The 576,716-nt window shown below is 45.4% G+C and overlaps 2 protein-coding genes across 8 annotated transcripts in view; both read right to left on the reverse strand.

Moving 5' to 3' along the window:
- Positions 1 to 33,283: 33,283 nt before the first annotated feature.
- On the reverse strand, positions 33,284 to 436,016 carry EMSY (EMSY transcriptional repressor, BRCA2 interacting). 7 transcript variants are annotated; one of them, XM_085623273.1, is made up of 21 exons: positions 435,904 to 436,016; positions 434,505 to 434,608; positions 369,503 to 369,602; positions 368,859 to 368,933; positions 359,762 to 359,937; positions 357,706 to 357,858; positions 341,189 to 341,448; positions 324,937 to 325,210; positions 320,169 to 320,414; positions 306,543 to 306,692; positions 291,220 to 291,393; positions 275,433 to 275,572; positions 260,073 to 260,246; positions 257,905 to 258,103; positions 244,319 to 244,378; positions 243,448 to 243,612; positions 225,457 to 225,606; positions 159,231 to 159,484; positions 124,098 to 124,643; positions 56,915 to 57,490; positions 33,284 to 38,018 (listed from the first exon to the last, which is right to left on the reverse strand). In XM_085623273.1, exons 2-21 carry the CDS (start codon positions 434,572 to 434,574, stop codon positions 37,833 to 37,835), a joined length of 4,128 nt encoding a protein of 1,375 aa, XP_085479399.1. In that variant the 5' UTR covers positions 434,575 to 434,608; positions 435,904 to 436,016; the 3' UTR covers positions 33,284 to 37,832. The 7 variants fall into 7 exon arrangements, with proteins under 7 accessions (XP_085479399.1, XP_085479404.1, XP_085479398.1 ...); XM_085623272.1 differs by having other exon boundaries at positions 36,340 to 38,018; positions 357,694 to 357,858; positions 435,904 to 436,014; XM_085623278.1 differs by lacking the exon at positions 56,915 to 57,490 and having other exon boundaries at positions 35,039 to 38,018; positions 357,694 to 357,858; positions 435,904 to 436,014.
- A 130,887-nt stretch (positions 436,017 to 566,903) lies between these two features.
- LOC146805933 (zinc finger MYM-type protein 1-like) overlaps positions 566,904 to 576,716 on the reverse strand; it is a 19,091-nt gene continuing 9,278 nt past the window's right edge. Inside the window, exon 2 of the mRNA XM_085623830.1 lies at positions 566,904 to 566,970. Within this exon, the coding sequence (XP_085479956.1) occupies positions 566,904 to 566,970 (67 nt within the window). The remainder of the gene's footprint in view (positions 566,971 to 576,716) is intronic.

Genomic DNA, 576,716 nt, shown 5'->3' on the forward strand with positions numbered 1-576,716 from the left:
CCTAACTATAACGTGCCTGAAACCTATGGTTTTTTCAGTGAATATATATATATATATATCCCCTGACACAAGGGATCACCCACTCTAAGTCAAAGTAGTATAGTTTGTGTCTGGACAAATTTATACCTCTCTGACAAGCTGTAATACGAGCGAAAAACATGCCTGGGGTTGCTTTTATTCATTCCAGGTTGCCGTGGACGGTATCATAGCAATCTAAAGCTGTAATACTGTGCCTGGAATTGTAAAAGGCTTTTTTCATCTCTGCGTGAATTGCACTACCTGATCCTATCCTTAAAGACTTTGGCAAAAGGCTTTGTAACTTTTCTAGCTTAGGGTGGATAGCACTGTTACTGCTATGCCTACCAAAGCAATGAGATACACCCCTCAAAACAAGGGGTCATGGTTCTTCAAACCAAAAGACTTCCCTCTGGTGGCAGAATGAGCTACCAAACTTCACACACTCAATCAAAACATTATTCACATTTTTATAATTTTTTGCTGTTTTATACATATTTTTATATTTAAAAATCTCATTTGTGTAAAAAAACACAAATACACCACCATAAAAGAATACAAAAAAGGAGAAATTCCTAGATGGTCTTATTCGTCTTTTACAATAGATGCACTCCTACTATTTGTGTCACTAGATATTACTAGGTACATTCAATAACCTATGATCATCATCCAAGCACTGTAGGTAATGCTGTTAAGTTTTGTTGACGCATTTCGGTGGCCCAAACATGTATATGCCACCTTCTTCAGGACTAAAGCATATGTTTTTCCTCTCAACGATATCTATGAAAAACATATAATGCAAATCTTTAAATACAAAAACATATGGCAATTGTAATGTAAAATGTATTATGGCTATCTTCACTGGTATCATAAAATGTTCATTACATTAAAAAATATCTTGCTAATAAACCTCACTTTTAAAATCAAATTGAGAACCAAATTAAAACCATCCCAATGTCCTGTGGTATTCAATAACATTCAAAGATCTTTCAAATTTCCCACTAATGTTGGACGTCACTCCTTTTTACTCAACTCTTCCTCCATCACTTAACCCCTAATGAGGCTTTCACTAATACCTAGTCAAGTGCGGTAACCATTACCTCCTCCACAACTATTCAGGGACCCACATGCCACACCTTACTATCTCTTTGTCCAGTCCTTTTGCTCAATGGTTGTAGATGTTTCCTCAATATTAGTGTTATAAATCACTGTGATGAATTAGAACTCAAACTATACAGTCCTTTAACCCTGTGAAATTATCGGTATAGGGTGCCTTGGCTCTGTATAATTGATAAGACTTCCCATCAGGTAAATAAAGAGGGCCCTACAAGTTGTTTGCAGAGGCCACACATTACCCTGCCTTTCGTTCCCACTGTCCACCCAACAACTGATGGAGGACCATTTCTCCTTTTTGCAGCAGGAAGTGCAAGCCCTTTTAGCCCAAGGGTCGGGTGAGCAGGTGCCGGTGCCATAAGTAGGTCATGTACCTATTGCTGCTACTTTCTGGTGCCCAAGAAGGATCAAGGTCTTTGTCCTATCCTCAACCTGCCCCCTCTCAATTTCTTCCTCAGGAAGAAGTTAAAAATGCTCACGCTCGCTCAAGTCTGGTTTTGCTGGGCGCATACTTCCACACGTCCTGCTTGCCCACAGGCATTACCTGCAGTTCACGATGTGCCACAAACACTTTCAGTTCGCTGTGCTCGCTTTTGGCCTCACCAGCGCCCCTCTGGTGTTCACCAAGGTCATTGCAGTGGTTGCAGTTCATCTGAGGAGATCAGGGGTGCCAGTCATCCCCTATCTCAATGACTAGTTGTTGAAGGTGGACTCACCCCAGGCTGTCGATTCCCACCCCCAGACTACGACAAACCTCCTGCATTTGCTGGGGGTTCACTATCAACCTGCCGAAATCACACCTGACTCGTTCTCAGACGCTCTCTTTCATCGGAGCGGTTTGGACCCTGTGCAGTTTCTGACCTATCCTCCAGAATGGTGAGTCCAGGATATTCAAGCTATGATAACGATGTTTCAGCCTCTAACCTGGATTTCAGTGAGACCGATCTGAGGCTGCTGGGCCTCATGGCCTCCTGCTGGTGACACGGGCCTGGTGGCATATGAAGGCTCTGCAGTGGGATCAGAAGTTCCAGTGGACGCAGCATCAGGGAAATCTCTCGACATGAAATAGAACTGCAAAAGATCAGTGGTGGTTAAAGAACCGCAATTGTCTCACTGGCAGACTCCGCGCCCTTCCTCAACCAGATCCGACAGTGGTGACAGATGCATCACTCCTAGGATGGGGCGGCATCTGGGAGAGGTGGAGATCAGAGGCCTACGGTCTCTGGCTGAATAAAGCCTCCACATCAACCTTCTGGAGCTCCGGGCGATCCAGCTATCACTAAAAGCCTTTCTAGGGAAGGCTAGTGCAGGTGTTCATGGGCAACACCACTGCCATGAGAGATCAGGTGGATGACCAAATCTTCGTGGGGTATGTCAGAGCAAAGAAGGGAAAGCTGTGCAGAAGCAGACCATCTCCCGATGGATCATGCTCTGCATTAAAATCTATGCACTGTCCAAGAAGCAACCCACTGAGGGCTGGCATGCTCATTCCACCAGAGCCTAGGCGGCAACACTGTGTTAGCATGTGAAGTCCTGTTCCTGGACATCTGCCAAGCAACACCATGGGCTTCCTTGCACATGTTCACAAAACTCTACTGCCTGGACAGTCAGGTCTGTTGGGACAGGCAATTTGTCCACTCAGTCCTGCAGGACGTTTTGGTATGAATTTCTTTTGCAGACCCAGCTCCATGGAGGTATTGCTTGGGTATCTATTCTAAGTTAAAGAATCTACGGCTAGAAGTTTCTATCAGATGAACAAGTTACTTACCTTTGGCGAATAACTCTGATGGATACTCTATCTAGCCGCAGATTCCTTACTAACCCACCCATCCTTCCCACTCTGGGAACGGATTTCTAGAGGCACTGCTTTCCCCTTTCAGGGCCCTAGTTTTCCACACCAGTGGCCAGTGGTCTTCAAGGCTCCGTGCTCCTGACATAGACAGTTGAAAAAAGAAACTGATGTCAGCTCCCTGGGGTGGCGCCTATATAGCACCACTCACGCCACATCCAGTGCGGATGATGCCACGAAGCCAATCATCACCACCCACCTGCACACAGGAATACTGCTCACGAAAATATTTCCAAATCCAGTCTGATGCCTGATAATTCTAAGTTACAGAATCTGCAACTAGATAGTCTCTCTACCAGATAAGGTGTTACCGAAGGCACGTAAATTGCTCTACAAGGCCATTGTAAGTCCTAAAGAAGTTTTGCGACCACAGAGAAATTAGGCTGAAAGCAGAGTTCTTTTATAAGGTCACAGAACTCCACTGCGACTTGCAATATCCTTATACTGCAAAGCAGAGGCTACTTTATTCCTTATAGTACATGGTCACACCATCACCATTCCCACAAACCGCTTTAATCTTTGGTGTGTTGCTCTTTCATATGAAAGAGATGGGATGTTAGCAGACATGGAGAATAAAAGTAGAATCTGTAGTGCAAAATAAAACACCCTTAACGCATCTAGTTACACTTGCTGCAATAAGAGATTAAAATCAGAAGATCTACCAATATATCCTCAGGGCATGATTGGTGCAGAGGATGGACCAGCAGATAGAGCCCCAGTCAGAGTTCTTTCCAACCAGAGAGGTCCATCCGCCCAAAAATTAGGTTCATCGCTTCATAAAACTCAGTTGGGCGGGGGTCACTCTGGCTCCAGGAAACTCTAGGAAGCATGGAGCTGATCCAGGGTCAGCGCGGGCTCCACAGGGACAACCCAGGACAGACCCTGGACTTGTGGCTTCGTTCTTGCTCTTAGTTCAATGAATGTGACCAGCGGGAAGTCGAACAACAATTCGGCTTCTTGTGGGGCTTACCTGAAGAAGGCCAGGATCACGACAATCACCGGCACAAGCAACTCCGAAAGTGGTCGGGGACCTTCCTTGTGAACAGGACCTGAAGCGGTGCATGGCATAGGAAGCAGCCAGAATCTTCAAGGCCCATTCGCAGATGGCTTTTGGGTTGATGGTCCTGCAATCTGGGCAGGACTTGTAGTGAAGGTCCCGCTTGGGGCACCGCAGACACACCAAGTGGGGGGGGGGTCTGTCACAGACATTTGCCTCGAACAGGCACCACAAGGTTTGAAACAACCTGTTGGTTTCTTCTGCGACCGACACTGGTCAAAGTCGGCAAAATAGTCAAAAAGAGTAACTTAAAGAAATCAACTATTATTGCCTGTTTATAAAACAACATTTGCAGAACTAAGAAAACAAAATCCGTCTATACCTAGAAGCATTACTATGGACTGAGCCCTCCTTTATCTCAGGTTTATCATCATCTTGCATCATCTTCAGATCCTTTTATAGTACTGGTGGGAAATATCACAGCACCAAACGGGGAGTTCCCTTATTTACCAATCCACACTAGTAACTATTCCCCACTGCTCAAACCAGGATTCAAGTCAGTGACTCTGGTAACACAGGGACATCTGCAGTAATCACATAACCAACTGAGGTTTCATAAAGCAAGAGAGTGCATTTCCCACCTATTACTTTGACTTGCATTTATTAATCCTTTAATTCTGTGCTTTATTTTATACGAGGTTACATGAAGGTGAAAAACAACAAAATAGTTACAGAATATTTTGTTCTTTTAAGCATATCTTTGTCTTTCCCTATGCCACTTAGTATCATAGCTTACATACCTTTTCTTTATTGAATGCACTTCTGCTGTATGCCAATTATGACAACCTGGAAATGCCATCGCAATTTACAAATACTGAGGCATTTGCGTCCTCCTCTGAATACAACTACAGACCTCCGGATGTAGCCTGCTCGCCCCACAATTTGAAGACCTATGGTATGTTATATATATCACCTACTGCTGGTCGTGAGTAGGTAGTTATAGTTAGGATGTAATTTCCATAGAAGAGCGTTTTTTCATTTGCCAATAACTTTGGGTTTCATTTGACGTATCTAGGCAAAATTTTCAAAACTAATTCGCCAGTCACTTCAGCTGTTGTCTTGGAAAGTTTGTGGTGATCCGTCAAGTGGGGGCCAAGAAAAAAGGGGTCCCAAAAGTCTTTTTCTCCATGTTAATTTCCATAGGAATATCTAAGGTTTTTTAAATTCTAATTTCTAACTAACGTCCCTGAAACCTGTTGTTTTTTCAGTGAATATATATATATACACACACATACATATACACACACACACGAAAATTCATCAAACGGGTCAAAGATATGGGCAAAATAAGAAACATTTTTTAATAGAAACAAGGATATATATATATATATATATATATATATATATATATATATATATATATATATATATTCAAAGTTCACATTTGCCCCAAAGCAAGGCGCACTCACAGTCGGCATTACATAGGGTCAGGGAAGGGGAGCAGGCACGCCCAGCGTCTGCAGCACCTGACGCGTTTCGGGCTTCCGCCCTTCTTCATAGGTACGCTGCTGCACAAAGAAACCAGCAAACTGACTTATCCAGATTTCTCCCTTTAATACAGCTCAGGTGAGTATATAAAAAAAGGTGCATGCTGGGACTAGAAGTCACAAAATAATACCCATGTGGGCTGCTGGCGTCTTGAATGCAAAATATCATAATCCTTTACAACGGAAGTGTCGCCAAAACCTTCCCTCATTCCGCCACTTGCCAGTTTGTCCCGCACTGCCATCCAATGAAAAGCTGCGGAGCCGCTAGCATATGCGGCGGTGCGCCTCCCGGCCGGACCAGCCGTAAATATTCAAAGTTCACATTTGCCCCAAAGCAAGGTGCACTCACAGTCGGCATTACATAGGGTCAGGGAAGGGGAGCAGGCACGCCCAGCGTCTGCAGCACCTGACGCCTTTCGGGCTTCCGCCCTTCTTCATAGGTACGCTGCTGTACAAAGAAACCAGCAAACTGACTTATCCAGATTTCTCCCTTTAATACAGCTCAGGTGAGTATATAAAAATAAAAAAAAAGGTGCATGCTGGGACTAGAAGTCACAAAATAATACCCATGTGGGCTGCTGGCGTCTTGAATGCAAAATATCATAATCCTTTACAACGGGAGTGTCGCCAACACCTTCCCTCATTCCGCCACTTGCCAGTTTGTCCCGCACTGCCATCCAATGAAAAGCTGCGGAGCCGCTGGCATATGCGGCGGTGCGCCTCCCGGCCGGACCAGCCGTAAAAATATTCAAAGTTCACATTTGCCCCAAAGCAAGGCGCACTCACAGTCGGCATTACATAGGGTCAGGGAAGGGGAGCAGGCACGCCCAGCGTCTGCAGCACCTGACGCATTTCGGGCTTCCGCCCTTCTTCATAGGTACGCTGCTGCACAAAGAAACCAGCAAACTGACTTATCCAGATTTCTCCCTTTAATACAGCTCAGGTGAGTATATAAAAAAAAGGTGCATGCTGGGACTAGAAGTCACAAAATAATACCCATGTGGGCTGCTGGCGTCTTGAATGCAAAATATCTTAATCCTTTACAACGGGAGTGTCGCCAACACCTTCCCTCATTCCGCCACTTGCCAGTTTGTCCCGCACTGCCATCCAATGAAAAGCTGCGGAGCCGCTAGCATATGCGGCGGTGCGCCTCCCGGCCGGACCAGCCGTAAATATTCAAAGTTCACATTTGCCCCAAAGCAAGGCGCACTCACAGTCGGCATTACATAGGGTCAGGGAAGGGGAGCAGGCACGCCCAGCGTCTGCAGCACTGTGGCTGGTCCGCGACCCTTTCCAATCAAGTGCCTAAGATCTGATTGGCTGCCAACACTTCAAACCAGCAGAAATAAAAAAATAAAAAAAGAAAAGGGGGTAAGTTAGAAATACAATGATTCCCAAAGCCTCTTGGGGCAATCTCAAAGACTCCCGCCGAAAAAATCAAAGCGCGGGCTCCCACTCTTAGTTTAATATAGGCCCTGGGTGGGCCAGTTCCTGGGGGCATGTGTCAATAATGATGCAGGGGCATGCGCAGCCCTAGGGACTGCCACCTCCCCAGGCTAGACCCAAGAGAAATGCTGGGGCCACATGGTACCCTGCAGCCCCGGGGACCACCACTTCCCTGGGGTTAAGTTAAATAATAATGTGTGGGAGGTTTCATGCCACTGACACAGCCCCAGGGACCGCAACCTCCCAGGTGTAAACTTTTTTATGTAAACAAAATGCAAGGGAGACCCTTAGCCCTCCCCTGCTGCCCTGGAGACTGCCACCTCCTCGGGGCACATAGATTATTTAATGAAAAAAAAGGCAGGAGAGGCCCTACGGCCTCCCCTGCAGCCCCAGGGACTGCCACCTCCACAGGGTTTAATTCACAAACGGAGGGGGGACGCGCACCCCTCATCCAGGAGCCCTACATTACCCTGGGGACCGCCACCCCCCAGGGCCGGCTCCAGCAATGTCCAAGGGTGCCCACCCCAGGACATTGTAGTTTGCTATGCTATGTTTGCTATGCTGAAAGCAGAGCATGTGTGTTTCCCTGCCCGCTGTGAAGCGAGCTGGAAAAACAGACCCTTTCCTTTGGGATCCAAGGAGATGCATGTTAGCAGCTCCCTGGGTGTAAAAGCAATGCCAGCTCCTGCAGGAGGCGAAGAGCCAGCTAGGACCGCAGAGGCATTCAGGCTCCCCCACGGTTCCTAACATTTTAAATGTGGGTGTCCTGGATGGGACCAGTGCACCCACACTACAGGATATGTGTGTGTTGATCTATGAATCAGTGAGTGGCTGTGTAAGTCCTGGTATGGGTGTGTGAATGGGTTTAAGAATGGTAGTGTGGAAGTTGGAGTGAGTGAATGAATCAGTGAATTGCGGGGGCGTGTGTTATAGTTTGCTCACAAACTAATACGCCTGAATTTCTCTGGCTTTGTACGAATAAAGTCTCAGCTTAACTATAACGTCCTTGTAACCATTTGTTTTTTCAGTGAATATGTATATATATATATATATATATATATATATACACACACACACACACGTATACTCAAACAGTTACTAGTTATGCAAGGAAGAGGTGTGGTGCAGCGGCCAGGCCAAGGTGGGTGACTCCATAACATGGGGGCTCATGGTTCGATCCCTAGCACCGGCGGCAGGTTAGCCCAGCACCTTGTGACTCAGGGCAATAGCTCGCTTAATCTTCCAGACCGCCCTCAGCGCCAGGACACCTCTCCGGAGGTAGCTGTGCCACTTTACAAATGCTGGTATTTCATATTATTTATTTATTTCATTATATGAATTGTATGTAAGCCTGTAAGATTGCTCAATTAGTTAAACATTTGATTGCATCTATTTACTTCTGTAATTTAAGAATATAAATTCCATCTATGAATGAATGAATGACCAATATTTACATAGCGCACAGCTACTCCGTCCGGAGTGTCCCAGCGCTGACAGTTCACATGTTTATACCCCGTCAGGGCTTAGTTTTTAAATAGACATGTTTTCAGCTGTTTTTTAAAGTGGGAGGTAACTGTTGATGCTCTCAGAGCTGCCGGCAGTTTATTCCAAGTGGGCTCCCAGGAAGCCGAAACATCTGCCGCCTCTGCGTGCCAGACGAGCTTTGGGGATGCAGCCCAGGTCGGCGGAGGACGATCCGAGTGTCCTGGTAGGAACGCAACGGCTGACTCATTTCCTAAGGTAGTTATTACAAATAAAGGGTAAACCCAAAATCCCTGGGTACAAGACAGTAAATATTACGTTGGTCCCAGTATTAGAACATCGAAATAGTGTCAAGAATGGAAAGGATACAATAATCTTTAAATTAAAGAATCAAAGCAGAAGTATATTGATGTTACAGTGTTATTTAATCACACTGAAACTAGCTAACACTTTGTCAGAAAAACATTGAAGGACATACATTTTTGTAAAAACATCCTCATTGCAGTGCCCAAAGGGAAACGTGGAAAGGGGAAGGAAGGTGATTCAAGTGAAGTAAACAGAGTATAGGTGGTGATAAAATATCACAATCAAATATACAAGCTTGTACTATTCACATGCCAGAGAACCAAAAACAATTAGATATTTGCCACAGTACATAACATCTGTACATATTTTGCCATGTAACACACAATTCCACAGTAAAGTCAGTACTGTTGAAGAGACTGGCATTAGCGAAGTGTCGGCGTTTCGACCCCTGTGTGTGTAGGTTCTTCCAACCCTTACTGTCAGGGTCTTCCTCAGGACAAAAGTGAGGGGTGCGGGGGGGACGGGGCACCCACGAAGGACAAAAGGGTGGTGTGTCATAACCATGTTATAGCAAAATAAAGTAAAACCAGTGACGCAGGCGGTATTGGCCAATGTAATTAACGTGAGTGGCTACGAAGGGACCTCTCACAAGTCAATGGTGGAGGGTCGTATGGGCTCTGTGGCTCCCAAACATATGGGGGCAGGAGTGAGAAAACACCTGCAAAAATAAGGTGTCTGTCAGCCAACTGATATATCTAGAAGGTAAGGCAAAGAGCAATAAATAAATTGCCTATAGGTAAAATCACTTACTCGAAAAGTAATTCCTGTAGGTTTGGTCCAGACAATTCACAGATCCAAAAACTTTAGGGTACAGATCCCGAATCATAGGAGTGACATAAATCCTGAATCAATCAAGGGAGTCTGTGGATTAAGGAGGATAAAAGCAACTGAATTCAGGAACCGGTAGAAAAAGGTGAAAAGCATAAATGGCACGGAAGGAAACCGGTGTGAATCAGGGATTTAGTGGATGCTGCCATGGTTGGCATGCTCTACAGAGATAGCGAGTGCCCCAGAAGGAGCAACGTGACTAATAGTTGCGTGAAAACTGCTCTCTGAAAGAAAGCGTGAGTATAGCTCAAATGAATGGCAGCATTCCCTAGTTTAAAACGTGTGTTTCAATAGCAAGCATTACCGCGTGAAAGATATTAAACGCGATCGTGGAAGTGAAAGGCAGCATTCCCTAGTTTAAAATGTGTGTTTGTATGAAGGCAGGCATTACCTCGTGAAAGATATTAAACGCGATCGTTGGGTTACAGACAAAGGCGGGCATGGAGAAATAGAGTGCCACTAAAGGAGCAACGTTAATAATTGTGTGAAAACCTGTCTCTACTTGAAGTCGTGGGAGTGTAGGTCAAGTGAACAGCAACATTCCCTAGTTTAAGACATGTATTACACAAAATGTCAAGTATTACAGTATCAACGGCTGAAAGATAATGAACGCAATCGTGCATTAAGTCACTACCACAGCCGGTTAAAGCAGGAGCGCCTGTCACGCTGTGGGCCCTCGTGTGACCGCTGTGTGATGAAACCGGGAAACTAATATAGAACGGGGGGCCTGTCTTAGGCGCCAGCACTCACCATGGATACCTCCGTTGTTCTCTGAATGTAGAGATCAACTGGCTGCCCGCACGGAGCCTCCTATAAGTGAAGGACGTGACGCGTAACGCGTGCAACCGCTCATTGCCGTGTGACGCTGGAATGCATGCAGACGCTAGATGCATGTCACCGGTGCCGAACTGAGCGTGAAGACAGACTTGTCTATCGACGTTACGGTGCACAATTACTGCCAAGTACTAATGATAGATGTATTCATACAAGTTACCACACCAACCGCATAGTGTATACATAAAAGTTGAAGCGGAGACAGGCCGATTTAGATACCATCTATAATAATAAAGTGTCATCCGCATTGTGTGTAAATTATGAATGAGGCACTCATGTGATGGCTTGGAAACCTGATACAACTTGATGTAGGCACATTTATGCTTGAAGAATATACAGTTCTGTTGGAACATGTTAAGACCACACCCAGTAGTTTCAATGGCGAAGCCATTTTCACAAAATTGTACAACTGTCATAATCCTTGTCGCACAGAGGTAGTAATACACAATTGCCACAACATCCGCATAGTATATATTAAAATTGAAGCATTCATGCGTTGATCTAATGACGGTTCAAGCAGATTTAGATAAACATCTGTGATAATAAACAGTAGCATCCGCATTGTGTATATGTGTCAGAGCGTAAAATATACAGTTCTATTGAAACATGTTAAGAACACGTATGTGCTGCTGAACATACCCCCCGTGGTAATGATCGGTGTAGGAAGTCAGACAAAATTATATGGTTGTGTGTGAGAAAATTAAAACAACGTGAATGCTACCAAAATAAGCCCACATAGTACTAGTCTAAGGGGGAAGGCCGGGCAGAGAGAGGTTCCCAGAGTCAGGCATTGGTCATTCCGTGGTTAAACAGGCTAATTGGGCATTACTTGTGTCCAGTTCATTCAGCCCATTACTGATCGTGTCCAGACGTATCATCCATTTCGATTCGCGTGTGTTCAAGATTGATCCAATGTCCCCTCCTCTTGGTCCCAGTTCTGCTTTCTCTATCACCAGCCACTGTAGTTGTTCAGGATTATGTCCGTTTGCAGAGAAATGTTCAACCAGCGGGGCCCCTTGGACTGAACACCTTATCCTACTTTGATGTTGGAGTATCCTGGCCTTGATTTTCTGCTGTGTCTGGCTCTCATACTGTAGTCCACAAGGGCAGACGATAACATAAATGACATTCATGGAGTTACAATTTGTGAAGGAATGCAAGACAATCGTCTGCTGTTTGTAGGTAAAGTTCTTTGTCTGAATCGTAGTGTGGCACGCTTTGCACTGGTCACACTTATGATAAATGTATGTCCTTCAATGTTTTTCTGACAAAGTGTTAGCTAGTTTCAGTGTGATTAAATAACACTAACATCAATATACTCCTGCTTTGATTCTTTAACTTAAAGATTATTGTATCCTTTCCCTTCTTGACACTATTTCGATATTCTAATACTGGGACCACCGTAATATATACTGTCTTGTACCCAGATCCCAGGGATTTTGGGTTTATTTGTAACCACTATTGAGCAGGTGCACGCCTGCGAGGTATTCTTTGTTATACTATACACTTTCTTTCAAAAATGGTACAGAGTGAGACTCTGTCATATACAGAGGAGTACATCAACCAATTGCTTCAGGACCCAGTAAACCAATTCCTTTCCTCCGACACACTAAACATCGATTTTACTCTTAGCTCATCAGCATAAGAGACTATTTTTGCGCCATGTTCCTCTGCTAATGATGCTAGTGGTATGTACAGGTTGAACAGATTAGGACTAAGAGAGGAGCCCTGCGGAACTCCCAACTTCATGCATGGCATTGTGGCTGAAAATGGAGGGGTCCAGATGATCTGTTCCCTGTTATTCAAAAAGGGTGTAATACATGCCAATGCTTTCCCTTCTATGCCCACATTGTTTAATTTTTCTAAGAGCATCCTTTGGGGCACTGTATCGAATGCCGCCGACAGATCTAGCAAGATAAGCATTGCTCTTCCATCACCATCCAGCTGATCTCTGAGGTGTTCAGTCACTTCCAGCAGGGCAGACTCGGTGCTGTAGTTAGCCCTAAATCCAGATTGGGTGGGGTGCAGCAAATTGTGTACCTCCGCGTACTCCATAAGTACTTCAATCAATCAGGGAAATGTAAGCATGCTACTCACCCGTGAGGGTCTCAAGGCGCTGAAGGGGGGGCTACGCAGATCTGTTTAGCCGAAGAGCCAGGTCTTGAGGGTGTTCAGGGAGGGGGCGCATCTGATGTCTGCCAATAGCTCGTTCCAGGTCTTGGCTGCAATGTGAGAGGAGAATCTTCCGCCTGCTCTGTGGATGCACAGAGTTTCGGCCAGTGCGAAGTTGGAAGATCGGAGGTTTCTTTTGGGTACGTGGAATTTGATTCTGTCGTTGAGGTATTTGGGTCCATTGCTGTGTAGGCATTTGTAGTGAGGATTTTGAAAGTGACTTTTTCTCCATGGGGAGCCAGTGGAGACTTTGTAGGAGTTGGCTGATGTGTTTGTGTCGGGGGATGCAGAGGACGAGTCTGGGGGTGGTGCTCTGTATTGTCTGGAGTTTGCGGTGTAGGGACTTGTTGATGCCGGCGTAGAGTGAGTTTCCATAATCCAGTCTGCTGGTGATGAGTGCGTGGGTGACTGTCTTCCTTGACTCAGGGGGGATCCACTTGAAGGTCTTGGGGAGGATGCGGTGGTTGTTGAAGCAGCTGGAGGTGACGGGGTTGACCTGTCGGTTCATGGTGAGTGATAAGTCGAGTACGATGCCCAGGTTTTTGCTGTGGTCTGAGGGGATAGGTAGGATTCCGAGGACGGTCGGCCACCAGGTGCTGTCCCATGCAGAAGGGGTGGTCCCGAGGACGAGGACTTCTGTCTTCTCGGCGTTGAGCTTCAGGCAGCTGTTCGTCATCCAGACTGCGACGTCGTGCATTCCTTTTTGAAAGTTGAGTTTGGCAATGGTGGGGTCTTTCGGTGGGAGAGGATGAGCTGGGTGTCATCGTCGTAGGATACGATGTTGAGGCCCTGTTGTCGGATGATGGCTGCGAGGGAGGGGGGCCACGTAGATGTTGAAGAGGGTGGGGCTCAGTGATGAACCCTGTGGGACTCCGCAGGTGATTTTCGTGGGGTCGGAGAGGAAGGGTGTGAGCCTGATCCTTTGGCTTCTTCCGGTGAGGAATGATCGAATCCAGTCCAGGGCTGTTCCTTGTATACCGACGATGTGCGGTGGGAGATGGTGTCGAAGGCCGCTGATAGGTCGAGTAGGATGAGGGCTGCGGAGTGGCTTTGGTCCAGGAGGGTGCGGATGTCATCTGTGGCGGAAAGTAGGGCAGTCTCTGTGCTGTGTTCCAACTGCAACAACGGCGGGCCCTTCTTGCCGCACCTCACACCAGTTCTTGAGATAAATGTGATGATTGTCGTGCAATCCGCCCCATACGCCAGCCGCTGAATGGCGCTACTGTGCTCCAGATCAAAACGTCAAGAATAAATGAAAATGGGGGTGCACGAATAAGATAGTCCAATGAGCCAAAAAATTCTTTTAACTAAATTTCCTCTTTAATTTTCATTTAAATTTTTAGTAGATAAAAGGAATGCTCAGCCAACGCGTTTCATTCCCTCAAGGGGAACTTCATCAGGGCTGTAACATGATAAAACAACATAGATATTACAAATAAATCATAAAGCACAGGACTAGCAACACGAACAAATAACCATATAATATATAAATTATAAAGACAAAATAGATTTTCGACAACATTCAAAAGTGCCCATAAAATTACACAGATCAACATCTGAGACATTTACATCACATTCTAAACATATATATAAACACATGTTTGAGTAACGGCAACTACGTTTTTTAGGAAATTATCAACCTGTTAGGTATTGGTAGACACATGTTAAATAAACCTCAACAGGTATTTTGAACATCAAAAAGAGGTCAGAAAGTATACACTAGAATAATATGATTAGAAAAAATCCATAAGTGTAAACAGAAAAAAATGGAAAAGAAGAAATGAAATATATATGTGAAGTAGAATGGATATGTTGTAGAGAACAGTCCAATCCAAAGAACAAGCAAACCTAGAATAGAGTAATTAGGAGAATCCGTGAATATAAACAGAAAAAGTGAGAAAGGAAGAGAAAAAAGAGAAAAAAGAAATATATACAAAGTAAAGTAGATGTGTAAAGGGGAACAGTCCAGTCCGAAAGATAAACATACCTTGAATCAATATGTATGTTCTTTTGAATAAAGCAAGTCTCGTAATTTCCAAGAAGTCTTGTGTATTTCACAAGTACTCCAAATTTCTGTAAAGAAGCATAATGACCAAATTCTTAATTAATGGCAATCCGTGCCATAATTTAATTACTAATATAACTATACATAATCTGCATGTAATCTCTTTAATTGCGTTCACTATTTTGTGGCAATATAGCAACATAATAACATGTTAAACAATAACTCACTAATAAAGAAAGTGAGACCAAACTAAAAAACGCATAAACCGGTGGAAAGTAGGACCTGTGAAGTACGCACGAAAAAATCCAAACCGGTAGACACTGGGGCAGGTAAGGCGCGCACCACCCAACCCGGTGCACACACAAGAGACAAATGGAACGACCCCATTAGCAATCAACATCAATGCTAAGTCTAACCTTGCCATGTCGCAAGCAAAGAGCCCATAACCACTCAAAACGACACAAAACACATATAAATGAGAGCATATCCCAAAAGGCAGTAAAAAATCGGCATCCTGGTTATAGTTGTTGCATAACATGAAGTTTCAAGGCAGTGCGTACAATAACCCACAGCCACGAGCATAAACTACAATTCGTCCCCATGGGCATATGCGCAGTCCCACGCATACAATCTTACCGGCAATAGCCTGAACAGAGCAATATTTGAGGTTCGCTACACCATCTAATTAAGATTAAAACACAGAGACACAGAATAGTGTCATATGTATCGTGGTTCAACTAAAGTAAGGTGATAGAATACACTAATGTCAATTGTGAAGTAAAAAAGCAAGCAGAAATGTTCGTCTACATGTAAAAAATGAAGCGCCATTTTGGAATGGGCAATATGTCCCGAATGAAGTCGGTAAATACATATCATTTGCGATAGTTTGAAAGCACACACCCTATGTATATTAGAATTTCTCGATCCGAGTCGAGGAAAATGCATGGCATATAAAGACTAAAAAAGGGTGACTGAAAAACACTGATGTCCAATACGGAAAATAAAAAGATGAGGAAAGAGGGAGTGATGGTCATCAGTACGGTGAAAAACAGACGCCATATTGAGACGGGCAATATACGGGCAATTTTTTACCATAATTGAAACCTGTAAGGATGTCAAGTTAACAATCCTGACAGAAAATGGTTATATATAAATTGAGCAAAAACCAAAGTAAATGATGGACGGAGTGTTGAACATTGCAAGCACTCACCCCCAGTCAACTGATCTGGGTTTAATCCATCACCGTTCTTTAGCCCACTCTGCCACCCCAGTTCAGACATGGCCATATGCAAATCAGTCTGACCCTGTGCCTCATGGGAACAGTCCAGCCCGAACTACCAAGCCATGTCTTCCCTGGACCGGAAACTAGCTTCCTAGGACCGGTTTCTGGCATTTCAGCCGTCTTCAGCCAGGCTTGCTTGAATCCAGTGGCAAAGTGAGCAAGGGACTCACGTCTGAGCATACCCTGCCAACTTATGGCGAACAAAGCAAAAACCAAAGGAAATGATGGACGGAGTGTTGAACATTGCAAGCACTCACCCCCAGTCAACTGATCTGGGTTAAATCCATCACCGTTCTTTAGCCCACTCTGCCACCCCAGTTCAGACATGGCCATATGCAAATCAATCTGACCCTGTGCCTCATGGGAACAGTCCAGCCCGAACTACCAAGCCATGTCTTCCCTGGACCGGAAACAAGCTTCCTAGGACCGGTTTGAATCCAGTGGCAAAGTGAGCAAGGGACTCACGTCTGAGCATACCCTGCCAACTTATGGGCTAAAGAACGGTGATGGATTAAACCCAGATCAGTTGACTGGGGGTGAGTGCTTGCAATGGTCAACACTCCGTCCATCATTTCCTTTGGTTTTGCTTTGTTCGCCATAAGTTGGCAGGGTATGCTCAGACGTGAGTCCCTTGCTCACTTTGCCACTGGATTCAAGCAAGCCTGGCTGAAGACGGCTGAAATGCCAGAAACCGGTCCTAGGAAGCTTGTTTCCGGTCCAGGGAAGACATGGCTTGGCAGTTCGGGCTGGACTGTTCCCATGAGGCACAGGGTCAGACGGATTTGCATATGCCCATGTCTGAACTGGGGTGGCAGAGTGGGCTAAAGAACGGTGATGGATTAAACCCAGATCAGTTGACTGGGGGTGAGTGCTTGCAATGGTCAACACTCCGTCCATCATTTCCTTTGGTTTTGCTATATATAAATTGAGACTGAAAATACCACCCATGCTGGATATAGCTCAATGCGTGGAACGTTCCCAGAGAGGGAAAATCTGTACAAATAAGTTTAAATCAACCCCAATAGTACGTGGCATGTAATATCCAAGTAACAGATATTACGAGTGGCCATAAGGGGGGTTCAGATATGTAAGCGTATGGGTAGTAAATCACATCCCATCAGCTAATAATGATGGGAATGGAATATCACACCTTCTTTTTAGATGTTAAATCAACAAAAATTCTAAATACACCATAAAAGGAGAAACAAGAGCAAAAAATCCAGACTCTTGTCACATACAATAGGACCAGACAAGGTATAAAAACGTGCTAGGGAGGAGGAGCCTAGCGCGCAACCAAGATGGCCGCGTAGGCTTACGGCTCTCGAGGGCCCCCGCGACCTCCCACGTCTATCCTGACTTAATCCTGGTTTATTCGACGGGCGTTTGCAGATGAACTTGCGCTGAGGTGCCACCAGTTTTCCAAATCCGGATCGGACGCCGGGAACCGGAATGGTTGCACTCCGAAGTTTGCGGCCTGCTCTTGCCTTGGTCCCGATCTCGAGCTGGTGAAGTGCCCGGGTACGAAGTGAACAACAGCGGCTGGTTGGGCTCGACCTGTCACGGACCCCGCACTTTCACTTTCGTTTTCAAGCTCGTTTTCTGATATCGGCTGAGAGACTTTGGTGTTTCAGAGGGGCGCGGACGGCGGAGTGTCTGGCCGGACTCTCGGACTATACATGGGCCTACTGTCGGCGACGGCTGTGTTCAATTGAATTAGCTACCTGGCCTCTTTTTCCTGGTGCGGGCGGGTGCCAACCTTGGTGGCCTCCGGACGATGGCGGCGAGACTAGACGGAGACAAGTCGAAACCCAAGTCAACTCGGAGGGGTGCCTATACCCAGGTCAATAATATGGATCGATATGCGCAGGCAAAGGGATCCCCTGGTAGCTCGCATAAATCGCCTGAGAGGTCTAAAGAGGTCTCAGACCCATCGTCAGAATTGACTTTGCTGGACGTCATGGGCGCCATTGAGGAGATGAAGACCGCTGTGGGTCAGCAGTTTGATACCTTGGCTCATAAATTGGACGCGGTCCTGATCGATGTGAATTTGGTCAGGGCAGACCTGTCCAAAACTAACGAGCGGGTCGACTCCTTGAGTCAAGCGGCGTCGAGTCTAACTGTTGACGTGGCCGCCCTGCAGATGGAGGTCCGTAGGTTGCGGCTAGCCAGTGATCTGACGGACCGTCGACTTGAGGACTCCGAGAGCAGGGCTAGACGGAACAATGTTCGTATCATTGGAGTGCCGGAAAGGTCGGAGGAATCTGCTGCGGATCTTTTTGTGGAGGATCTGGTGATCAATCGTCTCGCGCCCAAGGGACTGAGCAAGTTCTTTGCGGTGGAGCGGGCCCACAGGATTCCGGGTGGTGTGCCCAAAGTGGGTGCTCCCCCGCGGCCTATAATCGCCCGACTCTTTAACTTTCGGGATAGGGATGCTATCCTTCAGGCGTCGAGGGTGGCCGGGCCGCTGAAGTTTGAGAACTCTAATGTTAGCTTTTACCCGGACTTCACGCAAGCAGTCCAAAAACAACGGCTGGGATTTTTGGGCGTCAAACGGCGCCCGAGGGACATGGAGCTGAAGTATGCGATGTTATTCCCGGCTAGGCTGCGGGTTGAGTTCCGGGGTCGCTCACACTTTTTCGACTGTCCGGAGGCGGTTGGAGCCTGGTTGGATGCCCTGCCTCGGGGACAGGATCGAGACAGTCGGACGGCGGAGCGCGGACAGGATTTGGTGGAGCAGGCCTAGAACTTGGTTCCTGGTGATGGACTGGACTGGTGACGTTTTGTACCCTGGCTCAACTGGACCCTAGTTTGGCACAATATGCCCTCCAAATGCCTGGGGGTTGTGGGGAGCTTATTGGGGTCCTTTCCTCCTTCTGGGGTTCTTTTTGTGGTATATGTTAGGGCGACAGGCACACTGCGAGTTGGGGGGGCTGTTTGGGCTCAAGCAGGGGTGCAGGGAGGGGGGAGTTGTGGTTTGGGGATTGTGGGGGAGGGGGGTTGTTGGGGATTGTTTGTTTGTTTCGCAAGGCAATGTGAAGTTCTCTGCTGACTTATCCGGTTTGTGCTTTCCGGGATGTGGGTATCATGCACGGGAGTGGGATGGGGGGTAGGGGATTGAGAATCCTTTCGTGGAATGTAAATGGACTGGGGGACAGGATCAAGCGTGGGGTGGTGTTGCAGTTTTTGAAACGGACTTCGCCCGACATTGTTTTCCTGCAGGAGACACATTTGATTGGGAACTCCTTCCATGCCCTAAATAGGAGGGGCTAGCGCCTTGCCGCTCACTCTGGTTTCACTTCTGGCTCTAGGGGAGTGGGCATTTTGGTTAGGGCCTCTCCCCCATTGGAGGTGGACGAGGTGCTTCACGATGATAGGGGGCGCTATGTGGCACTGGTGGGGAGATGGGAGGGTAGGACTGTTTCGCTCGTTGCTGTGTATGTGCCTCCGGGTTACAGACGGCTACATTTGCTGATCTGGGGCGTTTGGTCCTGGGGCTCCCTGGGGGGGTTCTGGTGTTGGGGGGTGACTTTAATGCTGTTGTCTCCGGGTTGGAGGACCGTCACCCCCCCAGGGATCTCCCTAGGGCTCAGGCCTGGTTGGGTGGCTTTTTGGACACCTTGGGACTTGTAGATTGCTGGAGATTGATGCACCCGGGACAGGCGCAATATACCTTTCACTCGGGGGCCCATGGGAGTCTCTCGAGACTTGATTATATGCTTACGCCGGCGATCCAAGCTGGTATGATTGGGGAGGTGCGTCATTTAGCCCGTGGTATTTCTGACCATTCCCCTATATGGTTGCAACTGAAGGTTGTCCCTGGGGCAGAGGGGAGAGTAGCACCCGTTAGCCCTTGGTATATACGTAACCCTAAGATCCGCGTGGAACTGGTCAAATCCACTGATCACTACTTCAATGATAATGTGGGGTCTGTGTCGTCGGCCGTCTCCCTATGGGAGGCTTATAAAGTGGTGATCAGGGGGCAGGCCTTGTCCCTTATCTCCCATGCTAAGAGGTGTGAGAGAGCAGAGGTGGTTCGCCTGGAAACTGAAATAGCTGAAATGGAGGAGGACTTGGAACGGGGAGTTACTGATGAGAAATTGCACGTTTACAGCCTCAAACAATCAGATTATAGAGCGCTAGTCACGGAAGCCGCTAAAGGGATGAGTAGAGAGCAGCAAGGACGACTGTATGATGTGGGGGATAAGGCCGGAAAGTTGATTGCTTGGTTGGATAAGAAGGAGAGAGCGAGCAGGGTGGTGCCCGTTGTGGAGAGAATGGATGGAGTGCGTGTGACTGACCCGGTGGAGATCGTTGACTGCTTCGCGGATTATTTCCGCGGGGTATACTCTCCGGTTTCTGTGCGTTCGGAGGAGGATTCTCATCTGTTGCTTAGAGATATTGCATTGCCAACCCTATCGGAGGCTGATGCAGTATTGATGGAGGCGAAGTTGTCGTCAGATGAGATCGCTCTGGCCACTCGCATCGGGTAAGGCTGTGGGTCCTAATGGTCTTCCCATCGAACTATATAAGTTGCGTCCCGATAAGATAGCGCCGTATCTTCGGGACATGTTTTTCGCGGCACGTGCGGCGGGCTTCCTCCCCCCTGACCAACGCCTCGCCAACATAGTTGTGATACACAAAGAGGGGAAGCCGCGAGATCGCTGCGCCTCCTATCGGCCCATTTCGCTGTTGAACGCAGAACCCAAAATTCTGGCTAAGGTATTGGCTAATCAACTGGTTCAGTTCGTGGGCGACTTGATTCATCAGGATCAGTCCGGATTCATACCCCATCGGAATACCGCTCTGAATTTGAGGCGGTTGCACGGCGTGCTTGCTAGAGCGGAATTTATACGTGAGCCGGCCATCTTGGCATCTTTAGATGCCACTACGGCGTTTGACACTTTGGAGTGGCCGTATATTTGGGCCGTGTTGGCGAAATTTGGGTTCGGCCCTGAGTTTATTGGTTGGGTAAAATTATTATATGCTGACCCACTGGCTCAGGTGGTGGTGAATGGTAGGGTGTCGGCTCCCTTCGCACTGGGGAGAGGTACGCGGCAGGGATGTCCGTTGTCACCCCTTCTCTTTGCACTTTCTTTGGAGCCTCTCGCTGCCTGGTTGCGTTGGGAGCCGTCGCTGCGAGGCATTAGATGGACGCCGGAGTTTGAAGACCGTGTCTCCCTTTACGCGGATGACATCCTTCTGTATCTCACCTCTCCCCGACAGTCGCTAATTGTATTGGTGGACGTACTGAATTCCTTTGGTCGCAACTCTGGCCTGGTCATCAACTGGGCCAAGTCATGTGTTTACGTCCTCTCGGGCGGGGCCCCCCTCCTACCACGGGATTGCCCCATCCAGATTGCTACACTGGGGTTCAAATATTTGGGAATCTTTATCTCTCTGGATCCCGCGGTCCGCTATGAGCGAAACCTTCTCCCTCCCCTCCAGCGATTAAAGGCCGACGTCGCGAGGTGGCGACGACTTCCGCTCTCGCCGCTCGGACGGGCGGCATTGTTTAAAATGATGTCGCTACCTCGCTTCTTGTATGCTTTGCAAAATACTCTAGATGTCGTGCCGGCCCGTTATTTCCGGGAGGTGAAGGGTCTTCAGCGCCAACTGTTTTGGGACGGGCGGCCGCGGATTGCTCTCGCCAAGTTGACGCTCCCTTGGTACGATGAGGGGGTCGCCCTCCCCGATATTAAACGATACTATTGGGCGTCTCAGTTGGCGGCGGTGAACCACGGGATATACAGTCCTGCCTTGAATCCGGCCTTCGAGATGGATACATTTCTGCTCCCTGGTGGGGATTATAATAGGGCGCTGTACTCGGTGACCCCGGACACGCGGTTGACAGGACCCACGCAGGTTGCGGTACGTGTGTGGCACGCGGCGAATGCTGCAATGGGGTGGAGGGATCGCTTGACTCGGGCGACGCCGTTGTATGCCTCCGGGCGGCTGGGCTGTTTGTGGAGATCGAAAGGCTTTGAGAAATGGGATAGGATCGGTATATGTAAGGTGGGTGATCTTTGGGCGAAGGGGTCTTTAAAAACGTTTGAAATGCTTAAAACTGAATATAAATTAAACGATAGAGAGTACTTCCGGTATGCGCAAGTTTACCATGCGCTGTGTTCGGTTTTTCCGGACGTTGCTGCTATCCCCGAGTATTCCCCACTGGAGGATAGAGTGTTGGATGGCTACGTGCCCGACAGCACTATTTCTCTGATTTATAAGAAACTCATTAATGATCGCGCGGACTTGCTGCTCCGTCTGCGGGAGGCATGGACGGGCGATGGCTTGGAACTGGACGATGAGGACTGGGTTTCGGCGGTGGCCTCCCCGAAAAAGAGGTGGCGATCCCGGCCCGCTTACGATTCGTACAGCTGAAGATCCTTCATAGAGTGTATGTCACGGGGCCCGGTCTGCTGCGTATGGGTTACTCGATGGATGGACTGTGTAAGCGTGGATGTGGCCTGCCAGGTACCTTTCTTCATATCTTATGGGAGTGTTCGGAGGTTGTGCGATGCTGGAATGGTATCCACACCGTAATGGAGGAGGTCACGCACGTCGCTCTGTTGCCATAGGCTAGGAGGTGTTTGTTGAATGTCTGGGAACCGAATGATTATAATGCGGCACAGACGCAGTCGGTGACTCTGGGGTACATGGTGGCTAAGCGTAACATTGCACAGCTATGGGGCTCCCCGAGGCCGCCCACGATCGAGGTATGGAAGGAGAATATGGACTGGTGTATGTTTAGGGAAAAGACGGTGTATGTGGCGAGAGGCAAGCCAGGGAAATGGACTAAGGTATGGGGTCCATGGAATTTATATCGTGGACGTATCTGCACCCCGCCTCTGCCATTAGAGGTCGATATTGCTTTGTCCCCCTAGCCACGCATTCTGCGGGATGGTGTGAGGTGTGTTCCATGCTTTGTCTTCCCGTTGCCCCCCATTACCGCTTCCAGACAAGAACTGCGTTGTTCCCCGTCCTGGGAAGGGCACGCTGCTATTTTGGACTCTCATTGCCTTGAGTGTGTTTTATATTTAATAGAAAATGAAACTGTTTTTTCCGATTGCTCCTGGCCTATGGCCACAGCCTGTTACATGTGCTCACGAACTGCCGGGAGCTTTGCCTCTGGTTCATTTGAATGTGTGGCGTTGCACTGCAGGCCCTCGGGCTCTATAGCGGCCGGCCCTGGTGGTTGTAGGCCCTTGTCTGTATTTTATTGTGTACCTACAGTTTCTAATAAAAAATAAAAAATAAAAAAATAAAACGCGCTAGGGATATGAGTAAGGAAAAAATATGTACTCTCACCCATATATCATAGTCCTTCACCAAGTGTTTATAAAGAAACAGATATAGAAGGTATGAAGGAAAAGAAATCATTGGGGAGGGTTATAGCCACCAATTTGGTCACATCCATTGCAATTGTGCCAACATGTGATAAGCATATATCGCGTTTCCCACCATTACTGAAGATAGCAAAAGTTCATGACCGTTGGTTTGCATACATTAATCATTTTCCTCTTTCTGCACTTTCCACATGTTCAATAGCATGAAACCAGAAATTAGCAAGACCCTCATGCTCATTAATAAAATGTTCCGTCATAGGATATCTGGAGTCACGTTTGAGTATAGCCCTCCTATGCTCCTGAATCCTGATCTTTAAGCTACGTTTAGTGCTGCCTACGTAAATGGTTCCACAAGGGCATCCAATCACGTAGATAACGAACATAGTATTACAGTTGATGAAATTATAGATGTTATAGTTTCTAGAGCAATTATATGAGAAATTCTTAATTCTGTTGATCCCCAGTTCACACATGTCTCTGTGCTGTGGTTGCTTCGGAATCCAGATTGGGACAGGTCGAGGATGGCGTTCTCTTCAATGAATCATGTCAGTTTCCTGTTGACGGTTTTCTCTGCAACTTTGCCTGCGAAGGGGAGGAGCGAGATGGGGCGATAGTTCTTGAGGTCGGTGGGGTCAGCTGTGGGCTTCTTGAGCAGTGGTCTGACTTCTGCGCACTTCCAGTCGGCTGGGAAGGTGCCTGTTTTGAAGGTGGTGTTGATAGTGCATTGTAGTTCGGGTGCGATGGCGGCCGCGGCTCTGTGGTAGTTTGTTGACGTGTTTCTCCACTACTTTGGCAAAAGCAGGGAGAAGGGAGATTGTTCTAAAAATTAGTGGGAGTGTTGGGGTCCGCGTTTGTTTTCTTTAGGAGAGGCAAGATTTTCGCCTGCTTCCATATAGGTGGCATGACGCCCGTTACCAGCGAGGAGTTGAGTACCTTATTGACAGGCGCGTTTAAGGTAACCGCTAGTCCCGGTATCAGTTTAGCAGGGCACGCATCTGTAGGTGATCCAGACTTGAGACCCAAGAGATAAGTAAATGAGTCTTCAAGTTTTATGACAGGGATTTGTGACAGTGGCGGCCTTTGTGAGAGTACCCCAGAGGAGGAGGGTGGAAAGACGCATCCCACCTGAGAGTAAGGGGAGGATGTGACTTTTTCCACCTCCGTGGAAAATGACTGTTAGATTGTCTTTATTTTATCATGAAAGAAGCGGGCCACCTGCTTCGCCCAATCGGCTGATGGCGGTGCTTCTTTGTTCTCTGCTTTCGGGACCGTGAAAGATTTAACAATTTTAAAGATTTCCTTGCCTCTATTGTTAGTATTTGCAATTTTACTTTCCAAATAACTTATTTTGGCCGTCCTTGTCAGTTTGTAGTGTGCTTTCAGAGCTGCCTTCTAAATATTTCTGTCCTCTACAAGATACTCCCTACGCCATTTCCTTTCTAATCCTTTGCATTTACTTTTGCTGGTTATTAGAGATTCATCGAACCATGGTGCCCCAATGGCCAGTTCTCTTAGAGGTGCGTTAGGTCATTGGAGCAACTGCCTCAATGTTCGTCCTCAGCCAATCTTCTAAAGAGTGATCGTCCATTTCGGAATTGCCCACCAGACAGGGGGCAGAGGTGTTGAGTGCATGCTGAAGGGAAGGTAAATCTTTTTTATGGAGAGCTCTATAAGTGAGCTCTGACTTTGTCTCCAATGGTGGGTTGAGCTTCCCTATGACTGGTATCCGAAAGTTTACCAGGAAGTGGTCTGACCAAATTAGATGTATTGGAGGATACACCACCACCTGTAAGTCACAGAAAATTTGGTCTAAGGTGTGCCCAAATTTGTGGGTGGGGCCTCCGAATAGCATTAAGCTCAGAGTAGCATTAAGCTGGGCAGTGGCGACTCCAGTTATTTACATTGCATTCATATTTAAGAAGTGCTAAGCAAAAAGCTATTTTAGTCATACTTCGCACATTAAAAACTTAAATTGTATGATTTGTTTTGTTACTCCGGTCTTAATGTTATTGCTTTTTAAATTAGCATAACAATTGTATTATAAATATAATCTTATACACAATTTGTTTAATTATTTCTCTTTTTTAAATGCAATATATTGCAGGGGTTGCATTTTACAGGAGTAGTTTCTATTGTCATAACAGTTCATTCTAAGAGTTAAAACCCAGCCATCTACTACCTCCTGTGGGAGTGTATATTAGATTGGTATACTATATGCCCATTACACTGGCAAGTCTCACATTATTGCCACTAGTATAGATTTTTAGACTTTCTAGATTTTGTTTTTGTTGTTTGCCCCACCCTTCTGTGGCAGTTTTGTGCCTTCCCCCAGTTTGTTCCACAGTCAAACTTTGCAACAAAGCTAAGGGAATTGTATTCTCAAGACGTAATCTGACCATTAATTTACTCTACTGTTAATTATTACATGTAGTCTTAAAAAACAAATAATCACTGTTCGCTAACCACAAAAACTACTCAACTTGGTCACAAATTTACGCAACACGTCTATTTTAAAGCTGGAGAATACTTAAACGTGCGAGGATGAAACTTAAATATTACACATGTGCATTTGTTAAGAGACTATAACTAAGGCATTGTGAAATGGATACAGACTTTATACTGGCTAGAGCACTTGCTTTGCCCTTAAGCATGCAGCATGCAAGTAATTGACAGAAGTGCATTAGCAAGCTAAAAGAACAAGGTAATTACCTTTAGTAACACACTTTCTGGTAGAAACTATCTAGCAGCAGATTCCTTTTGAATATTTCCCAACCATCAGACTGGATCCGGAAACTATTCAGTGCTACTTTGGTGCGCCATCAGGTGGTGCCGTGTGGTTCCGCAATGAGACCGCTTTACTACGGAATATATGTGCTGGGCCCAAATAGGCCCGACCCATGCGCACTGACATCAGTTGTTTTCGAGGCTGTTTGCAACTCCAGACATAGAACCTCAAGAGGAAATTGGTTGTGATCAGTAAGCAGATTCCTAGAATTGGGATCTTATTAATGGATAGAGTCCAATCACAGAACGGGGAGGATGGGAGGGTCGGTGAGGAATCTGTGGTTAGATAGATTCTCTACCAGAACAAGTGTTACCGAAGGAAGTAACTTTTTCTTCTGATGGATTAATCTAGCCGCACATTCCACACATTTTGAATAGATACCAAGGCAGTATCAATTGGAGGCGTATATGCAAATGGTCTCAAACCAGAAAGTCCTGCAGGACCGAGCAGGCAAAGTGCCCCTCTCGTCGAACTTGACTGTCCAAACATAAGTGCTTTGTAAATGTATGGAGGAACGCCCACAAAGCTGCCTGGCATAGGTCTAAGATGGATACTCTGCGTGTTCATGCAGTGGTAGCAGCTTTGGGCCTGGTAGAATGAGCACACAGTTCTTCTGGATGATTCTTTGTCCAGTGCATAACAGATCTTAATGTGGAGTAAGATCCAGCAAGCTAGTTCTTTTCTGCACAGCTTTGCCTTTTTTCACTCCAACAAAGAGCTGATTGTCTAACTGCTGTTCTTTGGTATGATCAATATAGACGCTCATACCACTCTTGGGGTCCAAACGATGGGGTCTCCTCTTCCAAGGGTGAGGTGGCGCATAGAATGCCAGCAGGGTGATGGTTTGACCAAAGTGCAACAGGGTCACAGCTTTTGGCAGAAAGAATTCCTGAGTCTGCAGAAGCAGTTTGTCTGGGAAGAAGGTGGTATATGGTGGATTAACACAAAGAGCATGAAGCTCACTGACATACAGCCTTGATGGTAAGAAGCAGGAAGAGGCAACTGAGAAGCGGTTCAGACAGAGTACACATCAAGGAAATAAGTAGCAGATTAAGGTCCCAGTGGGGCATCACACAAGAGGGAAACATGTTGAAGCCTTTTCAAAAACTGCATTGCAACTGGTGACTTAAACAAAGAAGGCTGATCTGGCATCCGTAAAACGAATCATTAACCTCGTGCAAAGCAAACCCTTGTCGGACAAGAGACAAAACAAACGAGAACGTCAGATAATTTGACACAGAGGAGATCAATCAGGTGTGTACTGCACCAGACCACAAATTTGTCCTAATAGTCATATACAGTTTTCGTTGAGGGACGCCTTGCAGCCAAGATGACATCAACCCCCTCTGGAGGAAGGTTGATGGTTTTCATTTGTTGCCGCTCAATCTCCAAGTACAACAGTGGAGATTGCAAAGTCTTCAGTGCAAAACCCTGCCCTGCTGTTGCAACAGCAGGTTCTACCAAAGGGGAAGTCTGATCAGAGGACCAATGCTGAAGCCCAGGATTTCTGGGTACCAAACTCTTCGAGCCCAATCTGGAGCCAGTAGGATGATATGGGCCCGACCAGTCCTAATCTTCTTGAGAACTCGGGGTAGCAATGGTATAGGGGGAAAGGAAAGCAAGAGTCCAAAGTTCCACTCAAGGCGGAACAAGTCTCTGAGCGAGAGACGCCTTGGGAACTCCAACATGCACAGAAATTCTGACATTGCACATTCTCGGCGGTGGCAAACAGATCTAGCCAAGTTTCTCTCCATTCAAGAAGAGAATTCTCACCCCCTCGTATAAAACTGTCACTAGCGATCCTCTAGGCGACAACAGCTGAGCTCATCCACGCTGGCATGCAGAGATCCTGCCGGGTGGTTCACCAGCAGAAAAATGTATTGGCCTTTCAGCAACTTCCAGAGGCCCAAGGCCACTGGCATAGGGCATGTGACCCCACGCGGTCTGCATCTTGCAGCACCTGAACCAATCTCCTCTTGATGGACGGGAGGAAAGCTATTAGCACCTCAGCTCCAAAAGGCTGATAAGAAACTGGGGCTCTGCCAGAAACTAAAGTCCTTGGATCTCTCCCTCACACAGATTGCCACCCCAAACCTAGAAGCGATGTATAAGTCACCACGGTCAGCTCCGGGTGGGGAAGGGAGAGGAGTATGTCACTGACCCAATTGTGGTTCAGGAACCACCACTTCAGATCTTTTGCAGTCTCCTCCAAAATCTGAACATGGTTCAAGAGGTCCCCTTGACATTGTGCCCACTGGGACTTCAGATCCCACTACAGAGCCTGCATGTGCACCTGGCAAGCTCAACCAACAGAATGCAGGAGGACATCAGTCCCAGAAGACTGTGTCAACCTGACTGAAATCGAGGACAGAGGCTGGAAGATCAGGATCATAGTCTGAATGTCCTGGAAGACGAGTGTCTGAGAGGGAGTCAGGTGTGACTGTCATGTTTATAGTGAGCCCCAAAGAAAACAGGTTGCCCATAGTCTGGAGGTGGTTGATAACTGCCTGGGACGAGCCCCCCTTCAACAGCCAGTCATCAAGGCATGGCAAGACTGGAACGCTGACCTTCGAACGTGTGTTGCCACCACCGCCATCACTTTCGTGAACACCAGAGGGCTGCTGGTGAAACTACAGGGGAGCACACCAAACTGAAAATGCGCCTCTCCCACCATGAACCGCAGGCAAGCGCTGATGGGCTGGCATAACAGGAATATGAAAATAAGTGTCCTGCAGGTCCAACACTATCATCCAGTCTCCAGGGTCAATGGCAGACAATTTCTCCTTGTGGCTGACTCCAGAGCATGGGGCTCATGGTTCGATACCTGGAGCCGGTGGCAGCTCAGCTCAGCATCATGCGACTCTGGGAAATAGCTCACTTAATCTCCCCGACGGCCCCCAGCGCTTTGAGACCCTTTGTGGTGATTAGTTTGCGCTTTACAATAGCCGGAGGAAGGCGCTGAAAAGGTGCAGATCTAGAACAGGCTGAAGACCTCCGTCCTTCTTGGGCACCAGAAAGTAGAAGTAATAACCATAACCTACTTCTGGCACCGGCATCCTCTTAACAAACCCTTTGGCCAGAAGGGCTTGCACTTCCTGCCATAAAATGGGGAGATGGTCCTCCGTCAGTTATTGGGTGGACGGTGGAAGGTGTGGTGGGAATGAAAGAAGGGTAATGTGTCGCCTTTGTGAAAAAGTTGTAGGACCCACCTGTCTGACGTGATCACTTGCCAACCAGGATAGAAGTGGTGGATTCTGCCTCCCACCTTGCGGCTGTGATCCTGTAAGGGTGCACAAAGGAGGTTTGGCAGGTGGCATTGTGGGGGAAGGGTACTGAGTGGCACACGGACCTTGGCTGCAGGGGCAGTGGGCATGTCTGCAACTCCCGCAAAATGAGTCAGTCCTTTAAGGAGGCTGGACAGACTGGCGGCAAGAACCAACAAAAGGAGCATTGGGACTGGTGTAGTGAACGTCTATTGCCCTTGAAAGGTTTGAGGGCAGAGTCAGCCTCGTAAATGAACAGGCTAGCCCCGTCAACGGGCATGTACATCAGAAAGAACTGGACATCGCCAAAGAACTCGGGTGAATATAGCCACATGAATATTGCACGTTCAGTGGAATTGATGATGTTGAAGCCCCAATGAATTGTGAACTTGGCCGCATCACAACCATCATGAATCACCTTAGATAGTACTGCGTGAAGATCTTCCAACATACAAGGGATGACTTGTTCCACCGAATCCCAAAGGAAGTGACTATAATGGCCCAACCATCGGGAGGCGTTCACAGAAAGCAGGGCCAAAGTAGTGGACAAAAAGAGGCGCTTTTCAAATGACTCCACTCACATCAATTCCCTATCGGGGTAGTAGGAAAAATATTAGGATTGGCATGGCTGGTGGTCGCCAGCACTAAGATTCAAAGGGGAGGGGTGTTGGGACAAGAAAGCCAGGTCTCCTGGATCAGGACGATGGTGCCTGGCTATTTGTCCATTAACTGGCGGGCCAGAGCAGGGCTTGGCCCAAGTTTCCAAAAGGTTGTCCGTGACAGCCTAACTGAAAGTCAGGAAGGACTCATAAGAAGTCTGGCCTGGCTGAATGACCTCAGTAAGAACATTAGTCTTGACCTCTAGGGCGGGGAGCTGGAGATAAAGTACTTCAGCCACCCAGGGCATGATCATCACTTAGGACAGTTCTTCAGTGGCTGGTCTGGGAGAAGACTAAAGAGCTCTAAGGGGAGGTGTCTAGCCCACTAGCCTTCTGCAAGTTCTCATCCTGATAGGGCTGAGTGAACTCATCACCCAGGTCACAATTATTATCTGAGTCTGTCCGAAAAGGGAATGCAAAGAATGCTGCCTGCCTTGTGGTAACTCAAGAGCATAAATGAGCACCTCAGTTGTACTTGAAGTTGGACCGGTGTTGATTCGGCATTGGGGAGGACAATTTGGGTCATCTTTTCGGGTGGTGAGGTTGGCGTACCCGGGTCCCGCATGGTTTTGGACACTGGAGGTGGCGTTGAACAGGTGCCAGAGGCAAGAGTGACTCAGAAGGACAAGCTTGTGCCGAGGGCCAGAGGGAATCAGTAAGGAATCAAAGAGCCAGAGCATAGCTGTGCGGAAGCTTTTGATCTGGGGCAGTGTGGCTTAAGGTCCCGGAAACTCAGGTTGTGCCAGAACCAGTTGCGTAATCGCTCCAAAGTTGGATGACTTTGTGAGCATGCACAAGACGGCTGGCGTGGCCCATGCACTTGCTCAGAGGACTATGAGCGGTAAAAAAAAAGAGTGGAACTCCGCTTCAATTTCTTGTGTTTACCTGAAGACTTGAAGCACGACAAAGAACGACTCTGGTCCCACTCCATTGACTCTGGAAACTGGAGCGCGACCAGACCTTCAACACAGAACTTGGAGCTTTTCCCCGCTCTGGTTTTTCTTCTGCTTGGCGAAAAAGCTTTGCCTTGCACTCTCTGGTTCATCAATTTATGTGTTCGCAGGTCTTGAGGTCATGGCTTAACCTCAGACACCACAAGCACACCTGATTGGGATTCATCACAGACCTCTGTTTGCCACAGTCCCTAAAGTGTTCAAAACCTGTCGTTTTATGGGAGGACATCCATTGCACACAGTAGTAGAATTTGGAGATAAAATTGAGAAAGTGCCACTGAGAGACAAGAGGAAGCTCCAGTTCTGCATCTGGAGGCATTTAAAGAAAAGAATGGACTTAAGCATGAAGGAGCAGTAGCTATATAGGCCCCACAAGTAATTTCTGGTTCAGAATGGTGTCAGTGCAGAGCTGCAAGGCGCCATCTTCCGGCACTCAGACGTACTGCTGAAAAGTGTCCCGATCCAGTGTGATGCCTGGGAAATATTTATAAGGTGAGGAATCTGCAGCTAGAAGTTTCCATCAGAAATACTAAAAGAGGGACGCCATAAGACCATCCAGAACAGCTGATAAAATTTGAGCCACCATATGCCAAAGGGCATGGGAGTAAAGGCCAAAGAGCCACTTGCCATTTACTGATCTTAGAGCAAGGCTCGTGTCAGAGAAAATTCTCTACCTTAAAGTCTCGATTCTTTTGGACTCTTGATCGGGAGGCATGGTGGAAAAGGGATTGGCAATAATCCTTCTAGGGAATCCTTCAGCACCAGACTTTCCAGGATAGAATCGTCAGGTGCAGGCTGGTGGTGACGTGCCTAATAATGGGGGAACCTGAAAAGGATGTCAGCAAGTGCCTCATTAAAGAAAAACTCAGTTGGAGACTGTACAGGTTGCAACACCTCAGTTAAGACATTAGTCTAAACTCAGCAACCCTTTGCATCACAAAGCAAAAGAGGAACTTTCCTCTGTGGCAGGACCAAGGGGAGACATAAGGCTACTATCAGGCGAAGCGTGAAGCCCGCTAGCTACCTGAAATTCCTCATCCTAATTGTCCTAATTATAATGGGGAATGCGATAGACCTCTTCTTCATAGTTTTCTTCAGAATCCTTACCAAATAAGATGTGGAAAGTATGGGCCTACATCATGGTGAGGGCAAGGTATTAGAGTCAGATGGGTTTCCTAGAGATAGTGTGCGGGTGAGAGCTGGGTGCATCTTCAGGCGATGTTGTGGTAGGCTCATTTTGGAGTCAGCACAATGGGCTGTACATCCTCATCCGGCATCAATGCGAGCAGGACCAACACAGCAATGTCACTGTGGCAATAACTGGATTCTGTGCTGAACCAAAAACAGGTCGCAGGGATACAAACGGCAGACTCACCATCAGCAGAATGACTAAAGACCCCTGCAGATCTTTGGGACCCAAAGGCACGCCTAGAGAGAGAGACAGTAAAGTGCAGAAAATACACAACACAGCATCGCTGAAGGCTTCTTCTTGCTGCAATGTTGTCAAAGGTCAAGGAAATTCACGGCAAACTCCGAATCAGCACCAATGGAGACTGGGAGCGAGACAAAGGAACATTGATGCCCTCACATCCTCTCTGGATTCCGAGAGTGGCAGAAAGGAGTCATTTCCCGCTTAGACATCTTGTGTTTCTTTCTTGACCTTGAAGATGACTGGTTGCGGGAACGACTTTAAGAGGAGGGACGGGACTATTCCTTCAACTTCAATCGGTCATGGCGCAGTCTCCTTATGTTTGGCTACTTAAGAATTTGGCTTCTCATTCCCACATAGATTTTGAGTTCATATTGGAGCAGTTGCCGCAAAATGAGTCAAGGCAGGACCCCAGGCAGCACAAATATACTTTATGAGGGTCAGTCACACATCTGTTTGTGATAGTCCCTACAGGGTTTAAACCGTATGGTCTTAGGGTGCGACATTTCCCTTGCACACTGGATGAAATTTAATTTTAAAAATCTGGCCAAAGACCAGGGAGGAGCTCTGGATCCCTGCCTGAAGGCATGGAAAGAAAGGGATTGACGTCACCACGCGTCGGTGGCACTTATATGGGTTCTGCTCATCACTTCCAGAGCGGAACAAAATTGGTGGGGAACAATACAACACAACCTAGCAATGCTCAGGAAAATTGTTCTAAAAGTTTCCATACCCAGTCTGATACTTGGAGATTATTCACACCTTGTGGAATCCACATTTAGATGTATCCATCAAAAATCAAGGATTCACCCGAGTAGCATAAGTACAAGAACAGCAAACAATAATGGAATCTGGTGCACCTTATCACCATTTTATAGTTTAAGCCTTGCAAATAAGACACAATAAATGGAGTAAACTTTGACAGCATTTTATTGATCTCAACTTTTTAAAGTTGTTAAAAATGGATCTGAAATACTTTCATAAAGTATCAAAATGAAATATGTAGAGCTGCACGGCAATAGTTATCCTCTTGTAATGTTTCGCATTACAACTTCAAAACTTTAATGACTAAATTGCAGTGCTCCTTTGTTATGAAGTTTCAAAAAACAACTATACAGACACAATTTAAATAACTGACAAAAACACACTCAGTCTTGGACTGAGTTTGTAAGGACTATACATTGCCTACCCAGACAAACGGGCACATGGCATGTTGTTTAACTTAAACATATACATATTTATATATACATTAAAAAACGTCATTTCATTTATGCCCCTTTATACCAAAGTTCCTATACAAATTTGAAAAATGTATCAATATCCATCCCATCCTTTCTTGTGACAAACATCTTTGGTAAGTAGGGCCTACTCAAAAACATTCTGGAAGGTGAAACCTGTTATTACACACAATTAAGTCAAATTTAGAAAGTTAAAAAACATTAGCAAAAATATGTACACAATGTACATTGTTTGATAAGATTATGGTTGCACATATAGGGCAGGTTAAAAGACAACTTATTGAAGGGTCTCATTGTAGGAAAATAGCCACTTCTTCAGTGAAGTTCTTTTCTATTATGGTAAAAAGAAATTCAGGTTATTACTGTTATGAAGTTGCTAATCTTAAAATGAAAATGAAGTAACTTGAGAAGTCTAACGGACGATATTGAACTGCACCAACTCGTAAGCAGCCCTCCTACATTGCACACATATAATAGTTCACTTTTTTACTTCAACCAGGATGCAAACTTCAGAGAACTTTACCAAGGTGCAAATTCATATATAATAATGTGAACAGTAATGGAAAAAGAAAAGTAACGTTTACATTGAGGTACAACCGGAGACATCTTATGAGTCCAGGTTAACTCAAAATCAGCACCAAATTCCAAACAGGCAGTGAGTTTTGTTAAACTTACAAACATTTTTACACATATGCAGAAGTTCTGCACAAAATCCTACTTACATATACAAAGAGAAAGAATTGTATAACGAGTATCTGAATAGTCTTTAGGGAGTTATTGTCTGGCATATTCAGTAAGCAAGCCTTTGACATTAGACAAGAACAGATATGGTGCAGTCAGTGAACACTAGCATGAGCCTTCATACGTTTTTAAATTGTCGGCGATGACGGCAAAATACACATGCATGTCTTTCACCTATCAGCCTACAAGTGTAAGAGCAACTACCCTGGATTTCAGATGGTTTAGACTGCTTGATCTAGATCTCAGAGAAAAACCTGGCCCATGATATTTTCTACCCTTCATAAGTAGTCCGAAGAAAGGCACCTTTCTAGAACCTTCCCCTTCGCTTCTTGGGTCACAGGAGATCACTCAACTATGCAAGTCTCCTTGCAGAAGCTCTCAATGTCACACTTCACTGCAAGAAAAACTTACCAAAGATCTTTTTCTGTGAGCCACCTCTTCATTTGCACAATTTGGAAGAAGCAGAGAAGTTCATAGACTTCCTTGATGACTTACAAAAATAGTTGACTGCTGTCCGCGAGGGGCTTAGCTCAGATAGAAAGATACACTTTCCGAGAAGCATTTCACTCTGGAAACATGTATTATGACTTATTGGTATCACGAGGGGCAAAGATAAGTGGACTGTAGAATGAATGTAGAACAGTCTGATAACCAGCAGGTGTTTTGGTGGGCTTGGTCCAGGTTTCCATTTTCTTTTTTTGATCAAGACCAGTGCTTTGAAAAAGGTGCTAGATACTGCACCCATATCAGGAGCCATACTCAATTATTAAGACGTGGGGGAGGTTACACTTAAGTACATTAGAATACTAAGGTTCAAAACAAGACTTTTGGACTGATGCAAGTATCATAAATGTTATACATTTAATATGGAGATTAAGTCATAGAAGATAAGTCATTAGAATATATGCAAAGAAGGCAGGGGCACAAGACATCTAAAATAATTTTAGTTGATTAACATCTTCAAAATGACAGATTTTTTTTTATTTTAAGTAATGCAACATTCCGCCATCAGTGGAAAATTAATTCAGAGTCCTCTTGTGTGGAGAGTAACTCAATAGGAATGTAAGAATTTTAACTGTGAAATTTAGAGTAGCTGGTGGATTGGCTTTACAGGTGCTCCATTTCCTAATTAAACCTAATACGAAAGAACCCACATTTTATCGATTTATATCCTTGTCTGGTTCATGAATTCCAACTGTAACCTTCACCCACATCCAAATGTAGACTGCTGATTTAGAAATGGAAACCAATCAGCTTATTTGTAGCCCATCACATTCACAATTTAACAGAAGCCAAATGTTGTACCACTTGTCGGAGTAACTGAATTTAGAAACTAGACAAAAGAATCCAAAGAAAAAAGTAGGAGATGCACAATTAGCAAGTCATGTATGTCAATTAGTAAGGTTGTGATTCGCACTAGAAAATCAATAAAAGAACGTGGAACGTGGAACCAGGCTCTGTGTTAATTCAGTATTAGAAAGCAAGTCCTGCCCAATTTGTGGAACAGAAAATCCAAAAGCAAAACCTGGGATGGCAAGACTGCATCTGCATATTTCAAGGAGCTGTCTGGACTCAGGAAAACACTGATCAACAATTTGAAGAGAGTATACAAGTGTGCTTCCATTACTTCTTAAAATCAAGCAAACCGTACCAGCAAGTCTGACAAAAAAGAGTCCGGTGAATCGTGGTAGTGTGGACAAGAGACTTCCAAATCAATTTGAAGGTGACTGAAATGCATAGGATCAGCTGAGACACTAAGGGAAGCGTCATGTGTCTGACAAGTATGGCCACCACTGTCTTTGCCTCGACAAATTAGACAGCATCAAGCAAAAATCGTTCATGCAGGTTTCTGTTTGCCGTTGTAACCTTTCAAAATGAGGGCCACCTTATTTTAACTACAGCTTTCAACGATTGCAGTGGTGCTAAACAGCCCTTTTTTCTTGACTATCTTAATGATGGTTGTATTGTTTTGTCCTGCTAGACGACACAGTTGGGCAGAAATATATGATTTAACACAATCATGAGTTCCAGTGTCCACCTAATCCCCAAACCCTATGTACTCAGACTAGCTTGGAAAAAACTCCCCTGCTCTAAAGGATTCCAACTTTCTCAGTAAGGGCACATGTCCAAGCAGTTCTCTTAAACTGGCCTGGTGGGATGCTTTAAGCATCTGAACAAAGGCTAGAATGTAACAGTCATTTATTAGGTGAATATTTCGAACGAGCTGGATACGCTGACTTGTCACAGTTCTGACCAGTCAATCTCCCAAGCAGAGATCAGAACATGCTGCATGCCTACGCTCTCTTTGGCTAAGCTATGGTGGCAATGATTAGGTCAATGTTCGAACCTAAAGGGTCGTGGTTTAGAAATACTGGCATGAAAACACATGTTGATAAGATGAATGTATCAGTTTACTAGGTATGCTTTCCTCTACTTCACATTCTGTTGATCAGTGTTTCAGAGTATGTTGGCCAGAGATTAACCAAAAGCACTGCCAGCAGACACAGCTAATAAAATGGAGAATTAACATTTTTGTGCAAAAGACCTTCGGTGTTATCACCAGTCATAAAAAAAAAAAATCTGGGAAAATGTTCTACTGCCTAAATTGAGAAAATAAAACGTGTGACAGCACGGCATGTATTCAAAATAAATCAAATATAACTTTTAATCTCTTGCTACTGCACAGGAAAACTGGCTGTAGTAAACTGGGCATGAACACCTACTAACAAGAAGAAAACCTTCAATATAATGAATAAACTTAAAACTATGAAGGAATCCCTAACTGGTGCAGTAGTTTAGATACTCAAAATCACTTGTAACAACAGCAGAAGTTACATTGTGTCCATGCTTACGGCTCTGAATTCATTAGGGTTGGCTCTAGCTAGAAAAATGTCACTTATTTATCTTCAGTCCAACAAACAGGAGGACCTCTGAAAAACAACTCCGTATAAAAAAAGTATCCAAGGAAAAATACCTTCAAAATGTGCAGACAACATACAATCAAACTATGGACATCTCATAGGCAGATGTGGTGTCACCCATATCATGAACACATTCATGTCAATGTAACTCATGCCACACTTTAAGAGAATCAATTTCCTCTTATGTTTAACAGGAAATGATCCACTCTTGTGTCAAAATTGGAACAAAAAAAGCAAAACCCAAGTAAAAACTTAACTTTGAACTCTGGCCTACTGCAGCTAAGGTTATAAAAAATAAACTTTTTTTTATTACATTTGCAAAATATGTACTACTTGTTCCGCTACTGGGACCCAACTGTAAAGTTGCAGGAGCCGACGATGCCAGTTGTGGGAGGTTTCTGAGGAGGTTTTCTTTGTGTAACACTGCCTTGTTGGAACGCTGGCCCATTAGTCTTAGATGAACAGTCTGCAATGAAAATATAGGACTTAAACTTCACTGGGGTGTGCATTCGGGACCCTGAGCCATGTCAAAAAATCCTTCAATGTCTTGTTAGCTCAATGTTATGCTGACGTTTGCGATGGACTGCTCTCTATGCCCTCCTCGGTGCTGCTGTCCACATCTTGATCCATTGCAGTCTCTTCATCGGCAATACGCTGGCTGGTAAAGTTATTGAGCTCCAACAGTCCACTTGGTTCCACCACCACGTTGGAGTTGGAGTGGCAAGGGATGGAATACTGAGGGATGGTCTGGAAAAAAAACAGATTTGCATATTTATCTCAGACGCACAAGGATTGGGTGTGTACTAAAGAGCACTGCATGCTATAAGCACTGTCTAGAGATCAGAGAAAGCAATAGAAAGTGGTATTTGCCCTTTGAGTTCAACAATGAAGCCGTATATTTATGTAAAGTAACCTATGTTCACCTTACATTCCCTAAGAGGCAAATAACTCATCCTATTCGACTTTTTTTAAATACACATTTCAAATAGAGCAAAAAATTGAAAAAACTAAATCGGAGACAGTGTAATTACCGTAAAGCGTGGGGGGAGGTGAGAAGTTGCAGCAGGGAGTGGACGGGTTAGACAGCAGTCATGATTCAATGTTAGGATTTTGTTAGAGATTTTTAATTTAACTTGGCTTCAATGAAAGCTTTTCAGTGAAATGCAACTGATGGTAATGTACTTTGATGAATTTACTTAGGGTGGAGAAAAAGCAGTTAAAAGTAATTCGGTTTCCGAAGAGGAGGCTGGCAAACCATTGGAAGCCCGAGTACTCGGCTCCGCTTCCACTTCCAAGCCTCACACACCTTATGTTAGGTTGTTACTACTACAATGGAACGATACAAAAACGAATAGACAATTACAGGGTTAGCCACCATTCCTTGATTTTACACCTACTGCCAGATGTATTAAGAGACGGGTTACAAATTGCATCAACGTTTCACGATGGTCGCTTATTTTGCAACATAACCTATGTATTACTGCATCACAACTTTTCCAATGGGGGGGGGGGAAAGGGAGACTCACAGAACGACCTGCCTAATTAGTATTAATTAGGCACCACGCTGTGGTTCGCTACATACACATGCATAGTGCACTGCTAGGAACAGCAAACCACCAACCCTGCACTTGCATGCCAAAACAGGAAACTTAATTTTTTTCCTCTAAAGAAGCCAGAGTTCCTTGAAGAAACACGCGTTGCTTTTAAATAAAATAAAAAAAAGTTCCAGACTTGAAAAACTTAAGGAGGAAGAGATCACCCAGCACAAATCCATTTAATTAAATTCAGGGGGATTTATTTAGCACATGGCTACGCGACGGCTTTTCCTGCTCTGGGAAGGTTAAGCTCAGATGAGGAGTTCTAATTAAATAGGTGTGTTTTCAGTTGTTTTCCAAAGCTGAGAAGGTTGTTATTTGATCTGAGGGAGGGAGGCAGAGCCTTCCGAAGCTTTGGGGCAATAAAAGCAGAGGAACGCCCTTCACATCTGACCTTTTTCACCCCATGGATACAGAGCTGGTGCAGGTTGGTTGATCTGAGTGCTCTATTTGGCTGATAAGGACTAATCGGTTGGTGGAGTATGCGAGGGCCGGCCTTGTTTTTTGCACGAGGGCTCATACACAATACTTAATCCTCTTGCGGATGGATAGCCAGTGCATAGCGATGAGTGCTGTGAAGGCAGACAGACTTGGGAATACCCAAAAAGGATATGGGCAACAGTGGTCAGAGTTACCTGTAGGTTCTTAATGACTGACAGTGGACTCCATAGGAAAAGGGAATTCCCGTAATCAAGGCGAGATAAGATCAGGCCTTGAACCACCACTCTCCCAACTGTGACAGGAAGCCATTTAAAAGCCTTTCTGAGAGCTTGCAGTAGGCCAAAGCAGCTGGAGGATAGCTTCTTGGCCTGGGCACCCATGGTGAGTTTGCTATCAAGTATAACTCTCAGGCTCTTTTCTTCAGCCTTGGGAGGTGGGCAATCACCCAAGGTGGGGCCAGCTGGGTTGGTCCCAGAGAGATGAGTAAATACCAACCCTCCCAACCTCCATTTGGTCACTGTTGAGATTTAAACCGCTCGCAGCCCTCCGGTCAGCAACTTACTGTGAACATGCACTAAGTTGTTGTGAGAATATTGCTGTATTTGGAGTTAATGAAACAGGTCATCAGCATAAAACACTGTGGAGAAATCCAAGGAGCAGATTATGTTTGATAGAGGACGGTACAGGTTAAACAGCGTCGGGCTCAGTGAGGAGCCTTAAGGAACGCTGCCTATCCCCTTTGAAGCCTATTTATTTTGTACAATGTGCATAACATGTTTTATATACCTTCCCATCCCGATTCTGCCTTGCCATGCTTTTCACCTTAATTACAGAATGTTACATTGTATACCCTTTAAAAGCCACATATGACTACCAAACGACCTCTCTAATCCTGAGTTGGCACGTGCCTACTTGCAATCTATGTTCAGCCAACAACAACCTCCAAGGTACAACCAAACCTCCATGTGCACCAACATTTAGGTTCTGTTCCTTTCAGTAACTGGGGCAACTAAACGGGAACACTTCTTCCAGAAGAGTACTGCCACATTAAAAAGAGTGCTGCTCAAAAAGGTTTTTAGGAGGAAAGAGACGGAGTAGGAAATATTTTTTAAATGGACATACAAGCATATTGCAGAGAATATGTTCTTGATGTCTCCAATCAACTCAAAGAGTGATGTCCTCAAAAACAGGTAGAGGATTGCAAACTATGTAGTCCATTGTATAACCAATAGACTTAATTGCTGTATAGGCCAATGCAGTGCATTTTTTTTTTTAAATGTGGGTCGTAAAAGACCTATTTTTTAAATTAAAATAAAATCGGGCTCAAGTGCTGTATTGATCTGTTTTCATGTCACACCTCCCCAAAAGTATGTAGAACAAAATGCACTACTACTTCTATAAAAAATTATTTGGCAACCTAAACCCAGAGAGTCTGATATGACTGCATGACATCTATGCGAAACCCGGGATTTCTTTTGACAATGATTATATATTAGACAGTGTGCTCCCACCCTTTTGTATGTTATTAGGCTCCTCCTGGTGCTGTGGCTGACGAGTCATGGCATTGCACCTGAAGGAGTGGAAGCTGACCTGAGAAACAGTAAGCAGCATATCAAGCACCCCAAAACCTATAGGGCCACTTCTGCTGACGAACAGCAACTACCAATTAAGAATATAGTGGGAGGATTCTTTTTGAGATAACATGCAATCCAAGGATGCAACACTGTTGACAGATACAACATAATCTGCATAGGTTGCACTGTATTGTAGCATCTGTATAGCCATTACTAACAATATTTGGGTGCTGAAACAGTTCTCCACCCGGATACTATACTACACAATGCGAGTGTGTGGTTGGAAGTGCGTTGTCTTTGCCTAGAGCCTATGTGGGCAGTGCTTTCCTGTAGTTCGTGATGACCACTGAGGTGGGGGTTATCATGTTATGGGATGCGGCATTTGGTGGTGTTATGGATGAAGAAGTGTAAGAGGAAGGCATTTTTAGTGTTTGTGATATGTTGGCAGCTCTGAAGGGCCCGTTATTGTGTTGGTAGATTTTCTTTATTTCAAATCCCATTTCTGTGGCTGGTTGTGGCAGAAGGTCAGCCACTTGGTGATCTTACATATCTGGGGGAGTTAGCAGGTGCAGAAAAGGAGAGCGTAGGAATCCAATAGCTGCCCCCAAAGGATTGCATTACAATTCTTTATATGATTGATGCTGTGACAAGTCAACCAAGGAGATTTGCCAAAATGCACTGTCTTACAAGGAAAATGTTTCTTACTCTATAAGCATATGTTCGTGGCACATAGTGTGTAGATTCACACGCTGTGCATAATCCTGCTATCTAGTGTTGGGCTCAGACGTGTGCAACTTGTTTTTCTTCGAAGAACTATTTCAGGCATATGATATCGTGATTCCACTGGTAATACGCAGGGTCATCAGCTCCAATATTAAATTGATTCCCCGCACGGTGGGTGAGGACGTGAATGGAGCGTAGAAATACAGAATGAAATTACCATGCAAGAAATACAAAAAGAAGAGGCTTAGCAACGACCAAAGGCTTCCGCGGAGGAGGCTGTTCACATGTGAATTCACAAGCACTACATGCCACGGAACAGGTGCTTGCAGGGTAACATTTTCAATTTGTGGCATGTGTAGCTGTAGATACTCATGCTGTGCATAGTCTGTAAAGCAGTCCTCTAAGTGGTGGCTAGCCAGAGTATTATGCAAAGGACTGAAAGAGATATTGAGTATACAGCTTGGCCAACACTAGCATGTTTGCCTGCTATGACATCCACCCAGTAGTGTTTGGTGAAAGTGCATGGAATGGATCAGGTAGATGTTTTGCAGATGTCAGTTATTAGGATTTTGCCCAAGAAAGCCACAGAGGCTCCCATCTTACGAGTGGAGTGGGGCCTCGGAGGCATAGGTAAAGAGCTCTCAGCTTTAGCTTAACATGCCTGGATACATTTGACCAGCCAACGTGCGATTCCGGCTTTGAAGAAAGCATGAACTTTATGCGGGCTTCAGAAAGAGACTGGGAGTTGTTGCATCTTGCGGAAAGAGCTTGTGCGCTCCATGTAATACACGAGGGCCCTTTTTACATCTAGTGTGTAGAGAACCCTCTCTGCCAAGGTTTCTGGATGTGGAAAGAGCATGAGGAGCTTGAACGCCTGATTAAGGTGGAAAGAAGAGACCACCTTGGGGAGAACTTTGAAGTTTGTCCTAAGGCCTGCCCTAGCTGCATTAACTTGGAAGAAGGTGCCTGGAGTTCAGTGACACGCCTGAGGGAGATGATGGCTCCTAGGAAGGCTACCTTCCAAGGCACATATTGTAAAGGGCAGGAGTGAAGTAGTTTGAACGTCTGATAAAGAGTATATTAAGATTCCACAAGGCGCCCTGGGGGGAAAATACTCTTTCTAGTCTCTCCACGGAGGCCTTAGTGACTGGAACTTTAAAGAGTGAGCTGTGTTCTCTGTTACTAAGACAGGAAGCAACGGTGGCCAAGTGAAGTCTAATAAAAGTATAGGCAAGGCCTACCTTTTGTTGTGAAGCAAGTAAAACAATATCTTGAACTGCTGCCACAAGTGGGTTAATAGTCCTGAGAGTGCAGTAGTGGACAAAACGTTTTCAGTTAGTTGCATAGCAGGCTCTTGTTGTAGATCTACGTGCTTACTTGAGAGTAATCATACCCTCCGGAGGTAAGCTGAGGTAACCAAATAATTTTAAGTCCTAGATCGCAAGATTTAGCTGCTTGGGGTTCGGGTGCCAGTTGGGCAGCTTTTTGTGAGGTACCAAGGAGACGTCGTGAAGAGTGGTGAACCAGGGCCTTCTTGGCCCAAGTGGGCGCCACTAAGATGAGAGTTACGAACGTTTGCTGAAGCCTCCAAACCAAGAACAGAAGAAGTGGGAGAGGCAAACAAGCATAGGCAAATATCCCTTCATCCACAATGCACTGCTGATGAACTGTGGATGTGGATTCCTAGAGACTAAGCTTGGGAATATTTAGTTTTTGGCAATGGCAAAGAGGTCTACTTCAAGCAACCCCCACCGCTGGAAATACAGGAGGAGGACTCACAAGTGGAGTTCCAGCTCGTGGAATTATTGCTGCATACTGCTTAGCAGGTCTGCAAGGTCGTTGTTCACTCCAGGCATGTATTCTGCTAGGAGACAACTCTGTGATGGATCGCCCATCACCAAATGCTCTGAGGTAACGCAGCCAGGTGTGATGAAGGAGTTCAGCACTACTTCCATAAATAGCACATGGTAGGTATGTTTCCTGTTTGAATGAGGATCCCTCTGCGCTGAAAATGATTGAGGAACAACTTGAGTGTTTCAAATGGTTAATTTGGAGATTCTGTTGATTGAGTGTCCAAGTGCTCTACACAATCAAGTCTTTGAGGTGTGCCCCTCCCCCACTCAGTAAGGGAAGCATCTGTTGTGATGGTCACCTGCATTACTGGGTCGAGAAAGGGCCTGACTTTTAAGAGATTAGTGGTGTTCCACCACTGCAGAGAGCAGTGAGTGCAGCCCCAGATAAACACTAGATACTCCCAGCGACCTTCAGCTTGTGATCACTGTGCAGCAAGGCACTCTTGCAGCAGGAGCATGTGCAATTTACCGTGAGGTACTATGGCATTGCAGGACACTATCTATCAGAAAGAGGGCGACGCCTCACCCCAACCGGACGCACAGCATACATGAAGCATAACGCTGATGCCAAAGTAACCATTATCAAGATTTTTATTCGAATTTCTTCAAGCTTAGTCAATTTCATCCATAGTAATTCTCGTCACATGAGAGACATCTTATGTATTTAAATCCTTGTCAACTGCAAACATGCCAATCCTGGCCTTATTTTGTAGCGCGGTACATAAGTATTGCCCAATCATTAATCCAAATCACCCAATGCATTTCGGGCCTCCATTCGGCCCTTCGTCAGGGGTACTCTACAATTTAAAAAACATGATTATTAGAACGTGACTTTAAATCAATACACCGCATTTATATCTGTGTTGAATTGTGGTACTTATGCTCTGTACACATTAACGTTTTCCCGCTCAACGTAACCCTGAAGTTACCCCTAAATTGATGCCCACACCCACCTAAACACTACCCACATTCAAACCCTTCAATTTATATCCCCATCCAGTTGCAAAACACCCCTTCAAACTGGATGGGGATATAAATTGAAGGGTTTGAATGTGGGTAGTGTTTAGGTGGGTGTGGGCATCAATTTAGGGGTAACTTCAGGGTTACGTTGAGCGGGAAAACGTTAATGTGTACAGAGCATAAGTACCACAATTCAACACAGATATAAATGCGGTGTATTGATTTAAAGTCACGTTCTAATAATCATGTTTTTTAAATTGTAGAGTACCCCTGACGAAGGGCCGAATGGAGGCCCGAAATGCATTGGGTGATTTGGATTAATGATTGGGCAATACTTATGTACCGCGCTACAAAATAAGGCCAGGATTGGCATGTTTGCAGTTGACAAGGATTTAAATACATAAGATGTCTCTCATGTGACGAGAATTACTATGGATGAAATTGACTAAGCTTGAAGAAATTCGAATAAAAATCTTGATAATGGTTACTTTGGCATCAGCGTTATGCTTCATGTATGCTGTGCGTCCGGTTGGGGTGAGACGTCGCCCTCTTTCTGATAGATATCATTACCTTCGTGGCACAGGGCAAACCACGATTTCCGGGCTAGCACGCAATCTATTTCAAAATGGAATAAATGTTCAGGACAAAAAGGATATTAACAGGAGTGCATGCCGTCAAACCCGTCTTTATTGCAGGACACTATCACACCAAGGAGATGCATAATAGTCTGCATTATTAGTTGGTGGTCTGGCTGAAAAAGAAGAGTGAGCAATGTTTAGAAAACATGGATGTGTGCCGGACTGGGGCAGGCTTTCCCAGTGATTGAGTTGAGAATTGCTCCCAAAAAAGGCAGGATTTGGAGGGGCTGGAGGTAGGGTTTGCCTTCTATTGATGGTGAAACCTACATCGTGCAGAAGGTCGATGGTGCATGGAGTGTGCGCCAGACACTACTGCTGGGTTGCTCTCTTATCAGCCAGTCGCTCAAATAAGTGAAGTGGATGCTGTTCTTCTGAACGTGACTGGCGACCATGGCCAGACATTTTGTAGACACCCTGGGATCGATGGATACCCCGAAGCGCAACACTCTGAACTGCTAATGCTGACCACTTACCACAAACTGGTGATATGAAGGGTGGATTGGGATGCGGAAATAGGCGTCCTTGAGGTTGAGGGATGTCATTAAGTTGCCTTGATGCAGCAAAGGGATGACATCCTAGAGTGTCACTAGGAGGAAGTGCTCTGATGGGGCGTGGCTATGCAAGCAATGGAGACAGAAGCGCTTGTGTAGAGCTCCGTCGGCGGCTTCCTTTTCCAGCCGCAAAATTCCGATTGCAGCAATCCTCTGGGGCTAGACACAACAACAATTGAGTCCAGGACCGTCCTGCAAGCAGTGTGTAAATTTACAGCGTAATCGGACCGGGCAATCTGCGTCGGAACCCTCGTTACCCCTGGGGCGCCGAGTGAGTCACCGGTACCTCGGGGCTGCCTCCCACGTTGGACCGCGGCTTGACTCCGCACACCAGGCCCCGGGCAGATGGCGCACGCTTAACGGAGGCCCTTACACCGCCCGCTGATTTCGGAACCCCTTTTGCCAACATCTGAAAGGTGAGGCGCGGTGCACCCCACAAGCCACTACTGAAAGGACACCCCCAGCTCCACCATAAGTGAGCGCTGGTGCATAGCTCTACTACTCGCAGTCACGCAGCGGTACAGCACACTCATGCGAGTGGTCCCTGAAATACGGCACATACGGGCTGTGGGCACATGAGCACATACTCCTTTTGAAAGTTGCCCAGCTGTGAGGAACGTGAGGAACGGTGCCCAGATACACCGTTAACGTGCTGCAGTGGCACCCATCACTAGAGCTGTAGCAGATCAGGGGATCATTGCTTGAAGCGGCGGGAGCACAACATTTAGACCTCCCTATCGCACTCCAACGGACATTGCAGGGCGGTAATTTACACCTTTGGCGCCAGATACAGCACGGAGCCGCATGGAGACTCCCGGCAATAGGCAAGCATTAACTCCTGAACTGCCACCTTGCAGATACTGTAGCCCATTAGCTTCCTTGTGCTGCACGCAGCGCCCGATTGAGATTGAGTGCAAACTTGGGGGGTCGCCAGGAGGTTGCCCTGTGCTGCTGCGCCCAAACTAAATGACTGTCTATGCTGCGGACTAATAACAGTTGCTGATCAACTACGCCACCCACGGCCCTGCTACGAGCTCGGACGCTCAGAGACCTATGTCGCACGGTGGACGCACCAAAACTGGCGTCGAGGGCACAAAGGCCCCACCCCTGCTGACTCATGCCCAAACTGACAAGATGGCCGAGGAGGGAGCGACCGACCTAACGTCCAGCAAACTAGATGCTGTTCTGGCGGCGGTGGAGAAGATAAGTGAAACCCTGAATCAAACCTGCACTTCTTTGGAGAGCAAAATAGACAAGACCAACATAGCGGAAATTTCCCCACAAGTGACAACAGCGGAGAGGAATATTCAAGACCTGCTTCATTGCATGCATTTCTGGAGGGCAGGGCCGGAGATGCCGAAGATTCGCGTGGTGGGCCTCCCGGAAGGGACGGAGTGTAGAGATCCCATGGCATACATTGAATCCTGGCTTCGCATGCTGCTGCCCGGGGAAATACTCCCCCCCCCCCCCCACTTTGTTGTTGAGAGAGCGCATAGAGTGCCGGCCAGACCGCCACCCCCAGGCTCCATTCCAAGAGCACTTTTAATTTGTCTGCTAAATTACAGAGACAAGGATGCCATACTGCGGGAAACCAGAAAACTACAAAATGTACAGGTCGACAATCACAAAATCATGTTCTTTCTGGACTTCACATTATTAGTGCAAAATCAACGAAACTCATACTTCGAAGGGAAGCGGCGAATAGGCAACAAGACCTGAAATACTCCCTGATGTTACCGACTCGACAGAGTGGTTGCATGCGGAAAAGTTCATTTAACACTCCAGAAGGGGCGGGGGAATGGCTTGACACTAACGATCCAGCAGGACCCTGCGCCCTGGCTGCTGACACGAGAGACGCCGCTGCCTCCACTGGCTGTTGACGTTGAGAAAAGAAATGCAAGAAGCTTCAAGCCACTCAAACAATTGGACCAGACCCAGCACAGGCGTTACACGATCAATGCAGGGCTCTTCAGGCAGTTGCAGACATGAGTGGTACACTGGAAGAAACAGCCTCGAATTCCAGTCTACTGGAACAAGCCAGCGACGAGGAACTTTCGGACCATTTTCCAAACTCACAGGATTCAAGTGAATTGCCACGGGTCACTCCCCAGACTTCAGATGACATTGCCTGAATATATGACCTGGACTCCCTAACTGGCACTGGCGAGCAAGGACAATATATACCCAAGTATAATATGATTATGTAAATGTTGCATAATGATACCGCTTGATAGAATGTATAGATGTGGTGAAATGCTATTAGGGTCCTAGAAAAGGGTGGGTGCGGGAGCCAAGGACACAATGTATTCAAGTGTTTTCACACGGGGGTATCTTTTCCCCTACTCCCCAGGGTACAGTATAAGTGACTCCTATGGCAAGGCCCTGGACCGCACACACTCGACTGGCAACTGGGGAGCCGCCGAGCCATTGTCTCTCTCGGTTGACACCCGCTTCTTGCTACGTATAGTAACCCCCCTAGACATTATTAAAATATTATTCTCATCTTTTCTTTGGACGATTGCTGTTGCACACTCGCACTACTGGTATTTTCAATTTATATTTGTTATGTCGTCTTTTACATGCTGGGACACGATTTGTATGATGGCTCACAGGGGATACGGCAACGGAAGTCTCTCCTATATAACACACGCCAGACTCACAAGGCTACTGATTTGACACAATCCTACATGCTAATATTCACTTTTACTAATGGCACCAATTAAAATAGGTACTTGGAATGTGCGTGGCATTCACAGCCCATCACGGCAATACCTCATCTACTCATATCTTAAATGTCACCATATACCCTCCTTCAGGAGACTCACTTGTCAAAGTCAGAGGTGACCCACTTACAGAGGAGATGGAGGGGTCAATTATATGCAACAGGCTACTCGGTATATGCCAGAGGGGCCTTGATCTGGGTGCGACCGGGGACCCCTTTTCGAATCACCGATACCTTAATAGACGCTTAAGGTCGATACGTTATAGCAAAGGGTACACTAGACGGCAGGCCAATAGTCATTGCATCAATCTATGCTCCAAACTCTGATCAGACCACCTTTCTGGAACATCTGACTGTTGAGTTGGCAAATTGGCACGAGGTCCCAATGATACTGGGAGGCGATTATAATGGTGTCTTAGATGTCTCGCTGGACCGCTCCTTTCCTTCCCTCACTGGCACGTCCACATATGCTGCAATGAAGGCATTGAATAAATGGGCAACACATTTAACAGACATATTGAGGCACAGGAACCCACATGATCGGGTATATTCCTTCTACTCAGGGGCGTATGGACTCCATGTACGTTTGGACCCTTTCATGCTCTCGCAGGACCTACTAACTAATGTCACGGCATCACACTACCTAGGTAGGACGCACTCAGACCACAATCCGCATATACTAGAATTGGAATGGGTAGGCGCCACGCCACCGATCCCGACTTAGCGCCTACAGCCTGACACCATACTGGACGCGTAATTCTGAGATCTTCTAGATGTAAGTGTAACACAAAACTTCGAAGACAATGCGGGCACAGCCTCGACCCCACTAATTGAGTGGGATGCCTTAAAAGGTAGCCACCAGGGGACAGTGCCTGGGCACACAAGCCGGTATGCAGGTTAAGCTGGAGAAAGACCTCACTGCTATAGAGAGAAATTTGGCGTCACATGAACAAGACGCAATTGAGGTCTCTGATAGACGTCTGACACGTGATAGGGAGGAACACGCACGATTATTAGAACGACTTAGGTGCCTTAACTACTCAGCAAGGACGCACCATATGGGCAACAAGGCGGGCAGACTCCTACCCTGGCTAATGCGACAAGATGAAAACACATCCCCAGTGGCATCAATACGCACAGAGTAGGGCACTACGGTGTATATACACCAGGAAATACATCATGCATTCACCGCTCATTACACCTTACTGTATAAATCACACACGCTGGCCACCTCAGCGGACATCCGTGGATATCTACAAGATATAGCCCTACCATGCCACACATAAGAGCAACAACAGGAATTGAATGAACCTCTCGTTTTGAAGGAAGTTAGGGCGAGCATATCTTCAGTATCAAACGGTAAGGCACCAGGGCCGGATGGCCTACCGGCAGAATTTTTCAAAGCTTATGTGCAGACACTACCGCCCCAGTTACTAAAGGTGTATGAAGTCGCTATAGATGACTCCGCCCTTTCTGCCACACAAAATGAGGCAATGCTGATCTCGCTCCCCAAACCCGGCAGAGATCCAGAATCCCTTGGCTCTTCCCGACCGCAAGCCCTCTTGAGCACAGACTATAAAATATTTGCCTCCACAATGGCGGCTCGCCTAGCTCCATTGGTAAAAACATTGGTGTATCCAGATCAAAATGGATTTGTCCCTACCAGGAATACATCACTTAATATACGGAGATTGTTCAAAGTACAAAACAAAGTACAGGAACACTGGCCACGATCTGGCTGCCTTGTACAAGACCTGGAAAAGGCTTTCGACTCCCTGGAGTGGCCTTACCTATTTGAAGTATTACGCAAATATGAACTGGGAGACTGTTGCCTGCAAATGGTTCAATTACTTTATCGCAGCCCCTCAGTCAGAGCTCGAACAGGCAGGCTCATATCGGAGGACATTCAAGTGAAACTCCACAGGGATACCTTTTATCTCCGTTACTTTTCTCCCTTGCTATGGTACCGCTAGCGATGTTACTCTGCAGGGTTAGGGAGAGATGGGGCATCCAATTGGGAGACGGCATGCACGCCGTCTTCTTATATGTGGATGACCTATTTCTATATGTACGAGACCTACATGATATCCCCACTGCCATAGCGGACACACTTAGAGACTTTGAAAAAGTATCAGGTCTCTGGGTGACCTGGGCGAAATCAGGGGCTTACCCCTTCAGTGACAACACCGTGGAGACAGAGGTGCTACTTAATGACTTTGCCCTCAAATGGTATCCAAACACATTTTGTTACCTCAGTATTATTATATACCGGACCCCTGCAGATATATTAGAAGGGAATGTACTCAGAGCCATCTCCGCGATCCGAGCTCAAACACACTTTTGGAAGACTCTTCCATTAAGTGTTATGGGCCGCATAACATTAACGAAGATGGTCATGTTGCCAAAATTGTTATATTATTTTTCAACATCCCGGTCTACATTCCCGCCGTGATATTTCGCGAATTGGAACAACTGATCCGTGATTTAATCTGGAATAAGGGCAGGCCCCAGATAGCACTATGGAAATTATATGCACCCACCAGCATGGACAGGCTGGCTGTCCCAATCATGGAGCTGTACTACCTAGCGGCGCAGCTGCAGTGGGCAACACGATGGCTAGCAGGCACAGGAGTAGAAGACACAGCAACCATGCAGCAGCCATGGTCCCAAACTCAGATTTATCATCTATTTCACCCCAACGCCCGACTCCCACGCCCCTCCCAAATTCATTTACAACTGGCACACAAATGTTACAAGAGAAGTCTATACCTTACCAGGAAAGTGATTCCCTATGCCCCGTCCCTACCGCTTGCGGGAATGCCTAGAGGAGGAACAGGCACTTCAGACAAGGCACTAAGATGTTGGCACGAGACAGGACTAGATACGCTCAGTGACTTATATACTGACGGTGCCCTGCTATCTTTTGATACACTAACAACAGAATATGACCTACCTGCGGGTCAATTTCTTCTCTTTAGCTCTATTCTGAGGTCACTTACATCGGCATGGGGAGACCTCACGACAGAACCAAAAACACACCTTTAACTGCAATACCTACACATAATGGGGCAAGGATCACACATAGTGCATTGGCTGGTAGAAGCGTTACTCACCCATACGTTAAAGACCATATCAACTCTTCGGGAACGTTGGGAAGAGGACAGAGGACATCCTTCAACTGGGAAAGAATGGGATGCGATTCTAGCCAGCCCCACACACATACCAAGAAGCTCTAAATTCAAACTTATACAAACCTACATAACACAGAGGGCATACCTTTCACCTGACAAAATAAACAGATACTTTAACATTGCCACTTCAGCATGCCCGCGATGCCAACAGGCGGACGCAGATCTCCTGCATAGGTTATGGTACTGCACTTCTCTCCACACTTATTGGCATACAATCCATGCAGCACTCACAACTTGCACTGAGGAGTCGCTACCTTATACAAGGGAAGTCTGTATCCTAGGCTTATACCCTAGAACAAAAAACACAAAGTCACCTCTAGATTTAGGGACCTGGGGCTGACCGTCGCAAAGCGCCTCCTAACTAAAAGATGGAAGCACACAACCCCTCCAGTAGTGGACAGTTGGAAATAGTCCGTCTTGATGTGGGCACAAGCAGAGAGCACAACACTACACAAGGAAGAAATAGCGGGGCTACGTAAATGCCCAATAGCACAATATTGGGACACGATCCTCACTGACTTCAAACAAGGTAATGGAGAAGATAGGGATACTCCCTCACAGGACGCTCATGAAAGTGATGAGGCCGCTCAGGCATAGACGTACAATGCCTCCATAGACAGAACCAGTATTGGGCCCCCTCTGGCACATTATCTGCACTCATGTAATATATGCAACACCTTAGCCATTTACCGAACACCTGATGTATTAAGTCCCTAGCTGCGTGAAAACACCTCCGACTTGTCTCAGCGAGCCAAAAGTCATTCAGGCCCACGTAACAGACACCATGACCCACCTGTAATACGTTAAGGATGACACTTTTTTATTAGCTAATTGAAGTTAGAAATATAAACAGACATATCTTGCTTGCATTCCTAATTGTCCACATGATTGAACATGGGAGTGACCCCTCGTGGGCCATATGTCTTCTTTTTATATAGGATAAGGAACGCAGTGTTGCATATAACTACTGGGACCACAACCATGTTCTGTACTGGTAAGAGCTACTGAGGCATATTCGTTCAAGACTTACAAAACACAATGAGAAATACTGGTCGCCATGTACAACTGTGTAACTTATTATGAAGTATGATCACTGACCCTGGCATGTTTTGTCACAATTATTGTACTGGAAAACTATACCTTGTGATCTCTAATATACTATCGGAAAGTGTATGTAAATTTGTGATCCCAAATGACCCATGTATCACTGTAATATACTATAATAACCTATGTTAGCACAACGAAAAATGCAATAAAGATATTATTTTAAAAAAATGAGGAAGTGCTCTGACAACATGTATTTGTTGAAAGGCCTGAGAGACCCGTCCTTCTTCAGGATGTGAAATACAGGGGGTGCATCCCTTTCCCAAGTTGGGTGAACAGCACTGGTTCTATGGCCACTTTGTGAATGAGTGGAACCGCTACTTCTGCCTGGAGGAAGTGCTGGTGTTCTGGGGAGAGAGAGTGTGTTTGCAGGGAGGGATGTTTGGTGGGTCGAGGTGAGTTTTAGGCAGTAAACAGGCTTCATGACAGACAGAACCCACTTATCAGAGGTGATCCAGCACCAACAGCCGAGAAATCCAGTGGCGGTGGTGGTGAAGAAGTTACTAGTGGTGGCAGCTGACTTAGCCGTGGCATCTCTACCTCTGTCTCTAGAATATTTGTTGTTGTAATGTCCCCTAGTGAAACCCAGAGAGGGTGTCTGTTGGTCCTACTGTCGCTGGTATAAGGCAGATGCCTCGAGGAAGTGGTTTTGGGGCCCCCTCTATAGCTGGTCCTTTGAAAGGACACGTGTGGAGAAGGCCTCTCGAGGGCTCCCATAGCCTTCACAGTGCTCATGCCATCAGAAAAACTATAGTTACAGTCCACCATGTTACGATCAGAGGTAGGGTGGGTTAATACTTTGATCCCAGTGCTGCTGGTGTTTGAATAGTAGGATGATAACCCTGGGGTAACTGTCGTCCCCCTGTCAAACTGGAGGCGAGGTGTACCCAAGGTAGCTATCTGCCTAGTTCATCTATTGGGGGGCTGTGTGCAGGGTGGCTGAACTTCTACAGCCCAATAGGATGGGTGTAGCCGAGAAGGAAAATGAGTCCCAGGAGGAGATACAACTGATTAGAACCCAATAGCAGCAATTCTTACCCTGCTGTAGTGTATGGGGGTTTCTACCCAGGTGTGCTAATCCCCTACAGCCCAATAATGGTGGCAGCTGCTTACCCGGTGGTCTGAAGTTAAGCAGAATTTCTGGTCCTAAGCAATTTCCAGGCCCTTATTGGCAGCAACCTATCTCCCTTTACTAGTCACTTTATCTGCCACCTGGCAGGATGTGCTAAAGAATCTGTTAAGTAAGAGGGAATGCCATAGCATTCAGGTGACTTAGATCCAATGGGAGCCCAAGTGTTACAATCAGGTAACCTGGTTCAAAAGGCAGCCCTAGGAGTCAGACTGAGCGTACTAAAGCTAAACTCAGTTGGAACCAAGTACATATTTACCAAGAGGAGCCCCAATGCCAAGAAAGACTATTGGCTTGGAAGAGCAAGGAGCAAACGGGGCAAGGACACATGGAAACACATTTTAAGGAGAATACCATCAAATATACAATTTTTGGTTGAAATAAACTCAAAATTGTTTAACTCCAACACTAGGCAGCACTGTGAAATAAAGCTTGTTTATGGTATACCTGGTTTCTCAGGATTGGGCTGGCAAAGTATGTAGATTTGTCCTCTGCAGCAAAACACCACTCCAAAATGAGACCTGCAAGGATTACAGTTTCGAGCTGCCTGTAGTTGTGGGTGGTCCCAAATAATTATGCGACCTGGATCCAATGACTTTCCTAGGAGTCACAGACTCGGTGGCCTAAAGTTGGCACAATTTGACCCCAATACACATTTTTACCAAGTGGAACCCTTTTGCTAGGAAACACTATTGACATGGAGTTGGCTGGAAGAAAAGGGGCTGAATTAAGGTGATCCATATTTGCACCAAAAGAGCAGAAACACATTTTAAATACAATGCAATCAGATACTTTTTTTTGCCATCAACTGTTTATCAAAAAACTCCAAGGTGGCTCTATAAATTAAAGCTAGTTTGTGGGGTACCTGTTTTTCAGGATCAGAAAGGCAAAGCCAGCAGTTTAGTCTTCTGCAGCAAAACACCACTCCATACATGTGGGACATGGATGGCGAGTGCATGTTTACTCTCTGTAAATGTGGAAGGTTGAGCATGGATCATGAGCAATGTGTTTCAGTGAATGGGAACAGGAATCCATCTTGTAACACTAGTGTGTCGATAAATCACAAGATAGGGGCTGACCATGAGCTTGCTTTTGCACTTTGGTGGATTGAGGAAAGCCTTGCAACATTACAGTCTAGCCTTCAATGGCAAACATTTTTCTTGTGAGTATCTACAAATACAATATACTGCACAGATTGCAATGCACCTGGTAGAACGGTTGCTGACATGCAGGCTTTTTGATCTCACCCCTTTGTATAAGGATTATATATTAACTTAGTTTTCACGTAAAATAGCTAACACGTGGCAGAATTGAAACAGTTTCTAAGTCTGTGTTGATGGTCATGAGAACAAATATAGCAGCCGGTATTATTGCCAAATTCACTGCCTACAGCTAACCTAACTGCATGAGGAGAGACCAGTCTACAATCTAATGTTTCAAATGACATTTTCCTACATTTTTCAAATGTGAAAGAGGAGGCTAACTTGAGAGAAGAAACAATTTAATCCGTTTTTATTATTTAAGTAGAAAAAACCCCCGTAAAATCAGTTTGCACAATTTTATTCGCGGATTCAGGTTAGTGATGCAAAGTGTGTAAAATGAGTTTTTGATCGTTTCCTGTCACTTCATGCCCATCAACAGAACCACCGTAGGGCTTTAATAGCACTCATACACTAGGGTTACTAGTGGCATGCTTCATCATAGAGACTTCGTTCAGACACCTAGTGTATCTGGACGAAGTTAACTTTGAGACCCAAGGAAACTTTTTGAGTTATGGGGCATCCTAAAATTAAAATTGTCCAAGATGCACAAAAGTTTGTTTTATTTCAAGATGCGGGGAAAGAAGGAATCTAAAAGGTCCAAGGCTGGCGAAGACCTTTGACAAAAGTGTGAGACAAGGTCCATATGCCTCTTTGACCTGTGAGGTAGACATTCCTAAAAGAATGAAAACATAGGTACCAGAATAGGTCGGTATGTATTGCATGCTTGAATGTTTGGATAAGCAAATCACAATGATTCTTTCAAAAAGAATTAATAAAACACTAAGATAAGAACCCGAATGAGATCAGTGGGTCTTGAAGAAAGCCAAATAATCTGTGGTGGTGTTGGCTGAAATAAATTGACCCTGGGACACAAGAGATAACTCTCTCACTAGGTGATGCCACCAGTTTTAAACCCTGTATTAGTGGGTGACAGTCCTTATAAACCCAGGGGCTGCTCCTCTGCTAAGGCGAAGGAGCGTCGCACTACTGCTCAGCGAGCAGTGTAAAAAGGAAAATGAGGACTAGCATTATTATCGTTTTAGTTTTCATTCCTGCTTGCGTGCGGGCGGGTTGACTGGGATGGCCAGTGCAGGGGAGGTGTGTTAAGCACACTCTAAAGTGTGCATGACGGTTTGACTGGTCAAATCGTCATGCCTACTTTGCATCTTCCCCACCAGGCTGCATTACACAGCCTTGTGGGGAACATACAAAGCCTACAAGCCCCGGTCTGAGTGTCAATCCACGGTACTCAGACCAAAGGCAGCGTTGTGATTGGACAGGGAATTCTTGGAGGCTGGGAGCTTCCTGTTGCGGCACAGAGGAGACAGAAGAACTAGTGGCACACAGGTAAGTCTGTTTATTTTTATTTGTTTTATTCCACCCTCCGCACCCCCATCCACGCTGAGTAACGGCCGCTACTGAATAAACCCCTAGGGTGGTTCTGTTGATGGGTATAAAGAGACAGCGAACAAGTATTCCTGCTGATTGTTTTCCTTGAATTTGGGAAGGTGAGCGGACCCCTTAAATACTTCTCACTTCCCTCAGTAGGATAGAATGAGTTTGCTTCATGTTTTGCGCTCTTAAAAATGTTGACTTGGGGTAAATATTGTTTTATCCTTATTACGTTTACTAACAGCAAAAGAGAGGGAAAAGTATTTTTTGCACCAGTGCAAACCTCCTATCAGGCCTCTGCAGCTTTAGGATACAGACGAGTTGCCTGAACAAACCATCTATGTTATGAACATCTATTATTACATTTTCGTTCCCTATTCAGTCTTTTCCGTTATTTCTCAAAAACTTTTGGTTTCAACCCTAATCTTGCTCTGATGCCTCGGAATGCTCTTAGTACTATTCAGAGAAAATAAAGCCACACTCATTGCAGTTCAGCATCTTTCCTTACCTGAATGATAATTTCAGTTGGCATTTCTTCGGCTTTCTTCTGGGCGATATTCTGAATATGTATAAACTGGCTAGCTGCAGGAACTGGCTGAACCTCAATTTTCCTTGTGAGAGGGGGCGGAGGTGGAAGAGGAGAAGACGAGGAAACAGATACAACCGAGGGGCTTGCAAAAGTCTTGCATTTGAGTTGTGGCAGGACAGGTGTAGTCTGCATTCCAGCCATGGCTACCCTTGGCAATGGGGTAGGTGGCAAGGGTAATGGGGTTGGCGGTAAGGGCAAGGGGGTTGGCGGCAAGGGCAACTCTACTTCGCTGGGTAGTTTTTTAGCAGGTACTCCCTTGCCCTCTACAGTCATGGTGTCCACATTTGTGTCAATTTCAGCTTCCATCATGGACATCTTGAGGATATCCGAAACAGAAGGTTTATCAGGTGAAGGTGCAGGGAATATTGTTGTAACCGATGGTGCCAACTTTGGCATGCAGTCCACAACAGCCGCCTTTGATACTGTAGGGGGCTGATGCCCCTCAAAGGTTATTTTTGTAACAGATGATCCCTGGGATATAACAGGCTGCTGCACCTGAAAAGCAAACATTATGTATTGTTACAGATGGCCTTACGTTTCTCATACTACTTCTTGTGGATTGTTAGCATATTGTCTATGCCAAAATACAATACACTTTGAAAAGAAGCCTGGACGTACGCTGTAATGTTTCTCAACACATTACGCATTTACTTGTTTTAACATAAAGTCAAACATAAAACAGGTTTGGATTCGTATGGAGAATGAAAGAAATGGAGAAAGAGTGAGGAACTCCCACCATTCTGTCAGTCATATTTACCAGCTTCATTGTCCCTATCACAAAAAAAAAACACGAGATGAGGGACTATTAATACTTCTCCATAGGCCTCGTAAGAGCTCTTTAAAGTGAAGAGTACTTAATATATCTTTTTCCTAAGGGTTAGAATTTTTTTTAAATACCACAGAACATTTTTGCAAAAATTCATACAGTGAAATAATAGGACGGAACAATTACATTAAAGGCTGTCATGCCTTTTTTAGGATTTAGACCAAAAGCGACTTAATTTATGTAACAGAATGAATTTCTGGCTAGATTGGCGGAAACGTAAAGTGAACGCTACTGAGCACCTGCGATGGATGCTCTAGGATTATAATGGGAATTTGAACATTACAATGCACCAATGTACAATTCCATACATAACTTCATAGCAAAGTGACTCAGAAGGCATCCCACAATTTATTAGTTGGGTGTTGCTTTCTCATATAAAGCTCAACCCGGTAAAAACCAAATGTATTTTCTACTTTGTACTCAATAGCAAAATGCATCACAAGCAGACCAGTAACCACACCTAGTTTCAAGTATAAATCTAGAGATTCATCTTTGAGAAAGGACTTTCACATTATTATTCAGGTCGTGCTGCAGCTGAGTGGATTGCAGTAACATTTTCTACATGGAAACTTGGCTTCAGCTAAAGAGGTGCAAGATGCAGGACCCAGAATGATTTCTTTTCACATTACTTCGACCACTATGCCAGACTGAGTCGGCCTGCACCGAGTGCCTAAAATACATCGCCACCCACCTCCACAATCAACAATCCCAGTCACACAAATATTACATAGGGCTTACATCTCTTGCACCACATTGGAAAAGATGAGTAAGCGATGAGTGCGATACATGGTGTGGCGCTGCCACAATCGGCAAAGTGGTGTCAGCTAAATGTGTGGGTGGCTACGGACTTGGGGAGGAGAAGATCAGAGTAACCCTAGGTGTGATGATTGTAAATCGTAACATATCATGTCACGGGGGGGAGCACAGCTATACCATCCCTCCATGAGTGGAAGAGGGACATGGATTGGTTTATGGTAGCTGAAAAGACAGTCTATGAAAACAGAGGTTGCCCACCAAAATGGGGAGGGGTATGGAATAGATGGAATGAATATAGGGGTTTCCCATGTACCGCCCCTGGGGCCCAAACGCTACATCCGTTGGTTAATGAAGACAAAAAATAAATGGAGATCCTGGAAGGGTAACACTGAATCTGTACTGTACTCGGATGGAAGGACATGGAGAAAAGTATCCTGTGGTGTTGTTTTGATATATAACTGGATGATACAAAATAGTGGTGTATTGCAATGTTTTAACTGCTTTTCATCAATGAAAAGATGTTATTATAAATCACAATCCCAGTCACACTGCAGGACCCCCCACTCAAGAATCCATTGGTGTGACCAACAAGGGTGAACTATGCCTGAAAACCCTGCTCTTTAGGAGCTTACGATCTTTTTAGAAGCTATCTCTGGACTTGCTACAAGCACCGGGTACTATCTGACTGGAGCTGTGCTTTTCCACATCCCTCCTGTCAATCCTTAAGCACCCCCCTCTTCATGAAATGCCTCATGATGGTAATCTAAGATAAATCACTAACACCCTTAGTCCTGCCAACAGTGCAGCTATAGCGTCATGCCAGAGTGCAAGAAATGAACCCTGTTCCAAAAAGAGTTAAGCCCAACTGTTATAAACACCCTTTCAAACATTATTCTTATGGCGCTGTCCTACAAGATTGCATAAACGCTCTCAGTTTCTTCATTGCTCCCACCCTCCAGCATGACTAAGCTGAAGCCCAACACGCCACTGGCTTGGGTTTGTATCACACACTACACTGCTCCTGTCCTTTACCAACCAAATACTCTACACATAGCAACTAATCTTTGCCAGCTAAAAGCAAAATCCCCCAATCCCTCGGTATACCATGCAGGTATAAACGAAAATGGCTAATTACATGCTAAAGCTTCCTTTTTCATGGACTCTTGATACTCTCAAACATACAGGACAGGTAGAACATAGGTAGCTAAACCACCAAAGAGGGAGTGAGGGGAGTTAAGGGACTGTAGTACACTCTCCGTAAATAGACATACAAAATACAAAGAGTACAAAACCCCTGAAATAAACATCCAAAGCCTCTTATAGAAATACCAAATAGTCATGTACAGAACACTCATCAAGCGTGGTATGCTTGATCAGTTCCACAATTAGCACTGGGAAGCATCTAAGAGCACTACTGTTAGCTGGAGGTACCGTCATCTACATATGGGTTCCCTAGTATGGGTGAGGTTAATATTTATAATGATCCTTTTGTTAAACTGTTAGGCCTGAAATACAATTTACTGGGTGGGATGAAATGATTTTAACTGGCATCCCCGTTCAAGAAGATTAAAACTGGAGGATCAAGCACATTCAATATATCCTTTGTTTTTATTCACAAGATGTGTCAACTGCAACAGGTTCATCCATTCTTTGTAGAACAGGTACCCTTTGGGCAGAAACAGAACATACTTCATTCGTTCATAGGACAGGTTAGGCAGCAGCAACGCAACCTTTTCTTCCTCACAGAATAGGGACAGCATGGCAGCAGGAAAGCACGCTTCCCTAGTTCACAGCTGCAGCAAGTGCCCTGCCGAACAGATCCAGATCCAGCAAGACAGACAAGTACAAACTTTCATCACACACACAACATGTACACATAAAGCATGGTTGACATGTAGGTTACAGACAAATGGCTGGAGTGGGTGCTTAGCTCACTGAGAGAAAGGTGGATGAGCGAGTCAAAGATAAACTCCGACACAATTCTCACTTAAGCAATATTCTAAGCCAGTGTCCTGAAAGTCCTGCTGCATCACTCAGAGAACTGCTGTTTGTGTTGATTATTTGGTTTTCAACGTTTTAAGAAGTAGCCATTACCAATGCCGCTGCTATTTGGAGCAGTTCTGCTGCAGTCTAAGTAAATAAGCTCTAGACAGGCACACAGGTGCCAACTTATTTAAAAAGGTAAAGAATACACATGATCACTAGGTCTTGTGCCCTTCCAGCCTTGGTACTGCACCTGTTCAAAATGTTAACTATTGTAAAAGCTCTTTAGAGAAAAGTGTTAGAAATGACCATCTTATGCATAGTATTACCCCATATATTGCCTTGACTGTTTTTGTTGGCCATAGGACTCTGCGCTGTACCCCTGCTAGCCGAAGGTAAAATGCTTGTGCTCCGTTTAGTCGCCCCTAAGGTAAACCCTATTGCCAGTAGGGTAGCTTGCATGGTATTTAAAAGTATGAGATGTAGTAGTTTAATATTCCACATGTTCTTACAGTGAAACATATAAAATCTATATTCATGTTCGCAAGGCCAGCTGCTTCCAAAGGGAAACACTGGATTATATTAGAACACTGTATAATGCGAATTTCAGATTAGTAACAGGTAAATAATATTTCAAGGACTCTTTTAATAGTTAAACAACATCCATTTAATTTTGGCTATTACACAAAAGATACTTTAGAAAAGTTACCTTTCACATGTCTAACGTCTCTTGAGGCCTTTCTGTATGCATTCATGTGTCACCTGGAAGTTTTATGGCTCCCCTGTGGTGAGCTATGAATGGCTCACAGGACAGGCACAATGAGCTGTAGGTGTGGGAAGGTGTTGCCCTTCCCTCGACAGGATGGCTTGGGTGTTGTGCCCAGGCCCTAGGTGCACTTCAAAAGGGTTTCCCTTGTCGCAGGTAGATGTAGCTCACATCTGGGCATAATTTACCTTGTCCTTCTACTCATGCAGGCATCAACCCCAGTGGGAGGAACAGCAGCCCCAGAACTCATTTAGAGTGACCACCAGAGTGGGACTGTAAGCATCATCTTTGACATTAGTGTCTCAAATCCTGCTTGAATGTGAAATCATTATTGACAGGTTTGCTAGAATATTGCATATAACATTCCGGCCTGCTTCAAAGGAGAGAAACAGAAAGCTAAAACACTGTATCCACTGTCTGACTGCTGAAAGTTCAGCTTTGATTTTAATAGACTTCCGTCTCAGAGTATGTTACGTCAGCAGGGACTGCCTAAATATGGATTTGTACTAGATATGAGAGGACACTGGGATTACAACAGTACACTCCCCACACACCATCAGAGCCCAAATTTACTGTGGTCAAAGAAGTCAGCCATGCACAAAGTGGGGGTTAGCCCAGGGAACCTTTACCCCATTTGTTATGGAGGTCCCAATGGTCACCCTCACCCACTAGCTTGTGCCAGGCATATATGTGACACCCCCAGGCACCCACTTCAGAACACTCTTGGACCGGAGTAAGATCAGAAGAGGTCTGAATCTGCCTTCTGCAACCAGAGGAGAGCCCTAGAGGATTGGACTTGCTCTCTCTCTTGTACCCGGGACAAAGAAGTAGACTGCAAGGGTCATACGACTGACCTCCTTTTCAAGCTACAGGGCCACAACAAGCTACAAGAGGCCTTTTCCTGCAACTGGACCAGACTCGCCTGTTGGCCTCTGCCTGCCACCCTGCAAGTGCCTAGTCTGAGGTCCTGGGGACTTTAAACGTGTACGTGTCTGCAGGGGCGGCTCCTTTGCTAAGGCGGATGAGTCACTCCACAGGAAAACGAAAAGGATAATAACAGCATGTTATTATCATTTTATTTTTCAGTACTCCTCTGTAGGGGCGGGGCAGGGTGGACTGCCTACAGAGCAGGCGGAGGAGTGGTGGGCACTCTAAGGGCGAATGATGGTTTGTCTGGCCGTCTTGGGCTGGCCAAACCGTCATGTGCACTTGGCATGAGCTCCATCGGGCTGTGTTGCACAACCTGGTGAAAAACACGACTAGGCTCCCACTCCCCATCTGAGCACTGAATCACGGCGCTCAGACCAATCACGATGCAGCGCCATGATTGACATGGGGAGTCTGGAAGCCTGGGTGATTTCTGTTCCTGCATCAACTGAAGGAAAAGCGGATGGAGGAGGAGCGGAGGCCGGCAGGCAAGTTTATTTTTTCTTTTAATTAAAAAAAAAAAATGTAACCACCCTCTCCGCCTCACTGCTACTGCCCTGTAGCAGCTGCTACTGCTTGTGTGGTGAATTGGACATTACAGGACTGAAGTCAGAAGGTAAATTATTTGACCAGGAACAAGTTGGTTAGTGTAATCGACCTGAACTCCATCGTCGTCAGTGTCAAATAGTGCCTAGGTCCTATTCTACTACAACCATTGACTATCATTGGCACTTTTGGCTTGTTGTCGTCATTTCTACTTAAAACTAGGCATGCCTATCTCTGGTTCTCCTTATTGGCTTTTTGTCATTTTGGTGTCCTTTTGTTAATCAAATTCTACTCTAATTTGCAAATTTGTGTTGAAATTTGTTTTGTATTTTGACTTTATTACTGTGTTAGTACTGAAGAAATAGTTTCGACATTGCCTCTAAAATACACCTGTCTGCTCTGTGCCATTGCTAGGAAGGGGCTAAGCTCAGGTTCATTTAGAGACTTTAGTGATTCACTCTGACAAGGACTGTGATTATTATTTGAGGCCGGTACTTACCCCCCTCAACTGATAACTAATTTCTTACAAGCAGTAACTACTGCTGAGAGTGTAGACATTTTAAGAGAAAGAATAAGAAGGAGCGTATGCACCTACCAGTTTCTCTGTACGACTCGACCCCCACACAAGGAACTGGAGCAAGGCATAGCAGGCGATCTTCAGACACAATATGCATTACATTGTCAGAGAAGAAAACGGTTTTCTCTTCTGGTTCTATTTCAGTGTGCTAACATTGACACACTACTTATTAATGTTATGTAAGTGCATCCATTTTTATGTTGGTTCAAGTTAGGTTTCCAATTTCTGGCTTTGACTAGTATAACATGATAATTTTTTTCTAAAAGTAAAGCCGATCTACGTTTTGCGCTGTAATTAAACACACAAATATTGAGATGCCCAGTTATTCATTGCTCAGCTCTAAAATATTTCAAATACCCTCAAAACCTTAAAAGAACTGTTCCTTACACATTTTAGTGTGGACAAAATCAATGTTGATGAATGGATGGAAGATGGGGAGTGTGAAAATAAACAGGGTGTAGATGGTGGAAGGCAGGATAGTTTTTGGGATGAAATAAGACGGTTTACATACATTCGCTCAAAAGTGTATGGGATGAACGAAGAGAGCGTGGATAAGTGGATGGACAGACAGTATGAACGAAAATGGTGTAGATGGGTGGATGGAGGGATGGATGACGAGGATAGGTGTAAATGGGTGAGTGGATGGATCTGGGTATTTGGATGGATGGACGCATTGATATATTGGCCTTCGTAGGCACATAGATGGATTGACAAATAGGGGCTTGGATGCATCAATCGATGGATGGATGGATGGTAGTTATGCTAGACATATGAACAATCTCTTGATGTGTACTGTCCACATTCTGAACAATGTTTCATGAACCTCTCTGTCGAGTATCAGTATTACAAGAACTGAAGCTTGCTGTGTTTTCCAGAGGCAAAGGGGTTCTGGGACTTTGATATATAAAAGCTGATGATACCCATATAGATACCATAAATCTCTGTGAGAAATAGAGTTCCACTGAAACTCTCAGAAGCCATCAGAAACTCACTGTGTTCTCTAGGTTTCTTTTGGTAAATTCTAAGTGAGCATCTGACAAGCCTTGGATCCCGTCAGTGGTAAGGTAATACAATGCTACCACATCGTCACAGGGATTGTTTGACTAGTGTTACATGATATGAAAAATAATTGGAAAGACATAAAAGGGTTTCTTTATAGCTTTAAATATACTTATAAATAAACATGTTGATATTGGAGCGATTGATGATATAAATCGTAAATAATGGTTCATCGGTCATATAAGGACAAATAAAACGATTTAGAGAAAATGGATGTTATTCATAAATCTACACTTTTCAAAATCGCTGAATGATTAGCATTAGGGACACTGATAAATAATATTGCTTGTGGTCAGGATGAATGCAATATCCGTCCATACAGAATGTGAGGCTACGGATATACTCATTTCAATAAAGCTTCGTTTAGATTCTTGTGTCGTTTTTTGAGAAAAAAATTTAAAAAACAAGTCCGTTCTCAATTTTTCAAAGCTACACGTCATCACAGTGAGACGAGTTAGCTACGTTACGTAAGTCCCGCGTTCGTGGACGAAACCAGCTTAAATAGAGGTTAAGCGTATACGAGAATCGATTGTGGATGTGACGAAAACCAGTGGAATGCCCGATTCGTTGGAATAAAGGTGAGATTATAGTTCTAACAAGCTATATGTCCCTTAACAGTGAGGCCCGTGATTTACAAGGGTTATTGACATTACGCTGGAAATACAGGAGTCTAGCGAGCATGGGAGAAATATTCATGTTGGCCAGGAGTGATAAAATGGGCGGGCTCCTTGAGCTAGTATTGGAGTCACTAAAAGTTATGTAATGGGAGGATATGAGCAATAACCATTTGATGCGGTACCCTAATCTATTGGTATAGCAGATATTTTGAATAATTGACATGTCCCTTAACAGTGAGGCCAGGGACAAAAAAGAAGGTTGTTGATATTACGCTGGGACGCTATGAGGGTCCGTTACGCTCAACGAGCAGTGGTGGTACATTAGCGTTGATGAGGGCGATAGAACGGGCAGACCATTTGAGGCAATATTGGAGCTATTAAAAGTTATGGAATGGGAAGATAGGAGTAATAACCATTTTTGTAATAATCAGTTTTGTGGTACCCCAACCTTTTTGACTTAGAAAATATCTAAACTACTAAACGTATAGGTGTGTGCCTATGACTATATTATGCACAGAAATATTATAGAGAGATGATAATAGAGATACGACAAAAAGCCATAATAAAGAGATTAGGTTAAAGAAAATAGGCTTTATGTGACTAAGAGTGGTACATAACAAATAGTAATATATATATATATATATATATTCACTGAAAAAACCATAGGTTTCACACATGTTATAGTTAGCTGGACATTTCACTCGTAAAAAACCATTGAAATTCCACCGTTATAGTTAGTTCAGCTAACTATATCTCGCGCCACCGCAATCCACTGCTGATGACGTCGCATATTACATTACTGTATTCACTAAGATACTGTTAATAAGTCAGTTATACAATTAATTTTACAAAAAAAAAACATCCATTTAGACACTTATTTACCCATTTATTCTTCCATTAACATTTATATATACATATATTTTTAAAAAAAAAAATCCAGAAAGACACATATTCACTGGATGATGTCATCAGTGATGTCATCAGTGATGTCATGAGTGATGCAACTGATCATGTCATGAGTGATGTAATATGTGACGTCATCAGCAGTGCATTGCGGACGCGCGAGTTATAGTTAGCCGACGCTGAACCACGCTTGGGTGAAGTGCGCCTGCGCTAAAAGATGAGCAACAATGGCCCTGTCTTGACCCCAGGCAAGCTGTACTTATCAAGGCCACTGGGAAAGGTGCCAGCGCTACAGACAAAAGGCTTTATTAAAGAACCGGAACCAGCAAGTATGCTGACAACATGGACTAAACCTTATGGGAACGGAGAGGTTGACCCCTGATCAGCCAATTAGAACAGTTTAAAACTCAATATTGTTACATTTTGCTATTGAAATTATTATAAAATCCATAGAATAGAGAGGTTGGAGGGTCGCTCCTTCGATTTCCTGATGATATCCTGACGAAGAGGACGGTGACACTGCAGGACAGCTGTTAGCCTGAATCTTTGACGGACTGAATTAATGCCCAAAATCCTGATGAACTTAACCTGCTAACTTGATGGGCATAGATTTGCGAGATTGCCAGATTTGACATAGAGGACGACTTTAGCCAGAATAGGTAAATATGAATGGCAACTTGATCAAATGAATGATTTAATCTGCAATATTAATATAAATTTGGATTTGAACATCTACAGAAATGAGTTGGGTTGTTTATTCATTGAAATGTGTTAATGAAAAGGTTAATTAGAGTATTAGAAATTCACTTATTTCTACAACTAACAGATCCATCCCGGTCATGAGGGGAATACCAAATGTAGAATCTAGGGCTTAATGAGTATAAGAAGGGTTTGTAGGTTTGTTGCTCATTAGGGTAAAGTGGTATCTTCCTCCCTCATTATCCAGCACTTGGAAGGATAATCGCCTCTCGTACGGACTGATGGTGAGTGTGTGTTGGTGTTATGGGCCCGACAAGCGAATGTATGGATAGTGTGCGTGTGTGAGATCTTTTGGTCCGCAACGGTAGGGAGGGATTTTGCACTCCGCGCTGGAGCACTGCCACTGCCCTCCATTTAGCATGATGTACCAGTCCACTCCTCCTGCCCTCCATTGCCCAATTCTATGGCCCATCATTGACCTCCTGATTAGCCTCTGTGCTTAGCTTGCTGCCTCTATTCTCCTTCCCCCTGCCCTCCGATGTCTTTGTGCATGCCCCTGCTCCATCCTTTTTGCCCACCATGTTCCATGGACCTGCCACTCCTATCTACTCTGAGTGTTCTGTTGAGCTGCCACTCCCCTCCCACCTGCCTAGCATTGTCAGATGACTGTAACCTGTCCCTGCCACCTCCACCCTGCCTGTCCACATGTCATGCCCCTATCCCCTTCCTCCTGTCCTCCATGGTCCATTTTACTGCCACACCCTTCTGCCCTCCCTGGTCTGTTGTGCTGCAACTGCTCCTCCTGCCTGCCCGCGCGGTCTGTTGTGAGGCCCCTTCCCCTGAACTCTCTTGTCTGTGCCCAGGTCCTGACCCTCCCTTCTATCCTCCATGGTCCTTTGTGCATGCCCCTGCACCCTCCTTCTTGCCCATCATAGCCATTGTGCTGCCACTAACCCTCCCGCTTGCCATGCATGGTCTTCTGTGCTGCCATGGCCCCTCCCACCTTCCCTGTGTGGTCAGCTAGCTGCCCCTGACCCCCTCCCACCTTCCCTCCATGGTCTGTGTGTATGCCATCATAGTCTCATTGTTGCTCTCTATGGTGTGTTTTGTTTCTAGTGCCCAACCTGCCTGACCTCCATGGTCATCTTGCTGCTCCTGCCTTGCCCCCAGCCCTCTGTTTCCAAGTGCAGACCCCTATTCCCTCCCTCCTGGCTTGTCTGTTCCATTGTAATGCCCCTGATCCGTCCCTCCTGCCATTTATGGTCTGTTATGCTGCAGCTTTCTCTCCTGTCTGCCCATTATGGTCAGCTAGCTACCATTGCCTCTATCCCCTCTGTTCTCTGTTGTCCATGTGCATGGTCCTGTCCCCTCCCTATTGCTTTCTATGGATTGTTGTGCTGCACTCCTGTCCCGCATGCGTTGTGTGGTGTATTGTGCTGCTGCAAACCTGTAGGGTCAGTTTGGTGCACCTCTCCATGTCCCTCCTGTCCTCTGTTATCCGAGTCCATGTCCCTACCCCAATTCCTCCTGCCTACCATGATCCAATGTACCATACTTGCGAACATTTTGAACTTGGTAAGAGGGAGATTTTGAAAACAAAAATGGGGTATTGAATTTCCCCTTTGAGTTACATTGAAAAAGAGGAGATTGTAGACAGGAGAGAGATCAAATAAAGCCCATTTGAGCTTAAAAACATTGGACGTTTCCTGGCTGAAACGGGTCTGTTGGCATGTATGGTTGTACTACCACTGCCTCTTCCTTCTGCCCACAATGGTGTATTATATTGCCACAGCCTCTCTTGCCAGTCCTGTATTGTTGGTTTGTTGCCCCTGCCCCCCTTTCCACTGCCCTCCATAGTCTGTTGTGCTGCCACTGCCCTTCCTGCCTGCCCAGTGTGGTCAAATTGTTGCATCTGCACTCTCCTACCTGCCTTCAATTTTCAGAGTCCGTGCCCCTGGCCTCTGCCTCTCAACAGTATCCCAATGAACAACTAGATTGCTAACATTCTATATTTATTACAAAAGTGTGGAATGCCTGACGTCATCTTGATGTAATCAAAACTAATACCTAGAGTATTTCCTTTAGAAATTACATATATTAGAGGGTCTTATTTACATCAAAATTATGATTAGTGCTCTAAAAAACTAAAATGAGGACATATTTTCTGAGTTTTCAAATAGCTACAAAGAACTTTTAAATTATTTGTATTCTTTATGTTTTTTTATCCAGTTGACCACTTGATTAAATGTTGCACCTAGGGGAGAGGATGTGATGTTACTTCCAGAGCTGCAGACTTTGCAACTGAGGAACCAGGTTGGAGTTTCTGGTTCAGCTCAACATTCTGTGATACTGGTCAAATCACTTAATCTCCCCATGTCTACAACCAAAATGAATTTGGTCTTGTGTGATGTAACCAATGCTCATGTAAAGCACTCCAATACCTGACAAGTCTGCACTATATAAAACTGCAAATACACAAAAAATAAGTGTTTTGCACACTTCTGTCATTGGGCTACATGTGGGCTACATCTGGGTGATATATGTGCTGCATTTGGGCTCTTTTGTCTCTGGTGGCCATCTTGGGAGATTTATTTGTTATGAAGTTTCCTAATTTCCTCATTTACTGCAGTCTCCTGAGTAGGAAATGCTTTCAGTTTTTTTACTTTGATTCCATCAAGAAGGTATTCAGGTATGTCACACATTTGCCATAAATTCTGAATGTTAGCACTCTAGTTGCTCATTAGATCACTGTAGTAAAGCTACTGCTCACCATGGAAGTCTGCTGCTGGTATTAAAAGTGCATGTTTCAGTCTGCATATCAGAAGTTTTTAATGAAATAGAAGAGGATTTGAGTAGTCACTCAAAATGTGCCCTAATTTTTCTTTCTGCAGCACTAATCATACTTTCTATGGCAAAATGAACCCCCTCATTTTGATCCTTTTTAAATTAAATGTTTTAAGAGTTACCACTTTATGCCAACCAAGATGGCTTCAGGTGTTGTATACGTTTGTCATAAGTAGGACTGTTAGTGCTCTAGTTGTTCTTTAGAACACTCTGGGAAGCTGCAGTAGAACACAAAGGAATCAACTGACAGTCTCTGCCCTTGTTGGATGTACATGTTTTACTGAGAATGTCAGACTTCATTCTCACATGACTGAGAAAGATAATGTGAATTTACAGAAAATATGCTCTCAGTTTAGCTTATAGATCACCTTCCAAACCTCTGTGGGAAAAGCATGAGAAAATAGTTTTCTCTCAAACGTGATTCATGATATCACAGCAGAAGGCTTTTTCACATGGTAAAATCACCTTAGAACACACCACAATTCCTAAAATGAGTATGGTACCATCAACAAATGATTTATAATGTAACTAAAGTCTTAAAACCTTCTATTAACTGCAATGCTTTTTAATGAGGTGATATCATGTATATTGGTCCCAAGATGGCTGCCAACACTTCTTGGATGAAATGCTGACAGCCAATCAGATCTCACGATGAGATGTGTGGTAAGGCTCCGCCCAGATATATATATGATTTTACTTTTGATTTTCTCAGGAACTACTGAACGGATTTACACCATATATGCAAAAGGCACATGCCTGACCTGAGGACTACCTCTTTGCCAAATTTCAAGTAATTCTGTTCAGCCGTTCGGGCTGTAACTTCGACTAAAGGTCCTATGGGAAAACGCATGGGGAAAACGCGTTTTGGGACCCCCTTTTTTCTTGGCCCCCGCTTGACGAATCACCCCGAGACTTTCAGGGTAGGAGCTGAGCGGAGCGCCCCATTAGTTTTGAAAATTTCACGAAGATAAGTCAACCGGCGCCAAAGTTATTCAAAATAGAATTTTCAGATTTCCTATGGGAACTCGGTCCTAACTATAACTATCTACTGGCGACCGCCAGTAGATATATATATATATATTATAGATTATATATATATATATATATATGATGATATATATATATGATGTAAGGAAATCGCACTAACCATCTAAATCAGCATCGCCCACTGGAGGGTAATAATTGTAGGCTGTGAATACACCACATATACCAGCATGCTCGAGTGAGCAGCTTACTGAGGCGCCCACCAGGGGGCAAAAACTTTAAGTATGTGCAATCGCTTTGTGGATGTGTTTGTCAGCCTTGATGCTGTGGCTATCCTTTGAGAAAGGTCAAAGTTCGACCGTAAATGCATAAGGGAAAGAACGCCGCCAGCGTTTTAATTAAAAGAACATCGTGAATCCCGCGAGGAGTGCGACTCATTCCTTTCTGAAGTGAAAGGTTTTATTGTGATATATATATATATATATATATATATCTTACAGCCACAAACAAGGTGCCTGACTGTGAGATAAAATGATATTCGCCAGTAGAACCTTTTTTTAATAAATAGTAACTGGTTTACCATCAATATATTGCTGGATTGATACAGCGAGTTGGATTGAGCCTTAGGTAAGACGACCCTTAGTAAATACTTGTTAACAGAACGTGAAGGTGCTAAACTTTATAGATAACAATTAATTAATTAAAAACAATTAAATATAAAAAAATATTTTTTAGATCTAATTAGAATGCTAGACCTATGAAGTTGATTAAGCAACAAATCGTATGCCACATAGAGACTTGAAAGGTAAAAGATATTTACATTCAGTCAAAAAAAATGTAAAATTCTTCTTAAATATGATGATAAAATAGGATGTAATAGAAGTGACATATGTCCCCTAATAATTTTAGAAATTCAGGACGATCATCCCTAAACCCTTGATGATTATTGGGAAGCGTTACGAAACCATCTTCCGAGTGCAGTTTTGCACCGGTGAGTACAGACTATAATTGAACCATGATTGAACTAAAAGAATGTGTGGGAGTATGGGTAAATGAGTGGACTATGTTCCGTCTTTTTGACAGTGGGGGTTGATGCACTTATAAATTGTATAAAAGATTTGGTCGTATATATATAAAGAAGTTTGACAAGCTTGAATATAAGATGTATGATAGAGATGTCCAATAGGTTTGATATAATTTAAAAAAAATGTTATTATGATGTATTATAGAATTGATTCAAATGTATTCACATGTTGATATATATGTTGATCCTCTTGTTTATTGTTTTATTGGATATGTAACAGATCTTTGGTTTTAATTATATAATATAAGGAGAACAAATTCATTGTCCTGAAGAAGGTGGTTTAAATATAAATACACCACCGAAACGCGTCGACGCCTTACTAAGTGATGTTAAATTGGGCAGGAGTCAGCATCAAACTATAGACAGGAAATTTACATTCATGCTATATGCGGTCTATGAATTAAGCCTAATTAACATAGTGTATTGTCTTTTTATTTTTCTCCTTGACAACGGTCTTTGGTTTTTAACTGTTTTTAATGTGATTAAGTATTTTGTATTATGAATGCATTTGTGGTGCCTGCCAGACCCCCGCCTCCGGGGTCAAATCCGAGGCCACTACTAATTTGGCTGTTAAATTACAGGGATAGAGACGCTGTGCTCCAGGAAACCCGGAAACTGCAGAACATACAGGTGGAGAACCACAAAGTGATGATCTTCCCGCACTACACCCTCCAAGTACAGAGACAGAGGCATTCATACCTTGCGGTGAAGCGGCGACTGAGACAGAATGATCTAAAATACTTGCTGTTGTTCCCTGCGAAGTGGAGTCATTGTGGATGGTAGAGCTAATTTTTTCACCACCCCGGAAAGTGTGGAGGAATGGTTGGACGCTCGTGGGTCATCACAACCAAGGCGGAAGGAGACGACGGCGGAAGTCCCTTTGCGACGACGCCGAAGACGACAGCGGAAATCACTGTCCCAGACTTTGCAGGCAAGAGGTCCATCACCTGAACTGGTACTAAGTGGACAACTGGAAGCGGTGCAAGCTGTGGCGAACATTAGTGGCTCACCGGCTGAGGACACTAATTCGGATTCTGACATGCAGGGGCTGCCCAGTGAGGATGAACTGTCGGACAATCTCCTTGTGTCCCAGGACTCTTGTGCGCTACCGCACATCACTCCGCAGACCTCAGATGATATCACTTAGTAATGTACCGCTTGCAAATCTGTGCTTCCTCTTCTTCATCGGCCACTTGATACTAGACCCTGTCGGACACGCAAGTATAAGAATTATGTCTTTTATTGATACACTGTATTGTTAGTGTGGTGTAGACGGGGGTGTAGTTGATCTGAGGCAGGGCTGGACCCATCGTTGAGCTCCCCTTCTAGGTCCCCCCTTATATGGGAATATTATGTATACCAAAAGAATAACTGCCCTGCCTATACCTGTGACTAGCCAGACCTGGATCTAACTGTCGGGGACGATTTATTTACTCATCTGTGACTGGTCACTGTAAGACTCCATATTGCTGTGCGCCATAGTCTCCCCCAGACGGTAATTGTGTGCTATTGTATTGATAGTTTGGGCAACTGCCTGTTGTAGAATTGCTCTCATGGTATTCTTTATTGTAAGTTGTTTTTCTGTTTTTTATGCCATCACTATTGTGCGAGGATACGATTGCTGTAAAGTTAATTCTCATATGATACTGTACATCAGCATGGGCCTCTTCTGTTTACCACCGGCTCCCCCTGTCCCTGAGCTGGGTGGAGATATGGGTACCTCTGACATACATAAGATATGGCACCTGTTAGGATAGGAACATGGAACGTGAGAGGGATCCATAGTCCGGAGCGCCGCTACCTTATATACTCCTATTTAAAGAGACATCGCATACAAATTGCACTCCTTCAGGAGACACACCTACCTCACGCAGAAGTCGCTCGCCTTCACAGACGTTGGAGAGGGCAATTATATGCGACTGGTTACTCAGCTTATGCAAGAGGGGCATTAATATGGGTGAGAGTAGGCACCCCATTTCGGATGACAGACACAATGGTGGATGGGGAGGGCAGATATGTCATGGTTCGGGGTGTGCTAGATGGTAAGCCAGTGGTGCTGAACAGGCTGCCTACCTAGACCTGATATCGCAAAAACTCTCAAAATAGCACGACACACCCAAGATTTTAGGCGGGGACTATAACTGTGTGCTGGATGTTTCCTTGGATCGCTCCTTTCCTCCCTTGCCGGGAACCGGCACTCATGCAGCTGCAAAAACTTTGGCGCACTGGGCAGAGCAATGGCACTTTACTGATGTGTGGCGGTTCAGGAACCCATCGGACAGGGTATATTCCTACTATTCTGGGCCCACAGACTACATGTACGCTTGGACCGTTTCATGATGTCGAATGACCTCCTCCCATGTATAACAGACACCTCATATCTAGGGCGCACACACTCCGATCACAACCCGCATCTGATTGAGCTACAATGGGAGGCCGAGACGCCGCCGATTCCTGTGTGGCGCCTTCAGCCAGATGTCTTATTGGACGCATCTTTCCGTGATATACTGGCCACTACGGTGGCACAATACTTTGATGAAAATGCGGGCACAGCCACTTCGCCACTGGTGGAGTGGGACACCTTTAAGGTGGTCGTCAGAGGGCACTGCCTGGGGGCGCAAGCAGGCATACGTGCACAACTGGAAAGGGAACTTACCACGTTAGAGAGACAACTGGGTACTAATGAACAAGCTGCCGTAGATGGAGCTCGTGTGCAGCTGGATGCACATAGGACGGAGCACGCGCGCTTGTTGGAGCGGTTAAAGTGTCTGAATTATACTGCTTATTCGGCACGAACGCATCAAATGGGTGATAAAGCAGGCAAATTACTTGCGTGGCTCATTCGCCAAAATGACTCATCTGCGCCGATCACATCGGTACGGACGGCAAATGGGGGGAGTTGCTTATACGCAACGTGACATCCATGATGCATTCATCATGTATTATCAGAGCTTATACAAATAGAGCTGCAGGATTACCTGGGAGACCTAGTTCTACCGAAGCCGACAAACACCCAATGCGAGGACCTAAATGCTTCTCTCCACTTGGAGGAACTCCGCAATAGCATTTCTTCACTGTCCAACGGGAAATCGCCAGGACCAGATGGTCTCCCTACTGAATTTTACAAAGCATATGCTTACATTTTGATACCGCAGTTATTGAAAGTGTATGAACCTGCGCTAATTGACGCTACTCTTACAAATACACAAAATGAGGCCCTGCTGGTATCCCTCCTTAAGCCCAATAAAAACCCTGACCTCCTGGGCTCCTATCGTCCACTAGCACTCCTCAATACTGACTACAAAATGTTTGCATCACTACTGGCTAAGCGTCTCTCCCCCACAGTGAAAACATTGGTACATCCTGACCAAAACGGCTTTGTTCCAGCCCGGTGCACCTCTCTTAACATTCGCAGATTTTTTAGAATAAAACGCTATGCAACACATAAATGGCCCAGATCGGGCTGCCTGGTTCTTGACCTGGAGAAAGCCTTTGACTCTCTGGAGTGGCCTTATCTAGCGGCAGTCTTAGGCAAATTTGAACTGGGGGATAGCTTTATAAATATTGTCTGCCTATTGTATCAACGGCCCACTGTTCGAGTCCGTACCGGTAAGCTGATTTCAGACCCAATCAGAGTGAGACGTGGGACGCGTCAGGGTTGCCCCCTTGTCCCCGTTGCTGTTCTCCCTGGTAATGGAGCCGCTAGCGATGATGCTTCGGAGGGATGGGGAGACATGGGGCATACAGCTAGGGGATGGGCTACATGCAATTTCCCTATACGCTGATGACCTGTTATTATATCTTCGGGATGTTACCGCGATCCCGACGTCTATTGCGGAGATACTCAGAACCTTTGAGGAAATATCTGGACTCCGGGTTAACTCGGCCAAGATTTATCCCTTCAGCTCTACCTGAGCGAAGGAAGCTGTGGTCCTAAATGATTCACTTCTCACATGGTAACCCGCCACATTTAGATACCTCGGGATATTTATATATCGGATGCCGGATGACCTGTTTGAGGGTAATTTGACGAGAGCAATCTCTGCACTTCGAGCTCAAATGCGATTCTGGAAGACACTGCCTCTAAACGTCATGAGCCGAATCGCTCTGGTGAAAATGAAAGTGTTGCCTAAACTGCTGTACTACTTTTCAAATCTCCCACTCTATGTTCCTTCTAAGCTCTTTCGAGAGTTAGAACAGCTGTTCAGGGATTTCATATGGAATAATGGGAGACCGCGGGTGGCATTGTGGAAGCTGTACGCTCCCACTGATTGGGGCGGGCTAGCGATCCCTAATATGGAGCTGTATTAATTAGCCGCTCAACTCCAATGGGCGACGAAATGGCTTGATGGTCAGGCTCTGGAGGACATGGCAGCTGTGGCACAGCCCTGGACCCGCTCTCAGATCTGTCATCTGTTTCATCCCGTTTAGAAACTTCCGAGGCCGAAACAACTATACCTGGGTCTGGCGTTACATTGTTACAAGAGGAACTTATATCTTACTCGCGAGACCCTGCCATATGCCCCTATCCTGCCACTACTCGGTACGCCACGAGGCAGACTGGACACAACAGATACGGCACTGGCGCATTGGCATAATGCGGGAATAGTCTCGTTGGGTGACCTTTATAGTGATGGTACGCTAATGCCATTTGCGACACTAGCTGAGGACGCTGAGATACCAGTAGGCCAATTCCTCTTACACGCCTCCCTTCTGAAAGCACTATCGGCTGCCTGGGGGGACTTGACGGTGGAAACACCAACACATCTGCTCCTTCAATACCTACATGTCATGGGGGCGTGTTCCCACGTGGTGCATTGGTTAGTGGAAGCGCTCTTTATACACACCCTCAAGCCAATGTCCCGGCTCAGAGTTAGTTGGGAGATGGATAGAGGTCGGCCATGGACAGACAGAGTGGGACGTTGTGCTGGCAAGCTCCAGTCACATACCAAGGAACTCCAGATTCAAACTCATATAAACGTATATCATACAAAGGGCGTATCTCTCACCAGACAAGATAAACAGGTACTTTCACACTGCCACCTCCGCATGCCCGCGCTGCCAGCAGATTTGCTACACATGCTTTGGGCGTGCACATCCCTACAGCAATACTGGCAGGGGTTGGTTACAACGCTAGCCTCCTGCACAGACACTCCCTTACCGTTGACATGGGATATTTGTCTACTGGGACTCTGTGCCAGATCCCAAAAAAATAAGATCGCCTCGAGATTCCGAGATCTAGGTTTAATTACGGCAAAAAGATTAATAACGAAAAGATGGAAACATGCGGATCCACCAGAGGTAGCGGGCTGGAAACGTTCACTTGTAATATGGGCACAGGCGGAGAGCACGGCGCTACACAGGGAGGAGACGACAGGGCTTCGCAAATACCCCATGGCGCAGGGCTGGGACATTATGCTAGTGGCTCTTCAAGGTGGTGCTGCGCTGCACGATGAGGATGGGAAAACCGCAGATTTACAACAGGCATGATAGTACCTAGGGGTCTGAATACACAATACTACTGCGCCCTACCATAAAGACAATCATATACCCAGGAAATCCCCGGTACACTACTAGTGTTCAACAGGACCCCATACACTGCTGGGAGGGGGGGGGGGGCTCCTTTGCTGGCTTCATAACTACACATAGACACATGTTTTTCTTTGGCCCCTGGCCATCAAGACATTGATGTGTAGATAACACATAGCTATGCTGAGAACATACAACAGAGACTCGACTTGCATAACTCGGATGGCAGTTTATAATGTTGTAAGTTTGAGTTTTGAATATATGTTTAATGGAAAAATAGGTCTTATTGGTATCTACACGTAACTTCGTATCACACATTATCCATATACATTATTGTATTTCTAATGTTATCAAGTCTGATTGGCAGGTTGTTGTTCGGTGGTGGAATGGCCTGTATATCAGGTTTTGTGGTACTGGCCCAGACAAAGATGTATCTCAATTATAATGTATATGACCTTGCATGAGAAAACAGCAACCATGACGTGGAAGCAGGTGCGAGCAATAGCACACTAGGACTTCTTTATATGTACCCAGAATACCGTATGTATCTGTAAGTAGGAACGATGGGTTCACATTAGTTTATTACTGCTGTCAACTGCACTATTGTAAGTCACATGGCCACTATAATTTCGTGATGGACAACTGTAAATGCTGTATAAAACCATGATGCCAATCATGATAAAATCCAAAAACACCAATAAAGATGAACAAAAAAATGAATGCATTTGTGAACTTTATTGAAATTTATTGATTTAATAAATCAGAAGAATAAATTTACTAAATTAACCATTTATAAGTGCCTCACTCGTGTGCATTTAGAATTTATGTGGATGAATGATAAGAGTGTGAACAATTGAATTTGCCTTCCACCCAAAGGAAATCTGTTTTTTAACTTTCTAGTGCTACATGAACCATGCAGACCACTTTACTTCTCTGTACAAGACTCTTGTACTTGGCCTAGCTGGCTGCTCAGTTGCATTGATTAAGAAGATAGACTTTAGTTTAGACCTGGTCAGCATTTTAATGCCAGAAAACACATTTTGAGAAATCTCATATCATCAAAGAGGAAGTGTAAGACTTCAACAGACTGCAGAGTGCTAAAAATATCACGTATTGCATTGGCAGTGTAGCTACCTCTAATGTTTTCCTGAGGTAGGGTGACCGCCTGTTCAGTAATTACAGAAGCTGTTTTTATAAATTGAGCCTAATGTCTACCGTTTCGTGGTTATAGTGCACTGGGCTGAGAGAGTTGGCAGACAACGCCATTTGTGGGGTACATTACTCAGTGAGGGGTGCCGCACTTTGCCGCATGTGTGGTGCACGGTTCTGAGAGTGGTGGTGCAGTGTGCTAGGCAATAGAAAACATGCACTGGAGGAAATAACCGATGAGCACACTCAGGGTAAGAAGAATTCTAAATCTCCCTCTTTGTGTTTGAAGAACAGGAGAACATTCTGCACAAGAAAGAAGAGGACCTGGAAAACCAGTTCCAGAAAACAAGATCTGTTTGAGAGGAATTCCAACTGGAGAAGAAGGCAAGCACATGGTGCAGTATGTGAAGTGGCTCTTCGGGGAGATTCTGTGAATGGAGATGGCACTCCGATCCACCTTGACAGGACTCAATTTGTGACAAGTCAGCCAAAAAATAGGGGCCTGTCAGCTCTCCTCTGAAGTTTTCACTAATTTGAGGAAAAGAAGCACACAGGAGTGCACCTCAGTGAGGAGGGAGGATATGTTATAATGGATCCAAAGTGCAAATATTTAAAAACCTTTTGCAGAGAATGTAACAGAAAAGAAGGTCAATTCCATTCGACATGACAAATGGGTGAAAGAGATGAAGCACCCGTTTCAGATTTGCTCTACTTGGCAGGAAAGGAAATGGTCCACCAGATAGAGGTCCATAAAACATTGGCGATAGACAAGAAAAGGCCCAGTCTCCCGACCTTGACGAAGCAAAAGCTCTATCGTAAAGGAGCCTGGTTTAGGCAAACAGTCAGAAGGGGTTAACGGAATAAAATGTTGAACAAAGAAGAAATCCTGCCAGGGAGAACAGCGGCGACTGAACAAATACAGAAAGTCAGTGCCATGTTGCTGAATAGTGAATATGCTACTTACCAGTATGCATCTGTTCTTGGCATGTAGGGCTGCTGACATTCATATCTGTGCATAGATCGCCGCCTAGTGTTGGGTCCGGATGTTTGCACGTTGTTGTCCTGGAAGAGTCTTCGAAGTATCCTTGGATAGGTGACTCCTCCCCTGGACTACAGTGCGCATGGGCATCCTCTCCATCCTCAGATTGTTTTTCGCCATTGTGGCAGTGATGGAGTAGATACAGAAAGTGATGACCATGCTTGCAGTAATTCTGAGAGCTGCAGCTGCGACAGGCGCCGGGGAGGAGGGAGGGCGATATGAATGTCAGCAGCCCTACATGCCAAGAACAGATGCATACTGGTAAGTAGCATATTCAGTTCGAGGCATGTGGGCTGCTGAATTCATATCTGTGCATAGAATACATAGCAGTGCCCTCTATTAGCGGCGGCTACCCGTGCCAGCTGCAGCGGTCTGAAAAAGTGTCTTGAGAACAGCCTGTCCTACAGCTGCCTGCTGTTTTGACTGCACATCTACACAATAGTGTTTTGTAAATGTGTGTGTAGTGGACCATGTGGCTGCTCTGCATATATCATGCAGGGGAATATTTCCTAGGAAGGCCATGGAAGCCCCCAACTTACGTGTTGAGTGGGCTCGTGGTGGAATAGTTAATGTGCGTTTTGCCTTTTGATAACAGATTTGAATACACTTAACTATCCATCTGGCTATCCCTGCTTTGGAGATGGCGTTACCTTTGTGGTGTGGGGCAAAGGCAACGAACAGTTGTTTTGTTTTCCTGAATGGTTTAGTCCTGTCGATGTAGTACATGAGGGCCCTCCGTACATCTAGTGTATGTAGTGCCCTTTCTGCAACAGTTTGTGGGTTTTGGAAGAAAACGGGCAGTTCAATAGTCTGATTCATGTGGAACTGCGATATTACCTTGGGCATGAATTTGGGGTTGGTACGTAGTACGACCCTGTTGGCGTGAACCTGAATAAATGGCTCTTGAACGGTTAGTGCCTGGAGTTCACTAACTCTTCTTAGGGAAGTGATCGCTACTAGGAAGGCCACTTTCCAGGTAAGGAATTGAATCTTGCATGAGTGTAGAGGTTCAAAGGGTGGACCCATCAGGCGTGTGAGGACCAAGTTGAGGTTCCACATTGGAGCCGGTGGGTGACTAGGTGGAATGACTCGTTTGAGCCCTTCCAAGAATGCTTTGATGGCAGGCACTCTGAATAGAGAGAGGTGCTGCCGGGTTTGCAGATAGGCTGATATTGCGGTCAAATGGACACGTATAGAGGTGTACGCCAGATTGCATCGGTATAGGTGTAAGAGGTAACAGATGATGTTGTGGATGGATGCGTCCAGCGGGTTGATGTCATTATTACCGCAATAAATGACGAACCTTTTCCATTTGGCTGCATAGCAAGCCCTGGTAGTGGGTCTCCTGGCCTCCTTGATGATGTCCATACAGTCAGGTGGCAGGTTGAGATAGCCAAACTCTAGGACTTCAGGAGCCAGATCGCCAGGTTCAGCTGTTGCGGATCTGGGTGCTGAACTTCTCCATGGTTCTGCGTCAAATGCGCGGGTTTGATCCGCAGCCTTTGATGCGGCACCACGGAAAGTTCGAGGAAGGTGGTGTACCACGGCTGGCGTGCCCACGTGGGAGCAACTAGGACGAGTGTCAGGGAGTGTTGTCGTAGTTTGCGAGCCACCAGCGGTATCAACGGCGCTGGGGGAAAAGCGTACGCAAATCTGCCGGACCAGTTCATCCATATCGCATTGCCCTGCGACTGCGGATGTGGGAATCTGGCGGCGAAGCTTTGGCATTTTGCGTTTTCGCTTGTCGCGAATAGGTCTATCTCTGGATGACCCCACTGCTGGAAGTACGGTTGGAGCACTGATGGGTGTAACTCCCACTCGTGCATCTGGTGGCTGTGTCTGCTGAGCAGATCCGCCATCTGGTTGTCCTTGCCAGGGAGGTGTTCCGCCATGAGGAACATGTTCCTTTGAATGGCCCACTTCCACATGCTCTGAGCCAGATGAGACAACTGTGGAGAGTGTGTTCCTCCCTGCTTCTGTATGTAGTACATGGCAGTCATGTTGTCCGTCCGGATCAATACGACTTTGTTGCACAGATGTACTTTGAATGCCTTCATGGCCAGGAAGATTGCCATCAGTTCCAGAAGGTTGATGTGCATCTTCTTCTGTTGTGTCGTCCATAGTCCCTGCACTGTGTAGTGGAGTACATGAGCTCCCCATCCCTGGAGAGACGCGTCCGCTGTCAGTACTATTTGTGGAACAGGCTCTTGGAACGGTCGGCCCTTGCAAAGGTTTTGTGGGTTCCACCAATGCAGAGAGTTGTATGCCCGACCGCTCACCAACACTAGGTCTTTCAACTGTCCTTGAGCCTGATTCCACTGAAGTGCTAGGCACTCCTGAAGTGGGCGCATATGTAACCTCGCGTGCGGGACTATGAAGATGCAGGAGGCCATCATGCCTATCAACTGCATAAACACTCGCGCTGGGAGCGAGTGATTGGGTTTGAACTTGGAGATCAGCAGTTGTATGCTGTTGATCCTCACTAAATTTGGCTGAGCTGTGGCCGCCAGAGTGTCTATAGTCGCACCTAGGTACTGTTGTACGTGTGCGGGCTGGAGATGGGACTTTGGGTAATTTAGTGAGAATCCCAGACTGTGAAGAAGGTGAATGGTGCGGGACATGTGGCTTGCACATTGCTGGGCTGACTTCGCTTGAACGAGCCAGTCGTCTCGGTAGGGGTAGACGTGTATATGCTGCCTCCGTAAATGTGCTGCCACAGTAGCTAGGCACTTCGTGAAAACCCTGGGCGCTGTTGTCACGCCGAAGGGAAGGACTTTGAACTGATAGTGCTGCCCCTGAACAGTGAACCTGAGGTATTTTTTGTGTGAGGGGTGGATGGGTATGTGAAAGTACGCATCCTTGAGGTCCAGTGAGGCTAGGAAGTCTCCCTGCTTGAGAAGCGGAAGGACTTGCTGTAGGGTGAGCATGTGAAAGTGCTCTGAAAGAATGTACTGGTTCAGGGGTCTCAGGTCTAATATAGGCCTGAGCGACCCGTCCTTCTTTGGAATCAAAAAGTAGAGGGAGTAAACCCCCGTACCCTGCTCGTGGATGGGTACGACCTCTATAGCGCCTTTTAGAAGCATACTTTGCACCTCTTGCTGTAAGAGCGTTAAGTGCTCTGAGGACATAGGACGGTTTCTTGGTGGTATTGTGGGTGGAGTGGCGGTTAACTCCAGACAGTAACCGTATTTTACAATATCTTTGACCCACCTGTCCGTGGTGATGGAGTTCCACGTGGACAGGAACCTTTGTAGTCTTCCCCCGACAGGTGTTATGTGGTCGGGAGGAAGGGAGAGGGCGTCACTGCTTGTTCTTGGGGGAGGACCTGGTGTTGCCGTAGCCACGTCCTCTGCCCTTTGTACTGGAGCCACGATATCCACCTCGGGTGTTTTTATCGTAGGTGGTCTGTGTATTGCCTTTGTTATACGTTTGTTGTGACCCCTGTCCTCTACCTGCCCCCTTGTTTCCGGGGCGACGAAAGGAGCCGCTCCGAAAGGACTGAGTTTGGAGGGCGCCCATGGACTTTGCAGTGTCCGTGTCCTTTTTTATCTTTTCGAGGGTGGTGTCAACCTCTGGGCCGAATAAATAGTCGGGGTTGACGGGCTGGTTCAGTATGTTGTTTTGTACCTCAGGCTTGAATCCTGAGATTCGTAGCCAGGCATGTCGTCGCAGCATGACGCTTGTGTTTATGGCCCTGGCAGCCGTGTCTGCAGCATCTAGGGCACATTTGATGGAAGCATTTGTGAGTAGCTGTCCCTCTCTGATAAGAATTTCTGCGCCTTCTTTGAACTGGTCAGGGAGATGTTGGAGTAGTTGCTCCAATGTGTCATAGTGCGCTCTATCGTAGCGAGCGAGGAGCGCTTGAGTGTTGGCTATGCGCCATATGTTGGCAGCCTGGGCGGCAACTCGCTTGCCGGAGGTCTCTAGCACCTTGGACTCTTTGTCTGGGGGAGGAGCGTCACCTGTCGTTTGCGAGTGTGCCCTCTTGCGAGCATTCGCTACGACGATGGAGTCGAGTGGTAATTGTCCTTTGATGTAAGTAGGGTCCCCAGGTGCTGATCTGTATTTTTTATCAATCCTGGGGTTTATCACTCGTGCCCTGGTGGGTTCCTTGAAAATGTCCTTAGCTGGTTTGAGGACCCCCTTCAGCATTGGCAGAGTTTTTACATGTCTTTCCGAGGATGCAAAAGTGTCCATTAGAAAGTCATCCTCGATGGTATCTGAGTGAAGCTGTACCCCATGGTTATTTGCAGCACGTTCAATAAGAGCGTTGAACGCCGCAGTATCCTCCGTGGGAGATGTTTTTGCCCCATAGAGTTGTGGGTCCTGTGTATCGAGAGGTGCACTGGGGTCTGCAGGGTCGCCCCAAGTTTGATCAGGGTCCTGCTGGTCATCAGGGTCTGTGTCTACATGGTAGGGTGCTTGGTCATCCATGTAGTCCTCCAATGCATCCGTGTCGGAGCGTGTGGGGGAGAACCGGTGTGGATCCTGGTAGGAGGAATGGAACGGTTCGTAAAGGAGAGGTTCTGATTCCACAGGCAGCTTCCTTTTTAGTGGGATCCTGAAAGGGTCCAATGGCGGTTCCGAAGTTATTCTTCGGTCGTGGAGAATCATCCTGCCAGTGTCGGCGTCGATGACACGTGACGGAGACGTCTCGTCCGGTGGAACCGGAGTCTGGGTAACCCGTGTCCTGAGTTGGAACATCTTCGGGATTGTTGACGGAGGCAAGCCGAAGGTAATGTTGGCTGGCCCCGTAGAGGTTGCTGGAGCTCCGATCGGGCCGGAACCCGACGGGTCTTTGAGGGCCGCCGTGGTTTTGTTGCTTTGCGTCGCAGCAGGCCGCACTTGGGGCGTCTTTGAGGCTTTGGCACCGGGCAGGTTCGTAGAGCCGGGCGTGGATTTTTTCGGTGCCGGCGGGTCCTCGAGTCGAGGTGTGGAGATCACCGTCGACGTCCTCGATACGTGAGGCTTCGGCGTCGTCGAGGGAGCGACGCGAGGCGAAGCAGGCGGTATTGCCCTCGGTGTCGTTGGTGTCGGTAGCCGAGTAGGTTTCTCGGTGCCGATGGCCTTTTTCCGTTTGTCGACTCCGATGTCGCCCGACTCCAGTTCGGCACCGAAGTCCCTCTTGGTGCGGTCGGTGCCGACGCGTTGCGCTGGCGTCGAAGGCGTGGAAGGCTCGATCCGACCAGCGCCACTTTCAGTTTCGGTTTCGGATGAACCGGAGCAGCTTTCGGTTTCGGTTTTGTGGTAGGGAAACCAGCTGGCTTATGCAGCAATGGCTGCCGCTGAACGTCCGAGGCCGGGCCCGAGGGCGGGGCCGAAGAACTACGGGATGGGTCTCGGGTAAGGCCCGAAGGCGATCCCTCGACCGGAGCCAAAGGCTGTGGCGCTGGTGTTTCTTCGGTTTGAACAGGTAGGCATTGTTCATCATTGGAGCTACTCTCTTCGGCCCCTAAGGCCTCCTCGTCGTCTCCTACCTCGGTGTCGTCTTCACCTCTGTGGAAGAGTGACTCGTCGCCCTCGTCCGATCCGGGGTCGTGTTCGGAAACGGGACTGGAGGGTATGACTTCTAATTCTTCGACGTCGGCTTCGTCGAAGATGTCTGTTGGGGCCGGTGCCGCGTGCCGCGCCTCGAGTCTCGCCGCTCTTCGGTTCCTTAGAGTCTTCTTGGAACGGAACCGGGCACAGGCCATGCATGTCGATTCGTCGTGGTCCGGCGAAAGGCATTTGTTGCACACCGGATGGACGTCGATGTGTGGGTACTTCGCATTGCATACCGGACACCTTTTGAATGGCGTCCTGGATTCCATCGTCGAAGTAGTCGATGGACTGGTAAATGCGAAAGAAGTCGGTGCTGAAAGTTAGTAAACTAACAAAATTCTATCGAAACCCGATCGATAAACAGTACCGACGCGAACTAAAGGCCTTTTGGCCTCGACCAAATATTTTCCTAACTTGAGCTAAGATAGCACATCCGAACCCAATGGCGGAAAAAAACAATCTGAGGATGGAGAGGATGCCCATGCGCACTGTAGTCCAGGGGAGGAGTCACCTATCCAAGGATACTTCGAAGACTCTTCCAGGACAACAACGTGCAAACATCCGGACCCAACACTAGGCGGCGATCTATGCACAGATATGAATTCAGCAGCCCACATGCCTCGAACCTACATGTTTCCTGGAGAAGAGAAGCAGGATACTGAATTCAGGGGCCTTGCTAGCTGTCAGGTGTAAGATAAAAGGGGCACTGTTGCCAAGGGCAGGCTGCAGACACAGGGGGTCAGTTAGTTTCTTGCAATCAAGGAAGTATACACTAGTGGCTACACGCACTATGGCACATGCTTCTAGTCGGACACACAGACGCTAATCTCAATTAGAGGGTTGTAGTTTTACCGCAAAGCTTGAAAGGTTGTGGTGGAGTGACATCTTGTATTTGGGGTGTGCTTTGGGGGAATAATTTTTGAGTCATAGACGTCCAGTTGAGGGATAGGGCGGGAACCATATGTCCTTGATTCAGTGCAAACCCAATACCCCAGAAAACAGAATTTATTCAAAATTTTTTAGAAAGCACAAACATGACCTGTATGAGTATCAGAGCGCTGTACAAAATGAATGAATGAATATAAGTTTTGTAGAGCGCGAACTTAGCCCAGGTGCATCAAGGCGCTGCGGAAAGAGATCAGAGTAAGATATGTCTATAGAGTTCAGAGCTTAAAGGTTAGGACAGGGGAAAGATTAGGACAGGTGAAAAGCCAGGTCTTCAAGGACTTACGAAATGAGGAATGGGTTTCCAGAGTGGAAATTGGGGAAGGAAGGGAATTCCACAGACTAGCCCCTATCAATAATGAACAATGGAACGGAAGTGAAGGGAGGTAAAAAACACAAGTACAACTCCAAGGAACTTAAAACAAGAACAAGCAACAACCGATCTCGTGGGACATGTGAGGTATGAGGAGAAGCAACAGGTCTCATGGGGCACTTGGAAGACCAAAATTACAACATTAAACAAAGGTAACAACCCATCTTGTGGGACATGTAAAGAACAAGAAGAGCAGCAAATCTAAAGGGCACATGGAGAGACAAAAACTAAACCTTATTTACAGAGGTATAAAAGAGTCAATAGGAAATAAAAGTTAGTGAAGATGGTTTCAGGCCTATTGCTGTAGATGATCATTCATCATTTGACTTGATTCTTGAATGAGGAGGCAGGGGAGTTTGATATGATCTCGGGAGGAAGAGAGTTCCAAATTCTTGGTGCAAGACAGAGAATGTACGATTGTAGGTTCTTTTCTTTTTGAATTTGGGGGGGGGGGGGGGTTTAACAGTAGGAAGTTAGAGCTTCTTAGGGTCCTTTTTGAACCTGATATTTCAAGTTTTTTTGCCAGGTAGACGGGGATCGTGTAGTGAATAGCTTTGTGCGTCAGGCAGGCAATCTTGAAACTGATCCTTGCTTTGACAGACAACCAGTTTAGTTGAAATGGGTCAGTTGTGATGTGGTCCGGTTTCCTGGAAACAGTGATGAATCTGGTTGTTGAGTTCAGAGAGGTTCTTAGAGGTGCCAAGCTAGTTTTAGGTAACCCAGCCAGGGTCACCATTCCATACTCCAAGCATGAGACAACTAGGGGATTGGACTGCAGCCTGAAAGTCCTCAAAAGGCAAGAATGGCTGGATTTTCCTTACTATGCTGAGCTGAAGATTGGCTACCCTTGTAGTTGCACTGATGTGATCTTGCATATTCAGGTATTTATCCAGAGTTATGCCTAAGGATCTTGCAGAGTCAACAACATGAGGGATGCAGTTGAAGGCTGTAAGTTGTATGAACCAGTCTTGAGTGGGAACAGACAGTGATTCTGTCTTGGGAGTGTTTAGCAAAAGATGATTATGAGTTAACCATCGAGTTTTTTGCAGCGCACAGTTTAGAGTTTTTATATCATCTGGCGATGAAATTTTCAAATACAGTTGAGTGTCATCGGCATACAGATGGTACTGAATATTACAGCGGTTAAAAATTTCCGAGAGTGGTTCAATGAAAAGGTTGAAAAGCGTGGGGCAGAGAGTGGAGCCAGGGTACTGGTTGCAAGGGAGTTGTTAACTTTGATTCTTTGCATTCTATTTCGTAGGAAAGAGGCAAACCAATTTAAGAAAGGGCTAGGTAGCCCCATTATTTTTTAAAGCAGATCAATCATGTTTTCATGTTTGATTGTGTTAAACGCTGAAGACAGATCAAGAAGGATCAGTAGACAGGGAACATTCTGGTCAAGAGATCTCAAGGCATCATCAACAATGTGTGTTAGGGAAGTTTCAGTATTGTGACTCACTCTGAAACTTGACTGGTAAAGGTCAATGAGCTGAAACTTTTCAATGTGGTTGCAGAGCTGTGCGTGAACGCATTTCTCAAGCAATTTGACCAATGTCATGATATTGGTAATTGGATGGAAATTGTTAGGATCCGCTAAGTCTGCATTTGGCTTTTTAGGGATGGGAGTAACTTGACCCATCTTGATGCAATCAGGAATCCTACCTTGCACAAGAGATTCATGAATAGTCCTGGACCACAGTGGAAGAATAGCCGATTTGAGTTCCTTGAAAAACTTGGCTGGTAGCAGATCGTTGAAGTGATCGGAAGGTTTTAAAGAAGCCATATATTGGAGCAACTCCACATCATCTGGGAGTAGAACGGAATTCCAGGATGCATTGTTTTTTGGAAGATAATCTTTGAGGTAGGAAGTAGGTGCTCTCGTTATTACTGAGCAAGATGATGGTGAGAGGGGAGTCAGAGGCAGCAGATTAGGTGAGGCACGTTGCAGTTCGAGTTAGATTTTTTTAGCCTTATCAGTGAAGTGTGCTGAGAAGTCCTCCCCACTGGGGCAAGAGTTCCCAGGTTGCTGAGAGTTGGCTGGAGGGGTGTTTAGCTTGTTTGATGATTTCAAATAGTTTTTTTGGTCTGTTTTTGGCGCTGTCAAGCTGTGCCCTGAGGTGATCAGTTTTGGCACTACAGATATTCTTGTTATATGAACTTCTAGTCATTCTTAACTGTTTGAGGTTTGTGATGGAGGGCGAGTTTCCCCAAAGTCTCTCTGTAAGCCATGGTTTGCAATGTTCCTCATTAAGTGAACCATTAAAACCAGGGTTTAGACTGTTTGATCGGTAGCCTTCTGAGTTGCTTCGGTGCAATTGAGTCAAGGATATTTGACACGGTGTGGATGTAATGATCCATAAGATCATCTAGGTTCATCATGTTAAGGGGTGGTGGAAGTAGATTATTGCTAAAGGACACTAGGTCATTGGTGTTGATGTGGCTCAGATTTCGAGTCAGCTGTTTAGTTCTGAGCTGTTGACCATGTCTGACCATAACCTTTTCTAGGATGTGAAGAGACATTTGGTAGTGATCCGACCAGTCGCAGGGTGAAATGTCATCCAGTTGTATCATGTTATCTTTAGCTACGATTAGATCAAGGGTGGAGCCCTTGTTGTGGGTCGGTCTCTTGTAAGCCTGGGTGAAGTAGCGGTCGGAGAGAAAAGCTTTGAAGGAGCACTATAAGGGATCATTTGTGTTGTTCCAATGTAGGTTAAAGTCCCCGAGAAAGATATGGTTGGGGTCTTGGTCAGAGTATGAGACAATGGACTCCATGATTTGCTTGATGAAGAGCAGACTCTCACATGGGGGATGATATATTGTGTGGAGCAAACAGACTATCTTGCCACTGCATCCAATTTCAATGTCTAGGTGTTCACAGGAGGACATAATGGGAGTTTGAACCTGCCTCAAAGTGAAGATGGAGCTGCAAGCAATGACACCCCCAACTGTAACAGGTCTACTAAGTCTGATTTCTTTTTTTTTTTTATATATATTTATTGCGTTTTTTTTTTTTTTTTTTGCCTCTTTGTTATTACATCAATTTCAAGTGTCAATGCACTTTGCACAGTGGACAACAATAGCCATATTTTTTTCCGTTGTTAGCATAAATCAGTGCATTATTGACTTACGGATTCCAGTGTAAATTACATTTACAATGTATGAGTATTCGTGCACATATCAGGTACCTTGGGCAACGGAAACCTATACATACTGTCGTCTCCTATCGAGAGTCGGATCATGCCTACCCAATGCCTCCTTATATATCTGCGGTTGTTTATAATTGAACATATCAATGTAAATAAAAGCACAATGTTCACATATCTCTAATCTATGCAATTACCACTTAAAGCCTCGCATATCAGACATCTATTTACTTTTTTTATATATAACCATATAAGCACATCTAATAAAAACTCCAACAAAAAGAAATACAAAATCTAAATAAGAGATATCGATTGCGCAAAAGTACATGCGGCTAATACGTAGAGTATCGTTGAGGCGTAGCCACAACTAAGCCTGCGTGTGGGTGGTCGGTGCGAGTTGCTGCTACTGTTTTATGCTCTGTTGTTTGGATATTAGTGTAGCGCACGGTAATTGTCATGTCTATGTGCTGTTCTGCAAGGAATGCGAGTTTCGTGTCTTAGCTGACCTCCAGCGTTTAAATATCCTGGGGTTGTAACATGTCTTTTACTACCTAGTGGTATAAAAAGTACTAGCCTTAATACGTTGGTGAAATGTCGACTATAGTGGAATATCAGAGCGGGTAAGGATTTTGAGCATATCATCCCAGGTATTCGCTATGGGATATTTCCGCAACCCTGCTGTTTCCTCCCTGTGTAGGGTAGTGCTCTCTGCCTGTGCCCAGACTTCCAATGATTTAACCCAGTGTGATGCTACCGGTGGGTCTGTGCATTTCCACCTCTTAGTTCCTGTGCCCAGACTTCCAATGATTTAACCCAGTGTGATGCTACCGGTGGGTCTGTGCATTTCCACCTCTTAGTTATCAGCCGCTTCGCCACTATTAGGCCCAGGTCCCAGAACCTAGAACTTACTTTGTTAGTCTTGGTTCGCTTATAATATCCCAGAATACAGACCTCCCATGTGGCCGGCACTTCGACATTTGTACATTTCGTGAGGGTATCTAATATCGTGCGCCAATAGGGTAAAAGTAGGCGGCAAGGCCATAGCATATGTAGTATGTCAGCACCTGGAAGACGACATCTCGGGCATTCGGACGTGTTGATGTTGAAATACCTATTCATCTTATCTGGTGAAAGGTACGCCCTGTGTAGTATATAGGTCTGAATGAGTTTAAAGCGCGAATTGCATGGTATGTGTGTGGCACTTGCTTGGACACACTCCCATTCCTTATCAGTCCAGGGATGGCCTCTGTCTGCAGTCCAATGCTCACGGAGACTCTGTAGTGGGCGCAATGCGTGTGTAAGCAGAGCTTGTACTAACCAATGTACAACGTGTGACCCCTCCCCCATTACGTGTAAGTATTGCAACAATTGATGTGCCGGTGGCTCATTAGTTATATCTCCCCATGCGAGTGTCATCGTCCGTGTAATGGTTGCATACAGTAGGAACTGGCCTGCCGATAAGCCAGTATCTGCCGTCAGTGTCGCAAAAGGCAGTAGGGTACCCTCTGCATATAAGTCTCTTAATGTCTCTATTCCTGCTTCAGACCAGGACACCAGTGCTGTATCACTTATAGAGCCTCTACCTCTGGGCGTCCCAATAATTGGCAGTACTGGGGCATAGGGGATCGTGACTTTTGTAAGCTGAAGGCTTCTCTTATAACATCTGTGGGCTAATTCTATGTGTAGCTGCGTCGGGCGGGGAATTTTCGCCAATGGGTGAAACAGACTATAAACTTGGGCTTGCGTCCATAGCGTCGTGTCGGTCGCTGTGTCTGCCAGGTTTTTACCGCTTAACCATTTTGTAACCCATTGTAGCTGCGTCGCTAAATAATATAGTTCCAGGTGGGGAACTCCTAAACCTCCATTTACTGGTGGCGCATATAGTTTCTGCAGTGCTATCCTGGGCCGCCCTGTATTCCAAATTATAATTCGGGTTAATTCCTCAGTTCCCGAAACAGTTTCGCTGGGACATATATCGGGAGGTTTGCAAAATAGTACAATAACCTTGGTAGCACAATCATTTTAGTTAAGGTGATGCGGCTCATTACATTAAGCGGCAGAGTCTTCCAGAATTGCATCTGTGCTCTTATTGAAGAAATGGCCCGCAACAGGTTGCCCTCGAGTATGTCTACTGGTGACCTATAAACATATATACCCAGATATCGGAACGTGGTGGGATACCAAGTAAACTCAATCCCATTAAAATTTATATTTGTCATAGCCACGTCCTCGTTGAAAGAGTAGGCACCCGATTTAGCCCAGTTCACTCTGAGGCCTGACACCCCCTCAAAATTGCGGAACAACTCCGATATCGCCGGCGGTATGGCATGCAGTTCTCTTATGTACAGCAACAAGTCATCCGCATATAGGGACACCGTGTGGATTCCATCACTTAAGGGGATGCCCCAATCTGCTCCACCCTCGCGAAGGAGAGCCGCTAAAGGCTCCATGGCAAGAGAAAAAAGCATCGGGGACAGCGGGCACCCCTGTCTAGTTCCGCGTCTAACCCTAATTGTATCAGAGAGTAGCTTACCCGTTCGGACCCGAACTGTAGGACGTTGATACAACAGCTGCACCAATTGTAAATATCCGTCTCCCAAGCCGTATTTATGCAGGACCGCCGCTAGATAGGGCCATTCCAACGAATCAAAGGCCTTCTCTAGATCTAGTATCAAGCAGCCAGAGCAAGGCCAATTTGTTGTCTTTTGAATTCTAAATAGCCTGCGAATATTCAGGGAGGTGCACCTGGTTGGGACGAAACCATTTTGGTCCGCGTGTATCAGGGCCGGTATCAGCGGAGCTATCCTCTTAGCCAAGGTGGAAGCCAGAATTTTGTAATCCGTGTTTAACAGAGCCAGCGGGCGATAGGAGCCCAGTAGTTCAGGGTTTCTACCTGGTTTTAATAGAGATATCAGCGTGGCCTCATTCTGCGTGGGTGTAAGCGCAGAGCGCTCTAGGGCTGCGTCATACACCCGCAGCAGTTCTGGTATTAATATATTCGAGTAGGCTTTGTAAAATTCAGCCGGTAGCCCATCTGGGCCCGGCGTTTTACCATTTGAGAGGGAAATAATACTATCTCTTAACTCTTCCGACGACAGGGGAGCACCCAGTTCTTCCTGTTGGTGTTCCGTCAATTGCGGCAATGTTATGCCAGAGAGAAAATACCGTATGTCTACATCTGTGGCCATCAAACAAGATCTGTACATCGTGGAATAGTGTTCCACAAAAGCACTGTGTATTTCACTTTGGGCATGCACCGTGACTCCGCTTGTATTTCGGATTAGTGTCACCGGCGAGATGGTGGCTTCCTGTTGTATCAGCCAGGACAATAGCCTGCCAGGTTTGTCCCCGATGCGGTGAGTGCGTGCTGAGTGTGCTGCATAATTTATATTCCGGAGCCGGTCTAGCAATCTGGAGTGTTCTTCTTTGTCTTGTTCCAGAGGCCTAATGTTACCCCCCAGTGCTTCTCCCTCTCTTCGAAGCAGGTCGGTTTCAATGCGTGTGAGGTCAGTTTCCAGCTGCTTCCGCATACCCGCCTGTGTGCTAAGGCAATCACCCCTATTGACTACTTTAAACGCATCCCATTCCACCTGAGGCGTCGTAGCTGTGTCAGTATTGTCTTCAAAATACCGGGTGATGTTAGCTGCTAGTAAATTGCGAAATGGTGCATCCAATAGCAAATCGGGTTGCAGTCGCCAGGTTGGGATTGGTGGTTGAGGGTGTTCCCATAACATCTCTAAAATATGTGGGTTGTGGTCAGAATGTGTCCTACCCAGATAGTAAACTGCTGTTATATTGGGAAGTAACATATCAGAGAGCATATTTCGGTCTAACCGTACATGTAAATCATGAGCACCAGAGTAAAAGGAATATACCCTGTCATGGGGATTACGGTGTCGCCAGGCATCCCTCAAATGCCACTGTTCTGCCCAGCTAGTTAATGCCTTCATGGCATGGTGTATGCTTGTACCTGGAAGTGGCGGGAAGGAACGATCCAATGATACGTCAAGTACCCTATTATAATCGCCTCCCAACAGCATAGGAATATCGTGCCACGGAGCCAGTATAGTCGACAAAGTGACAAGAAAGATAGCCTGTTCTGTATTAGGAGCATATAGGGATGCAATCACAATTTGTCGTCCATCTAGCGCGCCTCTGATTACCACATATCTGCCCTCTGTATCTATTAATGCTTGTGTAAGTGTGAATGGAACCCCTGGCCTCACCCATATTAGTGCTCCTCGCGCAAAGGCCGAATAACCTGTCGCATACAACTGACCTCGCCAGCGGCGGTGCAATCGCGGAATTTCTGATTTGGCCAGGTGAGTCTCTTGTAGAAGGGCTATTTGTATATGATGGCGTTTAAGGTATGAATATATCTGATACCTTCGCGACGGTGAATGTATGCCTCTCACATTCCATGTGCCAATCTTAATGGATGACATAGACTTTGCAGTGTGTCAGATGGTTATGCGCCTGTGCTGGCCCAACAGTTATGTGCATTTCAGATAACCCAGTGTCGCAGAGTCCACCCCGCATGTTGATCTGTTGCATATTATTCCGCAAATATCGACATACAATAAATGATATCTCATAATACAACCAAAACAAAATAATAGTCATAGTTAATACCAAAAGGGCGAGGATGCAACTAGCAATCATCCAAACTCTCAATAGAGATAACAGTCTACACATTCTAGGGGGGTTAGCTTCGTGCTATATTGTGGAAACCGACAGCGTGTGTATCTAGTGCCCCAGAAGCCCCCCCCGCCAACAGGCAAAACAGCAGATACGTGAAGCGGTGTATAATTGCATCCATGTATGAGCAGCAGTGTGTACGAGCAGGACTCGTCCCCCTTTTACATGTCAGAGCGTCAACTGCAGCCCCATCGGAACATTCAGGATCGCAATGTTTATCATTATAAACAGTCATTTAGCTGGTGGTAGCGCACTCCCACATACTTACGCCCCGATACCTCAAACCGTGGATTATGCAGAGACAGGAGTTTGTATAGTTCATATTAGCCAGTCTGCGGGGTGACGTCCGGCTGTTCAGTTGAATCTTGTGAGTCTGGGAGGCCATATATTTGCTCATCGTCGCTGGATAGGTCCTTTTGACTGGAGGTAGAGGCGTCTTCAGCTGTCGGAGAGCCGCTTAGTCTAGCCACCGCTTGTAAAGCGTCACGTTGTCCGCTGAGGATCAGGTCAGAGTGTGGGCTCACAGTCGGCGAAGGTATTGTCCTCGTCGTCGCCGTTCTGCGCTCCCTGCGGCGGCGGCGAGAGGGGCCCTTCAGTTTCGGCAGTGTGGCCACCGCGGCGGCATCCCGGGGTCGCACATCAGCGATGGTGTCCAGCCAGTCCTCCGCCTCCTCCGATGTGTTAAAAAAGTGTGTTTTGTCGCCAGCTACCACTCGCAGGCGTGCCGGGAACAACAGGGAATATTTCAGGTTGTGTTGGCGAAGGCGTTTTTTCACTGCCATGAAAGAGAACCTCCGACGCTGTACTTGGATAGTGTAATCCGGGAAAAACATTATGTTGTGATTGTCTATGTGAATGCTTTGGAGCTTTCTAGTTTCCTGCAGAATGGCATCCCGGTCTCGATAATTAAGGAGTCGGAGGAGAAAGGGCCTTGGGTTCGATCCGGTGGGAGGGGGCCGCGCTGGGACCCTATGTGCACGCTCTATGACAGTGTGGTGAGAGGGATCCTGCAGGTAAAAGATCTTTGAGCCAGTTCTCCATGCGCGTGGTGGGTTCTCCTTCTTCCCATTTTTCCGGCACACCTACTATGCGTACATTATTGCGTCGTGCTCGCCCTTCCGCATCCTCGGTTCTATCTTCCAGAAACTCCACACGATGTAGCAAATCATGTACCTCCTTGTCTGTCTGAGTCACTTGCGGCTTGATGTCAGTGAGCGTAGCCTCCAAGACAGTGGTACAGTCTGATAATTTTCGGTGATCTGCATGTAGGTGGGTGAGATCTATGGCCATCTTGTCTATTTTAGATTCGAGGGAGGTGCGGGTTTGATTAATAGTTGCTTCCAGTCGCTCTACAGCAGCGAGCACCACATCCAACTTATTGGCAGCCTGGTCTGTAAGTCCCTGTTTCGCCATCTTGTCCGACTTTGGCTTGGACATCTGAGGCACGGTCTGCGCTCCTCCTGCACCAGTCCGTGTCCGGGTGCCGCCCGACTTCAACTGCAGAGTCTATATGTCCTCACTACCCTTTAGTTGAATAAGGCCCCCACGCAACGCTCACAGGGCGCAGATTTCTGAGCAGGCCCCCCCACTCCAACAAGCCACGTACAGCAGTCACTACACACCCACAGACCTGGCAGCAGAGCTTCAATATCTCTTTAGCGGCGTGACTATCGGTTGGGCCCCGTAGTCATTCAGTTCATATTGAGCAGGCGTGCATCAGGTCACATCCAGTTGGTGGATCCTGGCAAAGTCTCCGCAAGCACCACCCGTGCAGTCCGCAGATGCACCTCCGGTGACCGCTCAGTGGTTCTCGAGGTTGTAGCCAGCCTTGCTCCACCGCTCCAGGTTGCGTTGTTAGAGCGCTCAGATGTTTACACGATGGCGGTTTCGGGGGTATCTTGCGTGCATTAGCTCCAGGCAGTGAGTGGAGGTGACCTTTAGGCTTCGTTTGTGTCTCGCAGCTCCTCAGGATTGTTGCACATTATTGAAGCTTTAAGGAAGCTCAGTATGTCACCAGCGCGCAGTGTCAAGCAGGCGAGCCTTTAGGGGCAGTGACTGCCATGCAACGCTAGAGGCGACAGTAAGTGTCTAGGGGGCGCCAATCCCTGCCATGGTCAGCAACCTTGTCTGTGCAGGTCTACTAAGTCTGATAATGTCATATTCGGGAGAGACTAAGATGTCCAGATTTGGAGAGGAGGTGTCATTAAGGATAAGTTACTTACCTGTAATCCTTGTTCTCTTCCAGGGGTATCCTCATCAATAGTCATAAGCATATGAATATTTCCGCCCATGCGCGGGGACCCCGGAAACAATATACACATATATGTGAGAAACATATATGAAGCTATATATATATATATATATATATATATATATATATATATATATATATATATTACCTACTGGCGGTCGCCAGTAGGTAGTTATAGTTAGGACCACGTTTCCATAGGAAAACCTCAACATTCTATTTTGAATAACTTTGGCGCCGGTTGACGAATCCTCGCGAATTTCTCAAAATAGGTGGGGCGCTACGCTCCGCTCCTACCCTGAAAGTCTCGGGGGGATCCATCAAGCGGGGGCTGAGATAAAAGGGGGGTCCCAAAACGCGTTTTTCCCATGCATTTTTCCATAGGACCTTTAGAACGAGCTACAGCCCGAACGGCTGAACAGAATTACTCAAAATTTGGCAGAGAGGTAGTCCCTAGGTCAAGGAAGTGCCTTTTGTAGGTTTGGTGTAAATCTGTTCAGTAGATTCTGAGAAAATAGCCTTTAAATCAATATATATATCTGAGCCCGCTTACGGTACGCTTACCGTACGCTTACGGTAAGCGTACGGTGGCGTGCGCGAGCGCGATTCTGATTGGCTCTTAGATCTTAGTAAACATTCGAATCGGTCGAAACCAGGAAGCGGCGGCCGCCATTTTGTGTATTTCACTCTGAAAAAAAAGAGTGAAAACAAGGAAAGGGGGCAATGAGGAGAGTTACAGACCCCCTAACATTTGTAAGGGGGTCAAAGAAGGACAGAAAAGTACAAAAAAAACATTTATTGATTTTAAAAAAAATCACGGGGTACGCGTACGGTAAGCTTACGGTAAGCGTACGGTAAAAAAAAATAAAAAAAAATAAATGAAAAGCAGATTTAAGAGTTTAGATATTAGGGAGCTCTAAAAAGAGCTGTTGTGTTTATGAAGTCATTTTTTAAGTGGTACCTACAAGTAAGTACCGATGCAGAGTCTAAGGTTCAAGAGGAAGACTCTGTTCCCTTCATCATTGAAGTGCACACCATCTCCTCTATAAATGTCTTGCATGTCATAACGCAAGTTGTTGTGGTAAATGGCACCCATACCATAGTCACGGAGGAAAGCAGAAACAGATTTGTTGACGTGCTTTCTTGCTTTGTCATCGCACTGCGTGCCCACCGTGCGTGCACGGCACTAACTGCGTAAAGTGGGCGCGCGGTGCGCGAAGCGCACCGCGTGCTCACTGTGCGCGCACGGTGCGCGAAGCGCACCGTGCGCGCACGGAACGAACTGCGTTAAGTGGGCGCGCACGCCACGAATGGCGTAAAGTAACTTAGCATTTAAAAAAACGTACAAATTCACTGAAAAAACCATAGGTTTCACACACGTTATAGTTAGGAATTAGCATTTAAAAAACCTTGCAAATTCACTGAAAAAACCATAGGTTTCACACATGTTATAGTTAGCGGAAATTTTACTGATAAAAAACCAATGAAATTCCCCCGTTATAGTTAGTGCAGGCAACTATAACTCACGCGACCGCAATCTTCTGCTGATGACATATGTGTCTTTATGAAAAAAAATATTTGTAATATATGTATAGCTAAAAATGTATGGAAGAAGACATGGGCAAATAAGTGTCTAAATACAGTATTAGCATCAGCAGAGGATTGCGGTCGCGTGAGTTATAGTTGCCTGCACTAACTATAACGGGGGAATTTCATTGGTTTTTTATCAGTAAAATTTCCGCTAACTATAACATGTGTGAAACCTATGGTTTTTTCAGTGAATATATATATATATATATACTAAGTTATTGGCATAACAATTTCTGCTAATCGGTTCATCTCCAAGGTGGTAAAATAATCAGGCACTTAGCCTCTAAATCAACTCATGTATCACTCAATACAAATGAGCAGAAATACGAGCGTATTTAGCATTGATGCTATACGCCGTAATGTAATGAATATTCAGTCATGCTCATATAACTGGCCACTCAGGCCATGCAATTCTAAAACAACAATCATTATAATTACCCATTGGGGTGAACTTATTCAACAGATAAAATGTCATTAAATGTCTTACAAACTACATAGTCCACAATGCATCATTACCGGTTCACATGGCTATTTGGTATAAAATGATGAAACCAAAAACGGACTTGTAAAACTACCGTGATCAAGAGCGGTGTTCAGCTTGAAACGCGTAGGTGGAGAGAAATGTAGTCAATAAAATTCAATTGACTATTCCAGAGCGAGTGCGGCGTTTCTTTTCTAATTGCTTTGAAAAACTTTATGGGGACAAGTCCTTTCCTCGTCGCCGGCACCAGCATAAGCTGTTCCCCCACAAGGATATTTTTGCTCGGAATACTTGGATAGTATGGGGAGAACCCAGCGCTAACAGAACCGTGGAGATAATTGGGCTACGTAACAGCTTTTCTCTGAATGGTGTTGCCAGTGAAGTCAAGTGGAGAACACCCAGGAAGATTACGTTATTTTTAAACGCAGAGAACTGCCGGTCTTATTCCATACGGTCCGCATGATATTATTGATTGGACACTTTGACAACGGGAAGTACCGGGTAGAGCACCAGCGTGAGGCATCGGAGGACACCGCCACGCTTGGGAGTCTCCCCGGTAAGTGAGTCCGCTTACTTCTTTGCTGCATGTGACCTTTCGAATTAGCGCTGTAGCGAGTGTGACAGCCCCGACAAATTACACAATTCAAGGGCTGCTCATAACTAAAATAGTTTCACACTGCTCTGGCTACAAGTATTACTTCATTGACTGTGGGGAATGTGTTTACTCTCATTCATATTCATACACCATCAGCCTCTCCCCGCATTAGTATTACAAGCATATACCAAAGACAGTCAACCAAACCAGCATTGATTTCATTCTATTCTTTACTCATTTTTTCTTGTTGGAAACATGGAACAGAGAGCAGCCAAACGTGTATAAAAGGCAGAAACTATGTTTACTAAAACTGTGTCAAATACATCAGTTACTATTGGCAATACTACCTCGACGAATCTAGCAATAACTACTGCCAAACAACTATTTTCCCAATTAGAAAGATTACTTCGTAAAGAAATCTCACGCAGCTGGGAGATTATAACTCTGGAAACGTATGTGGAATATGAACGGGTGCCACGTGGCTTACGAATATTCACGTTACCGAATCATCCCGACACCAGTCCTGAAATGCTTGAAGAATGGGGGAGAAATAATATGGAATGCTCCCGCACAATGATGTTAATCATTATCAAATATGCAAAAAAGAGTGTAGAAGATATACACATTCAAATAGATGAGATTGAACAACACATCAAAGCATCAGGAGAGGATGAAGAAAATATAAACAAATTCCGCATGACAATGGATAGGAATCTGGATAAATATGAAAATGAAGTCCAGGAAAGAAAACAACATAAATTCAAACGTGACGAATCAGACTATGAAAATGGAACCATCCTCACATTCACAAAGAGATTTGATAATCTAAAACAACAGTTTGAAAAGACAGTTACCACACGACAATCACCACAAATCATACCAAGTGAAACGGAATCAGATATAAGTGACAATGAATATCAAGCCACGGCCACAAAAAAGTTTTTTTCCTGCAGAATGGCATCCCGGTCTCGATAATTAAGGAGTCGGAGGAGAAAGGGCCTTGGGTTCGATCCGGTGGGAGGGGGCCGCGCTGGGACCCTATGTGCACGCTCTATGACAGTGTAGTGAGAGGGATCCTGCAGGTAAAAGATCTTTGAGCCAGTTCTCCATGCGCGTGGTGGGTTCTCCTTCCCATTTTTCCGGCACACCTACTATGCGTACATTATTGCGTCGTGCTCGCCCTTCCGCATCCTCGGTTCTATCTTCCAGAAACTCCACACGACGTAGCAAATCATGTACCTCCTTGTCTGTCTGAGTCACTTGCGGCTTGATGTCAGTGAGCGTAGCCTCCAAGACAGTGGTACAGTCTGATAATTTTCGGTGATCTGCATGTAGGTGGGTGAGATCTATGGCCACCTTGTCTATTTTAGATTCGAGGGAGGTGCGGGTTTGATTAATAGTTGCTTCCAGTCGCTCTACAGCAGCGAGCACCACATCCAACTTATTGGCAGCCTGGTCTGTAAGTCCCTGTTTCGCCATCTTGTCCGACTTTGGCTTGGACATCTGAGGCACGGTCTGCGCTCCTCCTGCACCAGTCCGTGTCCGGGTGCCGCCCGACATCAACTGCAGAGTCTATATGTCCTCACTACCCTTTAGTTGAATAAGGCCCCCACGCAACGCTCACAGGCCGCAGATTTCTGAGCAGGCCCCCCCACTCCAACAAGCCACGTACAGCAGTCACTACACACCCCACAGACCTGGCAGCAGAGCTTCAATATCTCTTTAGCGGCGTGACTATCGGTTGGGCCCCGTAGTCATTCAGTTCATATTGAGCAGGCGTGCATCAGGTCACATCCAGTTGGTGGATCCTGGCAAAGTCTCCGCAAGCACCACCCGTGCAGTCCGCAGATGCACCTCCGGTGACCGCTTATTCAAACGTGACGAATCAGACTATGAAAATGGAACCATCCTCACATTCACAAAGAGATTTGATAATCTAAAACAACAGTTTGAAAAGACAGTTACCACACGACAATCACCACAAATCATACCAAGTGAAACGGAATCAGATAAGTGACAATGAATATCAAGCCACGGCCACAAAAAAGTTTTCTTTTTTAGAGGAAATGAAAATTCTCTACCAGGACCAACAAAGTCCACAGATCAGAGGAAGAGGACGGGGCAGAGGACGAAGCAGAGGACGAGGCCTATATGCATATCGAGAAACCATCTGAAAACCAGAAGAAGCAGAAAAACAAAGGTATCAGCTTCGCAACCGGACAGTAACAAAAAACAAAGATCATGACTGACAATGTCAAGGAACCCAACCTGATAATCAATCTGTCTCACCATGAGCTGTCACCAGCTGAACGAAGTCTACTCAACAAAGGGCTAACATTTTGTCCAGAAAAACATCAAGATACAGTTGAAACCAAGATAGACATATACAAATATGTTCGCAAATTAAAACTGAAGAAATTCTTTGAAAAAACGGTTTTCAATTCAGGCCAAATTGAAGTAGATGAAGACATTAATATTACTACTAATATTCAAGAATATATTATAGCAGATACCAACAGTCTAATAACAGCTTATGAATTGGCTCATGATGTTGACCAAGGTGCACTAACTAGTGCACAAGTATTAAAAGAGCTGGGAATCCAGACAGATAATCATCCGAGTACCAAATTCAAGAAGAAATCCAAATTCTGTCCAGCACGCCATCCTGGCAATCGAATAGACACTTTCCATGACCTGGCTGTGGCAGAACTTGAGGCCATGGAAAACATAAAACATGGCAACAGAAAAGAAAACCTATCATTGCAAGAACGTCAAGCTCTAATGATGTTAAAAAATAATCATCTAATTGAAATTAAACCAGCAGACAAGGGTGGCAACATTGTCATCCTCAACAAACAGGATTATGTTGATGAAGCAAAACGTCAACTAAATGATCAAGCCAATTACACAAAATTGGCCAACAATCCTATTCCAAGAATGACTGCAGATATACATGAGCGGCTAATGAAATGGCACGACAAGGGATTGTTAAGTTTCGATGAGATGACCTTCCGAACTATAATTGATCCCCTGATACCAACAATATATTTTCTGCCTAAAGTGCACAAAACATTAAACAAACCTCCAGCACGTCCAATAATATCTAGCTGCGGATCCTTGTATGAAAACATCGCATCCTATGTTGATCATTTTCTGGCACCAATTGTTCCAACGTTGAGTTCTTATATCAAAGACACTGGGGACTTTTTGAGGATCCTGATGGAAACAGACTGGCATCCCGAATATTTGTTGGTAACGATCGATGTAGTTTCTTTGTATACCTCTATTAATCACAATATCGGGCTGACTGCTATTGCTTACTTTCTCAAACAGAGACCAATTGGGGATTTACAGCACTCCAACATGCTGTTGGAAATGATTGAACTATGTTTAACCAACAATGTGTTTTTGTTTAATAAACAAATGTACTCTCAGAAATGCGGTATGCTATGGGAGTTTCCTTCTCTCCAAGCTACGCTAATCTCACCATGGGTTGGTGGGAGAAAAACGTGGCTTGGAGAGAAGAAAACGACCCGTACACTGCAAACGTGGCATTATGGCTACGTTTCATTGATGATCGCTTCTTGTTATGGAGGGGATCCAAAGATAAACTGATAGAGTACATAATGATACTGAATCAGAATGATGTTGGTCTAACATTCACTTTCAACAGAGGGAAATTGAGTTCTTGGACACTAAAGTGTACATAAAATCTAATAAGATACATACAACTCTGTTTCGTAAAAAAACAGCAACCAATAGTCTTCTTCATGGAAGTAGCTTCCACCCAGAAAATCTAAAAAGGAGCATCCCATATGGGGAGTTCCTAAGGATGAAAAGGAACTGTTCTGAACCCAAAGAAATGGAGGCCAAGTTTGAGGATACAAGAAAACGATTCCTCCAACGGGGATACAAACATAAGGATGTCATAAATGGAGAGATCAAAGCCAGACATGAATCAAGAGCCCAAATATTGATTGACAAAAACAAAAGCAAATCGTCAGCATTGAAAAATGATTCACCACAACTTATCCCAACATATTCCAAAGAAAGTTTTAAAATTCGTAAAATTCTCATGAAATATTGGAATATAATCAAAAAGGATCCAGACATTAGGACACAGATAGGAAATCACCATTGATCTCTTATAGAAAAGCACCTACAATCTGTGATACATTGGTTTGGAGTCATTTAAATAAAAAAACTAATACTTGGCTTCAAAAAAGACAAAAAGGATTCACCAAATGCCTGACATGTAAGGCTTGCAAAGTGGGAAGAAATTTGAAAACAATTAAAGACCCTAAAGGTCAAACTTTTGAAATCAAAGGAACTATCACTTGTGAATCCCAGTTTGTTGTGTATTTAATCAAATGTTGTTGTGGCCAACGATACATAAGATCAAATATATGTCCGCTGAAGAAACGCATATTAGAACACATTCGAGCAATCCAGAACGAAGACAACACCTATGCTATAGCTAAGCATATTCAGAATCATGTTGGTAAGACCTGGCTAGACATTAAATACTCCGGTCTAGCTATGATACCCGACCATGAAAAAGTAGGCAACAGAACTCAAAAACTGCGACAACTGGAATCTAAACTCATAATTCGTTTTAAAACCAAAAATCCGCTTGGGCTTAATGGAGATGAGGAGATGCATGTACATTTATAGTAATTTGTACAAGCAAGCTTAAAGATGAACTGAAATTCTAGGATTACTGTAATGCTATAATTCAATCTTCCTCTTCTCCCCTCGTGTTTCCTGTTTCCTTATCTCTTCTTTTTTGAATGAGTAGATGCAAATACTAAGTTATTGGCATAACAATTTCTGCTAATCGGTTCATCTCCAAGGTGGTAAAATAATCAGGCACTTAGCCTCTAAATCAACTCATGTATCACTCAATACAAATGAGCAGAAATACGAGCGTATTTAGCATTGATGCTATACGCCGTAATCTAATGAATATTCATTCATGCTCATATAACTGGCCACTCAGGCCATGCAATTCTAAAACAACAATCATTATAATTAACCATTGGAGTGAACTTATTCAGCAGATAAAATGTCATTAAATGTCTTACAAACTACATAGTCCACAATGCATCATTACCGGTTCACGTGGCTATTTGGTATAAAATGATTAAACCAAAAACGGACTTGTAAAACTACCGTGATCAAGAGCTGTGTTCAGCTTGAAACGCGTAGGTGGAGAGAAATGTAGTCAATAAAATTCAATTGACTATTCCAGAGCGAGTGCGGCGTTTCTTTTCCAATTGCTTTGAAAAACTTTATGGGGACAAGTCCTTTCCCTTTCCTCGTCGCCGGCACCAGCATAAGCTGTTCCTCCCACAAGGACATTTTTGCTCGGAATATATATATATATATATATATATATATATATATATATATATATATATATATATATATATATATTATCTACTGGCGGTCGCCAGTAGATAGTTATAGTTAGGACCCTGTTTCTGCAACATTCTATTTGGAATAACTTTGGCGCCGGTCGACGAATCCTCGCGAAATTTTCAAAATAGGTGGGGCGCTACGCTCCGCTCCTACCCTGAAAGTCTCGGGGGGATTCGTCAAGCGGGGGCTGAGAAAAAAGGGGATTCCCAAAACGCGTTTTTCCCATGCATTTTTCCATAGGACCTTTAGACACAGCTACAGCCCGAACGGCCGAACAGAGTTACTTGAAATTTGGCAGAGAGGTAGTCCTCAGGTCAAGGAAGTGCCTTTTGTAGGTCTGGTGTAAATCTGTTCAGTAGATCCTGAGAAAATAGCATTTAAATCAATATATATATCTGAGCCAGCTTACGGTGCGCTTACTGTGCGCTTACGGTAAGCTTACCGTACGCGTACGGTGACGTGCGCGAGCGCGATTCTGATTGGCTGTTACATCTTAGTAAACATTCGAATCGGTCGAAACCAGGAAGCGGTGGCCGCCATTTTCTCTCTCGCACTCGGAGGGGGGGGGGGAGGAAAAACAAAGGTGGAAAATATGTAAAGGAGCATGTTAGACAGCTCCTAACCACCTAGCATTGAATAAGGGGCCCCACAAGACCCCCCAAGGCAAAAAAATCAATTTTAATTTTTTTCGAAAAAACGCCGATTACGCTTACCGTACGCGTACGGTAAAAATTAATTATAAAAAAAACAATATCCACACTCACCCCTCCCCCGTGTACAAAAGGGGCCCGTAGGTCCACTTTTGTGCATGGCCCAAGTTTTCAATGAACAATGAATAGATTAAGTTTCTCAACGAAGCGCATAATATGTCCTCCGTGTGCGGACGATGCGCGAAGTGCATCGTGCGTACATGGCCCATCCAGCGTAACATGGGCACGTGGTGCGCGTAGCTGCACTAACTGCGTAAAGTGGGCGCGCGGTGCGCGAAGCGCACCGTGCGCGCACGGAACGAACTGCGTTAAGTGGGCGCGCACGCCACCAACGGCGTAAAGTAACTTAGCATTTAATAAACCGTACAAATTCACTGAAAAAACCATAGGTTTCACACACGTTATAGTTAGGAATTAGCATTTAAAAAACCTTGCAAATTCACTGAAAAAACCATAGGTTTCACACAAGTTATAGTTAGCGGACATTTTACTGATAAAAAACCATTGAAATTCCCCCGTTATAGTTAGTGCAGGCAACTATAACTCACGCGACCGCAATCCTCTGCTGATGCTAATACTGTATTTAGACACTTATGTCTTCTTCCATAAATTTTTAGCTATACATATATTACAAATATTTTTTTTTCATAAAGACACATATGTCATCAGCAGAGGATTGCGGTCGCGTGAGTTATAGTTGCCTGCACTAACTATAACGGGGGAATTTCAATGGTTTTTTATCAGTAAAATGTCCGCTAACTATAACTTGTGTGAAACCTATGGTTTTTTCAGTGAATATATATATGTATGTATGTATATATTAATGTATTTTTAATGTTTGATATCTGGAGCGTACATGACCCATTCTATATAAAAATATATAGGTTCAAGCTGTAATGGATATATTTGTATTTACAGAATTTGATATACCTCTGTGATAAAGGGGTGATGTAATCTGAGGAGGAATGAACCTGTAGAAAAATAAAATAAAAAAGATAGAGAAAATCTGTGGTAAAAAGAAAATGATTAAACAATGGGTATACACCGCAGAAAATAAGGAGAAGATAAAGTAAAAAAATATAGTTATAATGAAAATATAAAATTATAACTATAATAACTCCAATAAGACAAAGAAAATTACAAGTGAGGGCTAGTGATGATTTAAACAAAGTGAGAGGAGGGAAGGGAAGAAAAGGAGACTAGAAAGAAAATAAGAAAGAAATAAGGAAATAATTTTAACAAAAAACCCCCCTTCTCTCACTCTATATATATATATATTTTTTTTTTTAGCACTTTAGCACTTTCACACTTAGCACTTTAAAAAGCATTATTTTGCACACAAGGACATATGACATAATATATATCTATCAGAATTGTCCGTTTAATATAAGGGTTTATTCAGGATTTGGAAAGAAAAACTGTGACATAATATATAAAAAAATGTTAAATGAAATTGTATCTTATGGAATGCTGTCTTCATGCATTATATATTGGCATGCTGCATTTAAGCATTAACTTGGTTATCAACAAAGGGTACATTTAAATGCCTTACTGTTGAAGCAGGACTATTCACCATAATTGATGTTTAGACAAAAGAAATTATTATGTCGATATCCAATGGTGATGACCATAAGAAATGACTTCACACAGTAACATCATGAGTATCTATACTTTAATACTTATAGAAATGTGTGAAAACAAAATGTTACGGACATTTTTCCTCTTTTTATGGAAATATTTATTCAAATGCATTTATGTACTCCCAAAGTGGCAACTATATTTCAGCATTTAAGCTATGACAAAATTGTTTGTAGGGTACTTGTATTTACATATGTATTTTTTTCATGTCCTTGATCATGTGCAAAGTTTTAACCTATCACGCTGCACTATGTCACTTTAAATTGTTAAGCAGGACCAAAAAAATGTTACCATGTGATCAAGACTCCTAGCGAGTTGAAACGCGTTATGGCGGCATCAATAAACACCTAAAGGAATGCACTTAACTTGTGGTCTGTGTCCGTATGCGGCAAGGCTAGAGCGAGGAGCTTGCGGAAAAAGTTATATATATATATATATATCTGTATTTACATGATCTGCTAGTGTAATAAACAGGAATAGAACAAATTTAAAGATTGCAGCGCTACAAGTAATGTTGTTCCTGAGTTGTTTGACAGCCTATTCAAGGCTAGATATTGGAAAACAACTAAGTCCAGGGCATGAAAGTACACACTAACACTGCGCACAAAAATACGTTTATAAGCGGACATGTAAAAAGCTCCAAATTATGTGGTTACTGCTTGATACAAATTATAGACCTAGATGAAAACATTTGGGAAAGCGCGATATAATGAACTCAATTATTTTCAAGTAATTGAATTTCTTTAATTTGAAACATGTTACAAGATGGCGCCCGACAAATTGCATTAGTCCTCTGTCTATCACAATGAATTTGTATGTGTTATAAGATGCCAGAGTAACAGCGCCAGTCGACATTGACTAAGGCTGACGCCGAAACGAGTTTGTTGATTTATTTTCTCGCAATACAATCCTAAGGTGGATTTAACCTAACGGGAGTGCTGGTCTCAAATTACTTTGAGTAAATGCAGCTATCCATATAGAAAAGAGGAGCTGAGCAATGCTACAGGAGTTTCCTTTGCACACATATATACATTCAACATGAAGCAGTGAAGAAAACAAAGAGCATTTGAACTGCTTTAATATGCAGCAGAAAAAACATACTCCTGCAAAGAGGAATGACAGCATTGCCAGCTCACAGGCTGCATTGCATAAAACACTCATTGTGAAAAGCTAACCTCATAGAAACACATAGGAATAAAACTGGCACCGTGCCTTTAAGGCAGCCATGACCCCTAGCTTCCCATCATGCCTCAGGGGTGACAGTTAGGTCAGTTCTTTGCGGAGACCCGTAGGCCAGGGCACAAAGAAATGACATTTATCGTAATAATTTGGCCGGGGAGGCGGGTGGGTTGCTTATGGCTATTGATGAGGATACCCCTGGAAGAGAACTAGGATTACAGGTACGTAACTTATGCTTCTCTTCCATGGGATCCTCATCAGTTGTCATAAGCATATGAATAGAATAGCAAGGCCATCCCCTCAACCTGCGGGCAAATGTCAAGCATAAACTCAACAGGATTGAGACCTATCATGACGGCAATGAAATTAGCATTGGAACAAATTCCTCAAGGAGGCTTGGCCCACTTGGGTATCTGCTCTAGAGTCAGAATCAAGCCTAGTAAACGTGTGTATCGATTTCCAAGTTGCCTCCTTACAAATCTCGGCCATCGGTACATTATGCAAGAAAGCTACTGTAGCTGCTTTTCCCCTAGTGGATTGAGCTCTAGGGGAAACCAACAAAGGCTTGTTTGCTAACTGATAAGCCAGCTTAATGCCGGACACTATCCACCTCGAGATAGATCGTTTTGAGGCTGGAAAACCTGTCCTGACGACACCATAGTTTAAGAATAATTGGTCAGACTTCCTAATTGATTTTGTTCCCTCCAAATAGAATTTTAGAACCCTCTTGAGATCAAGTGAATGAAGAGACCTTTCTGCTGGAGTAGCAGGATTGGGGAAAAAAAGAGGGAAGGGAAATTGTCTGGTTTACATGGAAGTCAGACACGGGGCGTGGCCTAGTTGGCTATGAAGGCAGGCGGGCTTTGCTGAGGCTCCGCGATCGGGCAAGCAAGCCGCCCGTTTCCCAGCGCCGATTTGGACGGCAGACGTATCAGACAGACGTCGGAAGATGTGCAGCTTTTAGCGCTCTCCTCAAAAGCCGGCATTGGAGAAGATTTGGGCTGCGGACGGCGGAAAACGGAACACGGGACCAGGGCTGCAGAAAGCAAGATGGCGCCCGCCCGTTGTTAGTTGCTGGCAGAGAATGGAGAGGATCACGGCGGACGTCCCCAGCGGCGACACATCCCGTCCTCACTGCTAGCTCAATCCGATGCAGACAAGCGGTGCGGGCTCCCAATGAAGACGCCCGCGAACCCACGAAGCAGAGAGAGCCTATCAGCCTCAGCGACATCAAAAATGACGGCTGGGCCCCGCGATCGCCGGGGATGCTGAACCTAAGGTCCAGGGGCCCCCCACAACCTTAAGGATTGCGGTGAGCGACCGAATTACCTGCCCCTCTCCCTCAACCACCGAGCACAGGTATACCCCTTATGTTATACTGCCTGGACCAAAGATGGCGCCTGTGCTCCCGGTGAGGCAACACAATTGAGACCACACGCTGGGAACCTCCGTGATGGCTCCGAGCCCACAAGCTCCAGGTGAGCCATCGGATTCTTCAGGTGGGACCATTACAGCGGAGGGTCCCCCACCCTCCTCCCCCTTCCCAGTACAGAGTGTCCCAGGCGCACCTAAAATAGACATTGCCTGAACCTGGCATGGAGACGCCAAATCCATAGCCGCTCCTACCATATCCCATACGCCTTGCCAAGGGCGCATCGTGAGGGCAGCTCGTCACTTTCTCGCGGACCCCTGCAACGTCCTCGACATCGGGATCGCCACATGTAGTCCCACGCGTCCTTCCAACCACGAGTGACGAAAAAGACGTGTTGACAGCAGGGGCTCCCCTTCTCCCATAGTCCAATTGACCTGGCACCGCTCTACCTCTGATCGGTTGGACTCGTTGGTTCTCCTGGCCCAACACCGAAACACCTCCGTTACAGGCTGCATGCCTCAAGGTGAACACAGCATCACAGACCCTCACGGTCACCACAATGGGGAAACCAAGGGCGTCCCAACACACCACAGTGCCCGAGACAGCCCCCGAAAACATGCCTAAGGCCAAGACTGGGACTGTATTTGCTACGCCACAGGCCGATCTCTCAATCTCAGATAAGCTGGACCAAGTACTGTTAGCCATCGAACACTCTAGAATTTCTGTGGAAAAGCGCTTGGGCACCCTCACGACGGACATTAATCTCATACGGGACGAGCATCGCAAACTCGCCGATAAAGTGAAAGAGGGGGAGAAGGATCTAGCTGCGTTACAACCCACTGTCAAAAACGACTTTGCAAGATGTCCTGACTCGCCTGTCCAGGAACGTACGGATGACTTGGAAGGGAGCTCACGTCGCTGCAACATCCGCGTGCTGGGCCTTCCGGAGGGGATTGAAGATATGGACCCGCTGGGATACGGGGGAAACGTGGGTGAAGCCGTTCACCCCGGCAGCGGACAGGACGGCGTTCTTCTCCATCGAACGGGCCCACAGACTACCAGCTCGCAAACCACCACCAGGAGCACCCTCCAAACTGTTGCTGGCGAAATTCTTACATTTTCGCGAACGCGACGCGGTGCTGCGAGCGGCCAGACAAGCAGGCCCCCTGCAGGTGGAGAACAAACAAATCATGATCTTCTCGGATTATGCGCGTGCAGTACAGCAGCAAAGATCCTTGTTCTTGGAAGTAAAGCGACGGCTACGCGCAAAACCACATACAGTACTCCCTCCTCTTTCCAGCTCGCCTCAAGGTGCTCCATAATGGCGTGGCCACCTTCTTCACGAGTGCAGAAGAGGCGCACGATTGGGCGGATCTGCACTGTGCACATCAATCTAGAGCGACGTCCGCACAAGACCGTACCTTCAAAGCACCTCGTACCAGAAGACGCACCCACAAACAGCAACTCGGCGGAGCAGACACAAGGTCCCGGGCCGCTCAAGTTACTTACCCAAGATTCCCCGGACCTAGAGCAAATCATGAAAGAGAGACGGGAGGATTGTTGATGTTGTCCTCCTCTGCCTCTGGAGCCTCTACGGTTCTGAAACTGAGACCTGGATTGCTGATTCTGCTTTTGCTGCGATTGAGGGATTTGAACACTCTGCTGGTAGTTTTTGCGATTGTAAGGCCTGTATCTTCGTCTGAATTCTTTTTTCTTTTCTAGGCTTACCGCCTTCAGCATATCCAGCTCAGCCTTCATTCGGGCCATCTCTTCATCGGTATGGGAACCAAAAAGAGATGTTCTGGAAAATGGAAGATTTAAAATCCGATGTTGAGTCTTCGGCTTTAAAGCTGTTAGTCGCAGCCATGACGACCTTCGTGCACAAATGCCATGTGCATATGAATGTGCAGCCGGAGAAGCTCCGTCCGCTGCAGTACTAATCACTTGATTAGAAACCAGTGCCCATTCTTGGAGAATCTCCGCAAAATCTTGCCTGTCCTCTTTTGGCAGCTTTTCCTTAAAACGCTCCTAAGAATCCCACAAGGACCTGTCGTAGCATCCTAACAGGGCAGCAGCGCTTGATACCTTCAAGAAAGATGCTGCAGATCCGCAAACCTTTCTCCCCCAAGAGTCCTGGGCTCAACTCTCCTTGTCTGGAGGCACCGAGGATGAAGAAGCGACTGCATGAGTTTTCTTTGCTGCCGCAATCATCCCCGAGTCCGGTGGGGAATCTGACTTTAAAAATAAAGGATCCGAAGCCGCAGGCTTATATTTTTTCTGAATCCTCGCTGGAGCAGCTTTAATCAAGGATGGGGTGAGGAAAACTTCCATCACTGGTTCGATAGGACCAGGAACCAGTGGGAGCAAAGGTCTAGACATACACCGTTGATGAAGAGTCTCGAATATGATAGAGGTGGAAGTCTGCGGAGCTGACATATCTATGTTCAGTTTCAGTGCTCCTCTAGTGAGTACATCGTGAAAAGTATGGATGTCATCGATGGGTGACACTCTAGAAGGATGGCGATCCGTAAGGGTAGGTGAATAGTCCCTTTTTGAAAAGTGAGAGGACGACGAAGACCAACACTGTGTTCTCATTCTCTTCCGATGAGCATGAGATGGTCTATGCTCCGGAGATTTGTCCTGACGATCCCTGGTCCGAGCAACAGGTGATCTGTCCACCTCCTGTACTAAATGTTCCAACGGGGATCTGTGTAGTGGACTGGAATAGTCCAAAGGCCGTCTAGCTTGCCCAGGAGCATCTTTCTTCCAATGGCTGATAGGAAGAAGCCATCATGGCGACAGATGTACTGAAGGAGACCTTTGCCTTCTTGGTGATGTTGGTCTTGATGATTGTCATGCCTCTGGAGATGGAAAAGAACTTTTTGTTGAAATAACTTGGAGAGCTCGCCGCTGAAGGCGATGACTCCCTGCGGCCTCTGGAGGTTTAACAGTGCCTGGAGGAATGCCTCGACGTCGAAGGGGAGTGCCTCGACATCGAACGACTATATGTGACCAGCACCGGCGAGTCTTTGGAGAGGGATCTTCTCCTCAACGTCGACCTCTCTCCCCGCTTCGATCTCGAATGTCTTGACGTTGAAGCAATCGACCTCATTGACCTAATCCTCGATGCAGAGCGTCTGGGAGAAGTTTAAGTGTGAATCGAAGGAGAACTCCTTCTCGACGTCGTGTCCTTGCTGGACGTTGATGGAGACCGCCGTCTCTACGCCAAACGCCGCCTGGAATACTTGACTTTGGGTCCCAACGACGAATCCTTCTTCGCCGTCAACAAAGATCTGGCCCTCGACGTTGAATGCCGTCTGGTCAGCGACAACGGAGGAGTCTGCTTCGGCGTTGAATGTCTCACACCTGGCGACGACGATGGCTGTCTCGACGTCAACCGCCGCCTGGTTGACGGTGACTGAGACACTTGTTTTGACGTCGATCCTCGTTCTACTGGCGACGAGGAGGCCTGTCTCAACGTTGACAGCCGCCTGGTAAACGGCAACAGAGACATCCGCTTCGACGCCAATCACCGCTCTACTGGCAACGGCAGAGCATGTCTCGACGACGAACGCCGTATCGTCGGCGATGATAGAGATTCCACTCACGACGTTGTGTGAGCCCGCACCAACGGAGATCTACTCCTCGACGCCGATCGTCGCCGGGTTGACGACGGCAGAGGGTGTGACGTACCTGCAGTCTTAGTCGACGTCCGGTGTTCTCTCAACGGCGAGCCCGCCGTCGATGGTCTTCTTGTCGATGTTTTCGCTGCCGGTGAAGGTATTTTCAGCGCCGATCCAGACGCTGAGGGAGAGCAAACTGGAACTTTACTTCTGGATGACGATCTTGCTCTCTCCCTTCTCTTCTACACCGGAGATCTGCCTCTAGAAGGAGCTTTACCCTTTTCAGCCAGCCCATAAAGACGAATCATCTCTCTGTCTTTCAGAGTACGCCTGGACATGGACTGACAATGTTTGCAAGTCTTAGGATCATGATCCTCAAGAAGGCAAAGGATACAGACAGAATGTGAGTCTGATCTAGCCTTCTTTTTGCCACAGGAAGGGCAAGAGTCAAAGAGAGATGGCATTGCTGAGTGGAAAAATATGCCTAATTCTCTAAAAAGAAAAAAAATAGAAAACTACTTTAAAAGCCAAAAGATGTCAATTGAAGTAGGTTTTGGCTAAAAAAATAGTAGATATTTTCTGACAGAAATCAGAAAAAGCAAGAGCTGAAGTAACCAGGGACCTGACAGAAGGAGCCGGAAAGAACAACTGACCTAACTGTCTCCCCTGAGGCATGATGGGAAGCTAGGTGTCATGGCTGCCTTCAAGGCACGTGCCAGTTTTATTCCTATGTATTTCTAGGAGGTTAGCTTTTCACAATGAGTGTTTTATGCAATGCAGCCTGTGAGCTGGCAATGCTGTCATTCCTCTTTGCAGGAGTAGGTTTTTTCTGCTGCACATTAACGCAGTTCAAATGCTCTTTGTTTTCTTCACTGCTTCATGTTGAATGTATATATGTGTGCAAAGGAAACTCCTGTAGCATTGCTCAGCTCCTCTTTTCTATATGGACGGCTGCATTTGTGATTGTGTATATATATATCTTCATATATGTTTCTCACATATATGTATATATTGTTTCCGGGGTCCCCGCTCATGGGCGGGAATACTCATATGCTTATGACTATTGAAGAGGATCCCCTGGAAGAGAAGCCAGGTTTCAGTTAGAATCAAGCGGTCCAGTTCTTGTGTGAGGATGAGGTAAGAAATATCTGCTGCATGCTTCACCGCTGATCTGCAACTGAGCAACATTGATTTGATGTGTGAGTTAGTTGCTAACGCTTCTAGGTGAGGGCGACCAGTAGTAACTTATTCTTGTTCGTAGATCTCAGGTTAACACTTGGCGCACTAAAAGGGTCAGAGGATATAGTTTGGATGTAGAGTAGAGTGTGAGGAGACACTGCAAGAGCCGTTGTAAGATAAAAATTCGGAGAACGTGTCAACATTAGACAATGGTGAGTAGACCTATGGGGTCTGGAGTGGTGGTCCGGAAGAGGCTGTGTTTACCAGCGTAGGCTGAACAGGTTATTGGAAGAAGAAATCCCCCCACCCCGCTGCAGTGTTTATTCCTTTCTGGAGAGCTGGGACGATTAGTCTCAAGGGTAGGGTATAGTTTCCAAAACTACTCTATTTTCAAAGAGAAATGTATGAGGGTCTGCAGGCCGTCCTTAACAGTTTGAAGATCCTGCTTGAGGTCAGCCAACTTATCCTCAATATAAGACAGGCTATCATGGTCTACAGTCATTCTAGGCCTGGATGGTGGATGGGACCCCTTATGGAGAGGGGTGTTGAAAGGCAGAATAGTCTCCTCTAAAGTGCGAGAGAGCGCATTGAGGGGGATGGGATCCAGCTAGAGGTCAGCCATAATATCCTCAGTGGGGTAAGGCTGGTATTGTGGACGGCAGGTTTAGGGGTGACTAGTTGAAGAGACAGCCCTTATAGAGGCGTGGTGGGGGGGGGGGGCAAAATGGCTTTATCTTGTGTGAGGAGGAAAGAATTGGTGGAGGAGACAGGATGATGAGAGTTCGAGGAAGAGGTATTTGACAAAGGGACGGTGCACTCAAGGAAAAAGTCTTTTCAAATATCCCAAAGATTGTTTCTTTATTCTTATTCAAATCCAAGGACAGTCAAACTCAGTCACCCTTTTAGTATAAATTGTATATAATGTATTTATTTGTGAGACTTATTATGTTTGTGTTTGGTGTTGTGCTGTTATTTTAATCATTTGTATGTAATATATGGTATTGTCATGATATATATGTACTGTTGGCAATGTAGGTTGTTGTGTTTTATGTGGTATAAGAAGTGTTTTTGTATACATGTATGTTTTTATTTGTATTGATTTACAGCCCTGACGAAGTTCTTTAAGAACGAAACGCGTTGGCTGAGTTTGACTGTCCTTGGATTTGAATAAGAATAAAGAAACAATCTTTGGGATATTTGAAAAGACTTTTTCCTTGAGTGCACCGTCCCTTTGTCAAATACAAGTTTGTATATCTGGTTTTCCAGTAGAGCACAAGTGCGGCCTGCTCTGGATGTGTCTTTGCACCAACTAAAGAAACTGCATTTCGAACTAGGATTTGGTGTGCTTAACATTGGTCAGCCGTACGGGGTTTTTTTGTTCAGTTCGAGGAAGAGGTACTGGAGTGTGAGACTGGGAGAGTGGTAGGAAGACCTCGCATTTCGATATTCAGGCAGACTTGAGTTGATATGTCCGGGTTAGGTTTGTTGGTATTGCATTCACTATGAGTGTCGGAGGATTTGTCAGACCGACTCATATGGTGTGAGGGGGGAAGCAGAGTGGGTGGAGATGAAGGAGCACGAAACAGAGGATACCACAGCTGAGGGGAGAACGTGATTAAGTAGACTCGGAGGGACTGAATTATCAAGTGCATTTTTAATTCTCATAAAGATTCTGTCAAGCGTTCCAGATTTCGGTCAGAAGCTTGTATAAGGATGTTTCCGTTGTTGTAGACGGATATCGCAAGTTCACCATTAAAGTCAGCTGAGGGTAATATGGTTATTCAGTAACCACGAGAGGTTTAGTTCATTGGTTTGGAACGAAGTGTTGATGTTAAGACTCTTCTCCATTGACCTCTTCTGGCACTACAGAAAATTAGGTTGGTAACCACAACACCCTTTGATGCGCAGAAATAGGTGTCAGAGATAAGCGTTTCAGGGCAATGTTTGAGCAGATTGTGTTTGAAGGTCATTGATGCTTTATTGGGAAGGTTGAGAGGATAGTCAATCTTAAAAGTATTAAGACCAACCTGTGTCAGGATGTCTTAAGAGCTATTAGTAGATTTCGCCATGGTGAGGATAGCGACCTGCTAAGCATGGATGTTGGAGGATCTTGGATGATGAGGGGACATCCGAAAGTAGCGTAATATTCCACCATTAGATTTCAAGCAATCGGTGCACTGTGTAATATGAGACTAGCTCGTTGTTGAGAAGTCAAAAAAGTAGTGTAGTATCCTCCTTTAGAGCATTTGGTACAATATAAACCAAGCGCAAAAACCATTCAAAGGGGACTGTTGCTCAAGTGAGAGGACCAATTTCCATTTGGAATCCTGTGCCATTGATGTATAAGCGCTAATTTACTTTCAAATGAGAGGAGTAAGACTTAGGATTAAACATAACATCTCAGAGGGAAGACTTAACTTCAAAACTGGTAAGACGAAAACAGACCGTCAAAAACTGTCTAATTAGGGGGAAGATGCAAGTCCTATGTTTATTTTCCCAGCCCCAACTTCAACCGCCATCTTGAGGAGGGGAAAAAGTCGATTCAAAATTGTTTGCTTAGGGGTAAAGATGTAAGGGTGTAAGTCCTATGTTTATTTTTACCACCCCAACTTCGGCCGCCAACTTGAGGAGGAGATTCCGTAAGGAGGGAGAAATTAGGAAGCACAACATAAAATGGAAGAACAAGGATTTTCGAAAACAAAAAGGGCACGATGGACCCAAGCCACGACACCCTCAAAAGCGGAAGCAAATGTCAAGGAGGGAGGCAGGAGAGTTCACAAGATGTGGCCGTCGGCAAAAACAGGGTTTCTGCTGGCAATTGTCAGGGGGGAGGTACGAGAGGCACCAGATGCAGCCTGTTGGGAAAATCAGGCGTCAACGGGTGCATCAGCGAGTTAGAATGCAGGAACACCAACTCACTGCCCCATCGTAAAGCCGTAGGAGTTCAATATACATCAGCGAGGGCGTTGAATGATAATAAACCCTATGACAGGATACATGGAAAGATCTAATGTTGGGGTACATGCAGAGGTAAATTACATCCCTTCTACAATTATAACAATAACCACATTTAGAAATTTGGGGTATGAAAAGTCCAATCAACAGGTTTGGCATACTGATCAAACTGGATGGAAGTCATGGCACTTGCACTGCTGCGGACAGGGATCCTCACAAACTGAAGAATTAAATTCTCACAGGAGTGGCTCTTGCACCAACAACAACTGAGGCAATAACAACCCTGGCAAAAAACCAAGTATACAGAACCATATCTTTCCTGAATTTGGAAGCTCTCTTTCGAAAACCCTAGCAATGCGACTGGAGGACCTGCACCTTGATCTTAGGCACCAAAATCAGTTGGGGTTTATTAAGAGAATGGAAACTGGATAGCACCCAAGAGATTCTACCCAATATAGTAATATAGTAAAAGTCAGAGAAATTGTTATACCTTCAAAAGACCCTTAAAAAGGGGTTCGACAGGTGATCTGAGCCTTTAAGGTGAAGGTCTTGGGCAGGTGGGTCTTTTGGACAGAATTGTAAAAGGGTGCTAGTGAATTAACAGCCTTTGAGGTTGATCTCATTTTTTCCCTCAAAAGTCCTCCAACCTCGATATCAGTCTTAATGTTGGAACGCCAATGCTCCTAGAACACTCAAGGCTGAACCTCTTAACTTGTCTAAGTCTTACTGATTAAATATCATGGCTAGTCACCCTACGGTTTAGATTTCATAGAATCGTCTACCCCCCCAAGGGGTGGACAAAGAGGTAGAAAGACCACCACCAACACCGTGGGCAAAAATGTGACTTGTGCATTTAGATCAGACTTGCTTAGTTGGAGCAATCACAAAATATTCTGGGTGGAGCACATAGCAATGGTGATAATGACAGTCCTACTTAAGTTTCCATCTCTATTTCTACTTTGGGCGCTTTCACTCATGATATGTGTAACTTATATTTGGGAAGGGGAAAAAAGCACATATCTGAAGGAAGCGCGGCACAATCCCAAGGTGCGGGGGGTAGATATTTGATGCGTCTCTACTACAACTACAAGGCTTCACAGTTGAAATTGGAATGGTCCTATCACAGTTTTCAAATTGGAATGGTCCTATGTAGACATGCAAAAGTCCGGATGTGAGGCTCAGACAAGCTGTGGGGGGACTACACTGGCCCGCGCTGTGTGGATTGACTAACAGAGGAGGGCAGGCCAGGAACATCAAAGGCGCTGCGGCCGACCACAAGGGTGCCATTCCGGAGGCCAAAAACACATAAGTATCGGCCTCCCCTGTAAGATCACTGCCGACTAACTTTGGGGCCAGTACAGATCTGTTCTCTTCCAGCTGAGCTCCGCAAGGACCACTACAAAGACTGTACCAGCTTGGCACGAAACCGTGTGACTGCATGGCGCAACAGACTATGAACATCCAATGCATGTCAGAAGATTAGGCTATCACAACATATAGTACAGAAGGATCTGGTGTGGCGTTACCACCTCCCAAGAGTATTCACACTATTTAGTTACAAAGTTACAAAATGTTATCAAAGTTTGAAGATAAGTGTAATCTGGGATATGGGCTTTCCCTGTAGCGTTGGAAATGGGGATTCGAAAATATCATGTTAGTGTCCTGGAATATACAGGAGTTTAACAATAAACATAACAGCAAACAGGTAATTTATTACCTACAGAGGCCTCAAGTAGATATAGCCTTTATCCAGGAAACACATTTACCACCCAGTGCGCTGCCCACTTTTGCTACGAGCTGGGGACCTCATCGCTATTTTGCAAACTACAGCTCATACGCCAGGGGAGTCTCTATATTGATACAGAAGTGTGTTCCGTTTTGCCCGTCGGCAAAGGCCGACACTGAGGAACGGTACCCGATGGTGAAGGGACACTTGTTGGGCCACCCTATACTGCTGTTTAACATATACGCACAAACCACTGACAATCCGTTTTTTTACCTAGACCTTTTAACCCAGCTTGACTGCATGGAGACAACACAGGTGTTGATGGGGGGGGCCACTTGAGTCTATTGCTTAACTCCACCTAAGACAGCTCAGCGAACAAACCTGACACTGAGGCTAGATCCAGGCGTAAGTTCGCTGGCCTCAGGGAAGAATACCATTTAGAGGACACCTGGCAACACCTACACCCCACGCAGGCAGTATATACGCACTACTAGGCATATCATAAAACGTGGACCCACTTAGACTATTGGCCCCTAGCACCCGGTCTAACACAATTGATAGAATCCATGTAGCACTAACCATGCACCTTGTTGGACCATTCGCCGGTACTGGTGAAACCGTGTATCCCCAGGGCAGAAGGGGTGTAGAGACAATGGAAATTCCCCGAAATGTTTAAGTCCGAAATGCGTCAGGCAATCATGGACTATTTTGAGATAAGTAAGGGAACAGTGAACTCCTGGGCTAAACTGTGGGAAGCCTACACAAGAGGGATTTGCATATCCAAACACACTGGTATCTTGAAAGATTTACGACGCACCCTATCACAGTTAGAAAAGCAATTATTGGAGCTAGACCAAACAAGCAGCAGACCCTCAGTCCACTTACACACAACAACGGGCTATGTTGATGACAGAATATCACGAAGCAGCAGACCGGGAATCACATTACCTGAGGAAATACGTGGTAACGAAAAGATACGTGAAGGGCGGTCGACCGGGGCGCACACTTGCACACATGTTACAACTCCCCAGAGGCCACCCATGTATATCGGCATTCCAACAGCCTGACGGCACACATGTGCCAGACACACTACGCATACAAGATACCGTACTTTCCTACTATACTGACCTGTATACAGCCCGCACATCCGGGGACACAGCGGACTGCAACACTTATTTAGACAAAGTGGCCATGGTCTAGCTCAGTTCCGCACACAGGCAGCTTCTCAGTGAGCCTTTCACGGAAGAGGAGTTCACCTAGGCAATAGATGCCATGGACTGCTCAAAGGCACTTGGCCTCGACGGATTCTCAGGCTGCATTTACAAAGCATATATACATCTACTCGCCCCATACCTCTTAGAACTTTATCAGGAATCAATGGAGAAGGGAGTACTTCCGTCCACTCTCCGCGAAGCCTAATAATACAGCTCCCTCAACCAGGGAAAGACCCGCTACAATGTGGATTGTACCGTCTACTTTCCCTATTGAATTTTGATAATAACATTCTCTCCAAAATGTTAGCTACTAGACTTTCCCTCTGACTGGACCAGATTATATCTCCTACACAATCTGGGTCTGTCCCACACAAATCCACGGCCATGAACCTACGTACGCTTTTTGCAGTTATCCACAGAATTTTCCCCACTATTCCGGCTGCTGCATAGCAATTCGACGCCGAAAAAGCATTTGATTCCTTAGAACAGCCATTTTCGCAGTCCACACTAGGCAGGATTGGAATTCCATCAGGATTCATCTCCATTATCAACCTATTATACACTAAAGTTACAGCATATATCCGCTAAATGGAACACTAACACAAGCATTTTATCCTACACGAGGGACTAGACAGGGCTGCCCTCTCTCTGTCCTTTATTGTTGGTCATAGCACTAGACCCAATAGTGCGCCACTTGCAAACACGACACCTCCATAGAGGACTTCAATTAAAAACGGGCCTGCTACTCATTACGCTGTACGCAGATGTTATTACTCTATATGTGCGGCAAGCAAGCAACAATCTGGACCCGATACTTAGGGAGGTAACTAGATATGGCGCCCTGTCTGGACTACAGGTAAACTGGGGCAAATCCGAACTAGTCCCCCCTAACTATGTACCGGGGAAGTGGACACCGAATACCCGCCCGTAAGGTGGGAGGACTCCGTAAAATACTTGGGGATACACATTAACAGAGATCCAGATCTGATACTACGGCTTAACTATGGAGCAGCAATGGAAAAACTGACTAGTCAAATGGCGGGTTGGCTGAATCAACCGCTAACGAAGGTAGAATAGCAATACTACCGCTAATGAAGGTAGAATAGCAATACTCAAAATGGCGGTACTCCCCATATTCCTCCATTTCACAACATACCCATCCCAGTGACGGCCTTCTTTTTCGCAACGCTCTGCACATCACTAATATGCCTCGTAAGGGGAAATAAACAACCCAGGATCCGCTGGGACACACTGATGTTACCATACGAATGCGGTGGGTTCGGGGTTTTGAATCTCCACACACATTACTTTGCAGCTCAGTGCAGCTTCACAAGGCATTGGCATCATGCAGATGCCAGGATACCGTATGCTAGACAGGAGGCTGACCTTACACACCCTACCCCACTCGTAAAGCACACACTGTCCAAATACTCCTTAGACACCATGGGTGACCTATTCCCCGAAGGACACATCTTTACACGGACAGAAGATGCTTGTTTTCGTGATGCTCCGCTGATGACCACTTCGTGCTAGACGTGCATTGCACTGCTCCCCACAAGGAATACTGGAATAAGAGCAGCATGGGAGAGAGACTTAGGGCACGCACTTTCAGATTTCCATTGGCAATATTGCTGTGCACAAACATGCAAGATTTCCTTAAACCACTGTCACAAGTTGTCACACTTTAAATTCCTATGGCGTGCATACATCACCCCTATTAAAATCAACTGCATGGATCCCGCCCGCCCACACAACTGTCCCAAATGTCTGGCCCCTTCGGCGGATTTTGCCCACATGACTTGGACATGTACAAAGTTGGCAAAATACCAGAGGAACATCTATGTTGAGCTTTCTCGCATGATACACGTGGTGCTCACACCCGATCCACTGCAGGCACTATTGGAGTTTGTGTATACCATCCCTAAAGCAGTCCGCCGTTACACTGCACTAGCCCTAATGCTTGCTAAAAGAGAAATAGCTATACACTGGGGTAGCAGATATTCGCCGAACCCACAGGCATGGATTACCAGTTTAACATTCTGCAACATCAAAAGTGATCTTTATGCGCAACTACAGCCACCCACCTCTAGGCCACGTAACATATGGCATCAGCTTCACACCTACTCGAGTCACAAACAGCATCGGACCTGCACGCCGAATCCGATACACAACGGTAGCCTTCGAAGGGGCTGAAGCCCATTTGGGGAATATCATTGGGATAGCATATAACAATAAACTTAGACATATGTTAGATTTGGTCGTACATGTTGTGTAAAGGGTCAATAAATTGAATAATATTTGCGAAGCGCTGAATATACAATAAGATGTGTAACACAGTATGAAAACAACATATGTCTGTTGAATGTTCACGGTATTAATCTGAGTAAAATGAAAATAAAGTGTTAAAAAAAAATAACAATTTATGAGACCAAACATGTTGAAGGTCAAAGAACCCTTGCACATATACTCTTATCTTGCCCGAAACTGTAAGCATACTGAAATGCGCTATTGCAGAGTGTCGAACAGGCTGTCTCAAAGGTAGAGCTAGCCAAACTACAACTGCCAGGAGTCGCTTTAGAAGCTGTATACCCATTTCATTGCCCTAAAGTCAAATGGATCTCCAGTCTGCTATTACTGGGAAACCCTGCTTGAACTACACTTTTGCTGAAGTCCCAGGGTACAACACATGGCTTGGAAAAGTGTGGGCTTTGTTAGAGTCAGCGAAGTTAGCATAAGAAATGTTGAGGGAGAATTTATTGAAAAAATGTGGGGACCAGTCCTCCTCTTCCTGGATAGAGAATGCAATGCTTGGACTGGTTCCTAGCACCAGAAGACTGAGCAGAGATAGAGCAGAGGCAGGCTGACGGAAATAGAGTTGTTGGGGAAGCACTTAAGAGGGCAGGGCATCAAACCACAGACATAAATAGTAAACAAACGGAATAAACTATGACTATGACCAATTGTCTGATGTGTACCACTACTCACTGCTCCGTGATTTGGAATTGCTGTGCTAAACATTGCAAGAAAATTACTTAAACAAAAAGCCCCAACACAGAAAGCAACTGAAAGGTAAGACAGAAGATACTAGCTAACGTATAGAGGTTATATGAATTTGTTGATATGGTAGTAATTCCAGCAACATGAAGAATGAGTGACTTGGAAATACAAGAGCAAGGTCTTTGACCAAAATCCCTTCTATCATGCAAGTCAAATGATGGCTCTTGCCACCTCGATTTCATAGCAGTAAATGATTCAAATCGTCAAAACAACAAGAACACACATATTAACAACTTGTAGATAGCAGCTCAAAGTTCCATGCACTGTAATGTGCTGCTCTGCCTGAAATGTTACTTGTTTCCATTATTCAGGAATTTGCTTTAAACCTTTACTACCTCGGCTCTATTCAAATCACAAGAGGAGTTTAATGCTGTACTACACCATAGCCTTCAGTGTTCAACCTGAGAATCAATGCCCTACACGATGGGGCTCGAACTTTAGAAAATCCCCAACATAAGCGGTCATGGTAAATTTTTTTGTTACTGCATAAAGAAAACAGCAATGGATATCTTGTTCCTCCCAGCTAAAACAATTCTACATGGGTCTACAAAATTCTAGTGATAAATATGGTAGCGCCATGTAAATAAAAATTGTTTTTGCAAATTAGAATAAATATAATGTAGGTCACATAAATTAAGCAGCTAGGGGCATATTTTGTCAGATCAAAAAGTACACAGAAGATTCAATGTTAAGACGACTCTTTCCAAGTCTCCCAAAGCATGAATTAATCACTGCTGAACGGGTCTGTGAATTCCCAATTTGATCACAGTCTGTCAGGCTATATATTATGTTGGACCATTCCAAATGCTTTACCTTCTAAATTGCATTTTTCTTTTAATTCATTGGAAGTCCAAAATGCACATATCACTTTTAATCTGCATGATACTCTTGAAATTAGAAACACACTATTTGTGAACACACATACTTTATCCTCGACTTTTGCCTTAACTTCACCCATAAACCTGTTGGATTTTTGTCAGATGGCAATTTTGCCAATGGAATAAGCACAGGTAATATAGGTTTAATGCAAGAACAAATTAAAATATTATGACTTTTTTCGTTCAAGAGTTTGTCAGTGTGAATTGTGAGATAAAAAAAACATGAAATGCTACCAAGATGTGATTACCTGAATTGCAGATTGTTTCTCAGATGAGGCAGACAGCTGCACTTGAGTTTGCAAAGGTTGGGACTGCACGTATATTTTTTGAGGAGTTGCCACCTGCTGAAGCTTGGGAAGATGCTGTGTGGTTTTTACCGCCAAGACCTGCACAACAGTTTGTTGTGGTGAGTTCACCCCAGAAGAAACGTGCTGCCGCTCTTTGACCAGCAGGTGGTGTTGCGTGTGCTGCTGCGATTGATCCTGCGAAAGTGGAGTAAACTTCTGTTGTCGAAGGGAGAACTGTGCTGTTTGCTGGATCTTGTGCTGGAACTGGTCCGGATGGAGTTGTATGATCTGCTTTTGTTTAGTTTGCAAGGACTGCACAGTTTTTAACTGCAAGTGTGTACCTTCCTGATGCACCTGTAGGTGCTTCTGCTGTCTTTGCGCCTGAGTTAGCGCAGACTTGTAAAACAAGCCAGTCTGGGGGTCTAAAGTGTCCATCTCCTCCACTTCGCCCTCCTCAGTCACAATCTCTTCACTGTGCTTCGTAAAAGCAGCATGACTACTTAATGCCTGAAATTATATGAATATAAAAACATTTGAAACATTTTTTTAAACCACACTCAAAGCCCCAGTTTTCCTGAAGCAGTAAGGTAAATAGGCAGTAGACTGAAGTCACAACTGATATAGGATGCACAGAAAACAATGTGAACAAATTAGTGCAAACATAATGGCAAGCACTCTTAGAACATTAACCATATCACTGATAAGCCACTGTCATCAAATCATTTAATGAAATGGAAGAATACATTCAATGAACAATTTAAAAGAAATGAGAAGCCATAGGGCAGGTACTGTTCCAACTCAAGCAACGATGTGGCATCTAACATCTCAGAGAAATGGTGGGAAATGTATTTGAAAGACTGACTTGGAGAGGCAATAGGGTGAGAAGAACAAGTTACTTACCTTTGGTAATGCCTTATCTGGTAGAGACCATCTAGCAGGAGATTCTTTAGCTTTAAATTTCCCCAGGCGTTGGACTAGATTTGGAAGATTTTTTGAGAGCAGTACCCTTGCGCGCTGTTAGGTCGCGTTGGTCGGCTCCAATGTGCGTAATCAGCATACCAGAAGTGATGTCTGTGTCACCTATATAGGCACCATCTCTGCTAGCTGATTTCAAATAATTTTCACAACTTTCTACTTGCAGAGCCATGAAATGCCCCGATCCTGGTGCGTCCAATGTAGGGTCCTAAAAGGGATCAGCCATGACCCTAGAGATCTGTCCGCAGAGTGGGGAAGAATAGGTGGGTTGGTAAGGAATCTGCAGCTAGATATAGTCTCTACAAGATAAGGCGTTACCAAAGGTAAGTAACTTGTTCATCTGATAAAGACTTCTAGCTGCATATTCCTTACCTTTGAGTATATGATACCTAAGCAATACCATCCCCGGTGGTGGGTCTGTGAACACATTTAAACTATGAAGTCCTGCAGGACATAACAGGCGATATGCCCGCCCCTGAGGATCTGACTGCCCAGGTAGTAATGCTTGGTAAACGTGTGTACGGAAGCCAACGTTGCTGCCTGGCAGATGTTCAGGACTGGGACACCACGTAATAACCCTGTGGTCTCAGCTTTATCTCTAGCGGAATGAGCACGTAAACCTTCAGGAGGCTGCTTCTTTGCCAGTACGTAGCAGATCTTGATACAGAGAATGACCCATCGAGAGATGGTCAGTTTCTGCACCACCCGACCTTTCTTTGCACCAACATACCCCACTAAGTTGGTTCTCCACCTGGAACTCTCGTGTGCAATCAAGGTAGAACGACAACGCTCTTTTTGGGTTAGGTAGGTGGATTCGCTACTCTTTCTTAGAGGGTTGTGGAGCAGCATAGAAGGTGGCAAGATGACAGATTGGCCCACAAGAACTGGTGTTGTGACTTATCAGGAAAGAGGCCCTAGTGCAAAGCACCAGTTTGTCCAGATAAATAGAGAAGAATGGAGGCTTGGAAGATAAAACCTGGAGCTAACTCACCTTCCGACCCGATGTAATCGCAACAAGAAAGACTGCTTTGATGGCGAGCAGCCTGAGGGGACAATTGTGTGGAGGCTCGAAAATCGTGCACGTCAAGAATGTGAGAACCAAGTTAAGGTCCCACTGAACTATAATGAAAGGAGAAAGGGAACACAAATGTACAAGACCCTTCAAAAACCTATTTACAAAATGGGGACTTGAAAGGGAGGGTTGATCTGACAAGCGCAAGAAGGCAGAAGGAGCAGAGATATCGCCCTTGAGAGTGCCCAGAGCAGAGCCCTGTTGGGCAAGAGAAAGACTGAATAGTAGCACCTCAGAAAGGGGATCAATTTATTTGAACACCATGCCACAAATCTTTTCAAATGGTAGGTTATGGCTCCAAGGATAACGTTACAGACTACAGGAGGAAGGACGAAAGCTGTCAGTTGCCACTGCTCAATCTCCATGCAAGAAGGCAGAGAGTAGACCGGTTCGGGTGGAGGATTCCCCCCCCCCCCCGCCCCCCGCTGCTGCATAAGAAGATCCTCCTGAAGGGGCAGCCTGATCAGAGGATCGATGGCCATGCTCAGTAGCTCAGGATACTAGACACTCCGTGCCCAGTCTGGAGCCAGAGGGATGACTTGGGCCCAGTTGATCCAGGAGTGATATGGGCGGAAAGGAATACAGGAGGCCTGAGCTCCACTTGAGGAGAAAAGCATCTCCGACCGACAGCCTCCTTGGACACTCCATCAAACAAACCTGCTGACATTGCGCGTTCTCAGCAGAGGGGAATAGATCTAACCAAAGGTCTCCCCACTGTTGAAAGAGACCTTGCGCCACCTCCGGAGAAGACATTTGAGATTTGTTCGGCTTCAACAGCTGAATTTGTTGGCCCTGACGTCAGGGAACCTGGCAGGTGTTGAACCATCAGGGATATGCCCTGCTGTTCCAGCCATGTCCAGAGGTGCAGAGCTTCTTGACAAAGGGGCTATGACCCATCCAGCCCGGTTTGTTGCAGTACCACATGGTGGTGGTGTTGTCTGTGAAAACTTGCACTGGCCTTCCCTTGATGGAGAGTAGAAAGGTTTTCAATGCCAGTCGGATCGCACAGAACTCCAGCATGTTGATGTGGAGTCCGGATTCCGCCAGGGACCAGAGTCCTCTGATCTCCACCTCTCCCAGGTGGCCGCCACATCCCAGGGTTGACACATCTGTCACGACTGCGAGATCTGGTTGGTGAAGGGAGAGAGGTCTGTCTCTGACCCAATCATGGTTCGTCAGCCTTCACTGCAAGGCCTTTGCCATTACCTTAGAGATCTGGACCATGTCGGAGAGATTCCCCTGATGCTGCACCCACTGGAACATCAGATCCCATTGCAGAGCCCGCATGTGCCATCTGGCATGGGTCTCAAGCAGGATGCAGGAGTATATGTGGCCAAGTAGCCTCAGAGTAAGTCTCTCCAAAACCCATGATAGAGGCTGAAACATCAATATCATAGCCAGAATGTCATGGACTCACAGCTCAGAAGGATAGCCCAAAACCGCACTGTCTTCACCGAACAGCTCAAATGAAAGTTGGCGCCTGAGAGGGAGAAAGGTGTGATTCTGGCATGGTGATAGTGAACCCCAGTGAATGCAGGAGGTTTCCCATAGCCTGGAGGTGAGACGACAGCCTGGGGCGGGCCCACGTTCAGCTGCCAGTCGTCAAGATAGGGAAAGACTAGCTGCAACCAACAATATCACCTTGGTGAACACCCAAGGGGTGCTGGTAAGGCCAAAAGGGTGACCGGTCAACTAAAAATGCTTGTGGCCTACCGTAAACCGCAGGCAGGCAGGGCAGCGATGTGAAAATAGGCCTCCTGGAAGTCCAGCGCTACCATCTAGTCTCCTGGGTCCAGGGCAGACAAGACATGATACAAGAAAAGAGAGAGGGACCCCAAAGACACAGGAGAGGGGCACCAAATACGACCTTAGTCAAACAGACAGAGCCTCCTTGTCATCAATACATTACAATCAGCACACCTTTCACACTGGCGGGATAAAGATGGACAGCACAGATGTAGTCACAACAATTGAGAGAAAAAATAAGTCATAAAAATGTATTCACAATTTCATTAAAAATTCTGTAAGTTCAATACTATATATTGTTATATGGCTAATTATGAAGCAATTACAATATAAACATATCAATACCTAAGTATCAGAATATTGTTAACAAAACATCTGCAATAACAATTCAATAAACACCATAAAACATAAAACATAAGATTGGGAACAAATTAAAGAAGGACAATGTAGTCCTATTCACAAAGGGAAATCACCAAATCAACGATTCATCAATTGCGACCCCAATTAATATCACTTTCATTTATACATGTCACAAAAAACTGTAATCAAAGATTTTGTGTGGTTTGACATGGCTTGGCAGTTCGAGCTGGACTGTTCCCATGAGGCACAGGGTCAGACTGATTTGCATATGGCCATGTCTGAACTGGTGTGGCGTAGTGAGCTAAAGAATCATGATGGATTAAACCCAGATCAGTTGACTGGGGGGTGAGTGCTTGCAATGTTCAACACTCCGTCCATCATCCACTTTGGTTTTGTTTTGAATTGTAAGATGGTGGCATTGTGGGAGGGGTAGTCTTGAAGGGGAAAGAGTAGCACCTTCAGACTATATGCAAAACCCATGTGTCTGATGTTATGGACTGTCAGTGGTAGAGGTGATGGCGAATCCTGCCACCAACTGGACACCCATGATCGAAAAGTGCAACATTACGAAGGTTTGGAGGCTGCAGCTACCGGGGGATGGTGGCTGGACTAGACTGCTGACTACCCAACCCATGAGTCTGGTAGGAACCGTATCATCGTCAACATAGAGCCTGGCAAGCTTGTGTGGCTCAGTGGCTGGGATAGGGTTGGCGCGGTTAAAAAAAAATCTCTGTGGCCACGAAAGGAGCAAAAGGTAGACTGGGGATGTCATGGGGCCGCTGAGAGGTCCAAGGACTTATCCGTAGCCCACGAGTCCTTAAAGCACTCCAGCGCTGAGTCTGCCTGGTCTCCGAAGAAACAGGTGCCATTGAAGGGCCTGTCCATAAGGAAATCTTGGACATCCCCTAAAAGGCCAAATGTTTTCAGCCAGGTGTGGTATCTGATAGCCACTGCTGACGAAACCACTCAGCCCAGTGATTCAGTCGTGTCCAATCCACAGTGCATAGTGAACTTTGCTAGGTCTCCCCCATCTGTGACTGCTTGGGAGAGAATGGCCCGGGCCTCTTCTGGGACCTGTGACAGCACTTACACAACTGTTTCCCACAGCGTGTTGGAGTAACGGCCCAATAACCATGCAGTGTTTACTGACTACAATGAAACGCTGGTGAAGGAAAACATTTTCTTTCCCACGCTGTCACCTCTTGGATTCCCTGTCCATAGGAGTGGTAGGGAACGCGCCATGGGAAGTGGAAGTTTGGATCTCCAAGCTCTCTGGGGTAGTGTGTTGGGTGAGGAGATTTGAGTCCCCTGCAGAGGGGCGTTGGCAGCGGGCAATCGTACTATTCACAGGAGCCCCAGTGCTGGGTTTGGACCAGGTCCCCAGAAGGACGTCAGTGAAGCATCATTGAACGAGACTAGGGGTTCAGGAGGAGGAGACTCTAGGTTGCAGCATCTCTGTCAAGATGTTGGTCTTGACTGCCACCAAGGGCAACTGAAGGTTGAGGACCTCAGCTTCCCTCTACACCGCCATTGCTTATGCAGCTTCCTCCTCCGCAGCCATGGTAGGGGGAGAAAGCATGCCGGTATCTGGAGACGTATCCAATCTGCTAGCATCATATAGTTCCTCATACAAGTCCACATTTGGATCATAAGGCAAGTATTCTAAAGGGTCCAGCGACCACTCCTATTCCTCCCTTAGACTAAGCCAGACAATGGGGCTGGAGCTGGGGGCATCTGCATCAGCGCTAAGGAAAGTCCAAATGGTACGACCAGTGCTGGTCCGGATCCATGAAAGGATCCATGGGGGCCGATCGGAGTCAGGGTCAGAGCTTCTAGTGCAGAACCAGAGGGGGCCCCCTCTAACACAGATGGCCCGAAGGTGCGGTGGAGTGGTCAGCTGCTCAATTATGAGAAGCATGGCCTCATAAAACTCCTTAATTAGAGCAGGGGTTGATCCGGCTCTAGGAAAACTGGGGAGGTGTTGAGTCAGCCCACGTACAGGTTCCGAGGAACCAGGCCTCGAACGCCAATGTTCCTTTGTCACGTCAGCCGACAGACGAGAAGTCAAAGCGGGCTTTGACTTTGTGTTTTTTGTCTCTTACCTGAAAGCCCCAACGATTTCAAATGGGACGGACAGGAACTTCAGACTCCTTGAACAGTCCTGGGACTTTCCTCTTGACCGGTACTGTGACTTCCGCAGAGTCACATGCCGGGCCACAAACTACTTCAGAGACCACTCTCTCAAAGCCTTCGGCGCCACGGGCCGACAATCGGAGAACGACTTGAAGTCATGGTTGCGCGCGAGACACCACAACCAAATGAAGTGGGGGACTGTCACCGGCATGGCACAGTGACCAGCATCACAGGGTTTGAAACCTCTTGTCTTCCAAGACATCCTTGACACACCAGAAAGAAAAAAAACATAAACCCCCCCCCAAAATATTACCAAAAATGGTGAAAAAACTGACAGGTGGGGGGTAGCTCTCCTCTTCGACCAGCGCTGGCTGACGCCACCTACCGCATGCACGGGTACTGCTCATAAAAAATCTTCCAGGTCCAGTCTGATGCCCGGGGAAATTCAAAGGTAAGGAATCTCCGGCTAGAAGTCTATCGGATATTAGTATTACTAAAAGGCCCCAGCTGCTTCAGTGCAATACTAGGAATCACTGCCTGACAGCCTAAATGTCTAGAGGCGATCAAGATCATTTTTCAGCAGAACCTACGTAAACTTGGCATTAGCTCTAGCATTAATGCCAAACACAGTGTTTCTCAAAGTACAGACAGCACCTTTGCAGATAGTAAATACGGTGGTGCATCTGGAACGCCAAAGAAACAAGCATTGGCATAGCCAATAGGTCTCGCCTTTTGGAACTAATAAGTGTTTAGGCAGAGATATTTACTTTGCGTTTGTTTTTAAGCTGTGTTGTACAGAAGTCTGCAGTATGCTGAAAAGTTATAATAAAAAAGTGTGAGAAGCATTTTTGTTACCTTAGATATGACCAAGAAAGTATTATGTACAACAGATTGACCATAGTAAAAAAAGTATTAATAATAAGTAATGACTTGAGGTTATTTTTGTCCTTTGAATACTGGCAACATGTATCTGCCTGTCCCAATGGTTGCTTATTATGGTTTTTATTGTTAAAGGGGAGGGCATAAATAACAGGAGAGTGAAGGTTAGTTAGTTAGTGAGAATGAGAGACTTAGTGAGTTAGTTAGTATTGAGAGATAGTGAGAGTCAGCTAATTAGTGAGAGAGAGTGAGAGAGTTAGTTAGTGGGAGTGATAGAGTTACTTAGAGTGAGAGAGTTAGTGAGAGTGAAAGAGTTAGTGAGAGAGAGAGTTAGTGAGAAAGAGTGAGACTTAGTGAGTGAGAGTTAGTGAGTAAGTCAGTGAGAGTTAGTGAGTAAGTCAGTGAGAGTTAGTGAGTTAGTGAGTAAGTCAGTGAGAGTTAGTGAGTAAGTCAGTGAGAGTGAGAGAGTTAGTTAGTGAGTGAGAGTGAGTTAGTGAGTGAGAGTCTCCACACACCCTGAACAGTGCTTTAAATGGGCTGGGACTGTCTCGGATATCAGTGTTTTCAAGTGGGCCAGTCCTACATTGTGTACTAAACCGTCGCATTTATATAGCGCTTGAAACCCTGTGCTGCACACCTCCTGGAGCTTCATATGACCCTCCATGAACCCTGAATTTTCAAGAGGGCCAGTCCTACATAGTGAACTACACTGTAGCATTTATATAGCGCTTGGAACCCTGTGCTGCACGCCTCCAGGCGCTTCACGTGACCCTCCATGCACCCTGATCAGTGCTTTAAACGGGCTGGATCCGTGTATAGGACAGCCTGCCCTTCACACAGCACTTCCGGTGTTGTAAGGAACACAAAGCGCCTCATCACAAGGAGGGTGAAGGCCGAGTCCGCTCTGCTGGGATTCGAACTCCCGAGCTGCGGCGCACACGGTCTGGGAGCAGGAACACCCTGAAGCGCCAGGAGGTGTGCAGCACAGGGTTTACAGTGCTATATAAATGCTACAGTGTAGTTCACAATGTAAAGGCCAAAGGCACTCATTAACAATAATACAATATAACTGCAGGGAAGCCTCAGAGGGAACATTTTAATATGAGTGCAGTGAAGCGCCCCCTTGGACGTGATTACATAGTTATACATAAAGCACCACTGTTGAGCGTGCCCAAACATCATGCTTGTTAACAAAGGGATCGGCTGAGAGGAAAGAGGAATGGAGGAGGGGTGCTAGGTCTGGCTTCTGTCACAGTGGCGGCGAAAGTAACCTGATACTGGAATGTAGCCTGCTGTGCAGCTGGCACACTGCGCACCCCTAATTACTGCGCTCGCTCCTGAGACCCATAGGCCATGGGAGGGAACATTTAGAGATAAGGCGGGACATACCCGAGACTTTGGCCATTTGCGTGCTTTCTTTTGTGAAAGCCTTACGCAAATGGCCAATCAAATGTGTGGCCGGAAAAAAAAAACATGAGGAAAAGATGTGTTAGATGGAAGCCCTTACTAGAAGCCTCGCTGAGCAGCGCATGTGCTGGCTCAGGCGAGACCTAAAAACTACTACTTATGGTTTTGCAGCTTGAAGGGTTTCTAGGGTCACATGCTGTGCATAATTCTGCCATCTCGTGGTTTTGTCCGGAAGTGTTTGTGTAAAACCTTTTTATGTCGAGCCTGGGCAGCGCATGTGCTGCTGCAGAGGCATGCAGTATTGGAGTTTGCACTTGAAGCCCCACACACTCTCCGCCCATATTTTTCATTGGCTTGTGTCATGGTCCTTCGTAAATGCTGGCTTCTGAAATGAAATGAAATGAAATTAAATATTTATAAAGCGTGCGGATACTCACAAGGAGTGTCCTGGCGCTGATCTCATGGCAGAAACCACATAACAGACTAAACCCACCCGTGATTAATGGGCTTGTTCGTCCCTCCTTGGTACCGGCTTGTCTTAATTTGAAACCCCCCATGGCGAGTGGCCCTTTTACTTCTGTTGCGACACAGTATGTCTTATTTAGTCTGTAAGCACTATTTTGTTTAATGGGTTTCTCCTACTGCAGGCACGATGTGCTTTTCTAACATTCAGCGCCATGCTCGCTTTCACTTAAAAGCAGCCCCAGACAATGGTGGCCCCTTCTTTGAAATTTAAATGGGTCTCGCATTTACAAAGGTCTGAGCTATTGCCATTGTTTATTTATTTATTTTAAGAGTTTTATATAGCGCTGGCTAGACCCGTAGGTATCAGAGCGCTTTACATAAGGATCAACAATGTTACAGGAATGATAACAATTACACGTTCCATCAAATGTATGCGACACCTTAAAGAGCGAGAGGGAGAGACAGAATAGAGCGGAAAGGGGGAGAGGGGTAGTGAGAAGGGAGAGGAAGGGGGTGTGGAGGTATGAGAGATGAAGGGAAAGTCTGCCCAATGATCATCTAGGTAGGAGACGGGCGAGGAGGGAATCCACAGCCAATCACCCCTATAGCTCTCATGGTAGTTCCATCGGGCATCGGATAGATAGATAGATAGATAGATAGATAGATAGATAGATAGATAGATAGATAGATAGATAGATAGATAGATAGATAGATAGATAGATAGATAGATAGATAGATAGATAAGGATAAAGCAGAGTTACAGAAAAACGATGAGGGGGGAATGGGCAAGACAGGGAGACGGGGAGAAAACTGTGCCCAAAGTCTGGCTGGGTAGGTGATGGTCAAGGGGATGAACCAAGGCCGATCTCCTCAATAGCTGAACAGAGCAGCTCCACTGGGCGTCGGACATAATGTTCGGACTTCACTGTCAGGATAGTGATCAGGTGAACTCAGAGATTGTCAGAATAGCACGGAGGAGGGGGGGGGGGGGATGAGTGAGAAACCATGGACCAAATGAAATCCAGACACCATCTTGAGGTCAGGCACAGTCCTGGTAGGGTTAAGTAAGAAAGAGTTTGGGGAAAGAAAGTCACCACTGGCAGCCATGTAAGGGTCAGGCTCCCACCAGCCTCAGCTTCGAGTAAATAGTGGCCCCAGGGACTTAGACTGGGGCTTAAAAGGAAGCCCTAGATATATGCGGGCATCCAGCACTATGGGGCCGATGGGGGAGGGGCCCAACCGTGTGCTCCGTAAGGAACAAAGTTTGTTGCACACTTTAACTGGCGGGGGCCGGGCCTCCCTCCCTCTCTCACTGAATGTTTCACGGGGACCCTCGATGATTCTTAAGGGGAGCCTCACTCACACTGGACCTGGGGGGCCGCGAAAGTCTCAGTAGCTGCGTCCGGCTGGCATCCCCACTAGCTCTGGTACTCACGCCCCGCGGCTCACTGATTCACCAGGTGCCGGAGTGGGGCCGTCTCAGCTCGCAGGAGGCTCGTCTGCTCTCGTTGGTTCATTGTGTAAATGACAATAGCTTAAACTCTCGTAAATACGAGACCTGTACATGTGCCTATATTTTACGAGGTAAACGCTTGCATTTCGAGAGCGCGAACACCGCACATTGGCTGTACCGAGGAGTCAGACGAAGTGCAGATTGCTGTATAGAAAGGCAGACACTTTTACTAAGATCATGTGTCATTTCAACCCCGTTGTTTACTGGAATGCTTTTACGGGTAAATGTTGCCCTGGTGCCTAAGTTGCTGATTGTGGAACAAAGAGCCCCGGTTGTTTGGCTTCCATTTTGAACAGATTGTGCAGTACTGCGCAGGTTTATTTTTGGCTGCCTCTCTTTGCATGTCTGCCAAACTTTGGAGCAAAATAGGCAGAACACAGACAGTGTGCGCTTTATTAAAACACTGGACTTTATCAACAACGTGTGTGACTATTATAAAATTAAGCCTCCTAAGTTAGCTGATGACATCTATTTTAACCGATTTGTTCCTGCTTGTGCAGTGAAGTGTGTTCTCGCGCACTGACCATTGCCACATGCCCAACATTTCCAACGTGTTTTGCGTGCAAATGTTGCCACCTGTCTCGCAGGTGCTCGTTACTAATATGTAGTATAGCATGTATTTTTTTAATTAAATATAATCCATAATTTTTTGTTTTATTTCTACCTGTTTCACGCAATAATTCCAACTTTATCACCCTATGTTAAATATTATTAGTTAAATGGCAACATTTTGGAAAAGTTGCCACTGTTTGCGTTTAGCTTCAATGGCTCAAAAGCGGCACCGATTTTGAGCAGGAGGAGAGGCTTTATGGGGATGTCAGCCAGGGTCATAGCCATTCCAATCGCCTAAAAGGGACTGAAGTGTTTCCCCAGCCACTGGCCAGGAGAAAAGGTCTGGAGGTGCTGCGTGCGCCCTTTCCCCCCACCTGTATCCCCGATAGGGTGACCAACCGTCCGTAAATTTCACGGACCGTCCGTAAATTGGACCTCACGTCCGTTGTCCGTGAGGATCCCTTTGACGGACGCCTTTTGTCCGTAATTTTGGGCTTTGCAGGGAACACAGCTGTTCCCTGTGAGAGGCCTCAACTCCCTGATGGGGCACTCATCTGTGAAGCACAAGAGCAGCCCCACCCCGCCCATTGTCACTCTGTATGCGGCTGATTGCCACATACAGAATGACAATGGGCTAGTTTGGGGTGTTACAGTATGTGGTCGGCCGCCTCCTGCGCAGTAGCGGCCGCCGGCAACATTAACAGCTGGCGAAGGACATTCCCAAAAATCTCCGCAGAAGTATGCTGCTGGCCACAGGGTCCGGAGTCCGTCTCTCTCTATTCTTTTGGCACATGTTGAAAGCTAACACGATGTGCAACATTTGAAAATGAACAGAGGGTGTAATGTGTTTAAATAAAAGTTTAATTATTTTAAGGCTGGTTTATCACACATTATTGACTAAAATAAAAAAAAAGCTGAGCAGCGAAGGCTCCTGTAGGGCTGTTTATCGGTGAGCCGAGTTCCCAAAGAGGCACGTTAGTCCCTTCTCTCCAGCCTGCTCGCTCAAATCAGAGAGGGGAACACTCCGAAACTGGCTGTGCATAAAAGGCAAGAACCACCCACTTAATTCCTGGAAAGGTGAGGAAGCATGCCCCACTCCACTGTAACGTTTGGGATTCACAGCTCTTGCACAAGAATCCAGACACCCCGGATGTGTTTCATTTGTGTCTGAATGTTTACGCATGTTTGTGCACTTCGGTTTATTCAATATAACAGGATGCAATCGTTTTTCAGTGAATGCGTTTAAAAGTGTTAGGTGCCCTAATCTCATGCTGCTGTATCAGCCTTCCATCTTCACTAGATCGATAAAATTATGATAATTAATTTGAGTAAGGAGTCTAACAATAAATATCGGATATACAGCGCCAACTAACCTTTCGGAATGAATGTGCACTTTGTTGGGGTTTTTTTTTCCAGTGAATGATGTACTGGGGTCGTCCAAGTTCACACACGCACCCATTATGCACATTTCACAGAGCTTGACACCTGACAAATGTACATTTCCTATTGTCTTACAGGCTGGATGGGTGAAAGGGTAAATGGTTGGATGGATGAGTGAATGGATGGATGGGTGGAAGAGTGGATGGATGAGTGAAATGATGCTTGGGTGAAATGGTAGATGGTTGGATGGATGAGTGGATGGATGAAGGGATGGATGAGTGAAAGGATGGATGGATGGAAGGATAGACAATGGATAGGTTTTCAAATGGTTGAAAAGGTTTGGATATGGATGGGCACACAGATGGAAGGACAGAATGAATGGTGAAAGACTGAATGATGGATGAAAGAATTAGTAGATGACAGAATGTAAATTTGGAATGGTGGATATCAGGAGTTTGATGGAAGGATGAATGGCTAGATCATTGGACAAGAGAGCTCTTCTGGGGAGGGTTGTGATGACTTACTTTGCTTTCTTGGTGCCATAAGAGCTTTAGTTCAAAGTGGGAGCTGTTTACATTTTCTGGCTACTCCCTTGCCTATGTGCTAATATTCTGTATTTGCTGTGTGCTTACGTGTGGGATTTATACATCATGCATATGACATTTTGAGTGACACCCAACTGCTATTTGAATGTTACACTAGTAATTGTAAATTTGTGCATGCTTTGTTTTAGGTGTAAGGTTTTAGGGAGAGCCTCATAGTGCCATGAGCTGTGCTTGAGTTGTATAGTATGTTTGTAGCAATAGGCAAGGCGTAAAAAATAAACTATGCAATAGAGTATTATTGACAGTACATTCTTGAGGAAAGATGCAGGGAAAAGCACCTTTGTGACTTCCATTAGCTAGTGCAACTCTCTGCGAAGCCCCCGTAAGCAAAGTCAGATTCCATATTTTAAGTTCCACTTGCTGAAACACCCATAATACGTTCCCTATAGTGGGTTCATCACAGCAATCCTCCCTTTAGTTCACCTATGTGTGCCGCTTTACATCTCACAATGACACTCAGATGTGAGATGCTAGTATCAAAGTCTGTCCGAGAAGATCTTCCTGACCACTATTCTCACCAAACCATGGGTTGTAAACAAAATATCAGTCTGACAACCCAGTGCAGTAACCATATAAATAGATTATTATCATATGAAATACCACAAAAAGACCTGCACAGTTGCTCAAAGCTGCACGTATACCGAAAAACGATTGTCTCAACCTTACCTAAAACTTATTTTGACTTGTACTTAAGTGGTTGTCTATTTACGTACTTTTATACTATCGCTCCACTTCCTCTGATATGTCTGTAAAACTTACCTTTTGTCCGGAAATTTTGTCCTGAATTTTGACCTTCTGTCCTGAATTTTTGTCCTGCATTTTGACCCGCTGTCCTGAATTTTTACACTCACCGTCCTGAATTTGCACCCATGCCAGTTGGTCACCCTAATCCCCGAGCACAATTGTGCTCTTCGCTGCCTCACCAGGGCTAGGGTTCTTAGGGCCAGGGAGCCCGTGTGGCTACATATAAATATTCCTGGGTCTGGTGACTGGAATGCAGTCCCAATCCAAGATGCGCGCTTAATATCGCACTCCGATATTAAGATGACGGTAGGATGCATTTTGAGGATTGGCGCCTTATTCCTGCCATAGAGCCTTGCCTCCGAGCATCAAAGTGCTATCCGCAGCGCGGAAGGGGTCTCAACTGTTAAGCTCTTTGGGCGGGGTTTCCCCACCTACTTCCCCTAAAGTGCACAGAATGCCTCGTGCTGAAGCCTGCGTGCAGTCGCGGCGGCTTTACAAACGTTTTGGTCTCTGCCAGAGGGTGTGACATAATGGAGGCGTCAGAGTCTGAAGGTTGAACCATTCAGACTCTGTTCAGAAGCTGTTGAACCATGTTGCTCCTCAACCCGATCCTTTAAAGACGGCAAGCTGTTGACCCTGGTGTGTGACATTCTCCGAGGATACAGGCACCAACAATCAAAGACTATTCTTGCCTTCCGTGCGTCTCTCGCCGGTCGTGTCGGTGCCGCAGGCAGGAGCGCACCATCTTAATGCATCACACCTGCCGGACATTAGGTTCTGCGTGTGTGGAGTGGACATTTCAAATTGCATTGCACGTGATGTTACTGCTTGGCGCTATATTAACTGTCGTGTGGGGGTGGCACTCTCCCATGGTACGTGGTACAGCATCAGTTTTAAAATGGGGATAACTTGGGACCAGAGGCCTTTGCAAGGTAATAAAATGCTGCACCACGCCACATTAAAGGAGTCTGAGCAAAGGGTCTGCCTCGTCAGCGTTTCTACGAGAAAGCATTACCAGGACACCTGTTACAATGCATTCGACCTCTGTAAAGGGAGATCACTTCGTATCTTTCTATAAGCACCAGCGTTTTGGGATCTTTCCTTCCTCTCTCTGTGGCCCACCACCGGCAGGACGATTACAGATGGGGCGCAGGCCTCCGCCAGCACCGCCATGGGCAGGAGCTGTATTTTCTGCACATGCCACTTGTATGTTGTGGTGCTCGGGAGGAAGCACAGCTGCAGGAAGAGGTTCTGACACTCGCACCCGGGTGCTTTGACCTCTGAGGAGGCCCCTTGAGCTCTGCCCGAATAGAACACATGGTCCCAGTGGAGACACTCCAGGCTGCACAAAGCAACAGATCTGGAAGGCCCGCTTTTCCGAAATGGAGATGGTAATATTCAGAAAGACTGAGTATTGATTCCGTTACCAAGACCACCACCTAATTCAACGAAGGTGAGAGCACGATTTTCTGTAGAGATTTAAATTTAAATGTGTCAACGTGGATATGCAACCAGATTGTCCTATGATATCTGTATGTGTATAGCACAATTGTGAAGTTAGAAGGACATTGTAAACAATCTGGAGGATGCCTTTTTCCATATAGTCAAATGAGAAGGTTATATTTGTTTCTGGTCTAAAAAAGGTTACTTATATGTCTGTTTACCCAAAGACTTCCCTTTGATCATGACCCCTGCCTTCTGAATCCCACCCACCTACATCAATCCAGAACCATAATTTAACTGACATTGGATCACACTTTAAAAATGTATGCAATGTGGCTGGCCTGGTACAGGGCTTTCATGAATGTACTTGTGACGCGTGTATTTAGATGGCTAAGAGCAGATCCCAGGTTACTGAATAGGGAATAGTTTGCTTAGGGGCAGTAGGAGCTTTAAATATTTCTAAGTGTGTGTTATTAATGTTTTTATATGTCAATGATGATTGCTTTTATAAATACTTTTTCTCTTTCACACACATACTAGTTCTACTAATCTATAAATTCACCAATTCATAAGCAAACTACCTATCCTTATCCAAATTACTTTCCATGTATTCGATACAACTCTCAGCTATTTATTCACCATACCACATAATTCCAAAACACTGCACACCACACAATTCCACAACTAACATTTACAACACACAATACATAATACCACTACCAACAACATCCATCCACTCCACTGAAAATAAATAAACATGCGTAAAAATGATCATTTACAATACCAATAACACTAACTTTCACAAATGCGAGACAGAATGTATTGCAAATGCATGTTCTAAGTTTGGTGGGACTCAACATAGTCAGAGCAGGACATAGACTATGTGTCCCCTCTTCCCTAGAGAGGTCAAGTCGTTCCATTGGCAAACCCTGATCAGTGGTTCTCTCTTGAGAGACACTAAGAAGGAAGTCTCTCATGCACCTTTGAGGGTGAGCTTTTTCGGAGTCTAGAGCTTGTGTTTTGACGACTGTTTTGACAGCTCTTTTCCACTCGAAGTCCTTCACTTCAGCGTTTTCACAAACTATTTGGATGACTGGTCTTTCAACGGCTCTGATGTTTTTTTGGGAGTTAGGCACTGGAGACCTGGCATTTCATCTATGGGGAGAATTTTCAACCACTTGCTAGATACCTTGAGGGCCAGATCCTCCTGGTGTTCGCCTGAGCCTCTTCGGCCTTAATGCGGTCTTTAAATAAAAAGCACATCCCCTTCATCGACGCCACATTCTTCCTCTGCTACTCAGGCTCCGTTAGCCCTGCCATGTCTGCAGCTGCCCCATGGAAAAAAAGTACTTTGCCTTTGTGGATGAGTGTGTTTGGCTTGAAAAGAGAACAAGCATACCCATTGTCAGACTTACAGTTCCTCGGCAGACAGAAAATGCACACTGGATGTTTTCAATTAAAGGCAAACTTTCTATGGCAGTTCGGGCAGAACCTCAAAATTAAGCTCATGCTCCGGGGGTGTGGCTAGCGCCCACGGAGCATGGCGGTGTTTCCATGAAGCTCCTGGTGACGGTGGAGAGGGTGAAGGATTAGCGACGTCTCGCCTTTGTGAAGAACGGCGGAAATGTCAGCTCGGTCGTCGGAACTCGGGCAGTGACAGCTGAAGTGTTTTTCATCGTGGAAGAGACCCGCTTTCTGGTTTGAATGCCTTCTTCTCCCTGGCATAACGCGGTACCCGCCATGTTAAAAATGCTCATGACCTGAGGAGTTTGCGTTTTCCTCTAAGGTCACTTAACTTTGATTTGTAGCGCTCCTAAACTGACTTGTATTGCGCTGCAAGTGACCAGAGACAGTTTTATTTCGCGGAGCTTTGCGCACATTGCGTTACCGCCTCTTACTACAAGCAATCACCAGAGACTTTCCTCAGCATTACCAGCGGCCATTTTGCGCTCGCCATGTCCTCCAGTGCAGTACTTGACATGGAGTCTATTATGCCTTAACCTATGTCAAGAGGGACAATGTTTCAAGCAATTAACCCTTTCTATTTACTTCCTGTTCTTCTATGTCAACAAGAGCTTTGAGCAGGCTTTATTTTTGGTGACAATGTTCGTTTTTCTGCCTTTTTGCAGTGATAATTCTTGTTAGGCAGAGCACTACTCTGAGACAACTACTGTTTTTTTTATATACATTAATGCGCATTATAGAGTCTCCTTTTGTGTGAATTAGTACTTCTTTCTTTACACATTGCTACAGGCCATTTATCTGCATTTTATGGTCCTTTCTTGTGCTTTTCTGCTCAGGATTTTTCCTATAGGTTATTATCACGCAATGTCTCACTATTATTATTATTCTCAACCCTGAAGTTTATGACGACTGTTCTTGCTATTGCCAAAAGCTCCACCTGCCTAATAAGTGTTTGTTGTGCCACTATTCCTTTGTCACGTATATGGGCAGATTAAAGACAGTAAGATCAAAGGTGGTCCCCGCAAATCGCTCATTCATTTCTCGCCCACACCTTTACACTCATCATACCTGAATGGATGAATTTCTGACCTCCTCTTCTAAAAGTGTTTCCACTTCATCTTCTACAGCCAACAAAGTGTCAACCAAACGGCTGAAAAAAGATCCTCATTCTCCACCAAAGCAACCTACGTCAGTTTCAATGGATCTTCTTCTAAGAAATACGTGCTCTTCGGCCATTCCTGGAGGAGACAAATTCAAAGATCCAAGTTTTGACAGATCACTGGGCAAAGATGGAGGAGAGAATTACTGTGGTTGAACACTGTATGGATTCCCTGGGCTCTGCTTGTGCTCAGGTTGCAGTCTTTCAATCTCAAGTTGTATCCTGTCAGAGGCAGATTGAAAACCCTGAAAATAGAAACAGTAGGAACAACCTTCGCATTTATGGCCTGCCAGAAGGTTCTGACCCTGAAGCTTTTTTCAAATCATTCTTACCGAAGGTGCTCAATCTGCCAGAAACCACTGTCTTGAACATCCAACGTGCCCATAGGCTGGGCCCTCTCCATTCTTCACCATCTGCCTCACGTAAACCAAGAGGTGTCATACTTTATTTTCTTGAATACACAGATCTTCTCAAGGTACTGGCTGCAGTTCGATCCTTGAAGAGGATTTCATCATCAGGAAATCAACTTTTTTTTCCCGCAAGACTATGCAAAGACTACAGCTGACAGAAGAAAGGAATTTCTGGCCACGAGACAAGCTTTACGTTCTATTGGTGCACGATTTGGCTTATTCCATCCATGCCTGTTCAAGGTTACTTTTAATAACAATACCGTCACTTATGAGGATCCGATCAAACTCAAAAGTTTCCTGAATTCACATTGCCCGGAGAAGACGGATATTTCTAAACTAAGTCCCTGATGACTCTGTTCCTACTATAGCTTCTAGTTGTAGCCTCATGTTCTAATTTGTTGATTTTCTCACGGAATTCATAGTTTATATACTAGTTTAGACATGAATTCGTTCTACTTATTGTAATTCTGTGTTTAATTTTATAGGTTTATATTTATAATACTAAAATTAAAGGCCTGTACTTTAACAATGTCTGTAAATGCACTAACCAATCTTTTCTCCCTTTACAGGCTTATCTCTGTATTGTCTAAATCCCCTCGTCTCTGGTCGCTCTTCCTGAAGTCTTCCCCGTCTCACCTCGTGGAGTCCGGATGAGTCATCGTTCCATGTGGCCTCCTTCCCCCCACCCTCTTTATGTCTTGGACTCAATCTAGGTACAGTTTTTCTCTTCTCTCTCTTTTCATTACTTTTTTCACAGCAACCTTTTTCTTTTCCATTCTTCCTCTGATTTACTATCAACTAGTTCTCACACATTTCCTTTTTCTCCTCACTCCCTCTTCTAACTCTTGTTCTTTCCCTTCTCCCCTATTTCCTTGACTTACTCTCATCTCATTATTCTTTTTTCAATCTCACGCATCATCTTTTCTCATACCGTGCATCGCATTTGTCACATGTAAACTCATTCTTTCATTCTTGTCTTCACTTCTTTTTCGCAAAAGGGTTGTACGTTGCAGTTAGTTGGTCTGTTTCCTGGCATATTCCTTATTACTTATTTTCTCATATGGATTGTGGTTTCATACTTTCACTCTTATTTCCAGCATGTCTTTAACAGCAGAGGAATGCATAAAATTGAAAAGAAACTGGGTTGGAGAGGTCTTTTACTCACCAGGGGATGGCAAGCGGAATGGGGTTCTTACTTTGTGTCGTAAATCATTATCTGTTAAACTATCATCACAATCCTCTGATGAAAAAGGTCGATGGCTGCTTACTAAAGATTTGATTGATAAGGTTCAAGTTTCTTTACTAAATATATACGCACCACTGTTGGAAACCCCTCCCCTTTTGGTCATCCTTGGCTCAGCAACTTGCAGACTGTATTGATGACAATTTCATTCTTGCAAGCGACTGTAACCAAGTTTTCGACCCTTTTTTGTATCGCTATTAAATGGTCTCCTTTGCCCCCCCATAAAGCCCACAAACTATTTGTGCACACTATTAAACAATATAAGCTCATTGATGCCTGGAGACTTTGTAACCCCACTACTAAAGAACACACATACTACTCTCCAGTTCATCACACTCAATCAAGATTGGACTATTTTTTCATTTCACATAATATATCACAGTCGTTAATGGTAGCAGAGATTGGATCTATTCTAATTTCTGATCACGCTCCTATTACTATGCGGTTAGACATTTTACAGAAACCCTGTACTCCACGCCGGGAGTAGCCACGCGCTATACAAATACGGATTAACATAACAAGTGGCGTTTCAACAATACTCTTCTTTTGGGACCCGACTTTCACTTCCTCATTTACTTCTTTTCAATGAGTATTTTTTGTTTAATCAGACTGATGACTTACCTTTTCATGTGATTTGGGATGCTTTCAAAGCAGCAGCTAGAGATTTTATTATTGGCTACGTTTCCAAAAAGCGCAAAAAGTCAAAAGAACTTACCACATCTCTTGTTGCCAAGATAAAGAGACTGGAGCACTCTTTTTACTCCTCAAGATCAAAAGATTGTTTGTCGGAACTTATTAACGTTAAATTTCAATTTAATAAGGAATCGACAAATAATGCTTCTAATTATTTATTAAAATCTAGCGCCAAGTTCTAAGGGGGGCAGAACAAAGCAGATAAAGTTCTAGCTAATTATTTGAAAGTCAAACAAAACAAGCTCAATATAGAGTCTATCATGGATGAACAGCAGTCATTGAAATATAAGGATAACAAAATTTTAAATGAATTTTTTCATTTTTTAAAAACATTATACACATGAGAAGCCCTTCCCACAGAGCAGCATATCTCTTTAATTTTTGTCTGATACCCTGCGACCTTCTTCTACCCAATTAGACCTTTCCAACTTAGAATCTGACCTCTCACAAAAGGAGCTACATACTGCACTATTTGCGGTTAAAAAAAAAAAGCTCCTGGCCCGGACGGCTTTACTGTTTAATTTTGTACACATTTTGCCTCCCTATTAATTCCCAAATTTCATATTCTATTGAATTCTTTTTTGTCCTCAGGTAAATACTCAGGTTCTTTTTCAGAGGCTCACGTTTGTCTCATCACCGAGGGTAAAGACTTGAGATATTGTAAACATTTTCGGCCTATATCTTTAGTTAATGTTGATTACAAAATTGTTTCAAAATCCCTAGCCTTTCGATTGGATTCTCATTTGCCTGACTTGCTAGGATTGGAACAGTCTGGATTTGTTAAGGGTCGTTTCATCACAGATAATACCAGTTTACTTTTTAACATTTTATCCAAATCCTCACATTTTGCATCCTTTGGCTGCCATTGCACTAGACGCAGAGAAAGCGTTTGATAGAGTGGAATGGGCATACCTTTTCCAAGCTCTTAAGTGGTTTGGCTTTGGACCCAAAATAATTTCCTTAATTTCACTTCTTTACTGTAACCCAAGAGAAGCAATTTGCGCTAATGGCACTACATCCTCCTTTTTTAATTTGGGTAGGGGTGTCCACCAAGGATGTCCATTGTCCCCGTTTCTTTTTAACCTAGCGTTGGAGCCCTTTCTTCTGCGAATTTGTCAAAATAAGGACATTCATGGTTTTAATTTTAACGACACTCACGTTAAATTGGCAGTATATGCTGACGACATACTGTTATTCATCTCACAACCCCAAACCTCTCTACCTGCATTCCTACAGGAAGTTGACTCCATCGCAGCTCCCTCTGGCTATAAATTAAATAAAGATAAATGCGAAATGTTACCCCTAATGAAGTATACTTTTAAAGATGACTTTGCTCTCTCAACCTTTGCATGGTGTCCTCAATACATTAAGTATTTGGGTCTTCATTTTGCTCCATCCATCTCAAACACAATTTCAAGATGTATGGATAATTTGGTATAGAGAATAACGTCCTTAACTCCTAAATGGCACCCTCTTTACTTCTCATGGTGGGTTCGTCTTGATAACATAAAAATGATGCTGTCTCCCCAAGTTCTTTACACAATTTCTAATATCCCATTATCCATTCCTTTAAAATTCTTCAAGAAAATCAACTCCTTGTTATCCTCTTTTTTATGGAGCAATAAAAAATCTCGCATGTCTTTATCAAAACTGACTCGCCCAAAGTCGAAAGGGAGTGTTCATTTTCCCAATTTTCCTATATATCAAAAATCTTTTTTGCTTCGTCAAGCATCAAGATGGCTCTCACATTTCTCTGACAACCAACCTTTATTGTCTAAACTTGAAGTTTCTTTTCCCTCCTCTTTTTCCTTTTGAGAAAATCTCTCGTTCTCGCGCAAACCACAACACCTTTCAACTCCCATACTTAAGTACACATCCAAGATTTTGAAACCTTCACCCTCAACGGAACCTATAAGTGGGACTCTTCTTTCTCATTCCACGATATGGCATAACAACATGATATTGATACGCAACAAACCTTTCTACTGGAAATCATAGAGGCAAAAAGGTCTAATATGGGTACATCAATTATATTTACAGGACCGGATAATATCTTTTGCACAGGTTAAAAGACTATTTGATTTACCAACACCCTTTCACTCTAAATATACACTTTTAAAACAAGCTATTTTGAATGTTTACACCCGTTGCGCACCATTAAACTCCTCTGTTGCTCCTGTCACCTCTTCAATTGATAAACTGCACCACCTTTTACAAGTTAATTCCAAAGCTTCTGCTATTTACAATTATTTACAATCTGCATGTATTATACGAGACAAATCTAAGACAGAGCTCTCCTGGGAACAGGATCTGGGTGTTAGCTGATCCATTATTACTTGGAATAAGATTTGGAGTAAAATCAGGAAATCTTTGAGAGTTGCCAATACCACACAGTCACTCTTTTTTATATACAATAGGCTTTTACTATCTTCAGTTGCAAAGACATGCTGATGTTTTGGATGATTGCTGGTCATGTTCTTCCCAACACGCAGACTTGCATCACTTGCTTTTCACGTGTCCTCTAGTTTATGATTTTTGGGAAAAGGTGTGGGCCCAAATCAATTTAATTTTTCATTCAAAATTTCCTTTCTCTGCTCCTAATGTATTTTTGGGAAGTTTATCTCCAGTGTGGGCAGAACACACTTCTAACACAAAAATTGTAGACCTCTTACTGGTGGTTGCATTTCAACAAAATACTAAAAATTGGAAAGACTTCACCAAATTATCTTATCAAGCTTGTTGGTATGCTATTTGCTAAAATCACAGACTAGATACAGCTTTTGTTTACCCTATTACCATGGCAACGAAACGTCTGTATTTATGGTCACCTATTACATCATTCATTGAAGCAAGTGCTAGACACTCCTCTTCTTTAACTCCCGTACAACAAGAAGTTTCTAAACCTCAATGACTTTCTTTTAATGTCTTTTCCACTAGCAAGTTTATTCTTTTGCATCATAGTCATTGTACTTTGCAAATTGAAAATTTCAGGGTTTTTTTATTGATGTATTTGTACATTTTTATTAATCCTTTTCTTTCAGATAGACCAACTTTAATTTTATATACACCTATTTTCTCTTTGTATTTAAAAGGTGATTTATGTGACTATGTATTGTTATTTTGCTTTTTGTATTGAGATTTACATTCCCCTTAATACATTTATTTCTGAACTTTAAGCTCATGCTCAAGATGGTGCTGAGGAATATTAGATATTCCACCTACTACCAATACCATTTTCCGACTACGTCTAAGTTCGCTCCAAAAAAAACACCTCGATCTAGCAATGATATGCATCAAATCCATAGTAGTCTTTCAGCATTCTCAGAAGCTCCCTCTGTGCACCTGCAATCCCAACATCAGAAAAAAAGAATAAAAAATGGTAGTCACCTACTAGTTCATTGTGGGCTTATAGTCCACGGCATACTGAGGCTCCATCTATGTTGATACCCACCGAACAGAGAAAGGTTTTATGCAGTAGCACTGCTGTCCCCACCACTAGATGTCTAAAAGACACTTTACAATGAAAAAAAGATGAAAAAAAAGAGAACTGAGCATAACTGCATAAGCATGGATTCCAGAAACGGAAAGATCCTGAAGTAATCAAAACGAACAAGGCAACAATCCTACTAGCAGGAGACACCTTAGCTGATGCTTTACTTGGGTTTGATTTAACATGGTTAATATTGTAGATTATTCAGATTAAAAATTAACAGTACAAACAACTACATTAAAGACTTGATTCGAGTGATAAGCAGCAGAATTGTAAATTCACTGGTTTAAATGAAAACCTAATAGTATAGGTAAATCAAAAGCTTGTAGGTAAGTTATTTAGCACAGAAGAATTTAATCTGTGAGGTGATGATCCGGAGGTGCATGGGAAGGCTGTTCCAGGTCTTTGTTGTGATGTGGGAGAAAGAGCGACCTCCACTTCTGGCGGGAGTGGGTGTGGGTCCTAGCTCACCAGGAGTTGTTCCATGTGTTGCTGCTGTTGCCAAAGATCGGTACTTCTGTCCTGTCTGCATTTAGCTGCAGGCAATTGCTCTTCATCCAGTCGGCGATGTTTGTCATGCATCTGTAGAAGCTGGTTCTGGTGGTGGTGGGGTCGTCGGTGAGTGAAGGGATGAGTTGGGAGTCGTCTTATGTTGAGACTGTGGGATCTGACGTTGTCGGCCAGCGGGGTCATATATGCGTTGAATAGCATGGGTCAGATTGATGAGCTCTGGAGAACACCACAGGTGATTTCCTATGTTCAGAGGTGAAAGGGGGAGGTGGATCCTCTGGATTCTTCCTGTGAAGAAGGAAGTAATCAGTTAGAGTGCGTCCCCTTGGATGCCAATGTGGTGGAGTCTTCGAATCAGTGAGTGGTGGGATAAGGTTTCTAAGGCTGCCGAGACTGGCTCCAAATCACTAGACTGGTACCGACTCCTCTGCCCAGTCAGTGATGTCCAGCCTAAAGTGGATAACCTACTGTGTTGCGTAAACCAATCTTGAAGTGCCAAAGCGGCCCTGAAATCTTCTAGGAATGAAGGCCCAATTTCATCCAGAGTACCATTATTCATTATTCATGGGAATAGCAAGCCAATAAAGCAGCTGTTAGGGACTAGGCTTGCCAAAGGAAACATCCTCCTCCTGAAAGCCTTCATCCTTTTCAATTGCCTATCTGGAGAGGCCAGAGGGAAGCAACTGTGATTGACTCTGCTGGTGAAGGCATGTATCACCATGCTCTCTGGAGTACAGTGCTGCGTTAGAAATGGAGGGTCGGCAGAAGCGGGTCCATGGCGATGTCACTTGTCTATTTACTGGTGGCCATGAACAAGGTTTTGCCCAAGTGCCCTCGAAGGTAATAGTAAGTGCCTTGTTAAACAGCATCAAAGGTTCAAAGGAAGACTGTCCCGGTTGTAGGACATCTGTGATTACATTAGTCTTTACTTCAATTGATTGTAGTTGTAGATCAAGGAACTCAGATGCCCTTCTGTTCATCACAGTGACTCTTCTGCACAAGCATGGGTGGGGGTATGCGGCTCTTGTAAGGCCATAAAGGAGTTATCACAGTTTTGCGAGGAAAATTCATCCCCACCGTCATCACTATCAATACCAAATGCAGATTGGCTCTGATCAGAGTCTGACCCAAAGAGCTGTAGTACTGGAGGGCGACCTCTAAACAAGGTGAGTCGGAAGTGATGAGGGCAAGGAACAAAAGAAGTTAACTTTTTTGTGGCTTCGTTTGAGGTCAGGACAGATTTGGTTCAGAGTCAAACAGAACTATGAGCTCAACATTTTCCTCCGATATCAGTATAGGCATCGACAAGGCAGAAATAATTATCGATCGTGCCGCCAGCTCAAGAGTCGGAGTTAAAACCAAAGCAGGATCAGGAGGGATAACTAGCACAAAAGGTAGACCCATCGGCAGTAACCAGACAGAAGGTCACTGTTGATCCCCGAGGCCCAAAGCCCCGCCAGAGGGAACCTGTAAGATTCTAAAGATGCGAAGCATGGCATTCTTAAATGTCTAAATTTATTGCAGCATCACCAACAGACACAAAGTTGAGGTGCATCTAAATCATCTGCAGAATTAGCTTGTCAGCAGGAGACTGGGAGCGAGACTGTGGTACATAGACGTCCTCACGACTGCTCAAAAGGTGAGTGGATGAGGTTGGGATAAAGGCATACTTGGACTTCTTGTGTTTCTTCTTCGATTTTGACAGACCCCAAGACTTAGAGTGCAAGGAGGATCTGTAATGGACCCAGCCTTGACCTCCTGTGGGAGTAATCTTTACTTGATTTCAGATGGCGTTCAGCAACATACAGCTTGGCTTTGCGGTTCCAGATCACCTTTGGATTCATCAGGGCACACTCCCTGCAAGACTAAGTATTGGCCAAAACCTACACACCACAACACACTTCATGGGGATCAGTCAGACCTTTGCTAGTGACAGACTCCACAAGGTTTAAAGCCTGTGGTTTTAGGAGATGACATTTCCCTTACATGCTAGAATTGTTTTTAGAAAAGGAACTAGCTCCGAATCTGTGTATGAAAGTGAAGAAAGGGAGAAACTGAAGTCATGGGGTAAGGGTGGCACTAATATGTGGCTCTGGCATCACTTCAGGGCAGGGTGGAGTTGAAGCACAGCCCTCTTGCTCTTGCCCAGGAGCACAGGACGAAAGATTAAGTCTGAAATTGCAGTATCATATCCTGAATGTCCCTGATGCTTTGCAGCGGTTTTAAGGCCTCGAGTGCCACAGTGTCTAAGACCGCTCCAATGAACAAAATTTTCCGCATGGGGCACAGGTGTGACTTCAGCTCGTCGATGGAAAATCAGAAAGATGTCAGGAGTTTGACAGTTGTTCAGAGGTGGTCTATGACTGACTGCAGCAAGCCTGCCTTGAGCAGTCATTTATCGAGGTTACAGAAACACATGAATTGAAGACCTTCAAAGGTGGGCATCGGCCATTATCATCACTTTCATGAACACACAAGGAGCCAAGGGTAAGACAGAAGGGGAGCACGGCAATTTGGAAGTTTTCTGACCAAACTGTGAAGCACAGCTAATGCCTACAGGATTGCAATATGTGTATAGGAAAATATCCATCATGCAAGTCCGGGGACACCATCCATCTTCTCGGTCAGGAGCAGAAAGAATGTGGGACAGGCTGAGCATCTCAAACTGTTCTTTCCAAACAAAGGCATTCACTGGAGGGAGGCCCAATACAGTCCTGAGGCGTCTGTTTTTCTTGTTACAAGGACTTACATCGCATCCTTCTCTCTGAAGCCAGAACCCACTTAAAGGCAGTCATAGCCAGCAGAAGATCCACTTCTTACAGCAAGATTGTGCAAAGGTCCACTGATAGTTGCTTTCATGTGGGGAAAAATGGGACAGAGATGAAATGTTAGGCAGGGAAAAGCCCCTTTGAATAATTTGTAAGACCCATCTATTAGATGTAATGGTTTACCAACTGGGTAGGAAATGAGGAATGCCTGTTTACTACTGGAGAAGCATGAGCCTTTGAGGGCAAGTTAAAGCAGCTTGGCAGCCACTTAAGCATTAATAAGAGAGAGGAGAGCTGTCCCTGGTGGTGCAAACGTCTACAGCCGCCACCACGACCTCTACGCTGAAAAGACTGAGCCTGCTGCACTGATTTGGTACAGCTGGTGTTGTTTGTAAGGTAGCCTTCGGGACAAGACAAAAGACCCTGTCTTGTGCTGTGGCTCGACTGTCCTTAAATCGTTCCAGCGCCACATCAGTCTTCTCCCCAAACAATCTAGATACATAAAAGTGCATATCCGTAAAGGACACTTGGACATCTCACGTAAACTAGGTTCATCGCATCCAAGTGTGCGTACTAAGCACTACACTGACAGTCTGTGGTGTTCCAATAAGCATGCTACACATTCACCCGTCCATGTATCATTTGAGCCATCAATACCCAGAGGTCTTCGGTTAAGTGCAGCAACATTTAAAGGGTTATGTCTCAAAGTATGCCAGTACTTAACTAGAAGGCACACCATGTTCAACATGTTTTAGGCCATACTGGCCAAAGAGAACAATTATGTTTTGACTCAAACTAGAAAGGCATTAGGAGTGACTTTACTAGTCAACACTTGTACCAATAGGCTTCAAGGCATAGGGAGTCTTGTCAGAAAATCGAGACCACTGGGGACCCTCTTATGTTGTCTGATAAAAGGTCAACTGATTGAAGGGCTCCAGCACAGCAGAGACCAAGTAGCCTAGCCAGAAGGGGGTCTGTGAGAGCCTTGGGGAATGGCAATAATGACTCAAAAGTCGGACCTGACTTAAGAATCTCAGTTAGCAAGTTTGCTTTGTTTTCATCAGAGGGAAACTGTAAATGAAGCACTTTAGCTGCCCTTGACACAACTACTGCAAACGAGTCCATTTCTTCTGTCATAATTATCATGTTTTTCCTCTTCTAGGTATCCCTCTTTTTAAATTATACATGTTGATTATTTTGATAGAAGGGTCAAATATAAAATGCTTGTTGAGCAATATCACTATTCACTGTAACTTGATAATCAAGTCTGTTTGTATATATTAATAGAATTTAATCCAAATTGAATTTTCCTTTTTAAATAATTGTTCCAATTTGAAAAGGTTTCATGGCAGCAGATAATTTAAATTCTAGTTTATTATAATTCAATAAAGGGCCTGGTTTCACAGAATGAAAAAAAACTAAAAGGGCATTAGGGCATTAAGAAATTGTATAATTGGTTGAAGGGAATGGAAACCCCTATTAGGAATCAATCACAAAAGTCACTAAATTAATCTGTGCTTAACCTTCTGGTAGCCTGGCACAATAGCAGCCAGGCTTAACTTAGAGGCAATGTGTAAAGTATTTATGCAGCACACAAACAGTAATTAAGTGAACACACAAGACAAGAAAAAAACAAAACCAATTTAGAAAAATAGAGTCAATTTATGAATAAAATGACACAAAATTAATTAAAACCAATCAGTAGAACTAGAGTCATGAATCTTTAAAGGGTTTTGTTAAATCTAGCACCTAACAAAATAAAGCGCCAACCTCGGGTATCTGGTCGTGTGAGACCAGGTCAAAGTCAAAAGTTAAGGCCGACTGCGATGGAGGGTGTGTAGGATACAAGGGGTGGATTGGGCCCAGTCTCAGCTTACGTTCCCTGGAGGAAGTAGAATCTTCAGCACAGCAAGGCAGCAGACTGCGTCCAAGGAGGAGGCATTGTCATCGGGGAACCACTGGACGAGGTCGCAGTGAAGAAATTTACCTTCGGACTTAAAATATTTTGGAATTCTCCAGTAGGATGAGGCTGCAGGCAGTAGCCAAAGAGGGCTCCACGAGGCTGAATACCCTCGCTGGGAGGTCCAGCTAAACAGGATTTGCCGCTGTGGAGAAGAACATAGTGGAAGCTACCCCGGAGTCAGGACAACAGGTGAAGAACCTTAGGCTTCTGGTCTTGTAAGTTCTATGGGTAGTTTAAAAAAATGTTCCAAGTCCCAGCTTTTAGGGTTTAGGCAGCAGCAGTACTACCAAAACCACTTCCAATGGTGAGCACCACTGGGGCGGGGGGGGGGGGGGAAATCACTCCAGCAGAGGCTAGCCGAGAGACCAGCAGCAGGGTGCAAGACCTCAGGAGCTTGTTATGTCCCTGTAGCTCACCCAGGAGGACAGTCAACTATCCCCTGGAGTCAATCTGGCGGCCCTGGATTCGCGTACAGTCCTCCTTCTTCAAACAGCAGGGAAGCAAAGCAGTCTTTTTTGCAGTAGGGCAGTGCTTCTGGCAACAGGACAGCAGGAGGTCCTTTTGAATCTTCCACAGGTCCAGGAGTGTACTGAAGAGTGGTTCTGAGGGTCCGAACTTTCTACTGGATGCTAGCCTGTATGTTTGGGAGGACATCTTGTCCTACCACTACATCTGGTTCTGGAAAGTTCTTCCCTTTCCTTGACAAGGCTCTGAAATTTCTATGGTGACAAAAGGCTGGTGACAGTTCCTTTGTGTGTGCTAGAGGCAAGCCCTTTGAAGTGTAAGTGTGGCAAGGCACATATTTGATATACCCAAAATATCCTTTTCACCATTGAGGAACTTTGAATAAAAATATCTTAAAAAATATATATATACATTTCTTGTCATGTGTATATGTCTATTATAGTGCACTCATTCTGCTTTTTTAACCCCTTGCGTGCGGGTTTATTGCTCGCGTTCGCGAACACGACGGCTCCCGGCCGTCGTGCGCACACGCCCACCGTAATGCACGATGGCCGGGAGACGTCGTGCGCACGCAAGGGGTTAAAGATGCTACATGTAAATATATAGCCTGAAATGGTGTACTTAAATTGACTCTATAACTTGTACCTAGCTTTTCGCCTTTACCCTATAAGGCACAGCTCCATTCCAGCGATCGTGGCAGGATGGCCCATTTGGTCCACATCTAGTCCCCTTTGTACCACTGTCTGAGAAAAATACACAAACCCCAACAGCAGACCCATTCACAGTCATGAGACACAGGGCACTGGCAGAAGGCCCACGTGGATTAGGACATGAGAATTCCAACTTTCCTTTCTGAAGGTGGAATTTTCAGAATTGGGGTTTAATTTACAATTTGTTTGAGTCTAAACAGCATATCTTTCTCTGCTCCAAAGTTAGCACTTCTTAAATGTAATAAGGTAACCCAGTGTTAGCCTTTAGGGAAAGGGTTACTGTTGTGAAAAACAACTTTAGAGGTTTCACTCCCAGGACATGTAAAACTTAGACCCACATATCCTACTTTTATATACCATGCAACCTGCCTTGTGACCCTCTAGGGCAGAGGTCTTCAACATTTTTAGCTGTGAGCCCCTCCCTAAGCAAGATCTTTTAAAGTCCGGCCACCCTCCAAAACTATGGCAGTACTTGGGAGAGTGGAAGGGTCAGGGCTGAATGCAGGGAGTGGGCGTATAATTTCAGGGGTACTTTTTCTGTAGCTCAATCCAAAGTAAACTGAAGACTTATATAGGAGTAAATATATCAAGCAAAAACATTACTACCTAGAATTTGGGTGTTGTGAGCCCCTCACAACCCTGGGACCCAATGCAACTGCACCTGTTACACTAATGAAAGCTGCAGTCCTAAGAAGCAGATGGTGTTATCTGCCTCATTTACCCCATCGCACCATGCCAGGCCATCACTCCAATCTTGAAACAGATTCTCTGTCTCTGTCAGAATTAAATGGTCTTCCACATGCTGCCCACCACTTTGTAGCAAGGGTGCCCTCAACCCTAATGCTAACAAGGAAAATCGGCCTTCAATCCTCTTTTATAAATGATGGCAGTCATAATTGTGGGCCTCTCAAACTCTTGGCCCTGGTGCCACTGCACCTGCTTCAGTAATGGGAGCAACTGCCTGATGAGGTGGGCAGTCTCCTCTTCACCTTGTTGAATAAATTGTGCTCCATCTTGCCCCATTCTCTGCTCTGCCATCTCTCTGAGGCCTAAGCTCAGATGTCTCCCTAGCTTCAATGTACCCCTCTCTTGGGACGTTGGTCCAAGGGCCAAAGTAACACTTGCACAGCAGTGGTGCACTGGGTCCTAATGTAAGCAAGGAAGGATATTAAAACTGTCCTAATTGGGGGTTTGAAGGCACCTCAACCCCTGGGCCCCCGTGACACTGCATCTGCTGCACAAATGATACCTACTCCTCTACCCATTCCACTGACCATCACTCCTAGGCTGAAGTCCCAAAGCCAGGCTGTCTTTCTCCTTGCGTACAAAAATGGTGGTGGGGGGGGGGCACATCTCGCCCGCTGTTGGTTTGGACCTCTTCCCTGCACAGCAAGGGTCACTTGGGTCATATTGCAAACAGTGAAATAGGGTTCCCACCCATCTTCTTTCTAGTATCGCAGATATAATTTGGGTGTGGTGGTCCCTCATAGCATTGCCCCAGTGTCACTGCACCTGCTGCACTGATGCCAGTGATGGCCATTTGAAACAAATGTCTCCACCTTCTTCAGTGGATCTCCCTGAGGAAGCAGAGTCTGTCCTTTTTTCCAGGCCATCTTCATTTAGAGATAGTTATAAAGACCTTTGCGCCCCTGGGGAACGCAGCCACGGACCCCCAGGGGGGCGCGCCCCACAGTTTGAAGACATCAGCTCTAGGGGCTACCTTAGGGGCAACATAAGAATTAAATAAAAGGTTTAGACCTAGAAAAAAAATGATTTTGCCAGGTCGAAATGGCTGTTTTAAAACTGCACTATAAGCTTCAGTGGCATGCCTAAAACATGTGCTTAATGCGATACCTTGGTGGGTAGCACAAGGAGTGCTGCTGCCCACTAAAAACTTAATTTACAGGCCCTGGGTACAGGCACTACCATATTATAGGAACTTACAAGTAAGTTAAAAGTGCCAATCAGGAGTATGCCAGTTTTACCTTCTATAGGGAGAGAGCAAGAGCACTTTAGCACTAGTTACCAGTGGTAAAATGTACAAAGTCCTAAAACAAACACAAAAAAAATTCTGAAAAATAGGAGGGGTGCAGGCAAACAGTGTGAAATGACCCTGCGGGGGCAGGTAAAGCAAGGGCCTTTCTAGGTCGATTGTTCTGAACAATAGCCACTGAAGGGTTTATAAGGTGAGAACATAGGTGAGAGAGGAACTTCATGCCAGAAGACAGACATGACACGCCAAAGCAGAATTGTATCACCTACTTTTTCTGAAAGCTAATGGGAGGTGCACTTAGCCTTTGCTTGCTGAGGTTATCTACCTGCTTTCAATGCAGACAAAAATAGCAGAAAATGCTATTGTATTGAACAATAAAGTCATTGTTCAAAACAGGCATATGGTTGTGACTCCTCTTTGAAACCAAATTAAGCTATTGTTTTCATGTTGAGTTTAGCATAGTAAGCAAAAGATATTATGGTTGAGATTGATATAAAGTTATACAGCAAATATGTTGTGCTGTTCGAAGTTCTAAAACATTGCAGCTAGTATCCTGCTTGTTTTTATCATAGCTACTACTCGTATTGTGTGCAATAGGATAGGTTTTTTGATTGTAAAATAATTCCATTGTTTCTTAGAGTTCTTGAGTGTTTCCATCCATTATGAAAAAGGATTTGGGCTGCACTAATTATCCATGGGATATATTTTATAAAATGTATTACCTGAAGCGCATCTTATTCAAGTACACCTCAGTGGGTTGTGGGTTGGTTACAGTCGATCTGGCTTTCTGTCTTGTTTTTGTAAACTGACAAAGTCTTTAGCAAATTTGGGGCACGCCAGGACCAACTGCAGGACCAGATCAGATATTGCCCTCACACTGTTCTGCCTGGTTTCATGTGGCAGGATAAGGTCAGGTCCTGTCTGGCCTCTTTGTATTTATGTTGTGTCTGGAAGAATTCGAGCTGGAATGCCACTTCATGAGGGAGAGGCTTCCTTAATGGGATCACAAAAGTCTTTTGTGACTTCGTGCTGGATCTACTTTTCAACCGTAACCTCTTCTTATGCTAGGCGACAACGTTTTATCTCCCGTACCCAGATCGACTTCAGGTGGATGAGGAAGCATTCATTCTGCAACCTAAGAGGTGAGACTGGAGCTCAAACACCAGGCACAAGTCGTGTAGGTACCCGATTAACATTTGCTTCCTACAGTAACTGCATTGCTTTCATCCTGCCATTATCAAGGGAAGCCTTGCCCCTTGGTGCACTTCCTCGTATTGTACTTTTTTGGATGTCATTGGAAAACTCACTAAGTTAGAAACCATCATCAGCTCTCAGGGGTGCTGCCTTTATACAGCTCTGTCCCATCCCTTTCGGGCATTACAGAGTCATTGCAGTCACATGCACCACCTATCAGTTCATGAGAGCCTTGCTGAGAAATTTCCCTGATTCAGTCTGACACTTGGAGAGATTCTAAAAGTCTGGCATCTTCTTCTTCCTTCTTAAAACTTTATTTGATTGTTTAAAAACAGTCATAAAAGCACATGGCATCAATAATACAATACAATACATAAAATGATAAAATAACAATACATTCAGTTAACAATAAGAAAATGGGGCAAAAAAGGGGGGGTGAGCCAAATGGACAACATCTGCAAGTATCATTTCACATATAATTTCAGTAAATCATACTTTTCCTGACGGACACAGATTGCAAAATAAAGGTCGCTGTAAAAAAGCATACATCGGGTTCGTCAAGTGCAAAAAGAAGGCTCATCGCAGACCTGACATTAGACACTGAATATTTTTTAAAAAGGGGTTTAAGATAGACAATTCGGAGATATAAATACAGGGGGCAAAGAAGCAGAAAGTGCTCAGTGCTCTGCTTCGATGTCCCATCACAAGGACAGGGCATTACCGTATAATTATTAATCAACGGAAAGGCCACTAAAATGTGGGCAATACCTAGACGTAGTCTGGAGAGGACAAACTGATGAGATTGTTTGGTGACCACTTTTAGGTACTTGGCGAAACCTAAACTTGCCTGGTTAAGGGAATAATAAAATTGGTGAGTAGCCAACGTGCAAGTTATATCTCTACACACTTTGGATTTGATCCCCAAGTAAATAAGTTTTAGCTCCTTTTTTGAGGAATCTACAGCCCTGGCAGGGTCCTCCAAAACATTCATATCGAATATCTCTCTATAGGATAAGATCATGTAATTAAGCCATGGAATCTGGCATCTTTTGTTAAAAGTATCCATCCGATTTTCTCATGCTTGAAAACAAAGGGGTGCCCAACTTCAGTGTGCACGGCAAGCGGTGGAACTGGAGTTGGTTATTTCAAACCTATCTGCACCCTCATGTCTTCATCAAGATCACAATCGAGGTCCAGGTGGAAGGCACCAACAAACAGGCGGAGCCTGTGGCACAGATTACAGGCGCAAGAAATGGAGTCAAGACAGGGCGAGTGGATTTGGAGGATTAGAGCTTTAAAGTTATAATACTAACTGAAGGCTTTGTTTCAGGTTCATTATCCAACAACATAACAAAGTATACTCATGTGAAGCAGAAAAAAAAAAGTTATAGCTGTATGCAATGCAGATAATAGCTGTCCAAACTAAATTTCAATCACTGCATGCATTAAACAAGCATTGGCATGGCCAAAAGGTCTCGCCTTTGGGACCTTATAAGTGTTTAGCCATGCAACAGTTGCATAACTAAATACTTATAAGGTCCCAAAAGCGAGACCTATTGGCTATGCCAAGCGGCCGCGAAAGTGAAAGTAATCGCGGAAAAGCGCGGTGCGCGCGCCCGCGCACATGCACTGTAGCTCTAGGCTGGCCTGGTAGCACTTTTTGGAGCCCTCTCAATAAGTCTCGCCAGACCAACGCATGCGCTGGGTCAGGCGAGACCTAAAAATGGGACATGTACATGAAAGAAAATAAACTCCTACCTGCTGCATGATATGGGTGATTGTGCTGGCAGAAGACGCTGGGATGGACTTCACAACCACAGAGGTCTGTGCTGCAGTTTGAGACTGTGAGACATGCTGCATAAGGGTCCGCTGGGCCTGAGATGTCTGCAGCGGGATATGGTGGTGATGATGCTGGTGGGGTTGTGGTGATTGGCTAACTGATAGCAAGGAGGTCAATGGCACTTCTCCAGAACTGACTGTAGTTGTTGAAGCGATTTGCCTTGCTGTTTTGCCTAGTGTGATAATATAAGCAAAATAAAGATTTAAACATGAGCATGTTGATTTTTTGTACTAGTATTTTCATACAAAGTTTCATTAAAGAAGTAGACCTAATTCGCACACAAAAAACACCCACTTCTATCTGAGAAATTTCTACATTAAAAAAACAAACATGTACGATCATCTCAATGTACAAATTAAAATTCTAGTAAAAAACTGGAGTTTCACATGAATGAAAAATTCAAATTACTGAATCCATACAAATGTTTATATTGGGTAATCTAATAAATTTTCCATATGATTTGTTAACAGTGTAACAATGCTCAACCATACATACATAGAATGCCAAGGAATTCTAACACATATAAGCCTATACTCAAGGGTCTGTTGGTCATCGCTTTCACCCAGGATTCCAAGTAATCATGTCTGGTTACATGTAACCATGTTGCATGAAAGATCCCTTCTCTCTTCCCTTAATCCTAAAAGATTTTTCGTACCGGGCGTGTGGTCAGCTCAACCGCAGTATCACAGCAGAATTCATGCTCCAATACTGCAGCTGCTCAGACCTCATTCAATTGCTGAACTGCTTTATTGCCATTTAAGGAAAGACAACTCTGTAGAGCAACTTCTGCTGCTCAGCAGAGTATAACCTCATAGCTGTACAAGCCAGCTCAAAAGTATCTAGCAATGACAACATTGTAGCATGGTGTATAAGGGAACAATCGTAGGAAAAGGGGATGCCTTTGCTGCTTTTACCCACAGCGGTCCATACGGAGGAGACATGAGGACTTCTTAAGTTTCCTGTATTACTTCTCATCCTTTGACCTCTTCCAGACATCACCTTCTCTTTTTGTTAGGGAGTTCTTAATATCGGGTAGGAGCGGGAGCTCAAACTCCACATTGGTTTCATCCTCCCTGACCGTAATGCTGTTATGGTCAAACATAATTATGGGACCTGGTCTAATCAAGCTAGAGTGACTAAGTGAAGGGCGTAGTTTAGGTCTGGATTAAGGATGAAAAAAGTACTTGGGAGACTGTCCCTGAAGTATTCCGATGCTCTGACATGTCAGAGCTAACATTGGGTGCTGCAACTACCATATCATCAAAAGAAAGATTAAATACTATTCTGAGATTAATACATAAAATACCTGAGACAAGACAGACACCAGACTACAATCAAATTTTGGGCAATATGTGCTACAGTTTTTAATCACTGGGTGTAGCCGGACTACAGTTAATCTCTTTTATCCACAAGCCGTTCAATATACTTCCTCTTCTACCCTGCTTTCACCTAGATCAATAGTGTCTGCGTATCCCACATTAGTTAGTAACATTTAGCCAATATGGAATGCAAAGAGTGTTGCCAGAGTACAAGGGCTGAGTCAATGTAAATCTTTTTCACAAAGGTATCCATACATGCAGCCTGTCAGCAGGGGCAGTGTAAGCGACAGTGGAAACCTTCATATTGAATAAAGTTGCTGTTAACACACAGGGGGGGGAGAAACACAAGATGACCTGTTTTCTTCACCACAAATAGGTTTTCCGGTTTCTCTTGTAACGGATACAATTGTTCCTAGATCTGTATCTAAGTGTTTGTTTCTGCCTATTAGAAAGAGCTGGTACAGTGAAACCCTATGCCCTAAACTGTTCAAAACACTTTCCAAAGAGGAATACAAAAATCCCGCAGGAGATCAAGTTTTCTCTCAGCGTGTGTCCATAATCTCAGCATCTCTCTTTGACCTAGCTGGGTCCACAAATGGAAGGGTTATGGACTTCTGTGGCATGAAAATGGAACTAGTGGATCTGAAGTGTGGTCTAGGGCAAAAGGCCTTTTAAAAACTGAGCCAACCATTAAGAACTAAGAACAACTAAGAGTATCAACCATAAGGACTAGGCTGAGTGGCTAGCAGTGTGTGATAAGACATTTATAAAAGAGAAACTTCTAAATCATTTTGTCTATTGTCACCATTTGCATTGTCTGAGTAAATGCAGGAGGCTGTTAAATGTGTAACAGAACTCAAACTATACTCTCAAACATGAGGCCTAAGGAGGCTGAAGCAGACTTGGTGGACTATGTTCACGTCTGTTGGGTACTGGGCCTGGCATTGGCCTCAGCAGTTCCCAGTGATGCTAGATCCAGAATAATTAGCATAGCTAGAGAAAGGCAGTTTCTTTGATAATTGAAACAACAACTTCCCTAATGCCGTGTGCAGCATCGTTATTGTCTTTAGTAACAGGTGTGCTTAAGTACTGACCAAATGTTGAAGCACATTTGTAACATATTTGAGATAAATGCACACGGTCTAAGACTGGAGTTTCTAATTAGCAGAGACTGAAGGCACTGCATTAAGAACATGTGCAGACAACGGGTTCTGTTAAGCATCGGCATGGAGCGGTCTAGTGTTGTTGCACATTTCATGCAGCCAAACATTTGCTCTAAAGAAAAAAAACATATTTCTTCTACAACCTGTATTCACTGAATTGTAGACTGTTTTCTGTGTTTTTTTGTCGAAGTTTTATATAGCGCTAACTTGACCTGAAATCAGGTATCAGAGCGCTTTACATGAGCACCAGTTGCGTTACATGAGGACACATGTTCTGAGCGATGTACTCTGAATTTCTCACTCATCACTTGGTAACTGTCTGTTTGAACTAATTAGGTCCTTGAGCTGCAACTAGCTTTCCTGTATATCCCCGACCTCTGTCTGGGTGCTTTACATGATTAAAGAACTATAAACATTTGAATCAAAACCCAACGAGAATTAAGTTGGGGCAGAACTATTATTTAGTTAAAGTATGCTTATTTTGCATTAGGAACACAATGCGAGATTCCCTATGTACCATGTTTTAAACATCTTCTTGGTTCCCGACTAAAAATGTTTTCCCTTTCCACAAGTTGCCAAAAGTCGAGCTATTCAAGGAGTACCGAGTTCCTGATCAGCATTCTTGCCCACTAATTGGTAAACAGCTTAGCTTCCGCAGGAAGTTCTTCATGGTTCTTTCCTCTTTGACTATTTTTCCAGATGATGTTATGTGTTGTTTTCTCATAAGTGGAATTCTCCTGACATCACTTCTCTTGCTTCCCATTAGTAACATACTAGTAAATGATTTATTTTTATAATTTTTCTCTAGGATCTTGAATCTGAGGCCTCTCGGGAAACAGTCACAAATATACATAAATGTTCGTCCTAGGGCAGATTTGTTATCCATATTCAGACATTCCATATTCTATAAAACAATAGTATCATTTTTTTTTTGCCGATTCTTTTGTACTGCAGATGCATACAAGCAATTCCTTTCTACAGTGTCATTCACAGAATGTCTTCTTTTCACTTCAATATTGGGTAATTAGGTTTGTGAAACAATGTGAGCTAGACCATTTATGTTGAAACTCAAAATTAGACTTCTATAATTCTTTGTTGTATAATGATAGACATAGGTTTATATATTCACTACGAGCAAGCAGATCTTACAAGTATGAAAGGTTCAAAAGGTAGTTACATGCATTTAGTGCTCCAAGGAACAAACATCCGCCAATTATTGCGGCTGTCTCACCAAGAAAGGTACATGGTTTGTATTTCCTGTCAACAATTCTATTTTGACGACCAAAAAAAAACTTTAAACAAATCTCAATATTTTACTGTATTGTCACTTTATTTGTATACACATGTAGTGCTGGGTACTGACACAATTACACCTATGTCTTTAAAATCACATTGGAAGTTATGAGTGCAACAATCATGTTGGCAAGAGACCTTATTTTCAGGTCGAGCCTCGACAGTGCTTGCGCTGTCTGCAAGACCTGTTGTATCTCTTCTGTGCGCTTTTGACAACCCTCCGATTGCCATTGGTTCTTTCTTGTGCCATTCCAAAATGCCGGCTTTCTATAGGCCCATTGCTCTCAATTGTCCCTCCTGTGCATGCTTGTTTCAGCTGAGGCCATTTCACTTAGTGACTGTTTTTGTTGGCCATCACAGGCACGCTTCCTTCTAGCACAGCGCACATGGCCCCGCCTCCCGTCTGGGCATACAGACTCAGGGTTCCTTCTCGTTGTCTATCTGTTTGCTTTGGGAGGCCACACCCTGTGCGAGAATGCCTCGTGTGTATTTTGTAAGGTCTTAAAATCACCAGCGAAATACACACTTCCTCTCTCAAATAAACCATAAATAATTACACTTTTGAAAAACTGCTCGGCAATGTATAATTACAAAACGTGCCTTCTATTCCATTGTTCTGATCTCTGTTTGCTCGTAATACTTCGTGGGAGAGTCCAATGTTTCTAACCTGTGTATCCTCTTACTATTTCCATGACACAGCCTGAAGCAGCTCTCTCATTGGCTCTGTTCTCTGCTGACGTTCCGTGCCTGTGGGAGTTTGCTTACAGTTTACCTTGATATACATTACAGAAAACGTAATGCTTGCACTGCGGCAGACTGCGAGTTCCCTTTCTTCCCTCTCGTCAAAACCATAAAGGACCCCTTTCTTCACATTAACCAAGGTTTTTACCTTTCTGCCTGCTTGCCTGGGTATCTAACATGTCAGGTGGGCAACTAGAGGCAATTTTTTTTGGGGGGGCGAGGGGGCTGAAAAAGATTTCGGGGGGGCTACTTCTTCCAGCCATAGGCAGAGTGGCTCTATGAAGGGGTGAAAACACAACAAAAGCCTCATTAACAAGTAAATGGTCTTTTAAAGACCTGAGAATTACTCGGGTGCGGCTGCAATTAGACGGTCGAAGCTGTCTCAGCCAGGGCTGATACACACGAAGAGGGGGGGGGGGGCTTGAAGCCCAATGGAACATGTAGGTATCTATATTCGCTGGAGCTAACACATTACTTTTTTTTTTTTTTTTTTTTTAAATGTTCAACTGAGTCACTTTTTATTGGATGCAAAAGCATCACAGCAAAAAAAGGTGAATATTTATCACACAAGTTCTCTCAATCAGGACCCAAAAAAATAAATAAATACTCATGCACTCAAGACAGGGAAAGAAACTTCAAACACATGCCGTTTTCGTCTGCTCATGCCCCACTAATCTTTCCATAAATCTGTAAATCTGCCCTTTTACTTGCCACCTGCAGCTCACTAGAGCTTCACAGTCGGTCATTTAGTCTGACAAAGTTATCGACTTTTGTCTGTCACTGTCAGCCCTTTCATTGACCTCTGCCTTCACTGACTTCTACTGTCTCTGCCACCCTACCTTGTTTCTGCTTCCCTCATTGGCTTACGAACATTACCGAGCACATCAGATAGATTCTTTTTTTCAGCACTTTTGATGTTGTTTAATTTTAAGTCTTACTCTGATGATATTTATTATAGACTAAAATTGTGGTAAAGAAATGAGCACATGAAGAATAAATGTGAACGTCCATCACTGAAACACAGCACTGCATTTTACTAGTATGTTACTTCTGGGAGTTGTTTTTATGTTTGCGTGCCATCTTGTTTTATATATAACGGAATATGTTTTTCCCCTGCATAATTCTTGCTTGCTGATCTATTCATTTGTGTAACGACACTTTCTTTGATTTACTAAATAAGTAAGGCGGATAGACGTGTTTATTTTGCGGATTGGGCCTGCTGTCCCCGCTGGGAGGTGCTTTGGCCTCTTTTTCACCTTCGTGACCTCTGTTCAATTTAGATGCGTGCCACATTAAGTTTCTCAATTGGTGCTGGGTCCCAAAATACAAGATTAGTTTATAGTAAGCAAATGCAGCTGGTGTTTCGCCCTTTCGATAAATGAGTCCTTTGTTCTTAAGATACCTAAAGTTGGCGCAGCACCATTTTTATAGTTTTTTGCATCAGTCGCACTCTGAGGCGGATACCACTTTACGTAAGAGCAGCGAAAGCAAAAACTAAATCAGGGGTAGAAGGCTAGACTGCGGTGCTGCTGGTGCTCTCGGCTTAATGGTGGGGGGGGGCTGCTGGGGTGTGATGCAAGCACAGCTGGCTTTGTATTTGGAACAGACAGCTACATCAGCTTTCAGCACATTATAAGGAGGAGGCAGACACTATTCACCCTCTGCATGCGCTTAAAAGCACACCGGCACACTACACATCCTTAACAAATACCTAAGATGTCGGCACTTACCAGGCTCAATACTTACAAGATCCCAAATGCAAGACCTATTGGCTTTGCAAAAGTGCTTTTTGATCGAGGCTTAGGTGTACCTGGCTGCTTTTTTTTTTTAACGCAGTGGTTAAAGCTACATAGCAGAGTATGAATGGGGGTCTTTGATGCAATTGCCCTGTTCTTCTGGAACTTAATTCCGCTGTACCGGGAAAAACGTAATCACAGTTTTGAGGCTTCCGCGAGTTCGCTGTAACTGCAGTGTGACCCCGAACAGACCAACGATGGTTTGATCCATTCTGCCTATTTTCTTTTTTAGTGCTTGACAGACCCGTTCTTTACATGCTGAAAATAACGTTTTACCATTAACAAGTTTGTAATTTATTCCGATAGGTTAGCTCTGGATATTAGCATGGTCTCTGATAGATGCAGGTGCAACTGGAAGAGCCCAAACAACAGTGCTATATAAATATGCTGTTATTTTTTATTTTTTAAATGTTTTTAAGCACTGCTTCGGTAGCGACCGTGTGCCTCTGCTCCGCTGGTGCCCCAAGCACAAGACAGGAACACACAGACTAATTGGGAAATCCTAATTGTGTGACCGTAGATCCCTGCTGTCGTTTTGAAATTCAATAACATGTGTTACTCTTACTTGCAATGGTTGACACTTTGCCTCACTGTGACTTTTAAGTTGCCCTGTGCTACCTGTGTGTGTGGCGCGCTGCAGCAATGTCAGTTTGACCCCTGACCCGTTGTGTGTACTTATATTTATTCTATAATCTGGTCTAGAGAATTTGAGACGCTTACCCAGCTCCGCTGTAAACAGGGCTATACATCTCGTTATCTGGTCACATTTGCACACCCACCCCTTCAACCACAAATACCCACCCCTCACACCCCACTCCGCTACCCACCCTCTTGCCTAAGACAATAATAGCTCGCCCATAGACATGGCCAATGCTTGTTTAAATATACTTTCTAAAATTATTTTTTGCTTCAATTGATAAAATAAATGTTCATTAATACAATACGGTGGTCAAATAGAAGATTCAGAAAACAAAAGTTACCTGAAATGCTAGTTCTTACAGTGAAATCATTATAAAAGTGTACACAAAACGTTTCAGCAGACAATTACGTTTCAAAGATTAGCTTTGAAAGCCTATCTATAGTCTGTATGGATACATTTTGCATTTACTTTACTGCGCAATTCTAGTAAATGAAGGTGTTCTTTTTAATTTATCTGGCTGGCACCCTACTAAAGGTTTATGTTGACTACCTACTGATTCCGCAAACCCTCCTGATCTCGAGCTGAGATATGATGGCGGCAGTCATTTTGGGACTCTGCTTCAGCCAAGTCACAGAAAAAGGGACCCCATAGTTCTGGTGCTCCTGTGCTTGCTTTGGAAAAAGCCCCCAGGTGGGGAAGGTCCTGGGGGCAGTGTTTAAATAAAGGAGAAGTGCACAGGCCCTCAGGGACCACCACATTCCTGGGGTTTTATTTAAAAAAAAATATATATATTTAAAAAAGGAGGGGTGCGCTGGCTCTTGAGGCTGTATATGCGTTTGGGATCACCAACGTCTTGGGGGCAAAATAAACTGTGATGGAGGGGCCACAAGGACTCCTCCTGGAGCCATACACTGCACTGGAGACCGCTCCCCTCCAGGGTCGGCTCCTGCTATGTCCCAGGGTGCACAGCCCCAGGACATAGCTGTTTGCTATTGCTTGGCAGCAGCTGACAGATCCCGCCAAGCAAAAGCAAACACTCTGCTTCCAACAGGCAGAAGCTGTCAAAGTGCTCCCGTCCACTGGAAGCCGAGTTTTCATCTCTTTCTCTGGCCGCAATCATGGGGCAGTGAAAAAGAGATGAAACTACTGCTCTTACACACAGGGAGCTGCATTCCAGCAGCTCCCTTAGAGCAACAGCCTGCTCCTGCATGAGGAGGGGAGCCGCGCAGAAATCGGTCTGGGGAGGGGGGCCACGCGTCACCCCTCCCCCTTTGATTATAAATATATTAGAGTGAGGCCCCATCCCATTTCGGCCAGGGATTGGTTCTCCGGGGACGAAATCGGATAGGGGGGAGGGGGGGCCTGCATGGACCCCTCCCCTTTTGATTATAAATATATTCAGGTCGGGCCTTGGGCGTTGGGGTCCCCAGGGTCAAAATCGGTCTGGGGAGGAGGGGCAAGCAGCCCCTTTCCCATACTCAATTAAGACCGGGCCTCAAGGGATGAGGTCCCCAGGGTCAAAATCGGCTTAGGGAGAGGGCGTCCCTTGTGAAGAGGAGGAAAGAAAATAGACTAGAAAAGGCAAAATGGAGGTCAGAAAAAAAAAAAAAAAAAGAACAAAGGGCAAACACAGAAGGCACAAAAAAGAGCAGCAAAAGCAAAACAGAGGGTAGAAAAACAAGCAGAAAGGCAAAACAAAACAGAAGAGGGCAAAACAGCATTTAGACACTCACAGACCCATTCAGAGAATCATGTACCCACTCACAGACCCTTGGACACTCGCACACCCACCCACTGACACGCACCCACTCACTCACAGATCCACTCGCGAGATTCACACCCCCACTGACAGAGCCGGTAAGAGAATCATTCATCCACTCACAGACTCACTGAGAGTCACACACCCACTCACACAGCCACTCTAACACTCACGCACCCATTCACAGATCCGGTCAAACTCATGGACCTATTCAGACCCTCACGCGCACACTCACAGAGCCACTCAGAGACACTCACAGACCCACTCAAGAAACTCATGCACTCACTTACATACCCACTGAGTCACTCATCCACTCACTCATCCACTCACTCATTCTGAAAGGTTACAGTTAGGAAATAAAACAAAAAAAACCTTAGAAATTTACTTAAAAAAACAAAGCTTACAGGGACGTTACAGTTTGGAAATAGAATTGACTTTTTTTTTTAATTCACTGGTAAAAAAGAAAAAGGTTACAGGGACGTTATAGTCTGGCTCAGATTTTACTCATACAAAAATCATAGAAATTCAGCAGTTATAGTTACCTGAGCTAACTAGAACTTACACTCCCGCAATGCACTGCTTATGATTTTAGGTTTTAATCATACCTAGTGTCCTGTTGATTAAAGGTATTGCCCATGGAACACTAAGATATTTTTACTTTCAATCTGGATACCCCTCCTTGTCTGTGATGTTCAGTAAGATTTATTTAACAACTCCCTCCTTCCGTTACAGTCTTCGAGTAGGTTGAGTCCGCCTTGGTGGCACTGCCCTACTGGAGTGGGGGAGAGGATTCCTATGATTGTCATGCTTCATTACTGCATTCACTATTAAGTGTGTGAGGTTTCCTTGTCCATTAAGGACGACTTTTCCTAGCTAAAAAACCTAAGGTTTTGTGTTTCTTCTCAGGATAATGTCACTGAGACCAGGTCATGAGTGAAGTAATATGCGAGGTCATAAGCAGTGCATTGGGGGGGGGGGGGGGGGGGGAGATTTATTGTTAGCTCAGGTAACTAAAACTGCTGAAATTCCATGGTTTGTACAAGTGAAATTTGAGCGTAACTATAACATCTCTGTAGCCTTTATTTTTTTGTGAATATATAGATCTATATATCGCGAGAGAGAGACACAGAGATAGCGCCATACATTCATCTATATTAAATATATATACATATTTATATACCTATATTTGTATATCTACCTGTATGTTTATCTATCTCTATCTATCTACATGATCCCTGCTGGCCTATGACAACAAAAATTAGCATTAGTGATCCAGGCATCAGTACACTTGGTCACTCAGGGAGGACTTACCCACTGACAGTGTAGTTGTGTATGTGGAGTTGTGTGGAGGGGTGTGCTTGGTCTTGTGTGCATGTGAATGTTTGTGTGTGTGGTTTTGTGAGTATGTGAGATTGTGTGGGTGTGTGTGGTTGTGTGAGAATGTGCAGGAGTGGTATGTGTATGTCTGGTGGTTGTCTGGGTATGCATGAATGTGGTTAATGTGTGGAGTGTGCATGTGTGAGTATAAGTGTGTGTGAGTTTCTATGGGTATGTGAATATGAGGTTGTGTGTGAGAGAGTGTGGGGTTGTGTGGGTGTGTACAGTGTCTGTACGAGTGTGTGTTAGGATGGATTTTTGTGGGTGGGTGTTAGGTTGTGTGGTTGAGCCTGTGCGTGTGTGTATGTATGTGTGTATGTATGTATGTGTATCATTTTGGAGTTGTGGTCGTGAGCGAATCTATGAGTTTGCAAGTGTGTATGCAACTGTGTGTAAATGAGTGATTGTATAGGCATGTGTGCTTGTGGGTATGTGTATGTGTGTATTTGTGGTATTGTATGGGTGTGTGGGGGGTTGTATGAGTATTTGTATTAGTGTGTGGGTATGAGTGAGATTGAGTGTGTTCCTGTGGTTTGAGGGGGTTTTTGTGGGTGTGCAGTTGGGAGTGTTATTATGTCGTCGTGTTTTTGTGGGGTTGTGTCAGGATGTGTTTGTGGGATTTTTATGTATCTTACGATGGGGTTATGTGGGAGTTTGGTAGGGGTTGGGTAGGGGTCTCGGGTGGGGTTTGTGTGGGTGTGTGTCAGTATGTGTGTGTGTGAGACTATGTTTGTTAGGATACGGTTTTGTGAGGGTGTGTGGGGTTGTGTGGCTGTGTGTGTGGTTGTGTGCTGTGTGTGGGGTTGTGTGGCTGTATGTGTGTGTGGGAGGAGTTATATGGCTGTGAGTGTGTGTGGGGGGGTTATGGGAGTGTTTGAGGGAGCTGTGTGTGGGGGTGCCGTGAGTGTGTGTATCCATGTGGAGCTGTGTGAGTCAGTGTGTGAGGATGCTAGAGTATGTATGTGACTGTGTGTAAATGAGTGATGGTGAATCTATACCGGACGATGGAAAAGACATCTTAGACCATAATAATGTTCAGCCCAACTCACTAATCAACACTGATTGTAAGACATACGCAAACGTTTCAGCAACCGTACATCCTTTATGAACATAGGTAAGTAAGCAATAATTCAAAACAAGTCCTAATTAAAAAAAGACCAAGTTGCTGAAATGACCAACAATTACCATGGTGCTAAAAGCAAAAAAGGCTTCCTGATAACTATCTTTTGGTGCGCTGGTCTCTTTAGATTCTAGGTGAGAAATTAATTGGTATAGTCCAATATGGCAACTGCATCAATGAAGTCTCTTCTCAAAGCTTCCTACCCTATCAAAGAACAAGAATGGGTTGTGCTCTTTCCTATTGTTGTTTTTACTTACCACGGACCTCCTTATCTCAATCAGGGAGACTGCAAACATATATGGCATTCTCTTTGGATCTGACCTATGATAGTGTCTCAGACAACTCTCTAAAGAAAAAAACTATTACCATTCAACAATGTTGGCAATTCTCTCTTGTGGAACATAAGGTCTAAGATGGGAGCCTCTAGAATTAAGCAAATTAAATACCTAGGTATCTGGTTCAGAAAAAGTATAATTAACTGTAGGATATAATGAGAAAGTGACACCAAATAACATACTAGACTCGGGGACTCCCAGGTATATTACTTAGTGGGACAGGATTGAACCCGTAAAAATAATAATCTCCCCATCCCTAACTTCTTGATAAGAACGCTCCTTGAATAATTATCTGACAACTTTTTTTAGGATACTAGATACCCTTATCCAAGACTTTATATGGAACTCCAAGGGTAGAATCGTAACTTAAAAAGAGTGTCCCCAAAAATGTGTAAGGACTCAATCTGCATTCTTAGGTAAACAGAATAAGCATTGGTTCAAACAAAACCTCTAAAAAAAAAAACCTTCCTTGGCTTATAAGTGAGTAAGACAATATAGCCTCTTTGCTTGATTTAGACCATCATCATGAAACTAACCAAACTGGTCCACTATACAAACATAATCAACTGCAAAGTGATGGCATTATACAGGTTAGAAAACAAAGCAATGCAACAAAAAGAGGCATTCATCAGAATAGCATAATCAGCAAGAGAAAATAGATGGGAAACCCTATATTAGAAGACTGGGCCGGAAGTGATCCATCTTTTCAGCAGCTAGGCTCTAAAGGCCACCCTTTACCTTTCCCTGAATTACAATCCATATATCTACTAAACAAAATAGGCCTCTATACATTTCTAAAATTAAAAGTTATCCTTTTGAAATTATAGATCCACGTATGTCCCTCCATGACTCAGATAAAAAAGTTACTTACCTGTAATTCTAGTTCTCTGATCTTCATCATGGTCATAAGCACATAATAGTTCTGCCCATGTGTGGGGATCCTGGAGCATTTTAAAACAAACATATATATATAGAAACATATATGGATTATGTTACTTACCCTGTAAGTATCTGTTCTTGCCATGTAGAGCTGTAGATTCACATGCTTTTCATACTCCTGCCATCTAGTGTTGGGTCAGATGTTTGCAAGTTGTTTTTCTTCAAAGAAGTGTTTTACAGTCGCAAGATAAAGTGACTCCTCCTTTTGGTGAGAGTGCGCATGGGCATCGACTCCATAGTCGGATTGTTTTCCCGCAAGAGGATGAGAATGGAGTAAGTAAGTGTAGTACAGAGATGCCCGCGCAATGCACTGCTGATGACGTCACACATTATATCACTTATGACATGGTCAGTGACATCACTGATGAGACCTCAAATGTGTTTTTTTCAGTTTATTTTTAAGGTTTTTATATGCTAATTTCTAAATATAACGTCCCTGAAACCTATGTTTTTTTCAGTGAATTTCTATGGTTTTTTAAATGCTAATCTCTAACTACACCTACATAGGTAAGAAGTGCAGAAGAGAAATAAGGCACAGAAAGAGGCACGAGAGGTGCAGAAAGAAGCAAGAGAGGTGCAGAAAGAAGCAAGAAAGGTGCAGAAAGAAGCAAGAAAGGTTCAGAATGAAGCAAGAAAGGTGCAGAAAGAGAGTGAAGTGCAGAGAGTCGAGAGGTGGCAGAAAAATAGGCAAGAGAGGTGCAGAGAGGCAAGAGAGGTGCAGAGAGAGGCAAGAGAGGTGCAGAGAGAGGCAAGAGAGGTGCAGAGAGAGGCAAGAGAGGTGCAGAGAGAGGCAAGAGAGGTGCAGAGAGAGGCAAGAGAGGTGCAGCGAGAGGCAAGAGGTGCAGCGAGAGGCAAGAGGTGCAGCGAGAGGCAAGAGGTGCAGCGAGAGGCAAGAGGTGCAGCGAGAGGCAAGAGGTGCAGCGAGAGGCAAGAGGTGCAGCGAGAGGCAAGAGGTGCAGCGAGAGGCAAGAGGTGCAGCGAGCGGCAAGAGGTGCAGCGAGCGGCAAGAGGTGCAGCGAGCGGCAAGAGGTGCAGCGAGCGGCAAGAGGTGCAGCGAGCGGCAAGAGGTGCAGCGAGCGGCAAGAGGTGCAGCGAGCGGCAAGAGGTGCAGAAAGAGGAAGAAAGGCACAGAAAGAAGCGAGAGAAGTGCAGAAAGAGAAAGGAATGTGCAGAAAGACGAAGGAATGTGCAGAAAGAGGGAATGTGCAGAAAGAGGGAATGTGCAGAAAGAAGGAGGAATGTGCAATAAAGAAAGGTGCAGAAAGATGCACACGAGGTGCAGAAAGAGGCACGTGAGGATCAGAAAGAAGCACTTGGGGTGCAGAAAGAGGCAAGAGGCGCAGAAAGAGGCAAGAGGCGCAGAAAGAGGCAAGAGGCGAAGAAAGAGGCAAGAGGCGAAGAAAGAGGCAAAAGGCGCAGAAAGAGGCAAAAGGCGCAGAAAGAGGCAAGAGGCGCAGAAAGAGGCAAGAGGCGCAGAAAGAGGAAGAAAGGTGCAGAAGGAATTAAGAGAAGTGCCGAACAAAGTAAGAGAAGTGCATAAAAAAGCAAGAGAAGTACAGAAAGAAGCAAGAGAGGTGGAGCAAGAGGCAAGGGAGGGGCAGGTTGAGGAAGAAAGGTGCAGAAAGAGGAAGAAAGGTGCAGAAAGAGGAAGAGGTGCAGAAAGAGGAAGAGAGGTGCAGAAAGAGGAAGAGAGGTGAAGAGAGGAAGAGAGGTGCAGAAAGACGCATAAGAGGTGCAGAAAGAAGCACGTGAGGAGCAAAAAGAGGCAAGAGGTGGAGAAAGATATATGGATTATGTTACTTACCCTGTAAGTATCTGTTCTTGGCATGTAGAGCTGTAGATTCACATGCTTTTCATACTCCTGCCATCTAGTGTTGGGTCAGATGTTTGCAAGTTGTTTTTCTTCAAAGAAGTGTTTTACAGTTGCAAGATAAAGTGACTCCTCCTTTTGGTGAGAGTGCGCATGGGCATCGACTCCATAGTCGGATTGTTTTCCCGCAAGAGGATGAGAATGGAGTAAGTAAGTGTAGTACAGAGATGCCCGCGCAATGCACTGCTGATGATGTCACACATTATATCACTTATGACATGGTCAGTGACATCACTGATGAGACCTCAAATGTGTTTTTTTCAGTTTATTTTTAAGGTTTTTATATGCTAATTTCTAAATATAACGTCCCTGAAACCTATGTTTTTTTCAGTGAATTTCTATGGTTTTTTAAATGCTAATTTCTAACTACACCTACATAGGTAAGAAGTGCAGAAGAGAAATAAGGCACAGAAAGAGGCGCGAGAGGTGCAGGAAGAAGCAAGAGAGGTGCAGAAAGAAGCAAGAAAGGTTCAGAAAGAAGCAAGAAAGGTTCAGAAAGAAGCAAGAAAGGTTCAGAAAGAAGCAAGAAAGGTGCAGAAAGAAGCAAGAAAGGTGCAGAAAGAGAGTGAAGTGCAGAGAGTCGAGAGGTGGCAGAAAAATAGGCAAGAGAGGTGCAGAGAGGCAAGAGAGGTGCAGAGAGAGGCAAGAGGTGCAGAGAGAGGCAAGAGAGGTGCAGAGAGGCAAGAGAGGTGCAGAGAGGCAAGAGAGGTGCAGAGAGAGGTGCAGCGAGAGGCAAGAGGTGCAGCGAGAGGCAAGAGGTGCAGCGAGAGGCAAGAGGTGCAGAGAGAGGCAAGAGAGGTGCATAGAGGTGCAGCGAGAGGCAAGAGAGGTGCAGCGAGAGGCAAGAGGTGCAGCGAGAGGCAAGAGGTGCAGCGAGAGGCAAGAGGTGCAGCGAGAGGCAAGAGGTGCAGCGAGAGGCAAGAGGTGCAGCGAGAGGCAAGAGGTGCAGCGAGAGGCAAGAGGTGCAGCGAGAGGCAAGAGGTGCAGCGAGAGGCAAGAGGTGCAGCGAGAGGCAAGAGGTGCAGCGAGAGGCAAGAGGTGCAGCGAGAGGCAAGAGGTGCAGCGAGAGGCAAGAGGTGCAGCGAGAGGCAAGAGGTGCAGCGAGCGGCAAGAGGTGCAGCGAGCGGCAAGAGGTGCAGCGAGCGGCAAGAGGTGCAGCGAGCGGCAAGAGGTGCAGCGAGCGGCAAGAGGTGCAGCGAGCGGCAAGAGGTGCAGCGAGCGGCAAGAGGTGCAGCGAGCGGCAAGAGGTGCAGCAAGAAGCAAGAGGTGCAGAAAGAGGAAGAAAGGCACAGAAAGAAGCGAGAGAAGTGCAGAAAGAGAAAGGAATGTGCAGAAAGAGGAAGGAATGTGCAGAAAGAGGAAGGAATGTGCAGAAAGACGAAGGAATGTGCAGAAAGAGGGAATGTGCAGAAAGAGGGAATGTGCAGAAAGAAGGAGGAATGTGCAATAAAGAAGAAAGGTGCAGAAAGAGGCACACGAGGTGCAGAAAGAGGCACGTGAGGTGCAGAAAGAGGCACGTGAGGAGCAGAAAGAAGCACTTGGGGTGCAGAAAGAGGCAAGAGGCGCAGAAAGAGGCAAGAGGCGCAGAAAGAGGCAAGAGGTGTAGAAAGAGGAAGAAAGGTGCAGAAGGAATTAAGAGAAGTGCCGAACAAAGTAAGAGAAGTACAGAAAGAAGCAAGAGAGGTGGAGCAAGAGGCAAGAGAGGGGCAGGTTGAGGAAGAAAGGTGCAGAAAGAGGAAGAGATGCAGAAAGAGGAAGAGAGATGCAGAAAGAGGAAGAGAGGTGCAGAAAGAGGAAGAGAGGTGCAGAAAGAGGAAGAGAGGTGCAGAAAGAGGAAGAGAGGTGCAGAAAGAGGAAGAGAGGTGCAGAAAGAGGAAGAGAGGTGCAGAAAGAGGACGAGAGGAAGAGAGGTGAAGAGAGGAAGAGAGGTGCAGAAAGACGCACAAGAGGTGCAGAAAGAAGCACGTGAGGAGCAGAAAGAGGCAAGAGGTGCAGAAAGAGGCAAGAGGTGCAGAAAGAGGCAAGAGGTGCAGAAAGAGGCAAGAGGTGCAGGAGGAATTAAAAGAAGTGCCGAAAAAAGTAAGAGAAGTGCATAAAAAAGCAAGAGAAGTACAGAAAGAAGCAAGAGAGGGGCAGGTTGAGGAAGAAAGGTGCAGAAAGAGGAAGAAAGGTGCAGAAAGAGGAAGAAAGGTGCAGAAAGAGGAAGAAAGGTGCAGAAAGAGGAAGAGAGGTGAAGAGAGGAAGAGAGGTGAAGAGGTGAAGAGGTGAAGAGAGGAAGAGAGGTACAGAAAGAAGCACGAGAGGTGCAGAAAGACGCACAAGAGGTGCAGAAAGAAGCACGTGAGGAGCAGAAAGAGGCAAGAGGTGGAGAAAGAGGAAGAAAGGTGCAGAAGGAATCAAGAGAATTGCCGAAAAGAGCAAGAGAAGTGCAGAAAGAAGCAAGAGAGGTGCAGAAAGAAGCAAGAGAGGTGCAGAAAGAAGCAAGAGAGGTGCAGAAAGAGTCAAGAGAGGGGCAGATTGAAGAAGAACGGTGCAGAAAGAGGAAGAGACGTGCAGAAAGAAGAGAGTGAACTGCAAAGAGAGGTGCAGAGAGTCAAAGGTGGCAGACAAATAGGCAAGAGAAGTGCAGAGAGAGGCGCAAGAGGTGCAGAGAGAGGCGCAAGAGGTGCAGAAAGAGGCGCAAGAGGTACAGAAAGAGGCGCAAGAGGTACAGAAAGAGGCGCAAGAGATGCAGAAAGAGGCGCAAGAGATGCAGAAAGAGGCGCAAGAGGTGCAGAGAGCGGCAAGAGGTGCAGAGAGCGGCAAGAGGTGCAGAGAGCGGCAAGAGAGGTGCAGAGAGAGGCAAGAGGTGCAGAGAGAGGCAAGAGTTGCAGAGAGAGGCAAGAGAGGTAAAGAAAGAAGCAAGAGACGTGCAGAAAGAGGAAGAAAGGCACAGAAAGAAGCAAGAGAAGTGCAGAAAGAAGGAATGTGCAGGAGGAAGGAATGTGCAGAAAGAAGGAATGTGCAGAAAGGAAGAAAGGTGCAGAAAGAAGCAAGAGACGTGCAGAAAGAGGCAAGAGAACTGTAAAAAGAAGAAGAAAGGTGCAGAAAGAGGGAGAGGTGCAGAAAGAGGCAAGAGAAGTACAGAAAGAGGATGAAAGCTGCAGACAGGCAAGAGAAATACAGACAAGAGGCAAGAGTGGTGCAGTAAGAGGCAAGAGAGGTGCAGTAAGAGGCAAGAGAGGTGCAGAAAGAGGCAAGAGAGGTGCAGAAAGAGGCAAGAGAGGTGCAGAAAGAGGCAAGAGATGCAGAAAGAGGCAAGAGATGCAGAAAGAGGCAAGAGATGCAGAAAGAGGCAAGAGAGGTGCAGAAAGAGGCAAGAGAGATGCAGAAAGAGGCAAGAGAGATGCAGAAAGAGGCGAGATGCAGAAAGAGGCAAGAGAGGTGCAGAAAGAGGCAAGAGAGGTGCAGAAAGAGGCAAGAGAGGTGCAGAAAGAGGCAAGAGAGGTGCAGAAAGAGGCAAGAGAGGTGCAGAAAGAGGAAAGATGCGCAGAAAGAGGAAAGATGCGCAGAAAGAGGAAAGAGATGCAAAAAGAGGAAAGAGATGCAAAAAGAAGCACGAGAGGTGCAAAAAGAAGCACGAGAGGTGCAAAAAGAAGCACAAGAGGTGCAGAAAGAAGCACAAGAGGTGCAGAAAGAAGCACGAGAGGTGCAGAAAGAAGCACGAGACGAGAGGTGTAGAAAGAAGCACGAGAGGTGCAGAAAGAAGCACGAGAGGTGCAGAAAGACGCACGAGAGGTGCAGAAAGAGGCAAGAGGTGGAGATTGAGGAAGAAGGTGCAGAAAGAAGCAAGAGAGGTGCAGAAAGAAGCAAGAGGTGCAGAAAGAGGCAAGAGGTGCAGAAAGAGGCAAGAGGTGCAGAAAGAGGCAAGAGGTGCAGAAAGAGGCAAGAGGTGCAGAAAGAGGCAAGAGGTGCAGAAAGAGGCATGAGAGGGGCAGATTGAAGAAGAACGGTGCAGAAAGAGGAAGAGACGTGCAGAAAGAAGAGAGTGAACTGCAGAGAGGCAAGAGAGGTGCAGAGTCAAAGGTGGCAGACAAATAGGCAAGAGAGGTGCAGAGAGCGGCAAGAGAGGTGCAGAGAGCGGCAAGAGAGGTGCAGAGAGCGGCAAGAGGTGCAGAGAGCGGCAAGAGGTGCAGAGAGCGGCAAGAGGTGCAGAGAGCGGCAAGAGGTGCAGAGAGCGGCAAGAGGTGCAGAGAGCGGCAAGAGGTGCAGAGAGCGGCAAGAGGTGCAGAGAGCGGCAAGAGGTGCAGAGAGCGGCAAGAGGTGCAGAGAGCGGCAAGAGGTGCAGAGAGCGGCAAGAGGTGCAGAGAGCGGCAAGAGGTGCAGAGAGCGGCAAGAGGTGCAGAGAGCGGCAAGAGGTGCAGAGAGCGGCAAGAGGTGCAGAGAGCGGCAAGAGGTGCAGAGAGCGGCAAGAGGTGCAGAGAGCGGCAAGAGGTGCAGAGAGCGGCAAGAGATGCAGAGAGCGGCAAGAGGTGCAGAGAGCGGCAAGAGGTGCAGAGAGCGGCAAGAGGTGCAGAGAGCGGCAAGAGGTGCAGAGAGAGGTAAAGAAAGAAGCAAGAGACGTGCAGAAAGAGGAAGAAAGGCACAGAAAGAAGCAAGAGAAGTGCAGGAGGAAGGAATGTGCAGGAGGAAGGAATGTGCAGAAAGAAGGAATGTGCAGAAAGGAAGAAAGGTGCAGAAAGAAGCAAGAGACGTGCAGAAAGAGGCAAGAGAACTGTAAAAAGAAGAAAGGTGCAGAGAGAGGAAGAAAGGTGCAGAAAGAGAAAGAAAGGTGCAGAAAGAGAAAGAAAGGTGCAGAAAGAGAAAGAAAGGTGCAGAAAGAGGAAGAGAGGTGCAGAAAGAGGCAAGAGAAGTACAGAAAGAGGAAGAAAGCTGCAGAAAGAAGCAAGAGAAGTGCAGAAAGGAAAGAAGAGAGTGAGGTGCAGAAAGAAGAGTGAGGTGCAGAAAGAAGAGTGAGGTGCAGAAAGAAGAGTGAGGTGCAGAAAGAAGCAAGAGAAGTGCAGACAGGCAAGAGAAATACAGACAAGAGGCAAGAGTGGTGCAATAAGAGGCAAGAGAGGTGCAGTAAGAGGCAAGAGATGCAGAAAGAGGCAAGAGATGCAGAAAGAGGCAAGAGATGCAGAAAGAGGCAAGAGATGCAGAAAGAGGCAAGAAAGGCACAGAAAGAAGCAAGAAAGGCACAGAAAGAAGCGAGAGAAGTGCAGAAAGAAGCGAGAGAAGTGCATAAAAAAGCAAGAGAAGTACAGAAAGAAGCAAGAGAGGGGCAGGTTGAGGAAGAAAGGTGCAGAAAGAGGAAGAAAGGTGCAGAAAGAGGAAGAAAGGTGCAGAAAGAGGAAGAAAGGTGCAGAAAGAGGAAGAGAGGTGAAGAGAGGAAGAGAGGTGAAGAGGTGAAGAGAGGAAGAGAGGTACAGAAAGAAGCACGAGAGGTGCAGAAAGACGCACAAGAGGTGCAGAAAGAAGCACGTGAGGAGCAGAAAGAGGCAAGAGGTGGAGAAAGAGGAAGAAAGGTGCAGAAGGAATCAAGAGAATTGCCGAAAAGAGCAAGAGATGTGCAGAAAGAAGCAAGAGAGGTGCAGAAAGAAGCAAGAGAGGTGCAGAAAGAAGCAAGAGAGGTGCAGAAAGAGTCAAGAGAGGGGCAGATTGAAGAAGAACGGTGCAGAAAGAGGAAGAGACGTGCAGAAAGAAGAGAGTGAACTGCAAAGAGAGGTGCAGAGAGTCAAAGGTGGCAGACAAATAGGCAAGAGAAGTGCAGAGAGAGGCGCAAGAGGTGCAGAGAGAGGCGCAAGAGGTGCAGAAAGAGGCGCAAGAGGTACAGAAAGAGGCGCAAGAGATGCAGAAAGAGGCGCAAGAGATGCAGAAAGAGGCGCAAGAGGTGCAGAGAGCGGCAAGAGGTGCAGAGAGCGGCAAGAGGTGCAGAGAGCGGCAAGAGGTGCAGAGAGCGGCAAGAGGTGCAGAGAGCGGCAAGAGAGGTGCAGAGAGAGGCAAGAGGTGCAGAGAGAGGCAAGAGTTGCAGAGAGAGGCAAGAGAGGTAAAGAAAGAAGCAAGAGACGTGCAGAAAGAGGAAGAAAGGCACAGAAAGAAGCAAGAGAAGTGCAGAAAGAAGGAATGTGCAGGAGGAAGGAATGTGCAGAAAGGAAGAAAGGTGCAGAAAGAAGCAAGAGACGTGCAGAAAGAGGCAAGAGAACTGTAAAAAGAAGAAGAAAGGTGCAGAAAGAGGGAGAGGTGCAGAAAGAGGCAAGAGAAGTACAGAAAGAGGATGAAAGCTGCAGACAGGCAAGAGAAATACAGACAAGAGGCAAGAGTGGTGCAGTAAGAGGCAAGAGAGGTGCAGTAAGAGGCAAGAGAGGTGCAGTAAGAGGCAAGAGATGCAGAAAGAGGCAAGAGATGCAGAAAGAGGCAAGAGATGCAGAAAGAGGCAAGAGATGCAGAAAGAGGCAAGAGATGCAGAAAGAGGCAAGAGATGCAGAAAGAGGCAAGAGATGCAGAAAGAGGCAAGGGATGCAGAAAGAGGCAAGGGGTGCAGAAAGAGGCAAGAGAGGTGCAGAAAGAGGCAAGAGATGCAGAAAGAGGCAAGAGAGGTGCAGAAAGAGGCAAGAGAGGTGCAGAAAGAGGCAAGAGAGGTGCAGAAAGAGGCAAGAGAGGTGCAGAAAGAGGCAAGAGAGGTGCAGAAAGAGGAAAGATGCGCAGAAAGAGGAAAGATGCGCAGAAAGAGGAAAGATGCGCAGAAAGAGGAAAGAGATGCAAAAAGAGGAAAGAGATGCAAAAAGAAGCACGAGAGGTGCAAAAAGAAGCACGAGAGGTGCAAAAAGAAGCACAAGAGGTGCAAAAAGAAGCACAAGAGGTGCAGAAAGAAGCACAAGAGGTGCAGAAAGAAGCACAAGAGGTGCAGAAAGAAGCACGAGACGAGAGGTGCAGAAAGAAGCACGAGAGGTGCAGAAAGAAGCACGAGAGGTGCAGAAAGAAGCACGAGAGGTGCAGAAAGACGCACAAGAGGAGCAGAAAGAGGCAAGAGGTGGAGATTGAGGAAGAAGGTGCAGAAAGAAGCAAGAGAGGTGCAGAAAGAAGCAAGAGGTGCAGAAAGAGGCAAGAGGTGCAGAAAGAGGCAAGAGGTGCAGAAAGAGGCAAGAGGTGCAGAAAGAGGCAAGAGGTGCAGAAAGAGGCATGAGAGGGGCAGATTGAAGAAGAACGGTGCAGAAAGAGGAAGAGACGTGCAGAAAGAAGAGAGTGAACTGCAGAGAGGCAAGAGAGGTGCAGAGTCAAAGGTGGCAGACAAATAGGCAAGAGAGGTGCAGAGAGCGGCAAGAGGTGCAGAGAGCGGCAAGAGGTGCAGAGAGCGGCAAGAGGTGCAGAGAGCGGCAAGAGGTGCAGAGAGCGGCAAGAGGTGCAGAGAGCGGCAAGAGGTGCAGAGAGCGGCAAGAGGTGCAGAGAGCGGCAAGAGGTGCAGAGAGCGGCAAGAGGTGCAGAGAGCGGCAAGAGGTGCAGAGAGCGGCAAGAGGTGCAGAGAGCGGCAAGAGGTGCAGAGAGCGGCAAGAGGTGCAGAGAGCGGCAAGAGGTGCAGAGAGCGGCAAAGAAAGAAGCAAGAGACGTGCAGGAGGAAGGAATGTGCAGGAGGAAGGAATGTGCAGAAAGAAGGAATGTGCAGAAAGGAAGAAAGGTGCAGAAAGAAGCAAGAGACGTGCAGAAAGAGGCAAGAGAACTGTAAAAAGAAGAAAGGTGCAGAGAGAGGAAGAAAGGTGCAGAAAGAGAAAGAAAGGTGCAGAAAGAGAAAGAAAGGTGCAGAAAGAGGCAAGAGAAGTACAGAAAGAGGAAGAAAGCTGCAGAAAGAAGCAAGAGAAGTGCAGAAAGGAAAGAAGAGAGTGAGGTGCAGAAAGAAGAGTGAGGTGCAGAAAGAAGAGTGAGGTGCAGAAAGAAGAGTGAGGTGCAGAAAGAAGCAAGAGAAGTGCAGACAGGCAAGAGAAATACAGACAAGAGGCAAGAGTGGTGCAATAAGAGGCAAGAGAGGTGCAGTAAGAGGCAAGAGATGCAGAAAGAGGCAAGAGATGCAGAAAGAGGCAAGAGATGCAGAAAGAGGCAAGAGATGCAGAAAGAGGCAAGAGATGCAGAAAGAGGCAAGAGATGCAGAAAGAGGCAAGAAAGGCACAGAAAGAAGCAAGAAAGGCACAGAAAGAAGCAAGAGAAGTGCAGAAAGAAGCGAGAGAAGTGCAGAAAGAAGCGAGAGAAGTGCAGAAAGAGGAAGGAATGTGCAGAAAGAAGGAATGTGCAGAAAAAAGGAATGAGCAGAAAAGAAGAAAGGTGCAGAAAGAAGCAAGAGACGTGCAGAAAGAGGAAGAAAGGTGCAGAAAGAGGAAGAAAGGTACAGAAAGAAGAGAGTGTGGTGCAGAAAGAGGCAAGAGAGGTGCAGAAAGAGGCAAGAGGGGTACAGAAAGAGGCAAGAGAAGTACAGAAAGAGGAAGAAAGCTGCAGAAAGAAGCAAGGGAAGTGCAGAAAGGAAAGAAGAGAGTGAGGTGCAGAAAGAAGAGTTAGGTGCAGAAAGAAGCAAGAGAAATGCAGACAGAAGCAAGAGAGATGCAGACAGAGGCAAGAGAAGTGCAGACAGAGGCAAGAGAAGTGCAGACAGAGGCAAGAGAAGTGCAAAAAGAGGGAAGAGAGGTACAGAGAGAGGTGCAGAAAAAGGGAACGAGGGGTGCACAAACAGTCAAGAGGGGTGCACAGTCAAGAGGGGTGCACAAACAGTCAAGAGGGGTGCAGAAAGAGGCAAGGGGTTCAGAAAGAGGCAAGGGGTGCAGAAAGAGGCAAGGGGTGCAGAAAGAGGCAAGGGAAGTGCTGAAAGAGGAAGAACAGCACAGAGAGGAATAAAGGTGAAGAAAGAAGCAAGATAAGTGCAGAAAAAAGCAAGAGAAGTGCAGACAAAAGCAAGAGGTGCAGAAAGAAGAGAGTGAGGTGCAGAAAGAGGCAAGGAAGGAGCAGAAAGAGGCACGAGAGGTACAGAAAGAAGCAAGAGGTGCAGAAAGAGGAAAGAGGTGCAGAAAGAGGTGCAGAAAGAGGAAAGAGGTGCAGAAAGAGGTACATAAATAGGTAGTGCCGATTACTTACAGTGCTACTTATCCTACATAATAAGGAATAATCTTGTCTTCTTGCTGATTTTGTAAATTTGGAGTACCAGATCTTATATGTATGCCTTGCTCCCAAAGGGAGTGATAATGAATGGATCGATTCTAAATCCAGTAATTGATTGCTATTACGTACCACTGCAGGGATCTGAGTGACATCATAACCACTCAAGCTCTGTTACCTTTGTATAAATGATGAAACTTAGCACCCCTCAGTGAAAAACATCCCCTGGCACTAATTGTCTAGTCCTGAAGACGATCCCAGTACAGTGTTAAAGGGATCAAAATGTCATCAACTTCTTGCACTCGAACACATTATGCTTCTCATTACTATGTGCTAGGATGCTCTAGTGTATTTGTTGCTGGCCAAATTGATGTATTGTATTTTTGGCCACGCTTCTTGTAATGCCTGAGCTCTTCTCTTTTTAATGTTGTACATATTCCCACTTGTATTTTGTTCTTGTAAATCCTTACATTAAAACAATCATGTCTAGTTGGACACTTAAATATAGACATTATTGTATTTATTTATATACAAAATTGCTTCATTGTTAAGGGCCGCTGTTTCCGTAAAACATTCTGCACCTATGGTCCATGACCACAATTTGGATTCCCTTGTTTTTGTAAAACACATTTTGAATCTGGTGGCATAGAGAGCACGAGACCCACGTCTGGACATACCCTATCCACTTCGGGTGACATGTAAAAAGAACAGATGATGGACGGAATGTTGAACTAATCAAACATTCACCCCCAGTCACAGATCTGGGTTAAATCCAGCGATTTTTTTGCTTGCCATGCCATTTCAGTATGGACCCAGTCATATGAAAATCAGTCTTGACCCTGCTCCCCATGGGAACAGTCCAGTCCAAACTGCCAGTCCCTCCCTGGACCGGTAACAAGCCTCCTGGGACCATCATTTGTTCTTTTTACTTTTTTCAGGTGAAATAGGCTGGTGTTCCACCGTTGCCAGGGACACTTCCGAGCAATGAGTATCATCATCCTTGCTATAAAATGTCAATTTAATGACCAATGAAAGTATCAGTTGGCTTGGAGCACAGCCTTATAACAAGCATTGGCATTGCCAATAGGTCTCGCCTTTGGGACCTTATAAGTGTTTAGCCATGCAGCACATTATCTTGGGTGCTCTGCCTCTCTCACTAAAGACAAATGTAGCTTAAATGTAAATCTTCGCCAGACATTTTAATGCTTTACCACACATGGATACCAAAGAGGATGATGGACAGAGCGTTTGAGCAAATCAAACACTCACCCCCCAGTGAAACTGATCTGGGTTTAATCCATCATCATTCTTTAGCTCACTCCACCACCCCAGTTCAGACATGGCCATATGCAAAACAGTCTGACCCTGTGCCTCATGGGAACAGTGCAGCATCATCCCCTTTGGTATCGCTTACCACACATTGAGCATGTATTCCACATGGTTAATAAGGGAAGCTTTAGAACGTAACTTATTGAGTAGAACGTGAAGCCACATAAACCCAGCTTAGCCCTTTACAACTTGCAAGTATCAAGGTATGAATGCAGTTCTGTCACTGCTTTATACAGCCATACTCGCACAATCACAAAAAAACCCACAAAAACACAGTTGATATGTTCCTAGTGTTTAACAGCAGCCAATGCAACACTGCTTTTAACAGTGCACCCTACAATGCTGTGCTGGTCACATATAACGTAAATCGAGGTCAATGTCAAATAACATTTTTTTATGCAGAAAGGCCCCACAACTTTTGAGTCTTTCTTGAGTTGTACAAAACGTTTTTTCAAAGGTAACACTGACCCATTTAACACGCAAGAGTGTACATATTTCCATCAGTTAAGTGCGGAGCAGGTGGAAAAAGTTATTATTAACACAACAAAATCCGGAGAGAGCAAATGCCTCCCCGAACACTTCATATAGTCATTTTGATTGCCCAGCTAGATGAGGCAGCTTTTCGAATAACAAACAAAAAAAGCTTTTTTTTTTTTTAATAAAGATTTATATAGCGCAAACTCGATCCGAAGGTATTGGAACGCTTTACATGAGCACTGGTTACGTTACACAAGGAAACATTCAGGCGCAGGGAGATTAAGTGATTTGCCCAGAATCACAGGATGTGGACGCGACCGCGAGGCTCAAACTTTGGTTTCCAGCACCAAAATCACCAATCTAGCCGTCAGACAACATCCTCTCCCCTTAGGCCTTCCCGAGAGCAGGGGCAGGCAAGGCCAATTATTCACAGTCTTGGGGGGAGGGAGGGGGTGCAGTTGGGGAAACCTAGAAACAGTTAAATGACGGCACTCAGCTGATTGTGTTTTCGTTGTTGGCAACACTGCCCATGTTTTGAGAGTGCATAAGGAGAATGGGCTTGCTGCACCCTGCGATGATAAGGAATAAACGTGAAACACTGCCCCAAAGTCACCATGATGTAGCAAAGTCGCTAGCATGCAGGGCAATCTGGCAGTGCCTTGTTCTCTTACAGACAGCTTGATATTGGGAAGTTGGTTTTGGGGCGGGGTCGTAATTTATGTGCAAAGAGGGGTCCCATTGCCAATTCATAGCATTGCTGGGTGGGTCATAGGCAGACGGAGAGCGCACACATCCGCTGCCACCAGCCCCCACACACGCCTCCCACCACACAGGCGACAGAAGCTGAAAGAGTGGCACCCCCTCACACACACACAGGCTACTGAACCCGGGGGAGTATATTCCCCCACTAAATACTGACAACCGGGATGAGTACCACCACCCACACGCACAACAGCACTGACTGAATGGCGCAAGCTCCCCACAGAATGAAGGCGCCACTGCTCCGAGTTGACTGACTACTCCTCCATGAATCAACCAGTGCATCCCAACGACTGTCCACACAGGACCATACTCTGAGACTCTCCGAGATCCCCCTTTCACATTTAGATCCCGCTGTACCCCAATAGGGGGATTCCCTAAATTGCGCAACAACCTTCAGAGCACTCAAGTTTTCCAGGTCCACTCTGGAGCTCACAAACAGTTTTTTATCTGTCTTTTAAGGACTTGCAGTATCAAATCACATAAACGGGACTTAGTTAGGCATGGACCTATGAGATGTGAGAGCACACCGATTAAATCCAAGGGCTGTCCATACAAATGCATCACCGACTGAACTACTTCTCACAAATCACGGTAACTGAAACAAGAAGCACACGTACTCGGGGGAGGGGGTGTGGTTCCGTGAATTCCGAACCCGTTCAATGAAGGTTGTCGTATCGTGATGATTTTGGTATCAGCGAACCGCGACTGGCAAGTGCGGTATGCATGAGTGTTTTCGTCATGCTACACCGATGGATTCACTGTGTATTTGACGATCTAGTCTGCACCCTTGGGTTTCATTTTGTGCATAACCGCCATTTTGTGGTTGCCCTCACATAGGCTAATGACTACAGGATGACTGTGGCCAAGCAAGCCTCTAGGGACGCATACACCTTAGCTGGAGTTCGTTTTGACTCCTGTTTGACCTGAGTCAACTGACCCTGTTGCCCGAGGCTAAACTTGTTGAGCCAGTACCTTGTTAAGCAGCTGGTCAGATAGCCAGGAACGTGGTTTTTGGCATAAAAGACGATGCTCCGCTCTATGATTTCGAGCAGTCTCCTGAGAACATACATCGTGTTGTACTTCTAGGACCTCTGTTACTGGCTGCAGCTAATAAATTTGATCTTTGATGTCAGCAGAAGAATCCCGTGTCTCTGTACTCTAAGACAGGTGAACCCGAAGACTTTGGGTGTGTCCCCTGCGCCACTGGGTTTAAATCCCGGTTCTTCAGTTGGCGCCCAACTCTGGGGCGACTTCAGCGGTACCGGTCCAAGCCTGAAGATCGTGAGGAGCTTTGTGTGAAAATTCTGGAGGGAGGCCTACCACTTCATCGACCCCTGTATGTCGTTGTGGTCCGAAAGTCTTTGCTGCGAAGTTCCCCGCATTCCGACGGCTACGAAGGACTGCTGCCCTGACTGTCGCCCTGTCTTGGAGCCCTTTGATGACTTGTAAAGCGAGACGATAGACGGGTCTTCTGGTGACGTCATCGATATTTCAGTTAAGTATGAGTGGAGCGTCTCCCAGTCCTTAGTTTGTTTTGGTATCCTTCGGGATCGCTTTGATTTGGTACCTGCAGGCCCCAAAGCCGAGGGACTCGTGTATTCACGAGGCTATCGTTTTGATATTCCCTTGAAGTTTGAAGCTAGACTAGTGAGCAAAGATGCCTGGTCTTAGCAGACTTGGAAAGATATTTTGTTATGGTTGTAATAGGGATTCCCGATTGGAGGACTCGTGTCCGGTGCCTCCGATTGGAACTCCGACCTATGAGTTCTATTTAAAACACGGCGTGGGCCCCATCACGTATAATGATGTATGGATTAGGTATACTAGAAAGGATGGTGTCCTAAAATGGCCCCAATATGGTAGTTATGACACGGAAATTTTAGATAATTTAGAAGTCAGACTCTTCAAAAAGAAAGCCCGGCCAGCAATGTTGGACTCTTTCCGCCTTTGGCGAAAGGAAGCCAAACAAAAGGAAATTAAGTTAGCGAAACGAAATAAGCGTGCACAAGGTATGTCGATGGTGCAGGCTGCTATACAGTTTAGGGATAATGAGGAAGAGCAAGAAAGCGAACAGATGTTTAGTCAACGTCAATTAGCGGTAGACAAATGTTATCCAGCTTTGCCGCCTCAACAGCAAGAAGATAAGAAAGATCTTGCGAAAGATCCTTTAATGTCGCATCTATTAAGTTGTTTTACCTCCAGTGGTTCCTCAACAGCCAGCTCTCCCTCTACTGGCTACTACTGCTTCGGCGCAGCCTTCTCAAGGGCCGCCGTCTTTGCTACCTCCTTCGTCTGCTACTCCTATACCTGTGTTGTCTGTTCCTTCTGTTACTTTTCCGATTTCGGTTCCTTCTCATTCTGCTTTGTCTCCGGTTCTTTTGTCACCTTCTCCTTCTGCTCGACGGAGAATGACTGATGCGGTTGCTAGTCTTTTTACTCCTCTAATGGGTTCATTGAGTATGTCTCCTGTTGTAGAGCGTAAGCAATTGCGTAGTCAATTGCCTGGTCCTGATGAACGGACAGTGCTGGATCACTTGGCGCGTAAATGGGTTACCTATCCTTCGCACTATGATCTTGAGGGTGTTATGGATGTTTTCCATCAATGGGAAGCACCGAAACAGAGATACGTATTTGATATGATGTGTTCTTTCCTTCGTGAACAGTGGGAAGATAGTGAGGTAGGGCAGACTCCGCCTGAGTTGTTCCGTGTGCAGTCCGAGTTTGCGAAAGGAACTATAGTGGGCCTTGATGTTGAAAGAGCAGTCGCAACATTGTTGTCCTTTAGGAGTGAGTCTCCTTCTAGGTCATTATTTGAGCCTGATTCTTCAGTTAGGAGAAAGGCGCGTCAATATCCGATGCGTGAGGTTCCTCCCGTTTGGAGACCTGGTGATGCGCAAGCTAATCCACCTGTTCTGCCACATTTCCAGCGCGTTTGGCTACATGTTCCATGGAAGCGTGCCGAAGTCCTAGCTCTAAAACAGACTCTGCCCGATCCACGTAAAAATCCTGCGGGGTTTTATAAGGAGCGATCTCAAACTGCGGGTTCATGTATTATGAATTTGGCTGATATAGATATGTTATTTGGGAATGTTGTTCCACAGCCTATATGGAGTAAGATTCGTCATACGGATGATACGCAGGAATTAGGTGATACATGGAATAATCTTAGAACTGCAGATGAAAGACAAATAGGTGGTGCTAAACCAGAGAATGTGATTGCTGATCTCCCTGCTAGAATTATTGATTATATGAAGACTTTGATGCCTGCTATGCGTGTCAATTGGGACAAGTTGTCTGCATGCAAGCAGAAGAAAGACGAAACTGTGTCCGACTTTTTCACTCGATTTGAAGAGACATTTGCAGACCACAGTGGTCAAGACATGAGTACAGAAGGTGGTCAAAGGTTGTTCGTTGACAAGTTTGTGCATAATTTGCTTCCTGAGTTGTGCAATAGGTTGAAGGATTCTGAAAGTGCTTGGGCTGTTTCTTCGTCAGCACAGATATTGGCTACTGCCCAGTACTATGAGAATAGAAATAAGGATGAGATAGAGAAAGCGGATAAAAAGACTAAAGAATTGAAGACTAAGGTTCTTTTGCAGCAATCATACCCGCCTCGCAATACCCAGCGTGATTATCAGCAACCCCAACAATATCAGAGAAACTCGCAAAGGTTCGAGTCTTCTCAACAGCTTTTTCCTGTAGTCCCTAATCAGTGTGCGTATTGCAAAGAAGAGGGTCACTTCAAGAATAGTTGCCCGATTTTATTACAGCGCACGAATGGTGTTTCTGGTATGAGAGGTCGAGGTGTTCAACAAGCTCCGCGAGGACGTGGTATGTCTCAGATTGCGCGTTCCTTGCCTCCGCAGAATTTGATTAATTGTTTTGATCAACAGAATGGCGCGTCTGGTAGGACGGCTCAGTACTATGCGGATGATTATTACGTTGAAGGTGAGAATATGGAAGGTAATGATTGCTAGGACAGCCACAGACAAAGAGAGGGAGTTGTTTCAGTCCCAGTAGATCAAAGTGGACCTTATGTTGAAGTGATTGCATCAGGTGTGTCAAGAGTCTTTTCTGTTGGATACTGGTGCTGCGAAGAGTTCTATCATGCACTCTAAACTCCCTGGCGCACCTTTCTCTGGCTTAACGAATGTTTCAGTAGGTTTTTCTGGCGCTCCGGTTAGTAATCCGATTTCTAGCCCTTTGTCTCTTTCTGTTGGACCTTGTGAATTCAAAGCACCCCTCATTCTGACGACAGGTTGTGGTGAGAACTTGTTGGGATTGGACTTGTTGAAGAGATTGTATGCAACGCTTTATTGTTCTCCTTCAGGAGTACAGCTTACATTGGGAAAGAGAGTGATCTCTCCGATGTATTTGTCTAAAGACCAACTTCCAGCTGAATTGTCTTCTCTTCCTGATTCTCTTTGGGCTACTGGTCCTAATGATGTGGGTCTTTTGGAGATCCCGCCATATGTTGTGACATTGAAGGGGAATGCTAGATTGCCACGCATTCCACAGTATCATATCTCAAGTGATGGTGAAAGAGCACTCTTGGCGATCATCTCTGATCTGATTGAAAAAGGTGTGATTGAGGAAACGAGAGGTAATGTGTGCAATAGTCCGGTTTTGCCTGTTCTGAAAAGAACGGATTCTTCTCAGCCTCTTGTATATAGGTTTGTGATCGATCTTCGCGAGGTGAATAAGATAGTTGTTCCACAATTCCCTGTCGTGCCTGATATCACCGCTTTACTGACTTTGATTCCGGCCACAGCCACGTGGTTTTCGGTGATTGATTTGAAGAATGCTTTCTTCAGCATCCCAATTGCCGTGGAGAGTAGAGATATATTTGGCTTCTCTTTAGGAGGCCGAAGTTTCCGGTTTAAACGCGCTCCTCAAGGCTATTGTGAGAGTCCATTGATCTATAGTCAAGCTTTGAAGACGCAACTTGATTTGTTGGTTTTACTTGATGGTGCTACCCTTATTCAGTATGTTGACGATCTTTTAGTTGCTGCTGACAATGAAGAGACTTGTAGAGAGGCTACTCTGTCGTTGTTACGTCACTTGTCTGATTTCCATCATAAGGTTTCTCTTTCGAAGATGCAGTATTGCCGACAAGAAGTTACCTACTTAGGTCACCTCTTATCGAAGGAGGGAAGAAGATTGACCCCAGAAAGAATTCAAGCGATTGCGAAAATGAGTGTGCCTACGACACAGAGAGAAGTGCGTGCGTTTCTAGGTATTACATCGTACTGTAGACAGTGGATTCCTAATTTTTCGTTGCTTGCTAAACCTTTGATAGCTCTTACTGTTAAGGATACTCCGAATCCCATTCCTTGGACTGACGAATGTCAGAAGAGTTTTTCAGAATTGCGTGATGCGCTGTGTTCGGCTCCTGTGTTGGGTACTCCCGACTACAGTAAACCTTTCACATTGTATGTCCACGAGAGAGAGGGATGTGCATTGTCAGTTTTGACTCAACAGTTTGGCGATAAGCAACGTCCATGTGCTTATTTTTCGTCGACTTTGGATCCGGTAGCTAGAGCGTTGCCGAGTTGCTTGAGAGCTACAGCGGCAGTTTCAATCCGACAGTCTGCTGGTTTGGTGATGGACAATACACTGACTGTGATGGTTCCACATGCAGTGGATACCTTGTTGAACTGTACCAAGACACAGCACTTAACTAGTGCTCGGTTGTCAGGTTACGAATTGACCTTGTTAGCAAGTCATGTCCATATAAAGTGTTGCAACACGTTGAATCCAGCCACGTTGTTGCCAATCTCAACTGAGACAGATGATACCGAACAGCATGATTGTTTTCTTAGGACTGAGGAAGAAACAAAAGGGAGGATAGACCTTAGGGACACTCCTCTTGCAGAATGTGATGGTACTTTATGGGTTGATGGTGCGTGCTTCAAGCTTCCGAATGGTGATACGACTGCGGCATATGCGGTTACGACTTTGCATACGATTGTTGAAGCTGCTCGTATCCCACATAATTCAGCACAAGCGGCAGAGTTGATTGCATTGACAAGAGCGTGTGTGTTGTCGAAAGGGAAAAGTGTGACTGTGTACACTGACAGCCAGTATGCGTTCAGTGTTGCTCTTAGCTTTGGACGATTGTGGAGAGAACGTGGGTTTCTGACTTCGCATGGGACCAAGATCCAACATGGTCAATTGGTGAATGAACTTCTTGAAACTCTTACTTTGCCGTTGCAAGTTGCGATCGTGAAATGCAGTGCGCATAAGAAAGTCACGGATGATGTTGGTCGTGGTAATGCGTTTGCAGATGAAGTCGCGAAAAAGACTGCGAGAGATGTGATGAGTCGAATGTATATTGCGGGTCCGGCGAGATGGATTCCAGATAGAAGTATGTGTGAAGATACGATTGAGAGTGTGAAATCCATCCAAGCTGAAGCTACAGAGAAAGAGTTGAATGAATGGAGAGAAAGCAAGGGTAAATTGGACTCGAATGGTTGTTGGGTTGAGTTGTCAGAGCATCAGCGATGGTTGTTGCCTGATGCATATGTACTTCCAGTGGTTACAATGGCACATGGAATGGCCCATATCAGTGTGAAAGGGATTTGTAAGTTGTTGGCCCCAGTATGGCAAAATGCTGGAATTCCTAAGTGTGCAGAGAATTTGGTCAAGAACTGTATGGTTTGTTTGATGTACAATCCTGGTAAGGGAACTCCAACTCCAGCTGGTCATTTTGCTCCTCCCACGTATCCGTTTGAGGCTTTGTAGCCAGATTTCATCCGCATGGAGAGGTGCAACAACCTGAAGTATGTCTTAGTGGTTGTTTGCTCTTTTTCTAGATGGGTGGAAGCCTACCCTTTGAAGGACAATACTGCCTTGTCCACAGCTAAAGCCCTTATTAAGGAATTTTTCCCTAGGTATGGGTTGACGAGAATGGTCTGGAGTGACAATGGGAGTGAATTTGTGGGTCAAGTGATGAAGAGAGTGTGTGATGGGTTAGGAATCCGGCAGAAGTTCCACGCTGCCAATCATCCCCAGTCAGCTGGTCTAGTTGAGTGCTACAATGGCACGTTAAAATTAAAATTGGCCAAAATTCAAGCGAGCTCTGGTCTACAATGGCCTGATGCTTTGCCGTTAGCCCTTCTGTCCACAAGAAGGACTGTGCATTCGCGAATGGGTCTGAGTCCTTATGAGATTGTGTTTGGTCACCCGGCAAATATTTGGGGAGTGCCGCGGCCGACAAAATTTAGTGAGATAGAACACCCTGTATTGCTTGACTACCTGTACGAATTGACGGCTAAACTGCGTGTTCTGCATCAACAGGTTCATGATACTTTGCCACAGGTTTCTGAAGATCCAGGGCACGACATTGAACCTGGCGCGTGGGTGCTCGTGAAGAATTTTCAGCGAACCAAGAACGAGCAGCCCCGCTGGACAGGACCTTACCTGGTGTTGTTATCTACCCGTTCTGCGGTACGAGTGCACGGTAAAAAGAACTGGATTCACGGCGTACATTGTAAGAGAGTCCCTTTGCCTCTGCCGTACGACCGGTGGGTCCAAAAAGGACTTCCTGATTCTGAGACCGAGACCGTGCCTCGTTTTCTGCCTTTCAGCGATGCCCGTTTGACTGGAACAAACACTGAGCCAGAAAGCGACGATCTTCTTCAAGAAGCTGTGCCTCCATCGAACCGTTTGAACACTGTTGAACCTGAGCTACTATTCCGAGAAGAGACATTGCCTGGCAAAGAGCGTTATAATTTGCGACCAAGAGTCGCGGGACAAATAACAAATTAAGTTCCTTCTTTGCTATTTTTAAGGTTAGCTCCCCTCCGAGAAACTATTTTGATTTTTGTTTTTCGAACCACCATCCGGGTTCAGCTGTAGGGTCGCGGTGCCAAGTCCTTGGAGTGCAAGCCGAAGACGTTAGGTCGACGGTTCTGGTTGGTCTAAGGGCGTTCCCTGGACCGACAGGCGCATTCCTTAGCACGGAACACCCATCCGCCGCGAGCAGCACGATTAGAGGATGGACTTTTTCGGGATGGAGAGACCTACTAAAAGAATGAGTTTCAAGAGCGAAATGTGTATAATGATGAGTAGAAAACGTTTTTTAATATTATGTCTGTTTATACTGTTTAGTTTAATGATGTCTGTGGTTCTGTGAATTCCGAACCCGTTCAATGAAGGTTGTCGTATCGTGATGATTTTGGTATCAGCGAACCGCGACTGACAAGTGCGGTATGCATGAGTGTTTTCGTCATGCTACACCGATGAATTCACTGTGTATTTGACGATCTAGTCTGCACCCTTGGGTTTCATTTTGTGCATAACCGCCATTTTGTGGTTGCCCTCACATAGGCTAATGACTACAGGATGACTGTGGCCAAGCAAGCCTCTAGGGACGCATACACCTTAGCTTGAGTTCGTGTTGACTCCTGTTTGACCTGAGTCAACTGACCCTGTTGCCCGAGGCTAAACTTGTTGAGCCAGTACCTTGTTAAGCAGCTGGTCAGATAGAGATCAAAGAGCAGGACATTATTGATTCTACGACACACGCACACACCCCTCTATCTTGCTTCTCATCTGTTTCTGCTCCTTCCTTTATGGCCTTATGGCCTAATTATTGACTTGGGTTGAGGTCTTTTATGATGGGCCCGTCCGGCCTGTTCGAGCAAGAATGCTGGATTTTGCCTTGTCATTTGCGATGGGCTGGATAACTGAAAGTGGGTTTGTCGTTATGTGATGCCTCTGTAAATGTCATCCTCTGATTGGTCAAATTTGTAAGTAATTGATGCTAGCCAGGAACGTGGTTTTTGGCATAAAAGACGATGCTCCGCTCTATGATTTCGAGCAGTCTCCTGAGAACATACACCGTGTTGTACTTCTAGGACCTCTGTTACTGGCTGCAGCTAATTAATTTGATCTTTGATGTCAGCAGAAGAATCCCGTGTCTCTGTACTCTAAGACAGGTGAACCCAAAGACTTTGGGCGTGTCCCCTGCGCCGCTGGGTTTAAATCCCGGTTCTTCAGTGGCGCGATGGAACAAGGGGGCAGAGTCCGCAGTTACCAGGGCATGATTCGCTCAAGATATCTGTTAAAGTACAGCGAGAAGAAACATCACGGGAACCAAATTGTGTGGTAAATGACACCACCCCTCAAAATAAAGTTTCCTGCCTACTTTTCCAAATATATTTATTTATGGAGGCCCAGCTCAGACTCACCCCCAGAGTCTGCATCAATGGGGATTGCTGCGCATGGCAGGGTGTGGAACGGCAACTGCCCATTCAGTGCCAGCCGCGCATTTCCCCCTCTTAACAGAGATTTAAAGGTAAGAAGATTAACTACAATTCCAGAGTAACGTGCACGGCCATGCTCAGATCCACGCCCGGTGTGGCGTCCCCTGCAGACCTACCTCTGGGAAGGAGTCCTTGGTGAACACATGCAGCAGCGTCTACTTCCCGCACTGGCTGTCCTTTGAACTTCATTACACTACCACGTTGTATTAAGTTATTACATGCAGCACTGCCAGGACGTGCATTCAGATGCTGTGTGTTACGGAATTCAAGGAATGCAGCGTCCCGCGAAGCACACGAGTGGTGCGGGCTGGCCCGCCACAGCGAGACATCTGGTTTCAATTATCGTGCCCGTGTCTGGGCACGATAATTCAAACCAGATGGTGCCTGTGCGGGTAAACGCACGCAATAGGCTGTGGGCGGAGCAAAGGCGGGACATGCGCCCGCCTTTGCCCAATTGCGTGCTGTCTTTCTTAGAAAGACGCACACAAAGCCCAATAGCCTGTAACAAAAGCTGACCACACGCACATGCGTGTGGTGAGCTTTCTGAAGCCCCTTACAGAAAGTCGAGCAGAGCGGCGCATGCGCGCTGCGCTAGGCTCGACCTAAAAACTTACCTGACCAATCGATCAAAAAGGCATTCCCCTTTGCCCAAGGTTGATCATATCTAAAGGAAGTCTGAGAATTTGCGTAGTTTGGACCGGTGAAGACATCTGTTTCCAGGAATCCACACTCCTAGAAAATTTTGTCTAGCACATTGTTCTTCAAGATACGTTTGTGGGTCTGATCGAACATTTCACACACTTGAGAATTAAACAGTTACTAATCACAGGTTTCGGGCATGAATGCTGGGAGAAAATACTTAAGAGCTAAGTGGACAGTTTTGAGTTGCAGATGATTTATGTAATATGATGACTTTCTATGACTGTACCCTGGACCTACAACCAGGGAAGTATCCATAACTATTGTTTGAGTGATGTATTGGTGAAATAGGTCGCCGGTAAGAATGTTCTTCTCTTGGTAAAAGTCCAAGGTTTGACTAGATTGCTGCATCAAAAAAGTGTGTCTATGTGGAGCTAGTTGGCAGATTTCTGGTGCCAATGGTTGTGAGAAAGTGCCTCTTTTGAAATGGTTAGCCCCCCACATTTTGCCTGGAAAATTATGTGGTTTCATTTGTAGTGCAACGTCCATACTAACCAGGTTCCCTGTGCCAGTGCTTTTTCCTTAAAACTGTACTACAAATGGCAACTTCAGCCCCCTGTAAGTCACTTTGGGAGAATTACCAGCCAGTTCAATTTGGTTAATAAAGCTCCGCCTAGGGGATTTGATATTATGGTGGTAGCAGGATAGGGTTTGTTTATACAGATCCGTATATTGAAGCTCTTTACTACTGCACCAGCTGCTCTCTAAATTCTTGCACTTCGAGTTTTCTATTTTTAACTCTGGCGAGAACCACAAGGTCATAGGTCGATGATAAGTGGAGCCGTGATTTTTGTAAGGAACAGTTGCCTCAAGTGCGGTCGTTAGGGCCGAGTAGAAGGATTCCAACAATTCAGAGACCTCTGGACTACTTTGTGGTAAGTTAGGATGAAAAGCAATGATAGAGAAGAACTAAACAGCAATTTCTCGCTAATGAAGGAATACTGTGAGATCCATCCGAAGAAACTCAATTTTTGGGCTTGCTATTTTCTGCATCTGCTAAATTTTACCATAGCGGATAACAGAAACGACAGTGTGTTCAGATAATTGGAACATATTAACCATTTGTAATTTTTTTCCTCATGTTTCAGTTAATTAAAATCATACATGATAAAAGGCCACCATAATGATGGCAATAAAAATACAGCTAGCGATTAAAAGGAAATGTTAAGATCACAATTATGCAAGATGGTAGGATAAATTAATCCAGTGTGTACATGCAAAAATATGGCTAAAGGGATTGAGTCCATATACTTCAGGCTTCTCCAACGAGAAGCTCTTGAGCTACTGGTAGCTGTCCTGCTACCTGTAAGTAGCTCTCCTGTCTGCAGCCCAGCCTGCTCAATTCTACGGTTTTGTTAGGCTGAATTAAATAATATATGTATACCAAAACTGAAAAATGTGTATTAGAGATAGAAATCTGTGTATTTTCAGAACTCTATAGGCTGATGTTTGGTGAAAAATTGTTTAATTTCCAAAATATTTTTAAAGCGGATATTTGAGAGATAAATTATTTGGTGTTAGGGAGACCTATTACTATTATTACCTTGGTGTCAAGGGCATTGTAGCTATGGCTGTTATGTAGTACCCATATAAAGGTATTCAAAATTGACAAAGCCTTTTTACATTACTGCTGGCAATGCTCCCTTTTGCACTCAGGTAATCACTATTGATAATCATGCATGGGCTGCACTATAATGTAATCTTTTCTGATGTGGCTCTATTACAACACTAATAATATTAGTAGGATAATTTTAATTAAACATAAGTACCTCTTATAACAGAAAAGGTTGGAGACTCGCGATATACATTAATACCACTGATGATGCTGTGGTGCCTCCTGTGTGTATGAACCATATATCAGTCCTGATTTTCTTGCAGACTGAACATATGCAACAAAATAGAGATACATTTAACAAACCTCATGTCCAAGACTGTGTTTATGGGGTTTAGGGCCGCTATAATGGTCTGCCTACATGTTCAGCCCATAGTGGCATTAAACGTCTTCCATAGCAAACGTCTGTGTGCTTCTAAGAGCGCAGGACACAAACACACAATGTGTGTAATTGATTCAATTTCATTTTTTCAGAAACTGCCTTTATCCACTTTTGATTCTTTTTGCCACTTTGAGATAAAGTCAAATGTTGGCAGTGCCACAAACCTAAGGGCCCTAAACTTGTTTTTTCTGTGCCTTGAATAAATGATTCCCAGGTATGGCAATGTATTTAATGTATTCTAAGAATTGAAGGCTATCCATGCGTGGGAAAGCTGTGCTATTTCATTTTTATCAAATAGTCTGCTAAGAATCCGGGCACTGTTGTTCATTACTCTTTTAAATTATTTCTGGCTTATGGTCTGGTTCCATATTTCCTCTGCATGCAGGTGCTCTAAACTTTCTTCTAGATGCCAGGCATGGGCCATTAATCCCCCGGGGCTTGTAAAGTCGTTCCATATAAAATTATCTAACGTACTAGGATTTACTGCTCTTAGTTTATGGTGAAGCTAAAGAAACCTGCATTCCCTGGCCATAGATTGTTTAAGGAGGCCAAAATTAATCAGCACCTGACCAAGATTAGAAGCCATTTCTGGTAGAAGGAAGATGCATTCGTATTTTCTTGTCACTGGGCTTGTGTTGCTCGTATTAATGAACCCACACTGATGCCAGTGTTGGATTTATTAATACATGCACACAGAGGGCACCTTAGAGGTGCCCCCTGAAAACCTACTAGTCTATGTAGTGTTGACTGACTGGTTCTTGCCAGCCTGCCACCAAAGACAAATTTCTGACCCCCAGGGGTCAGGGCCGTTGCTATTAGGAGGTCAGAAACAAAGCCTGCTCGGGAAGAGGGTGTTCACACCCCCTCTTACAGGAAGACCTGCTGATTAGCATTCCATGGCAGGGGAGCTTCAAATTATTATTATTTTGGAGTTTTATATAGCGCTTACAAGATCCGAAGGGTATCAGAGTGCTTTACAGCAGCATAACATGAATAGGTGTTGGAATGAGTTTTGTCCACATAAGGATTAGTTACTTACCTGTAACCCTAGTTCTCTTCCAGGGGTATCCTCATCAAAGTCATAAGCATTAGAATATTCCCGCCCATGCGCGGGATCCCAGAACCAGTATATTATATGTGCCCCACATATATATATCCATACATATATACCTATATGTATAAACAAGCAACTGCAGCCAATAAACACTAGAGCTGAAACATGCTGTAAGGAATTTCCACTATACATAAAAAAAATAGCATTATAAACACGAGAAACAACATTATAACTTGTTTAGAAACTGTTTTAATGCTCAGAAAACAGCAGAAATTCTTATAAATCACTGAAAGCATAGGAAGCTCCTAGGCTGCAGTGCAAATACCCAGTCTAAAAAGACTGAAAAGCTAACTAATAGCTGCATAGCAAAAAACTGACACCGTGCCTTTAAGGCACACCTGACCCCCAACTCCCCATCATGCCTCAGGGGTGGCAGTTAGGTCAGTTGTTCTTTGCGGAGACTGAAAAGTCATGGCACAAAGAAATAATAACCTCTGAAAAAGATAGCACACCTTTGCCCGGGGAGGCGGGAGAGTTGCTTATGACTTTGATGAGGATACCCCTGGAAGAGAACTAGGATTACAGGTAAGTAACTAATCCTTCTCTTCCAGGGGATCCTCATCAATAGTCATAAGCATTAGAATAGAATAGCGAGCCTCACCTCATCCCCCTGCGGGCAAAGGAAAGAAACAGAGAATGAACAGTATGCTTAGATAGACCAAGCTACCCAAAAAGGTTCCTCAAGGAGGCTTGGCCTACTTGGGCATCTGCCCTGGAATCGGATTCTAGGCAGTAGTGCCTGGTAAAGGTATGAACCGATTTCCAGGTGGCCGCCTTGCAAATCTCTGCCATTGGAACGTCATGCAAGAAAGCTACTGTGGCCGCTTTCCCCCTAGTAGAATGAGCCTTAGGGGCCAAAGGTAAGGGCCTTTTCGCCAGCTGGTAGGCTAAGGTAATGCAGGAAACAATCCATCTGGAAATGGATCTCTTAGCTGCTGGGAAGCCTGTTCTCATGGCGACATAGTTGACAAATAGTTGATCCGTCTTCCTAATGCCTTTGGTACTTTCTAGGTAGAATTTAAGTACCCTCTTGAGGTCTAAGGAATGAAGCGACCGCTCAGCCGGGGTCGCTGGGTTCGGGAAGAAGGATGGAAGAGAAATGGACTGATTAATATGAAAATCAGACACTACCTTAGGGAGAAAAGATGGATGTGCCCTTAAGACCACTTTGTGCTGGTGAAAAACTGTGTAAGGCTCTTTGGTACACAGTGCTTGGATTTCGCTTACTCTGCGTGCCGATGTAATGGCTACCAGAAAAGCGGCCTTCCAAGACAGATGCTGCAAGGAAGCTCTGTGGATGGGCTCAAAAGGTGGACCCATCAATTTGGACAATACTAAGTTCAACTCCCACGGAGGAGAAGGGTTTCGAACAGGGGGGTAAACTTTCTTCAACCCCTGTAAGAAGTCCTTGACCACCTGCATCTGGAAAAAAGAGGGTTGATTGGGAGACCTCCTGTACGCTGTAGTGGCAGACAAATGGACTCTGATTGATGCATACTTTAAGCCTGATCTCGCTAAGTGCAGAAGGTAAGGGAGAATGACTTCCTCCTTCCCCTTCGTAGGATCAAGGTGATTCTCTCTACACCAAATGAAAAACCTCTTCCACTTAAACGCATAAGACGCTCTTGTGGAGGGTCGCTTCGCTTCTTTCAGAATAAGCGTGCAATCAGGAGGCAGACCTAAATGTCCGTATTGCAGGACCTCAGGAGCCATGCTGTTAAGTTCAGTGAGGGAAGGTTGGGATGAAGAATCCTTCCGCCCATCTTGGACAGCAGGTCCGGCCTGCAAGGCAGTCGCCTGTGAGGTCGCACCGACAGATGGAGAAGGTCCAGGTACCACCACTGGCGTGGCCAGTCCGGAGCTATGAGGATCATCTTCATGTTGGATCTGAGCAGCTTGGATACCACCTTCGGAATCAGAGGCAGGGGCGGGAAGGCGTAGGCAAATGTCCCTGACCAGTCCATCAAAAGAGCATTCCCCCTGGTCCCTGGACAGTGGAATCTGGACGCGAAGGCATGGCATTTTGAATTTTCGTCGTCTGCAAACAGATCTATTTCTGGACGACCCCAACAATGGAACAGGTCCGCCACCACTTCGTCGTGTAGCACCCAGTCTGGCTGATCTTCGAAGTGCCTGCTGAGTGCGTCTGCTTTGAGATTCAACTCCCCCGGAAGGTGCACTGCCACTACCGAGAGGTTCCGGGCGAGCAGCCAGTGCCAGATCGCCTGTGCCTCCAGGGAAAGAGGACGTGACCGAGTCCCGCCCTGTTTGTTCAAGTAGAACATGGTCGTGGTGTTGTCGGTCTGCACCAGGACTGAATCGGCCTTGATTGCAGGGAGGAACGCCTTTAGAGCAAGGTGGACTGCCCGGAGTTCCAGCATATTTATGTGGTAGCCCTGCTCTCTTGTAGACCATCGACCCTGTATCTGGAGGCACCCCATGTGTGCCCCCCAACCTTGCAGAGACGCGTCTGTCACCACCGATTGCACCGGAAGTGGCTGGTGAAAAGGGACTCCCACCATCAGATTGTCCTGACGAGTCCACCATGCAAGGGAGCATTTCGCCGCCTGGGAGAGAGAGATGTGATCTCCCCAACGGCCTGTGGACTGATCCCATTGGTCCTCTAGAGCTTGCTGCAAAGGTCGCATTCTCAGTCTGGCGTTGGGAATGAGAAAAATGCAGGACGCCATGGATCCCAGCAGAGATGGTACCTGCCGGGCTGATGGCCTCTGCATCTGCTGCATAAGCCTGCATTTCCGCTTCATTGAAGACAGTCTCTCCTCCGAAGGATACGCTTTTCCCACGCTTGTGTCCAGAACGGAGCCAAGGTAGTGGATGGTCTGAGTGGGCTGCTGCACGGACTTTGCCATGTTGACGTGAAGGCCGAGATCGTGCAACTGTCTCAGACAGGTCTGGAAGTCTTTCCTCACCTGTTGCTGGGATGGAGCCTTCAGCAACCAGTCGTTTATGTAAGGGTAGACGAATAGACCCTGCCTGTGGAGGCAAGCCGCCACCACTGCCATACATTTGGTGAAGACTCGCGGAGCCGACTTGAGCCCGAATGGAAGGACCTTGTACTGATAATGCTTGCTTCCGACCACAAACCGCAGGTATTTGCGGTGATGTCTTGCAATTGAAATGTGGAAGTACGCATCTTGGAGGTCCACCGAAAACATCCAGTCCTCTACTTGCAGATGTGGACATATTTGATGAAGCGCCAACATACGAAACTTCTCCTTGACGATGACTTTGTTTAGGAGACGAAGGTCCAGAATCGGCCGAAACTTGTGCTCTTGATCTTTTTTGGGCACAAGGAAGTACCGGGAGTACACTCCTCTTCCGATTTGCGAAGGAGGAACTTTTTCTATGGCCTGTTTTTGCAGAAGGGCCCTCACCTCCTTTTGGAGCAGATTTAAGTGGTGAGGACGGGACTTTTTTGGCGGTATGTCTTTTGGACGCGCTCGAAAACGTTGCGCATATCCATTTCGCAGTATATTCAGCACCCATCGATCTTTTGTGATGCTGTCCCACTCTGCCAGATGTTGTGACGCACTTCCCCCCCACTGGAGTGGGCAACGGTCGTAGAGGAAGCCACAGCTCATGACTTTCCTCCTCTTGTGGTAGTGGAGGACTGTTGCTGGTGTCCACCTCTCCCCCTGGTGGACTTTCCGCCTCGAAACTGCGATTTTCCTTGGGTCTTACTCTGAGACCACTGAGGGGTTTGAACCCTCTGTTGAGGCCCCTTGCGTTGGGTGGGTCTATAACGGCGCTTGAATTCTTTTTTCTTCTCCAACCCCACAGCTTTGAGGGTGTCCAGCTCAGTTTTCATGCGCCCCATCTCCTCATCCATGTGAGTGCCGAAGAGGGAGGTGCCAGAGAACGGGAGGTTTAAAATCCGTTGCTGCGCATCCGGCTTGAGCCCTGTCAGCCTCAACCAGGATGACCTCCTGGCGCATACGCCGTGTGCGTAAGAATGGGCTGAGAGCAGCGCACCATCCGCCGCAGTGCTAATCGACTGATTAGCCACCAGTGACCCTTCAGTGACTATTTCTTCGAAGTCCTTTTGGTCCTCCTTTGGGAGCTTGGACTTGAACCGCTACATAGAGTCCCAGAGAGCCCTATCGTATCTGCCCAACAGTGCCGCCGCGCTGGAGATCTTGAGGGAAGCCGCTGCGGACGAGCAGGCCCTGCGCCCCCAGGAGGCCTGGGCTCTGCTCTCCTTATCCGGAGGGACGGAAGAGGACGCCGATACAGCCTGACCCTTTCTTGCTGCTGCCACTATTACTGAGTCCGCAGGAGGGTCCATTTTGACAAAGACAGGATCAGAGGTAGCCGGCTTATATTTTTTGAGGATACGAGCCGGAACCGCTTTGACGGTCGCTGGGGTTAGGAAGGTGTCCATGACGGGTTCCATGATCCCTGGGACCAAAGGCAGCAGTGGACGAGACGCAGACTTCTGGTGAAGTGTTTCGAAAATCACCAACGTGGTGACTTGCGGGACGGACATCTCAATCCCCAGCTTCTGCGCCCCCCCCTGCAGCACCTCATGGTAGGTGTTGATGTCGTCTATGGGCGGGACCCTGGACACTGGGCTGCCCGATAGCGTGGGTGAGTAGTCCCTTATTGAGGAACTGGTGGACGAGGAAGATGACGTTGATGGTGACCTCCTATCCCGGCGACGATCACGAGCCCGTGATCCGGCTGAACGCCCCTCCCGCCTGGAGGAGCGCGATCTGCATCGCCGGCTCTCAGGTGACTTCTCACGTGCTGGCCTGGGAGGACTTGCTCTGTCCACTGCCTCCACCAACCGTTGCAGCGGAGAGTCATGCACTTGGCTGACATATTCCCGCATTCTCCCGCATTCTCCTTGTAGCCCCTGAGTCCTGCCAATGATGTGCTGGCAGCAGCCATCTGGGCGACAGTCGTACCGCAGAAACGGTCCCTTGAGTCTGAGGGGAAGACCTGCGGAGTTGGCTGGCAGACTCTCGTGGAATTGCCGGTCGTGGAGATGCCCCTGAGCGTGAGGAGGAATGGCGCGAAGCCGACTCCATCATCAGGACCACCGACCTGTCCGAGGCCTGTCTCGACGTCGAGCGTGGTCTTGACGTCGATCTGTGGCTTCGCCTTCTTTCTCGCCGGGACTCTCCTCTTCTCGACGCCTCGATGTGGACCGGCGGCCATGTTCAGTAGCCGAAGAATGCCGCCTCGACGTCGAACGGCGGTGTGAAGCCGACGTCGGAGGCCCTCTCTCCCTCGACGCCGAACGCCGTCTCGACGCCGGCGGAGATGCTGCCACTCTCGACGTCGACGGTACCCTCGACGCCGATCGCCGCCTGGATGACGACGGCGGAGGACTCTTCCCTCTCAACGTCGATCGCTGATGGAGTCGCGACGACGGAGGGGATCCTGTCCTCGACGACGGAGGGGTGACACTCCTCGACGCCGATCGTCGCCTGGTTGACGACGGCGGAGGTTCCCTGCTCCTCGACGCCGATCGTCGTCGAGATGACGACGGCGGAGGTTCCCTGCTCCTCGACACCGATCGCCGCCGGGTTGACGACGGCAGAGGTTCCCTGCTCCTCGACGCCGATCGCCGCCGGGTTGACGACGGCGGAGGTTCTCTGCTCCTCCACGCCGATCGTCGCCTGGTTGACGACGGCAGAGGTTCCCTGCTCCTCGACGCCGATCGTCGCCGGGTTGACGACGGCGGAGGGGTGGTGTCTCTCGACGCCGATCGTCGCCGGGTTGACGACGGCGGAGAGGCTCTGGTTCTCGCCGCCGAGTTGACGATGGCGGTCTAGACTTCGACGTCGACGTACCTCCTCTCGACGGCGAGCCCGCTGTCGAAGGTCTCTTCATGAAAACATGACCTACCGGAAGATCTTTTCTCAGCGCCGGTCCTGACGCTGAGGTGGAAGGACGAGAGGACTTGCTTCTAGAAGTATCTCTAGGCCTCTTGGAGCCCTTCCTCACCGGAGATCGTCCTCTGGATGGTTGTGCCAGGCCATAAATGCGAATTCGCTCCCTGTCCTTCAAAGTTCTCTTGGACAGGCTCTGGCAGTGAGGACATGTCTTGGAATCATGATCCTCCGGTAGACACAGGATACAGACCCTATGAGAGTCAGTCCTGGCCTTCTTCTTGCCACAAGAAGGGCAAGGATCGAAAAGAGATGGCATTTTAAGGTTGAAAAAATGCCCAAAACTGCCTAAAAAAGACAACCTCCTACTTCTTTAGATGTAAAACGTCTAAGTAAGGGAAAAACAGTTGGAAAACTGACAATATTTTCTGACAAACTCAGAAAAAAGTGGAGCTCTGTCGCCAGGATCCTTCCAGAAGGAGCCGGAAAGAACAACTGACCTAACTGCCACCCCTGAGGCATGATGGGAAGTTGGGGGTCAGGTGTGCCTTAAAGGCACAGTGTCAGTTTTTTGCTATGCAGCTATTAGTTAGCATGGGCAGGAATATTCTAATGCTTATGACTATTGATGAGGATCCCCTGGAAGAGAACCCGGAGGATTGGGTCTAGGCTGGTGCCAAGAAGGTTTTTTTTGCTCAGGTTATCAAAGTGGCTTGGAAAGCTTAGGTTTGGTTTTTGATTAATTGATTTTGCCAGTGGAAGTTGCCTCTTGAGGCTAGCCAGACATCTAGGTATTCGCATTCCAGAACTTTATTGATATAGTTGCCAATCATCTGACATGTGCCAGGTTTAATAAACCTTTTCCCAAAGATAATGATTTTTGTCAAATTATCCTCCAGTTTATTTAGCGTAATGTATTCCTTAAGTTTGGTGATAAGTCTCTACAGGCCCACTCTTGTTTGACTCAACATCACCAGTTCATCTGCAAACAATAAGTGAGATAATTGTTTCTTCCCTAGCATTGGGGTGTGCATTTACATAGTCCAATGACTATGTGAGATCAGAAATATACAAGTTGAAAAGCAGAGAAACTAAAAGGCACCCTTATTTAGACCATCTGTGGTTTTGATTTTCCTGGAGAGGGAACTTCCATGTCCCAGTTTTATTCTGGTGTATGTGTCTGTGTACAAGAGTTCTATATCTCTCAGGAGCTTTTATGGAACTCCACATATTCATAGTTTTCCCCCCAGAGTAACTTATTCAGGACACAGTCAAAAGCTGCCTTAAGTCAACAAAGCACATGTACAGGAGTGAGTGTGTTCAAATGGTGCGAACCAGGAGCATGGTCGTTGCCTTCAGGTCAATATATAGTCTTGCTTTTGCGGAATACTGTTTGGTTCAGGAGACCAATCCTTTGCTGACTGGCCCAACTCTTGAGGTGTTCTAACATTAGGCCTGCAAAGTATTTTGCTTCAATGTCTAGAAGAGCTATTAGCCGATACCTGCAGGACAGCACTGAATCCCTACCTTTATGGATTGGGTGAATTATTGATCCCCTCCAGGACTCGGGAAGTTCTTCCATTTCAAGTAAGTGCCTCTATAAATTAAGAGCTTATCAGCCCACACCAAATAATTCTTTTTTTAAAAAGCCTGGGGTTATCCCACTTGTGCCTGGCACACAGTCAGCCAGCAAATTAACAATTATTTTTTGATGTCAGCACTGGTATAGTCGAATACTTTACTGGCACTGGTATCGTGTGAGTTTAACCTCTGGTTGTTAAGTCTCATGTTGGAATCAGAGCTCACTTGAATCTAGGAAGGTAGTGCATGGGAGATCAGAGTTCCCATTAGAACTGCCTGTAGATGTCACTGTGATGTGTTGTGGTTTATGTTGGGCTCGAGGAGCTTCCACCAAACAAAAAGTGGTTTGTTTAATAGCTCACCCATTCCTGTTTGTTTATATTTATGTTGTTTGCATTGCATGGCATGTGCTCTTTGTTATTAACCACCAGCCACAACAATGCTGTTTTCATATGTTAGGTGGCAGATAGAAGAGTGGCACAGTACTTGTTATAGTCAGATTTCATAATTGCTCAAAGATCATTTTTGATTTTTTACCTGTTGATTTCACTGTTGCTTTTAATGCTCTGCGGGCGGGTTCGTAGCTGCTGAAGATGTTTATTCGATACGACTTGCGTGAAGTCCATTTTTTCCTTACACCTTCGTGAAGTAGCCACTGTTATTCTGCATCAGAGGAAATTTTGATGTAATGTACTCTACAAACGTCTCCCAGCTAGGTCTTCTTTTCCTGTTTTGGTTGAAAAAGGCTATACAGCAGTTAAGGATCTCTGGCAGAATTTCCTCACCCCAGCTTAGTCCCTTCAGTTTGGTGGTGTGAGCTTCTGCTAGAAGAGTCCTTGCAACATCAAAAAATCTGTGTCCTTGAGACCAGAATGTTAAGTTCTGGGTGATGGTCGCTTTCCGGATGTTGTTCTATTTTGAATTGTTGGATATGACTAAACAAGGTGGTGTTGAGCAACATGTAGTCAAGATATGAAATACACTCCTCAGTTTTTCTGGTCCATGATGGTGGAATGTCACCTGAGAACCTGCCATTTAGGACCCCAAGCCCTACTAATGTGCATAAGTCAAAAAGGCTTTTCAATAATTTGTCTGTACTCCTTCTGGGAAGGATGACCAGTTCAGGAATTAACCAGGGGTGCCCATCTCATAATGATCTGTTTATGTTTCTTGTCTATGAAAGCTATTAAGGTTGAAGTCCCCAGTAATATGATGTCAGCATCGTTATAATCTATTTTCAATCATTAACCTTTTTTCCTTTGATATGGGGCTGAGGTAGGAGTTTATAATAATTAGAGATAAATTGCGTTCCTGTGACCACCCTTCCAAGAGTACTGCAAGATCCCAGGGTCCCTTATCGGTAGCAGTGAAGAGTGAACATTTAGGCGGGAGCCTACATAGATTGAGTCCACTCCTGGGGCAGCCATGTTGCGTGGCTTTCATTGTCGGAATGAAATATTAGATGTAACTTTTTAGGATTGTTCATATTGTATTTGTTGGCCATGTCCTGCCCTCCTGCATTTACCTTCTCATTCTGTGTGGTTACAGTTCATATTTTACGCACTAGACTTAGTTTTAAAAAATAACCACTTTCAATTTTCACTCTGTGTTTCTTAATGCTATTTTGAGTATGTTATCCATTAATGAAACAGGGTGTGGAGTTCCGCTGTGGCTGTGAACTCACCTTACGGAATTAACATTGACCAGAAAATACCACCCGCTCAGCATTCCTTAGTGAGATGTGTATGGGTCACGGTCCAAACAGGATTTGTAATTCGTGCTGGTGCACTCAACAAAGTCCTTGCACCAGGGGGTTAGAAACCTGACCCCCTACAGCTCTGAGGATCCCTCTAGATCGTGACATTATATTTGGCACACTAATGGGTGCGTGGTTTTAGAAGAGTGGCATTTCAGACAGACAGTGCATGGAAGGAAACATTCAGGACTTTTCAGTATTTAACAAAGCTTCCAGGTTATTCATAGATTGAACCGGGATGGATATTGACTTTGCTTAGTTGATATATAGGGCCATGCAGCATGCCAGTTGGTAATGGTATGAGGCCTCTTGTGGAGAAATAGGTTGGATGAGTCATTCCTCGAGGTACAGACAAATATATTGTTCTTTCACCAGTGGGTGGCAATTATCGAACACTTCATTTGAGTCCAAAGGGAAGGATCTTGTACCAAAAGTGATCCTTCCTACCACAAACTCAGTCATTTGCAACGCTTTTGAGGTATTCAAATGTGGAAGTAAGCATCCTGAAGGTCTTGCTATAATTCCAGTCCCCTCAAGATTAGAAAGTAGATCTGATAAAGTGCCACTATTCTGAATCATTCCTTTGCTTTAGTCTCCATATGTATGCTGTCTAAGTTCAGAATGGGTCCGAAATCTTTCGTCTCTCTCTCTCTGAAAATAGAAAGTAAGAGGAGTAATAAAATAAGTTACTTACCTGTAACTGTAGTTCTTCAGTATTGGAAACTTTCATAAATTCACATGCTTCGTCGTCGAGATGGGAGTTCCCAGTACCTTATAAAAATCAATGTCACAATAGATATAGAACATAAAGGCCTAAGGTCTTCTGTTTAGTAACATGTCACTGTCCTTAATAAAAAAGGACCAATCTTAAACGTCAGCCAATCAGATGATACCACCCTTTGGAACCCTCCTGATAGACGCTGCAGAGCCTCACATTTTCATAGCATTAGTAAATACAATAGGTAGAATACTGAGAGAAATAAAAGGCGAGCTTCTCTGGGGAGGTTGGTGGGTTGCATGTGAATCTATAAATGTTTCCAATGCTGGAAAACTACAGTTACAGGTAAGTAACTTATTTTCTTATTCAAGTATTGGAACTTTCCTAGATTCACATGCTTGAATCAGGAAAGCAAACGGTAATGTGCACATTTTGTAGAGAGAAAACAACCCCCCCCAAACAGGTTGAAACCCTATAGAAGAGAATATAAATACAGCATAGCAAATGTGCATAAACAATGTAAGCAGATGGTGGGAACAGTGAACTAGCTCACCTTTATTGAAACAGATGTTGAACAGCTTGTCCCACTGCTGCGTCTCTGAGGATGTCTGAATCCACAAAGTAATGTTGCGTGAAGGGAAATGCAATTTTACAGGTTGCTGCCCGGCAGATATCTGACAACAACACCCCCACAAACAGTGCCATGGATGTGGAAATGGCTCTTGTGGAACGAGCCCATACTTGGAATTCAAAGGCCGTCCTGCCTTTTGATGGCAGAAAACGAATAGTTTCTTACCTGTCGGTGTAGTTTTGCAGCTTGAAGATCTTTCTGGATTCACTATGCTGTGCATTATTCCGCGATCTTGTGGTTGGGTCCGGATTCGTAGTCTTTTCTTTGTTTTTTTGGTTTTTTTTGTAGCCCAGGTGGGCGGCGACGACCCACCATTTGGTGCACCTCCCGTGACGTCGTCGTGCTTCCTGCGGAAGTCCCACCTTTGGGGAGCCATCTTCGGGTTCTTTTTTCCTTTCCTTTTTTTTTTTTTTTTTTTTAACCCTAGGCGAGATTAATCCTTCTTGTCCATTTTTCGGTACGTTTTAATTTCTTTTGATCTTTTCCACTTTACCCCCTCTTCCTCCAGCCTCATCTTCCTGGCGGAGGTGGGTGGGTTCGCTAGTGAATCCAGAAAGATCTTCAAGCTGCAAAACTACACCGACAGGTAAGAAACTATTCGTTTTGCAGCGTGAATCTTTCTGGATTCACTATGCTGTGCATAGACTTTGTAGCGGTTTTCCTAATTTTGTGGCGGCTGGGTGGTAGATGAGCGTTGGTCGTTGAAAATGTGTTGAAGCACCTTCTGTCCAACCTGTGCTTCCTTGTTCATCTGAATGTCCACGCAGTAGTGTTTCGTGAACGTGTGCACAGATGCCCAAGTTGCCGCGAGACATATGTCCTGGATGGGCGTGTTCGCCAGGAAGGCAACGGTGGCCCCCTTCTTCCTTGTGGAGTGAGCCTGAGGCCCCTCCGCTAGCTCCTGTCCAGCTTGTTTGTGGCAGAATTGAATAGTGAGGGCAATCCACCTAGCGATGGTGCCCTTAGTCACTGGCCTACCCATGAAGCTAGTAGCAAAGGACACAAACAGCTGCTTCGACTTCCTGAGTTTCTTGGTTCTCTCAATGTAGTGCATCACCGCTCTTCTTGCGTCGAGGGTGTGCAGGGCCTTTTCTGCGTTTGAAGTCGGGTTTTGGAAGAAACTTGGTATCTGAATACTCTGATTCATGTGGAACGCCGACACCACCTTGGGCATGAAGTGTGGGTCCGTCCTCAGGACTACTCTGTCCCTGTGAATCTGAATGTAGGGTTCCTGTAGCGTTAGTGCTTGAAGCTCGCTCACCCTGCGTAGTGAGGTTATGGCCACTAGAAAGGCCGTTTTCATCGTCAACATTTGCAGTGTGGCTTTGTGAATGGGTTCAAACGGTGCCTTCATGAGCTCCGTCAGAACCACGTTTAGATTCCATGCCGGCGGCGGCAACCTTTTCGGGGGGGCCATTTTTTTGGCTCCTTCCATGAATCTCTTCACCACCTGCGAGGTGAAGAAACTTCCACCCTTTTCACCTCTGGTGTAGGCAACGATCGCCGCTAGGTGTACCCTTAGGGAGCTCGAGCAGAGGTTACTCTTCAGAAGGTGTGTAAGGTACCTCAGTACTGTTGAGTCTCTTGTCATTCTGTTTTGCAGGCCCTTTTTCCTGCACCACACAGTGAATCTCTTCCATTTTGCGCTGTAGCATTTACGTGTAGTTGGTTTCCTTGCCTCCCGTAGCACTCGTATAGTGCTCGGAGGCAATATTAGGTGTGCGAACTCTAGGTCTTCAGGAGCCATGCCGCCAGGTTGAGGGTCTCTGGCTCTGGATGCAGGACCTCTCCGTTTTGCATTGAGAGCAGGTCCTTCCTCCTCTCGAACCTGTATGGATTGCCTTGTGCCATTTCTTGAATTTGTGAGAACCATGTCTGCCTTGCCCACTGCGGAGCCACTAGGATCAGAGTCATGTTGCTGGTTCTGCACTTGTCGAGCACTCTGTGCAACAGGGGTATCGGTGGAAAGGCGTAGGCAAATGTCCTCGACCAGCTTATCCATAGGGCATTTCCCTCGGATTGCTGATCTGGTTGCCTGGACGCGAAGCTTTGGCATTTTGCATTTTGGCGTGTTGCAAATAGGTCTATTGTGGGAGTTCCCCATCTCCGGAAAAGCTTCTCCGTTTCCTGGCCATTGAGCTCCCACTCGTGCGATGCCGAGGTCTGCCTGCTTAGCCAGTCTGCCTCCATATTGTCCTTCCCCGGTAGGTGAATTGCCAGTAGATCTATCCTGAGAGGTATGGCCCATCTCCAAATCTCCTGAGCCAGAGAGGAGAGAGGGAACGACTGTGTCCCCCCTTGTTTGTTGATGCAGATCATTGCCGTGGTGTTGTCTGTTTGAACCAACACCCTCTGGTTGTACAGGTGCCTCTGGAATGCCTTCAGGGCTAGCAGGACTGTTTTCAACTCGAGGTAATTGATATGGCGAACCGCATCTGCTGGGGCCCACAGACCCCTCACTCTGAGGTTGTCCATGTGCGCTCCCCATCCCTTTTGCGATGCGTCCGTGGTAATGGTCATTGTTGGGATTGGTGGTGTCAGGCTTCTCCCTGCTGTCATGTTGTCTCTGTTCCACCAAGTTATCTCCTCCTGCACTGCGTGCGTAACAACCACTAGATCCTCCCAACTTCCGTTTGCTTGTTACCATTGCTGTTGTAGCCATTCCTGGAATGGTCTCATGTGCAGGCGTACATTCGGCACCAGCTGGATACACGACGCCATCATCCCCATCATCTTGCTCACTGACCTCACTGTCAGAGCTCGCCCCTTCTGCTAGAGCCGCGTCTCCTTCAGTAGGGCATCTGTCCTCCTGTCGCTGGGCACTACAGTACTGTTCAGGGAGTTGATTTTTGCCCCCAGGAAAATCTTCACCTGCTCCGGTTCCAGCGATGACTTCCCCCAGTGAATCGAGAACCCCAGATTCGTGAGAGTGTCTGTTACGCGTTTTGCGTGCCTCTCGCACTTCTCCGTGAGTTTGCCTTGACCAGCCAGTCGTCTAAGTAGGGGTAGACATGGATTGCCTGCCTTCGTAGGTGCGCCGCGACCGCCGACAGGCATTTTGTAAAGACCCTTGGCGCCGATTTTAATCCGAAGGCCAGGGTTGTGAACTGGTAGTGTTCCTGGACGATGTTGAACCTTAGAAGGCCCTTGTGTCTTCTGTTTATTGGGATGTGCAGGTAGGCATCCTTGAGGTCCACGGTGACCATGAAGTCCCCGTCTCTTATTTGGGGCAGCACCTCCTGCAGCGAAGTCATTTTGAACTTCTGCGTTTTGATGAACTTGTTTAGGTAACGCAGGTCCAGGATGGGTCTGAGGTTTCCGTCTACTTTCAGGACCACGAAGTAGTTTGAGTAGACCCCCTTGTCGCGTTCTCTGAACGGCACTGCCTCTATGGCTCTCTTTTCTAGAAGTTTCCGTGTTTCTTCTCTGAGTAGGGCCAGTTCTTGAGCCGATCTCTGTCTTCCCTTTGGCTTCCTGTTTGGAGGTCTTTTCTCCAAATCTACGCAGTATCCGTACTGCATGATGTTCAGTATCCACTTGTCTGTGGTTATACGCCGCCACTCCTGAAGGAAGAACCTCAGTCTTCCGCCTACTGGTGTTGTATGCTCGTAGGCTCTTGAATCTTCTCTCCCACCTGATGTTACTTTTTTGCGCCTCACCCTTGAGGGCATGTCGAGGGTAGGCGTCCTCTTGCGTGCTGAGTCAGTTTGATGAGGGCTGGTCACCCCCTCTCCTCCTTTGGCCACGTCCGTTCCCTCTCCCCCGAAAGGACTGGCCCCGAGGTTGGTACTGCCAGTTTTGCTTTTGTTGACCTTGTTGTCCGTGACTTTCACCCTGCTGACCCTGCTGGAACGTCTGGTGCGACGCCCCCTGTTGGCTTCCTCCCCTACCGTAGGGTCTCCGAGGGATTGCCTCGCCTCATTCCCCTCAGCTGTAGGGCCCCCATGGACCTCGCCATTTCATTTTCTTTTTTCAGCTGGGTGAGTTTCTCGTCTACTGTTGCTCCGAACAGTGTCTCTCCGTTGAAGGGGGTGCTAAGGATGTTGTTCTGCACCTCCGGTTTGAATCCAGAGATTCTGAGCCATGCATGCCTTCTCTCGGTGACCCCTATGGCCATTAGTCTTGCTGAAGTCTCTGCCCCGTCCAACGCCGTCTTTATACAGGAGTTGGCGATGTTTTTGCCTTCGTCTACCAGGTGCGAGGCTCTCTGGCGGTATTCTTCGGGGAGGTGTTTTACTATCTCCCCCATCTCGTCCCAGCGCTGGTACTGGTGCCTATTGAGGAGTGCATTGGAATTCGCCATGCGCCAGTGCATTGCGGCGTTCCTCTCGACCTTTCTTCCTGTGAGGTCTATCCTCCTGCTCTCTTTATCAGGTGGTGGGCCCGAAGTTGCTGGTACGTTGGCCCTTCTCCTGGCCGTGGAAGCTATGATGGAGTCGGCGGTAACGCTACCTTTGATGTAAGGGGGGTCCAGGGAAGAGTGCTTATACTTCTTCTCCGTCCTGGGCGTGATCGAACGGCAGGTCGCTGGTTCCTTGAAGGCTTCTCTCCCCTGATTCATCACACTTTGTAGCATGGGGAGGAATTGGCTCCTCGTCTGGATGGGGAGCAGGGTCTCGAGGAGAAAATCGGCTTTCGGCTTCTCTTCGTCGAGTTTGACATCGAAGGCTGTCGCTGCGCTCCTGACCACCATATTGTACACCCCGATGTCGTCGGGTGGCGAAGGCCTCGAAGGGTACGTGTCCACGGGCTCCTCAGGGTTTTCGGTGTCGAGATCCTGCCATTCGATGTCGTGGCTGGTAGATGGCGCCGAGCCGTAGAACGACTGCTGGTCTTCTTCCTCGGCTTCGCCGTCATAATAGGTCTTGTCTTCCTCTTCGAGATCCCTCGTCAGCCCCTCGGTGTCGAATTCGTCCTCGACCTCGACGACTTCCGTCGGTGGAACCGTTGGAATCTTGAATTCCTTCATCTTGGCGTCGAACTCCTTCTTCCTCTGAAGGATGTTCTCCATTTCGGCCTCGAGCCGCCTCTTCTTTTTCTCCATCTCGGAGATGCTTTCGGCGTCGACCGCGGGTCTTTTCATCGAAACTTGCGTCAATGTCGACCGTTCTTTCTGCGTCGATCGTCCTGTTTCCTGGGTTGTCTTCGACGACCCTTGCTTTTCGGCGTCTTTCGGCACCAGGGAGTCCTTTTCGAAAGATCCGCTCGGCCTCTTGTCCATGCTTCCCCCTTTGGTCGTCGAAGTTTTCGGCGCCTGGGTTGCCTTCGTGGACTTTGACTCTGATTTTCTCGAGTCACCCTCATGTTTGAGGTATTTTCTGTTTTGCGCTCGACGATTCTCTTACCTCGTCTTCTTTTTTCTTGTCGGTCTCTACGACCGTGAAGTTTTCGGCTGCCTCGGCGACGTTGTCCTCATCGTCCGTGGAGAGGCCCAGATCGTAGAGCGACGGGGCCTTACCCTTGCCATCCATGCTGGCGTTGGCTCTTCTCTGCCGATCTCTCACCCAGAGCGCGTCTTCGGCGCGAAGGCTGAGCAGGCGTTGCAGTCCTTACTCTGGTGTTCGACCGGTAGGCAGAGGTTGCAGACCGGATGCTGGTCCCTCTGCGCGAACTTGTGGTGGCAGTTTGGGCAGAACTTGAATGGCGTTTTGTCCATTGCGCTCAGGGCCTCTGAGTGCGCATTCTCCAAGGTCGTCGAAGAAAAAGGCGAAGAACCTCCTTTCTTCGCGCTCCTGATGAAATCTCTTCCTTTCCTGTGATATCTTCGTAGTATTTATCAACGAAACTCGCTTTTCTTTCTTCTTCCTTCGATTGTAATTCTGGAGCTTCCCGATGACGATCCAGACCCAACGGCGGAAAAAAGAATCTGAAGATGGCGCCCCAAAGGTGGGACGTCACGGGAGGTGCACCAAATGGTGAGTCGTCGCCGCCCACCTGGGCTACAAAAAAAAAAAAAAAAAAACAAAGAAAAGACTACGAATCCGGCCCCAACCACAAGATCGCGGAATAATGCACAGCATAGTGAATCCAGAAAGATTCATGCTGCAAAAGAATGGTTCTTGATATCCGTCGAGATATGCACTGCTTGGTTAGTGGAAGACCTTTACTTGGTGCGCTTAAGGAGACAAAGAGCTGGTTGGTTTTCGGAAAGATTTAGTTTTGTCCAAGTAAAACTTCAGGCACCTTTTGATGTCTAGCGAGTGAAGCGCTCGCTCAACCACTGTTTTAGGATTTGGAAAGAATGATTTGAAAAATACAGGTTCACTGAGGTTAAAGTCCGAAGAGACCTTAGGAATGAATTTTGGGTTCGAACGTAGGATAACTATCTTCTCTGAACTGAAGAAATGCCTTGTGGGTGGTAAAAGGTTGAATCTCACTTACTCAATGTGTAGAGGTGAGAGCAAGAAGGAGGGCTACCTTCCAGGAGAGGTATTACATGCCTGCTTTATGTATTGGCTCAAAAGGAGATTCCATTAATTGCCCCAATACGGAGCTGAGATGCCATTCTGGAAGAGGCGGTCGAAATGGTGGATTTGCCCTGAACAATCCTTTGAGTAACTGTTTAATGAGTCTTTCAGACCACAGAGATGGTACGTTGGATGACTTCAAGAAACGAGAAGTGGCAGAAAGATGTACCTTATTGTACCTTAATAGAGGCATGAGTTAGGCCGGATTGTGCAAGGTGTTATGGTATGGTAAAATCTGTTTGGGAGAAGGCGAGTTGGGATGAAAGTTAGCACTTTGACACCAAATGCAGTAGGCTTTTATTTGTACAGTACACCCTTGCTTTAGCAAGTATTCTTCTGCAGTCAGAGGAAATGTTCACAGGCCAAATTCTCAGGACTCAAGAGTCAAGCAGACAATTTGACTGACATGGAATCCGGATGGAGAACTTGTCTCTGGCTCATTGTTAGCAGTGATGGAATTGGTTTGAGCTGAATGGGAGGGCTCACTGCGAGAAGGAGCAGCTCTGGGTACCAGTGCTGACGCCGTCACGAAGGGGATTTCAGGATGATCTGACAGGACTCTGCCTTCATCTTCCTGAGGGCCTTTGGAAGGAGGGGAATCGGTGAAAAGCCTTAAGCAAATATGCCCTAGCATGCAATTGAAAAGGCATTCCCTAAGACCCTTGATGGATTTGCTAACTTGCGAAGAACTCACATTTGGTATTGGGGGTAGGGGGGCTTGCAAAGAGATCCAGCTTCGGTTTACCCCACAGGTGAAAGTGGAGATCCAGTGTGCGTTGGTCCAGTTCCCACTCTTGGCAGGAAGTTTTGAGCTTGCTTAAAGTGTCCGCTATGGTGTTTAGTATTCCTGGTACATGCTCCCCAGTTAAGTGCACCCTGTGTTGAATGCATCATTGCCAGATTAGTTGCGTTTCCTGGGACAGCAAACGAGATCTGGTGCCTCCTTATAGTACATTGTTGTGGTGCTGCCCGTCCACATGAGCACTGACGATTACCGATTCTGAGAAGGAAGGCTTGTAGAGCAAGAAATACTGTTCTTAGTTCGAGCAGATTGATGTACAGGGTGTGATGTGAAGACGGCCATTTGCCGCGGACCTGAAGGTCTTGGAGGTAAGCTCCCCACCCTTCCAGGGAGCAGTCTGCTGTAATTACCAGTGGAGATGGCTGGGGAAGAAACAGGAGACCTGCAGAGTGATTTGCTGGTTGAGCCCACCAGTCGAGCTACTTGATCATGATCAACTTGATCAAATTATCCTGTCGCTGGAGACCATTGGGCGTCCAATGCTTCCTGAAGTGGATGAATATTTAGGCAGCAGTGCGGTATGAGGTGAATGCATGAGGACATCATACCGAGGAAAGACTTGTAGAGGCGAAGTGTAAATTACCTTTTAGTATTATTGAGTGTGCCAGGTAGAGCATTTTCTGTAGCCTCTCGATGCTTTGTTATGCCATATTGAGGTCTGTGTCCAGTGTGGCTCCTAGGAATATTATCCGCTACGAAGGCTTGATTTGTCCAGGTTGAGATGAGTCCGAACTTATTGAGTAAGCGTAAGCAGGCTTTGATGGATGCCTTACCAACTGGTGTGTATGTGCTTTGACCAACTAGTTGTCGAGCTATGGGAAGACATGATGGCGCTGCTGTCTGAGAAGCTGCAACGGGTGCCAGGCAGTTTGTAAAAATGTAAGAGGCCGATTTGAGACCAAATGGTAACACCCAGAATTTGAAAGTGGTTACCTGCTACTGTGAATCTGAGTAACGTTCTGTGTTTGGGATTGATGGGTACATGAAAGTAGGAGTCTTTGAAATCAAGGGAGGACATGTAATCTCTGTTGTTGAGGAGCTGCAGTATGTCTTAAGAGCGTAATCATGCGAAAGGATGGTTTCTTGAGAAATTTGTTGAGCTCCCTCAAATCGAGAATTGGTCTCCACTGCTTTTTAGGTCTCGGCTAGCGAAGGCTGCGCTTGCGCAGTCTCGCTCGTGAGATTTAATGTTTTTAGGTATGGGACTTGAACCCACCCCTCTTCTCCATTGGCTGGCTTCCTAAACGGAGGCCAGCCATTGGAGGAGAGGGGCGTCTGTCCATTTAAGCCCCGTCTTTTTTTACTTTCTTTCTCTCCTCTGGAATGTAAACATTCCAGCCAATGTCAAGAGGAGAGAAAGAAAAACACGCCCCCGAATCCGAAAATGCCGCTGCGTTTCTCAGAGGCATTTCTGCTTGACCTCGGAGAAAGGCGGGGGTGTTCATGGCGATTCCCTCAATGACTGATGTACTTCCCTTGACCCTGAGCTGCACGCAACCCGAGGATCTTGAATGGAAGCTGCCTTTCCACCAGCCGTTGCTAAAATGGAGACGCCAAGCCCACTGGCAGCGCTGCCTCCCGAGGACGAGCTTAATGAGGACGATGACGAGGTAGGGAATGCACAGGAATGTACAGAAGAATACACGGTGTCTCTAATACACAAGAGAGGAAGGAAAGCCACTCAATAAATGAGAAAGGCATTGAACAATATATTGTTTTGTGGTCTTCGGTATGACGTTTTTTTGTCATCCGAGTCAGTAACATTGTTTTGCGGTGGCTCCGCTGTACAGTGCCCGTTGTGTGTGGTCGTGCAGTGCCTGCGAAGTGTTTTATGATAGCGCGTGGCTCAGCAGTGTAGCGTTTGGCAGTGCGAGAGCAGCATTGGTTCGGTGTTTCCTTTATGCAGTCTCTGGGCAGTGTCTTTAAAAAGTAATGCCTGTACAGGGTCATGCAATGTCTGTCTGTCCAGAGTATGTGAAGCATCTGCAGTACGCACACAGTGCGCGCGCAGTGTCCACGCAGCGCATTTGCAGTGACTGCCAGTTTCCATGCTGTGTTTTTCATGCTGTGAAACTCTCGGTTAACGGAAAACCCCTGGCAGGACCTCCGTCCTTCCTCCTTCACGCTTCATTGTTTTTTTAGAGCATTCTGCGAATCATCATGTTTCTGAGCGATCTGTCAAAGTTTAATTTTGTCTGTTAAGTGATAACATATTGTCCGAGCGACAGCTAGGACAAGAACCGAAACGTTTCCTTCATAGCAAACCGAAACCAAAAACCGACCCCCTCCCTGGACTCCCACAGAGGGGTGAAAAACAAACTAGGGGAGAGAGAGAGGGGGGGGGGGGAGGGGAGGGCTGGACTGCGCCTGCAAAGAAGGGGCCACCGTGCCCTTTTTAGGTCTCGGCTTTAGAAGTGTGCTGCAGTCAGGCTGAAGGAGAGAGGGACTTCCCTTGGGCGCAAGTAGGCCTGCGAGGGCAGCAGCAGCGGTAACGGCAGCAGCGGTGACAGGTTCCGATCAGACCACCACCGGCGACCCCCTCCCCACTTTTTTTTAAGCTTAAGCTTTTTCCTCCGCTCCACACCGCCCGATGCCGCCGGCCACCCCCCAGTAGGGGCAACAGCTCAGCACCGCCCGGCATGAGGAGCGCGGCGACTCCGAGCCCTTTTGAACCTGTGCTGTGTCCGCACTACTCACGAGAGGTCCTCACATCCTGGCCGCTAACCCCCGAACACGGGACTGTTACTCTGCTTCTAAGGACGTTCTTGGGAGTAGAACTACACAGTGTAAATGGCATTTGTCCCTACATACAGCATACATGCCAACATTTCAGAAAAGCAAAGTGGGTTACTGTCATGTATGGGCTTTGGAAGTGTGCTGCTGCAGGACTGGACATTTGAAACGCGAATGCACGTTTTTTTCTTACCTTTCAGAAGCATGGAGCGCAATGGCAGGCAGAGAGAGGGTGATGCAAGTGTTGTGCAATGGCCTGGAAGGTTGCTGGCAGTGCATGCACCAACCCCCTCCCCCCCCCACACCCCCACCGTGTGTGGCACCCCGGGCACACACAGAGCCACCCCGAGTACTTCACAGGTCTTTAAAAGACCATTCGCTTGTTAATGGGGCTTTGTTGGTTTTTCACCCCTTCAAGAGTCCCTGCGTCGCCACTGACTATTGCTGGAAGAATTAGCACATTACACAATACCAAGCCCTGGCTGCTGAAACCCTGAAATCGGTAGTCTCCCGCTCCAGTGTGGGTGGCTCTGTGTGTGTGTGTGTGTGGCTTTGTGTGTGTGGCTCTGTGTGTGGGTGCAAATGCAATAGGTCTCGCATTTGAGAGAGATTAAGCTATTGACATTGTAAATAACAATGCCGTTTCTTTAAATGTTTTAAAAACAAAAACATAAACAAAAATAATGTCATGAGCAATGCCAATAGCTCTAACTTTAACAATGCCGAGACCATTGCATTGTAAATGCTTGTTCTTCTAGCATATTAAGAAGAAACTGGAGCAGATTCTTTTCCCTTTATGGGAAGGGGGAACTCTAGCGCCCACTTTTGGAGCATCGTTTTGATCCCTGATAAGAGGATGGGTAAATGATTCTGGATATACGGATGACGTGGAGCCGGGGGAGCAATTTGCGTAAATTCTAACAGGTGTCCGAATTGGATGAGGTCTAGGACCCATTAATCTGTTGTGATGTGGCTCCAACGATAAAGGTGTTTGGTAATTTTTGCTGGTACTTTAGGAGGAACGAAAAGGAGTATCTGGCGCCTGATGGAAGTCATTGTCTACAATTGATATCTTTACTCTGTTGTCCCGACTTTCCTCGGAGGGGATGGCAGTGATATTGTGAGCTGAATTGTTGCCAGGTTGCACATATCTTTAGTCCTTCACTCCATACATAGTTTATGATAGCTAGGGCTTTTACTGTCTTGTGAGAGGGCTCCTTAAAATCATACAGGAATCAATCATGTTGCACGGCAGGCATAGCCAGGTCAGAGTGAGTGGCCACCCTTTCTAGGAGGCAGTGGACACCTCCTATGTCCTCAGGAAGTGAATCAGTAATTTGAGGTAATGGAGATGCTGGTGTCGGCAGGACGTAGTCGCCCCATCCATCATGGTGCTCCGGAAGGTCACCCTCTTCCCTGTCCTCATCAGATTAGGTTGCATAGCTTAATGGCAGCACAGACTCAGATCGGTGCACTGGTGGAGGAGGAGGTAGAGTGACAGATGGCTGAGGAGTAACAGGGTGACAAGGCACTGCAGTTACTACGGAAGGAGCCCTTGACCTGGAGTAAAGACTGGAGGGAAGCGAAAGTTGTAGTTCAATAACATGGCCTGAAAATCTGTCAGGAGAGTGGACGGCACATATACCATATCTTGTTGGTATTGCTGATGGTGTGCGTAGTAACCCGGTTCCTGATATTCTCCCTCATCTGAGTACTCCTGGCATTTTACATGAAGCTCAGAAGGGCTCTGAGGTGCTTAATAAAGGCTGTCTTCCTTAGAGTCTTCCTGGTCCAGAAGCTGTGATGGAAGCAGTGAGGACACCTTACTTGGGGAGGTAAGTGATAGTGTAATCAGTCTTTGAAACTTCTTTAACCTTAATCAATGACTATGTCATCGACGATGAAAGAGGCAATGTAGACAGTCTGTTGATTGTTGACAGTGGAATCGTCGGCAGGTAAGGCTCTGTAGACTCGGAGGCACCGGTGGTCAGAAGATCCGTCATCAGTTTCTGCGTCATCGACGGTAAAGTCGTCGACAAGCGCTCCATCGATGGAGGTCCCACCATCCACGAAATCAAAAAGTTCGACATCAGCAGCACTGGAGCCGTTGACTAAATCATCGTTACAGCTGCCACGGACACCTTGATGGTGTTAACTGTTGACATCATTGAAGATGATGAGGAAGGCGTTGACGTCGATGGAGATGCCGAAGAGCTATCTGTCGGCCCTGCTGATGCTGGTTTTTTTAAAGCATGCTACACTACAGCTGGGGCCCCTGAAGTAGACTTCTGAAGTGATTTTGAGGATAAGTCTGGTCTCTCTTTTAGATGTAAGTAAAGCACTTTTGTGAGGCGATTTGGAGGGGCTCCTGCGCTTATGGGCAACCTCAGGAGTCTTTTTTGACGCCTTTTTGGGCGGGTCTAGAGAGGCATGAGCTAATGTATCCTTTCTAGCTCTTTTAACAGGCGTTTTAGAACATGACAGAGGTGGTTCTGCTTCCTGTATCCGAGAGAGGGTGGTCTCTGGATTTAGGTGTTTGCAGCCAGAGAAGAGACATCATTTTCTATCCTTTAAGGTCTTATTAAAAAATGTGTGACATACCTTACAGTCTCAGGTTTTGTGCTCTTGATAGAGGCAGTAGATACAGTCTTTATGAGGGTCCTCAATGTAGAGCCTCTTCTTCTTACAAGTTCCACAGGATTGGAAGAATCCGTTTTTTGGTGTCTCTGGCATGGTGGAAACCAGGTTGAAGCACCAAAAGACCAAGAGTAAGCAGTTGTGGAGGGAAACCACTGACGTAGAGTAGAAAATGCTGTGAAAATCTTCTTTAGATAGTTGTGGCTGAAGACTAAAGAAAACTGAGCAGAGCTCAGTTCAGGGTCCGTAGCACGATGTGCGGCAGAAGATCTGATGCACTGCAGCTTCTCTCAGGAAGGTTCCATAGGGTGGTATCATCTGATTGGTTGACATTAAGTTTGGTCCTTTTTTTATAAAGGACAGTTACATGCTGCTAATCAAAAAGGCCTTAGGCCTCCATGTTCTATGTCTACAGTACCATTGCTTTCATAAAGTACTGGGGACTCCCATCTCGACGACGGGGAATTATTCAAGTGTGTGAATCTATGAAAGTTTGAATACTGGAGTAAATTCCCATTCCTTCCTGGGATGCTGGGACCTTTTTCACAGCTTACTTATCTATGAGAATCTTGATATCCCAAGGTAATTCTCCTAGATGCCTTTGAGAAGATTTCTTTGGTGCAAACACTGGTAGAGGTGATTAACTTGAGCAGAAAACAATTCAGCAGACTGAAAACAATGTTTAGCACCCATATGCTTTGAGGTGTTGCCCCTCAGGGAGAGGCTGAAAGTGCCTTTTTAGGTGTTTGATATCAAGAAGCCAAATGCAGACTAATCTAATCCTAAAAGCTTCTGACCAATTTCTAATATCATGACTTTAGGCAAACTAAAGAAATGTGTATACACACAACTCTATAATCACATCAAACAGTTTCAGCTCCTTGACCAATTCCAATCGGGCTTCAGATCAAGACACAGTACTGAAACTGCTCTAACACACATTGTTGATGACGCCCTGAGACTACTTGACCTGAACGAACCGTGCCTACCTATACTTCTTGGTCTTCCTCGGCGTTTGACATGGTCAAACATGACAACATGATTAATCTTCTTGAAAAAAGGATGGGCTATCGGGTCCAGTTTTAAATTGGTTTGCCTTATTCCTACATAACAGAACACAAAGAATCAAAGTCGACTATTCCCTTTCTTACAGTACGCCGGTCTCAATTGGAGTGTCTCGAGGAACCGCACTCTCATCCAGGCTTTTCAACTTGTTCTTGGAAGCCCTCACCGAAATTCTGAACCGCTCAAACATACATTTTCACATGTGCGCCGACAATACTCGACTGTACATGAAAATTTCTTTACCAGATGATATCAAAACTGTAAACTGTCCACTGCTGAAAACTCAACATTGGCTAACTTACGATCACCTTATACTAAATACACTCAAGACAGAATTCCTCCTGATTGCCCCTCAACCATTCTGCCCCATTCAAGATTGGCGCAAACAACTGTTGGCTCTCAACTGCATTACACCTGTTGTTGACTCCACTAGATCATTAGGCATAACTCTGACCAAACACCTGAATATACAAAACCACATCAGTGCAACAACTAGAGGAGACAATCACCAAATCAACACATTAAGGAAAATCAAACCATTCCTGCCTCCTGATGATATGCAGCTAGCAGTCCAATCCCTAATTATCTCCTGTTTAGATTACGGAATTGTGACCCTGGCAGGGCTATCAAAAGCTAGACTGGCCCTTTTAAGAGCTACTCTGAACTCTGCTGCCAGACTCATCACGGGATCAAGAAAACTTGATCACATCACACCAGAACTAATTCAACTCAATTGGCTTTCTCTCGAAGCAAGGATTTGGTTCAAGCTAGACTGTTTGACGCACAAAGCGCTTCATTATACCGCCCCTGTTTACCTGCCAAAAAACAATAACTATCTAGTATGAATCAGGCCCTAAGAAGCTCTAACACTCTACAGTTGAAACCACATAACCGTGCCTTCTCTGGTCTTACTTCAAGAATATGGAATGCTCTTCCTTCGGAAATCAGAGCTAGCCCATTGACCGCCTCATTCAAAAAAAGAAGCCAAAGGGTTGCTCCTGAATAGCTACCTGCAACAACAGACCTTAAGCCACCCAAACTAACATTTATTCCTTGTTTGCAGCATTGGTCTACCATTCAACTAGGCAATTTTTTGCTACTTTATATCTACTATGCTGCTGGCTGTTCTATTAGCACATCTTGTCTGTTTAACTTCTCATATGTTTAGTATTTACACCTTTACCTGATTATCTTATCTGCTTCTTTGTACAGCGCTCTGGTACCCTGGCAGATCACGTTCGCGCTATATAAAACTTTTCAAATAAATAAGTTAATATCTTCAAGCGTACTCTTATTCCAGAATTTATTTTAAGCGCTGCAGTAATACCTTCCAGAGTAATCCTCGTTGGATCGTGACTGACATCATTCAGGCATATTGCAAAAGCAATATTTGGACATGACCCACCTAGGTAAGTTATAAGTCTTCTTCATGTGTCAAGATATTCCAACTGGTGATACAGACGGCCTATTTGATATGACCATAATTTAGCGTAATACAGGATGGCTATGACAGTACCTCTATTTGTCACACGAAGTTCTACATGTAAACAAAGGCAAAGATTTAGGGAGTTTGTAAAATCGCCTCAGGGAAACATTTTGAGGAAACCAGATGGGCTTCAAATTAGATCTACTCCATAACTCCACAACATAGAGAGCACCTACTACTGTGTTGTCTCTAAAAACATCGAATGATGCAGACAGGAGTCAATTTTCCTACTTAGACCAAACTGCTGCTGCCACATGAAACATATTAGCCAGAAGATGAGCACTTCTCTGAATCATAGCATCCCATATTCCCTTCTAGCTGAATCTCAGAACAAGATAATCAAATTCATTCACCACCTGAAAATATGAAAAACAAAAAAGTGGCGTTCCAGGATTAAAAAGAAATTATAAAAATATGTTCACTGTTCTTCTTTTTGAATTTCTTTCTGCAAATTTCAACATTTCCAGCACCATTCACTAACAACATTTTTCTGACCAACCTTTTTTTTCTAATAGTGTTGGCATCGGTCTATCAGAGGTTAACATTACTAAAAGTGAAACAAGCAAGGAATGGAATATTGGAAGGACTACAGTCTCATACGCTAGTTTTAAATGGCGGATTATGCCTTTAATGAAGCAGAAAAGGACATACATAAGAGATTGGAAACAGGAAACAGTATATATGCTCCCCTTAGTTAAAGAAAGAAAAATTAAGAAGAACAGGGTGTAGAGAGATGGCAAAGCCTGTGTGTGGGTGGAAGTATCTACATGTACGATTTTCCAAGTGGTGTGTACCTGATCCTGGATTATCCAATGACATCAGTAGTCCCATTAGTAAGGCAGAAAGAGCTGGAGGCTTGGCATGTAGAGGTACAGCACAACACTATATACAGTGAAAATAATAGCTTTCTAAATGATACACTCAACCTTTTTTTTAAGGTAATTGACTACGGTTAAAGAATTTGATTGCAAATGAGATGGCTTGATATGAAAACTGGAAAAACAAAATAAATATTTGTAAAACTGACAATGACTTAAGAGTTTGTATGTGTTCCCAAGCTACAAATAGAAAGCGAGCGGTAGGGAGATATCAAATGTTCACCATGAGATGGTGTGTCAAGTGGTTGAGGCAAAATGTAAATTTAAGATTAAATCCAAAGCTTCAACATCAAGATCACACCTCCTCATGAGTTAGTAGTACTAGTATTCTAAACACGAAGATTATTGTGCCTACTATAAACAATACAAATGAAGCCCCTTACCTGCAGTGACATAATCAGCCACAACCTCTGGCTCGACCACGGCAATAGACATGCTTTCAGAAGACTGGCGATTTTCTTGGGTCATCTGGATGGGAACTGCCATTTGGCTGAGGTCAATGGTGGATGATCTAGGCTTCAAATCTTTGACTGCTTTGAATATTGAACAAAAGGACCTTCTTGAGTATCAAGTTTGAATGAGTTAAACAATAATAATTAAAGAAAAAAAATGTATGAACTTCCAAGATGTGACATGTTGGCTGGAAACCATTCGATGAAACTGGAACATAAATCTCCATTACAGAAATTAAGTAATTTCATACTCAAAAATGGATTAGCTGTGCTGCTTCAGAATGAAGGAGTAACTGATGTTGAATAGATTTTTTTTAGTAAAAGTTTCAATAATCACTTTCCTGCACTTTAAACGGCAACGGATTGATTCATTTCATCAAAGGCAACACTAAGATAAGCGACCATGGACATGTGCTTTTGATAACCAATTGACCGGTGGTGAGACATTTTTCACACAGAAGATGCTATGAGCATGTTATTGCTGCTAAAGCTGCTGCACGTTACTAGGAAAAACGTAATCGTCTGACTTTTGCAGCTAGTTAGAATTATGATTACTTACCAGCTATCTTCACGGCTATAGTTTTACACTTCCCGAGTACTTGCTGAACAGGTAGTTTGGGACGAAAACGTAAAGATTTAATTTCAGACCAGCTCCCTTAATGTCTTTATTATTTATGATCTAAATATACCTCCCCTCCTCCAGGACTGTGCTCCTAGATCCCTGTTGTACTGGAGTGAGAGAATAATGTAAAGCTAACTGAACAAATTGCCCCAAAGAAGAAAAAGGTCGCCAAGTATCTTTCAGCAATAGGGGGCCAACTAGAATGGATAGCTTTACCTTTAAGATGGCCCTGTTGCTCTTAGAACAGAGGCTCTATACCAGCGGTTCTCAACCTGGGAGGACATGACACCTACTTAGGGGTTTGCGACTACTTAGAAAATTAAGTTATTGGAGTAGGTTAAAAATTTGTATACACAGAAAAATTTAAAACCCTCAAATGCGAAGGAGTTTGAATTAGAGGCAAAAAATGTAATTGGTATCTTTATATTGATTCGGGGAGCAGTGAAACTACAGCATATTGAATCTAGTATGGATGATTAGTAGCCTTGATTAAAGGGCTGGTATGCAGTGATACAAAGAGAGAGTGCATTAGGTGCAAAAAAGGCAAAGTGATATTCTAGAGTCTAGCATATTGGTTTGTCTTTTAAATATAAAACACATCTGTGTTTACCTAAGAAAACAAAATCTGCATTAGGGATCCAGACAACAATACAGCTGTGCACTCAGAGCAGGGCCACATATCTTTTACAATGCAGAGGACTTTCCTGTCCCAACAATATCTCACTTATTTCTCTTCTTAAACAAGCAATTGCAAAGCCAATGGATCTGGCTTCAAAATGAAAGTATTTCTTTGCTAATTGGTGAGCTCGTCAGTTTTTGGAAGAACGCATGGATGAGTGAGTGACTGAGTGCATGAATTGATGGATGTATAGATGGTGCAATGAAAAAGGAATGCATGAGTAGATGGATGGATGGGTGAGAGTGCAAGGAATGAGTATGAGGTATCAGGAACAAATGATCAGGATATTTACAATCTAGTCTAGTCACATCGATCTATTGTATTTCTAACATCCAAGGTCCTAATTACAAATTCTTACCATGAAGAAGAGAAAATGAGGAGCTGAGGGATAGATAATATTTTGATAGAAGGCCATAACTGTAGACTTGTAGACTAGTCAATTTGTTGCGGAACCTAGAACTAATTGCAATACAATTTCTGTGAGTGGATTGTTATTGAAATTTTTCCGTAGAAAATGATGGTGAAAAGTCTACCACTCTATCATGACGCGTTAATCCAATATGGCGGATTTTTCAAAATGGCTGCCCATTATTTGAGATATTGGGTATAACTGTTTATATGCCCATGTGTGGTATCATTTTATATGTTTTTAGGGACGGGAAAGTCAAAAATAACATAAAAAATTGTTTCTGATGACCATAATATCAAATAATCGCGGAATATGTCAGATAGACAAAGTTTGTATAATTTTTTCGTTGACTTATATGACAAAGTGTGAAGGAACGTAAATATTACAATTAACTTTTGAAATAAAAAGTTTGCTATTGTTTGTGTTTTATTTTGTAACTTTGTTATTGTTTTTTTTTGTTAATCAAAAATGTTTCATTTATGTGTTACAGGTTCTTGCGAGTTGCTGTGAGATACAGTGAAAATGGATGTAGAAAAGTGTTTCATGTGTGATGTGGTGTTTCAAGAAGATGACGATGCATCTGTACTCACTGAAAGAGGAGTGACTAGAATTCAAAAAACATGCAAGGAGAGAAAAATATCTAAGTTTCACGTTTGTGTTGGGCAGAAAGTTCACAAGAAATGTAGAGCGCGTTTTGTTAACTTGAAAACTCAGTTCCAGGAGAAAGAATCAGATCCCACAACTTCTCGTGTTCTACGGTCGTGTGAAACCCCGTTTGATTTTAGAAAAAATTGTTATGTTTATACTTCAGGGAGAGGAAAAAAATGCGTGGTTTAATGCACGAACAGTTGAATTCAAATCATCAGTTTTACAAAAATGCAACGAACACAATGATGAATGGGCAGAGAAAGTTAAGAGACGTATCCAAAATGTGTCTGATTTACATGCTGTAAATGCATGCTACCACAAACAGTGTTACGTCAATTTTTATACTGGAAAATCCATTCCCGGGCAGTTCACTGATAACCCTCCAATATCTTCAGGTTGACCAGAGGACTCAGTTCGCCAGGAAACTTTTCTTCAAGTAGTTAAATACATGGAGGCAAATGATGAAGAACAAACTACTGTTAAAGAACTTGTTAATAAAGTGCGAGAATTACTGCCAGAAGATAGCGAACCATACAGTTCGAAGTATATGAAACAAAAACTCAAAGAGCATTTTGAAGATGAAATCTTCATAGGAACAGTTGCAGGGACTGCCGATGTCGTTACTTTTAAAAGTACAGCTGCTCATGTATTGCAAGAGTACCACAGTCATAGCCGTGAAGATGTTGAAGAGGATCGAAACAATCTCCTTATGGCAGCTGCTGAAATAATAAGAAATGATATTATAGACATCCCTGTAGAACCAGAAACATATCCACCCATTGAAAACATGAGTAGTGTTGACTATAATGTGAGCTATATTCCTGATTCGTTAAGGCTCTTATTATCAGTTTTTGTTACTGATAAAACCAACAGAGAGAGAAAAGTAGCTTCTATAGGACAGGCAATTATGCAAGCTGTGCGCCCACGAGTCTTAGTTGCACCGTTGCAGTTAGGGCTGGCAGTTCAATTACATGACAACACAAGCTCGAGATTTGTAGTTGAAGCAGTAAATCATATGGGATTCTGCAGCTCCTATTCAGAAGTTCTTAATTTTGAACGTTCAGCTGCAGCAGAAAGAGGAAATACTATACCTGTCCTTGTGGAACCTTCTGAAAGTCCTCCGAAATTCGTTCAATATGCAGCTGATAATATTGATCACAATACTATTACAATAGATGGCCATGGTACTTTTCATGGGATGGGCATTATCGCCACTGTGACTCCGACTGGAAAATTTTCAACGGTCATTAAGAAACGTCAAGTTTCATTTGAAGAACTGAGGAGGTTGGGGCAAATTCCAATAAAAACATATCATTCACAGGCCAATGGGATGCGTTTCTTAAAGTATAATACCATTAAGGAAATCGCGTACAGTGACCCATCTGCAAACCTGGATATTTTATTGAACATCTCACATCTACTCAGCAACAGTGTTCCAGGATGGCAAGGAGTATGCCAACTACTACATAAAGGTAACCATCCTGGTGTATCATCTGTCATCTTTCTGCCAATGATTAACATGGATCCAACAAATGAGACGTGTATTCTCTCAACACTGTTTTTTGTTTCTGACCATGCCAAGAGATACAGCCAGACCCCTATTATAAAATTCGACCAGCCTCTTTTCCACAAAGCACTTAGCATCATGAATCACAGGATAGTCCTTTGAAGAAGGTCATTCTGAGACTAGGAGGCCTGCACACAATCATGAGTTTTCTTGGATGTATCGGTTTTTTGATGAGTGGAGCAGGCTTGGTTGATATACTTGAGATCATATATGCAGGAAATGCTGTAAAGCACATGCTTTCTGGTGAAGCTATTGCAAGAGCGATTCGTGGTCATCTTATTGTTTCATCAGTTTTCAACACGATTTTAGCAACTCAAGCCCTAGATGATAACGACGATTTACAGGCAGCTAGATCATAGTTTAATAATCTTCTTAATGGGGAGCTTTCTGTTGAGGATGTTGCACATAATGCTGTTGTTCAAATTGCAACCAAACTTCTGAAGGCCAAAGATGAACTTAAATTTTACAGGACTCCTCGACTTTGGTTGCAATATTTGGAAATGGTCAACATCCTGAAACAATTTTTAAAAGCTGAAAGAACAGGAAATTGGCATCTACATCTTGCAATGGTAAAGGAGATGCTACCTTTTTTTGCAGCATGTGGCCATAATTTATATGCCAGTTCTACACGACTGTATTATGAGAGAATGGTTGAGCTTGAATTTGAAGCTCCTGATGTATACACGGCATTTACAAATGGTCTGCATGTTGTCCGAAGAAGTGATAGGTTTTGGAGTGGCCTTTCCACTGATTTGGTAATTGAACAAGTTCTAATGAAGAATATAAAAGGATTCGGCGGAGTGACCCATGGAAAAGGTATGACAGAACAGCAGCAGCTTGTCTGGGTTATGTTACGCCCTATTTGCGCCCATTTGAATGAATGCATGCAGGACTTTGCTTCAGTGAAGCATGCAGCAAATGAGCAACATGTTACTATGACCAGTTCAAGAATTGAACGCGATAACGGAGATACACAGAAAGTACTGGTATATGTAGAACAGCTCAATGTTTTTGAGCGAGACAGCAACCTGCGTAACATTGTCACGGGTGTTACTTATGGCAGTGATGTTAATCCTGAACTTGCAGAAGAAATTGGAAATAGAATTCTTAATGAGATGACGGACAAAAGAGTCTCCGAGTTCTCTTTTAGAAAAAGCAACCAGGTGAAGGTAATGAAATCAGTTCATTCTGTTAAATTGAAAGAAGAAACCTTAGTTATGGATCCTGAACTATTGTTTCAGCGCTTGTTGCTTTGTGCTCAGACTAGTGGCGTGGATTTGCAGGTGGTGTTTCGTTATGAGCTTTGCTCATACCCAGCTAGTTTATTCAATAAGCATGAACTTGAGGGAATCTGGGAAGTCGCAGCTTGCCAAATTATATTAAAGAGCAAGTACCAGCCGTTGCTAACATGCCCGAAAATATGCAGTTCGTCATTGATGGTGGGTGGTTACTACATCACCTTCCTTGGAGTCTGAATCAGACATTCCATGAGCTGCTTTGTGCCTATGAGAGATATGTGCTAACAAAGTATGGCCAGGCAATAATAGTATTCGACAGATATGGAGATACGTTTTCTACAAAATCAGAAGCCCATCTAAAAAGAAACAGAGGTATTGTAGGACCTAAAGTAAATTTCATAACTTCTACCTCCATCGCCATCCAGAAACAATTATTTCTGAGTAATAATGAAAATAAACAAGCCTTGATTGATCAATTATCGCAAAAGTTACAAGAAGCTGGGTGTAAAACAAAGCAAGCTCATAGTGATGCAGACTTCATGGTCGTTTTGGAGGCTATTGAGTCGGCCAAAAGTCATCCTACAGCCATTGTTGGCGAGGACACCAATCTTCTCATACTACTCCATCATTTTCAAGAAAACCAATTTGATATTTTCCTTTGCCCAGAACCTAAGAAATCTTCCAAAAACATAACTGTGTATGATATTAGGAAATTAGCAAAAGCTTTAGGTGATGACGTCTGCTCTCACATCTTATTTGCTCACGCCGTATTAGGATGTGATGCCACCTCCAAACCATTTGGATTAGGAAAACGTGACTCCATAAAGTTTCTAAGAAAATCAGTCAGCTTCAAAGAAAGTGCTGCCGTATTCCAAACTTAAAAAAAAATCAACAGAAGAAATTTAAAATGCTGGTCTGAATGCTATTATAGAGTTGTATGGAGGAATAACAGGAGACAGCACACTACATGATATGAGACTTCAAACTTTCCCTTCAAAGGCAACAAAATCAACAATACATGTGAAACCGGAAGTCTTGCCTCCTACAGAGGATGCCTGCAAATTTAATTCACTCAGAGTATATCAGGTGCAGCAGTGGATGGGTATTCATATGGATCCATTACAGTGGGGATTAGAAGTGAAAGATGGAAGATTGGCTCCCATTAGAATGAGTCAAGCACCAGCACCAGATCATTTATTAAAATGTGTGAAATGTGGCTGTAGCAAGAGTCAATGTGCGACTCTGCAATGTATATGCAAAAGACAGGGAATAGTGTACACATATGCGTGCACGAATTGTCGAGGAATAAGCTGTTGTAATTCCATGGAAGTGGACATTGACGATGATTGAAATCATACTATTCTTATACTGAGGAGTGCTGTTTGAATTTATCTCTTTAACAATTTTCATTTGTCAGTGTCATATTGAGAAGTGCTATATTATCTAGTTGAAATCTGTTTATCCTTTTCAAAAGATGTTAAAAAAATGTCAATAAAAAATAATGTCAAAACTATGTTTGGCGGCGGTGGCATGGCTTGAGGCGTCGAGATGGTGGTTGCACTCTAAGAGTGTTCCGGACCCCTCCGTCATCCACCTCGCATCTGGCACCCATCGGCAATCTTCCGAGTCACCTACCGGTGGATGGTGGTGTCTCTGTCCAGTGGTGCTCCTTCTCTGGTGCTGGTTTGCGGTCCTTGCAGCGTGTGGCCTGTCGCGGCCTCTGTGCTCGGTGGCGCGGCCTCTGATCGGCGGGGCCGGGCTCCCGGGGAGTGCCAATGCCGAGAGGGGCCGGGCGGCAGCTTGTCAAGACCTTTTCTGCCCGGCAGTGCCGCGCTGCCCTGGATGGTGATCGGCCGGCGGAGGCAACGTGGGCAGCCCCTGTAGTCTGTGGCGGGCGGGGCCTCGCTTTTACTGTGGAAGGGGGCGGAGGTGCGGGCTCCCGCCATTCGCGTTCACCCACGAGGCCTCCTGTGTGGTCCGGCCGGTCGGGGCCTTGTGGGTGTTGGACTTAGCTGTCTGAGGCGCCTGTCTGGAGATGCGCCGTCGGCCTGAGGTCCTTGGGCGCAGTGGATCCGGCGGCTGGCGGGGCCTTTGGAGGGTACTGGGCCGGCACGTAGGCCGGCGCAGGGGAGGAGGTGTATGAGCTGGCGGCCTTGCACGGTGAGTGGGGGGACCGGCTGTCGGCCCGGGCAGCGGCGCAGGTGTTGCGGCATGCCCCCCCCCCCACCTCGCTTCTCTTCTCTGTGCCTGGCTCTGGCAATTGCTCCCTTCTGCTTTCCTGATGTGCAGAGCGGTGGTGCCAGGGGTCTCACGGCTCCTCCTGCCTTGGTACCGTTGGGGGGCCGCATCAGTGCCTAGCGGTTTCTTGTGGCCCTGGTGGCTGAGTGGAGTCATGAGCGGCGAGTGGGGGATCGGCTGTTGGATCGGGCAGCGGCGTGGGCATTGGCGCTCGCCCCCCCCTCCCGCCTCCTGTTACTGTGTCCCGGCCTTACTGGATCAATCCCGGGAGTTTGGGATGCTGGGCCCTCCCCGGCTGCATTGGCACCCGTGTGGTGGACATTGGATGAGGAGACTCTCCCAGTTTTGGCCTCTAGGGAGGGGAGTGGGTGGAGAAGTGTGGCTCAATGATTAGAGCGGCAGACCCTGATGCAGAGGTCTAGCCCGGGACCAGGGTTCAATTCCCCGCCTCGGCGGGTCTTGGGCTCAAAAATTCCACGGACCTGATAATTCTCGCCTCGGTGCCATTCTAATCATGGAGTCCCACTCTGCAACTCTGGGCAATAGCTTGCTTAATCTCCACAACGGCCCCCAAAACGCTAAGGATGCCTGGCCTTCACCTTGGGGGTGCCCAGGAGTGGACGCCTCACCGGGAAAAGCCAGGATGGGTTCCACAGCGGTATTCGTACAAGCGCCGAGAGACCTCCGGGTAGTCGTGCGCTATACAAGTATCCATAAATTTACATTTACATTGCTGGGTGGCGGTTCCCCCCTCCTCCCCTCCTGCATCTCTTCTCCGGGCCTGGCGCGGGGTTCCCTGTCCTGGCGCAGGGGGGCCGGCGCCCGGGTCCCTGAGGGCGAGTGGCGATACTGGACACTATTGTGAGTGGTCGGCCGTCCTGTCGGGTGGCGGAGAACACTTCCAGCACGCTGTTTCCGGGTGGACCCCGCTGGGACGTTGAGACCAGCGGTTTGGACTGAGTGGCTTCTGCCGGGTGGCCCAGGCCTCTGTGGCTTTGTGGATCTCTCGCCGGCCTCACACGCTTTCCCCCGGGCTCCTTGCTGCCGGGGAGACTCCGAGACTGACTGCCGGCCATGGGAAGGGATAGGGGCCCCAAGCCTTCATCGGCCTCCACGCAAACCAAAATGGACCGGTTTACCGCCTCCGAGCGTGAGCCACCTGGGGAGGCTGCTGGGGGGGGGGGTGGCGTTGCCGCCACCCCCTCCCCCTCAAGAAAATGACCTAGACACTATCCTCCAGGCCATCAGGGCTTCCCAGGCGTCCGTTGAGGGGAAGATAGGTGAAATAAAGGTTGACGTTTCTCTTCTTAGGCAGGACCTCCGGAATGCTACCGTACGACTAACAGAGACCGAATCCCGCATCTCCTCGGCCGAGGACGATCTTAAACAACTCAAAGACCAAGTGACTCACCTTCGCGCTCATACCAAGGAGCTTCATAGGCAGGCTGAGGACGCGGAAAACCGGGCACGTCTCAACAACCTCCGCTTGGTGGGGTTCCCGAGGGGATGGAGGCTGGCCGGGCCGCCACCTTCGTTGAAGACTGGTTCAGGTCCTGGGTGCCAGTCACCGTCTTGTCAGCATGGTTTGTAGTAGAGAGGGCTCACAGATCTCTGGCACCCAGACCTCCTCCTGGCGTCGCGCCCCGCCCCATTATTCTGAAAATCCTCAACTTCAAAGATCGGGACGCTATCCTGCAGGCGGCCCGGGCAGCCGGTCCTCTCAAGTTCCAGAACCACGTCATCATGATCTTTCCGGACTACACCCGGGAGGTCCAGGACCTCAGGTGCTCATACATCGACATCAAGAAGAAGCTCCCGGCGCTTGGCCAACAGTACCAGCTCCAATTCCCAGCACGCCTTCGGGTCATTTTTCAAAATAAGACCTACTTCTTTGACTCACCCGAAGTGGCGTGGACATGGCTTACAGAAGAGCGCCCCCTCCGCCAGAAGCATGACGCATCCCCGGAGCATACGAAGTCGCGGACTGGGGGGGTCGGAGGCGCCAGGCGCCGGCGCCATACACGGTCGCGCAAGGGGCGCCGGGTACGTGCACCTACCCCCATTCCTTAAGTGTAGCTGCTCCAGACCCTCTTGAATCCTCCAGTCAGTCGGGGTCTCCGCCGCGCCACAGACACTGCTCCACTGAAATTTCGGCGGGCTCGTCACCACCATTGGCCCAGGCAGACTCGGACCTTTCCCGCACCCCCACCCTTTAAGAGACAATGGGGTCTGACTCTATAGTTCGCCCACCATCGGGGGGGAGCGCCTCGCCGGGGAAGGGCTCGGACTGCTGGCATGTTCTTATGGTTACTCACACTGTTTAATGCCGATGTACTGTACATCCATTCTTCTGGAGGGGTTCTCCACGCAACCAACTCGAGCGTTCTAGTTTGGTTCAGTTAAAATGGGGGGTCGACAGATGCTTCTGTTCTCGAAGTATATGGTGGGGGGGGGGGGGGGGGTTGGGACTGGGTTTCCTCATTGTTGTTGTTTGAGGATGTGTTTGTTTGCTCACAGGGTTCCCTGTGGTTTTTGTTTGTCTTGCTGCACCATCATCCATACGGCACTTGGGTCCGCCCCTGTAGGGGTCTGACACATGCGGTCCTTCCCGTCAGCGCGTCGCCACAGTCACCCCAGGCCCTGTATTTGCCTACGACTCTCCTGGGTCTGGTGATTTCGTTAACGACTCCCTGCCTCCATGATTGATGCATCGACTCCGAGGGCAGCCTTACATATTTTATCTTGGAACGTTAATGGCCTACTAGACCGCCATAAGCGGACGGCCGTTTTGCGCTATGCTCAGCGTCTCAACATAGAAGTGCTCCTGCTTCAGGAGACGCATCTGATGGGTAACCACTGTCCCTTTCTTGCTCGTTAGGGATACGATAGGGTTTGGCATTCGGGCTTCGCTCGGGGATCCCGCAGTGTGGCCGTATTACTGAAGCGCACCCTTCCATTCGTGATGACACAAGTTTTCCATGACCCACAGGGTAAGTCCATGTCGGTTTGTGGTACACTCGGGGGCACTCCCATTATCCTTGTGTCCATGTACTCTCCCCCTCTGATGCTCACCACAGCTTTAAAACAGTCCACTGCTTTGCTGCCTACTCTCCCCCTGGGGCCCACCATTATTGGGGGCGACTTTAATGCAGTCTCCACCCCGCTCCTCAACATAACGGGCCCTCCTTCCACCTCCAGGCTGGCGCAGGCCAAGCAGTTAACAAACTGGGCTGAATCTCTTGGCCTCTGCGATGTCTGGCGAATCTGGCACCCGCACACTAAACAGTTCACACATACCTATGCCGCACACCACACGCAGGCCCGTATAGATACAATTTTTCTTCCATCTACGGATTGCCCTACTATCCAGGATGTCCGCATTCTCCCGAGGGGGATCTCGGACCATTCCCGCTGCTCCTTAGCATAGGGTCTCCCCCCCTACTCGCGTCCAGTATGGCGGTTAAACGCCTATTTTCTTCAGGACCAGAGCTTCAAGAAGGCGGTGGGACTGGAATTGAAGCAATATATTTCATCACCAACATGGGATCGGTCCCCATCTTCGGGTACCTGGTGGGAGGCGGGTAAGGCCATCGTTCGTGGGTTCGCCAAAGGTCACGTCCAGCGGCAGCGGCAGGCCCATCTGTTACAGGTCACCTCCTTAGAAGCGCAGGCATTACGCCTCGAGCGTTCCCCCTTCGCGAAGGACGGTGCTGCCCACGAGCGGCGCCTTGCGAACATTCATACTCAACTCAGGCATCTCTCCTTGGAGGCTGACAACCTCCTGTGGCGCTCGTCCGTGGCTAGAGTTTATGGGTGGGGGGATAAAAACGGCGTTCTCTTACATAGGCTGGCCACGTACCCCAGAGCGAACCGCATAATTCCGGAGATACTGGACCAGGAGGGGTCGGCACATCGCTCCCCGTTGGCCATGGCTGACATATTTGCCGCCTTCTACCGTCAGCTCTACGCCAGGCGGCCTCCGACACAGTCGCTCTGGGAGCTCTTGGAGTCGACGGGTGCTCGCCTCCCTCAGCTCGACCCTCTTGCTCTAGCTGACCTTGACCGCCCAATCTCGCAGGACGAGATTCATGGGGCGATCGCCCACATTTCGTCGGGTAAGACTCCCGGTCCGGATGGCCTACCCCAGAAATACTATGCAGCGTATCGCGAGGCCCTCGTGCCTCGCTTGGCGGATCTGTACGCGGAGGCCGTTTATAAAGGCTCATTCCCGCCCGAGACAGACATGGCTACCATTGTGGTCCTCCCAAAGTCCCAGCCGCCATCTCCCCACTGTGCTGACTATCGCCCCATCTCTCTTATTAACACGGATGTCGAAATATTTGCCGCAATTCTTGCTCAATGGCTGAAGCCCCATCTTACCGCGTTGGTCCACCCGGACCAGTGCGGTTTCATGCCCCAGCGAGGTACCAGACACTGTCTCAGGTGGCTGCACGTGGCCCTGGCGCATCGCCAGGTGCTCTCCCCCTACTTGGCGCTCCTTCTTATTGACTTTGAGAAGGCGTTTGATACCATGGATTGGACGTACTTAGAGGATGTGCTGGTGGCGATGGGCTTTGGCCCCCATTTCCGGCGGTTGGTTGGGGTTCTCTATACCCAGCCTCAAGCCCGTGTCCTGGTTAATGGGGCTCTTTCAGATGCCTTCCCCATTCGGAGGATAACGAGACAGGGCTGCCCCCTCTCCCCTCTTCTCTTCGCCTTGGCGATGGAGCCCCTAGCGAACTTGATCCGGTCCGCGAGTCTGGTTCGGGGTTGGGAGTCCCCCAATTCTGTGGTGGACAAAATCGCACTTTATGCGGACGATGTCCTGCTTTTCCTCACTGATACCGCCCAGTCAGGCCCCCGTTGCCTCAAGATCCTGAGTTTCTTTGGACAGGCATCTGGCCTCCAAATGAACCCTAGCAAATCGGTCCTGGTCCCACTCCATCTATCCAGAGTGTGTTATGACTGGCAGTCCATCATACCGCTCCGGCGTCAGTCCTTTAAGTATCTTGGGATTTGGGTGGCTCTCCTCCCGGAACTGGGGTGGTCTCTTAATGTTGCCCCGCTCGTGAAGAAGGCTAGGGCGGATCTCCACAGGTGGCAGATGCTGCCCTTGAATCCTTTGGGGAGGGTCGCCCTCTTTAAAATGATGATTCTCCCCAGATTCCTCTATGTTCTCCAGAATACCCCCTATTGTTTTCCGCGAGCATGGTTTCGGGAGTTAGACACGGTGGCCTCCAAGTTCCTTTGGGGAGGAGGGAGGACCCGGTTGGCACTGAAGACCTGCCAGATCCCATTCTTCGACGGGGGCATGGGGATGACACACACATATCTCTTTCACCTGGCGACCCGTCTATTGAGATAACACGACTGGTTTAACGGGGGCTGGTCCAACCCGGCCTACCGGCTGGAGCTTAGCCTGCTTAGATTGCCCAAGATCCAATCCCTAATGTATGGGGAATCCATTCCGTCTTCCCTGCCCGATGTCTCGCGCTCCGTGCTCCTAGCGTGGAGGGCGGCCTTACGACACACCAAATGGACACAGAGACTCACCCAGCAAACTCCCCTGTGGCACGGTACGTGGCTTGGGGAGGTTAGTGGGTTACAGGGGTTCCACACATGGGATCTTATTGGGATCTCCCAACTCGGAGATGTGTGGGCTGTCGGCCACATGCGCTCCTTTCAAGACCTCCAGTCCCAATTCTAAAAATATTTACAACTGCGTCATGCCCTCCTAGTACACATTCAAGACGATACCAGGGCCCCTGAGTACAGCCCTACAGAGGCATAGATCATGCTGGGTGACCTGAAGGGGGGGGGGGGGGGGCATCTCCCGCATTTATAAGACACTGGTCAACAACACCCCGACCTCTCTTGACCGTCTCAGGGGCCAATGGGAAGAGTGGGTGGGTCCGCTGGATGAGGAAGACTGGCGTGATGCGCTCATGTCACCCAAAATGGTTAACACATCCGCTAGACTCCGCCTGGTTCAATTATATAACATTCACACTGCTTTCCTGACCCCGCAGCGCCTATATCGGGCCGGCTTTTCCCCATCTGCCGCATGTGCGAGATGCGGCCGACTTCTATCATATGGTATGGGCATGCGCTCGATTGGCTTGATTTTGGGGAGAGATCGAAGTGAGCTGTCCGAGGTCCTGGGGTGGGAGGTTCCCCATGAACCGCGTCACTCCCTTCTCGGAATTACAGACGGATTAGACGGGTCCCAGAACGAGAAGTTACTGTATAATACAGCCATGGTCGTAGCCAAGAGAGACATTGCTGCCTCCTGGAAACTTCCCATACCACCTAGTGTGGAGAAATGGCGGAAAGGGGTGGACTGGTGCGTGGCTCAAGAAAAACCCCTGTATGAGGCGCGAGGGTGTCCTAAGAAGTACCAGAGGGTATGGGGCAAGTGGCTGGAAACTGTGGAATAACTTGCTCAGTATGGCTGCACTATGTATTTCCTGCTGTGGGGTGGGGCAGATTGGCGACGCATGTATGTCTAGTACTGTACTGTGTCAATGCTGGTGTTATCCACAGCCGTGTTGTTGGTGCTTGTTTTTCTAAGAAAATCAATAAATTTGTTTATCAAAAAAAAAAAAACGATGTTTGGCATATTAACATATAATTATCGTTGTTTATTGTATTAATCCCAATTTGATATTATGGTAATCAGAAACAATTTTTGATGTTATTTTTGACTTTCCAAACAAAACACAAACAATAGCAAACTTTTTGTTTCAAAAGTTAATTGTAATATTTACGTTCCTTCACACTTTGTCATACAAGTCAACGAAAAAATTATACAAACTTTGTCTATCTGACATATTCCGTGATTATTTGATATTATGGTCATGAGAAACAATTTTGGATGTTATTTTTGACTTTCCCGTCCTTAAAAACATATAAAATGATACCACACATGGGCATATAAACAGTTATAGCCTATATCTCAAATAATGGGCAGCCATTTTGAAAAATCTGCCATATTGGATTAACGCGTCATGATAGTGTGGTAGACTTTTCACCATCGTTTTCTACAGAAATATTTCAATAGCAATCCACTCACAGAAATTGTATTGCAATTAGTTCTAGGTTAGCCCATTTTTTGAACTAATTTGACTAGACTATTGTCCAGCTCTATATATAACTACAGGGGATGGAGCAAAGCAAGATCCAAGAACCTAGTCAGGGAAAAAGATAACCCAGAAAGTGGAAGCATAGTACAGTCTCTCGGACACTGACCAGTTCATAAACCTTTGACTATTCAGGGACCAAGGATAGTGAGATAACGATGAAAGAAAACCATGACAAGGTGACCGTTATCTTAAAAAGGTGCATATGTTGCTTGAGCACCAACAGAGATGCACCTACAAAAACCAAGCCTTGAATACCAATCCAGCATTAAAGAGACAGGGAGCACATAGCCGCAGTAGGAATTATATGCCATGGTAACTACATTAAAACATGTTTTAATCTTGAGGCATTTCTTCTTATTCTTAAAGGAAAGTTCATTACCCTCTAAACCTGAAGACACCGGTTGCTTTCAAACACCCACTCTCTCATTTCCTCATTATGTGGCACAGTATATCATCGTAGGCAGTTTTCATTCACAGAGCAAACAAAAGTTAACTGACTCCATTGTAAGTCTCATGGATTAAAGTACGATTCATCAAATTCTAATGCTTTCTTCACTCAAATCTGTCAGCTGAACAGTGAAGAAATACTGCAGATTTTTCCAGACAACCACCTCAACAACTAGTTGAGAAAATGGCTTTTCTACTTTACTGCCAATTGCAGAACTAGTATCAACTTTGAAATAGGGTAAAACCATAGCAAGCTGCCTTTGCCCTCATATAGATTCCTGACTGACCATGCGAACAAGATACCATACTCATAGGATGCGCCCAGCAAAGATCTGGCAGACAAAGGTGAGAGGGTGTTGACGTCAAGGTGAAAGTAACTGACATTTTCTGGCTCTTTCCCTTGTAGATGAATTCAACAGCACTGAAAATTGAAAAGGCAAAAGAGAAGGAAACACATGGCACCATAACCTTAGGCGAACAAGTTTTCAAGAACCTCCTGACCAAAATGTGTATATTACCAGTAGAAAACCTTTAGAACTCTGTATCTGTAGAATACCTGTGTGGAGCACCCTTAGCTGACTGGTTTTGATCTCAGACTAGAACATGGTTTAAGAATGTAAGAAAAGCAACCTCAGCTGTGGTGAAATGTATCTAAAGACTGCATGGAGGGTTTGCCATGTGTAGAGTGCACCAATGTAGAACATTTAAGAGATCCATCTACAAAGGGTAGCCTTAACAACAGCTCAATCAGCATAATTGCCACTAACATTAGAACGAATGCAGAGCCCTGGCTCTGCCCATATAAAAACGTAAGATGCATATGAATTTCATGTTGTGCAGGGTCTACTCAGATAAGGAGGCATGGGAACAAACCACCTTGTGTCAATAGAACATAGTGTATATTTACAGAGTCACTAGTACTGTGTGCGCTTTGATGGATATAAAGCCAACAAGAAGGAAGTTGCCCATGACATATGCTTCCTATCACTTAAGGCCCTAAAAGGCTTTGCGCATTACTCTGGCTAGGGCCAGTTTGATATCCCCAAAAGATCTCTGTGTGCTTGGATCAAAGAAAAATGTGGCTTCATTAAGTTAAGTGTCCAACTGGCATTTAAGTAAGTTTTTCTAGTATCTTCCTGCACCCTGGATTAGACCAGATGTTTAGAACAGGTTACCAGACACCCAGTCAGTGAGTAGGTTGACTTATCTGAAAGTCTAGTGTGAAAATCTAAGCAAATGACTTCCGTATTTGTGTTCTGGTGGAGTGCATCCTAGTAGCTATTAGGAAATCCAGGTTTTTAAAAGAGGCCAATATGGCTGCAGGCTAGCTCCTCACTGATCAGAGATTAATAGTACAGAGGTGCAACGCCATTCTGCACACATAAACAGAAGATGGTAACTCAGAGGAAACAAGATGTACTACTTCTAGAATAAATAGAGAAGGCCTGGAAACAGGGCTTGGAAGGGCCAAGACTGACTCACCAGCATGGCCATACACTTTGGGTTAACCTGATCTTCCATAGTGCTCTCTAGAGTCAGATGAACGTATTTAAGAAAGTTCCTCTCCAATATTAGCATTCAACCTAGGGATTTGCAACTACTGCCTATCCAGGGGGCTTGTTTGTTCCCATGACCACTCGAAGTCCAGGTGCATGGACTGAGAACCACTGGTTTTAAAAGATTTAATTGAGGACTTCTTGGTGAATTTTCCATTCGCTAGGAGAATGGATATGCCTGCTCAGTTTGTCTGCCCTTTAGCTGCTGAAATCTGTAATGACAAAAATGGCAGGAAAATACCTACAGCTCCACTGCCAGTGGAAAAGATAAATCAAAAAAGTCCCTTTTGCGTCTGGACACAGCAGAGGGACATGGTACTATCAGTGTGCACCACCGTCTCTGGATTTAACCACTCCAACACAAGCTTTCAGCACCAAGTACATTCCTTTATGAATAATCTGATCTTCTAGCACTTGCCAATATAAAACGTGTAAAGTCCAATCAGATATGTTGAAATTGTACAATAGATATTGTGTCATTTCTTGTTGAGCGCTGTTTTCAGTCTACTGATCACCCGCAAGAGAGCATAAATTCCTTTATGATCCAACATATTTATTCAGAGGAATTAATCAGGCCTGAGCCATAAAACAGTGAAAGAGAAACAGACACAGTCAGCTCAAGACCAGATCTCTAAAGAATCGGATAAAACGTAAGCTGAAATTGTGGCAGGTAGAAGGGGCATAACACTAAAGTTGGGAGTGCGTGTAAGCTCACAACCTACTAGATGACCACTGGATGAGTGGACAGGTTTGAACAAACTACCATGTAACTGATCCCATACTCTACCAGGTTGAGCAGCAACAGTCTATGCGACTTAGTATGGGGGAACCATCCTAATGCAGGATGCTTGTAACCACCAGGGGATGGCTAACCTACTCTCCAGGAAGTGGTCCAGGGTCTGGACAATAGTATGTGTTTTGGCTGATGAACTTTTTGAAACCAAAGTCCAGGAATGGAGTGAAAAATATATACGTAAGCTCAAACATTTCAGGTGGAAGGATCGCTCTAGAGCATCACTCCCAGCCTGGCGTATGCAGTTGATATGCGCACACTGATCATGGAATACTTCTAACAATAAAACAGACCCAAGTTACAATATTCAATAATGCTTGATTGGCAACTCATTAGAAGAGTGAATTCAGGGCCCAGAATATAGCCAGACACGTGCAATCCCTATTGGCTTGCTAAAAATGACAGTACACAAAAACTGTATAGTTCCAAATCTATTTTTACCAGGCTGTTAATATTAGGAGTGAGACATTTCTGTGCCTGGGGTTTTCAAACAACTGGATTATCAAGTAAAAACATTGAGGTCTTCCATTTGTGACTGGTTAACTTCTGTATATAATTCACCCACTTTTTCCCAAACACATACCTGTTGTCTGCTGCAACTCCAGCAGAGCTTTAATGGTTGAAGCAGCAGACTGGGATTCACCGGAGAGGTCCTGGTAAATTATGGTAGGGCTTGAGTCCATGGCAATTTCATGTTCTGACCAATCCTGACTTCTGGAAGCGATCACATGGACTACAGGCTGGGAATCTGCCATGTCAACAAACACACACAATGACAAAACTGTTAATCAGCTTCATTTAAACTGTAAACATGAATATGGTAGTGAATGACTGGTAAAAAGTAACCAGGAATACAATCCTTCAAAGCGTGGCTCTCTTCAGGTTTGGGGGGTTGGGGATTCTGGTTCCTATGAGAAAAGCCAGAGGTAAAGTCTAGGTGTCATTTCTCACCTTTAGAGGTTTTAAATATATAATTATATTTTCATTTTAAGCACACCCTTACAACCCTATAAACCCATCATGATTAGCACCCATGTCGAATCACAGTATCCTGCAACTAGCCCAGTAAGCCTGAACATTTTATGGTGGGATCTTGCCATGTGATAGCACTGGGTTTTCAAATTGAGTAGGAACAACACACTTCGCTCAACCTCTTCACATGTTAGATGGCAGATGATGGAAAAATATGTAAATGGCTAATGTCTGACCTAGAACATAAATATGATGAAGAGGAAGGCCAGCGCTGATGAGAACCATGCTTTAAGAGTCCATGTTTCTGTCTCTTGTGTAAAAGATCCCCCTCTGTCAAATGAAACATTGGGCGTTAAGGCATCTCAGGCGTGCACTGAACTTCATCTCTTTCACCACCTTGTGATCGTACAGTTGGATGTGTTATGGCCAAATGAAAAAAAAATCTACCGCAATTTTCTGCTTTCACAGATAACCTCACTGACCTTTGGAGGCGTTTACTGTGCGGTACCAAGGATTATCCAGAAAATTTGACTTTGGAGGGACTGGGATCCAGAAAAAAAAAAAAAAAGACAAAAAAACTTAACATGTAAACATTTCTTTGTTAAGCGATAAATTTCAATATTTTGAACGATGTGTAATGGGATCATCCTACAATGTAATCATGTGCATATGAATCAAAGTATACATTTTTCTTAGGACATCTTTCATTGAACCTTCCGAAGCATACAAAGGAGGATATTTATGCTGCACACATTACTTCCATCTACATCAGTATCCAGCTGTCTGTTACAAATGACTATCACAACGTTTACATGAGTTTGTTAATGTATGAACTAAAATAAAGATTATGCTTAAGGGATAAATTCATGATGCAAAAGTAAAACACACTGTCCAAAAGCAGCACAGAAACCTAAACGGTCAAACCCAGAAGTCAACACCACCTATGGGAACAGTGATCTATAACCATTAACCCTCCCCGTAAGAGTCCTCTTAAAATGAATCCATATTATATGGGGATGGGGTAGAATAATCCACTTTTCAGCATATGAAAGGGACACATCAAACTTGATACAAAATAAGCATGAACAACAAGTGGCATATATGCATATTATATATAGGAAGTGTGTAGAGAAATGTATGTCAAAATGTTGCTAATAGTTTCTCAATGATTGCTACTTTGTCACATACAGTACTATACATTTCAAAAGGCAGAATATAACATAATTTCTATTCTGTCTTGCTCAAGCCCACGAGTCTGTGGCTGGACCACTTGGACATGCTGATTTTTTTGTTTAATGGGAACCTTTTGTTTTCCCAACTTTTTCCCATTTAATTAAAATCATGAGTTCCAGCACAAAAAAATTGAACATTTTTGTTCCACAAAATGGTGGTTATTAAAATAAAATGTTTGCATCTAAACCTTCTCAACCCTTCTACAGTCAATCGCATTTGTTTTAGTAAAACCAAAAAATGTAAAGTGATTGACAGGAATTGCAATTTTATTTATGATTTTAAACAGCAGAGAAACAAAATATTTAACTCTTTCAAGCCCACCCATTAACTATTTTAAAGGGTTATACCTATAAAAATACTGAATGGATTTACCCCAACCAGTGAAAGCGCGATTTCAGAGTAATGCTCAACTTTCATGCCAAGTTTGGCATGAAGGTTTTTTGCTGTAGGTGCTTACAAAAATTTCTATGGCACTTAAAATGGGAAAATAAGACTCCCCACGCCTTATTTATTTTTATCCTTGCACCGATCTTCACCACAATTGGCATGCTACACCTAAACTGACAGGGCCAATACCCTGCCAATTTTGGGGCTTTCAGACATTACTACAGTGCTGAGGTCAAAGTCCAGTTTACTACCACAGTACAGCAAAACTGAGATAAAAAACACCATTTGTTGTGCAACAGATTGCATTTAAGAATTACTTTGTTTACACAGCAAATAAATGCTCTTTATAGTCTCAAAGCCCTCTTCAGTGGGAGTTTAACCAACTGCATATTATTTAACCTGGTGTACTGGTTTGGTTTAAGTACATTGTGTAAGAACAAATAGGCATAGAAATGATTCAGTGGAATAAACCATATATACAGATGTTCAGAATCAAATATGCTATTTATCACCATTGAGGGAGGAGAGGGCCAACATGACCCACTTAAGGCTTCACCTCTCAGGAGTTGTGCCCTCTCCTCACTCTAAACAAAGTACTACATAGTATATTACACTTTATGCATCTGCATAGACAACACACAAACCACAAAAAAATATAATTTAACTAATGTTAAGTTCACAGTGCAAAAACGAATATACAAAAAACACTAAAATTTCTCAGGTATGGTCAGCTGCACAACCATAACTCATGCCCCCGCCATACGCTTTTCATGACTTAGTGCTTTACATTAATGTCATGACTTGACTAAAATGGCATTAACTCGCCTTGAGTTTTGCTGCAATCCCTATACTTTTGCGAGGTCCTGGACATGTCCTCAAATCGACATAATCTATTGCACAATGCCACTGATCGTATATTTGATAATGTGCTATTGCAAATTTCTTTTGTTCTTTTTTTTTTTACATGCTCAATAACCCCAAACACCATGAGTGTTCAGAGTGGGTTGGCTAGGATCAGGATGCAGTCTTTGTCCAGGTCCTCTAACCACCTTCCTCTCACTAAACCAGGTACACTGAACCTGCCGCTGTGAGCAGCCCTCTCTGGGCACAGAGACTGGCCCCTGTCCAACCTAACAATCTGTTCACAACAGGATTATTTTTTCAGGTTTCGCAGAATGATTTGGTCCACAAATCGGACACAAAAAGCTAATGGGTTGATAGGTAACATTTAAAATGGAATTGAGATATTGTAGTTCCGATTCAGTTTACAAACTATTTGGCCTCATAGTTTATCCCACGAGGCCAAAAATCAGAACATATTATACAACTTACCGGTTGCATATTACATGTTTGCTTTGGTGCAATTAGGAGTAAAACAATGCTTTTTTTTGCAAATAGCAAAGAACAAAAGATAGTGTGGCGGAATTAATCTCACAAAAGAGACAATTTTTGAACCTAGAGGAAACCTGAATTAATCCTTCAGGGGAGAACTTATTCTCTTTGAACCATTTATCTTGTTAAAAAAACACTCACACCGAACTGAGATCTAGATGCTTTATCTCTATGCATATATTGGTCAAAAAACACATCAAATATCTACATTTACATACAAAGAAGTGATACAAAAAAATGATAATACAAAAATGATTTACATATACATTCAACATACATCGACAATCATAGTGATTTGAAAGAATTGTTTATCGCAGCCCCCTAAGAAATTTGGGCAACAAGGATTCTGTCTGTGAGACAGAAGACATTATAAGATTGTCCATGGATGTTGAATGTATATGTACATAATTTTTGTATTATAATTTTTTTTGTATCACTTCTTTGTATGAAAATGTAGATTTTTGATGTGTTTTTTGACAAATATATGCATAGAGATAAAGCATCTAGATCTCAGTCCGGTGTGAGTGTTTTTTTAACAAGATAAATGGTTCAAAGAGAATAGGTTCTCCCCTGAAAGATTAATTGAGGTTTTCTCCAGGTTAAAAAATTGTCTTTTGTTAGATGAATTCCGCAGCACTATCTTTTGTTCTTTGCTGTTCATTTTGCCAGGTGCGTGTGGAATACAAGGGCAAACCCCCTTCTTATTGAAATATTTTTTGGCAAAGAGACAACGGGTTTGTTGAAAACAGAACAAATACTTGGCCATAACGTTTATTTTAGGGGGTAAAAACAGAGAAAGTTATTTAATGAATAAGTTACCTACCTTCGGTAACGATATGTCTGTACGAGACATACATTAGTTATAGATTCCTTACCTTAGAATTACCCCCAGGCGTCAGAATGGATCCAGAGAAACTTTTTCATAGCAGTACCCCTGCGCATCGGTAGGTGGCGTCGGTCGACTCAGTGTTCGTCGGGATTACTTCGCGGTATCTACTTAGACGCCACCCTTGCACGCTGACCTCAGTCCTTTACACAACATTCCACGCCAGAAGCGCAGAGCCATGCACGACACTAACCACTGGTGCACAAAACTAGGGCCCTGAAAGGGAGTTCTTTACCTTAGAAGTCAGTTCACAGAACGGGGAGGATGGGCAGGGCGGTAAGGAATCTATAACTAATATATTTCTCTTAAAGCTATATCGTTGCCGAAGGTAAGTAACTTGTTCATCTGAAAGAGACAATTAGTTATAAATTCCTTACCTTAGAATAGATACTCCAGTAAAACCAACCCCGGAGGTGGGTCTGCGAACTAAGTTTACACTAGAAAGTCCTGGAGAACTGAATGGCCAAAGAAGCTGTCTCTTCGGACTTGGCTGTCCAGGCAGTAGTGTTTCGTGAACATGTGCAGGGATGCCCACGTGGCTGCCTGGCAAATGTCACTGAGGGGGACTCCAAAGCAGTAGTAGCTGCTATCACTCTGGTGGATTGGGCGCACAGTCCTACCGGAGGTTCCTGCTTTGCCAAGGAATAATACATTTTGATGCAAAGAACGACCCTTCGGGAGATAGTCCGTTTTTGCAGGGCCCGACCTTTTTTGGCACCCACATAGCCAACGAAGAGTTGATCGTCCACCCGGAATTCTTTTGTGCGATCCAGATAGAAAGATAACACACGTTTTGGATCCAGACGGTGGAGCCTCTCTTCCTCCTTTGAAGGATGCAAGGCAGGAAGAGGGTGGGCAAAGTGATGGTCAGGCCAATGTGGAAAGCGGTTACCACTTTGGGGAGAAAAGAAGGTCGAGTACAAAAGGACAACCTTGTCCAGGTGAACAGCAAGGAAAGGAGGCTTAGAAAACAGAGCCTGGAGCTCACACACAAAGCAAGCAGAGGTGATGGCAATCAGAAAAGCAGTTTTTAAAGTAAAAAGTCTGAAAAGACAATTATGTAGTGGCTCGAAAGGAGCGCATATACAGTAAGTCAAGACCAGATTCAAGTCCCACTTGGGCATCACAAAAGGAACAGGAGGAAAGAGATGAGTAATGCCCTTAAGAAATTTATTTACAATAGGGGACTTGAAAAGAGAGGGCTGATCAGGAAGCCAAAGAAAGGCTAAAATAGCCGATAGATATCCCTCAAGGGTGCTCAGAGCAGAGCCCTGCTGGGCCAAAGAAAGGAGGAATAAAAGAACCTCAGAAAGAGGAGCAGAAAGGGGATCCACAGCCTTTGCTGTGCACCATGCCACAAATGTGTTCCATCTACTTCCATCTGCAGCAACCACCGCCATCACTTTCGTGAACACCCTAGGGGCACTGGTAAGGCCGAAGGGGAGCACGGTAAACTGCAAGTGCTCGTGGCCTACCGTGAACCGTAGGGAACGCCTGTGGGCTGGTAGGACGGGGATGTGGAAATAGGCGTTCTGCAAGTCCAACACTACCATCCAGTCTCCAGGGTCAAGGGCAGACAAGACCTGAGCCAAAGTCAACATTTAGAACTTCCCCTTCCGGAGGAAGCGGTTGACGTTCCTGAGATCCAAGATAGGACACAGGCCTTTGTCCTTTTTAGGCACCAGAAAGTAGAGAGATTAACAGTCACAACCTACTTCTGGGGCAGGAACTCACTCGATAGCCCCCTTTGCCAAGAGAGCCGTAACTTTCTGATGGAGAAAGGTCAAGTGATCCTCCGAAATGTGATGGAATTGTGGTGGCATGGATGGAGGGGTAGTCTCGAAGGGGAGGGAGTAGCCCCTTCAGACTATCTGCAAAACCCACCTGTCTGATGTGATGGTTTGCCAGTGGGGGAGATGAAGGCAGATCCTGCCGCCCACTGGCAACTGGTGGCCCTGAAAGGACAGACTAGGAGGGTTTGGAGGCTGCTGCAGAGGGGGCATTGGTGGACTGGCCCGCCTGGTGGCCCACTGACCCACGACGCTGGGTCCCACATGCCCGATCACACAGAGGCTGAACAGTTTGCGCAGGTCTGTGGCTCTGGGCGGAACGTGGCGGGGCACACCTTCCGTAGCCACAAAAGGGTCGAAAAGCAGACTGAGCGAGGCGAGAAGTGGTAGCGAGGCCCAAGGATCTGGCCGTAGCCCTAGAATCCCTAAAACGCTCAAGTGTGTTGTCCGCTTTGTTGCCAAACATGCGAGGTCCATCAAAGGGCATGTCCAAAAGAGTCGATTGGACATTGCCCGAAAAGCCAGTGGACCTCAGCCAGGCGTTGCGTTGCAGGGCTACTGACTGACATTTTCTTCCTAGCGAGTCGGCAGTGTCCAGTCCACACCTAATGGCGAACTTCGCTGCATCTCTGCCCTCAGCGACTGCATAGGAGAGAGTGGCCTGGGCCTCCTCCGGACACTGTGGCAGCACCTGCGCAACTTTATCCCACACAGAGTGGGAATAACGGGCCTAAAGACATGCGGTGTTCACCGACCGCAGTCCCAAGCTGGCGTAGGAAAACATCTTCTTCGCAAGAGGGTCCAGCTTCTTAAAATCCCTATCAAGGGGAGCAGTGGGGAATTCGCCCTTAGAAGTAGAGGCTTGGACCACAAAGCTCTCAGGGGTACAGTGTTGGGAGAGGAAAAGTGGATTGCCCGGGGCCGGGCGGTGGCGTCGGGCAATCATCCTATCTACAGGAGCCCCTGTGCTGGGCTTGGACCAGGTGCCCAAAAGGATGTCACTAGGGGCCTCATTGAACAGCAGTAGGGGCTCCGAAGGGACCGCTGCCGGTTGAAGCACCTGAGTCAGGAGCTTGGTCCTGACCGCCACCGTATGAAGCTCAAGGTTCAAGGCCTCAGCCGCCCGACCCAACACCACTACGTATGAGGCTCCCTCCTCCGTAGCCACAGTAGGGGGAGAAAGCATACCGGGGTCTGGTGAGGTATCCAGATCACTGGTATCCCCCAACTCCTCTCCAGTCCGGTTCACACAACTGGTCAGCTAAAGGGTCACCAGACCCCTCCCAGTCCTCCTCTTCCTCTTCTGGCTGCCACTCAGGGCGGAAAGGAACTCCAGGATAGAACAATGGCACAAGAGTACCGCTCTGCACTGGATCCGGTGTCAGTCGACGTCGGTGCGGCTCCGTGTCCAGGTCAAGATGGAGGTCAGGCTCGACGTCGGCTGGGGACACAACTGGCGTCGGAAGGGGTGGCGGCGTCGTCAGTGGATTAGACGCCGGAGGTGTTGTAAGGTCGACTGGCGCCGATCCGGCTCCAGGCCTGGATCCCTGGGGGCCCTCCGGGGCCGAAGCTGCCCGGTTAAAAGGCCTAGAACCCCCAACTGAGTCCGCGGGACCCTAAGGAGCGCCGCTGGAGTCGGGCTGCCCAATGATCGAGTGAAGGGCTTCGTAAAAACTACAACGTTGGGCAGGGGTCTAGAGACTCGAGGTATCGCTCTCTATGGATTAGCACTGGCTGGCACGGAAAAGGAATATGCTACTTACCAGTATGCATCTGTTCTTGGCATGTAGAGCTGCAGAGCCACACACTTAGGATAAGATCGCCATCTGGTGTTGGGCTCGGATGCTTGCAGGTGGTTGTCTTCGGAAGAAGCCTTTTGGTCACGAGATAGGTGACTCCTCCTCTGGACAACAGTGCGCATGGGCATCCACTCCATCCTCAGATTGTTTTTCGCCATGATGGGAAATGATGGAGTGTATAAGAATAAAGAGAAAGGATGTCCATGTGTAATGTCTAATTAAGACAATGCTGGAACAGATACAAGTCCCGGGGAGGCGGGTGGGCGTGTGTGGCTCTGCAGCTCTACAGGCCAAGAACAGATGCATACTGGTAAGTAGCATATGCCGTTCGAGGCATATGAGCTGCAGATCACACACTTAGGATAGACTATATAGCAGTGTCTCCCCTAGCGGTGGTCACCTGTATCCGTTGCAGCAGTTTGGAATAGAGTTTTTAGGACAGCTTGGCCTACGGAAGCTTGTTGTTTGGATTGCACATCAACACAGTAATGTTTAGTGAAGGTGTGTGTGGTAGACCATGTGGCTGCTTTGCAAATATCTTCTAAGGGAATGTTCCCTAAGAATGCCATGGAAGCCCCTATTTTACGCGTGGAGTGCGCTCTAGGGGGAATTGTAAGAGTGTGTTTAGCTTTTGGTAACATATTTGGATACATTTAACTATCCACCTGGCTATACCTGATTTTGAAATGGGGTTACCTTTATGTGGTGGAGAGAAAGCAACAAACAGTTGTTTGGTGTTGCGAAAAGGTTTGGTTCTGTCGATGTAATAAAGCAAGGCTCTTTTAACATCTAAGGTATGAAGGGCTCTCTCAGCTACTGAGTCTGGATTAGGAAAGAAGACTGGCAGCTCGACTGATTGGTTAAGATAGAACGGGGAAATGACTTTCGGTAGGAATTTTGGGTTTGTCCTAAGAACCACTTTGTTACGATGTAGTTGTAGGAATGGTTCTTCAATAGTTAAGGCCTGTATCTCACTTACCCTTCGCAGGGATGTGATTGCGATAAGGAAAGCCACTTTCCATGTAAGAAATTGTAGTTCGCATTTATGCATAGGTTCAAATGGAGGACCCATGAGCCTGGTTAGAACAATATTTAGATTCCACACTGGGGAAGGTGGTAATCTTGGAGGAATAATTCTTTTGAGACCTTCCATGAAGGCTTTGATGGCTGGTACCTTAAATAGTGACAAGTGTTGTCTATTTTGTAAGTAGGCTGCTAACGCTGCTAGGTGTAGACGTATGGAGGAATACGCTAAATTGCATCTTTGCAAGTGTAGTAAATAGCAAATAATGTTTTGGATGGAAGCATCCAGTGGACGTATAATATTGTTAGTGCAGTAAATGGCAAATCCTTTCCATTTTGCAGCATAACATGCCCTAGTAGTAGGTCTTCTAGCTTCTTTTATGATATTCATACAGTCTGGTGGGAGGTTGAGGTAACCGAACTCTAGACTTCAGGAGCCAGATCGCCAAGTTCAGTTGCTGTGGATCTGGGTGTCTGATTTCTCCATGGTTCTGGGTTAATAAGGCCGGGGAAAGGCGCAGTTTTTGATGTGGAACTAGCGATAGTTCCAGAAGTGTCGTGAACCAGGGTTGACGTGCCCAAGTGGGAGCTACTAGAATTAGTTTTAGAGACTGTTGTTTGAGCTTGCGTACCACAAATGGAATGAGTGGGAGAGGTGGAAATGCGTACGCAAATCTGCCTGACCAGTTCATCCATATTGCATTGCCCTTCGACTGTGGGTGTGAAAACCTGGCGGCGAAGGTTGGGCATTTTGCGTTTTCGTGTGTGGCGAACAGGTCTATGTCTGGTTGGCCCCATTTTTGGAAGAATAGGACATTGCGGTTTAATTCCCATTCGTGGATTTGTTGTGTCTGTCGACTTAGGAGATCGGCAACCTGGTTGTGAACCCCTGGAAGGTGTTCCGCTAGCAGGTAGATGTTTTGGGGAATTGCCCATCTCCAGATGTTCTGTGCGAGTTGGGACAGTTGGAGAGAATGTGCCCCCCCCTGTTTTTGTATGTAATACATGGTCGTCATGTTGTCTGTGCGGATGAGGACAGTTTTGTTCCTTAGATGTACTTGAAAGGATTTCAGTGCTAGGAACACCGCTAGAAGTTCTAGGTGATTGATATGGAGCAGTTTTTGTTGAGTGGTCCATCTGCCCTGAGTGGTGTGTTGAAGGAGATGGGCTCCCCACCCTGTGAGAGATGCGTCGGTCGTCAGCACTACTTGTGGAAGAGGCTCTAAGAACGGTCGCCCTTTGGACAGGTTGATGGTGTTCCACCATTTCAGTGAGCGAAGTGAGTGACTGTCCACCAACACCAGATCGGTAAGTTGTCCGTGAGCCTGGTTCCACTGTTGTGCTAGATATTCTTGCAAGGGACGCATTTGAAGTCGTGCGTGAGGGACAATGGAGATGCATGACGCCATCATGCCTAACAGTTGCATAAACGCTCTTGCTGGAAGAGAGTGTTGAGTTTGAAATTTTAAGATGAGGTTTTGTATGTTGGCTATCCTGGCTGTGCTCGGATAAGCTATGGCCTTGGAAGTATTTATGGTGGCTCCCAGATATTGATGTATGTGGGAGGGTTGCAGTTGAGATTTGGGATAGTTGATGGTAAATCCCAAGTAGTGTAGGGTTTGAATAGTGCGGTGAGTGTGGAGAACGCACTTGTCGAAAGTATTGGCTTTTATGAGCCAATCGTCGAGATACGGGAAGACATGGATTTGTTGTCTCCTGAGGTGCGCTGCCACTACTGCTAAGCATTTGGTGAATACCCTGGGTGCAGTTGTTACTCCGAATGGGAGGACTGTAAACTGATAGTGCTGTCCGTCTGCCACAAATCTTAGGTACTTCCTGTGAGCAGGATGCATGGGGATGTGAAAGTATGCGTCCTTGAGGTCCAATTGTTGGAGAGTGATCATATGGAAGTGATCTGAGTGTATGTACTGATTTAGTAGTCGGAGGTCGAGTATGGGTCTTAAGGTCTCGTCCTTTTTGGGAATTAGGAAGTATAGAGAATATACTCCTGTACCCTGATGTTGGAGTGGAACTGGTTCTATGCGTGTTTTTGAGGCAAGGACCGAATTTCCTGCTTGAGGAGTGTAAGATGGTGTGGTGACATTGGACGGTGTTTGGGTGGCATATGTGGGGGGGGGGGTTTGTGAGTTCGAGGCAGTAACCAAACTGGATAATTTGTCTTACCCACTTGTCTGTTGTAATGGAATTCCAGACAGGTAGGAACTGTTGGATTCTTCCCCCGACCGGAGTGGAAAGGTCCGGGGGGAGTGGGGGCAAGTCACTGTTTAGTGGCTGGAGAGGTGCGGGTGTTGATATTGCCCCGACCTCGGCCCTTGGTGTTGTTTCCCCTATATCCTCCTCTAAAATATCCTCTGTTAGGGGATGTTTGTGCGGAGGTTTTGGAAGAGGTGTCTGTTCCAACATTTTTGGAGGCTCCCCTATAGAAGGAGCGTCGAAAGGAGCCTCGCGGTTGTGGAGACTGCAATGCTCCCATTGATTAGCAGTCTCGTCATCTTCTCTAGTGCAGTATCTACTGCGGGTCCAAATAGTTGCTCTTGGTTGAATGGTTGACCAAGTATTGTTGTTTGTACTTCCGGCTTAAAGCCTGAAATACGTAGCCATGCATGGCGTCTAAGTAGTATGCTTGTGTTGACCGCCCTAAAAGCAGTGTCCGCAGCGTCTAGTGCACATTTGATTGATGCGTTAGATATGAGTTTTCCCTCTTGGATGAGGTCATTGGCCTGGGATTTGTACTGATCTGGCAGGTGTTGTAAAAGATCTTCTAACTGATCATAATGAGCCCTATCATATCGGGCTAATAGGGCTTGTGTGTTGGCAATACGCCAATGGTTAGCAGCTTGTGCTGCAACTCTTTTACCCGAGGCCTCTAATAGCTTTGACTCTTTGTCTGGGGGCGGTGTGTCTCATGTTGTTTGGGAGTTAGCCCGCTTTCTTGCGTTTGAAACTACTAAAGAGTCTAGAGGGAGCTGTGCTTTAATGTACGCGGGATCCTGTGGGGCCGGTCTATATTTATTTTCAATTCGGGGGTTAAGAACCCTAGCTCTAACAGGGTCTTTAAAAACCTCTGTGGCGTGTTTTATGACTCCCTTAATCATGGGCAAGATCTGAACTGATTTTTGCGACTGTTCGAATGTGTCTAGAAGAAAGTCCTCTTCGGGTGTATCTGAGTGCATGGTGACGCCATGGAAAAGCGCCGCCCTGTTTATCAGCTGCCCAAACCCTAGGTGGTCATCAGGAGGGGAGGGTTTGGAGGGGTATGTAGTGGGATCAGGAATATCAGGTAACGGGTAAGCCCAGTCATCTAAGGGTGCCGTATCCGGGAGTGTGAAAGGATCATTAAGGTCATCCGGATCACCCCCTCCCCCTAAGTCATCATCATCATCCTGTGGAGGTGGTGTATGTGAAGGAGATGGTAGAGGAGAAGGAGATGGGGGCAGGGGGGGTGGGATGAGAGGTGATATAGGAGAGGAAGGATGAATGGGTGAGGTGGCAAAGTCCTTCTTCTTTATGGGAGCTGGAGGAGGTGTTGTGTCCAGCTTCCTTTTCTTGTATGGCACAGCGGTGACATGTCCGGTCTTTGGATTGATATAAATCCTTTTTTGCGTGGGATCAGGGCGAAAAAGTTCTTCATTGTCCGAAAGTGGCTTTGGAGCCGACTTTTTTGGTTCCGATCTATGTTTCTGATGATCTGTAGAGTCTTTATGGACTTTTTTCGGTGCCGATGATGATTTCGGTGCCGAAGAACTTTTCGGTGCCGGTGGAGATTTCGGCCTTGATGGTTTCGGAGCCTGCTTCGGTGCAGAGAGGTGTTGAGTCTTCGGTGCCGAAGGTGTTGTGGGCACCATAACATGTGGTTTGCTCGAGCCCGAGCCACCTGCAGGCTTATATTTCTTCGGAACCGGGCCCGAGGGCAGGGCTTCTGAAGACGATTTTCGGTCGCGACTGGGGCCAGCTGGCGGAGTCTTGACCAATGTCTTTTTTGGGGGGGTTGGGGTAGGGGGACTGGTACTCCCTCGTTGCCCCGGAGTGATGAGGTCATCAGAATCGTCCGCTTCGGATACGATTTGGAGGTCTTCGGAATCGTCTTCCGGGACATCCTGGGCAAAGATGTCCTCTGGTTCTGGAGCTGGTCTGGCCATGATATGGCGTCGAGCTCTTAGGTCCCGGATGGTTTTCTTGGAACGGAATGCGGCGCAGGATGGACAGCTGGATTCGTTATGTTCCGGCGAGAGGCACAGGTTGCAGACCTCGTGGTGGTCACTGTGGGGGAACTTTGCTCCACATTGGGGGCATTTTTTAAAGGGTGTCCTTTCCATGAGACGTATCGGGAACCGGTCCGATTGGATTTCGACGTCGAGTTGTAAAGGTTTTAGGTTTCGAAAGCTGGATTTTCAGAAGTTTTCAGCCGGAGTGGAAAAGTTCATCCGAACCCAATGGCGGAAAAAAACAATCTGAGGATGGAGTGGATGCCCATGCGCACTGTTGTCCAGAGGAGGAGTCATCTATCTTGTGACCAAAAGGCTTCTTCCGAAGACAACAACAACCTGCAATCATCCGAGCCCAACACCAGATGGCGATCTTATCCTAAGTGTGTGATCTGCAGCTCATATGCCTCTAACAGAAAGAACTGAAGACAGCACGCAAGGGCGGTGTCTAAGTAGATACCGTGACGTCATCCCGACGATCACGACGCAGACGATGAACGTGGTGGCGATCGACGCCACCTACCGACGCACATGGGTACTGCTACGAAAACATTTCTCCGGATCCAGTCTGACACCTGGAGGCAATTCTAAGGTAAGGAACCTATAACTAATTGTCTCTTTCAGATTACATAGTTAAGAACACAGTTTCAAATATTAAAGGCTTTGGTTTCTTGAAGACCTGGTTTGACTATCGAAATTAGTTTGTTGAAGTTACTTCAAGCGATGAGAATGCTCATCATTCATGAACAGATTTTCCCATTTGTCTGGAAAAAAGCCACGAAGACGGCTCAGAAGGTTTGGATTGTGCTGAAAGCAACGTAAACAACCATGCTTCGTACACTGTGTTGTGCTTTTACAGAATACAGTTCATTCTTAGAAGTGGAATGCATTGTGAAAGTTATTCCTAGGTCGATTTGTAGAGCACTGGACTCAAAATGGGGACAGGGCAATTTCAAGCAAACCTTGGTGCATACCTTATTCTGAGGAACCATTCAAACAAATCTTTACACACAGATCTACTTTGCAGTTCGTACATCATACTTTGGTAGCAGCCCAGGCAACTAAAATTGTTTGAATCAGATGGTGTGTAAGCAAATAGGTTACTGCAAGTTTCAAATACTGTCAAATGTAGACGTACATTTCAGGGGTTTTAACTATTTTGAAAGTGTTGCTTGGTGATCACCCTCAATATTATAAATGTGGTCTCAGGATCACTTCCTGCTTCAAACATATCTGTAATTAGTACCTCTGAGTCTCTACACAAGTCCTAACTTACATACATGTTAAACATATTTGACCCTACACCAAGATGAGGCTTATCAAACAATGTACCTTGGGAACTCTGTGAGGATTCAGTGGACGACGAGCTGCTGTCTGCATAGCCCTGTACGTCTTCCTTAACTTCTTGGATGGATGTGGTGCTAGCCTCAACCACCCTGGAGGCTTGCTGCAGGGTTTCGGTCACAAGTTGGCGGGTGTGCTCACTCATCATGGTAGTTTGGAATGTCACTGGCTTTGGCTTTATCAGAACCTAAAAAAAAAAAAAAGAAGAAGAAAGAGATGCCTTTAAACAGGAGATTACGGCATGTAACGGAAGTACCATGTAAAACCCCACTTCTAGTCTTAAGCAACTGTGACATGATGTTTAGGCATAGTCTCAAATCACAAAATGCTAGACAACAACGGAGTTTCTAAAGTCTATTAGACAGATTGCTAAGATTGTTGCCACAGACTAATAAATTCTGGTCTTCTAAGCAAATTATCGTAAGCGGATTTCAAGATCGCCTTGCATTTCACCATTCCTGCCTTGACTCTTTCTGAAAAAGAATCACAAATACTCCAGTTGTGTACACCTGGCTCCTGCAGTACATGTTATTCATCCAAAATGTGCATCTGGAGAAGAGAGGGAGGACTGCATTATGGACCAACAGCATTCCATTGGTAACTCCCTGAAAAGGCCACCATCTTGGATCACCAGTGGCTGCTGTTCAGCAGATGTTCTTTCTTGTAAAGAAAAACAAAAAAAACAAATGCAACCACTGTGCACTGTTACAATCATACATGAAAGCACTCAATTCCTCGTGCACTCAAAGGACTTCTGGCACTGACCCTGACCAACACCTGCTCAAATTAAGCACCAGTATCAGCAATCCTGAAACAGTATTGCCTGCACTAAAAATAGCTGTGAAAGAGAGTGCCTTGAACCTTGAATGTGCTGTAATAGTCACTTTAACAAGTTCGACACTTAAGTAGCAGGCTCTTTTTGGGTTCAATTTTAAAAAGCAGTTGACCTGGTGTAGATGGTGCCAAACCTGAAAACAGATGTGAGCAAGCACATTTCAAAAGCAGGAGTATGTTTAAAGACTCCACTAGCTTAATAATAACAAATGCAATATCGTTGGAAGATGTAATGTTTCTAACTGGTAACAGAGAATCGTAATGTGTATCCACTTTGTATTTTTCAGAGCAAGAATGGTGCTAATGATCATTTCCTCTACCTAGAATACTAGTGTCTGCTGAAAGTTGAGACTCTGTGGACAGAACAGGGCTCTGAGTATGTGAAAAACAATTCCCATACACCTGACTTGCTGTTTTTGCTGGTCATAGAAAGTGGAGGGTATCTGATGTTTCTCGACATAACAGCTCAAAACTAAAGCTGTCCCAACTCTTCTTCAGAAGTAAACAATGTTTTTTCCAGAGCCCCTTATAAGAGGAGGTGAGCAATAGGCACCAAAGTGACTGGAAGCTGTAATATTAATAGTGTGTTGACAACCTTACAAACAACAAGTCTTGGCACCTCCAAGTTTGTTAAAAACAGAGATGGAGTTGTGCCCATAAAATGGTGGTGGAGAAAGAGGTTCCTGATGTGAAGCTACATAAGGGGCTTGATAAACAGCAGAAAGAGGAGAAAATTTGAGAATAAGTAGTAAACAAACACTAAAGGCTTCATTTGTGAAGAAATCTCCAGGAGTAACAACTTGGCATTAGTGTAGATTTACTATTTTCAAGAATCCCCAAAAAACATTTCCAGTTTAAACCTGGAAACCTTATCTACTTGTAGGTTAAAAGCATAATGCTTGAAACGTTTATTGAATTGCCTTTACACATGATAGAAATAATACACTAGTATGCAAAAACACAGGAAAGTACAAATTCATTCGCTAACATCCAACATCCCATTCAAACCGTGAAGTAGACCACAAACTATCTCCAGGATTGGACGGGGTCAGAAAATGGTTTCGTGAAAACATACAAAAGTGTCTGTCCAAGAGGATAAACCTGCAGGAATTCCTTATTTCGAGAAGAAGATTTGAATTCACATGGGACTATTTGCGCATTTAGGCTAACTCACATGCACTACCTTCAAGATCGAGGGAATTAGTTTATAAAGAGCCCCAACACTCAAGCAGAACATCAGTTAGGAAATGTATTTTTGACTACAGAGAAAAACCACAAAACTACCATTGAAATATCAGAGACTGTCAAAGTGTAGCACATACCTGAGTTTTTCCTTGCTGCCCATAGACTATTTTAGTAGGGATGATTTTGGTTGCAGGCTGAACCGCTGACCCCATCCCTTTTGGCTGAGTGACAATCATTTTAGTGATTGGCCTTGTAGCAGTGATGATTGCAGGCTTTGTTCCTGTCTGCATTCCCTGGAGCGTCTTTTCCCCCTGTAATGTAGGCAAATGGAGATTTCTGAGCTTCCTATAATTTTGCGTGAATATATTGCCAAAACAGGTTAAAGAAATTAAATTCTGAGTAGGTCAATGAGATGAAAATTACAGCATTTCACCCATCATCATCCTGCATGGGTCCCACGATTTGCCCAAACAAGGAACAGATAAGCAAATGTAACTTACATAAAGCGAGACGTCTGGGGAGAAGGGCTGTTACGTGAAAATGCAGACAGCTACTTTTGTGATAACACCTATACTTCACAAATCACTAATGAAAAAAATACAACCTCTTTAGCTCCCACATTTCAACCACCAAATATTCTAGTTTAACATTAATGATGAATTAACACCTCAGTTGCATGTGTGGATGAAGTTTCTCTCCTGCAGGTAACCTACTGTGCTAAAACAAACAAGACCCTCATGCTAAGCCTTACAAATGACCCAATAAAATTATTAGTTAACTTGGGTTAAAAAGTAGCCCTAATGAATGATATTTTGAGGGGCTGATAGTGGTTATTGTTTATTAATCTCCGAGGAGAAGATGCTGAGTGAACTAGCAGGGCCTTGAATGTTCAACCTTAAAGTTACAAAAAGATTATGGCATTAGCCCCCAAGTAATCACCAAGTCAGTGCCACATTTTCAGAACTTCCTTCACATATAGAAAATGATAAAAATATAAGTCCATTAAAAACTGGTTTTGGCCTCCAGGAGGGTCATGGTTGTTCTACAGCATACAGGTTATGGACCCAAAGATGACAGAATTTCAGTAAAGCCTGTGATTACAGTTTTTAACCCCGCCTTTTTTGCACCTTCCGAAAACAAACACTAATTATCAGTTGAACAAAAATGTTCCTTACCCGGTAACCATCTGTTCGTAGCATGTAGTGCTGTAGGTTCAGATGCTCTCATTCTCCTGCCATCCAATGTTGGTCCAAAACTTTTGCAACTTGTTTCTCTTCAAAGAAGTTCAAGTCACAGGACCGGTTATAAATCCGCTGTTTGCCCACAATGCAATAGCACACTGTCTTCACCTCAGATTGCTTTCTCACCAAACAGAGTAGTAGAGTATGTGAAGTACAAAGTCAAAGACAGTGTGGAGTTCTACTACGATGAATTCTATAGATACATTGGCGAAAACTGAACATCTGTGATCATCTGCCACTTTAGCAGAGGAGGATGTGCGTGCATGTGAATCTACAGCACTACAAAGAGATGGTTATTAGCGAAGTAATATTTTCTATTCATAGCATGCATGACTGCAGTTACAACTGCTCTGCATCGACAATAGAGCAGTCTCTCCTCAAAGCAGTAGCTAGCAAGTAGATTATGTAGATGCTTGAAAGAGGGCTCTTAAGACCGTTTTGCCAAATAAAGCTTGGGGACGCAGGTGGAGCAAAACAGACGAATGGTTAGTAAATGCATGTGGCGTTGACAAAGTAGCAGCCTTGCATATATAAATTAAAGAGATGTTACCCAAAAAGGCTAACGTGCCCCACGTTTTGCTCCTAGAATAAGCTCTAGGGGAAACTAGAAGTGTACCTTTAGCCTTTAGATAGCAAGTCTGGATACATGTAACTATCCACCTGGCAATACCAGCTTCACAAATAGCAAAACCTCTGTGTGGGTTGGCAAAGACCACAAAAAGTTAAGTAGAGTTCCTAAATGACTTCGTTCTCGCAATGTAAAACATGAGTTTCCTTTTGGCATCCAGAGTCTGAGGGTTCCTTCTGCCGCTGACTGAGAAACACGAACAATTCATATGAAAGGGAGAAATCACTTTAAGCAGAAAACTGAAGTTGTCAGGTAAACAACCCTGTTCCTATGAACCTGAATAAAGGGTTGCTGTACTGAGAGAGCTTGAAGCTCACTAACTCCCATAAGTGAGGTGCGATTAGAAAGGCAACTTTCAAAGAGAAACTGTAGTTGACACAAAAGTAGAGGTTCGACAGGAGGACCCATGAGTCTTATAAGAGGAATATTAAGGTTCCATCCTGGTGCTGGAGGCACCTTTGGAGGTACTACCCTCTTTAGATACTCCATAAAGTCATTAAGCACTGGAATTTTAAACACTGAAGCCTGCTGTCGGTTTTTAAGGTAAGCTTCAATGGTTGCTGAGTTCAGCAGTATAAAAGAGCCGGAAAGTCCTGCTTTATAGAGGTGTAGGAGATATGAAACAATGTACTGCACAAAGATATTAAGAGCTAGTTGATAGCTTGAGCTTCAGACAGATTATGTGGCAATTTTGTTGGCGCCGAGTCTGCAATCTTTTCTTGGCGGTGAGCTTCTCTCCCATGGAAGACGAGTCTGTGGGGATGGCCATTTCCTGAAGGGGTTCACCGACAAGTCTGACGAGTAGCATTTTGTTGCTGTTCCACCAAAGCAGAGAATGCAGAGCCTTGGTAGTTACCAACACTAAATCCTCCCAATGCCCTTCCACTTGAGCCCCTATCACCGCTAGACATTGCCGATCTGGATGCTTGTGCCAACTGGCATACAGCACAATTGTTATGCCTTAGGCCACCATTATCTACAACTTCATGGCACTTGAAACAGTAACAGGACTTTGTGTCTGATAAAGAAACAGCAGCTGTTGGAATGCCATCACCCTTGCCTGTTAACATAATGACGACTGACCATAGAAAGGGCTGGATTTGCTGCTGCTGTAGATCCAATTTCTTCGCATTCATGGTGAAACCTGTAGAGTAAAGAGACTGCATCTTGAGCATTGTCTCTTGCTGCTGCTCTTGATCAGCCAGTTATCTACATATGGAAAGACGTGAAAAGCATTTCTACACAGGTGGGCTGCTAACACCACCAAACAGTTTGTCAATACCCTTGGAGGATCTGTAGTGACTCTAAGGGGTAGCTCCTACTGGTCCACGTACACAAGCTGCAAGTATTCTATTCTGGGAAGTTGTAAAGCACATAGCTAACCAAAATATGCCTCCCCACATTGTTTAAAGCCCGTCTCAGTCAGAGTAGAGAAATAGCCAGGATTTCAGCAGTTTCCTAAAACTCAGTTTGCTTTTGTAACCTGATAAGCAGAGAATTCCATAACTTCGAGAAAAGGTAAGAGAAGGAGCGCCCATCACTTCTGACTTTCTGCACTATTGGGGTCACAGTCGGATGTGAGATTGAGAATCTCAAGGTTCTAGTAGGCATATAGGATCGTATCAAGTGATGTAATAGCAAAGGGTCCTTTTTTGTCAAATTTGATAAGCAATACAGAGCTTTGAATTGGATCCTATTATAGGTAGCCAGTGCAAACAGGCCGATTAACTAGAAACAGGGTGATGCTTCGATATCCTTAATAGGAGACAGGCTGGTGCATTTTGCACCACTTTCAATCTCCTTAATACACAGTGTTTACATTCTAGAGAATTACTGTAGTCCAAGCGCAAAAAAACTAAAGCCTGGACCACTATCCTCCACAAAGAAGAAGGTACAAAATCTATGATCTTTATGAGCATTCTCAGATTGCCATAACAGCTAACCGCTTATTCTGGGACTGTGTTCCAAAAGTGAGCTTGTTGTCTAGCCAAATGCCTAGATTTTTTTTGCGTCACTTTCGGGATAGCTGCTTAAGGAATCAGGACAGCAAACAGTGGCCCATCAGTTAAAGCCATTGTCGACCACCGTCAGTATTGGTGGAATGCTGGGTGTACAATGGAACTGAAAGTAAACATCTTTCAGATCAAGAGCTGTCATGTCTTCTTTCAGCAGTGGGATGATGTTCTGCAGGGTGATTGTAGGAAACTGGGTTTTTGTTGAAGCAGCCCCCCCCCCCTACTTTTTGTCTGGTATTTGATGCAACGTTGACTGGAGACCACTGGGTTCTTGCTAACCAGGTCCCAGTGCCAGTGTTAATTCCCCAAAATAAGACAACTGGTCAATTGATTCCCCAACTGACCAGGCCTTTAGCACCTCTGCAAGTCCCCTAGAAAGTGGCGCCTCTGGTACCAAGGACATGGGTACTAAAAAAGGTCCCTTAGAGATGCAGCATAACTTGTGCAACTCTAATGGACCCAGGACATAACTCATTCAGACTGCCACTGCAAGCTGCATGACAAGGTGCTCTAAAAAGTGAAAACACAACATGGGACACACCAGTGTGCCATGTCCCCTAACACTGCATACAATATTTGTAAGTCATCCCTACAGCAGGCCTTACAGCCTAAGGCAAGGGGCATTATATTACATGTGAGGACATATCTTCACGATCAGACATGCCCCTGTGCTGGCCAGTTAAATTACTAACAGCACAAGTGAACAGTGAAGACATCTTAAGGTATGTACTGGGCACAGATCAAAACGAGTTTGCCAGCTACATAATGGTTTCACTGAAACCTATGGTGTTTGGTGTCAAACACCTTGCATTAATAAACCCACACGGATTCCAGTGATGGAATTAGTAATACATAAATAACTAAATAAATACTCTGATTTGTATAGCGCGGCTAATCAACCATGAGGGTATCCAGATGCCGTCCATAGGCATGGGGAGAGTAAGTGATTTGCCTAGAATCACGGGATGTTGAGCGAATGCTGAGACTCGAACATGGATCCCCAGATCCAAAGTCGGCAACTCTGGGCTTAGGGATACCCCCTGAACCCTACAAGCCCTCTAGTGTGGTGGCTGACTGGTCCAGTCCAGTCTGCCACCACAGTCGCGTTTCTGACCACCTAGGAGGTGAGAGGAATGCTCTCAGAAGTCAGAAAGGATGCCTGCTATGTCAGGAGGTGTTTATACCTCTTTTTCCAGGTACGCTGGTAAATCAGCGTATCAAGGCAGGAGGCTTTAAAGGCCTCTACCGCCTTTGATATGTGACTCAAGGCTTCCCCAGACGTGGAAATGCCAAACCCCTGCCCTGGGACCATTTGACACCAGGACAGGTGGGAAAATGAGCTAGTCAGGAGATGTGTTAACCTTCAGGCTAGCACCACCCCTAAAGTGGGCTACCTAATGTGCTCACGGCTAGAACAATTCCACTATATTGGTTTTTGTTGTAATTAGGTCCTCTGGGTCAGGTTAACACCCATTTCCCACAGGAAGTGGTCATATAGAGGGTGTAGTCACCCTAAAGGTCAGTAGGCCATTGGCTACCATGCGATACTTCCTGTAACGCCCCTAAATACAGTATTTAGGTGGCACTCCTCATACCAGGACCTCTGATTTCAACGGACACAAAGAAGGAGTGGCAAAAGCTGATCCGAGAACAGAGGAGCAATGACTGACTTGGCGCCAACCCCGCCAGCCTGCCTGCTGCATCAGACCCTCGTGGAGACACCGATCTGTCCTGCCACTGTGCAGACTAAGAAATCCAGAGGGCTGCCAATGCTTCGCCTATTGCGAAAGAAACTCCCTTGGAGTAGCGAAGCTACTCCCCAGCAGCCGCAAGCACCAAAGAAGCAACATCTGGTACACTGACCTGCCACTCACTAAGACTACAAATGCAGTAGCCACCCAGAAAGAGGTTGTCGTGCTCCTACAGGTCAGATTCATCGTCCCTCTAAGTGAGGTGACACCAGGACGGACCAAAGCCACACAACACCAATACCTGGGGTATTGCGCCCCTTGCAACAACCGAGTCTTGTTGTGTCCAGTCCAGACACCAATGCCAAAGAAGACCGACCTGCAGGTCGAGGGACTTCAGCGACAGTGAGACCCACACGAGAGTGGCCCAGCTGACCTGTTTGTTCCTTTTCTGCAAAACTAAAAGCAAAGAGTGAGTTGCCGTCCGCTGCCACCTGACACCTCAAAGCACCTCTACACACTAGAGCCCTGCGTCCGATCGAGGTGAAGGTGCCAACAGGGTCCTGAGACCCACAAGAGCCGAGCCATCCTTGGGTCGGACCAGACTGGTGTTCCAGTCGCCGCCTGCAGCCTCTTTCTGCACACTCCCTCTAACCATAAGTGTTTCCAGTACAGACAAAACGGCAAAAAAAAACACTGCACCTGACCTCCACAGCCTGAGAAGTGGACCACCGGTGTCCCTAAGTGACTGAGCATCTGAAGGACTGAGCTCTACTGTGGGTTCCCTCTTTTTGACTGGACTGTTTCCCGCTGGAGTGAGCAGAGAACCGAACACCAAAATACCTCTGCACCCACCCGCCCCAGAGACGCCCGAGGTGACCTGTTGGTGTGGCCTTAGACCTTGCCACATAATCATCTTAAGTCCATCAGAACAGTCCCGTAAGTTGCTGACAAGTGCCCAAATGCAGCACATGTTTCCCCCTTAGGATAACATAACCGCTTCAGAAACTGCAGTGTGTCAACATTTGAAACCTGTGTAAATTCATATCTCGAAAAGTACATACCTGATTTCAATGGTCTTGGTATCCAAATACATATAAAAATAAGTTTTTATAAATTGATGTTGGATTTCTTTACTCAGTGTGTGACACACTTACTGCATTTGTGTGTGCAATACATGCTTAGCACTACCCTCTGATATTCCCGACTGCTCGCCCACACTAACACAAAAGAGAGCATTTGGGTTATCGTTATGCATCTGAAAGCCAACTGGGGTTTGCCTGGACTCTCTACACAGTGTTCCTCTTTCTGGTGTACTATTTAAAAAGCCAGCTTCCTACAGTGACCATATGAAAAGGTTCTAAATGTATGAACCCATTTAGTGGCCGAAGGTCTAGGATCGATCTAAGTGTGCCGTACTTTCTGGGAATCAAAAAGTACAGGGAGTACACCACCTGGTCATGTTGATGTGTTGGTAGTAGCTGTATTGCCCCCTTTTGCAACATTGCTAGAACCTCTTGTAAAACCTGAAGATGGACTGAGCAGAGTAAGAGGTGGTATGTTGTGGCTGGAATAAAATAAAAGTCAAGGCAATAGCCTTCCCATACAATGCAAAGTAACCACTGACCGGCAGTAATGTCTTCCCAGTGAGGTAGGAGTGCCTCAACCTTCCCCCAACAAGTGTTGAGTCATCGTTGAGAAAGAGGTGTCACTGCTTTGGAAAAGAGGAGCCCCTAAAGGTACCTCCTCTGCCATGCTCATTGCCCAAGTATGCACCACTTAGGGGGGATGTGGGCTGGTCTGGGTCCTGAAACGATTGTGGGTATGTCTAGTAAGGAGGTCTTTGATTACAGCATCCTGGCTTAGACACCCCTCTGAATTGCTGCTTTTTGTAAGTTGCCTTGGGACTGAGAGACTGCAGGGCACTCAGACTTAGCAATGTCTGTATCCTTCTTAATATTCAAACATCTGGTCCACCTAAGGATGAATGAATACTCAACATTGAAGGGTACATTTAGGAGGGGCTGTTGCACCTCAGGCCTAAAACTTGTTACCCTAAGCCACGCAGACCTTAGGGTCCCCATAGTGAATGAGCACACAAGTGTTAGTGCCCCTGGCTGCCATGTCCGTGGCATCGAGGGGATACCTGATATCAAAACCGCTAATTCCCCTCTTGCAGTAGGGTCTCTGGTAGGTGTTTTAACAGCTCCTTCATCTCCTCCCAGTAAAAATGATCATACTTGTAGAGGAGACCTACCAGGTTACCAATACGTCATTGCGTGGCTGTTCCAAATGCTACCCGCTTGACAGTCACATCAATTCTCTTGGATTTCTCATAAGGAAGGGAAGCCTCTGCCATAAACTGAGCAGACCCCCCCCCCCTCCTTTGAGCGCCTTAAAGAGCAAGTCCAAAATTATCCGTCCCCTAAAATAAGCTGTGATATCTGGAGCTGGCTTGTATTTTTTCCGACTCTTGGTGTCACCACCCTGTGCTTTACCTGCTCCTTAAAGATTTCTGTGGCGGACCTCAAAATGCTGTACTCCGTTTTTGACAAGTTTTCAAATAAAAGCAGTCCTCATACCCCCACAGTATGAAGCATAACCTGATGGTGATGCACTGCCCTCTGAATTACTGCATGGTATGCAGAGGTGTGATCAAGCGGCGATGGTTTGAGTGGGTATGGCTCCAAATCTTGGTTATCCTGAGGACCAGCTACATAGATCTCCATTGTAACACCCCGTGGTTCTAAGGGTGCTCATAAGGAGTCTTGAAAAAAATATGGAATAACAGATTCTAAGTCCGTATCTTGATTTTTGTGTGGAGGTGAGTGATGTGGAAGCGGTGGAGGTGTAGGTTGAAAAAAGTTAGGACAGGTGCCAGAATCTCGGACCCTATTCAGTGGCAAAGATTAATCCTGCAGCTCCTCCACGTAGTTTAAGGGCATTTTTCAGTAAGGACTCGATTCCTGGTGTCGTGGTTTGGCAATAATCTTACCAGTTCCAGGTTGCACAAAAATCATTCAGCACATCTGCCAGCTTGTCAGAAACAGAATTGTCGGAGACCTCTGACCTCACTGTAGAGTGTGGCATCACAGTCTGTCTTGTGCCGATGGCTGGGTACTTTTAGGTATCGGCTTTGACTTCAAAATGGCCTTTCAGCAACGAGGTAACTCAGTAACAGGCATCAAAGAACTTAGAAGTTGGAAAATATATCCTTATGGGTGCACAGTTAAACAATTGGGAAGAATTCCCGACGTCTAGTGACACTTTAAGATTATTAGTTAACCTCTTTCTGTGCATGAAGAAGGATTTTTGAAGTACACAAACAAGGAAACAGGTAGATTTAAAAGAAACTAGATTAACAATTTACAAAGGAATGAATGGCGAGTCATTTCTTCCCTATCTCAATTAAACACATTTTGCTGAGTCAGAACCTCACAGATGCTAAATACAAGCCCAATCACAATTAAAAAGGCTGTCTTCTAACATATGTAAAAACAAAGGTTTATGTATTACTCAAAGGGTGAAGTTACTAATTTGGAGGTAACACCATACTAAGCTGCCAAGCAGGTGAAGGTTTCCAAATTGGGGAAAATCTTTTTTCAGCCCTCCTAATATAACTTTTATGGCAAAGATAGTGAAAAAAGGTTTGCAACAGACTGTTCATGTACACTGAAAAAGAGGTCATGATTTGTGGGTTATGTATTTAGTCTTTGCCAGCCGCTTTCTGCATATGCTCTCTGAAAAATGCAGTAGATTGGTATATCACCGATGTCTCTACCATTTTAGAATCATCCAGAACCTGGAACATTAGAGTTTCAGCACAGTGGAAGGAATCAAAGGAAAAAGAGAGAAAGCATAAAAAATGTGTAAACAGTTCATGAAAAGGGCATTAGCCACTGGCCCTGGAGATGAAGTCTCTGCATTTTCACCATGGCCTAGAGATCTACTGACCGCAGTTTCCAATCCCTAAAGACCGATTGCAATATGTTATTTAAGACTGATTCGTGGTTTTCTTTGCAAAGCCTGCAAAGGACTACTTTGTATTCCTGAGATATGTGCTGCTTTGATCCACAAGCCCCTTGAAAACAGCTATCTCCCAATGACTTGAGCTTCTATTGGCAAGATCCTGGACCTGGCCTCTTGTAGCTTCATAGACTAGTACATTCTAAGTATATTGGCTAAATCAGAAACTTAGTAACAACAAAGACAGAGAGTGGAGGGTCCAAGGGACTGAATTTAACCCTTTCGATGCGCATGACGGAGCGGTTCCGTCATGCGCATCGGTCGCCCTGTGCGGATGACGGAACCGCTCCGTCACGGCCCCGCCCGCGCAACGAACCTTCAGCACGGCGCGGTAATCCGCGCCGCGCTGAAGGGGTTAAAGACCTGCAAGGAGGGTGTCCCTTGCTTACAACATAATATAATACAAGTACTCCTTGGGTCTAAACTTATGATATGTGTTTGAAGTGACAGATTATGTTAAAGTATCAACTCTCACTAAAGGAGAGAAATCCCTGTAGGACGATTACCCTCACTCACCAAAGGTGACATGCTTCATCATTTGGGAATCTCCTCTCAGTGGAAAAACCTAGTTCCACTGAGGGCTACAACCCCCTCACTGTGAGGGAGGAGCTCAGGGATGTTTTCAAGTAGAAGCTGATACACTCTCTGGGATCCTAAAGTCCCGGGGTGAATAAGTTAAAGTGCAAAAATCGCAGCGCAAAGTAAAAAGAAAATGTGATTTAAAACTACCTAGTGAATAGCAATTCGATCTAACTTTATTGGCTTGCTCCCACTGGTAGGAATAAAAAGCAGTGCAACTCATCAAGTGCCCACAGATTTATACATAAGAAAACATAGGAAAATACGTACTGCTCAAGTTCTTGAAACAAATCATTGTCTACAGACCGAATGCTCTAAAAAACTAGAGATAATGGCATGGACGAGTTTTCTTAAATTTCTGCAATAATCTCTCTCTTCATTTTTCTCTGGTAGGTTAATGGTAAAACAAACCATAAGTCCATACGGCTCATTTTAGGAAGTTATGACTCCCTTCTTGAGCACTAGGTATGGTCATGTTTCAAAACAAAATACCCCAGGTATCGCTATACCTATATGATATCAAGATAAAACCTGTTCTAATGTCAAACAAATGTTAAAAAATGATTAGGTATTCCTAGCGCCAAGAATCATCCTTACTTGCACGATAACGCTATGTAAACACCTAAACAGTTACGCAGCGCGTACTCACGTATCCGTCGGTACCCCGTCGCAGACTGAGGCTGTGACCGGAGGCACCGATCGGAAGGCGCCATTCCTATTTAAAGTGTTTGTAAGCTGCTGCTCCATGCCAGCAGCTGGTGGAAGACCCCAGAGTGGCTCATGAAGTGCCTGATCAAGGGGGAAAAACTAGACGTGTGTCACGGAGAGCTTTTGGATAAAAGCTCAGATATGATAGTAATGAATTACGTGCCATAGGCTTGCGATAGAGTTCAGTGCCCAGATTGTTTCCTTCTGGAAAGATCCGCACATCCAAAAAGGGTAGACTAGTCCTGGAAAATTCAAAAGTAAATTTCAGGAACTCATTCCTTGTGTTCATCCATTGATGGAATGATATAATAGAGTCCGGAGGACCCCTCCAGACCACAAAAATGTTGTCAATATAACGCTTCCATATTTGGATATGCTGTACATAAGGATTGTTCTCTTGCAAAATCTCTGTTTGTTCAAAATTATTTACATAAGAGATTAGCCAAACTGGGAGTGAAAACACTGCCCATGGAAGTACCAGAGGTTTGGAGAAACAACTCTTCTTCAAATTTGAAGAAATTCTCCTTCATGGCCAGTTTATTGATTATACTCATTATTTGGGCACAGTAAAACTAATATGTAACACAGATAAAAGTAGTACTTTAATTCTTCTATCATGGTGTTTTACTAAAAATCATAAAAATCATCTGAGGTATGTCCAATACGCATGTCTGGCCATGAAAGAGATCCCTCCTTTGTCACCTTAGGAATGTGGTTTGGGACTTTATGCAATAGGTTTATTGTACTAATGGTTTTTGAGCAGTTCTGCACATGCACACAGAGATCAGTGTTTGGTATAAACATACAGGTGCGCTCATGATATGTAGCGTTTTTGTTATTATGTTCACGATTTACCATATCCATTAAACTGCTTACTCGCGTTATGTCTTCAAAGCATTGCATAATTTTCCAATGTACGGATTACGATCAAAATATATTCATCTGAAGTGAATACGCACGTGCACTATGATCAGCGTTAGCAGGACGTGCATGTGCACACACGTCTAGTTTTTCCCCCTTGATCAGACACTTCATGAGCCACTCTGGGGTCTTCCACCAGCTGCTGGCACGGAGCAGCAGCTTACAAACACTTTAAATGGGAATGGCGCCTTCCGATCGGTGCCTCCGGTCACAGCCTCAGTCTGCGATGGGGTACCGACGGATAGGTGAGTACGCGCTGCGTAACTGTTTAGGTGTTTACATAGCGTTATCATCGTGCAAGTAAGGATGATTCTTGGCGCTAGGAATACCTAATCATTTTTTAACATTTGTTTGACATTAGAACAGGTTTAGGCTTGATATCATATAGGTATAGCGATACCTGGGGTATTTTGTTTTGAAACATGACCATACCTAGTGCTCAAGAAGGGAGTCATAACTTCCTAAAATGAGCCGTATGGACTTACGGTTTGTTTTACTATTAACCTACCAGAGAATAACGAAGAGAGATTATTGCAGAAATTTAAGAAAACTCTTCCATGCCATTATCTACATCTCTTTTTTTTATTTTTTATTAGAGTATTTGGTCTGTAGACAAGGATTTGTTTCAAGAACTTGAGCAGTACGTATTTTCCTATGTTTCCTTATGTATAAATCTGTGGGCACTTGATGAGTCAGACACATGATACAGAGTTATATACTTTTCTTTTTGTAGAGCGGGGCCCTCTTCCCTGAGCTGTCGCCAGGTTGAGGTGAGGCTATAAATATCCATCAGATTGGGTGAGTTATTTTCCACCTTTATAATTGGTGATGTAGAGGACATATATTAAGGTCCTTTATCAACCTATTTTGTTGCGTGTTGTTGTTCACAGATTATGGGTTATTGACCTGACAGATGCCTAATTTCTGTTTTCTTAGGCATTTCCAGTATTACTGAAGAATACACTGGAAAAATGGTCTAGCATCACCGTATTATTTTTTTGCACCTTGATGGTTTTGTTCACTTTAGCAGCAGCTTTGTATATTTCTATGGTCCTGACGAAAGCCCGGATACTTTGTTGATCAGAGGGGCTGAAACATGTTGACTGTGTGTTCACAATCAGCAGTCTAATTTCCTTACTGCTGTTGCACTGCTTTTTATTCCTACCAGTGGGAGCAAGCCAATAAAGTTAGATCGAATTGCTATTCACTAGGTAGTTTTAAATCACATTTTCTTTTTACTTTGCGCTGCGATTTTTGCACTTTACCTTATTCACCACGGGACGTTAGGATCCCAGAGAGTTTATCAGCTTCTACTTGAAAACATCCCTGAGCTCCTCCCTCACAGTGAGGGGGTTGTAGCCCTCAGTGGAACTAGGTTTTTCCACTGAGAGGAGATTCCCAAATGATGAAGCATGTCACCTTTGGTGAGTGAGGGTAATCGTCCTAAAGGGATTTCTCTCCTTTAGTGAGAGTTGGTACTTTAACATAATCTGTCACTTCAAACACACATCATAAGTTTGAACCCAAGGAGTTCCTGTGTTATATTAAATCAGAAACTTGCCTGCCATCAGAGAAAACAGAAAATACTGGATGGGTAAGGGCACGAACCCCGACCTCCAGCAGGCTTATGGGATATTGAGACCGTTCTTGGACCAGACGCCTTGAACTATCAGATTGCCTAGGTCCCCCAACATGTGAACGTTGCATCTGTGACAATGGATTGCGTCATAGGGTCCCAACGGCAAGGAAGTCCTTAGAGAAGACTGTTTCAACACCACCACCACAGTAGAGAGGGGATCACTGTCTTGGGATTAGGAAAGTAAATCTTCACAGCTCTCACTTCTGCCTCCATTAATTCTCTCGGCATAGTTGCAAGTGTACCATGTTAAATCTGGAAATTGTTATTGTCAAGATGAATCAGGCCATGGATCTCAGAAGTGAGGGGAATCTGTCTTGCTGTCACAGTCTGCACCCTTTGAAGGTGAAGACATTTTAGTTGTAAAGCGGCAACTCTCTCCTCCAAAAGAAACACTTTCCTTGAGTTGTATCTAGAACACTCAGATATGCACATTTTTAAACTGGAATTGATGTTGATTTCTTAAAAGAGACTTTGCAGATGAAGTTAGGAGAATGTTTTTTTTCAGTGAACTGGAGGAAGCTACACCCTTGGCTCTTCCCTGGTAAGGATCTAATGCCTTGGAACTGAACGTTCACAAGAAGCACAATCACTGACAATTCGCAGTTGTTTCACTGGTTCCACTAAAGGAGGAAGAGTATTCCTTGGAGGAGGAGAGAAGCCTTGTTGAACCCATTGGTAGAAGCAGAGCGTGTCTTCTAGCAAGTTTAATCCCCACGCTGTTGGGACATACAGTTGTCTTAGAAATTTGAAGAGAAGTCTGGTCAGGTCAGATTCTGGGCTGATGATTACTGGGTACATGGACGGACTAGAGAAGTTGCCTCTGAGGGAGAGTCTCTTTGATGGTGAACTACCGCACTTTCACATAGATTACATCAATACTGACAGAGTGCTTGCACATTCAATGGTGTGACATATGATGGTAATTTGACATCAAGGGGGTTCTCGTTAATGACGGGTCAGTTTCTATCTTGATGTAGTGGTCAGAGCAATATCAGTTTTTGAAGGAAAGCACTTGGGAGTCCATCAACCGTCACAGTTTCTTTTGCCACCTACTCACACTAGTTCTCTTTCTTACCCAACTGATTGAGGGAGTCTTTGGAGGAAGACAGATGCAGTTGAAGGAACCCCTACACTGGTCACTCTTTCTTCTACCTGTACCTCAGTTTGAGGTCAACCTCCAATCTTAAATAGGTTTAACAACCCCAAGCAGTATTAGAGGATCCTTCTCTCACAAAGTGACAAAAGGACATGAGCCTTGAATGACCTGCAGGTACAAGGCATGCACTTGCGTAACAAAACTTGAGGGGTGGGGGGGCTTCCCTGCAAGGTACGCGGAGGGGCTCCCTCCGGACTGAATCGGGAGCTCTACGGCCAGAGTACTGTCCTGAGGGGGGCCCCAGAAGCTTGGGGGACCCCTCTTACCGCAGGGGCTGCGGGGGCCTGTGTTAAGCCACTGAATGCATAATGAGAAAAGGAAGCTGTTGGCTCAGTAATGTCCTATGTTCAGCTTTCCATTGCTGCTGTCTATCTGGCTGTATTTCTATTAATTAAGTACAGTTTTTTCCTAAGGACTTTAGGGCATCAATGTAATACTGCAAAATTGTCTTGGGTATCACTTATTGTTACCTGAGTATTATTTGTTAAAAGAAAAGCACTTGAAAATCAGTTAATGTAGTCTGATACAGGTTGTAGTCTATGTGTAAGCAATTAAAACGTACACATTCTGACATTTATTTTGATAGGTGTATAAGTGGCTAAAAGTGGTCTAGGATCCAATGCACGGGTAGGACAACTCTAATGTGTACAACTGTCAAAGATTCTTTGATGCAGAATTGGTTTAACCATCATTAAGTGAAATAAACGTTTAATGGCTCCACACTTTGGGCGGAAAATGTTTCAATTCAATAGATAATGAAGTTCTACTCAATATTGGTATGTTTCTAGAGTTCCCTTTGAAGGGCAATGAATAGTTTAATGACTGACAACCAAAACAAACTATCAATGGGAATACAAAACATTATTAAAATATCCTCAATGCACAACTGTACTTACGCCGGCATTTAGCAATGTTGTTACAACATTTTTGCCTTGAATGCCTTGAAAAGTAGTTGTCCCCTTTCCAGTCGTCTTTTGCACAACAATGACATTCGGCTTAGATGTCATAGGGATAGTTGTTATTTTCGTAGTAGTTCCTTTAAATAATAAAAAAAAAAAAAGAAACAGGAGGGCTCGGGTTAAATGAGATAGTACAATTTTCTGTTGATGGGATTGAATTCCATTAAGAAAGCCAGTCTGACATTTCCAAAACAACTTCTGTAACAAATTCTCTGAGGTATCATCCTAGCTGCCTTTTCTTACCTTCACAAATTCCCATCAGCACATGCACCCACCCGGGACTCATAACTTTTTTAAGGGGTCATATGAAAACAAAATGATGTGTTACAGAGTAAGACAAAAAGCAGATTTTATACTAATGGTATACTTAAATCAGTTCCATGCATGTCTATCGCATATAAGTTCTGAAGACCTATTAATGTGTGATCTTTGCTTGTGCCCATCTTTAGCTACTTTCCAGTGATGTATGCATATGGGTTAAGCACGTCTTCACTCTAAATCCCGCACTTTTGCAGGAGGAAAAAACAGAACTGGTATTCTATACCTTCAATACAGTACCAGGACATTCCAATTGAATAGAAGGACATTTAAAAAACTGTACGTTGGCTTCTGTTGATTCTGATGTAGGCTTTGTGCAATCTCTGCAGATTATTTATTTTTCCATTTATTTAATTATCTTACAGACTGCGACTCACGGAGAATATAACATTCCAGCACAGCACAGACTGGTTCTGCGTACCCTATTACATAGGTAGCACATTACATATCGCATTCCCTCAGTTCCAAGAATTTTAGCACCTCAGGTAATCTAAAGGGGATAGGCATGCGATATCAATACATAAAGAGAACAGCGGGTGTGAGAAGTTGGCCTGATATGTAGTGCTCACTATTCTAGTGATCACTGTGTATCATTCCAAACGACCCTTATTGATGATTGGTTGTAAGTCAACCTTTTAGACCAGCTATCCTAGTAGCGTGGATACGAGCAGTCTTTAGGCTAAACTCTAGAGGGCGTGTTAAGCCAGCTGTTTACCATCACATATACCCCTTGAACGTCAAGTGAAAGGACACCACACAAGTTGTTATGAAAATAAAAGATATTTATTTATAACAAGACTACCCTGGCTCTTTATGAGTCAGGGAGCTAAGCACACTACAAAACTCTTAGAAAATACTTCAGTTGCACAATTTACACAAATGCCCGAAGGGCACGAGAAACCATCTACGCTAACAGTGAAATGCGAGTGGTTAGAGTGAATATGCTACTTACCAGTATGCATCTGTTCTTGGCATGTAGGGCTGCTGACATTCATATCTGTGCATGGATCGCCGCCTAGTGTTGGGTCCGGATGTTTGCACGTTGTTGTCCTGGAAGAGTCTTCGAAGTATCCTTGGATAGGTGACTCCTCCCCTGGACTACAGTGCGCATGGGCATCCTCTCCATCCTCAGATTGTTTTTCGCCATTGTGGCAGTGATGGAGTAGATACAGAAAGTGATGACCATGCTTGCAATAATTCTGAGAGCTGCAGCTGCGACAGGCGCCGGGGAGGAGGGAGGGCGATATGAATGTCAGCAGCCCTACATGCCAAGAACAGATGCATACTGGTAAGTAGCATATTCAGTTCGAGGCATGTGGGCTGCTGAATTCATATCTGTGCATAGAATACATAGCAGTGCCCTCTATTGGCGGCGGCTACCCGTGCCAGCTGCAGCGGTCTGAAAAAGTGTTTTGAGAACAGCCTGTCCTACAGCTGCCTGCTGTTTTGACTGCACATCTACGCAATAGTGTTTTGTAAATGTGTGTGTAGTGGACCATGTGGCTGCTCTGCATATATCATGCAGGGGAATGTTTCCTAGGAAGGCCATGGAAGCCCCCAACTTGCGTGTTGAGTGGGCTCGTGGTGGAATAGTTAATGTGCGTTTTGCCTTTTGATAACAGATTTGAATACACTTAACTATCCATCTGGCTATCCCTGCTTTGGAGATGGCGTTACCTTTGTGGTGTGGGGCAAAGGCAACGAACAGTTGTTTTGTCTTCCTGAAGGGTTTAGTCCTGTCGATGTAGTACATGAGGGCCCTCCGTACATCTAGTGTATGTAATGCCCTCTCTGCAACAGTTTGTGGGTTTTGGAAGAAAACGGGCAGTTCAATAGTCTGGTTCATGTGGAACTGCGATATTACCTTGGGCATGAATTTGGGGTTGGTACGTAGTACGACCCTGTTGGCGTGAACCTGAATAAATGGCTCTTGAACGGTTAGTGCCTGGAGTTCACTAACTCTTCTTAGGGAAGTGATCGCTACCAGGAAGGCTACTTTCCAGGTAAGGAATTGAATCTCGCATGAGTGTAGAGGTTCAAAGGGTGGACCCATCAGGCGTGTGAGGACCAAGTTGAGGTTCCACATTGGAGCCGGTGGGTGACTAGGTGGAATGACTCGTTTGAGTCCTTCCAAGAATGCTTTGATGGCAGGCACTCTGAAGAGAGAGAGGTGCTGCCTGGTTTGCAGATAGGCTGATATTGCGGTCAAATGGACCCGTATAGAGGTGTACGCCAGATTGCATCGGTATAGGTGTAAGAGGTAACATATGATGTTGTGGATGGATGCGTCCAGCGGGTTAATGTCATTATTACCGCAATAAATGACGAACCGTTTCCATTTGGCTGCATAGCAAGCTCTTGTAGTGGGTCTCCTGGCCTCCTTGATGATGTCCATACAGTCAGGTGGCAGATTGAGATAGCCAAACTCTAGGACTTCAGGAGCCAGATCGCCAGGTTCAGCTGTTGCGGATCTGGGTGCTGAACCTCTCCATGGTTCTGCGTCAAATGCGCGGGTTTGATCCGCAGCCTTTGATGCGGTACCACGGAAAGTTCGAGGAAGGTGGTGTACCACGGCTGGCGTGCCCACGTGGGAGCAACTAGGACGAGTGTCAGGGAGTGTTGTCGGAGTTTGCGAGCCACCAGCGGTATCAACGGTGCTGGAGGAAAAGCGTACGCAAATTTGCCGGACCAGTTCATCCATATCGCATTGCCCTGCGACTGCGGGTGTGGGAATCTGGCGGCGAAGCTTTGGCATTTTGCGTTTTCGCTTGTCGCGAATAGGTCTATTTCTGGGTGACCCCACTGCTGGAAGTACGGTTGGAGTACCGATGGGTGTAACTCCCACTCGTGCATCTGGTGGCTGTGTCTGCTGAGCAGATCCGCCATCTGGTTGTCCTTGCCGGGGAGGTGTTCCGCCATGAGGAACATGTTCCTCTGAATGGCCCACTTCCACATGCTCTGAGCCAGATGAGACAACTGTGGAGAGTGTGTCCCTCCCTGCTTCTGTATGTAGTACATTGCGGTCATGTTGTCCGTCCGGATCAACACGACCTTGTTGCACAGATGTACTTTGAAAGCCTTCATGGCCAGGAAGATTGCCATCAGTTCCAGAAGGTTGATGTGCATCTTCTTCTGTTGTGTCGTCCATAGTCCCTGCACTGTGTAGTGGAGTACATGAGCTCCCCATCCCTGGAGAGACGCGTCCGCTGTCAGTACTATTTGTGGAACAGGCTCTTGGAACGGTCGGCCCTTGCAAAGGTTTTGTGGATTCCACCAATGCAGAGAGTTGTATGCCCGACCGCTCACCAACACTAGGTCTTTCAACTGTCCTTGAGCCTGATTCCACTGACGTGCTAGGCACTCCTGAAGTGGGCGCATATGTAATCTCGCGTGCGGGACTATGAAGATGCAGGAGGCCATCATGCCTATCAACTGCATAAACACTCGCGCTGGAAGCGAGTGGTTGGGTCTGAACTTGGAGATCAGCGCTTGTATGCCGTTGATCCTCACTAAATTTGGCTGAGCTGTGGCCGCCAGAGTGTCTATAGTCGCACCTAGGTACTGTTGTACGTGTGCGGGCTGGAGATGAGACTTTGGGTAATTTAGTGAGAATCCCAGACTGTGAAGAAGGTGAATGGTACGGGACACGTGGCTTGCACATTGCTGGGCCGATCTCGCTTGAACGAGCCAGTCGTCTAGGTAGGGGTAGACGTGTATGTGCTGTCTCCGTAAATGTGCCGCCACCGTAGCTAGGCACTTTGTGAAAACCCTGGGCGCTGTTGTCACGCCGAAGGGAAGGACTTTGAACTGATAGTGCTGCCCCTGAACAGTGAACCTGAGGTATTTTTTGTGTGAGGGGTGGATGGGTATGTGAAAATACGCATCCTTGAGGTCCAGTGATGCTAGGAAGTCTCCCTGCTGGAGAAGCGGAAGGACTTGCTGTAGAGTGAGCATGTGAAAGTGCTCCGAAAGAATGTACTGGTTCAGGGGTCTCAGGTCTAATATAGGCCTGAGCGACCCGTCCTTTTTTGGAATTAAGAAGTAGAGGGAGTAAACCCCCGTGCCCCGCTCGTGGACGGGTACGACCTCGATAGCGCCTTTTAGAAGCATACTTTCTACCTCTTGCTGTAAGAGCGTCAAGTGCTCTGAAGACATAGGACGGTTTCTTGGTGGTATTGTGGGTGGAGTGGAAGTTAACTCCAGACAGTAACCGTATTTTATAATATCTTTGACCCACCTGTCCGTGGTGATGGAGTTCCACGTGGACAGGAACCGTTGTAGCCTTCCCCCGACAGGTGTTATGTGGTCGGGAGGAAGGGAGAGGGCGTCACTGCTTGTTCTTGGGGGAGGACCTGGTGTTGCCGTAGCCACGTCCTCTGCCCTTGGTACTGGAGCCACGATAGCCACCTCGGGTGTTCTTATCGTAGGTGGTCTGCGTATTACCCTTGTTATATGTTTGTTGTGACCCCTGTCCTCTGCCTGCTCCCTTGTTTCCGGGGCGACGAAAGGAGCCGCTCCGAAAGGACTGAGTTTGTAGGGCGCCCATGGACTTTGCAGTGTCCGTGTCCTTTTTTATCTTCTCGAGGGTGGCGTCAACCTCAGGCCCGAACAAAAAGTCGGGGTTGACAGGCTGATTAAGGATATTGTTTTGTACCTCAGGCTTGAATCCTGAGATACGTAGCCAGGCGTGACGTCGTAGGATGACGCTAGTGTTGATGGCCCTGGCAGCCGTGTCAGCAGCGTCTAGTGCACATTTGATGGCAGCATTTGTGAGTAGCTGTCCCTCTCTGATAAGGATTTCTGCACCTTCTTTGTAGGGGTCAGGGAGGTGTTGAAGGAGTTGCTCCATTGTGTCATAGTGCGCCCTATCGTAGCGAGCGAGGAGCGCTTGAGTGTTAGCTATGCGCCATATGCTTGCAGCTTGTGCGGCAACTCGCTTGCCGGAGGTCTCCAGCACCTTGGACTCCTTGTCCGGGGGAGGAGCGTCACCCGTTGTCTGCGAGTGTGCCCTCTTGCGGGCATTCGCCACAACGATGGAGTCGAGTGGTAATTGTCCTCTGATGTAAGTAGGATCCCCAGGTGCTGATCTGTATTTCTTATCGATCCTGGGGTTTATCACTCGTGCCCTGGTGGGTTCCCTGAAAATGTCAGTGGCTGGCTTAAGGACCCCCTTCAACATTGGCAGAGTCTTTACATGTCTTTCTGAGGATGCAAAGGTGTCCATTAGAAAGTCATCTTCGATGATATCAGAGTGAAGCTGTACATCATGGTTGTTCGCCGCCCGTTCAATCAGAGCGTTGAACGCCGCAGTATCCTCTGTGGGTGACGTTTTTGCCCCATATAGTTGTGGGTCCTGTGCATCAAGAGGTGCACTGGGGTCTGCAGGGTCGCCCCAAGTTTGGTCAGGGTCCTGCTGGTCATCAGGGTCCGTGTCCACATGGTAGGGGACTTGTTCACCCATGTAGTCCTCCAATGCATCCGTGTCGGAGCGTGTGGGGGAGGCCCGGTGTGGATCCTGGTAGGGTGAATGAAAGGGTTCATACAGGAGAGGTTCTGTGTCCACAGGCAGCTTCCTCTTTAGCGGGATCCTGAAAGGTTCCAATGGCGGTTCCGAAGTTATCCTTCGGTCGTGGAGAATCATCCTGCCAGTGTCGGCGTCGATGACGCGTGACGGTGACGGCTCGACAGGCGTAACCGCAGTTTTGGTGGCCTGTGTCCTGAGTTGAAACGCCTTCGGGATTGTGGATGGAGGCAAGCCGAAGGTAATGCTGGTCGGCACCGACGAAACCGCTGGATCGATCGAACCCGACTGGTCCTGGAGGGCAGCCTTGGTTTTGCAGCCTGGCATTGCGCCAGGCCGTACTCGGGGCGCCTTAGAGGTCGTGGCCCCCGCCAGGGTCGTCGAGGCGGCTGCAGATATCTTCTGCGCCCGTGGTGCATCGAGCCGAGGTGCGGAGATCACCGTCGACGTCTTCGACACGTGAGGTTTCGGTGTCGTCGAGGGGGTGCTGCGAGGCGTAGCAGGCGGGACGGCCCTCGGTGTCGGTGGCGTCGACGCCGGTAACCGAGCAGGTTTTTCGGCGCCGATGGCCTTCTTCCGTTTGTCGACTCCCATGTCGCCCGTCTCGAGTTCGGCACCGAAGTCCCCCTTGGTGCGGTCGGTGCCGACACGGTGCGCCGGCGTCGAAGGTGTTGAAGGCCTCGATCCGACTAGCGCCACTTTCAGTTTCGGTTTCGTAGGAACCTGAGCAGCTTTCGGTTTCGGTTTCGTGGAAGGGAAACCAGCTGGCTTAAGCGGTAATGGCTGCCGCTGAACGTCCGAGGCCGGGCCCGAGGGCGGGGCCGAAGGACTGCGTGATAGGTCTCGGGTAAGGCCCGAAGGCGATCCCTCGACCGGAGCCATAGTCTGTGGCACTGGTGAATTCTCGGTTTGAACAGGTAGGCCTTGTTCATCATCGGAGCTACTCTCTTCGGCCCCTAAGGCCTCCTCGTCGTCTCCTACCTCGGTGTCGTCTTCACCTCTGTGGAAGAGTGACTCGTCGGCCTCGTCCGATCCGGGTTCTTGGTCGGAAACGGGACTGGAGGGTAAGACTTCTACTTCTTCGACGTCGTCCGCGTCGTCGAAGATGTCAGCTGGGGCCGGTGCCGCGTGCTGCGCTTCGAGCCTCGCCGCTCGACGATTCCGCAGAGTCTTCTTTGAACGGAACCGGGCACAGGCCATACATGTCGACTCGTCGTGGTCCGGCGAAAGGCATTTGTTGCACACCGGATGGACGTCGATGTGTGGGTACTTCGCATTACATACCGGACACCTTTTGAATGGCGTCCTCGATTCCATCGTCGAAGTAGTTGATGGACAGGTAAATGCGAACAAAGTCGGTGCTGGAAGTTAGTAAACTAACAGAGAGTATCGAAAACCGATCGATAAACAGTACCGACGCGAACTAAAGGCCTCGACAAAATTTTTTCCTAACTTGAGCTAAGATAGCACATCCGAACCCAATGGCGGAAAAAAACAATCTGAGGATGGAGAGGATGCCCATGCGCACTGTAGTCCAGGGGAGGAGTCACCTATCCAAGGATACTTCGAAGACTCTTCCAGGACAACAACGTGCAAACATCCGGACCCAACACTAGGCGGCGATCTATGCACAGATATGAATTCAGCAGCCCACATGCCTCGAACTCTGGAGTTACTGATTCCGGAGTGATCCGATCAGTGGGACTAAACGAAAAAGGGACTGGACACTTGTAGAGCGAACCTGCGATGGAGCACCGAAATGCTCGAGTTACCTAGCCCAGAGGCTGCGGCTGCGTGAGGTTCGGCAAGGTGTCGGGAGTCCTCGTTGTAGTCTCAGGAGCCTGAAAGAAGAAGTTGCTGGCAGGCGACCAGTGTCGATGTTTCAGCGAGATCCAAGCCTGGATCGGTGTTGAAGGAAACCTGAAAGCAGAGGGGACTCAGTTCTCAACCGCTAGCCAGCGATCGTGTGGGTACCAGGAAGGTACCGGCTGAAGTCACCTCGACCAGGTGAGTGGATGACGTCGGACTCGGCTGTTCCTCGGACCAGGAGGCGCGGTGGCGACCAGGATGGAGGGCGAGCTGTCCCACGAAGGTGTCTGCTGTCGATGATGCTGGGCCCAGGAGTGGGGCAGCAGGTCTTGGCAGTGGCAACCCACACAGTGGAGTCAAGATGGCGTCTGGAGTGGACCAGGAGGGTCCGAGGTACTCCTCTGTTGAAGGGGAGCAAGGGCCAGTCTGGAGCAACCAGACCAGTGATGAAAACAAACTATCGGGGTGCGTCGTGAAGAGGGCCACAAGCCGGTCGGCGAGTGGTCGGACAACGCGGTGAACAGCAAGGAGCAGAAGGGCCCCCACGCAGATCTCGTGGATGCTGGGGAGGCGGACTTCGGTGCTGGAGCCGCTCAGGGTTAGGGCTTCTCAAACCCTAGGTACACTCACTCGAGGGTCCCTCGGTGGGCGTGTTAGATAAGCGTCGTGCAGGTTCTGAAGATGGCCGGTCCCGCAGGTCTCGTCACACCTACGAATCTCAGCTGGGCTGATGATGTAGGTAGAGGTCAGAGATGGCAGGGAACCCGGGTCTCGTCGAGCTGGGCAGTCTTGATCCGTGGGAGAGACGTACAGCAAACCGCAAGCGCTTAGTTGGTGCCTGCTGGTGCAGGGTGGCTACTCCTTAGCCACAAGGGAGAGTCTTCAGAAAAGTCAAGAGTTCCTTTCGTGGAAAGTAGTTCAAGATTCAGAATTATCCAATTTGGGAAGGGGACCCGCTCCCACCTTTATTCTAGGAAAAAGGGGCTGGCCTGTGACTAGGTCCTACCTCTGGGTGGGACCAGGAGGGGGGTGGTTACACCCCTATCCTTTGTCCGGCTTCGCCCCAGCTCAGGGGCTGGTGTGCCCCCGAAACTGGTTTGAGCCGGGCTATGCACAGTGAGCACCGGGGTGCCACTTGCAATCACCTTCCTTTCAGCCCTGCCTACCTGGGATACACAAACCCTGTCTGGGATGGTGCTAACACCGCCCTCGACAGGAAACCCTATGTCCAAGCCCCCTTCGCTGGAAGGTCTCCCAGCAGCAGGAGGTCAGACTTGTGTCTGGTGGCAGCATCCTTTTTGTGATGCTGAGGCTTGAGTCAACTTTAACCGGGGTTCAAGGTTACTTCCATGTCGTGTCCCTCTAGAAGGGTGGAATGCTAACCCCGTCGCCAGAATTGGCGAGGGGTTCGTATTCCAATTTGTATGACACCTTACTCGACATGTGTAGGTGATGCAAGGCCAAAGTTAGCAACTAACCGCAAGGATTATAATGCATTTTAAGGTAGTTGGCCCGCGTCACCATGGAACGGCTATTTAGGACTTGGTTCCGCAAGCCGTCGACGGGCTCAGCTCGCGCCAGAGCACCGTCCCACATGATCCCCAGCACTCTGCCTTCAGGATTGATAAGGCCTGCCATAGGAGTGACTGATAGGAATCCATGTGTCCATTTTAGGGTTAGGTATAGGAATACTACACCTACAGCAACGGGTGATTACACCACCTTGCCCCAGCTGTCGTGCAGCCAGTTGTGTCAAATTTGGGCGGCCATCCAGGGGTGGCATAATACATGCTGCAGCCCCTGGTTGGCCCTGGGTACACCGATGCCCTGGATACCTGTGGTATGCTGAGACAGGGACTGACAAGGCGGCCCAGTTCCAATTAGTGGATGCACCTAATGTACATGTGTGTTAATTTCGAGAGAGAACAGCTAGGCTGTGGGTCTGATTGGCAGGCCCACAGCCAGGGAAAGTCGTAAACCAATGAAGCAAAAGCAAAAAATCTGGGTGATCATAGGATTGCAGACCCTACTCTCCTACAGCGGGTTTCTAAAACTTTACATTACTTACGATGAGCAACAATTTCTCATAAAGATTTTGTTATCTTTCAAAGATTTGCAATAACGACCCAACAATTGTAGATGAGGGAAATCTTAATATCAAGAACAATCTAAGCTATCCAAATTACAGTGAACCAGCAACCTCCCAAAAAAGAAGCGGTCTTTGTAACTCATACAATTGTTGAGCAAACGAATGCGAGAAGTGACTACTGAAAATGTACCATGAACAAGAAAGTAGCAGTGGCAAATCAACTCCTGAAAGAATGGCCAATTATTTCCCCAGGTGGGAGTACTGATGACTGAGCCATAGCATTATTTAATGCCAGAAGCTTACAATCTTAAAATGTTCTTTGTTTATAAGAAATAAGTTAATTACCTGACAGTAGTGTTCTTTAGCATTGGTACCTTTGATAGACTGACATGCCAGAATCATTACCCGTTGTCTGGCTGGAAGTCCCTGGTATTTTAAATGAGTGCAGAACAGTGATAAAATGGTGATAAGCCCAAAACACAGTGTTTAGTAGTAAATTCACCTCACTGAAAAGCACTGTTACTTCCGCAAATGAAGCAAATGTGCTGAATACGCAAAGTCCCCTTAAACACCACCTAGCACAGTAGGCACATATGTGGAATGTAAAAATCAGTGGGCTCTGACAGGGAAGAGGTATGGTTGTCAATGTATGACAGAGCAATGCTGGGTAAGCTAGCAGATATTAATATATAAAGGAAGTGGGTAGTGGGCATACTGCAGTGCTTAATTAGTAAACAATATAAGTGCAAGGCCCTCCTCAAGAGGCCATTTGAGCTGGCATCACCTGTTGCCCCTACAGCACTGCCAAAGGCAGCACCAATACAACTACCAACCATAACACCCCTGCAACTGTGACAATTCAAACGATTACAGGCCCGCAAAGCTATAAGGATGCCTTAGGTGGCAGGTATTAGTAATTTTTAATACATATTGAATTAATAAACAACTGATGTTGTGCTAATCTCTAAATTAGACAAACAGCGCCACTGTGTGCAGGTGCTGGTGTTGACAATTCAGTGACGGTGCTGTGCACCGGAAACTACCAGCCTCATATTAAACACTGGCGTACTGAAACATGTAACACAGAAAAGCCTGTCTCACAAAGGTTCTGCTGCTGTATTCATATGCAGCTAGTCGGGCTTGATGTACGTGCACTTATTAGTTCAGGTTGCTGCAAAGAAGAGGCCATGGAGAAGCACTCCAGCATACCGAGCCAACGTTGAGGATACCCTTAGTAGAGTACACCATCACTCTTATATCCAAGGAGTTGCTTTATGTTTTTGAACAGCAGAAGATGAAGAATAATAGCCATCATACTAGGCATTGCTTAGAGAGGGAGTGTCCAAAGTGGCTCAATTTCTTTTAATAGTCTTTAATAAGTAACATTTTGGTAACCTTCACATATATAGAGTGCACTAGGCTACCTCCACAGTTAATGAAGGGTTTGAAAAGAAGGAGCGAAGGACTACTGGTATGTTGAGATGGAAGTCAGATGATGCTTTGGGCGCACACTTTTGGGTTATCTGCAACACCACTTTATCCTTAAAGAACCAGAAAAAGACATTCTTGACAGTCAAGTCCTATAAATGAATCACTCATCTGGATGAAGTCAAAACAAGCAGCAGTATCGTTTTTGAGGAGAGGAATTTAAAATCAGTTTGGTGGATTAGTTGAAATGGTGTGTCATGAGCTGGCAGAGAACTGTGTTCAGTTCTCAAGGAACTGACTGCCACCTTAGTACGGGAAAAGGACAAAACAGTCCTTTCATGTACTCTTTGATCACTTTTTGCAAGAAGAACAAATGCCTTTGAGAAGAGTCAGTATTTAGAGCTGGTCACCAGGTGAACGTTTTCGGTGGCATGCTTGAGGCCAGATGTAAAAGGTATGGCATTATCTGATGGGGCTCTACTGCAGTGGGTGCAGGACTCAACCTGCACAACAGAGGCAGAAACGTTTCCACATTGCACTGTATGTTTTGGAAAAGAATGGAACAGGGGCTAAGTCAAGACATCTCTGCAACCATCTAAGTCAGGCGTCTCCAAACGGTCGATCGCGAGCTACCGGTAGCTCGCAGATGCCCTGCCAGTAGCTCGCGGCCTGACTCCCACTTTAGTAGCCTATTGTTGTCATTTTGTTTATTTTTTAGGCCTTTTGCAGTTCCTTCTCTGCCGCGGTGGGAACCAATTGCAATTTGAGCCCATCTAGGGCGGGGTGAAACTGTTGACGTCAGCCAGCGCATGGGCAGTGTTGGCTGCCCACGGAGAACCACTATGCGCGCCTTTTGCTGCCCGCCTTTTGCTGCATGCCTTCCTGCCATGATCCTGTGCATTTTGCGGCCGGAGCGGCAGCCTGCGGCAGAATTAGCCAAATGGAAAGGTCCTAACACTGATGAGGCCAGCACCACGCAAACTTCAGAGCAGGTACACATGCCTTCTAAATAATAGGAGTCTTGCGGTCTTAACTAACGCTTCTGAATAACTCTCCTTTTAAATAGTACTTGCTACCGCAGAGTAAATAAAAAGTCCTACTGCGGCTCAACTCACTGTTAGTCTCTTTACCGACTTCTGGAGGAAAAAGAGTTTTCGTCGGGCACGCCGGGCTTCCAACCAGTGAGCTGCTTGTAGCACACAGATGCAGATGAGCAGGTGCATGGCTCACTGAGCTGAAACGCGTGCTGGGCTGCAGGTTCAAATGCCGGCCAGGCCCACTCAGCCATCTAGCCGTCTGAGCTCAGTAGATTGAGTACCAATGCAATGGGTAATAATAGTAATATCTACTACTGTTTACAGCACTTACAGATGGCAGCAGGCGGTATGAAATGCCATATATATACAAAAGTGATTTACTATAAACAGCAAACTCTTAACGCAGCGATCTATCCTGCCACCATGGAGTACACCTGTGCACATTTATTTAGAACACGTAGGTTTAAGCAATCAATGAGATGACATTTGTTTTACGCTACTTTAATTTTGCTGTGGAAACGACATTGCCTTGGCACCGTAAAAAGAGTAGTGAGAGGGGGTCGGGGGGGGGGGGCATTTGGTGAAACATTGCACTGTTACCCACAGCGCGGATGCTCCCTCCTCCAAGTAATCTTTCCATCTCTGGCAACGATCACTTCAGACAGGGAGGATTTGCTCGACAAAACGCTGTTTGCCCCCTCTAACTCTAGCGTGCAGGTTTAAGATCCGTGACAGCTCTCGTGATTTCTAGCTACCTGAAGACGTCCAGTGAGCCTTGTATCTGGTGCAGACATTAACATAAGGTCGTTTGCTACTGCTGAGAAATGCGGCTCAGACCGCTGGCCTGAAGACACACACACTCTCCTCTTCCAGTCCAAAGAATGCATAATTAAGTTACTGGCTCCGGTTTGTACCCAGGAAGAACTTCCAAGAGGTGCTTCTTTTTTTAACACAAAACACGTGTAAAACGCATTTAGTTTCATGATATCATGCGAGTAATTTACAATGAAGTGCAAGGCTTCACAATTCACTTCTACTGTATCCCATTCAAAACAGTTCCTCACCCTTGCAGTGGCCATATGTTTCTATTGTAAACGAGGCCAATAAATTAATTAGGAGAGTTGAGCATGGGCCAAGGAAGCGACGGTCTGAGGCCCCTTCCTTGCTTGAGTAAAGAGTTGAAAACAATGCAAATAGTGGCACAAAAGGCATATAAAAATATGATTGAATGTTTTGAAAATCATAACGTATATTTCTTTCGTATGAACAGCATTTTACAGTACTTACATTGAGAGGCATTTTCAGAATTAATAACTTTTGAACATGAACCAATCATTGACTACCACCATCCCTGATGATAATGCTATAATTATATAAACTAAGTGGCAAGTCATGTGCACCATACATGTGGAATCGGTTATTATTACATGGAACAAATTTAAAGTCTGTTATGAGAGAATTAGTTCAGTGCACACCCTGAACTCTGGCATTTCAAGGTCTGGTCATGTGATGATGTGGATTAGAAAAAGGAGGTATGATATAATAAAATATTTGTATTGCAGCATTTGTTTATAATGCTCACTACCCTGCAGTGCAAGCCAATCCAGGTAGGGCTTCTGGTCGGAAAGGTGTTGTCTTTATTTTTTGAGCCTATGTGGGAAGTGTTCCATGTTGTGCGCGATGATCACTGAGGTTCTATTCCCGAGTTATGGAACGTAGTAGTGAGGTGGATGAAAAGGTGTGAGAGACAGATGTACATGATATGGTTTTTAGTATGAAATTTCTAGTTTTAGTATGATTTCTTATGATTGTAGTTTCTTAGCTGGTTATGGTAGAGGTCAGGAGTACACAGTTTGTTGAAGAGGAAAGCCAGGACTAATAACAGGCTCTCTGGTTTCATATTGTGCATTGCAGACACTAAATAGGTGTCTGTTTATTCCTCGTCAATGAAGCTAGGCATGGAGGGACTTTGGGAATAATGTACAAGTTGCTTGGCCTTTAGTAGCTCGCAATGATTTTCACGGATCAGAAGTAGCTCTCACTGCAGAAAAGGTTGGAGACCCCTGATCTAAGTGTTTGTACTTTAGCTCATCAAGAGCAAGACTCGGAGATTCAGCGATATGTGTTCTTGATAAACACTTTGGCCCTGATGCAAGGTCAGAAGTGTTGGACTGACTCAGTGAACAGTGGAGTGCTTGAGAGCCGTATTAGACGGACGTAGCAGTACTGTGGCTGCCTTGTAATAGAGATCAGCACCAGTTTAGAGAGTTATTCTTTGCCTGGTGCAGTTAAGAACACATTTACTTTCAAAGTCATGGACTTATAGACAAGAGATAGGGACAAACACTCTATTCATAGAAATTCCATAGGTCTGGAGTAAAAATACTGCTTAAATTAGTTTCTCAGAAGAGCATAGGCCAAAACAAACTCTAGGCGCGATAGCATCCCACACCACATTAACAAATAAAATTTCCATGCATGAGAATTGATGCCTAAATCTATAACTTTGTTTTTTTATCTTACCTTGACCTGTTTTATAATCACTCAGAAATGCCAATAAAATTCTTCATTAAAAAAAGCATTACGGAGATTGATGACCATTCACTGAAAACTAAAGTGCAGGAGCTGAATTAACGATTGTGCCCCAGTGTTTTATTATATGGAGATTCTTTGCTTCAATGTCTTTTGAAATCCTGTTCGATGCCTTTTTTGGTGAACTCTTCAACTTCGTTTCCTCTGGGTGCTCTTCATCGCTCGACAACCCAAGATCTTTCAGCAATGTTTTTTGTGACTGTGCTGTGGAGTAGTGAGCCGACCTCTACATTTCCCTAGTCTTCAGTGCGATGAGCTGAACTCAGCACATGTGCAACAGCCCTCCAAGCCGTGATAATTAATTTGGCAGACAAACCTCATGGCTGCCCTTTTGTGCATATGTGTGGTGGCACTTCAGGCAGAATCTAAAGGGGATATGCGAAATCCCCGATGTTCATTTTCCAACTCCTTGAAGTTGAAGTTCTTCAGAAAGTAAGCTTCCTTTATATTATAAAAAAAAAAATTCTTGGTGGAAGCTCTTTTCCCTCGACATCAGCCATATATCATTCAAATTCCTTCAGCATTCTCAAGGTCACGATCCATTGATGAAAACTCAAAAAATTCTCGAATATCCTCCGTGTTCCTGCTATGCTTCCTGCTCCAAAGGCTGGAAAAAGGAATCTGAAGTTGTGTACCATGCAAAGGGGCTTCCGGGGCAGGTCCCTGACATCAGAGAGATGGTCAGACACCGAATGGTTTATGCTGCCCAGGATAAAAAATACATAAAAAAGAAAGACACAAAAGCAATTACGGGCCCAAACACTACATGTTGTAGCGATGCATTGCTTTAACATTACATCCCCTAATTATCCTCGCTCACAAGAAAAAGCCACACAGAGAAATGATCTGCACAAAGAAGGCACAGTTATCTAAAAGCTGAACAAAACACCACAATTGAGTAGAATATCCACTACAAATTCAAAAACCTACCAGAAACAATATTGCTGCTGATTATCTTGCCTCCCAGAGAAGTCAAGGATTTGGGTACTACAGTAATAATGCTCCCACTGGTTGTTTTGACATAGGTGGCACCTCCTGGTGTAGATGCCATCCGAGCCCCAAGAGTAGAGGTGACTGCTGGCCGCGTGTAAGTCGTCTGGGTACCTATTTAAAATAAAGAAATATTAAACACAGCTGATATTGCAAGGAGTATGAAATGAAAATGTACCGAAATATGTCAGATGCATTTATGATTTTAGAAAATATATTTGTATGCGTGAATGTGAGAAATGTGAGGCTCTAGGTATGGAAAAGGTAACTTTCAAAAACTGCCTTTTCCAAAATATGTATTACAAATAGGACTTAGCAGTGAACTGGGCTTGTATTCAATATTTTAAAAAGTCCAAGAATTAATGTTGTAGCTGTTACGTAGCTGGAGATAAAAATATTACATTTAATATTGTATTACAAAGCTCTCCTATGTAACAGCTAACCCCCCGACAGTGAAACCCTGCTACAGTGTCGGGAAGGTCGAGCAGTAAATTAGATGCTTTTAAATTTTGTATTTATCTTGTCACATTTACCGGTGCATCAAAGACAGAGGTCAAATATCAGACTATCTTCTGATAAATTGCTGCTTATTCTTTTAACATGGGGATTGGTAATTTTCTTTCTCTGAGGAGTTTTTAAATTACGTGACAATGTGACATCTTGCTGGAGTACAGGGAGTGGGAAAGGAAAGTCTGTAGGATGTTGTTTTTTTTTGCAACACATTAAAATGTAAACATCTGTTAATGAACTGTACGCATTCAGAAGTTAGGAAAACTTGAGCACATTTTTTGTAATGTGCTGGAAACACATTTTAGTAGAATCAAAACAAATCTAGACACTTTACAAATGCACAAATGATAAATATTCACTGAAAAGCGATTTCCACTTATCATTTGTGTGCTATATAGTTTTATCAGTAAAACTGGATGTTAATGCAAATTTAGTGGCCATTTCAATGGAAAAGCTGCTGCCTGTAAATGACAATGAGCTACCACACTGTTCTACACAACTAGCCCGTTTCCTCTGCAATGAAAGCAACCAGTCGCTTCTCTTCATTGTAAGAACACCGTTGTTGTCCACCAAATTATATTTTTTTAGTTATACTAAGGACTACATCGACTCTTTTACACTGCAGATTTTGGCAAATAAGGTAAAATGGGTGTACCGGTGACACAAATTAATTAACTCAGACGGTCCACGATCTGCACTTATAAACAGCTTGAGAAATCTAGGAAGGAAAGGCTGATGCCTCTACCAACAAGCCACCTTTTGTGCAGCACTCATAACTCCCACAAGTGTGTCCGACATCAATGCCTTAAATCATTTAAAAATACTGAAGTATTAACGCACAAGTTACTTATTTGTGTAACGATATATCGGTAAGAGACATTAGTTAGTGATAGATTCCTTACCTTAGAATATCCCCAGGCGTCAGACTGGATCCGGAAAGTTTTCGTCAACAGTACCCCTGCAGGTCAGTAGGCGTCGTCGTATGGCTCCGCGTACGTCGTTGGCATCGTAGTCCTCCGGATGACGTTGCTGGAGCTACTTTGACGCGCCCATGCACGCTGATGTCAGTTCTGTACACGACTTTCCGCGCCAGGAACGTGGAGCTATGCAAGATACTGACCACTGGTGCATTGAAACTAGGGCCCTGAAAGGGATGACCTTAACCCTAGAAATCAGTTCGCAGAACGGCGAGGATGGGTGGGGCGGTAAGGAATTTATCACTAACTAATGTCTCTTACAGATATATAGTTACACAAGTAAGTAACTTGTGCATCTGAAAGACACGTTAGTGATAGATTCCTTACCTTAGAACAGATACCCCAGCAATACCAACCCCGGTGGTGGGTCTGCGAACCAAGATCACACCAGAAAGTCACAAACAGAACGGCCAAAGAAGCAGTCTCTCTGGACCAGACTGTCAAGGCAATAATGCTTAGTAAAAGTGTGCAGCGAGGCCCACGTGGTTGCCTGACAGATGTCTTGCAGGGGGACACCACGTCCCAGTGCAGTAGTAGCTGCTGTCGCCCTGGTAGAATTGGCGCGCAACCCCACCGGGGGTTCCTTTTTAGCCAGAGAATAACGGGCTTTGATACACAAGACAACCCAGCGGGAGATAGTCTTCTTGTGTACAGCCCGGCCTTTCTTGGCACCTACGTAGCCAACAAAGAGCTGGTCATCCACCCGGAACTGTTGTGTGCGATTCAAATAAAATGTAAGCGCATGTTTTGGGTCCAGACGATGGAGCCTTTCTTCCTCTCTGGAAGGATGTGGAGGCGGAAAGAAAGTGGCCAAGGTGATAGTTTGCCCAATGTGGAAGGCAGTGACAACCTTTAGCAAGAAGGAAGGACGAGTGCGGAGCACAACCTTGTCCGGATGAACCGACAGAAAAGGAGGCTTACAGGAAAGAGCCTGGAGCTCACTCACGCGGAGGTGATGGCAACCAGGAAAGCAGTCTTCAAAGTAAATAAACAAAGAGGACAGTTGTGAAGCGGCTCAAAGGGAGCGCACATCAGAAAAGTAAGAACCAGATTCAAGTCCCACTGCGGCATCAAAAACGGAAAAGGTGAGTAATGCCTTTGAGAAATCTATTAACAGGGGACTTGAAAAGAGAGGGCTGATCAGGAAGCCTGAGAAAATCTGAAATTGCAGAAAGGTAGCCCTTAATAGTGTCCAGAGCAGAGTCCTGCTGGGCCAGAGAAAGAAGGAACAAAAGGACCTCCGAAAGAGGGACAGAAAGGAGATCCAGAGCCTTTGCTGTGCACCATTCCACAAATTTGTTCCACCTGCAGGCGTAAACCGATTTAGTGGAGGGAGACCTGGATGGCAGAATGACATCACAGACTTCAGGAGGCAAGTCAAACGGAATCAACTGTCGCCGCTCAATCTCCACACATGTAGGTGGAGGCTGGACAGGTTCGGGCAAAGGACCGTCCCCTGTTGCTGCGACAGACGATTCTCCCTTAGAGGCAGTCAGATTGGGGAATCCATGCTCATACTGAGTAGCTCGGGATACCAAACTCTTCGAGCCCAGTCCGGGCCCACAAGAATGACTTGGGCCCGGTCGCGTCTGATCCTCTTCAGCACTCTGGGTAGAAGTGGTATAGGCGGAAAGGCGTACAATAGAACGCAGCTACACTTGTGACGAAAAGCATCTCCGAGCGAGTGCCGCCTTGGAAACTCCAACGCGCAGAAGTAATGACATTGCGCTTTCTGTTCGGTGGCGAATAGATCTAACCAAGGCTCTCCCCACTGTTGAAAGAGACCTCAGACTGAAGACGCCATTCGTGATCCATTAGGCACCGATGGCTGAGTTTATCTGCCCTGGTGTTCAAAGAACCTGCCAGGTGTTGAACCGTCAAGGAAATGCCTTAACGTTCCAGCCATGTCCAGAGGCGCAGAGCCTCCTGACATAGGGTCCATGACCCCACACCGCCTTGTTTGTTGCAATACCACATGGCGGTGGTGTTGTCCGGGAACACCTGCACCACCCTCCCCTTGACAGAGGGAAATAATGCCTTCAGTGAAAGAAGGATCGCCTGAAGCTCCAGAAGACTGATATGGAGCCGGGACTCCGCCAGAGACCAGAGGCCTCTGACCTCCGCCTCTCCCATGTGGCCACCCCATCCCAGGCGGTACGCATATGTCACCACTGTGTGCTCTGGCTGGGGAAGAGAGAGGGATCTGTCTCTGACCCAATGCTGATTCGTGAGCCACCACTGCAATTGTTGTGCAGTGCCCTCCGAGATCTGGACGTAGTCGGACAGGTTCCCCTGATGCTGCGCCCACTGGAACTTCAGGTCCCACTGCATAGCCCGCATATGCCATCTGGCATGGTTGGTTAGCAGGATGCAGGAGGCCATGAGGCCCAGCAGCCTCAAGGTCATCCTGACCCAAACCCAGGACAAGGGCTGAAAGATCGGAATCATAGCCCGAATGTCCCAGACTCGCTGTTCAGGAGGATAAACCCGAAACTGCGCCATGTCCAGAACCGCTCCGATGAAGAGGAGCTTCTGAGAGGGAATCAGGTGCGACTTTGGCACGTTGATGGAGAACCCCAGTAAATGCAGGAGATCGGCCGTAGTCTGGAGGTGGGAGAGGACTGTTTGGGGTGAGCCCGCCTTCAACAACCAGTCGTCGAGGTAGGTGAAGACTGAAACCCCTGATCTGTGCAGATGAGCTGCGACCACCGCCATCTCTTTGGTGAACACCCGAGGGGCGCTGGTAAGGCTAAAGGGGAGCACGGTGAACTGAAAATGCTCTTGCCCTACCGTGAATCGCAGGGAAAGTTGGTGGGCCGGCAGGACGGGGATATGAAAATACGCGTCCTGCAGGTCCAACGCTACCATCCAGTCTTGCGGGTCAAGGGCAGACAAGACCTGAGCAAGTGTGAGCAACTTGAACTTCTCCTTCCGGAGGAAGCGATTGACGTTCTGAAGGCCTAAGATGGGACGCAGGTCTTTGTCCTTCTTTGGAACCAAGAAGTAGTGGGAGTAACAACCACGACCTACTTCTGGCATCGGAACGCGCTCGATGGCCCCTTTGGCCAAGAGGGCCATAACTTCCTGCTGGAGAAGTGCCAAGTGATCCCCTGACATGCGGTGAGACTGAGGTGGCATGGCTGGAGGGGTTGTCTCGAAGGGGAGGGAGTAACCTCTTCGGACAATCTGCAGAACCCACCTGTCCAATGTGATGGTGAATCCTGCCACCCACTGGTGTCTGGTGGGCCTGAAATGCTGGACTAGGAAGGCTTGGAGGTAAGGGCAGCAGGGGGGGTTAGTTAACTGACCTGTACGCTGGCCCCTTGACCCGCCTCTATGGGTCCCACGTCCGCGGCTGCGCTGAGACTGTTGCTGCGCAGGCCTGTGGCTCTGAAACAAACGTGTTTGGGCGCCCCTTCCTTGACCACGAAAAGAGCGAAAAGGAGAAGGAATGCGTGTGGCCTAAAGGCCTAAAGACTTGGCTGTAGCCCGCGAGTCCTTAAAACGATCCAACGCGCAATCCGCCTTATCGCCAAACATGTGAGTGCCATCAAAGGGCATGTCCATCAATGTGTTCTGGACATCCCCAGAAAAGCCAGTCGCTCTCTGCTAGGCGTGGTGGCGTAGCGCCACTGTCATGGAAATCACCCTGCCCAGCGAGTCAGCAGTGTTAAGACCACAACGGATCGTGAAATTGGCTGAGTCTCTCCCCTCAGCAATAGCTTGGGAGAGTACTGTCCGGTCCTCCACCGGACACTGAGGCAGCACTTGCGCAACCGTATCCCACACAGAATGGGAATAATGGCCCAAGAGACATGCGGTGTTCATAGCCCGCAGTCCTGAACCGGAGGAAGAAAAAAACCTTCCAAACTGCTCCAGTTTCTTGGATTCCCTGTCCGGTGGTGAGGAAGGGAACGCGCTCGGGACGCAGAGGCCTGGACAACCAAGCTCTCAGGGGTAGGGTATTGGGAGAGGAAAACAGGGTCGCCCAGGGCCGGGCGATGGCGTCGAAACACGTTCTTATCCACAGGGGCCCCTTTGTTGGGCCTGGACCAGGTGCCCAAAAGAACGCCCGAGAGTGCATCATTAAAGGGCAGCAGCGGCTCCGTAGAAGAAGACGTCGCCCGAAGAACTTCTGTAAGGAAGTTAGTCCTGACGGCCACGGTAGAAGGCTCGAGGTGGAGAGCCTCGGCCGCCCTAAGCAACACCATAGAGTAGGAACCACCCTCCTCCGTAGCGACGGTAGGAGGTGACAGTGAGCCAGGTTCAGGAGTATAATCCTGGTCACCTGCATCCCCGGATCCTCATCCCAGTCCGGGTCTAACTCGCATTGTGCAGCGAGAGGGTCCTCAGACCCCTCCCAGTCCTCCCCGTCCTCCACAGCCTGCCGAACAGGTGGTACATATGGAGCTGGGTGAAGAAAGGGAAACCGACATCATGGGGGAACAGGCCGCGCAAGACTTGAAACCGGGCATCCCTATACACCTGAAGTGTAAGTATTCAAAAAACAGAGACAAAAGTCCCAAAAAGCTCAGTCAAAAAAGGACTGGGGGTAACGCTCTCTCCGGATCTGCGCCTGCTGGCGCGGAAAAAGAAAGAACTGACGTCAGCGTGCGTGCGTCTAAGTAGCTCCAGCGACGTCATCTCAGCGACTACGGCGCCAACGACGTACGCAGAGCCGTACGACGACGCCTACCGACGCACAGGGGTACTGCTGACGAAAACTTACCGGATACATTCTGACGCCTGGGGATATTCTAAGGTAAGGAATCTATCACGAACGTGTCTCTTTCAGATAGCCAAACACAATAGTTGAATTGTTATGATATGTTTATCCTTTTAGCCGCGCCCTTGAATGTGGCAGGAGGCTGTACTCTGGTTTCCATGCAGACACTATTGGTGCTGGACAACATAGAAAACAAGCATTGGCATAGCCAATAGGTCTCTCCTTCAGGACCTTGTAAGTGTTTCACCATGCAGCACATTATCCTGGGTGCTACAACATCTATTGATACTACTTATCTTTTGTCTTCAAATCTGTCAAGTCTCCCATGACCCATAGCTGTACTCAGAGCATCTTTAAGGGACGGGTGGAGATTCCTCGCCCCATCCCAGGCTGCGAAAGGAAGATATGGAACTAATTTACACGGAAAGAGGAAAATCTTTGGAGGTGGGCTGGGGTAGAGGGGGGGCAGTCCGATCCTTTGGGGCTTATTAACCAGTGGTCTAAGGCCCCAAGCAAACATGCCGTACAAATACAGAGTGCACACAGGCAGTCACACATAAGAACTTGGCCCCATACAAACACTGCAGACTCTGGGCATAAGCAGACGAATTGACCCAGGTGCAGAGAAACAAAACTGAGTGCACACCAAAAAAGCAGCCGAAACACACAGCAGGTACAGGGTGAAGACAAACAGTGTATGGAGGGTGATCGAGAGAGGGACGGGGCACATTCTGCTAACAGAGCAGTGTATGTAGATGGACGGAGGGCGAAAGAGGTGCCAGGAATAGTCTGCATGCTCAGAGACACAGTGGAGGAAATAGGGGTGCCAGCGAACAGTGTGTCCAACAAGAGGCGCATGGGGAAGGGGAGTCTGGAGAGTTACCACATACTGAGTGGGAACATGTAAAAGGTCAAAGGGAGGAGAACCGAGAGGTGCCAGGCTCTGGGTGCGTGCAGAGGGATACAGGGGAGGTAGGTAATATGGATGGCAGACAGTGTGTGCATAGCTGGACAAAGTAGACCACCGACCTAGAGAAAGACTGGCACTGAATTGTCACATGGAGGGATGGGGCGGTGGGGGGTTTGCAACCCATTAACGCTTCAAGCTGCTATTTTAAGGGTGCCAGGCACAGAGTGCACCCACAGGAACGCGGGGTGGGTGCACTGTGCAGCATGCCACAAATTTGTTCCACCAGCAGGCGTATACTGACTTAGTGGAGGGACGCCTGGCTGCCAGAATGACATCACAGACTTCGAAAGCTGTCAACTGTCGCCGCTCAATCTCCACACATGGAGGTGGAGGCTGGACAGGTTCGGGTGGAGGAACATCCCCTGCTGCTGCGACAGAAGATCCTCCCAAAGAGGCAGTCGGATCGGGGGATCGATCACCATGCTGAGTAGCTCACCATGCTGAGTAGCTCGGGATACCAGGATCTTCGTGCCCAATCCGGAGCCACAAGGATGACTTGGGCACGGTCACGCCAAATCTTCTTCAGCACTCTGGGCAGAAGTGGTATAGGCGGAAAGGCGTACAACAGACCGCAGCTCCACTCGTGACGAAAAGCGTCGCCGAGCGAGTGCCGCCTTTGAAATTTCAACGCGCAGAACTGATGACATTGCGCGTTCTCTTCGGTGGCGAATAGATCTAACCAAGGCTCTTCCCGCTGCAGAAAAAGACCTTGCGCTACGTTCAGACGCCATTCATGATCCAACATGCACCGGCGGCTGAGTTCGTCCGCCCTGGCGTCCAGAGAACCTGCCAGGTGTTGAACCACCAAGGTAATGCCTTGATGTTCCAGCCATGTCCAGAGGCGGAGAGCCTCCTGACATAGGGTCCACGACCCCACCCGACGTGTTTGTTGCAGTACCACATGGCAGTGGTGTTGTCCGTGAACACCAGCACTACACTTCCCCAGACAGAAGGAAGGAATGTCTTCAGTGCAAGTCGGATCGCCCAAAGCTCCAGAAGGTTGATGTGGAGCCAGGACTCCGCCGGAGACCAGAGGCCTCTGATCTCCGCCTCTCCCATGTGGCCGCCCCATCCTAGGAGGGATGCATTCATCATTACTGTGTGCTCCAGTTGGGGAAGGGAGAGGGATCTGCCATTGACCCAGTCGAGATTTGTGAGCCCCCACTGTAATTGTCGTGCAGTGCCCTCCGAGATCTGAACGCGATCGGACAGGTTGCCATGATGCTGTGCCCACTGGAACTTCAGGTCCCACTGCAGAGCCCGCATATGCCATCTGGCATGTTGCACTAGCAGGATGCAGGAGGCCATGAGGCCCAGGAGCCGGAGGGTCATCCTGACTGAAACCCGGGATAGAGGCTGAAAGATCGGAATCCTAGCCTGAATATCCCAGACTCGCTGCTCGGGAGGATAAACCCGAAACTACATTGAATTCAGAACCGCTCCGATGAAGGGGAGCTTCTGAGAGGGACTCGGGTGCGACTTCGGCACGTTGATGGAGAACCCCAGCAAATGCAGGAGATCGGCCGCAGTCTGGAGGTAGGAGACGACTGCCTGGGGCGAGCCCGCATTAAACAACCATTCGTCCAGATAGGGGAAGACTGGAACCCCTGATCTGCGCAGATGAGCTGTGACCACCGCCATCACTTTTGTGAACACCCAAGGGGCACTGGTAAGGCCAAAGGGGAGCACGGCAAACTGAAAGTGCTCGTGGCCTACCGTGATCCGCCGGTAAAGCCGGTGGGCCGGCAGGACGGGGATATGGCAGGCAAGACCTGAGCTAGAGTCAACATCTTGAACTTCTCCTTCCGGGGGAAGCAGTTGACGTTCCTGAGGTCCAAGATGGGACGCAGGCCCCCCTTTGTCTTCTTGGGGACCAGAAAGTAGTGGGAATAACAACCACGTCGTATTTCCGGCCCAGGAACGCGCTCGATGGCCCCCTTGGCCAAGAGGGCCATGACTTCCTGCTGGAAAAGCGCAAAATGGTCCCCCGACATGTGGTGGAACTGAAGTGGCATGGCTGGAGGGGCATACTCGAAGGGGAGGGAGTAGCCCCTTTGGATGATTTGCAGCACCCACCTGTACGAGGTAACGGAACGCCAATGAGGAAGGCGATGGCGAATCCTGCCACCCACCGGCGTGGGGTGTGCCCCAAAGCTCGGACTAGGAAGGCTTTGAGGCGGATGCTGCGAGGGCGGAGGTGGACTGACCCGCACGCTGACCCCTGTCCCACATCCCCTGAAAAACCAGTGGACCGCAACCAGGCATGGCGTCGTAGGGCCACGGAGGTGGAAATCGCCCTACCCAGGGAGTCCGCGGTGTCCAGGCCACACCTGATGGCGAACTTTGCTGCATCCTTCCTCTCTGTAACAGCTTGGAAAAGCACTGTCCGAGTCTCCTTCGGACAGTGAGGCAGCACCTGCGCAACCGTATCCCACACAGCGTGGGAATAGCGGCACAAGAGGCATGCAGTGTTCACCGACCGCAGCCCTAAGCAGGAAGATGAACATTTCTTGCTGAACTGTTCCAGCTTCTTGGATTCCTTATCCAGCGGGGCCGTAGGGAATTGCGCTTTGGGAAATGGAGGCTTGGCTGACCAAGCTCTCCGGGGTTGGCTGGGTTGTCAAAAAAGCAGGGTCACCCGAGGCCGGGCGATGGTGCCTCGCCACGTTTTTATCCATATGTCTGCCACCACACCCTACACACACGCCTCCACAACGCAGGGATCCGCGGCAAAGCCCTGGACTGGACCACCTCCTTCCTCACCGGCCGAACCCAGAGTGTCCGCCTCCCTCCATTCCGATTTAAATACACCAAGATCATCTGCGGCGTACCCCAAGGATCGTCCCTCAGTCCGACACTCTTCAACGTCTACATGGCACCGCTGGCCAACATCGTCCGATCGCACGACCTCAACATCATCTCATACGCCGACGACACCCAGCTGATCCTCTCCCTCACCAAGGTTCCCACCACCGCCAAAACCAACCTCCACAAAGGAATGAAGGCCATCGCCGAATGGATGAAGAACAGCCGCCTGAAACTGAACTCGGACAAGACGGAGGTCCTCATCATCGGATCCACCCCCTCCGCCTGGGACGACTCATGGTGGCTGGCTGCGCTGGGAGCTGCACCGACGCCCACTGACCACGCACGCAACCTGGAGGTCATCCTGGACTCATCGCTGTCTATGATTCAGCAAGTCAACGCCGTCTCCTCCTCCTGCTTCAACACCCTCCACATGCTCCGCAAGATCTACAGATGGATCCCCACCGGAACCAGAAGGACGGTCACCCAGGCCCTCGTCAGAAGCAGGCTGGACTACGGCAACGCCCTCTATGCGGGAACCTCAGCCAAACTCCAGAAACTACTACAACGCATACAGAACGCCTTTGCACGCCTCATCCTCGACATCCCCCGCCACCGCCACATCACAGCCCACCTGAAAGACCTGCACTGGCACCCCGTCAACAAGAGGATCACCTTCAAGCTCCTCAACCACGCTCGCAAAGCACTCCACAACGCCGGACCAGCATACCTCAACGAACGACTCCCCTTCAACATCCTGAACTGCCAGCTTCGCTTCGCTGACCTCGTCCTCGCCACCGTCCCCCGCATCCAACGAGCGACCGCCGGCAGCAGATCATTCTCCCACCTCGCCGTCAATACTTGGAACACCCTCCCCATCCCCGTGCGACAGACCCAGAACCTGCTGACCTTCAGAAGACTTCTCAAGACCTGGCTGTTCGAGCAGTAGCAGCACCCCCCCCCTCCCAGCGCCTTGAGTCTCTCACGGGTGAGTAGTGCACTCTACAAATGGATTGATTGATCCACGGGAACCCCTGTGGCTGGTTTAGACCAGGTGCCCATCAATACGTCAGTTAACGCTTCATTGAATGGAAGCAGGGGCTCCATAGAGCTTGCCGCTGGCTGAAGTACTTCAGTGGGGAGATTAGTTTTGAGGGACACCGTAGTCAGGTCGAGGTCAAGGGCCTCAGCTGCTCTACGGAGGATAACAGTGTATGTGGCGCCCTCCTCCATAGCCACAGCGGGAGGAGAAAGAAAACCAGGGTCTGATGAGAGGTCAAGGTCACCTGGATCCTCCAACTCTTCTGTCCATTCCTGTTCCAACCCGCACTGCCGTGCAACAGGGTCCTCAGACCCCTCCCAGTCGTCTCCTTCCTCCACTGCCCGTGGAACACGCTGCGGAGGTGGGGGAGGGACAGGGGAATATAAATTGTCGAACGGCGCCGTGAACGGCGCCGGTCCGGCTCAGTGTCCCAATTAGGGTCCCAACCAGGAACAAAATTGTCCAGGAACCCAGGCAAGGGCGGTGTTGGAACTAACGGAACCCCCTGCGGCGCTGAGGCCGGAGCCGCCGCCGTAGTCGGCGGCAAGGGAGGGCCCTCAGCTGGGACCACGGGGCCCGAAGGCGTGCCGGCGGGAACCAGAGGCCTGAAAAGGCGGTCCACAGCAGCAAGAAAATCTTGCACCTGGGCAGGAGCCGCCGACAGACCCGGATAAGGTGGATAGGCCACGGGACTCACAGGCTCCAAAAGAGCCGCGGGCGTGGGACTCCCAGCCCCCTCATCTGGAGACCGACGGGGGGACGTCGGAGAGCGGAAACGCTTCTTCGACTTCTTCTTATGACGTCTCTTACCCGATTCTGAGTGTGAAGACTTCGACCCTGAGGGGCGATGGTGATGGCTCCTCGCACGACCCCTAGACCTCGAACGGCACGGGGGTGACTGCTGAGCCTCCAGCAGCTTGCGGGACCGCTCCCGCAAGGCCTTTGGAGCCATGGCCAGACAGTCAGAACAGGACCGGGAGTTATGGTCGCGCTCCAGACAGTAGAGACAGACACCATAGGGGTCAGCCACCGACATCGTACAGCGACAGGCCCCGCAGGATTTAAATCCAGGCATCCCTACGTGGCACCAGGAGTCAAAGACTCAAAAGTGGAAGACAACAAGTCTCAAAAGTTTAGTCAAAAAGTGACTAGGGTACGTGCTCTAACCAGATCTGCGCTTGCTGGCACGGGAAAAGAAAGAACAGACGTCAGCGTGCATAGGTGGCGCCGTGACGTCATCTGGGCGCCTACGACGCCAGCAACGGACACGGAGCCGCACGACGCCACCTTCCGACACGCAGGGGTACTGCTGACAAAAAACTTTCTGGATCCAGCCTGACGCCTGGGTATATTCTAAGGTAAAGAATCTATCACTAACGTGTCTCTTTCAGATAAAAGCCTATCAAATGCTGGAGGCAGGCTGTAAGCCCACAGAGTGAATACAACATATCTGGAGAGAAGGCGCATGAGCTGCCTAGGCTCGACCTAAAACTCAAAGCGCTGAAAACAGGTTTCATTTAAGAGAACATGTTATAAAACAGAAAACATTTTATAAGCAATAAGCGACTGTGAAAAAGGTTGGTATCCGTGAAAGCTATGTAGAATGCATCAATATTACTTCTGCACCATATTACACAATATATCAATAAAACGGGTTGCTCATTGCGTGTCAACAGTACGTTATAAAGTCTTGAAATTTTAGACACTAAAAAAAAATTTCCGTTTTCAAATGTACACTATTCTTTCCACTTGACCTTATTTTTCTTTTTGAGCATTTGCATTTCACCTTTTACTGCCTGTTATACATGCAGATCATAAAGGAGGTGCATAGGCAACCCAGTTCGTTTCTTGGAATGTATTGTCTATTTAACCGTTCACGTTGTTGCAATCACGTTTAGTACGAAAGAAAAAATGAGAGCACGGTCCCATGGCTCCCTCTTGTGGTAACGTACACGAATTGTGGTTTTCGAATAACAAAAATTCTACGCCGAGAGAATCGGGTTTTTATTCCCTATTGCAGGCTACAGTGGGCATTCATTCAGAGCAAGACTGGTTGACCTACCAGCAAAAGTGTGCAGCTAGCCAAAGAGAAAACGCAAGTTACCAGCCCGTACTATAAAGATAAATTACATGCAACTAAACTAAAGCTATCCAGAATTGACATCTTTCATAGATTCACATATTTTTTAAATTCACTATCAGGTAAAAATCTTCAGTACGTCTTATAGAGCAGTCTCCCAAAGTATGTTGCCCAGAACTTTTTTTGCCTCAATCAGTAAGACAGAAAGCCCTAGGAGGAGGGTGCCTGCAGCTGTAGTTCGATGTTCTTGGTACAGAGACATGAGGTTTTCTCAGCACCGAGAGAACGGAAAGGGTCTTTACTGGGTCCGGATAGGCCCCAGGAACCAATAGGTAACACGGTGCAGCCCAAGCGCTAGAAGGGAGTCTAATCACAAGACACTATGCTTGGGAATCAACCGCTCCGCGAAATGTTGAAGCTATGACTCGGGTGTCAATATTCTTAGCTCGGGTGCGAGCGCATTGGCCTCTCTGCTTTGTTTTTGCCTTGTTATCGGTGCTTGTATATGTCTAACGTGCATGTCTCTGAAAGAGGGGGCAAATTGAGCCTCTGGGCCTGGATGGCCGGGATGGGGACCTTCGACATGTGGAATGAATCTTAGTGGGCCAGGGCCCTTCCGCCAAGGGTGGGGATCTTCAGACAGGGAGTGGATTTCCACATGGCGAGAGTAAGGCACAGCCAGATCGGGGAATGCCTTGCAAGTTGTGAAGCTGAAGGGCAATGGCTGACAACAACTGGAAGGACCTGGAAGAACATATTCCTTACTCGATTTTCTTTTTTCCCTACCAAATAGGATCGGATCAGGTTCGCAAACACCTTGGCCCGAATGCGCTGGCTGACAGCTTTCCTTAGAAAATGTGCCCAGAGAGCAGTGCTGGCAAATATCCCACAGGATGGGCGGCACGGCTTCCCTACAGATGCTGCAGAGGAACAGGTCTTTGGAACAGCACAATGCTGCTTTTGCTCCTCGTGAAGTCCTTATGGAGTCTAACCTAGTCTAATGGTATAATGTTTCGAAACACAAAAAACGCCACCCAACAATGGTTATTTAAGCTATCACAGTAAGCCAGGGGAAAGACTGGGGCATTTTACGAAGTCTACAAAATCCTTAAGAGCTGTTTTTGCCCTTTTGAGTTTCAGAGATTTAGCCTGGTCAGTGTCTCTTTAGCCGAGGACACGTGGGTTATAGGCTGAAAAGTAGGAAGGACAATCTTGACTTAAAAGAGCATCCGAATGAAGGAAGGAAACATCTGAAGGGCACATTTGTCGTCTGCCATTTTAATTACACACACACACAATCAACCAACCGTCCCCCTTGCGCCCTTCCCCACCACACACTCCCATATCTTATTGCCCCCTTCTCCTCCTCTCCCTATTTTGGCCAAAAACAGACATAGGCTAACCTACTAAAACCCTGAAACAGGACTTCTTAAAGTTGTGGTTCAGACTAGATAGACCTGGATTGGGAGAGGTTTACCTCTAACAGAAACACCAGTAAAACAATGAGACACAAGTTCCTGTGACAACTAAAGCACTATCTATCTCAAACATTCTCCTCTGGCACTTGCCCTCTTCCAAAAGAGAGCTTGAACACCCTGGGCTTTAGCATCATATGAATGATGTTACAACATGCAAAATGTGCAGCAGCATACCAACTGCACAACAAAAAAAGCAGATGGTCATTTTCGAATAAGCTCACAAAATGTCAACAAAGCACACGCGACAGATGTAAAATTCTGGGATTTACCCACCTGGCTCAACCTCCGTTTATCTCAGAGGAAAATGAACAGCAATGTGTTAAAGTGCAACCGCTGTGCTAGCGCCCGCAGTCAACAATTAGGTACATCAACTTAGTCTATGTACTTTGTGTCCATATTTATAGTTTGAGGATACCAGTACTTGGGACCTGTATTTAATTTCCTAATACTCGTAGTGAAGTAGAATTGCCTCAAAATATACTATTTTATTGAACAATATTTTAGTTTTCAGATTTCCAATGGAAATGACTGCATCCCTTTAAGGTATGAGCCTTTAAATCTTTTTGATGACTCTCTTGCTTCAATTGTTTCTCTGAAAAAGCCTTTGTTTGGCATCCAAGAACCATCTCCTCGCAGATGTAGGACGCCAAGAGAGGAAAGTAACTCTTCGCTTACCACCGGGAGTCGATACCAGCTTAGTGGTCATCAGCGTTCCGTTGCTGCTCACCACCATGATGGGGGCATTGCTGCTGCTGGGGAGGCTGCCCGCCATCGGCTTGGGAAGAATTTTACTTGGTTGCACCTGCTGAGTGATGATCTTAACACCTGCATGGAAACAAGAACATTAACCACAATAATGAAATAGTTTAAGGACAACAAGTGAATTATTCTGTTCTACCAGAACTGTAGATTCTCAGAACGAAACCAAATCAATACAATGACCAAACTGGCAATTCTGAATTTGTCGCACTGCAAGAATGTTCTTTGGACTGCACTCTCATGTTTTTGAAAAGAAGAAGAAAGAAAAGCCTTTGGGTTCTGCATGCCTGTCTATACAGCTCTGCACGGCTTCTCTGGTGTACCGTTTTATCGGTGTTTTCCCTTGAGAGAATACGGTGTTCTCATTGGGGTTCAGTGCTAAACTATGAAAACAGACATCATTTGCAGATACAGATCAGTCATGGTGAGAACCCGTGAACAATCAATCCAGATCATTTTCAGACCCTTTTAAGGGGCCCTCTTTCCCTACTCTTTAACCACGAAGAACGCCTTACGTTCAATACTAGCCACTTGCACTGACCGTAGAGTTGTAGTCCAACTATTCAAAGTACGAGAAAAGGAAACACTACCTTCATGGTGGTGAAGACAAGCTCTAGCTCTGCCTTCTTCACAACTAGTAGGAGATATCCGAGGCCGCGAGCAGTTTTGGGAAAACTACTTTTAACATATGCGGTCACTATGAAAGTTTTAAGGCGATCTCGGATCACCCACAGCAGTGACCACATGCAATTACCACTCTAAATGGTTTGCTGATCTTGTTTCCAGTGGCCTTTCTCCGTGCTTATGACATGAACGACTGAAGCAGAAAATATATTAAGTGAGAATGGTAGGGTAGACATTGTGATGGAGGTGGAGCTAAGACTAGAATTATATTCACCATGAAGGCAATTTAAGGCAATATCAGAGGCATACATTCTGCTCATCCCCTTTTTAACAGACAACAACAAGGAACTACACATTAACACGAAATATTATAAATGAAGTTTCTTACATGTAATCTTAGTTCTATTCCATGGGAACCCTCATCAAAGTCATAAGCACTGAATTGTCCCTCCCACGGACGGGATCCCAGAGCACTTTGTAAAATATACATCTATGTGTGTGCCAGCTCTTTTAAAAGACAAAAAGCATATACACATTGAAAAGAGACTTTGCAGTCCAAAAAGTATATAAATGGCAAACTCATATTTAGGTTTCATTTTTACAAATATCTCCAATTATAGTAATACAGTCACTGAATTCAAAGTGACTAAACAGTCAGCCACAGACCTCTTTTTTTAAAAGGTTAAATAAAGGAACGTATGGCAATGCTAGCATGTAGGCTGCACATCTAGAGCATTAAAACTGGCTATTGGGACAGAAAAGTCCTCCGCATGGTAACATGTATGCACCCCTGCCCTGAGCGCCCAACTGTACTGATGTCTGGATCCCCAAGGCTGATTTTTATTGTGATAGGCAAACATGGATCATGTGTGTGGCCATGACATAATACTGTCTCAAGAACTGCAGTCTTGGCTGACCAGGAGGGGCACCCAAAGCACTTCCCTCATAGCGGTGACATGCTACTGCCTTTACAAGCAGCACAAGGACGGTTTGGCAGCATATCATGCAGTGAACAAGTCCTCTTTAACCTGTGTCACTTGGGCGAGGGACGCATGCTCATTCATTCACAGTTCTGCTGCTGTGTGCTCAAGTCACTCCTTGGCCTACTTTGGTGTTAAGTGGAGTGCTGCACAGCAATAAAGTGGTATATCTGCGCCGAATGTGCGTGTACTGGGGGCATGTGTATCTGTGGGCATGAGTATCTGTGAATGGTACAATACATGGCAAACTATGGGTTCCGTTTTCAATCAATGAGGATTTGTAGAGCGCAGCTGCTTCACTATTGTGGGTCTTGAGTCGCTATCAAATCATGCTGCCTTTCTTCTTATTGATTGAAAATCTAAAGGGGCATGGCCAACAACAAGGACGAGTAGCTGGGTTTGCCGGAGGCTCCGGTGGCAGAATGTAATCATGTCTGTGATCCTGCCTTCAACCCGCATATCAGCCCCGGAAACCTGTACTCACTTGCTGGGGGGAGCACACGGAGGATTGCGGGATGGGCAAAATATTGGAACACACTGCAGGAGCTCCGAAAATGAAATGAGTGACGCTGAACTGGAGCAGCAGTCCAACATGGCGGCGTCCCGTGGCAGATCTCACCCGCAGTAGAGAGGTGAGCCAGAGGATCCAACACCCAAGCGGCCCAATCAGGAGTGACGGTGGTGCCAGAGATAAGCATGGCACCCTACCAACCTGCCACCCTGACCACCAAAATTTGCTCCTCGGCCACAGAGACTGAAATTGCGGTCACGGGTCCGCACAGGCGATAGGGGTAGAGTGGCCAAATGTGGGCCAAGAGAGCAGGGAGACTCCAAAGATCCCAACAGTACCGCAGGCGAAAGGGGTCATACTCCTGGGACGCTCAGGGAGGAAGACCGCGTACGTTTGCAGCAGCGCTGAGCAAGGTATGGTCCCAGGTTACAAATGGAGAGACACCATGCAGGCTAAGTGGGACAGCGTGCTGGGGACGATGAGGAGAGCGACATAAAGGAATCCAAGGCAGGAGATACAAATATGAACCGAGAGGGACTCTGAATTGGAGACCACGGTCCAACGAGGCAGCACTGTACGGCCAATCCCACCAGCAGTGCAGAGGCGAGTGGGAGCATCCAACACACTTGTGACACCCTAAGGAGTGGCAGTTGCGGTTGCATTAAAGAGATGGGCATCTCACCCGTCTGAGCAGCCTCCTTTCCACCCCCGTGGTTGCTCCTCGGCTGCAGCAGAGAGACTGTAGGCACTGTCACGGGTACGTGCAAGTGACCGGGGCTGCGTGGCCACTTGTGGGCTGAGAGAGCGGGGTCCTCTGGGGATCCACGAGGGGCTCCGCAGGAGAAAGGGGCAGTGCAGCCAAAACACCCCAGTAAGACAACTAGTGTTGATGCCCAAACACATGGACTAGGAGAAATCCTGCCAGTCAAGTGAGAGAGGCGACCCAGACTCCAACAGAGGCAGCCGGGGAGAGTGGCTGTGTCCGTGACGATCTGACGGCCCATAAGTGGAAAGCAGCGGGCACACCTGGACCCTGTGGGGTGACCGGCAGAGGAGTGACCGGGCAGGAACCACAGCGTGAGCACAGTCCGAGTGTATCTGCGGCTGACCAGGGGGCTCCTTCCTCAGACCCTTCCTCACACGAAGAAGATCCTGGGGTGCAATAAAGGTGGAGATAAACAGTGAGAGGGCCCCGGAGACCAGCATGTTGAGACATCTCATTCGGCTGGACAGATACTGGGGGGCTTGGCCCTGTGGGGGACCTGGAGAAGTGACCCTAATGCTACGAGCAAGAGACCTAAATACAAGGGAATCACTCTGGGCCCAGCTGCCGAACGGAGCCAGGATATCAACGGTGCTTACGAAAAGACACAGGAGCCACTAAGAGGTGCAAGGGACTGAGCTCAGGTGAGAACTTGGGACCCGAGTGACGACCTCCCCTCCCTCCCACCCCCCCCGATAGGTGAGGAAAGAGGGGGGGCCACGGCTGAGACCCACTGCAATGCATCGAAACACAGAATCCTTAAGTGACAGCGATACCTGGGGGGAAGAGAAGGGTCCTGGGCTGGGTCATGGAGGAAGGAGACATACCGCTGGGCGGCTGACGCAGACAGGGCCAGAGCTGTGATCCGCACATACTGCAGAAACACCACAAAGAAACCCAACCTATGAGTAGCCTCCCCGAGTCCTGCCCCATAAACGGGAGAGACCACGGGTCTGTACATAAATCTGAACACTCTCACAATTAGAAAAGTGGGCTGGAGCCTGAACTAGCTTTACCAAACCATACACCGCTCAGTCGTATAACCACCACGAATTGGCACCTTGACATAGGCACCCTCAATGGCCGAAGACAAGCAGCCAAAACCACGGACACAGGGGAAAATGGACAGATCCCCCTACTCGGGGCAGCAAACCAGAACCTACCCCTGCCAGACATTGCAACCTTCCTACAGGCGATACAGTATTCCTGAGAGGCCCTGGAAGGAAGAATAGCACAAGTCAGCCCAGATGTAACCCTACTACGTCAAGATCTACGCAATGTATCCTAAAGGGAGACACTGGCGGAACAACGCATTTCTGAGGTTGACGATGTACACCACACCCTACGCCAGGAAGTCACGAGCCTCACAATCTCGCTGAAGGAGATCGCCTGGAAGGTAGATGATGCAGAAAACCGAGCGCGCAGGAATAACCTGTGCTTTATTGGCTTGCCGGAGGGAATGGAGGGATCAGATGTGGGAGCTTTCCTGGATAAATGGCTCAGAGACTCCCCCTGAACGGCACAGTTTTCGTCCTGTTTCATAATTGAGCGAGCTCACAGGATGCCCAGCTTCAGACCGTCAGCGGGAACATTTCCATGGCCTCTAATAGCTTGCTTTCTAAATTGTCAAGACCGCGTTCTGATACTCCGGGAGATGAGACAAATTGAGGAGGACTGGCTCGCCACATAAAAATAATGGTCTTTCCTCACAACTCCCAGGAAATCCAGAAACAAAGGTAAACCTTTGACTCAGTCAAAGAAAAACTGCGAAATCTTCATATACAATACATGCTGCTCTTCCCAGCGAAGCTTAAGGTTATCGTTCAGAGCAAATCATTCTTCTTCCAGACGCCAGAGGAGGCATTATCTGGATGTAAGAACGCCCTCCTCTGAAACGGAGAAATGAATCAGCGGGAACCCCCAACCCTCCGGACCCGCAGAGGAGCGCTGGGCCCAGATTACGGAGACAGAAACTGAATCCCCGACCGGGCCTGACAAATAAGATACACGTGGACAATCCTCTTCGACCAGATCGGGGGCTGGAGGAAACGGCCCAAACCTCGGATACAGATAATGGACTGATGCGGACAACGAACAGGAGGAAACTATCCAAGGGCAGAGGTAGAGGACGAACCACCTCAGATCCATCTAAAGAGGAACACTCTACAGAAACAGACAGCAACCACCTCCTCCTGCAAAAGATTACCCGCATGGAGGGACCAAGTTTGGACATTGCCACTGAGACTCCTCTAACAGCTAATACACGCAGGAGCGAGGAAGGGTGAGATGTACAGGCCTGTCAAAGGCTGAAGAGACGGCAAGACTGCACTAGGTGTACTTTGAAACTTACAAACCACACCCAGTTGGGGTCAAGTTATGGTGTTCAGTACACACCTGTTTTCTTTGTTGGATTTCTTTTAAGAGGAGGGTTTTGGGGGAGGGATACAGACCTCTCAAGCTTAACCTGCAACACAGTTGTCATGTTGAGAGTTGAGGGAAAGTGTGTGGGCAGAGGGAGAGAGTGGGGAGGGAAGTGTGGGAGAGGGTTCAGGAGCCTAAAGGCTACACAATGGGAGGTTAGTTTATGGTTTGAAACTGAACAAAGACACAATGGAGCCAAATGTAGAGAAGGTAATCCATATTTCTGGCACTATGTAGGCATGAGGCATTGCAGGAAATCTACCACACGCACAGGGTGAGGGAGGATAATCCATAACGACATGGAATCACAATGGTCTTAGACAAAAAAATCAAAAAGGGGTTGGTGGCTAAATATCTTAGAAGATTGAAACCAGATATAGTCCTCCACCAAGAAACACCCCTCCACAGTACTCACTGTGCCTTTCTAGGTAGAGTTACATACACAACTCTCACACATGCCTGATTCTCCACGGGATCCAGAGGGGTCGCCATTCTCATTAGAAAGATGTCTCCCTTCCATACTCACAAAATCTGGATAGACCCCCATGGCAAGTTTGTTGCAGTACATGGGATATGGGGTCGAAGAGAACTCACCTTAGTCAGTGTTTATGTGTCTATATTACTGCAACAGCAAACGATTGACAAGGTGGTGGATATATTGTTGGAATCCGACTCCTTGACACAGATAGTGGGAGGGGACTTTAATGAAGTAGGAGATCCTCACATAGACCACACGAGCGCAATGCCCGGACAACGGGAGGTCACACCTTTGGCTTGGTTCATACATACACTGGGTTAGACCGACCTCTGGTACCAACACCACACTACTGACCAAACATACTCATACTTTAAAGTGCCCATAAGGTGTTCTCCAGGCTGGTTTATCTGCTCGCCACAGCGGGAGAACTATGGACGGTTGACAAAGCAGAATACCTGGTGAGGGGCCTATCAGAGCACTACCCCTTGTGGCTTACTGTAGGACGACGACCTTGCAGAGCACAGCCTGGGTGGATGCTCAAAGCATGGGATTTATGAGACACAGAAGTTGCCCACAAAATCAGAGTAGAGTCTGAATTATACTTCTACGAAAACAAGGGCTCGGTGTCCTCAGCGGTGGTCGTCTAGGAGGCTTATAAAACCGTACTATGGAACAGGGCACAAAATAGAATAGCACATAAAAGGAGGAAAGAGATTTGGGAGATTGAAGCACTGGAGGGCAAGCTCCTAGAGCTGGAGAGGGACGTGGGCCCAGGTGTTGACCAGCTCATAGTACGGCAGATTGCAATCCCTCACAAGGAATATCAAGCACTACCTCGCCAGGAGGCAAGGGCACTCCTCCTAGCCACACAACACCGCCTCTATGAGGCAGTGGATAGAGCAGGAGGCTTTTAGCCTGGTTGGGCAGGAAAGAGAGGGAAACCAGGTGGGTGAGCTCTATCCAAAAAAGAGGATGTCACGTATACAACAGCGCAGAGTATAGCACATACCGTTGCGAGTTATTATGCAGATTTCTACAAGGCTAGGAAACTAGCAGATGACTCCCAAATTCACAATTACCTACGTACTATTAATACCCTGACCTTATCTTCAGATGACCGAGAAGCCCTAGAAAAAGAGCTTACCCTGGAAGAAGTCACGACAGCAATAGGTAAACAAAAAAAATCGTGGAAAACCCCAGGCCCCAATGGACAGCCAGCAGAATTCTTTAAGGAGAATACTGCTGGCATACTGAGTCCATACCTATTGAAGATGTATCTAGAGAGGGAACACTCTCAGTAGATCTCTACAATGCCACTGTGGTAGTAATTCACAAACCAGGGAAGCCGCTATGGATTGTGGATCCAACCGTCCGATCACATTACTAAATGTTGAAAGCAAAATATTGGCCACAATTCTGGCTACACGGCTGTTACTGGTAAATCACCCCCCTCATCCATCACAACCAGTCTGGATTCATGCCAAAAAGGTCGATGAGATTTAATCTTTGTCGGCTAGCTAATTGCTTAGAGACCATTAAAGACAGAGCTGACTCACATATGTTTCTATCCCTTGATGCCGAGAAGGCATTTGATTAGAAACTGCCCGCAGATCTAACGGGAGTTTGTTCCAAGCAGCAGCACCAGAAAAGCCAACGGTCTACCTCCTTTTTTAATCTTCATTATTCTGGGAATCATTGCAAACAGTTTATTATCCGATCTCAGATTTCAGGTGGGAATATGGAAGCTCAACCTGGCACTAAGGTACACAGCCCCCGCCTGGTAAACAGTCTCATGTGTCAACAACACCACCTGAACACAATTTGTTTCCTAATCGGAAGCCAAGACAGATCTCGTAAATGAGGGATATATCTACTCTAACAGGCAGTTTCAAACGGAGGAAGGCTGCCGCGTTTTGCACCACCTGCAATCTCGCTAGAAGTTATTCCGCCAAGCCCAGGTAAAAAGTGTTACCATAATCTGTAATCTAATCTTGGCGTAATGAGAGCCTGGATGACTGTTTTCTTCGCAGAGGGAAACAATAAGTAAAAAAATAATTTCAGTTTTTTCAGTGATCACAAAACCCAGAAGCATGTAACCACAACAGACTGTATTTGTGACTTAAATGACAGAAGAATATCAAATTTCAGCCCTATGTTCCTCACAATACCGTGGAGAGGGCATGGGGGAAGAGGCCTTTTCAAGCCAGAAGGCCTACCAACTGTTAAGTGGGATGTCACAGAAAAAGAGAAACTTGGTCTTCTCAGTGTTACACTTAAGCTGATGTATTGCCAGCCACTGAAAAACAGCTGTTGGACAGATTTTAATCAAGGGAAGCTCTTGACCCTTGCCACATGAGAACAATAGCTGGGTATCATCAGTATATGATATAACTTTGGCACCTAGGTATACTGCTAACTGAGCATGTAGGGAAAGATAAACATTAAATAATGTAGGGCTCAGAACGGAACCCTGGGGCACTCCCACCGCCAAGTCACGAGGCTCTGATGAATAAGGTGGAATCAAGATCTGCTGACTGCGTCCCTCTAAAAAAGGAGAGCCAGTTCAGGGCCTTACCCTTTATTCCGACTAACTGCAAACGCTCAAGGAGGCTGGAGTGTGGAACCGTATCAAAGGCTGCTGATAAGTCAGGCATTATCAGCACCGCTCTTACCACTCCATCCAATATGCTTTTGATATATTTGCTAACATCCAAGAGAGCAGTCACAGAACTAATAGTGGGCCCTAAACCCTGACTGGTTGGGAAGAAGCAGATTATTGGATTTCAGGTTCCTGGAGAGTTGAAGATTAACATGCTTCTCCAAAATCTTGGGGCATGCTGGGAACAGAGCAATTGGTCTGGAAAAAAAAATCAATTATCAGGCAAAAAATGGGGATGACCATGTCAAAAAGGATCACTTTCCTACGGTACCCAACAAGCTTCGGGGAGGGCTTGAACAGGTACTAATCAAGAGGCAGCCAAAAAGCTATTCTACGTCAAGCAAACTTATTACGAACGGGAGAAACGGCGGATAGACTTTTGGCCCACAAGCTATGCATGCTATCGATGTGTAACCACATCGGGCAGGTCAGGGACGAGGAGGGCCAGCTAAATCAAGAGACAGTAGTGATTCTCACTGTCTTGCAGTAATTCTTCTACTCAACAGCACACACAGAACTTAGATAGGCAACTTCCAGATGAATATCTTCATGACTATAATCCCCCAAACAAGGAGGCTGAGTTGTGCCTGCTAGAGGAAAACATCACACTGGATGAGGTCTGGGCCGCGATTAACAACCTCCTATATCGAAAAGCCTTGGGCCCATGTGGTATTCTTGCCTCCTTTTACAAAACCTATGCCTCCCTAATGATAAAACCCCTCACTAAGATTTTCAACTTTTTAAAAATTATTTTTAATGTAGGGGATCATTACGGACACAATGCTAGGATCCCACTGTTATGTTTCATAGGGTACCCCAATATAGGTCCAAGTATTCTCCTAACCTTTCACCTACATTTACCGTACCATTACACTACATAACGGGTTTTGGTATGGACCTTTTACCTAGTTAAGCGCTGCATAAAATGTTGTGTGCTTTTCCCCGAAAACTAGCATCATTCATTATATATGAAGATTCTCAGAATCACAGCAGGATTACCATTTCCTGCATAACAACTATGTATAAGGGTCATCCCTTCCGTCATACTCGACCGACATGACACAGCAAGGTAGAATCCCCTGAGGTTACCTTTTGGGTATATGTACACCACATCTTTGCCCAGGCAGGCAGAGGAGAAAGACTTCCATGCTGACACACTGACGCGAGACGCTGAGGTTCCTGCACACAGACACTCCAGCCCGCAGTGGACTGACATCCCTCGCGGGGTGTCCATCTCAAGACCAAGGCGGGGTCCCACAGTCTCTCATTTCAGGTAATGGGGTTGGCTTCAGCCTAGGGGGAGTCTGGGCTCTACACCTACATACATGCTAGGTACACTTTGGTACATCTAATTAGGGTTGCATCGTAGGAGTACGCTTTATTACGGTCATGTATTTATATACCTGTCTGTATCCCTTGTTTTACCACTATGTTAGCAATCTACCATCCTATTACTCAGTTGGTGCTTATAATCACTTATGTCTGTTTTTGTCTAATGGGTGTTTCAGCACACTTATTTACCTTAGAATGACGCTGGTTCAAAAAAAATGCTTATTGAAAAACGTCCCCACCGTTTATTCTGTGTAGCTCTCTGAGAGAAAGTGAGCACGAGTGACTGAGCGAAAAGTACGGTACTTTTTCCACGATCCCTGATGGGACAGGGTTGTCATGCTCAATAGTTGCCAAGAACTATTCTCTCCTTGGTAAGAGGAGATTACAGTGGCACTGTGAGCTAGCTGGTATACAGGCGAACATACCCGGTGGGAGTGTCTGGAATCAGTCTGGACACCAATCCCACAGTTTATGTTTAAGTATCGATACTCAGGCCTGAATACAACCTATTTGGCCCACTCTTATTGCTCCCCAGCAATGAGGCTTCATCCACAATAGGCAGTCCAATGGCATTAGGAGACTGGCTGTGGCGCTCATGGAGGAGGGCAGAACGCTGTCGGCAACCTGGACGAGGAGAAGGAGTTCAACAGAGTAGATTGAGCATACCTGTCAAGGGCACTAGATAGATTCTAATTCGGCCCAAAGATGAAAACTTTCATCCAGGCAAATTTCAAAAAGCAGTCAGCCAAACTCAAAATTAACACTACCTTTGCACCAGACATCCCACTGACTAAGGGCATTAGACAAGGGTAACCCTTATCCCCTCACCCCCTCTAATTTTCACCCTAACCATGGAACCCCTGGGGGCTAAGATACAGAACAATCTTGCAATCCACAGCAGGATGTTGAACGGCAAAGAGCATAAAGTGACCCTCTTCCCCATGATATCTTATGCTTGGTCACTGATCCTGAAAACACAATTCCAGCACGATTGGGAGAACTAGACCGCTTAACAGAAGTATCGGGCTTCAAATTAAACTACTCCAAGTCACAGGGACTGGGGGTAACAGGCCCACAGGGCATTCTTTGGGATCCCATCCAGAGGGGGGGGGATTCATATTGGCCGCATTGGCCATAATATACCTGGGGGTTCATCTTCCAACGTGCACGAGTATGTATGACAGCAACATTCCTCCTTTGCTCACAGCCCTTTTCAAAGACCTTTATATGTAGGGTAAGTTCGCGATATCCAGGATGGGTCAGCTCAATAGCCTCAAAATGAATTTCATGCCCCCGGCTCCTATATGTCCTACAAACCCTCCCCCTCATCATCCCCGAACCATCCCAGGTGATGACGCTCAAAAAGAAAATTGGGCCAACAGCTATGTCTATTGTCTCATTGTATGGAAAGCTCTTATTTTGTTAATAAAAAGATGTTTTAAAAAAAAAAGAAAATCGTAACTTTGTATGGGAGGGTAAAGGTAAAGCCTCGGTGGGCTTACGTGGCTGCCAGCAATTACCTGGGCAGGTTCCCTCCCCTCCCCCCCCACCTACCACCATTAGCAGCCAAATTCCTGCCCCACTGGCAAACTGTAAGGAAAAAACAAGCATTCCCAGTCTATCCCTTTCTCCTGACTCTCCTGGCCAACAATCCAGACTTACGTACGAATGTATTAATTCTAGGTTCCTTTTCTTGGGACTAAGGACCGTCACCTTCTCGGAAGGATTTTTACAGCAACAATGCCCTTAGGACGAGAGGGGACCTCATGGAGAAATTTGCATTGACTAGATGCGACATCTATAGGCTCACTCAGACATTATATTGGACGGAGAGGGATCCTCCTCGTAGAGTCATGCAGAGGGAGGCATCACCAATCGAATCCCTATACATCAATAACATCCATCGTAAAGGCATATCATCGTTCTACCGCAACTTCCTAAATCTCACCTCCCTCCCCCAAAAAACATGCATGCATGTCACAATGGGAGAGGGAATTGGCTATGGACATCTCTGATGAGACTTAGGCAGAGGGCTTCCAAGTCCTCCATCTACCTACCCTACAAGGAGAATGCCTACAAAATATGGCCACGCTGGTACCTCACACCCGTGCATTTCCATAAGACGTTTGCGGGTTCAGAGTAGCGCTGGAAGGCTTGTGGGTATAGAAGTACCTTCTTGCACACATGGTGGACTTGCCGGCAGATTCAGGCATTTTGGGACGAAGTCCTCATCACGATAAACTCCATCACTAATGTCTCACTGACCCACAACTCGCTATTGTTTCTCCTAGGGGACCCTGGGGAGGATAGACTTTACCCCAAAACTACTCCTCAGGGGAGGTTGCTCCCTCACCTCCTTCTGGCCGCATGGCTGAGTGTGGCCCAGATGTGGAAGCAGCCACGGGAACCCTCGCTCAACATGTGGTAGGGAAAGGTATTGTCTGACTACGCCATGGGAAAACTCACTGCACTTATACGCGATATGGTTACAAAAGATTACTCTAAATGGCACCCTTTTATCACTTACATGAAGAGATGTCAGAGCACAGGGGTGATACACCTGACAATGTCCAAAGCATTGCAAGCTTCGGGTGTATGTGATATGGCGCCTTCTGAAGCAGAAGGTGGGATGCCACATACAGAACATTAGGACTAGACAACATGTCCCTACGTGTCTTACAAGATTGAAGGGGGGGGGGGGTTCTTCAAGGGCTTGACAAGAAAGTGAGTAATGATACAACCGCTTATATCTACTGAACTGTGCACTTCTACTATGTCAACCATTACTTGATGTGTATTTTTTTTTCTCTATGACAAAAGTTGTAATGTGTGTCTTGTTTATTACAAAACGTAAAAAACATTTGTTAAATTAAAAAAAGGACGGAGGCTCATGGATTGTCAATTGTTTTTACTTATTCAGATTTCGCAACAGAAGATGCCATGAAGTTGTTGTGTAGCTGAAATTATTTTCTCCATTTCATCTCCCCCTCTATAGTTGATACCTCTTATAGATGCCTTCAGACCTACTGCTGCTGTTCCTTCTACAGTGACTCTGTGCACAACATTGTGCAATGCATTTCAGCTAAATCTAAAATCTGCTAAGTATTTCTGGCTGCTTACTTTGTCTTTTGCCTTAGAAACCCATCTGATTAAAGCTCTACAAAAGAACTGTCTGATGTTCCATGTAGCTTTGCAAAACTTTAAGTTTGTCCCATAGCAGTCACATAGATTGAAACATGTTTGTCCTCAAACACCTTTTCCTCCTTTTGCTGATAGTTAGGAACATAAATGTATGCATTTCCATGGAATGCTAACAGTATACATATAACTCTGTGGGTCTCTGGACACCTCCAAGTTCAGTGCACAGACATTAATGATTACAAGTGTCATATGCAATAGTCATGTGAAAGTGATACGGAAACATTAAATCACTATGCAGGTAGAAGATGAGGAAATATAAACCGCCTCATCCAAATCTGAATTACTAACTACTAATCATTGAAACAGGTAATCTGGCTGCTGACTTCGTTACATATTGAAACTGTGCAAAACATTCTACAGTTTAACCCAATTATCTATTGCTAAACTATTTCCTATACTGAAAGGTCACTGATGTAATCAATGGATTCAAACATCAGAAGTATGTGATTTTAATGTGAGTAAGTAAATGTGGCACACTCATTTTACCAATTCCATCAATTATATTATTGTTTGCATTCTAATTGCATGGAGACAGGAATCACAAATGTGCACATGTGCAATCCATGTACTTACCAGATTCCTGCTTGATCTGTATGGTGGGTTTGACATTAGTTGACATCTGTGACTGCTGCTGAAGAGTAACCGGAGAGGTTTGAGTTATCTGCTGTGGCGAGTGTTGTGTAATCTGAGGCAACGTTTGTCTTGGAGACTGTGGGTACTGCTTTGGAAAATGCGCCAGAATCTGTGTAGGAGAGCCTACCAAGGATTTGGGGGATGGTAGTCTGGCAGAAGCCACTTTAATAGTTGATGTAGGAGTACCTGGGTAAGAAAGAAAAATTTTACATGCTATTTACAAACTACTATATGTTCTGAGTGCGAACATTCAAGGTCATTTCCATTAAAAGGTCACATTTTGGCAGTTTAAAAAGAAGACTGTACAGCTGGTCCAATAAACACTGTCTGCACAGTTAGAAATGTCACAGAATCACAAAATTATACGGTAGGAGACACAAATGGCCACAGCTAGTCCAAGCCACTCCCTTTCTCAAGATATACTAAAACAGAGGACCCTACAAAATGACAGAAAACTAAACAGTGGGTTTCTGTGACCAGATAATTCATGGTCATAAAAAAGCAGACCAATAGCAACAGTAATTCTTGCATACAATTTGCTAAATAAAAACACAACCAAAACTCCCTGCGATAAAGAGGAGCATTGGAGCCAGCTATCAAGCCAGGGGTGAATGAGTGATGAACTAAAGATGCAAAGACAGGCAATCCTCACCCTTACCATAGATTTCTGGCCTTGAGAAATATTCACCCTTGCTGTGGCGATTCAGTTTTATCAATGCAAGCTATTTTTAGGGCCTACTGGCTTGCAGAACGTGAATTAACAATAAAGATGCCTTTAAAGCTCGTTTTCATCTTGTTTAATGTGCTGTGTGTTAAAGGACAGAGGTCAAATGTTATCTTATGTCTAAAAAATTACTGCTTATTTCAGCCTGTAGATTGGGGTTTACTTTTCTTTCTCTAGCTGCAAAGTTAGAGGATTTTTTTAATGTGAACTATCAGACAATCGTGCTGTATACACAACATTTAAATAACTTGTAAATGAACTGTACCAATATTTTAAAATATATTTCAGTAGTTAGGAAAATACTTTAAAATAATTCTTAAGTGAGATCAACAGAAAGATTTTAATACTAAAAGGCAAGTGAGGGGTCAAGTGTACCCTATATGCGGGCTAGATGTTTATTAATATAAGTGCAGCAGACTATTACATCCTACATTCGTTTTTTGTACAGCTGACCTGCAGAACTCACATACTTGAAGATGTATTTATATGTAATAATAAAGAAAAAGAGGACTTGGTGAAATAAAATATTTGCCTAAGATCATACAATTTGAGAAAAGTTTATGGGTCAAGTGCATTACAGTTAAATCGATTAGAGTATTCAATCTAAATTTGACGCCTGGAATTGAATAAGTGAGCCCATGAATCATTCAAGCAATGAATATCAGTCTGGGATGCTTTTCCACAGCAAGAGACCCACTACACACTTGACTGAGTAAATCGATCATATGCAGTGCAAATCTTAATTCTGGTAAGATCAAGGACTATTCACTGATTCACATGTCCAGCATGGTGACCTTCAGAACTTAAAAAAAACCAAAAAAAAAACTAAGGGGGGGGGAGGGGGGGGTACAGGAATTATCAACATTAAGTGAGTGTTCTGAGACTTCTCTAAGCGCATACAAGTGATTGTTCCTGCCCCTCTACAGATGCTTCTGAAACAACTAAGAAACACATTTCAAAATCTATTCTTGCTACCAGGGGCTTGATAACAATATCTTCATTAATAATATTTCAATTTAGCATTTGTTAATGTTAGCGGTCTCTTGTTAGATGCACTCCCCTGCACATGTAGCTAAACTATCACCAGTTGCGTAGAACAAGTGAATTTGTGTCAACTGCTTGTGAGGAAGGGCACAAGTTAGCAAGCAACCTTTTCAACACGGAGGTGAAAGGCTGAACTTTAACCAGTGGTTTGAGACACATCCTTACTGCTGGAGGAAAAAAGGAAAACAGTCTGGCGGCCCACCCGCAATTAACAAAATGGCGAGTGAAAAACACCGAGTGTACCTTCAAGGTTGGCTTCTCCCATTATAACCTATGTAAAAATGCCATGCAAAAAGTAACCTTTCCTAAAAGCAGTAAGAAACTGCAGCACACCGCTCACAGTGAAAAAGCCAGAGCCCTACCCACTCAAAGAAAATAGATTCATCAGTGTGACCGAGTCTTACATCTGGATTTCAAATGATTCCTAAACTATCTGGCCCAGAGCTCCAAACAACTGATCCCTGAACATTTTCTAACCGAGTTGCCTGTAAGTCAAGTAAAGCCCAGATTTGCATAAGCCAAAATCACAACCTCTCAAATAAATACCAGTTTTGGAATCTGCTGTGCATCTTGCAATGGACTTCCTATTGTGTGACTGGACAAGTAGGACCAACCCTCTGCATGACAAACCCTTTGTCTGCCAATTTGCAATATCACAGTGTGTATGCCTGAAAGAGGATTATGTGTACCCATCTCCATAAACTGTTGACAAAAGCACATATTTTTCATTAATGCAAAATATTTACTATTAGAGCATGCACTCCAAGGAAAAGCAGTGGCCGGAGCTTGCACTACTCCGAGGTTCCAGTATAAAAATGTGTACTCTTGTTTGCAAAACAGAACACTTCGAGGCTAGCTATAGTGCTTCCAGAATACTCCCTATTATGTGCAAATACATCCAAAGCACGAAAACTAGATTTGTGTTTATTTGCTTTCAAAATGAAATGTACCCCCAACAGAAAGATTTTAATAGGATTAAAACAAATTTGAATACTTTACTTGGTGATGTGCCAATGAAATATTTCCTGAAACCAGATTTCCACATATTACAGTTGTATACTGTATAGTTTTATCAGAAAAACTATAAATGAGTGGGACAGTTTGAGACCATTTCAATGGAAAATGTCTGTAAATTACAGTGCGCTACCATGTGAGGCTTAAGTAATATAATTTTTAATATTGAGAGTTTTCAAATATGAACTGAGAAACATTCCTGCCCTTGCCCTGATGGCAATTCTATTAGTGAACTAAAAGGCAAGTGAGGGGTCAAGTGTACCCTATATGCGGGCTAGATGTTTATTAATATAAATGCAGCAGACTATTACATCCTACATTCGTTTTTTGGAAAGCTGACCTGCAGAACTCACATACTTGAAGATGTATTTATATGTGATAATAAAGAAAAAGAGGCCTTGGTGAAATAAAATATTTGCCTAAGATCATACAATTTGAGAAAAGTTTATGGGTCAAGTGCATTACAGTTAAATCGATTAGAGTATTCAATCTAAACCCGCAAATCTGATTTCAATTTGACGCCTGGAATTGAATAAGTGAGCCCATGAATCATTCAAGCAATGAATATCAGTCTGGGATGCTTTTCCACAGCAAGATACCCACTACACACTTGACTTAGTAAATCGATCATATGCAGTGTAAATCTTGATTCTGGTAAGATCAAGGACTATTCACTGATTCACATGTCCAGCATGGTGACCTTCAGAACTTAAAAAAAAAACAACAAAAAAACTAAGGGGGGGGGGGGGGGGGGGTGGGTTACAGGAATTAACAACATTAAGTGAGTGTTCTGAGACTTCTCTAAGCGCATACAAGTGATTGTTCCTGCCCCTCTACAGATGCTTCTGAAACATCTAAGAAACACATTTCAAAATCTATTCTTGCTACCAGGGGCTTGATAACAATATCTTCATTAATAATATTTCAATTTAGCATTTATTAATGTTAGCGGTCTCTTGTTAGATGCACTCCCCTGCACATGTAGCTAAACTATCACCAGTTGCGTAGAACAAGTGAATTTGTGTCAACTGCTTGTGAGGAAGGGCACAAGTTAGCAAACAACCTCCAAATACTCCCTATTATGTGCAAATACATCCAAAGCACGAAAACTAGATTTGTGTTTATTTGCTTTCAAAATGAAATGTACCCCCAAAAAACGTGTCTTGGTAAAATGCTTAGCTAAGCCATTATGCCACTTTAAATACCATTTCTCTGAGGCATCATTTAGTAAAACTTGTTTCATGCATGACAATACTTAATAATAATAAAAATAATAATAATGATAATAATAAAAATAATATCAGTGTTGAACTATTATGGCCAACATGAAAATAAAGGAGACAATTCTTACATTTGTATTTACAGCAGGTATGTGCCCTTGCAGTAGTGCTGATTTACGACTTTCAGAAATTCTTAAGAGGCCTGGAAACCATGGTTCTAGAAAAATTGTGAATTCTATTTATGCAAGAAAATATAGATTTCGAAATCTGCTGAGTGATTATAAATTCATGTTAGCTATACCCTCATTTTTCCCCACTAGGGAAAAGTATTACTCCTGCCCTTGTCACAAGTAATTTCCAAACTTTATCAGTTGCGGAAGAGAGTAGAAAGGAGTTGGTGATACCCAGAAAAATGTTAGTCTGTGGGTGTGCACCGACTCAAGGAAATACCACTTCTTGACAAGTTGCTGCCTCTGTATGCGTATGTATGAAGAAAAGTAGGAACATTTGTCTCGCTAGAATCCAAAACCTGATATCATAACCCCCTAACCTAATGATTGAAGCTAATATCAGCTCTTTTATTAGACATTGCCATAAATGGTCAACTCGCTGCAGGCATAAAAAGGGATAGGTACATTTTTTGCACCTTAGACAAGTAGATATTACAGAAAATATACCTCTTCATAAATGTGATTCGTTTTCTTACCTTGTGATATAGTGGACATGACCACAGAAGGAGTAGAGGTCACAACTGTGGTGATAGCTATTGAACTGGGGGTGGGCGAAGAGTTGTTGCCAATGGTAGTGGTGCTGCTGGTGACAAGGCTGGACTGAGAGGCTGTGGCCACTGCCGGTTGCTTCTGCGTGGTTGAGGCAATGACCGATGTGGGGATGAGCTTTGTGACAGCAGCATAGCTATGGGACTTGGATAGAATATTGGGTACAAATGTTGAGCTCGGCGATGTAGTGACAATTATCACCTGAAAGAAAGAAATAAGATTTTATATCATGTTGATTTGACATTTGACCATGAACAGTTTTGATAGAAGATAATGATATAAGAATGAATGCCAGAACGGCTTCATCGAAACATTATCCCAAAAAGTTGCCTCCTCAAATTAGATCTACAGTGGTTACCTTCCTACAATAGCTTGGTAGGTCCAAGTGAAATAGAAGTCTACTTTTAAATAAAATCTTTTCCTCTGAATTTATTAAAAGCAGTGAGTGGCTCTAGGTCATGACTTCCAAATAAGAAAGCTGTTCATTCATTCCCCATTTCTATGTAAGATAACATTTATTTAAAAAAAAAAAAAAAACATAAAAAATTTGATCCCAGGCCCTCACGGCAGAAAAAAAAAAGCAAAAGGACTGTGGACCACAATACAACTCGGATGGGACTGCAAAGGGGATGTGGGGGTTTGGGAATTAAGCTGTGGAAAGGTGGTAATAAAACTAGAATAAAGTGAGTAGAGAGACCAAGACAGAGCGAGTGGAGTATAAGTAAAAGAGAGATCAACATCAAGAATGGAGGGACCGAAGCACATAAGTAAGAGAACACAGAATCCTACATAATGATAGGTGTATTTGTACAGTGCACTTTCAACCAGGAGGCTATCCTGGTGCTGAGCCCATGTGTGCGTAGGCCTGCCAATGGTAGGTTGGTTATTTCGGAAGCCAGGTCTTCAGCTTCTTGCGGAATTCAAGACGAGAGGAGGTGGCGCCAATGTAGAGTGGGAGGTCAGTCCATGCTTTAGGAGTGATGTAAGAGAACGCCTGTCGCCCTGACTAGATTTTGTTTATGTGCGGGATGTGTGCGAAGGAGTCCTGCAGAGCGGATGTGTCTGGGTGGCTAGTGGAAGGAGATGGGACTGTTCAGGTAGTTGTGTAGTGACGAATTTATGTGCAGAGTCTGAAATGAGCGCGTTTGTGTATCGGGAGCCAGTGGAGCTCCCTCGGGTGTAGTGTGGAGAGTTGAAATGTAAGCGGAGAACAAGTCTGGTTGCAGAGTTCTGGATGGTCTGTAGTCTTCTGGCGAGTTGCTTGATGATCCTAGCAAACAGGTTGTTCCTGTAGCCCAACCTGTTGGTGAGTGAGTGAGTGTGTGTGTGTGTGTGAGTGTAGGAAGGTGGAATCAGACTGCATGGTTGCCCCCACTTTTTTTCCTGGTGTTTTGATGGTTTTTGACTTAGTTTGGCTGGGAACCTGCTATTCAGGTCCCCAGCCTATCTGCTTTCTCTTTTAAATTGATTGCATGTACTTTAGGTACACCACAGATTGTATCCTGTGGTACCCTTGTGAGTCCCTAGTATATGGTACACTATGTACCCAGGGCATAGGTACCCCAGAGGCCTACCAGGGGCTGAAGCATGTATTATGCCACCCCTGGAAGGCCACCCAAAATGACACCACAGGTCTGCTACTGCAACCTGGGTAAGGTGGTGCATGCACCCCTTACTGTGATATAGGTTACCTGTATCACTATCTATGTACACACACATAAACCTATAAGTCACTCCTATGGCAGGCCTTGTCAATCCTGAAGGCAGAGTGCTTGGTTCTTATGTGAGAGGGTGCCCCTGCATGAGCAGAGCCCCTCTGCAGCGTTCGGAGTCCCTTCTCTGATGCTGTTTGTAGTGCAGCCTGACCATATACTCAAGTGCATCATAACCCAACGTTAAATGCTAACTTTGGTCTGGCTGCACAGAAACATGTTGTGTTTGGTGTCAAACACCTTGGAATCATACCCCCACACCAGTAACTGGTGTGGGAATATGATCCCACCCTTCTAGAGGGAGAGACATGGCAGTATTGGGTTACCCGGTAAAAACTTAATAGAGCCCTGGCATCACAAAATGGGATGCTACAGCCACAGACACGGGTCTGGCCTCCTGCTGCTGACCGAAACTCCGGCAGGGGAGGCCTGGACAATAGGTTTCCTGTCAGTGGGAGGTGTAACCACCTCCCAGACAGGCTTATGTGTATTGGGGCTGGGTGGGAGCACTCTCTGAATGCTTTGAAGTCCTGCACTGGGGGCACATTTGGTGTCCCTGTGCATAGTCCGGCTGACTCGACGTGTTCCTGTGCCAAGGAGCCGTGCGCCTCGCTCGGTGACTGAAGCCTGCCGCTAGTCCAGTCCGTGTCTTCACGCCGCTCCTTCGTTCAAAGTGCTGCAGAAGGCGGGGAGAGACGCCGTGTGAGGACATTGATTGTTGCTCCTGCTCCTTCTCCCCCGCTCCCCCTGTTCCTCTGCTCCGCTCTGCTCCTTACAACTGGGGGCGGGCAGAGTCGTACCTCAAGCGGGGTCAAAAGCCGCGCTTCAAGCGGAGCGTGTGTGTGGCGGAGCACAGGGGTGGGAGAATTAGGAGCCGTCGCCGAGCAGATCAGGCGAAGGAAGGCGTGCTGCCCAGAGCCGTTTACCAGACTGTGTTCCTGTGTTCCTGTGTTACTTGGGCACCTCACTAGCGACCAGCTAACCCGCCCATCGTCCCGCAGCAGGAGGGTGCAAATTGAGCTGTGTGGAGTGGGCCGGATCTAGGCTGCCACAACCTAGTCCCGCCTGATTATCTTGCCATCCTTGTCGGACTGCATTCAGTAGTGCAAAAGCTAAGGGCTAATTCTAACTTAAGCCAACTAAGGCAGCCAAGCAACAACATTTTTTTTTTAAAAATGGACTGTACAGTAGTGAAGGATTGGCAGGTCTAACAGCAACATCAGTTCACCAGTGTTCCAGTGAACCTGCTAACATTAGTTCTGGCCTCAACTAAAGAGAGTGCGTCGACCTGTGTCGATCTGTCTACCTGTCCCCCTTACAGGTCTTGTGGCGGGGGGGGGGGGGGGGCGGAGGGGGGGTTTCTCAGCCGTACTCAAACAGAGCCCTTACGAGCAACAGTAAATTGCAAACAGAGACAAGTGAAGGCCGGAGAATTTGCACACAAAAAAAAAAAAGAAATTGCCCAACCACGTCACTACTGGTAACATAACGCTTAATAGACTTATACTGAACAGTTATCCTGACTCTCATTCAGCTCTTATTCAGCTGCACCGAAAAGACCTGAGCAGCCCTAAGGATTACTGGTTACTTAACTGAGAGTCATGAGGTCGGGCAGAGAAAAGAAAAGCTCTAGTAAAACCAAAATCAAATTCAGGATTACAATTACAATTTAAACCAACAGAACGGAAGGGCAAGAGCATCTCCAGGAGTGAACTCAAGGGCAGTAGCCCACAGGACCACGACCTGGGAAGTCTAAAGACAAAACGCGAGAAATTCGATGATACACAATATAGTTCAACGGAAGAAAAGGAAGAAAAAGGCAGACAGTCACCTGAGCGGCCTGCATCCCAAAGCTCATAACAGTAGTATCTCGGTGCCCCCGGAAGGCAGTACAACAGAAGAAATAAAAGTAACAAAAGAAACAAGGCTCACAGATGCCATAGCAAGTATCTGTTCGGAAGAGCAGGTCTTAATTAAGGTAGAAGGAATACCCCCAAGGAGAAATCCCTGCTCATTCCAGCCAAAAATATACACGAAGTTCTCATTTTTGAGGGATCCTGGAACAGCAATATTTTCTAAGAGTGCCAGTATAGAAGGGCTGCAATCCCCCCCTTTTACCACTTGCTTCAAATAGCTTAGACCAAAAACTACTGGTAGTGAAGGAAACTTCAGTACAAACTCATCCTAAAAGAATCACTTCAACCAAACGCACAAATTCAAACTAAGGACCAACCTGGAGTTAGCCAAGAAATTGAAAACACAATGACTTCACGCACAAACAAGGTAAACAATGTAGATAACTGAACAATTAGGCCTTTTGCTTTCCCAACAAAATCATCAAGAGGTTAGTATTAACAACAATTCTAGCCCATCACAACATAGCTCTGAGGAAAACTAATTTATAGCTCAAACTGGTATTCCAATCCTTCAACAATCCAGGTCAACAACTGGGGGAATACAGAAGCCATCTTTAACACCTGACTGGCAATTGGGCCTAAGACACTGCTCAGAATTTCAGAATGCCCAACTCCCTAGTCATACTGCTGTGAACACTCCGGGCCGAAGACCTAGCCTTATCGTTCAACAAACGAAGCTAGACACGGGATCAGTCTTAAAGCCTCATCAATACTCACCATCAGTTTCAGATAAACTGGATGATTTAACTTTAAGGACACCATCTCAACCAAATCACCATCCTCCACAGATTACATCACCTACTTTATCACCTACCAGTTTGGACGACATACTCCCCTCTGTAGACTTACCCACCCTCTACAAATCAAAGGGATCCACGCAATTAGTGCAAGGACAACAGCCACAAACCAACGTCCAGTCTGACAGCAACTACGACATGTCCTTCCTAGCCTCCCAAGAGTGGGAAGACCTAGTCACTCCCTATACAGATGAGCCTAGCTGCCGTCCAAAAGACCCGCAACCAGTAAGAAGCAGTACAGGCCACAACAATAAAACCTTCATTTGGGAATCACTCTTAAGCACTATGCAATACTCGACTGCGGCCTTGCAATATCAATCCCACAAAATGGACCTTCAACTACCCGTACTGCAGTCTCTTGCCGATTTCACTTCGGGGATTGATAAAAAGCTGGGTGATCTGAACGGACTAATAAAGAGAGGCCAGGCAGCGGCCCTGAATATACAGTCTGTGCAACAGGAATGCTTATGTGCCCCGATTGTGGACAAATTACAAACACTACCCACGATACTGACTGACATATTGTCTACTCTGAAACCAATAACAGCATCACAGAAAACAGAAAACAAAGGAACTTCAAGGGACGAAGCGATATCACCGAGCGCACAGACATTAGCACCAATATCAATAAATAGAGACTCTTTATTAGAAGGTTGCAGTCCCCTCCTAGGATCAAACAAAACTGACTCTCACGGTAACAAAAACCTAGCAACAAGAACAGGACGCAAGCAAAAAAGAAAAGGCAGAAACAAATAATCCACAGCTCATTATGCTACCGACTCCATTTCTGTAGGTTCACCCAAAATAGAACTAGAAAATGATAAAATATCACATGAAGAAGAACTAGGTTTGGTAAATAGCACGAAGATCCCGATTACAAGCCCCAAAACATCAAAGCAACAGCAAAATATGACAAGCTGCCCACTAAAATCCAGCAACATGCAAGCGGATAAGAGTCTACAGACTGGGCCTCCACCTGAAACGATACTGCCTCCAACTGCCTCTGTTAAGGAGAAGCAACAAACGAGTACACACATAGGGCAAGAGGCGTCAACAGCCTCACCTGGTAGAAAGGTGCAATTCAAAGGAACACATCAAACAATAATATCACTTGGCCGAGTCCCTTGGGTGGATCAAATTAGGCCCCAACTAACTCTGTGCCACAGCCACGACAATGACATCATAGCGCACGCCACAGATAACGTTTTATCCAATCACACAGAATACTTGAATTGCAGCCACATTTCTGGAGCTCTCAAAGCAAACCTCTCTGATCATGGGCTCCTCCAAGATAGCATAAATAATAATACATGGCGGCCTCTTCAAAATTTAGAAACTTCTGCTCACAGAGTGACTTTCAATAACAACCCAGAGATACAAGATCAGCACACAGTAATGACCGAAGGGTCAAGTATCATAGTATTCCATCCACAATACAAATCTAGAGGTCGTATGGACACACTGAACAGAGGGAATATTCTACGGCTTTTACACTCCATTACACCCCTAGCAAACATGGAATCCCTTGACCTACTGTCAGTGGAATTTCTACCATCTAACAATACAGAAGTAACTAGAACAACCTGGCGAACTGCAGAGGTCGCAGGGAGAATTCTACGGGAAAGGGCAAGCTTTATAAATTGGAGGATAGGCTTGGAAACTATCCCCAAACCCTTATACTCAGCTCCTTTCCTTAAAGTAGAAGTAAACAACCCAAGTCGGACGACTTATTCAGTTTTGAAAGGAGCAAGAAGCAGCGCACCAGGCACTACAATCGAAGCTAATTTTGAAATTGCACTGCAATCGTCTCAAGGTCCTTCAGTCTTGCAGTCCACTTCAACATCCAACAACTGGACTGACACATATCGCCAAATTGCACCAGCACGCCCACTATGACAGGCAACTGACTCAGTACAGCCTACACAGATAGAACGCGATGGAATTGCCATATGCGTCTGGAAAGTAAATGGCCTAGCCTCAAAAATGCATGATCAAGAGTTCGCAAATTATCTGACTACTTTTGACATTATCTTGCTTGGGAAGATAAGCCTCTAGACCTGCAAGGATATACCACCTACTCATTGCCGGCAGCAAAGATGTCAGCCTTTGGTCGACGCTCGGGGGGCCTTCAGCTTTCAGCCTCAATAACTAAAATTGGTGAGCTCCTCCCTGTTACCATACATTTAACCCCGCCTAGCAGCATTCAAGGAATAAAGGTAATTCATGGCAAAATCACCTTGAACAGGAAATAATAATAATAAACGTTTATGTTCACCCGGAACAAAAATCAAAGGCAGCAAAAGAGCTGTTACTCGAGCTACAGAGAGTAATGGAAGAAGAATCAACGGACCTCATAGTCCTGGCTGGCGACTTCAATATGCACCTCTTAGGGACTACCAAGGAAGAAGACTCAACTCAGGACCTCTCGAGAGCTTTGGGAATACCAACACAATGCCAAATACAGCCCACTAAGCCACCAAGTGTAGCATCAAACTTACTTAGGGGCCTAGAACACCTAAATATGAGAGCCCTGAATGGACGCTTTAAAGACGATATTACACCAGCAGCTACATACCACTCTACTGTTACATCATCACATCTAGACTTCACCTTTAAATAAAATAGTCACCTTTAAGATCGATAACAGTAACTTTAGCGATCAGCTTCCACAAGAGTTGAATCTTCTAGCAATAGCTTGCCAAAGCCTAGAAACCAGTAATACCATCTTGACGGAGGAAACGACCAACCTAAGAAGAATAAGATGCAACTCTAATAAAACAGACAAAATAGCAGCAGACGCCCAAGCCCTCTATAATCAAGGTCAAGCCAACTCAATTCATCCAATTGAAAGCTGGGAATCATTTACCAAACCTATAGGAGAAAAATATTCACAACGCACCGGACAGAAACAAGGGAAAGTGATAGCTGCCTCAATTGAAGTATATAATAGTCCTGTCTCTAAAAAATTAAAACAAACTATAAATCAAACTTTTAAGCGTTTGCGTAAAACCCCAAACAATCGGACACAGCAAGGCACACTGGGAGTTAAGGGCAACTCTAAAAAGAAGGAGATGTGCGAACAAGAGAGCAAAAGATAATGATCTCTGGGCAAAACTTATGTTTGACGCGAATCATAAAAACAGTGCTAAATTCTGGAAAACGGTCAACAAATTGCAGCACCCCAATCATCAAGGTATTAGTTCCAATATCACCGAAGCTACCTGGGTAGACTACTTAACTAAACATTTCAACGACCAAGAACCTGAAACAACAGTCCCGCTGGGTATTCTGAGTCACGCCGTTACAAAAAAAAAAAGAACACTCGGGAGGGCAGAAGCCAAAAGCACCAATGTGACGTGGGCACTGGACCGCCGATCCTGTCTCAGCAAGAGGTAGCTCCTCTGCCAAGCCACGACTGCGAAAACTGTCTAGAAGACCTGCAAAAAGAATCCTTGGTCAAAGATATATGCAAACAAATTTCCAGAGGCAGACTGGCAGGAGCACAGGGCCCGAATGGTATACCACCGATGCTATATAAGCAGGACCCAGACTTCTGGTGCAACGCACTAGTCCCAGTAATAGGACACGCCCTAAGAACAACAGAAATTCCAGAGTCATGGCAAGGCTCTAATATTAGTCCTATATTCAAGCAAGGAACGAGATGCGACCCAAATAACTACCGCCTGATAGCCCTGATTGACACGGAGGCTAAATATTATGCAGGTATAGTCCTTAAAGATCTGGTCGCCTGGTCTACATGAAACAACATTATACCAATGACCCAAACGGGTTTTCATCAAGGGCAAGGAACTACAACAAATATCATGGCCTTAACCATGCTCATGGATGCAGCGAAGCAAGGTAAATATCCCTTATACCTTTGCTTCATCGACTACTCCGCGGCCTTCGATCACGTAGACCGTTCCAAACTTTGGTCAAAGCTGAAAGAATGGGGGATTCCACTAACCCTTTTAGACCAACTCGTACAGCTGCACACCGACACATGGGTCAGAGTTAAATTAGGCGCTGGAAGGCACCTCTCAAGAAACATCACTACAAGGAAGGGCTTAAAGCAAGGATGCGTTTTGGCCCCTTTGCTCTTCAGCCTCTTCCTGGCGGACCTGCCAGCAGAACTGGATGCTTTCTCCTCACACTCCTCGAAGCTAGGATCATCGGCATTGACAAATCTACTTTACGCTGATGACCTAGTGCTGATCAGCAGAACTCCGATAGGACTTCAGCACCTGTTAGATGTCACCCACAATTTTTCACATCGGAACGTATTAAAAATACATTTTAAAAAATCAAAAGTTATGAGCGTATACCACCGCAAGAAGTCAAATTTTAGTTGGTATATGGAAGGCAAACGCCTGGATCAAGTAACTACCTACAAATACCTGGGCGTACTCCTAGATAAAAACAACTCCTTCAAACCACAACTTGAATCTTTACGAAGGAAGGGAGTTATGACATGTTTGGCATTAAAGCCCCTGAAGAAATTGTTGCCGGATTTAACACTTGACCCCCTCTTAAAGGTTCTACGAGCAAAATTACAACCAGTAATCACCTACGGGAGCGAATCTATGAAAGGAAGAGATGCCGCTACCCTCGACTGCATAATTGCAACCTCTTACCAGGCGATATTTCAGCTCCCCAAATATGTTTCACCAGCCCAAATAAGGCTGGAATTTGGAATCCAGAGACAAGAAACAGAAAGGCAGGGAGCTTTCTTAAAGAGTTGACACAAAATCAGAGCTGGTGAAAGAGGGTCCTTGAACAACCAACTTTGGCTACAGTTGTCCCGCACTGGAAAACAATCACTTAATGTCTACCTACAGAACTCTCTGCAGGCCCTTGGCCTGGCAGATGCCTGGAGCACCCCAATGGGCCATTTGGCTTTTAAAAAAAATAGTAACAAAATCGACAAGGCTCATATCGGCGCTAGAGGACAAGGAATCGGTATTCAAAAGAGCTCACGGCTGGGCCGTGCTTAACAACTATGATGCTCTAAAACCCCAGCCTTACCTTAAGGTCGGAATCAAGCTTGAGACCAAAGAAAAATTTCTAAAGTTGCGGCTGGGAGTCGGACCGATCAATCCGTTCCTGCCACCATGGGAAAGAAGAGGGCCCGATCACTTGTGCCGCCTGTGTGCGAATGATACTGAGACTTTGATCCATATTATATGCACATGTAAGAAGTTAGGCGACATACGGAAAAGTTTGTTGAAACCACTATTCAAGCTGCATGGAGTAAGGACCTGCAGACAGGCAGTGATGATGTGTTTTAATCCCTCCTTAGTACAGCTAAACTGTCGCCTTACAAAATATTTTGATCTGACAGCGCAGAGACTGAAAAAGCTTGTGCTGCCAACAGTAGAGACTTACTAACGATTACAGTAGACTCTGAACTGGTTCACTCCACAGGTTTAAAAAATCATGCAGTTTACACAATGTTTTTAAATGGGCCGGCAATAATGTATCAGCAGTGTTTCTATATTCTGAACCGTTTTATGTTTTTTAATTTCAACATAAAGGTTCCTTTTAATTTTGTACTCCCTTTTAATAGTTTTATCTAATGTAACCTTTTTTTGATATCAACATACAATGTACTGAATGCAACGGTTTTTATTAATCATGCATAATAATAAAAAATTACTCTTAAATTACTCTGTGCATAGTCCAGCTCAAACCGGTTCAGGGGCTTCCAGCCCCTGCTCTGGCGCGAAACTGGACAAAGGAAATGGGTGTAGCCACTCCTCTTTCCAAACCCTCCCATAGGTGGGTCCCCAGAGCTAGTCCAACCCCTTCCTTAGGTATAAGTAACCAGAACTTTAGATTACCCTTGACGAAACTCTGAAACCGAATCCTGGACTTTCGACGCTCTGCTAAAGACCAGAGGACTGAAGAAATTTCCCTTGGGGTCAAAGAGTGAGTCCCCTGCTTGGCAGGCACCAACGAAGCAATTTGCCGGTCTGCATTTCCGAAGCTCCCACCGGACTCCGAAGTATTTGCAGCCCAGGAAGAGGATTTTCAGACATCTCACAGGCCGACCCGAGTCCCCAGCAAAGCTGAGACACCCAGCCCTCGTGAGTAGCGTGGAACTGGTACTCCTAGTCACCGTGCACTTTTGCAAGTGCATTGACTTCGACGTCTCCTGAAGTCGTGCTTGGGCTGATTTGTAGCCCCCACCTCGAGCACTGAATCCACTGAAGATTGTCGGCCTGGTCACTCCAAGTGACCCGTGAGCCGCCATTTTGTGTTTCGTCTCGAGGTTCCTTCGCGATCCCTGGTCCGTTGACTGGTGGGTCTCTGAGGGGGTAACTTTGAATTTCCTTGGGCTTCCCTGGTTGCTCCAGACGTGCCCAGAATCCCTACCAAGTGGTGACTCCCTCAGACCTTGCTGGTCTGCACCGAAGCATCTTTCTCGTTTCTGCGTGGGTTGCTATTGCCAAGGCTTGTTGTGTCCAATCCGGGCATCAACGCTGCAGCACTCTACATCCTTCGTGGGACAGCTCGAATCCAGCTCCTGGTCGTCCTCGACGCCTCCTAGTCCTCGTAGCTGAAGAGTCAAGCTTCACCTCTTTCATCTGAAATCACCCGACATCGGTGGGCATCTGCCTATCGCCTTCCTGGTCACTGGCTAGTGACCCAGACTCTGTCCCCTCTGCTTTCAGGTTCTTGTCATCTTCGATCCAGGCTTGGATCTCTTTGGACACTTCGCATCTTCACGGCAGCAGCACTTCTTCGCCAGCTCCCATTGAAATCGATGACGCGATCCGACACCAAAAGACACCTATGCACCCGGCTTCCCTGGGTGAGGTAATATGAGTACTCGGGTACTCCCGTGGGTGTTAGTCCTAGAACTTCCTACGTCCAAAAGGGTTTGGTCCTGACTCCATTCTAAGTGTCCCTAATCTTTAAAAATCTAACCGCGACTTTCCCCATAGAAGCTAATGGGAGCTTGCGGCTGTGTTCACACACTGCACACGGCCCCCGTGGGTACCCTGCGTCACTACCTTGGGTGGTTCCTTGGGGTCCCAGTGATTCTACAGGCTCTAGGCCTTGTGTCTAGTTAAGACGTGGTTCTTATACCACGATTTTTGTATATGGTTTGGCTCGCCCCTAGGGCCTGACGTGTATTTGTGCTATTTTACTGTGATTATTGCAGTGTAACTTATGTGTTTTGACCTCTAGTCTCATAAAGAGACTAGGAGGGTGCGTTTAGAAATAAATACATATATTTATTATATATACCTGGTGTGGATATCTTTCATTTAGGAACTCAAGCGATTATAGACTGGTAAAACAAGCTGCTTTACATTCCTTCAAGACTTAGCCTGAAGGCTGCTCTCCATAGCTACCACTAGGATAGCTTTCAATAAAGGTTGTCTTTAACCTATAACCAATAAGGGGTTGTTTGGACTGGTACAGGGTGCCCACTATAACTAGTGGACAGCATATACCAGGCCAACTTCTCACAGTGAGTGACTGATTTTCTTGCTTGGGAACCATTTGAAGATGTTCCTCAGCAACTTCAGGTGGTGGAAACAGGATGCAGTGACGGTATTGACTTGTGCAGTCAAACCCAGTTTGCTTTCAAAAGATGTTTCCAAGGTTCTAGGCCTGGGTGCAAGTCAGAGTTCGGCTTGTCACCAGTTAGAGGCCCATGGTGAGGTGTTCTTGCCAAAGACTTCTGTCTTGACTGTGTTGAGCTTGAGACAGCTGGTTTTCATCCAGTTAGTGACTTCAGTCATGTAGGTGGTGAACTTGTTTCTTGTGTTGAGAGACTTGTCCAAGAGGGAGAGTATGAGCTGCATGTCATTAGCATAGGAAAAAATGGTGATGAATCGTGAATGGATTACGTTGGCCACACGGTAGAGGAATCAGGTCTGCATTGAAGAGGGTGGGACTGAGCAATGAACCTTGAGGCACTCCGCAGAGGAGTTTGCGGGCTTCCAAGGAGTAAGGTGCCAGGTTGATGGCTTGTATTCTATCCAGCGGAGAGAGGGTCCTTGGATGCTAATCTCATGCAGGCGCCCAATGAGGATGGGATGTGAGACCGTGTCAAATGCTGCAGCGAGGTTCTGGAGAATGACAGCTACGGTGTTTCCTCTGACAAGATCTAACGGATATAGTATGTGTAGGCAAGGAGTACGATTTATGTATTGTGGTTGGGCCTGAATCCAGACCGCGTGGTGTTGAGGAGGTACTGGTTGCCGAGGTAGTCGGTGAGGCATTGGTTGATTAATTTCTCTAAGATCTTTGACGTGTATGGTAGAAGGGAGGTAGGTTTGTAGTTGACAGCGTGGCTGGGTCAGAGGGTGGTTTCTTGAGCAGGGGCGTGACGGTGGCATGTTAACAGGTGTCCCGGAATGTGGCCGAGTTGATGGGGGTGTTGAGGACTGGTGCTAGTGTTTCGCCTACCGAATGGAGCCCTCTGAAGTGTGGGGGGGGGGGGGGAGGGTCGACTGTGGTGACTGCAGGCAACAAGGTCAGGGTTAATTCTTTAGCAATGATGGAAAGTTGAGTTGCGACGGTGACAGGGTCAAGTTGAGGATCGAAGCTGCCATATACGGAGGTGATTTTGTTACAGAAGGATTCCAAGAGCTTATTGCAAAGGTCCTGCAAGGTGGCAATGTTGCTGGAGGTGGTAGGAGGTTGCGGTGAAATGTATGATGATAGTGAAGATTTCCTTGATTCTGTTAGTGCCGGCACTGAAGCAATCTGGAAAAGCTGTGCACTTGGTGTTCCATATCTGCTGGTGGTAGTGTCTTAGGCGGAGGAGGGGAGCAGCATGAAAGGGTGAGCGCTGGAAAACATGCAATCTCTTGGAGTGCTTAACCAAAAAGAAAAAGTATTTCCCTAAAAGTGAGTAGTGGAAAGCTACAAGTCAGCCAATCAAAAGGACTGTAAAGAGGGCATGCTTCAGCGGAGGGACAAACATAAGTTGAGACTGATAATAAAGCCGAACCAATGGTAAGCAGTGCACCAGTGGTGAGCCCACTTTATGTTGACAATACATATTTTTCTGGTATGGAAGACCTAAAAATGTGTGTGAGGTAGGCAGAGATGTGAGGGAGGAAGCAGAATACACGGAAGAGAGCACAAAAAAAACAAAACACATGCACCACCATAAAGTGCTGGAAGAAAATGAAACAAACAATAGCAAAAGGTTGCCCGACTGGCCTACTGACTATGCAAATGCCTTTTAGTGATGCTGTACACCATTGGAGAAAAAAAAAACATTTTTGTAAATACTGTGCAATATTGGTCAAAAGAAAGAAAAAGGCAAAACAATGCAGCTGCATCGTTTCATAGGTGCATGCATATAGGATGACGAATGCACAAGCATGCATAACCACTCAAGCGTGCCTACAAAAGGACACAGCGAATTAAACTGAGTAGAACAAAACGTTTTTTATGTAAGTTGGAAGAGCGGGCAACAATTGTCTGCTACACCCCCCTCCCCCAGAAAAAAAAAGCACAAGGAACAGCCTGGGTACAAAAAAGCAGGTTGTGAGGGGAAACAATAGGAAGTTGGAGGGTGGGCAAATAAAAGAAATACTTAAAAAAAAAATCTGAATAAGGGTGGATGGAAAAAGCAATATAGTGAGAGGGGGAAATGCGCAAGAGAGGCAGAGCAGCACATATTGAGAGAGCAGCACGGAGCATCAGGCGTGGGTATTTGATAGGGGGGGGAGAAACACATGAGGGAGAGAACTGGAAAACACATGCATTTTTAGGGAGAGCTTAACGCAAAAGTAAGAAAAAAGCCCTAAAAGTGAGCAGTGGTAGAATACAAGTCAGCCATTCACTAGGATGTCAAATAGGCTATGCAAACCACCATCAAAGAGTCCAATGAATCACCCACTCAAGCCATCGCAGGTAACTTAACTCACTTCTATAATTCCATGAGCGGCAGTCACTTTTGGGGTAATAGAGAGCCAAGGGAACCCTTCCAAAAATCACTGACTTCACAACACTGCTGCTCTTTCTCACAAAACAAGCAAGTGCAGCAGCTGCCAGGGGTAGAATGTCCACACTTTAAACCCATTGCAGGAGTTACAGGGAAGATTTTGCCCAAGACAGCCACCGGTGTGCAGGAACAGCCTAGCCCCTATTTACCAGGAGGTTTTTGCAACTTCCCTGCATCTTGGCACAGTGGCCCCTACTTCGAAAATGGCTAACGCCATTCCATTTTTAAAGAAAAACCCAAGGTGGACCCAAAAATACTTTCTAACTTCAGACCTATCTGCCCGGGGTCTCAAAGATTAGCGAAAAAATTGTTTACACCCACCTAGTTTACGTCTTTTCTGGAAACCTTTAAACTCCTCCATCCATCTCAGTCAGGCTTTAGGGCCCTACACATAGTACGGAGACAGGACTTATGGAGATTATGGACTCTATTAAGTTCGCACTGGAGACTGATCAAATTGTTGCACTAATCTTCCTAGACCTCTTGGCGGCATTTGACATGATCTTGCATGAGATCCAGCTACACTGTCTTGCACACATTGGGTTGGAGGGGAAGGTGTTGGCTTGGTTATGTTCCTTCTTAGAACATTGGGAACAAGCTTTCTGGCTTAAGTCATTGTTCTCTGAAGCTAAATTCATTAGGTACGGAGTGCCTCGTGGCTCAGCCCTGAGCCCCACACTTTTTAACATATATTTGACCCCACTAGTGTATCTCATTGAATCTTTTGACATCCAGGTGGTCTCCTACGCAGACGATACCAACCGGCTAGCGACCTAAAAAAATAATGAGCCAGAGGCCAAAAATAAATTTGCAGCCTATAGAACAGCAGTTATGGGACGGCTCAAACTAATTTCTTACTATGCAATCCAGGAAAAACTAAGATACTGCTATTCAAAGTCGACCTTCTGCCCGGATGGTTAGGAGCCTAGCCAGCCAGAAGTACTCTTTCTCTATTCCCTACTGAGCTGGCCAGGAACTTAAGGGTTTTTATTTACACTCGCCTATCGCTCTAATCCCAGATCGCAGCCGTGGTTAAATCCGCATGCTGGATTTTAAGGATGCTGATGAAGTTTATCAAATTCCTGCCAAGGGAGGCGCAGAAAATGGTGGCACAGGCACTAATCCCCTCAAGACTGGACTATGCCAATGCCCCATATATAGGACTTCCGTATTACCTATTCTATAGATTGCAAAAGATTCAGAACATGGCAGTCAGCCTTCTATTCCATTTTCCTATGTATACCTCAATCACTCTATACCACAACCAGCTACACCGGTTACCAGTAAAGAAAAGGATCATCTTTAAAGGCGGACTATATCACACTTTACTTTCTATAAAACTGGTCCCTCATACTTGCATAACAGGCTAACCTTGTATTGCCCTCGAAGATCCATAAGGCTATCAGTCAGCCCATCTTCTGTCCATCCCCTTCCCCAAAAGGAAGAAATGGGGTGGCTCTGCCTGCTCGGTTCTAGTAGCCAAAGACTAGAATTTCCTTTCTCTTCCCCTCAGATATATTCCAGAGAAAAAACGGTTTCTGAAATCATTGAAAACCCATCAGTTTAATCGCTAACCAATGCCTTTCCTTTTATTGGTCGTTCTTTGCTCAGCGTCGGGACACTCTAGTACTAGCTGTGAGCTTTACAAGACACCTCATTAATTCATAATGCTCAGACCTGAACCCAACTCCTGAATGTGTGTCTATATACAAAGGTAGGATAAACGAAAAGAAGCGCATAGCGTTAACACTCTTCTAGAATACAATTGCCATCCATACCTTCTGCGTGCTTGTGTTGGTAGTCTGGGTGGAGGGTTTGGTGAATGTGATCTTTACTGGAGACATGTGTGGTGGGAGAGAGTTGGCGATGCTCTGCATGATGTTACTCATTTTAGGGCTGCCGGTGACTGGCACTGCAATAGTCTTTGAGACAGGTGTGACTACTTTCGGAACTTCCTTGAGGACAACTGGAGAGGATTCATTCGAGTTGGTCCGCCGCCGTTTACGAGGTTTTTCATCCTCATCTGAACAGCTGACACCTACGAAACAAGCACATTGGTAGATCCTAAAGGATAATCTCAAGCACTACACATTTGTAAGAGAAGTCAAAATAAAAAACATTTGTAAATAAAATAGCTGTGACACTTTTACTTAAGTTACATTTTCTTATCATTTTAGGAACTAAATCTCACAAATTTGTATTAGTAATTCTATGTAGCATGCTAAATCAAAAAAAGAAAATACAATGGGACTTCTCCCAACTGTTTGTCATCTGTTTTTGTACTAGGCATTGGGCGTTTTTTTCTATTAGCCTTCATATTACCTAGGTCAAGTCCATGACTACCATTTAATGCTCTCAATATACCTGTTCTTTCGTTAGAGTTAGTGTTGAAGCTAAAGTGAGATGAAAAAGAAAAAACGTTAAACATTCAATTCTCCTGTGCAGGTATATTATCTGACTAGAGTTTCCATCCTGGGATTATGATTTATAATAGTTTCAGGATTCCTGTGAATTCAGTGTGTGTTGAAAGCTGGCTAGTTACACTGTATATCAGATTTTTGATATATCACATAAAGAGTCCAGGGGCTCCCTTATGAGTGGACAGGAGCTTGCTATGGCAATCCCAAAGTTCTCTGTTAGAGGGTAGTGTGGTCGAGCAGCCTTAGGCATAACGCAGAGGAGAGCAAAACATCTGAAAATACACACTGGTCAATAAAAACAGAGAGCCAGACCAATTTATAAAAATAGCAAGCATCTTTATATATGTTTAGCCATTAGAAGAAAATCGTTCCGGTATGTACGCCTTTAAATAGGAATATTTTTCAGTTAAAAAAGTCGACACATTGCAATTTCAGAGTCTGCAATGTTATCCTATGGGAGGAAAATCGTATGCTATTTATCTATTCTTGTCAGCAACTTATGGGAACTATCTCGAGGCGTTAAGGTGAGTGGTAGGCAAGGTTCAAGGTAGCACCAGCTGAACTCCACAAGTGGCACTAGGGTGACCGGGTGCAGAGGTGCCAAACAGCATCAGGTTTCCAATGTTATCCAATGGAGAGCAGTCTCGGCAGAAAGAGGCTGCAGGAGAGGACTGTGTGACCAGTCCAGCGAGGCTTATTGTACTCGAGCAGATTTCAGAAGTGAAGTGTAGGCTCCGCCCCCTCATTCCATAGGCTTGCATCAACATGCATGCTAAACGCTGGCTGTCCATTGTAAGTGAGGCTTTTTTGGCACTCCTTGTTACCACCCTGTCTCCTTTAGGCCCCGCCCACCTGGACTGGATCGTTTGCTTGCAGCGTTAGGCTGTCTTCTTTATTAGTCCGTAAGCACTATTTTGTTGTTTATTCGGCTTTGGCAATGGCGGCCAGCAGACGTGAAGCCGCATGCACAGACAGGCAGAAAACTGAGCACAAGAGCAGTAGCATCGCGTCAGTGTACAGATGTGGATTCAAACCAATACTAGTTTCAGTTTATAGTGAAGTGTCATTCCCCACATAGCTGGATCGCACATTCTGACACTAGCGTGGCGCTAGATCAGCCTTTGAAATTTGCCAGAGTGAGGACGGAAGTGTGCGAGAGCTCCCCTTACTGTTTCGGCTGCTAGAAACCAACGATCCTCAACTCAAACCAGCACGCCCACTTCCACCACGGCCCTTCGTGGTCATGGTGCGCTGCAGAACGAGGTAGGCTTTCATTGCCTGGCTTTGCTTGTTTATTTTTAGTATTCAACTTGCACTGAGAGACTGCATACCTCTGCAGTTCCTCATATTTCCATCCAGCCCCTCCTGCTCTCCTTTGGACCACCCATCCTCGCGCGCTCTGTCAGCGACTTGTTATATATACCACAACGAAAAGATAAGAAGCATAACGGCAACCACCTAAACTACCCGCCCTGTCTTGTCCCGTATCAGAGTCGGATCTACATCCTGTGACTATGGGCAAATCACTTGAGGTAAAAAGAAAAAAAAAATGAGTAACGTGACTGGTGTTCATGTAAAGCGCTCCGAACACCTTCAGGTCGATTTCATGCTATATACAACTGCAAAAAAAAAAAATATTGGACATCTGTAAAATATGTAATCCACTTCTTCACAAAAACTCCAGTATAAGGCAGTAGACCGCCCTATCTAATTGTTTGATATTTTTTAGAGACATTGCATGCGAAGAAATCATTAGCCTCGCACCTAAATGCGTCACATGGCAGAGTACCTTAATATTTTCAAAAAATATTTTTATGTCCGAGCAGCAGGAGCAAGGATGGGCTTCTGCAGTAACTATCACAATGTGATCTATATGAACTCTAGTGGTGTGAAGTAGTTTCAACAAATAAATGCTCTCCCTGCTCTGCACAGATTACCTGCTTTCATCTCCGAGGAATACAACAGAAAAACACCGTCTGCGCAGAGGAGCGGGTCTGCGCCATTGCCTCACAAGTAACCGGTATTCCCGACTGCATGAAAGGGGCCTTTAATACCTCACAGAGGTACCGTCTTTCCGAGGTCACACACTCCTTAACCACCAAAGTCAGGCTCACCTTTCCCTCCTCCACACTTTCAGAGGACACATGTTTTTCTTAGCAAGGCACATCTAATCTGAAGGGGTCTACGTGTCCCCTCTTTATCACCCAGCATACCCAATGTCAGAAAACTACCTACCCCAGAAACAATGCCAGCTAAAATATTAATTTGGGGGCAGGACACACTCTCTCCTATCGCTTCTTTAAAAACTATTTGTAGGACGGGTGTTGAGCGCATTTGCGAGAGTTTACGCTATTGGCATTGTAAAAGACAATGCCTTTTATTCATCTGTTTTAAAACAACACATAAATAAAAGGCATTGTCATTTACAATGCCATTAGCTTAAACTCTCATAAATGCAAGACCTATTGCATTGCAAATGCTGGTCATTGGCTGTCTGCAGGATGCAGGGGACAGTTCCACTGTCCCTCAGGAAGTCTTGATTCGTGGGTGAAAGCTGGCAGGTCTCCCAGATTTTGGGAACTCAGCAGCTGCAGGACAAGTTGACTTTTGGTGCAATAGGCAAAGTCCACAGGCAGGCAGGGTCGGCGACAAGTCAGTTGCTGCATCTTCTGTTCTTGCTATGCGACTCTTCTCGTCCGTCTTATTCCTTCAGGTCGTCAGGATCTGCTCTTCTGGTGCCAGGGCTCCCCTAAATACTCAATTTAGGGGTGTTAGGGATGTGTAGGGTAGTAGCCAATAGGCTACTGACCCTGGGGGTCCCTATGCCCCCTATATGACCACTTCCAGTGGCAAGTGGGGATAGATAACCCATCCCAAAATTCCTAAGTATGCCATCAAAAAGATGTCTACTTCTGAAAAATCGTGTCCACCTCAGTTAAGCCCACCTTAGGGGTGGTACTAGGCTGGGGTTGGCACACCTACCGGATTAGCTAATTTTCCCACATGTCCAGGTGCCAAAGGGGGCTCTGGACAAGGGGCTCTGCTTCCTCTCCCGTGAGGGAAAGCCAGACTAACATTTCGAAGGTGGCTGCTCTTTTAAGTTTGCCAGCCCAGGGAGGCTAATCAATAGGTCATCCTGTGGGAGGGGGTGTTACACCCTCTTCCTGGACAGGCTTCTGTTCTAAGCATCCAGAGAGCAGAAGCTCACACCGTAGGAGGTCAGAACAGTGTCTTGAGTGGCTGGCTGGCAGAAACCAGTCAGGGAGCAAACCAGAGGCTGGTAGGTTTAATGGGGTCATCCCCAAGATGCCTTCTGGGTGCATGGATTGGCAAATTCATCACTGGATTCAGTGTGTGCTTACCAATATGAGACGTCTGATACCAAACATCTCTATTTTCATTGAAGCCATCACGTAGCTTGGGAACTCGTTTTCACCTGTGTCCAGAACATGTTTTAAAATGGCTTCCATGTCCACTTGCACTGGCAGTAATAGGACTGACCAGCACAGGGGCATATCTGCTCATGCAGCTATGCCCTCACGTGTAATATTCAGCACCCTGCATTTGTGCTGTCAGGCCTGCTGACAACAGACAAAATGATGCGACGGAACAGATCAAACAGATGTTTCTTTCATACCATGAAGGAAACCATAAATTACTCCTTCACAAAAAATTACTTATATGTTGAAATAAATCATCCATTAATTATACCATTGTTCGGACACAGTTTCGCTTGATAAATCTCTTTTTATCCACATATCAAGACGATTTTAAATATTCATCTCGTACAAAATTGAATAAGCAACAGTCCATTATTCAAAAGAACAAAAAACATACAACACAAAGGACATTTAGTCACTTCCTTATTACCCTACAACAAATATATATATAATGGATGCAACCATTATTATCATAGGCATTCCATATCATTAAAGTCGCCCCATGGGACAGTACTAGGGAGAGGGAAACGGTATTTGCCCGCAATCTAATTTATTGGTACTGTCTCTCTCTTAGTTTGAAAAAAGAGGTTTTAAATTCTTCCGGGGCTCTTAATGTAAAACAATAGTCGACGCGTTTCAGCCCAACTCGCTTGGGGGCCTCATCAGGACTAGGGTCTATAAGGATATATCTCCTGGCACAATATCAGAATCCGTTCCAAATATACATTGAGGAGCAGCCAGTAAACTACGGCGTGAACACAGATCAATTATACACGCAGCCACAGTCAGTACACTGTGTGCGGGGCCAATGTCTCCTTTCGTCGTTTAAAAGTCTATTACTGTCTTGCATCCTATGTGGAAACTCGTAGTCCCTGGAGCAGGCGTGCTAACTCTCTCTCGAATGAATCTTTCCGTACGGCCTGCTGTAGGGGTGCCTTACAAATTTTACATGCAGGGTTAGGTGACATGGCACACAGGGACGTGTGGCAGGTCACGTTTTCACTTTTTTCTACACCAGGACACGCAGCCTGCAAGGGCAGCCATGCATGTGCTTGGTTAGGGGTCCATTAGGGTGGCACAATAAGTGCTACTGCCCTCAGGGACCCTCTGTAGTACCTCAGGCCCTAGACACCATTTTCTAGAGCCTTACAGAGAGTGCTAAAGGTTTTGTCAATTGGGGAAACAATAGTATAGTTTTGGGAAAGAGCTCTGACACTTGGGAACTGGTTAGCAGGAACCCAGTGCACTTTCAGTTGAAATCACATGAGTTGCCAGGCAAAATGTGGGGGTGACCATGTCAGAAAGGACTACTTTCCTACACGGTGTGATATTGGTAATTCACGGAAAAAACTGAGATATGTTTCTGGCTCAAATGTGCAAATTCATTGAAAAGTAACAGTAAGCAACTTACACAGAGCCTGGTGTCCGGCTGGAGGAGCGGAATCCAAACGTTTGTGCGGTTTCTTGCTAGATATCGGACTCCTGCAGGAGTGCTGCTCTGCCTCCATTTAAAGATGTTTTGGGGCTCGAGAAGGACCTTGGGGCGCCAACAAGGTGAGTGGCATTGACTGGGTTTTCATTCCTTATGCTACCACCTGATGTACCTCTAGCTCAAGGAACTCTACCTCCTCCATGTCAGAGCCCTTTGAGAAGCTGTCCTTCAGACTTCCTTCTCCTTGAACCACACAAATGTCCGAGGGCTTCTTCCTCAATGCCTGGCTTGGTTTTCGGTGCAAATATGTAGGGTGTCTCCGACAAGGCTTGCCTTTGCATTAGGTTACAGGCCCTTTTACTTTTCCGCCATGCACCTTATTCTGTTTTTGCAGAGGAAGGAAGGAAGTCAAGACAGGCTTCGCAAAAAGTCACCACATGTTCTGAGCAGAGGTAGAGATTGCAGACTTCGCGCTACACTTAGGGAAGAAGTGGAAGGGACCATGTTCCAAAACACTGCCCTAGATGCATGCTTGAAGAACCTTTAAGGAATCAAGAATATATGGCAGCTTGTGATCGCAATGCCTTGAAGTGCCCCGACCGTTGACCGCCTGATCTGAAGATCCAATGTCGTGAGCAGAGGCAGTTGTTGGCGCAGTGGTGCTGTTTTCATCGCAGGATTCACACAAAAACAAGAAAGAAAACCCTGAATGTCCATACTCAACTGCAGAAGAAAACAATTTGGAGGTGGAGCCCGTGTGCTGGTGTATTGTGGAACAAGAGGGGAGTCACAACAGATCTGGTGACTCAGACTTCTTCAAAACATAATATAAGTGGATTCTTTATCTAATTTATATACTGTACATAATGCTCTCCCTGTGCTACGGAGTCTGTATAAGGAAATGCCTCTTTTTGTATGGTCGCCCCCAGATTTTTCAACGGATACTGCTGCTTTTACAACTCTGAGAGTGTACTGAGCCGGCTAATCAGACAGTGCCAGTGCCCTGAACCTTAAGAGCATGTCGTATTGGCTATACCCAATTGGAAATGGCTAACTTACCTGCAAGTCCCTAATATATGGTCCCCTGGTCCCCAGGACATGTATGTTAGAGGGGTACCCCAGGGCTTGCAGTATAGGTTGTGCCACCCTGGAGGTCCCGCTTGTAAAAGGAGTCCTTCAGTTTGCCACTGCCGATGTGCAGAGCAGTCGTGCTCTGGTAGCTCAACTTTGCCATTGAAAGCAATGGCAAAGCCACTACTTCCCCTGTACATCTGTGTAGGCCACCTCTCTGGCAGGTCTGCAGAGTCTTAAGGAAAGGTGCAACATGACAGTAAACATGCAAAAACTGTTTTTACTGTTGCGAGACTTGCCGCGCCACCCCCCTACCTTCCCCACACTGACAACTCTGCTGTGCCAACTCCTGAACGGTGTGACCACAGTGGGCACTCGAAGGTATCAAACAATTTGTTACAGTAAGCCAGACTTGTATTTAAAGTCTAAATTAATCTAATGTGTTGCAGTGTGCAGCTTTACAAAGCTGACACCTTGTTGCCTTTAAAACTCATATGCCTTACCGGGCACACATGGAGCCTGTTCCACAAGACTGCTTTCTGTCCTCCAGAAGAGAAGTGCCAGTGACTCCCAGGAAGGAGAACAATGAGGGACTGGAGACCAGGGAGGTGTTAACTCCCTCCTGCAAGAAGTCACTTGGGTTTTAGTCCTGAAAAGCAGGCTTCAAAGGAAAAGCCACCTGTGAAGGACAGATGCGTCACACTAGGGAGGAGGGCTGCCCCATAGTTTAGGCAGACCGGCTGGCAAAAGGGTTTTTCCAGGGGCGTGTAGCCTTGCGGTGGACTAGGGAGGCCTGAACACCGAGAGAGGGGTCTTGCCATCTTGAGAGTGGACAGGATGGTGCATCCTGGAATAGCCAGATGCCACACTCCGCAGGAAGTGGTCACTAGGTGAGAGAGAACCTGATAGCCCATTGGCTACCAACTGCATCTTGCCCCAAGGGCATTTCCTGACCATTAAAGGGGAACCCCTGACCTCAGATCTCCACCGACTGGAGGAAGGACCAAAGGAAGAATGCCCTGTTGCACCGATGGATCAGCAAAGAGGGTGCACCGAAGATGCTTGCTAGAAAAGGAAATGATTGTGCCTGCCATGTTCTGCTCAAGGAGAAGCGGTCTGCAGAACCCAGAAAAGCCAAGAGACTCCAAGGACCAGCCGACTGGCCTCCTGTTCGCAGTACAGGGACACAACAGCTGAAGAGGCCTGCTAGGGCAGGTGGTAGCCTAAAGTCTTGAAGACGCTAACACCGCCGCCGTGCAGCAAGCACCTGGGACCGAGACCTGACTTACATAGTTGCACCAGAGTTTGCTGAACCCAGGAGTGTTGTCGGAGAGCTGTTGAGATCCTCAGAATGCAAGTTCTCCTCCCAGGAAGGATTGGCCTGTGACCATGACACCGGGTGACTGGTAGTCCGGTGGCGACTGGACTTCGGCCAGACCGGAAAGGAACTTGTGTAACAGCCCTGCAACTAGGACCTTTGCACCGTCTTTGTGGACCGAGGAATGTCTGAAGAAAGGCCCCCCCATCTAAATCATTGCATCCACAGAATCATCAGCATTCTTCATCCCTTGTATCAGGACCACTCCACAGGAACCCATTTCAACGCAGATAAAGTGCCTGGAACTGCAGGAGGACAGCTTCTTCTGTAGAGGTAACTGTTTCTAAGACCTTGCTTTCCCCCCTGACTTTCTCCCTGCCGGAGCTGTTCGCCCCAAGTACTTCGACCCGACTGCACTGACACTTTTTCAAGGAAAAAGGTAAAGGTTCAAATAAGCTTTCGTCTACGTCAAAGAATCAGTTTATGCAACAAATTCATTATATCAGCAAACTAAACACCTCCCACCCACCCCAACATTAACAACATTTTTGTTTTTTACCGAATTCTGAAGAACGCTAAATTATGATTCTCTAAGATCCAAACCAAAGTTTGTATCGCATCACCACCACCAATCCAGTCATATTTTCCATGGCTTGATAAAAGGAAGTAAACACAAGGAGATGATGGACGGAGTGCTGAAACTTTTCAAACACTCACACCCAGTCACAGATCTGGGTTGAATCCATCATCATTCTTTAGCTCACTTTGCCACCCCAGTTCAGACAAAGCTATATGCAAATCAGTCTTGACCCTGTGCCTCATGGGAACAGTCCAGCCCGAACTGCCAAGCCATGTCTTCCCTGGTCCTGAAACAAGCATCCTGGGACCGGTTTCGGGCTAACAGCCCTCTTCAGCCAGGCTAGCTTGAATGCAGTGGCATACCCTGCCCGACGTGGGTCCTGTGCTCTCCATGCCACTGGAATCAAGCTATCCTGGCTGATGAGGGCTGAAAACCTGAAACCGGTCCTAGGATGCTTGTTTCCAGTCCAGGGAGGACCTGGCTTGGCAGTTCGGGCTGGACTGTTCCCATGAGGCACAGGGTCAAGACTGATTTGCATATGGCTGGGTTCAAACTGGAATGGTGAGAAAAAAAAACGATGGATTTAGGCCCAGATCTCTGTACTGGGGTGAATGTATGACATTGTTTTGCATTCTGTCCATCAACTGTTGTTTTTGCATTTGATAAAAAGAAGTCACGTTACTTCTCTGCTATAAAAGTCCCCAGGATGATCCAAACCAAATCACAAATTATTGACCAGTTACTGACAACTGTTGTTTTCTAAGATAACTAAAAAAAATGTGTGGTTGCTCAACTTAATACCACTACAGAAAATAGGACACTTGCATCATGTCAACCTGATACCCAAAAAGAACATAACATAGAAACCAAAACATGAAAAGTATTTGAGGACTTCCACTGTGTTTTGGACAGTGGTAACACCTGGTTTCTCGTACCACCTGACTTCAGCGACTGATCCATTAGTCCATGAAAAGCCTGTCCATATTTTAGTGACACGGGTAGCACCTGTTTTCTCATACCGCCTTACCTAAGCGACTTTGATACATTAGTCCATGAAAAGCTTTTCCATATTTTAGAGACACATATGAGTGAGGGTCATCAGCTGACTCAGCTAGCTCCTTCATAACAAATCACACACAGCTATTAGGATGTGGACTTAGTTCTTGGACTCTGGCCTGATCAGTCACAGAAACCCCTCAGGGTTCCACTCTGTTTAATTTTTAGTTGGAGCCCCAGAGCTTTTTTGATGTCGAAGTCTCCAGTAAGAAAACAATACTGATATCTACTTTAAAACTCTCCTCATTTGACTAGATAAACAAATTTTAAAAAGCTGTTTATCAAACCAATTTGACAACATTACACGGAGACTCAACCTAGAAAAGATCAAATGCCTCCTTATTTCTAAGCAACATGATTGGATTCTTAACAAAACTTGACTCTCACAACTAGACAGATGGATTCATTTCAGATCAGTCTTCAGAAGTGAAATTTCTCAGAATTTGGATTGACTAGCATCTATCCATGAGCTCACCTACTGAACACCAAGTTAAAACAAGCATTAGAAATGCAATAGGTCTCGCATTTTTTTTGAGTTAGAGCTATTGGCATAGCTCAACAGCTACCGGACAGAAATTGCCACTTTGCAGGTACCCAACAGAACATTGATCCGTAAAACTGCCTGAAAGCCTAAAACGATGTTGATAGCCTACAAAATAAAAAGGCAGATCAGGATGACTAGGAGGAACCGTGTACGTATTGGGATGGCCAACACAAGCAAACAATGAGTGAAATCACCTGGGCGTGACCCAAGCACGCAAAGGCGGGACAATCCGATCCAATGCACAGAAAAAAAACGTATTTCTAAATGGCACAACAGCGAACAAATGGCAATTCATGGGCATGCCAAAAGCCGATAGAGGAGATAACAGTTCTTGCAGACAGCGCATTCGCTCTGCCTAGCTCGACCTAACCTAAAAAATGGTTAAGAAATCATTCTGAACAGCAAAAGACTCCCTCAGAAGAACAATCAGTGGTGTTGCCACCACCCCTCTTAGATTACAGAAATGCCTCCCGGGACAGCGTTCCAAAATCCTCCTCATCACTCCCTTCAAACTGAAACTACAGTCTGGTATAAACAAGTTCAATCATATTACCGTTATCTCACTCATTTACCCACTATGTGTGACTAATTTGTCTCTTGTCCTTGCACCATTCTTACATTAATTAAGTTTCCTGCCATTGTGTACTGCTTTCTAATTTCTACTTTTGAAAATGTCAATCATGTATCTGATTTGGTCCATCTTTTACTAATATCCACCCCTATTTTCATCTTTATGATGTTATGATAAGCATTTACCTTACCTGTTTAGTATTTATGACTAGTTCATTGTAAAGAGTACAAACTCTATTTGGTCATTCTTTTGTAAAGCAAAGAGACACACACAGAGCTTTTAAATAATGTAATATAAATAAAGTTCTTCACAATATTTTGTCTTCAATTAGGGAGCCTCCTCTTACACAAGAACTCAATGTCACACTTGCTAGGTAGGAGCGAGATGCTAATGGGGCAACTCTGGTTCTTCATGGGGCATGGTAGTGACGCAGGGAGTGACAGACACCAAAAAGATGTAAGCCTTCTCTAAGGGTGATCCATCATGAGCCATTCTTGTCTATGCAGAGTGATTACACACATTTCAAGAACTGGCCTGCAGAGCTACAGATTGATATAGCGGGGTACCTATGTGGAAGAGGGCAGCCAAATCCCTCATTTGCAAGCAAAACAAGGAAAGTGCTTAAAAAGTACTGCTAAAATGGAACTCAACACTAGTAAGACTGAGGGCAATGTTTGACACCTCGGACACACGATGGAGGTGCCGCCACATGTGGTGGACGTTTAAATGTAGCAAAAGTTTTGGAGGGAGGTCTGGCCTCGAATCAAATACATAACTAATGTGCAGTTGCCATTAGATCTGTTAATTGTAGCGCTCAGGGATATCTATGAAGAAGTTTATAATCATTCATAGTTTTCTAGTAAATTGATCTCACAGCTTTTATTAACCTCTAGACTGAAATGGAAAGCCCCATATCAAACTAATATGAGTTTATAGCGATCCACGGTTTGACATCTGAGGGAGACCAACTTAAATGGTTCGAGAAGATATGGACAGCTTCTTCACTAAAACTAAAAAGCGGACCTTAATTATGAGATCTTGCCCTATCTACAACTAATCCTGAGGGCAGACAAGGGTCCTTTATCCATATTTGCTCTGTTACTGAGATGTATGTATGCTCACATCTGATTTACCATTAATATACTCTACTTAACTGAGGAAATCTTGCTATTCTGGCAACATGGTCTCTTGTGTGTAACAAGTTTGACTGTATAATTGCCTCTCACCTCCATGTTATACGTGCTGCTATGGTTCACTGACTATTTTGATTACTTATGGCATAAGGTATTAAGTACATCTAGTTCTTACTAAAACTTTGTACATAAATCAGAACTTGCCTACGTCAAGGAAATGAGCTTTTTAGACAACTGCAATGAGTTTTATTTATGGTTTGAAAACAGGTTTGTTACATGGTACTTTCTGGATTCTATTTAAAGACAGGGTATCTCCCACACGTATGTGCTAATCCATCAATCCTAGCATGGATAACTGTTACACTCACTTGATGTGAAGTAATTATCAAGGGAAGATGCACAAAACTGACTATTTGAGACAAACAAAAATAATGCAAATCCAAGAGCTGCTTGTGTCTAAACAGATGTTTGGTAATCAGTTGCACAAAATATGAACAATTCCTTCTGACAAACGCCAGAGACACCAGTGGAGGAAAGTGACCAACTGGGGATTTGTTAGGGAGTGTTCCAATGTTAATGTTATGTTCATGTTAATTGTTTTTAAAGCGTGTGAATACCAATCGGCGTCTTAAGCTAGTCTAAGTTATGAGAAAAACAATGCAAAGGCAACAGAGGGGGAAACTTAAGCAAAGGAACAGAAGAGCCAAGTTTATAGCTCTTTCCTACATTTTAGTGAATTATGTTGTGTTCTAAGATGGTCGGGCAAAGAGTTCCACCATTTAGAAGTGGAATAAGAGAAACTCCTTCCTCCCCAGTGTGTTTTTTAGTTCTGGGAATGAACACCTGCCTAGCCGTGCTTGACTGAAGAGTGCGAGTAGGAGAATACCATTTATAGAGGTTTTGAAGAAAAAAGATCCAACCTGATGGAAGACTTTATGAGCCCAACACAAGGCCTTATACTTCATTCTCACCCTAATCGGCAGCCAATGCAGTTCCTTGATAGTTTGGGCGGCTGAACAATATTTAGGAAGGTTCCTCAACACTCGGGCTGACACATTTGGAAGGGTTTGAAATTTGTTAAGAAGAAGCTCTGCAGTAATCATTGCAGTAATATCGTTTTGAAGTAACTAAGGCTATGACTGTTTTCCTCAACTCAGACGTGAGGCAGGGTAGGATTTTCCTTAATATTCTTAGGGTGAGAAAACAAGAAGATGTTACCCTTTTGGTATGGTCCATGAAAGCTAGTTTGGTGTCAAAGATGACCTCCCAGTTTCCTGCTTTCTGGGCTGGCAGTGGAAGGGGCCCTAGATTAGGCGGCCACCAAGTGGTGTTACAGTAGGAATTATCATTACCCCCTCCCCAAATATAGCTTTAGGCTATTCTTCTGCATCCAGTCAGCGATACTGCCCATACAGGCAAAGAATTGTTTGGCCACTTTTCAAGGTTCAGAAGAGACAGACACCACGATTTGGGTGTGGTCAGCATATGAGAATACTGCAAACCCACAACCTTAGCAAAGATCCCGGAGGGTCCCCGCACGGACAGGCCAAGGGGGCAAAAGTGAAATCCTCTAATGACACCACTTGATCTCTATTAGACCAGAAAGATCTGATTAATTTCTGGGCTGGACCTTTAATGCAATCCCTTTCAGGACTGTTGACTGAAAGAGAGAGGACAAGCATATCAAATATTGCCAACAGATTCAGGGACGCATTGCCACTACTATCTACGATAGATCTGATATTTTCAGTGGCCGCCACAAGGGCAGATTCTGTACAATAATTGGGTGTAAACCCATGTTGTGCAGGCTCATGGTGGCTGGAGATCTCCAGATAGGTTATAATCTCCTGATTCATGGCGTTTGAGGATCTTGGCAGGTAGAGGAAAGTGCAAAATTGGCCCGTAGTGCTCCACCTCAAGCGGGCTTCTTTAAAAGGCGCAATATGGATGCTTTTTTCCAACAGACCAGGAAAACAGCCAGGGGTAGAATCGCGTTTAAGAGCAAAGTAAGATGAGCTGAGATAGTCTTTGATACCGGACGAAGCACCCGAGGAGGGCATGGGTCCGATGGACTTATTGGTTTTAATAAGTATGGATAGCCTCTCTTGTGGGGAGAAGGTGGTCAATATAGGAAGGCCACGACTCAATTCATCAGAGATGGATTTCTCATCCATTTCTCTCATTAGGGGTGGCTCTGTTTCATCAGATATTATGGTAAATTCTGAATATACTTTATTTAACTTAGTAAAAAGGAAAGCAGCTATTTTGTCAGATAGCTGTTGCTGCGGTGAGGCTACGTTTTTATTGCAAAAATTAGATAATGATTTTACTGTTTAAAAGAGCTCCTTGGCAGAATAGCTGGCCTCAGCACTCTGCACCTGGCTGCCCTATTGCCATTGAGGGTGCATTTTAAATGCATCCTTGACCCTGGGGGAACCCTTGTTCTAACCCTAGAAACTCGACCCTCAAGACCTTTGCTTACCAACAAACCAATAACCAAATTTTTCTCCATAGGATTGCATTGACTGTTTTCCTCTGAAAATCTTTCAAGTGTTGAGGGTGTTTGTATGGCAACCTAAGTAACTGTGTGTTACGGCAAAAGTGTTTTACTTATCTTTTATCTAAGCATATCACACTGAGTAGGAAAAGTAATTCAAAAAGTACTCTAAAAAGTAATCTGAAAAGTAACCACAAAGAAATTACAAATACTCACTGTTTTGAAATATTTTACAAACCTGTAAAAGTCATTTTCATCCAGCTTGCCTGTTTTGATAAATCTGTCTTGAAAAGTACAATTCTATTTAGCTGTACCAAGTCCTGCTTAGTTCTAAAAATAAAATACAACTAAAGAAATATTTTTAATACAAACAATTGGTCTGAGTTCAGTCTTTCAGAGTGTGACATTATTTCTTATGTACACAAAATAAGCTCCTCGAGACTTTTGCAATTTACAGAGATATGTGATGTATCCCCCCAACCCTACTCAGTATAAGTGTTGGGCATACAAATAAATGTTAACGGATTGTCCTCACACATCATGTTTCATCACAAGACAATCCTCGCTCTCCAAAACCTCCGTTTGATGCAGAGCGGGCCTACATCTGGAGTCAGGGAGGCACTTCTATTTAAGAATGGATCCGTGATATAAGTGTGTTAAAAACCAATGTGGCATCTTAAAACAGTTTATTCGCTAGACATGACACTTGGTGATTAATATCAATCGTGGCGATAAGGGGATGCTACCGTCAACATGATTCCGCCTTGTGGGGAAGGAGCAGACTCATCTAGGCTTGCCGTAAGGGATGCAACTTGACGAAAGTGTGACTACAGGGGTCCTTGTGACCTTCTTGCATGGGGCGTAGAAAACGTATCGTGGTATTGGAAAGCAAAATTAAGAGGTAGAAACAGGTCACTCTGTTTGGAGGATAAGCACATTGCCTCATTAGGATTCCGTATGCCTGCCCTGATGAAAGCCACGGACTCGATTGAGCCACAAGGCAGAAACATGTTGAGAGCAACAGTGGTGATGGGGTACTAATTCCCCTTATCTCCACAATTGATTTTAATCACCAAGTGTCATTTCTAGTGAATAAACACTTTTAGGATGCCACATTGGTTTTTAACACACTTATATGATGGATCCATTCTGAATTAGAAGTGCCTCCCTGACTTCAGGTGTAGGCCTGCTCTCCATCAAACAGAAGTTTTGGAGAGCGAGGATTGTGCTATGATGAAGCATGACATCTGGTGGTGTGCGAGGACAATCTGTTACATTTATTTGTATACCCAACACTTGTACTGAGTAGCATTGGCAGGGATACATCGCGTATATCTATGAATTGCTAAATTCTTGGGGAGCTTATTTTGTGTACATATGTTGTGTTCGGAGGCCAGCTCACCCTTGAGACCTCAGAGCCTCTAATTCCCTACCCGGGCTTGCTCCTAGGGGAGTGTGTTTATATATGACATTTCTTTCCTGAGCATGTAAAATAAATGCTTAACACTGCCCTCTGATAAAGCCTTACTACTCGCCCACACAACCACAAATAGAGAGTAAGGTATTATCTACTTTTACCTCTGTAGGCCTTTAGGGAACCACTGGACTCTGTGCACATTATACCTTACTTTGGTATAGTAAATACAGAGCCAGCTTACTACACTCCCAAAAGGCAGACACACTAGAGCGCTTTAAGTAAAGACTACGTGCAAAATAGCAATAGCAGCGGTGAAAGTAGTGCAACCAAACTAACAATGACACAGAAACGTCCAACAAAATTACAGTCTCAGTGCCCCAAAGTTAAAATCTTGCAAGGAATGAAAACAGGTACAGTGTTTAAACCACGATATTGGTGAAGCGTTTATTGTCACAACGCGCTAGAGCGCTTTAAGTAAAGACTATGTCCATTATGGTGCCAGGTAGAGATCAATGCACATTTTCTCATGACAATCAAACATGTTCTTATGTCAAAGCAGACTCTCAAATAAGGCAAGGTGCCCTCAAAGTTTTGCTGCATTACAGCATACATTTTCAATCCTATAACTTATCAATGGCAGAGATCCCATTGGAGATAAAAAGCCTCATTTCTCCTTGTAGTCTAAGAGCAGCAGGCTAACCATAATTGCAACAGGCCCACCAACATCCTACATAAAAAAAAAACATGCGAGAAACATTTTGTTCATGAAGTCTTTAAAAAAAAAAAAAACTTCAATGAAGGTACCTGAAAACTCACTTTTGACGTATACTGTACTTCCACTTGGCAGAACGACAACATTCGAAGCTGGACTAGCAGGCCTAGGGGATTTCACAGTGGCCATGCTGCCACTTGGGATTGGAGTAGATGTGGGAGTTGACGTTGTAGTCGTGTAAGAGTAGCAGACGACCACTACAAGAAAAAAGCGATAAATAAAGGAACTGCGAAAATTAACAGAGACTAAAGGGTTAATTCTGCACTAGCTACCATTACCTGGCAGCTGTTCGGCACAATACAGCGTGTGATTACATCTTAGTACAAGAGACTCATTCTAGCCCGGGTCTTACCTGGAGTTAAAGTCCTGAACTCCACCCTTGCAGAGGCATCAGGTGGCTTCTCATTCCAGTTGGACATTCTTTTGCCCTTGTTGCTCCCAGGTCCAGTGTCTTCTCATCCATCTCTCCCGTTTGCAGAGGAATTTAAAGTGGGGTGGAAAGTTCTAGAAGCCAGGAATTCCTGGTCAACCCTAGGATGCCACATCATCAATTCACTCTTCTCCGAGAAGCCCAGCCGACAGCTGTGTCATCCCTCCCCACCAAGGTTTCAAAGGAGAGACCCTCCCGTGTTGGCTAAAAAGGTCTGGCTCTCCTCTTTTGATTCTGTTGGCCGGAGCGGTCGCAGCCCACGTGCAGTGATACCTGTGAATTACCAGATGAAAATGGCTCCTCAACCCTTCCTTTCCCTAGTAATGGGTCAAGCACTGTTAATTGCTCTATTGTGTGAGTAGGCATTTGATCCTCCTGCTAGACAGCAGAGTAATTAACTTGGCCCAGTATTGGGGACAAAGGACTGGAATCAGATTATGAACTGAGCAAGGGAATTATGCCTATTCTTAAAGTTCATTATAAGTGTTGGTATGATGTCAGGGACTGTAAATTTACACTCTGGGTGCATGCTTACCCCTAGTTTGATAACTTGCTGGATGTTACAGACCTACGTAGAGCAAAACTGTACTTTAGTGCAGATTTCACCTCCAATGAATACAATGTAAGCACCAGAGACCTTCAGTAAGCACTACAGGTGTACACTGTGAAAACTCACTCATATTATAAGGCCTAACTAGGTCAGTACCAATCCTTTAAGAGTCCCTTCTGTGACAGGCTACCTGTGCAAATGCCAGTCCATGGAAGATGGTAGACTCACAGGCGCAGTCCGCACACGTGTACACATGTAACCAGCCCAGAGCCTTTTACCCTAGTTTCACACCAGAGACCTTATCTTAAAAGGTGGACGCTGGTGGCTAGCACTCTATCCATTTACCATGAATTTACAGGGGGCAAGACTGATGTTGTGAGACTCGCTCACAGCAGAAGGCAAAAAACAGGTACTCAAAAGTGAAAAATTCAGGGGGAATAAGTGAACAGAACCCACTTTGCAATGTATATTCTTTGCAGCAAGGGACTAGGAAACTGTGATATGAAGTAGGCTATTTGCCTCCTATCTAGTATTTAGAGAGGTCACTGACAGTAAAAGCAGCACTGGTGCATAGTGGATAAAGTAAAATAGGCCACAGGAAGGCTAAATTTCAAGTGTTGCAGTGCAATTAGATATATGTGAGCTTGTACTGGAGTAAACAGAGTTATGTTATCTTTTGCACATGTACCGAGTAAAGATCAAATACACCTTTAATGATACTGTATGCTATACCCCATTCCAGATGTATTCAACCAATTTCCGTGATACTACAAGAATGTAAAATGTGTTGTCATCAGCGCAAGAGTTAATCTGATGGTTGCTTAACCATCATAACACTCATGCTTTCATGTTTTAGTCACCATTTGTATAAAAGGTACTTAATTAAGACATACTGAGAGTCCAAGAAAAATGTAGTCTAAACACGGTGTAAAGTAGGGTTTTTGGCCACATTCGCTTCGGGGTAATTTAACAGTACTCTAACATAACTAGCTGATGCTAAAATTATAAAAAATAAACTAATACCAAACGAACGCATACAAAGACAAACAAATGTACATTCTGTATGACCTGAAAAGAAAACAACAACAACAAAAAAAAGACACCTTTCTTAGACGCTTACCTTCTTTATTTCCTGTTTCTGCTGGCGTAGGAAGAGAGGCATTGTGTTGTAAAGCTGCATTTGCAACAGCATTAGCAGTTGCTGTGAAGGCTGTCTGGGGAACCAACCGGGGCATTAACGGCACCAACCTACGGCCTTCGATGGACCACTCTGCCGAACTGTTCGGCCCACACATGCTAAAAAGAAAAAAGTTGCAATATATATTCCCTGTACAGAATGCAAACATTAAGCATCAATATAATTTTGGAATTACGATCCTAACCACTTGTAGGGCTTGGCTAGATCTCATCTCAGGAAGGCCTAATACATAACATGCAGAAAGGGTCTTTAGGTCAGAATCCTTCAGGTATTGGCTTGTTTGGATGAACCTGCCCAGTCATTAAGGCGCTGGGCTGTTCTACATGTTCTGGGATCCGCACACAGCATTTCACGGTTGTATACGTTTTGGCGTTTTTTTCTTTATAAGTTACTGATGTGAACAGAAAATAGTACCTCACCAGAATGTTGCACCACTATCCTTGATAACAAATGTAGTTTAAATAAAAAAAATATTTAAAAACATTAAATAGAGTCTTTGGTATGTTGAGCTGTCAGCACCCGGTCAGCATGAGTTCTGCTGTTAGGTGCTCAGTGGTCAGACTCTACCTGCACCACCAGCACTGAGTAAATTCCAACCCGCACATACCCGACAAAGCATGAGCTTCTTCATTTATCCCCTGTGCACTCTCCCGATACAATCCACTTACAATATAGCAAGGAAACTTAGAATTTCTTGTAGCTGCTTCGTTCTGGGACTGCCTTGGCTTCAGCATTTAGTCCTGTCCTCTATGGTTGGCATCGTAGACCCAGACTATCCAATCCTTTTTGATTGAGACTACCTTACAAGACACCTAAACAACGTATTTTATTTTATATATAGAATAGACCAACAAGTAAGAGGCGACATCAATAGATCTAGCTCAAAACGGACAATACGTCTTAATTACTTTCATGTGTAGGAGTATCTATATAGCGCAAACTGAAGGCAGGAACAGAACACTCTACTGGAATTTGTAATAAAGCCAGGTGCCACATCAATATTCAAATCATCTTCATCCAGAAGATGGACCTTTTGTTGCAAGTGTCTGAAAAAGAACCAATCCCGGCAGGTAAAGGTGTGAACTGGGCAGACATCAAAACGAGGATAAAGACAGTAGCCAGGAAACATGGCCTGGGGCACACACCCCTTAGAAAGACTAGGGATCCTTCTCATCTGTATTCTGTGCCTTGTGCTAGGAGGAGGAACGCTCTACCGACAACACACAAAGTGAAAGTAGATGTATTAGCTACAAATGTTTTCCAAGATAAGGTCAACAGAAATACTGTGCACTTCATTTGATGCATTTCCTCCAAAGGTTTTGTGCAATTATGAAATTGACTGGAAATTTGATAAAGCCAAGTATTATTACAAAAGGAGGGGGCGCTAGAGGGCGCACGACGGAATGGCTGCACATTAGTGCCTCTCCGGTGGTCAGGGGACATTATCCTATAATATCTGCGGCCCAACCGAACCCTGCAACATGAAACTACAAAAAAGCAGTGGCGGAAGATTGTTGCTACAAAATACGATATTATGATGATGCAGAAATCGCTTCTCGCCTGAAAGCACCGTGTGAAGGCGGAGAGCTTCAGGTATGCTGGGCTGACAAAATGGCGGCGAGCGGGCACTGATAAAGATCGGGACTGCATATTCTGCTACAGTGGACGAACTGGCTGGCAGGGGCTCTCGGACTGCTATCTGTGGAGCGGGATGGTGCTGCGCTCGATATTGCTGGCACACACACTGAAATATATGCCGGTGTGAGGACCGTTGGAGCATCTGCGTTTTTCAAGCCAAAGTGAAGGCGAGCGCCGCAGAGAGATCGCACGGAGCTCGCTATAAAGTAAGTGCGGCTGCGGGTGGTGTGTGGACCCGGCACGGTATCACTCCCCCCTCCTTTATTCAATAGGCGCTAATGGACCGAGGTCAGAGAGACGCGATTAAGCAGCAGTAAAAAAGTGCGGAAGTAGCTGGGGACACTATACAGGCGAATAGGCGGCCTGCTCCACATTGCCACTACACCAAGATCCAGAGCGGAGACGGAGCACAGGGTGAGCGTGGGTTCCAGCTCCTGCACTAGAAAGTGCTGTGCGTGCTGCTGCTCACACCACAGGAAGGCATTGTGAAGGGCAATCAAGAACCTGGCTTACCGATTACGCTGTGGAATACATACTGTGGGAGAGTGCGATATTGTGAACGCTAGACTGCAGTTGGACCCATCAGAGGAGTTACCGATGCGCGATGCCCAGAACTCTTATATGCTAATACCTGTGCAAGCTGAGACATAACGCATTGAGACTAGCCCGTCGAATTGTTCAACTCACTGCATGCCTGTGCCTGCCTAAATACACTAGAAGGGCTCCAGGAGATCATACCAGGGGAGCCGAGGAGTGTGCAGAGGCCTACACAGTATCAGAATGGAAAAACCTGATAAGCACCAACCTAAACTGTCATTTGACAATCATCGCACGCCTAGGGCCTTCTCTGTGCATTCTGACACGGAACTGGACTCCGCCGCTGCCAAAAAGTTGACGATGGAAGACACCCTGCAAGATATTCAACAAAGCCTGAAGGCCATAGATGGCAAAATCGACGGTCTTACACGCCGGGTCGATAATATGACGGCTAAACTTGATAAACAAGGGGAGCGGCTGGATGATGCGGAACAACGTATTGCCGTGGTGGAAGACGAGTCCAGTTCCACCACACGCAAATGCCTGGAGATGGAAAAAGTGCTGGAAGTTATAAAAAACAAAAATGAGGATTTAGAAGCGCACTCGCGGCGCAATAATATACGCGTCATGGGTGTCCCAGGAAGCGCCAACACCGGGAGAATGGAAACATTAATTGAAGACATGGTGCGTGCTATCTTTGGCGCAGAGGCATTCTCTCCGGTATTTATTGTGGAACGGGCGCACAGCTACCTTGCACCACGGCCAATTCCGGGTGCACCAGCGAGACCCATCATTGCCCGCATCCTTAACTACAAAGACAGAGACACGATACTGCGATTGGCAAGACAAAAAACAGCAAATCAACCATAAGGGTAATAATATCTCATTCTATCCGGATTTTAGGGCAACAGTACAGGCAGCTCGGAAAGATTTTGCACCGGTGAAAAAGAAGTTGCACTAGATGGGTGTTGAATACGCAATGTTATATCCAGCGCGACTGCGGGTGTCCTAGGATGGTCGCACTAAGATACTGAATACGCCTAAAGCAGCACAAGACTTTATCAAGACACTTGCTCTGAAACATAAACAGCCGGACTTGGACTGACCATTTGGGAAGACATGGTAACAAGTATATATTGTACGGTACAATTTCCATAGGTCTTGTTTCGTCTGGTTGCATGCATTTCTAATACCAATATGCTAAGCTTCATGTTACTGTAAGATGCTGTGCTGGGACTTCGCTTGGAGCCTAATTTTTTACTGGTTGTTATATTGAAAGGCGCATCTAACGGCTATATTAATGGGGGGCTCATTGGAGTTTATATAAAGCTTGGGACATTGTAAATTGCTTACTGGCATATTCTACATAGATGGAACCACTGCGCCTTTACCACGAAATTAATAGGTATTTGCTATTGAAATGCTACTGTTTTTTTTATTTTGGTTATACACATTAGTGGTACTTGTCCATCATAGGTTACCTGACCTCATCTGCTACTGCAAATGAAGCAGCGTGCGCTTGGCGGTCCCCTCAGTGGGTGCACCCCACGGCAGTTGTATTGATGTTTCTTTTGTTAACAGGGATATGTCGTTGGCAAGATTGGGATGCCAATGTGGGTGGGGGGAATTGGGAAATGTTTCACGTAGTTTGTTTTGGAAGTTGGCTTGAAAGACACACTAAAAGTGATAATAGATTGGTCGAAGAGGCACATAAGCGACGACTTAGGTACCGATACTTATTATACATAAGGCACAGGACGACACCCACATTGTTAGGTATGCTACTATATGCCCCTGAATGAGTACTGGTGTAATGACCTCCTGTATTAACTTATTAACCTGGAATGCGCGAGGCTTGCATAATCCCAAAAAAATACGTCAGGTCTTTGCATTTCTTGACAGTCACCATGTCGGAATAGCTTTATTGCAGGAAACGCATTTAGCTAAGACAGAACGGTGTACGATGGGACACAGGTGGGCTGAGCACGCCTTTAACTCGTCATACTCGACCTACTTGAGAGGCGTGCTGATACTAATCAAGAAGGGTGTACAGTTCACCGTGAGCCACACAATGACGGATGAGGATGGGCGCTATGTGATAGTCACAGGGATACTTAGAGGGCAGCATATTCGTCTAGTAAACATCTATGGTCCTAATATAGACGACCCTGAATTTTTTAATGAGATACGGGCAAAATTAAGAGATATGCCCGAGATGGAGACATTGTGGGGTGGAGATTTCAACCTAGCCCTAGATGACAACTTAGATAGATCAGGCACTACTAAAGAACCTCATATTAGGGCAATCCAAGCAGTACGTGAAGGAATGGAGGAATTTGATTTAACTGATGTATGGAGACTGCGCAATCCGCACACTATGCTGGCGACACACACCTCCTCAATTCATAACAGTTGGTCGCGCATAGATTTTTGGTTAACATCCGCGGCCACGAGCATTTTGGTTAACATCCGCGGCCACGTGCACATGGGTTAATTCTATCCAACACTTACCAAAAACGCTATCGGACTATAATCCAATTCTACTCTCGATGAATGTTCCTAACTACGTTCCGCCACCGTTCATATGGCGATTCAATGCTAAGGCCCTACTGGACCCAACGTACAATGATGCTATACACAGTGCCATTATAGAATACGTTCAATTAAACCAAGCCACGGTGGACGACACTGGTTTATTATGGGAGGCCTTTAAGGCCACTATTAGGGGGTATGCATTAGCACACAAGCGGGCATATTGAGAGATATACGCACCCAACTTACCAAATGTGAAGACAAACTAAAATTGTTGGAACAGAATATGCATACACTTCTGACATCATATGGGGATATGTACACCACCCGAAATTGGCTGACCCGCCGGAAATACTCAAATACTTGGAAGATGTGGCGATAGCCTGGTTATCCAACACTCAGCGAGAATATCTAGCACAACCCATCACAATGGAAGAGGTCACTGAGGTGGTCAAATCTCTACCCAACGGGAAAGCACCCGGCCCAGATGGGTTTACAAGTGAATTCTACAAAGCATATATAGATCTACTGGCCCCACATCTCGTAAGCATGTATGGAGATGCCCATGAGAAACAAATCCTTCCACCATCCCTGAGGGAAGCCATGATTGTAGCTCTCCTAAAACCGGGCAAAGACCCTGACGACAGTGAGTTCTACCGCCCATTATCTTTAATAAATACAGATGCCAAGATCTTGGCCAAAATTATTGCTAAATGACTCCAACCACTCATGGTTAATATGGTTTTACCGGATCAATCGGGGTTTCTCATATACCGGTCCACAGCCCATAACCTGAGAACCCTTTTTGCAATATCGCGCCAACTTAATCCGGAATTAAAGGCTGCGGCGGTTCGACTAGATGCTGCCAAAGCATTTGACTCGGTCGAATGCCCATATTTATTTACAGTGTTACATAAAATGGGTATGCCTACGATATTCCTGCAATGGATTCAAATACTATATACAAAACCCGTAGCACGTATTATGATAAATAAATATGTTTCTGATGCAATAAATATAACGCGGGGAACTAGGCAAGGGTGCCCGCTCTCCCCGCTGCTGTTTGCTATTGCGCTGGAACCACTAGCTTGTAAAATATGGCAGCATCACAAAGCAGCAGCCTTACAATTCCCCCAGCGTCCTATAAATATTTCACTATATGCGGATGACATGGTCCTATATGTACGTGAACCACTCAATCTCTCACCATTATTACGCGAATATATAAAATGTAATAGACACTCGGGCTTACAAATAAACTGGAGCAAATCCACTATAATTCCTTTGACAGATATTACAGAACCGCATCCGGTGGAATATCCGCTGGAATGGCAGCGAGATCCCGCCAAATATCTGGCTTTCTGGTATCATAAAGACCCTGTTGAAGTCATACGAGCCAATTATGGCACAACCATTAGGAAACTGGAAGACACCATTGAAAGATGGCTTCATTTGCCGTTGTCCTTGGTGGATAGAATGGCGCTGGTGAAGATGGTCATACTTCCCAAATTGTTATATCTATTTAATAATAATAATAATATTCTCATCACTCCACCTCGGGCGGTATTTCAACATCTAAAACCGTGCGTAACCCGCCAAATATGGGCTGGAAAACAAGCGCTGAATTGAACTACGGGGATTAACTTTACCTTATTCAAAAGAAGGATTTACAGTACCAGACTTCCTGCTGTACTACCTGTGTGCACAAGCTCAGTATGCGCACTACTGGTACCACCCAGTGCGATACTTGCCGCATATGGCAGTGGAGGATGGTGACGCTCGCCCAATACCGCTACAGCACATTTTACCACATCCACGTACGCATGTACCGAAAAAGAAATAAACACTATTTATACTACGAATTTGGCCTTGAGGAGAATGGGAAAATTACTGCATAAACTTCCACTCTATGCCCCAGCACTGCCGCTGTCAAATCACCCAGCGCTATCAGTAACTCGAGAAAAAGTGAGTATGTCCCTCCTGATGCAGGTCAGGATAGTCGAAATGGGGGACTTATACCGAAATGGCACTGTCCAGACGCTAGATGACCTAGATTATATTAGTAATCAGACTCTTCTTTTTCGATTTGCTTTTCACAGACTCAGCAGGGCAGTCAAAGAACTATATCCGACCTTCCCAGAGGAGCTGGAAACACTACAAGCCCTGCAAATGATCATTATGGTCCAGCAAAATACACACTTAGTGTCCAAACTATATGAGCTATTACAGACTGATATAGCTGGTAATACGCGAAAAGCGCAAGATAAGTGGTCGAGTGTATTGGAGACGCCCCTGACCGACAAAGAATGGGACACATGTGTACATGGACAGACATGCTCACCCCGAATGGCAACTTGAGACTAATACATTATAAATATCTTCATCAAATGTATCATACACCGATTAAACTGAAGAAATGTGGGCTCCGAACGGAGGCATATTGTAAAAGATGTAAAGCAGATAATGCGGATTTTATTCATTTAGCGTGGTTCTGCCCAAAGATCAGAGAATTCAGGTTAGAGATTGTGGGTCTTCTAAATGGTATTTTGGGAACTACTTTAGAATGCACAATTTATACTTGCTTATTGAGTATAGTACCCACTCTTAGGTCGACGAAACGTACATTTTCTGTAATCGCTCTTTTACTGGCAAAGAGACGGATATCTATGAATTGGAATAGTAGGAAATGCCCCACAGTTGAGCAGTGGCTGCAAGACTTGTGTTATTACAAAGATACGCTACGGACTTATGAGGAAGAACTGCCCACGGGATCCAAACCTAGAGACTACTGGAAACCTCTGTCAGCGTATTTGCAAAACCGTCCTATTATGACATCAAATGCTAATATGTAAAGTGGGTAATTAGTCGCCATAGAATTAATGTCACACATTGAATTGCCTTGTATCTAATTGATGTGAATGTGCTTGTACAAATCGCTGGTGCCTTGACAAGCCTGTAAGTTACCTTTACGGTGTATGCTGTTCTTATTTTTGCCTTTTCTGTGCAATAAAATTTTACCAAAAAAAAAAAAAATTATCACAAAAAGTATATAACCTGGCTACTCCAGCACGTAAAACATTTCTTTTTTCACTCCGGGGCTATGCACACCAATATAGAGGAAGCCAAGGGCCAGTGTATTGCAGTCTTACTTTTAGTGGTAAGGGCCATATCACCACTGCTGTGAAAGCATTCTGCTGTGCAAGCAACAAGGAGGTAGACTGCCTGGCGTGGAGCAAACTACTTGTTCCGCCAGAGGCAGCGTTCATCATGTCTCTACTATAATGAGAACCTGCAGAGATCAGGTAATGTGAATCGCTCCTCAGCAGACTGGTGCCCTCCCTTGCGTGCCTGTATACTTCATCATCTTCTCTTCACAAAGATCATGTGAGCTACATGTGTCAGAACCTTGCATTGCTGCACTCTGGTCTGTGCTTGATGATTGCGAGCAGCGCATGTGCTTGAAACCTACATTGCCAGATCCTGTTCTGCGAAGAGGATTGTGAGCGCACCAGTGCCTGTTTCCAGCATCACTTCAAGAGATTGATAACCATGCACTGTCCGTGTGTCCTGAACTTGCAACTTCTTGCAGCTCAACTATTCAAGTGTCAATAACTGTGCACGGCCACTGCACACCAACTTCGAGAGTAACCAGGATACATAGTCAAAAACAGTTTTGAATCCAAACAACTTATTGAAGTTACTGAGTTTATTTGCTTCCAGATAATAAAACTAATTTCTACAAAAGAATAAAATGGACAATCAATTTATAGTGACAGACAAGTGGAACGATAACTAGGTATTCCACCCCACACTCCAAGAATAAGCATTCCCTGTTTGACCCTCCCCTTCACTGATTGTTAAAGTCCAACACCGAGAGCCTTGACATTTCACTGAGCTTACAGTAGTATCTGGTTTCTGCATTTTCAGAGACAGCACTAACACTCCGATTGCCTTGCCTATCCTCGAGTTATGCAGGCCCCAGAGAATTGGCCTGACACTTTGATAGCGGCTACATAAAACAAATCTTCTTTAACCACTAAGGAATTCTGTAATGCAACGAGAATGAAACAAAAGAGTGAATAAACATGCAGTCTACGCTGAACAGGTTAGAAAGGATTTTCCTATTGAAGACTTTAGGGCCCAGTAGAGAGACCATCCGTCAAACAATCCCATAAAGAGAAACACATCTATAAGGAGACATGTTACTTAGATATGAAGAGTGCAATTTTAGAAGGTCCAACCTAGTAATACAGTCAGAGTAAGCATTCGCATCATTAATTCAGTACAAACACGAAATGATAAATGAGCCCACTTGTGTGCAATGGTCGTCAACTGCTCATCGTTGACTGCTCTTCGCACTTCTGCTCGGTGCCTCTCCGTGGATATGCTACAAAAACATGAAAATGAGAGACCATGAACAACAACAGTTACTCATTACTATCTACTGCAGGAAGAGTGAAAACAAGGTGGAAAGAGGGCCTGTCAAAAGCAGGGTTCGTGCAATTTATCTAGGTGTAGCTCACACTCCAGGGCCGAGGGAGAGAAAGTAAAACAAATAAAGAAAAGAGTGAAAGCCTGAGAAGGAAAGGATGTTGATAAAAGAAAGAAAAAGAGGGGTGGGGGGGAGGGGGGGTCACACACACCACCAATACTTTAGCCATATCCTAGTGACCCGCGTGCAGCTAAAATCCTATCGCCCCCACCCCAATTAATTGGATATTATGTTGAAAAGAAAAGTCAGCCACAGACAACACCAGACTTCCTCAAATACCAACACCAGATCTGATGTATATAGCTGCATTGTCCTCATTTAATTACAGTGTATTACATCTGAAGAAGACACTTAGCAACACCATTTTCCTTAAAAGGCCTATAGGTGCATTGGTGTAGCAATACCAAACATAAGAAGATACATACTTCTATTACCACTATGACCTATAAAAACATGCACCTTACCTAAGAACTTTGGAGAGTTCTCCCAGGAGATCTTTTTTGTCCCTGCTGAGGTCCCCCTGAGCACGCAAAGCGCTAATAACACCGGCATATGCCTCCAATTCTGAAAACATGTAATGAGAAAATAAGTCATTCAAATTCAATGCAATGTGGTATTTTGTTTTGTTAAATCTGTCAAACAACAAATGACCTACATTCGGACACTAATCCCATATGCAGAAAGCAATACAAAACTGATAGAAATATGTAGGTAACAGAAAAAGGTAAAGCATGTGAGGATAAAATACTGTTCAAAAATCCAAGGAGCACGTAGCAGAAGTATGCGGCACCAGGCCAGGAAGTCTTGGCTAATCTCAGAGTTCAGTGGTGCATTACCCGATACACAATTGTCCCTCTAAACACTCGTTGGGGTACATAATTTAGCTTTGAAAATGGTCTTGAAAAATGTTTACAATGAAATAATTGTTCTTTTAAAAGAAGACAAATTGTCTCACACTAAAAAATAAAAAAAATATATAAAAATAAAAACGACTACATGACGCTAATCTACGTTCAAAATTAGGGTGAATAACTTCGCTGTGCAGAGTTTCTATCAGTCCTTTAGACACCATGAAACCTGTTTAACTTTGCTGTTATTTCCCTGCGAGATAATGTTCAACGGCGAACAAGACTTGGTTCAACACCAACAAAATGCCATGCTTCCCCGATACAATTAACAAGCCTGTGAATATCCCCATACTAAAAATCTACTATGTCAACCAGAGCCTCAGGAATACTGAGCACTATTATATGAGAAATATTCCAGTGAAGACAAAGCCTATGATTTCATACCTGTCGGTTTTAGTGAGTTTGGGTGTTACCAGGAAGGAGAGGAGGCAACACCAACCAGCATTTGCAATGCAATAGGTCTCGCATTCTCGCAAGTTTGCGCTATTGGCATTGTAAATAACAATGCCTTTTATTTGTGTTTTGGGTTTTAAAACATAAATAAAAGGCATTGTCATTTACGAAACTAATAGCTTAAACTCTCGCAAATGCGAGACCTATTGCATTGCAACATAGGGCCTTTTTGACCGCTTGTTAGTTGTAAATATCAGAGGAAGAGACCGGCCTGCAACGTCTTCAAAGTAGTGATAAATAGTGCAGTGAAGAAGTTGCTTAAGTGTTGTAAACTACACAAAGTGTGAAGTGAGAGTTACATATGATCCGAGCTATAAACACTAACAAAGAGCTCCAACACCTTTTGCTCTGTGATTACACTGTCGCGGCTCACGAGGAAGAGCACGAGAGGAGGGGCTATTTCCTGCACTCTCCATGATTTGAGTGTGCAGTGTTGCATTGCGTAATGTCATTGCTATCTTTGGCCTAATAAAAAACACTCCAGCTGTAGTAGGGTCCTGGCTTTACCTCCTGGTGCAGGGTAGGCTGTGCCTAATGGCAGGCATGGAGGGAGGGAGGGATGGTCTTGGCTGCAGTTCCAGCCTTGTACAGTGCCACTGCTATTACTAGTGAGCGAGAGGCACTGAGGTGGTGGTGGTGGTGGTATTGGTGGAGGTGGTATTGGTGGAGGTGGTATTGGTGGAGGTGGTATTGGTGGGGGTGGTGGTGGTGGTGGTGGTATGTTATGTTAGTAGGATTTATAGAGCGCGCAAATACTCTGAGGTGTCTTGGTGCTAGGATTGCGGTAAGCCCAGCCGATGCATCTAGTTCTGAAATCGCCAGGTTTTTAGCCACTTTCTGAAGATGGTGAGGGAGCTTGCACTTCTGAGCTCCATTGGCAGCATGTTCCAGAGTTTTGCTGTGCCATACGAGAAGCTATGGCCGCCCCAGTTTGAGGACCGTATTCTCTGAACTTTCATAAGTCTAGCACTGTGGAACGTAGCCGTCTGGACGGTTCGTACCAGGCAAAGAGGTTCCTAAGAAATATTGGTCTTGTATTGCTCAGTGCCTTGTATGCTAGAAATAATGACTTGAATTTAATTTGTTGTGCCACTGGAAGCCAGTGGAGTTTGCGAATTTCCTTGGCTAATGATTCATGCTTTGGGATGTTCAGCAGAAGTCTTGCAGCTGCATTTTGAACGGTCTGAAGTTTTCTTTGATATTGCTTCTGCAAACTCGGGTAGAGCCCATCACAGTAATCCAATTTTGACTGAATTAGTGTAGTTAGAACCGTCTTTCTAGAGTCAGTGGGGATGTAAGGTAAGATCTTCCTAAGTTTCTTTATCAAAAAGTGGGAGGCCGAGACGATGGCATTTGTCTGGTAAGATAGTGTTAGTTTATTATCAATCATAACTCCCAAATGTTTGGCCTTCAGAGCTGGTTTTGGCGATTCACCCATCTGTGACGGCCACCAGAGGTTGCCCCATCTGGGTTGCAGGTTTCCGAAGACTACTACCTCGGTCTTCTCAGAGTTAAGCTTGAGACAGTGTTTTCCCATCCAATTGTTTATTTCCCTCATACAATTCTGAAACTAATGTGGGGGAAGGCTTGAAGTTTGTATGCTGCCACCACTATCTGGGTGTCATCGGCGTAAGACGTGAGACTAAAACCGAACTCTCGGATCAAAGGGGCGACTCAGATGATCCTTGTGGAACTCCGCATGGGAGGACGTATGGATCAGATATATACTTGTCTAATGTCACGGTTTGTCTCCTTTCCTTCAGAAACGAGGAAAGCAAGGCCATGCCGCTCCCTTGACCCCCCCCCCCACCATTTCCAGCCGCTGCTGCAGAAGATTGTGAACCAAAGTATCAAAGGCGGCTGACAGATTGAGGAGAACCAGGACGGCCGAGCACCCTCTGTCCATCACCGCCCTGATCTCTTCAGTGGCTTTAATTAATGCCGTTTCTATGCTGTGCTCATTTCAAAAATCAAACTGGGAGTGGTCGAGTAAATCATTTTCTTGAATGTATTTGACTAACTGTATATTCATGATTTTATCTATTATTTTGGCTGGCAGTGGCAGCCGAGCTATACGGCGGTAACTGTTAGGAATCGACATGTCCAGATTACTTTTTTTTGTGGCAGTATGGAGGAGTCTTTCCATAACAAAGGAAAAATGCCCAATATAAACATATTGTTGAAAATTTCAGTGCGCTCAGGGCTCACCACCTCCGCTATATTTTACAGAAATGCGGGTGGGCAGGGTTCGAGTGGGGACACAGATTTGATTTCTCTAATGTGTTGTTCCACTACCTCAGGGGAAATCTGTAAGAAGCATTGGAAACTGTTTCCCTTCAGTTGGTGGTGGTGGTATGGGAGGTGGTATTGGTGGTATTGATGGTGGTGGAGGTGGTATAGATGGTGGTGGTATTGGTATTGTTGGTATTTGTGGTATTGGTGGAGGTGGTATTGATGGTGGTGGTATTGGTGGTGGGGTGGTGGTAGTGGTATTGCTGGTGGTGATATTGGTGGTATTGGTGTTAATAAAACAGGCTTTTGAAAACAACCCGTCAGGTGGGTTAGCGCAGATGACATGTAACACAGATGTGCTGTTGTCAGCTTTAGCCCGTTAGGACACAATTATGTGCTACCTGGAATTCATACATCTTAATTCGCTAATCATTTCTAAATCCGTATTTCTTGGGGGGGGTGGGGGGGGGGGTGAAACAGACACGAGATAATGCCGATTGAAAGAGGGTGCCCGTGTTCTGGGACGGCCCTGCTGCTTAAAAAAAAAACACAAGCGGTTTCAGCGGAAGCAGCACGTGTCCGGCCTGCAGTAAGAGAAACTCAATAAAGGAAATAGTGCTTACACACTAAATAACAGGTCCCCTGTAACAACCGAATTAAAGGGGACAGTAGCCATGGGAGGCTGCAAATGAAGACAAGGCCATACTACTAAGGAGGGACTAACAAGCCTATTAACGAATCTGAAGGAAGCATTTACGAAAGACAATGACACAAACCAATGAAAAATATGGGAGGAGAGTGGGCGCGGCTTCTCTCCCAAACTCTACTACAGCAGTCCGACGCTAGGCTTGACCTAAAAACTAACAATATGGAGAATCCTGCGAGTAGCACCAAAGAATTTATGAAACCCTTAGAGGTGCCAGCCCCACAGTACACAAGAAAAAACAAAACAGCTTAAAGGCCAAAAAATATGCCTGTGTGTAAATCGCCTGATTTTATTTCATGTAATATCATGAACCACCTTGAAATGTTGTCAAAAATACTATTTTATGAAACGTGTTGCCAGTCCCTCATGTTGGAAAAATGGACACAAGCACCCACTTTTGTGCACAAAAAAAAGTGCGAGACTGGGACACTACAAGGAATGCAAACGTTGACCTTTTTAGGATTAAGGTGTGGCACTGAGGTCTGCCAGCTCAGTCCCAGGGCCCGATTACGATCTTGGCGGATGGGATACTCCATCACAAATGTGACGGATATCCCATCCGCCGTACTGCAACTTTCATAGGATATAATGGAACTGTAATACGGCGGACAGACTATAAGTCACGCTTGTGACCGAGTATCCAATCCACCAATCATAATCAGGTCCTTAGCCTTCATTCTGCTCTTTTAATGCTCTGTTTCCCCTCCACACCTGTTCTGTTCTAGTCTGCCTACAATGATGTCTTATTTTTTTCTCCACTTTTATTGTATTTGACGTTATTCCAGCAAACACCCACATCCCCACAGAATTTCTCAAACTGAAGTCATGGGAGGAGGAGAAGCAGATTGGTCCGAATACTGCCAATGATGGACAGGTGCCACATCGTTCAAGATTTTTTTTCAGAGGCAGAGGTAGAAAACCTGAAATGTTATGCCTTAAACCATCCTCCTCATAGAAAGCTGTAAAGTCTCACTCTTCCAGAAGTCAACGACTTCTTCAACTATGTTTTTACAGTCCTAAGCCTGAGCTTCAGCAAAATATCCAATCCAGTTTATCTGTCCATACATGAACAGGAATTTGGTGATGCTCAATACCAAAAAGATTCAGGTTCTCATATTTGTGAGGCAGTTTTAGATGGGTCCTCCACACTCGCTGGTTACCAAGGTAAAAAAAAAAAACTACCATAGGACGCTACTTATGAAAGCAGAAGGGAAGATCAGGTCAATTCTCTTTCTAACAGATAACTCTTGAGAAATCATTTCCCATTCTTTCCTCCAGCACCTCTGAAGCTATGGGGTCAGCACAAATTCTCCCATGCTAACACTCATCTTTATATACATTTAGGCACCAGAAGCAATTAATTCAGGTAATTACATTTTTCAAAAGAAATACTTTGCATTTAAAAAGTTGACAGTGCAATTTTCAGAAGCTGCAATGTTATCCTATGGGAGCACGAACAATTACTGTATTCAGGTACAGTAAAGTGACTTACGGGACCAATCTCCAGCAGTTAAGATGAGTGGTGGGCATGGTCCAAGGAAGTACCATTAGAACACTACCAGTGGCACTAGGACGGCTGGGTGCAGAGGTGCAAAACAGAGTCTGGTGCCCAATGTTACTCTATGGATATCAGTCTTTGCGGTAAGAGGCTGCAGGGTATGACTGAGAGGCCAGACGGGCTGAACCAACAGGGGGGGGACGGGGGGACGGGGGGGACTAAGGTCTCACAATGCTCGGTGACGTAGGGGCACCTTTAGTCCTCTTCTCCATGGCCCTGGGGCAACAGGTGCAGAGGTGTTTTTAGGCATCTGATTTTCCTTAACCAAGAGTAGTCGCGGTAGAGGGGGCCTGCGTAGAGAGACTGCAGGCGACGTCGGGAATCCACAGTGGACTAGGTCTCTGGAGAGCTGGGGGACCACGCTGACATGGTTGGCCCACTTCAACTCAGGCTTGGAGCAATGGGTGCAGTAGTTTCTTTAGACATCAGATTTTGGCGGTTCCGGAGTCCTTCAGTTCTTCTTTGGGTGCCTGTAGGATGCAGGGAAGCACTCTGCTGCTTCACAGGAGTTCTTGGGTCCTGAGTGAAGTGCTGGCAGGTCTCCCGAGCTTGGAGACTCAGCACCTACTTGACAAGTTGTCTTTTAGCACAATTGTTGAAGTCAACAGGCAGGCCGGCTTGTTTGACACCAAGTCAGTAGCTGGATCTTAAGTTCTTACTCTTTGCGACTCTTCAGATCCGTCTTCATCTATCAGGTCATAAGGATCTTATTTTCTGGTGCTACGGGCTCCCCTAAATACTGAATTTAGGGGCATTAGGGGAGTGTGAGTTAGGGGCCAATAGGCTTCTGACCTTCGGAGTCACCACGCCCCCTATGTGACCAATTCCTGTGGGAAGGGGGCATAACACGGTCCCAGAGTTCCAAGGTTTGTCAATACACAGATGGCTAACTCTGAAAGGTCGAGTCCACCTCAGATTAGGTCACTTTATCGGTGGAACTAGCCTGGGGTTGGGCCCGCCTTCCTGGCTAGCTAATTTTCCAACTTGTCCTGGTGCCAAAGGGCTCAGACTCGTACTTCAAAGGCGGTGGCTTCTTTGATGACATCCTGCAGGAGGTGGTATTAACACGCTACTCCTAAACAGGCTTGGTTTCAGACCTGCTGAGAGCAAAGGCTCTCACCCTTGGCGGTCAGACACTCTCTCTGGTGGCAGGCTGGCAGACGTTAGAAAACACTGCCAGATCTGACCTCTGTCGAACAGAGAACCTTATATTTTTGGAACCCACAGGGAGTTTCCAATGAAGCTTTCAACTTCCCCCACAGGTCCAGCTTATTGCCCGTAACCTGCTGGTCCTTACTGTTCTATTTAAGAAAAACATCAATAACCACATCACATAAACACAACAGAGTGGTTTCAAACCATACCATAAATGTGTGCAACAAGAAAGCAGAAAAAAGTGTAAGAAAAGGCCATAAAGCACCTCACAAATGCAAACACAAGCTGCTGCTGGATGGTAATCGCCAGTATGCCAACGTTATCATCATCGGTTGCTTGCGTGGCCAAAAAGAAAAAAGCGGGTGTGTGCTTAGACTTCCTCAGAGGTGAGAAATCAAACAAGAAATTAATCAAGAAAATGTGACAAACGACACTGAAAATGTATTACTCGCTGGTCCTCAACTGTGAAAAGAGAAAAATTATTCTCACAATTAAAATGGGGTACCACTCACATGCAAAACATACTTTATTGAGCGCCGTGAGTGTCCTCAGGTTAAAAGAAAGGCACGTATATGGCCACTTTCACCCACGAAAGGCCAACATGTTTTGTTGCCAAACTGTTTAGGCGACTTCGTCAGGGCTGTCAGGGAAGCCAGTCTTCACCCCGTTCCTTTATCACACCAAATCGAGTGGTTGCGGTTGTCCCTCATACCTGCAACCCACATCAGTAAAGGATCCCGCGACAAATGGTCGCGATCCACCTTCCAGACTGCAATTGTCAGCCTCCACCGCACTCGTGTGGCGGCCTCAGATTATCTCCTCCTTCCCGATCCTGGCAGACTTCAGCCAGCCAACACACCAGGGGATGGTAGAATTTCAAGGTGCACACCTAAGGCGCATGTATTAATAAATCCACCACTGGAATCAGTGTGGGTTTATTAATACGAGATGTCCGATACCAAACCTCCCTGTTTTTAACTGGGGAACTCGTTTTCACAAGTGTCCAGCACATGTTCTAAAATGGCTTCCCTGGTCACTTGCACTGAGAGTAATGGAACTGACCATCATAGGAGCATCTCTCTTCATACAGGTATGCCCTCACATATAATATTAAACACCCTGCATTAGGGCTGTAAGGCCTGCTGCAGGACAGACATACATATATTACATGCAATTTTAATGGACATGGCACACAGGGAAGTGTGTCATGTCATGTTTTTTTCACATTTGTCTGCACCAAAACATGCAGCCTGCAGTGGCAGTCTTGCATGTGTTTGGTGAGGGGCCTCATAGGGTGGCACAATTTGTGCTGCAACCCTTAGAGACCCTTCTTCAGTACCTAATTACCTAGGCACCAGGGGGTACCATTTACTAGGGACTTACAGAGAGTGCTTAAGGTATTGCCAATTAGGTTAAACAACTGTACAGTTTTGGGAAAGAGATCTGGCACTGGGGATCTGATTAGTAGGGACCCAGTGCACTTCCAATCGAAATCACATCAAGTACCAGGCAGAACGTGGGGATGACCATATAAAAAGGGGCACTTTCCTACATACCCTACCCAATAAAGGAGTGAGACTAACCTTTCCCAAGCGAGTCTTCATCTTCTAAGTGGAAGAACCTGGAAAGTGCAAAAACAACAGTTGATGGACAGAATGCAGAACAATGTCATACATTCACCCCAGTACAGAGATCTGGGCCTAAATCCATTGTTTTTTTGCTCACCATGCCATTCCAGTTTGAACCCAGCCATATGCAAATCAGTCTTGACCCTGTGCCTCATGGGAACAGTCCAGCCCGAACTGCTAAGCCAGGTCCTCCCTGGACTGGAAACAAGCATCCTAGGACTGGTTCCAGGGTTTCACCCCTCTTCAGCCAGGATAGCTTGATTCCAGTGGCATGGAGAACCTGGAAAGGCCATCTGCATTGGCATGGTCAGTCTCAGGTATGTGTTCCACTGTAAAGTCCATTCCCTGTAGAGATATGGACCACCTCAACAATTTGGGGCTTTCACCTTTCATTTGCATTAGCCATCTGAGAGGCCTGTGGTCAGGTTGAACAAGGAAGTGAGAGCTAAACAGGTATGGCCTCAACTTCTTCAGGGTGCAAAGGCTTCCCTCTCAGTGGAACTCCAACACTGCTCTCTGGGCAGTAACCTCATACTAATGAAAGCAACAGGTTGGTCAATGCCATCATTACTAGTTTGAGATAGGACCGTTCCTATCCCATGTTCAGAGGCATCTGTCAACACTAGCAACTGCTTGGCATATTCTTGAGCTTTTAGTATGGGTGCTGAGCACATTGCTTCCTTCGGAGTGTCAAAAGCCTTTTGACAGTTCACTGTCCAGTTCCCCTTCTTTGCCATAGTTTTGGAGGTAAATTCTGTGAGTGGTGCCACAATAGTACCATACCCTTTCACAAACCTCCTGTAGTACCCAGTCAAGCCCATGAATACCCTGACTTGAATCTGGGTGGCTGGAGCTACCCAGTCAGTCCACAGCTGTCTAGATGCTGGGTTGCAAGGGTTGGACTTGGCCTCCACCTACAAGGTGGCCCAAGTATACAACAGAGCCCTGCCCTATCTGGCACCTGCATGCCTCGATAGGAAGGCCTGCATTCTGCACAGCCTCAAGAACCTTTCCAAGGTGGATCAGGTGATCCTGCAAGGTGGAACTACAGACAGCAATATTGTTGTCAAGATAAGCTGCACTAAAAGCCTCCAACCCAGCAAGGAGTTTGTTTAGCAACCTCAGTAGGTGGCAGGGGCATTCTTTAGTCCAAAGGGCGTAACAGTGAACTGAAAATGCCCATCAGGGTTTGAAAGCGCAGATTTTTCTTTTGCTCCTGGGGTCAGAAAAATTTGCCAGTACCCTGATGTCAAATCAAAGGTACTTAGGAATTTGGCTGACACTAGCCTGACAATTAGCTCATCTGCCCTTGGGACATGGTGTGCATCTGTTGTTGTGACAGCATTGAGACTCCTACAGTCCACACAAAACCTCAATTATTTCTTTGCATCTTGGAGGGCGAGGTTTGGGGACTAAGACAACTGGGCTGGCCCTGGGACTTTCAGAGGGCTCAATTACCCCCAAACTCCAGCATCCTGCTGACTTCAGCTCTGAAGCTTTCCCTTACTTGCTCTATACAGTTTACTTTTGACAGACAGTCACCAGTGTCCACATCATGGACACACCAGCTAGTTTGACCAGGGGTAAGAGAAAAGAGCTCAGCATACTCCCCAGGACATGCCTGCAGTCAGCTTGCTGTTGGGCAGAGAGGGTGTCTGACAAGATCACTCCAAATACTGGCACATCTTCGGGACTGCTGGAGAGGAGGTCGAGGAGAGGCTCGCTCTCTTCTTCCTGATCCTCATCAGCAACCATCAGCATGGCCACATCAGCCATGTTGTGATAGGCTTTAAGCCGATTTACAAGGATTACCCTTTTGGGGTTTCTGCAAGAGCCAAGGTCCAGCAGATAGGCGACCTTCCCTCTTCTTTCTAGGCTAGGGTAGGATGCACGCCATTTGTCCTGGGGGGCCCTAGAAGCCACAGGCTCCAACACCTGCACCTTCTGCCCAGGTTGGAACTCCACCATTGCAGCCTTTTGGGCATAACAGAGCTTCTGGACTTCTTGGCTGGCCTCAAGGTTTTTGGATGCATGTTCCATGTACTCAGTCATCCTGGAACAAAGGTAGCATGATCCACTACTACCAGTATGAATCTGCTCCCTGATGCAGATGGAGGGTCTAGGGGACCAAGAATGTCAATCCCTACCATTTCAAAGAGAACTCCAACCAATGGGAGTGGGATTAAGAGGGGCTTTGGGTGGCCACCTGTCTTACCACTGGCTTGACAGGTGCCAGAGGAGTTAAAAACCTCCATCTTCTGGAACATACCTGGCCAGTAGAAGTGGGTGATTAACCTACTCCATATTTTGGCCTGGCCAAGATGCCCAGCTAGGGGATGTCATGACCCAACGTGGGCAGGAACTCTATACTGCTGAGGCACTACCATTCTCCTAGTGGCACCAGGTTTTGAGTCTCTGGTCTCATTGTAACGGAATCCCTCATCTCAATAGGTTCTGAGGGAGCCACTTATATCTCCATTTTCCTGATCAGCAGCTTGCTGTCTCAGGCTTTTAAGAGTGGGACAGGCCCTTAGTGCCTGGCACAGATCTTACCTAGAAGGTCACCCTGGGCCCATGAGTTCTGCTGTGTAAGGCCCAAGTTCCTGGGACTCCGTTCCCTCTGGGGCAGACAGGTCTTCTCTCCGAGGAGATGGGTACTGAGCTGGTGCAGGGCTCGAAAAATCCACTCGGCCGCTCGCATTTGCGAGCCATATTTAATTAGGGCAAGCTATTTTTAGGTCCTATTCGCCCTTTCTGGCAAGTAGGAAGGAAAAATGACTTTTGACTTCTGTCTCTGAAAGCAGAGCAAATGTGACAAGATAGCAAGATTTAAAGGCATCTTTATTGCTCACAAAGTTAATGAGCAATAAAAATGCCTTTTAAATCTTGCTAACTTGTCATATTTGCTCACACATGTCAAGTGCACTACAGTTAGGTCGAGTAGATTTTTGAAGATACTAGACCTGCAGGTATAGTCAGATTTTTTTGATTTTTCTAGCCCTGTTCAGAAGCTGGTTTCCCAGTCTCCTTGCCTTTTCTTTTGGAAGACTGGGCCATTATTCTAGGATCCACATTTTCTTTTCCACCCTGGGCTTTGGATTGTGCTCTCGTTTTTACACACAACCATTCATATATACCCAGCTACCTGCATAGGTCTTTCTCTTGACGTCAGCCCATGCTGAAGACTACAAATAATTGCAGAGGATACCACTCCCCTCTTCTGGACAGTAACCCCTACCCATTCTAAGGACATAATTGTCATTGGATGGACCTTAGTTTGGTTGTCAGCATTGATGACTGTGAATGTTTCATCAGCCAGATACTGTCCTGGAGATTTCAGTTTTTCAGTCACCATAGTGACACTTGCACCTGTATTCCTCAGTGCTCAACTCTGATCCCCTTTATATGCGGTGGTGGTCTGTATTTCTCCATGCTAATGGGCTAGACAGCCATGGAAGCTATATACACCCCACCCTGTGAGACTAAATTTGCTTCATTGAGCTCACTGACATGGTCAGGGCTCACCTGTATCCCATCTGAAGGCTTACCACTACATTTACTGAAGATGCACTAGATGAATTCTTTTGTTGGGAAAGTTAAGGTTTCCAGTTAGGTGCCCATTGGTATTACAATCAAGCGACCAAGACTAATTTGGATCACCTTAGACTGTGTATTGTTTCTGAGCCCACCCTCCTGAATAGGTTTTTGGGGGCCTTTAGAGGACTCTTTGCTTTTATCTTTGGACTGATCACCATCCTTCCCTGGGGGGGGCGGTAGCAACCCCCCTTCTTTTGGTCGACCCCACCAGTGGTAGTTTTGGTCACTCTTGTCTTGATCCAGTGGTCTACCTTTCTCCCCAATTCTTGAGGAAAAAGTGGACCGGTTCTACCAGGCAATGATGACATTTCTCAGGAATACAGTTACTCAACAGATGCTTTTTCAATATTAAAGTATAAAGCCCATCATAGTTGTGCACATTGCTATCTTTCAACCAGCCACCTAGTGTCTTCACTGAAAAGTCTACAAAATCTACCCAGGTCTGACTATGGGTTTTTCCGAATCTCCATGAACCTGATCCTGTATTCCTCAGTTCAAAGCTCTCAGTCAAGGTGTTCTTCATGAGGTCATAGGGCGCAGCATCTGCCTCATTCAGTGTCAGGAGCCTATCCCTACACTTTCCCAAGAGCAGTAACCAGAGAAGAGAGCCCCAGTACTTATTTTTGAGCGGCCTAATTTTACAAGCCTTCTCAAAGGCTGTAAACCATTCTGTGATATCATCACCCTCCGAGTATTCGTGGACAATAACTTAGGGGATTTTTAGGGTTGAACGCTTTATCCTTATCCCTATTTATGATTTTGCTGCCACCAGAAATGAGTTCTAGTCCCGTCTCAGCTCTTTGCTTTTCTATAGCCAGGAGTTTAGTGAAGCCTCTAATACTATCCTCTTAGCTAGTTTCTTAAGATCTGCATCTTCACTATCTATTTCTTCTGGGAAACTACTAAGAGTGCTCGCGGTGGTGTTGCTTTCTGAAGGACTATTGTTGGAATCGGTATCACTTCATCCACTTAAGGGTCCTCTTCCCCAGGGGGCTTCTTTTCCTGCAATGGTCCTATCATTTTCTGCAAGCAACTGCTGCAGATAGTCTTTTGTGGGTCTGGGCCCCATGGCAACTTTCCATGCTTTGCAGAGCTCCTTAATTTGAGACAACCTAGGGTTCTGATAGGGTACCAGGTTGAGCTCCTTGAAAGGTCCTGCACCAGACATAGTTTTAAAGTAGTTGTGACCTTTTCAGAAACTATAAAAACTTTAAGCACTTTCTGAAGAGCCTGACTAACTTTGATACATTTTAATTCCTAAACAGTTTCACTGTGAGACTTGGCACAAGGCCCTAACAGCTAGGTTTTAAGTAATTTAGAATAAAATTGAAAAATCGACAAAAGTATTTTAAAATTAATGACAATTTTGCATTCCTTAGTGGAAATCATTTATTAATCATGCAGTACAGCAAATGCCTATTCTTGTACCCCACCGCTGCACCACCTATATTGGAAGCGGGCTCTTTATATGATATACCAAAAAGAGGTATATTGTGCAAAGAGTCCAGGTATTCTCTTCCTAGAGGGCGGGGGCTTGCTCTAGCAATCTCAAGTTGCTCTTCTAGGGGGTAGTGTAGTCGACCAGCCTTAGGCTTAACAGGGGGGAGTGTGTTAGACAGTCATAATTACACACAATAGTCAATAAGTGAGACATGACTCAATAAGGAGATTCACACCAATGTATAAAAATAACACATCTTATATATATTTAGGCACCAGAACCAATTTGTTTAGGTAGGTATGTTTTTCAAAAGAAACCCTTTTGTATTTAAAAAGCTGACACTGCAATTTTCAGAAGCTGCAATGTTGTTATCCTATGGGAGGAAGAACAAGTACAGCGTTCGGGTACAGTACAGCGACTTACGGGACCAATCTCCAGGAGTTAAGGTGAGTGGTGGGCAAGGTCCAAGGCTGCCCCAGCAAAACACCACCAGCGGTACTAGGGTAGACGGAAGCAGGAGTGCAAAAGAGCGCTGGGTGCCCAATGTTACTCTAATTGTTGAGAAATCTTTTTAGAAAAAACTTGTTTTATTTTATGGAGCGATTACTGTGCTGCTAAATTCCGTATCTCGCTTGCACTTTTCTTTTATTCGGGACGCGATTTGTCCCTGGCGGCCATTTTGGATTTGCCACGCGCTGACGGAGGTCAGCGCTCCACTCGCTGCATGCCACCCGTTCACTGCCTGCACTTAAGGGGCTTGGGCTGGTCGCGCTGCGCTTGTAAGGAGCTCTGATAAACTTTTGCACTATTCCTGACTGTGAAGGGAAACGGGAAAATTATACAATTGTTTGGGAGGAATTGCTGATAGTTGCTGCTAACTTAGTTTAGGAAAAGTTTTTAATTGTGGAGAAATCTTTTTAGAAAAAACTTGGTTTATTTTATGGAGCGATTACTGTGCTGCTAAATTCTGAGTGGGTATTGCATTTTGGGGGTGTGCGAATCTCGCTTGCACTTTTCTTTTATTCGGGACGCAATTCGTCCCTGGCGGCCATTTTGGATTTGCCACGCGCTGACGGAGGTCAGCGCTCCACTCGCTGCACGCCGCCCGTTCACTGCCTGCACTTAAAAGCCATGGCCCGGTCGCGCAGCAGACACATTGCAGCGGCTGCGCCAATGCCGCGACAAAGGCAAGACCGTCTGCGACCGTCCGAGACCGACCAGGACCAGGGGCCACGAGCTATGCCCAAATTGCTTCTCCCCAGGCGGATCTGATACAATATTCCTCCAAAGAATTGCTTGGATTACGTGGTAAGATTGGTACTGACTGTAATATACTTTGTCCCTCAGAGGAGAACAACTCATGTGTGTGCTGCAAGTATTGTTTTAGTACTCTGGAGTTGAGTATTTATGGTAGTCCTACTATTGATGGCCTTACCTTCCAGCAAAATTTTGGTCACACTTTAAGCAACAAAAAAAGTTATAATTTTTGGAATATTAATTGTCGTTCTCTTCCCAAACATAAGGAAGATGATTAATTTGCTGAACAGTGAAAAACCGGATGCAATCTTTTTAACTGAAACTTGGCTAAATGCAAGTTCAGGACCGGATGTGGCTATTGCTCTACCCGATAACTATGCCATAGTGAGACAAGATAGAACACTTAGGAAAGGAGGAGGAATAGCAATCATTTTTAAAAGAAGTTATTCTTGTAAATTTGAGGACTTTCCTCTGGCTGACTGTGAAGCTGCGCTTTTTAAACTTACTCTTACAGCTCAGTTCACTTTGTCTGGGGTATTAATCTACCGATCCCCGGGACCAGCTGGTCCTTGGGGGTCTCTACTCCCTTCATCTGATAGCCCCTTTTTTACTCAAAATGGCTAATTTCTCAGTCCTGGGTGACTTAAATCTTCATCTGGAAAATGATGAATGTATTGCAAGTAGGACACTGATTGCAGATTTCTCTGCAATTAATTTATCTCGCCGGACATTTTTTGGACCCTATTTTTTCGAATTTGTCTCATATCAATTGCCCACCTGCGCTCCCCCTATGTTGGTCAGATCATTTCGCTGTTAAATTTGAACTTACAACTTTAGTAAACCCGATTCTGCCGCCATTAGGCAAACTAGGTCAATCCAGGAATTGGGGGAAATTGGACATTGAAAAATGTAATCTAACATTGTCTAATAGTGTCCCCTATTTTGATTCTATATCACCCTCATCTGTGGAAAATATTTACAATTGGATTACTGTAAAAAAGTTGAATAATCATCGACCTCCGGCTCCCTGGTTTACAGAGCTACTAAAAATTGAAAAAAGTAAGTGTAAGGTCATGGAAAGACAGTGGAGGAAGAACTACTCCCCTGAATCCAAATGCACTTATAAAATGTTATTAAAAAGATACCAAACTTTTTGCAAAACAGCTCAAGCAGAGTATGTTGCTTCTACTATTTCGAGGGCGCAGAATTGCCCTCGCACCCTGTTTGCTATGGTCAAGAAGCTAGCAGGCTCGGTTATGCAACCTTCCTCTCCTGTCTTGGATGAATTGCAATGTAACACTCTTGCTAACTTCTTTATAAATAAAGTAGAACAAATTCATCTGACACTAGAGGGAATTAAGCTAGCATCCCCAATCCCGGCCATTCCTGTCCCAGATCCCATTGTTGGGGCTGTTCCTCTTACAAATTTAGAAAAATGGGTGCCTCTTAATAGAAGTTCTTTTACAAGAATTTTAGCCAGTATTAAATCGGGCTCTCCTGCTGATTCTCTTCCGGCTTCTGTGCTTCTGCAATTTGAACAGCCATCTTTGAATCTCGTTATGAAATTACTTAATGCTTCGCTTGCCGAGGCTTTGATGCTGCCGATTTGGAAGCATGCAATGGTCCTACCCTTGTTAAAAAAGGCTAATGCGGACCCCTCCCAGCCTGCCAACTTTAGGCCTATTCCTCTTCATCTGGTATCTTCTAAAGTTCTGGAAAAACATGTGAATTCTCAACTGTCTTTGACTGTCGAATCCTCTAATTTTTTACACCCCTCTCAGTCTGGTTTTAGAGCAGGATTCTCAACTGAGACAACCCTTCTTGGCGTAACCGAAATGGTACGTCAACGCTTGGATGCAGGCAATACAGTGGCATTGATACTGCTTGACCTAAGTGCCGCATTCGATACGGTTTCTCATACCGTATTAATTAAGTCTTTACAATCCCTAGGCATTTCGGGATCGGCACTTGGCTGGTTGTCTTCTTTTTTATCTAATCGTATATTTCAAGTGTTTTCTTCTAGGGCTTCTTCTAAAGTCTATTCCTCGCAGTATGGGGTTCCACAGGGCTCAGTTCTAAGCCCGCTTCTCTTTAATATCTATGTACAACCTCTGGCAGTGATTGCGGAAGAAGCGGGGCTGTCGCTCTTTTCTTATGCCGATGATACTCAGGTCATCTTTTTATTATCGGCAGAAAAAAGTTCTGGACCGTCTACCCTGCAAGTGGGCCTGCGCAATATTGCATCCTGGATGCAATCTAAATTGCTCAAGCTCAACGGGGAAAAACGGAGGTCCTTATTTTTGGAAAAAATGCAGATCTTTGAGGGTCCTCAACCCTGGCCTGTTGAAGTGGGACCTCTACCTGTGCCCTCTTCCCATGTCCTTAATCTTGGTTTTATCATGAACGACAAACTGTCAATGAGACAACATGCACTAAAAACTGCTGCCACTTGTTTTACTATTCTCAAGTGGTTAAGAAAAATAATTTGGATGCTCCCTGCTGTCACCCAAAAGACTGTAGTCCAGGCATTGGTAACTTCACGTCTGGATTATGGAAACACTCTCTTTTTGGGTATCAACAAGGATGTGATGCGCAAGCTTCAGACGGTGCAGAATTCTGCAGCGCGACTGCTCTGCAGAATTCCTAGAATGTCTTCTGTCTCTAATGCCGTGAGAGATCTGCATTGGCTCAGGGTGGAAAATCGAACAAAGTTCAAGGCCCTGAGCTATATGTTAAAAATCAAGAATGGTACTGCACCTAAATATCTGCAAAATTTGGTGCGTCTTCACCAACCCGTTCATTCATTGCGCTCCTCCACTCAGGAAGTTTTTGAGATTCCCAGAATCAAGCTTGCAAGAATGGGCAGTCGCTCCTTCTCCTATCTCGGCCCACATCTGTGGACCTCTCTCCCTCTCTCAATGCGTAAGGAATCTTTGTATTTAAACTTCCGTAAACAGCTAAAAACCTGGCTGTTTAATCAATAACCTTCTTATTCCGTTATGTTTTTTTCTTAGAGTCTCCTTCTAGCTCTGCGCTGGGAAACCCTTTTTGGGTAGCTGTGCGCATTATAAAAATAAATTAACATGACGTAACATAACATAACATGGGGATCGGTCTTTGCGTAAAGAGGCTGCAGGCTTTGATTGGGAGGCCAGTCGGGCTGAATCAACAGGGAGGGCTCAGGCCTCACAATGCTTTGGGACGTAAAGACACCTTTGGTCCTCTTCTCCACAGCCCAAAGGTGATGGGTGCGGAGGTGTTTTTAGGCATCAGATTTTCCTTACCGGGAGCAGTTACGGTAGAGGGGGACTGCGTGCAGAGCCTTCTGACGATGTCAGTGGTCCATGAAAGGCAAAACCACAGTGACTCAGTCTCTGGTGGGCTGGGGGACCACGCTGACACTGGTGGCCCACTTCAACTAGTGCTTAGAGTGACGGGTGCAGTGGTGTCTTTAGGCGTCGGGTTTTGGCAGTTCCAGAGTCCTTTCAGTTCTTCTTTGGGTGCCTGCAGGATGCAGGGAAGAAGTACTGGCAATTCTCCTGGGCTCTGGGGACTTTTGGCACAATTGTCGAAGTCAGCAGGCCGGCTGGCAGTGTTGGGACCAAGTCAGTAGCTAGATCTTCAGTTCTTGCTCTTAGCAACTCTTCGTGTCAGTCTTCTTTCAGGTCATGAGGATCTGATTTGCTAGGGAATCCCCTACCCTATATGACCACTTCCTGGGTGAAGTGGGCATATCCCTGTCCCAGAGTTCCCAAATTTGCCAACACAAATATGGCTAACCCTGAAAAGTCGTGCCCACCTCAGATTAGGCCACCTTAGGGGTGGTACTATCCTGGGGGTGGGCGTGACTAGATGACTAGCTAATTTTCCTGCCTGTCTTGATGGCAGGCTGGCAGAATCCAGTCATCTAACAGAGCGGGGGCTGGTAGGTTTTCAGTCGGCACCTCTAAGGTGTACTCTGGGTGCATGTATTAATAAATCCAACCCTTGAATCAGTGTGGGTTTATTAATACAAGATGTTGGATAACAAACATCCCTGTTTTCAGTGAAGCCATCCTGTAGCTGGGAAACTTGCTTTCATCAGTTTCCAGCACATGTTCTAAAATGGCTTCCCTGTTCACTTGCACTGGATGTAATGGAACTGACCAGCACAGGGGCATATCTGTTCATGCAGGTATGGCCTTGCATGTAATATTAAGCACCCTATTTTAGAGCTGTAAGGCCTGCTGTAGCAGGGACTTACAAATATTACATGCAGCGTTAGGGGGGTTTGGCACACAGGGATGTGTCATGTCGTGTTTTCACTTTTGTCTGCACCAAAACACGCAGCTTGCATGTGCCTGGTCTCTTAGGGTGGCACAATTCATGCTGCAGCCCTTAGAGACCATTCTTTAGTACCTCATGCCTTAGTTACCAGTGGTACCATTTACTAGGAACGTGCAGAGAATGCTCAAGGTATAGCTAATTGGGGCAAACAATTGTACAGTTTTGGGAAAGAGATCTGGAAATGGAAACCTGATTAGCAGGGTGTGGAAATATGGATTTTTCTGGTCAGTTATGTCCCCTATCTTGGACCCCAACGGTTCTATGTGCATGTCACAAGTACATGCATGTTCCCTCCAGTTCCAGTTATGAAGACGCAAATACATGTGCGTCCACCGTCAACATGCCCTCTGTCAGATCCGCCATGACTAGGCCGGATATTCCATTCCTAAATATGAAAGGCCACCGGCTTTATATGGTTCACTTATGCCATTTTACAGTCCAGGCAAGTAGGCCCTGATTCTGTCATCAAACTCCTCTTGCTTTCTGCCTCTGAAAACTCCAGTTCGAGCCTGCATCTGTGACCATGAACTTTGTCTCATTCTCTGCGCGGCTCACGAAGCCTGACATCAGCCTATTCTCTGCCAAGAACTGTATTTCGCCTTCGAGTTATCTGCTTCCCCCTCAGCCGATGCATTCCTGTCTAGTAGTTTAAGTAAACATCCTTCCAGCTACCGAGCAAAAGGCTCGACTTCTCTGCCCTCATGCAAGTAATTCATAGCCCTGTTACCATGGAATATTCCTACCCCCTCGCTTTCAGTGTAGACACTTAGACGCTTGTACACGCACGCACAGTCAGTATAGAATAGATTCTGTTCGAGAGTCCTTCTTTATGGATAACATAGTTCTTTAAACATAGGATGTTAGATATGATTTGGGATTAGGTTGACTTGACCCCCCAGACTTCTTGTCTCCACATGTAGAGCTAAATGTCAAGTCCCCTTCACCCCCTAGTTGCACGTCAATCACACGTCATACTGCTGCGCACGCATCTATGCCAAGTATTATCTTATAGATCCACCTATATATGACATCATAACCAATTATGTTCCTTTTTACTCCTTATTACACCCATTTTTTGGTTACGCAGATATGTCGTCATTTTTCCTTATCAATTGTTACGCCTACTGCATTCGCCTCATTGTAATGTATGATCTATAAAAGTCATTTCATGTCAATAATGTATGTACTTCACTTCCTGAACCTCCGTGGTGATGGAACCTGGAGCAACCGATTATAATCGTTCATTGGAATAAAGCCCATTCCGAACCTCTAATACCACGGATTCTGCCTCTCATTTTACTGAGCTGTTTTATTATGTTTCTGTATCAAATTCAGTCCCGGTAAAGGAAAATTATTTACCACATGAATGGCGCCCGAATAGGGACACTTTCTCATCTCACGCGCCGGCGGTGAGTTGCAGGCCCGGTCTCCTGCCACAGCTGGACGGACAATAACGCGTACCAGCAGGATTTCCTGTATCTCCCTCCGGTCAAGCGGGGGCGACTGAGACTGCGATCAACACCCAGACGAGGCGGTGAGAAGTGCGAAGTATCCCGACCAGAGCCTAGCTGAGAGAGCAAGATCCGAGGTATACAGAGACCCACCAGTTCAAAGTCAAGCCCAGTGTCCGACGAGTCGAGTCGAGTCCAGTCCGTTTCAAGTTCAAGTTACCGAGGCCTTCCGTTTCCGAAGCTACCCGGTGAGTACCATTGCTGGGGAGGCATTTCTGACGTGCACATAGGTTGTGCCGGTCAAGACGGGTTTGGGTACACAAATCCGGTCTGCACTGTTTTAGCAGTGTATCTGTACTGTTTAGCAGTATATCAAGTATTCCGAAGTATCTAGTTATTGTCAAGAATTAAGCTTGGTGATTAGTTATGCAGACGATCATCACTGTTGGTTATTTTAAAGGTTAAAAATGTTTTAATGTTTAATGTTCAATGTGTTAAACGTCCTGCATATTGTGGTATGAATGGTTGTTCATTACTGTGCTTTTGTATTAAGTGTGTTCAAGATTAAGTATCGGATCAGTTTTCAATATGCCGCTCTTTTCGAAATTAAGACAGATCACTACTAGAAAAGGGGTCCTCGAAGAAGCTGTCCCTATTCCTCCTAGGGACACTCCAGGGCACTTCATGTATCACAAACATGGCTTAGACGCTATATTATTTCTTGATTTATGGGTAGACTACACCAAGGGATTACCAGAAAGTCAGAGGTGGCCCGCAGCGGGAACCTGGGATGCAGAGTGCATCATGAAAGTCGAGGAAGAGTTATGGAAAAGGAAAGTCAGACAGTCACAGAAAGACGCCGTTGAGTTATGGCGTAAAGAATCTCATAGACGCACAGAAAAAGCACGTAGACAGGAAGAAAAGAATAAAGAAAGTTCAAATAAAGTTCGAGAAAATCTATTAATTGAGGAAGGTATCCGAGTGAAATCAGAACAAGTAGACAGACAAAGAAACGCCCTTATGAATGGTATGTATCCCCTTCTGGCCGAAGGATTACCTAAGGCTACTCCAGAGATACCGAAAGACTTGCCACCCCCATTGTTCCCAATAAAGGTACATCCTAAGGGGCATCCTAGAACCGCAGAAGATGTTTTTCTTTCCTCATATTTAGATGACGCCGCTCCCGAATATGCTAATTCCGCCCCGCATAGACCGCATACCAGGGAGGTCCAACGCCAAGATCCAGCACCCGTATCCCTACAGCAACAAATCGAGTCACAAGTTCTGGCAAGCACATCTGTTTCTGCATCCGCTCCTACAGCTACTTCTATAGCTGTGTCCACACCTGTAGTTGCTGTGTCACGTTCGACGAATCCTTTCACACCCGACACCCCAGATGGGGCCACGGGAGGTGCTACCAATATCTTTTCTACGCCGCCCAGAATAAATAAACTTACTTTTCAAGAGTCAGCACATTCACGTACACCCAAACTCATAAGTGCCCGTACGCTGAAGGAACTTCTTATAGATTGCAGATATGACCCTGTGCCCGGTAAAGAGGACGAAATGACCCTGGCATCATTGCGTATCAGACGAGCCGCAGTGTATTTGGGGAAGTTACCAGGAATGACTGCGCATCTAGATGAAATATATCATTTTGTCCAAACAGGGCGAGATCCAGAATGTATTAACAGAGCTATGGAATACCAGAAAGTAGAGATACAGGGGGAACTGTTACGTTTCCTCATAAACTGTGTGATCAGAAATCAAGACCGACCGGGGGTAGACCCGGAAGCAATGCAAATTCTTACAAGATGGAGCCAGAATATATCAGAAGGGAGACATGATAAACAAAATTGTATAATAGCCATGTGCCGTAAGATCCGTAAAGAAATAGAGCGCCTACACGAAGAGAGATTAGAGGTAGACGAGTTCGAACAAAGCGAGGAAGAAGGGTCAGGACTGCCCACAGGACAGTCAGACACCATAGCCTATGTAGGTAGAAGAAGATCTTGTAATAATAATAGACGTCTTACTGACTCAATACGTCCGATATGTCCAGATAATAACAGGAATTTCCAAATACCTATAATTAATATAAGGTCTAACGAGCATTCGTTCCAAACTGCCGACAAACTACTCCGAGAACGAAGGGGTTATCATTTTCTCGATTCTATGGATGAACAAGATTTAGCCAGGGCAGCTGTCCATTGGGTGGACAGTCCCGGAAAATATAGTGATGATACAGTAGTACGCACATTTCTGAATCTTACCCCAGATGAACAGAGGTTAGCTGGGATTTATATGATTCAACAACTCATTATACTATATCGAAGTCAGCATTCGGACCCTGGTCCCTTACCTGACATACTGACTGAATTGCTTATGAATAAATGGAGAGGTGCAGGTACTAAATTAATTAAAGAAATTCTAGAATCAAGAAAGCAGTATATTCTTTTTGTATGCGCAGAGCATGTCTCATTGCCCGTCAAAGAAAGAACAACGTATCACATGGATAGACAGAATCCCTTACGAGAAGTGCACCCAATAAAAGGCGAGGACAACGAGTTCAAGCGCGTATTTGTATATACGCCCATATCGAAAATAGAATTGTTACAAATGAAGAAAGTGGTACCCAGTCATGACAAAGATCCAGCGGGTTTTCACCGAGAAATTAAAGACATGTTACTCATGGGAGAGTATACCTACCCCGACATTATGACAATATTAAAGGTATTGATGCCTGCTGGCATTTATGAGAAACTCAAGGAAAAAGAGTGGGAGGTAGGAGACCAAAAGATAGAATGGTCAGTGTTAGAAGCAGAAGAAAAGGCCCGAACTGCAGGAGCAGGACTTGGGGATAAAACTAAAGCACTGCCAGGTTTATTAGTACAGGTACTGCCACGTTTATTAACTACAAAAAAGGAAGATTGGGGTACAATTTCAGCCTGTAAACAGAAGCAAGATGAAGACACTAGTGATTACTATGCCCGATTTGAAAAATGTTTTGGTATAAATAGTGGCATAAAAGCAAGTAGCGAATCATACCCACATCTGTTTGTAACAAAATTAGTAGAAAATGCCCTGCCACCAGTAAAGAATAGAGTATTAAAATTCGAGAGTACCTGGCAAGGTAACACTCCATCACAAATGTTACAAATGTTACAGTACCATCATAATAGAATTAGAGAGGAACAAGAACATGAACACAGACGCATGAAAGACACGAAAATGAAAATGTTAGTTTCCCAGACAGTTCCAGCTGAAGGACATAAAAAGGGTATGACACATTCCGATTCAGCAGGACCTGTAAAAGGGACATGCAATTATTGTAAAAAGCCAGGTCATTATGTACACGATTGTCCAGTTTTAAAACATAATATCACCATAGGTAAAACTCAAGAAAGACCACGACCATTTAGACAAGAGCAGAATGAACAAGGAGCTTTGCAGCATGCCCAGGCCATGCCAGCCGCACAACAGCCAATACAGTTTGTGCCAGCTGCACCACCGTTGCCTGTTGCTGCCACACAGACAACAACACGACAAATGTATCAGACCGCACAGTATGAATATCCTGAGTATCAGCGTTACGCATGAACTAGCCTAGAGAGGGAAGTTGACTTACCCCTTATCGAGATACCTGTAGATCAAGAAGGACCTTATGTACACAGTGAATTATTAGGCCAAGATAGAAAATTTTTACTCGATACAGGGGCAAGTCGAACAACTATAAAACGTAGTGAAGTTCCAGGGGCACCCCTCTCAGGCTCTCAAAATATTTCCCTTGGTTTTTCAGGAAAACCTATTGTTAATGAAGTGTCACAACCTCTGCCACTTACGATAGGACCTCTGACCCGAACTACAGATTTATTGCTTACTAAATCATGTCCAGAAAACCTGTTAGGAATAAAAACATTAAAAGCTCTAGGAGCTATAATATGTTGTTCTCCGGAAGGAGTAAGATTGTTTTTACGCGATTTTAAAGGTCACTATGTATCTAGAGACATGGATCCCCGACTGCAGACTTTACCTACACGTCTATGGGCACAAGGCCCTACTGATGTTGGTTGCATGAATATTACACCATATAGAGTCACATTAAAGGCAGGAGTGGTGCTACCACGAATGCGACAATACAAGTTACCACCAGATGCTGTAGTGGCTTTACTACAAATCATTGACGAGCTTATTGCCCAAGGAGTAGTTGTAGAAACAGACTCCAATGTATGTAATTCACCGATAATTCCGATTCTTAAACGAACAGATCCAAAGGCCCCGCCAGTATATCGATTGGTTATTGATCTGTGCGAGTTAAACAAATGCATTGTGCCACAATTTCCTGTGGTCCCAGATATCTCGTCATTACTGACAGCTATTGATTCCGAAGCGACATTCTTTACTGTAATTGATCTCAAGAATGCCTTTTTCAGCGTCCCAATAGATCCGGAAAGCCAATATTTGTTCGGATTTAGTTTAAATGGACGTAGCTTTAAATTCTCACGCGCACCTCAAGGATTTACAGAAAGCCCCAGCATCTATAGCCAAGCCCTGAAACGAGAACTTGACAGTATCCACATGCCAGTTAACACTGCCCTGCTTCAATACGTCGATGATCTGCTGATCACCGCAAGAAGCGAACCGGAATGTGAAAAAGCATCACTGACAGTTTTACAATTTCTAGCCGAAAAGGGGCACAAGGTGTCCCCTTCTAAGCTGCAATTCTGTGTCCAGCGAGTTATTTATCTTGGACACTCGCTGTCCAAGGAGGGAAGGCAGCTTACACCCGACCGCATTCAATTAATAGCTAACATGCCAATACCCAAGACACAAAAGGAGGTACGGGCTTTCATAGGCCTCACTTCATATTGTAGGCAGTGGATCCCTCAGTATGCATTTCTAGCAAAACCACTCATTCAGTTGACAACACAGGAGGCAGCCACATCGACTGTTCTCCCTTGGACTCAAGAACATACACAAGCTTTTGAAAGCCTAAAGAAAGCTTTATGTCAAGCACCTGTTTTAGCAACACCATGTTACAGAAAACAGTTTACACTTTTTGTTACAGAACGCGAAGGTACTGCCTTGTCAGTACTCACACAGGAACAAGCAGGAGCACACAAACCATGTGCTTATTTTTCTAGTACATTAGATCCAGTAGCTCAGGCTTTGCCTGCATGCCTGAAATCAGTAGCAGCGACAGCTTTAGCAATCAGACAAAGCGATGCCATAGTGTTAGGACATCCATTGACAGTTCAAGTACCACACACAGTAGAGGTCCTTGTAAATAGAACGCAAACACAACACTTGACTATAGCGCGACTTACAGGGTATGAACTTACATTGTTTCAGCCACATATAGAAATCAGACGCTGTAACACATTGAATCCTGCCACACTTTTGCCAGTAACCGGAACAGACCCACTAGCTCATGACTGTATTGAAGTTATTACTATAACGACAAAACCCAGACAAGACTTGACAGATGTCCCATTGTCAAATCCAGACCTGACGTTGTATGTAGATGGTTCATGTATGAGAACAAGTACAGGAGAATTAGTGGCTGCTTACGCAGTCACCACAGATACTGAAGTCATTGAAACTAATCGTATAAATACTTTGTCAGCCCAAGCCGCAGAGCTCATCGCTCTGACACAAGCCTGTATTCAAGCCACGAATAAAAAAGTCAACATATACACTGATTCACGTTATGCATTCGGAGTTGTACATGACTTCGGCGTGCTGTGGCGAGAGAGAGGTTATTTAACTTCCCACGGTGCCCACATTCAGCACGGACCCCTCATTCATGCCTTATTAGATGCAATACATCTACCCACTGCAATATCAATTATGAAATGTAAGGCTCATACGAAGGTTACTGATATCATTTCCCAAGGCAATGATCTAGCCGACAGAACAGCTAAACAGACTGCTCAAACTCAAACCCCCGACATGACAAAGACAATAGTCCCGACACCGACACATTGTATGACAGTTAAAGATCCTACTCTTGACGTAATTGACATACAGACACATGCTACACCAGACGAAATAAAGAAATGGACTGAATTAGGAGGGATCCAAACGGACCAAGGATGGATGATGAAGGAAAAGTCTGTATGGTTCCTTCCTGATTCAATGGTCCAAGTTATAATTAACACTATACATAGTCCAGCGCATCTAGGAGAAAAAGCTATGCTAGACAGCATTCAACACATTTGGTTCAATAAACATTTACGAGCAGCAGCCAAACAAAAGGTCCGTACCTGTATGATCTGTTGCCAGTTCAACCCAGGAAAAAGCGTTCCCGTAGAACAGGGTGGATTTCATCCTCCTGACCACCCTTTTGAAGTCCTCCAGATGGATTATATCCAGATGGAACGATGTCGAGGATTCAAATATGTTCTCGTAGTTGTCTGCGCTCTGTCCCGTTGGACGGAGGCATACCCGGTTTCAGATTACACTGCCCCGACTACTGCCAAACAGTTGGTTCGAGAATTCTTCCCACGATACGGTTTACCACGTGTTGTCTACTCAGATAACGGCCAGCCGTTCTCATCCGAATTAATGAAACATGTTTCACTTCTGCTAGGATATCAGTGGAAATTCCACTGTGTTCGACACCCCGAGGCAGCAGGTCTCGTAGAAAGACATAATCAGATACTGAAAATCAGACTGTCCAAAATATGCAGAGAGAAAGGTGTCGACTGGATAGTAGCATTACCAGTTGCACTCTTTTACATGAGAATGGTAGCACACTCTCGAACAGGGCTATCCCCGTATGAGGTGATCTTCGGCAGACCACCAAATATGTGGGGGACGCCCATACCACGCAAAATAACTGATATTGACTGTAATATGCTGACAGATTACTTGGCTTCCTTGATGTCTGCACTACAATCTTGTCGTTCACAGGTTGCTGCAGCATTTCCCGACAACACTGAGGTGAAACCCCATGACGTAGTTCCGGGTGATTTCGTGTTTGTGAAAAATTTTGACCGAAAGACTCAGCTGGAGCCCAGGTGGAAGACACCCAAGTTGGTCCTGCTGACCACAAGAACAGCCGTGAAGATCGAGGGCCGCAAGGGCTGGATTCATTCAAGTCATATCAAGAAATTTCATGGACAATCCTCGGATATAGACATTGTGCCCTGCACTCCCTCACAGACTGATTCAAAACTTCCTTTGGTTGAAAAGACTGAAACCGAACTCTACAAAGTTAAATTGAGGCCTAGAACGTCAGACGATTTGATTGTTTAAGTCCTCTCCTAGGTGAAGCGGTTGAATCTGTCTCTGACATGTATCCTCTAGACCTGAATCATGGACAGTCGCGAAAAATGATGAAACGACAGGCGTATTGTAAATCACTGCGTAGCCATTGCATAGTGACATTAATAATCTTGTTTTTCTTGAGTCTTTTAATAATTACTGCAAGCATATTGTTGCACATATATTACCCTATTTCTAGACATGTTTATAATATTACTGCTGAACATTCTTTTAGTGACTTACCTCCGCATGAATTGTCTTATAGACTTGCGCTGCGCAATAACACTTTCATTAGTATGTTACATCATTCCCATCAGACTAGTAATGCCACTAATTGTTGGGTGTGTGGCCGACTCCCTCCCTATCAGAATTATGAAGGAGTCCTGCCTTTCTTTCCACATCCGTTTACACATAATGGATCCTGTGGAGCATGGTTTAGTTTAATCAATTCCATAGACTCAGACACAGCAGTTTACCAAGATCATTGGGTATGGGGAAATCTGAACCTAGTTTTACTCAAGGTCTGCTACCCTGACAAGGAGGGTCGCCCCAAGAGAACAGGAACTGAGCTAGAAAATGAAGTATATGGATTAGGTAATTTTACACCTAATCTCATGATTCTAAAAGTCGTATCCGAAGTTGAACTAGTCTTGCCCACCATGTCAGTATTCCCAGCGAAGGGTGAATTATGTGTAAGAAAGGTTGGTTCCATACATATGGGCCATAGTAAATGCACTACTATAGTAGAATTCAGTGATCAAGGCAAATCTTCATTTAGAGCTTATCGCCACTCCTACTTTATATGTGGCCAGACTGCATATATGCGTCTACCTCTCGACTGGGATGGTACCTGCTACATTGCATTCCTTTTGCCACCTGTTTTCCTAGCTCCTCCTGATTATTACAGAAATATTCATTTAGTACACAACAGAGAGCGGAGAGATCTCCCAATTGTCGATTACACTGAAACAGCATGGGAAAAATACACAGATTTCAATAAAGGTATCTTTCCTTATATAGGTACTGTTACTAATAGTAAACTGATACGTAGATTAACTAGAACCCTTGAAGCAGTAGTGAATGAGACTATTTCCGCCTTAGGCAATTTAACGGAAGAGCAGTCTGCTATGCGGATTGTTGTGCTTCAAAATCGTCTTGTTCTTGACGTCATCCTGGCTGATAGGGGCGGAGCTTGTAGGGTCATCGGATCAAGCTGCTGCGTATTCATACCAGAAAATTCGCCATCTGTATATAAAGCCATCACTCGCCTTCATAAGATTGTAAACCAGATACACCAGAACCCAGGCACTTGGACTTGGTCCAGTTGGTTTTGGAGTGTGATATCGGCCTGGGGATGGAGAGTTTTATCCTTCCTAGGTATTGGCCTTCTCATACTATTCAGTTGCTGTCTATGTCTGCAATGTGGACCAGCGATTTGTGGTCTGTGTACCACATCGTGTATTCCACCACCAAGATTTCGTTCGTCCCGGAAGAAGAAAGAAGAACAAATGATGTTATATTAACAGATCAATGGATTGATGAAGATTGATATCTCTTAACGGGCAAGTAGGGGACAAGGAGGGAATGTGGAAATATGGATTTTTCTGGTCAGTTATGTCCCCTATCTTGGACCCCAACGGTTCTATGTGCATGTCACAAGTACATGTATGTTCCCTCCAGTTCCAGTTATGAAGACGCAAATACATGTGCGTCCACCGTCAACATGCCCTCTGTCAGATCCGCCATGACTAGGCCGGATATTCCATTCCTAAATATGAAAGGCCACCGGCTTTATATGGTTCACTTATGCCATTTTACAGTCCAGGCAAGTAGGCCCTGATTCTGTCATCAAACTCCTCTTGCTTTCTGCCTCTGAAAACTCCAGTTCGAGCCTGCATCTGTGACCATGAACTTTGTCTCATTCTCTGCGCGGCTCACGAAGCCTGACATCAGCCTATTCTCTGCCAAGAACTGTATTTCGCCTTCGAGTTATCTGCTTCCCCCTCAGCCGATGCATTCCTGTCTAGTAGTTTAAGTAAACATCCTTCCAGCTACCGAGCAAAAGGCTCGACTTCTCTGCCCTCATGCAAGTAATTCATAGCCCTGTTACCATGGAATATTCCTACCCCCTCGCTTTCAGTGTAGACACTTAGACGCTTGTACACGCACGCACAGTCAGTATAGAATAGATTCTGTTCGAGAGTCCTTCTTTATGGATAACATAGTTCTTTAAACATAGGATGTTAGATATGATTTGGGATTAGGTTGACTTGACCCCCCAGACTTCTTGTCTCCACATGTAGAGCTAAATGTCAAGTCCCCTTCACCCCCTAGTTGCACGTCAATCACACGTCATACTGCTGCGCACGCATCTATGCCAAGTATTATCTTATAGATCCACCTATATATGACATCATAACCAATTATGTTCCTTTTTACTCCTTATTACACCCATTTTTTGGTTACGCAGATATGTCGTCATTTTTCCTTATCAATTGTTACGCCTACTGCATTCGCCTCATTGTAATGTATGATCTATAAAAGTCATTTCATGTCAATAATGTATGTACTTCACTTCCTGAACCTCCGTGGTGATGGAACCTGGAGCAACCGATTATAATCGTTCATTGGAATAAAGCCCATTCCGAACCTCTAATACCACGGATTCTGCCTCTCATTTTACTGAGCTGTTTTATTATGTTTCTGTATCAAATTCAGTCCCGGTAAAGGAAAATTATTTACCACATGAATGGCGCCCGAATAGGGACACTTTCTCATCTCACGCGCCGGCGGTGAGTTGCAGGCCCGGTCTCCTGCCACAGCTGGACGGACAATAACGCGTACCAGCAGGATTTCCTGTATCTCCCTCCGGTCAAGCGGGGGCGACTGAGACTGCGATCAACACCCAGACGAGGCGGTGAGAAGTGCGAAGTATCCCGACCAGAGCCTAGCTGAGAGAGCAAGATCCGAGGTATACAGAGACCCACCAGTTCAAAGTCAAGCCCAGTGTCCGACGAGTCGAGTCGAGTCCAGTCCGTTTCAAGTTCAAGTTACCGAGGCCTTCCGTTTCCGAAGCTACCCGGTGAGTACCATTGCTGGGGAGGCATTTCTGACGTGCACATAGGTTGTGCCGGTCAAGACGGGTTTGGGTACACAAATCCGGTCTGCACTGTTTTAGCAGTGTATCTGTACTGTTTAGCAGTATATCAAGTATTCCGAAGTATCTAGTTATTGTCAAGAATTAAGCTTGGTGATTAGTTATGCAGACGATCATCACTGTTGGTTATTTTAAAGGTTAAAAATGTTTTAATGTTTAATGTTCAATGTGTTAAACGTCCTGCATATTGTGGTATGAATGGTTGTTCATTACTGTGCTTTTGTATTAAGTGTGTTCAAGATTAAGTATCGGATCAGTTTTCAATATGCCGCTCTTTTCGAAATTAAGACAGATCACTACTAGAAAAGGGGTCCTCGAAGAAGCTGTCCCTATTCCTCCTAGGGACACTCCAGGGCACTTCATGTATCACAAACATGGCTTAGACGCTATATTATTTCTTGATTTATGGGTAGACTACACCAAGGGATTACCAGAAAGTCAGAGGTGGCCCGCAGCGGGAACCTGGGATGCAGAGTGCATCATGAAAGTCGAGGAAGAGTTATGGAAAAGGAAAGTCAGACAGTCACAGAAAGACGCCGTTGAGTTATGGCGTAAAGAATCTCATAGACGCACAGAAAAAGCACGTAGACAGGAAGAAAAGAATAAAGAAAGTTCAAATAAAGTTCGAGAAAATCTATTAATTGAGGAAGGTATCCGAGTGAAATCAGAACAAGTAGACAGACAAAGAAACGCCCTTATGAATGGTATGTATCCCCTTCTGGCCGAAGGATTACCTAAGGCTACTCCAGAGATACCGAAAGACTTGCCACCCCCATTGTTCCCAATAAAGGTACATCCTAAGGGGCATCCTAGAACCGCAGAAGATGTTTTTCTTTCCTCATATTTAGATGACGCCGCTCCCGAATATGCTAATTCCGCCCCGCATAGACCGCATACCAGGGAGGTCCAACGCCAAGATCCAGCACCCGTATCCCTACAGCAACAAATCGAGTCACAAGTTCTGGCAAGCACATCTGTTTCTGCATCCGCTCCTACAGCTACTTCTATAGCTGTGTCCACACCTGTAGTTGCTGTGTCACGTTCGACGAATCCTTTCACACCCGACACCCCAGATGGGGCCACGGGAGGTGCTACCAATATCTTTTCTACGCCGCCCAGAATAAATAAACTTACTTTTCAAGAGTCAGCACATTCACGTACACCCAAACTCATAAGTGCCCGTACGCTGAAGGAACTTCTTATAGATTGCAGATATGACCCTGTGCCCGGTAAAGAGGACGAAATGACCCTGGCATCATTGCGTATCAGACGAGCCGCAGTGTATTTGGGGAAGTTACCAGGAATGACTGCGCATCTAGATGAAATATATCATTTTGTCCAAACAGGGCGAGATCCAGAATGTATTAACAGAGCTATGGAATACCAGAAAGTAGAGATACAGGGGGAACGGTTACGTTTCCTCATAAACTGTGTGATCAGAAATCAAGACCGACCGGGGGTAGACCCGGAAGCAATGCAAATTCTTACAAGATGGAGCCAGAATATATCAGAAGGGAGACATGATAAACAAAATTGTATAATAGCCATGTGCCGTAAGATCCGTAAAGAAATAGAGCGCCTACACGAAGAGAGATTAGAGGTAGACGAGTTCGAACAAAGCGAGGAAGAAGGGTCAGGACTGCCCACAGGACAGTCAGACACCATAGCCTATGTAGGTAGAAGAAGATCTTGTAATAATAATAGACGTCTTACTGACTCAATACGTCAGATATGTCCAGATAATAACAGGAATTTCCAAATACCTATAATTAATATAAGGTCTAACGAGCATTCGTTCCAAACTGCCGACAAACTACTCCGAGAACGAAGGGGTTATCATTTTCTCGATTCTATGGATGAACAAGATTTAGCCAGGGCAGCTGTCCATTGGGTGGACAGTCCCGGAAAATATAGTGATGATACAGTAGTACGCACATTTCTGAATCTTACCCCAGATGAACAGAGGTTAGCTGGGATTTATATGATTCAACAACTCATTATACTATATCGAAGTCAGCATTCGGACCCTGGTCCCTTACCTGACATACTGACTGAATTGCTTATGAATAAATGGAGAGGTGCAGGTACTAAATTAATTAAAGAAATTCTAGAATCAAGAAAGCAGTATATTCTTTTTGTATGCGCAGAGCATGTCTCATTGCCCGTCAAAGAAAGAACAACGTATCACATGGATAGACAGAATCCCTTACGAGAAGTGCACCCAATAAAAGGCGAGGACAACGAGTTCAAGCGCGTATTAGTATATACGCCCATATCGAAAATAGAATTGTTACAAATGAAGAAAGTGGTACCCAGTCATGACAAAGATCCAGCGGGTTTTCACCGAGAAATTAAAGACATGTTACTCATGGGAGAGTATACCTACCCCGACATTATGACAATATTAAAGGTATTGATGCCTGCTGGCATTTATGAGAAACTCAAGGAAAAAGAGTGGGAGGTAGGAGACCAAAAGATAGAATGGTCAGTGTTAGAAGCAGAAGAAAAGGCCCGAACTGCAGGAGCAGGACTTGGGGATAAAACTAAAGCACTGCCAGGTTTATTAGTACAGGTACTGCCACGTTTATTAACTACAAAAAAGGAAGATTGGGGTACAATTTCAGCCTGTAAACAGAAGCAAGATGAAGACACTAGTGATTACTATGCCCGATTTGAAAAATGTTTTGGTATAAATAGTGGCATAAAAGCAAGTAGCGAATCATACCCACATCTGTTTGTAACAAAATTAGTAGAAAATGCCCTGCCACCAGTAAAGAATAGAGTATTAAAATTCGAGAGTACCTGGCAAGGTAACACTCCATCACAAATGTTACAAATGTTACAGTACCATCATAATAGAATTAGAGAGGAACAAGAACATGAACACAGACGCATGAAAGACACGAAAATGAAAATGTTAGTTTCCCAGACAGTTCCAGCTGAAGGACATAAAAAGGGTATGACACATTCCGATTCAGCAGGACCTGTAAAAGGGACATGCAATTATTGTAAAAAGCCAGGTCATTATGTACACGATTGTCCAGTTTTAAAACATAATATCACCATAGGTAAAACTCAAGAAAGACCACGACCATTTAGACAAGAGCAGAATGAACAAGGAGCTTTGCAGCATGCCCAGGCCATGCCAGCCGCACAACAGCCAATACAGTTTGTGCCAGCTGCACCACCGTTGCCTGTTGCTGCCACACAGACAACAACACGACAAATGTATCAGACCGCACAGTATGAATATCCTGAGTATCAGCGTTACGCATGAACTAGCCTAGAGAGGGAAGTTGACTTACCCCTTATCGAGATACCTGTAGATCAAGAAGGACCTTATGTACACAGTGAATTATTAGGCCAAGATAGAAAATTTTTACTCGATACAGGGGCAAGTCGAACAACTATAAAACGTAGTGAAGTTCCAGGGGCACCCCTCTCAGGCTCTCAAAATATTTCCCTTGGTTTTTCAGGAAAACCTATTGTTAATGAAGTGTCACAACCTCTGCCACTTACGATAGGACCTCTGACCCGAACTACAGATTTATTGCTTACTAAATCATGTCCAGAAAACCTGTTAGGAATAAAAACATTAAAAGCTCTAGGAGCTATAATATGTTGTTCTCCGGAAGGAGTAAGATTGTTTTTACGCGATTTTAAAGGTCACTATGTATCTAGAGACATGGATCCCCGACTGCAGACTTTACCTACACGTCTATGGGCACAAGGCCCTACTGATGTTGGTTGCATGAATATTACACCATATAGAGTCACATTAAAGGCAGGAGTGGTGCAACCACGAATGCGACAATACAAGTTACCACCAGATGCTGTAGTGGCTTTACTACAAATCATTGACGAGCTTATTGCCCAAGGAGTAGTTGTAGAAACAGACTCCAATGTATGTAATTCACCGATAATTCCGATTCTTAAACGAACAGATCCAAAGGCCCCGCCAGTATATCGATTGGTTATTGATCTGCGCGAGTTAAACAAATGCATTGTGCCACAATTTCCTGTGGTCCCAGATATCTCGTCATTACTGACAGCTATTGATTCCGAAGCGACATTCTTTACTGTAATTGATCTCAAGAATGCCTTTTTCAGCGTCCCAATAGATCCGGAAAGCCAATATTTGTTCGGATTTAGTTTAAATGGACGTAGCTTTAAATTCTCACGCGCACCTCAAGGATTTACAGAAAGCCCCAGCATCTATAGCCAAGCCCTGAAACGAGAACTTGACAGTATCCACATGCCAGTTAACACTGCCCTGCTTTAATACGTCGATGATCTGCTGATCACCGCAAGAAGCGAACCGGAATGTGAAAAAGCATCACTGACAGTTTTACAATTTCTAGCCGAAAAGGGGCACAAGGTGTCCCCTTCTAAGCTGCAATTCTGTGTCCAGCGAGTTATTTATCTTGGACACTCGCTGTCCAAGGAGGGAAGGCAGCTTACACCCGACCGCATTCAATTAATAGCTAACATGCCAATACCCAAGACACAAAAGGAGGTACGGGCTTTCATAGGCCTCACTTCATATTGTAGGCAGTGGATCCCTCAGTATGCATTTCTAGCAAAACCACTCATTCAGTTGACAACACAGGAGGCAGCCACATCGACTGTTCTCCCTTGGACTCAAGAACATACACAAGCTTTTGAAAGCCTAAAGAAAGCTTTATGTCAAGCACCTGTTTTAGCAACACCATGTTACAGAAAACAGTTTACACTTTTTGTTACAGAACGCGAAGGTACTGCCTTGTCAGTACTCACACAGGAACAAGCAGGAGCACACAAACCATGTGCTTATTTTTCTAGTACATTAGATCCAGTAGCTCAGGCTTTGCCTGCATGCCTGAAATCAGTAGCAGCGACAGCTTTAGCAATCAGACAAAGCGATGCCATAGTGTTAGGACATCCATTGACAGTTCAAGTACCACACACAGTAGAGGTCCTTGTAAATAGAACGCAAACACAACACTTGACTATAGCGCGACTTACAGGGTATGAACTTACATTGTTTCAGCCACATATAGAAATCAGACGCTGTAACACATTGAATCCTGCCACACTTTTGCCAGTAACCGGAACAGACCCACTAGCTCATGACTGTATTGAAGTTATTACTATAACGACAAAACCCAGACAAGACTTGACAGATGTCCCATTGTCAAATCCAGACCTGACGTTGTATGTAGATGGTTCATGTATGAGAACAAGTACAGGAGAATTAGTGGCTGCTTACGCAGTCACCACAGATACTGAAGTCATTGAAACTAATCGTATAAATACTTTGTCAGCCCAAGCCGCAGAGCTCATCGCTCTGACACAAGCCTGTATTCAAGCCACGAATAAAAAAGTCAACATATACACTGATTCACGTTATGCATTCGGAGTTGTACATGACTTCGGCGTGCTGTGGCGAGAGAGAGGTTATTTAACTTCCCACGGTGCCCACATTCAGCACGGACCCCTCATTCATGCCTTATTAGATGCAATACATCTACCCACTGCAATATCAATTATGAAATGTAAGGCTCATACGAAGGTTACTGATATCATTTCCCAAGGCAATGATCTAGCCGACAGAACAGCTAAACAGACTGCTCAAACTCAAACCCCCGACATGACAAAGACAATAGTCCCGACACCGACACATTGTATGACAGTTAAAGATCCTACTCTTGACGTAATTGACATACAGACACATGCTACACCAGACGAAATAAAGAAATGGACTGAATTAGGAGGGATCCAAACGGACCAAGGATGGATGATGAAGGAAAAGTCTGTATGGTTCCTTCCTGATTCAATGGTCCAAGTTATAATTAACACTATACATAGTCCAGCGCATCTAGGAGAAAAAGCTATGCTAGACAGCATTCAACACATTTGGTTCAATAAACATTTACGAGCAGCAGCCAAACAAAAGGTCCGTACCTGTATGATCTGTTGCCAGTTCAACCCAGGAAAAAGCGTTCCCGTAGAACAGGGTGGATTTCATCCTCCTGACCACCCTTTTGAAGTCCTCCAGATGGATTATATCCAGATGGAACGATGTCGAGGATTCAAATATGTTCTCGTAGTTGTCTGCGCTCTGTCCCGTTGGACGGAGGCATACCCGGTTTCAGATTACACTGCCCCGACTACTGCCAAACAGTTGGTTCGAGAATTCTTCCCACGATACGGTTTACCACGTGTTGTCTACTCAGATAACGGCCAGCCGTTCTCATCCGAATTAATGAAACATGTTTCACTTCTGCTAGGATATCAGTGGAAATTCCACTGTGTTCGACACCCCGAGGCAGCAGGTCTCGTAGAAAGACATAATCAGATACTGAAAATCAGACTGTCCAAAATATGCAGAGAGAAAGGTGTCGACTGGATAGTAGCATTACCAGTTGCACTCTTTTACATGAGAATGGTAGCACACTCTCGAACAGGGCTATCCCCGTATGAGGTGATCTTCGGCAGACCACCAAATATGTGGGGGACGCCCATACCACGCAAAATAACTGATATTGACTGTAATATGCTGACAGATTACTTGGCTTCCTTGATGTCTGCACTACAATCTTGTCGTTCACAGGTTGCTGCAGCATTTCCCGACAACACTGAGGTGAAACCCCATGACGTAGTTCCGGGTGATTTCGTGTTTGTGAAAAATTTTGACCGAAAGACTCAGCTGGAGCCCAGGTGGAAGACACCCAAGTTGGTCCTGCTGACCACAAGAACAGCCGTGAAGATCGAGGGCCGCAAGGGCTGGATTCATTCAAGTCATATCAAGAAATTTCATGGACAATCCTCGGATATAGACATTGTGCCCTGCACTCCCTCACAGACTGATTCAAAACTTCCTTTGGTTGAAAAGACTGAAACCGAACTCTACAAAGTTAAATTGAGGCCTAGAACGTCAGACGATTTGATTGTTTAAGTCCTCTCCTAGGTGAAGCGGTTGAATCTGTCTCTGACATGTATCCTCTAGACCTGAATCATGGACAGTCGCGAAAAATGATGAAACGACAGGCGTATTGTAAATCACTGCGTAGCCATTGCATAGTGACATTAATAATCTTGTTTTTCTTGAGTCTTTTAATAATTACTGCAAGCATATTGTTGCACATATATTACCCTATTTCTAGACATGTTTATAATATTACTGCTGAACATTCTTTTAGTGACTTACCTCCGCATGAATTGTCTTATAGACTTGCGCTGCGCAATAACACTTTCATTAGTATGTTACATCATTCCCATCAGACTAGTAATGCCACTAATTGTTGGGTGTGTGGCCGACTCCCTCCCTATCAGAATTATGAAGGAGTCCTGCCTTTCTTTCCACATCCGTTTACACATAATGGATCCTGTGGAGCATGGTTTAGTTTAATCAATTCCATAGACTCAGACACAGCAGTTTACCAAGATCATTGGGTATGGGGAAATCTGAACCTAGTTTTACTCAAGGTCTGCTACCCTGACAAGGAGGGTCGCCCCAAGAGAACAGGAACTGAGCTAGAAAATGAAGTATATGGATTAGGTAATTTTACACCTAATCTCATGATTCTAAAAGTCGTATCCGAAGTTGAACTAGTCTTGCCCACCATGTCAGTATTCCCAGCGAAGGGTGAATTATGTGTAAGAAAGGTTGGTTCCATACATATGGGCCATAGTAAATGCACTACTATAGTAGAATTCAGTGATCAAGGCAAATCTTCATTTAGAGCTTATCGCCACTCCTACTTTATATGTGGCCAGACTGCATATATGCGTCTACCTCTCGACTGGGATGGTACCTGCTACATTGCATTCCTTTTGCCACCTGTTTTCCTAGCTCCTCCTGATTATTACAGAAATATTCATTTAGTACACAACAGAGAGCGGAGAGATCTCCCAATTGTCGATTACACTGAAACAGCATGGGAAAAATACACAGATTTCAATAAAGGTATCTTTCCTTATATAGGTACTGTTACTAATAGTAAACTGATACGTAGATTAACTAGAACCCTTGAAGCAGTAGTGAATGAGACTATTTCCGCCTTAGGCAATTTAACGGAAGAGCAGTCTGCTATGCGGATTGTTGTGCTTCAAAATCGTCTTGTTCTTGACGTCATCCTGGCTGATAGGGGCGGAGCTTGTAGGGTCATCGGATCAAGCTGCTGCGTATTCATACCAGAAAATTCGCCATCTGTATATAAAGCCATCACTCGCCTTCATAAGATTGTAAACCAGATACACCAGAACCCAGGCACTTGGACTTGGTCCAGTTGGTTTTGGAGTGTGATATCGGCCTGGGGATGGAGAGTTTTATCCTTCCTAGGTATTGGCCTTCTCATACTATTCAGTTGCTGTCTATGTCTGCAATGTGGACCAGCGATTTGTGGTCTGTGTACCACATCGTGTATTCCACCACCAAGATTTCGTTCGTCCCGGAAGAAGAAAGAAGAACAAATGATGTTATATTAACAGATCAATGGATTGATGAAGATTGATATCTCTTAACGGGCAAGTAGGGGACAAGGAGGGAATGTGGAAATATGGATTTTTCTGGTCAGTTATGTCCCCTATCTTGGACCCCAACGGTTCTATGTGCATGTCACAAGTACATGTATGTTCCCTCCAGTTCCAGTTATGAAGACGCAAATACATGTGCGTCCACCGTCAACATGCCCTCTGTCAGATCCGCCATGACTAGGCCGGATATTCCATTCCTAAATATGAAAGGCCACCGGCTTTATATGGTTCACTTATGCCATTTTACAGTCCAGGCAAGTAGGCCCTGATTCTGTCATCAAACTCCTCTTGCTTTCTGCCTCTGAAAACTCCAGTTCGAGCCTGCATCTGTGACCATGAACTTTGTCTCATTCTCTGCGCGGCTCACGAAGCCTGACATCAGCCTATTCTCTGCCAAGAACTGTATTTCGGCTTCGAGTTATCTGCTTCCCCCTCAGCCGATGCATTCCTGTCTAGTAGTTTAAGTAAACATCCTTCCAGCTACCGAGCAAAAGGCTCGACTTCTCTGCCCTCATGCAAGTAATTCATAGCCCTGTTACCATGGAATATTCCTACCCCCTCGCTTTCAGTGTAGACACTTAGACGCTTGTACACGCACGCACAGTCAGTATAGAATAGATTCTGTTCGAGAGTCCTTCTTTATGGATAACATAGTTCTTTAAACATAGGATGTTAGATATGATTTGGGATTAGGTTGACTTGACCCCCCAGACTTCTTGTCTCCACATGTAGAGCTAAATGTCAAGTCCCCTTCACCCCCTAGTTGCACGTCAATCACACGTCATACTGCTGCGCACGCATCTATGCCAAGTATTATCTTATAGATCCACCTATATATGACATCATAACCAATTATGTTCCTTTTTACTCCTTATTACACCCATTTTTTGGTTACGCAGATATGTCGTCATTTTTCCTTATCAATTGTTACGCCTACTGCATTCGCCTCATTGTAATGTATGATCTATAAAAGTCATTTCATGTCAATAATGTATGTACTTCACTTCCTGAACCTCCGTGGTGATGGAACCTGGAGCAACCGATTATAATCGTTCATTGGAATAAAGCCCATTCCGAACCTCTAATACCACGGATTCTGCCTCTCATTTTACTGAGCTGTTTTATTATGTTTCTGTATCAAATTCAGTCCCGGTAAAGGAAAATTATTTACCACAAGGGAACCAGTGCACTTCCAATTGAAATCACATCAAATTCCAGGCGAAAAGTGGGGGGTTACCATGTCGAAAAGGGGCACTTTCCTACAGCATGCATGAGTTTACATGCATTACCACATCAAAATAGACCGGCTGGCTTTGCGAACGGTGGTTGTAAGAGTGATACATGACTCTAAATGTTCCTATTAATGTCTCTTCTTTGGCATGGCAACGATGTGTTAATGTCGTATGAAGGAGTGGTCTGGCCAATCCAATTTGAAAAGATCAGAGATTTGTATGTAGTGTTTATGAAATCAGGTCAACAGTAAAGCGCTTATTGTAGGGAGGGATGACGCAATGTTGTATTAGGCTGATGACCAATAGGAATGATTCCAAAAGGATGTGTGGTTGACTTCTTTTTCTCTGAGTAAGCAGAACTCTCCAAGGAAAATCTGATCACACAAGGTGGTGACCTATTCAGTGCTATGATAAATGAAACCAATGATAATAAGCATTTGCAATGCAATAGGTCTCACATTTGCAAGAGTTTGAGCTATTGGCAATGTAAATGACAATACCTTTTATTTATTTGTTTTGAAAATCTGCAAGCGATGCGTAAACATGCACTTTGTACTAATAGTGGTTGCTTACAAGAAGCAAGGCTGGCAGTAACTGCGCCTCTTTTACTGCCAGCTTTGCTTGTTGAGCTCGGAGATGGAGACGGCAGCATGTCGTGTCAAAAGCAGGAGGGAGGAGGAGGAGGCAGTTGCAACCAAAACAGACCTCACTCTTTGAATGCACAGCAAAAGTGGCAAGATAAAAGCAAGATTTACAGCGGTTTACAACACAGCTCTGTAAACCACAAGAACTGGTCTTGAGTGCTCCAGCTTAAAGAAAGAAATAGTGCTCACAAGCTCTGAGTAACAACACATGGCCTTGAAAATGGGCGGAGTTTTTAAAGCTCATATCCTGAATACTAAGCATTCAAAACAATATTCCTTGAGGAATTATTTACATCAAAAACTATTAAACTATTCAATATAGTTCCACAATGTGAATCTGCATGATCAATTGTATTATGAAAAAAATATATATATATATTACTTTACTTCATTAATGTATAGTTTGAATTAAACATGATATCATGAAATGCTATATTCATGCAGTATTCACATTCCATTAACAACACTGGCCCTTACACATAATCCCAACATATATTACAATTGCTTCAATCAAGAAATAAGTGGAAGCGCAGTCACTCCTTTTAACACAAATAGTGTTCCCATCATTACTAATCCCAGTTATATAAACATCCGCGGGATATAATCAACAATTAATGACATAAAGGATGTGGGGTTGACTTTTCGGTCTTCAGTGGCCAATAAGGTCCGTGAGACCATCTTCAGGACTCAGTGTCGTTACGAAAATCACTCCTGCGAAAGCTGACATAAAACAGACTAATTAATAGAACCAGTGACATTCAATATTGCCTGCATATAACAAGACAAACACCAGGGTCAACAGTCCAGTGTCAAACAGTCAAACTATGAACAAAATTACAGAAATTATAACAAGTATTGGCATAGCCAATAGGTCTCGCCTTTGGGACCTTCTAAGCCTTTAGCCATGCAGCACATTATCCTGGGTACTGTGCCACCTGGGATTGAAGAGCTATACAATTACTACACACTGGGTCATGCAGTCTGGTTCAGGAATACATGTTTGCTTCAGGGAACGTTTATGGACACATGAAGCAGCCAGGGCTAAATCACTTTTTTTTTTTAAGTGCATTAGCGCTGTGTGCATCAGAATCCTTTTTCTGATTATTATTATTTTTAGTCATGCTGGCCAAAAAACAACCCTGTATGCCACTTTATCACAAGTCAAAACTGTGACGAGACAAATCACAGCCTTTCCATCAAGTGCATTAACCACTAGAGTTATTTATGATGTCATTGCAATTACTGCCTAAAAAATGTTGTGCATATAAATATTTCTGCAAGCAAGCTATTCTGTTTTCACCTCAGCCTGTCATGTAAAGACAGCCCATACCAGCTTGGCCCCAGGTGTGACTGCACAGGTCGCATCGACCTAACCGAAAGCTAGCCCCGAGTACTAAAGAGTTCTATTACCATTGTGCTGAAAGATCTTACACTAGTTTTCATATCCAGTACCCAAGAAATTGAGCTAGCGAAATTTAGCTTTCCAACTTCATTGTTGCTTTTCGCCAAAATGCCTCCAGATAATCTGTCATACTTTGACAATACTGCCACTTACTGATTACCAATGCATGTCCCTCATGCCAGACTGTACTGAACCAATAGGGAGGATCAGAACGAAAGTGAAAGTGTGGCAGTCAGTTTCTGTTTGTGCGACGAATGGCCAACCCTCTCATTAAATTATTAAAGGAGTAGAGACGGATGACTGCAGCACAACAGGAAATGGCAGGACATCCTACAGAATGCAATAGGTATCTAGAAAAGGAGCGAAGGATAGTGACCTGGAGAAAGGTAAAGTGGGACAGGGCAGTAAAGTGTCCCTTTTAAAAAGCGAAGCCTGGTATAGTTTGTGGAAAAGTATGTTTGTTATCTTGCCATTCACTCCACCATTTTGTGCTATACCCTTCATGACTGACCTTCTCTCTTTTTCACGAACACTCTGGAGCTCCACTTTTGACCTCCCACATTCCTGCACGGACGCTCACACCCTGTTCGTGCTTTGACCTGCCACAAACCGACCAGCCCATGCTCAACCAGTCGGACAGGGAGTTTCCCCAGATGTTTATCGTCCTCACCCTGCACACTATGCCCTGCAGGCGTCCAACAACTACCATCTGCAGGCCTATCAGATTGACCTCCGCTTGCTGTGTAATCATTCCTCTCGCCTGTGCCCTGCAGGGGTCCAACCACTACCATCTGCGGACTTATCCGATCGAACTTTACTTGTCGTATAAACATGCTTTTCGCCTACACCCTGCAGGGGCCTAACCGCTACCATCTGTGGACTTATCAGATTAACCTTTGTTTGACATATAATCATGCCTTTTTCACCAATGCCCTGCAGGGGCCAAACAGCCACCACCTGCTGATTGTATCATAACTGACCATTGCTTGTCTGTAAATTATTGGTGTTTGTTATTGTTCACCTAGCACGCACAGGGTGGGGATGAAGGGTATATACGGTGCAGAACCAAAGCACTCAGCAGATTGTGTCCTCAGACAAGCTGCGGGTGTCTGTTCCTGATGCTCTCTTTCTCTCTAATAAGATTGTAATAAATATCCTTTCTCCCGGCCCTCCAGTGTTGGTCTCAGTTTGTATCCCGGACCCGTGGACGAAGGGTGGACCCTGCACCTTTGGGTGGTCCCCCAAACCCACAAATTTCGGGAAGACATTGCAAGCTAAAGTAAAGCTGCGACAGCAGCTGACAGGAGGAGGAGCGACAGCTAGTGTTATGGCCAAAAAACAAATGTTAAACAAAACACAAGCGCACAGCAACTGAAAACACAAACCAAAAACACATGTTAACCCCTTCGGTGCTCATGACGGAATGGTTCCGTCATGACCCACGGTTGAGCTGTGCTCATGACGGAACCATTCCGTCATGACCACGCCCGCGCAAGATTCCGTCAGCACAGCGGCGGAATCTGCGCAGCATCGAAGGGGTTAAAAATGACAATGCCTTTTATTGTTGTTTTCGTTTTTAAAAACATAAATAAAAGGCATTGTCATTTACAATGCCAATAGCTTACAATGCCAATGCAGCTGTTTTGTCAAAGCAGCCCCCTCCAGGGATGGCCGCCAGCACAAGAGCTACGATGAAGCTGGAAATTGTCATGCGCCAGTGTCCTCGGTCTGCTTCCATGTCCCACTCCGATCTCGTACCCGTGTGTAGTGTGGGGGTAGGCGGGGCTGCACTTAACCACTGTCCTATTGCAGCCTATTCCATATTCATGCGGGAGGAACTCGCTCTGCACGCGCAGGGCTCAGCGAGGCTGACGGGGAGATGCCAACCCACCCACGGGGAAGGTGGGACTGGGGGGGAGATGGGCGGGGAGGGTGCAAAAGAGGCGGGTGGAGGAGCAGTCAGTAAGCTGGTAAGGTGTGCCTCTGCACCGCTTGAGGTTAACAGCTACGTAGAAGGTGGCTCGAGGGCACATAGAAGTCACTGCAGACCATTTCATAACGGTTTTTAAAGTATTGCAACCCTATAAAAAGTAATGCGTAGTTCCTCCTCTGTTTTTTCCACTTATAGACATTGTGCAATGTTGGGCTGATTACTTTTCATACATTCCCTCCCATTTAGTAGCTGCTAAAATGCAGATCGCTTAGAAATAAATTGAGACAAGCACGCGAAAAGAAAAAAAAAAAAAAGGAAGACGACGCGAGCACAGTGGAGGGCAAGGGGGCAACGCAGGGGGCAGGATTACAAACGCAACGGGAGAGGGGAGCAATAGGAGAGCGGCGGAAGCAACAGAGGGCAGGGAATGTGTGGGGGGAAGGGGAGCAACAAGGTGGGTGGAGGGAAGGGAAGGGAAGCAAACTAACAGGGAGAGAGTAACATGGAGCTAGCTGGCGGCTGCGTGCGCGCGTGAACGCAAGCGCTAGGCCAGCAGAAGCCTGGGGTAGAACTTTTAATAGCACACTACAAAATGTCTCGCAGAGCAGCGCATGCGCTGACTCAGTGAGACCTAAAAATGGGCCATGAAAAGCTCTGAATGAATATAACATGTCCACCCGAGAGTAAACACCCCAAATGCACATAAACTTTTAACTAATAGGACCTGTCGCCAACAGTGCTCTAAAGACATATATCATATCACCTTAAGTGCAGACACCTCAAGTGCACGTAACCATATAACCAATAATTACCCGTCATTGGAACATACCTTGCTCCTTCAACATCAATTGCACATACCCAACTAACGCATGAGTTTTGCTGTGGAAATAAAATTAACATTTCAGTTTACTAGAATAATTAGAAAAATTAAAGAAAATGGATGGCACATGCAAGAATACATCATCTTACCCGATGGTAAATGAATTTAGATAGACTTCTCTAAAATAGTAACAGCACAAAACCATTAATCCTCAGCTAATGTGGATCATACTACAAACAGAGTCCGCAAATAATAATGAATCAACAAGTGTGCTTACTCACATTGCAGAATGACAGGCCGACTATAATGTCTGATCCAGATGCAAGGTATAGTAAACACACGCCAACTCGAGAGTCTAGGTCGTATTATAGACGCGGTAACACGCCACAACTTAATGTGAACTCCCGCATTGAATACACAAAGCCTAGGTCACGTGGAAAGACAAGCTCACCACGTCAGCCATCTTGGAGTAACTGCTCAAGTATTATATCGTCAAAGCCAACATTTAATCTAACAGGAATAGGGGGATATAAATCTCATTAAATCAGTATCCCATGTACAAAAAAAGTAGCGGCCATGACATTAAAAATAGAACATCACCCGTCCTGCTAGAAATATTCAAAAGTTGAAGGTAAGCCGTTAGAAATATACAAGGCTACTTTGCCTGATAATAACGTGCAAAATGCAACTAAAAGTGATTAAGACACTACTATTGTAAAAGGGCAGCAATCTTCTCACCACTATGAAGTGAATATTGCATGAAATCTCGGCTGTGCGCTGCCGACTGGAAGGCATAGAGACGACCATTCCCGCCCTGGCCACCGAGACCAAATCCATCAGGAAAGACATAGCAGGATTCCAAAAATCAAGTGTACAGCCTGACTCAAAGTGTCTCTGTATTGGAGGACCACAACACCACACTGCCAGAGAGAGACCAAGCACTCCTACACCTTTGTAGCAAGGGCATTGACTTGGAGGACAGAAGCTATTGTGATGTCTTTTTAGGTCGAGGACCGTCCGGTCTGCCGAAGGCAGAACCGGAAGTCGGAGATTTAATGTTTTGGAGAAGAGGGGCTTGAACCCGCCCCTCTTCTCCCCTGTTCTCCATTGGCTGGCCTCTTGAATGCTGGCCAGCCATTGGAGAAGAGGCTTTGTCACTCCGAACAGGCCCCGTCCTTTTCGGATTCGGGGGCGTGTTTTTTCGTTACTTTTCTAATTATCTCCTCCAGCCAATGGCAAGAGGAGAGAAAAGCAAAACACGCCCCCCGAATCCTAAAACGCCACTGCGTTTCTCCGAGGCATTTCTGCTTCGCCTCGGAGAAAGGCAGTGGTGTGCTTGTCCTCTCCCCCTGCTCTCGGCTCCTGCCCTTTAAATCTGAGACCACAGTATCAGAAGCAGCCAGCTGTGCTCTACATTTCTCCCCGCAGGCTTTGAAAGGACGTTCAGAAGCAGGTACCTATTTTAAAGAGCTCGCCACATTTCTCACATCGCCACGAGCGCGTTCGGCTCGGCTGCTAAAAGAAATGCGGGCTGTTACCATAGAGCGCAGATGTTTCGTGGCAGGAGCGGAGCAGGGCGATAATTCTGTATTTTTACGTGGCGCCGTGGCATTGTAAAGTGCAGGCACCTAAAGTACTTATTTACCTTCTTGGTATAACAAATGCCATTGTGCTTTCCATGAACTCAACAACATGGCGGAAATGCTGCTGTTCTTGCGCAGCTCGCGCGAGTGCCAGGAGAATGCTGCTTTTTCGAAGAACCTAGCCGATATTTCGTTTGGCCATGTAGAAGGTTCGCCCTGTGATAATGTACCATTAAACGTGTAAAATCCTCAATTGCAGTTGAGTGAAAACAAAAAAAAAATGTTTCCTGCACAGTGCAGATATGCTGACTGAACTACTGCAGCATTTGATCCTCCGCCTGCTATTGAGCGTCATCCTAGCCGGCCCATTAAATAGGTAATCTCACCCCCCAAGACGGAAGTGGTTTGATTGTCCTGGATTTAATCTTTTTGTGAGTTTTTCACGAATGCACCGAAGCAGCATTCCTATGAAGTGACGCCTAAGGTTAGTAATGTGGGTTGAAGTGCAGGGCACAAAACCCATTAGCACAGAGCGCGCCGAGAGAAAGCGCCGCGTCCTGCCTTCCGGTGATAAGATGCGTATCAGAGGAACACCAGCCGTGCCAGTCGGACACACACCCCGGCGCAGCTAGGACACATCCAGGGAAATAAGACATCGAGAGAGGGCATGGGATGGCTCAGTGGGTCAAGGAGCCTGCTGCAGTCGTCTAAGTGCCTTAGTCATAGGTTCGCCTTGTGGCAGAGCTGCTCAGCCTTTCATCCATCCAATATCCGTGAAAAGAGCGCAGCCGGCGTGTTCATAGTGCTGCGAATCCGATGGGCTCTGGTAGTAGGAGCTAGCTATATGGTTATTATAACTCTCGATCGCATTCCACCCATCACGGTGAGGGCCACCCAAACAGGATGGACATCTGGGAAAAAAAACGCGCACTAAATGAATCCACCTAACCGAATTATAAAATGCTGTGTGGGAGTTGATGTGATAGGGTGGATGACGCTAGACTATGTAGTATAAAATACCTAGCCAATCTTTCACTCGAGACAGGTTGACCAATGAACCATGCGTGAAGACGTCATCGTATGCGTGGCATGCTGACATTCCAAAGGGGCGACTAACTTCTCTCTGTGCCATAGTTTACAATATGAATGTACACGTTCTAGGTGTTTTTTGCAAGAGACTTTGAGATTCATGACGACACATGGCCACCGACCTTTGGCCTCCTCCCCCTAAAAAGCAGAAGGGTCCTGGGTTAAAAAGGTTTTCCTAACAACACCCCCCCCCCCCCACCACCACCACCCCCAGATCAGCCAAAATTGGCGTGTCATAAAAGCGCAACGGGGAGCACATACTTTCTCCTCTGGAAATGTTCTGTGCCAGTAACGTCTTCACGCACATAGTAGTTATGGACTTCCGGGTCACAGCCGGGTGAGGGTCAGGGCTGTAGGCAGGAGAATTTCTTTCAGAGGGTCTGACCCCCAGTAATGGGAGCATGAACAGGATTTCTGGATCGATGGTGGAGTCACTCCTTGTGAGTCAGGGACCCCACCACTGGGTGTTCAGTCCTACCTTTACCTCATTCTCTTACGCCGCGGCAGCGCCCGCCCCTCACCACAGACAGGACTTTGCCTCGCTGCACTGATTTCCCCCTACCTGCCCAGCAGCACTGCCTCTAGGCCGCGCCCCTCTTCCCAGAAGCGTGCAGCCGCCCCACCTAGGTGTGCTGCCTCAAAAGCCCCTCCCGTACTCTGGCAAAGGAATGTGGCCCCTCACGAATGGTGACCCTCTTCTCCCATCCCTGTTGCTATCCTTAGGCGCTGCGTACCTAGCCAGCAGCGTTAGTCCCACCACCAAGGTTAGCTGTTTTAAACTAGTGTGTGTTGCCCTCAAGCCCCCGAAGCTCAGGCGTCTGTCTCTCTTGTTCTTATTTGCCTCTCTGTATTGCTGATTTCTCACCTCTCTGTATTGCCCTCCCCTCTGTGTTGCTTCTTAAGTCTGTGTTGCTTCTTCACCTTCCACCCCATCCACTTTTCTTTGCCGCCTCCTATTCCCCCTTCTGTGTTAATTCATCTCCTCCCATCCCTGTTTCTTATTCCTCTCCCACCCCCATTCATATGGCCTATTCCCATTCCCTCATGTTTGTGTTGCTTATTCACCTCCCATCCTCCTGGCAGCCTTTCTTATTCCTATTTCACCCCCCAACCCCAGCTGTGTTGCTTATTCCTCTCCCACACCCTGGTTGTGTCTGTTGTTTATTTACCCCCCCCCCCCCCCAGCTGCCATATGGAAATAAAAGTACTATGGTGCAGCCAGCACAGGCCGCTTCATTACGCTTTTTTTTTTTTAAACCATCCTGTTACCTATTGTCCATCGCCACCCGATTGGGAAAGCCAGTAACTCTCCCACAGGCAAGACCTATTGGCTTTGTCAATGCTGGTTCGTTCAGGCCATAGCTTCTACAAACTCTTCCTCCAATACTGATGATCCATTCACAGCGAACCTGCTAAAATCTTGTGCCTACAATAAAATGTGTTCTACAGGTGCCATAATAACCTCTGACTGACAATTAAAGTATCATACACTACTCCAGGAGGGAGAAAAAGGGTCTGAGGGAAAGTTTACCGACCAAGCTACAGTTCCAATCCCCAAAACCTATAACAAACAAACAGTGAGGAACTGGTGGTCTAATGAAACAAAACTTGTAGGGAACAGAACTACCAACATCCCAAACACAAAGATGAACTTAACTACATGGGATTATACCTATGTACAGCAGAGATCACAAAAAGTTGTCAGGATTTCCATCAACTGCCAAGAGAGGCCAGTGTCATCATCTGGTCATCCTTCAATCTTAGCCACTCTTCCTCAAATCCTTGAGGGAAATCGTGTAGCAATAAGATTGCAACTGAACAAACAAAGTCTAGTCGCAGAAGGAGAGAAGCAAAAGGTGGCTGATCAGTGTGATCACGAAAGATAGTAAATTATCTCTTGCTTGATGGAGATCGTATTAGTGCAGTGCAGGACAGTGAAATTTAAAAAGGAGTTGGAGAAGAGAGAAACAGCCTTTAATCACCATCTCTGTGCCAATCCTATTAAAAACATATTAAAGCAACTTTGAACAGATAGGTTGCTTCACAGTGGGTCAACTAGTTTCAGCCTAGATGGAACTGTGTCCGGCTTTCTTCAGGACCTATATATCAAATGGAGCTACTGCAACAGTGAAATAGTGGTTTAAAACAAAATTGGGATGTTGGTAGTTCTGTTCCCTACAAGTTTTGTTTCATTAGACCACCAGTTCCTCACTGTTTGTTTGTTATCGGTTTTGGGGATTGGAACTGTAGCTTGGTCGGTAAACTTTCCCTCAGACCCTTTTTCTCCCTCCTGGAGTAGTGTATGATGCTCTTGAGCAGCGGATAGCTGCGGGTCTTTTTACACACCTACATTTGTTCTTGCGCTTTTTACTGATGGGCATTAACCTAGAGGTAATGTGTCAGGTAGGCGTTATTCCATTGTGAACACCAGACATTTTCTTGTTGTCCTGTGAGTTTATTGTCTCTCCTTCCACAGCATTTTCTTGCAGTGTTTCTCTTTCTAGTTCTCAGACATGGCTGAATTTAGCGGATTCACATATGACAACTCTCTTTACCAGTCGATACTGGACACCACACCCAGTATACTGAACAGTGTCCCAAACACCACCACTGCTAATATAGATGATTGGGATAAAGTAACAACTCTAAAGAAATCCCATTCACGTACAATAATACATGGTGCCATTATGGCAGAATATCTCCGAGGGAACTGTGCACTTCCAGGCCTTATTGTCACCAATGTCCCTCGGCTATTTCTACAAGATAAAGGCTTCCTGAAAGATTGGTCCCTAATAGCCTGGCGCTGCACACGAGACTGGCTTATCTTGATTATCACCACAGCCAAACGTATAGCTGACGCCATCCTGATAGAAATACAGGTGATAGAGGCACAAATTAAAACTACCATCACCAGTACTCTTTTTAAGAAACATCAAGAGGATTCCAACAAATCTAATAAAGAGTTTAAAGACACAATCCTAATATCCAAGATTGAGAAATTTAAAAAAGACCTGGCTAAATTCAAACATGAAGTGGTGTACCCTTACACTAGTGACAACTACACACCTGTAGAATTTAACAAAAAAGGTAAAAGATATGGCTCCACTTATTCAGGTAGCAGTTCAGAAGATAACTTCAGTGACTCTGATTTCCCAGAAACGATCAAACAACAAACAAGAGGCCGAGGCTCGAGACGCCCTTGGAGAGGACATACAGCACCACACTTTCAACAATGGTGGCGCCCCACTCCATGGGGTTTCCCTCCACAACATTTTCCACAACCAAGTGCATACCAAATGCAGATGCAGGATTTTTCTAACCAGCCGTTTTTAGGATTAGGCCAAGGCCGAACCAGAGGCAGAAGAAGAAACCGGCAAGCACAAGTTCACTGGAATTCACCAACTCCGGTTGCCCCACAAGTGAACACCCGCAGCAGATCCAAACAGAACCAACCCCAACCAGGGCAGAACCCGGAGGAGATCTGATAGTGAACCTTAGTCAGAGGGTTCTCACTTCAGATGAAAAATCAGTACTCAATAAGGGTTTAGGTTTTGTTGTTACATCAAGTGGTGATGATTTTCAAATACAATGCGAACTCGCAAAAAATTTTCGCAAAATTCGCCTACATCATTTCTTTAAAGATAAAGACATGCTAACATCTACCACAGACGCTACCAATACGGGCCTTAGAACACGCTCCACATTTAATCCACCAGTGCATCAAATTCCACCACAAGTACTCACCTTTGAAATGAAAGTGCAAGAAGAAATCTTGGGTCTCTGCACAAACAAAGTGAAGAGTTACAGCAACCTCCCTAGGCGTGAATCAATTGATCTCCGCTCTCTCACTGAAGACAGAGGAATAACCGTCAAGCCTGCCGATAAAGGTGGAGCCACAGTTATAATGGACACCCAGAGCTATCGAGAAGAATGCCTCAGACAACTTGACAACGATAGATTCTATCGTCGCCTGAGAGAAGATCCATCTGGAAGAATTGGGAAAACCATTAGTAGGCTAGTCGAAGAAGGACTAACCGAAGGTTGGATAACCTCGCAAGAAAGTACCTATTTGCAGACAACTCATCCGGTAATGCCGTATTTCTACACATTACCTAAAATTCACAAAACCCAAAGACCTCCCCCAGGAAGACCGATCATATCAGGGATTGGTTCTATGTTAAAACCTCTATCTACATTTGTAGATTTTTTCTTGAGACCACTGGTGAGGGAGATGCCGACCTATCTTCAAGATACTAAAGACGTACTCCGTCTCCTCCCCACAGTTGATTTTGATCCAGAACAAGATCTCCTTGTTTCTTTTGATGTCGAATCGCTTTATACATCTATTCCACAAGACGAAACATTGGACACCATTGCTTCCATTCTTAATGATGCGGACTAAGATTCCATCACGCCAGTTCATTTTATCATGGCATTAGCACAGCTAGCAATAAAAGAAAATTTCTTCATGTATTAAGACAGGATCTATCTACAAGTCTCAGGCACGAGCATGGGAAGCGTTTTTGCGCCGAGTCTGGCGAACCTTTATGTACATAGGTTCGAACAAGAACACATTCTCAATGAGAATAACCCCTTCCATCAGTCTATTAGACTATGAAAGAGGTATATTGACGATATTCTGGTTGTGTGGAGAGGCAGCCTAGAATCGATTATAACCTTTCAAGAATGGCTAAACACACAAAACGCTTTCTTGAGGTTCACCCTAGAAGCACATAAGACCAGAATTTCCTTCTTGGATCTGTCAATCTTTGTAACATCCAATGGCTTAGCCAGCGAACTCTATCGCAAACCAATGGCCCGCAATTCTCTGTTAAGATATGACAGCCAGCACCCTAAATCTTTAAGGGACAATTTACCGTTCGGACAATTTTTACGTCTTAGACGGAACTGTTTTTCTGTTGATTTATACAAACAACATGCCAGCGATCTTTCGAATCAACTATCAGTGAAATTATATCCCAAAAAACTGATAAAAAACGCATGTAAATGTGCTTTGAACAACCATAGAGATGCGTTACTTGAACCTAAACTTGAAAAACCACAACTGGAACGTCTCACTTTTGTTCATACCTTCAGTACACTCTCTAATGGCATCCAGAAGAGCATCCGCAAAAATTGGCGGATTTTGAATACATGTAACCACAAAATCCCCATGCCTCTTTTCGCCTTTAAACGAGGTCAGAATCTCCGTGACAAGTTGGTCAACACTCGCCTCAAAGAACGAGAACTATCCACACAAGGCACTCTATGGAATTTACCGGTTATCGAAGGCCACTATCCATGTGGGGTATGTGCTGTTTGTCCGCAAACTAAACATTCCAAAACTATAGAGATAGGTACCACTAGACCTTGGATACAAAAATCGTTCACTAACTGCAATAGTGACAACCTGATCTATCTACTGAAGTGTCCATGCCAATACCAATATGTAGGAATGACAACCCGTAAAGTTAAAATAAGAATGCAAAAACACAAGAGCACGTTCAGATGTAGCAAGACCAACACAAGGCTAACTCGACATTTCGTGGAAAAGAACCACAAAGCAGAGGATTTCACATGGACGGTCTTAGAGAAACCATTTATACCGTCTTACATCACTGACAAAACCCAATTTTTGTTCAATAAAGAACAGCGCTGGGTATTCAAACTGCGTAGTGACCAGCTTGGTCTCAAAGATTCGATCCCATGGACTTCTCTATCATAGTCCTTGATGGAACAGCTATTCCATGGACCCAGTGATTGTGAACCATGCTAATTCGTCTGGAGTTCTATAATCAGTAAATCCTTTTGAGATCCCCTTTTTTGGCGCTCTCTGTCGACAATATACTTTTGTCCTTGTCGATAAAGTTACTTCAATATTTGTTTCATCATGTCTTTTCATCAGTTGACTAGCGCATGACACCTGTCATCTTATGAATAGACATACTTACACACATGCTGGTCACACCTACATAGACCATGTAATGCCCGATGCTATATATTACTGAGGACACTAGTCACGATAATCATTCTGGGCTGTCCGGAATTTTGACACCACTATTCTGGTACCCTGTGGATAGACATTCTTACGTCCGCTTCATGCATTCGTCTTAATAATGTCCATTGTTAGTACCTGCGGGCTGTAAACACGACCATTCTCGTTAAACTGTGTGGTCATATTTTAATTTTATTGACAACATTTCTGTCGCCTTGTACACGCACATTGTTTGAACTACCTCTTCCTGAAAAGATGATGTCATCTTGTAGTCCTAACCGTATGCTCCGATTGGCGCTGGCTCGAACGTCACGCATACGCATAAATGCACCACCTGATCGGCGCTTCGGTACTTCCCACAAACACACAGGGGAGCCCGAGGCACCGACGGATAGGTGAGTTACTCGTGCATAAATCGTTTTCTTCTAATTTCAACATTTAGAAGCTTACTCAAACATTAGCGTATTGTGGGTTCTGCGCAGTACAACACTCCTTTTTGGGCTAGTGTGACACCACTATTCTGGTACCTTGCGGATAGACATTCTCATGTCCGCCTCTTGCATCTGTCCCCACAACGTACACTGTTAGTATTTGCGGGCTGTGGAACGACCATTCCCGTTAAACCAGGTGGTCATATTGTAATTTTATTGACAACAGTTTTGTCGCCATGTACAAGCACATTGCTTGAACTACTACTTCCTGTAAAGATGATGTCATCTCGTAGTCCGAACCGTATGCTCTGATTGGCACTGGCTAGTTTGCCACGCATACGCATAAATGCATCACCTGATCGGCGCCTCGGTACCTCCCACAAACACACAGGGGAGCCCGAGGCACCGACGGATAGGTGAGTGTTACACGTGCATGAATCGTTCTCTTCAAATTTTAACATTTAGAAGCTTGCCTAAGCATTAGCGTAGTTTGAGGTTCTGCACAGTACAATACTTCTCACTGGTATGTCGTCTGTACATGAGAACTCACCCATTTCTTTCCCAGTACGCGAGATGTCCCAACCATCTCCCTATTTGGAATCATGAACTACACCCGACCCGGGTTTTAAATTACCTTGTAAATCACCACATGATACAAACACCATTGTGACCACTCGACTGAGTGTTCATAGATACATTTTTCTTTCTCACTTACAGAGACTGTTGTATCTATCGTTGCTCAAACTTTACGGATGTGGCCACTTGTTTTCCGTTTCCTTCCTTTTAGACAACTGATTAGGAAGGTCGCACAGTAATTGTCTCTATGTGTGTGTGTGTTCCTCTCGGAGAACGATCCGTCCCGAGACGTTTAACCCCCTTCTGAATGTCTGTCTGATTTGAATGTTTGGTTGACATAATGGAAAGAAGAAGTACTACATTAGTATTCTAAAACATTTGTGAAGGAGTACATAGCATTCTTCACACTAACACTGATCCACTCTCTTATTCATTGTAGAGCGGGGTCTCCCATCCCTGAGTTAGTGACTAGGCGAGGTGAGGTCTGTATCTAGAAAGGTGCAGGTGAGTGCACAGCTTTAATAGCTTACTATTACAGTGCGCCAATAATTATTGGCATTTGCCTATAAAGAACCGCCTCGAATGATGCGTTGTTTAGACTTGTAAGGAACTTATTAGACTATACCTATCTCTCAAAACAATAAATACTTTGATTTCTCCATTTGTTTCAGGAGTGAAGTTCACCCTGCCTTTTCTGAGATCTCATCACTCAAGGTTGTACATTTGACAATTTTGTTTTAAACCACTATTTCACTGTTGCAGTAGCTCCATTTGATATATAGGTCCTGAAGAAAGCCGGACACAGTTCCATCTAGGCTGAAACTAGTTGACCCACTGTGAAGCAACCTATCTGTTCAAAGTTGCTTTAATATGTTTTTAATAGGATTGGCACAGAGATGGTGATTAAAGGCTGTTTCTCTCTTCTCCAACTCCTTTTTAAATTTCACTGTCCTGCACTGCACTAATACGATCTCCATCAAGCAAGAGATAATTTACTATCTTTCGTGATCACACTGATCAGCCACCTTTTGCTTCTCTCCTTCTGCGACTAGACTTTGTTTGTTCAGTTGCAATCTTATTGCTACACGATTTCCCTCAAGGATTTGAGGAAGAGTGGCTAAGATTGAAGGATGACCAGATGATGACACTGGCCTCTCTTGGCAGTTGATGGAAATCCTGACAACTTTTTGTGATCTCTGCTGTACATTGGTATAATCCCATGTAGTTAAGTTCATCTTTGTGTTTGGGATGTTGGTAGTTCTGTTTGCTACAAGTTTTGTTTCATTAGACCACCAGTTCCTCACTGTTTGTTTGACAATTAAAGTAAACAAAGACAGAAAGAGCATGTGAAAAATGAAAACAGATGATTTAATAACAAGCATTTACAATGCAACGGTCTCGGCATTGTTAAAGTTAGAGCTATTGGCATTGCTCGTGACAATGCGGTTTCTTTAAATGTTTTAAAAACAAAAACATAAACAAAAATAATGTCATGAGCAATGCCAATAGCTCTAACTTTACCAATGCCGAGACCATTGCATTGTAAATGCTTGTTTCGGGTTTCCAGAGGGTACAGAGGGATCTGATAATCAAATCATTCCTATGATCCGCACTCCCAAAACTCACAGACCGGTTTAACTTTTGACCCCCCCACCTTGGGGATGAGGAGGGCTCATCGTATAGGACCAGACTGATGAGGAGTATACGAGTGCCCATGGCCTCTCACTACCTGCTTCCTATGCCATAAACAAGCACAGCAACTTATCACTGCAGCCCGAATCCACGGTCAGTACACGTTCGAAGGTGAGGAAATCCATATAGTAGCGGACTTCTCCAAAGAAACCAATGATTGCCTAAAAGCCTTCCTCTCCCTGAGACCCATCCTCTGCCAACTGGACATAAAATAAGGCCTATTTGAACCAGCACGCCTTCAAATCACCAGGGATGGCGTCTCAAAGGAATTATTTGACCCAGTAGAGCTTCGTCATTTCCTAGATAGCCTCACCCCACAGGACATGGACACTGTAGCCCCTGATCCTGGAGACCGCTCCACCCTGACATCGTCAACTCTCCACGTGCCATTCCGCGAACCCCGGAAGAACTCGGATGGCTCCCGACACAGAGGAAGGTTCTCCGACAGAACCACCCGCCCCGTGGGAGACAGAACCAAGGTCCTACAAGCATTGGCTGCATTTAGACAGGAGCACGACAGGGACAGATCACCATCCCCACTGAAGCCCTCGCCTGCAGAAGAGAAGGCGCCCTGAGATCTGGTGAACCATACCCGGTGGAACATCTACAACATACCGATTGACGCAAGGAGAATCGGCAAGAAGACCCGATGGCTGAGTACCAGCATAATTATTCATAGACTGTTTCATTCCAAGCTTTAATGTTTCTTTTCTTAATGTTTGAATGCCCTGAACATATATTTCACATGTTATGTGCCTTACACACTGTGGCCCACCAGATATCGAGGGTACCCCTAAACCTACTCTCCCCTCCCGGGTGATACCTCTCAAGGACAATAGACATGGCTGTGCAACGCTAGGGCCCTAGCGAACAGATCTGCTTCACAATACTCTTCTATTCTTGCTTTCTACCTCTACATACAGCTACTACTCTCCATAATTCAGTGTCCCTCCCTCCACCTCCATCCCCGGAGCATTGATGGGTACCACAATCTAACGCAACTCATTCAACAAGCTTTCCAGACTCAATAACCACAAGAGATACACCTCACCCCTTTGCTTGCCTGTCTTTACCTATGACACAAATAGGAGGTGCAGCCTTACCACCTTTTCCCATTTCCGCACCGAGTCCCCACCCATACTAGACCTCTGCTCCGTACAAGCCCCTAAACAGCATCACACCAAGGGATCTGGCGAGATCCACTTGCAGACCGATAACCACTGCACCCCCCACTACGCACGAGGCCCAGACCCTATGTTCCATCTTTTCTTCCCTGATCCTTCATCCGTTGATCACATTGCGTAAGCACAGATACAGACTACCCATGTATGAGAGCACAGGGAGCACGACATCCGGAATGCCTCTCCGATTCATAGAATAACCTCATGAACAGAGACTCTTCCCCTCTACTTCTCTACTGTATAACCGGGGGTACATTACAAAACACTCCTCTCTCCCATGCAGAACGTCCGAACCCATTTCCCACCCCTATACTGTATGCCCAACCGGCTCTTCATCCCTGGATACAAATGCACCGACATGATGGAATTTCTGTATGCCTGCTCGTCCACAACCTCTACCAGCCTACCCTTGACCCCCTTTTCTCTCTCTCTCTCTCCCTTACCCTCCTTTTCTCATATTCCCATCTCTACCATTTATCTCCCTATACTTCCCTCGTGCTAGAACTCCTCCTCTCACTTACCAATGCCCTGCCACTGCATACCCATTCGTACAACCTCACAAACACAGTGAGCCCCTTATACCTCATCGTCCCGACAACTTTGGGCTCCAATCACCCCATAAAACACACATGGCGGCACCCAACACCTATGCCTGCAACCCACTACGTATTCTCTTATGGAATGTCAATGGTTTCACACACTACTTTAACTGAAAAAAGTGCTTTCCTATCTTCAAACCAAAACAGCAGACATTGCTCTCCTATAGGAGACGCACCTGGATGCCTTGGAGTCAGACAAGCTACAATGCAAATGAGTGGGTAGAGTGATAGAGAGCAGCGTAACACAACCGATCACTTCTGAAGGGGGCCAACCTTGAAAATGCAGGGTTGCAATACTCCTCCCCAAATCACTGCCCATTACAGTCGTAAAATCATCGTCCGAACAAGACAGTAGATATACATTTACCAAACTTAAACTGGGAGACAGATTCCTATGAGTAGGCTCAGTGTATGCTCCTTCTTCGGCAAACTAAATTGACTGCTCGTCGAGATTGGAGCATCCCGCTACATCATAGGTGGCGACTGAAACCTCGTCCGTGATGCCGTACTAGACAGAACAGGACACTTAGATAGGGGAATCAACTGAGAGAGCCCTACTGGGAGACATCTCTCTGGACCACGGTCTTGTGGACCATTGGCGTCTTTGCCATCCGACAGACAAGGAATACACATTCATGTCCCCGGTCCATGGCACCCAGTCCAGATTAGATTACTTCCTCATATGCCACGCTGTGGTGGCACTCATCGATGAATCCCGTATACTGGAGGCTGCCCTCTCCAACCACTCTCCAGTTCTACAGTCCCTGGACGTAGGCCATGCCTCCCCGGTCCGAAACCATAGCACTTGAATATTCAGAGGTATCGCTCACCCGAGGGCAACACCTTACCCACCTTACTACCTATCTGATGGACAACAAGGCATCTGTGGATTCCCACAGGATCCTTTGGGCCACCGCAAAGGTAACTATCAGAGAGCAACTAATGAAAGAGGCAGCCATAGCTAACAGACATCACTCGGCCATACAGAGCTAGAGGGCCAGATCGCCTCTCTTACTCGCATTTACTAATTCTGGCCCTCGGAGCCTAATCGTTGCCGCTTAGAGCGTACGTCCATCAATTACCTTTTTACTTCCAAAGCAGAATACGCCCTCCAACGCCTCAAAGGGAGGCACTATGGCAGGGGAAAAATGCAGGCAGATTGCTAGTGGCACAACTGAGACAATCAGAAATAGCAATGGCCTTTCCCGCAATCCAAATGGTGGCCAGGGTCATCCTTACCAGACCCCAGGACATTGTCAATGAGTTTGCCTAATTCTATGAACGCCTTTACACACCGGAAGCACCGGCCAACAGGTAGGGAAATATTGGAGGGAGATATTAGTAAGGAAGAAATAAAAGCAGTCATTGCCAAACTTCCATACCACAAGGAACCAGGTGAGGACGGCTTTCCTGCGGAATATTATATATGGACCGAAAAGACAATTGATGCCCTTCATGCTGCCCTGCAAGAGGCTGAAAAGATGGCATCCTTAGGCCCCCTTTCTAACAGAACAGTAATTGCGGTCATACCCAAACCGGGAAGAGACTCGCTGTTATGCGGCAGTAACCGTCCCATCTTCCTCTGGAACAGGGACATCAAAATATTGGCCAGCATCTTGGCTGCACGTCTGAGAAAGGTTATACCTTCCCTCATCCATTATACACAGGTTGGCTTTGTCCTGGGCCGCTCCTCCAGAAACCATTTCCGTACCCTGGCCCATGCACTATGTACTGCAAAAGACCTACAGAAGGATGCAGTAGCCCTTTCCCTAGACGCAGAAAAAGCATTTGACAGCTAGACGGGGGTTGCCTCTTCGCTGCTATGAAACGCTTTGATCTGGGGGACCAGTTCATCTCCAAAGTCAGTCTACTCTATGACTGCCCAGTAGCTCAGGTCAATTGGGGAGGATTTCTATCGGACACCTTCAAAATACGGAGGGGGGGCATTTCAGGGCTGCCTGCTCTCTCACCGCTTATTCTTGCTGGTCATGTAACCCTTGGCCTCTGTCATTCACCAATCACCACACATAGTGGGAATACCCATTGCAGGCGGTCTATCAAAAATGTATCTGTACGCCGATGATATATTACTCACTCTTAGGGATCTCCCACACTCCCTACCTACACTATTAGAAGTCATAGACAAGTTTGCGGTACTCTCGGGCTACAAACTAAACTGGGATAATAGCGAAGCACTCCCACTCTCCTCAGGCACCACGAGAGCGGCAATTCATGACTACTCCTTTCGTTGGAAACCATCCCGACTTAAATATCTCAGAGTCTTGGTCAACAGAGGCCTGAAAGGAATGGTTGCGGACAATCTGTCACCCTTAATTGCCCAGATGAAAACAGACTTCGACAAATGGTCCTCCTGGGAACCTTCATATGGGGCAGAGTCCAAGCAGTGAGAATGGTCACATTGCCACGTTTTACCTATATCTTGGGAATGCTGCCTGTTGCAATACCCCCAACTACTCTACGACTCATCAATGCACAATTAAGAGCCTTTGTCTGGGATTCCCTCTGTCCCTGATTAGCCGTGTCTCAACTTATGGCTCGCTGCTCCTGTGGCAGCCTGGGTCTACTATCTGTAGAACACTATTCTCTAGCCCTGCACCTCTCCCAGATCGCCGATCTACTCCCAGATCTACCAAACCCTCTGCAATGGAAAGATCACTCCTAACTTGCGACGACGGCCTTGGCCCCCTATACGGTCACTGTAACCTCAAACTGTCTCCCCACATCCTGTGATACAGACCACATATAAGGCATGGCACTGAGCGCATCGCCTTATGGGCATAGGCCACCGTCTACACCATAATGTACCAATTGGGGCAATGATAGCATCCAAATAGATTAGAAACTCTATTGGCCCATATGAAAGGCGAGGGGCAAACAAACCTGGACCAGGTGATACTGAAAGTGATTTAAAATCTTTTGCACAACTACGAGAGGAATTGTGACCATCCTTGCAACAGACCTGGCAGCACATGCAGCTGCAACACTACCCGAGACGAAGTCTCAGTCCTCGACCTTGGACCCTTCAACCATCACCGATAGTGGAGTACCTCTTGATATGGGGCCGACAAAGGGGTGGGGCCGACAAGGGGGTGATGTCGGGATTATATGGAACCCTGACAAACCAAATGTTCTCACAACCTCTACTATGCGGTCTCTGGGTAAAATGGCAGACATGCCTACGAATCACAATAGATTAAGAAGATTGGTCTGAAATCATAGAGGCACTGGATAAGGGGGGCTTGCAAGGCTCGGAAATATTTTTGCCTCTTTAAATCCCTTCACGACTGGTACTGGACTCCTAAGAACCTACAGAGGGCTGGTCTACTGCTGCACTCCAGATGCTGGAGATGCTCTCAGATATACGCTGTGACCTACCCCGCATACTTTGTGAATGGCCCCCCTGTTCAACCTTTCTGGTCCTATATAGGAGACACCCCGGGAGAGAATTCCCCTCTGCCTCCCCCTCACTTCTTCAGTCATCCTCCTAAATGATCTGAGAGACACTCCAGACATTACTCGCCCACAACGCCACCTCCTACATACGACGCGATCCACAGCTAAGTTTTGCATCCTGCGACAATGGAAGTAGCCCACCCCACCTTTACAAGAAGATTGGACAGCAGCAATGATCCACACAGCAACCCACAAACGTGTCATCTACGGCATACAGGACCAGGAGGAAGTACTTACGCAGACATGGGTCCCCTTCTCCTGGGAGACCACATAATAACGTCCTACCGCCTTACCATGGCAGCACCGGACCACTCACTCACAATACGACAATCAATGATCAGGATTTTCCCCTCCCCTCCCTCTTTCCCCCTACTGGAACCCTCAGCCACAATATTACATACCCCTCCATTCCTCCACCCCCCACCCTTCTCCCACCTACCCAGCCGATTCCCTAACCCGACCTTGGACCCGCAGGTAGACACTTTATATCCCCTTCCTTCCCCATTAACACAGAGTGCAACCATCACCAGACAACCACAATCTGATGTACTAAGCCCCCACTTGGGGAAATAACTCACACAGCTTTTCCAATAGCACATAACATCTCTGCCCGAATGGACCACAGAACAGTCCCCCTCACTCACCTACACGTTAGCCTCCGCCACCTTAACACCTCCTACTATTGATTGAAATGCATGATACTTCTTTTATTCGGGATGGACAAAGAAAGGCACTCCCCTTCCTCCAGGGCACCCACAAACGCAGCTATCACATAGATGCTGCCTGAGAGAGCACCCAGGGTACCACTCCTGACACCCACTACCTCAAGACACGCACCCCCACACACCAAACTACCTGGAGGTGCTGTACAGTCAAAGTTTCTGTTGACAATGTTACAACTATGCTACTACCCACTCTCCCCTCCCTATCGCAAGTCCCTCCCTCCACACCCCCATACCCCCTCCACTCCAATCCAATCCCTTCCCCTCCCCTCCCACCCGACACTCCATTCTCTCCTTCCTTCTTTCTGAATGATGCTGTTGATGTACATAGATGTATATATCATCACGTTGCAATCTAGACTTGGTATCACGATGTACCCTTGTCATAAAACAATTACGACATTAAAATATAATATTCCCCTTAAAGTGCATGTTCCAGTTGTAATACATCATGTTTATAAAGGTTTGTATCTACATCCCCATGCATACAATAAATATTGAGATACTGAGTAAACAACTCATTCTGTAGTTTCCAATCCTAGTATCAGAATTGCTTCCTTTACATGGGCTATGGCCAAAATGCGGCATTCTTGAATAATCCAAATCTTCTTTAATTTGGCGTATGCAGGACAAAAAAACGAAATACCCATTTCTTGCTATTCATATTATTTAAGAGACGGTGATGACAACATTCTCAGAATGCATCTCAAACAAAGAAACGCTAAATTTACGGTCTATCCTTCTTATTAAAATAACGGTCTTAAGTTTTTTCTTCTTTCATGAATAAACTCATAACATAACTGGATACAACGAATCAACTAAGTAGAGGTTGATTTTTAGGTAATTGCAGGAAGAATTTCCCAAAACTCTTAAATCCCGATGACAGGAGTAATAATCCTAAGCAAAAAAAGAATCGCCACAAATTCGGACTACAAATTTCCCTGATAAGGAGTGGTTAGCTAATAAGATTGCCACAAAATAAAATGTGCCCCTAAACAGTCCACATTTACTTAGTTTACATATTCAACAAGTGAATTTGCCTTTAAGGCAGGACTGGAGCATTTGGACGTATGTGAGGGTAAATCTGCCCTTGGGAAAGAATGTTACAACACCACTCAAATTCTTTTCCCCACTTCTGTAAAAACAACTCCTTGCCCTGAGTGTTATGTCAAAAGGAAGTGCCTATGGGTTTACTCATGTTTTAACACTATGCAAGTAAAAAAAATGTCAGAACCAGGAGTTTTTTCACACTGCATCATTTCATTTTTGCACTGGTTAATACGAAATTTGAGCATATGATGTCAAAATTGTGGCCCACAAATCTGTTTGTGCCCGACTGGCCATTAGCTGCCTACTCGGAAAAAGGTCCTATGTAAAACAAAACTTTGAAGGCAAATATCCATTGAAAGACAACGCGCCCTACCCGTTATCCGAAAAGAAGAACACCAATAAGGTCCTCCAACTGAATATATCCACATAAGCAGTACATGTGTAAGCCACCAATAAGTTTATGGTTACATAGGTTATACCCACACGCTCATCTTTCATCATTCTTCTGTCTCCTTTGACTCCGAAAGCATAAAAATATGAAATAAAAATAAAAACCAAAACTCATGCACCTCTCAAATCGTTGTACCATGTTGCTATAATGTTTCTAGAATGTTGACATGAAGTGGTCACTTAGAGAAGGGCACAAGAACAGGATTATACAGCTCTGAAGGCACATCAGTAACACAAAGGTTCAGGTACTGTACTCACTCAATTACAGCAGGTTCAATTTGATATCTCACCTCATCCAGCATCCACAAAAAGGGCTGCAACCCCATAACCTGATGCAAACCTAAGGCAGCTGACCGGCGTTTCAAAATCTACAGAAACTTTAAGGCAAGGCACAATCCTTAAAATAACCTTAGAGCAGGTCAGTGGGACTCTGATTTGTAGCCAGATATACTTTAGTATTATACAAGAACACCTGCTTGCAAAACATTTTGCACTTTTCTTCCCCAGTTCTATAAACACACACATACCATTTTCAAAACGTGCGTATCGTCTGTATGTTACAGAGACCAGGTTCGATACAAATCTTTATAAGAGGTTGGATGCCCAAACACAGCCCTGCACCCACTGGCAGGAACTAGAAAAAAACAAAACTAACTACGGTCGTACTAAGACAAAGAATAATCTGTATTCCATCCCAAACATCAGGCAAAGGCTGATTAAAACTATTTCACTGTAACACCTGCGAAAAGGCACACGCGCAATAATTGCTGCTCGTGTATGACACTGGATTGAAACTTATTTTTCTGCAACAGAGCACTTTAGATCACATACGATCGCTGCCATCGAATTACAACAAACAGCTGAGACGAAGAACGTACAAGGAGTTAAAACATGGCAAACAGTAAGCAGGTAAACAACTGCAAAATACTTTATCTTACCCAACTTGCGCAGAATCCTCTTGCACTCATCCCTGCTCAGATCCAGGAGTGTTGGCCATACCACGGGCATCTTTCTGCATTCAGGTCACAGAACAGCTTCCTCCCTGCAGAAGCAAGTTACAGGGTATGAAGGGATGGACTTCTCCCAACTAGCGAACTCCAGTTGAGCTTCAAACGTGATGGTTTCCACGAGTGATTAGTAAGTGGCCTGTATTTTGCTTATTCGGGGTTAACCTTGAATATGCTTGCTCAAACCTATGCACTGCTAGTGCTACCCCCATTTGCATAACTCGCTCGCCGCTGGCATCAAACATATGTAGAAGGCGACGCAGCGGAAACTGGGGACGAGTACAGAAAAGGGAGGCGGAGAATGCAAAAAAAAAAAAAAAAAGGCCAGAGAGCACCGCAGGGAAGGGGCGGTGCAGGGGCTGTGGAGGAGAGCAGTGAAGAGTTCTAAGAAAGAAAGGCGTCGGAGAGCAGCGAAGAACTAGAGTGAAGGAAGAAGTACTTGGAGCGAGAGCAGTGCAGAAGGCAGGGATAACAGGGCAGCGTAGAGTGGAGTGTAAAGACGGGTCTCACAAGTGTCAGTCGTGCATGAAATTGTAGATTGCATTTACAGAGCGCTTACTACCCCTGACGAGGCGTCGAGCGCTTATATTTATTCCAGTAAACGCCTTGACACAGGAGCATAAACGGTGTCCCCTTCAGCTCATACAACCCTAGTGACACCCTACTGAAATACATCATTACAGGGAGTAGTGTCTGGGTAGATAGCAGTGCAAGGGGGAGGGAGAGCAAAACATTGGCTTAGGGTAGCAGCACTGAAAATGCCAAGAAAGTATGGGTGAGGCTGGCTAGAAATAGAGAGAGGGCAAGAGGAGTGCATGGAAATTGGGGAAAGGGCAGCATTGACCTGGAGAGGAAAGCTGGGCGATGCAGCGAAAATCGTGAGGGGCAGACAATATAAAAACAACGTTTATGGGCAGTGGAAAGACTTCAGGAGCATCCGGATGACTGTGAGAAGCAACAGGGATATTGGGCTGGATACAACAGTAGATAGGAAGAAGAGTTGTGAGGAAACTGAGGCAATTTATTATGTAGGATTGCCAGTATATATTCATTGGGTAGGCAGACGTCTGTCACTAGGTGGGCTTTGAGGAAGGTCATATATTCGTCGGCAGGACCGTCAGAGAATGTTAAGGGCAACCCGTTATCGAGCAGGTCTGACATTGGACTACGGAGCTCTCTGGTGACTTGGAGAAGGGGGCGCCATGGCTCAGTGACAGGGGTAGCTTTATCATCTATGGCCACAGAGACATAAAGAAGCTGCCTGTGACAAGGAAAGGGCGCTGCCCTGGCAACTTGATCCTCCTCCCATTACCCGAGGAGCCGTACCCACCTTCCCCGGAAGCATCGGTGAACCAGTGGCTTGCAGAAACACACAACAACAGGGGTAGCCTTCCTAACTGCGGTTCTAAAGATGGTAAAGATGGCGCGGGCACTAGTGCGCGTGCGTGTAGCGTTGGCATGCCGGGAGTTGAAGTTTTTAACAAAGACAACTAGCTTCTCTACCTGTGACACAAACAAAGGACTACTGAGGGGAGATGTAAAAATTTATAATTAGATATTTCTTTAGAGTAAATGTTTGAAGCGACTTACAAAATACAGGCAAAAGTGAAATGATGATCCCGCGTCTGGTAATATTTCGTGGTTCTCTTTTTAAATACCCATACCTGTCAAATATAAACACATTAAAAATAACATCCTATTTTATTGATAAGTCAAACTAACACTGGAGTGAAGTTAAATAACGCACTGTTGTCTGATGCTTACTTGTGAATACTGGAACACATTTTTAAAATTTCTATTTAAATTCAGGTATGGAACACTAATGCTCGTTCTGTGTATCGTTGTAAGTGTTGTTACTACTCAGCAACATGGATGTGCTGCAGCGTGGAATTAAAAATTTGCAAACATTCGTGACAAGAATTTTCAATTCTATTAAGGACAAGGAGGCGAGGATTATGCTTTCTCATTTCTTTATTAGAAATGCCCAGCAGCCAATTAGAAGAACCGTTGTAGAACGAAAAAACTACAGTACCCATGAGCACCAGGGTACCACGTGAACAACCATAGAGTCTCACATATAAAAGATAATGCCAGTGAAAGTACGTCCTCTTTCTTTGGTGAGGAACAGTTCACAGGAAACAGGAAGTCCAATGGAAAACGATGAATGCCAGGTAACAGAGTCCATCAGCAACAGCCGGAATCACCCTGACGAAAGTAAACACAGCAAACGCCGAATACAGGAGGCAGCAGACCATCCAAGCAAAGAAGCAGGTGGAACAGAAAGACCGCTATTTGGGGTCAGAACCTGAAAAGAAAGGCAGAGCCGTAATATTCATCCCATAAAGAGAGTGAAGTTAACAACAGAAGGGGGGGGGGGGTAAAAAAGAGAAAAGACCAACGCATTAAACATAAATGAATGCAACTATGACATTGAAAACATGAGAATAAGTCATGACCTTGGGTGGGATAATCCTCGCCTCCTTGTCCTTAATAGAATTGAAAATTCTTGTCACGAATGTTTGCAAATTTTTAATTCTATGTCAGGACAGGAGGCTCCGATTATGCTTGTTCAAAGCTTATCCACCACTACAGAAGCAATATGTTCAATAGGTTTGTAATAAAAAGTTTTGAACACAGAGTCAGAAGACCAATCTGCGGTTTTCATGATGTCCAATAATGAAACACCCATCGAGAACGCTTTAGAGGCCATAACCCCACGAGCCGAATGAGCACCAAAAATGGAAACATCAATTCCAGCCTCAGACAAGAGCCATCTAACCCAGCGCGCTAAAGTAGCAGGCGTAACCGGACGAAAAGGTTTTTGCAAAGCAATAAGTAATTGACCCTGTGGATCTGAACGGAAAGGGGCAGTACATACCTCATAATCCTTGACACACTGAACAACGCAAAGGTTGGGATGGTGAGGAAATGAAGGATAGGTAACAAAAGAAGTAGCCGTTTTGGTGCGTTTAGAAATAAGAAAAGTGACACCCTCGGGTGTAAAACTACGCCCTGCCAAGTCTAACGCACGCACATCAGAGACTCGTTTGCAAGAAACAAGACATAACAGCATAGTCAGTTTGGCAGAGAGTTGCTTGCGGGAAAGCAAGGAATTAGGAGGCCAAGCCTCCAGAAACCTCAAAACAATGGAGACATCCCACAACGAGACATATTTAGGGCACGGTTGATTCGATAAGCGAATGCCCTTAAGCAATTTGGAAATCAAGGGATGCTCACCTGCAGGCTTACCATCGATAGGAACATGAGCCGCTGAGATTGCGGAACGGAAGTTGTTGACCGTACGATAAGCCAAACCAGAGGAAGCGAGAGAGGCTAGAAAATTAATAATCATAGCCACATCCGCTGAAGTGGGATCAGCTTCCCGCTGAACACACCAATCACACCATCGTTTCCATGAAGCCTTATATCGTTTGTGAGTACTGGGAGACCAGGCATCACCGATGAATTTGGAAGCGTCGCATGAAAGGCCTGGGAGCGACCAGCGATCCCCGAAATTCGCCACGCCAACAGAAGGAGAGTGCCTGACAGAACAAGGGGATGCGGATTGCCGAGGGGATCCAACAACAGATTCCACTTCTGGGGAAGAAGGAACGGAACCGCACAGCACATTTCCAAAAGAACCGGGAACCACGCTTGAGCTCGCCACAGCGGAGCAATTAGGATTAGCTCTGTTTGAAAGCGTTTCGAGTAAGCCAGAACCCTGGGGATCATCATGAACGGGGGAAAGGCATAACAGAGAGTTGACGGCCAAGTTTGCAGGAACGCATCCGTGGCTTGGGCTTTCGGATCCGGTCTCCAGCTGAAAAACAGAGGGAGTTGAGTGTTCAGGCGAGAAGCGAACAGATCTAGGTGACATTGACCCCAAGTCCGAAGGAGGTTGCGAAAGATGCGCGGATGAAGGCGCCAATCGCTGAAATCGCGAAGATGACGAGAGTTCCAGTCTGCAATCTGATTGTGACAGCCGGGAAGATATTCGGCAATAACTGTGATCTTTTGTTGAAGACAGAAGTGCCAAAAATCCTTGGCGATCTCCGCCAAAATCTTGGATCTCGTTCCTCCTAACTTGTTGACATACCGGACTGCCGAAACATTGTCCATGCGGAGCAGAATGCAGCAATTGGACTGGAGAGGAGAAAAACACCGGATCGCAAAGGAACCCGCCAGGAGTTCCAGGCAGTTTATGTGAAGAGACAGTTCCTGGGAGGACCACCGACCCCCTGTCGAGACGGGACCGCAGCGGGCTCCCCAACCCCATAGACTGGCATCGGATTCTATCACCAGATCCGGAGAGGAGCCGAACAGGGCTCGCCCATTCCAGGCCTCCATGTGGTCTAGCCACCACTGCATCTCGTCCCTCGCATCCTGTGAAAGGGGAATCAGATCCGAATATCGAAGACCTTTTTGGAGATGACGAATTTTCAACCTTTGAAGTGCCCGGTAGTGAAGAGGGCCCGGAAAGATCGCCTGAATGGAAGAAGCTAAAAGACCTACTACACGTGCTAACGATCTCAACGACACAGTCTGTTTGGAAAGAACCGACCTCAATTCCCTCTTGATGTACCGAATCTTTTGGTTTGGCAGAAGAAGTTGACAGGAAAGGGAATTCACCTGGAAGCCCAGAAACTCTATCACCTGAGTAGGATTCAAGATTGACTTCTGAGGATTGACAAGAAACCCCAGAGATTGTAAAAGGTCGATAGACCACTCCAGATGCGATAAGACTGTGAGGGGACTGTCCGCCATGATAAGAATGTCGTCGAGATAAATTATTAAGCGGACACCCCGAGCACGAAGACATTCCGCGACGGGCCTCAGAAGCTTCGTGAAGCACCAAGGTGCTGACGAGAGGCCGAATGGAAGAACCGTGTATTCGTACCGCGTCCCCTGCCAACTGAATTGAAGAAATCGGCGGTGAGGCTTGAAAATAGGAATCGAAAGATACGCATCCTTGAGGTCGAGCCGAACCATCTAATCCCCCTCGCGAAGAAGATTGCGCAATAGATGAATCTCCTCCATTTTGAAGTGTCTGTAAACGACATTTCCGTTGAACTCCTTCAAATTGAGGACCAGGCGATTGCCGCCCCCTTTTTTCTGAACCAGGAAAATAGTGCTGAGGAACCCTTGAGGGTGGGGAATGGATGGAATGATTGCCCCTTTTTTGAGGAGGGATTCGATCTCCGCCGAGATAAAACTTTGGTCCTGAAGAGAAAAAGTTAGGGGGTGTGGAGGAAGGTACTGATGCTGGGATTGATAAAACTCTATTTTGAAACCTTGAACAGTTTGCAGAACCCAAGCATCGTCTGAGATTAGACGCCAGTTGTGGAGAAAAAATCGTATTCTGCCCCCCAGAATCACGTCGGAAAAAGGAATCAGACTCACCTGAGGTGTTAGAGTCGTGGTAGGCTCCCTGGTTTCCACCTGCACGGCCCTTTCGAAATTGACCCCTCCCTTTGCGGGAAGGGTAGAAATTGGAGCGGGAGTTGTATCCAGAGTCTTGACCTCCGCCTTTCTGGGACTGAAATCCCCTCTGGGAGGGATGATGAGATCCACGGCCGAACGAGCGTCCCCTATGTCGTCCGGCCCTGGCAAAAACCGGACGAAGAGCTCGTTTGATGGAAGCTTGAGCTTTATCCAGACCGCTGAAGGTTGCAACAAATTTCGTCAATTCCTTTAGAAAAGGTTGGCCAAAAAGAAGACCCTGAGCCACCGGACCAGATTCGGAAGTAGACAGTTCCGCTAATTTTGGATCGATTTTTAGCAAAATAGAGCGACGACGCTCGCTCGAAATTGCACAATTAGCATTGCCTAACTGGCAAATAGCCCTTTGAGCCCATTCGATCAGGTCGTCAGGATCCACAAGGGAAGAGGATTCTTTGGCTTGAAATCCCAGATCCAGAATTTTAGTGAGTGGTTCCAGTAAATCCAGCATTTTATCCTGACAGGAATGCCAGGACCTGTCAAGACCCTTCTTCGGATCCTTTGCAAATTTTTTGAGGTATGACAGCATAGTTGGATCAATCTCTGGAGTGTCTGCCAGGTGATCTGCGAGATCCGGGCGAGGGCACTCAGAACGAAGGCGAGCCCTAACATCCTTTTCGAAGGGCTGCCGAATGTGCGCCTGAACATAGGCTGCAACAGCAGGGGAAGGGAGCCAGGAAGAGGAATGAGGATGATAAAGTTCAGAAGGTTCAAATGTAAGGACCTGAGGGTGAGTGGGAGCATCGACATAATGCTCCTTACGAGACTTCTTGCGTGGAGGCGGAACATCCTGGTCCGAAGGAGAGGAAGGAGGACCATCGGAATCAGTTAGAAGTCCAGAAGAGGCAGAGGCGCCCACTGAAGGCAAGGAGGAAGCTTTTTCTGAGGCTAAAGATTTAGCCAGTCTTTTAAAATCCGATCTATGCGGATTAGCCGGAGATTTGGAGGAACTGGAAGGAGGCAACCAACCCTGTTGTTTGGCGTAGTTCGTCAAATGACGTTTCAGGGGATTAATGGCGTGGACCAGGGCCTTATTAACGGAGTGAGTAACCCCTTGATCCAAAGCTTCCACTAGATCCTGCTCTAGAAAACTAGAGTCATCCTCTTCAAAGGAGTAATCATCGTCATCAAAATATTCCTCCATTTCTGACACAGAAATGTGACAATAAAGCCCACAAAATGATACTCCGAGTGTTATATATATGCCAAAGGCACAAATCAGGGGGAGTGAATAACCCCACAGCAAGCCAGTAGGAAAGGTAGAGAAACCTGACCCAAATATATAAATAAATAAATTGTGGAGGGAGGGCTTGCTGCACAATCACTCTAGGCAGAGCCTATGCGCTATTATACAGCCCAAAGCCTTGAAAAAACAATGGGCGTCGATGGGGCTGACTAACTTGTGAGGCTGTGGGCAGCGGCGTGTAAAACAGCCGATTCTGTTTAGCTCCGTGAGGAACACAATGTAAACACTGAAAATGGCCGCCGCGCATGCGCGGTAACGGCCGCCTCGAGTTAGAAATGAAAAAATGAGCTCGCGCGTGAAAGCGCGAGTCTCACTGCCCCAGAACTCCCACTCCACCTGAAAAACGAGCACGGACGCTCCGACGAGCGTCCGGACCTCGGGAGGTGACACACGCTCCCAGCACAGCAACGCGCGTGTGTGAAGACACCGCGAACCTGAAACGAAATGCGCTAGAAGCGGCAACAAAGTAGCAATGCAAATAGAGCACCGAAGCATGCGTATTAAGCCGTATCTAGACAAGAAAATAGCAACAAAGTATCAACACATTAGTAATAGACAAATAAGAAACACTTAACTGGCTGCGGAGCAGCAAAGAAAGAGGACGTACTTTCACTGGCATTATCTTTTATATGTGAGACTCTATGGTTGTTCACGTGGTACCCTGGTGCTCATGGGTACTGTAGTTTTTTCGTTCTACAACGGTTCTTCTAATTGGCTGCTGGGCATTTCTAATAAAGAAATGAGAAAGCATAATCGGAGCCTCCTGTCCTGACATAGAATCCAAAATCCCTCCCTCCGTCACAGACCAAAGATCTCACAAACACACGCAATCAATATATTCACTGGTCAGGCTCATAACACCAACATTCACTCCTCTTCAGTCTGTATTTCTCGGGAGGTGATTTGTTCCAAACGCTGATATGAAAGGAAATACCTCTCCGCCCTAATGAGCAATAAATCTACATAACCTTCGACTCATTAGGCCCTATATTCCACCTTTGATATTCCTTTCATAGATTGGCGATGAATCTGCTAGTTGCTGGTTTAGGTTAATTTCTAATTCTCTTCAAATTAATACATTTTCTATGAATAAACAACCCAACTCGTTTGGTAATTTAATCAAATCAATCTTTATCTAATTAATGCAGGTTAAATCATTTGTCATTCAAGCCGCCAATCATCATAGTTACCTATTCTGGCTAATTGTTCTCCTCTAAGTCAAAATTTGGGCATCAGTTCAGTCTGTCAAAGATTCAGGGAAACAACTGTCCTGCAGTGTCACCGTCCTCTCCGTCAGCATAACGTCAGGAACCAAAGAATGATCGGAAGAAGGGTCTCTGTCGCAGTCGCAGTCCTAACCTCACCATTCTACCATAATTTATAGTGATTTTAATGTCAAAAAGTAACAAATATTGGTTTTCGGCTCTTCTGATTGGTTAATCAGAGATCGTCCGACAGAGTTCACATGAAAGGTTTTAAGAGACATCTTATTGTTCTTCAGAAAGCTGGCTTGCTTCCCAAGGCAACCTTGGTGGGTACAGTCTGGTTAGGGTCATGACGAGGCCACTGTAGCTTGTGTTAGCGCAGGCGCACTTCACCCAAAACCTCGTGGAGCGTCGTCAGTCGTGTCAGGTACAGGAGGCGGCCATTTTGTGGCAGGCCCAAATGGTGAACTTAAGCAAAAGAAACACAAAACGCAATTAATACATAGAAATGGCTAATAAAATGTTATTCCCTCGCTAATACCCATATGTGTGTGTATTTATCTAGCAGAAAGCAACACTCAAGTGGTTTATACTCATTTAATAAAGCACAAATCACAAATACATCACAAAAGCAACAAATATCATGCAATATTCTAATTGTCTATTATTAGTATGCATACATAATTTAGTTTACATATTAATTTGGCCATGCAAATGCAATCCCACGTGTATTTCAATTATTAATAAGGTAGATTAATACTTTTCACTTCAAACTATTAATACGGTTATAATTAATTAATTAGTCTAATTAGAAAAACATGCAAATTGGGGAGGGTATACAAAATTTTGCATTACCTGCTCCAGCAATCCCCCCTTTGGTGATTTTATCACCATATCAACCAAAATTTTACGGAATTTTAAATGTTTTCTTGCTCTTAATCATAATTCAGTTTCCCCTCTTTTTGCTGATTCATACATACTCTCCTTCTACTCTTCCAATTCTATCTCTTCTAATTCTCTTTCTTGTTTCTTGTCTTTTCTTTTTAACTTTTCTCTTTGTAATCTTTTCTTGTTTTTATTATTTCTACAACAAATACAACCTAATCTTATCACTAATATTATGAAAATCACACGTTAGTGGAAACAATATTTTGCCTATAAATGTACTACCTATCTTAACTAAGAAATTTTTAATAGCTGCTATTTTTTTTCCCATCTTTTCCCATACACCTTCAACCTCCAGTGGTGCAATTTCGGCATGCAATTCTGTAATATTCTTAATATAACTTTTCAGATTTTTACTTTTGTCAGGAATGTAAGTACAACAATGTTGAACTTTCAGCATTCCACAGACTCCACCCTCTTTTGCCAATAATATATCAAGGGCAAGTCGATTTTGCATTACCATAGCACGCATGGCAACCATTTCAGTGTCTACTAATAAAAATCCTCCAGCGGTGCTTGTTTACAAGCGATCCACTACTGTTGACAATTGTCTAATTTTGTTTGCATTCAGAGATATTCCCACTGCTGGTATCAATGCTCCAAAAATATCACCTACAAGTTCTGTCCAAGATTCTCTCTTACTACATACTAAATGATTACCTAAATTATGTACACCATCTTCTCCTCTATCCATATGAAAGATTTTCAGAAAAACCAGACCTACGTAACATGTGCCATACCAATGGTCTGGCAAACAATAATATGCCCTGTTCCCACAAATAAAATACAATCCAGGAAAGACTGGATCTTTTCCGCCTTTAAATCCCCACCCATCCATGATTCGGTATGTATTATGGCACTCACTATTACCTACAAAATAATTATCATACACAGTTTGATTTCTTCTAATACATAATTTCCCTTTCTGAGGCCAATCTAAAGCTATAGTTGGACTAGCTTCTCCTTTCAAATGTTTTTCCCTTTCTACATCCCAGACTGTTTTCTCCACTTTTCCCTCTGCTGCTTTTCTTTGCATTTTCAATCACCTTTCTTCAACCATGTCTAAGAATGTCTTTTCCTCTTTCTTCAAACTGCAAGTCAAATTGTTTCTAAAAATATATTCTAATGTTAGTTCTTTAGTCTCTAAGAAAAATTCACCTAATACCTTAGCAGGTTTTACTTTGTTTAGTTTGTTAATAGCAGAAACGTGCGCACAAATATTATCTACATCTGAAAAATAATATTCTAATTTTCCTATCTGATAAAATAAACTAGCTATTACACTACATGTTATTCCATACGTTTCTGGAAGGTGATGACAAGTCACTCCTTCTGAAACTGAGGCAGGTAACTGCATGCATACGTAGCAGTCCCTTACATCCATTGTCTTTACATATTCGTACAATAATTTTGAAAACACATTATTAGAAAAATCAGTTATAGACCTATCTTTATGTAAATAATTATTATCTATTCTAGTCGGAACTACCTTTGGAACCTTCCCTATATTAGTTATGTTGTCAGTATGTCCTTCTAGTGTATCTACAGTAACCTTGAAAGAAATTAAAAGAGCAAGTATGCTCCACAGAAGCATTAATAATCCTGTACAACAACAACACATTTTACACCATCTTTTCATAAATGTACATCTACCTTTGCTACTATCTATGTTAGCCATCTTTGCTAAAATGGACCGTGTCTTTTGACTTAGCCTCTTCTACTTCACAACTAATTTTCTAACCCAAGGCTCTAAGCACCTACTTGGTTCTACCAGTATCTATCCTTTGACTTAATTTATTATTTCTTCATCAACAGCTTTCTTGATCTATTCAATTTGGCATCTCGTCGTTTTTCACTTTCCTCTCGTCATCCAAATACAGAATTTCCTGAACTTACTCTCAGGATTTCTGATTCTTCTTCTTCTTCAACCACTTTCAGTACAGTCTCCTCTGGATTTCCTTGACTAGCTGCCTCTTCTCCTTTTTCAGGCAGAGCCACGTACGTCCATTCCGGTGACTTATACTTCTGGTTAGGTTTCCTCGTTCTTTTACTTTCTTTATTCTCAATTGTTTCTTCTTCTTTTAATTTTTCTTGACTTGTCACTTCATTCACCTGATCAGCCCTTGGCGAATTCACTCGTGTCAGCCGATATCTCAATTTCTTTATTTTGTTTGGCTAAACGTCATCCCTTGCAACTCTTTTCAACTTACTTCCTTTGTCGTTCTTTTCATTCCTCCAAGCTCTCTTTCTTAGAACTCGACCTTCAGGTATTTCATTTTCGCTTTCTTCAGATTCTGTCTCAACTTGCTTTTTCTTTTCAACAATTTCCTTTTCCACCACTTGTTTTGTTTTCCCTACTTCTGTCCCTCCTCGGGTCTCTGACACGCCATCTTCCAGCTGACTACTTGTCCCTTCACCTAACTGGATGTTGCAATTCCCTACACCTCCTCGGGGGTCTTCCGCAGAAATCTGTCCCTCTCTCTCTGTACCTGTCCCTTGTTCACTTAAATTGGTTACTTCAGGTGGAATTTCTCTCAGTCTTTCATCTGGTACTTCCTTTTCACGAACTTCTTTTATTGTTTCTTCATCTTTTCCTTTCCTCTTTCGTTGTTCTTTCCTGGAACGTCGTGTTCCTTGTTCGTTTTCAGAATCTGAACTGGTATCAGAAATTTGTAATCTTCTTCTCAGAGATCTACTTCTGGGGACCAAAGTTAGACTTGGTTCTGTTTCCCCCCTTTCAGAGTTTTCTTGTGTTTTTGACTCTTCGCCTTCTGACTCAGTACTTGATTCTGATTCATCGAAGTATTCTTTTTCTGTGCTGTCTACTGGATTTGGAATCCTCAATGTATGACTTGCATGGACCCAGTTTTTCAGTCCAGCACACTTCACAGCTGTTGTTGTGGTCAGAATGACTTGTCTTGGTTTTCCCCACCTTGGAACCAAACAGTTTCTTCTTCTGTGGACCTTTATTCTCACCCAGTCCCCTGGACTCAGATCATGGGCTGGCTTCTTTTCAAGAGTGGTGGCATCCGCTCCAACCTGATGAAACACAGAATGAACTGCGTCAGCCAGGCTTTACAGTATTCCAACACCATGTCATCAGTTATAGTCATCAACTTGTTGACTGGTATAAATACGTGTCTCATGGCACGTCCCATGATTATTTCATGTGGGCTTAACCCTGTAGTTCTGTCTGGAATTGATCTAATAGTCATGAGTACTAGAGGCAAGACATCAGGCCATTTCATACCTGTGGCTAAACACATTTTCCCTATTCTATTTTTGATAGTACCATTCATTTGTTCAACCACACCAGAAGCCTCTGGTCGGTAGGCGCAATGTAGTTTTTGTTGTACATTCAATGCTTCACAAATTAATTTTACAATTTCATTATGGAAATGTCCTTCTCGGTCTGATTCAATTGTCACTGGGAACCCAAACCTAGGGATGAACTCTCTCAGCAGTAGCTTGGCTACCGTCATCCCATCATTTCTTCTTGTTGGAAATGCTTCCACCCACCTAGAGAATAGGCAAACCATAACCAAAACATACCTCAGTCTGTTACAGGGAGGCATCTCAATGAAATCTACTTGCATTCTGGTAAAAGGCCCTCCTTCTCGGCCTATTGTTCCTAGACTCACTACTGTCTTTCTCCCAGGATTGTATTGCTGACATATTAGGCATCTTTGACACAAACTTTCTGCTACAAGTCTGAACTTTGCATTGTACCAGGTCTGCTTGAATGACCTGATCATGGCGTCTCTCCCTATGTGTCCCTGGCCATGATACATCCGTGCCATGGTAGACATCATGCTATCAGGCATAACTGGTCTTCCATCTCGATAGACCCACACATGATCTTTCTCTCTTGGTGCACATCCTGCTTTTACACACTGTTTCATTTCCTCATCTCCTGCCTCTTCTTGCAACTGTCTTACTTCTTCCCATGTTCCCACAATGTTGGTAAACATCAATGAGCAAGAAGACATTTCTTTTTCCTTAGCCCGATTGACTGAATTCTGATTTCGTGCACAATATTGTGCCATGTCATTGGCATATCTGTTTCCTGTGGTGATATAATCACCACCTTGACTATGAGCAGCACATTTTACAACAGCCAATTGTCTAGGCAGCTGTATCGCCTCAAGCAATTTTCCAACCACCTCAGCATTCTTAATAGGAGTTCCACTCGAGGTCAGGAAACCTCTTTGTAGCCATAGTTGGCCAAAGTCATGGACAACTCCAAAGCCATACTGGCTGTCAGTTATCACTGTCACTCTCACATTTTTCCCAATTTTACATGCTCTAGTTAGGGCCACTAGTTCTGCTACTTGGGCTGATTTTACTCCTTTCAAATAGGATGCTTCCATTACTGCTGTGACTGTGCACACTGCGTATGCTGCACTCAGTACTCCTTCATCTGTTCTCAAACAAGACCCATCCACAAACATCACAAAATCACTCTCTGGCAAAGGTACATCTTTTATATCTGGTCGTGGTTTTGTACAAAAATTAATTACATCCAAACAATCATGATCTGATTCATCTCTTACTTCCACATTCTCAGCATCAGGCAACAATGTTGCAGGATTCACATTCAAACATCTCGCAAGACTCACATTAGTTGCACCTAATATGACCTTTTCATACTTAGTCAGCCGGCTGTGCGTCATGTACTGAGTACAACTCCTGGTTAACAGGATTGCCACATCATGAGGTACAAACACTTTCAATGGATATCCCATCACAATTCCTTCACTCTGCTCTAAACTTCGGCATGTTGCAGCTACCGCTTTAAAACATCCAGGTAAAGCTACAGCTACTGGGTCAAGCATTGATGAAAAATATGCAATTGGTCTCCTCATCTTTCCATGCTTCTGTATCAACACAGAGAGTGCACATCCATTTCTCTCACTGCAATACAATTCAAACTCTTTCTCATAGTCAGGCATACCTAATACAGGTGCTTCACACAAACCATCTCTCAATCGTTTAAATGCTGCCAATTCTTCCTTGCTTAAATCAATAGGGTCTTTCACATCACTTCTCGTCAGTCGCACCAAAGGTTTTGCAATCAAAGAGAAGTTACTAATCCACTGACGACAGTATCCAACCATTCCCAAAAACATTCTCACCTCTCTTTGAGTCATGGGAGCTCTCATTCCTTTTATGATTCTGATTCTGTCTATTGTTATTTTTCTCAGTCCTTTTTCAATGTTATGTCCTAAATACTGTACTTCTTTTTTACAAAACTGTAATTTTGATGGTGACACTTTAAGTCCTCCATCTGCCAAATGATTCAGGAAGGCTATTGTATCTACCTCACATGCTTCACGTGTTTTTGACATCACAAGGAGGTCGTCGATGTACTGGACTAGTACTGAACTTTTGGGCATTTCTAGACTCTCCAAAGACTTCTTCAGTAGCTGATTAAATATTGAGGGGCTTTCAGTATACCCCTGTGGAATCCGGCACCACGCCAAAATAGGCTCACCGAAACGAAATGCAAAAATTTACTGACTGTCATGGTGCAATGGGATAGAAAAGAAAGCATGGCACAGATCAATCACTGTATACCATTCTGCATCATGGGGAATCTGATATAAAATCACAGATGGATTTGGTACAATGAGACAACATGACACAACAATTTTATTCACCTTTCTCAGATCTTGCACTATTCTGAATTTTCCATTAACCTTTTTCAGTCCCATTATTGGTGAATTACATGGACTGCTCCTTATTTCTCTCAAGATCCCTTGCCTGATCATTTTCTCTATTACAGGAGTTACTCCTTCAATTATCTCAGGTGTCAATTTATATTGGGGAACGTTTGGATATGTTACTCCTTCCTTTACTGTTATTTTTATTGGATCTACATTCCTCATTAGCCCTTCATCATCTCCAGTGAAATCCCAAACTTCCGCTTTTACAGACTGCTTCAATTCTTTAGGTAATTCATCAGGGTTGAATACAGCATATGTTTCAGTGACCTCTTTCTCTCTGTGAACTATGGTCATCTTATACAGTACATCATCATCTGGTGTTTCAAATGCCATTCCATCCTGGAGTACAGAATATAGTGCAATTAAGTTTGCACAACAGGTCCCTACCTAATAAATTCACAGGACTGGTGTCGCACACAACAAAGCGGTGCATCTCTGAAAATCTCCCTATGCTAACTTTCACTGGTTCTGTAAAGTAAGTTTTAATCTGTCTGTTAGATACACCAACTACTTGGATCGTTTCATCCGAGAGAGAAAGATTCTTAACATCAGCTGATCTAACAGTTGATCGAGTAGCACCAGTATCAACTAGGAAAGTAATATTTTCATCATTAACCTTCCCATCTACAAATGGTCCTGTCTGGTCTACTTCTAGAGTTGCGCCAAGTGCGCACTCTGCTTCCTCCCTTCGGCACCGTCAATAGCTTTCTTCTGAGACGCTTTCATCGCGTTGCAGCCAATACTGCGAAACAGCGCTAGCGCGTGGCAGCTTTTTTACCTGTTCTTCATTGTAGAATCCCGATTCACTACTATACTTCTGAGAGATTCTGCTCTGTGGAAAAGGCGGTTTTGGCACCTGATTCTGTGGGGTAATAACCTGCTGCTGTTGCTGCAGTTGACCACTCACCTCATGCTGCACCTGTGGGTTCAATGATGGATTTTCATTGTTAGTACTTGGGGGAAATTTACACTCGGATTTCCAATGCCCTATCCTACCGCAATTGTGGTATGGGAACTTCTTTTTAGCTTCTTCTATATTACCCTTTCCTTTCCCAAGACCAAATTTCTGTCTTGTTCCTGTGTTATTCGCTTGTTCTACTAATTGAGCCTCCTGCCTTTCTGCTACCTTTGCCTGTGCCCACATAGCCTTTTCTTTCAATTTTCGCTGTTTTGCCTCAATCTCATCACTAAAGTATTTAGCATGTTTTAGTACTTCATCTATTTTCTTATTTTGCCAATCAACAGTATGCTGTTTAATCATTTCACCAATTTCTGGACGTAAACCATATACGAATCTGTATACAAAGTGACTCAAATCCTTCTCACTCAGATTCTCATCTCCACTAAACTGCTTAAAAGCTAGTATTAGCCTCTCATAATATGCATGTACTGACTCTTTACCTTCTTGATGTGTTCGGTCAATTTTTACCCAATCTGTCTCTTTAGGGGGTACCTTGTTTTTCAAAAATACCATAACCTGTTCATATTTCTTCATTACCTCAGGGCCTGGAGCTCCTGTTTTAGGATCCCTAGGGTATTCTTGAGTTGGCCAGTTGATCATCAACTTTCACTCTGTCCATAAGTCTGCTGGTACTATTATGTCAAATAGGCTATTCAAATCAATCCATAAAACATTAGACAATTTTACAAATCTGTCGACCTGCCTGTACCACTCGACGGGCTTTTCGCGCAGTCGAGGGAAATCATTCGTAAAAGATAAATTATCCTGTCTTGTCCATGGGACATGTACATATCCTCCTCCTGGAATCTCTCTCATAGGGCATTCTGTCACTACCTTTTCCTTTTCTCTTATAGGGAATGCTGCAAATGTCTTGTCTGAGGCATCATCTCGCTTTCTATACCACCTGCTTCTCCATTTATCCACATCTCCCCATTTTCTCAATAAGATGATTATGTCCTTAATCTGACCTATCCGTCCTGTGGTGTTCAAATTTTCAAGATTCTTTTCAGTGAAGTCAATTCGATTACCTTTTCCATATCTATTCCCATTTCATTTGCTACTTCTTCTAACCTCTCATGTAGGTTTTTCGCTCTCCATGTCACACTTTTGCACAAAAATAGTAATTCCTCATCCTGGTAATTTTTCAATTTCTCTATGGGGATAGTCCCTACTATTAATTCTTCCAATACCATTCGTAACTTGGCCACATCAATAGATTGGGATTCTTTGTCTTTTCTCTGCAAGCTTCTTAACCATTCAGTTAGTTCCTCCGTAGTTGGTCCTACTGGTTTCTCTATACTACCTTGTTCTGAATTCTTTTGTGGTTCTAATAATGATTCTACTGTTGTTCTGCTCTTTTCAGGGAAATTCTGACTTATGAATGGATTGTTTGAAACATTTGGTTCGATCATACTTATCGTCTGTCTCCATGGATTCTCATTTTGGCTCGGTCGAGGTTGTTCAACCTGTTTATGGCTCTTATAAGGAACTGGTAAGCAATGTTCGCTATCTTTTTGTTTTTCGAAAATGGGCATTACTGGACCTATTGTCACTGGAACTGTTACAGCTTCTAGATTTTTAGTCAATTCCCTTATTTTCTCTGTTAATTCTAATGTGGTTTTTGCCAAATCTGCTGAATTTTCACCATTTGTTCTATTTTTTGCTTTTCTTTCTACTTCTCTAATAGGGTTACTCTTTTCTAAGTTCTGTGTCATTGGTTCTGTTTTAATAATTCGTAATGTTTCTTTCATTGGAGCACTTGGTGTTAATATTTCTGGTTCTGGTCGATACGGTGGTGGATTTTTATAAAACATGTCATCAAGAACATCATCTTCTGATTCATTCACTCCATACCCTCTCGATTCTACATTATGTCTTTTTTCTACACACTTTCTTCCTTCATTCTCTCCTACAGTTCTTACGGGGAACAGACCCTCAGTCATACTCGCTTCCCGCCATCTTCTCATTCGATCATTATGATTTTCATGTCCATACTGTCGACCAAACATGTACCTATATCTTTCACCACTTCTCTGTCTCTCTCGTTCATGCATCTCATCTTCCCATTCTGTCAATGCCTCAAACTGTGTCGGTCTAGGTCTTGGTTCTAAAGTCATCATTTTCTCTCTCAAGTTTCTCAAAATGGCCAAATTAAATGAACTATGTTCTGGAAATGCGTGGACTCCGTCATTCCTCGTATATTTTACCCAATTATCTAACCAAATACAAGTATGATATCCATATTTCGCAACCATAAAGGATGTAGGGGTTTTCGGTGGAGGAAGTAACTGTCCTTCCCTTGTCACAACCGGTTTGTCCTTTTTAAACCACCTTTTAATTTTACCAAACCATGACTTTTTCTCCTTTTATGGAGGATCGTAATACATTTTCCTGTCTTCTGTGTATCGCTAGTCTTTCCTTACAATTATGCTGCTATTCTGTCCAATCGTAGCGCGACTCACACTAACGCACCGATCCGGAGCATCTACGTCACCCTGTAGTTTTTCCAATCCCAGCACGACTCACACTTACACACCAATCCGGTGCGTCTACGTTACCCTGTAATTCTCCACTCCTAGCGCGGCATACACTAACGCACCAATCCGGAGCGTTTTACAGTTCTGACCGACTGTCCAATCCCAGCGCGGTCGTTCTGACGTCAGCAGCCGCTGCAGCAGCTCCTGCTCCTGTCTACCCCTCCTTCACAAATCCGCTCAGTAAGTTTTTGTTTCAATTTCTACAATTCTGTTAGTAACAACATAGAAACGTCTCCATTGTCCGCTTCGCTAACCAAAGAATAGTAAAAGACCTTTCTCACGAGAATTCCGTCTTTCCCGAGAGCAGCGCTTACCTCTGCCCTACTACGGAATCGTTACTTCCGTTGATAAAGTAGCACATCCCTCTACTTCACCCTTCTAACAAGCATCAACTAACCGCTTCTCTAGAATTAAGACACCTAGTTGGAGACCCAATGCTCCTGAGAAATAAAACCAGAGTTTCGCAATTAATCAGAATGCCTTTTCATTCGTACACTGTCATACGGAAAACTGTAGTACATTCACACAGAATCCTGTCTTTCCCGAGAACAGCGAACAGTCTGTCCTACTACAGAATTATAACTCTCGTTAACAAAACAGCGCTTCCTTCTGTTCTGTCCTTCTAGCAAGCTCAGAGAATACCTATTACCTTTCCAGTGATAAGCGTTATCGGAATGCCAGTTGGATCCCTGGTACCTAAGACCAAAATTTAACAGGTAACCTTCGCTATCATATACACTTCTCTCACACAGAAAATGTCTCTAATGGCAACACACGACGATGCTACTGAATCGAACCCAGACAATGCGTCGTGCAACTTCAATCGCTACACGTTTCCCCTGTGTACCTACAGGGCAACAACAATTCCGTCTTTCCCGAGAGCAGCGCTTACCTCTGCTCTACTACGGATCGTTACAAACTTCTGACTTCCTACATCCCAGAAGCCGTGCTAACGACATAGAACTCAATGCAACTCAACATAGAGTGTTAGTACATAAATCAATACTAATCAATAACCAATAATCAATAAGCTATATACAAGCAATAATCACCAAACCAAAACAATAACAAACCATAACTCTGCTACCAGAAAAACTGCTGCAGCGTGGAATCCAAAATCCCTCCCTCCGTCACAGACCAAAGATCTCACAAACACACGCAATCAATATAATCACTGGTGGGGCCCATAACACCAACATTCATTCCTCTTCAGTCTGTATTTCTCGGGAGGTGATTTGTTCCAAACGCTGATATGAAAGAAAATACCTCTCCGCCCTAATGAGCAATAAATCTACATAACCTTTGACTCATTAGGCCCTATAGTCCACCTTTGATATTCCTTTCATAGATTGGCGATCAATCTGCTGTTGCTGGTTTAGGTTAATTTCTAATTCTCTATTCTCTTCAAATTAATTCATTTTCTATGAATAAACAACCCAACTCGTTTGGTAATTTAATCAAATCAATCTTTATCTAATTAATGCAGGTTAAATCATTTGTCATTCAAGCCGCCAATCATCATATTTACCTATTCTGGCTAATTGTCGTCCTCTAAGTCAAAATTTGGGCATCAGTTCAGTCTGTCAAAGATTCAGGGCAACAGCTGTCCTGCAGTGTCACCGTCCTCTCCGTCAACATAACGTCAGGAACCAAAGAACGATCGGAAGAAGGGTCTCTGTCGCAGTCCTAACCTCACCATTCTACCATCATTTATAGTGATTTTAATGTCAAAAAGTAACAAATATTGGTTTTCGGCTCTTCTGATTGGTTAATCAGAGATCGTCTGACAGAGTTCACATGAAAAATTGTCCCTTAGGTCATCACACTTGCTTGTTCCGGTTTTAAGAGACATCTTATTGTTCTTCAGAAAGCTGGCTTGCTTCCCAGGGCGACCTTGGTGGGTACAGTCTGGTTAGGGTCATGACGAGGCCACTGTAGCTTGTGTTAGCGCAGGCGCACTTCACCCAAAACCTCGTGGAGCATCGTCAGTCGTGTCAGGTACAGGAGGCGGCCATTTTGTGGCAGGCTCAAATGGTCAACTTAAGCAAAAGAAACACAAAACGCAATTAATACATAGAAATGGCTAATAAAATGTTATTCCCTCGCTAATACCCATATGTGTGTGTATTTATCTAGCAGAAAGCAACACTCAAGTGGTTTATACTCACTTAATAAAGCACAAATCACAAATACATCACAAAAGCAACAAATATCATGCAATATTCTAATTGTCTATTATTAGTATGCATACACAATTTAGTTTACGTATTAATTTGGCCATGCAAATGCAATTCCACGTGTATTTCAATTATTAATAAGGTAGATTACGGTTATAATTAATTAATAAGTCTAATTAGAAAAACATGCAAATTGGGGAGGGTATACAAAATTTTGCATTACCCGCTCCAGCAGATGCATACTCTACAGGCAAGCAGGAAAGCCGGAGATTTCGTACAAGGACATATAAAAGGGGAATACATGCTAAATCTACAGGAGTTTGCCGCAAATGATATGGGCAAGGAAACTGATAGCGAGTGAACCAGATCAACCCAATCGTCTAAAGTAACGTGGCACGAGAGAGACCTTTCGGATGAGCAAACAGAAATAAATTTGAGCGCTCCCTATCTTTTCCCCGGGCACACCGAGCGACGTAGCATCTGTATCAGCTGTATCAGCAACAGCCACATACATTCTTTGATAAGAAAACTAGAACCCTAACTGTTTTTTGCGACAATCCAAAGTGAAGCATCTGTAGACGCCTGCTATAACCTGATTGTTGTTGGTTGGTACATCTTCCCTATTCCTGTGCTTTGCCCTGCTGCTCAGTCTGAGTGATGTCATTTGTAATGTTGAGTGTGTGGGACTTGAGGAGATGTCAGTTGGTGAGATGGGCTGAGCAGCAGGGAGGCTGCTCCTGGTGGGGCATTACATGTACTTTACCACCTTCCAGTTTCCTTTATCTGAAACTGTAACTTAATTAATAAACCTACAACTTACTTCTACGTGACCTGTCTACGAGACAATCCTCATTTTAACACTGGCGACGATTTGGAAGAACCTACGTGTATGTTACTTCAATTGATTATGGTTTGTGAAACCTAAAGGACTTTCAAGTAAAAGTAACTTCCAGAGAACTTATAAGCTGCGTATTTTGAGGAAGCTGGCACTCAAGAGCCCCACCAGTGACCACACCATTGGTCGCCCTAACATGTAAGTGCCAGTTCCTTTTGGACTTTCTTTTTCTGTACAAGAATCTCTTTGGACTTCTACTACTGTGGAGATTGCTGCCACCCTACTGTCTTGGAGTAGTTGTTCTTGCCCAGCTGTTCTTTCTACCATCGTGGGACAAGCTACTAATTTGGTGTGGCAGTACCAACTGGTTCTTGGGAATTGGCAGCAGTGATTGGTGCAGGGAAAACTGGCAACTGTGACTTTCATGGCATGAATCTTTCATTTACATGGTCTGTCAGCACATCAAACAACCTTAAGTGTGTCAGTGCCTAGTTGTCTACTCAGCAGCGTGAATTTGATGCTCATAAACGTGAATTTGATGCTCATAAACTGTCGAGCTCATGAAGTCTGGCGCTGCAATGGATGTTAAAGGTAGCACTTACTTATGAGGAACCAGAAGTGTGCATTACCGCGCTCCATCTACAGAGGCTGGTTGTGTCTTCTTACAAGCACAACAGAGGAGCAAGCAGGTCTGGATCTGTGTTCGGGGAAGTGCAGTGGCGGAGCCAGTGACAGGATCCGTGTTTCAGGACTGATTTTGGAGGAGCCTGTGCTGATAAAAGGTGGCAGTGAATAACGCTGTAGAGTTACACCTCATAAGAAGTGGCACTGGTGACTTGTTGTGGGAATTTTGACACCGCTTGTGAGCCCGTACTTTTGATTAATGATGCAGTGTCTCCTGGCCGTGCCTTGTTTAGTGTCTGTGAGTATTTTGTTCAATTTTGCCGTTTTAGCTGCCCAATCTGGATATGGCTGCACTTTGGCAGTTGAACCGTTGCCACATATTTAAACAAACACGGAGCTCGCGCACCCTTATCTGCTGCCCTGTGATTCCTCCTCATTGTGACGTCTGTTAGGCTTATTGCTGTTGGGCGTGCTTGGTGCACAGGGATGCCAGGAGCCGTCCGGCGCGGCGTCACCAGTGCATGCAGCCATTTTGTGTTTCCGCAGTTCCTAGCAGTTTCCAGCCTGCTATACATTTTGCCAATCGCTTTGTTCGAACAATAAAGTTCAACATCATCCTCCATGATCTTCGCGGTGTTCTTTCACTTGCAATTTGCCATTGTCCTGTTCACCAGCAATCTGGGCAGATTTTATATGTTGGAGTTTAAGGCCACAGATCTACGGCAATCGGGTGAGGCGTCATTTGGTTGAAGGGCACTTTACATCTGTATTTGCTCTTCACAAACTTTGGTGAACGTTAGTCAAGAGGAAGTCATGGCGCCTCACTACCTTGGATGCCAACAGCCACAAGGCTTTTCGGGTGAGGACTTCGGGTGAGAGATCACTCACCGGAGTAAGACATTTCATATTTGTTCATGTTTTTAATGCAATACTGTTTTGTGGGACGGGAAGTGCTCTAGTTTTGCTTTCATAGAGAGGTGTTCCCTGTTGCGGGGATGTTGTTGGGTGGCGTAGCTGAGTGCCCCAGTTCAATTTTGTGAAGTTGTCGGAGCTATGTGCTCTAGTTCAAGTTTGAGTAGTTTTAGGAGCTATATGCCCCAGTTATAGTTCACAGGGAATTGTGTTCCCTATTACGGTGTTTCTTCTGGGAGGTGTTTTCCCCTATAGGAAGGTGTTTTCCCCTATTACAGTGTGGATAGATGCTGATGTTCTGTTTCTAACGGAGGTGTATTCCCCTATAGGGAGGTGTTTTTTCCCTATTACAGTGTGTTCAGTGTGTATTGGGAGGTGTATTCCCCAATAGGGAGGTGCTTTTTCCCTATTACAGGTGTTCAGTGTTTCTTTTGGGAGATGTATTCCCCAATAGGGAGGTGTGATTCCCCTATTACGTTGTTTTGGTTTCAAAGGGAGGTGTATTCCCCTATAGGGAGGTGTTTTTCCCCTATTACTATGTTTTTAGTTTCAGAGTTTCATAGGGAGGTGTGTTTCCCCTATTACAATGTTCGGTGTCATAGGGAGGTGTATTCCCCAATAGGGTGGTGTGTTTACCCTATTACTTTTAGTTTGTTGGTGGTGAGTACCCAACTAATTAGTTTCCCTAGGGAGGGGGATGGGGCTCATTCATTCATTTGCTTAAGATATTTTCTTGTATTCTTTTGCTTACTTATTTCCATGCATTTGCTTATGGTATTTTCATGCATTCATTTATTTAATGTATTTTCTGGATTCTAGTATTTTCTTATTCGATTGCCTTATGTATATTCAATTGCATAATGTATTTCCTTACCAATTCTTTCAGGATGTTTATCCTTGTGTACGTTAACAATGTAATTTTGTTCTTTGTGCCTTAATCCATTTAAATGTTTTTTCTATTTTCTGGCATAATTTGTCTTTAGTTTCCTTAAGGAAGGGTGATGTGCTATAACCTGATTGTTGTTGGTTGGTACATCTTCCCTATTCCTGCGCTTTGCCCTGCTGCTCAGTCTGAGTGATGTCATTTGGAATGTTGAGTGTGTGGGACTTGAGGAGATGTCAGTTGGAAGAGATAGGCTGAGCAGCAGAGAGGCTGCTCCTGGTGGGCCATTACATGGACTTTACCACCTTCCAGTTACCTTTATCTGAAACTGTAACTTAATTAATAAACCTACAACTTACTTCTACGTGACCTGTCTACGAGACAATCTTCATTTTAACAACGCCATGTTGCAGGAAGATAAGCTGAGTAGTTCCTAGTATTCCCTTAAGTACAGACTGTACAAAAAAGTCGGAATAAAGTCTTCTTGTGCTGTTATATCAGCACTGATTGATTTCGGAATTGAAAAAGTTTTATTGCATAATTACTTAAAAACCATTTGCAATATATCTTATATCAATAAGAATGAAAACACGATTTCTTAAAATCCTTCACAGTATATCTTACATCTAAAAACGTTCACATGAATACAATTCTAACAGACTACAATTGTGAGGAAAATACTGTTTGTATTAAAAACAATGATATAAATATTGTTGCAACAGATTTCCATTTATCGTTTGAAACTATGCTTTAGACAAATTAACAACAAATCTGTTTTCTGTTTAATGGCTGGCTGCTATTCAAGATTCCTCCAGTGTTGTCAGGACCTTCTTCAATAAGTCTGCTGCGCAGCTCGTCTATATATCTCCCAAATCTGACCAAATCTGTCGGTACGGTGCAAGAGAACAGAACCAAAGCTGCTTCTTTCACTGTCCCCGCTCCTTTGCATAGTCACATTGACTTTAACAGCTTGTGACAACACTGTAACAGGCCGGGGCAACAGCACATCAAGTGTAGCAGGGATTCTGTTTTAAAATTGCAAATTCTACAGCTGGTTATAAGATCAAGGGATTTCCACCCAGGATTAAATTCTTTGAGTGGAAGGGGCACTAGTCTGGCCCACTGAATATTTTTAGAGCCTTCCTCGCCAATGCTTGGCTTAAGTAGGGCTGTGTTTTATGCTCCGTGTATGTTGAGATCAGCTCGTAATGCGCAACGTCTGTTTTACGTGACAGTTGATAAATTTGTTTGTTGAGTGCATTTTTGATAGCCGGGTAGTTTATGTACTCTTGACCCCTCTGTGTTGCCAGATCCAGTGTTTCCACCACTTTCTGAATATAGATTTGCCATGGGTTTGTTGTCCCTTCATAGATGAGTTTTAACATGTGCCTCACGTTTCCAACGGGCGCCTTCAATACTTGGTAATAATATTTCGCCTGCATACCCAGGCATTCATTGTTTTGTTGCACCATACCAAACTCTAGGCGAATCAGTCTATTACGAGTATATTTTAATAGCTTGAATATGCATTTATATGCCTGGCATTGTCCTTTTTCTACCATACTGTCCATTTTGCCTGGGAATGCCTGCTGTCCGTAACCCTCTATTGCCCTTATTTGAGATTGTAGTACCTTTCTTATTGGGACTGTCATTGGACTTTGCAATTTCTCGTTCAGTTTGCACAGAGTGTAAATTGTTGACTGTGCTTTGGAATTCATTTCATGTAAATGCAAAGTCCCTTTTCCAGAGTCGCTGAGCCAAGCACAAAGGTAATTATAGGATTTTGTGGTGGAGATTATCTCTCTACCCACGTTCCATTCAAGCAGTGTCTTTTTGCGCAACGCCCAGCGATCGTTAATTTGGTCTTGTGTGAGTTTATTGTTAGATCATTTGTCTCATTGTGGGTGTTTAAGGCATTTAGACCCCTTTGTAGGCCAATTGTGTTGTGATCCATCACCACTAGATCATCTACATATTGTAATATTTGAAACTTGTTAGCTCCGACTTTAGGGCTTGCAAGATTGACATTATGAAGCATCTTACCTAGGTCTGCCGTATATAGGTTAAAAAGTGTGGGGGCCAGAACGCATTCCTGTTTTAGACCCCGGTTTGTGGACACTTTTTTGTTGTTGTATTATCTGCTAACTTGACTTTAATCCAAGTTGTGTTGTATAGCGAGATAATGGCGTGGAGGAGCCCTACTGAAATTTGCCAGTTGCGCAATTTGGTCCAGAGCTTGTGTCGAGACTCCCCATCGGAAGCTGCTGAATAATCTACTAAACAGGCAAAGACAGTTTTTTAAATTTTTATGTTTGCTTGCTGACTCAGACACAATATGGCTACTATGTTGTCGATTGTTAAGCAGCCTTTGCCAAACCCTGTTTGCTATGGGGGGAAGATTTCATTATCTTCGATCCACCTATTCAACTCTGTCAATAGGGTGCTTGCATAGGATCTCCCTTCGATATCCAGGTGGGCGATCAATCTGTAGTTTTTTGGTTCCGTGTTGTCTCCTTTCTTGAATACTGGTTGTAAAAATGACCCGCGCCATGAGTCTGGCACCTTGGCTTGCAGTCGACATTCAGTGAATAGGTTAGAATGAACTCACCCCAGTAAGCCATTAGGTCCAGGGGCCCTGTCTTTTCTTATCTTTTTTCAATGGCGGGACCATCTTGGTCTTTCCCTCCTGCTTCTGATATAGTCTCAACTTCATAATTTGTACTCTCCATAGGATGTTCCTCTGTGCTTCCAGGTTAAATGCAACCTTCGTTTTCTATGTAGATTGTGGATACGTGTCTCAACGATGCATCAGCGTGGACAGAATTGCGCCAGTTTGCTTTGTCATTTTCCAAACTAGCTATATATTTCCAGAGTTGTCGATGTTTATAGGGCTTTATTAGCTCATGGATCTTGATCAATTCTTCCTCTAGTTTATTCTGTTTGAGTGTCCATAGCAGGTGTTTGCGCTCAGTATTGAGTTCTTTGTACTTGTCCCACATTGTTTACTTGCCAACAATCCTGTGAGCTCTTTTTCACATTTTAAGTTACGTGTTATATCACTAAGTTTTATGTTATCATGCCAGATTTGTGTTGTGGATGTCACTTTTGGTTGAAAGTTTACTTTCTCGTTTTTGCAGAGAGTTGTTTTCAAGGCGGAGGTCCAAGCTCCTCAGTTTTCCACATTGGGCTCAGTACCGGGGTGATTGTCTCTGCTTTCTTGTTCGTCCTTCTACGAATTTAGTATAGTGGCCTTCTGCTCATTCCAATTTATCCTTCTGTCTAGTGAGTGTTCCTCATTGCCTGTGGAGTGGGCTAAAGTAGGGGCTTGTTCCCGTTGTTTGATATGAATACTCAATTGAACCTGGAGAATTGTGTGATCGCTTGTGTCATGTGTTTTCATTTCAAAATGATCTATTTTACGATTACGTTGATTACACAGAAAGATATAGTCGATCGTAGTGCAATTATTAAATGTGGCTATTCCCGGTCAATTTGGGTCTGAGCTTTTGTATAATTCCTCAGTTGACTTGAGGTTGTAATTTTGGAGGAAGTTGTTAAAAATTCTTTCTGAGCTTGTTCGGTGCATCATATCATCATCTTCGAGAAGGCGTGGCTTAAGAGCCGTTGATGGCGGACGTGTGAGCTGAGAGCTCAGCGCAAGTCGGGTTTATTATCCTGAATTTTGTTGATTTTCCCAGTGCCCGTAGGTGAGCTTCCGGGAGCCCGACCCGCCGAAGGTGCTGGGAAACCAGGTCCTGTCCCTTGTTGCCCGAGAAACGAACAGGGTGTGGAGGGGGAGCAACGTGGGGCTGGCGTGGCGGCAGTAAGATGGCGGCCTGAAGCGGAGACGGAGCAGCGGGACAAGCGACAGCCTGAGGCAAGTGCCCGATTTTGACTAACAAGGGCTGGGCTGTATACTCTCGAGCCCGGCGCACTGCCGATGACCTGGAACCCAGTTGGGGACCGCTTTGGAGGAAGATTTGGTGCCTGCAATCGGCTTGCTCAACTTCCCTGTGGGTGACGCCCCTGCGTGTGTAGCGTGGAGGACGCCAGGAGCCGATTGCACTGCAGACCATACGACGGCTACCACAGCATATTGATCGCAGGGTGCTGCTTTGGTCTGGGCTGCTTTTCTGAATGCTGAGGGTCTTCCAGATGGGCATCCGATCCCACTAGCGGCTCGATGGGCAGCCGGTGAGGCCGGCCTATTCTACCACGCATAGTGGAAGTGGACCCGAGGACGGGCAGAGGCCGGCGAAATTGGCACAGTGCAGACAGCGGGAGTTAGAACATTCCTGGGAACAGGTCTATTGGGTCCTCCTCTGCCCCCAGGTCGGTGACTGACGGCCACGGCTGGGAGCACCATGTGTTCAGCAAGCACCCGGGCCCGTGGAGGTGAAACCTCCTGTTGTACTTGGTTGGCTGGGCGGCCTAGAGAGACAAAGCCGCTTTGTGGACAAAATTGGACTGCGCCAACGCTAAGCCACAGGCGACCGCGGATGTAAGGGGACTGCTAGAGACTAGTGCACGTTCCTTGGCTACACAGAGGGGCAGCACGGCCCCCATAGTTGGAAGACCAGGGTTAGAGCGACATTAGCGTGGCAGAGAGGCAGTGCACTGTGTGCACGATGGAAGCGCATTGTGCATTGAGCAGGCGCATGAAAGTGGTGTTTCTTGGAGACTGGGACATGTGAACTTAACTGAGACCTGAGGGCGTCTTTGCAGGGATTACTGCTGCACACTGCTGTCTGCTACGCAGTGGCTTTGGTGGTACTTGGCCGTGGGACTCTCCAGTGGTGAGCTTGGAAGATGCCTGCACCTATTGTGGCTTACTGCAGTGCTGCTGTTCGCCGTTGCAGGGGCCCTTCAAATCCTAAAATTGCCTGCAGACCGTCTCCCTGCATGGATCGCGAAGCCATACCAGGGCATCCCTGATCTTGTTCCTCGGAGGTTACCCAGATGATCTCTGCTCCCCTATGGGCCACGAGTCCCTTGAAAGATGACTGACCTGTCCTGGGCATAGCTCGGCTAAAATTTGTCATAAGGGAAAACGGCTTACTGCAGTGGAGACTCTTTACAGGAGACGTGCGGCCTGACCAGGGCACAGTTTGTGCAATGCCCTAGTGGTAGACCCGGACGATTACGCCTGGCAATTGGCTGGGCTGTTGCGACACGAGGCCAGCGCGGGGGGGGTCATCTCCAGGACAACCCGGCGGTTGTAAGGAAGGTACTGTCCGCACGCTGGAGTGGTGTGGAGCTGAAGAGTTGGTGGCAGCTTCCTGGCCACCCAGAGAAGGGCGCACGAGATCCGTGGCCGGAGAACGGACCATACTGGCGATAGGGAAGCCTAGGGGAAAGCAGGCAGGTCCCCCCCCCCCCGGAACAGGAGGACAGTGCGCCTGACCCAGTACTCAAGGAAGCTGGAGGCGAATCGCCAGAGGTACCAGTGCACCAAATATCGGCCAAAATCTTGGAGGCCATCGCCGACTCCGAGGCGACACTGCATCAGGACATTAGCACAGTTGCGGTGGGCCTGGGCCTGTTGAGGGCAGAACATTCTAAACTGGCGGACAGAGTGAAACAAACTGAATCGACCCTGGATGCGCTCACCCCAGTGCAAAAGGCTTTGATTGGGCAGGTCGGAGAACTATCTAGTAGGGTTAACGTACTGGAGCGACAAGCAGAGGAGGCAGAGGGGCGAAACTGGAGAAACAATGTGAGGGTTCTAGGATTGCAGAAGGAGTGGAATAGCCAAGACATTGTCCTATACCTGGAGACATGGCTTTGAGAGGTGGTGGCACCAGAGGGACTGTCACAGTTCTATACATTGGAAAGAGCTCACCGGGTGCCCGCTCACCGGCACCGGGAAGGCCACATCACCCGGTGGTGGCCAGACTGCTTCATTTCCGGGACCGAGATCTGTTGTTGCAGAGAGCATGCTTGGAGGGGCCATACATAGTTGAGAACAATAAGGTGTCCCTGTTTCTGGATTACACACTTGAGGTCCAGCGACGCCGTACCTTTTTCCTTGAAGTCAAAAGAGCCCTGCGTGAGGAGGGAATTGAGTACTCTCTGATGTTACCGGCTCAGCTTAAGATAATGCTAGAGGGGAAAACCCACTTTTGCGAAGACCCCAAGTCTGCCTGGGAGTGGATCAAGGCCTATAAAACAGAAGGTCAACCCATGCCACAGAAGGAGAAGCAACCGACCAGAGCCAGAGACCCTGGGAAGAGACTACGGATACACCAGCGGGGGAGGACTGCTAAGAGGCCGAGTCCATGACGGACAGCGGCGGAGAGAGCAGAAGTATTACAGGCAGTTGCAGTCATGATGCAAAGCAGGAAATCGTCGTCAGAGAGAGGTTCAGGGTTGAAACGAGGAACTGATGGTTCGGACAAAGAGCAGATGGGATAATGTGATTGATGTCTGATGATTTTCTTTTTTCTTTCCACCTCACCCTTTTCCTTTTCTGCTTATTTTGAGGGGGCGGGGAGGGTGACTGGGGAGTGCTCCTGGGTACGGGCCGGAACGGCCAACCAAGGCTGCGGCGCCACATATGACTATCTGTACCTTGTTGGGTATTCGTTGAGATTGTCACACTCCCCTGTAGGCCCTGGTGCCAGCAGCCTTGGGCCTTAACTACTTGCTGTAGTTTAGTATCATGCAGTATTTTTGTGAGTTTGCGCAGCTGACTGTTGCCAGTACACTCGTGGGTTGGGGAGTTGAACTGTTAGGTTTGTTGTTACATGCCAGGAGGTCTGGCATAATTCTTCAAGCTGACGCTCTGGCGGGGTGCTTGGGGTAGGGGGGGGGCGGGAACTGTGTTGCGAGGTGGGACGGAATATCGGTCAGGCCGAGGAGTTTAAACTCCTCACTTGGAATGTCCAGGGTATGGGCTCGCCCTCAAAGTGTTACAGTATCCTGAACAATATCAGACACAGGGAAGAGCATGTGGTATTGCTGCAAGAGACCCATCTTACGGAGATGGAGGTAACTAGGTTGAGACGCAGATGGAGAGGGCAGCTATTCGCAACTACTTTTTCGGCTTTTGCAAGGGGGGTGTTTGTGTGGATCCGAGCAGGGGTCCCCTTTCAGCTCTCCCAGAAAATGATAGATGTAGATGGGAGATTCGTAGTGATTAAGAGCAAATTGAAGGGCAGGGAAATAATGTTGAGGAGTGTATATGCTCCAAATCGTGATCAGATTCCTTTCCTTCCTCTCCGGTACACTAGCAGGGGTGGCACACGAGGATTTGATAGTAGGAGGAGACTTTAATTGTGTGTATGACATAGGATGGGATAGATCTACTCTTCCACTACGGGGTACACTCGCTGCCGCTATAGCTAGGGGACTCAGAAACTGGACTGCGGGGTGGGATTTGATAGACGTCTGGAGATTACATAATGCACAACAGAGAGAATACTCCTACTACTCCCACCTATATGATTTGCACACAAGACTAGATATGTTCCTCTGCTCCTATAAACTGGCCCCGATGTTGTCTGGGGCTGAATACATAGGCAGATCTATTTCAGATCATAGCCCCTTACTACTACGGTTTGCCCCTACACCTGAGAGGGCCCCAATCCCACTGTGGAGACTAGACCCAGCCCTGTTGGAAGATGATGGATTTAGGCAGCTCCTCTCTGCAGCCCTAGTCACCTATTTTGCAGAGAACCGGGGAAACGCTAGCTCCCCCTTGGTGGAAAGGGATTAATTTAAAGTGGTAACCAGAGGATACTGCTTAGGACAGGTGGTGGGAGCTAGACGAGAGATTACTCGGGAACTAGAAGCCCTGGAAGCTAAAGTCTTGGTTTTGGATAGAGAGATTGAGGGGGGGCTGAGGTGCAGAGTAAACTAGCAGATGTGAGGAGCCTTTATAACTCCACATGGGATAGGCTTAGGGCACTAGACTCCCGAGCTTACCAAGCTAGACAACATGTAGAGGGAGGCAAGGCTGAAAGGCTACTGGCCTGGTTGATTAGACCGGAAGGTAGGGGAGCTCCAATTCCCAGTATCAAAGACATTAATGGACAGGTACTTTGCTCCCCGAGGGCCAGTAATGATGCGTTCCAGGAGTACGATGAGAAACTTTATGAGACACCGGGAGGTAGCCAGGGAGACGTATTGATGGCATATCTAGGCGGGTTGCGGTTACAAGGTTTGAATCGGGACTTTCGGGACTCGCTATCATTGCCAGTTAAGGCTGGCGAAATTAGAGTAGCAACCAAGGATATGGCACAGGGAAAAACACCCGGGCCAGATGGCCTTCCGGACGAATTTTATGCTGCCTTTGTAGAAATATAGGCCCCAAGGTTGGAGCAGGTGTATACATCTGCGCTCCAGGAGAAGAAACTGCCACCCTCAATTAGGGAGGCGCTGGTGATCTTCTTACCAAAGACCAAGAAAGATCATGCAGAGGTAACGGAATTTAGGCCTTTGTCAATGTTAAACATGGATTTTAAAATCCTAAGCAAAGCATTGGCGGCCAGGCTCCTACCGCACATGCAGCGTTTTGGTCCATATATACCAAAGCGATTTTATTCCCTCACGTTCCACATCTAATAACTTGAGGAGACTATATAATGTCCTGTTCATTAAAGACATGGGAGATTACCCCGACGCAGTAGTAGTGGTGGTGGACCTGGAAAAGGCTTTCGATTCCCTGCAATGGGATTTTTTATTAGCTGTAATGGGGAAGATGCAGATGGGAGTAGGTTGGTTAAACTAGGTCCGCCTTTTGTATGAAAATCCTAGAGCTCGAGTGCGCATGGGTAATACGGTGTCAGCCTCTTACTCTATCAACAGAGGAACCCGCCAGGGATGTCCCCTGTCGCCATTGCTTTTTGCTCTGGCAATGGAGCCCTTGGCAGATAGATTCAGGCAAGAAAGTGAAAGACTAGGGGTGGCTCTTGATGGGGCCCATCATATAGTATCATTATATGCAGATGATGTGCTACTATATCTACGGGATGGGTCAAGCGGGATCCGGTCAGTGCTACGCATTTTAGAGGAATTCGCTGAGCTCTTGGGGTTACGTATCAATAAGAGGAAGACCTATGTGTTCCCGTTGCGTCCTGCTCTTGCTAGGCCTCTAAACTTCACGCAGGACCTGGAATGGACATCGACCTCCTTTAAGTACCTGGGGATTCAGATCTATCATACACAGATGGACCTGTTTGAAGGGAACCTTGGAGGTGCCCTGAGAGTGCAATGAGCGAATGTGGCCTTTTAGCGCACGCTCAAATTGCCAGTTATGGCTAGGGTGGCACTATCTAAAATGATGGTATTACTACGACTCCTATACTACTTTGTTAATCTGCCGGTGGTGATACCAAAGAGTTGGTTTAAGAGCTCGGACGGGATTCTGAGGGACATGGTGTGGGATGGCGGATGCAATAGAGTATCTCTACAGACTTTGCGACTCCCGGTCGCGGGAGGCGGATTGGGGGCCCCTGATTTCGAAGCTTATTATTTAGCGGCACAGCTCCAGTGGATGGCCAAGTGGCTTGATGGAAGAGGGTTAGATACATTATCACTGCTGGTTGGCACCGCACAAATGGTCTTGCTTCCTCGGATGCTCAACCGTCGCCAGAGAATCAAACATATGGAGAGTTTACTCTCGGTGGCGGTGACGTGCTGGGATAGATGTACGGCACGATCCAAAGATGTGCCGCTCTATGCACCAAGTATTCCCCTTGCGGGGTTACCGCAGGCAGGAATGGCCCCCCCCCCTTATGCAGCAGCAGCTGCAGGGCTGGGAAGACGCAGGAGTACAGACGGTTGGGGATTGTTACCGAGATGGGGAATTACTCCCGTTGGAGGATTTCCTGGAATACCACAAGTTGCAACCAGGGCAATATTTCAACTATCTTAGGATACGGGGGCTCTGGCGGAACTATGGGGGAAAGATGTGAAAGAACCAGTCAGACATGTTAAAGATACGATGAACCATTTCCCCGAAATGGAGCAGAAAGTTTGTACGGACTAGTGCCTGTATCTCAGATGAAGATCTTGCGACCTGGAGATCAAAAGTCTCTCTGGTTGAGGTTAAGGCCACAGCTTTCTGAAAAATCATGGCTTTCGGTCTGTTCAGAGAATCAAACCCTATAACAGAAACATTCAATGAAGGCCATAGAGTAGCCTCCCTAGCTGTGTGGGCTGGTGGAAACAATACTTGCATACAAGTAACCCTAGAACTTACTGTGACCAGATATGCGATGCCTGGTACCATCCCACAACAGCCTTGATCATTCAGCATCAAACAGGTCCCATTCGAGAGCAGCTCAAAAGCCAGATGAATCAGGGCAGCTGGGGAACCATTCAAGTGGAAAGACAAGTTAGCAACCGAAGCATTACAGGCTCTGTGAAGCGAAATGTCCATGCAAAGTAAGGACCCACTTAAGGCACTTTCACAGTCTGAACCACTGAGAAAAACTTCAGTCTCTCCATTCCTGTATCTAAATCTGTACTGTAATTCCCAGTACTTGTGTATGTACCCTTCACCTAGCATTTCATATCTGCCTACCTGATGGTATTTGAGACAGCATTAAAATTGGAATGTCATGCCTGGCAGTGTAATATAGCCATGGATTAACCATTCTGTGGACGGTGACTCAGCAACGGTGAAAGGTAATTGGTCCAATTTTTCAATGTGCAACATTATTTTGCATCTCTTCATGCCATAACCTTCTGTCTTTCCATTAGATTGTACACAGAGAACAGGGTTGTGCTGTTGATGTAACACCAGGGCACATGGCCAGAACGCAATGATCGTAGTGTCCAGCTTAATAATAGAATGGACAGCAATTGCGATTGTCCATGTTGTAGAATAGACAAATGCTGTTCCATTATATCTATTGTGCAAGACACAATGTTGCCCAGTGAATAACTTCTGAGTGATAGTGTGGTCATACCATTGTTGACCAAAGCCAAGGCCTTTCCCAGGTTATCCCTATCTATTTCACGTAGTCTCTCAGCAGCCTCCTATTGAGAGATTTTTCATAGCTCGTTGTAAATAGCATACAAGAAGCACTTTTGACGTGGCTTCTGGGGAACTAGCAAAAAATCCCTAAGATCCATCTCATCTGGGAGAAGGGACAAGTGTTGTTTCACTTGGGACAGTGTAGAAGTCTTTAGCCACTCTAGGCATAACTTCCCAACACTGTAAGGTGTCACCACCCGAGTTTTCTGATTGTACATAGCGCTGATCAGGCTTATGGATACCAAACCCTTCGGTGGTACCCCTGAATCTTGATGGACACCTATTTGTGTCGATAGGCCAAACCAACCATTTAGGGTCTTATGAATTGTAAGAACCATTGTGTAGCATGGCATCTCATGTATCCTCACTGTGTGGTGTACAGTTTTGCCAACCATCAAAGTGTGTAAGTGAGGGAATCCGAGGTGTGTTCAAATCCTTCATCTTCGCTAGTTCAAGACAGGAAGTCTGTTGCACTGTTTCGTTCAGGAAAATGATTTGATGTGGTATGAGACATGCTCTAAATAAGGCCTCAGTTTTCCTGAACATGCCAATCTTTAGTCCCCCAGACAGAGTTTGTGTCTATAGTGTCCCTCCAAAAGTCAAAACCCTGTAAAGACAGTTGGGAAATAAAGGAAGCAGAGTTTATCAACTTAGTGTTAGTGAGTACATTTTTCTTCGCAGGTGTAGGTGCAAGCTTATAGTAATAAGAGGTCGGTCTGAAGTGTTAAACCCAGAAAAATAAGCAAACTTTTGTGCAAATGTGGTTGAACTACCTTTCGGCGGTGTCGGACAATGTTCCCATTAATGGTAAGTGAAAGCATTACATGGGATACTTGTTTTCTACAAAAAATGGTGACCATAGTGTTGGTAATAGACCGTGTTGCCAAAATTAGATGTACCATCATACAATTTATCATTTGAAAATGCAGGGGATTGTTCTAAATCAGACAGCATAGTATGCACAGTTTGAATGTCCCAATCATCAGAGAGAGTACTAGAGGTGATGATATCACTAAAAGAAATTTTGAACAAATGTGGTATTCTTAAAAGTTCAGTAGGACCATACACATCATAGGAAACTCTGTCCCAAACTATTCGTTCAGGAACGGAACTGCTGTAATGTTCACTAAGGACAGGTCCCTCTGTTCACGATGTGATGATATATGCGGTTTCAGGACCAAGTTCACATGTTGTACCGCAGAGCGTTCTGGAAGGTAATGTCCATTTAGGAGCAAGAAAAAGACAGTCACTATACCAATCAAAAGCACCAGGAACAGTAGACTAATTGAAATCCAGAGCTGTAGTTGTTTGTGGGGAACAGGTGGTGGCGGTAACACAGGTTCACTTGGATCCGATGAGAAATCTTCAAAATCAATGAAGTAGCCAGATGCAGTCTGATCTATCTTTGGTAGCTCATCAGGTTTTGTGGAACTGGCTGACACCTCTGTCAGAGACATATTCACATAGACGTCGGTGTTAGGCCAATTTGAGATCTGTGTGTCATTTGTAGTTTAATGTTGTTCAGATTCAACAGGTACAAGTTGCATTCCGTTGTTGGTAACTCCTTCACTTCGTGGAGTGGAGTCCTCAAAAGTTAATAATCTTTCCATCTGAACTTCCTGTATGGTAGTGAGAGGAGATTGTTGGCTACCCAGGACCCCACGTGGCCTACTGTTGAGTATCGATGATATAGTGTGGTTTGATCAGATCAATTGAGATGAATCTCTTATCTTTGTAGCCGGCAAGGGGCAGAAGAAGTACTGTTTGTGTCCCTTTGACAGCCAGGACAGGTACAGGCGTTCTGTAAGATGGCCCAAATTCTTTTTTGTCCAATATCTTTTATCTGACCAGGCCCCCAATCTTCTGTACCCAGGCAGGTCTTGCCGGAACAGCTTTCCCTTCTCCAGTGGAGGTGCGTTTTACTTGGACGTTGCTAGGTAATGCCCGGAATTAATTGAATTCCTGTAAAACAGCCAAACGATTATTGATGTCAAATTTTTTTTCATCAGCTACTGTGCTGCCACAATCGAGGTTTGGTACCCACATTCTTATGCCGAACACAACTTTATGTGAAGTATGGCCCCCCAGGGATTTTCTTGACTTGTTATTAAGTGCCCTCTGGACCCCATAAAGGTGATTGACCCGACTGACAACCGAGCCTAATACCCTAGCTCTTAAGGATTGCTTAAAGTCCCGGTCCTTCCTCTCCACGATCAAATTTCCCGCAGGATGATACAGGGAGGAGTACCGCAATGCTACACCTAAACTTCCCATGGCTTCTTTGTAAGCCTGTGAGCTAAACGCAGGGCCACGGTCGGAATGTAATGTGCCAATTGCTTATTTCCCTATGAAGACTCGCAAATCCTTTATAATAGTTCAGGCGTCAGCCAAGCGCTTAGGCCAAACCCACAGGAATCTAGAGCATGATTCCACTGCCACCAAGATGCCCCGTCAGATTGTAAGGGGATGCAGTGGTCCAAACAGAAACATGCGAGCGGTCTGTCTGATATCAGTAGCTGTGTTTGAGGTGGACGTGCTACTGTGGAACCTTTCATCTACTGACAGATGTTGCGCTTGAGGACAAAACCCTTGTTCTGTTTAGTAAGATCTGGCCACCAATAAAACTGCTTCAATAGTTAAAGAGAGGCAGCGATACCTGTGTGTGCTGAACCCAGACCCTTGTGTGCAGCTAGAAATAATCCTAGTCTGCAATCCATGTTTGGTATTATTCCATACACCACTCCTGGAATTTGAGCATACGGAATGTTTTGCGCATCTAACTTGAAGGAGTACTTGAGTTGAAAACCATATGGCAAGGCTGAGCAGTTGTGTGTAGTGTTTATAGCTTATCTGTCCGTCTATCCTCATACTGGAACGAGTGATTGCAGCAATGGCAGCAGTTCACACTGTCGCCTTGGCAGCTTCTTCAGCCAATGAATTACCTTTAAAGTGCACACCAAAATGCTGATGACTCAATGTGTGAATTACATGAGCCTCTGGCAAGCATTGTTTCAGCTTTGCCACTTGTTTCCAAAGCAGCTTGCAATTGTATGACTGGACACAATAAAACGAATCACACACAATGAGTGTGGGGAATTCCCGAACTGTATTGTTTAGTGCCAGCTGTGCAGTGCAATCTCCTAGAGAATGCGTCTGTGTATTGCTAGGACGGAACTTGCCGTCCCGCATACGTCCCTTCACAATGGCACATGCTGCGCTGTATTGCTGTTTACTTCCTACGACAGGCTGGCAGATCCGTCAGTATAAATGATGTATTCATACTGATTGAGGGGCAAGATTTCATTCGGGAGAGGCTATTCCTGTTCGTACTGCAGAAATGCTTGTGTTTTTAATGCAGAATCAAATTTGTACATCTGTTGCAGTGAGAGAATTAACCCATTCTATCCATTGTGGATGCAATGCTTTTACACTTGCCAAAAAAGACACTATCTGCTTAAAATAACCATGGTATGAACCTGCTAAAGATTATGCTACCTGCAGCCTTCATACTGTGGTGAAAACTTTACAGATAGCCAATCTTCTGAAGCAAAAGAAGCACATGTATATAGGTTAGTACCTGGTGGTACATACAGTGTTCTATGGTATGTAGAAACTGTGATGCTGAGACGATTCTGGCTAATAACTCAAGGCTGCTTACAATACTTCATGACTACTACATAGAATCTTTGCCCTGTTGGAAACTATTTCTGCAGAATCAAAAAACTTGTGTGGAACAAACTGGACACAAGTCGTCAACTGTCAGTTACTCTTCAATACAAAGATTTATAACATGTTCAATACCTCTACACACCTATGATTTATTAGAAGCACATGAATTTTGTAAACATTACACCCATAACTGGATACAGGCTGTACAGTATGAAGTAGAAAAGTAATATGGTGGTTACCCGCCACAATGTAAACTATAAAACAAATACATTCATTGGATGTCATCAGTGATGTCGTTAGAGATATCATCAGTGATGTCATAAATGATGCCATAGAACGTCATGAGTGATGTAATATGTCAGGTCATAAGCAGTGCATGGCGGGGCGCAAGGTATAGTTAGTTCTGCTAAATATAACTGATGAATTTCTGTGTTTTTTAAGTTTTTTAATGTTACCTAACTATAATGTTACCTTGATCTTCAGTTTTTTAAGTACATTTCTGAGGTTTAAATAAAAAACAAATACAGATCTTTTTTGTGACATTAGGTTAACTATAAAGTTAGTTTAACCTTTGGCTTTTTCAGTGAATTTTTAGAGTTTTTTTTTACCTTTCATTACCATATGTAAAGCCAACCCCCGCACAGCGGCGGGTGGTTGGCCACATGGCCTGGCCTGCGGTCAGCCACTGCAGCAACCCTCCACAGGGCATTATGTCTTTTAAAGTGAAGGGGGGATAATTGGCCCCGCTCCCATACCTCATTAAGCCCATTAGGCCCTGAGGACCTCAGGGCCTTAAGGTTTTTAAGGGAAGGGGGCCCAGAGCCTTATTAGGTGCTGGAGATCCCATTCCCAGGTCCTTTTTTTAAGGGGAGGGGGCCATGTGCCCCCCCTGAGCTTGTTAGACCCTGGGTACCCCATCCCCTAAAGCCACTACTTAAAATAAAGGGGAAGAGTCCACCTACTCTTCAATATAAAGATTTAAAACTTGTTCAATACCTTCTCATACCTATGGTGCGTTAAAAGCACATGCGTTTTGTAAACACATACTGATTAGCTGGACATAGGCTGTACAAAATTAGGTAGAAAGGTAATAAGGTAGTTACCCGCCACTATGTAAACTAAAACAAACTAACACAATATTGGATGATGCCATCAGTGATATCATAAGGAAGGTCATCAATGATGTCAATTGAGATGTCACCAGTGATGTAATAAATGATGTCACAGAACATCCCCTGAGTGATGTCATATGTGAGATCATAAGCCATGCATGGCGGGTAATAAGTTATAATTAGCTCTGCTAACTATAACTGGTGAAATCTGTTTTTTGTTAGTTCAAAATGTTAATCTTGTCACTGACAAATTCACCTAACTATAACGTAACTTTAACCTTTGTTTTTTTCAGTGAATTTCTAAGTAAAAAAAAAACCCCAGACCTTTTTTAATGACACCAGCTGATTTTTTCAATGAATTTCTAGTTTTCTTTAAACATAATGTAGTATTTAATTACCATAATCAACCCCCTTGTTCTGTACGCAGCTGGGGGTTGTCCTGCCCTTCAGCTAGCCCACAAAGAGCCAGTACTGTTGCATTCTATTAACGTGGAAGGGGTAGGGCCAAATTAGTGGAGCTTGTAGGTGATTTGATGCCACTGTTCCCTGTAAGAGGTGCGCTTGCGTGCACCTTTGTCACTCCGAGCGCGCAGTGTCATGTGTGAAGCAGGCACACACATCCCGCGAGAGACCATTCGTGCTGCTGCTTTTAAAACGCGGTGGTGCGAAAAACAGTCATTTCCTGGTTGCGGGAGGTGGAGGAAGAGACCACCGTGAAAGAGGAGAACACAAGGGAGCGGCAGGTAAGTGTCCCTCTTAAAGCAGCCTGTGGGGTTAAGGAGGGGAGGAGTTCAGCAGCATGTGGCTCCTGCACTTGCTGCATTTCTTTTGTTAATAGAGCGCCGCTGCAGGGTGCCTTTGTGAAAGTATTCATGTTAATTGAAGCAACCATCATGCGCTGCAATTAACATGAACACTTTCACAAAGGCACACAATCTGCCCCGCAGCCGCGCTCTATTAACAAAAGAAATGCATCAAGTCTGAAAGCACGATGTGTGCTTTCAGAATGTGTGCTTTCAGCTGATTCTGAAAGCATACGTTGTGCTTCTAGACTTGATACATTTCTTTTCTTAATAGAGCGCAGCTGCGGAGTAGATTGTGTAAAAATATTTTAAAATTAAGTTAATTCTTTCGATACTGGATATGCAGTGGAATGCCACTTCTGTACACTCGTAAATATCATTATTCACATGTCCTTAATTGTACTGTAATCTTGTATTGATCTTCATAAAATCAATAAAATATGCTTATAAAAAAAGAATAAGTTCATTGTTTTTGATTGATTTGGAACTAGAAAATCAGGAGCCTAAAATCAGTGCTTTAAGTGGGATGAAAAAACAAGGTTGGGGAGTCACTCAAAGGGGCGTGGCCGATATATTTGAGGGCTTGGATTAAAACACATAACTTAGAAATCTCTGCTCAGCATAATGTGCCACCGACTGGTATTTTGCTGCATCTTGCTGTCTTTGCATCCAGATATATAATACAAGTAACATTACACCTACAGCAAGCCAGAACTATTGGCTTTGTCAATGTTTGTTAGTTGCATAAGATAAATAAGCAGCAAAAATGGCATCTTTGTATAAAATAGTTGAAATGCTTCAGTTCTGAAATGATGACACTGTGAAAGAAGTGTAACAAGTCCCTTTAAAGATACATTAGAGGCAGTGAAGGGCAGTACTGCTGCCAAGTTAGGATTTTATTTTCACTCTGAGGGTGAAGGCAATAATAGAGTGCCCGAAAGGGACCCATCTCAGCACCTGCTTTTTTAGAACTGCCGGTTCTGAGCACCGGCAGGAACCGGTCCACTTAAAGCCCTACCTAAAATGTTGGTTGTACTGGAAATGATCTCTGTTGAAGGGGCCGATCAAGGGTAGTGCCATGGAAGGGAGGGTCTGAATCATGGATCCAGCTGGTAATTTCCTTCCTAGAACATGCTATTCTGAGTTGTCGCAGCTGCAACAGGGAAAACGCGGAGAATTTCCAGGTGCATTCCTGTACGTTTTTCCGGATACAACTACGCAGAGTTTGCTTTTAGCAGGAGGGATCTATGTGTGGAAACACTGATGGTGACACCGGTTAGTGATCAAGGTCTTCATGTGCAAGAGGCAGAATCTTTTTTTGCACAGAGTGATATATATGTATAGCTATCTCTCAGAATGTAAAGTAAAGTTTAGGTGCAGATTAAGATTTTGTTTTTCGGATAGCTTCAGATCAGCAATGGCTTAATTCTAGACAGAGTAATTGTGGCCAGTAATTACCTTTTGTATATTTGCATTTTCACTGTTCAGAACATGAATACTGTGTCTGTTATATTAAAAGGTGACGCTTATGTCACGCGCAAACATTTTTGAAAAATGACATTGTTTAGTGTCAGCGCATTTCACTAAGTCAAAACCAAGCATAACATTTTTACTGTATCCCCGCGTTCCAAGACCTCCATCATGAACACAGGTTTATTTCTTCCTGTAATTTTTGTGATCTTAGCTTGCTGTTGTTAATTTGAATGACATCAATTATATTAGGAGCTCGTCTGTGGGTCAGATTGTGTGCCTTTATGAAAATATTCATGTTAATTGCGGCGCATGATAGGCTCTGCGATTAACATGAATACTTTCAAAAAGGCACACAATCTGTGTCACAGCCGTGCTCTATTAACAAAAGAAATGCAACAAGTCTAGAAGCACAGCGTGTGCTTTCAGATGATTCTGAAAGCATATGTATACACGGTTGGTTGCTTTATGAGATTGCATCTTAGCGCCATTGACTTTTCAGTCTTGACCCCGCAGCCTAGCCATATGTTTGCCATCACCTTCTGGTATATTGTACACCACTGACTTTTTCATTAAGCCGTCAAACACCACCTGTTCTGTTGAGGGATTCATTTGCCATCTTTTTCATGCAGTTCTTGTGCCAAGATGCCTTACGGTAAAGCTGTGCTGACAAATGTCTCACTCACTTGGTACATTCAATGTCCTTAGCAGAGCAGGATGAAGCTTCTGAGGAGAGGGATGGTGCTCTCTGGATAGGTCTTGGAAAAAAATGGAATCATCTCAAAGATGATCGTTGTGCTTCTAGACTTGCTGCATGCATTTTGTAAATAGGAGAGTGGGTGCAGGGCAGATTGTGTGCCTTTTTTAAAGTATTCATGTGGAGCGCCGTGTAGAAGCATGACGGGTGCTGCAATTAACATGAATACTTTAAAAAAGGAACACAATCTGCCCCACAGCCAAAGAAATGCAGCCAGTCCAGAACCACGGAGGGGCCCTGGGCCAAATGTATTTTGGGGGGCTCTTTTTTGTAACAGCTTTGATTTTATGATCCAGTTTCAGCTCTTTCATGCCCTCGTTGGTCAAATTCGAAATGTGTGTGTACATCTGATATTCAGGGATACTGGTGCGTTTTCAGTATTGTAACACAGCAGTAGCTCACCAATATTACTACAAATAATCTCTGTCACACCCTGCCATTTCTCATATGTGAGGTCCTGTATTGATCTAAAAGAAACTGTTTATATGGATGTTGCATGAAACAAATACATTTTGTCAGCAAAATGTCTGTAATAATCTCTCACAGATTAAAAATAAATTATAGAAAAACGCTATTTACAACAGTGTGTTTAAAAATGATTCAAGGTTATCAGGGCAAGACTCTCTGCAGAACATAGCTGGCTCTATCTGGTGACCCCTGAAAGGCTAGGGCCTTGAGCCAGAGCCCACTTTGCCCATGCCTTAAAATGTCTCTGTTACAAGGCATGATGCTTTATATACAAATCACAATTACTTAGTACTATAAGATATGCCCTTGGTGCTGCCTGTGCTTTGACAGTCCATCTGTGCTATTTCACGGTAGGCTTGTAACCTGCGTTTCTCCATTCAGCCACCTTACAATAATTAGAACTGAAAGTGCTTAGAAGTAGGCATAGAAATGAAGTGAAGTTCCTTTTGTACGGGCAGCACAGGCCACCTGTCTTAAATAATTGAGCTCTACAACACATTCTAGTTCTTGTTAGAGGATTTATACAACTGTCTGTGACCTGCAGTATCTGAATACCCTAATCTAGAGAGGCATTATCTTTTTCAACCCTGTTCAGTTCATGGTAAGCATTGTTAATTGCATCTAAATTCCACCTGCATGTAATATAACTCCAAAAAGGTTCTATTGAAGCCTGCCTTCACGCCCTTTGATGTGATTTACACCATAAATTGCTAAAATCTAAGGTAGAAGTAATACGTGAAGCTCTTTTGTATAGGACTTCAGCAAGGGGGGATTTTTTTCCTGTTTTTAAATTTGAGGTAAAGCAATTACTAAACGTTTTATGAATGTAGAAGAATTTAAAAAATAAAAAAAACATCACATCTAACAATCAGATCTTTTGTGAATACAGCATACTTCGAGTAGGTTGGTTAATTATTCTTCTCCCATTATTTATTTATGTCCTGGTCATGTGATACTGAACACACAATGGGCAACAGAGGGATATGCAAGAGCTAAAGTGATATAAAACAATTGCCTAGGATCACACAGTTTGGTCAAGCAAGGAAGCCAGTATTTATCCCAGGTTTACTGGTACCGCATTGTGCAATTTAATTCAGCTACTAAATGTACATGCTTCCTTTCCCCTACACCCACCTTAACAACACCTCCCAACTCCCTGACCACCACCCTGCTGGCATCAGTGAGGCCCTCGGTCACACCACAACCAAACATTTTTGGCCCCTAGGAAAATATTTGCAAGTACCCATGGTCTGTTGTAATTGTGATTACATGCAAACGTGTGTGAATGAGACACACAACTGTGAAAACATTGACATGGCAAAAGGTAAAGAAAGTGCAGGTGAGTGGGTGGATTGTGTGTGGGGCATTAGTGTAGTGAAGGTGATACAAGAACATATAAGTGTTAGAGAAGTCCCTTATTTTTAATTAGAAAGTCTATCATAATTTGTGCACACCACTTGCTGCATCATGTCCATGTGGGAGCTTTTTAAGTCTTGTAAATTTCCTTGTTCACCCAACTCAACCACTTGCACAGTTTGAATGCCAGGGAAACGCTGCATCACAGAAGGTGTAACACACAATGCATATTTATCAACCAGTTTAGCTAAGGGATGCTAATAAAGAAACACATGGGCATATGCCTGTTTGGCCTAAACAGGAATCTCAGGTAACTATTTGGTTGCTTTTCCTATTGGAGTCTCTGGAACAGTCAATATACATTGTTTGTAAATCTTGGATCCTTTGCTAAAGATCTTATCTTCAATTGCAGATTTGCAGTCTGTAAGGTATTTGGATTTAAATGGTCAGGCGTGAGTACCCACAAAGACAACGTTTACGTTCCTGGTTGGATTTGGGGGTTGCTTGGTAAATGGATTTGCAATCTGCACCCTTTTTCTTTTGCAGTTTTGTGAGACCATGCTACAGATAAAACTGCACAGGAAGACGTGTGTACAGGCAGAACAAACAGGTAATTATTTGGTAGAGTTAAACTGTGGTGCACCTTGTACATTGTAGTATAACAACATACTTTACCAATGTTTTCTTCTGTTGCAGGTTTTGCAGACAATACCACACACATATATGAATGAGCATTTGTGAGTACAAGCAAAAAAACCAGGTAATTGTTTTGTAGAGTTAAACTGTGGTGCAACTTATACATTGTAGTATAACAACATACTTTACCCATGTTTTCTTCTGTTGCAGGTTTCGCAGACAGTACCACACACATATTTGAACGGTCATACGTGAGTACAAGCAGAAAAAACAGGTAATTGTTTGGTAGAGTTAAACTGTGGTGCATCTTCTACATTGTAGTATAACATCATACCTTGCTCATGTTTTCTCCTGTTCCCGGTACCAAACACATATTTGAACGGGCATACATGAGTACAAGCAGAACAAACAGGTAATTGGTAGAGTTAAAATGTAGTGCATTGTGTACAATGTAGTATAACAACATACTTTACCCATGCTTTTGTCTGTTGCAGGTTTCGCAGACAGTACCACACACACATTTGAACAGGCGTACATGAGCACAAGTAGAACAAACAGGTAAATATTTGTGGAGTTAAACTGTGGTGCACCTTGTACATTGTAGTATAACACTATACTTTACCCAGGTTTTCTTCCGTTGCAGGTTTCTCAGACAGTACCATATACACACTTGAGCGGGCATATGTGAGTACAAGCACAACAAAATGTAATTGTTTTAGTAGAGTTCCCTTGTGGTGCACATTGTATATTGCTATATCACAATGTGCCGTAACAATCTTTACTTCTATTGCAGACTGTACGGTGCAACATATATGTTTAGAAGGGCAGAACAGAGAACATACAATCAAGGTAATTACACTCTACATTTTGCCAGTGATGCCTCAGTACTGTGTGACAGATTGCATTCATGAGTATAGGCACCAACTTTAGCCATTTTCCTTTATTTTGCAGGCTTTGTGGCATAGCAGGCTAAAACTGTTTAGCACAAAAATGTTCTAGCGCTAAGCTGTAACTTCTGCAAAGTACGGTGCTTCACCACAAAAGCACGGTTCGTGGGCATCTCGGGGAACTATTTAAATACAGTCCAGCCGTGGGCTTGATTTGCATAGCATGTACAGAAGCCAAGATTGTTGGGGATGTTTCTACAGGGAAGAAATGGAGTGATGGCTGGAAACTGGATTACATGAAACGCCATCTAATTAGCCAAGTTCACTAGTCTGCATTGATGATACTGAGAAACAAATAGCTGCTGCCAGGTTTGGTTATGGAGTGCTGGCAATGCTGACAGAGACTGTCACCAACAAAGCAAACAGAATAGAAGTGGTTGAACAAAAACGATCCCTGCCTGAGGAGATAAAGATTCTCATCAACAACGTGTTGCTGGCAGTCAAGATGACTACTTCAATGTTGTCTTTCCAAGACATTCATGACCACCTAGTTTGTATGTGAAGATACCATACAGCTGGAGGAGCAAAAACTATGCCTTTGATTTCCTTGAGGCCATCAATAGTGTGATACACTGTGAAGCTATAGAGCAGAACTTCACAACGCTTTGTATCACACATTGATAATTGACGAGAGCACAGATATTTCTGTTACAAAAATGCTCATCCTGTACTTCAAGTTCCGACCTGTAACATCAACAGAGCACAAAACACTGTTTGGGGGCATAGTGAAGCTGACTAGTTGTAATTCTGAGGCCAGTGGCGGCTCGTGACCTTTGAAAGTGGTAGGGCGTAAAAGTTCTGGCTGAGTGCCTGGTGGTGAGCGCGTGCAGCGAGAGAGCCCGAGAGCCGCAAAGGGGGTTCGGCGGGGTTCACCCCCGAGATTTGTTTTAAAAACAGTGGGCAAACAGTGCATTTTTAAACATATTTAAGAAGGCAAGAAGGTTTATAAAGAAAATGTGAAAGTCTAGTTATGACATCAATAAGGAGATTTCATATGATAGTCATGTAGGTAGCTGCTACTTCAGTATAACCACAGAACTGCATAACAGACTTTGAGATAACAATGCTGAGTACCTCACAGATTTCTTTATTTATTGGTATACCTTGACAAATGAAATCTACTGAGGAATTTTTGAATTCTCTGCCTGGACACAAGACAGAATGAAATAAACATTAAAAGGCAGTGGTGAACCCTACAAGGCACTGCAAGTCTCATTGAGGGGATGAAGATATATGATCACATCACTCCCATCCTGAATGAACTCTATTGGCTCCACTTGATGGTCCTCTACAGCATAAAACCAGCTGCATCATTTATGAACATTGCAAATGATGTAGCTTTTGTTCATGAAGTAGTTCAGCTAAGCCATCATGACATGCTGCAGCACACCTTTTATCTTGACAGGCAGAGCACAGTTATCAAAAGATAAAGGCTGTTTTAGATCAGATGTGGAACGGGTAGCAGTGGTGTTCAGAGTGTCTCAATAATGCCAGTTATGCTCATTCTATGTTAGATAAGTCACCCTTTTCTCTCTCTACATCTTGTCCATATGCATATCTTATTTTCAGAAGCCTCCTTTCACTGACTCCACAATGCACTTCCTTGCATCTCCTTCACTTCACAAACATACAACTCACCGACTCACCTGTAAGCACTGCATTTACATTTACTTTTGCCTTCTCAATATTTTGCAAACTTCCTTCACACAAAGTTGCACGGAATCACAATTGCAACTGGAATAAGTGACCATTGCTCTGCTTGCTCAGCAGAGAGGCGAAGGACTGGATGACCAAGCAATTATTCTGAACACCTTTTTGATCCACTGACAGGCACCGTGAGAAATTTGCACTGCTTTCGGCCTTTGCTTCTGAGCTCTCAATGGTGGCACTTCAAGTGATCTATGCATCTATCGTTTTTCCTAAAAGGTGTTTTTTCTAATCAGAAGGTAAAACAAAATTAAGCAGTACATTTGTTTGTGCACTACTGTAACATTTGGCAGCAGCGGAAGGTTCGTGCTCTACCCCACAGCAGCTCCCATATGCAAACCCCTCTCAAATCAGACCTGACTCATTGATTTCTCCTTTGCCTCTGATCAGCATGTTTATCACTCCAGAAGAGCATCTGAATGAATCATTCATTCGCCTTTGAGAGGCACTCATCGCCTTGATGTCGGGCATCTTCAGAAGCTGGCTGTCCTACCCAGTCACACCTCCCGCAGGGCAGTGCATGCTAGAAAATAATTCACACGCACTGTCTAATGGCCTGCAGTAAAAGCCAGACAGATAAATGCGTGACCAAAGTGTGGCAGCAAAAAAACTCTGTTGCAGCAAAACAGTACCAACGAACAAACACACAGTGGCTCTCATCAGGATATGAACAGTTTTGCAAACAGAAGTCTGCGATATATACAGTGTATATGTAATACACAATTCTTTCACACAGCACTGCATTGGCACAGACAGAACACCAAAATAGAGAGCTCTCAGCTGACATGGGCCCACTGATTCAACAAGCTTCCTTGCATGTCGTGTCAGGACCCATAGATTCCCCTTCAGCACTAACCTTGGCCAGAGCCCAACTCGAAGTGTACTTGCCTGTGGAACCAATTCATGTCAAGGCGTGTATATCTAAATTGCAAACCTGCCTTAAGACCCTTCACGTGGTTTTCACTTTTTTAAGCAAACATTTGGAGTGATATTTGCCCTGATATTTGGTGCTGCACCCACAAGCGCGGTATGGTTCCTGGTGCACATAGTTACACAATAATTTTTACTCCAACTGACCATACCGTGGTCATTAACATTACCTATAGATGGATTTAACAGATGAGCTGGGTAACTTATAACTTCACCACTAGGTGAGCAAGGAAGCAATTCCTTTTAATTTTAGTACCCTCACACACCCTAGTGGTGTCATGCTTCATCATCGGGTCACCCCGACGCCTAAAAGTCGGGGTGGGCTCAACCACAGTGTTGGGAGCGCTTTGAAGAAGTTGTAGACCAGGGAGGCTATAAGATAAAAAACCTCAGGCAGATCCCCGGTTTCCCTTTATTTTTGGGTCTGTCTGGGTTGATTAAAAATAATATGAGTAGGGGTATATATAGGAATATTATGGTCCTATGACCCTAGTGCCAACATGTTTCAGTCCACCGTGGCCATAAAGGTCCAGGACTTTCTTCAGGGCAAATGAGACCACCCTGGGATACAGAAGGGGGAATTCCCTATTCTGTTTTATTTATAGACAAGGGTAGAGTAGCTACTCCTTGTATGAAAGACGGATTTAGTAATCTGTCTTGCGTTGTGAAACCATCTGTAAGAAAAAACACAAAGAAACACATATCCAACTTATACAAATCGGTTTGTATTATGGTTTTTCCATAGTGACGTGTTTCAAACTCGTGTTGGGAATCCAAAGCCACACCTATAAGTGCCAGGTGGTCAAAAGGCATAATAGTGTGCAGCTATATCCACGTCTGTGTCACTCAAGATTTGTGTCTCTGTACAGTTAATTGGCGTGTCTGATATATTGTGCGGTGGCGATTATGCTCGCATTCTATCTAGAAACAGTCAATAACCCGTGGATACTATCAATGAAAACAGACTCTCATAAAATCATCCCACATACCTCTCATTCACACCTTATCTGTGGTAAAACACAGTATTAAAAACATGCGTGACTCTTAACACCTATGGGTAATTGTGCAAGTATCTTTCGCTCCTGCATACTTGCTTACCCGCACTTCGAATGGTAGTCGTTTCTCAGGGGATGGAAGGGCTATTGGAGTAGCTCTGTAGTCAAACCCTAACGTTAGCCCCAGGGAAAATATGAAGCGAAATGGTATCAAACGCTTATGAAGTTCAGGGCATCCATGATCAAAAGTAATTGATGCTGATTCTTTTTCCGATATGGAACCCAAAATTTTTTAAGGCATTCGTCATAGCGCACCAGACTTACTTCGTCAAGAGTCCTGCTCCGCTTCGCCACCTATTAGGACCCGATCCCCGGCGTTTCGCGCCGTGTCACGGTAGTAGGGAAGTTTATACTTCCGTATTGTTTGTAGCGAGCGATAGGATTGGTCAGCGTCAGCACGTGATCGGGGAAGTTACCCGCACGGGATTGGTCAGACGTGACCTGTAGCCCTAGCTAGAGGCCAATGGGAAAGGGGTTGGTCCAAGGGACGCCGAAAAGAACAAACATGGAACAATTGTTCCGTTTGTACATATATGCGTACACATTCAGTAAAACTCCTAGAATATGCCATTTAATTCTTAGAGAGAGTATTTTTTATTTATGATTTTATTTTATTTTATACTCACATACCGATCGAGATAGGATCTCAAGATATGGATGTTTTGTAAGTATAAGTACGAAGGCGATATTTAACGATCAGTTTTTCGTCTGCTAGGAGATCTAGTTCATTGATCCACTCCCGGGAATAGATTGGTACCCGTTAAAAATTTTTTTGACATTCCTTTCTCATAATTCTTGATCCAGACGTTAGCAGAATGTATTAGGGAGAGCATTTATTCAATGGTGGGTAAGAGTGTTTCAAAGGGTACTGTGTCAGTTTTGTATAAATGCTGCATTTATAAGATGGTTGATTTTCTCTAAAGTCTAAGGTTGTTAGAGTCTTACAGTATATGGTGACAGTGGAAACCAAGTAGGGAGATGGTAACACATGGAGGGTTCCCATCAGATTCCAGATGGTCACTTTTGAATTACTCCAGTGCTCATGGAAATTAATGTACTTCATCTATTTATTCAATTGGTTCCAGGGTATACCATCGTTGAGACCCTTCTCATGGGTCTTTAGACGATAGACCCATCGTTGTTCACGTTCTAGAAGCTTTTGCTGCAAGTTGTTCCCCATAGTGGTAACCTTTTCTAGTACTGTCCACTTCAGCTCTGTGTCCTTATGTTTTTTCTCCTGGTAATGGGCAGTAAGCCTTGTTGCTGTGACCGATCTACGTATAGTGCTTCTATGTTCGCTGATGCGGACTTTGATCATACGGCTCGTCATACCAATATACATCAGTCCGCAGGGGCATTTTATCATGTAGATCACAGATTCGGAGTTACAATTTGTGTGTGACCTCTGTTCCCATGGAAAGTTAAGACCCAATTCCAAAGTTTTGGTGTGTTCTGTAAAGGGGCAGGCTACACATGACCCACACGGGTAGTGTCCTATAACTGGTGACAACCCCCATAGCGTCTGTTGATTAGTCTGTTTTGGAATGAAGGAGTTAGTGTGTACCAAGGCATTTCTCAAATTAGAATTTTTTCTAAAAGAGAACATGGGTTTTTCAAAGGATAGCCTGTTTGATGTCAATATTGACCATTTTTTATTTATTATTTTTTTCAGGTCATTAGAGGATGAGTTGTATGTTGTCACACATATAAGTTGGTCTGACTGTTCCTTAGTGTATGTCTCTAACAGTGCTTCCCTTGGTGTGTTGCGCGCTCTTTTATTAGCCCTTTGTATGATTTTGTTAGGGTACATCTTCTGTTGTAGTTTTTCACTCAGAATAGTTGCCTCTTTTTTGTATGTTTGGAGGTTGGAACAGTTCCTACGAATCCTCAAGAATTGGCCTACTGGTAAATTCTCTCTTAAGGATCGTGGGTGGGCACTATCAAATCTCAATAGACTGTTCCTGTCCGTGGGCTTTGTATACAGAGAACTTTCGAGTGTGCCATCTTTAGCTGTGAAGGTAACATCCAAAAATGAGATACTTTCTCTATTCACATTCATAGTGAAATGAAGGTGTGGGTTTAGGGAATTGATCCATATCTTGAAGTTCTCAAGACTGGTTAGATCACCTCTCCAGATCATAAGGACATCATCAATGTACCTGTACCATTTGCAGATATGCATGCTGTAAGGATTTTGAGTCCATATGTGTAGGTCCTCAAAATGACTGACGTACAGGCAGGCCAGACTAGGGGCGAATGTGCTCCCCATCGATGTCCCATGTATTTGTAAGTATAATTGATCTTCAAAGGTGAAGAAATTCTCTGTCAATGCCAAATGTATGAGGGTGATCACCCAGTCAATGGGTGCTGCCCACCCCCAATCTTCCTCCCTGAGGATCTCTTGGATCACTCTAATGCTCTCCGCCTGAGGTATGTTTGTGTATAACGCTTCCACGTCTAGACATACCAAAAGATTAACGGCTGGATTGTATTCAACTTGTGTCAAAAGATTGAAGAGGTGTTTGGTATCTTGAACATACGATTTAATCTTCTTGACCAAGGGGCGTAAGAACACATAACCTTGGCTGCAGCACACAGAGACCTTACACTGTCGCACGCAGAGGAAAAGAATGACGATTCTCCAATTATGTTGTAGAGAGAATCTTGATTTCATTAAAGAAAACGGAGGCTAACATTATGCAATAACTTGTATTTGCTGCCCAAACATGCAGCCCTTTAAAGAATACTTAATACATCACAAAGTAATAGAATGTTCATCCAGACACTATAAATATCATGTGCACCATCTCATCCTCCAATTTTAGCTGCGAAATGCCAAGAGGTAAATCGCTTCTTCTTTGGTGACCTCCATATAGTTTTATGCATTTGAATCTAGAAAATTAAGAAGAATTCTCACAGTAAGGAAGTTCTGGTAGGAAGAAATAAGGCAGAGGCAAAGGGCACAATACCAATATAACTTTTATGCATAAAGAATATAAACAATTCTTACTCACCAGGAAACTCTACCTTCTTGGGTGAGGAGGGTGGGATAATGTTAGCCTCCGTTGTCTTTAATGAAATCAAGATTCTCTCTGCATATTAATTGGAGAATCATCAATTCATTACAAGACCGGAGGCTACCATTATGCATGTTTAAAGCCAATTAAGGCTAGGTTGCTAACATGCTCTACTGGCCTTAAATAAAATTTGGCAAAGGTGTTTGCATTAGACCAGTCACCTGCCTTAAGGATCTCGGGCAGGGATCCCCCTGGCCAAAGAACCTTACTAGCCATAGCTCCTCTTGAAATGAGAGCCCCAAATCTAGAGAGATCTATACCTGCTTCGTTCATAAATGTACAAATCCATCTCACTAAGGTAGCAGTAGAAACTGGCTTATGAGGTTTTACCTATGATAAGAGTAGTTGATAAAGACCATCAGCTCTAAAATTTGCTATTTTATTCTCATATTCTTTCATACATCTCACCACACACAATTTCTCACATTCGTGGAAGAAAGGGTAAAAAACGGGTTCTGACATAGTCTTTGTTCTCTTCCAAATGTCAAAGTGTACACCTATCGCTGAATAGAACCTACCAGATATTTGTAAATCATTAATGCTTGAAACCTTTCTAAAAGAAATTAAGCACAATAAGGTAGAAAATGTCATAGAAATTTGTTTAAGTGAGAGAAGGGTATTGTCTTGCCAATTACAAAAAAGTTCAAAAATCAGATTAACATCCCATAGGGATTCGTAACGGGTTTTAGGGGGTGTTTTTAATCTGATCCCTTTCATTACTCTTAACCCCTTCCCCGCTCATGACGGAACCACTCCGTCATGAGCCACGGTTGCGCTGTGCTCATGACGGAGTGGTTCCGTCATGCCGCGACCGTTGGCGGCCGCTCCGCCCACGCGGCACTGTTTCCCCGCCTATGCGGGGGGACAATGCAACTGGGCGGAGTCATGACGGAACCACTCCGTCATGAGCACAGCTCAACCGTGGCTCATGATGGAGTGGCTCCGTCATGAGCACAGCGCCACCGCGCTGCCCCCCCACACCCCCCAGCACTGCGGCGGAATTCCCGCCGCAGCGAAGGGGTTAACTAAGGCATTACTACCGATAGCTATATTGTTAATTAGGGCATGGCCTGTAGAGATTGCAGATCTATAGCAATTTATTGTTCTGTAGGATAAGCCTGAATCCAAAAGATGTGCCAAATAATTGGCTATTTGCTGTACAGAGTCTTTCACGAGATCCAAATTCCTTTCCAAGCACCAACTACACAATTTCCTCCAAAAACCCATGTATCTCTTCCTCGTTCCTGGTCCCCAAGATTCCTCCAGTAAGCTTTTAGCTCCTCCTGAAATGCCAGGATATCTCTCTGAAATCCTCCAGACAGAAGGTTCATTTTCCCTTCTAGCATTAACAGATGTATTTCTCTGTCTGGGCTCAGAAGAAGATCAGAGGATGCCAGGATAAGGCCTGGGATGTCTATTGAAAGTTCCATCACTCCAGGAAACCACACCTGAGATTTCCAAAAGGGGTTATTAGAATGATGCTGCTGGATTCTAGCCTAACCTTCCAGAGTACTCTCTGAATCATGGAAAAATGGGGAAATGTGTAAGCCCTGTTCTTCCCCCAGTCTTGTAGGAATGCATCTACTGCCAAAGCGTTTGTGTCTGGTCTCCAAATGAAATATGTCTGAACTTGAGATGTAAATCTGCTGGCAAATAGATCTACTTGGGTTGGGCCTCAGAGACTTTCTGTCGGAGAACAAACCTCTGGATGTAATTTCCAATGACTAGAATCTAGGAGAAACCTTGATTTCCAATCCGCCCTTACATTCGTGATCCCCGGAGTAAATTTCGCTCTGAGTGCAATTTTCTGTTGCCAGCAGAAATACCAAATTTGAGCTGCTATATCTGATAAAGTCTTGCATTTGGCCCCCCCAAACCGATGTATGTTGGATACTTCTGAAAAGCTGTCCAGGCAACACAGGGTGTTCGAGTTCTTTAGTTGTTCCTTGAAACTCATTAGGGCATTTAGACCTGCTTACATTTCCAGGCAATTTATGTAGAGTGATTGTTCTTTTAATACCCACTTTTCTCCCATTTCTAGATTGTCTAACCGGGCTCACCAGCCTCGGTTGCTTGCATCCGACTCTAGGATAAAGTCCGGGACGTTCCCAAAGATGGCTTTCCCATTCCATGCTTCAAGATTCCTCAGCCACCAAAGTAGGTCTTATTGGGCATCTTTGGATAGGAGCATTGTGTCCCCATACACAAAGACCTTTTCTTAAACCCCACGCTTTCAATCTCTGAAGCGCTCTTTAGTAGAGGGGGCCAGGGCAAACCACTTGAATCGAGGAATGAAGAGGACCCAGGGCTCTTGCCAGGTCTCTTAGAAGAATGGAGTCTTTGGATAGGACTGCCTTTATTTCTTTCCTTATTTTTGAGACTTTCTTGCATTGTAGAAACAGTTGCAATAAATATGGTATTTACTTGAAAGCCGAGGAATTGTAACTCTTGAGATGGGGTCATGACGGATTTCTCAGAGTTTATTATAAATCCCAGACTTTCCAGAAGGTTTATTGCTCAGGATATATGAATCAGAACTTCTGACTTGCTCTAAGACATAATGAGAATGTCGTCTAGGAAAATGATGAGTCGCATTCCCCTTTCTCTCATAAAGCTTACCACAGATCGGAGCACTTTGGTAAAGCACCATGGAGCTGAGGACAGTCTGAAGGGTAGGCATAGGAATTGGTAAATCGTCCCTTTCCAGGAAAAACAGAGATACTTCTGACTGTCCTTGTGCATAGGTATTGTAAAGTAGGCATCTTTGAGATCCAGCTTTACCAGTCAATCTTTGGTTTGTAAGATGTCTATCAAAAGATGGATACCTTCCATCTTGAAATGTCTGTAGTTTAAACATGTGTTTAGTTCTTTGAGGTTTATAACTGGGCGCCAACCTTTGTCTTTCTTTTTTGCCAAAAAGATTGTGCTTATAAATCCCTTTTCTAAGGTTTCAAAATCTGATATTTTCTTTAGGGTTCCTTTTTCTAACATTTGTGACACCTCTAAATCTATTATTCTCATCTGCTCTCCATCCACACTCATTTCTCTGGGAATTTTGGATTGGACTGGGTAATCCCAGAAATCTATCTTGAAACCTGTTACTGTTTCTAGAACACAAGGATCTTGTGTTATCTTCTCCCAGTTGTGGGTGAAAGATTGTAGTCTCCATCCTACTTTTATGGAGTGTAAAATAGTCTTGCTCACCTTGATATCCTTGGTTAGAAGATCTTTTTTTTTTTTTTTTTTTTGAAAACCTTTATTGATATTTCAATCAATTACACGTATGGGCCTACAACCCCCGGGGCCGGCCGCTAAACAGTCAGGATAACAGAAAGCAAATCTATCACAGTCAGCACCTCGGGGTGCAAAATCTCGACGTTAGCATACTCTCAGTCTCTGAACGGCCCAAGTAGGAGACAAGGATAATAAAGGTTTACATTTTATAATAGAAGAGGATGGAAGGATCAGGCGCCAAACAGTTTCCCAGCAGCGAAAAATGGCAGGCAGAATGATGAACGTAAACAATAAACAGCAGTCTATCTAGGCAATGGCGCTGAAACAGGAAGTTCAGGATGTGAAGGATTGACACGGCCATTTGCGCCTGCGACCCCCCTGCCCCAAGACCCAGGAAACTCCACGGAAATTATGGCACTCCGGAAACAGCAGTGATTAACAACAAAGGAGTTCTACCATGCTGATCCCAGAAAAAGACAGAGAAGAATAAGAGAAGAAAAGGAGGCCATAGAAAAAAGGGATTAAAGACTAAAGAATCCCCCCCCAACCCCCCACCCTGCACCTCTGCAGATGAGTACGGCCCCCCCCCCCAGCAGTGTGCCTGTCGCCCCTGAACCAGACCCGAAATATAGAAGAAACAGAGAAAAAGAGTAGGAAAAGAACCCCCACCAGACGGGGGGGTAGAGAGAGTATTAATAAACTGGAGGAGGGCCTGTAAAACACGCCCCCGGCTTCTCCCTCCCGCACCATACGTTTTCCGGCAAAGCATACAATACAGAACACGAAATCGACCCTGTCAAAATGAAGTAAGGAGCATTACGCACTTGGTACACTAACAGTTATGCCGTGAGAGCACACAACGCCCGAGCCCGCCCGCCTAGTAGATGACCATCTCTGAAGGGTCAGCCTCATCCTTGGCCACTCTTTGCAAACCCACCCATGCATACCCCTCGTCCCAGTGCCATGTCCAGTGTTATCAGGATGAAAAGCGTCCAATAAAGATCAGGAAGCGACACACACAAGTAGGGTAGAGGGCTCTGAAGGTCGACACAATCAGCTCTATGGAGGGTCGTCTTTCCCAGTGCTGAGCCAGGATTTACACTGCACACCAGGCCCAGGAAGGCGGAATCAGGCAGAGTAGGCGACCGTTGCTTGGATGGTGCCTGAGTCGTCGGAGGCCGCGCACGGGACAAGGCCACCACCCCCCACTCAGGTCCGAAACCTCCGGAACAGACCAGATCCACAGCCAGCTGATCGCACCTTAATATACTGTCCGGAGAGTCCAGGCGTGCACTATTCACAGGGGCGGCCACTACACTGTCCCCTCGTGCGCGGTGTAAGAAGTCCCAGTGTACCTGGGGATAGGCAGGCGGCAACTGTTCCAACGCTGATGTCACTCCATCGAGCTTGCTCCCCAACACCCAGGCGCCGTGAACCAAGGTGGAATGAAGGGCACCGAGGGCCTCGAGAAGGCCACCGTACCCCAGTACAGCTCCCGGCGCCTGCTCCGCTACGCTCCTCAGAGGCGCACCCTCCCAATCCTGCTGCAACCCAGTGTACAGGATAGTGGACACTGTCCTACTAAAATGGCCGCTGGGTAGATCCAACCCAGATCGGGACCGGGACTCAGGCCCAAGCGCCTCGGGTTCCATGTCGCTGGAAACAGAGTTCCGGGGGCAGGCAAATGATGTGTCCGGTGTGTGGTCACGGGCCACAGTCGTCCCCACCACGGACCAGCGCCCGCGAAAATCCGGGAGCAGCCCGCGAGAATCGGGGCGAGTTACGGGCGGCGTCCGGGCAGCTCACCGGCGAAGGCTGAGGCAATCACTGGAGAGTCTTGGAGTGGCCACCTCGGGCACGCACCCGTTCCGCTACGCGTAGTGGTAGGAACGACCACGGCGAAACGCAGGCCGACATTCGCACCACTCCGGCAGTCCGACTCCACCCAGTCACCGAAGGCCGCTGTTGTTACACTGCCGCCCGGCCACGGCGTCCACTCGAGGTCCCGGCTCCAGGGCTGCACAGGCCGCAAACTTCAGACGGACATTTCTCCGGCGGTATCGCTGCCAGAAACTTCGGGGTCACACGGTCGGGTGCCGCTCGCGTTTACCAACACGGGCAGATAGCGCAGGCTAAGGATCTCGTGCAGGATATCTGTGCGGGGTGCGGAGGTTCACGGAGCCGGGAGCCTACGCTGCCATCCCGGTCGCCATCTTGGCTCCTCCCCTGGTTAGAAGATCTTGATCTTCTGCCACGGGTCTTGAGCCACTTTCTCTTTGGGGGGAAAAATGTAGTAATTAGAGGGTCCTCTCTGACCTTGTGGGTAGAAGTGGGACCTGTATGTTCCGCCGCTGACAGCTGGTCCTCTCCTGTCAGCCCGTCCAAAAAAGCCGAAGACTCTACGCATATTGGATTAAGCTTTGCTAAAAGCTGTGAAGGTGGAGACATACTTTCCCAGTGACTGAACAAAGTTGTCTCCAAAAAGAAGACCCTTTGTGTCACCCATATCCTCCCTAGAGGATAAGTCAGCTAGTTTTTGGTTCATCCTTAGTAAAACTGCTTTACGTCTTTCAGTGATTAGGTTAGCATTGGCATTCCCTAGAAGGCATATAGCGTGCTGGGACCAGCATCTCAAGACGTCGATATTCACGTGTGTATTATTTCCTCTTGCTTCCTCAGCCATATCCAATATGTGACTAAGCGGGCAGAGTATGTCCAGGAGTTTGTCCTAGCATTGTTTTAGACATTTCTCAATGCCCTTACTGGGATCCTTCCCAAACTTAAACAAGAATGTAATTAATTCTGAATCTAGGTTGGGTGTATTACAAACTTTGTCCCCAGTTGGGGTCTGGGGCATTCATTTCTCATGAGATTATGAGTTTCTTTGTCCAGTCCTTTTCTTACCCACTGTCTCAAATACTTGGTTACGTGATCCATAAGCCACCATTCTGCACTACGTGGGTGCCTAATGGTTGTGGGATTAAACATTTCCCCCCCCCGAAGGGGTCTTTAATCTCTGAAGAAGTTGAAGCTTGCTCCAGATCTTGGTCTAGCATTTCAATAGTATCAAAGGTGTCTTCTGGATCGAATATAAATTCATCCATTTGCATCTCATCATAATCAAAGTTCTCCGAAGAGGAGTTAAGAACATCATTTCTTTCTCTTGTACCACAAGGGTCACTTTTTTCTATCATGCTGCTAGGGGCAACTTTTTTATGTGCCCCCGAAGGGTGGCCTTTCTCTTCTGTGCTGCTAAGAGCACCATTGTCTATTGTAGCGTTAGGGCTACCCGGGTGGTAGACATGGTTAGAAGCCTCCTCTAAGTGTTTCCTCTTTTGGGAAACTTTCCATCGTTTTTGGGGTTCTAAGGTAGAGGGGGAGTCCCCTTCTGAGAGAGAGACAAAGTTCTCCTCCGTGGGGCTTTCCCTCTTTCATTTGGTAAGTGCGGCATCCACCGCCTCAGTAACTGAGGATCTAAGTACCTCTTCAAGAAACCTCCTAATGTTTTCCCCCATAAGGTCTTTGGATTGTGGAAGGGGATTATTGGTTTCTGTAGTCATAGAGAGGGTTTCTCTAAAGAATTATTATCTCAGGACAAACTGCTCACAGTTGGCAGTGTTCTCGTCTTATTTGTGAAGAACTTTATGATATTTTGGAAAAAATCAATATGAGCAATAGAGGGGGCTGAAGTACTAAATATTTCAATTAAATACTTTCTCTGGTACATTGTGTGTCCGATGCAGCTGTTTTAGCTCAGGCAAAGAGCAGTTTAACCAGTAACATTGATATATTGATAAGGTATCTGGTTAGCATTAGAAAAAAAAACAAATAGTGAAATTGATATACTTATCTTGGCAATGAACAGCTAATAAAAGAGGAGGATGAGATGGTGCACATGGTATTTATAGTGTCTGGATGAACATTCTATTACTTTGTGATGTATTCAGTATTCTTTAAAGGGCTGAATGTTTGGGCAGCAAATAAAAGTTATTGCATAATGGTAGCCTCCGGTCTTGTAATGAAATTACAGGGAACATTATTTGGCGCTTTTGCATACTCAGCAGCAATTAATAGGGACAACTATATTATCAACAATGATGGCATTTCAGATGTGGTTAGGGATGTTATAAATGTACTCAATGAATATGTCATGAGTGATTTAATATGCAATGGCAAAAGCAGTGCATGACGAGGGTGCAAGTTGTAGTTACTTATGGGTACAAGTTATAGTTACTTGAGATAACAATAACTGGTGAATTTCAGTGGGTTTGTTACTTTCAAATAGTATGTTTTATGTGACAGTTTCACCTAACTAAAACATCCCTTTAAACTTTAACCTTTGTTGTTTTTTTTAACGTTAAGTAAGATGCCCATCATAATGCACATAGGGGGAGGCTGAATGCAGGGTCTGGCCTGGCATTGTCCATTGTGCTATTCCTGTATAATCTTGCTGGCCCTGCCCCCTCATCCAGCCCTGTGTGGCCAATGTTCTGTCACTGCCCTTCCCACATGCCCTGCACAGTTAGCTTGCTGTACCTACCTACCTCATCTCTACCCTCTGTTGCCTGAGTCTATGCACCTGCCCCCTCCCTCTTGCCCTGCATTGTCCAATGTGCTACCACTGCCCTCCCTCCAGTTAGCTTGATATCCCTGCCCACTCCCCCTGCCCTCCGTTACCCGCGTCTATGCCCCTATCATTGCCCTCCAACTTAGCCTCCGAGCTTAGCTTGCCGCTCCTAACCTCCTTCCCCCTGCCCTATGATGTCTGTGTGCATGCCCTTTTGCCCACCATGTTTTCCTGTTCTGTTGAGCTGCCACTGCCCCTCTGGCATGGTCAGATGGCTGCCACCTGTCAATGCCCCCTCCACCCTGCCTTCCATTGTCTGAGTTCCATACTCCTATCACCTTCATCCTATCCTCCATGGTCCATTTTGATGCCACTCCCTTCAGCCCTCCATGCTCTGTTGTGCTGCAACTCCTCCTCCTGCCCGTCCTGCGTGGTCTGTTGTGAAGCCCTTGCCCCCGACCACTGCCCTCTCTTGTCTGTGTCCAGCCCCTACCCCTCCCTCCTGACATCCATGGTTCTTTGTGCATGCCACTGCATCTCCCTCTTGCTCACTAAGGCCGATGTGTTGCCACTAACGTTTCCGCTTGCCATGCATGATCATTTGTGCTACCACTGCCCCTCCCACCTGCCAAGTGTGGTCAGCTTGCAGCCCCAACCCCCTCCAACCTTCCCTCTGTTGTCTGTGTGTATGCCATTATAGTCTCCCCATTGCCCTCCATTTTGTTTTTGTTGTTTAAATCTGTTTTAATTGTTTTTCAGATAGATTTAGCATATACACAATACATGCAGCTTTATCAATGACAGTGTGAATTGTTGATGACATCGCAAATCACATACATGCACTTTGTGCAAACTACTTCGCCATGTCATAGATAGAGTTTGATAATACAGTACTGATACATATAGCCCAATTGCCTCTGGTGAACAACAGCAGATGCTACATTTGCAGCATATTTTATTCACAGAGCTAAACAGTTTCACAACAGCAGGCAACAGCCTACAACATACGCTTTGTTTATGGCTACCAATAACAATTGTTCTGTGGTCATTGTCAAAGCAGTCAGTCTCATATCTCTATTGCTGTGCGTAGCCTACATGTGCTTGTGAGTAAGGATAGGTTCCCCCAACTGTAACCCCACTGATGTGTCAATCAACTGAGGATAACTCAGCTGAGAAAAGTATGCATTAGAGTTAGCCCCCTCGACAAGAGGTGCTGCGCAATACTCCCCCCACCGTCGCATGGTCTCCACCCCTGTTTGAGTCATTTAGACGTGGGGTAGATCACATGTCAGTATGTAAATCCGCATTAAAGCATCCCAGTGCAAGGCAATAGGGTGTTTACTGATGCCCAGATTGTCTTCTCTGTGTATGGTTGTGCTTTCCACCTACGCCAAATTTGCAAATAAGTGCAAGCAGACCGTAGCATGTGGGGATGGGGAAATTTCCATCTCCGAGTAATTAGACGTTTGGCCAAGATCAGCCCCAGGTCAATAAATCTGGACGTGACCTTACATTTCTTGCCTGTGCTATACCTCCCTAATATGCATACCCCCCATGTGAATGCAAAAATCCTTTCCTTGCAATGCAACAATCGCTTCATTTCAGCTTGCCAGTAGTGTGTGAGTCGAGGACAGGCCCATAGCATGTGCAGCAAATTGACATTCGCCAACTGACAGCAGGGACTGGCAGTGTCAACGAGCCCAAAATAACGATTAATTTTCTCGGGGTAAGTTGGGCCATACAATTGAATCAAGCAGAATGTGGCTTTACGAGGGATCATGATGGGGCTCTCCAATACTGCATCCCATTCCTTATAGGTGTAAAGACAACTCAAGTCAGTCTCCCACTTACCGCGCAACTGCATGAGGGGACGAGCTGCATGAGTGCACAAGTCCGCCAGCCAGCGGATTAAGTACTTACCGCATCCTAGAACATGTAGGTATTGTATGGTTAAATGTGTGGGCAATTAGTTCGCTATGTCCTCCCAGCTGTGACTCAGAGCTCCTATGAGTGAAGCATGTAATAGGAACTGTCCCTGAGGAACTCAGTCCTCCTCAACCAGAGTGCCATATGGCAAGAGTGTAAAAGTCGCCTGTTGTCTGAACGCCAGACGCCTCCCAGTCCACGTGCGCCGCTCTAATGGTGATTCCTTTACCTTGTGGTGTTCTGAGTATCACCAGCGCTGGGGCATAGGGGATGGTGCAGTGTGTGATATGTAGGCACCACCTGTAACAACTTGGACTAGCATAGGTTGTGGCATTGAATATAGGGCGCATGGATGAAAAAGCTGCAATTGATCAGTTTGGCTGCTGGCTGGTAGTGCGGTGTCTGTGTCTGAGAAGTGCCATGCAGCGAGCCAGCGCGCCACACATTGCAGTTGTGCTGCTAAATAATAGTGTTCAAAATTGGGCACTGCAAGTCCCCCGCGATCTGTTGGCTGATATAATTTTGCTAAAGCCACTCAGCATCGGGATTTATTCCAGAGAGATTCCTGCATCACCCCCTCAAATGATCGAATACTGGAGGGGAGGGAGCGCTACCATCTTAAGTGGAGCCACATGGCTTGTCACTGACAAAGGAAGTCTTCTCCAGAAGACCTTCTGGGCCCTCAATGATGTGACCGCATGCCCCAACTTACCTTCAAAAAGGTCTGATGGGGAAAGGTATACCTGCACCCCCAGACAACAGAACACATTAGTCTGCCAGGTGAGTGGAATTGTGTTTTCAGTAATGCTTGGGTCTGATGTGATGGGATCAAACGGAAATGAACATGACTTGCTCCAGTTGACATGCAGACCAGAGATGGAAGCAAATTACCGGAGGATACTCACAACCTCTACGGGGACAGTATTGACATCTCAGAGGTAAAAGAGCAAAGCATCTGCATATAAAGAGACAGAATACGTACCGTCACCTAACGGTATGCCCCATTCAGTTCCGCAAGCATGAAGGCAAGCTGCCAGAGGTTCCACAGCTAGGGAAAAGAGCAGCGGTGAAATAGGGCACCCCTGCCTGGTGCCACGTCCTATGTGAATGGGCTCCGATATAAGGGATCCCGTCTTCACCCAGGAAAGAGGAAGTGTGTATAATAACCTGATATATTTCAGAAATCGGGCACCAAATCCATAGTGAGGCAACACCGCCAGTAGATAGGGCCACTCTAACGAGTCAAACGCTTGTGCTCCTGATCCAGCTCCCAGAACATGGCCAAGTCACCGGGGCATATTTCAGTATCTGGAAGAATCGTCGCAAATTAAGAGAGGTGGTGCGGACCAGAACAAATCCGTTTTGGTCCGCATATATTAATGAAGGTGTCAGCATGGAAAGTCTATCCGTGAGCACTTTTGCCAAAATCTTGTAGTCTGTGTTGAGAAGGGCTAGCGGCCTATAGGAACTTTGGGCTTCTGGGTCTCTACCAGGCTTAGGTAGTGAAATTAAAAGTGATTCGCGCAGGGAAGCCGGGAGATAGGATATTTCCAGAGAATCAGCATACATGGCCTGCAGGCGGGGCACCAGTAACGGAGTGTAGGCTTTACAGAACTTTGTTGGTAAGCCGTCCGGGCCTGGGGTTTTGCCCGTTGCTAATGCACATATTGACTCATGTATCTCAAAGGGCGTGATGGGCTTGTCTAGTTTCTGCTTCTGCTCTGGGTTAAGCATGGGCAGTGGTACAGCAGTCATGAAGGAGGAGATATCCGCTGGGGTTGCTAGTGTTTGCGAGCAATACAGGGATGTGTAGTGGTGGGTCAATTCTGCGTGGATATCACCATGTGAGTGTAGAAGGGTACCGCCTGTTGAGCATGGGCCACCAATAGGTCCGTCAGGGCAATCCTGATGGATTAGCCAGGCAAGTAGGGAACCTGCCTTGTCCACCACAGCGTGAGTTTTGGCCGATTGAGCTGCGTAATTGTGACAGCAAAGTCTCTCTAATAGAGCTGCGCCTCTCCGTGGCCCTCCATGGTGTGTTGTGCTTCAAGTGCACTTCCTGCCTGCCCAGTAAGATTACACAACAGTGATGGATGGAATGCTTCAATTATTTTCAGCCACTGGTAATCACTTGGTCGCATTCCAATCCATCATTATTTTGCACATCATGCCATCTCAGTTTGGAATCAGCTTTATGCAAATCAGTCTTGAAATTGCTCCAGTCAGAACAGTCTTGCCTGAACTGCGAAGCCAGGTCCTCCCTCAACCAGAACACAAGCAACCCAGGACCAGTTTCACCCTAGTTATGAGCTCACAAGCCAGATACAACTTGTTTCCAGTGACACACTGTGCACGGTACCCATTTCAGGCATACCGTACTACTTAGGGCGGTACAATAAGTATACAAAACAGTGATGAATGGAATGCTTGAATTAATCTCAGCCACTGGTAATCACTCGGCCGCATCCCAATCCATCGTTATTTTGCACACAATGCCACCTCAGTTTGGACTCAGCTATATGCAAATCAGTCTTGACCCTGCACCAATAAGAACAGTCCAGACCAAACTGCCAAGCCAGGTTCTCCCTGAACTGTAACACAAGCAACCCAGAACCAGTTTTCACCTAGTTATGGGTTCATCAGCCATGTACTGCTTAGTTCCAGTGACACAGTGTGCCCTGGACGCATGCCATGCATAATCATCTTGCTGCTCCTGCCCTGAGTCCTAGCCACCTGCCCTCCATTTTCAATGTGCGGGCCCCAGCCCCTCACTCCTGCCTTCCATGGTCCGTTGGCACGCCCTACCCTACCCTCCTGCACTTGATGGTCTGTTGTCCTGTAACCGCCCCTCCTGTCTATCTGGTGTGGTCAGCTTGCTGCTCTTTACCTCTTTCCCCTCTGCTCTCTGTTGTCCATGTGCAGGGCCCTGTGCCCTCTCTATTGCTTTCCATGGTCTGTTGTGCTGCACTGCCCTCCGGCTTGCCTTTCGTGGTGTATTGTGCTGCTGCAACACCTGGCGCCTGCTCTGTAAGGTCAGTTTGGTGCCCCTGCCCAACTCCCTCCTGCCCTCTGTTGTCCAAATCCATGTCCCTCCCATATTCCTCCTGCCATCTGAGGTCCAATGTCTATACACACCAACATTTTGAACTTGGTAAGAGTGAGATTCTGAAAAAGAAATCTGGGAAATTGATTTTCCTCATTGATGTACCCTGAAAAAGAGATTTTAGGTGGCAGATGGCTAAAACAAAGCCTCCCTGAATCAGGTCGGTTGGCATGCTTGGTTGGTCCTGCCTGCCCTGCATGGTTGGTTTGTTGCCCCTGCCCCCCCCGCCTTCCCTTGCTCTCCATGGTCCATCGTTCTGCCACCGGCCTTCGCACCTGCCCAGACTGGTCAACATGCTGCCTCTACCCCCTCTTCCCTGCCCTCAATTGTCTGAGTCCACGCCCCTGACCTCGGCCTCTCCACAGTATTCTAATGAACAACTAGCTTTCTAACATTCCATATTTATTACAAATGGTTGGCACACCTGAAGTCATCTTGATGTAATCAAAACTGTACTACATAAAGCATACATTGTAAAAATTATGGGATCATTTACCCTTAGAAATATGGTTAGTGTTCTAAAAAACTAAAATGAGAACACATTTTCTAAGTTCTCAAATAGCGACAGAGCACATTTAAATTGTGTGCTATCTTGTTTTTCTATCCAGTTGATCACTTGAATATTTGTTGCACAGAGAGGAGAGGATGTGACTTATGGCCAAAGATGTTGACTTTGCAACTGGAGGACCATGTTCCAGTTTTGGCATTGGCTCCACTTTTTGGACAAATCACTTAGGGCCAGATGTATCAAGAATTGCTTTGCGATTCTTACATAGCGAATTTTACAGATTCGCTATTTAAGAATCGCAAAATGCAATGTATGTAGTATTTGCAAAACAAATTGTGAATCCTACATATTCCTTAATAGCGAATCGCAAATTGTGATTCGCAATTAAGGAATACCTTCCCATTCATTCATATGGGCCTACAGGCCCATAGGAATGAATGGGATTGCATTCGCAATATGCGAGTACCAAATAGGTACTCGCAAATTACGCATGCAATTTCAAGGGTGCCGAAAGGACACCCCTGAAATATGCATGTATACACGTGTGGCACCCATGCATGCCCTAAGGGCATGTATGTTCGCCACATACCACTAGAAAAATGCTAAAAAGTGAATTTTTAAAGGAATTTGTAAATTACCACCAAGTAGAAGTTAATGGTAATTTGCGATTCCTTAAAGCCAGGTCGCATTTTTTCTTGCTTCCTGCTTTGCATTTAAGGAATCGCATATTGCGATTCCATAAATGCATTCGCAAAATAGGTAATCGCAAAAATTGTGTGATTACCTATTTTGCGAATGCCTTTTGGGATGATACATCCCAAAAGGCTTTTTCCTGTTCGCAAACGGGCCGATTCTGTGAATCGGGCCGTTTGCGAGCAGGAATACACTTGATACATCTGGCCCTTAATCTCCCCATGCCTAATACCAAAATGATTGTGTCTTTGTGTAATGTAACAGATTCTTATATAAAGCACTCCAATACCTTCGGGTCAAGTTTCCACTATATAAAGCTGTAAATGTTTTTTAGAAATACACATTTTGCACAGGTCTGTCATTGAGCTATAGTTGGGCTACATGTGGGTGATATTTGGGATACATTTGGGCTCTTTGTTTCTGATGGCCATCTTGGGAGACCTTTTAGTTATGAAGCTCCTTAATTTCTTCATTTACTGCAGTATCCTCAGTGGAAAATGCTTTCAGTTTTCCACTTTGATTCCATCTAGATGGTGTTCAGATGTGCCACACTTTTGGCATATATTCAGAATGTTAGCACTCTAGTTGCTCATTAGAACAATGTGGTAAAGCTGCTGATCACCAGGGAGTTAACTGGCAGTCTGCTGCTGGTGTTGAAAGAATATGTTTCAGTCTGCATGTTAAAATGTTTTAATGAAATAGAAGAGCATACCTGCCAACATTTTGACACTAGAAAGAGGGAAATTTTGGAGAAAAAAAAATGATTTCACTTGCCTCATTGACTTGCATTAAAGCAAGTGGAATTTTAGGTGAGAGACTGATAAAATAAAGCCATTTTTGTCACAGAATTTCGGGAGTCTCCCTCCTGAATCGGGTCTGGAAGAGTAAGATAGCTGAGAACTCATTTAAAATATGTCCTAGTTTTGCTTTCTACAGCACTAACCATAATTTCTGTGACAAAATGAACCCTCTAATTTTGTTCCATTTTAAATGAATATTTAAAGTTATACCAGTTTGATTCAATCAAGATGGCCTCAGGTATGTCACACGTTTGTCATAAGTAAGACTGTTAGTGCTCTAGTTGTTCTTTAGAACACTATGGAAGGCTGCAGTAGAACACAGGGGAATCAACTGACAGGCCGCTCCTGATGGATTTCTCACATGGCTATCCCTGCTAAGTACCACGCATCAGGGGTTAGACTAACGCATTTTATTGTAGGTGCCAGCACTATAATGCCTAGTCATAATTAGAGCTCCTCTGGCATTTTGCATTTCATTTAATTAACCAAAATAAATCCTACACAATCCACTGCTACCAATGCTGATACTGCCAGGCAATTTTAAGCTGCTGTCGGGCCTGAGACTTGCTTGTTACAATGGTCACAGTTGCACAACTAAACTTGAACTAGTTACCACTTTAGGTTTTGTGTGGCTCAGCCAGCCACGAGAGCAGAAAAAAACCAAATTGCTGAGATCAGATCCGGCTTCCTCAGCAACGTTGATCCTGCGTCTTCACGCATTTCCAGCAAGCGGGTTGGACCTATCATGTAGTCGCAACTGGTGACTTGTTGTTTTTCCGAGCTTGAGTGCAAGGACACGCCTTGTGCAACTGAGCTGCAGCTTGTTTCCTCTGCTGGCCAAAACCTGGGCCTACTCATGCTCGCTCAAGCAAGTAGTTGTAGTTGGCACCACAGGGGAGTCAGGTGAGGGCATTGTCACTCCTAGTCCATTTCCCTCTAGACAACATAATGACTGTCACTAACGCTGCTGAACGTCCTTATATTGTATTCACACCTAAGGAACCAAGAGGCCCCATGTACATACCGCTTACAGGTTACCAGATTTGCTATGCAGATAAAAGTTAAACTTCACCCGCCTTCTGTGAGTCCAGCAGAACTAGGAACAGCTGTATCCCTGGTACCGCAATAATGAAGAGGTCAGTAAAAATGTATCATGTCCCAAAGAGCAGCAGTGTGCATTTTTGCCCTTGGACAAATATTTATCTCTAATGTCATTATTATCACAATTGAGTTATATTTCAGGACCTAATGAGTGACGCTGGCTTAAATTGGTAATTTATGGCTACTTCTACAGCTTTCAAGAATGTTAATACATTTTGGTTCCGTAAAGGAAAAGGAATAAAGCTATTGTCAAAAGCGTTCTCCAGTTTGCACTGCAGTCTTTGGGTCAGAAGAAAGGTTAGTTACAAGAAGAAGTTATGAAAAAATGAAACTCAAAAGAAAAAAGCTATTGAGAGTTTTTAGTTTTTTAATAAGCTTTATTGGCCTTTTCAACAAAGAGAACATAGGTATATGCAACAGTTTGCAATTTGCAGGTTACATCTTTCTATTTTGACAATACCAATTGTTAAACCCTATCCTTATCCATAGGCTTCCAACATGTTGCTTCATACTGCCAACATAACTCAACAACTCTCCCCACCCCCTCCCCTAGTCGGCATCCTGTTCGTCCACTGAATTCCTTGTCCTCCAACTGAGGCCAAGCTACTGAGGGTTGTCTTGAATTTGCTATAAAGTGTCACACATAAGGCAGTGAAATTTCACTCATAAATGCCCTGAAAGCCTATGAATGTCACCATATGCAAACTGAAAACTCAGCCGTTATGCATGGCTTAGAAACATATTGTGAATTTATAGAAAATATGCTCTCATTTTAGCTTTTGGAGCACCTTCCATAACCTCTATGAGAAAATCCTTAGAAAACAGTTTTCTCTCACACATGATTCATGAGATCCCAGCAGAAGGTCAGCATTTTTCACAGGGTAAAAACACCTTGGAACACACCACAATTCCTAAAATTAGTATGGTACCACCAACAAATGATTTATATTGTAAATAACATCTGTTATGTCTCTTTATACATGCATTTTTTACTCTTGTATTCACTACAGTGAATTTCAATGGGGTCTATGTCCCAGACTCCTGTAATAGCTGCCTCTGCTTTCTTCAACTTCAAATGTCTGATAAATGTGGCCAAACCAATCCTGGTGTTAATAGAATTAAACCTTTCTGTAGGGCAGAAGGATTGGCCATAACATTGGACATTGAGTTCCGTTTCAGACAATCGTCTGTTAGACATATTTACTTGAGTTTTCTTCTTTATCTTTGGCCGGTCTGTTTTTGCCTCTTGAGCCTCCTCCTCACCCTCTTGTTCCTTTTAACCTGTTAGATTGCTGGTTTATTATTCGTTCCAATCTCAGGATACTGAATTGTTCTGAAAAGGTTGCACCTCTGCTATCACCTTCCGAAGTACTTGCTTCACTTGTTTATGGTATGTCAGTGTCTTCCTCTGTATTCACACTGACACGGATCTCTTCCTTCTCTGTGACATTGCAGTTACCCTCTGTGCCACTAAGGGTTCCATCGGTGTTATCATACTTTTTATAGAAGGTCTTTCCATTGTTAGTATGCACATTAATGAAAGTGTTTTCCACTCGGATCAGTGAGCATAAGCAAGGACTGAGGGCTGAAACATGTCAAGGAGCTATATTGATTAGATTTTTAATAAACAAGGTGGTTTCGCAGTTCTGAGTGCACATCTGATGCATCTGACAGATGCGGAGGGAAGGACTGATTTAGCCGGGTACTGCACTCGGTATGAAGCAACACCCCCGTACAGCAGGGCAGTAAAAGCAGATTTTATCAGTTGTTTTATGTATATGTATGTAGGAAGGTGGAATCTGACTAATGGTTGCCCCCAAGTTTTTGCCTGGTATTTGAGTGGTTTTTGACTAGTCTGGCTGGGATCCTGCTATCCAGGAACCCAGCCTATCTGCTTTCTCCCTAAAACTAATGTGAAGTACCTTAGGTACAAACTAATTGGATGCTGAGGATGCCCTGACAGTCCCTTGTAGATGGTACCCTAGGTACCCAGGGCATGGGTCCCTCAGTAGGCCTACCAGGGCTGCAGCACTTATTGTGCCACCCTGGGACAGCCATACAAACTGACACCACCAGACCACTACTGTAGTCTGGGTAAGGTGGTGCTAGCACCCCTTACAGGGATATAGGTACCCTATATCCCACCCCATTATACTCTCATAGGTCACCCCTATAGCAGGCCTTGGTAATCCTACAAGGCAGGGTGCTGAGGAATGTGTGAGGGGGGATCCCTACATGAGTAGGGCCTCTCTGTAACCTTCGTAAAATCATTGCTGGGTTGTTTGTAGTGTAGCCATACCATAGACTCTTAACCGCATTATAAGTCTATAGCGATATCGCGATAACTTGAGAATGGCTACACAGAACCATATCGTGTTTGGTGTCAAACATGTAGGAATCATACCCCCAGTCCAGCCATGGGCATGAGGGTACGAATCCCCCCCTGCTAGAGGGGAGATATGGGAAAAGCGGCAGAATTTAGACACCAATTTAAAAGTGCACAAGTTTCACAAAATGGCTACTACCCGCCACCTACACGACCCTGGCTGGCTGTTGCTGGGGAAAACCCCAGCCTTGCCAGCTGGACAATAGGGCTCCTGTGGCAGGGAGGTGCTAGCATCTCCCCAGACAGGATAATGTGGATTGGAACAGGGTGGGTGCACCAAAAGTCCTTTCAGAGTTGCACGTAGGCAGCTGCAGAAGCCTCATTCTGCATACACCGCTTGGAACCGGTTCAGGGGCATCCTGCCCCTCGCCCAGGCGGGAAACACACAAAGGGGACAGGGTGTAGCCACCCTTTCCCGCCTCACCTACCATTGGTGGACACTACTCTGGACACTCCCCTAATCTTGGGGATAAAGGTGAATAACGTGGCCCCAGAGCCTCAGATTAATCTTGAACTTTACAGTCTTGACCTTCGACTTGCTGCTGCCCAGCTGATGGAAGAAATCTCCCTTGGGATAAAGGAGTTATCCCCCTGCTTGGCAGGCACCTGAAACACTGCAAGTGACCCAGTTGGAACTTCGCTGCTCTCACGAACTTCGGCAACTTCCAGAAACCTTGAGGTGGGTTTCCAGCGCATCCCAGAGGCCAGTGAGTGTGCTCAAAGAGTTTGGGCACCGTGGACCGCATGGGTGCCGAGATCCCCAATACCCCAAGACACCGGCCACCTCTTGCATAGCAAACGACCCTGACCAGTGGGCAAATTGTGCTTTGGCCCGTTTACGAGCCAACCACTCTACAGCAATTGTGCCAAAGACCAGCGCTCTAGCCCCCTCCGGTGGCCCGTGGGTGCCCTTTTATGCACGCCAAATTGCCACCTCCCGCGGTCCCTTGTCTCTCAACTTGTGGGCCCTAGCGGAGGTCTATCTTTGAAAACAAGAGTTCCTCTGGTTGCTCCAGGCCTGCTCTATAGTCTCCTCGAAGGAGAACTCTCCCAGACCTCGTGGGTCTGCACTGTAGCAGATTTGTTTATTCTTCGTGGGTTGCGGTTGCCAAGGCTTAGTGGATCCAATCCGGACACTAATACCGCAGCGACCCTCATCCGACGTGGGACAGTTGCCCTCCTGAAGCTGGCCTTCCTTGAAGCCTCCCGGAGCCCGTGGCTGCAGATCCAAGCTACACCACTTTCCACCTGAAGCACCCGACATTGAAGGGCTCTTTGCTTTGAGCCTCCTGGTCAGTTTGCCGTGACCCAGACTCTGTCTCCTCTGCTTTCAGGTTCTTCTCTACAATCTTCACATCTTTGATCTTCACGGCATCATCGACGCTTTTGCCTAGCAGAACTTTTGACTATTTTCCCATTGAAAATCAGCCCGCGACCCGACAGCAGAAACGACCTATGCACCCGGCTTCCCTGGGGCAGGTAACAGTGGTACCTCGGTACTCTCGTGGTTGTGGGCATCTCAAAAGCTTAAGTCTAAAGTTTTAACTTTGTACTCCTGCTAGAAGTATTTTTAAACTGTTTATTTCCAACCGCGACATTCTCCATAGGCTGTAATAGAGATCCCGATAGCAGCTACTTGCACTGCACGCGCCTCCCGTGGGTCCCCTTCCTCATAACCTGGGGTGGATTCTTAAGGGGCCAGGGATCCTGAATGCCCTAGGCATTGCCTGTAGAATTGTCGTGGTTCTTATACCACTTTTTTAGTATATGGTTTGGTCCCCCCCTGGGTCCCAATGTTAATAGCGCTATTTATTGTGTCTATCAATGCTTGTTTGATATTGTAACTTTGCCACAGCTTCATAAAGAGACTGTGGGATTCTGTCTAGAATAAATACATATATTTTATATATATACCTGTGTGGGCTACTCTTTCATTTGGTTATTCAAGAGGTTATTATGGTAAAACAATAAGCTTAACACTCCTTCAAGACTTAGCCTGAAGGCTGCTCTCCACAGCTACCACTAGGATAGCTTTCTTTAAAGGTTGTCTTAAACCTATCATCAATAAGAGTCGAATTGGACTGGTGCAAGGTGTCCCTATAACTAGGAGACAGCATATGCCAGGCCAACTTCTCACATTGGTGTGCAGCGGTTGGATTCAAGCTTGCCATTGTTTTACCAGATAACAAATTGAATTTCTAAAGTGAAAGCCACTAAGGTACCAAAGGTACATATAAATTCAAGCTTAGAATACAATAAGTTCTACTGAACTTAGGACTTGTGTGTAGAGGGTTTAGCACACCTTGACTACAACTCAAGAAAGGGTTCAGTAGGCCACACTTAGTGTAGGTAGATACACCACTATCACTACACTGGAAATGTCTTTAGGTTCAGGTGCCCATAAGGCTCTGGAAGGACCCAAAAGGGTCCCAGTCGACAAGTATGATCATCTCTCGTTTGCTGATCTCAGGGAGATGTGCACCCTTAAGAAACTTAAGACAAACAAAGGTGCCAATACCCAACGTCTCAGGGAAAACCTGCTCATAGCAGACTTTATGCTGACTTTAGGGTCTGGTGGGGTAGACAGGTTGGGTGGGCATCCATTAGAAGAGGACCCTCTAAGAGAGGACTCTGATGAGGACCAGGAAGAGGATGAAGATCCTGACCTGGAAGAACCAGACCACTCACAACATGGAGGTGATGGCCCAGGAGGCACTCCCTCCATCCCTAAAGGGAGAGTGGTGGATCCCAGAAGAAACAGGTCCCCCTCAGTGGGGTCCAGCCATTCTAGGAGATCCAAAAGGACCTCTGCCTCTCCTCAGAGGAGAGAATCCTCCCAAGAGAGGAAATGCAGATTGCTCCAGTTTGAGCAGGCAAAGCTACAAATAAGGAAAGAGCAGTTAGCATTAGACAGGGAGTCCCTGGAGCTTCAGAGAGCTTCAAGAAAGTGGGGTCTAGAGATCCCTGGTGGCAGTAATGAAACGCTTAGAGTTAGAGAGAAAGTCCCTGACAATAGGAACCTCCACAAGATTGTGCCCCCCTATAAGACAGGGGATGATATCCACAAATGGATCTCTGCTCTTGAGAGGGCCTGTAAAGTACAAAGGGTCCCAGTAGAGCAGTGGGCTGCAATCCTGTGGCTCTCCTTTGCAGACAAAGGTAGAGACAAGCTCCTCTCTGTAAGAGAAGAGGATGCAGATGATTACTATATCTTGAGAGCTGCTTTAATAGATGGGTTTGGCTTAACCACTGATCAATACAGACTTAAGTTCAGAGATACCCAAAAAGCACAGGATCAAGATTGGGTAGACTTTGTTGATTGTGCTACCAAAGCATTGGAAGATTGGTTAAATGGCAGTAAGGTTAATGATTACAAAGGATTGTACAATCTCATAATGAGGGAGCAGATTCTTAATAATTGTAATAACCAACTCTTACACCAGCACCTGGTGGACTCTGATCTGACCTCTCCCCAAGAATTGGGAAAGAAGGCAGACAAATGGGTCAGAACCAGGATCAGGCCCAAGAACCAAGGTGGTGACCAGAAGAAAGATTCTACCAAGCCCAAAGAGAAAGGTGGGGATAATAAAACAGAAAAGTCCCCTGAAGAGGCCCAAAAACCCAGTGCTGGGGGTGGGTCCCAAAATCCTTCCTCTTCTAAAAAGAAACCATATTGTCATGTGTGTCAGAAACCTGGCCACTGGAAAACTGACTCCAGTTGTCCAAAGAATGGCAATAAAGAAAATGTTCCTCCTGTTACAGCTCCAACACCTCCTGTTGCTACTAGTAGTAATCCCCCAGGTGGTGGGAGTGCACCCAAAAACTTAGTTGGGTTTTCTTGGGGAACTCAGGTGGACTCTGGCCTAACCAGGTCCCCTGCACAAGCAACTCTAGTCTGTGAAGGTGGCATGGGGTTTGCCAACTTTACCATGAGTCCCAGTATCCTGGGCAGGTACAGACAAGAGCACATGATCAATGGTCAGAAGGCTGTGGCCTACAAGGACACAGGGGCCAGTGTCACCATGGTGACCAAGAGACTAGTGCCCCTAGAACAGCTTTTACCTGGGTTTAGCTACCAGGTGACCAACGTTGATGGAGTTAGGACAGACCATCCCATGGCAGTAGTAAATCTCAGCTGGGAAGGGGTCACTGGCCCAAAGAGAGTGGCAGTGTCCCCCACCTTGCCTGTAGATTGTCTACTAGGGAATGATCTGGAAATCTCAGCCTGGGCTGAGGTTGACCACAAGGCCCATTTGAAAATGGTAGGAATCCCTGAGAGAGTGGATGAGACCCTGAGGGCCTCACCTCCACCCCAGGAGGAAATAAAGGGAGTGAAGCCTGAAACTATGGATCACTCCACCCAAACAGAGAGCATAGGGGGTGAGGAGCAGTCCTCCCCCCACCAGACTAAAGGTAAGGGTCAAGTTTCTCAGGGAACTGATCCTGCCCCTTGTGAAGTAACTGCCCCAGAAGTGGACAGGCCTGGCCTGCCCTCCTCTCTGATGGCAGGGGATCCTTCCAAGGTGGTACCCAGTTTGGAGCAGGTATCCTGCCCCTCTCTACCCTGCCTCAGTCAGCCCAGGGCTGCAGAGGTCAGGGAGGTCAGTGGACCCTTAAGGGGCCCCTGTCCAGAGGAACCCCCTCATCAGCAGATTAGGGACACCCAGCAGAGTAGTTTCAGCCAGGTGAATATTCATCTAAAAAATGAGGGATCCCCCTTACCCCTAGGTATAGGTACCCCTCAAATGGATGTTGTTGAGCACAGGGAAACCTGGGGCATAGTTGCCCCAAACCTTCCAGTGCCCTCCACTATTCCAACCAAAGGGATCCAACCCCCAGCAGTAGGCAGCCAGAGGTTGACCCTTAGGGCCAGATATGACACAGTCATGGGCAGAAATGCTTCCATAGTGGCCAGTGATCTGAGGAGGTTGAGACCAGCCCAAATAGGGCCTAACTTCCAGACTCAGACACCCCACCAGCCCACCTCTGTCCCAAAAACCAATAAAGGTAATTTCCCTAGACTTTGGAGAAACTCTAGAACCCCATGGGGTAGGATTTCCCAAGTGGACCATGAGACAGGGAGCAACCATGCTAGTGCAGGTTCTTCCTTATATGGCCACTCAGGAAATAAAGGCTTATCTGGACAAGGTTAGCCTTATTTCCTTTCGTTTGGGGGGGGGGAGGGGTTATGTAGGAAGGTGGAATCTGACTAATGGTTGCCCCCAACTTTTTGCCTGGTATTTGAGTGGTTTTTGACTAGTCTGGCTGGGATCCTGCTATCCAGGACCCCAGCCTATCTGCTTTCTCCATAAAACTAATGTGAAGTACCTTAGGTACAAACTAATTGGATGCTGAGGATGCCCTGACAGTCCCTTGTAGATGGTACCCTAGGTACCCAGGGCATGGGTCCCTCAGTAGGCCTACCAGGGCTGCAGCACTTATTGTGTCACCCTGGGACAGCCAACAGCCATACAAACTGACACCACCAGACCACTACTGTAGTCTGGGTAAGGTGGTGCTAGCACCCCTTACAGGGATATAGGTACCCTATATCCCACCCCATTACAACACATATACTCTCATAGGTCACCCCTATAGCAGGGCTTGGTAATCCTACAAGGCAGGGTGCTGAGGTATGTGTGAGGGGGGACCCCTACATGAGTAGGGCCTCTCTGCAACCTTCGTAAAATCATTGCTGGGTTGTTTGTATTGTAGCCATACCATATACTCTTAACCGCATTATAAGTCTATTGCGATATCGCGATAACTTGAGAATGGCTACACAGAACCATATCGTGTTTGGTGTCAAACATGTAGGAATCATACCCCCAGTCCAGCCATGGGCATGAGGGTACGATTCCCCCCTGCTAGAGGGGCGATATGGGAAAAGCGGCAGAATTTAGACACCAATTTAAAAGTGCACAAGTTTCACAAAATGGCTACTACCCGCCACCTACACGACCCTGGCTGGCTGTTGCTGGGGAAAACCCCAGCCTCGCCTGCTGGACAATAGGGCTCCTGTGGCAGGGAGGTGCTAGCATCTCCCCAGACAGGATAATGTGGATTGGAACAGGGTGGGTGCACCAAAAGTCCTTTCAGAGTTGCATGTAGGCAGCTGCAGAAGCCTCATGCTGCATACACCGCTTGGAACCGGTTCAGGGGCATCCTGCCCCTCGCCCAGGTGGGACACACACAAAGGGGAGAGGGTGTAGCCACCCTTTCCCGCCTCACCTACCATTGGTGGACACTACTCTGGACACTCCTCTAATCTTGGGGATAAAGGTTAATAACGTGGCCCCAGAGCCTTAGATTAATCTTGAACTTTACAGTCTTGACCTTCGACTTGCTGCTGCCCAGCTGACAGAAGAAATCTCCCTTGGGATAAAGGAGTTATCCCCCTGCTTGGCAGGCACCTGAAACACTGCAAGTGACCCAGTTGGAACTCCGCTGCTCTCACGAACTTTGGCGACTTCCAGAAACCTTGAGGTGGGTTTCCAGCGCATCCCAGAGGCCAGTGAGTGTGCTCAACGAGTTTGGGCACCATGGACCGCGTGGGTGCCGAGATCCCCAATACCCCAAGACACCAGCCACCTCTGGCATAGCACACGACCCTGACCAGTGGGGAAGTTGTGCTTTGGCCCGTTTACGAGCCAACCACTCTACAGCAATTGTGCCAAAGACCAGCGCCCTAGCCCCCTCCGGTGGCCCGTGGGTGCCCTTTTACGGACGTCAAATTGCCGCCTCCTGCAGTCCCTTGTCTCTCAACTTGTGGGCCCTAGCGGAGGTCTATCTTTAAAAACAAGAGTTCCCCTGGTTGCTCCAGACCTGCTCTACAGTCTCCTTGAAGGAGACCTCTCCCAGAACTCGTGGGTCTGCACTGTGGCAGATTTGTTTATTCTTCGTGGGTTGTGGTTGCCAAGGCTTAGTGGATCCAATCTGGACACTAACACCGCAGCGACCCTCATCCGACGTGGGACAGTCGCCTTCTTGAAGCTGGCCTTCCTTGAAGCCTCCCGGAGCCCGTGGCTGCAGATCCAAGCTACACCACTGTCCACCTGAAGCACCTGACATCGAAGGGCTCTTTGCTTTGAGCCTCCTGGTCACTTTGCCGTGACCCAGACTCTGTCCCCTCTGCTTTCAGGTTCTTCTCTACAATATTCACATCTTTGATCTTCACGGCATCATCGACGCTTTTGGCTAGCAGAACTTTTGACTATTTTCCCATTGAAAATCAGCCCGCGACCCGACAGCAGAAACGACCTATGCACCCGGCTTCCCTGGGGCAGGTAACAGTGGTACCTTGGTACTCTCGTGGTTGTGGGCATCTCAAAAGCTTAAGTCTAAAGTTTTAACTTTGTACTCCTGCTAGAAGTATTTTTAAACTGTTTATTTCCAACCGCGACATTCTCCATAGGCTGTAATAGAGATCCCGATAGCAGCTACTTGCACTGCACGCGCCTCCCGTGGGTCCCCTTCCTCATAACCTGGGGTGGATTCTTAAGGGGCCAGCGATCCTGAATGCCCTAGGCATTGCCTGTAGAATTGTCGTGGTTCTTATACCACTTTTTTAGTATATGGTTTGGTCCCCCCCTGGGGCCCAATGTTAATAGTGCTATTTATTGTGTCTATCAATGCTTGTTTGATATTGTAACTTTGCCACAGCTTCATAAAGAGACTGTGGGATTCTGTCTAGAATAAATACATATATTTTATATATATACCTGTGTGGGCTACTCTTTCATTTGGTTATTCAAGAGGTTATTATGGTAAAACAATAAGCTTAACACTCCTTCAAGACTTAGCCTGAAGGCTGCTCTCCACAGCTACCACTAGGATAGCTTTCTTTAAAGGTTGGCTTAAACCTATCATCAATAAGAGTCGAATTGGACTGGTGCAAGGTGTCCCTATAACTAGAAGACAGCATATGCCAGGCCAACATCTCACAATGTATATTACATAAATGTGCTTGTGTATGTATGTATATATATTCACTGGAAAAAAAACATAGGTTTCAGGGGCGTTATAGTTAGTTGGACATTTCACTCATACAAAACCAGAGAAATTGCCCCGTTATAGTTAGTTCAGCTAACTATAACTCGCGCCCACGCAATGCACTGCTGATGACGTCACATATTAAATCATTCATGACATGGTCAGTGACATCAGTGATGACTTCTCAAATGACATCACTGATGACATCTTCCAGTGACTGTGTGTTTCTGTAACGTTTAAATATGTTTTATATATATGCCATGGTGTATTGAAGAATGAGTAGGTGTATAAGTGTCAGGATGAAGAATTTAGTAGGTGCGTGACTGACTGTATAAGTGAGTGATTAAATGTGTCTTACTGAATGCATGGGTTAGTGACTAAACTGTCTGAATGTGTGCATCAGTATGTCTGTTGTTGTATAAGCTGCTGCATGTGTTGGTCAGTAGCTACACGAGTGTCTATATGGGTTATTGATTGGTTGCCTGAGTATTTGTATGGGAGACTGAGTGTGTGTGTGGGTGGCTGGGAGGTGTGAGACTCTGTGCATAGATATGTGAGTGGTTGATTCACTGGGTGTATGGGTTCAAGAGTGCATGTGAAAACAGCTGTATGGGCTGGTGAGTGTGTGTATGGGTGTGTTGGTGACAGATTGGATGTCTCAGTGTACATGTCCAAGTAACTACATATGTAAAAGGCAATGTATGTCAGAGTTGGAGTATATAAATGACTATACATGAGAGTCAGTGATTGTGAGAGTGGCTGTATGGATGAGTGTGTACTTGTATCAGTGAATGTATAAGAGAGTAAGTATGTGTTAGTATATGTTTGAATACGTGAGGTGTTGTGTGTATAACTGTATAGGTGAGGAAATAGAAGTGTTATTGATTCTTTGCATGACTGACTTAGGTGTGTGAGTAACTCCATGGATGAGTGGTGGTGTGTGAGTGTCTGTATAGGTGTATGAGTGCATATGATAGTGTTGTATTGATGAGTGACTGTATGTATGAGTGATTGTATGGGTGAATGCGTGTATGTGTGTGTAGACCTAGGAATCAGTGAGTGCGTATGTAGTAACTGGTATTGATGTGTCGATGGTTTCGAGAATGGTAGTCTGTATTTTACAGTTGGTGTATCAAAGTTATATTAGAGTGTGAGGAGGTGCATCGTATTATCAAGTGGATGATGTCATCAGTGATGTCATTTGAGATGTCATCAGTGATGTCATCAGTATTGTTACTGATCATGTCATGAATGATGTAATATGTGACGTCATCAGCAGTGCATTGCGGGGGCGCGAGTTATAGTTAGCTGAACTAACTATAACAGGGGAATTTCTATGGTTTTGTACGAGTGAAATGTCCAACTAACTATAACGTCCTTGAAACCTATGGTTTTTTCAGTGAATTTCTAAGGTTTTTTAAATGCTAATTTCTAACTATAACGTGCCTGAAACCTATGGTTTTTTCAGTGAATTTCAATGGTTTTTTAAATGCTAATTTTTAACTATAATGTGCCTCAAACCTATGGTTTTTCAGTGAATTTCAATAGTTTTTTAATGCTAATTTCTAACTATGCCCACAAAGTTAGGACATGTGAAGAAAGAGGAAGAAAAACGCAGCAAGAAGCACAACAAATGCAGAAAGAGGCAACAGAAGTCCAGAAAGACAAAGAAAAGTGCAGGAAGAAGCAAGTGATGTGCAGAAAGAACCAACAGAGGAGCAGAAAGTCCGCCTGTGCCCCCAGCTTTTAAGTGATGGGTAGTGGTGGTAACTGACTCTGACTAACCAGGACCGGAGCAAGTGCTATGCTAAAAGACACTTATAATACAGTTCAAACACCTACATACACTAGGGAACACTATGTGTAGGGGTACCCCTGTAATGAGCATGACCTCCTCTGTATTTGCCATGAGTTAGTGCCTGGGTCAATGCATGAGTACATGGGTAGTGACTGGAAGATTAGAGTGCTGCAAGGACAGTGCATGGTGATTTTATAACTGCTTGGGTTTTGGCGGAGTGATTGGATAAGTACATGATGCTGGATGGGTTATTAGAGGAGTGCATGGGTAGTGACAGAGAGATTTCTGGAGTGCATGGGTACAACCTGGGTAATTGGAGGAGTGAATCAGTACTGTGTAGGTGGTTAGAGGTCTGCATGGGTAGTGCACAGGGGCATGTTTTAGTGCCTGGGTCACTCCATGAATACATGGGTACTGACTGGAAGATTAGAGTCCTGCAAGGAGAGTGCATAGTGAATTTATAAGTGCCTGGGTTATGGCGGAGTGATTAGATAAGTACATGGTGCTCGCTGGGTGATTGGAGTTGTGCATGGGTAGTGACAGAGGGATTTCTGGAGTGCATGGGTACAACCTGGGTAATTGGAGGAGTGAATCAATACTGTGTAGGTGGTTAGAGGTCTGCATGGGTAGTGCACAGGGGATTGTAGCAGTGCATGAGTTAGTGCATGGGTCATTCCATGAGTGCATGGGTAGTGACTGGATGATTAGAGTGCTTCAAGGAGAGTGCATGGTGAATTTATAAGTGCTTGGGGTTTGGTGGAGTGATTGCATAAGTACACACTTGTCCCAACAGGCCCTGCCCCCTTCCTTCGCCAGTTTGCAAATGCGCCATGTGGCGCATTTTAATTTAGGGGATTAATTCCCCTTGAATCCTGAGGGTCCCTGGGGGCCAACTAGTCCACCAGGTACCTCCAGTATGCGCCAGGGAGCTGCGTTGCAGAGAGATGTAAAAAGGGGCATGGCCTCTGAACACCTCTCTGCAACGCAGCTCCCTGGCGCATACTGGAGGTACCTGGTGGGCTAGTTTGCCCCAGGGACCCTCAGGATTGAAGGGGACTTAATCCCCCAATTTACAATGTGCCAGGGGGTGCATTTGCACACTTGCTATGTCTGGCCCCGCCCCCTCCCTGCACCACTGTGCAAGCACACCCCCTGGCGCGTTGTAAATTGGGGGATTAATTCCCCTTGAGTCTTGAGGGTCCCTGAGGGCAACTAGCTCACCAGGTACCTGCAGTAAGCACCACAGAGCTGTGTTGCAGAGAGGTGTAAAAAGGGGCATGGCCTCTGAACACCTCTATGCAACGCAGCTCCCTGGCGCATACTGGAGGTTCCTGGTGGGCTATTTGGCCCCAGGGACCCTCAGTATTCAAAGGGAATTAATTCCCCAACTTACAACGCACCAGGGGGCGTGTTTGCTAAGTGCTGCAGGGAGGGGGCGGGGCCTAGCCGCAATGCCGAGTTAAAAAAAAAATGTTTAAGAAGGGGGGGGCTGTGTGGCCCCCCTTCTGTTGCCTTTTTTTGGGCCCTGGGGACCCCATTCCCTAGGGCCTGGCCCCCCTTTTTTTAAATTAAAATGTAAACGGGAGGGGGGGCCGCATGAGCCCTCCTCCCGTGGCCAATTCCGGCCCAGGGACCCCTTCCCCGGGGCATGGCCACATATTATTTTTATAGGAAGGGGGGCAGCATGGCCCCCCTCCTGTGGCCTCTATTGGCCCTAGGGACCCCATCCCCCGGGGCCGGCCTTCATTTATAAAAAAAATTATTTGGGGAGGGGGGCCACGTGGCCCCCCTTCAGGGCCACTTCTGGCCCCGGGAACCCCATTCCCTGGGCTCTGGCCATCCTTTTTAGGTCTCGCTGAGCCAGCGCGCATGCGCTGCTCAGAGAGCATTTAGTATACGGGTTTTCAATGTGCTACCCACATGATTTTGCAGGCCTGAAGCTTGAGTGCACGATGGCGTGCACGTGCACAGCTGCTGCTCGCACTCCATCCTCTCTCCACCTCCTCCCTTTTCATCAGCTTTAATCAGGCTCCTCTGCTTCTGGCATTCCCTCCTCCCTTCTCGCCCAGCCCTTCTTGTCACCTCGGCTTGGACTCACCCCTCCTTTCTCCCCTTTCGGCCGCTTTCGGCCGCTTTGATGTTCTCAGTGAGCTGCACGGCCAATGCTTGTTATATTTAGTTAATTTCCACTGGCTTTAGATAGGTAGTGGGAATGAATACAAATTGGGATTCTAGCTTTTCGGGACTTGACAGAAGCAGAGTGACAGTGCGTCTTTTGAAGGTCACCCATAGTTCGCTATCTACATTTCGAATGAAGGATGTTCTGTTGTAAAACACGTGGCATCTTATGGTGATTTGAAGCAGAGTCCTCGGACTCACCACAGCCAGCCTGTTTGCTTTGTTTGTTCCCTGCGCAGAGGAGGCGCCCTCGGTTTCAGTTTCCTGGCTGTGGTTGCATCATAGCATGTGTGTCAGCCCTTAACTCTGGTAAAGCTAGAAAGTGCGCAGATGGTACGGCGTTCGTTTTCAGAATTTCTCTTTTTTTAATTTTCGGATGGGCCAGTCTTTGAACATAATCCTTCTTTGAGCCCTTGCATTAGTGATTCCATGTCATATTAACTTCGAGCTGTCTGATGCGGGTCTATCGGGAGCAGGAGCGAGATGAACACAGCTCTTTTTTCCTGTAATTTAATAGGCTGGCGACAGGCGTTGCTGTGCACTGTTTATCCAGCATCATCGCCTGCAGTTATCGAAGCAGGCTGTGGCATCTCCCTTGCCGAAGGGCCTCAATTTCCATTAGGCTCGACAATGCTGCTTGTTTTAGAGGCTGTTCTCACTCTGATGCCTCGTGTAGTTGTTTTCATGCTCTTATAAAATGGGTCATGCCTTTGAGTTGTGCGGGTGTAAATATCCACATAGATGGCCACTATCGCAAATCGCACGCAATAATGTTGCATTGATTTTTAATACACTGCCTTTTTTCATCAGCCCTCCACCCACAAAACATAATTTAAAAGTTAATGTTTTTACCACATTCTAGCCGAGTATGTATTCTTGTACTTTTTATTGTTTAGCTTAGTTCCTGGTGAATTTGCAGTCAGATGTACATATAGTTTCGTTTGTTGAAACCCTCAACATAGCTCGATTTCATATGACTAAATATATACGTATATTAAAGATTGCACATGAATTTAGCAACAGCGCATGCTACTTTTTTCCTGTGTTTAATGTGTTAATGAGGCAAGTCTACTTTAATGATTTGAACAAATTCTGTAGTATGATGACACAAATTTTTAAGCAAGTAAAGAGGTGCCACAGCTTCTGTTCCAGTGATAGTGCTTTTCTGTAACACTCGTTGTCTTAGTGACTGATTCTGCATTTCAATGTCCATTCTAGCATTTTAGCAGGCAAAGGACATCGCATACTTTATACTGGATTTTAAAGTCGCTGAGCTGTAATCTAAGCCACTCTTAACCCATGGTGGGCATTGAATTGTAAATCCTCATTTTTGACCCACCAGAATGTACTTAATATTTGGACTTAAGATTCATGCTCTTCCAGTGAACACTCAACTGCTTCTCGCAAAACAACCCATCGCCTCCTACCGCCAGAACCAGCAAGCATTGGCATAGCCAATAGGTCTCGCTTTTGGGACCTTATAAGTATTCAGTTATGCAGCACAATATCCTTGGTGCAACATCAACTGCATGGCTAAACACTTATAAGGTCCCAAAGGCGAGACCTATTGGCTATGCCAATGCTTGTTTATTTTTATTTTTGGGAGGGGTGCCGCGTGGCCCCCCTTCTCAGGCCAAATATGACCCCGGGGACCCCATCCCCAGGGGCCTGGCCTCTCTGGTTTTTTTTTAATTATTCACAGGGGAGGGGGGCCGCTTGGCCCTCCTCCCGGGCCACTTCTGGCCCCAGGGACCCCATCCTCGGGGCCTGGCCACTTCGTTGGGGACCGTGGGGGAGCCCCAATGACCCCACTGTCCCTGCCAGCTCCCCGCCTCCTGCGGGAGCTGGCATTGCTTTTCCACATGGGGAGCTGCTGACATGCAGCTCCCGTGTGGAAAAGCAATGTGGTTTGATTTTTGAAAGCGAGAGCAGGTTTCCTGCTCCCGCTTTCAAAACCCAAACCACAGTTTGCTATGACAGGGCGGGACACTGCAGGAGCCGGCCCTGGGGGTGGCGGTCCCCAGGGCCATGAATGGCTCCAGAAGGGGGGCCAAGTGGGCCCCCTCCCACATAATGCACAGCCCCGGAGAGGTGGTGGTCCCCGGGGCTCAGGGGTCCGTAACGGACCCCCGAATTTGAATATTAGTGCCCTGGGGAGGTGGCGGTCCCAGAGGTGTGTGGGGGGCTCGAGCCCCCCCCCCCCCCCACAGGTGTATTATTTTTTTAAAGGCCTGGAGGTGGCGGTACCCAGGACAGTGTGGGGGGGGGAATTGGGGCCCCCCACACTTTGTTTTCACTGCCCGCGCTTCATTTTTTAAAATTTTCTCGGCCAGATTCACGCACCCAGCGCGAATTCTGCTGATTTGTTTTTTTTAATGCTTTTTGGGGCCCTGGGGGTTCTTGTGGGACCCCCTGAGCAAGCCTAGGGGGTCAGGGTCTTTCTACCCTGCCCCCTTTTCTTGTTTTTTGCGTTTGTTTTTCTGTTTTCTTGTGACTCGGCTCTACCGAGTCACAAGATGGCTGCCAACACTTCTTGGTTTGGAGTGTTGACAGCCAATTAGAATACAGCTCGTGGTCGGGAGGGTCCACGGATCCACCGCGCCTCTATATATCGAAACTTTTATTTTTTGATTTTCTCAGCAACTACTGAACGGATTTACACCATTTAAAAAAAAGTGCGCTTTCTGAACCAAGCACTACCCTTTTGCCAAATTGGTGTAATTCCGTTCAGCAGTTCGAGCTCAGCCGTGTCTAATGTTTCCTATGGGAAATTCATTTTCCGACCTCTTTTTTTTAAATTTCTCAGGAACTACTGAATGGATTTACACCATTTAACAAAAAGAGTTATTTCTGAAACAAGGGCTACTTTTTTGCCAAATTTGGTGTAAATCCGTTCAGCAGTTTGGGCTGTAGCCGTGTCTAAAGTTTCCTATAGAAAATAACATGGAGAAAACATGTTTTGGGACCCCCCTTTTTTCTCCGCCACCGCTTACTGAATCACCCCGAAACTTTGAGTATTGGAGCTGACCGGTGGGCCCCACGAGTTTTGAAAATTTTGAGAAGATTCATCTTCCGGTGCCAAAGTTATTGGGAAAACAAAAAACGCTTTTCCTATGGAAGCTAGGTCCTAACTATAACTACCTACTGGCGACCTACTGGTGCAGGGTGGTAGTCACAATGAAAAAAAGACTTAACAAACAATTATTCAACCTTATTGTGTTCTAACGTGTTTCACCAACAAAATATCATTACAAAACATAAAAACCCAGTGTTAATTACTTTTGAAATGTGTGTATCAGGTTTGTTGGAATTAGTGTTACATACAAAGTTTTTGCTTTATCGAGTTGACAATGTTAGCATTACGTTTATGTGTTCTGACCATCATTCCATGAATATTTGTGACATCAAAATAAATATGAAGAATAATATTACTGTGCAAATACGCAGACAGATACACTTTCAGAAAATATATCAACTTCTTTTACAGTCCCCAAAATTATGTCCCTTTTCATATATAAATATACAAATGATAAATATGTGCAAAACCAGGAAGTTCCACATCTTTATATGTCATACAGTAAATCAGAGACATGGGCGACTACTCTCATCTGTCTGCTTTATGCTTGAATATACTTTAATGTCTGCTCAAATGCTCTAACGATGTCAGTTTATTCCTTCCTACAAAGTCATTGCTATTTAATTGTAACTATGGAAACACTTACTTTTCCTTCCTAACCCAATATCTATTTTATTTTTATTTTTTGAAGTGTTGATCTGCTACAAAAACCTAAAGTGCTTAGTGCTCAAATCATTTATCACCAGTGCTGATTTATTTTAACTTTTGACTATAACTCCTATATCCATCTAAACCTAGTGGACAAAAACCATATGTTTATAGCTAAGGCAGCTTAATCATGTATATCAGCAGAAAAACGAATGTATGACTCCTTCAGATTCAGATGTGGACAAAACATCGCTCTATCAGTACATAAGTATATTTGTCAATTAGATATATCAGGACAGAAATGTATGCATGGACATTCAGACAGATAAATGAGGGAGATCATGTGCAACAAGGCTTCTTCCTTTTTGTAAATAAATAATTCAATAAATACATAAAGCACCAAACCGATATTTAAGGAATTTAAAGGAATGTAAACTGTGATGATCTAAAATAGCATTAAAATTGATAGCAAAAAACATCCCATTTGTAAAAGAATGTGCAATAATGCTATATCACTTTGTTCAGATTAAAAATAGGGATGGAGATGATGATGGTATCTGATGCAAATCTTAATTTTAAAAGTGATAAAATGACCTTAAAATACCACTAAATACCATACAATCCCCAAATCCTGAATAAACCTATAATTTCCTTAAATACTGAAATAAAAGTATATATAAATCGACAAACTTCATAGTAGTTAAATTATTATTATTTTTTTTTTCTTGGTTCATATTTTTGTATTGAGGCAGAATCATACAACGTAAACACAGTTTGAAATCAGAGTATATTAGTGCTAAATAATGCAGTACAGTCCACCAAGGGGGGGTGTGCAGAGGAGAGGAAAAAGAAATGAGGTATGTAATTTCTTTATTAACAGGAAAAGAGCTCCTTAAGTCACTAACTTCCATGATCTAAATGACAGAATATCAGAAGTGCAAAAATATTCCAAACATCAGCAACATCAAGAAGCAGGTATGAACTTAATGGAAAAAACTTATGATTTATATCTCAGAGAATACCAGTGACATACATCCAAAACCAGCCAATTCCAATAAACCACCAAAATGAAAATGAAAATGAGCCTATGAGCTTTATTCAAGATGAGAATCAGAATGTTCCAGCCCAATGTAATATACCAAAGAAAGATAAGAAAAATTAAATGCTCAATAAAACAAATAAGAAAAGATAAATGGAAGAAAAGGGCAGCTATAAGAAATGTCAGACAATGTTCACGAAAGACAAAATGAAAAAGGCCAGAATAATCACTGATGGTGCAGAAATCGACACTTGCCAGAGCAGTGCAGATTACATTTTTCAATATCACAAAGACATTATTGAAAAATAAAATAAAAATAAAAAAAATCATCAAATTTACAGAATATTAGAAGAATGGGATTACGATCAACTGTGCAAAGAAATTACCCTTTTATTTTTTAAAGCAGTTTTATTGTGAGTAGTTGTCACTGAAATACACAGCCGTATGCCTACAACCCTGAGGCCGGCGGCACAATGTGAGGAGGATATTTACACAGCTTTGTAGCCCAAATCCCAGTGGGAAGGCAGTGTCACTCTCTCAGGATAACCGCGCGTATCACTCAGCGCTTTATGATTTCGTGTATCAGCAATCATAAACATTTATATTAACTAACAAAGAAATTTTAAAAAATCAACATAATGTGCTACCGTCAGGAACGCCTACATTCAGCATTTGACATGTACCCGTTACCAGAAAATACGTTCTCCCTCCTACTGAATGTCTCCAAGAACACACATTCTCCCACCTGGACTGTCTCTGCAATTTATAAGTCTGGGAATTCCCCTATTCCTTTAGATATATGTGTGTCCATGTTTTGTGTACCCTATACTGCCATCTACAGAGCAGAGGGGGGAGCATTGTCTCCTGTCTCTGCCGCTGTCTCAGTAGGCGGATCTTTTCCCTTATTAAGCAGATAAGTTGTGTACAGCCCCCAAAAATGCTTCGGTCTACTGCGGGGAGGAAGCAGTTCGCTGAAGGTTTCCGATTGCGTGCACCAATATAGTACATCACGAGACCATTGTTTAATCGTAGGGAGGGGGCCCCGCATCAAGCACATTGCCACTCTGCGTTTTGCCAGAAGGAGCCCCATGTCTACCAATCTGCGTAGTGCTTTTAGAGTAACCCAACAGCGCCACTACTGGATCTGGTGTGATCACTGTGGCCACTACGGTACTAAGCTCACTAAAGACCTTTTCCCAATAGTTATATACCCCTGGGCACTTCCACGCTAAATGAATAAAATCTGCTGTCGGGGAGTGTCATCTTTCTCAGGTTGTGTCTTCCCTCAACCCATATCTGTGCAACCTTTCCGGCGTATAGTATATTCTATTAATATATTTGAAATGTATAAGCCTGTGCCTGCCATGTAATGAGATGCTTCTCGTGTTGGCACAACAGTAACGCCACATATCATCATCAATCTTCATTTCCAAATCTCTTTGCCAGGCCAGCCTGGCTTTGGTAAACTGGTTTGATCGGTATGACCGCCTGTTTATAAATATTGGAGACTATCTTTCGGGGTAATTTAGTTTTAATGACGTACGACAGTTATTTCACCTCTGGGGGTTCATTCAGGTCGTCCCCCAACTGTTGGTGTAGCGCCCTGCATACACGGTGGAACTGAAAGCGTTGCCGTAAGGTATACGTTTCTGCAGTGTCCGCAACCTCATCCCATGACTTCGCAGCTCCGCCAGAAAAAAGGTCCCCTGCTTTAATAATGTTTAACTTATGTAATGCTCGTGTGACCCCTTCGTCTCGACAGGGGGCCTGCCAGACCCTCCATTCAATTGGCATGTCAGGGGAGTATAGCAGAGCACCCGCCTCTTGTTGTAACATGCAATACCAAGCGTGCCGCGTCGAATTGATAGAATCCAGAAACCCCGTTCTATGGTGTACTGGTTCGAAGATCGCGGCTGGGAGTGGGAGGGGTTGGGTAAATAGCCTTTCTATGCGAAGAAACGGTACATCCGCCGCTCCATTAATCCAATTATGAGCATGCGTGCCTTGCGCCGCTCTATAATATAACTCTAAGTCTGGTGCACCCAATCCCCCTAAATGATATGGCAAAGTAAGTATGCGCCATTGTATATGCGCCTGCTTGCCCGCCCATGCCAATCGAACCAGTGACTTATTAACTCCGTCAAAAAATGAGCGTGGTAGCACTATGGGAATATTCGTGAACAAGAACAGGAATCTAGGCATTATCACCATTTTCATAATGGAGGCCCTGCCCATCAAAGACAGTGGCAGCTTGATCCATGTTTCGATATCATCTTCCAATTTAGCTACTGAGGTGCCATAATTCTCTAAAAACACAATTTCTGAGTCAGTGTGTAGTCTAATCCCGAGGTACCGAATCGAGTCTACTGACCATTGCAGGGGATAATCCATCTCAAATCATGTTGGGCTTGGAGTGAGCGGGAGGACTATAGATTTTGCCCAATTGACTTTCAGGCCAGAGAGTGCTCCAAAATGCGCCACCTCCCTAAGGACCGGGGAGAGGTTGTTTTCAGGGTCTCTCACATACAACAACGTGTCATCCGCGTACGTAGACACCACAATTTCATAAGTGGGAAACAGGACACCATGATGTCGGTGATATCCTCTAAGCGCACATGCCAGAGGTTCGGCAACTAAAGCGTATAACATTGGCGGCAACGGGCATCCCTGCCTAGTGCCCCTGGAGATGGCTATGGGATCAGTTACTAAATTCCCCAGTCGTATGCGCGCTGAGGGGGCATTGTACAACACACCAATCAGCTGTAGGAAGTCCGGGCCAAGTCCCATCCGAGTCAGCACTTGCCTCAGAAAAGGCCTCGCCACTGAATCGAAGGACTTGTCCATATCTAAGAAAACTGCAACAGCCTTGGTATCTTGTTTGACATGTTGAATGGTTCCGAATACTGTACGTAAATTGTAAGTAAGGTTCCTATCTGGAATAAACCCTGCCTGTTCCGGTGCTACCAGCTCTGGGGTCAGCAGTGTCAAGCGATTGGCTAGAACTTTGGCAAACAACTTGGTGTCTACATTCAACAGCAAGAGCGGCCGGTAAGAGCTGCATTCCTCAAGGGGCTTTCCTGGTTTGGGGATGGCCAATATCAATGCTTCCCTCATAGTTTTTGGCATATTTCCCGTTACACATAGATCGTCAAATAACGTAGAAATATGGGGAAGTAATTGTTCTATAAAGGCCTTATAAAAGCCCACTGTAAGGCTGTCTGTGCCTGGAGCACTAGTTGCCCTCATACTAGCCAGTGCCTCCACTATTTCGTCCTTTTCGATGGGTTGCATCAGGAATTCTCTATAATTATCGGGTAGGAAAGGTAATTTAATATGTTCCAAATAATCTAGGATTTCATCATCCATGTCAGAAGAGCGGGAAGCATATAATTCCGAATAGTATCTTTTGAACCTGTTAGCTAGATCTGCCTCTTCGGTCAGCATTTCACCCTCTTCAGATCGGATTTCAGAGATCAGGGTTTTGCTACGCTTGGTTTTCAAAACATTTGCAAGTACCGATCCTGGCCTATCTCCCTCTCCATAGACCCGCGCCGTGGGGTACTTTCCCATGTGTTTCACTTCGCTATCTGCCGCCTCCTGGTATTCAGCTAGTAGGTCCTTCATTGCGCCTGTAACTTCTTCGCTCGCCCCGGCCGACTGACGCGCCTCTAGTACCCCCAACTGTTGTTCTAGGACCGCCAATCTCTGACATATAGAACGCAGGACCCCCGAGTGCTTGGCCATGGCTACCCGTTGGATGTATACCTTAAAAGCCTCCCATACCGTTTGGAAACTCTCTACGGAGCCAATATTAGTGGCGAAGAATGTTTCTATTGTGTCTGCCAGCTCCTCATTAAAGAGAGGGTCGAGCAATGAATAAGGTGGGAAGCGCCATGTGAATGATGGAATTGTGTGCTTGGGTGTGGCTAGTACCAGCAAAAGTGGTGAGTGATCAGACAGTGTACGCTGTAGTATCTGACAGGATCGTATCTAACCCATAAGTGACGTTGATGCCAACCAGTAGTCTATGCACGTGTATAAATTATAGTATGCAGAATAATGTGTGAAACCTCCCATTGCCGGGTGCAGCGCTCTCCATACATCTCTGAGGTCCTTACTAATCATAACACTTTCTAGTGTTCGAGCAGCCGCCACCGGCCTCCTCATCGGGCCTCCAGATCTATCCAATTCGGGGTTTCTAATCAGATTTAAGTCTCCGCCACAGAGTATTTGTGCACTCTCATTTCCATGAATCACGTTTGGTAATGTAGTAAAGAACTCCGGGCAGTCATAATTCGGTCCATAGACATTCACTACAAGCAGGTCTAATCCCCTGCCCCGGCATCTGGAAATCACAAAACGGCCCTCACTGTCAGCCGTCAGCAGTTCTATCGTGTAGTCAGATTTACGGTTAACCCAGGTCATTACCCCAAGGGCATGTGTGGTGAAACCCGAGGCATTGACATTACCCAACAGCCCCCTGCTGCGTAACATCGCACTTTATAGAGGAAGATGAGTCTCCTGAAGTAAAGCCACATCAATATTTTGCCGTGTGAGATAATTCAATACTTTACGTAATTTGCGATGATCATTAACAGGCACATGCATCAATGTAAAAACGGGTCGCAAACGGGCAGATTCTCAGAATCTGCCCCTTTGCGACCGGTATTTTTGCATTTGGGATGCATCATCCCAAATGCAAAAATCGCAATTTAAGGAATCTCTAAATTGCGATTCCTTAAATTGCGATTGCATTTAAGGAATCTCAAATTGAGCTTCCTGAAATGCAATGCATGAAAGTGAAAAAATTAGCGATTTCGCTAATAGGGGGATCAAATTACCATGAAGTTGAACTTCATGGTAATTTGCAAAAACTTTGAAAAATGCACTTTTGTGCATTTTTCAAAGTTTCATGTTGCGCACACACATGCCCTTAGAGCATGTGTGTGTGCAACATAGGTGCACCGATCAATTTCAGGGGTGCAATAGGGTGTCATTTTGACACCCTTGCACCCTTGAAATTGCATGAGCAATTTGCGAGTACCTACTGGTACTCGCAATTTGCTCATGCAATCTCCAATTCATTCCTATGGGCCTGGAGGCCCATAGGAATGAATGGGACGGCATTCCTTAATTGCGACTCGCAATTTGCGAGTCGCAATTAAGGAATTTGTAGGAATCGCTATTTTTATAGCGATTCCTACATGCATATGCGTTTGCTATTCCTTAATTGCGATTCCTTAAAAATCGCAATTAATGAATCGCAAAAGTCTTTGTTGATGCATGTGCCAGTATGCTCTCTAATGTTCCATGACAGTGCTCGGAGGGAGTCTATTGTCTTCGATGCAGTAGCCATTCTAAGTGTCGCCTTCCTTCTTAACAAGTCTGGTAGTGCGTCCTGACAAATGTAGCTTGCGTATATCATGTGTACTATACAAAACCTCAACAAACCTCACTGACATCAAAACCAACAAAACTTCCACTCTGCGTCTCCCATCCCCCTCCCACAGCAGACCACCCACAACTCGGTCGCGCAGAGTCCCCCAAAAAAACCCTCCTACCCCTCCCTATCTCCCCCTTCTGTGTGCTTACAGTACTAGTGTGATTCATTTGTGGGCGGAGGTCGCTCTGTGAGCAATGAACTGTCAATTGTAGATGAGCTCTCATCTCAGCCCCCGCACGCCGACTAGTGATCACACAGGCCCCACAATAGAATGATCCTGGTCCAAGTGGACTGGGGCTTTGTTACAAGGTCTATCTTGATCTCCTGGCCTACACTCTGTATGCAGGATGCCCTTATCTCTGTTTGTTTTCCCTAGATTTTCCCCCTATATCTAGCTCCAATTTCAGTGGCGCTACAGATCACTTTCCACTGTTTAGCAGCCGGGTGCCGCTATCAGCCCATAAGTAGCTATCCCGCCTATGCGGTGTATGTGGACACGACACACCTCAGAAAGTGCATCCAGTACAGAACACCCGTCGTGTACCAGGTGTGGTGTCAACATACCTTTATGTAGGTACCCCCTTCATCTCCCCTCTCCTGCTCCTGAAGCGCTCATGGTACTTATCAGTGAACAAAGAGTGAGGCAGTCTCAGTCCTGTTCCTCCAGCGATCCTCCCGTCGCCTCGTCTGGCAGAAGACGTTCCGGACTCCGGCGCTGCTCTTTGGTCCAACCTTTGAGTGCCTTCTGTAGTACCTTCGGATCTGTGAAGATATGGGAACGACCTTGTTTGTTCACCCGTTGTTTGGCAGGATACAACATGGCGTAATCTAGGCCCAGATCGCGAAGTTGCTTTTTCATGGGTACAAATTGTCTGCGTGCTTCCTGCACACGAGCGGTGGAATCCGGGAAGAGCGAGATCGTCGATCCCTTGAATGCCAATACTTGTTTTTCCCTAGCGATTCGCAAAGCTGTGTCTCTGTCCCGGTAGTTGAGCAGTTTTGCTATGATTGGCCGTGGTGGGGCACCCAGAGACGGGCGAGGACCCAGTTAGCGATGCGCTCTCTCTACCACAAACATATTGGAGAAGGTGTTTTCCCTTAGAAGATCTACCAGTGGCTTCTCCACAAAGTGTTCCATATTTTCAGTTGGGGTAGTCTCCGGAAGGCCAGTAATTCTTAAGTTGCAGCGTGGCGAGCGAGCCTCCAAGTCCTCTGTCTTGTCTTGCAGGAGTCGTATGACCTTCCCGAGTTGTTTATGATCCGAGTCCAGCGTAGTGTGCGCTTCTTCCACCTCCGTGAGTCTCCGCTCTGACATATCCAGCCTCTCCGCATGCTTATCCAGACGTTCCACCATCCTGTCCATCCGGTAAGAGAGGGCGTCCATTTTCGTACCTAGTGAGTTGATGCCGCTTTGCAAGCTCTTTTCCATCGACAAGAGCATACTCCGGATGTCCGAGTCGCCCTCCGCAGAGGTTGGCATCCTGGGGACTTCTTCAGTCATGGCTTCCTGTGATTTCGAGCTTTTCTGCTCAAACGTGAGCTTCGGATGCGATCTGTCCGAGCGGCCTATTATCTCCTCTGTGTTAGGCAGTGCTGCGAGGATTTATATTTCCGCCACTTCCTAATTACATCTGGTGTGGGTAAGAATGAAGCTGTGCACTGCTTTCGTTCCCAGTGCAGCAGTCAACAGCAGGCAGGAAAGACAAGCCACAGAATCAGCTGACTCGATGGGCCTAGCAAACCAAAACCACCTCTGTCGCCATTTTGATCTTCACTGGCTGCTAGGACACTGGAGGGCTAGTACTCGCCCAGACGAGCAATTGGGCCTCCAGCTACACCACCCGTCTCCTGCTCTTCGCTATCTGCCGCCTCCTGGTATTCAGCTAGTAGGTCCTTCATTGCGCCTGTAACTTCTTCGCTCACCCAGGCCGACTGACGCGCCTCTAGTACCCCCAACTGTTGTTCCAGGACCGCCAATCTCTGACATATAGAACGCAGGACCCCCGAGTGCTTGGCCATGGCTACCCGTTGGATGTATACCTTAAAAGCCTCCCATACCGTTTGGAAACTCTCTACGGAGCCAATATTAGTGGCGAAGAATGTTTCTATTGTGTCTGCCAGCTCCTCCTTAAAGAGAGGGTCGAGCAATGAATAAGGTGGGAAGCGCCATGTGAATGATGGAATTGTGTGCTTGAGTGTGGCTAGTACCAGCAAAAGTGGTGAGTGATCAGACAGTGTACGCTGTAGTATCTGACAGGATCGTATCTAACCCATAAGTGACGTTGATGCCAACCAGTAGTCTATGCACGTGTATAAATTATAGTATGCAGAATAATGTGTGAAACCTCCCATTGCCGGGTGCAGCTCTCTCCATACATCTCTGAGGTCCTTACTAATCATAACACTTTCTAGTGTTCGAGCAGCCGCCACCGGCCTCCTCATTGGGCCTCCAGATCTATCCAATTCGGGGTTTCTAATCAGATTTAAGTCTCCGCCACAGAGTATTTGTGCACTCTCATTTCCATGAATCACGTTTGCTAATGTAGTAAAGAACTCCGGGCAGTCATAATTCGGTCCATAGACATTCACTACAAGCAGGTCTAATCCCCTGCCCCGGCATCTGGAAATCACAAAACGGCCCTCACTGTCAGCCGTCAGCAGTTCTATCGTGTAGTCAGATTTACGGTTAACCCAGGTCATTACCCCAAGGGCATGTGTGGTGAAACCCGAGGCATTGACATTACCCAACAGCCCCCTGCTGCGTAACATCGCACTTTGTAGAGGAAGATGAGTCTCCTGAAGTAAAGCCACATCAATATTATGCCGTGTGAGATAATTCAATACTTTACGTAATTTGCGATGATCATTAACAGGCACATGCATCAATGTAAAAACGGGTCGCAAACGGGCAGATTCTCAGAATCTGCCCCTTTGCGACCGGTATTTTTGCATTTGGGATGCATCATCCCAAATGCAAAAATCGCAATTTAAGGAATCTCTAAATTGCGATTCCTTAAATTGTGATTGCATTTAAGGAATCTCAAATTGAGCTTCCTGAAATGCAATGCATGAAAGTGAAAAAATTAGCGATTTCGCTAATAGGGGGATCAAATTACCATGAAGTTGAACTTCATGGTAATTTGCAAAAACTTTGAAAAATGCACTTTTGTGCATTTTTCAAAGTTTCATGTTGCACACACACATGCCCTTAGAGCATGTGTGTGTGCAACATAGGTGCACAGATCAATTTCAGGGGTGCAATAGGGTGTCATTTTGACACCCTTGCACCCTTGAAATTGCATGAGCAATTTGCGAGTACCTACTGGTACTCGCAATTTGCTCATGCAATCTCCAATTCATTCCTATGGGCCTGGAGGCCCATAGGAATGAATGGGACGGCATTCCTTAATTGCGACTCGCAATTTGCGAGTCGCAATTAAGGAATTTGTAGGAATCGCTATTTTTATAGCGATTCCTACATGCATATGCGTTTGCTATTCCTTAATTGCGATTCCTTAAAAATCGCAATTAATGAATCGCAAAAGTCTTTGTTGATGCATGTGCCAGTATGCTCTCTAATGTTCCATGACAGTGCTCGGAGGGAGTCTATTGTCTTCGATGCAGTAGCCATTCTAAGTGTCGCCTTCCTTCTTAACAAGTCTGGTAGTGCGTCCTGACAAATGTAGCTTGCGTATATCATGTGTACTATACAAAACCTCAACAAACTTCACTGACATCAAAACCAACAAAACTTCCACTCTGCGTCCCCCATCCCCCTCCCACAGCAGACCACCCACAACTCGGTCGCGCAGCGTCCCCCAAAATAACCCTCCCACCCCTCCCTATCTCCCCCTTCTGTGTGCTTACAGTACTAGTGTGATTCATTTGTGGGTGGAGGTCGCTCTGTGAGCAATGAACTGTCAATTGTAGATGAGCTCTCATCTCAGCCCCCGCACGCCGACTAGTGATCACACAGGCCCCACAATAGAATGCTCCTGGTCCAAGTGGACTGGGGCTTTGTTACAAGGTCTATCTTGATCTCCTGGCCTACACTCTGTATGCAGGATGCCCTTATCTCTGTTTGTTTGCCCTAGATTTTCCCCCTATATCTAGCTCCAATTTCAGTGGCGCTACAGATCACTTTCCACTGTTTAGCAGCCGGGTGCAGATATCAGCCCGTAAGTAGCTATCCCGCCTATGCGGTGTATGTGGACACGACACACCTCAGAAAGTGCATCCAGTACAGAACACCCGTCGTGTACCAGGTGTGGTGTCAACATACCTTTATGTAGGTACCCCCTTCACCTCCCCCCTCCTGCTCCTGAAGCGCTCATGGTACTTATCAGTGAACAAAGAGTGAGGCAGTCTCAGTCCTGTTCCTCCAGCGATCCTCCCGTCGCCTCGTCTGGCAGAAGACGTTCCGGACTCCGGCGCTGCTCTTTGGTCCAACCTTTGAGTGCCTTCTGTAGTACCTTCGGATCTGTGAAGATATGGGAACGACCTTGTTTGTTCACCCGTTGTTTGGCAGGATACAACATGGCGTAATCTAGGCCCAGATCGCGAAGTTGCTTTTTCATGGGTACAAATTGTCTGCGTGCTTCCTGCACACGAGCGGTGGAATCCGGGAAGAGCGAGATCGTCGATCCCTTGAATGCCAATACTTGTTTTTCCCTAGCGATTCGCAAAGCTGTGTCTCTGTCCCGGTAGTTGAGCAGTTTTGCTATGATTGGCCGTGGTGGGGCACCCAGAGACGGGCGAGGACCCAGTTAGCGATGCGCTCTCTCTACCACAAACATATTGGAGAAGGTGTTTTCCCTTAGAAGATCTACCAGTGGCTTCTCCACAAAGTGTTCCATATTTTCAGTTGGGGTAGTCTCCGGAAGGCCAGTAATTCTTAAGTTGCAGCGTGGCGAGCGAGCCTCCAAGTCCTCTGTCTTGTCTTGCAGGAGTCGTATGACCTTCCCGAGTTGTTTATGATCCGAGTCCAGCGTAGTGTGCGCTTCTTCCACCTCCGTGAGTCTCCGCTCTGACATATCCAGCCTCTCCGCATGCTTATCCAGACGTTCCACCATTCTGTCCATCCGGTAAGAGAGGGCGTCCATTTTCGTACCTAGTGAGTTGATGCCGCTTTGCAAGGTCTTTTCCATCGACAAGAGCATACTCCGGATGTCCGAGTCGCCCTCCGCAGAGGTTGGCATCCTGGGGACTTCTTCAGTCATGGCTTCCTGTGATTTCGAGCTTTTCTGCTCAAACGTGAGCTTCGGATGCGATCTGTCCGTGCGGCCTATTATCTCCTCTGTGTTAGGCAGTGCTGCGAGGATTTATATTTCCGCCACTTCCTAATTACATCTGGTGTGGGTAAGAATGAAGCTGCGCACTGCTTTCGTTCCCAGTGCAGCAGTCAACAGCAGGCAGGAAAGACAAGCCACAGAATCAGCTGACTCGATGGGCCTAGCAAACCAAAACCACCTCTGTCGCCATTTTGATCTTCACTGGCTGCTAGGACACTGGAGGGCTAGTACTCGCCCAGACGAGCGATTGGGCCTCCAGCTACACCACCCGTCTCCTGCTCCTCTCTGCGCTACCTCTCCTGGGCTGCTCTCTGCACCCTCCGCACAGCTCAATTCTGTCTCTGCTTCACTGTGTATCAGGCCAGGACCAGTTTACCTGCCCCCAGAGGCGTTGTCCAAATGTGGGCCCTGCTCCGGGTCGACCAAAAAGCTGCTTGTTCGGCGATCTGTTGCGGCATACCATGTATCTCAGGATCATTGGGTGGGAGCAGCTCCACGGGATGACCTGCAGACTGAAGGGAGTTCCCATAATTGTCTGATAGTGGAATTAACCACAACCAACTTGTCTAAAATATTATTAATTAATTTTTATAATTCAGGGGAGTGTGAGTTTAGGAATGAACACTTATCCTTTTTAAAAAGTTTTGTAGAAATTTACAGGGCGAAGCAATCCACTTTTTTCCAAATTATGCTTATGGGCGATTTTAATATTCATCCCTGTGTTATGAATTGTTGTGTTGATGATGAAATGGGCCCTGATTATTCGGTACCACCGCACTTTGAGCACACACAACAGGGGGAGGCTTTGGAGGATTTTCTTGCTGGAGCTGACCTCTTTGAACCCGGTTTTAATGATCCATCAGAGCGGGTCGAGACATTTAAGGCCAAGGGTCGGGATACAATCATTGATTATATATTTTTGTCTCCCTCCATGCTATTTAGTGTAGTGTTCTACAATGCAAGCCTGTCCGCTTTTAGCGATCATAACCCAGTAATCCTGGAGTTACACAAAGACCTGGGCCTTCTGTGTTTACCGGGTAGGAACTCGGAAACTAACCGGGTAGTAACATCTGACCAGGGGAGAAGGCTCAAATGGTCAAAGGTAATCCCAGAATCTTTTTTTGTTAATCTATGCTTGAAGGCTGAAAATGATATTGCAAAATGCACAGATTACACTTCACCAAAAGCTGAGGTTATTACAGCCTTTGAAGGTATTTGTGGGCAGGTAGCAATGGATTTGACTGTCCCAATGAAATTAAAACCTAATTTCGGTGAAAGGTGGTTTGATGCAAACTGTTCCAGGGCCCATCAAAATTTAATACAAGCCCTGAAAAAAACACCAAGAGATAGTAAGCAGATAGCCAGCCTCAGGAAGCATTATGAGCTAATGATACACACCCGCAAAAGTGAAATTAAATCAGAGGCCTGAAATGCATTAATGTCTGTAGAAGTCATAAAGGATAGCTTGAAATTCTGGGCTATTGTCAATACCCCCTTTTTTTCGGGACTAGGGAACGATAGCCTGGAAACTAACATCCCAGAAGAGCAGTGGCTAGAGCACTTTGAGACCATTTATGGATCAAGTGAGATCCAGGATCCCTTTCCAGTTTTAGATATAAATGGGGGTCTCCCTTTGCTGGTTTTTAAAGAGAGGGATATTGAAAAGGCAATATTAGAGACTTCTACCAATAAGGCCCCGGGTCCTGACTGTGTCCCTGCAGATCTGTATAAAAGTGAACCTAAATTCTGGGCCAAAATTTTAGCAAATGTTTTTAATGCATTAGTAGCTCAGGGGTTTCTTGAATCCTGGACACGGTCTATTATCATACCAGTTTTCAAAAAAGGCCAGAGAGGGGACCCACGGTGCTACAGGCCTATATCATTGATTGACTCTGCCGTAAAGATTTTGGGTAAAGTGATTTTGGCTAAACTCACAGATTGGGTCAATGATAACGGGGTCTTATCCAATCTTCAATATGGTTTCAGGCATGGAAGAGGTACCATGGATCAGTGCCTCAATCTGTATTTACTGGCAGGTAAATATACTATAGCAAAAAAAGGCTCCTTGCAAATGGCTTTTATGGACCTCACCTCGGCATTCGATCTGGTTAACAGATCAAAGCTGTGGTCCATTTTACTTGATATGGGCATTGATCCGTGCCTGGTATATTTTTTAGCAGATTTACACCAGGATCTTTCAGCTGCAGTTAGAGTTACCCGGGATGGCAAATGCACCAGACATTTTAAGTCGGCCAGAGGAGTCCGCCAGGGGTGCATTATGGCGCCGTTACTTTTTACTCTTTACATTAATGCACTAGATAAAACTTTGGACAAGGCCAGCTTGGACATCCCTCGTATGGGGAACAAGACAGTCCCGGTCCTTTTATATGCGGACGATGCCGTGTTGCTATCACGGACTGCTATAGGGCTTCAGAGACTTCTGGATGCATTTGGGGCCCATATGAAATCCTTGGATCTGGTGGTGAACATGTCTAAATCACATGTTATGACAATGGGTCAAAGACCCAGAAAAGCTAGAACTTTCTTTTGTAATGGAGCTGAGGTATCTAAACTGTCCTCTTTTACGTATTTGGGGGTCCTGTTTGATGATAGATGCTCCTTGGTCCCCCAATATAAAGCTAAGAAAAATGCAGTAGTCAGATCTACATCAGCATTATTGGGGTTTTCAAAGCGGCTGGGAGCTAGACCCTTTGAAGCAATTCTTGCTATTTATCGATCTAAATGTCTGGCTATTGCTACATATGGTGCTGCTATCTGGGGCTACAAACAATTGACAGGGGTGCAGCTGGCGGAAAATAATTTTTTACGCACCCTTTTGTCTGTGCCCCAATAAACCCCAACTTTCTCTATCCATCAGGAATTGGGGTTGGGGTATGTGACTGACACACTGAGATTGGCTCCCTCAGTTTGTTGGATTAAAACATGGCTCAATCCTGAGCTGACTCTGAACCACAAGATTTTACGGGACTGTGTTGCCCTGGATAAAGCCAGTAGCATTCCGCGGCTGTCTTATGTAAAGTGCATGTTTTATAAGCTAGGACGTCCTGAAATCTATAACACTCCAGCAGGGATTAAAAAAGAAGATATAAACTGGGTGAAAACACATTTTTTAAATGTATTATTGTTGGAACGGGAGCAACTAGAGTTACAAAAATCTTTGGTTAAAGCTCATTATTTAACAATCTCCTCCCCATTGATTGAGCCCTACCTAAGAATTGTGAATAAACCTTATCATTGTTGGCTCCTGACTAGATTCCGTTTTAATTTAATTCACCTCACGCTGGGCAACTTTTCTGGCTGGTGTCAATAGAGGAGATAGGCCCATGCCAGTGAGATAACTTTTCACCTCAGGATACTTTGCACTTTATTATGTTCTGTGATTTTTATAATGATATACGGAGGAGGTTTTTAGTCCCTCTTTTGAGGGAAAAGGGCTTTTTTCAGGTTAGACCATCCCTATTGTATCTCCAACTGTTAGATGATGTAAGGAACATTTTTTGTGTCGCCAGTTTCCTTGTTGCTGCTGTCCGTCGAAGATAAAGAATATTGCCCATGGTTAATGTTGAATGAATTTAACTGGAACCGTTTTTAACCGGGATTTTGATATCATGATGTATATTAGATTATTTATGATATTTTACTTTTTTTTACTGCCCATTTGTATTTAGAATAACACATTTTTTCTATGTGTGTTTTCATGCATTGTACTTTTATGATTTTAATTAATCGAATAAAGTGGTTTTGTCTTGTCTTGTCTTGACCTGCAGACCCAGAGTTCCGATACTCGCTTCGGCTGGAGTCAGGGGTTGGAGTTCGCGCATGCCGGTTGTAACATCCCACAGCTCGCGGCACGCACTCTGCCATCGCTCCGCCTTCTGCTCTGCCCAAGGCCGGGGATTTCAGGTCCTGCAAGGCGTCCGCCGCCGTCAACGATATCTCCGGACCAGCGGGGTGATAGAGATCGGGAGCAGTTCCCCGTGTCGCGGGTGAATTCCGGTGTGTAGTTTTCCGCCTGGGTTAAGTTAATCTCCAGAGAGCCGTCGGATATCTTAAGGATAATATGTCGGCGATACGGAGCTCAAAGCTCAAGCGGCCATCTTGGTCGCGAGCAAGCTCCGCCCCCCCATAGTAGTTAAATTATTATGACCACCGTTTCACATCTACATGATTCACATTCAATAAAGGAAAATGTTTTCAAAGAATGCTATTTAGTCAATGTTTTTAAAGGAAGTTGTATATTTCATCACTATTATTGAGCCCTCGAGGCACCTTAGAGTCTAGTTCTAAAATCATTCGAGACTCTAGTCTTCTCAGCAATTTTTCTCTATTTCCACCTCGTCTTAACGGTGGTATAGAGCCTATTACGAAAAATCTGAGGCATTGTAAGCTGTTTTCATGAACACTTTTAAAGTGTCTGGCCAAAGGATATGTTTGGTCTGAGTTTACAATTTGCTTGCAAGTGTTGAAGAATCCTGACATGCACCTGTAACTTTGTGCTACGTACATATTGAAGTCCACAGGTGCATGTCAGTACATAGACTGCAAAGTCTGTGCGGCAACTGTAGTTGTCTTTTAACGGGATCGGCTCTGTGCTAAAATAAGTTTTATACTCGGTGGTATTGATGCCAAACTTGCACGCTCTACATGTCTTGCACAAATCCTTCTTCATTATGGCGTAGGCATGACGTGTTTCGTTTTAGATCAAACTTCTTCAGATGCCGCCAAGGATATAGCAAGTGGTTCTCCCACCATCTCTTTAAACAAGATGCCTCGCTCCGATTGGACAGGCTTCACTGGTGTTTCAGGCACTGGGAAAGGCGTAAACCCAGGAATCTGGATTAGCGCGGAGCAGACACCATGCGTATATATATATATATATATATATATTCACTGAAAAAACCATAGGTTTCACACATGTTATAGTTAGCGGAAATTTTACTGATAAAAAACCAATGAAATTCCCCCGTTATAGTTAGTGCAGGCAACTATAACTCACGCGACCGCAATCCTCTGCTGATGCTAATACTGTATTTAGACACTTATTTGCCCATGTCTTCTTCCATACATTTTTAGCTATACATATATTACAAATATTTTTTTTTCATAAAGACACATATGTCATCAGCAGAAGATTGCGGTCGCGTGAGTTATAGTTGCCTGCACTAACTATAACGGGGGAATTTCATTGGTTTTTTATCAGTAAAATTTCCGCTAACTATAACATGTGTGAAACCTATGGTTTTTTCAGTGAATTTGCAAGGTTTTTTAAATGCTAATTCCTAACTATAACGTGTGTGAAACCTATGGTTTTTTCAGTGAATTTGTACGGTTTTTTAAATGCTAAGTTACTTTATGCCATTCGTGGCGTGCGCGCCCACTTAACGCAGTTCGTTCCGTGCGCGCACGGTGCGCTTCGCGCACCGTGCGCGCACAGTGAGCACGCGGTGCGCTTCGCGCACCGCGCGCCCACTTTACGCAGTTAGTGCCGTGCACGCACGGTGGGCACGCGGTGCGATGACAAAGCAAGAAAGCACGTCAACAAATCTGTTTCTGCTTTCCTCCGTGACTATGGTATGGGTGCCATTTACCACAACAACTTGCGTTATGACATGCAAGACATTTATAGAGGAGATGGTGTGCACTTCAATGATGAAGGGAACAGAGTCTTCCTCTTGAACCTTAGACTCTGCATCGGTACTTACTTGTAGGTACCACTAAAAAATCATTTCATAAACACAACGGCTCTTTTTAGAGCCCCCTAATATCTAAACACTTAAATCTGATTTTCATTTTTTTTTTTTTTTTTTTTCTACCGTACGCTTACCGTAAGCTTACCGTACGCGTACCCCGTGATTTTTTTTAAAATCAATAAATGTTTTTTTTGTACTTTTCTGTCCTTCTTTGACCCCCTTACAAATGTTAGGGGGTCTGTAACTCTCCTCATTGCCCCCTTTCCTTGTTTTCACTCTTTTTTTTCAGAGTGAAATACACAAAATGGCGGCCGCCGCTTCCTGGTTTCGGCCGATTCGAATGTTTACTAAGATCTAAGAGCCAATCAGAATCGCGCTCGCGCACGCCACCGTACGCTTACCGTAAGCGTACGGTAAGCGTACCGTAAGCGGGCTCAGATATATATATTGATTTAAAGGCTATTTTCTCAGAATCTACTGAACAGATTTACACCAAACCTACAAAAGGCACTTCCTTGACCTAGGGACTACCTCTCTGCCAAATTTTGAGTAATTCTGTTCAGCCGTTCGGGCTGTAGCTCGTTCTAAAGGTCCTATGGAAAAATGCATGGGAAAAACGCGTTTTGGGACCCCCCTTTTATCTCAGCCCCCGCTTGACGGATCCCCCCGAGACTTTCAGGGTAGGAGCGGAGCGTAGCGCCCCACCTATTTTGAGAAATTCGCGAGGATTCGTCGACCGGCGCCAAAGTTATTCAAAATAGAATGTTGAGGTTTTCCTATGGAAACGTGGTCCTAACTATAACTACCTACTGGCGACCGCCAGTAGGTAATATATATATATATATATATATATATGCAACACCATACACTTCTCCTCCAGGAAGTATACACGGACACCAGGGATATTTGCAGTTATCAAATTGGTTTAATGGACTGCACAAACAACGCGTTTCGGCTTTCGCCTTGTTCACGTTACAATGACGTTTTTTTGTATAAAGTTAAATACAGTTCCTGTGCACAAAAATAAACAAAATAAACAACAGACTCTTAGCACCAGAGAATGTGTAGAGTGGCAAATTGGTAAACTTGGCGGCCATCTTAGCCTAATGCAGAAGATCAAACAAAGGGTATCAGTTACCCAGTAGCATTTCGAAAATTACACTTCATGCTTAAAAAGTTAGTACCCAAATTTTGTATAAATATACAAAATAAATGAACATATCCACTGCCGAATTACATCGTGATTGAAAACGCATTGTCATGTTATAAATATAACATAAAGACGTGTATTCAGCCCTAGTGGGCGTACTTTCATGAATGATTTCTAATGAAATAATAAACAATCACAAAATTATATAATTTCGTAAAGGATATGCCAACAATCTCGCCCCAGTGGGCATACTGAAAGAGTAAATTGATGCTTGAGATATACATCGAAGTTCTGCAGTACCACAGCATAATTCAATACCATTCTCTGAAAACGAAAAATAAAAGTTTTAGTACATTACAAAAGGGAAAAACACAGTAAATACATGATCGCAACTCCATATTCTATTTGTGTAAGTGTACCGAGAGTTCTTCACTGGAATTCAATCCTCTAGGGAACATTGTATCGAAATCTACGATGTATCTAGATTCCAATTGTCTCAGATGGAGCAATCTATTGCCCCCACGTACAGTGTCAGTCACAGCATCAATCACCACCATATTACAAGTATCCCTTATGGTGAATTCACCCGATTAAAACGAAATTGCTCTGAACCAAAGGATACAGAGAATCAGATTTTGGAATCGATGAGTAGACTAAGAGCAAGAGGTTACAATGAAAGAAACCTACAAAAGGGAAAGAAAAGAATCGACAAAAAATCAAGAACAGAAATTCTTAAACCAAAAAGTAAAAATCAAGAAAAAGATCAAATACCAAGATTTGTCACAACGTACAGCAAGGAGAATAGCCAAATTACGAGCAAAATCAAAAAATACTGGCACCTTATCTCTGGGGATCCAGACATAGGGAAATCACTGGGAAACGGACCAATGATATCATACAGAAAAACCAAATCTTTGAAAGATGCCTTGGTACCTAGCCATTTTAAAGACAGGGAACAAACAAACTGGCTGGAACAACAACAAAAAGGTTTAAAAAAATGCAACACATGTAAGGCATGCAAAATCGGAAAAAATGTGAATTCATTTAAAGAACCCGATGGAAAAGTGTTCAGAATTGATCAAAAAATCTCATGCACATCAACACATGTTGTTTACATAATTGAATGTAAATGCGGGATGCGATACATTGGAAGCACCATATGTATGTTGAAAAAGCGAATTCTTGAACACATAAGAGCAGTTAAGAACAAAGATATGTCTTACGCAACGGCGAAACACATGGCATTATGTCAAAAGAGTGAATGGAGCAATGAGTTTCTTTGGAATCCACATGGTACAACAAGATGAGCGCGGTGGTAATCGCATGAAAAAACTACGACAAATAGAATCAAAGTGTATTATTCGACTGAGGACCAAGACCCCGAAAGGGATGAACAATGATGAAGAACTATACGTACATCTAGACTGAACTTAAATGTTGAAGACAATACGATTGAGAACTGAATTAAGCAATAATTTATCACACGTGAGAACCGCCAAATGGGTAGAATTGGGTACTATACCCACACACGCTGATAATTATGCAACAATCTTTGCTTAAAGAAAGAAAAAAATCTCTTTAAAGTTATGACGTGATGAACAGAAATGGTACTATACCAATAACATTTAGGAAATATCTATTAACTTAGTTAACCAACTGTATAATTTTGAAAGAGATAAAACTGCAAAGCGCCAACAACATTTACTATAATGTTTAGAAACAGTTATGAATGTAATAACTTGTTGCCTAACAATCTCTCTTTTTAATTATATAACAATCGGTTAAAAAAACTACAAATCCCATAATGCCACATGAAGGTAAAAATGGTATATATGTAGAAATAGAAGAGGGCTCACTGACCGTGAACAAAGCCAGGGAGGCTGAAACGCGTTGGTCTGAGTGTTTCAAAATAAACTAGCTAAAACCGATGTTCCTGTGTGCCGCGTCATTTGGAGTAAAAAAAAAAAAAAATATATATATATATATATATATATTATCTACTGGCGGTCGCCAGTAGATAGTTATAGTTAGGACCGTGTTTCCATAGGAAATCCGCAACATTCTATTTGGAATAACTTTGGCGCCGGTTGACGAATCCTCGCGAAATTTTCAAAATAGGTGGGGCGCTCCGCTCCGCTCCTACCCTGAAAGTCTCGGGGGGGATTCGTCAAGCGGGGGCTGAGAAAAAAGGGGGGTCCCAAAATGCGTTTTCCCCATGCAATTTTCCATAGGGACCTTTATTCCAAGGTACAGCCCGAACGGCGGAACAGAATTACTTGAAATTTGGCAGAGAGGTAGTCCTCAGGTCAGGGATGTGCCTTTTGCAGGTCTGGTGTCAATCTGTTCAGTAGTCCCTGAGAAAATCAAAAGTAAAATCATATATATATGTGGGCGGAGCCTAACCACACATCTCATCCTGAGATCTGATTGGCTGTCAGCACTTCATCCAAGAAGTGTTGGCAGCCATCTTGGGACCAATATACATGATAGCACCTCATTAAAAAGCATTGCAGTTAATAGAAGGTTTTAAGACTTTAGTTACATTATAAATCATTTGTTGATGGTACCATACTCATTTTAGGAACTGTGGTATGTTCTAAGGTGATTTCACCATGTGAAAAAGCCTTCTGCTGGGATATCATGATTGAGAGAAAAATATTTTCTCATGCTTTTCCCACAGAGGTTTGGAAGGTGATCTATAAGCTAAACTGAGAGCTTACTTTCTGTAAATTCACATTATCTTTCTCAGTCATGTGAGAATGAAGGCTGACATTCTTAGTAAAACATGTACATCCAACAAGGGCAGAGACTGTCAGTTGATTCCTTTGTGTTCTACTGCAGCTTCCCAGAGTGTTCCAAAGAACAACTAGAGCGCTAACAGTCCTACTTATGATAAACGTATGGCACACCTGAAGCCATCTTGCTTGGATTAAAGTGGTAACTCTTAAAACATTTAATTTAAAAAGGAACAAAATGAGGGGTTCATTTTTCCATAAAAAGTATGATTAGTGCTGCAGAAAGAAAAATTAGGGCACATTTTGAGTGACTTCTCAAATCCTCTTCTATTTCATTAAAAAATTCTGACATGCAGACTGAAACATGCACTTTCAATACCAGCAACAGTTTTCCCTGGTGAGCAGTAGCTTTACTACAGTGATCTAATGAGCAAAAAGAGTGCTAACATTCCGAATTTATGGCAAATGTGTGACACATCTGAATGCCTTTGGAATCAAAGTAAAAAACTGAAAGTATTTCCTACTGAGGAGACTGCAGTAAATGAGGAAATTAGGAAACTTCATAACAAATAAGTCTGCCAAGATGGCCACCAGAGACAAAAGAGCCCAAATGTAGCCCAAATATCACCCAGATGTAGCCCAAGTATAGCCCAATGACAGAATGTCCCAGAGTGTTCTTAAAAACAACTAGAGCGCTTACTGTCTTCATTATGACAAAAGTATGGCACACCTGAAGCCATCTTGATTGGAATAAACTGGTAACACTTAAAACATTTAATTGAAAAAGGAACACAATGAGGGGGTTCATTTTGCCATAGAAATTATGATTAATGCTGAAGAAAGAAAATGAGGGCACATTTTGAGTGACTTCTCAAATCCTCTTCTATTTCATTAAAAAATTCTGACATGCAGACTGAAACATGCACTTTTAATACCAGGAGCAGACTTCCATGGTGAACAGTAGTTTTACTACAGTGATCTAATGAGCAACTAGAGTGCTAACATTCAGAATTTATGGCAAATGTGTGACATATCTGAATACCTTCATGATGGAATCAAAGTAAAAAACTGAAAGCATTTCCTACTGAGGAGACTGCAGTACATGAGGAAATTAGGAAACTTCATAACAAATGAATCTCCCAAGATGGCCACCGAAGACAAAAAAGCCCAAATGTAGCCCAAAATCACCCAGATGTAGCCCAAATATAGCCCAATGACAGAAGTGTGCAAAACACTTATTATTTTGTGTTTTTGCAGTGTTATATAGTGCAGACTTGTCAGGTATTGGAGTGCTTTACATGAGCATTGGTTACATCACACAAGAACAAATTCATTTTGGTTGTAGACATGGGGAGACTAAGTGATTTGACCAGAATCACAGAATGTCGAGCTGAAGCAGAAACTCCAACCTGGTTCCCCAGTTGCAAAGTCTGCAGTTCTGGAAGTAACACCACATTCTCTCCCCTAAGTGCATCATTTAATCAAATGATCAACTGGATAAAAAAACATAAAGGTAACAAATAATTTAAAAGTGCTTTCTCGCTATTTGAAAACTCAGAAAATATGTCCTTATTTTAGTCTTTTAGAGCACTAACCATAATTTTGATGCCAATAAGACCCTCTCATATATGTAATTTCTAAAGGAAATGCTCTAGGTGTTACAGTTTTGATTACATCAAGATGACGTCAGGCGTTCCACACTTTTGTAATAAATATAGAATGTTAGCAATCTAGTTGTTCATTAGGATACTGTTGAGAGGCAGAGGCCAGGGGCACGGACTCTGAAAATTGAAGGCAGGTAGGAGGGTGCAAAGGCAACAATTTAACCACACTGAGCAGGCAGGAAGGGCCGTGGCAGCACAACAGACTATGGAGGGCAGTGGAAAGGGGGGCAGGGGCAACAAACCAACAATACAGGACTTGCAAGAGAGGCTGTGGCAATGTAATAGACCATTGTGGGCAGAAGGAAGAGGCAATGGTAGTACAACCATACATGCCAACAGACCCGATTCCAGCCAGGAAACGTCCAATGTTTTTAAGCTCAAATGGGCTTTATTTTATCTGTCTCCTGTCTACAATCTCCTCTTTTTCAATGTAACTCAAAGGGGAAAATCAATACCCCAGTTTTTTTTCAAAATCTCCCTCTTACCAAGTTCAAAATATTCGCAAGTATGGTACATTGGTACCTTGGATCATGGAAGGAAATGGGGTAGGGACATGGACTTGGATAACAGAGGACAGGAGGGACATGGAGAGGTGCACCAAACTGACCCTGCAGGGCAGGCATCAGGGTTTGCAGCAGCACAATACACCACACAGGGCATGCAGGACAGGAGTGCAGCACAACAATCCATAGAAAGCAAGAGGGAGGGGACAGGACCATGCACATGGACAACAGAGAACAGAGGGGCAAGAGGCAGGACCATAATGGACAGACAGGAGAGAAAGCTGCAGCATAACAGACCATAAAGGGCAGGAGGGATGGATCAGGGGCATTACAATGGAACAGACAAGCCAGGAGGGAGGGAGTAGGGGTCTGCACATGTAAACAGAGGGCTGGGGGCAAGGGGCAGGGCAGGAGCAGCAAGATAGCCATGGAGGTCAGGCAGGATGGGCACTAGAAGCAAGACACACCATGAAGAGCAACAGTGAGACTGTGATGGCATACACACAGACCATGGAGGGAAGGTGGGAGGGGTTCAGGGGCAGCTAACTGACCACACAGGGAAGGTGGGAGGGGCCATGGCAGCACAGAAGATCATGCATGGCAAGTGGGAGGGTTAGTGGTAGCACAATGGCTATGATGGGCAAGAAGGAGGGTGCAGGGGCATGCACAAAGGACGATGGAGGGTCAGGACCTGTGCACAGACAAGAAAGTTCAGGGGAAGGGGCCTCACAACAGACCGCACGGGGCAGGCAGGAGGAGCAGTTGCAGCACAACAGACCAGGGAGGGCAGAAGGGTGTGGCAGTACAATGGACCATGTAGGACAGGAGGAAGAGGATAGGGGCATGGCATGTGGACAGGCAGGGTGGAGGTGGCAGGGACAGGTTACAGTCATCTGACAATGCTAGGCAGGTGGGAGGGGAGTGGCAGCTCAACAGAACACTCAGAGTAGATAGGAGTGGCAGGTCCATGGAACATGGTGGGCAAAAAGGATGGAGCAGGGGCATACACAAAGACATCGGAGGGCAGGGGGAAGGAGAATAGGGGCAGCAAGCTAAGCACAGAGTTTAAGCAGGAGGTCAATGATGGGGCATAGAATTGGGCAATGGAGGGCAGGAGGAGTGGACTGGTACATCATACTAAATTGAGGGCAGTGGCAGCACATCAGACCATGCATGGCAGGAAGGAGGAGGCTAGTCCATGGATTCACACAACAGAGGATAGGGAGGCGGGGGATGGGGCAGCAAGCTAACTGTTCAGAGAAGGCGGGTATTAGGAACTTTATTGTTTTTAAAACGTGTGTCTGTGCGAACTACTTAAAATATGAACAAGTATGCAGCATAATCTCACTTTTATTCAGGAAGAAGAGGACGTTTGTGACTGTGACTCCGGGCTCACTTGGCAGAAACACCCCCTGACCCTCCACCCCCCATCGCAAAATGTAATGCCCGTGAAAAGGGTAGGTGAACACAGTGTTATATAGAACATAGTCCTGAGAGCACGATTGAAAATGAAAACTAGATATAGTGTATGGTATAAACTATGCACCAAAAAGTGTGATATAAGATGAACCGGGCGTGAAATATAATATGCAATACATTGTGCGCAATGACAGATTCATTGGAGAGCGCGAGATAGCACAGGCACTAGCGCGTGCTATGCGATATGCGCCTTGGAGTGTAATATGCACAGGGCAGTGTTGTGTAACCTAACTAGTCTCTAAAGTTGTAATATAAAATATGTGCTGGGGAGTGTAACGTTGCATATGCACTGTGACAAAGATATGGATCCCAGATTGTAATATGTATGGCATAGCACTGTACGTTATAACATAGGCATCGCGGAAGGCACGTTAGATGGGGCAATATAACCCGTGCGAAGACAAGTGTGGCATGACATATTCACGGGGTGGTGTTACAGTGCACATGGGCTAGAGAGTGTCATAGCATATGCACTAGCTAGTGGAATACAACACAGAGGTGTGTGGTACTCAGAAGGCAATGGTGGGTGTAACACAGCATTGGGCTCTGCCAGGACCGCGCTGTGACTCTCAAGTGATGTTCGTCCCCTTTCCAGAGAGTAAAATAAAAAGTATTACACATCCGGCAGTGGATGTGTGTTTTATTAACCGTGAGGGGGGTTTCTTGCATAGTTTTGGTCGAATTTTTGTCGAATCCCCTTTGAATGGCTTGGTGTGCATGTGTATTAAATGTGCCCGTCAATAGCTACCCATGTTTGTATAAATAAACGACAAGGGTGTCTATCGGGATTAGGCACGGTAGGGCATCAGACATGTCAGAGCTTCACTAGTGGTGTGAATACATTCCACGTGGATTCATTGTATGCATAGTCACCTTTTAATGAATATCACGCAAATCGTCATTGTGATAGGTACGTACGGTTTGTCCAGCATGTCCTAGGTGTGTCTATAAATATATATTTTTTAAAAATAATAAAAAACAGTGGCCGGCCCTGGGGATTGGGGTCAAAAAAATATAATTAGGAGACAGGCCCTGGGGGATGGGGTCATCAGGGCCAATAAATTAGAATAAGAAGGGGAACCACACAGCCCCCCTTCTTAAAAAATTAAAATAAATAAAAGACTGGCATCGTGCCGGAGGCCACGCCCCCTCCTTGCAGCACTCTGCAAACGCGCCCCCTGGCGAGTTGTAAGTTGGGGAATTAATTCCTCTTCAATACTGAGGGTCCCTGAGGGCCAACTAGCCCAACAGGCATCTCCAGTATGCACCAGGGAGCTGCGCTGCAGACAGGTGTTCTGAGGCCAAGCCCCTTTTTACACCTCTCTGCAACGCAGCTCTGTGGCGCTTACTGGAGGTACCTAGTGGTCTAGTTTGACCCTAGGGACCCTTAGGATTCAAGGGGACTTAATCTCTCAACTTAGAACAGCCACAGGGCGCGTTTACACAGTGGTGAAGGGAGGGGACGGGGCCTGAGGTGACGTGTGCAAACACGCACTATGGCACGTTTTAAATTGGGGATATAATTTTCCTTCAATACTGAGGGCCCCTGGGGGCTAACTAGCCCACCAAGTGCTTCCAGTAAGCGCCACTGAGCTGCATTGCAGAGAGGTGGTCCAGGCCGTGCCACTTTTTACACCTCTCTGCAACGCAGCTCTGTGGCACTTACTGGAGGTACCTAGTGGGCTAGTTGGACCCTAGGGACCCTAGGGACCCTCAGGATTCAAATGAACTTAATCTCCCAACTAAAAACGGACACAGGGCGTGTTTACACAGTGGTGAAGGGAGGGGACGGGGCCTGAGTTAACGTGTGCAAAAACGCCCTGTGGCCTGTTTTAAGAGGTAGTTTTAATCCCCCTGCCCTATTATATACTAGGGGCCTACAGAGGAGGTCATGCTAATCACAGGGGGACCCCAACGCATAATGTTCCCTAGTGTATGTAGGTGTTTTCACTGTATTCTAAGTGTCTTTTAACATAGCACTGACTCTAGGACTGGTTAGTCAGACTCAGTTACCAACAGTATCCGTCTGAAAAAGTTGAGGGTACAGGATGATTTTGCAACAAGGCTTCTTTCTGCTCTTCTTTTTGTTCTTTCTGCACGTTATCCTTCTTCCTGCACTTTTCTTCGTCTTTAAGGACTTCTGTTGCTTCTTTCTGCACTTCTTTTTTTTCTTTCTGTGCATTTTTTCTTCTTTCTTCACATGTCCTATCTCTGTAGGCATTGTTGGAAATTAGCATTTAAAAAACCTTTGAAATTCACAGAAAAAACCATAGGTTTCAGGCATGTTATAGTTAGGAATTAGCATAGTTATAGTTAGCTGGACTTTTCACTTGTACAAAACCATTGAAATTCCCCCGTTATAGTTAGTTCAGCTAACTATAACTCGAGCGCCCGCAATGCACTGCTGATGACGTCACATATTACATCACTCATGACATGGTCAGTGACATCACTCATGACATCACTGATGACATCTCAAATGACATCACTGATGACATCATCCTTGTGATAGAGTGGCAGACCTCCTCTCACCCTAATATAACCTTTGATACACACATTCAAAAATAGAGACTAAAATTTTCAAAACAATGGACATACCAATACCAGTTACAACAACCTCTTCAGTAATTCTAAGATCCACATACACATCCACTCATTCACCAACAGTCCTATACAGTCACTCATACATGTACTCACTCATCATTTGTACTCATACACCTATATATCCTTTTACACAATGCCACTCATCCATAGAGTTACTCACACACATAGTCACTCATGCTAATAAAGAATCAAACATACATTTACTTGCATATACAGTTATACACACACCACCACACTTACTTCTACGGAAACTTACACATACTTAGTCTTTTAAACAATCACTTATAGAAACACATACTTATTCCTACAGGAACTCTTTCAATCTCTCACTCTCACATATACTCACTTATATACACCAATAGTCACATATACTAGTTTAAAACATATGTAGTTACTCATAAAGACACTATTGAGACAGTCATTCACTCACTAACACACGCATACACACACTCATCCACCCATACAGTCCTGCACACATGCTGTCTTCAACACATACAAACAGTGAGTCACTCATTCATGCACCTATGCACTACGTAATACCCCCCACCGAACCATGCAGACACTCAGACTGATACTCAAAAAACCAACTAATAACCTATATAGACACCCATGTAGCTACTCACCAACCCATGCAGCCACTTATACACAAAGTGAGAGACTGATACAGATATTTACATATTTAAACATTACTCACTAAGCCATGTATTCACTATGATACACTTAATCAGTCAGTTGCACAATCAATTTTTCAAAAACAAATCATCCATTTAGACACTTATATACCGATTTATTCTTCCATCGACCTTGAGATATACATATATAAAACATATTTAATTTTCAGAAAAACACACATTCACTGGATGATGTCATCAGTGATGTCATTTGAGATGTCATCAGTGATGTCATGAGTGATGTCACTGACCATGTCATGAGTGATGTAATATGTGACGTCATCAGCAGTGCATTGCGGGCGCGCGAGTTATAGTTAGCTGAACTAACTATAACGGGGGAATTTCAATGGTTTTGTACAAGTGAAAAGTCCAGCTAACTATAACTATGCTAATTCCTAACTATAACGTGCCTGAAACCTATGGTTTTTTCTGTGAATATATATATATATATATATATATATATATATATGTATATATATATATATATATTCATGCTCAGGCTTGCACCCTCCTCGTAGGAAGCACTCGAACACCATCACGAACTTCCAAGCCAAAAGTTCTTTATTAGGTACGGAAGCTTTATCTCGCCGATCTCTTTCACAGCCGTGTACCAGTGTTGCCTGACGCGTTTCGAATTTCTTCTTTTTCAAAGGCTGCTGGTAAGACGAAGCACAGTCCGGCACTACCCTTAAGAACTTTTGGCTTGGAAGTTCGTGATGGTGTTCGAGTGCTTCCTACGAGGAGGGTGCAAGCCTGAGCATGAATTTAAAAGGCGGTGGCCCAGCCGCCAGGAACGCACCACCCCAGATCTACAGGGGGCCACGGGGGTTGATATTCACCGGCCTCCCACTGTGGGGCACTTTCACAGGATTGAGGAAGCCTTTACTCATCGAGGCCCATTTGTGGGCTTTGAATATGTCAGCAGAATTAATCTTGCACTTTGGGGAAACGCATTTTCCCTGGCACTACAATACCCAGGACACACTGCGCAGTCTAATTTGGAGCAGCCCATCCAGGGCGCGCAATCACGTGCATATTAAGGGTAGTGCCGGACTGTGTTCGTGATGGTGTTCGAGTGCTTCCTACGAGGAGGGTGCAAGCCTGAGCATGAATATATATATATATATATATATATATATATATATATATATATATATATATATATATATATATTACCTACTGGCGGTCGCCAGTAGGTAGTTATAGTTAGGACCACGTTTCCATAGGAAATCCTCAACATTCTATTTTGAATAACTTTGGCGCCGGTTGACGAATCCTCGCAAATTTTTCAAAATAGGTGGGGCGCTACGCTCCGCTCCTACCCTGAAAGTCTCGGGGGGATTCGTCAAGCGGGGGCTGAGATAAAAGGGGGGTCCCAAAACGCGTTTTTCCCATGCATTTTTCCATAGGACCTTTAGACACAGCTACAGCCCGAACGGCTGAACAGAATTACTTGAAATTTGGCAGAGAGGTAGTCCTCAGGTCAAGGAAGTGCCTTTTGTTGGTTTGGTGTAAATCTGTTCAGTAGATTCTGAGAAAATAGCCTTTAAATCAATATATATATCTGAGCCAGCTTACGGTGCGCTTACGGTACGCTTACCGTACGCGTACGGTGGCGTGCGCGATCGCGATTCTGATTGGCTGTTACATCTAAGTAAACATTCGAATCGGTCAAAACCAGGAAGCGGCGGCCGCCATTTTCTCTCTCGCACTGTGAGGGAGGGGCTGTAAACAAAGGCAAAAAACATATAAAGGGGCTGTTTAGACAGCGCCCATGCACATAGCCATGTTAGTTGAGTCCTCAAAGATCCCCCAAGGCCAAAAACGGTAAATTTGTATTTTTTGAAAATTTCGCCGATTACGCTTACCGTACGCGTACCGTGCGCTTACGCTAAAAAATATTAAAAAAAAAAAAAAAAAAAAAAAAAACACACTCTCTGTGCATGGCATATTATTGTCATCACTTACAAATTAAAGTTAACAGATTACCTATCACAAGGAAGCGCATAATATGTCCTCCATGTGCGCACGGTGCGTAACGTGCCCACCTTGCGTGTACGGCACTAACTGCGTAAAGTGGGCGCGCGGTGCGCGAAGCGCACCGCGTGCTCACTGTGCGCACACGGTGCGCGAAGCGCTCCGTGCGCGCACGGAACGAACTGCGTTAAGTGGGTGCGCACGCCACGAATGGCGTAAAGTAACTTAGCATTTAAAAAACCGTACAAATTCACTGAAAAAACCATAGGTTTCACACACGTTATAGTTAGGAATTAGCATTTAAAAAACCTTGCTAATTCACTGAAAAAACCATAGGTTTCACACATGTTATAGTTAGCTGGAAATTTTACTGATAAAAAACCAATGAAATTCCCCCGTTATAGTTACTGTAGGCAACTATAACTCACGCGACCGTAATCCTCTGCTGATGACATATGTGTCTTTATGAAAAAAAAAAATTTGTAATATATGTATAGCTAAAATTTAATGGAAGAAGACATGGGCAAATAAGTGTCTAAATACAGTATTAGCATCAGCAGAGATTACGGTCGCGTGAGTTATAGTTGCCTACAGTAACTATAACGGGGGAATTTCATTGGTTTTTTATCAGTAAAATTTCCAGCTAACTATAACATGTGTGAAACCTATGGTTTTTTCAGTGAATATATATATATATATATTATCTACTGGCGGTCGCCAGTAGATAGTTATAGTTAGGACCGAGTTTCCATAGGAAATCTCAAAATTCTATTTTGAATAACTTTGCGTAAATTGGGCGCACGGTGCGCGCGCCGAGAAAAAGTTTTGTTTAAAAAAATATATTAATAAACACATAACTTAGCATTTAAAAAACCGTACAAATTCACTGAAAAAACCATAGGTTTCACACACGTTATAGTTAGGAATTAGCATTTAAAAAACCTTGCAAATTCACTTAAAAAACCATAGGTTTCACACATGTTATAGTTAGCTGGGCATTTCCCTCGTAAAAAACCAATCAAATTCCCCGTTATAGTTAGTGCAGGCAACTATAACTCACGTGACCGCAATCCGCTGCTGATGACGTCAGATATTACATCACTGATGACATATGTGTCTTTCTGAAAAAAAAAAAAATGAAATATATGTATAGCTAAAGATGAATGGAAGAAGACATGGGTAAATAAGTGTCTAAATACAGTGATGTAATATCTGACGTCATCAGCAGCGGATTGCGGTCGCGTGAGTTATAGTTGCCTGCACTAACTATAACGGGGAATTTCATTGGTTTTTTACGAGGGAAATGCCCAGCTAACTATAACATGTGTGAAACCTATGGTTTTTTTAAGTGAATATATATATATACATATATATATATATATATATATATATATATATATATATATATTACCTACTGGCGGTCGCCAGTAGGTAGTTATAGTTAGGACCACGTTTCCATAGGAAATCCGCAACATTCTATTTTGAATAACTTTTGCGCCGGTCGACGAATCCTTGCAAATTTTTCAAAATAGGTGGGGCGCTACGCTCCGCTCCTACCCTGAAAGTCTCGGGGGGATTCGTCAAGCGGGGGCTGAGATAAAAGGGGGGTCCCAAAACGCGTTTTTCCCATGCATTTTTCCATAGGACCTTTAGACACAGCTACAGCCCGAACGGCTGAACAGAATTACTTGAAATTTGGCAGAGAGGTAGTCCTCAGGTCAAGGAAGTGCCTTTTGTAGGTTTGGTGTAAATCTGTTCAGTAGATTCTGAGAAAATAGCCTTTAAATCAATATATATATCTGAGCCAGCTTACGGTGCGCTTACGGTGCGCTTACGGTGCGCTTACCGTACGCGTACGGTGGCGTGCGCGAGCGCGATTCTGATTGGCTGTTAGATCTTAGTAAACATTCGAATCGGTCGAAACCAGGAAGTGGCGGCCGCCATTTTCTCTCTCGCACTCTGAGGGGGGAGCTGATAAACAAATGCCAAAAAGATATAAAGGGGCTGTTTAGAGAGCGCCCATGCACATAACCATGTTAGTTGAGTCTTCAAAGATCCCCCAAGGCAAAAAACAGTAATTTTTTATTTTTCGAAAATTTCGCCGATTACGCTTACCGTACGCTTAAAATTATTAAAAAAAAAAAAACCACTCTCTCCACCCCGTGTGCAAAAGGTGGCCGAAGGCCACCATTTGTACATGGCATATAAGAGCACAGCATTTCCCCAAAAAATTTCAACAGATTACCTATCACAAGGAAGCGCATAATATGTCCTCCATGTGCGCACGGTGCGCGAAGCGCATCGTGCGTACATGGCCCATCTAGCGTAACGTGGGCACGCGGTGCGCGTAGCACACCGCGTGCCCACCGTGCGTGCACGGCACTAACTGCGTAAAGTGGGCGCGCGGTGCGCGTAGCGCACCGCGTGCTCACTGTGCGCGCACGGTGCGCGAAGCGCACAGTGCGCGCACGGAACGAGCTGCGTTAAGTGGGCGCGCACGCCACGAATGGCATAAAGTAACTTAGCATTTAAAAAACCGTACAAATTCACTGAAAAAACCATAGGTTTCACACACGTTATAGTTAGGAATTAGCATTTTAAAAACCTTGCAAATTCACTGAAAAAACCATAGGTTTCACACATGTTATAGTTAGCGGAAATTTTACTGATAAAAAACCAATGAAATTCCCCCGTTATAGTTAGTGCAGGAAACTATAACTCATGCGACCGCAATCTTCTGCTGATGACATATGTGTCTTTATGAAAAAAAAATATTTGTAATATATGTATAGCTAAAAATTTATGGAAGAAGACATGGGCAAATAAGTGTCTAAATACAGTATTAGCATCAGCAGAGGATTGCGGTCGCGTGAGTTATAGTTTCCTGCACTAACTATAACGGGGGAATTTCATTGGTTTTTTATCAGTAAAATTTCCGCTAACTATAACATGTGTGAAACCTATGGTTTTTTCAGTGAATATATATATATATATATATATATATATTATCACTAGAGAACAGTACACAGGTGGAAATACAGGAAACAAGGGTAGAGATAAGGGAAGTAAAGATAAAAGGTGTTTAGTTATAGAAATTACATGTGTTCTCGTTACAGGAGTCTACAAGAGTTCTATACCACACCAGAATAGAGAAGTGACAGGTCAAGACATTTAGATCTAACGCTCACACCAGAGAGCAGCTAACCACTGTGGAAGGACAGGTAACCTAGGGGAAGTTATTTACGGAGGGTGTCAGTGAACTGTTATAGTGGTTACATGGTGTTCTTTGTTACAGGAGACAACAAGGAGCATTGCTCGAGTCCAGTCCAGAAGAAGTGAAGCAGTGGCAGTCTCTCTTTTCTTCCCAATCACCTTTCCCCTTCTCTGCTGCTAGTGAGCATTGGAAGTTCGCTGTAGTGGAGTTGGGGATTGAGGAAATTTCCATCTGCTCCTGTGGAAAACTAAAGTTCAGGAATTTGGTACTTGACACACTGGTCACTGCAGAATGGCTGAAACAGCTTACAGCCCTCAACTGCACTCCACAAATTATTGACTTTTCAAAATCACTGGGCATAACTCTTGAGAAAAAGCTCAACATGCAGAAGCACATCAGTACCTCCACCAAAGCAGCAAATCACCAAATTAGCATTTTAAGAAAATTAATACCTCCCCTCAATGGCTTCAAGCAAGCAGTACACGCCCTAGTGATTCCCAGGTTGGATTATTTTAGTACAATACCATCTGGACCACCCAGGTCCAAACTAGGTCCTTTAAGTCCTCTAAGGGCCTTCCTCAATTCTGCCGCTAGACTCATCACTGGCTCACAAAGATACAACCAAGTCACCCTGATCTCAAATCCCTTAACTTGCTCCTTTCTGAAGCTAGCAACCAACTAAAAATTGCCTGCATGACTCATAAAACCCTCCATCACAATATCCCCAACTAGCTTGTTCAAAAGCTCGAGCTCTGTAGCGGTTCCAGAACATCCAGAAGCTCCAACACCTTTCTTCTGAAAACCTCAAAGATTCCACAAGAAGAAAACCTACAAGCATGCCTTCTCTGGGAGTGCCCCAAGAATCTGGAACTCACTACCTCCCAAAATCAGAAGAAATCCCTAAATCATATCATTCAAGATAGAAGTCAAGGAACTCCTTATGAACAAACTGTGAGAAGTAGGCCCGGTATATGCTGAACACTAATTAAAGTGGGCACCTTGTACCAGTCCAAACAACCCTTATTGATGATTAGGTTAAAGACAACCTTTATTGAAAGCTGTCCTAGTGGTAGCTATGGAGAGCAGCCTTCAGGCTAAGTCTCGAAGGAATGTAAAGCAGCTTGTTTTACTAATACATATATATTTATTTATTTATTAAGGAGTTTTATATAGCGCTAGCCTGACCCGAGGGTATCGGAGCGCTTCACAACAGTTTTTGAGCAAGATTCATACAATAAGCAGTATTCTACTTATAGGTTCGGCAGTCCAAGTGTGCTGAACAGCATTGAGTTAGTACGTGAGTCCTGAGATAACCTCATAGAGTGCACGTTGTCTTGGGGATTGATACAATAAGGCAGGATTCTACATATAGGTTCGGAAGTCCAAGTGTGCTGAGCAGCATTGAGGTAGTCCGTGAGTCCTGAGATCACCTCATAGAGTGCACATTGTCTTGGGCTTGAACCAATTAAGGGGGGGGGGAGCGGTTGGGGGATGAATAGCAGGGAGGAGGTGAGTCTTAGAGGTACAATGTCAGGAAGAGACGACGAGCAGGAAATAGCGTTTTGATGACAGCTATCCATTCTGGAGGGAGCGGTTGAGGAAAAGGACTTGAAGTTGTTTTTTGAATTTTGTGAAGGACGAGATAGTCCTGATACCGACTGGGATGGAGTTCCAGATTTTGGGCGCGTTTCTGGCGAAGGACCGTGCGGCAGTTTTTTGTTTGCGTGTTTTCATGGGGATGAGTAGTAGGGTGCTGGAGCTCCTGAGGTTTCTTGTCTGACCAGCCTTCTTGAGTTTGGCAGACAAATACTCAGGTTTTCCTGTGTGCAGGGCTTTGTGTGTGAGGCAGGCAGTTCTGTATCTGGCACGCAGTTCGATTGGGAGCCATTTTAGTCCTCTGAGCGCTGGTGAGATGTGATCGTATTTCCTGATTCCAGTGGCCATTCTAGCTGCTGCGTTGAGAGTAGTTTTGAGGGGTGCTAGGTGAGATTTTGTTGTACCAGTGAGGGTGGCATTCCCATAGTCGAGTCTGGATAGCACCAGTGATTGGGTGGCTTGTTTGAGGTCGTTGGTTGAGATGAATGGTTTTATTATGTTAAGTAACTTCAGGTTGACAAAGGTACTCTTTGCGGAGTTCTTGATGTGATTGGCCATGTCGAGTTTTGAGTCTAGGGTAATTCCTAATGATTTACCGGAGTGGGTCAGAGTGTGATTGCCGTCAAGAGCATCCAAAGCTTTTAGCCATTATGAAATGTGAGGGTTATCCTCTTTGTTGGAGATGAGGAGTATTTTGGATTTCTTTTAGAGTGACATTTAGTCTGTGAATGTCATCAATGGAGGAGGTTTCTAGATAGATTTGGGTGTCATCTGCATAGAGGTGGAATGAGATGTTAGCATTTCTGAGTAGGGTGGTGAGGCGTTCCATGTATATGTTGAACAGTTGAGGTGAGAGCACTGAACCTTGGGGGACGCCCCTGTTGACAGGGCATAGGTCGGAGGTAAAGTTTTTTTTTTTTTATCCTTTGTGAGCGGCTGAATAAGAAGGAGGAGAGCCAGCGTAGGACCACTTCATCAGCTCCTACCCTTTCTTTTAAAGCCTTGATGAGAAGTTGGTGATTAACCGTGTCAAAGGCTGCCAATTGGTAAATCCAGTTGGCCGCACACTGCTCGTTGCCCCAAGGAACTCTGGTCGATGTAGTGGCGACGGCGAGTACGCCTATGCCACAGTGTTGAAAAAAAGTATGTGTCGCATTAGCCATCCCTGGACACGTGTTTCAAGGTAGTTGCCTCTCGTCAGCAGGCAGTAGGTAAGTGTAAGGGGGTGCTGCGTGGACTGCCAATAACGTAAAAACAGGTAAAGTACCTCTCATGGCGCGCAGGTGCTGGTCCAGAGCTCGTCAGCCCAAATGGCTCAAGGGAGCCTTTATATAACAAATCCAGTTGGCGCACACTGCTCGTCACACCAGCATGTTGCCCCAAGGAACTCTAGTCGATGTAGTGGCGACGGCGAGTACGCCTATGCCACAGTGTTGAAAAAAAGTATGTGTCGCATTAGCCATCCCTGGACACGTGTTTCGAGGTAGTTGCTTCTCGTCAGCAGGGAGTAGGTAAGTGTAAGGGGGTGCCGCGTGGACTGCCAATAACGTAAAAACAGGTAAAGTACCTCTCATGTCGCGCAGGTGCTGGTCCAGAGCTCGTCAGCCCAAATGGCTCAAGGGAGCCTTTATATAACAAATCCAGTTGGCCGCACACTGCTCGTCACGCCAGCATGTTGCCCCAAGGAACTCTGGTCGATGTAGTGGCGACGGCGAGTACGCCTATGCCACAGTGTTGAAAATAAGTATGTGTCGCATTATGTGGCGGCCAATTGGTCTAGAAGAATGAGGAGGCAGCATTGGTCGGTATTGAGGGATTTGTGGATGTCGTCGGTGATGTTAAGGATCATGGTCTCGGTGCTGTAGCCTTTTCTGAAACCCGATTGGTGGGGGTCAAGAAGGTTGATGTTATCCATGTGCTGAGTCAGTTGTTGGAGGACGCATTTTTCAAGGATTTGGGGATAGGAGGGGGAGATTGGAGACGGGTCTGAAGTTATTCAGTTCCTTGGAGTCAAGGCCTGTTTTTTTTAGTAGTGGCGTGACTTGGCCAACTTTGAGGGATTCAGGTATGATGCCAGTTATCAGGGAGCTGTTAATGCTCCTGCACCAGAACGGGGCTATGGTGAGTCTCAGTTTTTTGGTCAGTTCGGTGGGAATCGGGTCAAGGATGTGAGAGGCTGGTTTGGAGGTGGAGATCAGTTTGAGGATCTCGGTTTCCAGGATGGGGTTGAAGGACTACCAGGTTTTTGTGGGGTGCTTGGGCATATAACCTCCTGAATGACCAAATGAAAGGAGAACCACAAAAGGAATATATAAAATATATGAATTTGTTACTAAACACTCTCTACTAACCTCTTTATGAGATTAGAGAACAAGGCACACAATATGAAATCACTAGAATGACAGTAAATAGCACAATACACAGTGGGCGCCAGGGGGAGACCAAGCCATATACTAAGAAAGTGGTATAACAACCACAACTTGACTAGGCACAGTGCCTAGAGCACGTAGAATTGCTGGGACCCAAAGGAACCACCCAAGGTAGTGACACAGGGGACCCACGGAGGACGGGTACAGTGTGAGAACACAGACGCGAGTTCCGTACAACTCTATGGGAAAGTTGCGGTTGGAATTTTAAAGATTAGGGACACTTCGAAGAGGACTTTAAGCAAACCCAGCTAAACATAGAAGTTTCTAAGGCCAGCACCCTTGAGAGTACCGAGATACCCGTGTTACCTATCCCAGAGGAGCTGGGTGCATAGGGGTCAAGTGAGAAGAATCTGAAAGCAGAGGGGACAGAGTATGGGTCACTTCACAATGACCAGGGGCACGATAGGCGAATGCCCACTGATGTTGGGTGTTTCAGGTGAGAAGAGGTGAGATGAGGTGAAGCTCGACTCTGCAGCCACGGGGACCAGGAGACGTCGACGATGACCAAATCCTGAAGTTGAGCTGTGCCACAAAGGATGTCGAGTGCTAGGGGGTCAGTGTCCGGATTGAACACCAACAAGCCTTGGCAACTGCAAACCATGCAGTCAGAGGAAAGATGCTTCGGTGAGGACCAACAAGGTCCTGGGGACTCTCCAAGCAATGGAGAGTCAGGGCACATCTGGAGCAACCAGGAAAGCCCACAGAAAGTCAAAGTTACCTTTACAGGGACCCACAGGTCGAGGACCAGGGACCGCAAAGGGACCTTGAGCTGAATCACAAAATGCCAGCCCACGGAACACTCGTGGAGTGTAGGCCGGAAATCTTCAGTGGAATTACTGCTCGGGGTCAGGACTACAAGTAGTGCTAAGCAAAGGCTCAGGGGTTGCCAAAAAGCATATGCTGCTGCAAATGTCCGCAGTGCACAGGGGTTCGGGTTGCATGGTCCCCACGAGGGATACGGGCCTCAGAATTGCTGAGAGCACAGATCAACCTCAGAGACCTCGGGAACCCACCTCCTGTGTTGCAGAAATCTTCGGAGTCCTCAGGAGCTTGGGAGATGCAAACCGGTCAGATGCATTTCAAGTGCCTGCCTTGCAGGGGAGTAACTCCCCTACTTCAAGGGAGATTCTTCAGTCATCCAGCATCGTGCAGATCGTCAAAGTACTTGGTTTCTGTAGCAGAGTTTAGTCCAGGTAAAATCTAAAGTCCTGTAGTCAGGGGTTCCTACTTTATACCCAAGGAAGGGGTGGGACAAACTCTAGGGACCCACCTATGGGAGGGTCAGGACAGAGGGGTGGCTACACCCCTCTGTCCAGTTTCGTGCCAGAGCAGGAGCAAATGGCTCCTGCAACTGGTTTGAGCTGGACTATGCACAGGGACACCAAATGTGCCCCCAGTGCAGACTTCAAAGCACTCTCAGAGTGCACCCACCCAGCCCCAGTACACTAAAGCCTGTCTGGAGGTGGTCACACCTCCCTGTGACAGGAAACCTATTGTCAGGCCTTCCCCTGCTCGAGCTTGCTCAGCAGCAGGAGGGCAGACTCGTGTCTGTGGATGGCAGCATCCATTTTGTGATGCCAGGGTCGAGAAAGCTGGTACAGGGTAGCCCGGTATGTCACATTTGCCCCTCTGGGAGGGTATGATTCCAAGGTGTTTGACACCAAACACAACATGTTTCCATGCATCCGTTTTAAAGTTAGCATTTACCGCAAGGTTATAATGCACTTAAGTATATATGGTTGGCTGCATCACAAACAACCTCGGAATATATTTTCCAAAGGCTGCAGAGGGGCTCTGCTCATGCAGGTGTACCCTCTCACATACAACCCAGCACCCTGCCTTAATGGATTGATAAGGCCTGCCATAGGGGTGACTGATAGGTTTATATGTGCAGTGATATAGGATAGATATAGTGAACCTATACCTAAGTAAGGGGTGCATGCACCACCTTACTCAGGCTGCTGTAGGAGACATGTGGTGTCATTTTGAATGGTCTCTCAGGGGTGGCACAATACATGCTGCAGCCCCTGGGAGGCCTATTGGGTACCTATGCCCTGGGTACATAGTATACCATATACTAGGGACTGATAAGGGTACCCCAGAATCCAATCTGGAGTGTACCTAAAGTACATGCAATACCAATTTAGGGAGAAAGCAGATAGACTGGGGTCCTGATTAGCAAGATCCCAGTCAGACTAAGTCGAAAACCAGCAAAACACCAGGAAAAAAGTGGGTGTAACCATGCAGTCAGATTCCACCTTCCTACATACCCCCCCCCCCCCAAACGAAATGAGATAAGGCTAACCTTGCCCAGTGTAGCCTTTATTGACTAAGTTGCCATATAAGGCCCCCGAGAGCAGCAGGCTCTCGACCCATCCTGGGGGAGGAGGCTTAGCACCTCGTCCGAGGATGTGCATTGTTTCAGACCCCCGAGAGCAGGAGGCTCTCGATCCAGGGGTCCAGAAAAATGTCTGGTGGTGGCAGCTGAAAGCAGCCACTCAGTCTGGACACTAGTGGTAGGTCTTTTTTCAGGGGGCATCTCTAAGATGCCCTCAGTGTGGGTTTAATGTGCTGAGAAGTTTGATACCAAACTTCTCAGATTTCAGAGTAGCCATTATGGTGTTGTGGGGTTCGTAATGACAAACTCCCAGCACCATATACTCTTAATGGCAGCACTGCACAGACACTGTAGGTGTACAGGGCTCATGCACCCAGCTAGAGGGGTGACTGATCTATGCCAGGGCACTGGGTTGTAGGCATGGCACAGGGATGTTTGCCATGTCGACTCTTCACTTTGTTCTGCACCAAAACACAGCCTGCAGAAGCAGCGTGTAAGAGTAAAGGTACAGGACCTCTAAGGATGGCATAATAAGTACTGCAGCCCTTAGAGGCCTTCTCTGGTCACAGTATCCTAGGTACCTGTGGTACCATTTACCAGGGGCTGACCTGTGGCCAGGGATGCCAATTGGGTTTTGGTTTCAATGCAGTTTTATGGAAAAAACATTGGCCCTGGGTACCTGATTAGCAGAAGCCCAGGGCAAACTCAGTCAAAGCAATTCAGCAGTTCAGCAGAAAGTGGGGGCAACCATGCAGAAAGAGGGCACTTTCTCACACAACCCCTCCCCAAACGAAAGAGGATGAGACTAACCTTTCTCTAGAGAATCTTCATTTTCTAAGTGGAGGAACCTGGAAAGTCCATCTGCATTGACATGGGCAGTCCCAGGTCTGTGTTCCACTGCAAAGTCCATTCCCTGTAGGGAGATGGACCACCTCAAAAGTTTAGGATTTTCACCTTTCATCTGCATTAGCCATCTGAGAGGTCTGTGATCAGTTTAAACTAGGATGTGAGTACCAAACAAGTATGGTCTCAACTTCTTCAGGGACCAAACCACAGCAAAGACCTCCCTCTCAATGGCACTCCAACACTGCTCCCTGGGGAGAAGCCTTCTGCTTATAAAAGCAACAAGTTGGTCTTGGCCTTCATCATTGGTCTGGGATAGGACCACTCCTATCCCTTGCTCAGAGGCATCAGTCTGCACAATGAACTGCTTGGCATAGTCTGGAGCTTTGAGAATTGGTGCTGAACACATTGCCTCTTTCAGGGTGTCAAACGCCTTTTGACAGCTAACTATCCAGTTTACCTTTTTGGGCATCTTCTTGAAGGTAAGTTCTGTGAGTGGAGCCACAATGGACCCATATCCCTGCACAATCATCCTGTAGAACCCAGTCAAGCCAAGGAATGCCCTGGCTTGGGTCTGGGTTGTTGGAGCTGCCCAGTCCAGGATGGCCTAGATCTTGGGCTGTAAGGGCTGTACTTGGCCTCCACCAAGACGGCCCAAGTATACCACAGTTCCCTGCCCTATCTGGCATTTGGATGATAGTTAGACCTGCAGTTTGCAGTGCTTTTAAAACCTTCCCAAGATGGATCAGGTGATCCTGCCAGGTGGAACTAAAGACAGCAATGTCATCTAGATAAGCTGCACTAAAGGATTCCAATCCAGCAAGGACTTGCTTCACAAACCTCTGGAAGGTGGCAGGGGCATTCTTTAAACCAAAGGGCATAACAGTAAACTGATAATACCCATCAGATGTGGAGAATGCTGTCTTTTATTTTGCTGCTGGGGCCATGCCAATTTGCCAGTACCCTGCAGTTAAGTCAAAGGTACTTAGAAATTTGGCTGCACCCAATTTGTCTATCAACTCATCTGCTCTTGGGATAGGGTGAGCATCTGTCTTAGTGACAGAGTTGAGCCCTCTATAGTCCACACAGAACCTCATTTCTCTCTTTCCACCATGTGGATGAGGTTTGGGGACTAGAACCACTTGGCTGGCCCAGGGGCTCTCAGAGGGTTCAGTAACCTCTAACTCCAGCATCTTGCTGACTTCAGCTCTGATGCTTTCCTTGACTTGATCAGACTGTCGATAGATTTTGTCCTTGACAGGTGAACTGTCACCAGTGTCTACATCATGGGTACACCAGTTCGTCTGACCAGGGGTCAAGGAAAAGGGCTTAGCATACTGCTGCAAGACTTGCTTGCAATCAGTCTGCTGTTGGGCAGCGAGGGTGTCTGACAAAACAACTCCATCCACTGACCCATCTTTGGGGCTGTATGAAAGGAGGTCAGGGAGAGGTTCACTCTCTGTCTGCTGATCCTATCAGTCACCATCAGCATGGTGATGTCAGCCCTGTCATAGAAAAGCTTAAGGCGGTTCCCATGGATCACCCTTTTGGGTGTCCTGCTTGTGCCCAGGTCCACCAAGTAGATGACCTCACTTTTCTTTTCTAAGATGGGGTAAGAGCTACTCCATCTGTCCTGGAGAGCCCTTGGTGCCACTGGCTCTAAAACCCACCCCTTTTGCCCTGGTTGAAATTCTACCAGTGAAGCTTTTTGGTCATACCAGTGCTTCTGAAGCTCCTGGCTGACCTCAATCTTCTTGGATGCTTTTTCCATGCCCTCAGACACTCTGGACCTTAGGTCAAGCACATAGTCCACAATGTCTGGTTTTGGTTATTGGAGAGGCTTCTCCCAACCCTCTTTTACAAGACAGAGTGGTCCCCTGACAGGATGGCCAAACAGAATTTCAAAGGGGGAAACCCTACTCCCTTCTGAGGCACCTCTCTGTAGGCGAAAAGCAAGCATGGCAAGAGGACATCCCATCTCCTTTTGAGTTTTTCAGGGAGCCCCGTGATCGTGCCTTTCAATGTCTTGTTGAACCTCTCAACAAGACCATTGGTTTGTGGGTGATAGGGAGTATTAACTTGTACTGCACTCCACACTCTTTCCACGTGTGCGTTAGGTAAGTAGACATGAAGTTGGAACATCTGTCTGAAACCACCTCCTTAGGAAACCCTACCCTGGTGAAGACACCAATGAGGGCCATGGCTACTGCAGGAGCTGTAGTAGTCCTAAGGGGAATTGCCTCAGGATACCTAGTGGCATGATCCACTACCACTAGAATGAATTTGTTTCCTGATGCTGTGGGAGGTTCAAGTGGACCCACTATGTCCATACCTACCCTTTCAAAGGGAACCCCAACCACTGGTAGTGGTATCAAGGGGGCCTTTGGGTGGCCACCTGTCTTGCCACTGGCTTGATAGGTGACACTGGAGCTGACAAACTCCTTCACCTTCTGAGACATCTGGGGCCAGTAAAAGTGGCTAACTAGCCTTTCCCAGGTTTGTCCAGCTAAGGGGATGTCATGAGCTAATGTTAGTAAGAACACCCTGTACTTCTGAGGCACTGCCACTCTCCTGGTAGCTCCAGGTTTGGGGTCTCTGGCCTCAGTGTAAAGTAGTCCCTCCTCCCAATAAACTCGGTGGGTACCACTGATAGCTCCCTTTTCCTGGGTAGCAGCTTGCTGCCTCAGGCTTTCAAGAGTTGGACAGTCCTGCTGCCCAAGGAACAGCTCTTCCCTAGAGGGTCCCCCTGGGCCCAACAGTTCAACCTGGTAAGGGTCAAGCTCCATGGGCTCAGTTCTCTCTGGGGTGTCCAAGTCCTTTCCCTTAGGAGAGGGTTCCTGATCCTTTTGGTGTACAGACGCTGGTTTCCCAGTCTTCTTACCTTTCCTCTTGGAAGGTTGGGCCATACTTTCAGGCTCCAACGCTGCTTTTTCACCTTATTTTCTGCTCTGTGAGCTTGGTTTTACACACACCATCTCAGGGATATCCAGCATTGCGGCATGGGTTTTCAGTTCAACCTCAGCCCATGTTGAGGTTTCCAGGTCATTGCCAAGCAGACATGCAGCTGGAAGCTTTAGAGAGACTACTACCTGCTTCAGGCTAGTAACCCCCTCCAGTCTAATGTCACCATAGCAATTGAATGGTTAGTGGTAACACTTTCAGCATTGGTGACTGGGTAAGTTCTCCCAATCAAGTATTGCTAAGGGAAAACCAGTGTATCTCTCACCATAGTGACACTAGCACCTGTATCCCTCAGAGCTTCTATTCTAGTTCCATTAATCCCAGGGTATTGTAAATACTTCTTTAAGTTGGGTGGCTACACAGCTACGGTGGCAAACTCAACTTCCCCTTCTGAAACCAGAACTGCTTCAGTGTGCAACCCGATTGGCTCTTGGCACACTGTTGATCCCATCTGGAGACATGCTACACCAGGAGTAGCTGTAGTAGGACTAGGGGGCTTCTTGGTAGGGTAAGCAGCATTTCCAGTTCAGTGTCCCAACTTCTTACAGTTGTTACACCAGGCCTTTAAAGGATCAAAGTTCTTTCCCCTGTACCTATTATTGGACTGGGAAGAGTTTTGGGACCCACCCCCCTGTGCAGGTTTTTGGGGCCCTTTAGAAGACCCAGGATTTTTATCTTGGGGATTCTCACCACCTTTCCCCTGGGGAGGTTTTGTAACCCCTTTCTGTTGGTCACACTCAGTGGTTGTTTTAGTCACCCATGTCTTGACCCAATGGTCTGCCTTTTTCCCAATTCTTGGGGAGAAATTAGACCTAGTTCTAAGTAACTTTTCATTAGTGCAATACTTCAAATATGTTCTTCAATAAACAGATTGGAAATTCCATTGAAACCATGCACATTGTGTCCTGTTAACCAACCATCTAGTGTCTTAACTGAGTAGTCTATGAAGTAAATCCAGGATTTTGATTTCTTTTTTTTTTTAATAGAGTTTCTTTTAGCGCGAACTTGACCCGAATCGGGTATGAGAGCGCTTTACGCAGCACCAGTTGGATTACATGAGGACACATTCATTTTTGTTAGGCACGGGGAGATTAAGTGATTTGCCCAGAATCACAGGGTGTTCAGCGTCATTGCCGAGGCTCAAACCCAGTTCCCCAGATTCGAGGTCAACCGCCCTAGCCGTTAGGCCAACTCCTCTCCCCATGACTGGTTTGGGGTTTTATGGGCCCCCTAGAATCTAATTCTATATTCCTCAGTTGTGAGTCCAAATCCCTCAATCAGAGTTTTCTTCATGAGATCTGCATCTGCCCTAGAAAGGGTCAGTAGTCTGTCTCTGTAGTTACCAGAGAACAGTTCCCAAAGGAGTGTGACTTCTTCACTTTTCTCATTTCACAGGCCTTCTCAAAGGCTGTGAACCATTTTGTGATATCATCACTCTCTTCATATTTAGGGACAATCCCTTTGGGGATTTTAGGATCATAATATTGCTCTTTATCCTTATTAAGTAAATTGCCGCCACCATTGATGGGTGCTAGGCCCATCTCTGCTCTCTCTCTCCCTCCAGAGCCAGCAACCTGGTCTCTAGATCCAGTCTTTTGGCCAACCTTGCTAAAAGGCTGTCCTCCTCATTGAGGCTGTCCTCAATGTCCCCAGTAGTGCCTGCCCCACCTGTGTGGGATCTAGGTACAGAGAGGTTGATTTTTTTATTCAGGGCCACTGGGGCCCTTCTCTCCCTATGAAGTGTGGGGGGAGAGGTTGGACTGTATCCTCATCCCCTCCATCTTCTTCCTCATCTAATTGGTCTTCACCATCTTCAAATGGGTGGTCCTTAGCATACCCAGCCAACAGCTCCTGGAGCTTTTGTTTGGTGGAATGGGACCCCATGGTTATGTTTTTAATATTAATAGGTCAACATAAATGTGGCAGCGTCATGTTGCTCCCTTGCCGGAAGCACTGCTTGTTTTGCCCATTGCAATGAATGTACCACAATTAAATTCGTTATTTTTACTTTATTCGAATTATTCCAATGTTTTCAATGTTTTCTTCCATTTCATTCTGTCACATGAAAAGTCATTTTATGTATTTTTAATTCTAATGCAGTAGACGTGTCCATCCGGACCTCTTTCTTCTAAAGCAGGAACTATACATAATTCATCCTCGATAGAGAATAATTTCCAATGCATTTCGGGCCATGTTCTTGCCCTTCGCCAGGGATTCACTACAAATGTAAATAGCAGCAATTAAACTGTATGTTTATACGCACATGAATTATACTAGCTCAGAAGTCACTCATTATGTATTCGTTTTCTTAAAAAATGCTTGAATCGGCGTCTTCTCTCTAGCTAATAAACATAAAAATCAAATGAAATGACTCTCCCTCCTTTTTTCAGAACACCAATTTGTAAAAAAACATTAGACTGTTAACCCCACTACTTAGATTCATGGGTTCTATGGTGCCCCTCAAAACCAACCTTGTAGAACTCCCCTCATACCTGTAATGCGTATAGTGGCCTCATTCCTAGTTTGTTGAACTGTCTATCTACTATCTAACACCTGCTTTCCTTTTAACCACGTTAACCATGACTCCTGCCCAGTTTATTCATTGGTCATAACCGTTTTACTACAAGACCCATAATTCACCTCGATAGATTAACATTACATTAGAGCTTCCACCAACTAGATTACTCCGCCTACCCTTGCGGTGTTAATAACTGCGCCATTTCATAAGATATAAAGGGCCTCATGTAGGAAGCCAAATACCGGTCGGTAACCGCCGAAATTCGGTAAATATCCCGTTACCGACCGGTATTTAGGCATTTGCGATGTAGATGGCAGATTTTCTGGATTCGGTATTTACCGATTCGGAAATTAAGAAATCGGTAAAATACCGATTCGGTAAATACCGAATCCAGAAATGCTATGTAGGGGGCACTCAAGTGAGTGCATCATTGGTGTCTGGATTCGTTATTTACCACCAACTACTAGTTGATGGTAAATGACGAATAACTTTCAAAAAGCAATTTTTGTGCTATTTGAAAAGTGCAATGTGGCAGACATACATGACCTTAGGGCATGTATGTGCGCCACATGTGCACACATGCAAAAATCAGGGGTGCAACAGGGTGTCAATGTGACACCCTGCCACCCATGGTAATGCCTCCCCTATTACTGATTTGGTATTTACCGAATCGGTAATGGTAACTGGCTTCCCATTCTTTCCTATGGGCCTCCAGGCCCATAGGAATGAATGGGAAGGGATGCATTATTACCGATTCAGTAAATACCGATTCTTAAATACCGATATTTACCGAATCGGTAATAATTACCGATTGGTTACCTACATTACATTTACCGATTCATAAATACCGAATCGGTAAAATTCGGTATTTATGAATCAGTAAATGTGATGCTACCTACATATGGCCCCAAATGAGCATTTCTCAAATGATGTACATTTGTTATAAATTGCAAAAACTTAAAACATAAGGTATAAACATATCATGTTCAATTAGTTCAATATAACGATATTCCATCCACCATGTCCGTTAACATGGGAGCAGTTCAATTTAACTCCCTCCTGAGAGGAGAAATGGTTTGACATGTGACCATCCGATTTCTTTTTCTTTTTCCTTTGTAACATGGGTGCAACTTCGAAGTAGGGCTGAAAAAGTTCATCATGAAATCAGGTAGCCGAGTGCACTCCTGTTTTATCATGTTTGTGTTGTCTTCATTTGGGGTTAGCGTGCGTCCCGGGTCCGTGGTTCGCCCTCCTACCACGTGGAATAGTAAACCAACATAAATGTGGGAGCGTCATGTTGCTCCCTTGCCGGAAGCACTGCTTGTATTGCCCATTGCAATGAATGTACCACAATTAAATTTGTTATTTTTCCTTTATTCGAATTATTCCAATGTTTTCAATGTTTTGTTCCATTTCATTCTGTCACATGAAAAGTCATTTTATGTATTTTTAATTCTAATGCAGTAGACGTGTCCATCCGGACCTCTTTCTTCTAAAGCAGGAACTATACATAATTCATCCTCGATAGTGAATAATTTCCAATGCATTTCGGGCCATGTGCTTGCCCTTCGTCAGGGATTCACTACAAATGTAAATATCAGCAATTAAACTGTATGTTGCATGATGAACTTTTTCAGCCCTACTTCAAAGTTGCACCCACATTACAAAGGAAAAAGAAAAAGAAATGGGATGGTCACAAGTCAAACCATTTCTCCTCTCAGGAGGGAGTTAAATTGAACTGCTCCCATGTTAACGGACATGGTGGATGGTATATCGTTATATTGAACTAATTGAACAGCATATGTTTATACCTTATGTTTTAAGTTTTTGCAATTTATAACAAATGTACATCATTTGAGAAATGCTCATTATATATCTTATGAAATGGCGTAGTTATTAACATCGCAAGGGTGGGCGGAGTAATCTAGTTGGTGGAAGCTCTAATGTAATGTTAATCTATCGAGGTGAATTATGGGTCTTGTAGTAAAACGGTTATGACCAATGAATATACAGGGGAGGAGTCATGGTTAACGTGGGTAAAAGGAAAGCAGGTGTTAGATAGTAGATAGACAGTTCAACAAACTAGGAATGAGGCCACTATACGCATTACAGGTATGAGGGGAGTTCTACAAGGTTGGTTTTGAGGGGCACCATAGAACCCATGAATCTAAGTAGTGGGGTTAACAGTCTAATGTTTTTTTACAAATTGGTGTTCTGAAAAAAGGAGGGAGAGTCATTTCATTTGACTTTTATGTTGATTAGCTAGAGGGAAGACGCCGATTCAAGCATTTTTTAAGAAAACGAATACATAATGAGTGACTTCTGAGCTAGTATAATTCATGTCCGTATAAACATACAGTTTAATTGCTGCTATTTACATTTGTAGTCAATCCCTGACGAAGGGCAAGAACATGGCCCGAAATGCATTGGAAATTATTCACTATCGAGGATGAATTATGTATAGTTCCTGCTTTAGAAGAAAGAGGTCCGGATGGACACGTCTACCGCATTAGAATTAAAAATACATAAAATGACTTTTCATGTGACAGAATGAAATGGAACAAAACAATGAAAACATTGAAATAATTCGAATAAAGGAAAAATAACGAATTTAATTAATTGCAATGGGCAATACAAGCAGTGCTTCCGGCAAGGGAGCAACATGACGCTCCCACATTTATGTTGATTTACTATTCCACGTGGTAGGAGGGCGAACCACGGACCCGGGACGCACGCTAAAACCAAATGAAATTGAAGACAACACAAACATGATAAAACAGGAGTGCACTCGGCTACCTGATTTGCATGATTTAATTTAATAGGGCCATTACCTCTTTGAAAGACAAGTGAAGGTAAGGGATGAGGTCAAGCTCCTCAACCTTGTCCTCTATGTCATTATGGTTATCTTCACTAACAGCTAGGTTCTTGTTAAGAGACATAGTTAAAAAAACCTCTAACCCCTCTTATCCCTAGCTAAAGTGACTTTTTATTTTTCTAAAATTCTCAAGGGACTTAACCAAGGGCCTAACAAGCCTTCTAGTAATTTTGCAAAAATGCCAATTTGAAAAAATCAGAATTCTAAAGACAAATTCTGTCGTGTGATCAGGTGGTAACCAAGTTAGTCCAACAAATGCAAAGTTGTATATTCCACCGCTGATCCACCAATGTAGGTAGCTGGCTCTGTATATACTATACCAAAGTGAGGTATAGTGTGCACAGAGTCCAGTGGAACCCAAAAGGTAGGCAGAGGTAAAGTAGATAGCACCTCACTCTCTATTTGTGTTAGTGTGGTCGAGCAGTAAGGCTTTATCAGAGGGAAGTGTTAAGCATTTGTTGTACACACTCAGTCAGCAAATGATTGCACACACTCAAAGACTGAACTTCAGACCAATTGTTTTTGTATAAAAATATTCTTTTAGTTATTTTATTTTCTAGAACCAAGCAAGCCTGGTACAGGTAAGCAATACATACTTTACAGTTGTAATGCAGTTGTAACACAGTTTGGATTGCAATTGTATATGCACTTTGTTTTGAATTCAGTACTGTTACTGAAAGTGCAATGCTTTGGAAATACAGTACATATACTTCGTTTAGGCTTTTTAGAAAAATGACCAGTAGATTACTTTGCAGATTACTTTTCTTTACACAGTGCAGTATACCTGGATACTGCACTGGGACATTTCTTGTAAACAGGTGAGTAAAAGTGTTTTTGTTATTTAGTACAATTTTAAAAGGTTTTCTTAGATTTTCCAACTCCACACAAACACTTTTCACAGAAAAACAGTAAATGTTCTCCTATCGAAGAAAATAGTGTTATCCGTTAACAGGTAAGTACTTTGTTGTAGGATTTGGTATTCTGGGGGTAGACTCAGGGATCCCCCAGGGTCAAGGATGCACTCTTGTTACACCCTCAGCGGCACTAGGGCTACCGGGTGCAGAGTGCTAGGGTCCAATGTTATCCAATGGGGGATGGGAGGCCTCCGGTTAGTGGCTGCTGATGAGCAGGCCACTAGGTTGTGGGAGCAAAACTCCTGGACTTAAGCTCAGGGCAAATGAGGGTTCAAGCCAGCACAAAAGGTCCACCCTCAGCGGCACTGGGGCGGCTGGGTGCAGAATGCTATTTTGGCATCAGGTGCCCTCTAGCTTTCAATGGGGTGTCTCTGGTTTGCAGAAGCACTGCAAGATTAGGGACAAAGGTCTTCTGGGTGCGACCACCATTTGGAGAGGTATGTTGGGATGCTGGGGGCTGGTTAGGCACCATCGGTTGGGCCACCCAAGGCCGTGGGGCGTCAGGTGCAAGGGTGCCTTTTAGGGTCGGACTTCTTACCAGCTCCTGGTTGCTGTTAGGGGGACCTTCCGGATTTAGGCTGCAGATGTTGGCTGGAGGCTTGAGGCAGGTCAGGGATCACCAGATTTCGGGTCAGGATCGCTGGGAAGACCTCCTCTTGGTGTTGGGCCACTCGAACTCGGGCGTCGGGTGCAGAGTGGTGCGGACTCGCACATCCTTGCGGAGCTGGAGTCTGTTGGTGAACAAATCCGGTGTTCACAGGAGACAAAGTCTTTGGGATTGAAGGCAGGCAGGTCCTCTGGGTTTCTCGAGGTTGCTGACTACAGGACACAGCAGGAGTTCGCTGAAGCAAGTTTGAGGTGGGGACAGGCCAGCAGGGCTGGGGCCAAGTCAGTGGGCGTCCTCCTCTTGTTAGCTTCGGGACGGCTGTTCGGTCCTTCTTCTTCTTTTCTTCTTCTGGTTTCTTGTTTGAGGAAGCAAGGTACAGGGGTGCCCCTAAATACTAGATTTAGGGGTGTTACAGGTAGGTAAAAGGTTGGGACTAATTGGTCCCTTCCCTGGGGTGGGTACACCCCCTATTATGCCACCCTCCAGTGGGAGGGGGCATATGCCTCTCCGTGGTTGGCTGGGTCCCTCCATCTGCAAGATGGCAGGGACTGGGAGTTGTGCTTCACCTCGCCTCCCCCACCTGAGGGGTGGTTGTTGGCAGAGGTGGGCACACCTCTCTTTCTCACTTGTTTTTTGCGCCGATTCTCCTGCCCAAAGGCACATTTGTGCAGCAAATTAGTAGGACAACAAGATCAGGAGCAGCGGGAGTATACCCAGAGCCAAGTCCAGTGAAGTCCAGAGTGCCCAGATGGTCAAAGAAGAAATGGTGTCTTGATATGAATCTTGTCCCACGACGAACGTAGGGACTCACCTACAGGTAAGCCCTTTAGTACCCTAAGGAAAGGGTTGTGACAATTCAGGTCCCTCCTAGGGGAGGGGTCGGACTGTGGGGATGATACTCCCATGTCCTTTGTTCAGTTTCGTGTCGGAGCAGGAGCCAACTGCTCCCTGAGCTGGTTTGAACTGGACTATGCAAGGAGGGCACCAAATGTGCCCCTCAAGCAGAGTGAGTGGCGCTTGCAAGCGCTCCCACCAGGCTCCAATACACTAAACCACACCTCCCTGTGTGTTCTGCTTTCCCCTGCTCAAGCTTGGCTCAGCAGCAGGAGGGCAGAATAGTATCTCTGGTCGGCAGCAGCCATGTTGTGCTGTCCAGGTCTAGAGGACTGGTACCGGGAGCACTGAGGGCCTCCCGGAGGAGCTTTACAGTGCATGGAATCATACCTCCCACACTGTTTACTGTGTGGGGGTATGATTCCAACATATTTGATACCAAACATGACAGGGTTCGATACAGCCAGTTTAGAGATGGTCATCGCGTAATGACACATGGCCACTCTATGTATCATAATGGCTGATGCACCAGGAGAATGGACTCTGAAGGTTGTACGGATGTCCTGCTCATGCAGGGGCACCCTCACACTTAGAACCGAGCACCCTGCCTTCAGGATTGAAAGGCCTGCTTTAGTGGTGACTTCTAGGTTTTAAGTGCAGTGAACTTAGATATAGGGAATCCTATATCTGTCGTAGGTGGTGCAAGCACCAGTTTACACAGGCTGCAATGTCAGGCCTGTAGTTACAATATGAGTGGTCTCCCATGGGTGGCATAATACATACTTCAGCCCATGGGGGACATCTGTTTTACCTATGCCCTGGGTACCTCAGTACCATATACTAGGGACTTATAAGGGTACACCAGTATCCAATCAGGGATGTACCTAAGTACTTACCATGACCAATTTAGGGGAAAAAGCACAGGGACTGGGGTCCTGATTTGTAGTATCCCAGGCAGACTAGTTACAAATAGCATGGCACCAGGCAAAACGTGGGGGTAACCACAAAAGCAGATCCTACTTTCCTACACAACCCCCATCCCCACAAATGTAAGGAGATGAGACTAAACCTTGCCCAGTTGAGGCTTTGTTTTCTAAGTGGAAATATCTGGAGAATCCATCTGCTGTGGCATGGTTACGCCACGGCTATGTTCCACTGTATAGTCCATCTCCTGTAGGGAAATGGGCCATCTCAAAAGTTTGGGATTTTCACCCTTCATCTGTTTAAGCCATAAGAGGGGCTTGTGATCTGTCTGAACAATGAAGTGAGTGGCTTCAGCTTCTTCAAGGCCCAGACCACAGCAAAGGTTTCCCTTTCAATGGCTGACCAACGTTTCTCCCTGAGGGTCAACCTTCTGCTGATAACAGCTACTCGTTGATCCTGGCCCTCTGCATTTAGTTGTGATAACACAGCCCCTACCCCTATCTCAGATGCATCTGTCTGGATAATGAACGTTTTAGAGTAGTCAGGACTTTGCAGTATGGGAGCAGTGCACATGGCCTGCTTCAGTTCATCAAATGCCTTTTGACAGCTTACAGTCCACTAAACTTTCTTGGGCATTTTCTTTGGTGTAAGATCATTCAGGGGAGTCACAATGGACCCATATCCCTTGACAAATCTTCTGTAGTACCCAGTCAGGCCTAAGAAAGGTCTGACCTAAGTCTGGGTAGTGGGAGCAATCCTGTCCACAGTGGTCTGGATTTTGCTCTCCCATGATTGAAACTGGCCTGCACCTACCAAGTGGCACCAAGAACAAAACCTTGCTCTGCCCTGTCTGGCAGATATGCCGAACTATAGCTTTCCAGGCCTGTGAGAACTTTGTTCACCAGCCTCTGAAATGTGGTAGGTGCATTTTTCAGACCAAAGGGCATTACAATAAATTGATAATGTCCACTGGATGTTGAAAATGCTGTTTTTGCTTAGCAACCTCAGCTAGTCTGATTTGCCAGTAGCCAGCAGTCAGGTCAAATGTACTCAGAAACTGTCTGAGGCCAAAGTATCTATAAGTTCATCTATCCTTGGAATAGGAGGGACATCAGTCCTAGTGACTGCATTGAACCTCTGTAGTCCACACAAAACCTAATCTCTCTTTTTCCACCCTTGGTGTAAGGTTTTGGAACAAGGACTACGGGAGGCTTAATGATCCCCAATTTCAGCATCTTTTGGACCTCTGTCCTGATGCAATCCCTGACATGGTCAGGCTGTCCGTAGATTTTACTCTTTACAGGCAGGCTGTGATCTGTGTCCACTTCATGGTTACACCAGGTGGTTTGACTGGGTGTCAGGGATAACATGTGTCTGTACTGATTGAGCACTTGCCTACAATCAGCTTGCTGTTGGTCAGTGAGGCTGCCTGCAAAGGCTACTCCATCCACTAAAAACTCAATAAAATAAGAGAGTTACCCTGATAGGACCAAAAGGGACCGGGAACTTTTTTACTGTTCACAAAAGAAATTCCCTTATGTGTCAACATGCATTCAAAGTACCACTTTAAGTTATCACTGAACCAAAAGGATATCCCTAGTATTTAAGTATCAGAACACGTTTTTACTTTAATAAAAATATCTTTATTCCACACTTTATGTTATTTCTGATTGTATTATCTTAAAAAATAGATTATACATTTTTTACATCAATTCTGTACACAATATCGAAAAAACAATATCTCATTATCATTTTACTTTACATTAAAAAATATGTCATCAGTAAGTCAATCAAAAAACTTTTGACCACAGAGTTGTGTAACAATTCAGAACTTTATAAACATTTCACTACAATTTACGTATACTCATTTCACAATGTGTATTATCCTTTTTCATATGATGCACATAAAAATGGTTAAAAACAAATACAGTCTTTATCTGTCCAAGTATCAACTCAATAAAAACAATGTTTATCTGCCCAAGTGAAAGTGAGGGACAAGCCTGTCCCAAGTCTTGCTTTGCCCTGTAAGAGGAATATTATGTGGTAGGGAGAGGAGGAAACCTTTGAACCTCTGGGGTATTACCAACCTCCTGGTGGCACCAGGCTTGGGGTCTCTACCCTCAGAGTACAGAAGCCCATCTTCCCAATAGAACCTATGGGACCCACTGATATTTCCTGCTTTCTCAGCAGCAGCTTGCTGTCTGAGGAGTTCAAGAGAGGGGCTGCTCTGCTGCTCCAAACTCAAGTCTGCCCTGGAAGGGCCCCCTGCCCCCAAGAACTCTGCCTGGTCAGGCCCAAGTTCCTCTGGGACAGTACCTTCACAGGGGCTGAGATCATCTCCCTCAGAAGGCTGATCTTCACTGGGAGTTTATGAGGAGGATAAATCCTTACCCTTTCTGCTCCTTCTCTTGGGAAGCACCTGGTCCATTGTTCCAGGATCAGTGCTTTTTCAGTGCTGAGCTGCTTAGCCTGAGCTTTGGGGACATCAAAAACACTGACAGAGATGTCCATCATCTCTGCATGAGTCCTGAACTTTACTTCAGCCCAGGCTGAAGTTTCTAGATCATTGCCCAACAGACAATCTACAGGTAGGTCTGGGGATACCACAACCTTTTTAGGACCAGTTACCCCTCGCCAGCTGAGGTTCACAACTGCCAAGGAATGGTCAGTTCTGACATTGCTAGCGTTGGTGATTTGGTACATTTGTCCAAGTATGATCTATTTAGGGGACACAAGTTTCTCTGTCACCATAGTGATACTGGCCCCTGCGCCCCTGTAAGCCATTTCTTCTTTTCCATTGATCAAAGGCTGTTGTCTGTACTTGCCCAAGTTAGTGGGACTTACCAGTAAGGTGGCAAGGTATATGCCACCATCAAAGACTAGAACAGCCTGAGCTAGAGTTCTTACTAAGTCCAACCCATTTCAGAATCCAAGGTTAACCACACAAATCCCTTGGTTTCTGTACTACCACTTGTACTTGTGCTAGGGGGAGCTGGTCCCTTAGGAGTCATTGGTAGTAGGAGTGTCCTTGGCCTTTGGACAATCAGCATCCATTGTCCATTGGGTCTGTACCTTACAAATGTAGCACCAAGTTTTTTTTTTGCCTTTCTTGGAATTTTGGGACTCACCCCCAGATGCAGGTTTTTGGGGCCCTTGTAAAGACTCTTTTTTATCTTTACTTTTGTCCCAAACCTTATCCTGGGATTTAGAAGACTCTTGCTTCTTCTGGTCACCTCCATTACCATGGTTTTTCTGCTTAACCCCGGTGTGAACCCATTTGTCTGCTTTCTTT

This window comes from Triturus cristatus, chromosome 8 (genome assembly GCF_964204655.1).
Source record: "Triturus cristatus chromosome 8, aTriCri1.1, whole genome shotgun sequence".
Taxonomy (NCBI): domain Eukaryota; kingdom Metazoa; phylum Chordata; class Amphibia; order Caudata; family Salamandridae; genus Triturus; species Triturus cristatus.

Excerpts from the sequence above, each read along its gene's own strand:
- EMSY (XM_085623272.1), bottom strand. The coding sequence starts at position 434,574 with ATGCCCGTGGTATGGCCAACACTCCTGGATCTGAGCAGGGATGAGTGC. Across the intron at positions 275,573-291,219 it reads CAGCAGCAATATTGTTTCTG|GAACTACTACGAAAATAACA; the intron begins GTAGGTTTTTGA and ends TATTATTTAAAG. Across the intron at positions 258,104-260,072 it reads GGCAGCAAGGAAAAACTCAG|GTTCTGATAAAGCCAAAGCC; the intron begins GTATGTGCTACA and ends TTTTTTTTTTAG.